This window comes from Lates calcarifer, linkage group LG13 (assembly GCF_001640805.2).
Source record: "Lates calcarifer isolate ASB-BC8 linkage group LG13, TLL_Latcal_v3, whole genome shotgun sequence".
NCBI classification, from domain to species: Eukaryota; Metazoa; Chordata; class Actinopteri; family Centropomidae; genus Lates; species Lates calcarifer.
In genome coordinates this window covers 18,303,251-18,879,966 of record NC_066845.1, presented here as the reverse complement: position 1 = coordinate 18,879,966, position 576,716 = coordinate 18,303,251, and the positions used below count along the sequence as shown (strand labels likewise).

The 576,716-nt window shown below is 40.6% G+C and overlaps 14 protein-coding genes, 2 long non-coding RNA genes and 1 other non-coding gene across 47 annotated transcripts; 8 read left to right on the top strand and 9 right to left on the bottom strand.

Annotated features, from left to right (window-relative positions):
• Window positions 1-82,301: 82,301 nt before the first annotated feature.
• Window positions 82,302-98,632, bottom strand: LOC127143213 (uncharacterized). Its single transcript, XR_007814471.1, has 4 exons — window positions 98,436-98,632; window positions 89,290-89,339; window positions 88,942-89,063; window positions 82,302-83,977 (listed from the first exon to the last, which is right to left on the bottom strand). It is a non-coding gene; the product is annotated as an uncharacterized LOC127143213 (long non-coding RNA).
• LOC127143212 (uncharacterized) lies at window positions 97,667-98,643 on the top strand. Its single transcript, XR_007814470.1, has 2 exons — window positions 97,667-97,903; window positions 98,255-98,643. It is a non-coding gene; the product is annotated as an uncharacterized LOC127143212 (long non-coding RNA).
• Window positions 98,644-114,388: 15,745 nt separating this feature from the next.
• tbx1 (T-box transcription factor 1) lies at window positions 114,389-124,623 on the top strand. Its single transcript, XM_018669513.2, is given in 11 exon segments — window positions 114,389-114,996; window positions 116,257-116,596; window positions 118,887-118,988; window positions 119,399-119,570; window positions 120,621-120,776; window positions 121,961-122,028; window positions 122,655-122,755; window positions 123,540-123,683; window positions 123,686-123,760; window positions 123,763-123,777; window positions 123,780-124,623. Coding segments are annotated over 11 exon segments (1,497 nt in total). The 5' UTR covers window positions 114,389-114,812; the 3' UTR covers window positions 123,920-124,623.
• A 5,291-nt stretch (window positions 124,624-129,914) lies between these two features.
• gnb1l (guanine nucleotide binding protein (G protein), beta polypeptide 1-like) lies at window positions 129,915-153,953 on the bottom strand. Of its 5 annotated transcripts, XM_051075236.1 has the most exons (9): window positions 153,851-153,921; window positions 150,430-150,492; window positions 147,370-147,506; window positions 146,849-147,020; window positions 146,554-146,679; window positions 146,279-146,441; window positions 143,330-143,422; window positions 136,970-137,185; window positions 129,915-130,731 (listed from the first exon to the last, which is right to left on the bottom strand). In XM_051075236.1, exons 4-9 carry the CDS (start codon window positions 146,956-146,958, stop codon window positions 130,453-130,455), a joined length of 987 nt encoding a protein of 328 aa, XP_050931193.1. In that variant the 5' UTR covers window positions 146,959-147,020; window positions 147,370-147,506; window positions 150,430-150,492; window positions 153,851-153,921; the 3' UTR covers window positions 129,915-130,452. The 5 variants fall into 5 exon arrangements, with proteins under 5 accessions (XP_050931193.1, XP_050931191.1, XP_050931194.1 ...); XM_051075234.1 differs by lacking the exon at window positions 150,430-150,492 and having other exon boundaries at window positions 153,851-153,929; XM_051075237.1 differs by lacking the exon at window positions 150,430-150,492 and having other exon boundaries at window positions 147,400-147,506; window positions 153,851-153,929.
• A 9,002-nt stretch (window positions 153,954-162,955) lies between these two features.
• Window positions 162,956-185,921, bottom strand: txnrd2.2 (thioredoxin reductase 2, tandem duplicate 2). The gene is made up of 17 exons (XM_018669572.2): window positions 185,796-185,921; window positions 185,483-185,548; window positions 185,321-185,377; window positions 185,069-185,213; window positions 184,524-184,598; window positions 183,390-183,468; window positions 183,002-183,064; window positions 182,637-182,707; window positions 178,559-178,578; window positions 178,066-178,157; window positions 177,796-177,970; window positions 171,683-171,819; window positions 168,289-168,384; window positions 167,584-167,676; window positions 166,089-166,160; window positions 165,633-165,730; window positions 162,956-165,323 (listed from the first exon to the last, which is right to left on the bottom strand). The coding sequence occupies exons 1-17, from the start codon at window positions 185,869-185,871 to the stop codon at window positions 165,200-165,202; spliced, it is 1,539 nt and encodes a 512-aa protein (XP_018525088.1). The 5' UTR covers window positions 185,872-185,921; the 3' UTR covers window positions 162,956-165,199.
• A 1,718-nt stretch (window positions 185,922-187,639) lies between these two features.
• Window positions 187,640-391,858, bottom strand: arvcfb (ARVCF delta catenin family member b). 9 transcript variants are annotated; one of them, XM_018668861.2, is made up of 21 exons: window positions 391,511-391,858; window positions 347,074-347,162; window positions 311,855-311,950; window positions 263,193-263,351; window positions 262,560-262,580; window positions 256,333-256,973; window positions 249,907-250,412; window positions 238,375-238,558; window positions 230,002-230,119; window positions 229,652-229,823; window positions 227,890-227,907; window positions 225,723-225,794; window positions 205,476-205,603; window positions 203,598-203,748; window positions 202,518-202,710; window positions 201,150-201,261; window positions 200,583-200,670; window positions 199,111-199,164; window positions 197,007-197,098; window positions 194,734-194,846; window positions 187,640-190,695 (listed from the first exon to the last, which is right to left on the bottom strand). In XM_018668861.2, the coding sequence occupies exons 4-20, from the start codon at window positions 263,316-263,318 to the stop codon at window positions 194,745-194,747; spliced, it is 2,778 nt and encodes a 925-aa protein (XP_018524377.1). In that variant the 5' UTR covers window positions 263,319-263,351; window positions 311,855-311,950; window positions 347,074-347,162; window positions 391,511-391,858; the 3' UTR covers window positions 187,640-190,695; window positions 194,734-194,744. The 9 variants fall into 9 exon arrangements, with proteins under 9 accessions (XP_018524377.1, XP_018524376.1, XP_050931264.1 ...); XM_018668860.1 differs by lacking the exons at window positions 311,855-311,950; window positions 347,074-347,162; window positions 391,511-391,858 and adding an exon at window positions 294,040-294,261; XM_051075303.1 differs by lacking the exons at window positions 187,640-190,695; window positions 311,855-311,950; window positions 347,074-347,162; window positions 391,511-391,858 and adding exons at window positions 190,711-194,605; window positions 294,040-294,261.
• A 1,013-nt stretch (window positions 391,859-392,871) lies between these two features.
• On the top strand, window positions 392,872-411,587 carry tango2 (transport and golgi organization 2 homolog (Drosophila)). 3 transcript variants are annotated; one of them, XM_018668865.2, is made up of 10 exons: window positions 392,872-393,038; window positions 393,561-393,621; window positions 393,827-393,950; window positions 398,910-398,998; window positions 400,835-400,954; window positions 401,309-401,426; window positions 408,327-408,394; window positions 408,580-408,730; window positions 410,090-410,194; window positions 410,671-411,587. In XM_018668865.2, exons 3-10 carry the CDS (start codon window positions 393,895-393,897, stop codon window positions 410,789-410,791), a joined length of 828 nt encoding a protein of 275 aa, XP_018524381.1. In that variant the 5' UTR covers window positions 392,872-393,038; window positions 393,561-393,621; window positions 393,827-393,894; the 3' UTR covers window positions 410,792-411,587. The 3 variants fall into 3 exon arrangements, with proteins under 3 accessions (XP_018524381.1, XP_018524378.1, XP_018524380.1); XM_018668862.2 differs by having other exon boundaries at window positions 408,577-408,730; XM_018668864.2 differs by having other exon boundaries at window positions 393,758-393,950; window positions 408,577-408,730.
• A 1,319-nt stretch (window positions 411,588-412,906) lies between these two features.
• dgcr8 (DGCR8 microprocessor complex subunit) lies at window positions 412,907-422,979 on the top strand. The gene is made up of 15 exons (XM_018668465.2): window positions 412,907-413,047; window positions 413,423-413,572; window positions 413,685-414,385; window positions 415,554-415,716; window positions 416,418-416,560; window positions 417,214-417,553; window positions 417,680-417,877; window positions 418,297-418,398; window positions 418,615-418,713; window positions 418,905-418,987; window positions 419,203-419,303; window positions 419,599-419,705; window positions 420,128-420,255; window positions 420,409-420,522; window positions 421,042-422,979. Exons 3-15 carry the CDS (start codon window positions 413,702-413,704, stop codon window positions 421,123-421,125), a joined length of 2,346 nt encoding a protein of 781 aa, XP_018523981.1. The 5' UTR covers window positions 412,907-413,047; window positions 413,423-413,572; window positions 413,685-413,701; the 3' UTR covers window positions 421,126-422,979.
• Window position 422,980: 1 nt separating this feature from the next.
• trmt2a (tRNA methyltransferase 2 homolog A) lies at window positions 422,981-429,519 on the bottom strand. Of its 6 annotated transcripts, none has more exons than XM_018668470.2 (12): window positions 429,402-429,519; window positions 427,652-428,281; window positions 427,127-427,235; window positions 426,646-426,827; window positions 426,420-426,534; window positions 425,980-426,095; window positions 425,783-425,894; window positions 425,456-425,578; window positions 424,955-425,030; window positions 424,431-424,547; window positions 424,249-424,345; window positions 422,981-423,548 (listed from the first exon to the last, which is right to left on the bottom strand). In XM_018668470.2, the coding sequence occupies exons 2-12, from the start codon at window positions 428,272-428,274 to the stop codon at window positions 423,362-423,364; spliced, it is 1,857 nt and encodes a 618-aa protein (XP_018523986.1). In that variant the 5' UTR covers window positions 428,275-428,281; window positions 429,402-429,519; the 3' UTR covers window positions 422,981-423,361. The 6 variants fall into 6 exon arrangements, with proteins under 6 accessions (XP_018523986.1, XP_018523985.1, XP_018523987.1 ...); XM_018668469.1 differs by lacking the exon at window positions 429,402-429,519 and adding an exon at window positions 428,783-428,868; XM_018668471.2 differs by lacking the exon at window positions 429,402-429,519 and adding an exon at window positions 428,791-428,860.
• Window positions 429,520-430,850: 1,331 nt separating this feature from the next.
• Window positions 430,851-435,382, top strand: ranbp1 (RAN binding protein 1). The gene is made up of 6 exons (XM_018668479.2): window positions 430,851-431,013; window positions 432,552-432,685; window positions 432,856-433,013; window positions 433,203-433,331; window positions 433,460-433,528; window positions 434,130-435,382. Exons 1-6 carry the CDS (start codon window positions 430,999-431,001, stop codon window positions 434,279-434,281), a joined length of 657 nt encoding a protein of 218 aa, XP_018523995.1. The 5' UTR covers window positions 430,851-430,998; the 3' UTR covers window positions 434,282-435,382.
• On the top strand, window positions 433,787-433,919 carry LOC127143226 (small nucleolar RNA SNORA77). Its single transcript, XR_007814496.1, has one exon. It is a non-coding gene; the product is annotated as a small nucleolar RNA SNORA77 (small nucleolar RNA).
• On the bottom strand, window positions 434,473-500,228 carry zdhhc8b (zinc finger DHHC-type palmitoyltransferase 8b). Its single transcript, XM_018668466.2, has 11 exons — window positions 499,919-500,228; window positions 450,090-450,211; window positions 447,145-447,302; window positions 445,616-445,788; window positions 445,299-445,401; window positions 444,705-444,796; window positions 443,042-443,174; window positions 441,632-441,737; window positions 440,391-440,497; window positions 439,178-440,244; window positions 434,473-438,599 (listed from the first exon to the last, which is right to left on the bottom strand). Exons 1-11 carry the CDS (start codon window positions 500,020-500,022, stop codon window positions 438,467-438,469), a joined length of 2,298 nt encoding a protein of 765 aa, XP_018523982.1. The 5' UTR covers window positions 500,023-500,228; the 3' UTR covers window positions 434,473-438,466.
• Window positions 500,229-501,038: 810 nt separating this feature from the next.
• pgam5 (PGAM family member 5, serine/threonine protein phosphatase, mitochondrial) lies at window positions 501,039-505,071 on the top strand. Of its 4 annotated transcripts, none has more exons than XM_018668476.2 (6): window positions 501,039-501,555; window positions 502,076-502,248; window positions 502,511-502,636; window positions 502,888-502,976; window positions 503,973-504,106; window positions 504,535-505,071. In XM_018668476.2, exons 1-6 carry the CDS (start codon window positions 501,326-501,328, stop codon window positions 504,683-504,685), a joined length of 903 nt encoding a protein of 300 aa, XP_018523992.1. In that variant the 5' UTR covers window positions 501,039-501,325; the 3' UTR covers window positions 504,686-505,071. The 4 variants fall into 4 exon arrangements, with proteins under 4 accessions (XP_018523992.1, XP_018523993.1, XP_050931006.1 ...); XM_018668477.2 differs by having other exon boundaries at window positions 501,040-501,555; window positions 503,976-504,106; XM_051075049.1 differs by having other exon boundaries at window positions 501,040-501,555; window positions 502,511-502,638; window positions 502,884-502,976; window positions 503,976-504,106.
• Window positions 505,072-506,169: 1,098 nt separating this feature from the next.
• On the bottom strand, window positions 506,170-518,580 carry ankle2 (ankyrin repeat and LEM domain containing 2). Of its 7 annotated transcripts, none has more exons than XM_051075042.1 (13): window positions 518,504-518,580; window positions 515,753-516,265; window positions 513,585-513,779; window positions 512,972-513,156; window positions 512,205-512,393; window positions 511,972-512,094; window positions 511,541-511,604; window positions 510,712-510,891; window positions 510,464-510,566; window positions 509,584-509,774; window positions 508,236-509,103; window positions 507,793-507,924; window positions 506,170-507,115 (listed from the first exon to the last, which is right to left on the bottom strand). In XM_051075042.1, exons 2-13 carry the CDS (start codon window positions 516,252-516,254, stop codon window positions 506,905-506,907), a joined length of 2,943 nt encoding a protein of 980 aa, XP_050930999.1. In that variant the 5' UTR covers window positions 516,255-516,265; window positions 518,504-518,580; the 3' UTR covers window positions 506,170-506,904. The 7 variants fall into 7 exon arrangements, with proteins under 7 accessions (XP_050930999.1, XP_050931000.1, XP_050931002.1 ...); XM_051075043.1 differs by having other exon boundaries at window positions 518,495-518,572; XM_051075045.1 differs by lacking the exon at window positions 518,504-518,580 and adding an exon at window positions 517,943-518,125.
• A 107-nt stretch (window positions 518,581-518,687) lies between these two features.
• Window positions 518,688-535,390, bottom strand: golga3 (golgin A3). Of its 3 annotated transcripts, none has more exons than XM_018668451.2 (24): window positions 535,321-535,390; window positions 533,822-534,106; window positions 532,015-532,296; window positions 530,988-531,100; window positions 529,752-530,467; window positions 529,492-529,600; window positions 527,949-528,255; window positions 527,648-527,850; window positions 527,384-527,521; window positions 526,874-527,035; window positions 526,404-526,772; window positions 525,904-525,981; window positions 524,573-524,836; window positions 524,372-524,466; window positions 523,818-524,034; window positions 523,392-523,535; window positions 522,995-523,192; window positions 522,768-522,884; window positions 522,333-522,472; window positions 522,065-522,197; window positions 521,774-521,896; window positions 521,385-521,549; window positions 520,769-520,935; window positions 518,688-520,616 (listed from the first exon to the last, which is right to left on the bottom strand). In XM_018668451.2, the coding sequence occupies exons 2-24, from the start codon at window positions 533,991-533,993 to the stop codon at window positions 520,424-520,426; spliced, it is 4,605 nt and encodes a 1,534-aa protein (XP_018523967.1). In that variant the 5' UTR covers window positions 533,994-534,106; window positions 535,321-535,390; the 3' UTR covers window positions 518,688-520,423. The 3 variants fall into 3 exon arrangements, with proteins under 3 accessions (XP_018523967.1, XP_018523968.1, XP_050930997.1); XM_018668452.2 differs by lacking the exon at window positions 535,321-535,390 and adding an exon at window positions 534,822-535,227; XM_051075040.1 differs by lacking the exon at window positions 535,321-535,390 and adding an exon at window positions 534,822-535,226 and having other exon boundaries at window positions 532,141-532,296.
• Window positions 535,391-537,248: 1,858 nt separating this feature from the next.
• On the top strand, window positions 537,249-559,692 carry si:dkey-112e17.1 (uncharacterized). The gene is made up of 7 exons (XM_018669442.2): window positions 537,249-537,426; window positions 546,156-547,132; window positions 549,764-549,815; window positions 552,543-552,666; window positions 554,158-554,300; window positions 557,069-557,311; window positions 557,698-559,692. Exons 1-7 carry the CDS (start codon window positions 537,346-537,348, stop codon window positions 558,403-558,405), a joined length of 2,328 nt encoding a protein of 775 aa, XP_018524958.1. The 5' UTR covers window positions 537,249-537,345; the 3' UTR covers window positions 558,406-559,692.
• A 138-nt stretch (window positions 559,693-559,830) lies between these two features.
• chfr (checkpoint with forkhead and ring finger domains, E3 ubiquitin protein ligase) lies at window positions 559,831-572,989 on the bottom strand. The gene is made up of 18 exons (XM_018669443.2): window positions 572,853-572,989; window positions 571,704-571,824; window positions 570,847-570,946; window positions 570,446-570,555; window positions 570,296-570,355; window positions 569,993-570,184; window positions 569,091-569,147; window positions 568,741-568,915; window positions 568,450-568,604; window positions 567,559-567,721; window positions 567,134-567,333; window positions 566,745-566,861; window positions 566,387-566,470; window positions 566,046-566,116; window positions 565,637-565,724; window positions 565,356-565,463; window positions 565,138-565,210; window positions 559,831-562,956 (listed from the first exon to the last, which is right to left on the bottom strand). Exons 2-18 carry the CDS (start codon window positions 571,807-571,809, stop codon window positions 562,914-562,916), a joined length of 1,902 nt encoding a protein of 633 aa, XP_018524959.1. The 5' UTR covers window positions 571,810-571,824; window positions 572,853-572,989; the 3' UTR covers window positions 559,831-562,913.
• Between the last annotated feature and the right edge of the window lie 3,727 nt (window positions 572,990-576,716).

The window sequence follows — 576,716 nt, the reverse complement described above, 5'->3', positions numbered from 1 at the left end:
GCAGTGGGAAGGGAATTTACTTCTTATAGAAGAGAAGTGTCAGACATTGAAAGGCAAAAGTTTGGAGGTTTCTATTTTTGAGTGCAGCAGTGCAAAAGAGCTGACCAGACATTCTGAATGAAAAATGCATGACAGGCCCAGGTAATTATTCTAATCCCACTTGAGAAAAAGATAGAGATGCAGCAAAGGGAAATTAAAAATTTCATCATTAAGCTTTACTCTGATCAATAAACTGTGTATAATTAAATTGTGACTCTAGCTGAAATAGAACCATATACACCCATATTCCCCTACTTACCCCTGCCTGGCAATAAGCCAGAGAGCTGAACCCATCCTATCTCTTCCCCTGGTAGGTCAGATGCCGGCATCCACAGACAGGCTCATCCTGCATGGAAAAATGATCAGCCACGGAGCTGAGCGCTGCCGGCCTCGTAAATAAGACAGAAGCAATGGTTGAGAGGGTGTCCTGACACAAGGTATCTGACTGTCCAGTTCCCTCGATCCAACCGCAGGGGTGTAAATCAGATGTCTGCTGGTCTGGGGACAAGAGGCTTGGAGGGTAAAGGAAGGAGAACAGAGGTCCAGCGAGGTCGTCTTCTGCTTTTTAGCTTCCTTTTCCCTTGGGAACGATTTACTGAACGTGCATGCTCTTTGTCTGCCACCCAAAGTCAGATTAGCACAGGTACACTCATTTAAACCACAGAGTTGCTGAGTGAAACCATGGTCCTCCGCTGCTGGCAATTGAGCAGCACCACAGGCAAAGCTGGCGGTGAAGGAGAGGGCAGCCAGCGCTTATCTGCAGGGAACAGAAACTGACAAACACTACTGCCAGGGGCTAGCCAGAGGAATTCTGGTTCCCTGCTCAGTACACACAAAATATAAAGTACAAAATCCTATAGTTTCTGAAGACTTTTTGCACCCTCTGCCTTGCTTGGCTACCATCTTTCCTCTGATTTATCTCTCCCCTGGCTATCATCAATAACCACACACTGAGAGTTTATATTGTTCCACTTCAGGTGCACTGAATTTAATCCAAACGACAGGTCTGCTAGAAGTTACACAACAGATTTGACAGTTTGGGGGTCAGTACAGATATCTTTGGATTGGAGTTGAGAATAACTGAATACTTTGGGCTGCACAGTGCTTTAATGGGACAGTTTTTATGCCAAGAAATTCAAAAAAGTGTATTTATTCAGCAATTTTCCCATACCTTTATGCAATGAAGAGTGCTAAACTGAAATCAACTTAAAGTATTCATTAAAATCTTTAATTCTACCTCTGTGACCTCTAAAATTATTCATAACATTGATCAAACCTGCAATAGCTAATCATTTGGCCACTTGGGGGAAGCAAAAACAGTTGCAAAGCTAACTCTTGATATGACAAACATGTTAGCAAACAGTTGACCATATACATACACCAGGCATGAAGCAATAGTAGTATTCATTTAGATTCATGTTTTCAGCCAACTCCTGAGATAAATATGTGGCTCATTAACTGCTAAATGTTCCACAATGTTCACAAGCTAGTCACTAACCTGGCTTTCACTAATTTGGTGCTGGGTAGTGTACAGTGGATTTTTTTTTAACTTTTCTCCTAAAAAAAGCTGCCTGTGACTGAAATACTGTCAAGAGTGGTGAGCGTGAACCAAAGCTGTAAAGTATTGAGCCAAAAAACCAAAAATCAGTTGAAAAACAGTAAAATGCTCCATAGAGCTGAGGGGAATTGCACATTTGGATGATAATACACTAAATTCATTGTTATGAGTGATTCCATATACAAGTAACCACATGATCCATTGCTAATATGAAAATATTAATTTTAGACGCTCCACCACAACGCCACTAATTATGTAAATTTGTTTTAATTTGCATAAGCTGATTTGGTATTCAAATCAAATTGTGTAATAGATCAGTATTACACAATCAGTGCAGTATTATCACTGACATATCAAACTGATACAGGGCTAATAAAAGATCCTATCTATCATACATCAACTGACTCTTATCTAATTTTAATAAAGGGACATTACTTGCCACAGTCTAACCCCACTTGATATGACAGTAAAGGAAAAACACCCTGCTGTAACTGAAAGTTCACAGACCCCTTCCAACTGCAATGCCCATAAGTGTTGAGCTGATAATCTGAATGTCAGATAAAAAAAAAAAAAAAATGATGAAAATTTAACTCTAACAGCTGCATTGTAATATAGCTCATTTTACTGCTGAGCTTTTAGTCTTAGGCCATTAGGAAAGCATCTGGTGGTGTGTCCTGATGATACTCCAAACCTGAAAGCTCAGCAAGCATTAAATCAAGATGTATTACAATACAGCTTCTACGTGACATTTACACATTACATTTTAGGTATTTAGCTGACACTGGTATAACTTTGAATTATTAAATCAACAGTTCTACAAGCAAAGAATAGTGAGGAGTGAAAGAGTCACAGCATCAGCACCAAACTCTTTGGTTTTGACAGATTAAGAAGAGAAGAATTTGAGAATCTTTGGCCAGTGCTGTGTTGACCCCAAGGAAGAAAAAGCAACATGATTCCAAAATTTACTGGCTCAGGGTCAACAAGGTCTAGTTGTTAGGCAAACAGCCTGTCCCCTGAATGCAGTAAATAATGGTAAGCGCAATGGTGCGAGGCCACAGGGGCTGTCTATGTACAGTATGTTTGCATCTGGCCAGTAGGTATTTTTATGCATCTGGGTGGGTGAGCGTGTGTGGGCTTTTGGTGCCTCAGCCAGACTCAGGCTGATTTGGAAAATGAACAAGGAAAAGTTTATTTTTCTTTTTGCATATCACTTTTAGACTCTGCTTTCCTACCTCCAGGCCAACCTCCAACACAAGACATGTTTTTGTGAAAGTTTCCATCAATGTCTTTTTTAGGTGTTGAAAGGGTACAGCAGTCGTCTTGGAGATTTGAATGATGGTTAAATTGATTGATTAGAAAAACTAATCCTGAGTGGTGTTGTCAAACAACAGAGACAAATAAAGATGCAGAAAGACAGACTCTCGCCTAAGTATCCAGCTTATTACCTGATAGGAATCTGCATGGCCAGATTTGATTGTAGTGCCTTCACAGTGTCTCCAACTTAATCACAGTGTCCACCCCCTCCCTCACAGAGATTATCTCCTCCTATCATGGAATCAGTTTGGCTGTCACTGAAACATGGTCCATGCCTCAATAGGGTGGAGGGAAATCTCTTTGATGCAGGCAACTGGAATTCAATTATGTTCCAGAGGAGACATCACATCTGGGGACATGGGTGTCAATGAGCATGCCAGCTTACTGACTTTAATTTGATCTTGTACTTTTAGTCATATTAATGGCATTTCTTGGTTCATTGTCAGTTCATCATATTCCAACCTGGAATATCTCAACAGCTACTGGAAGGATTGCCATGAAATTTTGTACAGACACTTGTTGTCCTCAGAGGATGAATCCTCCTGACTTTGATGATTCTCTGACCTTTCCTCTTGCACCACCAACAGGTTAACAGTTTTAGCTTTTCATGAAATGTTGTGCCCAGAGGATGAATCCCTATGACTTTGGTAATATCTTGATGTTTCCAGTAGTGTCATCAGCAAATCCAAGTTTATATATATCCTGTGAAAGCATGTACTTGATGGATCAGCATAACAATTTTATGAGATGTTCACAGACCCCAGACACTGACTTCAGTAATCCTACTGACTTCAGTAGTCCCTTGCCACCACCAAGGTTGACATTTGTGGTTTTGAGTGAAAGGTCTCTTAACTGGATAAGGAAAAACAACATTATATTATTAATATTAGATGTAGATACACGTAGAATACACTTACAGGTGGTAAGGCTTGCATTGTGATCAAATCAGCAGGTTGAAAGGTCGTCTAACTCCACATTTTCCTGCCAGCATACACAAGCTTGGCAAGTAACAGCAATAGCCAGGAAGTCTGCCCCAGCAAAATGAGGTTAATAAATGAATGATTTCCATTCTTGGCATTGCTTTCCTTGAACTGGGACACAACATGTCATGTATTGACAAGGCTTGAAATCTGGTCACAATCCAGATACAATCGTCAAGACCAGGAACACTTATTAATACCAGGTGTAAATGCACAGACCTATGGATCAGATGTCAGGATCCAGTTAACATATCAAGACACAGATCATGTATTGATAATAATATTAAATCATAAATAGGTGTAAATGCCTTGTTAAGCCATAGAATAGAGAACATCAGAAACTTACTATCCATATCTCTCCCACTTTGTTTGATTATCTACAGACCTTTAGTTGACCTGTTACTGACCACTGCCAATCAATTAACATTTAATGAGCAACTGGTGTCACCCCCGCACCCCCCCACCCCAAAAACACACACACACACCACCACCTGCACCCTGGCCGATCACCTGGCTCACTCATGCATGGGACAGTTGGGGTCGACTGCCAGTCCAATAAATCTGACCAGAAAGAGGAGACCTGCTCACCCCTGTTTACTTTAAAGAGCTCTCTCTGACTTTCAGTCTCTCTCTCCCTCCAATTGATTCATAGCCCCAGGCGTGAAGGTTGATAGCAGCCTGACTGAACAATGAGCACCTGTGTGTGAGTTTGTGTGCGTGCGTGTGCCTAACCATGCAGTAAGAATGACCTTCCCACCCCTGTTGCCTCCAGTGACTGTTTGAGAATTCAATGACAGTTGTTCTGCTGCTGAAGCATCCATATGAATCTCTTCTGGTCTGGGGAGAAACCACACTACTCCTTTCCACCTGCATTAACATCCTCCCTATATGTGTGCAGACACCAAAAATGGATAAAGTGCAGGTTTAAATTCCCTTAAGATCCAAACCAGTTCCAAAGGTTATCAGAAATACTTTGGGCACATTATTAATAATCTTATGTATGCTGTGCATATCTAGAAGTTGATTACCAAAAAACTAGAAAATTATTCTTTGTTTACTGTCAAATCTGATGGATATGATCTTTGCAAGAGTAATGACATGCATGTCATTAGCCTTTCCTTGATGAAAAAATGAATGTAGCTCTGTTGCAAAATAAACTTGTAGGGGAAAAGCCAGACAAAGGCTAAAACCAGGATGTAAGGGATATCCTTTCAAGTCTAATCGAAATCAGAGTTAAAATTTATACCAAGACATAATTCAATGTCAAGTGAACTGAGGTCAGCTGGGGGTCAGAAACAACCTAGAGCTACTCTCTGCCAAAGCAAATCAGCTAAAAAAAATTAAACACTGAATAAACAGGATCAACAAAAATAGATTCTGTTGCACCACATCCATCTGGGTATCCAATGGACATCATACAGTATGATGGTCTTTTTAAATGTAGGGCACTTGATCAGAAATGAATGCAAGTAATTTATTCACTTATTGGCTTACTTACTAGTAGCCTATGGCAGTGTCGGGAGACACACACTCACTGAACTGTGTTTTATTTTGACATGCAGGTTTTGTGAAGAGGACAACTTTTTTCATCATTCCTTGGAACATACATCACATAACACTTACCTTTTCCAGACACTTCCCTCATCCTCTATCGCTTAAAGGAACCTGATCTTTATCCATACTGGAACCTTTAGGAAAACAGCAGTATGACAACAATGGAAGAAGTTTTACTTGAGCATTTTTTTCACAGAAGATATTTTGATATGTGACAGCAGGAAAAGTACAGGTGTGAATAATAAAATAAATGATGGCTGAATTCCTTTTAGCTGCTTCAGTTTCAGGGGGCACACTATGACATCTGAATAGAAGAGAGCAGAAACACTTGAGCACATTTCTTTCTTACTATGGCAAGTCTGTGACTGTTTATAAAAATATAATACAACCCTGATTATGTCAGGCTCTCTCAGCAATCAGAATGATTTTCTCTTGGTGCTCATATTTTCCAGACATCATGACTTCCAGTGACAGCAGTGATTCTCGGTCCTTTGTCAGATGATTTGGTTTCTACTGTTAAGATGTTGGGAGACATTTTCAACTTGTTTTCACTCAACAGGAAAATAATATTCTCAGTGGCATGCAGATATTCTAAAACTAACAGGAAGTTGATACTTGTTGTGAGGTCCACTTATCAACACGATCAACAACAACAGAAGCAGTGGTAGTGATGCACACACAGCTCATGGAGGCAGTTGATGTAAGCTACTTTAAGTCAAGTCTGAACATACAGACATGATGCATGTATTTTTAAATTCTTGCACTTTTCCATGGATATCATTATATCCATGGAAATAAAAGGTCCATAAACCCACCTAAGAATCATCATGTTTTTAAGTTTCCTCAGTATCAGAGTAAGTCATTGATAGTTGCCAGTACATTCAGTGGTATGCATCAAACAGAACTGCTAACAGCTGATTCATATTACTTATTACTATATAATTTCTTTGTAGAAAAAAATATTTTAATTTTTCTGATATCTAAGCTCATATTCATGAAAAAAATATTCATGCTAATGCAGCTGCCAGCTGAAATCCAGTGTCAGAAATGACAGCAACTTTTAATAATGCCATTACCTTAGGTGCTCTTTAAAGTTCATTACACTAGGGCACTCTTTTGTCTTAGACATTATTTAAAGGTAATCAGGAAACTTGCTCTTCAACATAGTCACAAGCCATTAGATTAATAGCTTGTAATCAACTCTGTTTTCACTTGGAGAGACCTTGACAGGTTCTGTTCTGTGGTATTGAGTTCAAGTATTTATTTGTTTAATTTGTTTATATTTCATTATACCAAAATAGGGTCAGTTTAATGTTTAGGTGTCAATCAGAAAATGCTTGTATTGGTCACTTTGGAAAGTAATTACAAGCACCCTATTTTGTCTTTAGGTATGAGGATGGGCTGGTTTTCATAGTGTAACCCTAACCCTAACCCCTAACCCATGATAATAAAATGTAGTTTACAGACATTTCAGAAACTTCAGAAACACAAAAATGAGCTGATATGTCATGAGATGATCAATTTCTATTATCCATATTATTTGTTCCATAAGTGAATTATGTTTAAGCAATTCTAACATTAGGTATACTTTAATAGGCTTTTCACATTCATCCAGCTGCTCTTCTCTCTCCCAGTCTTGTGCATGTTGAAGTGCAGCTGACCCTGCTAACTGTTACTGTCATCACCCTCTCTAATGTCAGGCCCTTCGCGCTGCTAAACGAGGCATTTCACCACCATATCAGGGGCCCCACGCCACGGACTCAGACGTCTGATGCTTTCAACTCCCGACACACCTGTGAGTCCCACAACATCACAGCCATTTTCCCTGCCCTCTGACAAACAAGGACAATCCACCCCCCCACCCCCACACACACACACACAAACACACAGACACAGTCCCTGAGACAAATGGTGACTCTTCTTTTTAACTGGGAGGGGATGTTGTTGTTGATGAAGGATGGAGCTTGTCTCATCAGTACGGTCAGAAGTATACATGCTTAGGTTTTCAGTAGTCTAAACACTGTTGTTGTTAAACAGATGTTGTTCACAGATAAAATTCAATGGCAATCAATCACTAGATTAACTGCAATTTTTAGGGAGATAGTCAAATCAAAAGTAGCCTTCCAATCTGACTGGATTTCAGTTTACAAGTCAAGCTCATACACACAGAATTATTTATTCATTTTATGGTTAAATTCATATGGAACAGTCATTCTCACTTTTTCCCTTTTTTCTATGGAATTCAGTGTGTTACCCAGTCAGTTAGTTCCTACCTGGGGGTCTGGACCCAACAAGGGGTCCACAGTTAAATCTGAAGTGACACTAGAGGATTAAAGGGTTTGGAAAGAAAAACAAATTTTCCTGAAAATTGGCTTTTTCCCAATGTTTCTTCAAATAAGAAAAAACAATCCCATAAATGAGTTCATTATTAACCATAATTACATTTTATCGTAAAGTGGACAAAGTAACGCAACAAAGTCTGTGTATAGAAGAGGTCAGGGTGGATGAATAGGTTGACAAAATATTTGACACTAAGAAGTCTGTCCTACACAAATCCAAACCATGAGAAAGTTGGTTTTGTGCCTAATCCCAACCATTTTTTTAACCATAGCACACTCACTTTATGACAGGGTTATTTATTTATTTATCTTGTATTTCATCTGTGGCAAATCGTTGTTCCTGTGTGTGGTGTCAGAGGGTAGGGGTCAATGAACTGTATTTTCATTTAATTTGGAGGATTTAATCCTGGATATTCTCTCTCAACCTCAAACAGTCCCTCATGTTGACAACCATTGTGCTAGACAGTTTAAGGCTGCCTAATATGAGACATAGAATTCCAATGACAAGACAATTATTTGTGTGAATCACTCAGTTTTTTCTCATAAAAATCACAATAAATTGATGCTTCTTTCAGCCAAAGTCCTCCAGTTTGTATGTTAAATAACTCCCCAAACTTTGCTGCTCTGTGATGGTCACGACTTTGGTTAAAATCTGTGATGCTGCACAGTGTGCCATAACCAGCTGAAAACATAATGTTCTCACTTCAGACACACTCCCTCTGTGTGCCTAATAGTTTTTTTAACAGCTTTAATTCAGCCCACTGAATAAAACCATTCTGGATTCGTACTTGAAAGAAGGGCAGCCAGAATATGGATATTTTGACATTTAAGATTAAAAAAAAAAAAAAAACTGCTCACAGACACACACACACTCAGTTTTCTTGGCAGTCTTTGAAGCCTTTTGCTTGGGTTAAATGTAACTTCAGAAAGGCCAGGGTGCGCAGGCCTCCCAGTCTCCAGTTCAGCCCACATCATTCTCCATGCATCATTACCACTGCAGAAACCTTGAGCCAACAAACAGCTCAGTGGCACTGCTCTTATTTAAAGGCAGGAGGGGAAATGGAAAAATACACACGCATGCACACACACACACACATAGAGCAATGCTCAGACTGCCAGTCTAGCCTACACACACTCACACATTAAAAAAATGATAAGACAGTTCAACTTTCTGCATCAAAAACACTCCCAACACTCCGAGCATGTTCAAGCACAGTCTGTAAATACACAAATACACACACACACACACACACGCACACACACACACGCATACACACACTCTTCATTAAATTCCAAATGGACCGAATTTAGATCTGAGAGCTGTAATTAATAGTTGGAATATACACTCAACGCTATTAAAGTCACCCTTCAGGACTTTTCACTGCAGAGGAACTTTCAAATAATTAGAACCAGTAATCAGATACATGCACGAGTGGCCAGTGTGTGTCTAAAGATAGATGTGTGCTTCTTGTTTTCCCTCATCCCAAGACAATATTCATCCCTGCATAGGAAAGGAAAGGAAGAATAAATAAAAGGAGACATTGGCAGTGCTGGAATAATTATACGCCACTCTATCCAATCTACATAAATAAACACTCACAGAAAGAGAACGCTTACGGTTATGGTTAAAATCATTTTTCAGGCCGTGGCCCACCACGTTTTGAAGCGTGTTTATGGCTGCAAGCGTGTTTTACATTGTAGATGAAATATTTGGTTTAGTTTGGCCGGGCCACGGCCAGTGACTCACAGCGCAGGATTGATGCAGAGTGTGTATCCTAGTGTGACATTAACCATTCATCTCTGACCTACAGCACAGCAACACCAGGAACTCAACAAGCTTTCCTTACAACATTATGGGATGATCTATTTTTATGTGCCTTGAGGACCTGTTCCGACCTGCCATGTGATAATTGTTTTAAAAGATATGACTGGCCCTGAGGGTTTAATTCAAGTGTGATCAGGAGTTTGAATGGATCCTCATTGGACGTTGACCTTGTATCACCCAGGTTTGAGCATATGAGCCACAAACATATTACAGGGACAACGCAACCTCATTCACAGTGTGAAATATGAATATTTCAAAACATTAGTGTTTCAGTGGTGCATAGTCACAATGGTGCAGTCAATTATTAAGTCGTGGGAGAGTAAAAATTCTCAATTTAAGAAAAAATAAATGAGCATCAAGTGGCTGAGTGGTTGTTTCCTTCAGCTTGTTTTTGCATTAAGGGGATCCAGCTATGGAGCTTACACATGGAGCCACTATATCTATGAGAGTGTTCAAATTATGCAGGGGGACAGTGGTGGCTAAGTTTCCCTAAAAGAAACCATTATACCATTATATATAGCCTTTGAGAAATAATTAAAATCCAATGTCCCATCATGGGTGCTTTTATCACAGAACTATGCCATAAGCAAAGCTAGAGTGCAGAAAGAAAACTATGGAAATACCATGTGGTCACTGAAAGAGGTTTGACTGGTCAGTTTTAGCTGCTAGAAGACTCATTAATCTTCTTTGTTGTAATAGTGCACAAAGACATTTCGCACTGCAAAGCCATAGTTCACCACCATCACCACTTTCTATTGCACAGAATGTTTCTTCTCCCCCTTTTCTTGCACGTATTTCCTTCACAGTCCAACAACATTTAAGTTAGGAGTAAAACTGCCCATGGGCATGTGTGTGTGTGTGTGAGAGAGAGAGAGAGAGAGAGAGAGTCAGCTCTGTTACAGACTGGCATACACATCCCTTATAAGGGTTTTAAGTGTGTAAATAGGATGAAACAGCATAACAGTACAGCAGCAATAGCTTCAAACACATTCCACATGTTTGTTTTTTTGTTTGTGTGAATTTTTAAAGACTTTACCTTACACATGAAAAATGAGCTTTTCATAACTTTTTATACAAAAGTTAACTTAAAAATAAACATATGCATAACTGAAAGTTTAAGTCAGGCTGAGGTCTCTCCACAGACAGACTATGTAAAATGGATTAATTTAACAATAAACATGACTCAGACAAATTGTTTAATATCCATTACATCAGATTATGGGCACACTAACAACACTAACTTCTGCCTAAGTCAAGCTGTTCTGCTAAACAAACCATAGAAATCCACAAAGCTACAAAGTCTGGGCTTCATGTTGCATTATGTCCCCTGCTAGCACCACATGTCCAGTTTATCTGATAGGACGCTATGAGTCAGAATCCCCGTTCACAGCTGCTATCTGTTTTCCAGATCGAGATACTTGTTGCCCTTAGCTATTTACTCTTATTCTGCAAAGGCTGCCACTCCAGCTCCAAGGCTATGTGGAGATGCTGGACTCCCCAAGGCTTAACAGAGCTTTGATCAGATAGCACACCAAATAAACACACGCACATTCATTCACACATAGAAGCAGGCCAGAAGCTCTATGTACAGATATGTGAGCGTGTACACCCCAGAATCACACTCAGAATCTGGTAAATACTGATGCATGTATGTTCACAAATTCAAACACAAATGTACAGGCTGTTTTCTCAGACACAAATCTACATATAAATTTACCCATTCGGCAGACACTTTTACCCAGAGCAACTTACAAGTGAGTCTACATGCACACAGAATCAGACTCAAGCTAGCAGGGGTCCAGATCAGCACCAGCATGCATCAGTTGACTTAAAAAGCAGGACTAGTTTGGCTCGATGGTTCATTGGACACCATGCTCCATCAGCCCCTCCATCAGTCTGCCCATCTGTCTACTCGTCCGTCTTTCAATGCTGAGATGAAACGCTCTGGCTTCCCGTCCTGAGCTCAGCTGACAGGCTGAACAAGCTTCACTTCACTGCAGCACAACAATATTGCGTGTTATACAGCTGTTCCACAACATAACTCAGGGTCACACTTAATATCTAATCACTTCTAATGTGTTTGTGTTGGAAACTGTGTGTGCAGAATTCTACACAGCAAAAGCTTGATTCAAAGAGATTAAGTTGTAAATTTAGTATGAATATAATATAGAATGGAATACTGATTTTACTGAGGTTTTATTACAAAAAAAATTGAATGGCAAAATTTGATAAGAGCTAAAACTGTTTGGTTTACAGGTGCTACTGCATGTCACATGGAATAAATCTAACACAAACTGTCAATTCTACTTTTTGTTCCATTGCAAGAATAAGAAGCAGCAATTACAGATTCTCTCATTGCACCCATTATGGATTAATAAACTGTAATTATGAGTAAAACTCTCAATCCTAAAAAACTTCTACATCAACAGGAATGCAGAATAGAAAAAAATGCTTCTGCTACACAATGCTACACTATGTTTTTAGGCCTATATTAAGCAAAGAAGACAATCTTTTGAAAGCAATTCTTTGGTTGCAACTGACCTATTGTATAACCAGTGACCAGGGGTCACAATCCCAAAAAGTCTGCTGACAGTGCAATGCAACACAGTCTAGTGATGCACAATCCAGGTTTTGAATACCAGACACCATATAGTTTTGCATCATAACAGATCACTGTTTAAACTGCTGGGCACTAAAGGTAACCAAACTGTTTTTAAGGAGTGTGTGGCATGGAATGAAAAAACCTGCAAAGCAAAAAAATAATTACTTATATGTATTTTTAAAAAGAACTTATAATGGTAAGAAATACCTCAAAAAGACATACATTTTTACAGTTCTGACTTGGTAACACACACTAATTAACTGGTGCAAAAATCCTGGTGTTGCAATCCCTGGCCAGAAGGGGGTGTAAGAGCCCCATGTGTCTCTCCTCTCATTCCCCTGACCCTTCATCTATGAGGGTCTATCATTCCACTGTGTCTATGGCTTATATGGAACACCCTCACCCATGGCTATATGAGTATTAGTGGTGATGGAGGCAGGTAGACTGGAGATGCCCTGCTGGTGAACCTCGACTTTTGATTGACACCAGCAGCCTGTCCGGCCAGTTTAAATTCCAGGCGACTCAACTTCAAATTGCTGCCTTACTCATTACTGCAGCAAACAGACAGATATTTGTTAATGAATCCATATGCTCCAGTAACCCTAGCTTCCTCCGAGGCACTGGGAGAGCACCCACTTCTTCTCAGTGGCCTCTTCTTGGACCGAGCAGGGGGTAAGGTGGAGGGGGTCGGGGCAAAGGTCAAGGGCGGGGTCACAGGGTTTTAAGCTGCTAGGGTTCACCAGGCAGAGGTTATCTGGGACTAATGGACTGGTTAAAAGCAAAGAAATGCAACAATACTGAGTGTCACTGTAGTACTCAATTCTTCTAAGTTATACAGCAGAAAACAGGGATAACACGCATTTTGTATATGTGTGTGCACATGTGCAAACAATACCTATAATTAAGTTAAGAAACCCCTTTCATTAATTGAGTTTTTCTTTGTTTTGTTGTTGATAGTTGTGGTGTTTTTAGCTTAAAAATGATGCTAGTTTGACAGCAGATGTTTCCTGTCATTCAAATTCAAATTTTCATTAACATTTTAAATGAACTGAAAGACAGCAAGTAGAACACATGCCATTCACACTAAGCTCATAGTTGCTGTAATACAACTGTAATGAGTTTCATAATGAGATGTTTGTTTACTCTAAAGTATGAGAGGGAGGATTCATTTCTGATATTGCATTGTGGTAGAGATTAAACAAAGTCCTGATACTATCTCAAAACATGCAGTGTACTTCACATCACAAACTAACCGCATTTGTACTACTGACTTATGTAAAGTGATCCTCAAAGACAAGTGCCTTTGATTCCAGCCTCTGAACTGAAGCGAGAATGCTGTCTAATAATAAGCTACTGTTATGCTATTACATCCATTTCACTCAGCAGGTGTCAGGTGAGTATTTGTGGTGGTTGAATGTAATGGGATTACACTACTGGAGTGAAAGTAATCACATTGATTTGATCAATGTTACCATAGTGAATGTGATAACTTTTTATCCATGCTAGAGCACTTTGGTCATGGAATTATGCACCAACAGTCATGGTCCCCAGAGGATGATTGCAATGGCTTTGAGGCCTTTTTCTGCAGTGCCACAGAATTTTTCTTTAGAAATATCTCAAAATATACAAAATATACTTTGATTGCAAAAAAATTGTGCAGACATTGAAGGTTTACCAGTGATTTAGCCTGATGACCTTGGTGATCTCTTCACTTCACTTTCCCTCTAGCTCTAAAATGTTGGTTGATAACATAATACCTGTAAAACTAATGGCATTCCCATCAGCCACTGTTCTTTATGCTTAGTGCTAACTGGCAAATGTAGGTATGCTAAAGATGGTGAACAGTATTATACCTGCTAAACAGCAGCATGTTAGCAGTGGCACTGTGAACATGTTAGTATGCTGACAGTAGCATTTAGCTCAAAACATCACTATGCTAAGGCTCAGCCTCACAGAGCTGCCAGCTTAGGGATTTTTTTAGGGATTGATGACCCCAGCTATACCAACACTTTTTTCTTTTACAGAGAGACAAGAGTGACTTTTGGGTAGACCTTACCACCTCTTCCTTGAAAAGCATTGCCAATTATAGTGTCTTGGTCCTCTCTATTCATGACACATCAGTCAAAAACAGTCAAAAACATTCCTAAAAGGCTAAAGTTAAACTTAGATGCATACTGACTAGGTGATAGCAGCTTGAAAAACAATATGGCAAAGCTAGAAATAATTTCTTTCTTTAATTCTAATCTCTTTATTTCTCTTAAACCTTATACATGGAGAGCAAATAGTTATGTTATTGACAGGTCACTAACATGCCTGTTAAGCAGCACAATGTGATGTTTTGTCAAAGTAAAGCATTGCAACATTCTTATATTAAATACAAGCTCAGTTTGGTGTTCTTAAATGCTGGTCCATTACTGTGATACAGCTGTCTTAGAATAGAATAACTAAAAAACACTACAGATGGTTTTGAATCACTAGTGCAATAAATTCCTTTTCAGTTTTGTTTTTCATTTATCTTTAAAGCAATAAATAACAAATGTATCCACAAACAGAAACCCAGTGGAGGCATTCTTTGAACTCCAGTATTCATCTGTGTTTGGAGGTGATCACAGGAATAGTTTATTTCAGATCTCATTTACTGCATAATTAAAGTAACCTTTAAAGCACTGACTGGTACACAGTCTGGGAGAAGTGTGCAGGAAAGGACTTTGGAGGAGGATAAGGCCAGTCATAAAAGGCTACTGTTTTGGTGCTGAGAGACATATCAAACCCTTATGCCACCAGCAAGCTAACTATCAAACAATATTTTTTTTGTTTTTTTCAATCAAAATGTCCTACAGTTTTCTGTAAGCTTTTCCTGGCTGTAAATCATGCTCACACCAACAGTGTGTCCCAAACACTCAACAAGCTTGACATTTTTAATCTTTTGATCATTGGACCAAATAAATTCATATTTGCCTCTAGACTGCAGGGTGAAAAATAATAGGAAATGGCCCAGAGGCACAGTCGGCCACAGCCAACTGCATACAGATGTGGTGTGTCTGTTTGCTGTGCATGCATTTGCGTATGTTTGTATATTTGTGTTGTGTGCATTTGTATATGAGTTCTTTGTGTTTCTCAGTTTGCGTTATCCAGTAAAAGTTATCTTGCATAGCTTAGAGGCAGATTCATTTCAGAGCACTTCCTAAATTACCACAGCATTTGCATAAAGCTCAACAAAGATGCTCTGCAATGAAAAATGAATATGGCCTGGCAGCAGAATACACTTCAGCACTATTGCTGTGTAACAGCTCACAAACGACTTCTCAGCTCAGTGAGCTAACACCCACACCAGCAAAATTGTAGTCTGAGGCTGATGAGAGCACATTTATGCTACTTCAGGCTTCATACACAAACAGGTCCAGAGGCTGCATTGAAATGGAAATCAATTTAAGACCAGACAGAAATAATACAATACAATATAGTGATATGCCATAATGCAGCATGACAGGACAATGGACACTTAAATGATGCTTGTGCCATAAGCAGCCACACTCATATAGTTCAAAATGTTGTCCATATTCCATTGTAACTGTTTGAAGAAGTCTCAGTAGAATGCAACCACAATCAGAAATTGAAAACTGCCTTCAGTCTCAAAATCTCTAACAGCCACATTAGCCACATGGCTCTAAGATGGGAATTGGTCAGCCATTTTGCTCCAGAGTGAAATATTCCAACAACTATGGGATGGATTACCATGTGATTTTGAAGAGATATTCATGTTCCCAAGATGAAGACAGCTGTGGTATCTTAACATCTGAGGTTCATTTTTGTGGTTTAAAATTAATTCTCTTTTGATTTCTCCAATATTACATTTTTTTTTTTTGTTTGTTTGTTTTTTTTTCCAAATACCTTCCCAACAGCCTCACTTTGTTTATAGTGATAGTTAACATGTTAGCATGCTTACATGCTAAACTAAGACTGTAAACAGGTTAAAAATGTCTTTTGAACACACACCTGATATTATTATTTCAGCATTGTTTAGGTTGGTTCTTCTTTTTAATGTGGTCACAATATGTGCATTTCTAGTACTGAAGAATAAAATCATAAATCTTGCATTAAAATATGAATTCTGTTATATGGTCAGTCTAATTCAGTCTTTACCACTCAGAGGATAGAAAAGAAACACAATTTAGACCACCACACATAGGTTTTTAAATGATTAAAAATGTAATCATATTTAAATAATAAAAACAATAATAATACTATAACCATGGAAACAAAAAGAAAGAGAATTTATTTAAGTTTCTTTTATTCATGCAGGTTAAATCCCTGTAATAATGCCATTCTGCATTGCTCTAATCAGAGATGGATTATGTTGATTAGCTGTTAAATTTTAATTAAAAGTCAATATCAGATTGGTATATCAGTCTCCATGCACTAATGCAGTCATTTACTCTCCAGGCTTGGCTCTCTGAGACTCACTCTCTTGGCAGAGCTGATTTGTCTTGTATGTTAGCAGAGGTTGCTGTGGCCTGCATGAGAGAAGTTGGCCAGTTTGTCTTTGGTGCACAGGGAAGGTGAGTCAGTGCTCTGAGGAGCAAGGCTCATCCATCCAGGTGGCTGCTGACAGGGCCAGATAAGCATCTCACCCTGGGCAAAAATAACACAGCGTCCCATTGAGACCTGATAATTACACGGGCTCACTGCCACACTGGGCCTGATGTATGGCCCCAGATAGCCATCTCACACCCACTATGCTGCTGCATGCGCACACACACACACACACACACACACACACATCCATACACGCACTCAAACACTTGTACTTAACACATGGGTTGAATGAGCACATACACATACGCAGTAAGATGACATATCACTTCTTTTATAGATCTGGAAAATGCATCTGCAGCTAAGTTAAGCTGTAACAAAACAGAGAAGTATGATGTTTCAATTTAATTATACTATTAGTACCAGTGGTGAAAAATAAAGTTCCAGAAGTGTTTAACTGGGCTGTGGGGCTGCAGGTGTACTAGACTCTTTCAACACAGACTTTCACAAGATAAGAAATATCACCTAGCGTGACGGGGGAGATGTTGGCGTGCTATCTTTTCATGTCACCAAACATGCCCCCCCCCCCCCCCCCCCCCCCAGCCAAATATTAGCAATAACAAGCATTAGTTAGAAGAACTAAGAACTAAGACATAAATGATTTGAAATTTCTCTTCTTAAGTCAAGAACTTACACTTGGACAGCCACAGTGTAAACTAATATAAGCTTTGTTACCTTGTTAACCACGACTTTATGTAGACTTCTTATCCACTTGGGGCAGTAGAAATGAGCTGAAATAACACTTACATTATTACCTTTTAAATTCGAATGGTATAATTAGCAAACTGTTGCCCATCCAGCACACTCGGAGCAACACTGACATTAGCAAGTTGTGTTTCTGGCTACCTCAATAATCACTCACTTTTTATCATCAAGGGAGAGAAATATACGAGTCTTATGCTACACGCTAACTTCATCCGTTTGCTGTTTAGTGATAAGAGGCTAACACTTAATGGGTTCATCAAAGATTCTTCCCAGAGGACAGCTGCTTGCAAATGACACTGATGAGAGCAATAAGAGCCACAAGCATGAAGTTCCAAGCAGTAAAAACAGTGAGCTCAAAGATGCTACAATGCAGCATAGAGCAGAGGACAGCACAGTCAGGAGATAATTCTCTGTGGGTTTGTCACCATGAGTGACCCTTTCACATACTGTATATGAAGTCTTTTGAACCATTGTCAATATAAACATATTTATTACACCAGCTTCAAGCTAACTAGCCATAGGTTTGAATCAGACTGAGTCAGTCATGCAGTTGTTTCTCATGTTGTTGTGTTTAGAGATCTACCTAGTGGTCTTGTGGTTCAGACAGGCTGAGTTAATTAAGTAAACGTGGCTGTCATTTCAACATCACCTCTACCTCTACCTCTGCAATGTTGATTCAAAGACAGTGTTTTCATAATAAATCCAGCTGAGCTATAAAATTATATATGTTTTCAGTCTACACCACATAATTGATGAGCTTCCAAGAAGTAATTAACTGAAAGTTGCTAGCCTCTGGAAAGCTGGTGTCAGCTGGCCTGCTGAGCTGACTGGCAGCCTTCACAGGATTACATCAATTCCACTGTGAGTGTATTAAGAGTTCCCTCCCCTGCAGTACTTTACATAATCCTCAGAGTATGAAGTACACGGCTGGACTATTGTACAAACTTACAGGTGATCCATTCTTTTCTACAGTTGCCATCCTTCTTCTGATGACCTGACATGCTGACAGCAATGGCTAATACGGACCATTGTGTGTCCCATGGGACTAACAACATCTGATATGACCACCTGCAGGCAAGTTCACAGAGGGGTAGGGGTGGGGGGGAGTTCACAGCATGTCTGGTATTGTGTGGTCGTCCCCTGGGCACAGGCACCTATGATTTATGGTGGGGTACTGTATTGCTATCATGTAGCTGGTCACTTCCGTATGTCAGCTACAGTCAGGACAGTGACTCAGAGATTGCATGTGTGAGTGTGTGAAAAGGACGGATAAAATCAACACATTCCAGAAGCACTCACTCACCTCTGAAGAATCCACCTGATATGACGTAAATGGGTTTACACATCTTCTCATTGTCGGTGTACCATAGATCTTTGTAATCTGTGTTGCATTGGAGCAGCATTTTCCCTTTCTTTTTGCTCTTAATTTGGTTACTGGGTACCTAATTGTACTGGGTAGTTAATTGGTGCAGCATAAGTAGCTGTAGAGACTCAAACTTAATTAAAATCTAAAGAAAACAACATCAAAATACTGAGCACAGTGCAGTACTGAAACACACATTGATTACAACTGTGTACCAGAAATTGCACTCATTTTAACCTAAATCTACTTTTATAATGACATCAAACTGACAGCTTGTGCTAGTCGTGCAAGACAAAAACTCTTAGGGTCTCCTTGCAAGCTGAGTTACGGCCAGGCAGTGAGTAGGACAACCTTGTGTAGCCTAAGGTTAACAGCATCAGGCTGAAGGAACATGTGCAGCAGCAGAGGTGAGCCATCAAAGCCTCCAAGCCACAGAAACAGGCTTCATTAATCTCAGCCACCCTGACAGGACCATTGTAACCTCATAAATAGTCCAGGCCCGTATCTGATACTACACAGTGACGGGTGGGGAGATGGAACAGAGATGTACAATACTAGGGTTGTACATAGGTGATCTCAATCTATACAACTATGTAAGCGCACACACAGAGAACGTAATATCCCCCCAGCTTTCTTACACAACAAACCTCTTGCCACTTGCCACCCAGTGCTGATCACAAAAGATGAGAGGATGAGATTACTGTGGTTGAACCTGAACCTACAGGTTTGGTTTCTCAGCACATGTTCTTAGGCATTAAAACACATCCCTTCAGGAAATGGGAGACAATGGTTGTGTTCGGAAAAGACACATCAACTATGGTTTAATGCACTGACAAATTGCTTCATTGTATGTAGAATCAGTTGAGGTGAATTACTACGGATGAAATTTGATGTAATCTAAAAATTTTATTCAGCACCAGACTTTGCCAATGACTCTTATTTTTGGCTTCCTGAAGCAAGGCACTGACTGCATAAGATGTCACTCATATTGGTTAGATTTATGTTTTGTAGTGGCATCTAGCTCTATAGGATGAGGTAGCTGGCCCCTATAATCTGGCACCCATGGGTGTTGGTGAAGCATACAGTAAAGGCAGTCATTATGTCAGTATGCAGTTTGAATTCCTTATGTTTACTGTGGATTTACAGCCATGCTAACGGCTCTGTGAGGCTGTACTCTGTGAGCTAAATGCTATGAGATAACAGTAACATTGTTAACATGATTGTTTTAGCAGGTATAATGTTTCCCTTGTTCACTATCTCAGTTAAGTGTGGTAACATGTTGACATTTGCTAATTAGCACCAAACACATAGTACAGCTGAGGCTGATGGTAATGTCACTCAAATTGCAAGTCAGTATAAAAATTGTGACTGGCTGGTGGTGCTAGAGGAAAAGGCAGAGGATTACTAAAGCCTGTAGTATTCATCCTTTATAGAAACATGAATGTTTTTACCAAATGTTAAGGCAATCCATCCAACAGACATTTCATTGAAATCCAAAGACACAGAGTCCAAATGTCTACAAAATTTCATGGCCATGATCCATCCAAGAGATTTTTCAGTCTGGACCAAATGGTGGACCAACCAACTGACAAACATTGGCATAGCTAATATGAATTTCACACATCCAAGAGCATTTCAACACTAGAGTCAGAGAGAGACTGGTTATCTACTGCAGATTTTATCCAATTACATGATTATTATCATTTCAATGTAAAGAAATATGACACAGTAGCTTTCTGCTTTTTTCTTAGTTTGAATTGACCACTTCATTGACATCAAAAATGAATCCATATTTTATTAATGTTTCATAAATGCTGAGCTGAATCATTCTTCACCTTCCATTTTCCTGAAGAAAGCCACCATTGCTACTGTTGCTTTTTCTCCTGCTGTTATCATCTTGCAGTTTAACTGTGTGTAACAGCTTTTCCTCCACTAAAAGTCCCTCCCCTACTGTGTCCCTCCTCTCTCTCAGCATACCATTTCTGGCTGATACACCTTAGCACATGGCTACCAGCAGGGGAGGACATCCACACCACTGACCCGTGAACCTGTCAAACCGACCAGTCCCTCCTGTCAAAGACCCCCCCCCCCCCCCCCCGCAAACAGGGGTGGGATGTAGTGATGTAGCATTTAGCTGTCAAAAAGTACATCTAGGTCAGTACTCGTATCAGCCCAGCAAGAGGTGAAATACTAATGTTCAAACTACCTCTTAGCTTAACCTTTAGGTTAATCTTGTTCTTTGCTCAACCTGACCTGTTGGGTTTAAATTAAATGTGAATTATGGTTAGAAAAACAAATATTGCTCTACTATGAGAAATTGTATATTCGTGGTTTAGTGATCAGCTCCAATGAAATAGTTTGTTCTCTTTGATTATTCAAGTGGTCAAAAAAATATCTTTGCAATACCTGAAGAAGCTGTGACCCAACCAAAACAAAACATTAGTATGGCTGCCATTGGAGACTTTTAGGGTATTTGGCTAAAGTTTCTTTAAGAAGCATTTCCAACTCCGTCAAGCATTAAACCGAGACTGTGTACCTTTAAAAAGAAAAAATGACACATTCTTCCACTTACAGAGAAAAAGTTGAATTCATAAGCAATGAAACACACCATTGCTTGGTTTTACTGCCAACTTACTTGGTGTGGTATGAGCGGTCAGTTATGGTAGCTAATATTAACAAATTTTAGTAAAATATTTCTGTATAATGGAGTCTTTTTGTTGACTTTATGAATCTATCTTGTAACTGTTGCAACAATGGCTGTTGTTCAGCAAATGCTACAAATGCTACAATTGACACTATATTACTATATACTATTCCAGTATAAAGCTTCAAGGCTCCATGATTTTTGAGCCTTAATGTTCAAAGAAAATTTTAACTTGGGTCTTATTTTGTAGTTTTTGCCATAATTTCTATCAGTTATGATTGAAAGGTTGTACTCAACTCAGTAACTGATAAGATGAGGAAATATAACAAAATCACCACAATTTCATGAGAAGTCTGCTGGGACAAGAGACACAAGCAGTCAGATGTTTAGACAGATAAAACCAAAAATCTCTGCACCTGAAATGCTGGTAATAATCCTTCATTGCAGACAAAAACTGTGCTATGGTAAGTATGGTAGGTCAAAGATGAATCATTTTACAGTTTTCTAGTCCAGAAAGGTTTGGTGTATTTAGGGGCTTAGGGTTTTTTGCCCTGTTGGAAGTCTTTTTGCACAAGCCTAACTATTACTACATGTAATCCTGCTTTAATCAGCTGTTTCTTTGGTTCTCATTGGGAGCCAGAATTCACAGACCTATAGTTAGCTACAACTGAGACAGTATTCGCTTCCAAGGAACCTCTATCCCTCCTACATTTGATCTTTACTAAACATCCGTGGAAAGCCGATGAAGTTCAGTTTGTGTTTTTAATGGCTGGAGTTGGAGCCCCATGCAGAGAAGGGTCAGCTCTGATGGAGGACTGTGCTGCTTGAGGAGAGGCGGGACAGAAGAAGCCCGACTGGGCCGTGACGGGTCTTTGGCCCACAACAGCTCCCATCAGTCACCCCACCATACATACCCCCACTCTGAGTCCAGGGGCAGTGTGTCAGAAGCTGTTGATGAACTTGTTTTCCAGACAGCCGTGCTACCTTGGCCTGTGGTTAAGAGTGAGGGAATGCACCCAGTGGGACCTGAAACTGAACCACCTGCTGCACTCGCCCACTCCACTCCCTGACTCCCAGCCTTCTCCGTTTACCAAACATCAGTTTCTAGGAACACTCAGCCACCGCTATTTGCCATTTGGCATTGTAGGGGTGTGTTTGACAGGGGGTGGCAGGGGCGGTTGTATTTGTGTTTGTGTATTGTATGTGTGTGTTTGTGTGTGCATGTGCGACTGTCCATCTGTCCATCTGGAGCAGGGGTTATTCGTGTATAAATGTGTGTGTGAGCATGTTATGAGGGGTGAGGAGACAAGCAGCTGAGGCCTAATGAGCTATAATGAGGTCTAATAGTGGAAAAGCCATCTAGAAGCCATGACCTTGGCATTATGACTGATGCCCACAACCATAACACGTCTAAAAACAGCCTGGGAAACAAGTTAAAACATGCAGTCGTCTCACATGGTGGTAAGTCATCATCCATATTTCACGGGAGGCATTGAATTACCTCAGAGTTAGCAGCGATTACAGATTTTGCGGTAAATCCACAAATTGGACTTTGGTGGTTGGTTTTGATGAGAATACCATTTCCATTAGAGCATTTATGAGAATAACAAAGATAGTTTAGCATGTTAATAATGTTAATGTTGACACAAGAGAAGGTGTCTTGCTCATAACACCCATAATGCAAATTGGTGAGTGTTTTTATCCAAATCTCTGACTGACTATGTATTTGACTGACTATATATTTAGTGTGGAAGGCCACAGTGACAAATGAGCCTTTAGTATGCCTACTGTCATTGTTGGCTCCATATTCTGCCTATCAAACTACAGGAAACATTAGTAGACTTTACTAGATAGTCCAGAGTAAGTACTGTAAAGCTAAGAGCATTTGAATTTTGTGTTTATCATCATCTAAAATCCATATGAAAATGTATTCTTTGTCTTTGAAATAGCAGTTTGGCAAAACAGTCTTAACACAAGGTGTGTTTCTTGAGCTTTTGACTGTGGCTCATGATTTTTATTAGTGTTATCAAGTGCTATTGCTTGTCATGGAGATAGATCTGTTGATATGCAAGCTTAGTGCCTGTTAGGCTAAGTGTCAAGTTAAACATAAAAGTTTATTCTTGACCTTAGAAATGACAGTTTGTCAAAACAACTGTATGGCCACAGATGTCATATTTGAAACGCTTTACAACTATTCCTGTGACACTTATGGTCTTCCACACAACCTAAGTTTTTCTGGAGCTTTCAACTATATCCCAAGAGCCTCAATATTCCACAATTCTGCAAAACTGTAGATAGATACCACTGTTTTTGACCTCCAGTGCCAACATGCTTCCCATGATATCTTTGCATGGCAAGCACAATATGGTTAGGATTAGGACAGATAAGTATGGATAAACATGGGTCAGGATAGGAAACTGAATGAGAATTTTCATTGCCTGTCTGATGGAAAGTGAACTTTGGTCTCCTCACCTTCAAACTTTTAGACCTTTATTTTCTGCCCTGCTGCATAAAGGGCATATTTCTTCCAGCACTGCCTTTGAATGTTTGGATGTTACATGTGAGATGTAGCTTCTGGTTATTGGCCTGTATATCCATATGGCTGATACGGTTGAAAGCTCTGAAAAAACCTAGTAAGTGGACCCTGAGTTTGAATTTGTCAAATTTTCTTTCTTTTATAACAATTATATACAGACATACAAAACAACTGCCTAACATGCTGTTTTGCTATTGAATGCCCAGAGTTATTATCAATTAGTCTTCATGTGAGATTATGTGGCATGTTTCCTACTTGTATATCTCTCTCTCTTGAGGCAACTCACCACCTTACAGGTTTCCCTCTGTCTAGCAGCAGGTCAGAGATGTGGCAAGTGGTGAGTTAAAAGTCCATCTGGACTGCAGCTGATTTTCCATGTGTAACACACACACACACACACACACACACTTAGCCTTGTTCACTTTTTAGTCCGCAGACTGCTAAAGCTGATGCTTTTTATGGGGCAGCTAACACAAACAATTCACAGGCCATAAGTCCTTGTCTCAACGGTTTTTGTTTGACCATAAATTACATACTAGAGCACCCAAGGGACCCTATTCATTTACCCAGGAATATAGGCGAGATGTAACAACAGAGCTGTTTGAGTTAAAGTTTATGTTTGTGCAGAGAGATTACATTTTACTTATAATACACATTACAAACACACCTTGTTTGTGTATTGTGTATGTATATAATTGTACCGTGCCATTATTACACCAACCTATTGGCTATAATTTATATCAGTCAGTCATATTTCATTATAAGTATTTGTTCTCTATATTTGGTCCTTGTTGAGTCTTCTGTGAAACATTTGGACTTAAAATAACTGGATTACAAGCATGTGCATATACTTTTTATTATGATATTGGGTTTCCTCGTGACATTTTATATCATATGTGATGGTTTCCTCTCTGGACTATTATGAAAGCAAAATTTTTGCATCAAAGTAGACATTTTAAAGCACAAAAACCCATGTCGTCTAACCATATTCTCCATCAATGGCTGCCATCTCATAATTCTCCAAACTATCCATATTTGTAAGAGCATGTCTGTGTATATTTGTGTGTGGTGAATTATCAGGCTATCAGTACGTTTTGGCCTGCTGGCTAGTAAAGAGAGTCCCTGGCTGTGTGGACTGAACGCAGTTGGAAGAATAACAGCATTTGCTGGTTTAGCTGCACTCTGGGACTTATTAAGCCTGGGAAGGTGTGTCGTTCACTGCAGTAGACGCTTAATAGCCCATATCAAACTCTTTCTCACACACACACTTGCACAAACATGGATAGTGAATATCTGCCTGTACCTCCCTGCTGTTTCATAGCTCTGTCAGGGCCACTCAGCCCTCAGACATTCACTTTATTTCAATCAGTGCTAGACAGGTACGCTGAGCATTGGGAGCTCCCCCTGCTTCAGGCGAGATAGGCTCTTGCACTAAATTAAGTTTGACTGGCAGATGGCTGTGTTTGGTCTTCTCCTGAGCGTTCAAATGGAGGAAGCTAGTTGGAGCATCATCTTTAGCATCAAAGGTCTCTTTGCAACAGATCAGTCAGTCAGACTAACAGGAGGAATGTAGCTTCAGGATAGACATATTCTCACTTCCTCCACATGTAAAAATGCCTCCAGTGGTGGAAGGAGCTGACTGTGACTTAAGGGTAGCAAATTCAAATTCCCTGTCCAGGTCAGCTATCTAGATGCTCTTAAGCCAAACACTCTTCCCACTCCACTGGAGCATCTCAGTTTACTGTGCTTGTATTCCTAAGAACCTAAAACTGTATGAAGCATAACATTGATCAAAAGAACAACCATTTTCAGGTAGCTTCCCCCCCAAAAATGAACAATTAGAAATTAGAATATTAACTCTATTATTTTTGTTGTTCAGCAGTTTGACTGAGGTGAGGGACTTGGTAAAGTTTAGTTGCAGACTGTGGTCATGTTTAATAGAAACCAACAGTGTTACCGCTGTCTCCGGTCATTCACAGCAAAGCCTGGCCTAGTGGTGTTTTATGGTGCACTTCAACAACATAATGCCACTTCTGCCTGTGCTTCTGAGAGAGGATAGTCAGTTATTTGCATGACCACAACTGGTCACTTGTCAGTAAAACATAATCATAGGTTGTGCTGAGTGTTTGAAACCAGGCAGCTAGTGTTGTGTGTTTTGTCAGGAGAGTCTCTGATTTTAACCCAACTGTAGATATCATGTACTCAGAATGTTCTTCAGCCCAAAATGCTCAGTATACAGAGTCTCTGACTGCAGGCTGGTCATAGATTTCTCAAAGGTTTTTTTTTTTTTTATTATTTTATTGTTTTTTGTTTTTTTAACCGGCCCAAATGATAGAGCACTCACTCTTACACTCCATATAAAATGACATATAGTTCCCTGCTTTCTCAGAATACTGCCTCAAGGGGAAATCTCAGAGGGCCCTTAAACATTTCTGCCTGGTTGTGTAAGACTGTGTGCTTTGCCCATAACAAAAGATGCCTTGGGCTTAATGTTTTGGAAAAGAGAGGAAAAAAATATTTATGGACCTGAGCCTTGGTGTTCTGAAATGAAGGCTATTGATAATTAATACTCACTGTCTTGCAGTCCTTTTTATCCTGTGGCAGTATCTTTGGACACAACAGTCCTGGTCCTTGTCTGGTCGTGTTATAGCCTTGGAATTTGGGGCCAGGCCTCATCTGTGTATAATTGGGCTCCACAAGGCTGCTGATAAATAACCATGGGAACAAAAGGCACAGGGATGAGGCCACCTTGTGGTCCTGTACCACAGTCTCTGTGGGCCGGCAGACAATAGTACCTGTGGGGTTTGTTACATGAAGCACTCAGCTGCTTCTCTGGGCCTGCTGGTTTTAGGGACAGACAGTGATTGAGATCCATATGACTGGGTTCCTTCTCCTCTGGATGCAGTGTGTTTGATCTCCAGGCTTTGATCTTAAAGAGATTCTTCAGTGTCGTCCTTCAGATACCAAAGAAAAACCAGAGATCCTTCAGGTCCTTAGATGTGACTGTGAACCCTAAAATAACCTCCAAGCTCAGTGTATCCCCTTACAACGAGACAGCACGATGACTGAAACCAGTGACTGGCACTTCATAACAATGTCTACTCTTTCTCTCAGGCTGTCACACACTTCTGGGACAAAACTCTTGCAAAGTACCAAAAGAGAAAAGTTATTTTTGCATTTCAGTTGTTCAGTCTTTCTTTCCTCTGTGATGTTTGGGTAAGTAAACTGCACGATGTCTGAAATAAGCAACCATATGTTTGTCTGATCACAAAGATTGTGTTTTCACTAAATAATTTACAAAGTTTCTATCAACAATCAGGTTTAATACAGATGTGATTTTTTAAAGGGGAACTTTGTTTGACAGTCTGACAGTTGAGGATATTTATAGTGTTTGACATAAGAGTTATCACTTAACCACAAAAATACTGCACTGTTATCATAGTGGACTTTTTATTGTTGTGGCACAGAATCAGAGCCATGTTGCACTGGCCTGTTAGAAATTCTTGAAATTGCAGTACAATACAAATACTGTACATTTCAAGCATTTAGATGTCTTCTACTTCACTGAAAAGTCCTCAGTGCACAACAGGTTTGAAGTTTCTATGTGTAAGTTTTATATTGGACCACGGCCTCTAATCCAAACTGTAAATGTATATTTTAAATACAGACTGAAGGTCAGCACAGAGAAACTTTCCCCTTCAGCAGATGAGTGTGAAGCCTTCTGGTGTTGAACTCTGTACATTCAACATTCTGCACAGCTAATCCAAGTGAAGTAACAATTAGCTAAAAACATTTTTGAGTGGAAGAGGACTTTAACTGGCATGTAGCATTGGAGTGATGACTAGTATGCTTTTGTCATAACTTACAGCAGATTTTGTCTCCTCTTCAGCTAAAAGTGACCTCCTGTCTTTTTCATCAGTAGCACTGTGTCACCTTTTTCATTGATTTCTGTAGGTGGCACCGTGTCATAGAGAATACTGTTACTCACGCTATCTTTCCAGCTTCATCACTGCCACTGCTGCTGGAAACATAAAATCTATCATTTTCTGAGAATATTTTCCAGGCATGGCCAACCAAAGAGAAAAGCATTCGTGATCAGGCAGTTGGATCACTGTTGTCTTATCCAAGCAATACAGAATAGAAAATGGAATTTATTTATATAAATGTTTTAAATTGTTACTTTAACCAAACCAAACTGCACAACACCATGGAAAAACATGCCACACTGTGGTCGTCAGCATGTGTCATGGTACACTTGTACAGTGGAAAAACCATATCTGAGGAATCCGAGATCAGGCCATGGGAGGCTGGCATCCGTCTGCTCCTCTGGCCATTCACAACAATACGCTCCAATAGGATGTCTGTCATAATATTAGTGGGAGCATTTTTTAAAAGGGCTCAGACAGCCCCAAAATAATATGCTTTACAAAATAATACAGGACCTCAAAACCATCCACACCAGACCCTTTGTGTCTACACCAAGAATTACAAACCAAAACCTGGTGGAGAGGTTTTCAGAAGAGAAAACATTCCCTGTGTTGGAGATGTCAGTAAGATCACTTCAGTAGATGTGAAAATGAACACTGGATTAGATTTTCTTTACATGAGACACAGGCCACACTGAGCTGAATATAAATTATGGGGGAGTGACAGGTCCAGAGAAAGAAGACATCCCTGCTCCTCCTCTACAATTACCTGTCTATCCTCACCTCTGCCATCCCTGGTATAGAGTAGACCTTCAGTGCCTCTGCATCTAAATGACTTCCTCAGGTCAGGGGTCAATGTCCTATCACTCATTAAATCCTGGCCAACGACTTAGGTAGGTCAAGGTCCCAAGATGGTTATTTGCTTAAATGAATCTAATGAAATATTTAATTTCCTGCTTTTGTTCCTGCAAAGAAAATTATCAACACTGTGTCTATTTTTACATTTTTATTTTCAAAAAGACTTTGTCCATTTTTTCAGCTATCACCATCTGATTGTCCATCTTCCACAGTGATCACACATTTTTTTTTCCATAGTTTAATTTTCTAAATGTGACTCACCATTTGTTCTCTGTGATGCACATTTCTTCTTGCCCACCCTGACTCCATTTTTCTCACACAAATAACTTTTCATGTGAACTGCAGCCTGCTGCTTAGAATGCGGCCATGTTTGCTCACAATCTGAAAGGCTCTTGATGACACATTTGTGGCAGGAAGTAGCTCTGGTCATTGAATACTATTCAGAAACACAATAGCTACACACAAGGCAATATTTACATCAACAGCAACATTAAACGTTGTAACAATGTAGCCCCCGTACTGGAGCATGTGTCAACAAAGCGATGCAACAAGAAGTCTAAATCCCAGGTTAATTTGCCCTCATAGAGTCTGGTACGGCCCAGTGGGGTGGGAAGAAAGAACCAGCGATTGTGTTTTGTTTTTGCCTCCAGCTTCACAAACAGTGGTGCTCACAAAGTATCCTTTCTGTGCCATTTCCTTCCACTCTGATTGGACTAATTGGGACCTGTTGACAGCGAATCCCATCCGTGCAGGAACAGGCCAATCACGTCTCAGCATCTGTCATCCCTGGCACACAGGGCTTCCACCCCTCCTCATAAAGGCCTTTGTTTTTATGACCTCAGTGACCTTTAGCATTTTTTGATATGGAAAGCCTGATTAAGTCTCCCAAAACAGGACGTGAAACATTTTGGTGAACAGAATTTGGTACAAAGGATTAAGGTTGTACCCTTCATGATATAAACAGCTGCATTACAATTCCCATGCACTGTTAAAAATTTAATGTTAACCAAAACAATTAAGGTAACAAAACTGAAATAACTGAAATCTGTTTGCTGTACTCACATGGAAGACCCAGTTTTTACTTACACACACTTCCAATGAGTTAATTTGTTACTTGTATAACTGCATCACATTTGGACCCTGGTTATTGCTTGTGTTGTATAGCTAACAGCCATGGTCAGAATGGGGTCAAAATATTACTATATATAATTATAATATATTATTTGACATTTGGTAGTTATTCAGATTTAACTGATGAAACTCTTTTTTTTCCCTTTTACGTCTGTGGCCTTCCTGTGCCGAACGCGCGCACAAAAAAAACAAAAACTTTGACAACTCTTACCGGACGTTGGGGAGAATGGGAACTAGTTGAAGTGGATACCTATCTTCATCATGGATGATTTTCACTGTTTTGATCATAGACAAGACCATATGACTCATCTGAAACATGTATAAAAAGATATATAACAAGCCTCCACTACTATCTTTGCAAAAGTAAAGAGGAAAGTGTTTAACCAAAAAGTGCATGCTGGGATGTATAGTAAAAAGTTGAAATGTGTCAAAATAACGTAATTAGAAAATCACGTATACAACCAGAACTCATGAACATAAGTAATTAACATGATAATGGGACAGTTTAAGTTGACCTGACTTGACCCTGACAACTTTATCTAGAGTTATTTCAATTTAAGTGAAAATGAGATTTTATGATACAGAGAAGTATTATGTGGAATGGAACATGAGATGAATTCGACAACTTTCTCACTTTGAAATGAATCACAGTTTAAGATGCTAAAGGTGTGTTCAAATAGCCAGCAGTTTTTTCCTTGCATCATTTGCATTAATTTCACTGCTGAAACATTTGTGCTGTCTGTGTTTATTTACTTAAAACAGTCATTGTAACAACTGTACAGATATTAGCTGGAAGGTAGCTAGCAATGGGTGTAGTAGTCCTTTATGCCAAATATTAAAAGTTGGCATTCTTAAATTTGGAAATTGAATTAGGATTAAAGGCTTTTAAAGGCAAAATAAATAATGAAAGATATGACTAACATGGGTTAAATGCATTTACATTTAGTAGGACAAGCTTTTGGTTGTACACATTTGATATATGCTCTGATAAAAGTCTTGTGAACACAAAAGCTTGTCCTGTTAAAGTGGAAAGTTCTTTTTACCTGTGAGACTAAACTGAATTAGATCACACGCTGAAGGAAACAGATACATCCTTACAACATAGTTATTTATCTTTCCTTTGCTTTGAACATGTGCAAAGTGACAAGGCACAACAGCACCTTTGCTCCAGCAGTTAGCCTGAGACAAACGACCAGAGGAAGAGTGGGACTGGGTGGACTAAGGAAGCCACTGAGCTCCATCCAAGTCTCTGAGAGCAACTTATCTGTCAGCACCATTATGAGCCTCTCATATCTTGGCCTGCACCTGTCTTTAGCGGTCCAGGAGTTTGGTGAGCCCCCCCCCCGGCTTCTTTCCAGACTCCCCACCACCTTCCATCCTCAGGAGCTGAGGAGAGGTCTGGATCCCCATTCATCCAGGATGATCGACAAAGCAGCATCTAGAAGAAAAGGCAGCTGTGATGAGGGAGAGAAAGAAAGGAGTGTGTACCATGTCCCTTTTGTGCTTTTAACTACCTCCTCTCTTGTCTTCCACAGCCATGTCAACACAATAGAGCCTTAACAGGAGCTGTCAGCAGACAACACTAGTGTGACCACCGTGGGCACCGGGGTTAGCTGAGATCACATTAGCTCTGTGTTTGTACGGCACTGAAAGCCAGCTAGCTACAGTTAAAGCATGTTTTGTAGTGTTTTCTAAAGAGGCCTGTGGCAGCTTTCAGCCTTGTGTTTACCGACACTGAACTGAAAAAGAGGCAGCGAGTGTCACATCACTGAAGAATCATGGAGGCTTTAAAATGCTCAGGAAAAAAAAGTTAGGTAAGGTGTCCAGCGTGGGGCTCTACTTTGCACCTGAGGTTTGATCAATATAGCCAAGTGATGACATATCAATTTGCTCTGGCAGAAAAGAAATGGCGAGGCAGTGAATGGCTGTGCTGAGAGACGGCGGCAGGTGAATTGTTCTGACAGCGGATACAGTGTATCAACGTGCTGCTTTTAAGTGTGTGCTTATCTCCCCGACGCCACTCAGTCAGTATTTTCTTACATTTGGAGCTGTATTTGACCAGTGCTTGTGAAACCAATACTCTTTGCCATCTCCATTGTGCTTTCACTTTTGTGATAATGCAATGTTTATGAGTTATTGCACTGTACACACAGCCACGAGCCAGCTGCAGCCATTATTTGATGTTTGATACATGTAATTAAGTCACAAAGGCACTTAAGAGCTTTATGCCACAGATACAAAGGAGGTGGGGTGGTGTGATCTGATAAGGTTGAATCAGCTCATGATTTTAGTTGTTACTTAACAATGATTGGGCAGGTGGCTTAGCAGGAAAGGATTAGGAACACACAAATACACACATAAAAGAAAATGACCACCTGTGTTGCACTGTGTGGAGCAATTGGCTCAGGGATTTTACTCATTATGTCTCTAAACAACAATTAATTTGCAACAATTAAAACATGTGCATGTGAAAAATAAAATTAAACATTTTTTCACAGGGCTATGGCTTATCCAACAGCTGTTGGAAATGAGAAGTGCAACTCAAAGTATGTAAAGTCAGTGTTTTACAGGTCCCTGGCCATTAGATGGCAGTAATGCATAGCTGCGCCTTCCGGTCCCCTGGAATGAGAGCTGTTGTTTTCTGCTTTCTTGGAGAGACAGAGAAAATGTTTGGCTGATCATTTGTGTGTTTGAGTTTAAAGCAGTGAGTCAGCACAGTTCAGTTTGGATACAGTTTAGAGTCAAATACTATGAAAGACAGACTGTTTCCAATCCCCTGCCTGCTCGTACGCAGTCGATTTGGACATATGCAAAAAGTTTTTTTAATTTTAATTTTAATTTTTTATTTTTTGTGGAATCTGAACTGAAAATTAACCCAGCACAATTAGTTATAATCACATAAACATAAGACATCTGCTACATGTACATGCAAGCTACAAACATGAACATCACTTCACATCTTACATGTCATATCTATCTATGACAAGAGCATGTTTCCTCTCCTGATCTTTACCTGTGATATTTAGACAAAGAATCAAACAGAGGAAACCTGAGCACTTTTCCCCACTCTGTTGCAGGGTTTACTGTAAGCATAGGATCAGATCTCAGATTCCAAAGGGACAAGCCACCAATAAACAAACAAGCAAGTCAACAGAAAGCACGTTTGACAGAGAGAATAACTCACTGTGGTAGCTGACTGCAGTGGCTTTCTTGTGGTCTGGCTTTTATCTGTAAGACAACACAGAGACAGCATCAGAGGGCCTTTGGTCTGCAGTGCACACAGTGGATCAAACCAGCCTTATCTGCAGGCACTGCTCACCACTGTTTGTGTTTCTTTAGCTTCCTGTAGTCCATTTTATCACTGCTAAGGATTCAACCTTATACCCCTGTTTATTTAGGATTAAGAGTGTTTGTATACTCACAAAAGTTTACAGTTTGATTCACTGCACATCCATTGTCAGCACATACACATACCTCCAGAGACCCCACATTCTAATTTAATAGTAATGGTCTTTGCAGATTGTAAATATAAATAGTGCAACTGTAAGTATCGACTACAGCATTAAAGTCATGATCATTTCTTCATCATCAAGCTTCTCTAATAAATATTAAATCTATATGAACAATAGATAATGTATGTATGATAATGTACAAGTGCAGTTCCCCCCAGATCTGCAGAGCAGTTTAGCATCTTTCACCTCACAAAGAAAGTAAGCAACTAGCTGGTGATATGGAGCATTTAGCAGCTAAAGTTCCAGCTATTTCTCTCAAAGGTTGGTTGAGACCAAAACAGAGCAATAAGTAGAGTTAATATTTTACTTACAGTTTCCAGGTGGTCAGAAACATAACTCAGAATGAGTCTGTGTTGGTTAGAGGTGTAAATAGGTAATTGTTTGCTAACGTCTTCACAATGTCAACTTTGTAAGGTTATAATATGTCAATCTTGAGCTTACAGTTTATTCTGCTGCACCAAGTCATAAAAAAATCACTTAATGCAGATAATGATCCAGGTAAGTACTGGACTCTTTATTACAACATGACTCAGTAAATCTCTTCAGCCTAATGTCTGTTGTTGCTGTGAGTTGTTCTTCTGTTGCACATGTGGTAGTTTGTTGTTAAGGAGTGCTTGTAGCTCTCAGTGGTTGATTAGACCTCTAAGACATGTGTTACTTAAACACACTTGCTGTTACCACCAGTGATGTCACATCAGCAGTTGAAAGCTTAAGGATGTGGTTTGTTCCAAACTTCAGAGCTTTGAAAGATAAAGGAAATTTAAATGATGAAGCACTGCAGAATATTTATGTCAGGCTTTTACAAGTTAAATATGAAATACATCATGAAACAAGAGTCTTTTAGACTCAGACTTTATGCAATGGCACAGACATTGAAATGTGGAAAAAATGTAAATTTTCCTTTTTCCCATGAGACACCCTATAATCATATCTTGTATAAATTTGATATTATTGTGAGGTTGATTCTGCATATGAATTAAGCACATAAAAATTAATGTCAGACTAAACTCTATTCCGCCAATAAAAATGTGGCTACAATAAATTTATATGTAGGTCAGGTTTTATCTTTGACTACATCTGTGATTATAAGTCAGTGTCTTTACCTCAGGGGCAATCTGCTGCCTCAACCTGTGCTGCTCTTTATGACTTTCTCACTTTTTCATATCCAGCACATGAAATCTGGGAGATGTGTTTATCCAAACTTCATTATAGTAGCGTGAGTGCATGCATTTTCAGTTGTCAGGGACCCAGGGTTGGGAACTTAACCTGAATTCTGTCATCACTGCATTTTATTTAGAAATATTTAATATTTGGAAATATTGTTGACTTTCCATCACCAGTGCAATACCTCATTTATGCTCACATACACATTTATGATTGCAGATAGAAGAAAAGTTTGGAAATTGGCATGTCTGTAGAAGATTATGGAGTCACTAAGACTTACTCAGATTATATTGTGACTGGGAAAGTCACAGTTCCTGCTTTCAGAGGAGCTCACCATTAAATGAGTGTTGCATAAAAGCAAAGACATACTTTTCTACATGCCTCATACACACCACCACCTCATTCAACACAGGTGTCAGTGGGAGGGATAAGGTGGATCTGTGTTTCACTCACATTATAGTATACATTTCAGTGAAGAAAGAAAAAAAAGAAGTAAAAGAGCCATAGGATAATTAAATATAACATTTATTTATCACATTATTCACTGCAGTGAGCCAGGAACCAGACAGAGTGACAGACAGTATGACAGGCAGACAGACAGATGGTCAGAGGGTGAGATGAGCAGCAGTGACTGACATCCATCCAGCCCTGTATGAGCCACATGCCACAGTCATTCCCTCTCAGCCAGGCAGAAATGCACCACTCTTGTCTCTGCAGGCTGTGAGCTGCCAAACGCCGCAGTGTTCCTCCTCATGAACAGGTCTCTGAACCCAAACCCTTTGGCCAAGTGCGAGAGAGGTATTAGGGCCCATGTCAAAACAGCTTACAGCCAAACAGTGGGCTCTAAAAGGCCCGGGCCTATTCATGGAGTCATTCAAAGTGACAGCACCCTGAGCCTCCCACTCCCTGACAGCTCTCTGTGCACTGGAGTGAGGAGGGCTGGGGCTTGGATAATGTGAAGGAACATGGTGTAGCTCTTTGTTTGCATTGGCAGCTGAGGCCTGGTTCTTGAAAACAGGAGTTTTCCTGTAAGAGAAAAGCTTGTCACATGTTGCTGGCAGCATTTGCATGCATGGAGTAGGCCAGGTATTGACCGTTCTCTGGTTGAGGTCTCACTTTGGTCAAACTGTTTACTTGGATACCCTGCGGCTGAGTCTCCCTGTTGTATTGAAGAAATCAGTTACCCACCACATCCTCAAGTGAGCAACAGTGGGTTAATTCTAACAAAGGAAATAAATAATCATTGTGGTCATGTGTGCAGAGTTTGCTGTTTGCCACCATGTCATTTGATGACATCAAATTGTATGCAAAACCCTTTGAGACAGAACAGAAAAGCCTGACATAGCAAGATGTTTCCATGCCACAGTAACCCTGTTAACATCAGAGTAAACTTTAATCACAGTTCTCATAAACAGAGCATGTGCCTAACCTGGTTAACCAAATGATGGGAACATATGCTGGCTCAAATTCAAGCTTTCAGATAAAAAAAAAAGTATTTGTGCGTATTTATAGCTACTGCTGGCAGCTCTCTCCTGCTGGGAGGTACTTTTACAGGTGCTGTATCTGCACACATGTATTATTGAATTCCACCTTGCAATTTACAGTAATCCTGGGGTGTCCTCACAACCTTTGCATTTGAGTGCTGACAATGAATTGCAGCATGCCTGGTTTGATACCAGCAGGGTCATATGTCAGTCCCTATCTCTCCTTGAATCCATTTCCTGTCATCTCTCTCTTTTGTTTCTATTTTTTAAAAAAAGATCACCAAAAAATGTATTTTCAACTGTTCACTTATCCAAAAACTTAAATTTAGGTAACGATTGCATGATTTTCAAGGTTTTCACTTATGGTCACAAATATGGTTTAAAGGGGTATTCCAGTGGTTTATTGTTGCACTTCAGTTAAGTTGAGGGACTTTTGAGAGACAGATCAAAAAAAGGAATGGTCAAAATCAAAGCAGCAGAGGCTGAGATATCCTTACTTAGATCCTAGACTTCCCATAACATTTTTCCCCACCTTGTAAACACAAATATCATTCACACCAGGTTATAAAGCTGGTTTGTCATTAGTAATAAAGTCTCCAAGCCACAAACAAAAATCCCCTAATGACATCATCAGGGTTATCTGTGTAGAGACCCTTTAAATGTCTTTAAAGATATTTTGATAATAAGGACAATCTGATCTATACATCTATAAAATATGGAAATCATTTAAACTAGAACTAAATTTACTAAACTTACTACATGGTGCTACATGGGAGTTAAGTATTCAATAAAAGTTTTAAGTTTAAGTTTAAAGTATAAACAACTGCATTATTTTGATGGCGACATTTCAAAGTAAGAAATCATTAATTTGCAATGAATCAAACTTTGAAATTGACTGTATTCAAAGTAGAAGTAGGAGCCAGGTAGAAGCAGTTAATATAATTTCTTTACCCATACTTTTCTATTCTGTTCATGTATATTCTTATCAGTTTTGGTTCCATTTGTCAGGATCCTGTTTCCTTTGACCCTTGACCTGTTTGGCTTCTTGTAATGTTGCCAAACAAGGTGTTGAACCTCCCTCTCCTAGTCACTCTGAATGAACGAAACAGGACACAAAGGCACCTGACAAGTAAGTTTCAGTGTGACATTACTGGTATGTACGGCAGAAAGGATCCAATATCACTCTCTGCTGAGCTAGAGACAGATTGTCCTGGCAAGCTAAATAAACAGTAGATTAATCTGTCTTCTTACTGAGAGCTGACAAACTCACTCATGGATGAAATCGAGGCTTTTGACAGGTAGACTTTCAAGATGAAACACTGATAGTGAGAACTGAGAAGGAAACTCTGAAATGTGAGGCTTCTGTCACACAGATAGGAACAAATGGTGAGACATTGCTGTGATTATGTAGTTGCAGATAACAAAGTGAATGGATTGTGAACCTCAGGTAGTAATGTTGATGTCAGAATTTTTAATTCTATTTTGAAAGACCCAGTCTCAAGGTTGTATTGACAGACTATAAATCAACTATCAGTGATAAGTACACATTAGAGATACCAGGACTCATAAGTGCAGCTCAGATGGGTCCATGTCAGTCCACATGGCTGCATTTATAGCAGGAAATGTTGGTCAGATAATATCTCTGTAAGGCTTTTGACACTATCCCAAAGTAAGATTTGCAGCAGGTGCCAGGGGAGCAGCACAAGGCTGACCAGGCGAGCAGCAGGCTCGCCTTATCAGACAAGGCCTCATGTTGTCAGCACAGTCAGTGTTGAGTCTGCTGCATTACACTGACATCATCCAGACACCCACAAACTCCAAGAGGGAAAGAACTGTTAGTTGTCTGCAAAGCTTGTTTTTGTTATGAAACCATTTCCTGTATGCCATGCTGTCTGAGTGCACACTGTTACTGAATGTCACACTTAAAAAGGCAGACAAAGTGTCACACAACATGTACAGACAATACATTTTAAAGACTGTATGAAAATTTTTTGAGCTCTCCACACACAGATGGGGGCTGGAGCCAATCCCAGCTGACCTTGGGTGAGAGGCAGGGTACACCCTGGACAGATCACCAGTCTATCACAGAGCTGGCATTTAGACAAACAACCACTCACACTCACATTCACACCTACAGGCAGTTTAGAGTCACTAGTTAACCTAAGTTGCATGTCTTTGGACTGTGGGAGGAAGTGGGAGTACCCGGAGAGAACCCACACAGGCACAGGGAGAACATGTAGACTCCACACAAAACAGGGGTTGGAACCCAGAACCTTCTTGCTGTGAGGCGACTGTGCTAACCCCTGCACCACTGCACCACCCCAGGAACACTGTTGAAATCCACTTACCAGCACCTCTAAAGCTCATAAATTAACATGTTATATCTTGTTTGTTTAATCTGTGCACAGAAATATAAAAAATGACACGTTATGGTCTTACAGGGGCTTACATGCTGGAAAATTTCTTGGCCTGGCATACTGACCTACATGTGTTGTTTACCCATGGTTATACGAGGCTAAGCTAACTGGCTCCGGTTGCATATTCAGCATTGTGGAAAATTATCTTTGGTTTCACCACATTAAAAAGTAAACAAAACACTGTGTATACCCACTGTGTGGGTATTGATCAATACAATACGGGACCAAAAAAAAAGAAACATACACATACACCCACAAAGGCACACACACATACACACACACAAACACACACACACATGTGCGACAGAACAGACACAGGAGGATTACAAACCTCATTCTTATAATTATTCAGCCGTGTTAAGCAACATACCAAACACGCAGCAAACATTAGCTCTTCCTCAGTGTTGTTCTATGAATCACTGTCATTTGGAGGCTTAGCGGAAGGTAAAAGCACATGTTACAAGCTAAATTCCACTGCTGAGGATGAGCGAAAATACCAAGCAGACTCACTGCAAGCTAGCATACAACATGTGTGCTTCCCATCTGGTATGCATGTTCACTGTAATCAGCATAGGAGCGTACACTGTGTTTCGAAGGCTCGGCCTCTTATTTGCACAGTTATCAGAGGAAGTGGTTTTCAACTGTACATCCAAGGCATCCTCCACTCCCTGCAACAAGTGTTGCTACCTGGTTTAAACCAGATGGCCTCAGGCTACAGCAGCAGCAGCCAGCCTCAGGCAGTGTGAGCAATGTACAGTATGCAATGATGTAGGGGAACATTTGATATGATGGAATACATGGCAACTGAGGTGGTGGAGTACTTGTGAAAATATATGTCTGGTGATTATTTGTATAATTTCTGTGAGAATCTCATGAAAAGATTTGCACTAATCAATACTCACTGGCACCAAATGTGTATCTTTATTTTTCTTCCTGTTCTACACTATGTATCTTATGGCATTTTAAACACCTGGTATTTTACCTCACACTTGATGTTACATTCACAGATGTATATAATATTTATGTGTGTTGTGTGTTTTTATTTTTTCTTATTATATGTTATCATGTGACTGTTGTCCTGTCCTGATCACACTAGCTCCTCCTAACAACTTAGCTGTATGGCAATAAAGTACTGAATCTTGAATCTAGAACCACCAGATGTATCCTAGTCCATAAAATTTATTTACTAATTTATTTACTAATTATGATGTAAATTGCACAAGACATGTTGTAGGAAAATGTTGTAAAAACTTATCACAATCATTTCAGATGATTACAAAAAAAAAAAGTTAAATGTATTATGTATTTATTATTTATTTAAGAAATAAATATTATTTATTTAATAAATGATGATGATAAATGAGATTTTTTAAATACTTCCAAAAATGTAATGTATCGAGCCTGTATGATGTGAAGCTAAGTCTTTTAATATCAAATTAAGTGTAATTGAAAACAACTGGGATTGAAAGGAGTTGGAAGACGATGCTCCCAGTGACACAGGGTTGGAGGGGATGAACTGTCAAAACCATCAGGATTAACTTTGGCCTCGTATGCTGCCTGCCTGTCTGTTGGTGAGCCGGCGGTTTTGACAAATTGACTGGAATCAACTGACTGACAGATGCAGCTCTGCGGGCCAAGCACACACACAAAAACACACGCAATTTGAGCAGTAGGGAGCTGGTGAGAGGGAATAAAGTAAAACAAAGAGAGACAGTGAAAGATCAGGCACTGAAAATACATAAATGTTTATTATTTCTATCTCAGTCCCTGAGCTTTAGAGCCCATATTTTTCTGTTAATCCTGTCACCACCTCAGTGGTGGAAAGTATCTAAGTACATTTAATCTAGTGCTGTAATTCAGTACAGTTTTGAGGTACTTGTAATTCAGTTCACTTTGAGGATCACACAGCTGGTGGAATTATGTTCAGGTATGGTGAGTGTGCATGGCTTGTTAGCAGTTCTGACAGAGACGTTTCCCCTCCTAGCCCATCAAACACTGATGGTTTCATTTACTTCATTTATTGAACTCAGATAAAACCAAAGTTATTGTACTTGACACCTCAGAAATATATTGTCTACTGATGTAGTTATGCTAGATGGCATTGCCCTGGCCTCCAGCTCCTCTGTACAGAATCTTGGAATTATCTTCGATCAGGATATGTCTTCCCTCCATAAAACAAACTTCTAGGACTGCCTTCTTTCACCTGCATAATATCACCAAAATCAGACATTTTCTGTCTTCTTATAGTTCCCTACAATCCTATTAGAACATTAGGTTCCCAGAATGCTGGTTTACTGGTGGTTCCTAGAGTTTCCAAGAGTTGAATGGGAGGCAGAGTCTTCAGCTATCAGGATCCTCTGCTGTTGAACCTTCTCCCAGTTTTGGTTCGGGACTTTTATTCTATTTTCAGACTTTTTTCTTTTTTTTTTCTTTTTTTTTTTTTAATGAAGTTTATGCAGCAGATCTTAGTTTTTCTCTGTTTTGGTCCATTAATCCTCTCATGACCCCTCAGATTTATATTGTGACACTTTGGAGGGGACTGGCAGCCAGGTTGGGAACCACAGGACTAAAACACCTGAATGTATACAAAATGGTAAAAAAAAAAAAAAAACAAGCTCTACTGCTGCTTATACACTGATTCACAAAATGTCATATAATACTATACCACTCAGAGGGCATTTACTAAATAGTTTTACTTTTGATACTTAAAGTACAGCTGATAAAACTTTTACAGAGCCTTTTGAATGCAGGAGTTTTACTTATAATGGAGCGTTTATATAGTGGTACTGGTACTTTTACTTTAGTAAGGGATCTGAGTCTCTTTCCCTACTTTCAGCCTAACTTTCTGTCTTAAGCCTCTTACACTATAAAACACTTGACAGATATGTGATAAGACAATGCACTGGTCTCATCTTTAGATTACATGCTGTGTAAATGACTTGGATAAACCCCAAAGCTAACAAGAGACCCCTAAACCTTAGCCCAGTTTAAGGGCCCCTGTTGATATGCCAGAGTTGGGTCCCTAGAGACAAAGTCTGTAGCGGCCAGTTCCATTGTTCACCAGCCCTGACAAATCAGGACAGGTGGAGACATTTCCCTGTCTTAGTCCCCCCTCTGCCGCCGCTCCACCCCACACCATCCTGAAACTGGATCTGAGAAGTCGAGTCATGCACCACCATTCTTCATAACTCAGTACTACCGTTGCTTGAAGTCTTGTTGCCTGGCAACCAAATGTTTTGATACTGTGCTTTTATTTTAGCTTTTTTTTTGTCAGCTCCCCACCCCCACCCTCCAGACACACACATTCATACACAGTCAGGTATCCCAGGGATTGAATCACTGAAATGCATTCAAGATCTCTCATGGATCATCACAGGGCCCCATAATACCTCCCATTTTGTCTTTTTTTTTTTTTTTTTTGCTTTCCTCCATCTGCAGGAGAGATTATCATTGAAACCAATTCACTTTCTCTCCATCTTTCTTTATCTTCTTTTCCCTCCACTCCCTCTCTCTTGGTGTACGCCACTGATTCACTGATCACCAGGCATGCCCAACCAGCCACACTTGTTGACTGACAGGTCCGAGAGCTGTGGCTAACCAATGAGTGTGATTAATCGGAGCCACTTGGTAATGAATACAGAAGCTGTGCAATAAAAGAGTAATTCCTCAGTCTGCATCTCAGCAAGTCTGAGATGAGTTGAGAGGAGACATGATGAGATGAGAGGAGATGAGCTTGGTAAAAAAGCCTCCCAGCCTATAAATAGTCTGAGGCTGCCTCTCAGACGGCGCTTCCAACAGAGTAGGCCCGCCTTAATGATAAACTCAAATATCTGAGGTAGACCGAGACATTATTGATTCTATCCATCACAGCCCAGAGAGAAGCCTGAAGGGTGTGTTGATAGCTTGCTTTGCCCTCGGCAGTGGAATCAAAAGAGCCGAGAGAAGTTGAAATTCAGTTCCAAAGAGCAAACCACAAGCTGTCTTCCACTAGTGACAACAGCTCCTGTTTACTCAGCAGCAAACACAGGTGGCGAGCTCTGTGAGAATAGCTCCCTTTTTCCTCCCCAGCCTTTTCTTTGTCTCTTTCAGTAGACTGGATAGGATAGATAAATACTGCATGCTGATGCACACGCACACACACACACACACACTATAGGTGAAAATATTCACAGCTATGCATTGTGAAGGTAAGTGATTAACCTGTGGATAGATCACACAGAAATGGAGACATGACATGTCTTTCAGTGATGCTTGCTTTTAACAATGAAAAAACAAATGAAAATCATATGGATCAAGAGCGTAAAAACAGAAAAAAAATGAATGAATGAATCTCGTGTTTATGATAGCAGGTTTACACAGCTTCTCTGTAGGCTATGGACTCTTCAAATAAAGTATAGCCTGATTAGTTTGTGTGGATAATCCTGAAAACCACATGCTATTTACACAGGATGGCATGTATGTTTAAATTCTTAATTGGTGGCAAGAGCCAATCATTTAAATTGTGGTACACAGAGGGCATCAATGAAATACTTACTGTATAAGTAAGCAAGTGTATAGGTACAAGGGAAGTATAGAAGTATAGTGAGAGGGATCTAGAACTAAATTACAAGTGCTTTTTTTACCTACTACATATTGAATAATCACTGGGTACCAGCAGGAATAGCCTTCATGTCCTTCCACAATAACTACAGTATGTCATGAGTTAAATTATGTGTAGCATTTTCACTTAAAAATAGACAAAAAATATTTAGAAGTTTAGCTGTTGAATTATTCTATTCTTAAACACAGTGTTGTTACCACCCTCCCTCTTACCTAAACTCTATAGTTGCCCAATAAGTATTTTATTGGGCACCATATACTAAACAACTGCACTGTAATTTGTTGGCTGTAATTTAAAGCATTACCTCTGTTTTCACCCCAGGCTGGAGTTGTGCCTGCTCAGCACTTCAGATGTGAAAGAAAAGGGGGTCTGTGCGTGGATGGAGGGGTATCAGGATGGAGTGATGTTGTTGAGGAGGGAGGATGAGGTCAGAGGGAAACGGATCCATCCATTAGGGGATATAATGAGAGGGAGCAGCTGCCTGCTGCTGGGTCAGACAACACACAGATGTGAGGGAGCCTCAGGGCCTGACAGAGCTGAGGGGGGAACGCTGGAGTCCCTGTGCCATGACCTCACTCTCAGAACCAGGGCTCCCACAATTACCAGCACCACTCCCTGCAATGCCAAGCCCTCCACTGGCTGAAGAAAGAGATCATCCATGCCCTAAACTCACCTGAGAAAACCACTGTAATACCCAGAATGTTCTGGGTTGTTCTGCTCCCATGCTGCTTGGCTAAACTCTGGCCGACCTGGAGGAGCACAGCACGCCAAAGACTGATCTCAGCGTCACCTCCACTGCCCCTAGCTGCTGAATCAAATATTCTCATGGGTGGTTGAATTTTTTAAGCTTTGGTGGTGTTAAATGGGGTGTAGAGTACATTAAATTCTCCGTATATTTTTCTTTCATGGGAAGAGGTCAACAGAAGTGCCAGTTAGTGTCATGGTGTCATTTTCACTTCTGGATATCTTGTCCTGAAAATTGCTGGACAAAATCTGCAGCCAGAAGTCAGATCTCAAATCTGAAAAGAATTTAACATTTTTGCATATAAAAAGTTAAATGATTATGTCTATATCATGAATGTGTTTGTGCTGAGTTTTGGAGCCTGTTTGTTGCACGGAAATAAGCAGGATGAGTCCTCCTCTTTCTTGATGACAGCAGTGTTCCCTTGGCAGAAACCGTGAGATGCACCCTGTGGTTCAAAAATGATGAAGCAGAAAGAGAACAGAGAGAAAACAAGTGTGAGAAAATTATGACTACAGTGAGAGATGAAGCAATGAGGGCAACTCATTGTAATCATATCCCATATTACATGTTACTAACTCAATATCTTCCCTTTCTCATAGTCGTGTGCTCTTCCATCTCTCCTCTTCTGTCACTTTCTGTAGGTACTTCTGCTTCTGGAGCTGTAGAGTCTGATCTGTGATGACAAGCCTCCTTGCCGCTCCCCACTCAACACCTGCTGTTATAATTAGAAATTACTAGTACTGCTTCTAGTATTATTGCTACTTTTGCAATTACTACTTTAATTATCACTACTATCATTACTACTACTGTATTGCTATCACTTCACATTTTTTACATGGAATCCATGCTCTTCTGTCACTATTTCTCTGACTTTTGTTGTGATTTGGCGCTATATAATTAAAATTGAACTGAGCTAGTCAACTTTAGAGGTGCTGTGAGGTGATGGTGGCTCTTTTTACCTTTGGACTGAGAATAGCTGTTTTCCAATGTTTCCAGTCTTTGTGCTAAAATACGATAATCTGGCTCATGGCTGTAGCTTTATATTTACATGAGACTTCAATTGAACACTCAGAAAGAAAGCAAATCCACCTTGCACGTGGATTAGTCAGTAGTGTAGGAGTACCACAAGGCTCCATACTGAGACCACTGTTATTTTCTTTGTAAATCACTGATCTCTCATCTGTATCGTAAAAATCTTGATATACTCAGATGACACAGTCATATTCACTCATGGGACAGATAACAAACAAGTAGCTGCTAAGGTGTCTCAAACAATGGGCATAGTTACAAATTGGCTTAGATTTTCATGTCTTACACTGATTATTGGGAAATTTCACTAGTAAGCACAAACAAAATTTGTGCAAGTAATTAAAACAATTAATTGTCAATAAAATGAAATACTTGGATCTTACTCTGGGGTTCAAAAAGCACATCCAGAAGAGGAGCCATATGCTCAAGTATAACACTGCTCTGAAATCAGAAACCTACTCAGCCTTGAGGCATCTGAGATATTTTTCTCATTTCAATTATTGCATTTCACGCTGGTCTCGGATAAGCACAACCTTAAAACCAGTTAGGTTGTACCTGTTATAAGCACCATCACACACTGCTAATAATTTATATGCTGGAGGTCCTTTGGTAAAGTAAGAACATATTCATGCATTTCATAAAAACATCTGTTATATGTATTTACACACACACACACACACACACACACACACACACAGACATAAAAGAATCGTAGATGATGACATACAGGCATGCATGCACATGTACACTTACGCAAAACATTCTGATTTATGCCCTTCAGATCCCTCATTGATGCTAGTGCAGTATACGCTCAGGTGATGACACTCATTTCACACAGACACACACACACACTGAAGTAGGAACAGTGATTCTGGGAGGTGTTGACACATGTAGCCATTTCAGATGACTGTGCGGCTGACAGTCGATGGTGAGTTGAGTGCTGCTCTCTCTGTTGTTACAGGCCCCTGCAGTCTCTGTTTCTCTCTCTCAGACGATGACATCCAGCTTAGTCACTCAAGAGCTGCCGCTTTGTAATGCATGTTCACTTGTATCTGCTGTGCTCTCCAAACACAACTGGAAGCTTTTCTTGGAGGAGTGGAACACTGTTGTAGTGCTTTATCTCACAGACATTGTAGAATGGAGGTGCACGGAAATCCTCAGCATACTTTCTTTGTTTACGTACCGCCTGATTTTTATCTGGTGAATGAAATGCTCATCCTGGAACACCCTACATTTTACACTGCATATACAGTAACATGCAACTATTTTATGTTTAGATGCATGCCACAAAAATATTTAATTCCATTTTTTACATTTAATGTAGTTCACATTGCAAATGTTTTTATGATTCCAATTTTTGTATATTCTTAAATTTTATCTTTATATTCATTATTGTCATATTCATTACTATTTCAAAAGTCTTATCCTATTCTACATTTCTTCTATTGTAAACTGAGATTAGCATGGAAGCTCCATAGAGCTTTAAGACTTATTTTTACAATAAGTTTGAGTTTTGCAGCTTAGTCACAGTGAACCATGGATGTGAAAGCATATGATCCACTGGCTTTAATATCAAGAAAATGCTCAGGTATGTTGTTGCTGCAAGTGTTGGATATATAGTTGCGTGGCAACGTTACCATTCAGAGCGACACAAGCAAGAAACACAAGCAGGGCTAAAAGAAACCCAGAGAGCACTATTTGGGTCATTGAATACCCCTGTGTTTACCCTGAGCCTAACGTGGGATTGACGCTTCGATCCCCACCTCCTCCTGGGAGTTTTTCCACCCTGACATGTGAAATGGGGAAACCTAAGCCTCAGCAGATCTCCCAAACAGGAATTTTCACTTCTCCTCTTTATAATCCTATAACCCCCACTGCCTTAAAACCACTGTGTATGTGTGTGTATGTGTATGTGTGACAGGTCTAAATCTTTTCCAAACAGCAAATCAGTACAGCCCACTGCTTGGTATAAGCACCCAACAATGAAGAGCAGGCAGCCAGCCAATCAGCACGGGGCTGAGTGATGATTGGACACGCTGGTTTATGACCTTTCAGGTGAATGCCATAAAGACTACTGAATATTTACTGAATATCAATGGAAACCGCCTCCAATGCTGCTCTTGGCTGGCACCTGTGATGCTAATGCAAAGTACACACATAAACGATACCATGTCTTAATGAGAGAACTTTATCATCATCTTTTCTGTGAAGAGCCTGCACACTGGAGTCTTTTATCTGGGATCATTTGAGTAGGACTATACTAACAGAGTGGGCATGCTAAAATAAACCACTGCAAAAAATGTCCAAAAATGAGTTTGGTGAATTTTGAATTTTTCAAAGATCCTCTCAACACACGTTTCATCCTAGCTGGAGACAAATAAAATTGTTTATTTATTTATTTATTTATTTTGTTTGTTTGTTTTTTTGGTCTTCAACATTTGAAAAATCAGAACCCTCTAAAACCCTTTTCCAAACAACCAGCGATTGTACGTATTTTTTGTAGTATACAGCTCTCTCAGGCTGGTATGCACTCAATCTTACAGGTTTATTTGACCAAACTGGTTTATTTGCAGAGCTCAAGTAGTAATGATGCACTATAATCAAATTCAAAGGAGTTGCATTTGCTGCACATGGCCATTTATCTCAGGGTCAGGGACCTTGAAAAGACAACTGTGATTTGGCAGTGGTGCGAGCAAATCCATCCTTCACATCTGCCTGGACTGGCAAGTGCTTACACAACAGCCCAAATATAAAAGCACACATCACAAACATTCACAAAACCACAGAGAACGCCAAAGGAAAGTTCAGTTTTCCCTCCGGAAAAACATTATCAGGCATGGAAGAGAGCAGATCAGTAATGTTTCTCAGAATCTGTTACTGTAGTTGTATTTAATTCCTTTAAGGGTGCCACTGAAGGCAGACCAGGTTTTACAGTAAATTAGAAGATGAAACGGAGGAGGAAATGAGGGGGAAAACAGGCTGCTTACTTCACACACACACACACACACACACACACACACACACACATACACACACATATACACATTTTTACTGTCAAACTACCATACCTTCTCCCAGCATAAGGCACCATACCTCTAAATTACCCAAAGAGAAGAAAGGGGTTATTATTACAGTCTTTCTAGCAATATGCCATTTAAATCAAATCACTACATTGGACTTGAACCATCTCACCCACCTGTTGCAGGAACTGGAAATTACACAGGGTGAGAAAACAGGCAATTGGTTGTTTCACAGGAATGGCTGCTGACAGGTGACTCTCTGTGTTTAATGTCATGTAGGTTAAAGTGAAAACATAAACATTATATTATTGTGAAATAAACTGTGATACTTTGCTATGATAACCATAAACAAATGAGTCCATCAGTTCTTATCTCATGCCAGTGGTATTTTGTACTTATTGCATCCTTGTGGTAAAACCATCACTCGATAGACAAGAAAAGTGGGCAGTCACAACAGCCAGGGCCACTTTTTCACCTTAAATTCACAGTTGAAAGTTTGCTTGTAATGATAAACTCAATGGGCCTCATGCAAGAATCACACATGTAAACAGATTTGTTCTTAAAGGAGAACTGTACTGATTTTAAACATCAAGGTGTTTTTAAAGGTGTTGGAGAGTACTACTGCATATGTATAAACCCTTTTGTGGCTTAAGAGAGAGTTGTGTGAAATCTGATAGAGTGCCTCTACTGATATCCCTGAAGTTGCATTGTGGGTAATGTAGACATCAAGTTGAACAACCTGTTGAACACCTCATCCACAGATGTTTTATGAATTTTGAGTTTAATGTGACACCAAAATCAGCTAACACTGTATCAGTTTTATATAGACTTAGATCAAGGCTTCCAATTTAAAAGGAGTTTGACAGGGCATTGTTATTATTTTCAATTTGTTTATTTATTTTTATTTTTATTTTTATTTATTTATTTTTTGTATTTTGGCATGACAGCTTTTACACTTCAGATGCTAAAAGAATTTTAAGACTCCAACAAATGGCTTAGGTTCTATGGAAGTTGCTGTCCAAATGAACAGCCTCTGTTACACCAGCGTAGTTTATATGTGCACTTACAAGGGTTTGCTATATTTGACTGTAAAGAACCAAGCCTGCTTGAAGCCTGATGGAAATATGTACCTCAACACAGAAACACAGCAATGTCAGTTTAGCATTGAAATTACAGCAGGATAACCCTGACTGTAGAGGCATTTAGATGTATATGCCCACATGCTTGCAGGTAGATATACTATATATCTCTGCAAACATGCCCACACACGTCTTCACATGTAAAAACACACAGATGACATAGAACACAAACACAAACCTTTTCACCCAGACCTTGTTTAGTTAGTAAGATTATTTTTGTGCTCATCAATGAACCAATTAATATGTTGAGAAAGGATTACAATGGCTTTCAGGTCAAAAACAACATCTCCCACAGTGCCTCAGAAGCGCTTGCTGTGATGGAATGCCACCTGCCATTACCAGGAGATTACCTGTAATCTCTTATTACTTAAAACTGGGTGGAGAGGCTTTCATTGCAAGGTATCTTAAAAAATCAAATTGTGCTGTCAGCCAGGCTTAAGACTTAGTTTATACACCAACTCATATTTGTAGAGAAACATGCCTGCATTTGTACCCGGGGCTACTTAGTAGGACAGAGCCTGAAACAACCGCACAGACATGGTTTTCAGCTCAGACTTTAGTGTCAACAGAACTCAAAATGAACTCCTGTTGTCTTTTGGGATAATAGCAGTCTCTCGCTGAGGGATCAGTCCATAAAGACTGTATGATCATCAAAGTGTTAAATAGTGTTTATGCAAACACGGGAGACTGCATAGAGAAATTTACAGCACAAATCCATGCACATTTACCAGCAGGAGAAAACCGCCAACTGTGCCACAAAAACAGAGGCAGGGAACATGTAAAGACAGAAACACTGGTGGTGAACATGAAAATATTGGTGTGTGAGCTACATTAGCACTCTCTCTCTCTCTCTCTCTCTCTCTCTCTCTCTCTCTCTCTCTCTCTCTCCTGGATAATTGCTGTTTTGTCTTGACTGCATGTGCTGTTATTTATTTGCACAGGAACTGAGACAGTTTCCCTCGGGGCAAGAGATGTTTTTCAGCTAGGAGTGTTCCTGGTGTTGTACAAAACCCTGGAATGAGAGAAACACCGGTATTATTTCCTGCCCTTATGACAACACGCCGACAAATAGCATTTTAAAAAATCCCTAAAATTTCAAATGCTGCACCAGATTATCAGATTACCTAAACAACTAAGTGTCCTGCAAAGTCAAACCACAAACATTCATAGGCAGTGCACAGTCAATATTTATCTATGCAGCTAAACAATGGCTACTTTTCAGCTTGGATCCTGATATTTTGAATGCAAACACAAAGGACCGCCTGCAGACATCGGGACACAGCAGTAGCACAAGCTGGAAGCGCTTCATGTGGTTGGAGAGGTCACATCTAACTTTCAATCTGCTTGATCCCCATGAAATTAGAAGAGTGAGAGGAGAAAGAGGGGGTAAATGAGGAGCCTGTGAGAGGAGATGAGTGAGAGAGGTGGAGGAGGAAGGGAGAAGAGGAGTTGTTAGAAACAGGTCTGTCATAAATTAGAGCATCCCAATTCTGAATAGATGTTTATATGACAGCCAACATCAACGATGAAAACCTGTGTAGCAACAAAAGGAAAGGTGAGCTGATGTCTGTATTCTTTTATAGCTGCTACCTCCATTGTTGTGTAATGTGATATGTTTGATGACAGCAGAAAAAGTCAGTTTCCAAACCTGTTTTAAGACCTACATTCACCACACTACAGTATCAGTGCACTCCTGTGTTTCACCTTTGTCTCTGTGGTCCAGATGTCAATTTCAGCTCCTACAGAGTGAGTGTACCATTGGATTGTGTCTATAAGGCCAGCCCAGGCTGCATGGGGAAACAGGTGTCTCTGACATGTAAGGCAGGAATTTGTGACAGGCATTTCCCTGGACGATTAGCAAGGCAGGGTGAGGATGAACAGGACCTGCAGATGAAAGACCTAGTGCGGCTCGACCCACATTTCCGTGTCCTCCCATCATTTCCCACAACAGCTGAGCTCTACACAGGCTCCTTGAACGATACATACCACTGTGACACACTGGCTCAGTGTGTTTGTGGGAGGAGTAATACTGTATGTAAGTAAGGGCAGTGTATAGCTATAGAAAGTAATATTTTTGAAATATTTTGCAGGTGTCTGTACATGCATATGGGACTACTTTTTGTAGACTCATGACTATGTGTAAATCTGTGGGTGTAAGAGTGTGTTTGTAAGGACAAACTGTATATCAAAGGGTGCTCCAGGTTCATGTCAGTCATTACTGGGCCTTAAAAGTGCTGTATGGCACTTGGATGGATTGATAGGTAATACATGGGCAATGGTACACTGATGAAAGGTATATCAGGTCATAGCATAGCATAGCATAGCATGGAATATCTTCATGTCTTCATGTGTTACATCCATTCTTTTGTACATGTGTTATGTTAAATAAATGTTAAAGAAATGTTAAAGAAAAACATGGCAATCCAAAAGTATTTTTGGCTTTTCTTTTTGTGTGATCTATAAAGCAATCTACTATTTATAAACTGTTAATAAACTTAACTTATGTAACCTAACTTGATGTAATTACTGTTAAGATATGAGGCTACATTTCCCATGATGACACTGAGTGCTTAAGTGTCTTAATATTAAGTAGTACAGGAAAAAGATGTTCCATGTTAAATAGAGAACATGCACCTCAGCCCCACTGGACATAAATAGAGAATGTGTGATATTTGTGAAGGATTCACAGTTATTTGGCATCTTTGATGGAGTTGTGCTGAGTAATAAATGTAATCTAAAAAGTAACTTAGCTGACACTGCATGTGACTCACGGTGTACAATAAAATTAAGTGCTGGTCTTTGAGCCTGCCAATTCTCCCAGCACTGGCCTAGTTTACTCAAAGTACTTACATCTAAAATTAATGTGTTAATGATTTATTTGTCTTAAAATGCTACATGTAGCACCTTTAAACTAAAGTACTGTACAGTAAAGAACAATACACTGAGAAACTTGATCCATGTTTAAATATCAGTATATTCAACATTTTGGAGGTAGCACCTCTTGTGATTACCAAACAATACATAAATCACGCAAGGATAAAATTGGGTAATATTCATTAACACTGAGCTGGGCTTGTTTAGCTTTCCTGCATGATTTATCATAATAACAGCTGTGTGGGTTAATGGTTTCAACTGAATAATCAGTTATATCATTTTGCCACGCCTCTGTTGACACCTCAGTCTTAGTGGAACCATTTTTCAATTAGGTGATTAATTTCACTGAACTGACAAAGTACCTCCTGTGAAGAGCGTCCCTGAATTTGTAAAGCTTATTTAGAAAGACTGTGCTTTATTTCGCAATTAATCTGATCCTGATGAATTTATCACCCTCACCATTTGTTATCCCGTGAGGGAGAGAATGAGAGTAAAGGAGAGGTCGACTGTTCCACTGTAAATATGGCTTGTGGCTCTTATTTTTCATGGTGGTGGTTAGGGTTCGTGTCTGGAGTCTGAGAGGAACCACCTGGGCCAGAGGTTTGTAACCAGAGAATAGTTTTTCAACTCTGCACACAACTAGTGTTTCAAACCTCATAACTCTTACATGCACAAAGCCAAGATATCAAAGTAGTAATAGCTCATATGTAAAATGTGAGGTGAGAACTTCCACATGGCCTTAGGGCTTCAAGTAGAGTAGAGTTACCTTTTCCTCATTGTCAACAAACTGCTTGTTCACTTTTACAGAGAACTGAAGTGAATCTGGGATTGAATTTGGTGTTACTACTTCTATCTTACCAAATTCTTTTAATTTCAAGGAGAACACTTTTATAACTTTTTTTTATATTGTAATAATTGGTTATTCCAATAATGAATGTTCTACTCATGGATGCTAAAATGTAACATACACATGGGTAATGAGAGTAAAAAAGAGTACTATCTCAAACAAACAGTGGCGATGCCCTCAAGTCAACCCAGACCTTAATGTTAAAAGAAGTCAACAAAACCATATTTGAAGGTGTTTTATGACTGTGATTCATTCCCATCACAGCTAAGATTATAGGCCTAGTTTAAAGAACCATGTGTCCTATTTTTTCCTCAGCCATGTAGTGCATATGATAGTTCATCAAGCAGACAAGTGAAAACACAGAGAAGTGTGTGTTTCTTTGCAATGCCTGAAGCTTTTAGTCTGACCTTCTCCCCTCTCCATCTCCCTCTCACCTTCTTCCTCTCTCTCCTCTGCCCTGGGGCACCAATGGGTGGGCCTTTAGGAGAAGTAAGTAAAGCTAGGGAGACATCACCCATACCTAGGACTGAAAAAAGAAAGAACAAATTCAATAGGATGATGGCCAGCCTTGACGTTGTTGAGACAGTGGTTGGGTGAGGAGAAATGAGGTAAATATCAATGGCGGTGGTCTCACATAGCTCATTAGTCAATGTCTGCAGCTTGCTGTCTCAACATCAGCATAGAGCAGCCCCAGGGTTTCCACCACCTCCACCAACACCACTGTCCTCCTGGAGAATTGTACCCAGGCAAAAATAAAGCAACCTGAGCCTCGCATAAATCATTAGGAACATTTGTTACCTCGGGTAATTGTGCTTCATTCATCTTCAGGCCTTTTTCCATTTGTCAAGTCCCAGAGGCTGCTGGGTGTCAGCTGCACAGGTCTATGCTGTAGGTTAGCCTGACTGTGCCTAACCAGAACTACAGGAGAGCAGGCCTGCATGAAACGCATACGCAATGCAGTAGCATTAGACTGATACTACTACACTGGACTGCTATTCAGATTTCCCTACACATTAGACACCAGCAGGTTAGTCATTCATCTGTGATGCCTTTTATTGTGGTCTTGATGCATCTGTGATGTTGTATCCACAGAATTATCCAAATGACACACTAAAAATAAAAAACATATTTATTTATGCTGCATGAAACTGGAGCAGAAGTAATATTTTTATAGTCAGTGTAGTGGAAAATGCACTATTGGTTAAAATAATTTGTTATTCTGTATTCATGCATATAAACCATATATGTCAACTAGCCTAGGTTATTATACTGTAAATAGTTTTGATTGATATAAAGGTTAGAATTGTAAAAGTTAACTGAAGCAGACAAACAAATTGAAAATCAGAGAGATTTCTTTTTTCTTTTCTTTTCTTTTCTTTTTTTCTTTTTTTTGTGCCCTTTCAGCTGCTCCAAACTAAGACTGGAACTGAGACTTTTTCTCCCCCAGACACCCAAGCATCAACATTCAGAACTTAACACACATACTCCATAAACTACAATATACTACAAGTAACTGCCTGCTCTGCAGCCTCATCCTGGCTAGAAAATAAGTTCAAATAATTTGCGGCTAAACACGCCCTGAAACACAGCTAAACACAGGCAGAAGAAAACCTGATTGAGCAGAAGCTGGGGGTGTGTTTTAATGTGTATTGTGATCTGCTCTTTAGGCAGGCATCTATTAACACCAATTGTAACCTCCCTGCCTTGGAACCTGTCTCCAGCTGTTAGCACCCTGCCACCTACATTCACCTTGGTGACACACGTCTTTAACACAGTGTCATCTGGAGCACACACATTACGCACAAACATACAGCACCAACACCACTCTACTTAACAAAAGGCAATCGTGGATCTGAGGACATCTCTCAGGTCTTTTTTTCCTCTTAAAGGTCCAATGCATCTGTTTTAATGAGTGAGTAGCACAGCAGGAGAATGAGATGCTATATAAGTTACAGTTACATATAATTCCTCTTGGATATTCTCAAACTCAGTGGCTGTTTAATTGCAATCAACTTACAAAATTTTGAATGTGTGCTGTGATTCTGAGGTCTGAATCCAGGCTACATCCTTAATGCAGCACTTAAGTAAACATGTAGATTAAAACTAACAGGCTTGCTTGTTTGGCCTAGCAACAGTCGCTGCTGTTGCTAGGCCAAACAATTCTGAAGCTCACTTTTGCAAGGTACAGTAACAGTAACTTGACTTAATACCAACACTTACTAGTAACACCAACACAAAAAAGTGGATATGCAGACTTAATCAAGCACCAAAAATGCTGGTTCCTGCATTTCCCATTGTTAGACCCTCTGTGTCTGGTAAATGACCACATCTTTCAGGCTTCAGGGGCCTGATCCACAAAGTGAGTTCAACTTAGTCTGGCTCTCTTGTGGTTATCTGGCCTCACTGAGCCCAACACTGACCATCCTGGAAAACCTGTATCAACTGGTTCAGTTGTTCAGTTGTTCAGTTCATGTAACTCTGTGTTCATCAATGCAGAAGAAGAATTGTTATTTAGAAACATCATTATTAGGACCATAAATGAAGTGCTTAATGTGACATGAGATGAAACAGTGATACCAATCCAAAGATAGCTGGATAGCCCACTAATCTTACTTTGTGGTGCAGGCCTCAGCCCCCCTGTTTGTAATAGAGATTTTATGTCAAAAATGTATAGTTGCCAAACCCAAGCTGAGATAACCTCTATGACATCATCCGGGTTATTTTCTCAAACTTGGTAAAGCTCCTCTGGAGCCACAGGAGATTTACACAGCTGTTTTTACAGGCTGAGTAGTTTCCTCCGTGACAAGAAAACAAAACAATTACGTGTAAATTTAGTGGAGTGTATTGCCACAGCAGAATCAAGTAAAATATATACTGTATCTCTCCCACAAAATGATGAATAATTATTAATAAAAAATGTTTAGGTGAATTTATTAAGTGAATAGACACAGTTTATCACTGGAACAATAAGTGAGGATGTGTGATTAGGAGAAGAAGAGACGTAACTTCAAACAGAAGGAGAGACACTTCACAGAGTGCTTTCGGCTTTTCTCAGGAGCAGGCCTATGAGTAGCTGGGTGGCTGCTGCTGACAGGTGAGGATGTCTTTTATCAACAGGTGTTAGGAAGCCAATGAAGATATGAGGACAGATAGCGCAGGCAGGCGGTACAAACAGCCCAAGAAAGATGGAGAAAAACCGCAGACAAGGTGTGCGCAACCACAGCCACATTCTCAGCCTGCAAACACCCTTTCACCACCACCACCACCCCCCCACACACACGCACACACACATACACACACATTCACAGTTATCTCCAGCAAATCTTAAGGAGGCGGATACTCTGAGGATCCACACATTGCCAACTCCAGCATAATTAGTAGAAGACATGCAGCCAGCCATTGCCCAAGCTCACTAACACACGTTTGGTCCCAAAACAAACAAGCAACGATCTAGAACAAATAGCGCTAATGCCCTCAAGTCAACCCAGCCTCTTAACAGAGGAGTCTCACACACTGCTCACACACTCCAAAGCTCTGTGCATGCATCAGATATATACACAAACACACACATACAAAAGAGACTGAAGCAACATGTGTAAAAGGCAAGCACATAAACATAGCTGACTTTATTAAATTTTAAAAGATCACACGGAGCAGCTCTGTTCTAGTTCATCCTATTATGTAATTGTTTTGGATTTTGAATTTGGAAAAAGGGCAGGATTCACTCAGTCACTAAGAAAATATTATTTAATATATAATGTATGAGAGGCATAAACAAAGTTACATCTGTGATGGGGGTGATTCATGAGGGAGTTTTTGTAAAAATACAAAAACGTGTGTTATTGAAGATTGCACACAAAACATGGAAAACAAACAATATGCAACATACCATGAAGAACATAACGTATTACAAAGGACAGGATGGATGGGTCAGGACAGAAAACAAAGCTTCCTGTCTGCCCTGCCAGATGGACACCTTCGCTGTTGTGAGAAGTCCAAGCTGGCTTCAGTCCAGACAACAGGCGCAACTGCAATATCTGTCCCCAGGGAAACAGGGCTATCTCTTAGTGTTCAGGTAGCAGCGGGGGGAACACTGGGGGTCAACATCCTGCTTCTAAACCTGGAAAAGGAAACTAATCTGGGTCAAAGAGGGCCACAGTGTTGAGTGAGACTTCACATGGGGACGGGGTATTCAAAGTGTATTCCTCTCTCTCTCTAACTCTACCATCTTCATTAAAACCCTGCACCTGGGCCTAGGACTGATCCATGGGGAACCCCCTCATGGCCACCGCCAGTCAGACCCCTAAATCTGTCCCCAGCCCCTTATTCACTCCCCACTTATCCCACCCTTTCTTCCTTATTCTATGTTCTCTGCCATTTTGGGTCAAGCTCAGAGCTGCAATATTGAGCTGATGCAGACAGGAAAGGGATGAGATAGGATTAGAGAGATAACAGAAGGCCAAAGTTGGGTTTGTCGCTTAGAAAAATGATCACTGCGGTCTCTCCTTGTTGCTCTCACAATTAATAATGGTTGTAATCAGAGACATTTTTCAGTGCCTCTCCTGGGTTTCAGGAGCTCGGTTGCCAGTTGTCATCCGGTGTTGATAGGGTGACACAAGCCCAGACCCAGCTAACACCTGATGAAAAGCCTCTGTTGGCATTCATCTTACACACACACACACACACATGCACACAAGCACAGACACTCACACACACACTTGGGACAAATTTCACATTTGGGACAAATTTTCAAGTACCTTCAGATATGGCATACATACAGTAACATTCAGACATAGATGTTCATTACATAAAAGTCTGTTGTGACTTTATTCAGACATGACAGGACCATTATGGAAAGAGCAGCAATGCTTGCATGATATTTGCCACTGCTCTCTCACAGGCTACCTCAGTGATGGATTTTAATGCTTATTTTGTTGTCGAAACCTGAAAAGGAGCCCAGTGAAGTTCATTACATGTATCATTAGGGTGCATTTCTTTCCAAAGAAAACATCTGATCAGTGAAATAGAATGAAACCATTAACAGAAATCACATCACATGTATGACACCAAAATAAAACAGGGGCCAACTCATGAAAACATTGCTTCATTGTGTTGCTATGAAAAACTCCACGGGGCACCTTTAATTAATGACCATTGCGAGTGCAAGGAATGCTCACTTCTATATTTCATCTGTGAATCAGAATCTTAACTGCCTTGACCACAATAAGTTTCTTTTTCATTAGATAGAGAAAGATGGTACCTTGTGGGACTCACATGCTGTATATAAAGGATTCTGGTGGATATTTATAACTTCAAAAGTTGAAATAGGGATGTAATTACATTTTACAGTGGTTTGGATTTTTTTTTAGGACTTATCCGACAACAACTTAATCGGATCATTCACAACGTTTTGTAATTATTTTAAGAGACTTCTTTATTCATATTTTCAACTTTTTTTAAGTGGTACATTTACAGAGCATTGTTTGATTTGTGATTAATTTGTCACTTTGTGTGTTTTAATCTTGAGCTCTTACAGAAATGTATAGGTCTGATGTACTGAGACTCTCAGGCTCTTATTCAGACATGAGACATACTGCCATCATTTTTACACTATGAGGTGCATGTCTGATGTAAGCTTCAGTCCTCTGCGGCATATAGACTCCAGGGTGTCTCTATCTTAGATAACATAGTGTGATCTTGTCTGCGTCAGCACTTATTATTAATTACTGTAAAGATGGGTGGTGTTACGTTATACTGCCATTGTACTTTCCTTGTCTAGAGTATCAAGTATCTGCCAAATCTGAAAATCAAATGTGCCTGAGGTGTGGATGTTTACTGTGAGGCATAATAACTCAAAGTTATTTGTGCTATGAGGTGAATGTTATTTAACTGCCATTCTGGTAGGTTTGTCTGCAGGCCAATGCCATATGTCCTGCCAAAAGGGTGTTTATATCAAGAACCATTTCCCACTGAGTAACTCTGCGCAGCCCGCCAGGCCAGCAGTGGCGTCACTCAGCTGCTCCAGCCATGGCCCCGGTCTGAATCTGTGTTATTGTTACCGGTAGCATTACCACGCTTAAGTGCGACAACATAATTTGTAACAATAAGAATAAATTAGCTCAATGCCATCTGTGCACAACATGTGAAAGAGAGCAACACAAACTCACACACACAGAGAAGCGAGGACGCACAGCGTCTCAAACTCTCTATAGTTTGTCTCTCAAACACAAGCCGGCTCAGATTTCAGGCCTTGTGGTCTCCTAAATATATATCGAAGTACACATCAGGCTGTGTGTCACTACTGTTTACAGGAAAGTGATTTATGGGGCTTTTTGGGGAGAAGAGGGAAGGGTGATATGGTTTGAATGAGTTTCAGAGAGAAACTGAGAGGAGGTCAAGCTACCGTGGCCATTAAATAATCACCAGAAAATTCATTAATGAGGATTATTTATCCAAGAAAAAAGCTGGGAGAACTTACAGTATTTCATGTCCATTATGACATGCAAACACATCAAAGAGCCATTAGTGAATTAGTCTACAAAGTTAAGATTTTTGTCTTGTGGTTTGTTGGATGTGGAAACTCTGCATAATGCTTGAGCAAATGCCAGGCATAACTGCATGGGAGTAAGATAAACATAGTTTGCATGTTGTCAAATAAAGCAACTGTAGCAGACTGTGGAAGATCTATGTTCCTCTATGCTGTCTTCATATGACAGCCTCTTTGTGTTGGACTTCACAGGGAGTAACTAGTCCAACTGGTAGAGTTCCATTTTATTTAGACTAAATGCATGCATCCATGCGTGTGTGTGTGTGTAGTAAGTTTGTATCCTTGCACTTACAGTTCATGTCACGCCACAGCACATGTGCACACTTCACAGGTCCCTGAATGTGTGTTCTCAAAACACTGACGTTTTGGGCAAATATGCCATTATGGAGACATGGTGGCATACTGTCACTGGAGATAGAGAGCAAGATAAAACCTTTTTTTGCACAGCAAAAAGAAAAAAGCTCCACTCACAGTTTAACAGATATAAGGGCATGTAGTTTTTCACATGCAGGGGTGATAAATCTTGGTCTGAGCGTTTTGAAAAACACACTTTTGACACAAAAAAACAGAATTAAAAGAGTTAGAAATGGCAATAATTGACTTGTACAATGGCAATCTGTTCTGGTGCAACTAAGGAGGCTGCAAGACTGTTGACATTGTGTTTTGAATGGAATAATAGAAAGACAAACCCTCTTACAGCAGCCAAAACACCACATCTGCATCTCTCATTCACTTAAAGTTGAACTGAAATTGGAATTCTCCTCACTGTTTGTGTAAGGAAATGTTAACTATAATGATACTAGAGCTATTGTTCACATCTTTCCATTTTTAAAAGAGGATAAAACTAGTTTTTGGACATATTATTGGCATTCCTGGACAGCACTAATGTATGGACTGCTATCATGGGAGAAAAAGAAATTAAACTTAAAGTTTCTTTATGTACGTTTTTCACTCTTAAGCCCACATTAGCATTAACAACTGTTTACTTGCCAGTAAAGAGAAAGAGTTACAAATTCAGCATCTAACTTCACTCCTCTACACAAAATCTCCTCTTTTGATTGAGGATGTATATTATACACATTTCTTATCAAACTCAATATCAAATTCAAATTTTAGTTTGTCTTTATTGCTTTGTTTGCAGTTTCCACAACAATATCAATACTATTTTGTATGACGGACAAACTACCCTCCATGATTACTGATTTTTACAGACAGAACATGTGACCCTGACCCTATAGCCCTAATGAAATGCTTAGTATATTTTTATGTTAAAACTAGCAGCGTGTGTCATTGTGTCCCAAGGATACATGATGGTGTGTCATCCCTCAGAGCAAATTTCACCCTATATATTGTATTGCACCAATTCAATCCAGATATGTCCAGTTTCAAACACTCACTGGAAGGTGGCCCAGGCTCAAACACCAAAAGACCACCCTATAGTCACCCTGTGGTCTCTCCGAAGACAAATGGGCTGCTGAGGCTCGGTGGCATCACAGAAAAATAGATCCAGTTACGGCGATATACGGAATAGCTCAATCTTACTCTGTCTGGTGTTTTGGTTTTAATTGTGAAGTTGCACTCTGTCAAAAATGAAAGGAATTTCAACAAAGGGAGAAAAGATCTGGAGAAAAAAAAAAATCAAATTGATCCATAATGCCTTGTGTGCTTTGGCAGAGTAAGAATGGTCTTTTTTTCTTATTCTGGGAGGGTGAGACGAAGAACGAGGTATAAGGGTGGGAGTGTGGTGTTTATTGGTTTCTGCCAAGCCAGTCAGAGAAGCAAACACAAGCAGAGTGAAACCTGATCGACTGGCACTGTGCCTGGATCAGCGTCGGCGCAGTGCAGCGTCAGAGGAAAAACACTGACAAACATACACAAGCACAGGACCCAGGTCTCCAAATAATCACAAGATGAGCAGGTCAGATAAAGAAACCCAAATATATCACTGAAGTTAGGGTAAAACCCCAAAAATGTCTCAGCATGTTTTATGGAGCAGACAGAGAGCAGGAGTGTTGTGGATGTTTGTGAAAATCTGATCGAGGGTGACTTTTAAGCGTCTCCTCGGATGCGGGGAAGTTTTCCGATTGAAGTTTACTAATTCCATCCCCTTCATCCCGTCCCACTCTGCTCTTCCACCACCACCACCACCGCCCCCACATGCACATACACAGACACACACACACACACACACACACTCTGGCCCGGCAGGAAAATCCCTCTGTGGCCAGGCGTTTCTTTTTAACTTGATATGCTTGTGAATCACCCCCAGTGCTGCAGTGCTGCTCCACTAATGAACACAGGGCCCACAGACAGAGCTGTCCATGCCCTGCTACACTCCCCGATCGCACTGGAAAACAGGATCCAGCTGCCCAGCACCCTGTCATTATAGAAAAAAAGGGGAAAAAAACTCCCAGAACACCCCTGCCTGCCCCTAGACCCATCTCATCCCCTGACCACATCTCATACTCACCAATCACGCCTTCTGTAGCCAACTGGACTTAACCTCAGGAACCTTTCCAACCCTGCCCCAGCTGTAGCAATAACCTGCATCTCACATTATTCATTTCTTGTTTTTATTACTTGTCTTTATCTGAAAACCACAATCAACTCACTTCCTTCAATATGACCACATACTTGTATTGCACCTGAGAATGACACCAGAGTAAGAGTAATCTTGACAGTCCAGAAATTCATTCATGTTCACTGTACTGTTGCTCTGGATGCCTAAAATGCATCTAGTTTACATGCAGCGTCTGACTCCTGTTCAAAGCTTATCTCCGCTTTCACGCATACTACACACAGCTGCTGATTGTTGTCTTTATTTTTGTTTATGCAATCTATATACATACTGTAGTGAAGGTGATAAATCTGCAGCGACAGTCCTGGATCTGTATCTGTACCAGACACCAATATAAATATGAACATGATGTATAGAGGGGGATGAGGAGGAGAGGGGATTCAGGGGGTTGGCATGAAATCCCTATCTGATAAACTCTTCAAAGTGGTGTGCTTGTGACGTGTGAGTCTTGGCAGCAGGATGGCATGAGAAAGGGCACATGGACACACACACCCAAAAGGAAGGTTTGCGTATGTGCACACAGACAAAGGAACACGCACACGCATGCCCAGCTGATACCAGCATCAGGGTAGAGTGAGTCCATATCTTATATGCTGAGTGAAAAGTAAACACAGCACTCTGGCATCAGGGCTTCCCGCTTACTGACAAACCATCTGACTCAAAACAAGGCTGGGGCCAGAAGGCTTCCGGGAGTCCAGGGTGGGGCTGGAAGGATGAACCTGGCTGGCCATAAAACACACATGTACACAGTCAAACACACACACTTAACAGGAACAAGAGTCAACTAGATATAATTGCTCTGTTGTTGTTCTGTCAATAGCAATTATTGCAGAGATATGCCACAATGATTTACAGGGGAAAATTAGAGATGTGTAAGTCCAAAATTCCTCCAGCATTAAAGGCTCTGCTGTTATCACACTCATCTGTATTATTAACTATTAATAATTGTTAATGAATGTGAAATATAAGTTATTATACTGCATGTATTCTCACTATGTCCTCAAGCATGAAGTTCCTGTTGATGATATTTGGGCAAGTGATCCATAAGTAAGTAATAGTAATACAACAAAATGGTGATATATGAATCAATGAAGATGTCAAGCAAATTCCAGATGTAGCCAAACACTGGTGGCACCTGGACCACATGACCGCATCTCTGTAACAGTTCATCCAGCTCAAAGTCTTTCATTTGAATAGTTATGGGAGCCTGAAGAAGTAAAATCTTTAAATAAAAAAACAAGAAGTTTGTTTGTTTTGTCATTTCTTCACATTATTACAGAGTTACAGCAGAGTCAGGATAGGCAGGAGAGAGAGGATGATGCTGTGTTAAGGACTGGTACATGATCTACCAGGGGTGTTACAAGGGCACCCCAAAGAAGATAAATCTGTTGATGTGAGTTGAGTTGGGACTGTATCATTTCCAAGGTTAGGAATGAACTTTGATGCAGAAATATGTTGTTTTTCCTGTTTCTAATCTTGTTAATAAGCTTGTGACAACTGAAATTTATGTGCTGACCTTCTGGGGGTCCTGACCCAGAGGTTGGGAATCGATAATGTAGAACATGACTCTGTGCCATGATTTAAAAACTGCACCCAAAAGCACACATGATGAAGTTAGATTGGTTGATGTAAAAGTTTTGTAGTTGTAGTTTTTATTAACTGGCCCACCAGAGATCTGTCCATACTGTCTTTGTGCAGTGACATACACTCACCTCTGTTTGTTGATATGTCAAGAGCAAACACCTCGCTGCTCTGCGTTATTTTGACAATGAGCCTGTGTGTGTGGCTGACTGGCGTTTAACAGACTCCCCTGCTGACTGTGTTGTAGACACAATAAAGGAACTATCAGATGTGGCAGAGGGGGATCTGACTTCTTCTCCACCCACACACAGTGCATCTCTCCACTGTAGTCTGTCTTGTGGTCTGAAAAGTTTCACAAATCATGTTAACAAATATCCCGCCCTGGGTATCCTGTGGTTTTTCACTCAAGAGAACAAGGAGTTGTGTGCTTTTGTTGTGGCCACGGAGATTCAAGATGATCTTAGAGAATGCCAGGAGCATGTGAAAAATATTTGTAGCCATAAAGAAAGGCCAATTGGTATTAATGGTGTGGCATGTGGTAGAGGCCACGGGAAGTGTGTGTTTGAATCAGTGTGTGTGTGTGTTTGGCCTGGGTCAGTCAGACACACTTGTTTCCCAGTAGGATGGATCTGATGGGGGCCACAGGGCAAGGAGCAGACAGATTCATCAGAGTCGTCAGCCTGGGGTGTCCGGTATCCCAGAGTGCAGTGCTGCAGCTGCCAGGCCTGCAGTGGCAGCCATGATGGGCTCCAGGTGGAGAAAAAGGAAGCTTCAGATACAGAGCCTTCAGTTGGTGTGCTCTGCTTCAAAATGCTGCAGAATAGTAACTGCATCTAAACCTCCAACATATGTCTTCTCAAAGGTGCTGCTGCTGAGTGGACAATATTTTATTTTAACAGCGCTTATTTTTGCATATTTCATTTTTGTATGAAATATTGTACTGAATATTTTTGGGTTTTTTTTTTTTTTTACACATTCCCCCTAAAATAACACCTGACATATTCAGTATTTTAAAGTGAGGATTCTTTCAAAAATGCTGCCATAATAATTTTTCATTTATCAATTAACTTCATACAAAATGCAGTAAATAGAAAAAAAAAAAACTAAATCGGTGTTTGGTGTGATCACCTTTCTCATTTAAATCAGCACCAATTCTACACCTGTGCACCATTTTTCAAGGTACTTGGCAGGTAGGTTGTTCAAAGCATCTTGGGGAACTTGCCAGAGGTTGATGTGGATTTAGTCTGTCTCAGTGTCTTCATGTAATCCCAGACTGACTCCATGATGTTGAGCTCAGGCCTCTATGGGGGCCAGACCATCTGTTGCACAACTCTATGTTCTTCTTGTGCTGAAGTTAGTTTGTTATGATTCTGGCTGGTCGTGCTGCAGAGTGAATCTGGGACCCTAATGGTATTGCATGATGGATAAGGATCTAATCGTCTAAATCCAATCACTATTGCACAATTTTTGCACAGGACCATGGGTCTTATTCTTTGGTCAGCAGCACTACCTATCCTTTCAAAGCCAATGCAACATGAAATGCATTGTGAGGCTTAACTGGTCTAAGTGAAAGACAGAAAAATCATACTCTACATTCCACATGAATTACATCATTGGTTTATTCTAAAATATGAAGTTCTGTCTGTGCTTAATCAAAAAGATTATTAGTTGTGAAAATAATGGTGGGGACTTGATGTTTTGAACAGAGTGGACCTAAAGCCCCAGTTGGACTGTAAATCCACTAAAGGAGCCTTGACTTGACCCTGTGAACCTGTGACAAAAAACACATCAGTCATTTCTAACCATTCATATCCACTTTACTCCCTGCTGGTGTCCTAACAGGAAATGTGTGCACAAGAGCCAAAATGTGAAAAAATATTTTGTGACCTTCAAAATGTTTGGATTGAAGTATGTGTCAGAGTTAACATACTAAAAACTGTGTCAGTGAACAAGGCAGTTTAAGTGGTTTCTAATGTAAAAACTACAAAAGTTTTGGAAGTCCTCTGCATTTTTTTATGCTCAGCTGAGGTAAAATGTATCCAGAAACACACGAGCCACTTGTTAGTTTGTCTACAGCATAAGAATTTTTCTTAGATCCATATCACAGATTTGAAAAATAAGCTTTAGCAGAGCTTGCTCATAATAGATTTCTGTCTCTCTTCTCCTTCAGTCCGGGATGCCTTGTTAAATCCGGAAATTTGTGACAAGTTTGATTTAGGGGTGTTTGGACTGAAACAGCAGAAGCTCCTCTTAGCAATCAATCAAATCAAACTGAAAGCAGTTATTTTTCTAACCTGACGTGCATTGCAAAAGTATGAAGGCAAACCTATAAATATACCATCTCATTCAGCTCTGACACAACTTAGGCTTACTCATGGAATGATTTTTCTTTCTCACTGTTTATCTGTGGTTGTGTACAGTACAGTCATCCCAAACATCAAGATAATTCATCAGAAAATTTGTGAAGAGCAAATAATGATACAGGATATAAGTTTGATCTGCGCAATCAAACACCAGAATTATTGCAATGAAAATTAGCTATACTGAATTTGGCAAGTTTTGTGCATACTATGTATAAAAACTCTAAATATGATTTTAGCATAGATGAGTGGACTGTGCTTCCCCACAGGTGTAATCATACTGTAAAGTTGTGTACACCAATACTACTGTGTTATTCACTGAATTTGCTGCAGAGTTATGACATACCAAGTCATATTTTTGTACATGTACAAAAAATGCTTGAGACTTACATGTATTTACTTGTACTACTTATGCTATTTAATCCTAAATCAAGCCCAAAGTCAAGTATATGTCCTAAGCTTTGTGTTTTGAGTTCTAAATAAGTGATTCTGAGGCTAAATTAACTGCTAGCCACCTAGCTAGCTAACAACAGACACTGACTGTTTACTGATTTTAACAGAGAACATTTAGGGGGAAAAAATTGAAGATTTTACAGTTTCAACACCCTGACTAAGAAAAAGACTAATTGATTTTATGTTTGCAAAGTTAACTTTTAAATGTTTGTAAAAAAAAAAAAAAAAAAAAAAAAAAAGCTTGTAGATAATGTTAGCATAATAGCTGGGTAAAAGCAAAGCATTAGCCTCAAATTAAAGTTTTTTGTAAGTATTCAAATGAGGAGTTTGCTTCAATGAATGCCCCTCTGTCTCAGGTGTTTGATTTGAGAACCCATTTCGAAACGGTTTTTAGAGGCAAACCTTCAACCAACATCAATTGCCTAATTAAGATGGGAACAGTAGTGGCAGTGTTTGAAGTTAAATCAACAATGCTGCTATTAACAGCTCCATCACTTTGACACAGATCAAGAGACCAGATCCTGGCTTAAATCAACAACTGTGACATTTGCAGTGCGGATTCCCAAGGATATCCTGCAGAGGGATTTAGCTGGATTAGAGTTGTGGCCTTTTTTCACTGTGTATCACCTTGAAGTAAAAGCACACTATGGCTTCAGAGTGTAAAAACAATGCTAGCGTGGCATGGCACATGGCCATGGCCAGGCAGTGTGTAATGCCCTCTACAGGATGCTCAGCTTCCTGCCCCTCCCCAAGCAGGTACTGAGAGATGTCTTGTAGGTGGAAATGTCATCATTGTACTCTTAAGCTTCTCTGTGGGCTGTAAAACGACTGTAACTGAAAGCAGCATTGTGATGTATAGTTACTACTACTCAATCTAACACGGTCATCCATAAAACGGTAACGGTAATGAATAAAATGAAATAAAATGTCAAGTAAAATTAATGTAATAATGTAATAATGTAATGAAATAAAATGTAAAGTAAAATGAATGTAATAATGTAATGACAATAAAAAGGAATACCATTTCTACCAGTACAAGCCCATGCCTAAAGGGCAAGAATTCCCTTTCTTTTAAAAAATCTGACTCTTGGTTGCTACCTCACTGTAATAGGACCCACATCCAGAAACCACTTCGATCCAGATGGGACAGATGTGCTTTGGCAGGCAGACAGTGAAATTGCCCAAAACGGCCGATGCTGAGATGAGTACAAGGCTTCTTCAAACAAATGATTAAAACCTCAAGATCTCAAATCCTTTAAAAGCATTTTTGGTGTCAGGGTAATCCAAATATTTGTCACTGAAAGATCCCATTTTTATTCAAGCACAGTGTCACCTCAGAGGTTTCTTGAATTAATCTGGGAATAGTTTTCGTAGTCTCCAAAACAAAAATTAATGGAATTAGGTTTTAAAAAATTTAGAGGCAGTTTGGAGGGAGCTTAAGTGTACTATGTTTCAAAAATTGGTACAATTCATTTCACAATTAATAACTAAAAGATATTTCCCTATTAAGTTAATGGAAAAATCATTTCCACCATAGCTAGCAATGCACATGTTAAAAGCAATATTTTACATTGAGAATGTTTTGACTTTTGAATTTTGCAGGCACTTGATCTTGTGAATTAAGTGTCACTGAATGAATGAACTGGGTACAGTGACAGTTCAGTGGATACTGATGGACTTGAGTGCAGAAATATTTTTGACCCATGCCCATATTCAAAATTTTAAAGACTATAAAATAAAAACATAAAAATGCTCACCTGGATTGAGCAAACAATGAAACACTGTCCCCTCTCCAAAAAGACAGAAATCAGAAAGAAAGAAATCAGCAAAAATAAAACGTTCATAACCCTGACCCAATTCTGACCCCCCTTTCCCTCTAATAAGATACCTGTTATCCAAGGATAGGACACTGGCAGCAGGACAAAAAGTATCTTCTGAGTCCTTGTCTGTGCTGACTTTCATTGGTTATCTAGAGTTCCATACTCACTCATCAAATGTGAATTTCCCTATGTCATCAGTGATTCCTGTCGCTCCGGGCCTAAAGTACAAGAAGAGTTATGACCTATAGCAAAGCATTAAAGGTGCCTGTTAAGATATACTGCAGACATTTTTATGAAAAGACTGTTAAATGCCTTCACGTCATCACCTTCAGAGAGATAATTCAAAAATTCCATGAAAAAGGAAAGTAGTGATGAACATATTGTATCATATTTTGTAGCATTTCTCAGTGTGACAAATATTTTCAAATCTGTGTTTATCTCCTTGGCAGCTGCGGTGCCAACAGTTTTACTCAGCAGAGGAAAACATGCACTGACATGTCATTGTGATACAAACACAAGTGCAGTGCTAATTCAATAGCAGCTTGTATTTCTTCTTTTAACAGGCTGGATTTGTAGATCAGCTTTTCCGACCTAGAGCAGTGTGTGGGAGCAAAGCCCAAAATGGGGGGGGGGGGGGCATAAGCATGTGTTTGTGTGAGTGCGAGATAGAGTGGGAGAAAAAGAGAGAGAGAGAGTTAACGTGGGATCCTGATCTCTCTGGGACTTACTCAATCCCAAATGTAATGTAAAACCTATGGGACAATGAGGGGTTACACAGTGCTGGGCTTTACCCGGGCCAGAAAGTCCACCCAACATGTTGTCAAACCATGAGGAATTTATTACTAATGTTGGTCAGCTGTAGCGACAGGGGGGCGGGGGCTATTTTCCAGAGAGGAAAAAGAGAAATCATTAATTATCTACACCGCCACCCTTGATCATTCCCTGAATTTCAGCTGAGTTTATCTCCAAAGCGTGCATTTCCATCCTGACTGAGTCTCTTCAGCTAGCGTGTCCATTTATAAAGCTTGTGGCTTAACAGCAGGGTCATCCGCTGACCTCAACACTGACAGCCAGTGGTGTGAAGGATTGGACGTAGAGAAGACAGAACAAAGCAGACATGGCAGCAGTATGTGTGCTGTGATCCAGACCTTGGCCTTAACATTGGCCTTCAGCCTCTTTCCAAATGGGAAAATGGCTCTAGAGCACCAAAGCAACTGCCTCTGGCTTTTAAAATGGAATAACTAAAACTCAAGTAAATTATTTAAAAGGTTACATTCACATAGTGAAATGTCTTTGAAGTAGTAAGTAGTGTTGTGTGTAAGCTGCCATATTAACAATGTTGTGGGTTTTCTTTTATAGCTCTTTTTATAATGCAGACATCAGAAAGAGTGGACAGTGCAGAGAACAACTGAAATAAAAAGAACATGTGCATCTTAGTGAGTGTTTAAGAAGTGCAAGGGCTTGTGTTGATATGGGTGTATTGTCTTAGATACCAGTTAGACAACAAAATATAACCCAAAAAGTTCAGTTAGGGTAATAGTTCCATTATTTTTATTTATTTTCATATTTTATTTACTTTGTTTTTTGCCAGTTATTTAAGGGTAAGGGTATAAGGGTTAAGACCAAAAATACTGCATTCACATACTGCATTCACATTGCAAATTAATCTGCCAGGGATGTGCACCATTTCAACTTATTTACTAGATGACCTTGTGTGGTTTTGCAGCAACCCTTTGCCTTTGCTACACCATTGCATTACACAGTGGTCTCATGCAGCAGACAACCTAAAGCTAACAACCCAACATATACAAGATATATAGCAGCCTGACAAGCATCTCACTTTTAACTACAGCAACCTTTTGATAGGGCAGCACGGTGGTGCAGTGGTTAGCACTGTTGCCTCACAGCAAGAAGGTCCTGGGTTCGACCCTTTTCTGTGTGCAATCTGCATGTTCTCCCTGTGCCTGCATGGGTTCTCTCCGGGTACTTTGGCTTCCTCCCACCGATAGCTTAATTGGTGACTCTAAATTTCCTGTAGGTGTGAATGGTTGTTTGTCTATATGTGTTGGCCCTGCAATGGACTGGTGATCCATATAGGGTGTACCCTGCCTCTCGCCCAGTGTCAGCTGAGATAGGCTCCAGCCCCCCGCAACCCTTAACAGATAAGTGGTATAGACAGTGAATGAATGAACAAACATTTGAACAACCATTTGATAATCCTTTTTTCATGATAACTAGAGTAATTTGTCATTTGCAAAACAGATAAAATATGCTCTGGTTTGTCAACAGCCAGTCTGTTTCATTTGAAAAAGTACTGTTACACATCAGAAATAATCTGTTTTACAGTTGCCATCACTGTCTGCTTTTACAGTAACACTCAGGCCGTCAAACATTGCAATTCAGCTTCTGTGTTACATTGTCAGTAAACCTGGCTCAGGTTTTATGGGTTGCTGTTAGACCTGACCAGGCATGTTTAACTACAGCTAAAGCTAATTCATGCTCATGTTGGAGCAATTGTGTTTATTATCCCGATGTGAGTTTCCAGGTTATTGGAGGGCAGTTAAATTTAGTGGGAGAAAGGAGGGGAAGTGAAACCAGCTGCAAGAGGCATGATTCAATCCATTCTTTGTATGAGCCTCAAACATTGTCAGGAGTATGACACTGTACTGCTTTTTGAAATACAGTCATGAAAAAATATTTAAGTAGTTTGTGCTCTTCATAGTCCTGTGGAAGTGCACTAAAGGCCTACAGTGAACTACTAAGCCTACACAGAATATAGTTCTATCTGTAGTGCACATAATTCATTTAGTAGGTTTATAACAACATTTAATTTAAATGACTTGGATTATTTTTCAGTGGAGCGTATCTGATTGGCTGGAGGATGCACATGATTTTCAAACACCCACATGGCTCTGACATGGGACACTGGGACTAAGAGTCAAGATAATTTGGCCTCTGCTACTATATTTTGTGACCATTATTCTATTAATCAGTCCTTATGGAAGTGAACTACTAAATCGCTGACCTTCTCTTTAAGTCCCATATTTACAAGTGAAATCATTTCAGATGGAATAGGTTAAGTAAATGCCTATACTTAGAGTTTTCATTGAAGACCTTCATAAAAAAAAAGATATGAATCAGCACCAGGTAAAAATTTTGATTTGTAGCAAGTTTTCATGGCATCATACTTTACATTCTGGCTTATGTACTGTAATTCATTATTTAATAACTGTAGGGTTCTTCATTGATTATCCATATATTTGAATATATACTTTTAGAGATGATGGGCACAGCAGGTATCATTTGTAGCCATTTGAAGCTGTGCATTGCTAGAGGGTCAGGAAATTGGTAAGGTCTGAAGGGTGCTTCAGCTGGGTGTATGATTCATCCCATTTTGTGTGTTCAGTCTCTTTAACTGTCACCCTGCTGCATAAATATTGTGAAATGCCTTCTTATGCACACACCATACGTCAGTCGCATCTCTTTGAATTTATTTACTGAGGTGACAAGAATTCTTGAGAGTTTGACCATTATCAGTCAGGCAGGCAAACAGGCAGGCAGGTAAGATTCTGGCTGCTCTCCAAAAGCAATGAGTCACAGATCACAGACAGCAGATGGTGTGATAACTCAGCTCCTTATTAACTTTGGCAGAGAACCACAAGCGCTTCACTGGAACGTATCCCGCCCAACCCTCCACGTTCCTCCTCAGCACACAACACCATCAACAGTATATCGTAAAAACAGAATCATAAATCACAAGAAGCCTAAATAAAGTTTAACAGGAAACAAAATGTGAAACAGTGAAAGAAAAAAAGTTATTTTTGGACTCTAGAGAGGGGGACGAAGAAGAAGGGAAGAAAGTGATCGCAGTGAGGGAAGATGATATTTTCTTAGCAACTGTGTGTTCATATCTTAATTTGTTATTGTTGTACATTGCAGTATAATCTCTGTACAATCACAAGGAGTTTGACAAATGAGTCTGGAGCACACTGCCAAGCTCACTGTGCAATTGCATAACTCTCACGGCTGAGATTCATTAATAGTCATGTAATGGAAAAGCAGAGAACGGCAGCAGCTTTACACTCCAGCGACAGAGAAATTTACAGCTTTTTCCTCACTTGACATCTTTGAAATGTCTCGAGACAAGACAAATACTGTGCGTAAATAACCATTGTGCTTCAGGCCGACACATTCCAGATCAGACGACAAATAGCCATTAACAGCCGAGTTATCAATCACGCAGGTACAGTGCACTGTCACTGGCTCTTTTCATGCATTCCAAACGACAGTCATAACTTTGACCTGACAAACCCAGTCAGCTTGAGCAACTTCCCCAATCTATCACAGCTGTCAGAGGCATAGCATGGCTTTGTTCTGATTAATTACACCTTTGCTGGTAGGAGCTGTCATTCATCCAAACAGGTGATATAAACACACTATCAAGATGTTGTGAATGAACATGAATGAATGTGGGTGTCATGAGTCAGCCGCCAAATATTCAAATGAACATTATAAGACAGAGAGGGAGAGAGAGAAAGAGAGAGAGAGAGAGAAACTAAACAAGGAAACCATTTAGCTGCCCTCAGGCAAAAATATCCAGTCTTCACTGTCCAAGAAAGCAGAAGAAGTGCTACTAGTGTCAGAGGATCAGAGTTGCTGCATTAGGGTGACGAGTGAATGCAATTTCCCCTGAGAGAGATTGTATCATAATGATGTCAGTGTCTCTCTGTACACATAATATGTTTGAATAAACCTGCAGGGATCTCAAGGGAACTCCAGCATGCAGCAGAGGTACAGTAATGTGTTTAAACTGGCAAAACACACTCTTAACCATGAGTCTCCTTGAGAAACATTTCAAAGCTCATAAACTAAACATTCCTTTATACGTTTCTTGCAGATCACGTTAGATTGTTCCAAATTGGACACATTAGCACAATAAATATCAGTTCTGTTTGCTCATGCATGTGTGTGTTAGCAGATCAAGTAGTAGCAATATACAGTGTGCTTTACTTTGGATGTGCACACAGTATGGATGTTAATGTGTGTGTGAGAGAGAGAGAGAGAGAGAGAGAGAACATTCATGTGTGGGTGTAAGTACTTGATTGCTTGTGGTCATTTACAACATGTACTTGGCTGTGCAGCAGTATGAGTATATGATGTAGGAATCCAGGATTTGTTTTGTGATTCTCTTGTAATCAGTTTTAAGTTTTAGAATTTAGCACTGAACAATACACTGAAGTCACAAGTGTTGTCTTGCAACTGAAATGTAAATCAGTTGCAAAAAATCTTGAATGGCTGCCAGATCTGAATGAAGAAATGGACACGCACCTGGTGCAGGGTTTATTGGCAAGATAAAAATTCTTTATTAATGATGGACTGTCAGCAGCACAGTGGTGCTTTGAGCTAAATGCTAATATCAGCAAGCTAATATGACAATGACAATGCTAACAAGCTAATGTTTAGCATAATGTTCACCATCTTAGTTTAGCAATGTTTACTAATTAGTATGGAACACACAGTACAGATGGGAATTGCATTAGTTTATTTTGTCATGAACTGAGGTGATGGACAAATATACATTCTGAGTGAATGATGGCTCTAGATGAAGTTAGGGGAGCACTAATGCTATAATGACATTTCTGGGGGGAAATGAATATAACTAATTTCATGACAATCCATCCAGTAGTTATTGAGATATTTCAGTCTGACAGACAGTAGGAACCAGTGCTATATGGGTCTAAATGTCTCTGTCTGACTATTCACTACAACTGAAAAGCTCTGTGTGAATCCACAACACACCTTTTCCATGAGTCAACAAGTTCTCACAGGGGTAATTACACCTGCAAAGTGTCTGTAGATGCTGCACGTCTCACCATATATTGTACATGCAATATGGAAAGCCTGATGTGTGTGGGTGCGAGTTTTGCAGTAGATCATGCTCACCCTAATCCTCCTGTCAGTTATCCACAACATCCAAAATTTCTCCCACTACTGAAACACACAGCAGTAGTCATACAGTACAGTACAGTTCAGTGGTGTCTTGCACCAGGTGCAGCTGCACACGTGCTCAGTGTTTTACTCTCCACTGCACTTTCCACAACACCAGCATTCCTACAATAACCATATTCTCATGCCAGCACACTTCCCCCTGTTAATGTTTCATGGCTTGCAAATGTACTAGATGGGTTTCAATGAGGCAGCTGCTGAGGGAACGGGACGTGAAGACTTCTGTCCAAGGACAATGTGTCTCAGTTGACCATTACACATAAGCACAGTGGCCTCCAGAGGCTAAATGTAGACCACCATGATGCAGCCCCAGAGAGTTTCAAGTGTTAAAACATGTCTGGGAGCAGACTGAGACACTTCACACTGTGTGCTCAGGTTGACTCAAGGGCCAGTAGGTCGTCTATATGCTAACGCTACAAAGCTCACAGTACAATCATGCCTCCTGATCCTTATCTGAGCAACCGTGATGCAGACCGGCTCTAAGAAGCTTTGCTGTGCTCCGCTCCACAAGCAAAAGCTTTTTAAAGATTGACTTCTTTGTGAAAGGGAAAAGCTCTGACGCTCAAAGGAGCAGCTCTGGCTGGTGTTTTATTACATTGTGTTTCTTCAATGGCCTAGCGCTTGAAAACAACTTTCCAGCTGAGCAATTCTAGCATTAACAAGTCGTTCATCTTTGATGAGCTCCATATGCAAAAAAACAAGAGAGGAAAAAAGAGCCTGTGATCAGAGAAATAAAATCATATGTATATTCTGTCACGCCTCACATCCTGTGGAGCAGTGCAAAATGTGGTGTGCTTGAAGGAAAACAAATAACATGTCCCAGCACAAGGCTGTGTTTGTTTCTGCTGCTTTCATTGGAATCGCATGAGCAAATGTGAGCCTTGAAAACAAATGTGCAGCTTAAAAAACTGTTTTTACATGATTTATTTCTTTTCTGGTGGATTGCAGGAATACTTTGTCTTATCTTCAGGAAGTATTCCAGCCTGCTGCAGGAACATGTCAGGAGCCAAGATCTCTCTTGCTCACAAGCAGTTTTGTTCCCTGCAGCTATATTCTCAACCTTGGGTGGTCACTTTACATTTTCTTATGCCTTTTTCCACTCCCACTGTTTCAAACATTGCAACACAGTGATGATGAGCCATGGTTTTTATCTCAGTTTGATGGGCCCTGTTGTGTCTTTGTTTCAACTTAACATCCCCCATTTCCCACACACACACTCACTCACACACATGCACAGACTGCGTGGAAGACAAACACATTCATGTCATACTGTATCTGCAAGACAAAAAGCGTCACATCGCCAAACCCCACCCAGATTTTCACAGTTGACAGTCAAGTTCTGGGTCAGTCGCACTGGCGGGAGCTCACATCCGTCTTGCCTTTTGACACACATCACAAATGAAAAACGAGACAAACGAGATTTCCACATAAAGGGTTGGAGGGCTCATCTTCAATTTCAGAGGCGGTTTGCAGCCCTGGGTTCACCAGAGTACACATGCATGGAAACACACACGTACGCTCACTTGACGTATACAAGAAAAAGGCTTTCTTAACTATTTAATCTGCTGTATCTTCCACGGTTCTCACCAGCACCTATTCTGTGTCAGATCACGTTATTCCTCTCTACCACCATTCAACCAGCTACACTGCATACACTATGTACTATGTAGTGTGTATGTGCCAAGCCAGAGTAGCAGAGCCCAGGTCACAACAGTTCTGCTCAGTTTAGCTCAGCGATGTTAAAAGAACATCAGCACCCTGCGGTGAAGTTTATACTATGGTGGTGTATACTATGTGCCAGTGAAAGGGGAACCAGGGATAGAGTCATCAGGATTGTGGGATGACCCTGGGTTCATGGCGTGCCCCCCCGCAGCTCGTCCCTTTCATCAAGCTGCCCAGTTGTTGGTTTAGCTCAGGCCCTTCTCAGCAGGTCTTGGCACAGGGGAGAGCCCGTGGCCAAAGAGGATTTGGTCAGAGGAGGAGGGAAGTCTGCTCACGCTCAGCAGCAGCTTTTCCAGCATCAAGCACCACCTACTTCCAATCATGCGTTACCCCCAAATCCTCCCTGTGCCTGCAAAACCGGCAGGGCCAGATCTAGCAGAGAAAAGGCCTAGTCTAAATATACCCAAAAGTTAGCACAGAGAAACAAAGAAACAAACTCTCACTAATGCATGATCACACCTTTCAAAACACTTGAGAAGATATCCAACAAAGTTAGCGACATCAATCATGTTTCCTTAGAGACTTCTGTTATTACAGCATTTTTCTTATAGTGGTGTAGTGGCACATCACAGGCGAGGAGATAATGACACGCTTTATTGAAATGGAGATGAATGCACCGTCTCCTCACCATGGGTGGTCTAGTCAGGAGAACTGCATGGAGAAGAGCCCCACAGGCAATTAACATGCAAGCCAGACTGAAGATCTCTGGTTTATGCATTACACACAGCTGGGCTCAAGATATCACTCAAGTACATCATACTACAAAGCGCGTGCATGTTTTTAAGCTGTAAGAGTAACAGTGTGCATTGGTGAGTGTGTGCTGATGGTGACACGGTAAGAGTGGTGGTGGAGAACGTAAATCTAAGATCATTCTGTGTTTACAGCAGCGAGTCTCAACTGGCAGAATCAGGAAGCTTTGTGGGTTGGTTCTAACTGGAAGACAACACCAAACACAGATAAACAGAAAAGTAGGGTTGCCTACAGGAAGTCTTATACTGTATGTTCCTCTTGATGTAGATTTTTTTTTCATGTCAAGTTTGTGTCAGTTTGAACTTTTGCTTTTTTTAAATGCTTGTTTGCTTGCTTTTTTTCAAATAATTTCTGCAATCAATTTTAGATTTAAAAGGGCAAAGACTAAATCAAGACTAACAGTCATTTCTAGCTGCTCTAAGAGGCTGCAGTTATGGATGCTAATGTGCTCACAACATTGCTGATGTTAAAGAGGTAAAATCTCTTACTATGTTTCATGGTTAAGCATGTTAGCATGCTAATATTTGTTAATCATCCCTAAACACAAAGTACAGCTGAGACAGTACTAGTAGTAAGTGACTTGATGATGGCATTAGATGAAGAGTGAAGTCATTACAATTTATCATTTGTCTGTACAAAATTGCATGCCAATTTATCCACATTTGTTAAGATGTGTCGGTCTGGCCCAAGGTGGTGAACTGGCAGACCAACACTGCTATCCTCATGTCAGCCAGCTAAAAAGAATGCCCAGAAAACCCAATCTGAGATTACTCAAGTGATGTCACTTGACTTGACAAAGCTCCTCCAGAGCCACAGCAGACATTATGCAACTGTTTTCACAGGCTGTGTAGTGCACACTAGTAACTAGTAAATTGACTTTGACATGTAAAATCTGTTGAGTGGACCTCATAAGTGAAGCATGACGTATGATTTGAGACAGAAACTGAAATTTAAAGACTGTTTGTGTGATTCTCGACAAGGACTCAGTGCGTGTTCTGTGACGTCTACAGTTTTTCAGTGTGTCTGAAGTGCACTACCACCAACTGCAGTAAGGTAAAAATAAAGTACAATTGTAGTGTCATTGACAGGAAACAGGGGTCTGCAATTGAAACAGTGTCTAAAGGTCTCAGTGTTTAATTTAACTTAGAAATAAATAAACCACTGCCAGGGAGAGAGGGTCCCAATGGTTTCTTTTAGGTATAACTAATCCAACATGCCCTTTTGTCTCATTCTTCTTTAGTTTCAAAGTTGGAAACTCTCCTCTTATCTCATCCTGATCCTAATATAATGATCTTGACTTCTTTCCCTCACATGTGCTGCACAGACTTTTAAATAAATGTAAAATCCAAAATAAGGTTTTAATGTCTTATAAATAAGATGTCAGAATATCAGAAATTTGTCTCAGTGATCAAGTTAAAGTTTTACCAGCTGCAGAGCCTGCAAAATACAGCTCAAATAAAATCCACAAAGGGAACTCCCTGGAACATTAAACAACACTTGAGACAGAGACGGATGCAGAGAGTAAGAAAACTGTAGATAAACAGCAGTACGGTATCAGAGAAAAATGATCTACACAACTGCATGTGACTTTAGAAATCCAAGGTAGTAAGTTTGTGTGTGTGGCCATCCTGCTGGGAGATACCACATCATTCATCATCTCATTAAAGAGGCTTATAAGAAGGAAGAAAAATGGATGGTTAGACCTACTTTCTAGAGTTATCATCATTGGATGAGAGTGCCAAGTGGGTGGGACATTCTGAGCATTAACTCATCTTCATTGGTAGACTGCTGTGTCTGCTGGTGACGGCAGCTGATCTCAGGGATTGTGCACTGTCAGGTGCAGCAGTCAGTCAAAGCCCTGGCTCCTGCTCAGCAAGTTGGCGAGCTGCCCTGAAACGCTCATCCAAAGCCACAAGAGATACCTGCAATTTGTCACCGCTATAAAATAACATTCTCCATCTAAATTGTCATTTAGAGGCAGAGGAGTTTGTGTTCCAACAGGGAATGATGCTTAGCACCATATCTGCGTTTTTTACAAAGCTTTTTATTATCATGAACTCCACCTCCCAGTTCACTCCCATCTCTCCCAACTCTTTGCCTGGTGTTTTTGTGGTAGTTGGCAGAGACAGAGGAAGGTTTTAAAGAAGACATTTAATCTTTCCTGGCTGCGAAGCTTTCATACTAGTCAGTGTAAAGATGGGCAGGAAAAGCCTAGAGGGCAGCGCATCAATTCTTTGTTTGACGACTGGTTTGGCAGATCGCCAGGGACTGATTTCTCACACCATGCATGCCACAGCACACCTCGGGCTTAGGAGACAGAGAGACAAATGGAAAGATTGACGAATGTATTAAGATCTTAACATTTCACTCTGTTCCATTTACAAAGCTGTGGATCTCTTTGTCAGTTGTGACTGCACAGTACAATGTAATCTGACTTTTTCACAGGATGAAATATTTTTCTGTAATTAAGTTCATTTAAATGCAATTTTCACACATTTTACAGTACTTACACACACACACACACACACATATATATATAGCTATAATTTTATGAAATAATGGCATGTATTACTTTACTTATTGTGAACATTGTGTTTTATTTTTTACAATAGATCTACCAATTTATTACAGAACAGATATGAATGTATGCATTATGTACGAGGAATGTATGAGGGATAAGAAATAAACAGAGACAATGACAGTATTTAAGTTAATATGCAAACCAATTAGTAACACTAACACTACAAATAATCAAACTACCAACCAAGCTGCAGTTAGGAATAGTATCTGTAGGCTGATCAGCATCAATCAGTGTACTGCCTGACTGTGGAACATTAACAAACCTTAGAAGCTCCAAACTCCCAAGCAGTCTCTTCTGTATTTTTCAATGTAATTTTTAAATTCAACAGGTGGCAATGCAGGAGCTTGCTGGATGACATTGTTTTGTGATACGGCAAACGCTGATGTAGGTTTTTTTTTTTTTTGCACGTAGAGCTTATGTCGGCCTGAAAGCAAACTAAGACCCTAATGCTTCAATCTTGATCACTCAGAATTACTCTGACAACATATAAAAGCAAAGTAGACAAGAGACAGACAGACCTGGTACACACTAAACTTGGAAAAGTCTCAGTAGAAAAGAATGTTTTGCCAGCACTATTTGTCAATACCATGATATATGTTGGATCATGAATTGTGCATTATGTGTTTAGGATGCAGACCAGTGAAAGTTAAAGTTTCAAACAAGGGAGGTAAAAGGAGAATGTTAGATTTTCACTATTGGTAAGAGTGAGTGGGAGGAATTTGTGTGTATAAAGGCTAACCACCAGATAAAATGGATGAGATAACACTGCTGATGCCTGTGGAAAAATCATTGCAAAAATACTTAATAAATTTAGCAGTAAAAGACTCTTATAATGGAATTTAAACAGAATACAAAATGAGTACTGAAGCACTTGAGCATGACAAGTGCACTTGGTGCCAAAAGGCTTAGACAAACACATTAATAGTGTAGGATCTGCTGCTGATTTGTGTACAGCAATGAATAAGGCATATAAAGAGTGTTTTCCTGAGAATGAAGGGAAGGGTGTCTGGTCAAATTTTGAGCAACCAAATCTGGATGATTTTTTTCCCCTTTTGACGTCGACTTCTGTAGTCATCAGCTTCCACTGGTTTGCACAGGGGATCAGTTACTATTCTGTCACCGAGAGTGAGGTTACACGTGTTGCCATTCATCTCCTCGAGTGCTACCTCACACATCTGTCACAAAGCATGTAGATGCATCGAGCAGTAAGACTATTCTGTGGTGTTCTATATGACATACTTCACTCAATGGATACTTCCCTGAGGACATCTTTTCCACCCAGCTCATGTGTCATAAACTACTTTGCTCATGGTTTCAGAGGCTGTTGAATATGCTTTTCTAAAATACACTCTGCTTTACGCTGTGGCTGTGCTGTAATTTTCCCAAGTGGTGGAGATCTCCAATGTTCCTGTACCATATCTGATGTGTGTTTGTGTGAGAGCACTCAGGTATGACTCCTCTTTCCTGGAGTTTTTCCTCCTTGGTTTTAGCTGGCCTATGCATAATCAACATTTACACAGTAAATTTTCTGGTTTACACTCACCAGTATTGTATATGTACTGAGTGACTACAATGAGCACCTTTTAAATGCTAATCAAACAGTCGTATCATGCTCCCAACTGTCACACCAAAACACACACAAGGACTAGTCAGTGCAAATATACAGTAAGTAGATAAGTAGAGTGTGGGAAATGCTGACAATATAAGAATTGTTTTACCTGTGTACTGATGTGCCAAGTCTCTCCACTGTGGCCTCAGCTCTTTGATGTGCGGGAAAGACCATCTCCCTCAGTCTGTCTGAACATTGCTCTCAGTTTGTCCTAGCACATGAGGCAGTTATATCCACCATTGCTGCTTCAACCAGAAAGCCATATTGAATATAGGAGGCTAAAACATTCTTAATTGTGATTTCACAGAGCCTGGTGTCTGCATTAATGGAAATTACTTCACATACAAACACTGGAATGTTCATGTGTCCATTTATCTGACGATAGGTGCTTTCCATTTAGTGAATAATGCATCCTCTTGTCCTCACTCTTTTTCCCCCTCTCTGTGACCCAGAAATCAAAGTTTCATTGAGGATGTTCCAACTGTTTAAATGCATCTCAGAGGAGATGAGGAGCAAAGAGAGGGGAGCCCTCCAATAGAGCCTGGAGTGGGGAGTCACTGGGGTATCTGGTAAAATTTACTAGACCACAGACTTCCCCACTGGAATCTGATAAATGATTGGTCAGCTTATCTGATGTGACAGTAAATGGAGCAGTTAGACAGCTGTGGAGGTTGTAATATTATTTGCTACTGGGCAATGGGCTACTAATGGTGTTAAGAGAATAACACCAACTAAAGCTTCATGTTTATTTCATAGGTCCAAAGTAAAAATCGGTTGATTTGTGTATAATCTGTTCAATAATAAATCAAAAGAACATTTATTTTAGTTTTGCTCAGTGTCTGTTTGTTTGCAAAAATGCTGTTATTTTGTTCTTTTATTATACCTCCCAATTGTGTCTTTGTTCGTTTGATTAAAATCAGGTAGGTGTTTGAAAATTTAAAATTAAATTTAGCCTGCACAGTTGTGGCTATTATTAGTCCTGATGTATCCAGACTCCATTTTTTTAAAAGCTCACACTTAATGCAAGTTAACTTTCAAAGATATTACGAGCACATAATAATGGAGCAAAGAACACCTGGACATGGCTAATGGTTTCTAATTTTAACCAGGAAAAACTGTAAGCTCCTTGGACAGCTATTTTTTCTTTGAATTCATAAAATGTACTCCACTGTAAGATTCCATCATGGGTCCTTTGACTCTTCACAGCAGGTAAAGTACTGTTGAAATAAACATAAATATCACTGAGGTGTACTAGTTCCAGAGCCACTATGTTGGTAGCTTGTTGGAATGTATTACTGAAGCACATCAATTGAGCAGAGCTTATTAGTGCTATTAGCTCCTTCTGTGCTGTTGCTGCACCCAGTAAACAATGACATATATTTTCAAGTATATACATTTGTTTTTTATAAAATCACACCTTATTGAATCTAATTGAGTGGCTTTCATTACTTGCAAATAGCTACAGATATACAATATTCTGTCTAGATTTGTGATCATCTGTTGTTACGCAAGAGGCAGTTTTTAGAGTTAATTTTATTTAAGATTGCCTGGTTAGTTTATCACAATATAGCTACAACCTGAAAATGAGCTGAGCATATGAAGGTATAAATCTTGATTGTTAATTGATATTGATTGTTTTGGTACACTGATATAACAATGGAGATCCTGATTCAGAACAATGAAGTTAATTAACTCAGAATGTTGATATGATGATATGAGATATGAGTATCTGTTACAGAAATACCATTAATTAGCTACAATTGATACGATCCACTGACGTAATGTTGGTCATGTTCTCTAGCAAAAATAACACTTAGCACCACCTGTAAATGAGAATCCCGCTAAAGCTTACCTACACGTTTTCAGCACTGGTCTTTGCTAATGAATAAAATAACAAGGAGAAATAAAAAGTTTGATTTTAAAAAAAATTGTAGCATTGGAGCTCTACAGTGTAAATTGCCAACAGCTATCAGAACCCAACCCTGGTGATCAATCTTTTCATGTTTACATATTTTTACTGTTTAAGTGTAATTTTTTTCAACTTGTTAGACAGCCTTAACTCAGTTTTATACAGTATAGTCCAACAAGATTTTCTCTGTCCAGTTTCTCCCTTTTCATTTTATAAATTTCCCTTGGTGTTTCTGTTGAGATTGGCAGCATGACAGTGGGAATGCCAATATGTGGAACACCCCTCCAGCCTCTTGGCAAAACCAAGATGTTATCACACATTACCTTGTTGACACAGCAGTGACAGCAGCAGACTTATGAATTAGTGACACGAAGGTCTTTGGAAAAAGTCAGGCAGAGAATTCTTGATATTCTATTCCCCCTCAGCAATATTATTATGTGCTATTGAGTGTATCTAAACTTATTAAACAGGACATTGTAAACAGCAGCATGTCTACTCAGCAAACCTCCCTTTGCTGAAGAAAGGTTAAAAAAACATATATAAATACACAGGAAAATGGAAACACAGGGATGTACTCTATACAGTGAATGTGTACACAGGTGGAAACACATAACTGCTGCAGCTGACTATGAATGCTTTTTGAACTGGAATGACTTACTGTTAGTTTAGATGTGGCTGACTAACACACTTGCCAACTTTGCCAAGTGCTTGATCATGGGCTTTTTGAGTATCTGTAAATAATATTATAAAGAGTACAGTCTAAACCTGCTCTATATGAAAAGTCCCCTGAGATAACCTCTGTTAATATTTGGTGTATAAATAAATAAAACTGACTTGACTTGACAAATAATTACATTAATATGGTTCTGTTACAGATTGGTTAATAATTGTGCACTGCATGGTTTGGTTCAAACACTGCTCACCTTGATAACATTATTGTTAGAGCATTCAAATTCAGGAGTTGATCCAGATGTATTTCAGTACAGTCAAATAGTTACTACAGGAAATGTTACATCCCTGCCTTCCTACAATCAGTATGACATATTTCTGTGAGAACTATTGGAAATGGTATGGGCCTTCAAGCAAATGAATTGGTTTAACCCCAGCAGGTACATTGTGGTACTTGTGTAATGGAAAGACTCCTGCAGAACAGCATGAGAAGAAGCAGATGATGATTGGCAGGGCCCTCTGCAGAGCAGACTGGCCGACCGACTGGCTGACGGGCTCGCTGGCCAACTGGTTAGGGGTTTTCCTTGTCTGCAGCTGGAAAGGAGGGAGACATAGGGGTGAGGAGAATGTAGCAGGGTAAGTTAGGAAGAGAGAGACAGGGAGAGAGAGAGGGGTGACAGCACGAATGAGTGAAAGAGAAAGAGAGTGGGGGAGAGGAGGACAGAGCATGGTGCCAGCAATTTGCTCTGCTGTTGCTTCGGGATCCTTAATAAACATATCCATAAACTTTCTGTGCCCCCCTTTTTCTTCTCTCTCTTTGCCAAGCTGACCAAGTCAAGGCACAAAGTGGAGGTTAAGACAACCAAACTCTTGTTAGTGCACTTATTTTTTTTTCTACAATATAGTTTACTTAGCTTTCTGAAGAAATCAAAGTCAACAGCTATGGAAAGACCTTTTTGACAAGGTTAGCCCTCCTAACATGGTGTTGTTTCAAACAGTTCCAAAATTCTTGATATGTACCTGTTACTGTCCAGTTTCTATTATTCTGTGCATCTACCCTTTAATTTCACAGCTTCTTTGTAAAATCAATTCAGGTCAAAGGTTACAGTCACTGCAGTGCAAAATTGCATCTATCAGTTCATTTATGGTGCCCTCATTGTGGTGGTGTACAGTTTTAATTTCATTTGTTGGCATGAGTTTTCACAGTGACAATGTAAAAACATCTTTCTAAAATCTATTGGGAAAAAAGACTATGGAGGAAAGTGACCTTTCACAAGTCTTCAGACACTGTATTCAGTATTTTGTATAAACTTAAGTAGATTAAAGTTAAAGTTCTGAGTACTGACCCATGAACTGAAACACTGTCCTCAGACAGATAATGAGATAATAGAACAGAGGTAACCATGATCTGTCCCTTAACTAAGCACACCTACCCAAACCTTTTGCCATGCCATCATCACATTTTATTTTGCAACACTGACTGTGTATCTGTGGCATATCTCCTGCAAGTGGTATGGACACAACACTCTGTGTACTAGACACCAGTTCTTAAGTCTTGTTAGTGAGGTAACCACAGTGTCTGTCTATCTATTTGTCTGTATCTATATTTTACTTGTCTTTGGCCTTGACCTGGAAACAGCCTGTCTGTAACCTGGTGAACTCTGTCAATCCATCCATTCCTCACCCTTCCCCCCACACCCAGACACTGCAGCTGTCCAATCTCCCTTTGGGGTCAAAGGGAACATCCTAATGCTTGTCCCACTTGAGACTGGCACCTGTTGGCCCTGTCTTAGCCTCGCCTTCATAAAGACAACATAGAATTCAATAAAGCAGGTGAGCGTAGAGCCACGAGGCCTGATGGTGCCTCTGTTCTCCCCACTGTCACTTCTGTCCTCTTCCTCCTCTTCATTTCCACACTGCTGTGAAGTCAATCTTAAGTAAATGTTCAATATGCCATTTGGAGGACTGAGGAGGTCTCACTCTTAGAGATATCACAGTCGAACAATCATGGATACACTGGTCGAATCACAATTGGTTTATCAATGGGAAAGTGAGGCTGCAGGCATTGATTATAGTGGGACTTGTTCTGTAGTGGAAAAAGTTGTAAGAAAAGTAGTGAGCAAACATCCTGTGTTTAAAATAATCTGAATCTGTCTTTAGGGCTTGAGTGTGATCATTTAAAGCGAATGTTAAACTATCCACTTCTACACCTGCTTGTCAATGTAAAATGTGTGGGTTGTGTTTCTATGGACATGTTGCCAACAACTGTCTTTTTAGCAGTTTCTATATCTGTACATGCAGTATATACCATAGATACATAATACCTACAGTGGTACTTTGTGCATAGCTTGTACCAGGGACTGTACCATACGAACCTGCAAGCTTTTGCCCATTTAACCTGTTTTTGCCACAGTCCGGTGGCTCACTTCCTCTTATCATTGTCTAATTTTTAGCTTAATGTGCACTCAGCTGTCCAAGAGTGTAATTAGGGGGCAGATAGATCCCACTGTCAAACTGACACATTGAGGCTGGAGGAAAATTGGCCTGATTGTGACTTTGACATTGTGTGAGTCACTGCTCTGATCCTCTCCTTCATTAGAGCAAATCCCTGCCACAAAGACCAATGAAGAAGAGATTTAGTGTAGTCTGGGAGGTCTGCCTAAAAAGGCTAATGTGCCTGTGTGTGTGTATTGTATGTGTGATGTAACTTGAAATGTTTCCAGGCTTTTTTATTTTCTTTCCGCTGTGTTTCTATATTGCCTCTTCTCGCTGTCACTCACACTCAAACACCCATCTGCTTGACTTATAATTAACTGCAGTTGTTAATGGGCTCAAGAAGAATTTAGCTTGTAAGCCGATCCTACAATTAGGGCTTGTTGACTTTGCATAAATGTTGGGGCTGCCCTCCCCAGAGGCGCGGGGCAAAAGAAGGGCGTCTTTGAGGGGCTGCCAGGCCAAGCCGGACCTCCTGAGATGTTAGAAGGGGAAGTAGGGTTTAAAACACACACAGAATCCCTTCCAACAGTCTTCCCCTGAATCCTTTGGGGTCACACAGGACATCAGGTTAACCTCTGGAAACTTAGATGAGACCCCGTGGACCAGTGAATCTCAAATGTGCATCCTCAAGAGGCTATCCATGCAGAATTATTTAAAAGAGGAAATGAGCTTGGAACAACTTGAATATATTGTACAGGACTCTATCAAAATGAAGTTACCACATTTTAATGATTGCCAGTTGAAGCTTAATGTTTTTACTGTTAAAAAAAATGATATTTTGGGTTTAAACATAGCATAAAAAAATAAATAACATTTTACGCTGCAATCCACCCAGACAGGACTTTCTGTATTTAATTAAAATATGTAACTCTTCACCTACAGTATAGTGTAATGTTGGAAGTTGGACATTAAATCAACAAGAATCAATATCTTTTCTTTTATTTTATTTCTATCTTGACACAAAATTGAGGTCCATGTATGTTAAATTACATTTTTTTAAAGATCCTTAAACACAGTGTATCTCAATGGTAACAATACAGTATTTAAGAATTTAATTAGTGAAAATAGAGCAGATTTATCCTACTTGGCAACACAAAGCACTATGTTTCTGCAATAAAACATTTTAATGTATTATTATTATATTTAAATATTGTGCTTTTTGATGCTGGTGTTGAGTTTCGTGGCAAAGTATTTGTGGGTTTTCTCTTGAAAACCAGCTCCTCAATTGCCTCTTTCCTTTTACTGGTTGCTGCGAGTTTTAACAAGTGCCCGTGCTCTGTCTCTTTTTTCTCTTTTTCTTTGTTGCTTAATAGGGAGGTGATTCAGCAACACAAAGAGAACATGCTGTAAAATAGGAAACTAAGTGATCAACACGTTCCCTGTCGCATGTCAACACAGCTTCCAGCCAGAGCTAATTCACTGTGTCAAGGCATCACTGTTGCTTCAAGGTATATTTCTATATGAAATCTACTGTTATAGAAACTTGATAGACAATCAAGTAAACAAGGATTTAAAGGAAATTAAATTGAGTAAAAATGGTGAGAAGGTTTTTTTTATTTTCTAAAATTGAAGTTTACGGTTACAACTCATAACATCCGTCTGTTAAACCTGGGCTGAATTTCATTTAAAAGTTTATGCTTCATAGATTGTATGTAACTAGCTTTATTGGAACTCCTGGACAGACTTCATGGCAAAAGTGATTAAAAAGTGAAATCCTTTTAGTGTTGTACAGAGGATTACAAACGCAGTGCCACTGCAGTAATCTTGTCTTGTCTGCTTGTCTACTACTGCCTACAACTTGCATTCATCCATAGTGAAATCTGTTAACTTCTAAATGGTTTACTTTGTTCATGTGGAACTCTGTCTCCCCCTCTCCTGGGAGATCAGAGGTCAGGGTCAGCTGGAAAACAGACGCATTCAGGCTAGTTGGGCTACAGGGTCTTTGCACACTTCATGAGGGCAGATTGCGCTGTTTCATGTCTGTATCATTTTAATTAAACTTAACCTCAACAGACTTTCTTTGTGTTTACAGTAATGATTCCCTCTTTCCCCTATTCCTCCTTCACTCTTTTACACATCAGACTCTAAAACATGTTTCTGTAATACTTGTTAGTGTGGAGACTGATTTATGAGCTCAGTTTTGATTGTAAAAGCATCTTGTGGATTCAATGAGTATAAGAAAACAGTTTCTTTAGAAATTATCCTGCGGCCCGTCATAAATCACTCCACTACCATTTTGCATGCACAGAGAGATTGGCCACAAATGTGTGCACAGACAGACAGACAGACAGACACACACACACACACACACACACACACACACACAAGACAGGCTCACTTCACTTCAAATGATCTGTAATTTATGGGGAGGTCCTGCTGTGTTGTTAGGTCAAAGTTCAGAACTAAGAGATAATGAGTGTGGTGGTGGTGGTGTGCGTCTATGAGAGAGAGACAGGCAGTGAGTCAGTGCAAGAGCTGGACTCTGAATAAATCAAACTCTGAGAACACACACTCTGGAACCTTCACTGACCAGGCTATTAAAGTCCAATCCCTCCCTTCTCACACACTACCCCTGCAGACTGTAAATCAGTGCTCTCAGCCAGCTGGTACATGAGGCAGGTGAGAGGTGGGAATCAATCAATACAAATAACTTGTACAGATGAGTCAAAAGAGTTTTTGATGTGCCAACACTTCTGACTATTGTCATACCTGAAGTTAAGATGTCAGCTGCAGCAGGTACATTTTTCATCTGTTACATTCAGACAGCAGCAAGTTTGTCAGGCTGGTTATGTTCGTTAATCTGGTTCTAGGACTGCTTAGGTTTGTTTTGATAGCGTTGTTATGCGTGGATATGATGCACAGTCCTGTAATCAAAGATTTTCTGCTCTTCCATTGCCTTTTGTGTATTGTACAATAGTTTTGTAACTAAGCATGATGAAGTCTTCCAAAAGTGTGCAAGATATTGCAAGGTTGCAGAACTCCTCTGTGATTTTAACAACAGTTTTCAGTTTTGGTCAGGTGATCATGAAGATTAGAACAACTTGACAGGAGAGAAGAATCACCTGCTGCAGTTTTTGGCTGGGATGAATCCCTGCAGGCTGTCAGCTCTCTGTGGTACATGACTGTTCATCGCTGCAGAGCAATCACTAGACCTGGTGACTCCCAGTGGATGGCTGCCAGATCCCTACAGATCATCACAATGTTTGAACGTTTGGCAAGAGATATTACAGGTTGAAGGCTTCCTTTGGTTTCCTCTAAATATAAACCTGTCTGGATGCATGAAAAATACACAAGACCTTATTATATTTTCCAGAGCTGCAGGGTTTGTGCTCCTCCCAACTGATGAGGCTTTTTATTATTCTTAAAGTTCTTGCCATCATTCGTATTTGCAATAATGAAATTGTACTCACCAAAAAAACTGCTGAGATCTGGGAACATGGCAACATCATCACAACAAAGTCTGCTGGGGCAAAAAAAAAAAACAAGCAGTCAGACAGGTTGTAAAAATGCTGAGTAGATTAGACATTTGATCTTAACCACTTTATTTGGTGGTAAAAACTACTATATTATATGTCATCAGACTTTGAAATTGTACTGTATGAACTTTAGGTAAAAGTTTAACTAAAAAGTTGATCTGTGAACTATGATGGATGTTTACCACAGACAGCTGGGTAATAATTTTACAGTTTTGGTTTCTCCTCCAAATAAGGTTTGTCTAATCCAGCTCAGAACATTGAATTTTGTAAAGGTCAAACATCTTAAATCACAAAAGACACATAACTAACACTATGTGGGCTTATTGAAAAAAGAGGGGAAATTCTTGTATCAATGTTAGTAGGCTACAAGCTATGATCGACTTTGATAGTAGACCACAGAAACTGTGCAGCTCATACATACACTGAGTATAAAAGTGTCTCATATTGTTGCCAGCTTGAATACGCTGCCATGGGAGACATCTACCCAGAAGCTTCAAGCATAGACACTGATCTACAGTTATGTCCAAAAACAGTTTCATCCTCTTCTGAAAAATGGAGAATTATACACAATAGCTGCAATAGTATTGTTTATATTTCCTCACTCAAAAACTGAGGATAATCCAAATTTCAGTTTGGGGTAAAATTGCGTTCAGCAATTATCTTGAAGGACTTTAATACTTCTTGAATGGGAAACCTCAGCTAGTGTTCCTCATCATGATGATGTCACTATTGCCCAGACGTCACTCAGTTTATGTGACTGATGCTTTGCTGAATGTTGAGACTCTTAGGAGCTTCACTAACTGCCTCACATTTCTCTGAAAACATATCATCATGCCGATTTTAAAGCTAACACAGACTTATCAGCAGTCAAAATGAAAGTCTATGTCGTGGCAATTCCAGTATTTTGTCCACATCCTTGTATCGCTTAGGGATCTTATGCTTTACCGTGCGTATGGAAGACAGATGAACAGTTAGTCCAGCCATTATATCATATCTCCCAGTGAGACACATGTTTACAGGATAGCAAGCTGAGCTCTAATGAAGTCATCGCCAAGAGAAATGCTGGGATAGGCCCGCAGTGAGCATGTGTGTCTGATGCCAAATGCCTCTGTACAGTGATGAACGACTGCAGCCGAATTTTGCTAATGATCATTTTGGAAAAGCAAATAGATGTATCCAGCATCAATATTTCTTAATTACGGTCGTTTCCTGTGGAATTCTCTGTTGACGAAAACAGGGCGAAACAATCAATCAGGCGAGAGAGAGAGAAAGAGAGACTCTGGGAAGCAGGAAAGTAAACCTCAAAGGATGGATTTCATCATTCGCAATGGATTTTCACCTTTTTTAAAGTCTCTAAGTGTGTGTGCGCACATGTCTGAGAACAGTAAAGGGAGTGACACCCACATTAAAGAAAGCAAGTGTGTGTGGGGCAACCAAGAGAAAAACATAGTGACTTTCTCTGCCATCTAAATCCCCTGCAGGCTACATGCCAGTGGCTACATGCTGCTTAAAGTGCTTTAATGCCCTGTCAGCTGTGCCAGTGGGAATGAACACACACACACACAGTGAATCATGAACTGAAGCACATACACACCACTAACCCCACAGTATAAAGGCCTGCAGCTGCTGCCAAGAAGCACATATGAATCCTGAGAGGGAGTGTGTGGTTGAGGGTTTGGGGATAGTGGCACGACATGTGTGTATATATATGAGTGGTCTGTGTGTAACTGGAAGCAATGGGGGAACTGGAACTGTGTGCATAAAATAGTGTAAAGTTACGGTTACACACACATGCATACCGACCATCCTCCATCCGTCTTGCTTTTTTCACACCTCCTTACCCTCTTTTAGGTCAATAAAGCTGCAATATAGGAGGACTTGTCCAAGGTTCCAGAGGTAAAATCCCTGTTAATCTTCTGCATAGACAGTTAGACATCTGCCTGCTGAAGCACTTCTGAGGCAATAGATGGACATCAAACATGAAAATCCTTTTTTTTTAAAATCTATTTTGTGGTTCATATCAGCTCAACAGAAGCTGTAGTGTTTTTTGACACTGTTTCGTTTTCCAACTCCACAATTCTACTGTTTTGGTTTAGCCTCACCACTCTCATCAACCTAATTTCCAATTTCAGCAAGAAACCTCTGACATACCCACTATGTGCTGTCCACCTAGTGTGAAACTAGCTGGTGGAGAAACACATCTTGAAATTAAAGAGTCTGTTGTTTCCCTCCTAAGTTGGTAGAGATCAAAACAGAGCTAAAGGCAGTGTGAATATTGGACTTAAATCTGTAACAGATGAACAGAGACACAACTCCAAATAAATGCTAATGTTGCTCCATGGCTGCTGGATGTGTAAGAGCTGGGTTATACTCAATAGAAGTGGTTTGTACAATGTGCTGCCACAAATAGTTTGGTAACAAATGAAAAAAGAGAGCTGGAAAGAAAAGCTCAAACCCCAGCCTACTTTCTCATCTCCATACAGCTGGCCAGTCACTCTGAGTCAGCCTCCCTACTGTTGACGTCAGAAAGGTGTGTAGGGAGAGGATTTCTGATGCTATTCAACCTACTGACTTCACCATATCAACTTTAATATATGTTATTGCTGCTGCCAAATGGCAAAAAACAAAACAAAACAAAAAACAGTTAATGCAGGTTTAAGGAAAGGAGTCAAGTGTTACTATGGAGTATTTTTACAATTTTTGAAACTTAAAATGATGGTCATTACATAAACCTATAGATTATCAATGAGATGCTGAGAAGCATTTAGAATACCACTAAAAGGAAACTTTCAAATAAGAATTCACATCGAGAATAAATGCTTGCACTTCTTCATATTTCACAACTCATAGATAGCTTTATAGGCTTAAACTTTATAGGCTTGAGGCTGGTTTTACAAATATTAAGGAAAATGCTAATTTTCAAACACAAACAAAAAGTTAATACTGTCAAACATTCAGTATGTTTTCAAACATGTACTATTCAATGGTACTTTATCCTTCTGCCACCTCATTCCCTACCCACCCACCACGCTCTCTGTTAACTAGACTCTTCAGTGTGAAAGGCCAGGATTAACCTTGGATTTGAAACAGGCCGCAAGCCCATACACTCACCAATCCCTCTGTCAGACCCACCCTCATGAGCTCATCTCTGCCTAATGAATAGCCCTGGTCACAGGTGAACACACACAAAGATAGACAGGGACACCCACACAACAAATAAGGGCAAACAGACAATTATGTGTGCCTTTGCACATGCAGACACATAACACACACTCACAACGTCAGCATATTAGCTCTCTTTCTCTCTTTTTGTGTGAGAGTTTCTTCAGCCAGATTTGATGGTATTGTTGCTCTGTCAAAGTGAGCTCTTAAAAGGAGGCAGCGATTTCCAACCAAAAGCAGTGCTGAGAGGGAACATGTCTTAACATCAGACAATGTTCACACAGACACACACACACACACACACACACACACACACACACACAGACACACACACACACACACAGGCACACACAGCCAGGCTGAATATGAAAGCACCGTAGCTGAAACATCTTTATCAGGGCTGTTCCTCTGAGAAATAAGTGTCTGCCTCAGAGCAGAGATGTCGGATCTGTCAAAAGACCTTTTGGGAGGAGAAGGCTTAGCAAGTCACTGGCAAAAAGCTGTGTGTGTGTGTGGTAAGTGTGTACATGTCTGCCTACTTTCTACTTTCATGTATTACCTCATACTCTCTCTCTCAAAGTCCTTTTTGTAACCAATGAATGGATATAAATAAGGCACTAATCAACCTGTCCTATACAACTCTGTGGATCACTGAAGAGGGCATGCACTGATAAACTAAAGAAAAACACTTTTCACAAGTTACTCACTGGTACATCAGGCACATTCAAATCACATATAAAAATAGAACATTTTGCAATAATGACTGCTGCATCTATGGTTTAAATATGGATGGAAACTTGTTTTGGAGGCTAGTACACCCAAATTAAGTTCAAACTTTATCAATATACAAATATCTCATCTGCCAGTCATTATTTGCATACTGTCATCTAACTTAAATGCACTAAGTTTAAACAGTAGATGTATATATTTACCATTTTTATATATTTACTCAATCACACACATTGCATAAATTTTAATAACAGAGTAGCAATTTTCATAATTTTTTCTTTACTTCCTTATTCTCTGTTACTGTTATATACCTTCATATACCTTCATGTAGTATGTTGCTGATGTATTCATGTTATTACTTTTGCCCAGTCATTATTTATACTCACAATTATCCATTCCAATTTTCTTTGTGTATTTCAATGCTCCACATCCCAGTGTCCCCATGTTTCATATATATCACATTATCTTACGCCATGCTCTGATACACACTGTGTCTGTGAGCATACACTTGTCTTTGTTCATGTCTCCCTCTCTCTCTCTCTCACACACACACAGACAGTGTCTTGTAGTGTGATCCGCTGAGAAGATAGTGCTTATTAGTGTCCTATAAATCTTTTCTACCTCCCAGTGGGGCCCTAAGTCGTAATTTACAGCAACACGTGCTGCTGAGGTTCAGGCTTCAGCCAGTGTGAGTGTCTGAAGGCTGATAGACAACTTAGGACACTGAAAACATGTTTAGTGGCAACAATCATACCCAACATGTTAATGTGAACTCCAAATCACTGAACACCAGGTTTTCATCACATCACAGATGAATAATATTGACTGGATCAGATAGGGCTTTTAATAAAAGGATGACATTGGTCTCATTCACATGACAGACACATTAGTCTAACCTTTGCTGCTGTTTCTCAAGGGCAGATGTGTGTAGTGCACTGAACGAGCAAAATTACTACAATCAACACATGCCACCACCTCCTTGAGTGGATGCAGGGAGGGGAAAAGAGAAAAAAACAAGGAGGAGTCAGGCAGAGAGGAGTTCCAAGAAGAGGAAATAGAAGGTGAAAGAGGGAGGAGAAGAGGGTGGAGAAGAGATAAATCTTGTCTGTTGTGTTCACAGCAGGCCTGTCAAGGTTGAAACATGACATTTATGTGGACTAGTATGGTCATAACTCCAATAATAGCTCCAGCAAATGCAGACTATTTGTAAAAAGACATTTGGATGGAACTATTGTCAAGTGTGAGTGACAGCAAAGCAGCACACAATGCCGGGGAATAAGCGTGTAATCTGTGGTATCGAATTCAACGCACTGGTAGAACAGCATGCTGGGAGTGAATGGAGTCTTTGTGGAGGCTGCGGCTTACAGGCTCATTTGCATGCAGTGATAAACGTTGTTTACACTGGACATACAGCTCTGTGAAGTGGTAGGTAAACGCAGCAGGAATGATAGATTTACTGCCTCACATGGGAGCCAGACAGTTATGTAGTAAGCACACACACACACACACACACACACAGACCAATTCATGCAGCAGGTATGCAAACATAAGCTACACAGACGCACATACGCAAACTCAGATGGATTATTTCATGCAACAGGGATGTAACATACACACACAGGTACACACATGAAACAGTATCCATTCTCCTGGTGATAAATGCCCTTTTCTTTCCTCTATGGCTGATGTTCATATTTCCAGCCAATCCATCAACATTATGCTCAAACAAAGTTTATTTTCTCCATGTAGCTTTGATAAACATATAGATATAAGCTAGAGCTCTTGTGGGTAGAGGAGGTGGAGGGGAGGTATAGAGCTGACCAGGTCTACTGCCTCATTCCTGGGTGAGGAATCCCCTCTCTAAGCAGACAGGGCAGGCTATAGTGAGGAGACCAGGGACCAAATGGGGTCTCAGCCCCATTTAAGGAGCAGCAGATGATTTGTCATCCTCTGGAGGTGACGGGCAGGAGGGTGGCAGTGTGGCTTTGGAGAGAGATGAAGGCGGGGGGGGGGTTGAAGGACAGGGGCAGCGATTTAAGGCAGTAAACGGGTTTTGGGTCACTGGCATCACACAGTGGGCCAGTCACTCAGCTCCATAACTGGACAAGGTGGAGGGAACAGGATGGAGTTGGGCAGTGTGGAGACAGGGGTGATAGATGGTCACCCCTCTTCACCCACCAACAAACCCCCCCAGAACCCATAGGTTTATGGACATGGTAGTTCACTTCTCTTTAAAATAAAGTTCCTTCAGTCCAAAGCCAGGCCAGGTGTTATTATTTTACAGTGCCAGGTGATGTTGTTTGTACCATGGCGCATGGTGGGTAGATAACTATTCATAGATAACACTGGAGGTGGTGCGAAAGTACACTTTGGTGCCCAGTTTTCCTTACTTTCTCTGTCATTGATGCTATTGAGCTGTGATGTGAAATGAACATTACAACCAACCTCCCACCCTCCCTTGTGTTGAATGCATCCCTCAATTGGTGGCAGAAATAATATTGAGTTTCCCTGTTTCCCACAGAGACTCGTAGCAGTGGGACGGTGCGAGGGTCAGACATTTTTCTCATGTGTTGCCAGCCAGCTACCGGCCAATAAATCAGCTGAAGGTAAACACATAGACTGTGACTGAGTGAAAAAGAACAACAAAAGACAGCAGAATTCACCCCCACTAAAGTGGTTTGTGGATTGGATGATAAGGTCAAACTTGAAGTGACGATAAGTTAGTAGATAATGCAATTATAGATTCCAATGGAATATATAGGGTTCGGGTTCCAATGGCTGGTCATATTTTGGATATGGTCCCAGACTGGTAGAATACATAGGCTCACTATGCTTTGACAGTGACAAATCGTTTATTGAATGTCTTGTCTCTGTCAATCTAGAAAACAATTAGATGGCAGGCATTTTTAGTCAACACTGACTGTCACAAAAAATCCCATCATCACCCAAAATTGCCATTTTGTCATGTCAGTAAAAGACAAAACTAAACTTTTGGCTATTGTCTGCTTAATGTGCTCTCTGCGAGCTGGTGTCTGTATTCATGTCATAGGAGAAACTCCATTCTGTAACATTAATCTACAACTGTACTTTTATAGTTCAACAGAGCAACAAAAATCATGCATGTGTGCATCATCTTAATGATCTAGCAGCGTGAATCACATCAATTTTAGGGGTTTTCAGCTGGTTATCTTATCAGCTCAAATCCCACCATGTATAGTTGTGACTTATCTGTGCATGTACACAAATAGATGAACACTCATTTTCATTTATAATTTGTTTGTTTGTTCATGTTTTCCAAATTTCTCAATTTAATTTATTGTTTACATGATGAGCCAGAAGAGTCTGATTTAGACTCCCAAGGCTGGTCCATGTGATGATGGTGGTGATAATTATAAATTCAGGCTTATAGATGAGTTAGCAGGGTCTCCGACATACATTTTTAGGCACACATGCAGGTACACACACATGTACACACAAACGCACTTGACTTGACTTAGCCAGACCTGACAGAGGCCTGATTGGTGTCTCTGTCTTTGGGTGGGCTGATTTAAAGTGTCCCTGTGGTGTCGTTTCAGGTAGGAAGACAGACAGGGGCCTGGAATCCCCCACCCACTCCCCTGCTTCCCTCACTGTGAGTACACTTAGCCCACTCACCCTTCATACACACACACTTTTTCAACCCAGATTCCTCTCCATCCACACAGCATCCATGCTTTCTCACACTGGCCCTAGCTGCCTGGGTCTCCAGGTCATGTGGATTTCTCACCCCCTCCCCCCAAAACCCTGTCCCGTCCCCAACGAGCAGCCGCACATTCCACAGCACCCGCGCTTATTATTGGAGGAAATTTATAGGGCCATTTATTTAACTGGATCTGAATGACATCGGTTCTGGATGAGTGGGGCTAGGGCAAACTGCCGGGCCATGTGGTCCAGGGAAAACAGAGCAGGGGATAAATCAACTGACAAGGGGAGCGAAAGAGAGGTGGTGGGTGGGAAGGTGGGAGATAGATATAGAGACAGGGAAGTAGAGTGAAAGTAAGGGGGAAAGCCAGACACACAAGAGTAAAGAAAAAGAAATAGGAACATTAGATGATCATTGTACAGTTGTACCACAAAACAGCACTTAGGCCATGAGCACTGATGAATTAAGTGGTGAAAGGGGACATGGGGCAAAAATTAGATGTTGCATGTACACACAATGTAAACTTAAATAATACTGTATAATAATAATACATTTGGGGTTTACTATCCAGTAATTATACTGCTCTAGTTGGATTTATGTCTTCCCAGCTTGCTGATCTTATACATCACACTCACATGGACACAAACCCCACAACTCTTTCTGCAATAGTGAATATTCATGTCGAGAGATGGCACATTACGTAGCGAAGGGGATTTCAGAGGCTGTGTGTGTGTGTGTGTGTGTGTGTGTGGAAAGGTTCTATTTTATTATAATGAGCCTTCCATTCATCTGCTATGATGCATTCATTCTAGAACTAACTGCTTCCACACAGAACAGTCACTAAGAGCCTGGACTGAGACACTTCTCGACACTTTAATTTGCCTCAGTTTGCATTAATCTATTATCCAGCCATCTCATGTTCTTCTATGTCTTTTTCAGGTGACTTGGAGAGCTGGGTTGAGAAGAAGAAGCCAGGTAAGATTTTCTAATTTGACCAAAGCAAACCTTATGACAAACATGTTGTTTAGCTTTAGATGTATCTAGACCAAATAACTTCTTTCATTTCTTTATATTTTACCTTCAAATCAACAAAATCCTTCCTCTCTCTAGAAATTGTGTTAATTTTCAACATGATTAGTTAATATTTCACAATTTAAAATGTTATTTCACACCCAGCCGATCAGTCTGTGTAAATACCTGCTTACAACTTAAAACACACTGAGAAATAACCAGGAAATATTTGGATTAATATACAGTAAATATAGGATTAATTTTATGACAGCAATGAGGTTTTTCTTCATAATTAAGACATTTACTTTCTCTTAGTATCCTGGGAAGGTGGACAGGAGATCAGATGCATGATGGTACAAGACGTCCATTACAAGCTCGTCCCAGAAATGAAGAAACAAAGGAGGTTCTGGAGCCTCAGAGAGAAGGTTAAGGTTAAGGTTAAGGTTAAGGTTTGTAACTGCACCCACACATGCACACACAAACATACAGCACATACCCTTCTTGGGCAGCACGGTGGCTCTGTGATTAGCACTGTGGCACCACAGAGAGAAGATGCTGCCATCTTCTCGATGTCTCCATTCTTCCCTCTGTGTGGAGTTAACATGTTCTCCTAGTGCTTGCGTGGGTTTTCTCCGGGCACTCCGGTTTCCTCCCACACTAAAAAAAACATGAAACTCAGGTGAATTAAATTCAAATATAATTAACATCTTTGTCTTTGTGTCTTTGTGTACCACACCCTTGGCTTGATGGTTGGTTGGTCTTGGTGTTTAATCTGTGTCAAATTTCCACATAACACACTGTATCATGACTAACAGAGCTCCTTCTCAAAAACAACTAGAGTGGCACTTATGGAGACACTGACCTGTTGCTGAAGAGAGAGACAAGTCAGCTTGTCAACTGAGGTCTCACATAAAGTTCAACATTTAAAGTGACTTTCAATTTGACTCTCAGAAGTCAAAAATTCAAATGGCAAATGTGTTACTGTATAAGTTAAATATGTATTAAAGGTATGACAAAAGAGACCATGCATGGCAGCAAACAAGGCAGGGATATAACCTGTGAAACAGATACAATAAAGAAGAATCAGCCATTTACATAAATAGATGTTTTGAGTGTTTTAAACTAGTAAGATAAGATAAGATAAGATAGACTTTATTTATCCCACTTGTGGAAAATTCACTTGTTACAGCAGAAATGAGAACAAACTAGAGTGAAAAATAGAAAAGATAAAATAAAAATATAATATAATATAAAAAAGGCACAGACGGATAAAAATAAAGTGCAAAAAGAGGCAAATAACTCTGTAACAAACATAAATGCACAGTTTGTATACAGAAGTTGGTAATAATCACTGAGGTAGATAGTATGTATGAAAGAAAGAAGTGACCAGAAGTGGAGTCCAGAGTGCAGGTTTATTGTTGAGTCAAACTGGTGTTGTACGGTCTGATGGCTGTTGGAATAAATGACCTGCAGTAATGCTCCTTCTTGCACCGTGGATGCAGCAGTCTGTTACTGAAGGAGCTGCTCAAGTCACCCAAAGTCTCATGCAGGGGGTGGGAGGGGTTGTCGCAGACATTTGGAAAATTCCTTCATATTATTATAACAAAAACTGAAAATTAGGGTGATATGAAAAAAGGTTTTTAATTTTGTTTGCCAGGGACATAGTTAGCATTTTACTAGTGCTTAGTACTGGAAAAAGTAAACACAATGGATAACACAAATGGGTTATTGCCAGTGCCGTGCCTAACTCACTAAGAGAGAGTCCTCTCCTCTGGAGTCAACTTGTGTTTGATGCCATCTAGATCACAAAAGCATCATATACTAAACATCCCACATGTTCTAAAAGTGATCAGCAGCTTGTTTTACTCTTTTGTAACAACACAATATGATTTGCAGCTTTTCTTATTTAAGAAGATAAAGTCAGCTCCACCTCAACAAGATCACTATCTGACAATATAGTGATGTGATATAATGTGTAATCATATATCAGTCACAGGGCATGTGTCATGATTTTGACTCATGTTCTGGCAGTTCCAAACTTCCTGATGGCGTACAGCAGGTTTGTGCACGCTGTGTTTTCACTGAGCAAGAAAATACAAGCACAATTATTTTCATTGTCTTTGATGCAGATTGAAAAACTGAATTTGATTTTGGTTCAGTTTGGTGGGAAAGAGTAAAATTTCATAGTGTCTTTCAGGCAATGCTGTATGCAAAAACAAAATAACATGGCTGAGGGAGTGCACAGTGATGATGAAAAAAATAAAGGTGGATAAAATCTACTTTTCTATTTGTCTAGATAGATTAGATAATACAAGATTTGTCATTGTCAGATCTTTCTGTTCTATAAAACTCAGTTTCGAGTCCCCGTGTCACCTCCCAGGATTTACCATCACTATTTGTCAGCACGTAGCATGTCTGAACCTTCAAATCACTATTTAATACTCCTCAGCTGCAGCTACTGTGGTTTTAGTATTAAGCATGGATAGCAAATACTGAAAGGGTCCTGAATACACAAGTGTGGCTGAAGACATTTTTTGTGTGTTTTTGATTCGATGCGGGTATAAAGGGGCAAATACAAGCTGGAGTCTTGTATTCCCAAATGTGAGTGATGATTAAAGTGCATATCAAACACATTAAAAGATCCAGACAGCATATTGACTTTCATCCATGGATGTATTAAGAGTTTCATCACATGCCAACATGTGATCCGATCTCTTGTTGTACTTGAAAACTAAAGTGATCTGGTGCTACCAAGTAATATATGCCCCATGGGATATTTTTCCAATTTAAACTGGAATGAATGATATGGAAAAGCCTTCAGAGGTAACCTGAGTCCTGTTTACCAAGCCCAACCTAATGCAAACAATCCTACATACACACACACACTGTTCTAAGTGACTGACACTGACGGCTGTCACAAGTCACTGGGGGAGGATGGGTAGGTTAAGGATGTGGGGGGATGTAGATAATCCCTATCCACAGTAATGACCTGCCTTCAAAGCAAACTCTCCTACACCCACAGAGACACACGCACACACCCATACAGATGCAGACACCTCATCTTGGTCTATAACTGTCGAACACTGTGAAATCAGAAAATATGGCCATCAATTACATGCAGCATTTTCCTGCATGCTGCTGATTACACTCTGACAAAATTAAAGGAATGATGCACTCAAATTTAACTTTTCCAATATTACACCAAGTGGCCTAAAGGGGGTGCTGCGATATTTGTTTATGTCACACACTGTTACATGATTGTGTGTTCACACAGTGTTGTAGTATAGAGTGACTGATCTCATTTCTCACTGGTTGAGGAAGGACTACAAGGTTTGTTTTCTTGTTTTGGTTATGGTGACTTGACTATCAGTCATCATCTGCATTTCCACACGACACAGCTGCGCACGTACACTCACACATAATTTCATTATAAAGATTTTCAGCAGACATGTAGATACACACACAACTTTTACTAACTCTTACTTTCACTTTTATTATAACTATAATACACCACTGCATTCTTCATTCACACACCCTCACACACACACACAATGCAACTAGCTGTACATGGCAGTGTTTGGGTCAGTAACTGGGAAGAGGTGGAGTGTGGCGTTCTCACCATTGAAAGTAGCAGCAACAAGGATCCCAGTGGACTCTCTCCTGTTTACTCTTCTTATTTGGTCATGCAGCTCTCTGTCCCAGTATGAAGCCAATTCCCAATTCCTGTCTCTGCTCGGCACAACCACTCAACCAGAATACCTAAAATTGGAAGTTTAATTGTTTTTTGGCAACTGATAATGTAGACACTCAAATGTAATAATAATAAAATAATAATAATAAAGAATAATACATTTGTTGTGACTTTTTTACCACTGTAATATTTGTGTTCTACAATGCCTCCCCTGGATACATCCTTATTTAACATTCGAACTTCCACTGATAGTTTGGTATAAATGTATGGAATCAAAAGTCCGACGAGATGTAAAAATAGCTAATTCAAGAATGTGAATATATCTAAATTTCTAAATTATTCCTGAAAGAGCCTCTATATTACATTAGGTACCATAGAGCTACTACACAAAGCATCATATATCATCTTACTCATAATGTTAGTATAGTGTAAGTTGGGAAGTTAGATAAGATTAAGGCTGACGACTGCAGGCAAATATGGCTACTCCAGTCACATAATGGTTTAGGGTAAAAAATAGATAGTATACATAAGAAACAATAAATATAACTTTCTCTCCATGTGTCTCCTAAACATCAGCTATTTTGAGCATTGTGACATTTTTCAGAAAATCATCTGAGGTCCACTCACTCCAGCCTCTAAAAACTTGACCCAGGCCCTTCTACCAGGTAAGTCCAGCTGAAAGCATTCCTGCACTGGGGGGTGGGTGGTGGATGTAGAGGCAGGGAGGGGAGTGGATGGAAGAAGATGAGTTGGGGTGCGGTGTTAGAAGAAGAACCCACCACCACCCACGAAGGCTGCCACGCTCTCTGCTCCTCTGAAGCTCACCTACCTGCTAATTTGGATCAGTAAACAAGCATCCGACAACATCAAAGTGTCGACACCAATGAGGCCTGACGCAGGAATGGACTCACGTTTAAGTGCAGGTGTGTGTGTGTCAATGTGTGTTTGTAAAAGGGAATACCTTTCTGAGTATTTTATCAGTACACTGGTAACACTGGTTGTCAGTGGAGGATTTGTAAACTTTATAATGTTGATTTTAAATACTTTTTTGTACAGTTTTTGACATGAAAATAATCAAGGTAAACAATACTGAACATTATATGAAAAACAGGTTCAGTCCAAACAGCATTCATATTGGTTTTCATAACACAAATCCAGTGTGTAAAAAAAAATCCATCAATGTGTATGTGTGTATAACTGTTTCTTTAGATGGGCTGCCACCCACGGAGACATGTCAGGTAAATATTTGTAGGGAGGGGGGTGGTGAAGTCCAGTGTCCAGAGAGGGCACATGCCATCTAAAGCTGTGAAGGCATCTGATATGGACAGAGACACCTGATCCTGCATTAGGCCGCCTCTGAAGCTAAGCAACATCGTGGCTCACCCCAAACATCAACTTGAACCATAGGGCCTCTAGCCAAATAGCTCTGTGTGTGTATATGAGCAAGCAGCTTAACTTTGCATGTGTGTATTCATGCTTGTGTGTATGTCATGTTAGCTAAAAATCACAGAAATTTGAAAGACACGGATGTTGGCAACCAGAGGTTGAGTAATTGTTTTCAGCTCTGGTAAATCCTGTGTGGATGTGTATGCATGCAGGTATGTGTGCATGTGTGTGTATTGGAAGAACTGTTGGCATATGTGACTTGGAGAGACAAGTGATGACAGAAGCTTTTCTAGGTGTTTTTTTTTTTTTTTTTTTCAAAAACAAGAATGCAGGCTGAGGGTTAAACATGGAATATTTGGATGCTAACCTATTTCAGCAAACCAGACTCTTAAGATTACCAGGGATGCCTCATTTCCAGTTAAGTGGCTGTTTATCTCCAGGTACATCACAGCAGTGTTATTGCATTTATTAATGTCAATGCCTCATCACAGGAGTCACAGTCTTACCTACTGCTGTGCCAGTGGAGCCATGCAGGTTGTGTCCTGGTACCCAACTGCCCACCTCTCCCCCTGCAGCTCCAGGTGCTCTTACACTAGCAAACCACACAGGGGAGCTACAGCTTTTTCCATGGCCTGTAACAGAGACACACACAGAGTCACACACACACTCACTCATAGTGTCTCTCCAGCCAAACATTCCCTTCAGTCAACCTACTGCACAGGTTTCAGCACGGATCAGCAGTCAAGCTGGAAGCTAGAGAGGCAGTGATTTCTCTTTACAGCCAATAGAGGAGTAACATTTTATAAACAATGTGCAAACATAACATCTGTTGTCTTCTGGTTTTTATAGCTGTCTGCTGGTTATAAGTTAACCTGTGATGAAATAGATGTCGGCTCTCAAAACAGCAACTCATCACTGATAAATAACTCTGCCTGCCTCTGAACTATCAATAAATAAAACTATGTCACCTATCTGCAGTATAACCTATTTAGAATGTAAAAGTAGGTAAATACACCATGTAAATACTAATATATCTAGATTTTGCCCTATCAATTATGGAAATCTACTTTACTTATGAACATACCTATATTTCAGAAAACTATTTTCAAAAGTTGACATCATGTTGCTTTGATGGGCAGGTCAGCAACAAAGATTTTAAGTTTCAACAGAACTGAAAGGTTTCATTTGTTTTCTCCAGTACTGCTTATTTTACTTACAGCTTAAAGCTTGTTCAAATGGTGAATTTAGATTTTGTGGAACTTTGATCGTATTTTTGCTTATGTACATAGCTATTTAAACAAGTTTGATTATTTCGATTTTTTTTTGGACATGTCCACAAAAATGATTTAAGACTTCAACGAAACAAAAAGGTTAAATTAAAAAAAAATCTTTTCAGAGGGAGGGGGAAAAAACACAGTGAAAAATACCAATGTCCAACCCTCTTCCTCTTAGTCATATGTAAACACAACCCGGTATCTAGGACAGTGATGTCAGATACGGTAAGAGACAAACAGCAAGCGAGGACATGTTCTAATAAATATCATTACATTCAAGCTAGCTGAAAATATGCCAGCCTGCAAGACGCACTGTAGGACTACAGTCAAGATTAATGAGCTGAGAAATCAGACCCAAACACAAGGGCTATTTTTTTCCACATTCAGTTCACTCCAATGTTTAGGTCTTCTCAGTGTGAGCCGCATGGGAGGTTGCTGCAACACGAAAAATTTCTGCTTGTCTGTGTTGCTTAGTTCATCTGTCAGAGGGTCCATCCATATTTTACAATGCGGGACAGGACGATAGGGGCCTGTGGAATACCTATATGAACGGATGGGTACAGTAGCATAAAACTGTGGGCTAATATGGGCCAGGAAATAAAACTCATGTAATCAAGAGGATCCATAGTGTACTTACAGTTTCATTGTGAAGCCAGACGTTTCTCTGAAATGGAAAAACTGTAATTTACATCATCAGCAGTTTGGATTTTAAACATCCTGTTTTTGGAGCTTTTTGTTCATTGGAATTTCTATGGTTCTATAGGCCCTTTTCATTGTTTTTCAATTATCAACATTGTATCCTTGTTGTCATTCAGGTATTAATTTTGTTTCAGCTGTACAAATAAAAATATTTTAAATAATCAAATACAAATTTTTAGTTCCAATTTTTTTTTTTTTTAATTCCTCTGATTAGATGTCAAAACTACATAGTATATCAGGTTTTGTAATATGTAGACATACTTTTTACATGATTTACAAAAGTAATTCACACCTACAAGTCCTAAAAAATTTGCCTAAAACTAATTACTGGTAAGTATTTTACTGGATGTGTAATAATTTGATAAGCTTGTGAACCACAAATTGATTGTTGTTATGTTAGGGTTTATGTTTTAGTTACTGAAATGACCTAAATTGTTTTAAGGATACATTATTAACAACTCTGAAAGTGCTATGCTTTTTTTCATCAGTTTGATTGAAAATATCTGGATCACTAATGTGTGGAACACTAATGTGATTACCATTTCAATTTCAATAGTAAAAAGTCAAAAAATGGACTGTATGAAAAGCTAATGTTTAAGTTTTAAAGGTTACATCTGTTGTACTATACTACGTCAAGTTTTATATTATTAATTCGATATCTTAAAGTGAATAAACATTTTCAAAACTTCAGATTAAACAAATAGGAGTATATATAGAGTATTTTAAATACAACCAGAAATGTTACACACATTACGTGATTAAAATAAACACTTCTGATTGGAATTTATAAATCATACTAATGACAATATAATCAAATAATAATGAAAAAATACTACTTTATACAAACAGAAAAGCTTATCAATATGTCCAAAATGAATGGATTCCTTGAGTAAATTTTGTTCCTGCCTCAGTACAATAGACGAGGGAACTTTTTCATTATGCAAGGGCCATGTAATCTCTGGACCCTTTGTTTTCCTTTGGCTCTCAAATGTTCCTCGCCACCTCCAGAGCTGGCTAATGGATGCAGATGGAGGAAGTGTTTGACATTATGGACACAGCAGTGCTTGTTTTAGAGAGGCTGGTCATGTGGTCTGCCCTATAGCAGGCCACACAGTACCCCCTTAATGTGACCCAGACCCCCCAGCCAACTCCAGGGGGTTTCAAGAACTGTCCGCTCTGGGGGAACTGAGTGTCAGTTTAGCCCCCCAGTGAACACAAGTCAACATGCCTTAATCCCCCCATCACCTAAAGTTACACTTTTGGGTCTGCAATTAGCCAGCAGGCCAAATCTTCTCCACGCCCTACTGAGCTCGCTCTTTCCGAGCCCTGACATGGAGCTCCGGGTTGGGGCTGTGGCCAGCGTGCAGAGCTCTGAGCAGAGACCCAGAGCTGCTGCTTGTGCTGCTGGTTTCCATGGCACGATGCCGGCTCGGCCACATGGTCCCTCATCTTTCACTGTCACTGTGCTGGAGAGGAAGAGATCAAAACAAACATGTGGTGGCAGGGAGTGCCTTACATGATGAATCGCTGTAATCAGCATGAGACAGCCCAGTGCTTGCTCTGATTGGTGGAGGCTGCTTTTGACAGATTCTCAGAGTGACTGAGTGACACGATGCACAAAGCAAGATCTGTGACCCTGAAGCACAGACTAAAACCTGAGATATGGCTGATCCAAGCAAAACCACCATCGAGAGAAGTCTGCAGGTCATTCTACACTGAGTCACATTTTCTGAGATGGAGAAATATTTGCAACATGGAGGCTGGATGTTTGGTGGGCGCCGTGTCCATTATCAACTGGCCCAGAGCCATGCCAACAGAGATGATGGGGGTGTAAATTCCAGCCCTTGGTATCAGCTCCATTCTGCACATTGTTTACCTCCTGTGTTACTTCCTGCTTCTTCATCTTGGAAGAGGAGCACAGGAAGGCCCAGTATTCCCTCCTCAAACCAAATCTCCTGTTCGCCCAAACAAAAAGCCACATTGTAGCTCATTTTCCTGTCTCCTCCGCTGCACATTTCCAACCGGGGGTGTGGTATTGGCATTCCTCAAGGTCAAATCTCTGCACGCCTCTGATCCCCTAATTTCACTGTCTGGGGTTGGTGTGGGGGCCTCTCTAATGGACATGTTATCCACTTCCTGCTGCTGGTAAGAGGCGATCTTGATCCTGCTGTCACAGAACGAATTGCCACGTTAAAACCCCGCTAAACACCCTCAGCGTTTCAAATTGGAGACGTACTGGAAGACTCATCGTCTTACCGACCCCTGAGGTTGAAGCCTTTCTTCAGATGAGTCAAAGGGACGACACATGGGGGTGAAGCAAAAATGAGGAGGAGGTAGGGAGAAAGAAACAGGATCAGCCCCTGAAAGGTGCATTTACTGACTGGAGAGACTTTAAAGGAAACATTCACTCAGCTGAGTTTTCAGGGGAAAAGCAGCAGTCTGACCACCCCACTGGCTTACACATTAACTCCCCTAACACAGTTATTAATTTCAGCTAGAGGGGGAAAGTAGTTAATGGGATATGCACACATGCACTCAGACACACACAGACTCATACATGCACAGTGGACCTGTTTGTAATGGCCTTTGACTAGAGGTCTGTGGTTCAAGTTCATGAAAAGCAGCAGAGGCCAGGGAAGAGTGAACAAGCCAGGGTGGCTGAAGAGGGACAGATGGAGGGAGCGACCTGGGGATGGAGGGATGGAGGACGTTGAGGGGGGTTGAGGGGTATGAGGTGGTGGTGGTGGTAGGAAGGGGGTCTCAGTCTTGAGCCCCCTTCAGCCAGAAACAACAAGCAGGCCTTCTCATATTCAAATAAATACCAAGCCAGTGGGGAGCAGGGAGGGGCGGCAGATAAGGAGGAGGCAAGGGGCGAGAGCCAGACTGGGAGATGGCTTCGCTGCTACACTGAAGCCTATTTAGGATCACGGGCGAAGGCCGAGAAGAGCAAAGCAGGCAGTGACAGATTTATAATGAGTGCAGACTCTGCCCTTGCATTTAATACCGGGCTTAAGACGTATTAGAGAGACAAAGGCCGTGGATCCTGCTCTGGGAAGAAGAAAGGCCTTAATTAATTTGGGGAGATCACGGAGGCCCCGGGCCCACATCATCGGTTCTTTGTGGCAGGAATGCCAGCTATTTACCGGCGCTCCAATGGGGCTGCGGGGAGAGGCGAGGTGATGACGACTGGGGCGGCCGTGCAACAGATAGGAAAAGGATACTTTTCAAAAGCTAAAAGCTTCCCAGTTTTAAAACAAAGACGGGAGGGAAAGAGAAGAAGTGATTTTGAAAAAGGATCTGACTCCAAGCAGCCCCCACCCCACCCCCCAACCATCCAATGTCCTACACAGACATTCCAAACTGTTTTTGCTCTCTCTCACTCTCCATATGAAATTCAACTGATAACAGCTCTGAAAGGAATATTCAGAACATAACAGTAACACACTATCTGTAAACACACACAAGCACATGCATACATTGCCATTTTCAGTCCTGATGAAAGACACTTTTAGGCATTTCCCTATGCTATATGTCATATGTTAGACTGTATCTTACAGTAATCTGGTAGTTGGATGATAACAGATTGTTCACCCCTCTCCCATTTACAGTGTTGCTTCAGGTGTGGTGAGCGGAGAGTGGAGGCCAGCCTGCATCGACCAGGCTGCTCACAGCCTGCTGAAGGGCACAGTTGGCAGCTGTCAGGCCCATTCATTGACTCAGAGACGACATGTGGAGAGAGGACCTTCCTTCCCAAAATAAACAAATAGTGGTGGCACACATCTTCCCAGGCAACTGCAAAGGGGGAGGGAGAAAGTGAAAATTGTTGCTTTTCTTTCTTTGTCTCTTCTTATTTCTGCACGACTGCTTAGACAAACTGACCAGGTAGTGAAGTCATCAAACCTCAGAATCCATAAAGATTTGGAGGCAAAATTTGTCTGCACAAAACAAATATTTTACTATAGCATATAAACCAACTGAAAGAAACAAAAAAAAATCTATTTTCAGGAGGAAATCTTTCGACATTTGATATGATGTCACTTAAAAACATGACATTCCATTGTGTGGATAAAGTACAGTTGTTTCTGAAACATTAACCTGCATCCTCTTCAGCTTTTATATGAATAGCATTAAAAACCAAAGTCTACACCCCGTTTTTCCGTGCTTTATGAATGTGTGTGGGAATATATGTTGGAATTTGCCTGAGATGGACACTAGGGAATCATCATTTTCACCTTTGGTCAACTATTGTGCTCATGTCCATTGTGTTTTTATACACGTCCTTTTATGATGACCCCAAAAATACAAAAAGAACAGGGCTGAACAGGAAAACACATTTATATGCCAACAAGGAAATGTGTTTCTCATTTTTCCCCTGTTCTTTTTACTTTTCTTTTTCTTTTTTTCTTTAAGAAAAAGAGGACTTCCCGTAATATCTAGAGGAAGTTAATATGTCCTTCAAAGCTATAGGCTCACCCAGTTATGAAAAATATTTAAACTAGTAAATACATTTTGACTATTAAACTGGACTGGACTGGTCTGGCGCATGCTCTGCTGCGACAACACAGTCTGTACTCTCGACTCTGTGTTGAATGTTACCTGTTAAATATGTGGACAGATTAATGTCAGTCCCCTTAGGGACTATAAAGTATTAATCTGAATCCGAGTCTATTAAAGCTCCCCTAAAGGTCTGTCCCACCTGTTTGGAAAATCATGTACAGTTTGGTTGCATTGATATTTGTATCATTACTGTATCTGCTGAAACTGACTATAGGATTACTGCACTGTGGTCGTCTTTACGCATGACTGAAGGCCTATTGAAGGATTGTAGATCTGCAAACACCTGTAACACAATGTGAGCACAAACTCCCGTCGGTATTTACAGTCTATCCTGCTGCGCACACAGATACACTGAGTTTACACTGTAATAATATTGTTGTGTATATTTGCACATACTAACAAGTTCATGCACCATCAAACCGACAATTCTTGAATTTATTCATCGTAGCAACCAACCAACGCCACGGAAAAAGTCATCCAAATATGCAACTAACCACTGAATGACAGACGATAGAAATGAAATTACAAATAAGGAAAAATAAATAATGATAGACATCGGACAAATATCCATCACATTCATCACACGGTAAAATGTTTGGACGTTTTTGATGAAAAACACAAATTAGTATTTGCGCTGATGTGGACATCTCATTCCGGGAATGGAGCTGGACATTTTTTTAACCCGCGGAGTGAATGAAGGCATACACGCATTAAGCCAACCGACAAAATTAGACCCACTGCTGGTGCTGTGAGACAGCAGACTGCTTGCACCTGCATGACTGCAGATTTATTTTTACCGCTTTTTGCAATGAAAAGATCTGTACTGTATCCTCGACCACTCATCCGATGATTAAATAATTATATTATGATTAATAAGAAAGACAGATCCTGTAGTGATAGAACAGCAAAACCGCGAGACCCTATATTAATTATAGCGACAGTAGAATAATGTTCATTATTACTATTATTTTTAAGGCCTAATGAGTTCACAAATGACCATCAGAGTTCCTTGTAAGAATATTATGGAAAATTGGCCTATAGGTATTTTTCATTGATTGCGTCGATAATGTAAACATAAATAAACAATGGTTAAACTAGAAAAAAATGCCGTTAAAATTGCTCATTTCCGTTTATTCATTAAAAGTTATTTATTCAAAACTAAGTGATGGCTTATTTAAAGACAATGGTTTTCAGGAGCCTCACTTAAATCTTCCAGTGAATATTTATATTTTATGATTAGATTTTTTTTCTCTCATAAGGATTACCGCCCGGAGGTCCCGTAGATAGCTGAGGCACCTTTCTAAATATCTCCCCCTGCATACCTGCTGCCTCTCTCTCTGTGCATTTCCTAAAGCCCCGCGGAGAGAAGGGACACCCCGGGCCCTCCGCTGTCAGCGGTCAACTGCTCACTTCCTCTCCTTCGTATTCAGGGATTTAGACTAATATTTAGATAGGATAGGGTTTTATATTTGGAGTGCGCCGCCTCGGTCCCTACAGCGTCGGTCACGCAACATGAATGTGAAAATCATTGGTTTTATGATCAGCGGAATAACTTGTGATTTATTATCTGTGAAATGATGCGAGCGTGTCATTAATACTTTTATCATCCTGATTGTGGCTCATTACATTAGAGAGTGGTGAAATACATTTCTCCACAACACAAACCTGAAAACATCAAAGGAGATTTTATGCTGTTTTATTATATGTCTGGGGGAAGGAGAGGAGGAGGGCAGAGAGAGAGGGAGAGAAGAAGAAGAGAGCGCGCGCCCACAGGTCCTTCCAGATATACCGATGACCTAATCACATCTCTGTTTAATAATAACACAAAATAGCAGCCGCCGAGTCCTGACGTTTACGAGATCTGTGCCTTTTAATGATCCATATTCAGGGAGTTTTTTTCATTTTTATTTCTTTTGGTTTGGTGATTTGTCATGTTACCACAACAGGACCACACAGGCCTCTCCCGCAGTGCACGAGGATCAGAAGCCGCCGATTCTGCTTTAAAAGACAACAAGAAGACAACCAACAACATGAGGGAATCTGCACTGAGTGTGACTGAATGGCTGTCAAAATGTGTCAAATTACTGTTAATGACACAGAATTACAGTCAGACCGGTGTATTTTCAGTATTCCTATGTAAAGCTTTCATGCACTTGTTATTATTCCAATGCGTAAAAGCGCACTCCAAATGACACTGAAGGTGTCCATGTTTGCTTTCTCCTGTCCCCTGTCACCTCTGTGCAGTTGCCTGACAGTTAACGTCATACAGAGTCTCACTGTGCCGAGCAGAGCACTGGTTCAGTGATAAAAGGCTAATGAAAAACAGAAAATGGCATGATGATAATGGGTACTATTTTCATGTGTAAAATAATAGATTTTTTAAAAATCATTTTAAAAATAATCCCTAAAATAAATAAATAAAATAATTAGAATCGGTGAAATTGAGTCTATATATTAAGGGTGAAGTGTACTTGCAGCGCACTTAGAAACCAAAAGCAAATTTCTTTTGCGGATATATTGTTTTGTTTCATTAAACAACGAGATAAAATGTTGAAAAAAATTGATATTACTCCACGTCAGCGAGGCCACCAGTCGTAGGTTCCACACAGATAATTTAAGTACGTGTTGTTGTTGTTGTTGTTGTTGTTGTTTTCTTTTTTCCAAGCATATTCTCCTTGGAATTCCCACAAAAATGTTTCATTTAATCGCGTTTAAAAAGAGTTCGTTGAGCAGTAACTTCTAATAAACTAGTCCCTAATCACTGAATCCTAGGCTCTTTCCCTCTATATGGACTATATGACGGCCTGCACTTTTCAGATCATTTAAATACTTTGTTACATTAATTAAGAGTCTCATATTGTGGCCTTGTGGTGAATAATAATTTTAATATAATCCGATTTTTAATTTAAAAAAATCAGACATACAGTGCACAGATGTAGCAGCAGCTACAGAGATATACTGTAAGTGACTGTGCAGACTGTCCAGGCTGCTCTGCATCCATCAGTCAGTGAGTAAAGAAACGGCGTAGTCGGTGTTGAGGACTGTATCCTCTAATCAGTGAGGGCTACTCTCAGACTCTGCTCACTTTATCTAGTTGTTGTCAGGTTTGGACTTCACGTGCTAAACTCCTCAGGATACAGTCTACAGCACACGGAGCTAGGTCAAGGATGTGCGTCGGAAATCAGAATTTTTTTTTTTTTTTTTACCAGCTTAAAACGCTTCTCCTGTTAAAGCTGATCTAATGTTAAAACGAAAAATCACTGTGGTTCTGTGGTTGTAACTAAGTTATTCACATATACGACGTTAAAATGCCTACTGTTTTTTGTTTTTTTAACTTAATAGGAACTTCATCTTCCCGTGGTATCACTGACTGGCTGTAGCTGCAGAGATCTTGTTCCCTTGCGTGATTCATCGCTTACTCACTCCTACGTACTGAAAGAAAAAGCATTCTCATTGTTGTGGAGCTTTGAAGTCTGTGTTTTACACAGTGAATCAACACGTATTACTTTTATTTGTCGTAAACCTTCGATCTAAATTCCGCTCCTGCACTTTCTCTGCTTTATCTTCTTTAACACATATAGAGGGCATTTTTCGTGATTAAAATTAAATGTAAGTTTTTGTTTAACATCATTTTCCTTCTAAATGTTGACCTATAAGTTGGTCTTTATGTTCAGAAGTGCCGTGTTGAATGCTTTGGCCGCTGCTGAGGCCTGCGAGCGAATTCCAACACTGTCTCTTCCCATTTTGATCTGCTCCTGTATTTTGTCTGTTATCACCTGAGTATTTACAAAGGAGGCTTCCGACTTGGCAATGATGAAGTGAGTCGGTATCGATGGCATCATATCTGATAAAAAGGCCGGCATACACAGGCAGACATAGATCATCTGGGCGACGGTTTACACTAGTTTTCACTGCGCCATGCCTGATTTCTTTTATAGAGTAATCAATGCGCAGAGGCCAAAGATGAGTCTCCACAGTATCTATCTATCTATCTATCTATCTATCTATCTATCTATCTAAATATTTGCCTTATACAACATATTGCAGTGGTTTATTTATGCTCACTCCCTCCCGTGGAGAAACATCCAAAACAAACAGGACTAATCCTCTAACTGCTTTATCCAATTAGAACCCCGCTGCTGCCTTCACACTTAATTCACTGCCTCCAGTGTAAATTAGACTCTATCCGACCGCTATCGCAGCGGCTCCAACAAAACAACATCTTTGGTTGCTGCACATTAAAGCAGAACCTCGATAAGCTGGGAGCCAACAAAGGCGATACTGGAGGCGCGCGAGGCAGAGAGGTCAAGTCCAGCTCCGGCCTTAAATGCCACGTGTGTTTCTTCTCCCTGTTTACTGACTGCATGGATGGTGTTTCGCTCGGTAAAACTTCTGCGCACTGTCTGTGTGTAACAAGGTCGAGGTAATGGGGGGAGGCACGGGCGTAAATCACAGATCGATTTGCGTGAAATTGCGCGATTTGGCTTAATACTGGTTTAGGGATGGAGGAATAATAAATGGATGCATGGATGATTGGTGTTAATGCGTAAAGCAACTCTAGTGGCACCTATGAGTGACATTTCTTAGGTCTTAGATTAGATCCACCTCACAGTTATTTCCATGTCTGTGTTTTCATATCAGACTAACTCTGGGACGGAGCAGCTCTATCTGAGCTAAAATATGCACACGCATATATATAGTCAGTAATTTACTGGAAAAGCGGCGCACATTGAAGCCGGACATTGCAATGACGTTGGAAGTTGAATTCAAATGACTGACAACGTCTTATTGAAATAAAACATCCAGTGCAGAGCGCAGACACTTTTTTCCTAGTGCAGGGGAGGCGTGGATCTTTGCTCACTTTTGACATTCTCGTAGCAGTAGTAGCTTCTCCTCAAGGCAGGACTCAGATGACACCACCCCGCCGCCGACCGGAGGAGAAACAAGGGAAGCACTCACTCTCTCTCTCTCTCTCTCTCTCTTCACTGCAGATGAACTATGTTTTGACACCAGGACGTGTTTAGGGGTTCATCAAATGAATCAGAGCACCGACGAGCCTTTCGTGTTTTAACTGTAGCCGTGGGAATACTTTTAAGAACAGTCTGCCCCTGACTCTCGCACCCACCGAGCGCCGGTGGCGGAATGTGAAAACCCCATTTTGGCGCATGTTCCTCTCCATTGTGCGCAGCCCTCTCCTGCTTTCTGCGCGGTTGGAAAGCGGAGGTGGAGGAGGAGGGACGGCTTTTCCCGACTCGATCTCTTGCCTATGGACGACGGCGGTCCCCTCTCTCCAAAGGCAAATGCTTTCAGTATTGCCTCTCTGATTTCGGCTGCAGAGCAAGCAGGAAACGCAGCGTTTGACAAACACAGCACCGGCCTAGACAAGCCAGACCTGCACAACCACAGTTCCTTTAAAATGCACTACAGCACTGTGACCCGGGAAATGGAAGGTAAATCTGTTTGTTGATGCCCATAGAGCTGCTGTAGCATGTACACATCTCACCCGAAAATTACATAACACCTTTGCGTCTGCTCGTTTAATCGACATTTTCAAAGCGCACAACTGAAATTAATGCGCAAAGCCACATATTTGTGCGTTGTTTTGGATGCATGAGTGAATATAGTGTAAAAATAAATTAATTCCGGCAAAGTTGGCTTTCTATTAAAAACAATACAGATTCCGTACTAATAATCACCATCAGGGAGGAGAAGTCTGCTTACAAAGCAACCAGAGTGGGGGGAAAAGTTTCCCATTCCAAAACCCCAAAGCGTTGCACAAAGAGTCAGCTTTAATTTGTGGACAGGATCACATACATTGACAATGAAGCCAGGAGGAGGAGGGGGGTTTACACGGGCACCCTGTGTGTAATGGTAAAAACAGACCATAATAAGCATATCCAGCTCGGAGTGAGATTCACATCCACTCCATACATCTGTCTGTCCAATAACGAGAAAGCGACAGTCACCTGCTGCCTGTTTGTTTGTTCATGCAAATCAGTGTGTGTTTACCTTGCAAACCGTTTACTCTCCTCTCTCCCGGTCAGATCCTCTATTGTTTGTGAACGGGGTGAGTGGGCGATACCCTTATCCACAAGTTAAATGGGTGCCGGAAAGCCCATTAAAAAGGGGCGCACTTCTCTGTCAATCAGTCTCGTCCCAAGGCGAGGAAAAGGCACATTACCTGCAGTTCCTTATCTAAATAGAAATAAGAACCGGTTTTATCGCAAAGGGGAGGCCCTCTGCGTCAGATAAGAGAGGAGACGGGGTTGCGGTGTAACACACAGCAGCAGCAGCGCACAACAGAGGCCGCTCAGAGCGCAATCGATCCAAAGCAAAAACCAATTCACACGCACTCGAGGCTCGTCTCTGTCTGTAGCTCAGAGATTCTACGTGACCGCGACAGTTTTTGGAAACATTTCGGCGCGATTCGGACGTTTGCTATTTCAGATCAGGCAGACTGTAGCATGCTGGCAGTGGATGCAACCTCAGGGATTAATGAGCAGCCGAGACGGAAACTTTTAAACCGAAAGGGCTGCATTTGTGCCTGACATCCTCATTTGGAGATCACTGAATCCTGCTTCTGTTTTTACTATCTGTGTTATAACCGACTCACAGTGCACGGCATATTTAGTAAATCCAGTTTTTTGGGATGATTTCAGCCATATCCAGTCCGTGGCTGACGCAGCTGTCCCATTTTTGCGATGTTGCAGCCTTCACGACGAGCAGCCTGAGCAGCCTCAACACGCCGGGGGGCTACCACCTCTCTCCGTCCCCCGGGGACCCCTACAGCCAACATGAGTCCCACTTCGAACCTTGCCCGGCCGCCCAGCACAACTACAACTACCCGGGGTCTAACCCGGGCCAGGCCCCGCCGAGCGACAACGGGACTCCCAACTGCTCCTCGTCGTCCTCCAACTCCACACCGAACAGCAAAACTATAGTGAAGAAGAACCCGAAAGTGGCCAACATTAACGTCCAGCTGGAGATGAAAGCTTTATGGGACGAATTTAATCAGCTTGGCACGGAGATGATCGTTACCAAGGCTGGCAGGTGAGCACAGATTCTGTACAGGCCAGAGGCTGGGAGCTACTTTACTCCGCATAAGCCTTAAGCACATTTATAATACACAGTTTTTACTCGATATTACTCGATATTCTGCCTTTGGGAAGAACAAAGGCATCAGAAGTCTCAAGCTTTTATATCAAAAATTAAAGTTTATTTTGCATTTATGCTGATGCCGCAAATCACAAATGCGGGTCAATTATTTCGATCTTTTTAGTTGAAAATATACATAATTTCGAACAGCATCAAATCAAATGAGGATAAATTAACTAAACCTAAAAAATAATATTGTATATATATTTTTTTTACTTTTCCTCTGGAGTTTATTCTGAACTTTCACTATTAAACTGCATGTTGTTTTTCTCTCTTCAAATAACATGTTTATGGATTCAGACTCGTGGAACAGTCCTGCATTATAGTACAATTAACAGAAATCATTACCATGCTTCCTGCACATTAAGGCCTAAAATATTTGTGTAGAAGCCAGAGTGAATTAAATTAATGTACACTGACATAATCTTTACGTAAATGCATCAGGCTATTTGTTTTTTTTTTAAAAAAACTATATGTTTAAAAAGTTTAAGTAAAGCTGTGCAGGTGAACAGTTCAGGCTTGCTGCAGTTAGAAAGGTTTGAAGACATGTAAATGAGGAGGTCAAACGCATGAGAGTTTATATGTGGATGTGTGTGAGTGTGTGTGTGTCAGCTGTAAACACCATGTTGATTTGATCCTGCTGCGTTTTATAGATCCAATAAGGATGGCTGTGATTCTCGGCTGGTTTTCTTTATTTTATAGGCGCACGGCGGTTACAGAGAACAACACGGCCTTTAATCTATGAGTCTTTACACGTGTGAACGAAGTTCAGTTCGTGTACAAGCTGATTACAGTGTTGCAGTCTTGTTTTTACTCGGGCCTCGACATGTGTTTACCTTTTTTCTTATTTCCTCATGGGAGTGTCTGTCTGCTTCCCTCCTTTCTCAGTCTTACAAAAATCCATTTTGGTTACATGAATTCTATGAATACACAAAAATCTGGCTTGGATTTTATTATTAGTAATGATTAGAAAACGGAATACTGGCATTTAAAGAGAGCTGATTGGTCAATTTTACCTTTATTAATTTCCAAATTTCAGATGAGTCAGAAAAGCCTTTTTTTATTGCAGAATGTATACTACTTTATGTGTCGCCCTGCGTGTATCGTTATAGGCAGGGCGCTGACCTCTGACCCCTGTGGAGAGCCTGTAAAATGTTTCACTAATACTCAGTATACTATTATTTCCAACCAGTATACACTAAACGGGGTACGTATAAGTGTCTGAGCTTTTCTGTATTATAATAGGCTAATATAAAGAGGCATGAGATAATTGGTTTAATTCTGAAAGCCTGGGTTCAGTTTCCTCGCTCTGCACTGTCTGACAGGAGAAAGGAGATCTGCAGCAGAGCACTTTAAAAGCTCCTTCAGCCTCACCTAGCCACAACACTGACGTTAATTGAGCGTTGATTTTGGGATCCCTTTCACTGACTCGGCGGATTACTCAACTTTCAACTGATGTTATGGATCTTCCCTACACAGTAACCTAACCTAGACGAGGAGGAGGGAAAAACAAATGTTTGTGTGCATGGGTGCTGATCGAGCCGCTTCATCTGTAAAAAACAAAACCAAAAAAAACTAAAACCTTTTTTTCATACAAAATAATTCTAGACATTTTTTCCCTCTCGATCTTGATGATAAAAGAGTAGTAGCCTACCACACCTCACGTAACCAAATTACGCCCATGTGCGCGTGTGTATTTCCACTATATGGGTGTAGGCCTTAATGTGTCTGGAATTCATCAAAGGCGCAGAAGAGAAGTTAAAGCGTTTTGCCAGAAGTTACAAACTCAGAGTTAAAAGACAACAAACCTAAAGCTCCATTCAGATCAGGGAGGGTTTCTACGCACGGACTGAATCACGTCATTTCCAATAGCTTGAAGCCTCTGTCTTCTTGTAGCCTCCAGCTCGGGCCAGAATTAAGCTCCGTAGGCCTGGAGCTGCAAGTCTCTCTGCAAAGTGCAAACATGCAGGCTTTTTAAAAAGAAATACTTTGGCAAAATCATTTGTTGGCTCATGTGTTTGAATTCCAAATAATTCAAACAGTCGAACGCCGCTGCCCACACACACAGATGATCTAGCTTTAAAAAGTAGGACATAAAAACAAAACGTGTACCCATACAAGCAGCAGCAGCCACCATTTAGTGCTTAGATTTAATAGTCGCCCCATGTTTTTTTTTCTTTGCCAGGAGAATGTTTCCAACTTTCCAAGTGAAAATATTTGGGATGGATCCCATGGCAGACTACATGCTCCTGATGGACTTCCTGCCTGTAGACGACAAACGTTACAGGTAACTTTGTCTATAGACAACTGAAACATATCTGTCACTACGGGGCAATAAAACATTGTAGGCTACTGGTTCGGAGGTTTTCACTGATCCGCACACTCTACAGTTTAACGTATTAAATTCTATTAATACATTAAAAAACTACATTACAAATGGATTAAACACATGTATGCATGAATCCATAATTACTGTACAGAGGCAATAAAAGCCTATTCTAACATTAATGCCACAATTAACCAATTTGTGCCCGAAACATAACATTTAGTGTCATATCTTTCCTTTATCATGAGGGCTGTTGTATTTGCATGTCCTCAGTGTGTGTCTCATACGTATCATGTATATGGAGACTTATTTTTGAGACTATTTCCAGACAATCGGAACCTCGTGACTAATTCACTTTTTCGAACTTACAGGTATGCTTTCCACAGCTCATCGTGGCTGGTGGCGGGTAAGGCTGACCCCGCCACACCAGGCAGAGTCCACTACCACCCGGATTCTCCAGCCAAAGGCGCACAGTGGATGAAGCAGATCGTCTCTTTTGACAAACTCAAACTCACCAACAACCTGCTGGATGACAACGGACATGTAAGTCAAAAATATTGCATATAAAACAAACCTTAATCTGATCACAAAACATGTAGACTAGAGTTTCATTACAGGACAGTAAACAGTCCCGGCTTCAACAATGACTATGCAAATGATTTAGCAAAAATATACATTTAATTTAACATTTAACTGCAGATACAGAGAGGAGCAGCATTATTTAGCGCCATAATCACAGTGGAAGATTTCACCGACACCATAAGGGGTCTAAACTACTCTAAAATTGTCGGCTAACTGTATAAACTGTCACAAGAAGAGTTTTAAAAGGAGAAGTTAAGCAATTTTATTCGCCCTCAGACTGATTGATACGTGTAATTAAAGCTTGATATTTTGACTAATGATCAGATGTTGCCAAAAGCCAATTTTCAATCCACAAAACGGCTCTGCACATCAGGCCGTACTCCAAAAATGACGGCAAGGAAGTGGAATATTTCACCACTGGAAATTATTTCAGCCCTTCCCGCTTGATCCTCCACTCTGTCTGAGTGTTTCTGTGTGTCATTGCATTAGCTGTGAAATTAGAAAAGAAAAAGAGAGCTTTTCGTTATGTTGGGGGAAAATTTTAGCGGATGATAATGAAAAGGGTGAGACGTGAAGGTCTATCACGAGTCTGAAATATCACCTAGCATTATTATTTCTTCATTCATGGGCTTTTAAATGAGAAGTATGCTAATTAATATTCTCAGTCTTTTTTCAGATGAGGTTCTGCACATTTAACAGGATCGTCAAGTTATTTGTGTATTTAATGACATTTACCAAACACCCTTAAATTCACAAATAGGTGTCTTGGAAATGCCTTTAACATCTATTAAATAAGATCATTTTTAATAGGTAGAAGTCACCAAACTACCTCGTTTGGTCTTAACGATATTTTAGTGTACTTTATTTTATTGTGTTTTGTCTAGCCATTTTTCATTTGCAGTGATAAAACTTAATAGCCAAATAATAAAAGTATAACATCTAAAATAGTCTGACTTGCAGAATTTAAGCCTATAAATGAAGTGTTGACTTGTAATTCTTTGTATTTCACAGATCATTCTGAACTCCATGCACCGCTACCAGCCCAGGTTTCATGTGGTTTATGTGGACCCCCGCAAGGACAGTGAAAAATATGCAGAGGAGAATTACAAAACCTTTGTTTTTGAGGAAACCCGCTTCACAGCGGTCACAGCGTACCAGAACCACCGGGTAAGACGCTTTCTTTATAGACCGTCACATGTGTGGGACTCACATGGTGGGATGTGCAGAAGTAAACATGTTTGCATCTACATAATGTATGTAAATGTATAGCATAAAGTAAGCGAAAAGTAAATATTTGATTATGGCAAAAATGAACTGATACTATAAAACGATAACCACGTACTACAGGGCAAGTGCGCTTTTAACTCACTACTGATTGTGACAGATTAGAAAAAATGTATCTTTTTGTTATTTTTGTGCTACACACATGAACGAAATAATCAGTTTTAGTACACCTCAGCGCTTACATGGCGCGCTCTCTACGCGTAAATGTTGCGTCTGCACTGTGCGCACAACTGCGGTTGCTGCCTGCTCTGTTTTCCATCAGTGTCTGCGTCTGTTTAGATTCACACATCAATGCACTCAGCGGTTATTCAGAGCGACTCCTAACGAGTGAAACGTTAGAATAAAATTCAGCTCCTATCAGCAATTTACAAGTGATGGTGCAGTGTGAGAGCCGACAGGAGACACAGGAGACATTCCTGTGACCAGACTACAGCGTCTGAAGGTGTTAATTATTTTTACACTTAAGCGCCGGTGGCTACAGTTACAGTTAAAATGACTAAATTATTTTACTTTATGTGACTAATGAAATTAAGACAAAATTATACAAATGAGCAGAAATTAATCTGAAACGTAATAAAATGTTGTTGTTGTCGATGATGATGATGATGATGATGAGAAAAAGCATTCAGGTTATGATTATGAATATTTTATGATCGGAACTGTGCTGTGTCTCATTGATATAAATGAGACGCTATGCAGCTGTCAATGTTAAGAGAGTTCAGAAATCAACATAGGTTACAATACAAGCTCTGTATTACCTGTCAGATATAGCTATAAATTCACTTTGTTTTAAATAACACTGAACGGGCATGATGCTGTAGCCCTGAACAACAGACCTGTAACTGCTTACTAACATATTTTATTAAAGACAGCAGTGTGTTGAAATATGATTTTTTTTTTTCAAAGACAGAGCAGATTTTCCACCTAAAATGTTCAGTCCATCATGCTAGCCTACCACCGCTGTCCTTTCTAATAGAAATCAAATGCAATGACGAATAGAAATGATATTGTGTAGAACTACATTATGCAGCAGTGAGGTTTATTTGATGTTGTGCTCTGGATTTCAGATCACACAGCTGAAGATAGCCAGCAACCCCTTTGCAAAAGGCTTCAGGGACTGTGACCCAGAGGACTGGTGAGCATTCACTCTGAAAAAAATACACTCTTACTGGCAAGTTTCCACATGACGTAAAAATCTACAACAGAGCTGGCCAGGCCGGAGAGCGTTTGCAAAATAGTTTTGCTGTTTGTTTTATCTGACACAGGTAGCAGATGGGTGGAGTTTGCCACATGAAAGAACACAATGAGTGTCATGATGTTTCAAAATCACTGGATATTGTTTGAAAGGCAATCAACTGTGCTTCTCTGTCAATGACAAATTACCAAACAGTTTTGTAATTGTCACAGTGGAGTAAACCCCACCCATCTGGTATAATCAGGCAGCTGAAACAAAGGCATTTTCCAAATGTTCATCCAGCTCTGCAAATTATTTATTTCCTTCATAGCTTTTACTGAAGAAATTACACTGAAGTTTATGGGAATTTTGATTATTTTATAGAACAGGCCAATCTAAGTTGTGTAATAGGTCGCTTCACATTTCATTCATTGGAAACTGGGGGCATGTCAGTGTGTAAATGCTCATTACATGCATCAGTGTAAACTCTTAAAATATGCATTCATCATTTTAATATATAATAAAGAAAATGAGCCCATGACATTCATTAAATGAGTATGTAACTGAATCCATTCTCCCTGCTCCAGGCCCAGGAATCACAGACCAGGCTCCCTGCCAATAATGAGTGCCTTTGCCAGAACAAGAAACCCAATGTCATCTCCCCCTCAGCAGAACGGCACAGAGAAAGGTCTGCAGCTCGCTCCTTGTTTCATTTTAAAACTCATGCCTGCCATCAAACATGAAACACAGTCATGTTAAGTTGTTGTGCATTCAGAAGAAATGTTTTTCTTTCAATCACTGGTATATTTCACTAATTTTCTCTCACTTTATTATCATTAATTTAAGCACAGTGGAGCATTTGCAGTATCAAGCCAAGACTGGCTTGTAATTAAACATCAAATATTAGCCAGTCAGTGTCATCCACTGCTGACTAAATACACGATCCTATGTGGTTACGTAACTGACCACAGCTTCACAATACAGTAAAACCTGAAATTAAAAAATGAGATTCTCTTGATATAATGATGCTTTTATTTATTAGTTCAATAATAATATTTCGATTAATTCATCAAATTGAGTTATACCTTGGCTTTAAAAAGACTCTATTTCATCTGAAGTCAATTTATATTAACTTTTTTGTTGAAAAACGTATTGAATTTATTCTTATGTAACATTCATCAGATTTTAACAGATTTTTTTTTTTTTTTTTTAATTCTGGGTCTCAGTACAGCCTTTTACTATATAGTGATCTAAACACTGCTTTCACTGTGTGAATAATAATAATGGAATTAGATTTTATTATATATACACGAGCAAAGTTCAAACTGTCACTACAACTATTCAAAACCTTGTACATGTGATAACATAGTGCAGCTTGGAGTGCAGTGTCAAAGACAATATACACAACCTGCCAATGCAGAGTATTGACATATTGGCTGTCTCTGACTGTCCTCATGTCTCTTCCTCCACAGAAGACAGTAGGCGGGAATACGAGCGAGACCCCACCGGCACACCCATACATGCTGACCCAGCTCACCAACTGATGTCCCGGGTCCTCAGCCCTGCCCTGCCCGTCCCAGGAGGCCTCCACGCCGTCCCGCTCACAAGTGGCCGACCCAGCCCCCCCATGACCTTCGGCCAGACCCCCACCCTATACCGCCGGACACCCTGCACCACCACCCTTACAAGTACCCACAACCTATGAACACTACCTGGGGCCAAGACCAGGCCGTCGCCCTACCCTTTACCCGGTATCAGAGGACACACGTACCATCACCACATGAACCCAGCTACAGCTAACATGTACTCAGCCACCAGTGGCCCCTCTAACTACGACTATGGGCCCAGATAATGACTGCTGTCCACCGGGGCTAACAGCACATAGCACTGTGGGAATGGAAAAAGGCAGGAGAGGCAGCACAGTCCTGTCTATTGATGGCATATGCAACCTCTGGGGTGCATTTACAGGCTGAAACTCCTTTCCGCTGGATAAACCCTGCCGTATTTATTTAAAGGAAACACATCTTTTGGGGGAAGCTTGGGCACCTGCTCTGAGCCCCTGAAGAGGTCTGATTTGACCTCTGAACCCCAATGGCAATAGCTCTACATCAGGGCACCTCTTATCTAGGTGGTGTGGACATTGAGCCACCAAACACAAGAGACCTGAGGAACCTCTCCTTAAGACAGACAATACCTTTGATCACAGACTGGAACTGATTTTTTTTTTTTTTTTTTGTGTTGGATGCACTTTTTGATTTGCCTTGTTTTTATTGCTTTCAAAAAAGCCATATGTTATATAGTCCATCAACCTTCTAGGTAGACAAGATGTTTGCATGTTGAGCTCATCAGAGAAGGTGTCGAAACACATCAAATGTTTTTGTTTGAGGAAAAAAAAATACAAGATTTGATTTTGAAACATTCTGAACATTTTGAGCCGCTCTGAGAAGCTTGTACCATGGCACTGACTTGCAGCAATACAAAGTAAATAAATGAAGCAGAATGACTGTTCTGTATCTGTAAAATAAACATTAAATTCTTGTAATTCATAAAAAAGAACATTCTTTGTGCCAGTCTTCCATTCAAAGGCCCATCTGCTGTTGCAGTGCTGAAGGGAGGAGGGTTAAAAAAAAAAAAAAAGCTTACCTCACTGATAGTATTGTTCAGGTTTCTCCGTCCGGATTTGCCCTGTTGAAAAAGGTTGAGGTGTCCGCTGCTCCTGCAGTCAGTTGGAGTCAGGGCTTGGAAGCTGTCTAAACATTAAACTGCACTATAATTCAATATAGTACAGTTCAAATCTGCATCTGGTTATATAGGGAAAAAGCACATACACAAACGAAAATGAGTCATTGACCATACTTCCTACTTCTACACAACCTTCCCTCTTGATAAAGCCTGTGTGCAACTACAGGGGCTGTGGTAACATGACAGACTGATGTTTGCTGTTAAATTTTTCTACTAATCAATTGATATAATTTGCTGTAAAAGCTCAATTAAACACTGTATTACTGCAGAAAAAAACTTTTTACTTAAAAAAAAATGTTAAAGCACTTGAAACCATAAAGTGATGGTAATACAAGTTTTAAATAAACACATTCAAATATCATACTATTGCGCAAAACATTTGGTAAAAACAATAACTTAATTAATGGGAATCCAGAATTTTGTGTCCACGCACTAACTTTCCAAAAAGTAAGAACAGACTACCATTTAATGACACACAAACTGGAGAAAAGACAGCACTTACATTTCCCCTCTTCCCAAAAGGATATCATTGCTCATATTTAATGGGACAGTTGGGTGATATTTTAAGAATGTCAACCCCCCTCCTATCTGTGCAGCCATTTCCATCTCCTATTTGAAGTCCTATGAGGAATGCTTTGTTGTCAAGGTTAATCTCGTTGTGGAAAAAAAGTCTGCTTTGGGATTTGAGCCTGTCACGATACAAAGGAAAACGAAACCTAATGATTCATTTCAATAACGTATTTTTTCTCCTTGAACCCAGCTGCGATTGAGCAGAGAGCAGAGAGCAGAGGGGGAAAGGATGCCTGAGGGCGCCTGACCTCTGGCTGTTTAATGGCTTGTAAAGGTGTCAAAGGTTAAATAATGTTTCCACTCATTTAAACGCTGACTAATTGGTTGTATAATTTTTGGTTTATTTGGGCGGTGACTAAAGCTTTGCCGTTATTTTATTTTACAATGGGACTTTATTTTGAAGCTAATATGGATAGTGTTGTCTATTAACTTTAAGCCAGGCTTAAAGGTGTACGCTAGCTACTTAGCCTTCTGATAAAAAAAAAAAAGTCAGCTGACAGTCAGAATAATTAACATTCTTAAGTTTCGCATCGTAAAATTATCTGTTTACAATTCAGACGAAGGCCTAGTCTTTAATTTTAGAAATAACACAAAGGCTGTTTTTGTAATTTTGTCTAGTTTGCTATTTCATATGACAGCCTTATCTATATTTGCCTATCTGTAGCCCATTAAAATATTTCTTTCATGTTGAGTCATAACTAAACTTATTAACAACGGAGAAAAACAAAACAAAGAAAAGGAAAGAAAAAAAAAAGAAAGAAAAAAGAAAAACAACGTTGTTCCTGTGTAGTCTGGTCAGGAAGCGGAGGTCTGGAGACATGAAGCCGCCTGGTGTGAACCGACGCCGGCCTGCAGGTGCTGAGAATCAGCCAGTCGGAAGCGGAGAAGCTCCATCAGGCGATGCTGGGTTTACCCCCCGCACCACCGGGGCTCCTAGGGAGTTGAGCGAGTGGCACGAAGGATCAAAAGGTGACGTTCGGACTAATTATAGGTTTCACAACATAAATCAATGAGACCCCAACACACGTTGTATTTAGTGGGACCAGTCTAAAAAAGGATAACACATTATATCTGTGCAAGGAAACTACCACCAGTTGCATTTTCAGGGGTAAAAGGTGATTTAATGAGTAAATTTCTCCTTATTAACGGTAAGGATTATCACTGTCTAAACAAAGATAACCACCGTTTACTTTAACTTAGGTCATGATGTATATTACCCCTCAAAAAAAAGGTAAACTAGGTTTTAATGCGTTAATACCCTTCAATGAATCCACCTCTTTGGCTTTCAGCGTCCCAGCACAGCTCAGGGTAAACCCGTATGAGTGTGTTGAAGTGATGCAGTAGTTTACAGTTAGGAAATTGACGTATCAATAAATTAGTGATGGAAAAAGTAGGCTAACCCATATAAAGTATAAAATTCCAGCTATTTTTTTTCTACTAAAAATAGCGATAAAATAAAAATAAAAGGCATGTATTGAAAATGTCATTTAAGTATGTAAATATTGCCAGCAAAACGTATTTAAAGTATCAAAATGAAGTTTAATTATATAAAATATAATTTAATTATTCTTACTAATGCATTAAAGTGTAGAATTTTACTGATGAGTAGCCATTATTAACTGCTTTATATATTGTTGGTTTAATACCTTCATGACCTTCCATGTGAAATTTTAACTTGCAATATAACAACTAAAGTTGTCAAATAAACCTAGTGGAGTACAGTATTTGGCACTGATAGTAATGGAGCAGAAATGTAAAGTAGCATTAAATTACAGATACCTCAAATCTGTACTTAAGTACAATACCTAAATAAATGAACTTAGTTCATCTGCAGAGTAACTCATTTTTATCCCCACATCCAGCAATGAAAATGTTTGTCAAGTTGCACTCTCAGAATCTCTGTGTGCAGTATGCATCAGCTTAGCACTAAAACCTGAGCACTCACTTTGTAACTCTGAAGGAATCAATTAAAGTTTATATAAATAAGAATTATATTTCCCCTATTCTCATTCTCTAGCATTCTGATGAAGTTTAGTTTTACTGAAGATAAAAAAAAAGATATAGGCTGAGATCACAGATTATTTAAAATCCTTGCAATAATAAATAAATTAAGTGATTGGTTAGTGCAAGCAGTGGTAAATCAGGGAAATTGCGCCTACTGGAGGAATTATTATGAAGTGCACCTCAATACCAACTAATCTAATCAGTATGGTGCCTGTGTTGGAAAATATCCTCTGCATTACATTTCTACACATGCACCTAAATTAGTTCTGGCATGCTTTCAACAAGTCCAGTATTTTGATATATCATTCATTTCACATGGAGAAGAGAAACTTGCTTAGGCACACTTACAGTTTATATGTCCAGATCTCTCAGGCTACAGGAGACAGAGTGCCAAGGACTTGCCACTGAAGTATGAGGAGGCAGAGGATGAATGATAATGGAACCTGAGGCATCATTTGACACTCAGCTGCATCTGGAACATCTGTTGTGACAGGCCTATCAGGGCCTTGATGCGTTCACTTCACCTCTGTTCACTTCTGCTGAAGAGCTTAGCTTAGAGAGTTATTAAAATCAATGCAGGTAAACCAACCAGAGTCATCCACCTAAACAACAGAACACGTGTTTCACATTTCCCTCCTCTGGCCTCTCAGCTAATACAAAAGGTGCTATGGTTTATGGCATGCATGAGGTTGCTGATGGACATTTTATGTGGCCCATCAAAACACATCACCATCACCAGGCAAGAGTCGCGATACGTTTGTATTAATTCACATTCGAAAAAATAAATAAAACCAACTTAACCATGGGGCAAAACATGGGCTTTGGTTTCAGAAAGGGATTATTTTCTTATAATCATTCTTTTTCACCATTTGTTTTCTAAATAATCAAGCTCAGTGTGACGTCTTAGCTGGTAATATAATCCATGAATACACCCGAAAGCTCAGGGACTGACAACATCAACTGCACACACGCTTCCACACCAGCACAATCCAACAGATTATGTCCTGTCCCAAAGCCAAGCTGACCTCTGACTTTTAGGACCAAGGAAGACACAGGTTAGTGATAAGTGAAGCACAGGGCCTGTTGTGCAGACAGTCTCCCTGTCCAATTATTGACTTCCTAAATGACCCATTATGGAGTGATTTACGAGGTCCACCGGCCACTTCTAAGGACCGGTGGGTTGCTGTCTGCTCCATTCAGCAGACATCTGCACCAATGGATGAACTATTTGATTTATCAGAGAATGGACGGAAGCTGGTCCACACCACCTCTAGTGTTTGTTCAAAGCCAACAGGAGAGTTAGGAAGCCATTATGAATGCAAGATGTCACCAGAGGGGTCAGACACAAAAGGTATGGATGGAGCTCTGCAGGGAACAAGAAAAACAGGTCATTAAAACAAGGGACATGGAAAAAAAGTAAGCAAAAACAGTTCTTATTCCAAGTATTTAAGTCATATTATAGGATTTTCAACTAGTTCCATTTACAAACCCAACTCATCCAAAACATAACAGAGTACCAGCAAGAAAACCCATCAAACCTGCAGTTAACACACTTTTTTCCATGACAGTAGTGTCACGGAAAAGCAGCTTGTCCAGCAAATGACCTTGTCTTTCCTCTGTTCACTAATGATTCGTGGCCATTATGCTCATCTGGCTCTTTGATTTCTCAGGCCTTTCCTGTACAGCATGATGAGCTTCTCAATTTGGGGTCATCCCAGGAGACAAAACCTTTATGAAGCAGAACGTCTAGTGTTTGAAGCCCTGGGCCCCTGGCCTCATGGCACAACGTTGTAACACATGAGCTCCCATGCTGCTCATTGACTCACAGAGATATTAGAGACAGTGGGCAGAAAAACAACACCTCTCTATTTTCTCTGGGAATTTCACAACAAGACCCTTGGCCTTCTTCTTGACAAATGTCAGTTTGTCAAAAAGACATCTGTATTTAGCATTATACGTGAGATAAATGTAGAAGTTATTGATAGTCTGACTATTCTATCATAAAGGATGTTAAAATACATCTTATTTTACTTTTTACTTGTTTTAAATTCAATGGTTCAGTGTAGATTTTTTTTTTCAGTTTTTCTCATATTCTTCATTTGCAAAGATCATATACTAATTAAGAAAAAAAAATTCAGCTCATGAACAAATAATGCTGACCAAGGAGAGCAACTGCAGATCGGCACCTTTACTAAACCAACATCCCTCTATTCTCTGTGTCCCTGCTGTGATTAACCTTGTTTGACAAATACAGCTCAGGTCAGGCTGGAGGGCCTGTGTGTTAAGCTAAGACCTGCTAGAATAACAACACAGGATTACATAGCTGCTCAGGTGCATTGTATACCTCAGATTCAAGTCCACTGGAGCAAATCTCCTATCAGATAAGTCAATACAATCACAGAGCTGCACAGAGCACCACAACAGTCTTTAGAAAACAGAGGGCTGAAGAAGTTGGATAGTGCCTAATTAACTCCCTGAAAGACATCACTAATTCAACCAGTTACATAGCAAGAAGAAACAGTGAATGCATATAACAGCTCTGACAGGTTATATTTTGAATCATGACATAAGAAAATAAGACCTTGATCACGAACAGTTTTTCCTTACATTTTCATTTTCACTGCCTTGTAACTCTATGTCTCCAAGAGACAAATACACTCAGGTGCCAGTTTATTAGGTACACCTGGAAAACAGCCACTGCAGTCTAATACAGTTTAAAAGAGTCCTGCTCTAGAACCCACCTTCATGAGGGCTATAATGTTCAATTTTAGTTATAAAGGTGTTTTAGAGAGGTCTTGATTTAGATGTATAATCATTTTGAAGGACATCATTTTTGGTGGTTTTGCATTGTATTGCAACTGCTAGGTGCTTGCCTCTATTATTTTGTCCACCCCTTTTATATCAGTGACAGTCAGCTAAATAACAGAAACACCTCTCTGTGGTGCAACTTGGGAAACAAATTAAAAATCATTTTTGGCATTCTGGAAATCAGAACATCATCATTGCATTAGTAAAGCTGACAGTTATGAATGTACTGAGTTCAAGTCTATATCCTCTCAGAGCTCAGGTTCAGCCAGTGTCAGCTCCCTCATTGTATATTGACCACAAGCTGATCCTCTGGTCCTTGGATCCAGCAGCCAGCAGTCTTTGTTTAGGGTCCTGGTGGTCTGAGAAGGCCACACTTAGCACCATGTCAGTGTGGTACTGAAGCACCGCCAGCGGTCGCAGCTTCTTCCAGCTGAACACCCGCACCCGGTGATCCCAGCCTGCTGACGCCAGTAGCTTACCGTCCTCCCTGATGCACAGCTGGGAAACCCCAGGGTTGACCAGCGTCACACAGTCCTGGAGCTGTACAAGGCAAGGATGAGAAGATGTTAGTGGGTGTTAGAACCATATATCAAACATACATCTGAGACACCTTTACAGGTATTATAAGCACTGCCACACAAGAAGAGAAATCTCAAACCAAATAGAAATGATCACACATGCTAATTAGGTCAGTAAGTCGATTAATCACTGCTGTCTGAGAAACTGTGGCCAACACAAACACTGACAGGGAGAGACTATCAGCTGATCTGATGACTGAAGTCCAAGTGTGAGGCTGGATGTCTGTTGAACCTGGCCGTAGACTCCTGGGACTCAATCATCGGCCACAAAACATTACGGCACGAGGGCCGCGAGCAAATCTCTCTGCATCCCACTATTTGGTTTGGAGTTAGGGAGGCCTAGTCTGGAAGCACTACAGGGCTTTGACTTACCTTTGTCACAGTTTTGCAAGAAAGAAAAAGAGAGGGAGAGAGAGAGACTGTCTCGCTGAAATGCTTGTTTGCAGAGGCCTTGTTGCTTTAAGCGTCTCTGATGAATTACATCGCACTGAAAGGTCTGGTCAGCGGGAGAAGAGACCCGATAAATACACTGTTGTAACATCTGCCTGTTAAAGATTAGCCACAGCTCTCTCTCCCTGTGATCTCCAGTGTCCCATGGACTGTATCAATCTCTCTAAAGGGGCAACTTTCTGACATATTATAATGAATGACTGCTAAGATCACTATCTGAAGGGCTTGCTGCAGTGGGCATTCTTGAGGAGCGAACGTGCTCTTCCTGCAGGGTAGGGATGTCTACTGGATCGCTAGATAGGACACAAACATCTGGATATGGGAGCTGAAATTAAACTGGACAGCGTAAAATTGACTTCATAAGTTGTGTCTAGGGAGACTAATGACCTTGGATGGGAGGAGACGGTGGAGAATTTATCTGCGTGCTCCTGTTCCGGGCGGGAACTGTCCACAAGCTGCATGTGGAAAATATAAGCCAGGTACTCATAACCCAAGTGGATAAAGTGGAATGCAAGGGAGAGAGAGCAGAGGGGAATGTCATTGATCAAAGCAGCACAAGAAAGTGAAGTTCAGAACAGGCAGTGATCTAATTTCTTTTCTTTTTTTTGTAAATCAAACTACAATCGCTGGTACCACAAGTATTACACAGAGAGTGGTTGGTTAGACCAAACAAGCGCTGATACAAAGAAACCTGGGGGTGAAAGATTGTTTGGAGCTTTGTTATTACCTCAAGAATTTGGTATGCCCCTACCTCTCTCCATCTGGTCTGCATTAGCAGCCTGATAATGATGGGTTTAAGTGTCTGTTTTTGTTTGTTTTGCTTCCCATAGTTTGTGTCAGGAAAAGGCATTTGTTTCATTAAAGGGTCAGTTGTAAGTAGTAAATGGCTAATGATGCAGTAATGGTCATTCAGCAGGGCTGGCTGCAAAATTGTTTTTACTTTCTAAAGTCTGAGAAAGCAGAGAGAAAAAGTGGTGAGAAAAAAAAGTCTTCCTGTGTTGTAATTTAAAATTAATGAGCTATGTCGGTTCCTAAGCTGCTAGTGATCAGTGTTTACTCTGTGATTTCATGTAGCAGTTGTGCTTGACAGTAACAGTGCTGAAACAATTGTTTGATTAATTTATTACTTAATCAATCATTGATAATCTGAAATTTAATAAATCGTTTTTGATAAAGTTTTATTGTCAAGTAAAAATTCCAAGCATGTGCTAGTTCCGTTGTTTCTCTGTTTTTATATCACTATGAATTGGACATTTTTGGATTTTGAATTGTTAGTTGTTATTGTTCTTTGTTCTTAGTCTTTCTGGAGTCTGCATCGTGTCCAGACTCTAAAAACAGGAAAGAAAAAGATCACATATTTTGTAACACTGAAATGGCTTGTCCCTTAAGAAAAAAGCCTCCATCAGAATGAACTCCACAGCAGCTCTGATCCATTATGATATAACAGGTATTTGGATATCCACTGTAATGATATACAACATATGGTGGAGAACAAAAGAACTTTGAGCAACTGACCATTGGATGAACTGGCAGGCAGTGGTGGAAGACTCCTTAGCATACAGGCACTTAAATCAAGATTAACAGTTAGTCCCACCATTTAATTAATTTCTTAAAGAACATCTGACCAAAATAAAATTTATAGCAGCATGCAAACATATAACCATCTTTGTACTTACATTTAGAGCAGGTCTTTGACAGTTGGAAATATTTTTTTTTTTACAATTCACTGGGGTAATATAAGGTCAGTGTACTATTTTAATTTGGCTTAATTGGTGCTCAAGTAACCAGCTAGCTCTGAGCTAATATCCCAGTCACAATGCTGAGGAGCCCAAATACTCTTCACACAGCTCCTTAGATATTTAGGTTTAGTTTTGGTCTGCTTTGGATATAGTGCCATGATAAAAACAAAGTTGGACCAATGAGATAATTTATCAATTTGCTGATTTGAAAAAGAAAAAAAAAAGTAATTTTGTTCAACATTTTGGTCAAAGCTAAGGTTAACTGTTTCTTGGATTTCAGTCTTGTCCTAAGCTAAGCTAACCGGCTGCTTCTTATTCACTGTACAGACACGAGGCATCTAAAAATATCAGCAAGAAAGCAAATTGATCATCTTTGGATTTTGGACTGTTGGTTAAACTAAACAAGCAATCTGAAGTCATCACCTTGGGCTCTAGGAAAATATGATACATATGTTTTACTTTTCATGATATTTTACAGATTAAATGAGTAATCTATGAATTGAGAAAATAACCAGCAGATAAAAGGATAGTAAAAATGACAATTAATTGCAGCCTTTGAAAATGTTTTTTCTCTTTCTCTTAAAAAGGAAAATTGTCTAAATTATATTGTCATGAATTCCGTGTATTCCAGCAGCAGTAAGAGCTACATCACTGCTGAATGAATCCCAAGAAAACACTTCTGACTTCAAGCACTGCCATTAACCAGGTCTCAATCTGTAATGAAATCCATTAGCTCTAACGGGGGAGTCTTGGCTCATTTAATTGGATGCCCCATTTTTCTTGTTTGCTTCCTTACTATCTCATCATAGACAGAATCCTTCTTTGGGCTTCATCATTCTTTTTTTTGTTTGAACACTCCTTCCTGGCCTGTGTTACAGCATGCAGACTCACACACAGCAGGCTGGCTGTCTAAACGCCAGCTTTCTCAGCTGTCAGGAGGCTACCAGCTCTGCTCAGCAGCTGGGCCCACAAGACCTGCTGTGGGTCTATGACAGATCCAACACCAACTCACACTTCGGGATCCCCTTTTGTAGCATCTCACCGACAGAGGGGACGTTCAAAAGGAGCGTCCACTTGGCAGATCTCACTCAAGCCTTACTACACTTCCCTCCCTGTCTTTCTCGTCAGTCTTGGCACCGATCTTGGCGTTCACGCTCATCTACTGAAACTTCCCATCATCGCTCACTCGAGCCTAGCGGCTGGGAGGCTTTTCGCAGGTATTTCTGACACACCCTGTCCCAGAATCACACACACCAGCAGGGAGATTACAGCCTTTTGTCACCTTGCCTGTCAGAGCCTGGCCGAGGCTGACAGGAGATGGATGTGTCAAACAGGTGAGCAGTCTGATTCACAAAGGGGGGTGGGGGGTTAGGGGCTGTCACTCAATAAAAAAAAAAGCCACAATTTTTATGACAGCCAACTTGGGCATACATCAGTCCAACAGCAGGCTGAGGCTGGGCCTGATGTGAACTGACCCATAAATCAGGTCAAATCTGACTGACAGGTACAAGAACTCACAGAGGACGTCATGCAGGTGACCACAGCGGAGATATTTCAACATTGCAGTGAAGATGAGGACCAGGAGTTTCACCTGCAGAGAACTGTCATCAGTCTCAGAAATAGCTTGCTGTCAGCCATGCTTGATTTGCACTACTAATCTTCCTCTGTCTATACCTGCTTTCTCTTTCTCCGGTCCGCGACCTCTGTCTTTTTCTTTCTCCTGGTTCAACCCATCACTGCACATGTCAATACATTTGAGAGGCCACCTAAATATACGTCCGTCTGGCTTAACAGCTTGTAAAACCTAACACCCACGCCCTCATAGTCTCACTCTGACACATTCCCAAAAATGCATGCTAGAAGGAAAGTAGAAAAAAGGGCTAAAGATGATGCCTCATTACTATGAAAAGATATCAGACCAGCCAGGTCAAACAGCAGATAAAAGCCTCTGGGAGCCATGTGTAATACATTAACCTCCATTCCTGAGGCTATCTGTCTTTATCTGTTCTTGATAAGCTCACTTCACAGCCCTTCAGCTTCACTAAATCATAACTGCACTGTGTTGTGTCACATTCGGTTTCTCCTCCATTTCACAAAAAGCATCTATCTTGCCTTGCCAGCCAGTTCCACAACAGTTGACTGTATCACAGGGGTAATTTGTGGGAAGTGGGATGCTGTGGCACTTATAGCCTCCTCAGCCTTTATTGCAGCCTCCCACTGTGAACTACTGTTCCCTTTACTGCAGATGTGTTTTTTGTTTGGTTAAGGGGCCTCCGAGGTTTTGATATTTTTATTACCTCTCACGGGTCGTCCGTCAGGACCCGGGCCTGGGTCCGCCACCCGGCATGTCCCCCATACCACCCCCGCCCCCTTACTGCTGCCACACAAAAATACTTTTGTGGGAAGAACTGAGGATAGCTGTCTGGACGTCACACTGAGCTGCACTTCAGGATAATTTAAAAGCCCCTGTTGGATCCTTTCCCTCTCCTTGTGCTTTTTTCCTGTCGTCCTCATCCTGGATTACATGCTGAATCAATATTTTGTTGCTTGAGCAAAATAAACCAAATAACCACTCTCCTCCTGTTTTTGGTATATTGAATCAAATCCTTCATAGTGTTTTTCTAGACGCATTTTCAGGGTGAAAAAAAATATTTCTAATTCAAGCATTCATTTGAAAAAAAAAAAAGCTTTGGAAAGAATAATACCCCTTCACTGTTCAGGAGTGTCCTATATCAGCCTCAGGTTCCCCTCGGCTCTGATTCATGGGGGCTGGCTGAAAAATGGGAGCATTCCCTTTTGCTCATGAAATCAAGAGAAAATATAGCTTCAAATGAGGCGTTAAGTCTCTGAAGCATTGGCTGTTATGTAAAATGAATTATGGTACAAAGCTGATGTGATCTCTTTTGGTGTGGCAGAAGATAGTTTGGACCACTCCAAGTGTTTATGTGTGAGAAAGAAACTGTGTGTGCTGGTCAAGAGGAAAGTTGCATTGTACATTCTATTCATTACCATGCAATAATAATTTTTTGATTTTGTGATGTGTTTTTTTAATCCAGAACCATAGATATTATCCAGACCTAACAAGTGACTATGTGTGTGGTTAGACTCTGGAGTGACAGTCCCTGCCCGGCCCTTGGCCCCTGGCCCTGCCAACACTGTGTAACCAGCAGCTGATTTATGGCCCCCGGAGCCCTGCCGAGCCTCTTCCTCTTTGGCTCCTGATGTTTTCAAAAGAGAACCCAGAGAAAAGGCAACTCTACTCTCCTCCCATCTCCACCATGACCCTTTTTTATAATATTTTATGGCATTCAGCAGGTAGGGGGGTTCAGGACCTTAACCAGGGACACTTCAGTAGGCCACATTATAATGACAATTCAAACTGGAGCACTGGTACCGCAGGGGGGGCTTCTGGAATTGCCCAGGAGTACTTGGAAAGACTATAAAAACTACAATAATTACAGTTAATATGTCAAAACAGTTATGATTTGATTCAAAAATATACATCGAGTCATCTGTGTTATCTGAACTCTAAACATTACTATAGATAATGCAAGAAAAATAGAAGGACAGATAGCTAAAAGTAATGGATAAAAAATATATATATTCAACAAATAGTTGAAACAGTCAACTTAAACTAACGAATAAACAGTTGAACTAGTTCGCTAAAAGATAAGCAGTTCAAAAGATAGCTGAAAGTAATAGAAATCTAAAAGGTGGTAGTATGAAAGCAAACATGACCAAACCAACCTAAACACTGACAACTGAACTGTATTTTTGTAACATTGCTGTAACAATATCCTCCAATTACTGTGCCTCCACAGGAATGCTCTCTCAACTTTTGGTACATTGTACTGTGCATCAATAACTATAATATCTAACAGTGTTAAGAAACAACCAGTTTAATATCAGTTCAAATGAGGACATCTGGAACATGAGTGGTGCATATGGGCACCATGGGAACCACTAAACTAGACAACACCACTACCCCCTCTAAGCCTGTCCTCTGCTGACCTGCAGGTTGTCCTGTCTGTCCAGTATCCAGGAGGAGAGCTTCTTCTCAGAGGAGCCTGATATGCCCCTCAGACGCTTGGTGTCAAAGGTCAGGCACATGACAGGCTCAGGGTGGGCTTTGGCTTGGCTCAGCTTGGACCTCTGGGTTACGTCCCACAGCAACAGGGAGCCATCCTCGTATCCAGCCAACAGGAGAGGTCTGGAACCCGAGTCTGGCTAAAAGTAAGGGAGGATGATAAGAGAGAGGAGGAGGGACAGCAAGATGGGAAGGGAGAAGACAAAGAGTGGTGTGAGGTTAAATTGTGAGATGAGAGCTCTGCAGTAAAAACCACAGAAACCGCTGCGTGATGCTGGAAGCTGAGCGGAGCAGAGGTTATCATCCTGGAAGCTCCCGCTGACACTCGGAGAGACGCTATGGGCTCCATTCGTCAGCCTGCTGCTCTCTCTCTTTCCAGCACTCCATTACACCACTCCTCACTTTGCTCCTCATCTATATTACTGAGCCACAGACCTCAGTGCCGGCACAGAGAAATATGGTGAAGTGAAATACTGCAAATATACTGTTTCCCCTCAGGTGGAGTCTTGATTCAGATTTTTTCCCCCCATGTTTTTCAATTCATTATATATTACTGTTTGATGATGTTTTTTAACCTTTTCTGCTTTAACATGTTAACAAGTTCTACCTATTGTTTTACAGACCTTTTTTAGGCTTTCATGCATAAATTTGCTACATTTTGACATGCAGTCCATTTTATGAAACTGTAACTTGTTCTTAATATTGCTGCTGCAAATTTTACCATAGGGATTATTCAAGTTTTATCTTAAAAAAAAAAAACAATTCTAGAGTACAAACAGAGAATACATTGTCTCACAGTTATTATCAATTCTTCTGAACTATTAATTATTTAGTTTATATAACAATTTCAAATTGATGTCCACTTGTCTAAAACCCCCTAACAATAATTTTACAATCACATACAGAACAGTACAGCAGCAAATCCTGCCTTGAAGGATTAATAATTACATATAGATTTTCTGTAAACTAACAAATGGTCAATTAATTATTTTGCTCTACACGCGTTACACATGCTGAGGCACTAACACACAAAAACACACTACACCCTGAATTCATCCCCATTTAACCCCAGGACATTACAGATCCAACCGCAATGTTTAGAACTGGTGAATCCATCAGAGTAAATCTTTCAAATCACATGAAATGAAACCAGGTGCACAAACAGGCATTAGACACAAAAATCTAAACCACATTTCCTCTGTTAAATACATGCAGAACAACCAGTATCAAGAACAAATGCAGTTATTTGCATATAAAAAGAGAAAAGTATGGGGTACAACATGTAATACATATGATCAAGCAGCGCCTTCCCACTGCTGGGAGCCTTCAAGCTTTTTCTGAATGAGTGTGTATGATCAGCTGGGTAGAAAAGTTGTGTGGAGATATACAGCAAGCTTGTAAATCATGTCAGTGAACAAGAACATAAAGGAGAACTGATAAAAACTGGAGGCTTCATATATCTTTACACTGCTGGAGGGAAGGAAGGAATGACGGAGGTAGAAAAAGAGGAAGAGGGAGGGACAACTGGTTGATCTAACCTCCATCCTGCTTTCTGGAAATCCTACAATCCGCCTGTATACCATGCCTTTTGATACCTTGAGCACACCCCTTCACATCCACATATGTCTGTTATCCAGACAATGGTTTTAACTGTTTAAAGCTTAAATATTTTAGAAGACCTATGAAAAAAAAAAAAAAAAAAAAACGTCATACCATACAGACTCATGCCTTTGCTTTAAGATACCACCAGGCCCCAAGCAAAAGCACGGTGCCCTACAGATTCAAGGAGAGAAAGAAATTTTTTCCATATGTGCGGGGGGGGGCATGTCTGCCATTTTTTCATCCATCTTAAAGTTCTCTTCTCACTTAACGCTCTATATTTCTCTTCTTTCAGCTTTAAACAAATTATAGACAGAGTTGTGTATTCCTTCCAAACACATCAGCAAGGACGAACACTAAGGGATTATGAAAACAAATAAAAACAAGTGAAAATCAGCGGCCCCTGCTTGCCGGCAGGGACCAGGCTAAGCGTTCCAGGCTTGGGGCCCACCGTTTCACTTAAGTGTAGGACCTCCATGATTGATGATGTCATGGGTCAGAGGTCGGGGAACCCTGGGTAGACACCTAATTCATTATATCCTCCACAGGCCTTTCTACAAGAGGGCTCTCTGCTGGAGTGGGGCTGGGGCTCTGGGAGGAGATTCATCACCACAGAACAGCTGGAAAGACGGATGGAAGCTGGTTGGAGAAACAGGACCAGTGGAAAGAGCAATGACGCTAGGTCTTCTCTAGCATGGCAACTGTTTTAGGTGTAACCTGTTAACAGTCTGTCAGTCACAATAATTGTGCAAATAATGTGAGTTAAATGTATTTTGAATTATAGGCAATGTAATTCTGCCATTTTATCCAGTAAATATGAGTATCACTATTAATGATTCAACCATTTCAAGTCTGTAGACTATTTTTGACATGTGTCCAGTCTGCTGGTCTAACTGGTTCAGACACTGAGGTCCACTTATATGATCAATGAATCAAGGATCCAGGCAAGCTTCACGTCATGATTTGTTCATTTTTCTCTTTTTTGTTCCTCTTCTAAAAACAACCACATTTAATGGAGAGGTTCTTCTGCTGAGGCAACAAAAATGAAGACAATGAAACAGGCTCTAACAAATAGAGCCATCATAATAATAACTGCTGAATCACTCGATCTAAATTGACTGTTATTCCTCTGTGTTTCCAACTTAAGACAAATCCACTGCACATACTAAATTTATTGTCAGTTTTTCCACAACAATTTCATCTAACAATTATTTTTGTTATTGATTAATTAGACAGTTATTTCCTCAATTAAACCCTTACTTGTTTGGTCTATAAAATATCAGGAAAAAAGTAAAATACACATCCATCACAAAAAACCTTCCTAAAGCTCAAAATTTTGTCTTCAAATTGCTTGATTTGTTGGCCTACAGTCCAAATCCCAAAAATATTTTATTTTCCTATTACATAATGTACAAGTGACAAGTTAAAACTAAGTAATGTTTAGCATTTGCATTTCTCCTTATAAAATGAACTTAAGCATTTAATCATTTATCAAAATAATTGCCAATTTAATTTTCTGTTGATCAGTTATAATTTACTGACATTTTTATGATTCTTGCAAAACCATGTCTTTCCAGTTTCCTAATTTCACTATTCTGACTCCATGAACAGATCCTGGCCACATAGTAGGCTACACAGATTTTCAAGACTATATATACCTTTATGTTAGTCCTTCATTGGAAGCCATTAAACTAAGCTAAACTGAATTCTCTTTTGTACCATTAATTACACTGAATTAGAATTTTCTGTAAATAATCCTTAAAAAGGTATTAGTATGAAATATATCAGGTGTGCAGATTAGATCCCTGTTCTGAACACAGACTTTCTCTAGTGTGTAGAGGATAATGGCTGCGATGGTGAGGAGGCAAAGGAAAGAAGTGCAGCTGCAGCCTTTCGTCAGTTTAGCATAAGGCATTGACTTAATACATATGAAATAATGTCACAATATTCTTTTTTCTTCTCTTCCCTGGCATTATTGCTATTCTCCTGATGACATGCATCTAAACTCTGAGAGTCACAATTGTTCTTATTGTATATGTGTAATGAGCAAATTTTAGACAAGGAAGGGATTTAAAAAATAACGTCAAGTAAAAGTTATTTATTTGTCATGTTCTGTACGACAAAGATTTTTTTTCACTGAATCAAGTCATTAACTATTATTATAAGTGCTCCGGTATTTTAATAATAGGCCCGCATTTATTTAGAGCAGTTTAATGAAAGATTTAAAGGCTCAAAATGATACTACAGCCCTCCACAAATACATACTGGTTAAACTCCAGTCTCCAAGTAAGTGATCCAAGGTGGGGTTTTTCATGTTGTGTGGTTTGTGACTAACCGCCATGAGTTGCACTGCGATGTCATCTATAGCTGGATATGTGCTATTTTGTGTATATTTATTTCATTGTAAATATCAATTTAAAGGGTATGTAATTTTATGCTATTTTTAGGGTGCATTTTAACATTAGGCCGGAGACAACAGATGAATATTAGGCTTTTCTCTGTTGATCAATGAGCACTGCTCCTGTCAAATAAACTAATGCAAAAAAAGAATAAATAGGTAAAATCTGAGTGTAATTAGAGATAAATATATGTGTGACATCCTGGAAACATTATACATTCAGCAAAGACTTTTATGTCATTTCCTTATGTGGTAAGTTCCTCAAAAATCCTGAACAACCAAGAGACCAACAGCTTGTTTGCTGATGTGGCCACCACAGGCCCCAGGCAGGCACTGTTTCAACATAAGGAACCAATCGTTTCCTCCGGTTTTTGTCCTGGTCCGCCATGATGTCATGGCCACGAGGCAGCAAGGTGATGAGCTGAGAGTGATGGATATCTGTATAGGAACATTTCCTTTTCCCCGCCAGCCTCTGTTCACATTAAAAGCCTTGCACATCATACATCAATACTGTCCCTCTGGCCAGGCCCTACATCTCTGCACAAGTCAAACCCACATGTGGAGGTACTTTCTGCCTCCATGTCCGCTACATTGTTCACCGCTTCACAGCCAGTCAAGTTCAGAGAAATCAGACAGTGAGCTCTGTCACCTTCTAGACATAGCTCAGCATTTGAACTAAAAGCCGGGTGGGATTTTGCAGAAGAGGGGCTGAACTGAGAAGAAAGTGATGTTTGACACTGCGTTTAATCTCTCCCATAAATTCCAGCAGAGAGGGCTTGCAGGCCGACTATAAATCTGTTGGTGAGTCTGTCCTGGAAATAATGGAGGATAATCACTTCTCGTCTCAACGGTAGGAAGAAAAGAGAATGGGATGGGTGAGAGGAAAGACAGAGAGAGGAGTTAATTGTCAGTGGCTTCTTCCTGGAGTGTGTGTGATAGAGAGAGACAGGGTGGAGAGAGGGGATGATGGTGTCAGCTGTTGCCTCCTGCTGTGTGAGGTTAAGGAAACGGTGGGTAGCATATGAGCACTTGATGTGAAAGACAAGATGAGCCTTTTTTTTCCTATGACTGACAGACAGAGTGTGTTCACAACCTGCCTGTGTGTGTGTGTGTGTGTGTGTGAGAGAGAGAGAGGGAGAGAGAAAGAAAGAGGATTTACACACTAAGTTTTCAGTCTTTTCCCATTGCTTGGATGTCTCCAGTCGCTCAGTCAGTAACAGATGAACATGCCTTGGCCTTGAAAGGAATCAGCCTGGAATGATTTAGAATCACCTGGGCCCTTCGGCTTTGAAGTCAGACAGCTGCCTGTGCTGTATTACAATGATATTATATAATTTATAATGATATAATTGATCATTATGTTTCCTGGCACTCAACGCTGAACCAGCATTGGTTCATAAATCAGATGATGAAAGGTGGGTGTAACAGTGAAATCAAAGGGAAAGAAAGAAAAACACAAACAAAATGTCAGCAGGTACTGTGAGACTCTCTAACTTGTCTCTATAATTACATCACAAACACAATGTCACCTTTATGGCTTTTGTATTTGACTTATTAAAGTAATTCTAATTAGTGTTACAGGAATACAGGACTGAATGTGCACGGGCCAGCAGCTCGCCTCACTCTGGCTTTAAAATGATAAGCTGTGTTTTGATTTCTGTTGCCTGTAAACTGCACAGCCCATTACATTTATTCAAACCATCCACAGTCTTGCATAAGTCTAAAAACCCCGCTCTATCCTCTCACCAAAGCCCCAAACCCAAAGAGTTAATAATTAACCATGAAAATGATTACAGGCTCTCGTTAATGGCTGGAAAATAAAACTTTCGACAGCATTTACAAAACAGAAAGCAAACTTTTTTCCTCAGATCAGATTGGATGTACAGCTGCAGGCTGATATATGGCTGTGAACCCCCAGCCCTTCCAAATGCTCTAATTACAGTGTTGGGACTCGCTGCCAGCTGAGAAGAAACGCTTGGAAAAATGGCGCAGGACGAGCTGTTGGGCTGTAAATCATGTGCCACGTCTCACATGTGCGTTTTTGTTGACTTTTCTATTATTGCGTCTTGATATGGGCCGCTGGCCAATCGGAATAAAGCAGGTAAGTCTAAGTACTATTTAAAACAGAGGAAAGCGATGGTAGAGAACCTGCTGCTTTGGACTGTGACTGCCAAAGTGAACTCATTAAACTGGATGTTTATTACAGAGGGACACAAAGCTGCTATTTAGGGCTGAGGTGCAATAATTTCTATTAAAATGACACTTAAGAGGACTGTGTGGTGCTTACCTGCCACAGTTTGATACACATGACCATCCCCAGCTTAGTGTCTGGTACCAGGGTGCAGACTGGGGACTTGCTGGGCAGCTCAATAATCCTGATCTGCAGAGAACACAAGACAATTAGATCTTAAAACTCACTACAGACAGCTGAATGTAGCTGAATGCTTTCTACATCTATGCCTGCAGCTCTGTACTAAGGCACAGCAGTGCTCTGAGGTATCCTAATGTCCTAATGTCAGCATGCTAATATGCTCACAATGACAATTCTAACATACTAATATTTGTTATTTAGCAGGAATAGATAAAATGAAAATTAAATTCTCACCTGATAATAGTTCTAAATGAAAATGCAGAGGATCACCAAAGTTATTAGGATACATTATCTATGCAACTATGGATTTTCAAAGTCCATCTGAGGTGTTAAGATATTTAGACCAATGTTGCCATCCCCACAACCACACTGCCAGTATGGCTAAATAGAGATTTCTTTGTGTAAACATGTTTAACTGCTTTGCACAGCTTCATTTTGGTAGCATGTATCATGCTTGGTTCTGTTTAAGCTAAACCCAACAGTGATCCTTTGCCTGCCTGCCCCCTACCCTCAGCTACCTTAAGACAAAAGCTAGCACACTTTCATAAAAAGTATATATCTTAATGTATTTTGTTCCAATGTATCTGTCTTTATTATTGAGACCCATTTACAGACAGATTGTAGTTGTTTGAATATGTCTACAAGCAGTCTGCCGAGTCATAATTTATTTGTCTTCTGAATTAAAATAAGAAAGCGGCAGTCACACTCTTTCACTGTGGTTTAGGACCTCTGCGGATCAGTGACTCCAACCAGCAGTACAGTACAATCCATCAGTGCAAAGCAGCCGCCCCACTGTCTATAATAAATCCTGCTAAAGTCCGACCCCACGACATGAATGGTGTTTTCCTGCACACATTGGCACTGATTCTGATAAAATACACAGCCTAATGAAGCCAGTGATATAGTGGGTGCCTGTGTGTATGTGTGTACCCACATCACTACCAAAACCCTTTCCTTCGACTTCCTCTGTGCTGATGATCCGCATATTCATCCTCATTAGGCTTCAGATTAAACAGCCCTTAAAGGGAGTGATCTGTATTTTAGCGCTAGGCCACATCTGTCCTGCATGTTTACCTCTGCATGCCTGACAAAGAGGGCCTTTAAAGACTTCTCTGTGCCTCAGGTGATCACTGTTCTTGTGTGGCATCACACTGCCCATAAATAAAACACCCACACTATTAATTAATGTTTCTGCCATGGCAGCAATCTGCTGGCGGGAATCTCACTGTGAGCAGTAAACAGTGAAATCCCCTGAAATAGCTCAGAAGGAAGTATGGTTACAAATCAAAACCCACCTGCCTACTGCTTATACCATTGTGCCTATTTTGTGTCAAGTGCCTATGTATTGTTTCTCGAGGGAATTCATTTATGTGGGCGTATGATTTGCAGATACATGATAAGCATCTGTCTTGGCCAGTTATGTCTGTGGAATGGGGTGGGGAGACAAAACGACAAAATCGGCTGTGGCCTGTTTTGGTCTACCGTTTATGGGTGTGTGTGTTTCTGTCTGTCTGTGTCTGTTGGGACAATGGCATTATTGAGGTGCTGGGAGTCACAGGCGCCCTCATGCCTGGCTTGCTGAACTAGGGTTAGCAGAGGCACGTTTAGCTGGATCAGGTGACTGCTCTGTCCCTTTCAAGTGTGGCTCCTCCACAGTGGAACAAGTAACATGAATCTGAAGGCAATAAAAGATGGCTGAATCGCTGGCTGCCCTCTCCCCATCTTGCTGCAGTGCTCAGACACTGGCTCCACACAAAGCCACACAGACTTGTGGGTGTTGAGCAGAAACTTTGAGATGGACAGAACATGATTTCATTCCAGTGCACAACCGAATCAAGCCTGGGAATTCTCTGTGTAACTCAACAGTCAAAGATAAAAAAGTAAACAGCTTTGACTATTCAATCAGTCAGATGGGTTTTAGAAGCAGGAACATCCTTACCTCTAAAAAGCAGAATTACACTTGCTTTCTTAGGCCTTCACAGAGAAATTAGCTACTTCAGAGAGGAGTATTCACTGAATGGCATGTTACTAACCACAGCCAGAATTAACCGACATATAGCTGGTAGCTGTTATTAACTTCCTATTCTTGGCTGGTTTATTAATGATGCTTTTTAGATTGCTGTGTGACAGCCTCTGGCTGCAAACTGTATTCTCACATGTCACACTGACTCATGACACACTCACTCACGATTGGCTAAAAATATTATCTTGGACACCTCATCCAATTCAAGCCATTTCTCTTTTATGGATCAGATCACATGCAAATCATTGCAGAGGTGTGACAATAGGAAAAGATGGCAGAGCTGTGATGTGAAACACAACTCTTGCTGAGCACTTACTAACCTACTAAACAGCACTAAAAGCAACAGATATGTGTAAAGGTTTAAACTCAAACAAGTAAACTGGCAACAACAAGTCTGGTCAAGTTCATGCAGATTGACATGTCTTACACTCAAGTCAAACAAATTTACCATCCAACCGCTCACATGCCTATAAATTCAAACCTTACCTGAACACAAAACAACAGGTTTACTTTACTTTTACTTTTTTTACTTTAATCTTGAGGGTTCCTGGTTAATTCCACCCAATTAAAATCCTCCTTTAATATTTTAATATTTACAAACAGTAAAAGCTTAAAAACTGCCATCATTTTGGCAGAAGTACACATATGAGCTTTCTGATAAAATAAGAAACATAAATATAGATATGTATTACCATTAATTTTAGAAATTATTACAAGCCACTACCAAAATGTAAAACACTGAAATACTGCAGCTTTGGTGATGTTAAAAATGAAAAAAAAGAGTGGAGAACCTGGAAAGAAGAATGTGACTAAGACACACAAACACAGTCCTGATGACTAACCTCCTCTGTCTGTTGTCCAGCAAAGGCCAGCAGGTTGTTTCCAGGGCCTGTCTCCAGCAGGGAGCACTGACAGAACCCAACGCTGCCAGTCCACACATTGTCCACCACCTCATTGCGACCTTCTCTCAGGTCCCACAGACAGACCTGCATGTCCCGTCCCTGACTGCTCCACCAACAGAGAGAGAGAAACAAAAATGTTATATACCTATGCATGTGCTTCATTAGAAGCTAAAACCTTATCAGAGAGCTACAACCGAGACATCAGTTATCCTGACCTGATGAGGGCATCCGTCGACTGCAGTGTGCTGAGCCAGATGACCGAGCTACCAGAATGACCCTCTACAATCTTCTCAGCCCTCCTGCTATTCAGGTTCCAGATATGGATAACACCCTTCCCTGACCTGCAAAACCCAACAGGATGTTTTATGAAGACTGAAAGATGGATGTGTGTCTAATGTTGGACTTGATAAAGAACTAAATTAGAAAAATTAACTCATTTGAAAAAAAAAACTCTTCACTATTTGAGTGAGATGAAGAGGCAAAATATGAATCTTGAGATAAATGACTCACCCAGAAAAAAGGATGGGAGTGTCACCTCCATGGCAGCTAAAGTGGAGGGTGTTGAGGGGCCCGCCAGCCCCCCTTAGGGTGTAAATGGGGGATGGAGCAGGACGAGACATTCCTGGGTCATGTAATCAATGTATGGATGCAAATAGGCTGCAAACCAGCGTCATTACAGCCACTGGAAAAGACAACAAGAAAAGTGACTTAAGATGTGTATTACTTGTGTGACTGAACCGAAGAAGTGGAAATACAATAAAGTTAGGTATAAGCCTGACAACCAATATCTACAGAAACAATCTCATTTTGTCTTTGCACAAACACTGAGCACAGTCAGAGAGCAGCTCCACTTTGCCTTGAAGCCACAGCAGACAGTTGTGTTTAATGCAGTGTCTCTATTTTTTCTATTGTTAGTAGCTACAAACCCTGTGGCTCTCTGCCTCTCTCTCTGTCCTCCTCTCTCTAGTCTATATGATAACACCTCTCTTACTCAATATGTCATAAATCACAACCTCTGACAGCTTAATTACAGTAAACAGACGGAGATTCAAGCTTCTCACTCCTCTTGTGATCAACAGCCGTTGTCCCAAAGGCAGAAGTAAGAGCTCAGGCTTTTATGTCGTTTGCAGGCCGGGCAACTGAGGAAACCCAACCAACCACAGGTATGCTGCAAGGAAATAATGCGTCAACATTAAATTGCAGCATAATCACATGTAAGCGTCTGGCTCTAGATAACTAATATCAATCTATTCATCCATTTTCTAAACAAAAAATATTAATAAAAAGGCTTGCCGGTTTTAATGGCTGGCACCCCTGAGGCCAGTAAGTGAATTCCTCTCTTGCCACACTGAAATTATTTTTCTACCCAGTTATCTGCAATAACATGTTCACCATCTCTACATGACTTTTCCAAAAATACCAACATCATCCTAACTACAAAACATAATGTTTTAGAACTGAGGTAGAACATAAGACTACAAGTACCCTGTGGAGTCTCAGTGTTTTTAGGGATGGCAATGTCAGTCAGTCACTTGATCTATCACTGTGGCCCAGACTGACTGATCTTTACAACTCTTGGATGGCACAGATATTCATGGTCCCTAGAGGATGAATCCTACTGACTCTGGTGATCCCCAGAGTTTTCCTATGGCACCACCACATGCTAACACACAAAACTAAGATGGTGAAAAACACTACAGTTTCAAAACATCAGCATATAAGCACTGCCACTGTGAGCATGTTAGCATGCTGCTGTTAGCATTTGGTTTAAAGCACACACAGGTATGATACACATTCCTGCTACATCTTTCACACAACTCTGCTGATCAACAGTCCACTGTGATAACAAACAAAATGTGAAAGAAACAAGAAACATACAAAGGCAAGAAGATGACTGCTAGCTAGATTTTTAATTCTGCAAAAAACAGCATTACAAATGTTTTATGAAGAAGAAACTGAATGCATCAGCATGTTCATGGAACTTTTGCAAGCAGTTGCTGCCTCTGCAGCCACGAGCGGAAATTACAGGACACAGGCCCATTAAATTATGTTCAGCTTCAAGCAGTTATAGGTACTGGAGGAAGTGTACCTCTAGAAGCTAGCAGCTTATGCACAGAGGACAAAACCTATCAATGACTCAGTCAACAAACACAAAGTTGAATTCATTGAAAGAATGAATTAGCGAGCTAGCGTGTGATGCAGCGTTGTAAAGCATTATGCACTTAACATACTGTTACATACTTCTTGCAGAAGATCGTATCCACTTAGCCAAAGTTATATAGTGCAACAACAGGCGCTGCGGAATGCAGCAGAGATAAAAGAGGTGACACTTTCCCTATTACAAATCAGAATCAATCATCAAAATGATTATGTAGCTGTAATTTCATGGTAAAATATTTGCGTTATGTTGCTTTAAAGATACACAGTGAGTTTTGGTGAGTAACACTTAAGTACACAGGAAAATTCCACAGGGCAATCATAAGAACTGTAGTCAGTATGAATAATACGGGGTGGTTAATGAGCACTCTACCCCACTTCTCCAAATGCACTATCACCCCCTCCTCTACTTTTACTTATCATAACCCTTGCCCCCTGCAATCAGCAGACGCTGAAACTGGAGCCCAAGGCATTCAGGAGCAGCTCATTTCAGGAGGTTAGTGGTTAAATTGTCCATGTGAATCTGTGAAGCGGAGAGATGGACCTCTGACTAGCCTGCCTAATTAAGGACACTATGCCACAGTCTGAGGGATTCAAAAGGACACAGTCAACTCATCAGCTTTACTATCACTTTACCACTGTAAGGGGACACAGCGCATGCTTGCAGGAGCAAAATGGAGCATTTTTTCCATGCTCGCTATAGAAAACATATCCTCTATCCTCCAAATAGATAAAATGACAAAAAAAACATTTGGTGTATATTTGGAATAGTTCAAATTATATAGCTGTACGCATAAGATACTGACCATTATATGTAACACCAAACCAACAGGAAATTGTTGGGCCAACAACTGCACAAACTTGTTTTTGTTTGGTATGAAGAAAATGGCAAAAACAGTCAACAGTGTTTTTGTGAGGGTCTATCAGTTAAGCTGCTCCTCCTGTGAATGGGTGGGTAAGGCTGCATTCCTGAGCCAGAGTCCTGTGCGTGTACGAGTGTGTGACAGGAGGAAGCTCACCCTGATAACAGGTGGATTAAACGTTCCTTATTGTCGTCTAGCAGCAGGCCTGCATGGAGCTATGAGTCACACGGACACAGCAGCCTGAAACTGGCTGTTTTCATTGTCTCAAGACCAGGGGCTGTAAAACTTTCCACTGGTAATAACAGCTCTCTGTCAATCAAAGACAATACTAGGGGACAGTGATGGAGATGTCACTTTACAGGGCTTGAGGACTGCCAAGCCAAACCAAACCGCATCTGAAAGATGAGTATTATGGCTACTTTCCTCTGCCACTATATCCGCAGTGGACTGCTCCTTCTGTTTCCTAGGCGTCAGCATTTCCAGTCGCTGAATTGCCCCCAACAATGGCTCTGTTGTGGTGACTACAAGTGAGTCACCCACAAACCCAAATACAAACATGGAGGCAGCTCAGGAAGGGGGAGACAGATACTGTAAACAAACAAGATGGTGGCAGGATGTCACTCAAATGTGTTTGTAAGCACCCTTAAATTCTTCTCTGCTAACAGAGAGAGGCCGGCCGAGTAAACAATCAAGCCAGTCACTTGTCAAGCTTGTATGTTTGACATAAAAACACATCTGTAGCAAATGCAAAGATACCTCACTGATGAAGCTATTTTAACAGTATCTAGCTGGTGCAGACGTGATCCACTGGTCAAAGATCCTCAAGGACAAGTATCTTGTTTTCTTTAGATCTCCAAAATTCCCAGTACCTTGCAGTTTAATAAACCTAATAAGCTTTCATAAAGAAACTGAGCAATAGATAACAAAAATCCAATGGGTCAATTAACTTTTTTATTAAACATGTTCACAGGAAAAATGTCAGATATTGCAGCACAGGGTAACAAGCAAGGTCTAATTAAAGCTGTGTGTCGTGGACAGGGCCTAATAAATCACACTGACTGATTAATATACCTGAGTTGGATATGGGAGCCAGTGGGAAGAAGCAAGAGAGGAGGATTGAGGCTCCTGCTGGCCCTGTAACAGATAAGACAGCTCTGGGTAATCTGACTCTAAGTCCATGGATAAAGGCAGTTTGTCTCTTCTTGGGCCGTCTGTCCACACCTACTGGGTAATTAGGCCTAATTATGAGAGAAAGGTCCGCTTCCCCTTCATGTTATTAAATAAGAGCCAGCCTCGTCCGCCAAGGATCTCTCAACACCAGCAAGGGGCTGGCGACCTTCAGATCAAACGCAGCCACTATCTGTGCCCCCCTACCCCCCCCCCCCCCCCCAGCCAGCCCTGCAGCACCCATTCCTCTCCTCAGCATTGCTGCGCATATGAAGGCTTCAGGAGGGAGGGGACAGAGAGGGTATTCGTTATGATATAGGGCATCAAAGTTTTTTTCTTTTTTGAGTGGAGTTGGGGGGGGGGGGTCCTATCCACATTCCTCACTTAGCTCTTTGGTATCATGTGATCGGCAGCTACCCACCTGAGCTGCCCTCTTGTCAAATTCTGCCATTCATAAATAAGGGCAGGGAGGGAGGGATATACTGATCACAGGAGTTTATTATAGAAGCTTTATAATGTCCCAGCTTCACAGGGGTCATTATGGAGGCATGGGATCCCAAGATCCCCTGCCGATACCAGCCTCGTCAAATATGAGATCTGAGCTGCATGATGAAAACTGAAAGTAGATTACACATAGCTCAAAAAGCTGCATTCTAGATAGCTCTTCCAGTGAAAGCCAACTCTATAACCCATTAAACCAACAGTATTTTTTTAATATCCTTGCCAGCAAATTTTAACTCTGAGCATGTCAGAGAAAGACGCCTAATCCGTCAATTTCTGCTACATCATACCTCAGCTATTAGTCACTCTGTTTATCACAGGCAATGGTCTTATCTGGTGTTTCCCTGCTTTTCACTGTCTCGCCAAAGAGGCACTTCCACCTCACCGGCTGGTCAGAGGGTGGGCAGTGAGCTGGCTCTACAACCATTAGTCAAGCCTTCTGCCCCAACCTTTCACCAAATAATACAGATCCTTCTGAAGAGGAAACCAACGTGCCAAATTGAGAGCGAGGTCCATTATAAAAGTCCAGTTAGACAAACAACATGGGAAGTGGCAAGGAAGACACACGCCCTTTATTGTGTCTTGGAGGGGGTATCTAGACTGGATAAACAGTTCAGTGTCAGATAGAGGCTGAAGTCTGAAACAAGTGCACCAACACCCACTGTCAGTCACAGATCCAATGAGCGGGAAGAGGTAGCATTGTTCGCGTGAATGGCGTGAATGCTAAGCAGGGGCCATTACAGATAAGAGCTCAATGCCTTGTGGGTGTCACTGAGGCAGGAACTGATGGAGCACTGTGTCAGGGGGTCCTGATTTAGGAGGTCCTGACTGTGGTCAACAGGTACCAGGAGCCTTATCTGTTTGCATTATCACCCACTTCCTCCGTGAGGTCATTTGCCTGGACACTAGTGGATAAAGGAACACAAGAGGGTCGACAGCTCAAGTGTCATCACACATCTCCACACATTTTGAGTGTCATGGCTCTTCGAATCATTGGGGATTTTGCTGTCCATACAGCAAAGACATGAGAACAAGTAAATGCTGCTGTAATCCCCAAAAGACATTATGCAACAGGAGACACAGAACAAGGAAAACAACAAGAGGTTACATTTTGTCAAACAACACAGTGCCCAGTGTTAAAACTGACAGTCACCTTCAGGGGTGTGATGAGTGACTGCATTAAGACCAAGTAATGGACAGTAAAAAAAGAATGACAGAGAGCTAACTATTTCTACATGATGAACAGCTTCCGGAGACCAGTCTGAACTTCCCTCCCATATTTTGAAACACTCCTTTAAGCGCTGACTATTTTAAAGTTTGCCCTTATATTTGGCAAAACACTCAGAGCGTCATCATTTTGAAAGGCCTTTACTGACTCATTAGGACTTGTAAGGCAGGTCAAGAATTGCAAATAGGAATTGCCAGATAATACAAGAGCTGATAAATTTTTGGACTCTTCAGACCTTGTGGTAACACTCATCAACCATAGGCTCCTCTAAGCAACTGGCTGAAGCTCTGAAAATGAAGCTGAATGATGTCTACAAAGCATTTTCTTGACTGATTGCGATCTCACACTGAAACTAAAAGTAGGCTGGCTTCTACAACAGTACAATGATCCAAAGCGGTTCTCAAAATCCACCATGAAGTACCTCAAGAAGCACAAGCTGAAGCTTTTGTAACAGCCCTCTCAGTTTTCTGACTGAAAAAATATTTAAATATTCTTATTATCTGTGGGTAGTGCAAGGCAGCCTGAATGTACATCAGAACATGAAGTGATCTACAAAGAAGAAGAGTGGATGATATCATCAAATCCTAGGAAGGGTGTAAGGTGGCCAAACTTTTGCACCTAACACAATTACTATTTAACATTTTCTATTTCCTAAATTCATTAAATAAAAAGTTACCACGTATTAACTTATGAATAAAAGCTCATTTTAATTTTTTCTTTTCTTTATTTTTATTTTATTTATTTTACTGCTTTCAAAACATGTCATTTGCCCCAGGCTGCTCAATCCTCTGCACACAGTTTTACACGTACCTGCCAATTACAAGCAAGAGAAACTGCCAGATTTTGGAATAAAGTTTGGTGTTACTGCTCACTCATAAGATGGCAAAAGAACTAGCTGTAATACAACTTTATCTCTGAGGAAAACGATGTGTGGGAGTGGGAGAACTCAAATGCAACAATTCTTTAATGGCTTTCTTACGGGTTTGCAGGGTTGCGTTTACTTCTTTTCACCTCATAAATCAGCAAAATATGTGATTTTCCCAGTGGTGGCCAAACTTAAGCACGCAACTTTGCGCCACTGATTTAATTTATTTCTCACGTGTAGTACTCTTAAGCGGAAGAGCCTACGAATCATAAAGCTTTACTAAGCTTTTAATTAGATTTTCCTTACTGATAAAATGCCATAGGCAACATGAGGCTGGACTTCAGACGGTTCAAGAAGAGACAGAAAGGATATACGAGAAGCGTAGCTGAGAATAAGTAGGACAGTTTGTCGTTAAATAGCCATAATTTTGAATGGAGTTTGGTTTGTTCGTGCCCCCATGCGACTAGCCGTTACCAGAGCTGCATTCACGACAGCGTTCACAGCCATTCAGGAAATGTTGGACTGAAAACAGAAAGAGTAACACTACAATTTGTATCTGTAACCAGTGCACTGTACGTTTCGCTTTGTTACTTGCAAGAAAGTTAGCAACAAGCTAGCAACTATCTACAATAACAGCAACAACAGAAATACAAAACATGTTACGGTTGTTAACGCTGCGTAAAGTAAAGATACTACTGTGACGCTGGCTTTAACAAGACTTGATAAAATACCATTTCAGTGAGACACCGGCGGGTTAACAGTTGTCGGAAGGTCTCAGGCAGTGTTGCAGAAGTGGAAATCAAATACAAAACATGCGCCGGACTGGAAGGACCCCTATTTACAACAAATGAGTTGCCCGTGAAACTGCCTGTACAGAAAAGCCATATATCTCTCTCTCTCTCTCTCTCTTTCTCTCTCTCTCTCTCTCCCTCCTCAGCTTTTTTCCACTGCTTTCATATGTGTGACCTCTTATCTGCGTGCCTCGTGTGTGTGTGTGTGTGTGCGTGTGTGAACTTTTACATTTAAGGATATGTGCGTGTGCTTAACTCTGTTTTGAGGGACTAAGCAACACAATATATTTGGGAAGCACACATAAATAGTTGGTGTTGGCCAGGTACTTGAAGAGCCCATGCCACTCTGATATTGTTAAGATTATTGTGGTTAGATTTTCACTGGAACAGAAGAGAACAGATGAACTTAGAAAATTTCAGACCATGGAAACTTTAAGAATACTAATACCTCACATATTTTGCTCTTTCAAATCCCTACCACCTCTATAATGGTTACTAAACATTCTGACTACCTGGAAACCATCAGAAGTGAGTGATACAACTTGCAAAGCTTCACCCTGCTACACAAACAGGAGTGCCTTTATTTTTTTCAGCCTTTTCAGTCTAATTGAGAAAAAGAGACCTTAATCCACAGAGCACACAGACCCCTTTCATGGGAGTGCTGGGAGAGACCTTTATTTGTCCATTCCTATCATGGAGAAAGCGGGTTTCAAGCTCGGCTAGGTCTGAGCTGGAAGATTAGATGAAACCAGAGTGTTTTAAACCTCTTCTGTGGCTATGGATTAGTCAGACAGCCCCCCTGCACTCTGAAAAGAAACAATAAGGAGTACAGGTGGCTCATTGGGAGAGGGTGCATAATGTGTAGAGCATAGTGAGTTTGAAAGCTAAATACCTAAATATGTCCAAGCAACAAAAAATCTCCAAAATTAGAGGACATTCACTTAACTCTTTAAAAAAAGAGAGAGAGAGGAAATTATCTGTATGCATAAGAATTTATTTGGGCAACTCAGTATATATTATATATATAATATTTGGGGGACAGAACCAGTCACAGTATTTATGTGGGGTCTGGTGAATTTTAATGTACATGTGAAACAGCATTCTCACTTCCTAGCCATACTATACTCAAATTATATGAAATGAGATGTTGGCAGTAGGGGAGGATTACCAATATTTTTAATTCACTAATGAGATAGATCAAATATATGAGCACTTAATGACATCTATGAAAAGGGTAAGTCAGCAGTGAGTTAAAATCAATTAGTGCAAATGGAGGTGGCAGAACGGTACCCCTCAGCAGGAGGTGGGAGAAAGTGTGTGCTGTCCTGCCTGGACAGATAGCATGGCCTACATCATCATCAATTATTCCTGGTATCTCAGCTTACCCAGGGGCAGGGAGGGTGTAAGGGACAATGCCAGGGTGCACTTGAGAGCCAGTACCTTGGTCTCCCTGTGGGTCCGATGAGGAGAGGGGGGGTGGGTGTATGTGACATGGTTGGGGTGTGTATACAGTATCGTCCATCCAACCCAAGAGACGTGCCTGGTAAGGAAATCCCTGGAATCCCACTCTCACTCCAGCCGCCCTGCCATGGGGGCAGGCAGGTCACTTTACAGCTCATCACCAAATTAGAAAGGCTGTGGGTCAGCCTGAGCAGCAGCCAAACCACAGAGAGATAGAAATAGATGGAAGTGCTACAATTCAGTCTGCTGCCACTCATTCACCAGGCTCCTCTCTCACCATGGAGAGGTGGAGGACTGCACTGTGCACATGCAGGGAAAATCTCCAAGGAGGAACACTAGACTGTGTTTTTAAGTCCCCCAAGACCATAAAGCAATGGACACATAGTGTGGACACAGACAGTAGCTGTACCAAGAGACTGATGAGCAGTAGGAATTTTACATAATACTCCTCTAGTTGTTTTTTTAACTGTGAAACTACTGCATGAAGGGAGGCCAAATAACAGGAACACCTAACAACAAGTACAAAGAAGGCCAACTATGAGTCTATTCAAAATTAAACTGGGTATACTGGACCTACATTCAAACGAAAGGCCCAAAGAGTTAAATGTGCTGATTTGCTCTCTTGCCAGGGGTAGGATAAGATGTTTGATACCACTCTCTTATCTGTATGCTAAACATGAAGAAAGGGCCAGCAGCCAATTAGCTTAGTGCAAAGACTAGAAACAGGTAGGTAACTACTCAATTGCACAAAAAGTGTAAAAACAACAAGTTGAGTCTTGTCTGCTCCTGCTTTAGAAATAGGTTGGCACATGACCTCCCCTCATTTTAAAACTTATATTTTTCTACAGATTTAATAAAGAAGATTACCTGTCTTGCTTTCTTCTGGACAGAGTGAAGCTAGCGGTTTCCCTTGTGTTTAGTCTTTATGCCAAGCTAGCTAATTGTCTTGTGGCTCAAGGTTCATATTAAATGGACAGAGAATTTATCAGTCTTCATACCTCACTCTCAACAAGAAAGCAAATAGTTCCCAAAACATTCAACTATTCTAGCACATTATAGAGGGGCTAACAACAGTATTCAACTATGTTTTATAGAAATGCAAAATAGATACAGTTTAACTTCATGCTTATAAATCAACGAACTTGTGGATTTGTTAAGCAGTTTTGCTCCATCAAAAGGACCTATATGTTTCAAGATTGCCTTTAAAATTTGGATTAATGATGAACTATTGTTGCAGCTCTAACACACTTCCATTTTACATTCACTTTTGTCCTTGTGTCTTTTTTTCGTGTGATGTTATGATAATTTTACTTTCATTCAACCATTTTATGCAAATAAGAAAATGCAGACAAAGATGATGCTAAACAGGAAATTGTACCCAGTTGAGTAATGATGAAATTATGTAACAGGGTTTTTTTCGTCAAAGACATTTTGACTTGTCACACCAGGAAAAATAGGAGAAAATAATAAAATAAATGAAAGCTGTCCAGTTTAGCTGCTTTGGTTTCAGGATTCTATAACTGTGCATGCTGGCTCAGTGTCACAGTCATGACTTACTGTGGTACTTACAGGGCACATTTACGTCATATCGTTTAAACCATAATTATGAGCAGCCAAGTTGGCAAAACTATTCACGTCAGTCTCCAAGTCTAAGCGATGTCAGAAATTTCTGACAGCAACGACATCTCCCACTTGGTGAAAAGAACTACAGACATTTGGCAGAATGGTTGCAAATGCATCCAGTTACATCAAAATTAATTTTGGCATTTCGTGTGACTGCAGTTAGGTGTAGAAAATTTGTAATCTCTGTTATCCTTGTAGACTGACAGCAAAAACTGAAATTGAAAAAAAAAAATTCTTCCAAAAGGTTATCTTTGAAACACAGTGATGTGAGGTCCTGCTCAATGTTTAGTTAACAGCAGGAATTAGAAAATACACCAGCAGTGAACAAATCTGAAAGAACTGCCCTTTTGAACTGTGTGTAACTTTCTCTCTGAATATCTGATGAGTCAGTGGATGTGTATTCATTAAGTTATCAGAACAGAAGAAGATACAGCATATGGGAGTGTGTGTGTTGGATGTGCAGGTATCATAACATGTGATGGCAAGGCCTCTCTGGCTCTTGTTTTCCTTAGGCATCTGAGCAGGTGTGAATGGAGAGATCTCAGGGAGGGCGAGGAGTGACCGGCCTGACTGTCACAGCTTTAATGAATCAGTATGTAGTGGGAAGGAGAAGGCTGATGCACAGCCACTATCAGCACCACTAAACTAGCCTCCCTTGGAATGATGAAGAAGGAGAGGCACCCAGTATCTAAATGTAATATTCTTATCAGGTCTTTTTGAAACTCCTCCACTATGATGAAGCAGTTTCTCATGGTCACGTCCAGGCTGCATGCAAGGAAGGTTTTCTCTGACCTCTAATATTGCACTCAGACCTTTTTAAAGTGTGTTTAGTCATCATGTAACATTCTGTCTTTTATATTAAATCACATAATGCATGTACACATTAATGTGATGAAATTTGTCTAAATATCACACACATGCTATTCTGTATGCTCCCAACTTAATTAATTGTATATCTCCTCAAAAATGAATCCATGGTGACTGTAGAATTTGACTCAACTTTGGTTAATGGCAAAGAGCTATGGTTAAATGCTTTCTGTAGACAGTTTGATGCCACACAGTAATGCACACAATTTGTAAGATAAGATAGTATAAAATAAGACAAGATAATCCTTTATTAGTCCCACAATGGGCAATTTTACTGTCATCTTTAAAATCATCCACTGTCTTTATCTTCATATTTAACACACAGACATGATTGTGGTATCGATCTTCTCATTGAAGTCTATACCTAAAATACCAAACTTCACTTTATCACCTTAAATACATTTTAAGAAGTTTTGGTCTGTATGATGTATGTTTGATTGATGATTGATAATTAGATTTGTGGTAAAATTAAAAGTTTTTGGCATTGAAATTTTCATTTATTCCATAAAAAGGACACAGTAAATTGCAGCAAGTAAAATTTTACATCATTTAAGGGGACTATTTGTAATTTTTCTCTGCTGCAGAATGTGGTTTCCTGCTGGGAGTGGGTGGCATAGACCAAGGGCCAGGAGCTTCAGCCATCATGTTTACAATATGAGAGGTTAAATTGCGCCCTGAGCAGTGCTACTTTTTCAGGGCAGTCTGGATGCTACAGTGAGTTGCTATCACAAAGTGATGGGACAGACAGGCTGGGGCTAACTGGTTAGAATGTTAACTTTGGTAGAAAACAGGATAAAATTAGAGGCAAACCATTGCCTCGTTGCGAGTAAAGGAATGTTATTGAATTTGTGATGTTTCCTCTAGAGTTATTAATACTAATATTATGTAGTGATAGCTAAATTTACAAATAGCTCCTTTAAGGTTTAAAAAGATTATTATAGTTTTGCCCTATTGCCCAGAAGTTTGTCATTATCATCTAAAGACACCAGGCCTTCTTTGTTTCACTGGCGAGTAAAAAGAACAAAGACAACGATGGTCTAAAAATGCCTTTGGGTGGACAGAACCTAGATCAGTGAGCCGAGGCGCATGCCATGTCTTCTCTTCCAGTAGACGCCTCGACACAAAGTAATGACCACTCTTCATGTTGCTGCTGCTACTTCATTTGTCATACAGGATGACATTAAGGCCAAAGGTTACTCCTTGAAGGCTAATTACTGAGCTGGTTATATATACATTGGTCTATGTATGTGTGTGTGTGTGTACCATAGTTTGGCTGTGACAGTGACACTGCTGTTATAGAACCATCTGAAAATGTTGAATTTGTTTTGGAAACACAGGGCAGAGGTATAGCTCTCCACAGGTTTATTTTTAGGGAAAGTGTGTACTGAATGCAGGGTTACAGTATATCCACACCATGCCATTCAAACATGCAGTAAGTGTGGACACTCAAATACAGGCCATACACAAGCGAGCTCATGTTACTGACACACCCACGCATCCACATTCCCACCTGCCTCCAACACCACCTCACACACACACACACACACACACATGCACGCAAAACATACCACACAAGCCATCTCTCATCAGCAGAGTGACCAACAAATAAACACAGACAGGCCTAACTGTGAACTCCAGAGGCAAAGCTAACAGATACACACTACATGCAGAATGTGTAGTGTGTGTGTGTGTGTGTGTGTGTGTGTGATTCATTCACAAGCCACTCGTCTCACCACACAGAGCTTTTATTGGCTAAACAGGAAAGACAGAATCAATCAGAGAGGCATCGACAGCAGCCGGAGGGTGAGCCCAGCATGTAGTCCCTCTGCATCACGTAACAAGCCTGTCTACACAGCTCATCCTGCATGTGTGGACTCTGGCTTTATGCATGTTTATGGACAGGGCCATCAGCAGGAATTATACGTGCTGGATATATTTTCAAACTCAGGCAGTTCCTTAGATCTCAGGCCAGATGTGTTGGCTGCCAGTGGGAAGCCATCATGGCACTGGAAGGTACTTTGATTTATGTGATGTGACTCAGACTGATAACACCAGCCCCAGAGCAGACACACTCAGAAAGGAAACTGTCAAGTTGGTGTTGATACTGATGCTCTCTTTGTTTCTGTGAGTGTTTGGGAGAACCTATAGGAAATGTAATGATGTAGCTTGCAATTTTCTGTGCAGGGGGTTGTTATGTTATCTCCATCAATACCAGTAGGGTTCATGTCTTCAGCTCAGCTCTGAGGCTGTAGTTATGTACAGTAGTGTGATGAGCTAAATGATGTCAGCATGCTAACATGCTCACACTGACAATGGAAGATGCAGGTAATCTCAGTTTAGTATGTCAGTATGTTTTTGTGTTATAATATCAAGTATTTTTATTAGTCTAATATTGGAAAAAAAAATAAAAATAAAGTTTTGACTTAATGATGCCAGAAGTTAGTTCTATAATATATCACTACCTGTCTGAGGCATAATGAGTGACATGATTTAATCTGATCAGAATAGATTTAGGTTGGCTATATGAAACAATTTGTTACTGGTTCAGATTTCAAGGCTTTTTCCAGACAGGCTTTTCACATTAAACCGTGCTGCAATACAATTTCATTCCAGCGCTTTTGTATACAACTACAAAGCAATGCAGTGCTGAACTACTATAAAACTAATATTAGCAATTATTCTACATGTCATCTGTAGTGATGAAAAAACTGTAGTTGATCAAACAGACGATGATTAAGAGTTTGTTAGAGGTGCAACAACATGATCATTATTCCTGAAAGTCATGGTATAGAGTACCAGACATGTCCTGTTTAGATCAAAACATCAGTGTGTTGTGTTGCTTTTTGCATGCAGACTGCTTGTGTCTCAATCGACGTGGTTTGGCATGTATACACACACAAACAATGTCCCTTTGTTGTATGCCATCATCAAACATCGGCTAAATAAATCTCTGCACAGCTTCCAGAGGTAATGAACCAGCTTCCTGTGTGGCAGGAGACCTGACTAAATGATTTAGGAGTTGAGACTGCTGATCATAATTGCTCTCTTAGTGATGTCTGAGGATTGGAACCACAAACTATGACATTGAAGCATACCCTTTTTACTGTTGGCTGCAGGCACTGGGATTCTGTGTAAGGCTGTGGTCTGCTGGACTGGTCTAGATAGGACAAACCCAACCACAGTGCTACATCTAGCTCCTTTTCAAACACCCACATCTCGTCAGATAAAGACAGATGCAGCAGCCATGTGTATTGAATTTAAGGCCATTTCTCAGGGCATCCTGCTCTTATCGGGGGTTAGATAAGCTCATTTCACAGGCCCTCACCTCTACTTGGCTACCAACAGGACCCCAGTCTGACAAGAACTGACCTCAGCTACTTTTTCTCAGTGTTTGCGGTTGAATGAGAAGTCAAGAAGGGAGGTAACTCGGCTGACTCCTTCTACAAGTTACAGTTGTAGCAAAATCAAACATGTCATCTTTAGATCTGTGAAACAAACAAGACAACCTTGACATTCCTGAGAGGAAATATTCAGACTGTGAGCTCATTCACAATCCAGAGTGTAGATTAAAATGTCTTTGCTCTGACTGAAGGAAGGGGTGGTTGAACTGAGTAAGCGTGTATAGCACACAGCCTCATCTCAGCACCATTGTTTCCATGGTTGTTTTTGTGAGCCTGCCATTTGGCTTGGTACATGGCTTCAGTTGAGCAAACTGTCTTGAACTTGGGAGGCCAGATGAACACCAACATCTATCTGACCAGCTTAGAGACTCATCTTGTCTTATCAGTCTGAGGGCCCCTTCTACATCAAGCCTCCTGAAGCTCTCCTCACCAGCCACCGCACCCCATCCAGGCCCTGCAGGCATCTCAGACTGACAGCTCTTGAGCCAGATACTGGCAGTACAACAGAGCAGTCATAATTGGCCCCTATTCATTTCTCAGGGATAATCCTCGCCTTGGTTGAGCCTTTTCTGTTCCTAGCGTCATTTTTTCACTAATGTTTACACAAGGTATGTATCGGTTTCTCCTCCTCCTCCTCCTCAGGCTTTTGCTCTGGCTGAGGGGCTGTATACCCAGCATATGTGTTTTAACGTGTGTCTGAAGGTTGTGCTCTTCCTTTTCTGCATGGCTGCTGGGGCTCAAGACCTGAAGTGACAAAGGCCTTGTGAATGTCTGACTCAGACAACTGTCAGCGTTCAATGGGCTGGATTAAGACTGAACGTAGAACCGAGCACACCTTGACATGTTGACATGTTCTACTAAGTGCATTTCAAGGTGGATTTAGCCTGTTTGCTCCATTGTGGAGGGACAGAAGAAACACAATTGCTAAATGGGGCAGACTATTCTTGAGACGGCGGGTGAACTTTACTCCTGCTGTCTGAGTTAAGGTTGACATCGGCTTCACTCTCAGGGTGAGTGAGGCTGCTGTGGATCCTGAGGAGGTTCAGGGGTTTCGGAGAGCTCTGTCCTTAACCAAACAAACACAGTGGAATTTCTGCCATTGTTGGTGCAGAGGGTTGAGTGACAGGGCTGCATAGCAGGGCTGCCTGTCAGCAGAGACGACTCAGGGTCATCATGTGACCACCCCTTGTGACACTGCTAAATATTAGGACTGAGCTATGTAGCGTAGTTTAAGATAAACCAGTACAGCTCCATATCAGTATGTATTTACTGTGGCATCAGTGGTTCTCTGGATTTATTTTTTGCACCACATAAATTGATTGGACCAGGCCAAAAAGTAGTCCTGCACATGGCCCCAGGCTAGTCAGGCTAGCTGTGGCTACCTGTTTCTACTCTTTGTGCTAAGCTAATTGGCTGCTAGCTGTAGCTTCATATTTACCCTTCTCATTTAACTCAGCATGAAAGCATAAAAGCTGTATTTCCTAAAATGTTGAATTCTTCCTTAGAGAACTTACATTCTTTGTCTCTACTACACAGCTATTAGTTTCATCTTTTATTTTTACAAAATGAACAGAGTCCAGTGACAGAGAACTCAACATATACACATGTACTTTATGCTGTACATGTACACATTCAAATTAATATGCAGATGAAAGTGACTATGCAGTCATTGATGTACAACACAGAGCACTCAATCAGTGGTCGTCATTACTTTAATGGTGACACTATGCATTCCAGTGTTTTATTACTTTACATATAAATTATGTATTACATAGCTTTACTGGAAAATTACACTTCTCTATTTACAACTACTAAAGCTGGCAGCCAGGTGACATCAGGCCTGCACTCCCCAGTTTTGGGTTTTAGTGCAGGTCATCATTAGCTGGCTGACCTGGAAACTGAACCCTGACCCCCCAGGACACAGGTGAGGCTGTAACCGGTGTGTAAGTCTTGTGCGTGGAGTAACTGATCAGCAACAGTTAAAAGAAATCATTGAAATTAGACAGATATGTCAAAAGAAAATTAAATACTATTTCATTTTGTGCGTGAGCAGCCGTACAGCAGCAGATGAGACAAAGCAGGAGGGAAATGGAGGGTAAAAAGCAAACAGACATTACAGTTCCACTGACGGCCTCAATGACTTCCCTTACGTTGCCTTGGGCCCACCCTGGGGTCTCTGAAGTGGCTCGTTAAGCTCAGGAACATAGACTCAATTACCCTGGACAAACACGCCGCTACCGCTCGGTGTTGTGTTGGTTGGCTGGTAGGTTGGTTCTGTCCGTTCCTTTACCCCCACCCCAACCCAAGCCCCCCTCCCAGGCCCCTGCTGCGCAGCACCGCGGCATGTGAGCCCTCTGTGCTCCGAGTGATAGAGTCAAGCTGTTCCTGCTGAGCGGAGGTCAGGGTCCCTCAGTCAGCACCTCAGCCCTGAATAGAGCACACAGGAATCCCCCTTCCCTCCCCAACCAGGGCTGAAACTCAGCTCTCTCCTCCAGCCCAGGTCCAAACAAACCTGGTAGCTCTCTCTCTCTTTTCCCTCTCTCCATCTCCTGGCACGCTGTCACTCCCCTCATCGAAATCATTAATCAGACTGGGCAGATTAGACTTCAAATAAAAATAAACTACAACCACCAACCTCCTCGCGGTCTCCCCGATTTCTGCGTCAACCATCTTTATTGACAGTCCTCCTCCTTCTCTACTTAATAAACCCAAGATGTCCAGTACAGGCACTTTGGCAAACTGTGGGGGTCTATTACTGTTTTATTGATATAAACAATGTGCCTTATCTCTGATAGTGATGACTCTTGAGGCCTAACCTGCCATCCATATAAATACACAACAGATAACCCTTATCAGTTTGGCACCAATAAAGCCAGTTTGCTTTCCAGCTTCATCCAAAAACACATATCTTTTATAGGGATTAAAGGGATTAAATGTGCAACCTGAATGTATTCAGGCTTATGTTTTATCCAGTGACTACTTTATCCTGCCTTCCACCCCTGGCTCTGAAAAAAGGGGAGAACTGGAGGACAATAGTGCCACCTTTGGGTAAGGCTGAGTAGTACAGCTGTAATAGAGCTCGCAGCACTGCTATCAATAGGTATGGTTGCTGTGTGCCTGGGCTGTGGCATCCACACCGCTTTTGACAGAACATGTTTGTAGTCCGACTGCATTCCCTCGTGAATTGGGATGGAGAAGGGCATGGGAGGAAGAGAAAAGGGTCTGGGGTCTGCTGGACTCTGCTGGGCCTTAAACAAGCACCCTGGCCCAGGTCTTTGCTGGCTGACTGACAGGCAGCCTGCTGACTGTTTGTGTGTGTCCATGGGAAATGGGGTGGTGTCGCTGCGGCGACGGCTCTGGGGCCATCCATCAGTGTCACGGGGGGTTGGGGGGGAGGAGGTGTATGGTATGTGTCACCTCCAAGACTAATGGACAGGAAGTACAGCCAGAGAAACAACAATATTTGCAGAATATATATTCAGAAAAACGTTAGGGCTCGGTCCACGTTTCTGTGTACGGTTTCAACAAAACCCTGAGCACAGGCCTTAATCCTGATTGATGAGCCTGTTTATTTAAAAGAAGCTCAGTCTGCGGCTGGGACTCTCACTAACCTGATCTATAGCCATGTGCTTTTTAAAGCATACACACAACATGTATGTATATGAGATAATCGTAGTCTTGGTTATCATATGACATGTCAGTGACACTAACTTGGGCAGCAAATGATTATTTCCATGACTGGCCTAAAACGAGACCCTACTGCACAGGAGGTGTATCAAAAATCTGAGAAAGCTCTGTGAAAGTAGCGGCCATTTTGGTGATATATCAAAGAGGGAGGGCGACAAGGAGAGAGAGCAGAATAAACCCAGGCTAACTTCTTTCTACTGTCACTGAGGGGCCCTGTGTGCTCAGTGTTCAGAGACCGAGGTGCTTAACCTCAGCAGCCGGTGACTGTTGCGTCTAAGCCAGAGCGCTTCGTGATGTTGACTTTGACCACCTCCTCGGCACAGGTCGGATGGATGCCTACCGTCTGCAACAGGTGGGAATATGTTGCTCCACACCTGAGACACACACAAACACACAGAGAGATCATTCAAGTTGCTGTTACTCACACTGTCACATGACCGACGACACATCATCGATTGTATCAGTGTTGTGTTGTAGAGTTTCACTATGGCACTCTATCATTTCCTCCTCATGTAAGTCAGGTCTTACTAATTCTTACTAAGACCAAGGTCAGTTTTGACCTTTTGTAAAGGCTTCTGAGAGTGGTAAGATATTAATGTTTGTATGGATTGTTGTTGTAGGACATAAATGCAATGAAAACACAAGCTTTGCCTAAAATATGATCTTGGACTTATTAAACTTACTGGAAGCCCAGAGCAAAGCCCTGTGTGACCTCTCCAGCATTCGGACCAGTGAAGTGCAGACCCAAGATTCTCTGATCTCCACCCCGCTCACAGACCACCTGAGGAGGTAGAAACACAAATTTAAGCGAGGGAGCTGAAGCCAACAGGGTGTTAGTGGTTGTTCTGTACCCTACATGCTGCAGATGAAGTCAGAAGTTGGCAGGATTATCACATGGTTAGACCATTCAGAATATTTCTCTTCTGCTCTTATTCTCTTCTCTTCCTGAGTCAATCCTTCTTTTGAGCACCAGTCCCTCAATCTGCTGCCAGAGGCAACATTTTACTGCTCCTGTCCATCAACTAAATGCACGCACACATGCACAGTGTATCTCACACAAGAGTACAGAAAATGTAATTACAAAATTTGCTTAAAATACCTAGAAAAGAGCTCACAATAGGTCTGCAGTTTAACCCTACCTTTATGTAACACTGGCTGGCATCGCGCTCAGCAACAGTGAATTCCAGAGGCTTGTAGAAAGCATGGTAGACCTACATGAACATAAACACAGTGGACAAGTCATATAAACAGAAGAAATGATAAAGAATGTATTATTGTTTTATTTTGTGTTCTGCCCACAACCAATCAATAATTCACAGTGATTTTATTGGCCTCTTGTGGATCTTTACTTTGACCAACAGAGCTTAATGATGTGCAAACAAAAACCCTGGCACAGTTTCCAGCAGTAATAATGACCTCTTCTTGTGCACATTTTGTACCGTGACTTATGCTATAAATAATATAATAATACAGCTAACAGAGAAAAACCACAGGAAACAAAAAATGCTTTTAGACAATACAACAAGAACAAATATGTGAGGGAGAACTAATCAAAATAGACTTAATTTAATTAATAGCTTATTATTGTTAGAAATCTAATATCAGGTCATGGCCCCATATCTTACACATTGTATTTTGTATTTAATTATCACCACATGTTGATTGTAAGGACTTTCATTTGTTAAAAAGTTGCAAAGCTAGTATCAGTGTATCAGTGCTTGCTCATGATGCTGGTGGGTTTCAAAGTCCCTACTGAGACATGCGTGTAGTGTGTTTTATTCTATGGGCAAACGTGCTGACACAAGTTGTGAGGGCCGTGCAGCTGTCGGGGGCTGGTGCTGCAGCTCCTCCTCAGATCTTAGCGCGCCTGTCATCACCCCATACACACCTCAATCAGGCCTCCTGCTCGCCTGTCAGTCACAGCCAGGAGCCCCACCTCACTGGCTAAACCATTTATCGACGGCCTTGTGCAGGTGTTGGCTAGCATCTGGCACACTGTGCACGTACACAAGCAAATAAAATACAGAGCTGCTTGCTTTTGCATTGTGTGTGTGTATGTCTAAGTGTGAGGGGACATTTATTTTTTATACAGGTTGAAGTTAGTTTAAGCAACTGCCATGGCCTGTATAACTTTCCACTTCTGTGCATTTGTGGCATGTAGCCATTCATATATGGTAAAGAAGCAAAACTCATAATGAAAACTCATTAGAAACCTGATTCCCTCTACATGTAAGGAGATTAGTTATTTAATTAATTTCATGACTTTTACAGACCACTGACTTCAATTTCCAATTTTGTATTTCAAAATTACATTGACATTAACAACACTACTGTTTACAAGAGTCTTAAAGTTTTATGTTACGTTGCATTTCACAAAATAGTGTCACTAAAGGTTCCTCTACTTAATGTGGCCATTCCTCATCTATAATTAAAAAGTGATGCACATATTTTTTATTGCTATATTTTCTATATAAGTTATAAGTTACTATGAAAAAACTGCCAAAGATTTGAAATGAAAGTTCTTATTTAAAATACTACAAATACATTCTGGAAATATTTATAGTTGGAAATTCACTGCTTAGAACAGTATTATCACAAATCTATCACAGCACACATCTACCACATCTATGTTACCTCTATGCTGTCTTTTCCATGCCTCTTTTCAGCCTCTTCCTCAGACAGGCCTACGCAGCCGTACTCGAGAGGGGTGAATACTGTGGTGGGCACCTGTCACACAAATACACACAGATATATAAACCCTTTATTAAGGTCTGAAATATAACCGATAACCTAATACTAATAACTCCAGTAATTACAGAGTCGTTATGTCTGTTAAAGTAAGGAATATTTTTGGTTTTCATTTCAATAACAAGGGGGCAGCACCATATGTGTCATAACAAAATAATGAGATATCTTACCCTTACTTATCTGATATGAAAACTGTATCAAACAGATAACAGTAATCAGTCTTAAAAATTCCCCAATATTTACTATATGTAGAATACAAACTGCAAGGTAGGGACACTCAGCACCATCTTAAAACCTCCATTAAGACTTGCAGAAGGATGGATCTCAGTATATATAAGATGATGAAGAATGATGATATTATGGAAAGTGCTGGTATGTTTATACTATGACTCATCTTGAAGAGAGGTTGGAGGTACAGTTAGATGGGGGTGTGGGTACATAAGACATTGAAACCACAAAGTACCTTAAACATTGTTACTTAAATCAAATAAAGCAGAAAGCAATAGGCTCAAAGGGCCACGAAGACCCAAGCTGTGGAAAGATGGAGGAAAATTACCAGCCTTTCAGTGTGTGAATGAGTGTGAGTCTTACATTGTCGTAGTTCATGAGCTCAGTGCTCTGACCAGCCAGTCTGCGGGCGAGAAGTTTTCCTGCTTTAATGGCTGTTGGCGTCAATTCAGGACGACCCTAAAACAAGAGAAAACTGAATGCACTTTGGTACATCTGTGCCTCTAAACACATTAGATTTAGGTTTATTCTTTAAGTCGTAAATCATTTTTAAGCATTTTTTTAACAACAAACTAGAGGTGCAGGGGTTTAAACCATTAGGTCATTCATTTTCATTATAGAAATATTTTACTTTGCTCATTCGTTTCTTAAGCACACACAGTACGGAAATAGTGTAAATACAAACACAAAGATAAACTTGGTGAACCATGAGTCAGAGACTGACACAAGTGGTGAGTGTTAAACATTTAAACACACTTAAATTTCTTAAATCTCAAAAAAAAAATCTCTACTTCTGTGCTTTCTGCTTTATTGTTCTGGATGTCTACCAAAATAGACAAACACATAGTCATTGATACACACACAGACACACACACACACACGCACTACAACTGAATGGTGCAGGAAACGGTGGGGCTGCAGGGCAATTCTAAAGGCATGACTTAAACCTGCTAAATTACCACTGCACATCCTGTTGTCCAAAACATCTCCTACACCTCTGCATGTATGTGGATGTGTGCTCTGGTATTCCAGTAACTGTTTACACACCAGACAGCATGCGTCATTATAATGCATTTCTTGGCACTCTTTTTTCTTTCTCTGGGAGGAAAAAAAACAACAAAGCGCTGGAGAGAGATGCATCAAATTGAGAAAGATATCGACCATCCTGGTTTAAAAAAAAAGAAAAAAGAAAAGAAAAAATAAGCCTCCCTGCTGCTGTGAAAAGCTGACAGACAGATTGGGGTGAAGCACGACTCATCAAAGCCGGCTGTCAATCAAAAAGACACTCTGCAAGTGTGTATGTGTGTGTGTCATAAAGCCTGGGAGGCAGGAAGGAAAACACACAGCTGGTCGTGGTGGAAAAACAACACTGACATTATATTCAGCAGGTATAACTAGTATTAACATGGCAGGTTCAGTTTTGAACACACAGTGCCAATGCTAGTAGTTATATGAAGATGGGCTGGAATAGTTTCACTTAATATTCAGCCAAGTACTGATTGGTAGATAATATGTTTTGTATGTGTGCATAAATAAAAGTTCAACCTTTAAAATAATGATCATGCATTCTGAAAACTTTCCCTGCACAACAGGCATGTGTTGGAAAAAGCCCAACTGAACATAGTTTAAACTAGAGATAGACCGACTTGGTTTTTTCAGGGCCGATACCCATACTGATTATTAGTAGTCAAGGAGGCAAATAAGATATTTGGAGGCGATATTTATTTGCAGTAAAAGTGAAAATATTGGTGTCAAAATTTTGAATAATACAAACTCCAACACTTTGTTTAAATGCCTTTAAGCATATGTTTATTCAACAGCTTTTCAGATTTGCAACATGTGAAAGGTTTTTTTATTTTATTTTAGACAATACACATCTTTGTTTTAAAATTCTAACAAAAAGTGCAGGGAGCTCCCAGGTTCAGCAGCATGTCTTATAAAGTTAAATGAAAACTTAAACAAATAAATAGCTCTCTAAAGTTTTCTACAGTAAATAAAGTTTTCCGAAATTTCAATCTACCTGAAATGTTATTTTATCTTTCACTTATCTTTGTTGCAACAAAAACAAAAAGTGCAACAAAAAGTGCAGGGAGTTATCAGGGTCAGCAGCATCTCTTAGCTCAGAGCTTCTCCACTGGACAAAACTTTTTCTCCTCTCCGCCATGTGTGTCAGCACTGTGCATACACAGCTTTCACTGCTGATTGGCTGTTACCCTCTGCATGTAACCAGATCAGATGGTGTTGTGGGTGGGACAATGCTGGAGACAGTGACTGCAGACAGAGGTGCGGCTGCATCAGAGCCAAAATAACCCAGTTTTAAATTGATCCCTTATCGGCCGTCGGATTTTTAAAAAAGGTTAATGCCGATATGTGTCAAAATGCCGAATATCGGTGCTGATAATCAGCCCGGCTGATAATCGGTCTATCCCTAGTTTAAATGTGTTTCTTTTGATTTATTTCATTTTATATCTTAACTCTTATCTAGAGTTTATCCACTTTGTACACAAGCTCTTCACAAAATATACAAAATTAGGCATGTTTTAACTATGTAACTAAATAATTTAAATAGTAACGCATGATTTATATTTGAATCTTACCTTCAAAAAAAGATCTAAGTAAATTTAAACTGAGTTTAAATAAATAGCTCAGTAACGGTTAATGGTCCAGGTGGAAATGAGTGTTTTAACGGTGGTAAAATACAAGTCAGAACTGCATTCTGCAGCACATTTTTCTTTAACAACTGGAGGTTGTGTATATAATTGGAGGAGGCCTCAGTGTATGTAATAATAGTCTGAAATGTCTATGAATATAAAATGAGAAAGCTATCGAATCAAAAGAGGCCATAATGGTTAATATGGGTTATATTGTATTATTTAAATATGATGATATAGGCTCAGGAGAAAATAAAGTTACTCTTTTGTGTCTATGAAAAAACTTGTCTGAAAAATCTCTTCTCCATTTTCATGGACTTTTTTTTGCTGTTAAGTTGCACAAGATACCAGAGACGGATCATGAGGTGAAAACCTGTGGAACATCAGTCAAGCTGTATTCTGCTCTGTCCAACTAATCTGGTGAAGACTGATAAAAAGTAATTGAGGATGAACCGTGCTGAAGTTAAAACTATTTGAACTACTGAAGAGAAAGTCCGACCTGATGATTATGAGCAAAGATCTAAAGTTATACAGAGTGCCTTTGTTCTACGGTTTCAAAATGGATTTTGGAGATCCTGTCATCAAGTCTCACTAAATGTAGCGGTGTGTTTATGATGTCTGTGATGTCTTGACTGAGAGAAATTCAGAGATAACAAGTGGAGTGAAGTTTCAGGTAAGGTAAGAAAATTAACAAGTATTATTGCAAAATTTAGATTCTGTTCATTTCTGTTCAGAGTACATTATCTGTTAATATCTGACTAATACATTTGCATTAGTTTATAACCCTAGTACCTACCACAATTCATTCCAATCAAGTCATGATGTGAAAATGACAAATATTAAGGTATTTTCTGTGTTGGTACAAATTTTCCAGAGCTTATGTGTACGTGTTTGATTCTAGATTCCTCTCTCAGAGATGACAGACCTCTGAGTGAGCTGCTCAAACTATAAAAAACATTTACAGTAACTGTGATGGGTGTGGACTTCCAGCGAGTTTGGCATAGTGTTGATTTTTACAGTCTAAATCAAGTACGTAGTGTGTTTACTGATTTAGTGTTATCAGGGCTGTTTCTGCCGTCAGTGTGTCGTATGTTGACAAGGCCTACCTCACCAATGTCACCGAAAGCATAGATGTTTGGCACTGAGGTGGATTCGTCTGCACCCAAAACTACTTTCCCAGTCTCCTTGTTGAGTTGCAGACCAAGTTTGTCGAGGCCCAGGGCTTTGGTTTCGGGGGCTCTACCTGAGGTCAATAGGAGGAAACGACACAGAGAGAATATTACATTACAATTCTGGAGAGAGGTGTGGAGGAGGAGACAGGCGCTCTGTACAGTGTTTGTAACACATTCTGCAGGTTTTAAGGCATGTCCTGCAAGGCCTCATCCTACACAGAAAATAAATTAAATTACAGAATTACAGGAGTTATCAAAAACCTAGATACTATAGAGAAGGAGGTTATCCATACAATGCTCTAACACTGAAAGTGAGGGCTTAATAAAGCAAAAAAGCTTTTCCCTTAATGGAGGCTTTTTCCCTAATTTACCTTTAGGGGTGACATGAAACTCAGCCTTCAGGAATTATCACACACACACACACACACACACAAATAATAAAATAAAATAAAATAAAATAAAATAATGATGGAATGCTGAAATCTGTTCTACCTAGAAAAAAAAATAATCATCATCTTAATTTAGCCTGGTAGCACGCTAATATTTGCCAATTTATAAAATAAAAAATAATAATGAAATTAAATGTAAAAAGTAAAAGTAAATCATTCATCATTTACCAAAGAACTGAACAAATTATAATTTTGACTCAATGGGCCAAGATGAAAAGTCAGGGGAACACCAAAGTTTTTAGAATATGTCATCTAAACCATGAATGTCTGTGCAAAATTTTGCACCAATTCATAAAGTAGAGGTAAAGCTACTTGAATAAGCCAGAGGATTAAAGTCATTTGAATTCATCCTCTAGGGACCTTGAATATCTGCAGCAAATTTAACAGAAATCCATCTGACGGTTTTAGTGATTTTTCAGTCTGGACCCAAGTTGGACTGACAATGCCATCCCCCAAGCCATGCGGCCAGCTTGGCTAAAAATGACAAACATTTTCCAGCACCATCCTCTCCAATGTGAGGATTTCCTGCTTTTCTGTTTTGTATCACAGTAAATTTAATATCTCTATCGTTGGTTGGACTGTTGGACAAAACAAACAACTGACTGACTGACTAAAAATATCTTAAAATGCCCATGAAAATGCCCACGAAAGACAAATAAAGATCACATACTAATACTAAATACTCAAATACTAATTTTGAACTCTAAAATTAGAGAACAATAACATCTGGCCAGCAGAGAGGGAGCACTCGAGAGGAGGAGAAACTGATGAGCAGCTGAGAATCAGTATCCCATCGACCCCATGGGACACACCAAGGTGCGATTTCTGACACTTCCTGGGAGACGGTTGACTGATGCTGTCGACACAGAGTCTCCATGGTGATGGAGCATGAACCACTTGCTCCCCCGCCCTCTCCATAGTGCCTCATAACCCGCCTGGGTAGCATAATAAACACCCAGCCCTGAGGTACCCATGTAGATGCTATCGGACAGCAAAAATAACAAACCCCCGAGACCCTTTTTCCTGGCTGGAGCCGAGGAACAACGTGCTCCCCCTCTTCTCAGACCAGGGGGCTACAGGGACCTGTCTACTGCTGCACAGCATGGGTGGCTGAATGGATAGAGAGCAAAGAGGAGGAGGACAGAGGGGAAGTTAAGCAGTCATGACCAATTCCCAAAAGCAAGACTTTAAATACATTCCTGTCTTCAAAAACTGTGTTTTTGCAATTAAATCAGTTTTTCTTTTTTCCATTTTTACATTCATCATTCATTTACTTCAGTTCAGGAATAATATCCATAATATGCCTGTAGACTGAATAGAATGGAATGTGTGTCCATAATGATCTACATCCTGTTGAGGGTTTATCTCTCTGACAGTTGCTGCAGCTGAGACACTAAATACTTGATATTTTCTGCTCTGAAATTACTGAATTTCAGCATCTGTTACTGCAAAAATATCACAATTGGCCTACAGAAATCTGTATCAGCAGAATCTGACTGGTACGTATAAACTTTCTCTGTACATATCAGGCATTCCTGTCTGTAGCTCCACTCAGTGCTGTACTGTGATACTGTGGCAGTGACCACAGCTCCATTGTCTGGCAAAGACACAACAGTGAGCTGGCTGATAAGGGACTTGGTAGGAGCTGGGACTGACACACACACACACACACACACACACACACACACACACACACACACACACACACACACCACACACACACACACACACACACACACACACACACACACACACACACACACACAGCGGTCCAACAAATAGGCCAATCTGAACAAAGTCTGTTGTGACATTAAGAGGAAGCTTCTAGACTGCTCGGGCTAATTAGCCACAACAAACCTCCACAAGCTGAAATGAGAGCTGGACGCTTATCTGATCAATCAAATGAACAAAGACAAAAGGGAGGGGGGGGCACTGTTATTCTTGGGGGAATAGATCACACAGGATGCCAAAAATTGATTAGGTGGTTCTATTTCAGGCCAAAAAAAGATTTTATGATGTAAATCAATGAAGAGCTCACTAGTTTTTATTGTCGTCTCTGTGCATAGTAACAGATGTCAGGGGAATGGGAAATGTCACAAAACCTAATTACTATGCATTTATTTTGCAGACAGTTTGGTGTGTTTTAATCGCCACAGTGTCCACACACTGCACAGTATCATGAATACAAACAGACTTTAAATATCTTTAAAGGCAGAATTTTCTCAATCAGCCTCTTACTAAGATTAAAAATCTGTGAAATTTTCTTCAGCTTAACTCCAAAACAGAAATCCTCATTATTTGCCCTGTGCTCTCTCATGGCTCTGCCTGCTCTTGGATCTCTAGCTCAACATGTGGTACCTACTGTTAAAATTCTTGGAGTTACTTTAGACCAGAACCTCACATTTGAGTCTCATGTTAAAAGGCTAGTTCAGTCCTGCTTTTTCCACTTGAGAAATATATCTAGAATTAGATCCTCTGTTTCTTTTAATGATCTTCAAAGAGTGATGCATGCTTTTATTACTTCCTGTCTTGATTATTGTAATGTAGTGTTTACATGCTTCGGCTAAAACGTGATTGCATGACAGCTGCCAGACTTTTCCCCTATTTTAGCTTCCCTTCACTGGCCGCCTGTGTGTTTAGAATTGAATTTAAAATATTACTTTTGACTTTTATGGCCTTGCATGGAATGGCAGCAAACTACCTGGCTGAGCTCCTAAATCAGTACTAAACAGCTCATAACTTGAGATCTTCTGATAAGGCCCTGTTAGCTATTCCCCAGTCAAAGCTGAAGACCAAGGGTAACAGAGTTTTGGTGTTAGGGTCCAAACCCCCTGGAACAGCTTACCTGAGGAAAATAGACCAGAAACTTCACTGTCTGCCTTTAAATCATCTCTCAAAACTTACTTTTACCAAATGGCTTTTACATAATGACTTTATCTGTAACTTGATTTATCTGTTACTTCTATGTGTTACTTAAATTCTAATGTTTAACACAGACTTGTACATTCAGCGTTTAGGTGTAAATTGCTCACAAGAGAAGGTGACTGCTTTCAAAAATAATGTTTTACTTCACTGTCTATGTAAAACACTGCTATGTATTAATAACAAAATGTTTGAATTGAGAGCTACACCTTAATTTGGTAGTAACATGAATAGCACTACATTTATCTGTAAATGTACGGTTTCAAAAAATTCTGTTAAGCCAGTATTTGGTTACAGCATTTCAGAGGTGATTTTCAGTGATCAGTCATGCTCTTACCCAAAAGCCATCTCTTTAATATGAATAATATATAAGTATATTTTTGATCACTTCAAAATATATAGATATTGCCCAGTTGCACTGCAATTTGGTGTGTGTAAACCCAAAGGGTAATACAGGAAGATTCCAAGAGATTTAAAGCAACGCAACATAGTTCATGTTACATTTGTGAGAGATACAAATGTCCTTTAAAAAACTAGGAAATGAATCCTTGAGTACTATAGAGCAAACTGAGGAGGAAGACTGATGTATCCAGTGTCCACATGCAGACAGGAAATGTGGAAATGTTTTGTTTCCTGACGAGTTTCTGTGGGCACACCTGGACAGGGGAGCGGCCATGAGGCCAGGAAGGAGCAGGGGAAAGGTGGAGGGAGGCAGGGCCGGGGAGAAGGATGTAGCAGACAGTGGTGATACTGTCCCCCGGTCTTTAATAACTCCACAGAGGCCTGGGACCCTGCCTGGCCCCTAGTGTAAGGTCACAGTAAGGGGAAGTGGCCTTGTACTCATAACTCTTGCATGCACACATCAAAGAGCAGAAGCCACATTGTTACTGGTTCTCACTGAACAGTATGGGAACAAAAGCTGTCATGGATATACATGCAGCAACTGAGTCCTTGCAAAGGTTTGGGTAGTAGCACTAACAGACTAACAGAGGAAACTGCTGCTGGTATTTTGACAATTTCTGGAAGCCCTTTTAGTGAGTGAGACTGGTCTGATATAAGGTAATGGAAGTTAAGGTTATGGTGATTAGTTTTGCTGCAGATACTGTAAAATGTGCCTGAAAACTAAATCAAAATGCTGAGTATGGTGCACTGTGAACTGGGATCAACATTAACATTTTTTTTCGAGTCCTAAAATGTCAAACGCTTGGCTGAGTTTGGGTGAGAACTTTCACTCTAATGAATATAGGAAACATAAGGGTTGCAGAATCTCACGCATGTCATGACAAACACCTACTGATACTTGCACTCAATGCAAATATCATTCACACTAGCAGTCTCACACTGAGGCGATGTGGGAATTCAGTCACAGGTGGGAAAAAATGAACGTCATCTCAGCTGCAGGGTCACACACGTGATTGTCACTGTCACACGCATAGAGCAAAAGGACCCTCTTTCACTCTCTCTCTCTCACACACACACACACACACATACACACACACACTCTAAAATAAAGCAAAAACCTGGTAGTCAGATTTTTCGGAAGCACAGAGTCATCTTTGAAAGCAGTCAACACAAATAAACTGGCGGCTGCAGACCTGACGGATGTTCCCTCCATTGTTACTCATACTGGTGGTGGAACGGCAGGAGTGGAATGATAAAACAAAGAATGGATGAATGAGAAAGAGGAGGCAGAGAGCTGGTAGCAATGGCAGGCAGAGGGCCCGCGGGCAGGGATGGCAGTGACAGATGCAGGGTTGGTTTCCGCAGCCTGGCATGGGCAGGAAGAGGGAGAACAAAGAGGGGAATGCTGTGACCCTGTGCCTGGGTGCATCCTGCCCCGTCCAGACCCTCTCCAACTAGAGAGCCAGAGAACCAGCGGTGGGTGATTAACATTTCCCCTGCTCATTCCCATCACTCAAGCTTTATTACTTTGTTTTCAGCCTTGATTCTTAGGCTATCTGCTGACACTGCACTCTATTGAGGATGACAATGAAATTGATGGTGGCAGGGAGAACACAGTCATAGCAGTGTTTTATTTCAGGCATATATTGTTACATCAGAGGGAAATAACATAGGTGGTGATTTACATGCAATCCCTGAAGACATTTTAAAAATAGGGAATAATGAGTTAATTACTGCATTGTACTGCACTGTAAACTGCATTCACTATCAATTTAACAAATTTCATACTTCAAGTGATTTAATATCTAGTTTATAAAAAGGATGATGATGTGTTGATGTGGCGATGTGGCAAGGTGGCCTCAAAAGTCCAAGTCATGTCTCAGGTCAATCAATACAAGTCCAAGTCATGTCTCAAGTCCCTCTCAAGAGTGTCTCAAGAGTGCACTGTCAACCCAGTAGTTAACGTGAAGGAACATATTGTAGGAGATGTCACACTAGGCAGGAACAAACAAAAAATTCTGATGCTAGATTTTATGTTGTGGTGTCGTAGGGCGTACCAGATCGTTCCAGATGCCACACTGCTGTTCTTCAATTATGTCACACTATACACTACTACACTACTGTTTGTCTCAGGCCTGATGATGTCTGCCCTGACAAAACTGTGTCACAATTGGGCTGGAATTATTATTTATTATCAGATGAATTCTGGTTTGTTTCTGATTTAAATTAACTGTCCCTAAGAACTGACGGGCATGCACACACACACAGACTCACCGACTGCCCATAAGACAGAGTCATAGGTGTCCTTGTGCTCACTGCCTGTCTTGGTGTCAGTCCAGGTCACCTGCAAGGCTCCTGACGAGAGTTTGTCCACTCTCTGTGGGACACACTTCCATGCAAACTTGGTCCCATAAGCCTCCATGTAGTCTGTCACTAGACCTGCCATTTGCTGCATAAGCAAAAAGAGAATACCAACCTTAAAAGCACGATGAAAATACAATCATGGCATCCATATAATGCAGGCCGAAGCGCAAGGAGCAATACCTGATCAAACCCCCGGAGGGCGATGCTGCGAACCATCACCGTGGTGTCCAATCCAATGCCTGTGAGGAACCCTGCACACTCCAGAGCCACATCTGGGCAACACCAGGTTGAGGATTACAGTGCTTTTCTAGAATTGCATGTACAAATGTACCTGATGTTTGGTCATAACATAAAGACATTGTTGCACAACTAGTAGGTGTCTTAAAAAGAGGGGAGAAATCACAGTAATATGGCATTCTAATTAAAAAAAACTAGATTACGGTACATTATGTATCCTTCACTGGAAATGTTTCCCGGGGTCTCACTGTAGTACTGCAAATATTGGACCCTAGGTTTCAAACAAGTGCTAAGCATTATTCAGAAACACTATCTGAAACTGGTCTGATGCCAGTGTTACTTTTTATTAGCTCAATAACTTAACAATTTCTCAACTGATTACCAAGGGACTTATACGGTGGCTCCATTTATTGGCTCTCTGGCAGACAAAGGATACAGCTGGCTCCAACCACAAGTCTGCAAAACACAAATAAAGAGAAGCTCTTAGCTGAACTAGTAATACAATAAAAATACATTTCATCATTTGTGCAGCACACTTTCGCCAAAGAAAACAAAGCAAGTCCAAAGCTGAAAATGTTTACTTTAAATCCTTGAATTAGAGAGGTGATGAATTACAAAACTTCATAACCTGAGACGGAAGTGAAGAGGTGTGAAGAAAATGTAGAAAAAGGGGACAGTAAAAGCCATGTTTGTGTATGCGCACTTGCGGTTTCAGTGTGCGTGTGTGCGTGTGTGTGGTCCAGGTGAATCACACATCTAATCCAGTACTGGGATCTGTGCATTGAGGAGGGCTAATTGCTAGCGTTTAGGCTAATCCCTGCGGATGGGGTGTGCCATGTTCAGGGCTCAAGTCCACACATCGGTCCGCTGAGTGAAGTCAGTCACCCACATGGATGAGGCCCCTCTCTGCCTTGTTTTTACCACTTCAACTCAGACCTCCTTCCCTTTCGGTCCGCTCCACGTGACAGCTCTGGGTGCCTGCGGCACATCCTGCCCTTGTCCATGCTGACACTAACCACTAAAAGCCCCAGTGCCCATTTTCCCCACGTCTGTGTAATGCACAGCTGCACTTAGCACGTATTGTGAAGTGGCTTAAAGAAGATTAGGCAAAGAGCTTTAGCTTGATTCTACACTTTCATCACTGAGAAACAGTGAGTTTCCACTAACCCTGCTTCTTCCCCATTGTGTTTGAATGTATTTTACACTGATTTGGAGTCTGTACAGCTCCAATGCATTAAGCATGACACTGATTTGAGCTTTTACAACCCTACTGACCCTTTTCAACAATAGCTATATAATGAGAATATGGGACAAATCTAGCAAAGACCAAAAACAAATAAGAATAACTCAAATCATTAAAAGCAATTATTTATTAAAAGGGATTGCTATCTTTAACATCATTTAAGTAACAACATCACAGAAAAAAATGACATAGTCCATACATGTGGGTAATGTCACATATAACACTGGACTTTTATCTGAGGTAACAAACTGGACAAGGAGCCACACAACAAACAGTAACATTAGAAAACTCTCGAGGCTTGACTCCTGATAGTGGAGTGGTAGCATGTGGTTAGGAGCTCAAGCCAAGGCTTCACTGAACCCACAAGCCCTGTGGAAGGAGGTATTGTGCTGATTATCTGTGGCTGCTTGTTAACCTTGGGCAGATCTTCAGAAGCCTGCCCAAAAACACTAGATCTGGATCCTCCTCAGTGTCTGTTTAGAATGTGGGTGGATTTTATTGCAAGCAAAGGCTTGATGTGAGTCCAACTGACATTTGTATTAAATGTTGCTTACACTTCATGACAGTATTTCACTTTAGACACAGTCTCATGGGTCACACAAATTAAAGTCCCTATTTTGGTTTTGAGTCTTGCCAAAGCTACACAGACATCATGACAATGGAAAAAAGAGGACTGTTTGAACCAGCCGCTACACCAGCCTGAATACAACAAATGATAATGATTCTGTCTATTAATGTTTGGTTGGAGAAAATAAATTCAAACTTACATGGTAGCATGTGATACTTCAAATGTCTGCACATTATGTCAATGTATTTTTCTTCTCCAGTCTAATTCCCATTTTTGTCTAAGTTGTAAAGCTTTTAGACCGTGAGAGACAACATTATTAATAATAAAAACGAACATCATTTTTTGAAGGGCTTCTGATAGTTTGAAGCAGTATTATTCACCAACACTAATCTCTGATACGATTAATACATTTTATATTTAAACAAACTGCAAAATATCCAATTATTTATCTGAAGCAGATGACACTAAACCACACTGAATAAGATTTTTCCAAAAACATTAAAAAAAAACATTTATTAGACCAGTGCAACTGTAATAATGAATATGATGTTGCATTACAAATTCATGTAAAAGCCTATGTGGATTTAGCAAAGAGAGTAATTATGTTACAATGTAGAATTCATACACTTTCCTAGAAAGAGGAATCTTCTGTATTTGAACGTGTGTTGTGCTTCCATTAGTTTTCCTTTCTTTTTTAGGAGTTTAAACAGTATGCATGTTGTACACATAGTGTTTTCCAGTGTAATGCTAATTTACTTGTCTAGTGAAAAGTCAATGTACTGATGTTTTTATGCTTTGGAGGTTAAATATGAAATATTTTCATGCATAAATCTGTTAGTTAGGAGAGAGGTGGATCAAGGTGTCATGTGGCTCCTATGTAGCTTGTACTGCTGATACCATGACGGCTAGTGTGTGACATTTTGTGACTATTAATGGTATTACATAGGCACAGAGAGCATAAATGAAAAACAGCCTGTGACAGCTTTGTTTCACTACTGTGTATAGGTGTATGAGTTTATGCATGATTACTTGTATGTTTATTACTGTTTATGAATTTTCTGTATTTTGGTTTATTTATGTCATAATATTTTTTTGTATCTTTTTTGTAATGTTAAGGAGAGCCTGATATTCACAGTCTTTCCATTCTGTTTTTTCCATTTTCTGTTTTTTCCCAGGGTGGTCCTTGTCCAGTAGATACACAACAAAATCCTACATACTGCTCCATCTCATTCAAGCACTGCTCTATCCTTTGACCAGTATCAGAGTCCTGTTGGCACGCACTTAGTGCTTTCTAGTGATAGCACAATGACGGCAGCCAGCTCTGGGCTTTGGCCCTGGGGCCAAATATGTCATTTAGGTGTGTGTGTGTGTGCTCCAAGGCCCATTAGACACCCATCACTCGCTTGGACACCCCTCCACCAGCCATACCTGCAGAAACAGTGCTCCAGACCTCACCTGCACAGCTGACAGCTCTGCAACACAACAACATCTCCAGCTCTGGCTAATGTGTGTGCTTTAAGCTCCCTTATAAAGGAAGCTACTGCTAACCTACAGCTAACCCCTCACAGCCTGCGGGGAGATAGAGGACTCCAGTAACCATCACACTCTTACATCAAAGGACTTCCTGAGCTCAAGTGTTCTTTCTGAGTGGATAATTCTGATTCCTATACAACGGTGTGTTGTTGAATCAGTGAACGCTACACTGTTAACTGTATAAGGATGGTTACGCTCACACTGATTTATTGACTATAAGTGATTTTATACTGCCACCAAGTGGTCGAAAAGCAGAACAGCACACTTCCTCCATGTTTAGACACAACACATTTTAGAATTAAAATGAGAAACGAACTGATGATAACAAGACAAAAAGGGAATAAAGTGCTGCATACCAATTGCTAAAACGCACAAGCACTACTTCACAGCCAAATCAATAAAAAAAATGTGAAAATTAATACAATTAAAAACAATTGAAAACTTCATGCACCAGGTGTAGACAGCCTAAATAAATACGAAGCTTGAATATCGAAATAATTATTTCCACGTATCTGTCTCCATGAAGCAAACAACCACCATAACCCAGGTATACCACACAACCACTAGTCACCGTCTGCATGTCATGCCAAGAGGAAACATCAGGGAAAGACCAATTAACCAGGTGATGACAGGAGCTAAATGGCTGGATTAAAGGGCTTGTTCTGTAAAGGTCAGGATGCACGCCGCTAATCTGAATCATGAGGCGAGGACAGGCTGACAGGAAGGGAGAAAAACAAACTGCATGTCACCGATGAGTGATTACAGTGCGTGAGAGTGGGATGTGTCATGTCAGCAAGCAAAGTAGCATGGCGGGTACAGCAAGGCATTAATACTGCAGAGGTTAGAGGCTCTGCTTCCCTCGTAGCTCTTTGTATAGAGAACGATGCCAGCAATGATACACATACTGTACTAAGATATATATATGTGGTGAGGGTGACCTATGCTGGAAAGCCAGACTTTTTGACTATGTCAGTCTTCATATAAACACATCTTAATGCTTTTGGAATAATGGAAGAGAGTCTGAAACTGCACTTAGAGCATCATGACAGCTTCTAAACAGACATGGAGGGCACTGACAGGTTAAAAGCAACTTAATATACTGTAATAGTTTCATACATAGTACGTGTGTATGTTGGTGTGAAGGTGTTTTAGAGAAGAAAGCGTCCTCACGTTTTTCCGGGTGATTTTTTCAGCCAAAAGATGTCATCACTGGTGATGCCATGCTCCATCGCTCCAGGGATCTGTGATGAGAATTAAAGCAGTGAACATAACCATAAATCTATCAATTGTTTGTCAACGGATCTATCAATAACAGTCTGCTCTCTAAAACCTACTCTCTTTGGTGTGTTAAGGCTTGTAAATGTGCCATAATGGAATGCCTCCAAACTTCACTTCATCTGTTTTGTCTGCTGCTATAGGGTATCTCACTCTCTCTCTCTCACTTGTTTGACTACCAGGTAACCAACCAACCAAACAACACACACAGAGAAAGAAGTATTTAAGAGAAATGATACTAACAACCATACTGTACTTACATTGGCAGGGTACTTAGGCCGTCCACCTGTGGCGATCACAATGTTCTTGGCAGTGAGGATCGTCTGTATGAGAGGAGGGAAATGTGAGGTAATGGCCTTTGTTCATATCCTTCAAAAAACAAGGAAATGTCAAATGAAAGCAAGTGGTCTCCACAGTGCTCTGCATTCAGGTGATGACGGAAACTCTTTGATATCACTGAAAAAAACACCAGTACTCTCAGAAGGTATAGGGGAGTCCATACAGTAAGAATTTGATTTTAATTTAATAATAAAAAATAAATAAATAAATAAATAAACATAAAAAAACTAAATAGTAAAAGTACCAAGTAATTTGTATTAAGAAATGGGGTAACTTATGTAGAAGACCTGATGTGAATTAGCAACTGACCTCTTTTCCTGCTTTGGTTAGTCCTTTAACAGTGTGTTCATTCACCAGACTTCCTTTAATGTTCAGATACTTCACCCTCCTGCAAAAGAAAAAAACAGGTTGCTGCTACTGGGGCACGAACCTACAGTCATGCAGATCACATTCACTAACGTACAGTAACCCACCATCATCACTTCTCTCACTTATTTCCCAGTATTCCCACTATATACTCTCCAAACTACATCTTCTGAAATGCAAGTTTACTCTTGCAATGGTATCACAAAAATACCAACAAAAGCATGATTTAGTTCCACAGAAAATGGGCTGGTCCAGGCTACATAGTAGAAGATCATGTATTATTTGTTTCCTGTTGTGTTTTGCATGTTATTACATTCGGCCTTGGTTCTATCTATAAGAAGAAAACCCACAAAGATTTTACAGCCAATGTTCCAGTCTACAGTAGAATTTATATTTTAATGAATTAAATGACTGTTTGCACTGTGGTGCTGTCTTCTGGTCTGAAAACACTGCCCCTTAGAGCTGATTGTTAATTAAGAGGAAATGAAATCATATTTGAAGCATTACTAACATTCTGAATCCAGGCAAATGATATCACTGGACTGAAAACATTTTAGGTTAAACTCCACATTCACACAGAGGTTAACACCTGTTTGCCTTCCAGGCAGTCACTCAATCAACATGTGGTCACTGACTACAGGTGCTTCAGCTGCGCACCAGCAGAAACAACAACCTTCAGCAACATTTCATGCCAAGAAAATCATCAAAAAAGGAAGAAGAACAGCCTGGATGATCACAAATATTCATAATTATCATATGGGAAGTTTGCCCTTATTAAAGTATGTAGCAGAAAATGATTAAACAAATGCAATAAGGAGGAAGAGTGACGTGATAAGTGGGTGAGACATGGATAATACATTATATCTGTTGTACAAACTACACATTAAGACTATCATGGGACACTACAACTCTCCACTGAAACTCTGTGAGCCCAGCTGAATCAACCTACAAATTTGATGCATTACTTACTAATTATTGTACACCATTCAATACTGCCTATAAATTAATTAATTACATGAAAAATCATCACTGAAATTTGTAAGTCTGAATAAAGCAGACGGATCTGGTTGTACTTACTTGTCCTGGAGCTGAACTCTGTGACCCCAGTTCAGAGACCTGACGTGGTTCTGAACGGCCTCTGCCATGGTGGCCCTGAAAAACACACCAGGGATACTAATAATATGAACAAACCAGACATCAGTATTCCTGAACAAACACTACACCAAGAGAAGCTTTTCACAAGCATTCATAATGTGCCTGCATATGTTACTTTGGCTGTGTGGGCTAGCAGGTGAAACTGAATAATGGGTTATGAAAAAGGAAAAGAGGCCCAAACATTAGCTCTTAGGATATCAACTCTTTAAAAAAAACAAAACAAACAAAGCGAAGATGGATTTTTGGATGAGGCAAAAACTGACTCAGTAAACCATTATCACACTTCCTAATTTAAGTTCGCTCCCCTTTTATTCATTGATTTTTTAATATTTTTGTGTGTTGATTCACTAGGGGGTGCTGTTCAGCTTCTACTTTTCTGTCATGCAAGAATTTCAGCATGAGGAATATTTCTCTCTTCAGCTGATGAAGCATTGAGACACAGCATGTTGTTCCTGGGTTAGACCTACCAGTCATGGCAGACTGGCCCAGGGATCTGCCAACCATACTTCTTTGCATCTTTGACTGCAGTGCCAAGCAGAGCAGTCTGGTGCATGAGCTTCTTAGGAATGCAGCCAACATTAACACATGTACCACCAAGACCCCACTTGGTACCTGTATGGAAAAGCATTTCCAGAGGACTTAGCAGTGATGTGTTGAAATATTAAAACAACAGTTAATATTTATTTTGTGATCCACTGCCACAACTAATTTTACTTTACCTCTTACAGATGGTTCCACATAATCTAAAACAGCAACTTTTTGTCCCAACTGTGCCGCTGTAAACAATGGAGACAATGTCATGGTGATATTAGATGGAAATCACTGTGCCACACGTATATGTACAAACATTAAGGGACAATAGCGACTTTAAAAGATCTCACCTTCTTTGGAGCAGGCAAGCCCTCCTGAGCCACCACCAATAACCACCAGGTCATAGTCAAACTTCCCTGTTAGTGTAAATTATAAATAACTGACTTAACCTGCATTTACCTCACATGTACATTTTAATTTACATCTCTGAATGGAAGTTATTTATTAATGAACCAAATAAAAAATAACCAGCAGACGCTCAGATAAAGCAGCTGCTGGTGTGAAAGTTAGCCGGGTGCTAACAGAAGCACGTCCAGTTATTAACCTAACTCCGCTCTGTTTCTTCGTATCTACAGGGAATGTTAGAAGAACACATTATTTTACCTGTCAGGTTTCTTGCCAAAACATACAAACAGTTAGTCCTTTTCCACCGGTGCCTGCCTCTACATAAGGCAGCCATGTTGTTATTATGAAAGGACCCTGGCTGGATATGTGGTGGCTAGAGAAATGCCTGAAAAGAAATGGGTCATGCACGTTTTCTTTCAGGCATACACTCGACTCGAAACTAAACATGAATAGATTATTTTATTAAATGGGTTTATTTATAATACATCGCAATACACTGCATAAAATTCAAATCACAATTAGAAATTTTGAATAATCCTTAATTATGCACATGCACGTAAATATACATGAAAATGATCACTTTAAAAAAAAATATTTAGCTTGAATTTTTTTTCCAATAAAAGTAAATAATATGAAGGAAAAGTACAAACATAGGCTAATATGGCTGAAAATGATTAAATAAACTAACTTATTTCTCACAATGCCACCTTTCCTGTGTGTTGGTACATCAATATCAGTATCAGTATACTACAATATAAAAAATAGCCTAAATAACTAATTGTTCAAGTAAATGGACAGTTTCAGTAATTTAGAATGTGGCATTAAATATGTTACATCTGTGACTGTGCACAATATAAACACTTTACATATTTTACAGGAACTGATAACATTAATGATGGCTTCCAGTTCCAGGGCCCTGATAGAGTGTAACACTGTCCACTGTCATGGTTTACTGAAATGCTTAATGGAACCTCACCATCCAGCTGTGCTTCATCTGCTATTACTTCTAAATGTCAGCTGTTAAAAGGGTCTATACATGCCGCACTAACAACCATCAATTTCTGTAATACAGTAATAATTTTTATCAAAACAGGAAATGTTGAAGAGATTCTTAAAGACATTTTTGCACCCCCATTCGTATGTCACTGCCTTGCACATAAGGATTTTAGAATTGTCAACTGTTGGCTCATATTCATGGTCTAAAATTTCCAGCGGTAAAAACTGGAACAACATTTTATGTGGCAGATCTTGTACTTCCTCCTTCCATGAACAGACATTGAATAGAACAGAAATCAGACAAAATAAGACTGCTAAGGATTTGGACACCGTGAAAGTACAGATTCTTGTGAAGCTCAGTTATGCAGGTATAGGGGGAATTCAATAGTTTGTTCAAGGATAATTTAGTAAGAACCATATTTTCCAAAAGTTTCCAAAGTTTAAACCCTGGCCATCAGGTTTACAGTTATTCTACACTGTTAGGGCACGAGCGCATTCCATCACAATATATGCTATTTAATATTGTATAACAAAGCATGCAATTAATAATTTTTTGAACAGGGCAATGTGTATTGTTTGGTCCAAATGTTGAATATCAGGATGGAAAAGCCTCTGAAGACACAGACCACAGAAAGGTTGTGCATTGTTTATTATATTCAACGCTCCAATACTCTAAAGAGCTTGTTCAGCCAAATTATAGAAAACTGTACTCTCTCACACTTAGTCTCACTTACCCGTAGTGGCATGTAGCCACCATTTCGGTTTATTTTGTATAGGTTTTCTCCCATTTCTGCCTCAAACCAATACAGTGACGTTGAATTGAAATACATCTGTGGTGGTCACAGCATTGAAATATGAAAAAATCCAAAAATTCAATAGCACCATTTTTTTCAGTATAACTACTTTTTCCTTGGTAAAAAGTAGTTAGAATATATAACTGTGAGCACCACAAATGAAATTCCATTTTTGTAATTTAGGTGAACTAATCCTTTCTGGGGTTGGTTGTAATGACCACTGTAGTCCCTAGTTGCTATTATGACTGAGGAACCGTGAGTCTTACTGGAAATTAATAACATATTATAAAATAAGACACAGGGATGGGCAAGTTTCTTTCCAGGCATGATTTATTGAAAACACACCAAATTTATACTCTACAAACCAGTATTTTTCCGTTATGTTTAACAAGCGTAATATTTGCCTCTGGGTATTAGTAAAATTAACATAATACATTCTGTCACTGTGGCATCGCTTCTGCTCACTACGAAAGCATTAACAACTTTACTCCTCTAGGAAATCAAAACCTTTTTTTTTCCGAATGAGTCTATCTTTTTAAAAGTTTATAATACAATGTAATACAAGGCAGAAACCCACCAACAGTCTAAACTACTTGGATTTGAGAGGGAAGGTGGGGGTGAAGGTGGTACAGGACAAATGAATGAGTGAGTTGAGTGGAGGAAAAAGGGAGGTTGGGGTTGACACGGGGGGGAATGACAGCTGAGAGGGAGGAATAAAGTTATATAAAACACACTTTATCTACTATGGAAAAGGTTAAGGCACATGATAGGTACAAACACATCTGCTACTGAGTAGTACAGTTACTTTATTTTGACGGTCTTGAATCAGTTATATCTACACAGGTAGGTTCGTTTGATTCGATGTGTGTCCGTGTCCTGCATTTATTTTACAGCACAGTTGTTTGGGCTCTTAATTTTGTACATGTACAACGCATTGCACATCCACAAAAATCAAAAACCCCTTCTATGAATGCATGCAAATACACCTCTGGATCCTTTGGTTCTGGTACTGCATAGTGCAGTCAGGAATAGACAGTCATATGGGTCTTCTTTGTGAGGGTTCAGTATTGTCCAATGAAAGCACACACTTCTGAGGACACACAAAAGGGATGCTGGGTATTATTATAACTTTTTTAACCTCTGAAATTAAAATTTATACAATAAGTTTTTTTGTAGTTTATTGATTTTTACCACAACGTACATTTTTGTAAACACTGTGTAAAATATGCAAGCTTTATAAAGTCACATACGCCACAAAGAAAAGTCAGACTTCAATGCAGGCACATGCCATTCGCCTTGATGACGCATGAGTGACACCAACTTGGATTGGACTCTCTTTCTGTCTCCTGTTCAAGCTCAATCAGGAGACAGGAAGCTGGAAAAGAGACTGTACACATTACCGCTGCATTTTTGAGTGCAGTCTCGCCAAGCAAGAGAAAAATGGCAATAAGATTCTGTATCTCTCTGGTTTTCTACATCTCAACTGTCCACCCTATAACGTTGTAAAAATATATACTATATGACCAAACTTGATGTTTTAATTTATACAGTGTGATGCACCTCTTTTACTTTGCCTTGAATATCCACATCCACTTGTCCACCTGTTCTTTCTTCCTGCACACAAATTAATTAGTTAATATCCAAATGACACCACAAAGAAAAAAAAAAACTGGCACTTGGAAATAATAAAATATAAATGTCTGTACAGACCTTCATGCTCACAACTGAATATTTCTCTTTAAGATGCATTGGTGAGGGGGGGGTTAGGTTCAGTGGGAACTTGGTCAGAATGCACTGGGAGAAAAAAATGAGGGGACTTTTATTAACACTGCCATTTCTTGTCATTATCTCTGCCTCAACCCTTGGCCCCTCTGTAGTGTCTGTTTCAAAGATGCAAGGGCTGCCAGACAACATGTATTCATCACCTTAAGAAAGAACACTGCAGATAAACTTTTTTCTGTAACCTTTTTTTTGACAAATACAAAATATAAATAGGTGATCGTCGGCGTAGCTCGACAATATCTGACATACATTTAAGTTACTTGGTTATTTCTTGCTTACAAACATGGTGAGCCTCTATCAAATGAGATGTGCTTTCCAAACAATGTGATATTAATATACAACTAAGAAGTCATTTTTTGTTTGTTTTTTCCTTAGTTTTTTTTCCTTTTTTTTTTCTTTTGACCCTAATATACATTTATATAAAACTCAACAAAAATAAAAAATGTTTTTAGATCTATCCTTTCAACAAGAGAACAATCTTCTGCCTCTCTTTTCAAAAACACAAATCATTTATAAACAAAATGCCTTATATCCTCTTTAATACACATCATTGACAAAGAGCAACCAACCAGTGAACTCAAGGAACCGCCTTGCTACACAACCAGAGTGGTTACATGTGTAACCACAGCTCTGTGATTGACGGTCAACATGCCATTTGGCTCACACATGTTGACCATGATGAAACAGAAGGCCTTTCCACTTTTTCCATTCCTTCTACAATGCAGTATTAACAAAACTGTTTTTCCGTCTGATGTACACACTGTCACTTTCCTTTCTCCAGATAACAACTTGCAGACTCCTCATTTTATAAAATGGACATCAATCACCTGTTAATCACTTTTGATTTCAAAGCATCTCAGTGCATTTTTTTTTTTTTTGAAAAAACACAGTGAACCAAATGGACTGTAAATCTATGAGAGCAGGCTGCTTGGAGTACATGATTATCCACTATGCTACAGCTCTTCTCAGGCTCGGTTTCTCTCCTTTTACTTTTCCTTTCTCATGTCCATTCCACTCTTCTGAAAAGAAACATTCAGTGACCTTCAAACACACCAGTCCAAACCTGTTCACATCAAAATACCAAAGCTTGACAACAAACTGAAAGTAACATTCTCTAATCTTCTTTCAGATGTGCAAACCAAAATTAAAAACATAAATTTTCCATTTCTATTTCTTCTCCCACAGGTTTCCCTCCAACACACATTCCTTTTCCATTCACTTCCTTCACTTCACTTCGTCGACCTGCCACGTGTCCATTCCTTCAACATCACCGGCCTCTGTCCATTTCTTGTCACCGGTAGAACTCAACAAGAGTAAACGCTGTAGAATTCACATGATGTCCAGTGGGAATGTAGATATGTGAAAGTAGTAGGAGTAGTCATTTTTTATTCTTTTTTAACTTTTTTTCTGAAAAGCATGAGATTGCTGGCTGCTGCTGGGTAGTTGCTGTTGTGATCATAAATTTTTTTTTAAATCCTCTTTTCTGTACATAGTTCAAACTCCAAAGATAAGCTCCATGTGAAATGGCAGTGGTGATATGAAAGATCTTCCTCTAGCTGGGATGTTGCACTGTTGTTTTTTTAAGCCTGAGTCACATGGAAAAGAGAGAAACATGTTAGAAGAACAATCACTTGAGTCTGACATAACAATAAATGAAGAGTTTCAGTCCAAAATGCTACATATGGCATTCTTCATGACAAATGATAACTTAAATACTGTGTAATGAGTTAAAGGGTAAGGCTTGCAACATTCTTTGTTGTGTATAAATCACCTGAAAAGACCAATGTCAAAAATGTGTCTCTGTCTCTAAACAGGGGGAAAACAATTATTATTAAGTCCCTCATACAGAGACCAACCCTCAGAGAATTAGCACCCAATACTGCGCTTCCCTTTCAGTCTTTGCTTTGGTTTTCTGGCCCCCAGGTTTACTGTTTTGGCTCCCTGTCACTCAACCTGGTTTCCAGCCAGTCACAGTAGACAGGTGTTTTCAGCAAGGGAAAAAAAAAACAACTGATGTATGCATTGTATGCTTATTGGAGTGGAGCATTTAGCAGCTAAAGAACCAGATATTTTAAGTCATAGTTAATTTTGGCCTTAAATTTGCCAGTTGGCCAAAAACAGCTTCAAATGAGTGTTACTCTGTGTCTGCTGAATGTTTGCTATCAAGTTTGTCACATCAACCAAGTTGTTTGTCATATTATCTGAGGTGATAATATGTTAGTGTCGCTTTTACAGCCTGTTGTGCTGCCCCCGTGTGGCCAAAAAATAAATTAATACAGCTTTAAAAATATCAGCCACAGAAGTACAGTTACTTCCCATCAGTGGCTGAAATATTGCACTACTATTTTTTTTTGTTCATTTGTTGAAATCTATTTTCAGCTGCACATTAACACACAACTGGCATGCTTGTAAGTGGAGCTTTATGGCATAGAGAAATAAGCTATATCAGGCTTTGGCTGCACAGACAATACTTGTTACTGTCATGAAAATTGTTGATTTGAGTCTTTTCATGGGATTTGTTGACAATAAGAAAAAATAAGAGTACTGCAGCCTTATTCCTTGAAGTTTCATACAAACATTTAGTTTTTCAGTTGGAACCACATGTTTGGAATGAAACTCTCCCATTCAATTCCTCTTATGCATGACAGCTAGACAATCACTTGGCATTATCAAAGTACTTGACAAATCTCATCAGTGCTTCAATCATGACAGTCCAGATGGCAAATGGAGGCAAGAGACAGCAAAACAGATGCTTAATGTGCTGGATGAAATCCTGCATATGCTAAGTGAAGTGAAAATGACTTACCTGATGGTTCATTCTTTCTATTACCTGTAGCTGGTTTTTACTTAAGTGGCAAAATTACAACGACTACCAAAAATAATCCTGTCTCTCAAAAGTCACCCTCTGATGTATTTCCTATGATAATGCAATGAATGGAGATGAAAGAACTGAACAGATGGCCAGTGACAAAGATGACTGAGATAGAAAGATGACAATGAGGAAGCCAGTGAGGTCTGACGGGAGGCCTCTGGCACAGGAGTGCAGTGAGGAGGAGGCAGGAAGACAGAGAGATGCTGCTGATACGACAAAGACAACTACTGAAGCTCACCCAGATCATCTGGCAGCCTTGCAAAAGTCATTTAGTGGGACATTAAATAGTGAGTCACTTTGGGAATTCAGTCAGGCACTATAGGCCAAACAGTCACTAATGCACTGTAAATAACATATGTACAGGTTTGAGGACATTACTAATTTAGATGTCTTCCCTTGTGAGTTGTGTAACAAACTGTTTCTACCATTTCTTTACAGCAACGTAAATGGACATGTAGAAATGGGGTGAACTAAGAAATTCACCTGCTCTTGGACGCAGAAGGATGTTCTAACAAAATTAAACAGTTTCAGCAGAAGGTTTTCATTAGATTTCAGTGTTTTTGATTGTAGCTCTATTCACTGGACCTAATAAAAGCTTTCTGCTGAAATACACTTGATCCACTCTACTAAAAAAGACGTTTCAGGAAATCTCTCAACTCCACAGAGAGGCTGAATTTCTTTCTTTGTGGACTTAACTGGAAACGTGGAAATTGAAGTTACATAAGCAGCCACTTAGTAATCATTTATACCATGAATTTGAATATAAATTATTCAAATCAACTACTTCAGACCTCTAAATGTATGTAAACTGAATTAATGTTAGCTCGCCCTCAAATGAATTCACATTACATCTGTGCCCTCCGCATATTATGTGTGAGTCTATAATGTGTGACTTTGTGTGTATGGGCATTAAATGTGTTGGCTTCCATCATAAGTTATCAACTTACATGAGTTATGTATCTGAAATCATCTTGCTTTGAACCTAGAAATGGTGTGTACAACAACAAAGACAGAGAAGAGATTGTGTGTGTGTGTGTGTGTGTGTGCATATCTTTTTCTTTCCCCCTACTGCTTTTCATTTAGGGATGACTGAGTCTCTGGAGGATTCATCTGGAGTGCAGAAGAATGATTCCCCTTCATCATTTGCCACCAATTTCAGCAAAGGCTGTCAGGGGAAGCAGTGAGTGAAGCTAGGCGTACATTTCAATCAGACAGGTGGTGCTGAATTGTAAACACAAACCAAAGCCTGTCTATTTTCTATGTGTATTACAGATGGGAGAAGTCATGTAACATGTAACAGTGACGTGTTGAAAATTTGGATGTTGCACTGGCAAAGGCAACATTAGAATATAAACTGACAGCTCACTGAGCCTCACCTCTTTAGTGACTGTTACTACACCTCCAAAGCTTCCCATTCTGTGAAGGCATATATATAATCAATTTTACAATAGCAGGGGTACATATTTTTGAAACAGTAAGTCTTTAATTTTAGACAGTAGTAGAAAAGAGCAGGCGTCTCATTTCTAAGCAACAAAATTGACAGTTACTGTCAAGTACTGGCTGAAATTTTTCTATGAGATTTTATCCTCTGTAGCTAACTAGCTTATTAAGCTAAGTGAGTTGTTTAAAAATTAGCTAGCTTAATGAGTTGTTTAAAAATTCTGCCTCTGCTGGAATTTTTATAATGTTTGCTCAGCTGACTTGTTTTAAAATAAGAATCATGTCAAGGGCCTCACCAACTGATGACCCATGCAGAAGAATGCAAATACAGAGACAGCTTGTTCTTGTATCTCTGTGTAGAGCTACTTAGTTATAGTGTTGTAAGTATGATAAGAAAAAGATTGTTTCATTCTTATATAATCTTAATTAGCTGCTTAGCTCACACACTAACAAATGTTTGGTACAAGCTTTTGGGATGAGGACTAATGAACGTGTTTTGGATGATGGGTTTGGCCAGGGTTTCTGAAATACAACAAAAAGCAGGACAGAGCTGCAAATGTTAGCCTAAATTCTGATAGCATCCAGAACTAGCTTCCACACAGTGAGAAAATTATGGATGTGCCAGTCGTAACTTCTTAATGAGCTTTGTTAATTGTATTTCTTGCATATTTACTCTTGTGGTTTTTGGTTTTTGGAAAAGCTGACACACTAAACTCTTTTAAATGCAAGGTGCTGTTACTCCCTTTAACATGTAGAGAAATGTAAAGCATGACAAGCCTGCTATGCCTCATTACAGTTGCTACGCTACAATCACTGTTTGAGGAAGGCATTTAGTAGATGGTCAATTAAACTATAACAAATGAGGCATACTTTTAATTAAAATCCACTCTGGCATTCTCGTACAGCGAGACAGGTTGTGATTATTTCAGATGTTTTCTCTTTTGTGATCAATCCTGTAAAACCATCATTCCCTCTGTCTGCACATGCAAGTGTGTGCAACATAAGTGTCTGTGTAAATGAGAATTGTGAATTTAAATACAGTGCAAAGATGAAATTCTACATAAAATCAAACATTTTTAAATCATAAAATGAATTCTCAGTTGAACTACAAGTGAAGTGGTGTCAATTTCCATGGAAAGGTGACTTCACAAGCTGACTGCTCTGGGTGCAGGGTGAAAGCAGGTCTACAGTATGAGGATGAAAGGAGAACAGGCGGAAATGATGAACAAACAGGGAATGAGTAGGATGCTAGAATCCAACTCAGAAGGTGAAGGTTGTTATTTTTTGTTGTGCTTTTATTTTTCAGACCTACCATGCATGCATTTAGACCCAGGAGTCAACAGGCTGGGGCTTAACATCACAAGCGTCCACCAGACTGACCGCAGGCCTGTTACTCCTGATATAGTGTTTCCTATTTGTGTCATTCTGTGGCCACAGGAGGATGGGTTAAAAAACAAAAAAAAAAAAAACACAGCAAAACAAAAAGAGGTCAATACATTTCAGAAATACACTCACACGCACACACACACACATGCATCCAGGATCAGAGAAGCCAGTGTTAGTTCCCTGCCTTAAGGAAAGCTTGGAAAGAAGTCAGAGTGATTACAAAACAGCATACCAAAACATGCAAATGAAAGAGGGAGCAGTCAGTTGCCAAGTTGCATTCAAAGCGGGCAGAACACCTCTGGGAAGTACAGACGGCAGACTTAGAAGACAGCTTTGGAGTAACGCTAGAAGGCCTGTACACTCAGAAGACAAACACATGCTATGCTGTGATTGCTCCTGTCTGTGGCTTCAGAGCTGGTAAAAGTATCTGCCCTTCCAAGATGTGACAGTAATAATATATAAGCTCTGGCTGATTTAGTGGTTAAAAATGTTGAAGACTAAAATAAGAAGTAAAATTGATTATTGGAGCCTCAGGTCAGTGTTGAGTACTGAAGCTGCTATATTGTGCTACTATACTTTGCTGCTACTGTACATTAGCTGCTTTATTTTTATCTTTAAACTGTCTTTAAGCTTTGTAAAGTAAAAATGTCTTGAATAGCTACACAACATCACATGACACAATATAACTAATAAATGTATTATGTATAAATAATGTATAATGTTATTATTAATGAATGGAGGAAGCTCTTTTAAAATACAGCTGCAATAATTTTGAAAGAGTACACTTTGGTCTTCACTCTGAATTTGAGACAACCTTTGATGCCCATTCTATATTTTGCTCAACTCAAACAGCTATACAAAACAAAAGTCACTTTAGAAAAGGTAATCAAAAATCATCAATGAAAATAAAAACTGCAAAGAGAAACTTAACACCAGATCTTGATTATGTAGACCTCCAGTGGATCTTGGTGTTTAGCTCCTTTCATTCTTTTCATAATCAAATCATTGCTGTAGCATCTTAAATATAAATGCAATTTTAAAAAGAGAAGATTTAAAATAAATTTTGGTTTACAGTGATAGCAAACTTTAACATTTTACTTAATGGTATCTATAGCCAACAATATATGTATATACAGTCTCTCTCGGATTTTATTCCACACTAATGTTCCTTTTTCAATTAAATTAACATAGGGACTTTGCTGCTCTATCCTTACTTGGTCTGATATGACCAATAGCATGTGGTAGAGTCTCATGCTGCTGTTTTCATTTTAGCATTTACTTTGTCACCTGCAACCACAGTGGACACTGCTCAGTTACATAGCTCACCTTAAGATACTGAAGTGGACAATTCTTTAGCTTACACTTTTCATCATAAACCATAGCAGATTGTTAATAAAACCTGGCAGCTAACTATTTTGTTGTTGTAATCCTAATAAAAATCACTAAAGATTATTAAAGATGGTTCCCCAACTTCACCTTGGAAAGATTTTGAAGAGTTAGTTTTAACCTGCATTGAGTAGCAGATGCTGTATGTGAACATACACCTAAAGAGACATAATGCCAAACTAACTTTAATTAGACTCTTAATTGTAGTCATTTCACAATCCCACAAGAATCCCATCACAGTCCCATTCATCTAGCACTAAAGTAGATCAAATACAAACTACAAAAAGTACATGAGTCATCCAATACATGTCAGACATCCTCTGAGGCTATTATCCTTTGACTCCTCATTGAGGCTGGATTGCCAATCAGCTCGACAATAAACAAACTTTGGCTGCTGTGTGAAACGGCTGTATAATCATCAGACAACCACCTGATAATGCAGCAGTCTGTTCATTGCCAAGGCAAGGGTCGTCTCCATGAGGAGCGCTTGTTGGCGGTTCTTTTAATCAGTCTCAGATTAATTACTTTACAGACGCCAAAAGCTTACTCAATTAACTGGTGGCTCGCAGATCTGAGGATGTCCACAGCGCTGAGCTGTGGCAGGCAACATTAACAGAGAATGACAACTTCCAGCCTATTTAAAGGATCGATAGGATTAAGATCCTCTAATGAGAACCACCACAGAGATCACCAAGAGAGAGGGAAAGAGAGAAACACATAGGGAGAGGACATGTGATAATATTTCAATGAGACATCATTATTTCACCCTCTATGCCCTGATCCCCCAGGAGATCAGAAGAGGTCTGTTTGTACCTTTAATGGCTCCCGTTCTGTCAGGTCCACTGAGCCGTCGCCTGTCTTGTACTTGCAGTCCTTGTCCCTCTGGTCAATGGTGGAGTAACCATCTAATAAGGTCAGAGAACAACATTCAGATAATTCCTCTCTATCTTCGATTAAAAAAAACAAAACAAAAAAAGCTTGCCAGATAAATCTTGGTGTTGTTTTAACCTGTGTTGAATGACACAGTTGAAAAGTAGACTGAAGACACGTCTAAATTCTTAGGTTGTGTCTGTCTAAACTTTCTGGCAGTCATGTTATTTACCACCACAGTACCTCTAAAACAAACTACATGAAACACTTGGAAGTGGTAACTGACCCTGAGCTCTCACCAGGCCACTATTTATCAAGCATTTCAGAGAGGAAAATCTGCCTTAAACAGCAAAAACTTCTCAGTGATGCATACTGTATTTGGTCCTACTTTTTGCATTGCAGCAGTTCAACAATTTTATCAGCCTTCTTAACCTAGAAAGCTACTCCGATCATATCATTTAGCTCTGGTGATGTTGAAGAGCACATGGTGCTTATGAAGAGACATGCACAAGAGGCATCAGACTATGAGTACACACTCCTTTTTTTGACTAACCTTGAGTGAGACGCAAAGGACAAATTTGGAATTATAACAGTAACCATTTGGGTCTATTTCAGCAGTAACAAATCACACTCATTCAGCTCCTCAGATAATGCACAGATTCAATCAGTTCTCCACCACTCAGCCTTTGTGCATTCATACAGAACATGGGGTTATCTATTTGTTCATTCATTTATTCATTAAAAGCACAGATAATGTAGAAGAACAGATATGTTTAAGTTGTTACAGTGTCTTTCTCAACACTGGATGGCATCACACAAATCATTTTGTTCCAATCTGTAGGGTCACATGAGTTAAAGTGAGCTCGAGTGTATTAATATCGCCGCTGTGCAATACTGTACTATACATGCAAGGTGTGGCACAAATATTAGCATTGCAAAACAGTGTGATCGGACAGGGATGTCTAGGATAGGTCACATAGCTAAGTTTAATCTTAATTTAAATGGCACATACATTAACTGCTTAAGCTGCACAAATGGCTTCCAGTGTTTACTTACATTAATAGTTATTCAATTTAAGTAATGATACACAAATATCATAAAGAGATTTTAGTTGTTTTTTTATTTTTTATTTTGGCATCATATTTTTACTAAATAACCTTGATAAATTAGGTAGCACGATTATTTGATTATACACATCAAGCCTACACATAAATACATTGCTATTTTCTGCATTTCAAATTTTATCTCAGTTTAATATTTCGAACTGTCAGAAAACTACAATACCTCATTATAATTTCTATTTTGCAGCTGTAAAACAGCAATGGCACACTCTCTCCTCTGGGTGTTGTTAAAAGTAAAAAAGCCTCATAAATAAGTCTCAAGTCCTACTTTGTGGTCAGGGTGTTTTAGTCCTAGTTTCACTTTCAGCACAAATCCTAGGAGGGATTCATAGATGCTTGATAAATATGGGCCCAGAGGTACACCAACATAATATGCCCCGATGAGAATGACTTTGGGAATGAGGTAGAAAAATAAAAAAGTTACCTCTTCATGGCAAAAACTCTCATTCTATCTATCACCCCTAAGAGTCACAAGAGTCCTGAATTTATTAAGGCAAGAACAGGAGGACTGTCAGAGATGCAGTTCTATAGTTTTAACAACAGCACTTACTCTGAAGCATGGCAGAGGAAATCTTCCCTATGATATATTAAGCGTGTATTTATAATGCACGAGTGGAGAACCACCCACATCCTTTGCTGTTGAGCTTCTAATGAAGGCCCAGCTTTGTACAAACATCTTGTCAAGAGAGGGGTCTTGCATACAGCATCAAAGGGTGTCATGTCTGAAGCTCGGTCCAGAGCCATCATACCGAGATCAGAGTGTTCAGTGGTTTGAATTTTCAGATTAAAAAAAAACATCTTGGCAATGCTTAGAGAACTAGTAAAAGAGATGTCGAATCACAGAAGACACTACGGGACACTGGAGACAGATTAGAGGAGAGCTAGTTCTTCTTTGGCTAAGGACGATCATGCAGTCTGGCTCTTACCTGGACCCAGCTCATCCATAGGTATCATATCACCACTGCCACATTTCCTGGTGCCTGAAAAGCATTCATATGCCATTTGTACATAGGTGGCACACACACAAACTGAGTCATTGAGCCAAAATGCTGCTGCTTTTCAGGGTAATGGTTCTCGGCCAGTGATTGAATAATGCAAACTGAGAGTGGGCAGGCATGAGCACCGCGATTCATGTGCATGTATGGATGCAGAAACAAAAAACGGGGGCACACAGCCAAAAAATCAGGACAGTAACCTGCTGCTATGCTATTGACTCCTCTGTCAAAGAGATGTTTGTAGTTGAGCCAATGTACTGCACAAGTTCCCCTCCCTCCCCCACATATACTGCTGCTGTTATAGAAAACCTCTACCCCTATACTGATTGCCAGTACAGCTATATACACTTACTTAAGGGTGGAGGAATTTTCATCATCCCTGACCTTATTATATCAACTTAAAACCCTAGATGAAAACAAAACATATTCCTTCAAAAAACAAACTTTTTGAGGGTGTTAGGTTTTGGTTCAACAGCAGTAGTATGCTGTTTAATGCTCCATCTCCTATTTAATGTGCTTTGTTTTTGACTCCTATGAATGACATATTCAACATGTAACACACCACAGCTTCACCACACAGGGGATGAGAGTAACAATGTGGCAAGCATGGTGCTTCAATATAGCAATGACAAAAAACATACATGTCCTCAGCAAGTGGACACACACTGAGCCAAATGCTGTTTTCCAGTATTTGTTAGTATTTTGTTTAAACCTGTTTTAAGGACTGTACAGGTGGGATACTCCATGTCAGGACAATTTGGACAAAAAATACAGATACTTTATGTTATGTGTTAATGTCTATTTGGAGGGCTTCCTTGAGGATAAGTCTGGTCACATCCTATATTTATTTGATTGTCAATAAATCCAGAGAAATGGCCAAAACCAACAAGGAATCCTACGAACAAGTAATGTGTGTGTATCCAAAGTCTGATATAATTCCCAAAATGTGCTGTTTAGTTCAGTCTGAGTAGGATTTTATAGATCTACAGTATAGTTAGTTTGAGAAATTACAGAATATTTTCAAAAAATAAAATAGTTCTTTTTTTTTTTTTTTTAAATGTATGTATTCAGTGGGAAAAAAGTCTTGGGACTGAGTAACATAGACTGACCTTGGAAGTCAAAAAGCACTGAGAGACAAAGTAAGACATGTTTGGTTTTGGTATTTTCTTGGGATTTGTTTACAATATCAAAAATCACCAGGTTTATCCTTTCAATTAGTCACTGGGCTACCAAGTTTTAGAGTAATTCTTACACGTTTAATGATAATAATAATAACAATACAAATTAAATGATATCATTTAATTCTCCCTCATATTGATGAGGGTCCCTGAGGTATTTTTAACCTAATCCCACCCATTTGTCCTCTAAACGGGCAAAAACATCACACACACATTTAAACTGACCTTGGTTCTTCTCCATCAAGGGCAGTGTGGTGTCATCATAGCCTGGCTTGCCATTCTTGGTTGCTTTGGGGGTGGCTGTCACTGTAGGCTGAGAGAAGCCATAGAGCAATTAGCATGTTAACATAATATCGTACAGCTCAAACAGGTACAGTAAATGTAGAACAAAGAGAATTAACTTCCTCTTTTGATACTGGTCCTGGGTTAGGATTGAAAAAATTGAGATTTTGGCCATTTTACATACCGACAGACAGAGGCTGACATGTGTAACATTAACTGTCTCTATATATCAACAGAATAGAGACTGCCTGAGTGTGTGTTTAAATGTAATATCTGTACCATCCTGTTCAATGCAAATGCTGCATTTAAACACCCAGTGACGCCACTAATACTTTTTGTTGGTAGGACACTTTGATAGAAATGTGGCTCTTCTCAACTTTCTGTGCTCAAAATGTATAAATTATATATTTTTAACTCATATGACAGTCATAGCACTCCAGATCCGCTGAGTGGATCTTCCATTATGAGTGGGGAAAAACAATGATCTTCCACAAATCTGCAGTTCTGTACCTGGAAGTGGCTCTTGTTCCAGCCGTCCTTGGTCAAAGCATTTCTTAGCTCCTTATAACTCCACACCGTCTGCAGCACATGGGATGCCGCCTTTGTTTCGCGAGCTGATTGGCTGAAAAAATCACAAGAAGGTAGAAATAAATGAAGAAATAACTGGAGAAATTAAAGTCAGAAACTCCATCTGACCCCCCAAAACACTGATAGCTGGGTGTGCGACAGTGACATGCCGCTGCTGTGGCAATCAATCTCTTTATTCAAAGACTTCAAGTCTCCTGAGTGGCTCCAGGGTCTAGTTTTTAATTCATAGCCAGATGAGTGCACATTTCCATTCATTAGCTACCTCTGAGCCACCAGTATTAATTACATGTGGGCGGGGGCTCACTTCAAAGAAAGCTAATCTCAGAGGGGTGAGTGAAAACACAGCTATTTGGTCTGTGAATGAACTATGTATATTCATGTTAGTAAGTGACTCTCTGTATGATCAATACTTCACCACACAAGGACAAGTCTTTGAAAAAGGCTCTTGATCTTAAATTAATATTGTGGTGTAGTGCAGACCCACTTCATTTTGGAATGGCTAACAATATGATAACATAAGACACCTCTTGAAATATCGGCCATTACATCTGTTAGTTTTCATTATAAGGCTGTTGAGGAGAACTCAGAAGCACAACTACTTGCTTACTTATTTAAGCAGCAGCTTCAGAGGCAACCCTGTGTAACTCTGCCCCCTAGTTCTAAAAGCCTGTTAATTAACATGTGGTGGATAGTGGTGTGTGTGGGCTCAGTCTTGTTAGAGTATAGTATTGTGGTAGCCAAGATCAGGCCATTAGAGACACATTACATTATTCTCTATGAATACTCATATAAAGGCTCAAGATGCAAATTGCTTTCAAGGTCACACTATAATTATCTGTACTGCATTTCCATACATAATATGTCTCCATGGTATACCCACACTTCTGGAATGGTTTATATAACTATGAACATGTAATTTCTGTTTGGTTCACTGTCTGCAATAAGAACTGTAAACTACATTATATGACTCCTGCAAGAACACACAAGGAAAACCTACAATTTACTGGACACAGCAAATACTAATGTAAACTAGCCATTCTTTCAGCAGCTTTTTTTGTGATGAAAAACCAAACATTCCACCAGTGTTGAGCGTGTAATTGAGCATGTACCATTTGGGTTCACCTCTGTGTAAAAAGTTGCCAAATTAATGGATAAAATCCTCAAGAAAATGAATTTACAACCCTATTTAATCCAAATAAGACAATGAATCGCTTTAGATATACTCTATTAATTGTCGTAGAGTAACATTAATTGCATTCATGGTACAGTATGTGATGTGTAAAGTCTTACCTGGTCCTGTTAATGGCGACCAGCTTCTCAATGGCCTGGGCCTGGATGAGAGAGCGAGCGTTTTCGGAGCTGTCGGTGACGATCTCATGGATGGTGTTGAGGATGGCAACCACAGTGTCCTCCTCCAGGTTCTTGGCTGGTCGCTGCTGACCACTGGGTAAGTTACTCACTAAGTCCCGCATGGCATAACTTCCTGTAAAGTGAAGTATTTTTTTGAGGTTAAGCAGGTGACAGTAAAGGGATAATAAGGTTTAATTTGAAATGTCATCAAATTAAAGAAGAAAACTACATTTAAATCAAGTAAAATATTAGAAAATGCCTAAACAAGTCATGTAATACAGTGATGAGTCTTTGAATTTTGTGACCTGGGATCATTTCAACTGTTATTAAAAACTATTCAAAACATGATTACAGTTTACTGACAATACAGCATAGTACATAGGTTCACGTCTGTCTTCAAACAATACTTACATGCCCATATATACATTAATAAAATTATTGGTGGCTCTAATTTTTCCTGCTGCCCATACTGTGATGGGATCCTTTCCTAGCACAATTCTAGTGTAAGGCATGGGTAACAGAAGGCCCAGTTCTCCTTTAGTGTAAAAATGCCTTAAAGTTTAAATGAAACTAATACAAGAAACTTAATTTGAGTGTGTATGGCATATGGTGGAGGGACAGTAACAAGAGGAGAACTTTGTACTAAGGACTCAGTAGCTTTGGAAGATACCCACTTTGGATAACTTAAACAACTTAAGCCTCATATTAGCTTTGGCTGAAGCTGTAAGTGCATTTTTCCACAGAATATGTGCTCTTCAGAGCCAACATGGACAAGAGGGATAATTACAGCCAATAGCTCTTTCAGTGTACATATGGGCATGTGACAATTGTGTTGAGACAAACCTGAATAAGTTTGAACCTATCCTTAAAGAAACTATAGATTAGTCATAGAATTTTGACAGTTGCTGTTGTTGCAGCATGCAAAGACAATAAGGATGCCCATTGTATTTGTGCCTTGTGTGTGTATATTTGAAACAGAAATTCTTTCTGATGTGTGTGTGGTATTAATGATGTTTGTACCGATCAGGTCCTTGTTGCGGCGGTCGATAGACAGGTTGCGCAGGGCGATGGCCACAGCCCGAACCACCTTGTCGGAGTCGGAGCGCAGCAGCTCCACCAGGATGGGAAGACCTTTCTCCTTGCGCACTGTGGCTCGGATGTAGTTGGACCACTGGAGGCCAGACACAGGGCATGTTGTGACTGCTTTTTAAAATTTCAACCTTTAACCTCCAGGGGTAGGCTGAGTGAGCGCAAGGCTGTCAGCAGCATCCTGTTTGACATTCATGCAGACCTACAGATTCCCACCTGGGAGCTGCCCAGCATGACCACACTTCTTTTCTTTTGGCCACTGGGAAAGCTCCACTCAGTAACTACAAGACAGCTCAGCACTGCTCCTTGGTCTTGACTAATTCACGGTATTACACAGTGGGGCTCTGAATGGACATGTGATATAATTTGTTTTAATTTAAACATCAGTAGATTTTACTTCTCATTTTTTTGTAACATGAAACATTAAGTTTTACATAAAAGAGTTTCTCTTCTAAGCACTGATACCCCCAGAGATGTAATTAAGCAGAGGACAGGCACACTTAAACCACCAGATGGCAGTAGTAAGCCTTGGAAAACAGGTCAATCCAGTGGTACAGCCAAAAGCAAAAGGGAAGAATGAAGAGGATTTAAAGAAGAAGCTCTGATATCCTCCCAGGGAGCAAGGACATGCTTTGTCCAGCCACCAGATGTGACAGTGTGATGGGTTTGTGGATCCACAGGTTTCTGTGCCTAACCAAGAATTCTGATCAGCTCCGACAGGGGGAAAAAAAAACAAAGGAAACAAGATTTCTCCTCAAAATGCTCACCTTAGCTGAAAATCACTACTACTGAATTATTCAGAACACTAAATGTGATGTGAGACTCAAGGCTGGATGTTAACTCATGAAACTTAAAAAAAAAAAGGTTCAGGTGTTTTTTCCAGTCAAGCTAGAAAGGCCAGGTGCTGCCGACAGATCCAGAGGACTGTTGAATGTGTTTACAGTCTGGCACACGGGTGTTAAGAGAAGCGCTGCCGTGATAATGCTGCCGTCGGCTGGATACAGCCAGCCTGCTGAAAAACATAAGTGACCACTCTTGCTGGAGGTGCTGCGTGTAAACTGGCATCTGACAACTGGCCTTCCCTGTTGATAATTCACTGCTGCCTGCAAGCCAGACAGCCTCTCAGCAGCTCCACAACTACTCTAATTGGAATAAATGTCTGAACCTGGCTGTAGAAGTTCTTATATCATCCATCATCAGAGGCAAACATCTACTAGAGATGAGAATGCAGTGCACATTAGTTATCTAACCCTTATCTACTCATCAAATCTCACACACATAGAAGGTCCAACAAAGGTATTATCAATGAACAGATTGTGTCTACTATACACCTATTTAGATATTTCTGAATACAATTAATTTTTCTTTCCATCATTCCATTTTCAAAGTGCTCAATGATATTTGGCTGTTAAGATCTTTGACAGTGCAATGCTCATTTCCTTGTTTTCACTTCCCAACCACGCTGGCAGTCAATTTTTCATAAAGATTTTACTGTCTGAGCTACCGGCTGCCTGGTTCAGTTGTGCCTCTGTCTTGAGATTTACTTCTGTTTACACAGTTGCTATATGGTTTACAGAGAAATGGTGCATTTACACCTTGTTAAGGTGACTCTGAGCACCTCTGGAGGCAGGTCTTGTGTCCTTTTAGTCTTGTTTGACTCTGGGTATTCTTGCCTCATTCATTATGTAAAATATCTGCCACTGAAAGGGCAATAATTAGGGAAGGAGCTGCAAAAATGGAATAAAAAAATCTATAAGTCAGACAGAAAACAGTGTCTATGTGTTGTACCCTCCCCAACCCTGGACTCACAGTCCACTGTCCAGCGCTGAGGTTCTGCAGAGCCCCGGCAGCGGCCTCCAAGGTGTTGTAGTTCTGGCTTTCCGTCAGCAGAGACAGGTAGAGCCTCACCACCTCCGGCTGATACAGCAGCTCAAAGCCTGCAGGGAAATAAAGAGAAACACACACAATACTGGTTAGACTCCCCGGCAAGACAGACAGGCCAATTAGGCAGAGTGAAGGTACAGGCAGTACAGTGCTGAGGTTTATCTCAGACCATGGGGAGACTTCTTTGGCATCAGGAAACAGTGGAGAAGCTCGGGTCTAGTAACAGTAGACAACCTTGACAAATGCCACAAAACTTGGATGGCAGGATTTTTCAGTGGAAATGTACACAATTTCACAGCAGAGAGCATAGAGTAGCTGTCCACTTTGTTTCATAATAGTCTGCAACACATTTATTAAGAAATACTGGTGTCTAGTATATTTCCTCGTAGTAATAATAAAGCATATTATGATTGAAAATACTTCAGGATTAAAAATGAGGAGAACACAAGAAGTTATTGATTGGACAGCCCAGACCAAACCCAGAGTATTTCAGAGGGAGGTTTATCTCACTAGCACATAACACATTCCACCACAGTCAATCATTAGGCCTCCCTCTGATGGAATCGTAATTACATTATCAGCTATTAGACAGTGCAGGCGCAGGGAGAGACAGAGGCGTCAAATCACATCAAATCAAATTCATTTATCCAGGGCTTTTTCTTATTTCAGGTTTGTCACTAAGTGCCTTGTAAGGGATCAGCAAGAAGACACACAATGATTCAATTAAAAGGTCAGAGCATGGATATTTCCTCTGTCAAGGTCATTTTCAGTTGCTCACATCTCTGGAGGGAGTCATACATTTTTTATGGCTGGATCACTCTACAGAAAGCAAGGACCTCTTATCAGATTTCAACAGCTATTGTACCTCACTACTGTTTTATTTTACATCAATCTTGAGAGGTATTCATGTAAAAGGATCTTAATGTTTAACTTGCATATGTAAAATAATTGATGACACAATGTAATGTAAATGACTTCAGATTAAGGAATCAAAACAAAGCCAGAAATAAGGCTTCAACAGTGGCACAATCTGCTATTACTCACTGAGGCTTTAACAGAATTCTGCCGTCTGGATCACCAGTTAGCTGAAGCTTTGAAACTAGTGGCTAAAATCGTCTTTTACAGAAATACCATCCACCAGCAGCTTCCTTCCTATCCTCTACAACAGGGCACAAGCAATTTCAAATCCTTTTTCTATCCCTCTAGGCTCAAATTAAAAAAAATATAACCCACTGTTTCTTCCCATATCTTCTGAGGCCAGTATTTCCAAGGTTCTATTTGAAAACCCCTGTATTATGTGGGCAGGGATATATGGTAACCCTATTTGATTGATGTGCAAGGGCTGACAAGGCCGTCAGTACATTTTTGAAATGTAGAAAAAGAAAATCTTTCTGTAATATGAGTGGGACTTGGGTCAGATTATAAAAGTATGAATGAAAACCTTTATGAGGGCATCTTAAGGTAACATCTCCTTTTTTTGTTGACTTGCTTTTTTCAGTAGAAGAAAAAAACAGTGAAAGAGGGAAGAGTGTCATTTTTGTGTTTGAGAAGTACAACGGAAACATACAAACTGACATTTGTGCCTCTAAATCCACATCCCACACCCGTAATTTGCAGAGAGCGGAAGCCTGGGTGCACTCTGTGATTGCCAGATTCAGACACAGCAACATAGTTGTTAACACTCCAAAGGCAGGGTTTTCATCCCTGTGGTGTTTACCCTCCAGATCATGCCAAACCTGCTCCAGAATGTGTGTGGGAGGAGCTGCCAGGTCGAGAGGATGTAAATGTAGGTGCTGCTTGAGAAATCTTGAGCTTATTTTCAAAGAAGCAGCAGAAGCAGTAGTCGTCATGCACAAGATGTTGTAACCATGTGCTAAAACATGAACCACATCAATAGGTTTTCTCAGGGGTGACGCAAGAGGGGAGGGTTTGCAAACCAGACACTCAGCAACATTCTGCACGCTCCTCATATTTCTGGGCCTACTGGGTGCACACTCAGCAAACTGGAGACCATCTTGCAGCCAGTCCTGTTGACAGACACTTCATCTCCAAGGCAGATTCTGTCTGCACAAAATGTCAGCCATGTTGAACCTTTGCTGCCAAGTTTGCCTGTGCTCCAAGACTCTGCCTATTATGACAGCATTTTTTTTTTGTAACATAATCCGCAAAGCCACATTTCCTCCATCTTGTAATTCCTGGGGTTTTGGTCTGGCAACCAGCTGAACCAACTTATGAAATTGGCGTTTTACAAATGAAGAACTCAAGACAAAAAAGACATGTACTGCTCAACAAAGGAGGATGAGAGTGGAGGGAAATTCACTGGGCCTTTAAACTAATTCCCTTATCCTTAGTGGAATTTCTCGCTGTTGAGCCAGAGAATGTCTCTGCCAAAGCTTTCACTCCTTAGTGTCCTTAGCTGGGGCTTAACGTCAACACTGAGTGCCGTAGGTCCTTCCTAATAGCACCAGCCAGGTCAAGCCCTGTTGGCAACCGTTCACTGTAGTGTTATTGTTGTCGTCATCAGTCGTCTCCTGCTGTCCTTTTGGCCCGCTAGATTTCAGTTTGTTGGGCAGAATTGCAATTCAGAGGAGGAGATGAGCTGTCAGAGTGACGTGACCTTGGCTTTGCTCAGGGCGGCCCTATATTCTGTGACAGACTGAAAACATGATGAGATTACTTAAGTACGGATGTATCGAATAGTGTAGTGTTTGCCCACTTTTCAACTATCATTGGTGCACATAGCTAGTGATAACCACATACATGGTGGAGTCTCAGGCACCAGACGTGGAATATTTACAAAAGCTGACATATCACATGTAAAAGTCCTCTATTTGAAATGTAAAGTATGTTCACAACATAAAGCTGGTCCACTCTCACTGCCCTTACAAGTGTTTTCAGGATTAATAGGCAGCTGTTATTTAATGAAAAGGGTCCAATAAACCCACTGCACACAACCTACCCAGTAGTAAATGACAGAAATACAAAGTTAGCTGCTAGCTAGTGAACATAAGGAGACAAGAGAACTAGACTTAGATTCATCAGGTGGACACGGACATGACTCCAAATGACTGCTAATGTTGCTCATTGTCTGCTGGAAAATAGACAACTGTTTGGTGACAAGTTTGTCATATCAACTTAAAAGGTGATGATGTGTCAGACATAGTTTTTATAACTTGTTTGTTCTGACTCTGTGTGGCCAAAAAACAAATGAATGCAAGTATCAAAAATAAGAGTACTTGTTACAGAAGCAGACAAGCCTGAGTCAGAGTCAGGCAAAATTTTTATCCTGGATTAGTATTAATGATGCATTCAAATAAAAGTAGCATTTTAATGCTGTAGCAGGTCAGTGAGCTAATTTAATATATTATAATCTGATCATATTTTGTACGTCTGTATTTGTTTGCAAATCAACTAGAATATATGGCTGTTATTTATTTATTTTTTTGCTTCAAAATTACAAGATCCTCAAAAATATACTATTTTAGTCAGTGTACATGTTCCACTGTAAAAAAAACATGCAAGCAGTAAATGGCTCACACACATATACACCAAGTTCACTCTAATCCAGAATACATTCAAGTGTAACTAACATGAGTGCCAACTCCCAGAGAGCTCAGCCCAGTCTGCCTATTTCCCCTGCCTGTACTGAACGTTGGTGTGGCAAACATCACACACAACTGTGGCCTCGTCACAAGACTCCTGCTGAGCTCTGCTTCATAACCTGTGACGTGGGATAGACACACAGTCACCCAGCTTTGCCTCAAAACACACACAAGTACAAATGGGCACATTCTGTAACATATGCACAAAACGCTCTAGAGATCTAAGCTCATCCCTAAATGAGGTGAGAGGGGAGGAGCGGCAAGTTATTTTTCAAAGCAGAAGACGACAGTGACAACTCCTGCAATTGAGGCGAAGCTCAATTAGCACCCGGGCACAAAAGAGAAGGGACTTTGATGCACTGTGGTGCATGAAAACTGGGTTAGAGACAGAAGTTAAGTTGAAGTGATTGAGTGATGCTCGCTGCAGAGCTATAGCACTAATACGGTTCAAGCAGCTTCACTATTGGCTGCAATTAAAGCAAAGGTATAGCAGTGTGACAGGCTGATAAATGAGAATGGATTAACTGATGGGTGAGGAAGGGACACACACACACACTTTCATACATGTATATGGACATAATGAAGAATCTTCTCTCAGACTCACACACAGGCAAACACCTCAATTCTCTCAGCCATCTGCTTTAGTTGGCTGCATTCATGCAGAACTGGATAGACACTTCTGCAAACACCTCTGTGCACAAACACAAATCCACAAACACACCGTGCCCTCGCCCGGGCACGTCAAAAAGTGATGTTCATCGATCCAGTCTTCCTACATCGCGTACATGGTCTCTTCCTGCTTCTACACAAGTGCTGCACTAGCTCCATTTATTTACTGCTCCATTTCCAGCACACTTACAGCACACAGCACTTCCATCGAATCAGGGGTACATGATGGTGTATCACTTTCTACAACTCATAGGGGAGTTTCACAGAGCTATGAAAGGCCTGGAGAGAGATGGAGGAAGATAAAGAGAGTGACAGATGGAAAAACAGACAACAGCAGAAAATAAAAAAAACCCTATCTGTCTGTTTTCCTTAACAGGTTTTTGCTCTATAGGTTCCCTCTTATGCTCACAGGAATATTGTAGTAATGCGCAGCCTCTGACCTTTGCACTCCTGACTTCTGGTTAATTAAAATGCTGGTAATGTCCAGAATGGTAGGATCAGAAACTTTCTACTCTCATTGTTAAGTTTCTCCAGGTGAGTGTCACAGAAAGACAGAGACATGGCAGACAGAGAACGAAAAGAGAGCTGAAATACTTGTAGAGCAGAGCTGACCACAGGGTCACATTTCCCCCCTAACAAAGGCTGCATAAATAAATGAGGCCATTCCACTGGGGAAGCCTGAAGTCGTCAAGTCTCCGGTCTCATTCCACATCTGAAACTCATGCACATTTAACCCTGCCAGCCCCCTTTTTTTGTAAGAGTGTCTTTATGTAAGTACACACTGGCACACATGGAAGAGTGCTATAGTGCTAATGAAGACTTTTGCAGGGCACTGCCACAGCAGGGCGACGGCTAAGGCAGCACATCATTAAAAGTAGTATGCCACCGGTATAATAATGGCTGTGACTCTCTCAGGTTCATTAAAAACCAAAAGGTGAGTGGTGGAGCCACGTAAACAAAACAAGCGAATTGGCAAGTGTTCGCAGGGGCTTAAGAAATCCCTTCAACAGTTCTGCCTCAGTCTGGGACAAACAGTGTTTGTGTCTGCTTGAAGGAGAACCAGATGGATGGAGTTTACAGACAGTGTCAGTATTGCAATTCACAGTGCTCTTTGGGCCACAGTATATTTCTGATCTACATATTAGAGGGCCAAAGAGTAAAAGCTCTAATGAAGGCTTTATTTGTCAACTTGTCAATAAACAAAGACAGTCATTTTTATAACTACTACTGTGTTGTTATGTTCCCATTACTTTTGGGAAACAACTGAAAAAATATACATAAACCTTTGCTGAAGGAACGCATACAAATAAATTTGTTTAGGTAGTTACATACTTGTTAAGAATGAATGGCAGTGTCCTTGGGGATGGGTGCAATTGAGGTTTACTGTCTATTGTAAAGTGTAAGTACTGCTAGAGGAGGTGACATGCACTGTAATCAGGAGTATTGGCCAAGGAGTGAGAAATCTGAATTCCATTTGTATGCTAGAGATGCTTCTTAACGTCAGGTGTGAATGTAATCAGGGTCAGATATGGGATGCATATTAATGCTGGATATAAATCACAGAGAAGTATACTTAATTGACTTTCAAATTCTCTTTCCACTGCTCTTCCTGGTGTAATTTCTGTTGTGGCAAACCACTGTGAAAACATGCTCCCCCACACAGGTTGCACCAAAAACAAACACTCTTTTGCATATACAATTTGACCCATGTCTAGTTTAGTAGATTTAAAACATGCAAGTGTGATGTGATGGAGCCTCACATTCCCTTTCTCTCCACAGCCTTCCTGACAGATTTGGAGCTGAAGAGGACCAAAACAGAATACACTGCCAGGCTGCAAAGGCTGTTCACCCCCTGCTCACCCTCTCAGACTGACAGGGTCCAGGAGTCAAAGCTTCGTTTTCTCCTCTCGTACCCGGTTGGCCCCTGCCACAGATTGGCATCTCTATGGGCAGCCCCAGGGCAGCACACATTAGCATACCCACACGGTGGTTTGGCCTTAGTTTGTTGGATGTTGACAAAGGGAGGCAGAAGGTGGCAAGTGGCCCATCTCTTGGACAGCATACCCATCAGCTTTGGGCCTCAGAGATGTCCTGGTGTGATGGGGGTGGTTGAAGAGATGCGAGAGGGAGATGGTGAAAGAGACAGATTGGGCTGAGGGGAAAGATACCACAGTAGACACAAGGCGAATATGCAGCTTAGACACTTCTATCCCTCCCTCCTCCCATCTTTGCCATTTCATGATAGGGGTCCTGCTCCAGCACTATCAAAAGTCCAGTCCATGAAAGCCTGTTTTCTACCATTTAGCACAATAGGACTCTTTTTAGCGAGCTGCTTCTGCAGTGACAGGGGAGTACTTCCTCTTTCCTGTGCTGACAAGCCAGCAAAGTCCTGCTGTGGGCTTTTAGTCCAGAGAGGGCAAATCAACACCGGTACCAAAAACACGCAGACAAACTGACACCAAATTGTCCGAGCACTCGTTTGACAAAGTCCAACGGAAATGCTCCATCTCCCCTGCTACAACCCCTGAACCTTGGACAGAAACACAGAGCCAGTGGGGTCTCTCACTCCCGAGCCATAGTATTAGATTTTCTGTGGCTCACTCAAGAATGTGCCTCACAGCTATCTGGCCTCTCAGTGGATCAACGGTGGTAATGCTCTGGTTGTTTGTTTTCAATGTTCCTCCTGCTAATGTAATACTGTTCCAGGGCCTGAGGTGAGGGTGTTAGTTTATATTAGAATCTCTGTCAGGTGGAGATATTTCCCTTTGGATGAAAAACATATTGACAAGATATGTCACTTTTCAAGTTGTGTGGAGTGTGAAAAAGCCTTTCATAACTATTTGCCACTGTCCAGGAAAATTGCTTTCAAAGTTAATATCACCTAATGTTTAGACACAGTTGACAGATAGTACAGACCGCCTGTCTGTGCATGCAGTCACACAGGGCACTTGTGAGGTACAAGCTCTTTCTCTGTTTATGCTGAAACAGGTGCTACTATTTCTATGTTTGGCACAGTTAAAAGCTGGATGTCATAAATCCAGGTGCTCTCAGTTGGCAATAATAACAAAATGGACTAGGGGGGAAAGGAAATCTCATCCTCTAAGTTGTATTTACCACTTTGTTGGGCCAGTCATGTGCACTCACATCTGAATTATGATATGTGTGCACTTGAATGCAAGGCTGTAACCAAACAAATTATCAATAAAATACCCTTAGTAATAACCTGTAATAGTGTTTTATTAGCATGTAATTTGTTGGCTATGTGGTGTTACCTTTGATATACCTGTATACATGTATGTCTATTTTTGGCTATTGGGAACAAAAAACAAGTAAAAAGCTAAGAATCACAAACAAATAGCTAACCACTCTCCACTTCATATCAGGTGTTTTTTCCTTCATTCAAATCATGGAGAGCACAACTTGGTAATACCCTTTACTTGAAACCCACATTTAAACATGATTTAACTCCAGACAGAGGTGGAGAGTGAAAGAAGAAAAAGCACAGAGAAAGGGGGAGTTTGATGTAATTCTGTGTAATTCTCTGGTTTATCAGTCAAGTGTGTGGGACTATACTGCAGACATGAGTCTCCGCTGTCAGTGACAACTACAGATAAACCTTTGACAACTGTCTCATATGAATGGGTAGAAGACTGGCAGCGATCATTGTCAGATGTCCAATGATGTGAAGCCTTGCATAAGTCATAAACACGAGAATCTTTCCATCCAAAATGATGTGACTGCAGCTTAAGAATCTACATCATTACTGGTCTCAGCCACGAAGCTGCTGGACAACCTGCCAGGCTGCTCTGCATCCTACAGACTGCACACAAACACACACACATTGCAGATACATGTCTGGACTGTGCTGTTAATTTGGCTGCAGATGGAGAATGGATACACGGGAGCCTGCTGCTCTACTGAGAACATTTATTTTCCCTGTCTCTGTTTCTCTTTCACTGTCTTTTGTATTTCTTCTCTTGCTCTCTCCCACCAGCTTTCTCTCTTCTGTGTCTCTCATAACCTCCCATATCTCCACAAAAAACACAAAATGGAGCAGACATGCCAAAATTACTCTGCCTCCTGGTGTAGACAATATGTAGAGATGAAGAGTACATGATAGTAGTACTAGGGGTTGCTATGGAAACCCACTCTCCATCACCTCTAACAAATCTGCTCATTCAACATCCATGTGAGACAGTTGGTCCAGCAACAACAAAACAAGGAAGAGGAACAAACTGCTTTTCAATCTGCACATTATGTAAGACCAGACCTTTTCTATCCTTACCTACAATTCCCATAATTCTAAAACAACTGGCGAAAATTCTAGCCTGAAGGCTGCAATTAGTGGCCAAACCCTGCCTGTGCCCCGTGTAAGTTTGTGCTGAGCATCAACAGCTCCCTCAGACACTCAAGTGCTTCAGAGTGGAGAGGCGTGTGTATCTGCTTTTGAGCGTGTGTATCACTGTGTATGCGTGTGTGTGAGAGTGGAGTGTGTTTCAGCATCACCTTGAGTGCTGCTCTTCTTACCCAGGCAAGTCACGTCCTCATCCAGACACAAACGAAACTAGAAACTCTGGCAACAGCGAGGGGCTGCCAGGGAGAAAAAGATAGGGGAAAGGGAAGAAGTAGGTAGAGAGAAAAAGATAAAGAGGGAGGGAGGGAGAGAGAGAGCGAGATAGAGAGAGAGGGAGCCGTGGGGGGTGGCGGACAACGTTTCCTATTCCCTGTTTGGCTGTCTTAGTTGCTTGCCTGAGCCTGAAAGGCTGAAAAACAAGCTTAAGCTGTCAGGGTGGTGCCGTGCGCCACAAATTCCAACTTACAGTCGATTCCCAAAATGTTACACCTCTCCACATCTGACAGGGATTGCACTGGGAAATTGTGCATCAAGAGAGATGGGGATGAGGTGGTAGGAGGGGAGCACAGGCTAAACGGGGAAAAGATAGGACTAAGTAAGGCTGAGAGAGGGGAGGGGAATGAAGGGGAAGACAGGAAAAGAGGAGGAGAGGAGAGCATGTGACTGGGGAGTAGGGAGGGAAGGAATACCGCGGTGGCTGAGAGAGAGGAAAGGAAAAAGAAGGAGTAAATGGTGGGAAGGATGGATAGAGAGAGAGAGGAAATCGTGACTGAGTAGATTTGAGTTATGAATGTTGTATGGTAGATGGGACAGCTGTCTGGTAAATAGTCCACAGGGATGCATGGATCATGTCAGGGCAACAAGACAGTAACATGAGGACAAATATAAAAAATGATCCACCAAAAGAAAAAAGAACGTACTGCAGCACAAGCTAAATGATATTCTCGGCAGTGTGAGGTGGGGGTTTGGAGGTTGGGTGTCCAGCCTTCAGGAATAAGACTAGATAATCCGGTGGCCTGCTGTTGTGTGTGTGTGTGTGTGTATGCGTGTGTGTGTGTGTGTGTGTGTGTGTGTGTGTGAGGGGTGGGGGTAGTAGAGGGGTAGTGGAGGCTTAATAAAGAAATGGCAAAGACTGCAACGAGGACTCAAGATAAAGGCCTTAGACTGAAGCAGATGTGGGGTAAGAGGAAGTGTGGGGTGATGAGAGCCTGGGCCTGCAGTCCAGATGATGAAGGAGTGTACATTAGCACACACATATACGCACACGCGCACGCGCACACACACACACACACACACACACACACACACACACACACACACACACTACAGCTGGACTAATATCTGTTCTTGATACCAGTAGTGCAGTAATAAATAAAACTAAACAGATATTTGATGATGTGTCTGGTCATGCAAATAATAATTCAAGGTAAAGTCCCATTATAACACAGCAGACATAACAAGGCACATCAGGCACAACAATGTGCATGAGCCTGAAATAAGGGTGATACTTGGCTTTTTGGAGGGTGATATGGCTGATGTTTGCAACTAGATAAGGGGAAATGCACTCCAGCTGCCGCAACAAATGTTACCCACGACAATGTTACTGGTTTGTCCAAACTCTGAAAGTCTTTCTTTTTAAAGGTGAAAACATATTGTTCGAAAATATGAACTATTACATAAGCTCAGCAGCCAAACAGGCTTATGTTAGAATAAAATAACCTTAACCTTATCAGACAAAATACTCCTTATCATACTAATAATACAATCTCTCCCTATACTGCAGCACAGGAACAATTTATTTCTCCATATATCATCTGTCGGGGACATGCAGCTTTAGCTAATAAAACAAGACAAAAGATAATGTTGGTTGTATTGCACCTTGAATTCAGACCAATTACCACCAAGCTAGTTCACCACAGCTCAACCAGTAGTCCCTCAACAAGTGCACCTTCTGTCTCCGGCTAGCCTCTGCATCAGGAATGCAGGATGACGGCTGTGATGATGTTCGACGGTGGAGGGATTTCCTGTGTCTGTGTCAGTGTCAGCACCCATCTCTCATTTAACACTTCCTCCAGCCTCAGCACCCCTCCCCTCTGTGAAATGGCATGCTGAAGTGTGATGGATTCTTTGGATTAACTCTCTCCTTGGAGGATGGCTGTCTGTGCTTTTTCTCCCCCCCACCCCCGTATACAAACCCACACAAACACCAGCACACACACATGCACACACACACACAGCTGTGGTCAATTTTCCCAGGTAATATTCTCTCTCTCTGCAACACCCTGACAAAACAACAACACCTCTAATAGCTAAATAATACCACCCTCATGGTCAAGGGCACAGTGCATTGTCCTTTATGTGTGCATGTGTGTATATGTACAGTATGTGTGTGGGAGAGATACTGGTTTTGACAGAGTAAATGTGTGTGTAAATGAGCTCGTGTGTGTGTGAGAGAGAGACTGTGTTTATGGACAGCTGTATTAATTAGGATTTGTGTGTGAGTGTGTGTTCGTGTGTGTGTGTGTGTGTGTGTGTGTGTGTGTGTGTGTGTGTGTGTGTGTGTGTGTGTGTGTGTGTGTGTGTGCTTATAAGAGTCAAATGAAAGGCAGGGAGGATGAGATTTGTTGCCCCCGCCGGCTTAAACAAGCCCATCGTCAAATCAAACGCACATTTAAAATCCAAAATATTTCTGATTATAGACCAATCAAATAGATTGGCTGTGGATGCTGTAAAACTCACCACCAAAAAGTGTTTCATGACGCCCTCATCCCACTCACTCTCCTCGCTCTCTTACATAAATAGGCGTTTACATCTTCCTCCTTAGACTGTTTATATTTCCTTCTTCTTCTTCTAATTATCTCTTTATTATCTGTTGTATGTCCACAGGAACATTGTGCAGTATTGTACTGAGACACTGGCCTTTCCACACTTCTGTTTACTTGCTTGCAAGGAGTGCACAAATTTTATGTAGCACAGGATAAAAGCATCAGTTAAATCCCTACAATGTAATCTGAAGGATAATATACAGTCTAACTCTGGCTGATTTTATGCTCTGAGTGAAACCTCAGAGGAGGGACAGTTTGATTGGACTCCTGCCAGTGCTCAACTCCTCCCTGCTCCATCTGACCCTCTCCTTCAATTGTATACAAGGACAGCAGTCCTTAGGGTGCATTTAGGCTCTCCTGTTTACAACAGTCTAGACTGTTTATGACCAATATTTCATTTACTGTTTAGCAGTAACAGGACAGTTGCAAATTCTGGAGGGGGGCGTTTTTCCCCTCGCTAAGCCTCTGTTGTAGCTCCAGCGATGCCAGTCAGCGCGCCATTAATCTGCTTTTAATTAGATTAAAGCATCTCTCGCAGAAACAGGAAGCGAGCGCTCATGTGCCTCGAACGGGGCCAAACAAAGACTCCAATTGGCAAGTAAACCTCACTGCGCTTCCTCCTACTTCCCTGGAATCGTTCTTGTCTCATAATTATCGCTTTGCTCCAACTGCTCAGGTTTGGGGAGATGGGGGAGGCGAATGACATGGTTAATCATCTGAAGAGCCTGATGTTGCTGGCTACTCTGGATTCCCCACACTTTTTTTAGAATCCCACAGAGCCTTGTAGGAGGAGGAACACTGATCGGGGGTGGGGGGGTGGGGGCAGTAAGTTTTTCTGGGGGGGTAAGAAAAAGTTTAAAGAACTTGAGAAAGAGTTGATCACTGCTGTGGTAGTGGGTGGAAGCTCTGTTAAGTTTATGCAGTGATGGGAATTGCAACAGAGGAAGTGATGGGAATTAGAGGCGCCCCACTATCCCTTGCCAAACACAGGTGGATAAATGCTGCCATGCATCAACGCACACAAACACACATGGTAATCTGCGAGGACTTCATCCCACTAATGATGTGTAGAGTAGTCACCCTCCACGAGACCTCCTAGGAATAGCATTATTATGCAAACCTCTTTATATTTCCAACAAAACACAAGGTGGTCCCACTTAAATAAACCTCTCGCTCCCCTCATTTGTTTTTTACTCCTCCTCGCCTTATTATCACTCCTTTTCATCACTGCCCGTGTGAAACGGCTCATGAGAGGAGGGTGGGGAGTTAAAGGGGGGGTGGGGTGTGTTGCAGTAGCTGAAATGTCAACTGCAAGCCGCTGGCTATTCCCATAATTAGTCCTTTTTCTGTGTTGTGCTGAGTTTTATTACCAACAACAGAGGAGGGAAAGTGATTGGCATGTGATTAGTATAAGGTTAGCTGCAGCCAGCTGAGCAGGCTAAGTGGATGGTGGCACTCCCAGCAGCTGGTGTGGCTGAGCGGGATTTTTAGTTTAAATCTAAAAATTTTAGTTTTAATCTCAGGTGAGGTTGGGAGGGAGGGGTGAGTGGAACATTTAGCATCTGGAGTGAGCTTTCAACATGCTGACATACAGTGTTAACACATGATGTCATACTTTTCAGACAATTATATGCATATATTTACATTGTTGCCATGCTGTGTCCCCAAAATTAACTGTGGTGCTGCCAAAGAATTTTACACACATCTGTTTTCTAAACTTGCCTAATGTTCCCCATCTGGATAAAAACTTAACATCTTCTACAATCATCACCTCAACCTACCAAGTACAAAAAAGACAGTTGGGTCCAGTTAAGAGGACCTATTTACACTTAACTTTCAATTATCAGAATACAAGTTAAAACACATATCCATATATATATATAACATATATCCATATGTGTCTCTGTTTAACAGATTTAATTGTATCCAACTTGCTTTTCACACCATTTGATGCAAATCTGGGTGGGTCCAGAGGGTGATGGCACCAAAAGCAGTTCAAAGAGAAGTAGTTTAGCTAGCTAGCTAGCTAACAGCTAACCATCAACAAGTACTTGGACAGCAAAATCGCTGGAGCCACTTTCTTTCTTTCTTCCTGTTGCTTTAAAGTGATAGGAAGACAGACTAATGTCTGTTTAATTTTAGTATCATTTTAGCTGTCATTACCACTGAGGCAATACCCTGAAAATACAGGCCTTTCAACATCTGGCTAAAATGCATCTAAAAGATACAATTTCAATCTGCCTCAATCTGCTTCTTGGCTGCATTTCCAATTCAGATAGCCATGCACACCATCCAAGACGCACAATGCTAAGTGTAAACAGGGTAACATAACATCTGTGTCTTGACTCACAAGCATCAATTATCTCCTGCTGCTACTTGGGGCAGTTGTTCAGAGCAGTAAACTGTTAATAGACTCAATATACACAGTTTGGGTGGAAACTGTAGTAGAGTATGATTATATCTTGTGCTCTGGTTCTAGCTTTTTTAAAATATTCATTTGATCCTTTATTTAACTAGAAAGTCTCATGAGAGAATATATCTTCCTTTGGTTTTTGTTTGTTTGTACCACATTTAGCTTTGTCTCTCCACTTGAAATGGAACAGAACCATAAAACAAATTAGTCACTCATCACACCTCGTGATACACTGGCCTCCTTAAAGCAGGATCGACTTCCCTCTGGACATGACAGCATCTAGTATAAAAAAGCTGCAGAGGCGAAGTGACACTGTATATTTGGCATAAGGAAAGTGTAGTGCCAAGAGAGTGGAGAGTGATATAAGGTGCCAGACAGTCTGGATCCAACCCTGGGTTTAGTGAATGCTATGTATCAAGATAGCAGAGAGGCTGAGAGTGAGAAAGTATGTGTGAATGTGTATGAGCATGTGTCTGTGCAAGTGTTATGTTTATAGTCATGACTTTTTGTTTGTGTGCATGCTTTGTATATGTGACATTCCATTCATATGTGTCTGAGCACAGACATTCACAGATAGGTAGATGTTCATAATCATTTGGTGTTTCACTTTGCTGTGAAATATGACAGCAGGAAGCGAGGAAGAGGAGGTGGAGGACAGAGAAACTGGGTAGTGTGTTCTTTCTGGACAAAAAGGCAACTGATTCACTCAACAGGTCAACAGGCTGTGTGCTAGCAAGAAGTCAGCAAGGCCAGGAGTCAGCATCCACTACCTGGGTGTTAAATTCCACAGCCATAAAAATGGAGAACACCTACATGAGACTGCTGCTAGGAATTTGAAATATAGAGCAAATAATTCATGATATTCTGCTTTAACTTTGGGTGTAAAGTAGACAAAGAACAGGCTAAAACTTTCCTGCCCATTGGAATTGTGCTACTCTGAAGCAGACTTGGCAGCAGTTAATGACGCAAAGTTGCTTTATCTTGAAAAATGGATCTGCTTGAACATATTTGCTCACTGCAGCAGGACGTTCATCGTGCCTTTGGGCAAGACTATTGCTTTTCTCGACGCAGCTTCTGAGCCATGGAGATATTACAGGGAAGGATTAGAAGAATGAGAATCGCGCCACAGAGCCATTAAGTGAAATATTTCTCCTCCATGTGTGGCGACAGCAGCAGAGACAAACAATGAAAGTGTATCTCCATTTTCCTTAATTCAATTGAGCCTCTGACTTTTCAGACTTCAAGAGCTGAGATGCGTCAGAGACGATAGATGACTCCGATAGCAAAACAGTCAGTGTTCATAATACTACAAACACAGATCTCCAGTGGGATGATATCAAAGGAGGTTGCACAATGCAATACATAACAGCGCGCACTATTGTTGTTTGTCAACGCTAAGACCTCTCCACAAATTAAATGCTTGGCTTGCAAGACAAAGCAGCGAGACATGTTACACAGTTGCCGTCTTAGTAAACGCTGCTGTTTTCTCAATTGCTCAATGTGTGTTTGAGAGGCGAAGGGAGCACGATAAATCTCACAGGGATGGAGAGAGAAAGCACTGAAGTGGCAGAGAGCTAGAGAAATGAGAATCAGTAAGTGAGGTAGAAAGAGAAATAAAAAGAGAACGAGGGCAAGCTCATGGAAAGCGCTGAGGCTTTTCAAACACACAGCCTTTATTGCTTGGTCAGATTGCCCTTATTGTCGGATATGACTAATTAGCTCTACCTAATGCAGTTGTGATCAGTCGGCCTCACTGCAAACTACAAGCAGTTTGACAAAAAGATTCATCATGATGGGAATAAGCTCTGCTAAAGGAAACAGTGTTCACACAAAGTTTCCAGTTATTTCCACACACTACAATTGCACCCACTGTCTTAAAAAACAAAACAGTAGCTTGTTTTGTGTATGCATGTATTGCGCTCCACACCAATGGTCCTGCTCTCATTAAGCAGTGTTCTTTTCTGATGTCTTTTTGTTGTGACAGAAGGAACATATTAGATCTTTTTCATGCTGTCAGGAGGCTACCATCATGTTTTCTACTGTGCATGTGTGGAACCTGTCTGTGTGTGCAGATCCCTGATAGTAGTATGCACAGAAGCATGTGCACTGTTCACATGCAATCTGCAGCTGTCTGCGTCAGCACTACTAATCTGAAACTGCTTTTATAAACTGAGCTGTCTGAATGTACATACATCTAGAAAAAAAACAGAGCCCATCTTCCACATTTGTCAAGGTCAAAAAATTCCTGTTCTAGTTTCGCCAGAACGTGAGCACTCATACTCATTCGCTTTGGTGCTGGGGCTCATTGAAAACACATCCACATGCTCAGAAAGGACGTGAGGTATTTTCTCGCTTCGTGACACCTCTCTGACAATACAGTGCAGAGAGTAAGAGAGAGTGGATGAATGGGGGCTGACGAAGGATGCATAAAAGGTAAAGGCTAATTAATTTGAGGTACTGCATTTCTCTCAGGACAGTAAACACAACTGTTTCTGTATTCTCTCAACCTCCTCCTCAGGTTAGAGGAAACCTCAGCAAAAAAAAACCAAACAAATCATTTACAGTTCTTACTCAGACTGTTTTTCTTTTTTTCCCCCTACTCTCAGAAAAATTAGGGAAGATCTGCACAATGGCACACATTCAGTCACTGCACATCACACCTTCTGTCTCCCCCTCCCTCCTCCCCTCACCTGACCTTTCTCCAATCTAAAGGTTTAAGCTGTGGTTTCAATTAACTGCCAGGAAAATGTTTCATCATCTCAGGGGCTCACCGACTCTTTAATGAAATGCGTCTTTTCACACTTCTTAATTACTTTTGTTACAGCCACCTCTCTCTTTTCTCCGCCTCTGTTCTGGGCAGCATGAATAATCCACTGCCAGTAACTCTGGACTTCTCTAATGATGTATGTGCCTGCAACAGGTTCCCTTCCTGGCACAACTACATAGATAAAATGACTCACTTAATCAGTTAGGGTGGACAAAGTGGCCACATAATCAACTAGAGAAATGAATCACAACATTGGCTTACTATGTGAAAAAACGCGAACGATCTTTGAGTTACTGTAAACAGAGATTTTAATAAGTGCAGAAGAGCAGGCATTGATGTTTGGTTGATGATGACAATATATGTACATGTACACACATGTACACTGTTACACTAGGTCTTGGTAGGAGCCATTTGGTGAACCACAGTCAACAGTGCTAGAGTCAGTTCTCAACAGGGTTACAAGAGATAAACGTTGCATTTGGTACAAGTCTTGGTGCGAACCACAGTCTAGAGGTTTTGCAGCAGTCTTACAGTATAACACTACTCTCATTTTTTTGTTGAGAGAGGACATTCATAATTCATAACTTGCTTCACTCTGCCTTAAAGCAATGAGTCAAGATTTGGGGAAATACGGTTATTCATTTATTCAGTGTATTGCCAAGAGTTAGACCATTGACTACCTCACCATGAGGACAAGACTGCTAGAAGTCACAAAGAAACAGAAATAGAGCAGCACATAATCCCCCATAAAACCACAAACTGTCATTTTTACAATTACTTTTTTGTGCGGATTAAATAAATGGAATATAACATGTTAATTACTGAGCTGCTGGTAGGTGGATTTTCCTAGACATGAGAGTGGTACCGCTCTTCTTACCTAACTCTCAGAAAGTGAATAATTTGCTGCAAACTTCTGAAAAAATGTAATTGTTCTGGGTTTCAAAGGACAGTTTTAGTGTTCTATCATGAGGATAACATTTTTCAAGAAATTATGATCGTCACTGTCATCAACTCCACGCACAGGCCGTTGTTTTCGTAAACCCACTGTATACAACCTTCCCAGCACTGCAACTAGAAAAAAGAAAGTTAGTGACTAGCTGCTGAGTCTGCTTGAGCATTTAGCAGCTACACAAGTCAAGTCAATTTTATTTATATAGCGCCAATTCACAACAGAAGTTATCTCGAGGCACTGTACATATAGAGCAGGTCTAGACCATACTCTTTATCTTATAAAATTTACAGAGAGAGACCCAACTGATCCCACCATGAGCAAGTACTAGGTGACTGTGGCAAGAACAAACTTCCTCTTACACAGGCACATACTTTTCTCAGGAGATGTTGGAGACTGAGAATTGAACTTAAATTCTTCAGGTGGCCAGAAACATGATTTTCTGTGTCTGCTGGAAGTATAAAAAGGTAACTTCCGCCTGTTTGTTCTCCATAACAACTTTGTAATAAGTCAATGTTGTGTTTTAAGCTTATTCCTCAGGCCCAATGTTGCCAAATAAACAATTAACAAAACCTTAAAGATGTTCAAAACTCTTAATTAACTAGTAGTTTCAACCCTCAAAACATGTATGAAACATTAGTGTCTACACAACTGTTGTGAAACAAAAAGTTCCCATAAGGCCTGGTTCTTTTTTCTAGTTCACTCTCCCTCTCTTCCTTTTCAGACACACACACGCACATACACACACACACACACACACACACATCCACACACAAACAATAAGATTAATCATTGCCCACTGCCAGGTCCAGCCTGGTCCCAGTGTTGACCTGTCTCTGTCTGACATCAGATCAGGACCTGGATACACATGTAATCTCCCATATCTCCCATAGCTAACCGAATGAGAGCTGCTCTCTGTCTCTCTCTCTCTCTCTCTGCAAACTCTGCACAGATGACCAGGGGATGTGGTGGCAGTGGTGGAGAGTGAAGTATGTGCCTGAACTCACACAAACATACATTTTCATAGACAAACAAACAACGCCCAGATGACTCTGATGTGTCCTGAAGAGGAAAAAGTGATAAGTGTGTTTTAAAAGTCAATGTGGGTTTTGCTCTGGTGATTAAGCTTATTATCCATGCATCTCACAGTTGTTATTCGCCTGTGTGTTGAGGTAATAAACATCAAATGTGATTTGTCTGTCTGCGAGCAAGAAAATGCAGAGTGCTCTCCACAACGTGATCCCACACACACACATTTCAACTGTGCATGACATTTAGGTCTATAACAATAATTGCTTTCTCTGGTTTCAAAACTCCGAAGGGTGTTGTTTGCACATTGTGTAACGTAATCGCACCACAATTGTAGCTGCTATAGATCCACAGTCTCAGCGTGCCAGCTTGGCTTTTACCCATGAAAAGCCAGTGAGTGGAAAATATTAATTGTCATCCTTGGAGCTCATCTGCTTCCCTTTACTTTAGGAATGATAAAAACGGCAAAATCGGCTTAACTTGGAAAAGCAAAGCAATTACTTGTGATCTAGTTTAATGACAGCCCACTTTGCCGTGTTAATGTGGCTAATTAACAGTCAAACAGGAAGTGGTATTGACTTTGAGTGCCTGCCACTAGACATTGATGAAGGTGCTGATGTGTAAATACCACATAAGGGTGTGTAACAAGTGCAGGCCTATTCCACAGACACCACTAGAGAGGTGGATGCTCAAACACACACACACACACACACACCTTTGCATAGAGGAAGGTATTATACACACTCCAGGCAAATACACATTCTATTACCACCTGGGTGCACTGCAGTGTGTGCAGCATACTAATTTGTTTTTATGACTGTTACAACTGCCTGTCAGTGCCAAAAAGCAAAAGTAAAGAGAGTATGAGTGCACACACACAGTCACACACTATTGCTAGAACCAGTTGCAGAGTCTGGGAACGAATTTACACTCTTCAAATCTCCATGTGATGAGTTTACCAAGTTACCTTTGCCATATCACTGATCACATTATATAATACAGCATTTATATCACAAATCAGGATAGGAGTACAAATTAGTAACTGATGTTCTGATACAGTGACTAACCAATCAATCAACTAATTGTTTTAGATCTAATCCTAATATAAAACTTCATAAATTGAGATAGAAGATTTTAATCAGATCACCCTCTCCTGGGCTCAGGAGTCACTAATAAATAGATGCCCTTTAGCTACAAGTATGACTTTCGACCTTGTGCATTGTTGCAGCATTTAAGAAAAAGATGGCTGATACTCTCACAAGCTGCCAGCAATTGTCTGCCACAAAACCATCAAACAAAGCTAAATTAACAGACCTCTTTTTCTCTTCAAGGCCTCCCACACTTTTGTTGACCACCACACCTGACATGTCTTCAACCAAACAAACCACACTTGTCTCTGCCAGCACTGTAATCAAAGATCTGACTCATTTCCTCTCTGTCTCCTTCTACAGGATGACATCTAAATCAGGCTGGTTATTTCTCAACTCGCTCTCCTCTGGGATATTCTCACTCAGCAGTCAAAGTGTTAACAGGAGGATGTGCTGCTTGCCAGGTGAAGGCCTACCTTTTGACGGCTCTGTGCGCTTGGGCAGATCCAATGTGTCGTAGTTTTTGTCATTCTCACCATTTTTTCTGCCTGGGTAGGGGAGAGAAGAAGGAAGATGATGTCAGTGTCATGTCCTAAGACAACTGGATTGTAAAGGACCATGTTGTAGATACCTGGGTTTGACTGATATGGGTTTGGAAGGCTTATATCGTTATCTTTATTAACGGTAAAAGAGCCTCTTAAAATAAAAAAAAACAAACAAAAAAAATAATAATATTATATATAGATGGGTTATAGCTGATCAGGATGAGGCAGATTTCAATGGTAGTTGTAAAAAATTACACTTTTAGCATAAATTTACACCAGTGTTCACAGGGGATGAATTGGAATATATTCCAACAACACACTGTATGAGAGCAAGACCACGCACACACATATAAATGCACACACTTTTTTTCTACAATCACATACATACATACACTCTTCTAATGTAACAGCGGTACTCCCTGAGAGGCAAAACACCTTGAATAATGCAGTGGCAGAGGGTAAATGGAATGGGGCGATGGTGGGGTGACTGCAGCACAACCAGCTAATGGTCATCTCACATGCACATGGACATGCCCATGAGACAGTAAAGAGATACAGAGACAGAAAGGCTGATTTCTCATCTAGATGGAAGTGAAATTTATGGCCACTGGGGTTGGGGTAAGAGGAAGTTATGAAGCGCTCCCTTTGGGCTGAATCCCCACTTCCTTTTAGGAAACAAGCTCATACATTTACTGTAATTTGCCTAAATCGAGGTTAGAGAATAATTTGTTTTTTAATGTGATATCAATATATGATATCAGTGCTATCCTCCTATGAAATGATATATAATGGATCAATGCTACATTAATTATGGGAAGCTCAATCTGAATCATGAATGATTCTAATATGGATCAATACAATATTCATTTTGCAAACCATGGACGTCCAAGGATGGTTTTTGGGATGGTTCTATTTTGTGGTCAAAAAGTGCTCTCAGATAGAAGCAGATAGCACAACCATGTTTTGGCTGCTCCCCTACTGTATGGTTTTGTTGAATTTTTCAATCTTGTTGCTACAGCTTTCTCACCTTTTTTAGTGTGCAGACAACCTGGACAAGCACAAAGGCTGGAGGCATGGAAGCAGGGGGGGAGCAGCAAGTCTGGCAGTAACAAAAGTGTGTGCACTGTCTATGTGCAAGGCCAAAGCTGTCTGCTGAGCTTCACACTAGCTGTTTCTACCACTTCCATTCTTTAGTGAAGCTATGATAATTGACCTCTGGCTCCATAGCTTCACCAGAAATAGTTAAACAATTTTAGTTTTAGGACTGTTCTAACTAGTGAAGAACCTTTTCTCTCTCTTTAATGCTAACAAGCTCTAAATTTTTGCTGGAAACCCCAAAATTTTAAGTATAATAAACTGTGACACAAAAACTTGAATATTGGTGGCTTCAGCACAAATCTTATTACACATCTGTACACACATACATAGAGACACACACACAGACAGACAGACAGACACACACACACACACATATATACACACACACACACACACACACACACACACACACACACACACATATACACACACTACCAGGGCCTGAAGCAGAGCTTGACATTTCTGCTTAAATGCAACACAAAAGAATCAGACATGAGGGGTCTAATTGGATACAGTCAGTAGCAGTTTGTCATAACTGTTTGGGATAAGTTTTATCTTGAGTCTAAAAGGCTGTTCACCTCAGTTCAATCATAGATTCAGAAAAAAAACAGTCTGAGGATAGATTTCAAGTTTTAATTTCCTTTATTGCATCTTTGATTAGTCAAGCTCTACTTACATTCTGACAAAAACCAGTGGACTTACCTGTTTCACCAAATACTCCCTTTACCCTTTAACCTATTTTAGAAGGAACAGCTAATTCTAACAAACTGTGAAGACTGGGACGGGTGGAGTCTATAATTCTTGGTGCTACGAGGTATGGTGAAAGAATGTATGTGGAATGAGTGAAACGCCCCGTTTCAGTTCCTCAGGTTTTTGGAGGACACCCAAACCTACTTCTAACTATATTCTACAGCACGGGGAAAGGAGGAGGAAGAGAGAGGGGGAGGATGGAGAGGAGGAGGATAACTGAAGTGAGAAGGGTTGAAGGGGGGACACTCACCTTGATTAAACCATTCCTCTATAGTTAGCCAAGGAAGCAGCAGCAATGCCAAAAAACACAAAGCAGGGAGAAGAGAGAAGAGGCATGGTGAAAAAGATGTGTGTGCGCGTGTGTCAAGAAGCTGTGCAATACATGTGAACAGTTTTCCACAAAAGGGAGTCATCTTTGACTGAATAGGCAGGGGGAAAGAGTGAAGGGAAAGGAGAAAAAGGCCAACCTAGAGAAAGGAGAGAGCAAAGAGAGAAAAAGGCAGGGGTACTTTTGAGATAGAAAAGAGGCAAGATAGGAAGCCATTAGCAGTTCATAGGTGAAGCATGTTCAAAGAATCAGCATCAGTGGGATGGCTTTTTAGAGAGAACAAGAGAGAAACAGTCAAATAACCAGAGAAGTTATGAGCAATTAGCAAGGGAGAAAGATAGAAAAGAATGAAAAAGAAGAAATAAGGGAAAGACTAAAAAAGACTGGCATTAGCTTTTACTGTCAACTAGGGGGGCAGGACAGAGAGTAACAGTGAAACATATACATAAAAACAGCACAAACTGCCAGCGTTTGTATAAGAGCTTCATTAAAATCACTGCGTGGGAAGAACAGAAATGTGCTCAAAGACATGGAAATAACAGCCAAGAATCAGACTGTTTATTAGCTAAAACAAAGCATGGGCTGCTGAGCGCATGTTGCTCATAATGTTATGTTTTATACTGCAAGTGACATTAAACTGAAGAGGGGGCCAAACTTAGCCTACTTAAGGTAACAAATTACTGAGCATATTGCCGACAGTGTTGCATAACTAACCGCCTCCATGCTTCTTTATAGCTATGTTTAATGTTTCTGTACCTGAGTCTCTTCTCTCAAAGAATACCTGCAGGGTCTGAGGCAGCTAAACACATCTCATTATTCAGTGTATGCGTACATGTGTGAGAGTATTCATGTGGTTAATTGGGTTCTTTATAAATCTGTATACATGTAAGCTACTGTGTTGTCCTGACCCCTGAGCCGAAGGATTCTCCAATGAGTCGTTAGAAGTCAAGGGTCACTGGCTGGTAGTCACACCTCATTGGCTGACTGATTAATAGCGGCCATTATTGCTGTACAGCAGGGAGATAACAGTGTCGTTTAGCTAACAGCCTGGGAGAACGCTGATTAAGACGTTGCTAACAACACATACGTACATGGCACATCTGTTAAGCAGAGTCAATAACAAGAAAAACCTCCTGAAGTGGCAGACAGTGCTGTGATAGATGTATATTATGGAAGTCATTTAACAAAACTCAAGTCTTGTATTGAAGATAAGAGGTTACAGTGACACAGTAAAAGTAAGTAAAAGAACCTGAGTAAGCCTTTCATGTGAAACGTGACAACTGCATTTGGACATACATCTATATTTCACAACAAAGAAAAGACGGTATCCACAATGTGTAGTCCAGCTGTTTCAATATTGCTTTACTATAAATTATTTTTACATCTTACAAATTTCATGAAAAATGAGAAGGCAAAAGGTGAGAGCAGTAATTAGACTAAACACTACCTGCAGTTCCTACCAATCATTTTAGCACTTAAGAACTTAAATTCTAAGTGGTCCTAAGCTGCCTGTTATACAATGAAAATCACCATCATTTTTTCAGACATTTTCTATAACTTCATTTTGCAAGAGAAGGTGTTTTATTGAAGAGGCAGAAATCTCATTTATGAGTCCCTCAGATTTATGTTTCTGATTAGTCGTGATCCTGTTTTTTAATCAGTCTCCCTCTTTTCTCGATCTCACCTTTGGCCTTCTTGCCTCCGAAGCAGCCGGCGTCATCCTTCTTCTTCCTCTGTGGTCCTGCTGAGCCGGGGGCCTGTAGTGCTGATGGGTCCTGGAACTTTTCTGCCCCTGGCACCTCTTTGTGGACGTGGTAGGACAGGTTCCTCATGATACAAACACAGTTCTCCACAGACTAGGAGCAAAGAGACACAGACGTAATCATCTAAAATTACATCTGCGTGGTAACTAAACATGAGTTTAGTCATTCCTACAGAAAAGACTGAGAACAGAGGCCATATACTGCAAAACTCTTTTTTAGCATTTGTATCAACTACTATGTGTTTTAGTGGACGAGTCAAATGTTGTCTCACCTTATTGTCCATGTCTTTCTTTCCTACAGCTGATTGGAGAGCGTGCAGCAGGGCGTCCACCAATCCCTCGCATTCCCTCAGTCTGCGCCGAGCCTCTGCTCCATCTGAACTCACATTTCTACAGGAGAAAAATAAGGCACACATGGTCAGTGAGTATGAGACGCTCTTCTACAATTTCTGCAGCCATCCTGCAGCAGATTATTCAAAATTTAGGAACTGATTTGCTGTAAGTATATACAGTATCCTATATCCTAAGATATTTTCAGGTTTTTATTGATATATTTAATTGCAGTTGATAAGAGTCAATATTTGATACAATGATCATTATCTTAAATCTAAACATTTTATCACATAAAACCCATAATATGGTAAGTGTACAGATTGGTTAACAACAACTGGCAGATGACTGTTCATCAAAAGTCAGATATTAGTCTAAACCAGCCATGTGATTTTGTGGGTTTGCATGTGAGCCATGGCCTGCCTCCTCCCTGTCTGCCTCAAAAGTACAATGTAAGCAATCCCCACTGCTTTAGAAATAATCTTAAGAAAATGATGAATATAAATTTAATTTTTTGTTACAAAGGGAAATGCCATCCCTGTTACATCAGCCAGTGCCCTGAGCACAGTTCTTATAAGCATAGCAGCAGAGCTAGTGCAGTCTTAGTGTGGCTGTCTGACTGGCTGTGAAAGGCAAGGCTTTAAAGAGGGTTAAGGGATAGCTGGGGCTCCCCGCTCCTCACCAGGGACTTCATTTATGAGGGCTTCCAACCCACATAATCCCATTAGCCGACCCCCAGTTAGTCCTGTGGAAGAGTGGCAGCCTCGCGGAGGTAAGCAGAGCTGGAGTGCTTTATAGTGCTGTGTGGAGTGAAACACATATCACATCTAACACTACTACACACACTGTAGTATATTTGAATGATTTCAGAATAATTATTCTGTGTTCACTTATTAATTTACAAGAATGAATGGACATACATGTCCACCTATTGACCTTCACACCGTATACACACACACACAGAAACGTATCACCTGTCTAACACCTAGTTATCTTCTTGGCCAACGTATGAGTATTTTTGCCATTTGTCTATGAAGTAGAGACCCACAGAACCAACCTGCAACTCGTGCTAATTAAAACTAATCTTTGGTAGATATGGGGCACACGGCACCAGCCAGCTGGACCCACTCATAAACAAAACCCATCCGTCTTCAGCTGTCAGAAAATGGTCACCACCTTCCCTGTAAAGCGATCCAGAGGAGTGCCTGCCTTGGATTTATTTGACAAAAGTGTGTTTGGGGGCAGACAAGACAGAAGAGTTTTATTGTCAGCTGTTTCATTTCTAGGAGTCTTTCAGGGAGCAGTTGTCTTGGTGGAAGGTTTATGGACAGTGCATCTGTCAGTGGAGACACTGTGGGAAGATGCTGTTGTCTTTGGACAGGTTATCTTGTAGTGCAATATTTTTAGTGGGGTTTAAGGTCTACAGGTGCTGATGATTATTGATCCACCAGCAGTGTACCATCTGTTGTTGCAATACTGCAGTTCCTCTCCACGTGAGTAACCTGCTAATGCTATCAAACATCGAGAGTTGAGATTTGCTTCTAAGCTTATTACATCAGGTCCAATTACATCTATCCTCAAGCACTTGACAAAGAAGTCAACAGTATTAGGTTAGGTGGATGTGCAGATTAGCATAAAATAAGTGTTCAAATTGATTAAATTGATTCATTCATTGTATATTAAACTTTGGTTTTCCATCAAGCATTTAGTTACATGAAGTGTGGCAGTCGTATCAAGTCAGTTATTGAGCTCACTTGGTACTGTGCCTGAATCTGATGCTGTTCCCTGCCAATGAAACATTCAGGTGTGAAGCAGCTAGTTTCCCCTGTATGCAAAAACCCAGAGGCCAAGTAGATTTCAGTACAATCTTTTTGTCAGCCCAGGTTTACTAATCTCAGTCTGTTTGTACACTGACAAACTTCCTTCACATGCTCTGACATTTTCTAGTTCTGACTGCTGTACACATGGAAAACTCATGTGATGGAAATCATGAAGTCTTATGTCACCAATCCTTGCTGCAGTGCAACTGCATATATAACTAGATTTTTAGCCATGCTAGCAGCATTGTCCACCACTTTGGTCTTGACTGAAGTATCTCAACAACCAGTGGATCAATTGTTGAGAAACCTGGAACATAAATTCATGCCCCCCTCAGGATGAATTGTAATAACTCTGGAGGTGCACTTAATTTTCGTCTAGCTCCACATTACATTAACATCACAGAGTGATGCTAAACATAAGCATATTAGCATTGTCAACTGAGGGCATGTTAGCATTTAGCTCTAAGAAGCCTCAATCTTCTTAATTCCCTTATAGTGTTAATTGCTTATTTCTTCTGTTTTGAAAGCATAATGAAAATATTTAGTGTAGTGAAAAGTGGAAAAAAAATGGAAGTGAATAAATCTTTGAGCCAGTCAGGTTACAGGTTACCAGCAGCTGTTCTGTAACATTTCATAGAGAAGTTGTTTATTGCCACAATATATCTCATAAACCACAAAGAAAGTAGTTAAGATGAGACAGTGTGTATGATATCCTTGTGTTTGAGACATGCATGGAAAAAAGTCATTTATCTGATTTGTCAGTTCAGGCTAATATCAGCAGTATTGGTGTATTTCAGCATCTCCAACATTTTCAGATATTGACCCATTTTAAAAATGATTCACTACACATTTTCTTTCTTCCTTTAACAGCACATAGATTTTTTGCCTGATGTCACTGGCAAAATTATGTTTACTGTAATGTTTTGGCAGCCAAATAATACAATGACAAAAATTCAATGACACTGCAGTTTTTAGAGAAACAAGGACATCCTCTTTTCTGTGACAAGAAAGTGCAAGAAAGAAAGGACGGATCTCCTTGAAAGCACAAGGTCTTTTATTATTAAACAGAAAATAATTAGCTCTGTGGGAAGAAAGTTTTTTGAGACAATTTTCTCTGTGCTGTGCTTATGCCGTTCTTCCTAATGGCAGAAAGGAAAACTCCATAATTCACTACCATTTTTAGTGTCATTACACAAATCAGGAATATTTGGCCATTTTCTGGTCACATTATTTCTGGACCAGTGACGTCTGTGAGGACCATTTTATTATTAGAGGCTAAATGAATAAGTGGGTATGCATTCAGAGGTCTGTCTGTATCTGCACAGACACTGACAGCCCATCACTGAGACCTGGATGTGTCCATAGTGTGTCTGCTCTATCAGATGAAGTGTGGGCGTGAAGGTCACTCAGAGTCATGTGGCCATCAGAGGACAATAGAGCAGCTGGGAGGAATAGACTGGAGCAGGACCGATAGAGACTGATGGAGATGGATGGAGACGTGGCTGACCTCTGCTCTCACCCTGCAAGGTCAATGGCAACATTGAAAGACCATATGTGTACCCTGTGGGTGGGTATCCTTTAGGTTTTATCGATTCTGATTCAGCTTTTAGATTCAGCTTCTTATCTTACCCTTGTTCAGATACTTCTTACTCTATCTCAATGATATAAAGAAAAATACAGTGTGTTGAAAGCCATATGCACCTTTATTACTGTACTATTAAGGCTGCTAGAAATTAACTTCATTACTCAGTCTGACATTGTGTTTATGATGGCCTTTCAGTGTTTGCGAGGTGAGGTTATTTTGTAATATTTGTTTTTCAAATACATGTTGAGATATTTGAAATGAAAACTTTAATCTGCTGGTAGTGCTATATGAAAAGTCAGGGGATCATACAGTAATTACGATTCATCCTCCGGGCAATCTGGATATTTGTGCCAAATTCCATCGATAGAGTGACCATTACCTTCACTAACGCCATACTGTTATGTGATTCTGGAGCATTATGGGCATGAATGGGGACATCAAAAATAACCAAGCCCACCCTGAATACAACAGGCATTCTGTTTCTTATGTCCAAATACAAATTCAAGCTGAAGCACTGACATTGTGTTTCCTGTCATGCAGTTTTTGTTACCATGGTCACAGCTTGCCTGTTTATCCTGATTACAAATTTTTTGCATTTATCAATTTATCATTTTATGAACACCATACCTAATTTGTGTCTAAACCCGGCCCAACTTGTCAGGTCCCAACATATCCTGCTCAGCACAGATTGGGTGTCCACCCTCTAAATCTTATACCATGTTCAAAGAGTGCTTTGTCATATTTTACAGACTTCTCACATTAAATTATTTTTTAGCATGACATATCCCAGAATTGTTCTCAGCTTTTGTTAAAATGACTCACACCAGTTAACTGATATATCTGACAGATTATGAACACTAAACACATGCCTGCTCTGATGCACATAGAAACCCAGCAGTTGTTAATGGAATCAAAAAGCTCATCTATTCCTATTCTTTTCCTGGGACCAGTTCCAATTCAGAGCTAGCTTTTGATACCCAATCCTGGTGTTCACCTCCACCCCCTACATCAACACCAACACACACACACACACATACACTGTTTCCCCTTCACTGAACCCACAGGGTAAACACTGTAACTAAGCCGCCCCCTATCGACAGAGGAGACCATTATAATAAAACTAACCCAAGCTTTATTGAGGTGTAAGCTGCGTCTCTGTTGGCACAAGTAAACAGATTCTCCCTGGCATCAGCGCTTTCTCCCCAGCGCACAAGCCCTGCGTCTAGGCAACTGCGGGCTTGGTTACAGTTACCATGGAGATGTATTCTCGTCAGCAGTGCCTGCATCAAGGGTCGAGGGAATGAGAGCGACTGGGAGATACTGTGATATGTGACAGCAATGAGATATGTGGCATCAGGGGTGATGATGAGGTTTGGATATAGTGTTCGGGAAGAGGGTGAACAACATACCGTACATTATTGGATTATCTCTACACCAAAAGAAAGGCAGAAAGTATAATAGATAATGAAAGAAATCACAATCAGAGAAAGACAGCAACACAGAGGAAGAGGCAGAGAGAGCAGGTTTCCCACTGTGGCCCTGATGTTAAATTCCACGACTTCTCTATGACTTTCCTCAGCTGTATGAGAGCGCTTTCATTTATTCCCTCTTGGTTCGTTAATGCTGCTCTTAAACTCAGCAGAAAATGTTCTAAAATTACAAGCAAGTTTCCACACTTTACACAGTCCGAGAAAAATAGCTGGAAATCATTTAGTGCCATGCAAAAATGTGTGAAATACACTCTGGTACTTTCTGTCTGTGCTGGATTTGGATGTTATATTGATCTGGATCTCAACCAGCGTCTACTGCAGGAGAAGTTCTTCCCTAGATTACAGTCTAGACATTCTTGGCTGGCCTGGGAGGAGAAAGCGCAGCCAGGCGTGAGCCGTGATAACCCACATACACACTCCTTGTCTTACACTTTACTACAGTCTGTCATTGTGAGTTGAAGCCAAAATGACAGATTCAGCAAAGAAGGTAGAAGTGAGGAGATACTTGAAGAGAAAAGTACTTTGAAGTTAATAACAGGAATTCAGGATTGTTGCACTCAAGTTGTCATCCTCAGCTGGTGACAGGATGTAAAAGAATGAAGCAGAGAGGATGTATGAGTGAGGTTTTGCAGTGTTTGAGGTGCGCTTGATTTTCACCTGACACTTACATTTGAATATTAGGTATTCGTTCAGTGGATGCTCTTTTCCACAAAATGTGCACAGTGCATAATTTTGAAAACAACGAGCTTACAGAAAACTGATGCAGAGCTGCAGCTAATGCTGTTTTCATTACAGATTAATCCACTAATTATTTTCTTGAATTAATTAATCAATCATTTGGTTGATAAAATGTCAGTAAGTAGAGAAAGATTGCTTGTTTTGTCTGACCAGCGGTCAGTTTACTGTCACGTCACAAACAAAATCAGCAAATCCTCAGAATGTAGAACCAGGGAATGTTTGTTATTGTTGCTTGAGAAAGTACTTAAATAATTAATCGATTAACGATTTACCAATTATCAAAATAGTTGCAGATTAATTTTCTGTTGATCCACTGATCAATGAGAGAGCAAAAATCTTTCTCCTTTGCTCATTGCAGAGCATTGCCCGTAAAGCTGATCACACAATGTGTTTTTATGGACATATTTATGTTAATGCTGTCCGACAGCCATGTTACTGACCACAGAAAGTCTGAATGAAGCCGCATTAACATAGGCACACACTCTGAATGCTCCATGGCTCATGTGCTCATGGATAACTGTGAGCACCTACAAGGAAATTGTAGCACAAACATAATGGGAGAAAAGTAATATTGTCCACTGTAGATAAAAAGAGGAATGTTCACAATATTCATTCCTATTCTACTCTCTTCATGTTTGTTAGTCCACTACAGGTTGTAACCACACAGTGACAGTGCAAACAGTGATTTTGTATCAACTAGCAAAACCAAGGCCATTGCCAAGTGGTCTAATGGCATAATGACTGTATATTTGGTTAAAACCAACTCAGTCTTGTATTTTTATGCACTTCATATTTTATTTAGAACAGATTCTCTCTGGTTTCTAATAATCTGGTTGTCCATGTGTCCCTGTGTGGTGATGAGGGAGCTGTTTTCACTGTTAAACTCAGGGATCTGATATTATATGGTGATGTAACTACATTTAGGCTTTGTAGGGCAGAATAGTTTGAGGCCTGTTTGACACATATTTCCAAATGTATCTGCACTATCACTGACATGGTTTCATTGCCAGTTAGTGGTCAAATAGTCTCAGAACCATCTAGGGAGGCAGCAGTGTCCTGCTGGCTAACAGGTTCACACCAAACAATCATCATATAGCCCTGTTTTATGCAGTGTGACTGGTTTGCAAAGACCATCAAGGCCTGAACAATTGTAATGTCTTTGTCCACACTGTGTACGGGGTTTAGGTAAGAGAACGTTCCAGCTATTATCTCAGACTAGAGCCCCTCAGGAAAGTAAAGTAAAGCAAAGTAAAGAAAGTAAAGCAGACCTTCAGTTTTTAAAACAAATGGACCAGAAAGGGTCAGACGAGTGGCCGTGTGAGTCACACCACTTTAACAATGAGGTATGTCAGAGTGGAAATGGAGAAGTTAACACCACTTTGGATGACTGACCTAAGAACAGCTCAAGGTTTTGGAGTATGACTCAGTCATTCCAGGTTCAGTGATGGGTATAACCGTAGTTCACAAAGGGGTTAATGTTTGTATGTTGTTTTAGCAACAAAAAGAAGAGGTGCAATCCTAAAATACTAAACAAAAATACTGCAACAATTTGCACTGTGAGCTCAATGTACTTTTACTCAGCCATAACAAGCTTGAGACTAACTTCATTTGTGTGATTATTTAATTGTAACTTGTTTAGACTTGTTTAGAGCTCATATTAGATTAATAAGGGATGAATAGAGAAACTTTTACAAACTAATCCAAATACAGTTGATGAGATGTCTTCTTACTGTACCATACCTTATGTGGTCGAACATGAGGGCATGTCATAAATAGTTTTATGTTCACCTAGTAACCCAGCAGTCTCACTGCAGACAGACACCCAACACACTTTACATACATACAGATACAGGCCATGACAGGAAGAACACAGCATCTGCCATATCATAAATTCTCTTAGCACCCAAAGATCTTAAATCTGACCCTGGCTCAGGGTCAACAAGAGCACATATGTAGTCTTATGTATGTCACACCTGTCCCCAACTACAACTGGTATCTTAGTAAAAAAAAACCTGAAAGGCCCTGGGTGTGTTAGGGGTTCCCACTATAAACTCTGGGATGATCTCTGTCCTCATGTTGTAAACCTAAATAAACTTTAACCTGAATAAATCTGCCATCTGTCTCCACTATTTAGCCTAATGTTGGTGTCCTATCTGATTTAGAATTAGTTTTGTCCAAAAGTCTTCCATCTGCCTGAGTTTCAATCAATTCCAGGTCCATTTAATAAAGGCAGCAAAGAATTTTTGCTACTCATTTTCATATCTGATATTTAGAAGTATATGTTGAACTTCTTGTTTAAATTAATTACCTTTTTTGGTGCTATTCCCACTTTCATGTTTATATTATAGCATACATTATTGCAAGGTTCTCTACAAGAACTTAAAATATTAGAGAAACCCAACAGTTTCAATTTACTGATTAATTGCTTTGGCTGTGAAATATCAGAAAATAATGAAAAAAATAGTCATTTTAATTTCCAAGAGCCTAACATGAAAAATACTTTCCTGCCACATATGGCAAAAAAGCTCAGTGTGTTCAAATTCTTATAAAACAGTGTGCTTGTAAATTTATTCTTCTTATATTTCTCCATAGAATCTATTTTATGTCTCAACTTTCCCTGCCTGTAATACAGCTCTCAAATATCCCATACAAACATACAAGCAATGTGAATAATAAACCAACCTGAGGCAGCCAGAGGTGTTCTTGAAGACGGTGGTCCACTCTGCGTCGCGGGGCTTTGAGTCCTCATTGGGTTCATGCTCCCACCCTGAGTGGGGTATAATGACCTCATTGGTCATGGTCTGCAGGCCGTGGTTGATGATAACCATCTTCAGGGGTTCATAGGACGACAGATTCCACAGGGTTCCTGTAGGGAGAAAAAAAGAGGCAAATTAAGACGTGATAAAGGGAGAGAAATATTTAGGAATGACAGAAGGAAAGTAGAGACACGACACAACGACAGCTGTGTAGCTGCCAAACATACTGTGGGATAGACTTGCAATCAAAACCATATTTACACTGGCAGTAAACCACATTTGAAAAAAATAATAATAATGGCGTACAACTGGTTGTTCATTATCAACCGGACATACTGACCTGTATTAAAAAATCATTGTGATTCTTTTGTTATTCTCCCATGAGTGCTTCGCTGAAGACCACATGTTGTAATCAATACTGAGTTTATATCAGCCATATCACAGTGATATTTTTATACTACCCTCATAATACTGCTGTAGGAATAGTGAGCTTACATTGACCTGATGATGCTTTATGTTATTTCTCAACTCGTGCAGTAATCACTTGATTCATTCTATAGATACCGTGTGCATAGGATCAAATGTAAACTATTTTTATTTAGCTTTTCTTTTAATAGAAACAGCACACACTCTTCTCTTCCAAACAATCCAGGCAGAGGAAACCTGAATGTTTCTATAACAGGCAGCCTATTTTATACATTTTATACAAAAACAGGTAAAACAAACTGAGCCAGGTATGTGCATCCTGAGGTTTCACAGAAACAAGATGCAGGCAGGCAGACAAAAGCGGAGAGGAGGCCATTTTTGGCAGCAGAGCCATGTAGCCAACCCAAATAAAAATAAAATGCTGTGTTAAAGCATCAGCATCAGATGATCCACCACATGGAAGCTGTGGAGCGAGGCAGCCTCCAGTCTGAGGAGAACAAAAATGTCACAGCAAACAGAAAAAAACTTTGAAGTCCACCATATAGTATGCCATTACACATGAGGTATAATGTATTGTGTAACATGACACAGGTTTACCACGAATCCTAAACGAAACTCCAACAGCCTGCAGTTAGCAGTTAACAGCTTGGCAAAATAATTCTGAGACTGGAGATATATATTTATATATTACACATATTCTATATATTTTTGCCCATGACTTTTACACAACTTAATAGATGATTATTCCTCATGGATACTGGGGTTAATTATATCATCAGAAAGTGTCTCATTGAATTTAAAAATATGTGCACCATGTCTGTGTTGTCAGGTTTGATATAAGTTATGTCTCAAAGAGTGTGAGTTTTGACACAAATTGTGGTAAGTGGGTGCTTTTTATTGAAGTAAGGATTTAAAGTACCTTAATTGCCTTCATGGGCTGTATGTCCCCGCCACTGCTGCTGTCTGTAACTGCTGACTGTGTTTGTGAACTGGCCAAATCAGCAGGCAAAACTACAATAACTTTGAAGTGTTTTTTGAACTCCAGTATACTCCTTGACCCCTTGCACTATCTTTGCTTCGCATCTCTCCTGCCACGCTTCCCTTCAACTCTCCCATGCCCCCCTGGAGAGGCACGCCTGTTTGAAAACCCCTGGTCCAAAGGAACAACAACCTGGGGCTAGGGCGTTAAGATTATCCACACACACATTCAAACAGGCACGCACACACAGAAGTACCCAAAGACACATCCACTGTGCATGTTACAGAAATGCACTTGTGCACACACATGGACAGACACCCACAGTCTGTGTGTAAGTCCCTCTTGCCCCACAATAACAGACCATTAGCAGAGCAGTGAAACGGACATACTTCCTCGCTCTGTTCTTTAAAACGGTTTCTGTACATTTTCCAGACGGTCAATATTTCCTCTGTTAAATCACACTCTCCGCACACAGAAAAAAAGTCTCAGCAGACAGGCCTGCACTAAAAATAACTCCACTCCTTCTGGTGTGGTTGTGTCTGGAGAAAACTGAAACTGGATTCCTAAACCAAGAAAATACTCATTAGACTAATCCACATATTTTGTTATATTTGAGGTCTGAATGCAGTTTATGACCTTTACTCTTTCTCCACAACATAACTGTATGGTAACTGAATTATCAAACTAAGCACTAAACACTGTACTTCCATTTCATCTGTTTACAATTGGTGACTAGACTGGCTTCCTGTGTGTCACAGACTAGCAGTCCACCAGTATCTCACTGGGAAGCTATTAGATGTGTAAGCTGAGGTGTGGCCACATTCATTTTAGGCTACATTCACAAACAAATCTTGGGTGTGATGCAGGATACTGAATGTACTCTAAAGCTTCAGGCCAACTTTTTATAATCTTATGTGCTTAACAGATCATATTTAAGGGGCTTTAAAAGAGATATTTAACAGTTTGGACAGTGTGGATGATCTGCTGTAGTATTACTAGATTCTTGTATTCCTTACAAACCATTATAGACTCAGGTTTTGTATGATCATCAATAATACACACCCTACCTCAAACACAGAGCTTGTTGGGTAGAGAACATGTCCAGAGAGTAAATACTACCTGACAGACTCTTTTCAGAGCAAAATGTCCCCAAAGCCTAAAACAACTGATGTTCAGGTAATTACACTGTTGAGCGAAGGCTGCTTTAATTTTTGTTACTCTCACAACTTACTTAGAAGACATCATTAAACTCAATGTGTACATGCAATATATATACATTTAAGCAGAAGAGAGAGCCAATACTAGACTATTGAGAATTCTGAATCGAATGCTGATGAATTACCCAACACACATTATGTGATGAAAAATTGTTGCCCCCCCCTGCTCCCTCTTGGCCTTTTATATCCACTGTATATCATTTGGCACTGTGGTACTGTGTCTTGGTCGTTCAAATTCCTTTATGATTTTCAGCTCTCACAAAGTAAATTTTTTAGTAAAACATCTGCTCTATCTATGGCACATATTTCCTCCACTCTCCTTTTTCACAGGGCCAATTTTGTCATTTATTCCAACCACACGCTTGAGAGCGAATGAGAGTAAGTATCAGCATCCAGGCATGAATCACATTAACAACAAATGTGTGTACTCCAGTATTATGACAGCTAGCTAACATTCATGCCTGCCCGCAAGGCTGACAGCTTGATTACCCCCACTGTTGTGTCATTAGCATCAGTTTTAGATGTGACAAGCAACATCCAACATGCAGTGAACACACGAGGAGGCAGTTAGCAATGGAAGCTTAACGAAGACGAGCAGCGAATAAGGAAAACTTATTACAAAATGTTTTCATTGTACAATGTATGGGGAGCTGCAAATTTGTTGTTGAGTAGAAAGAACTGCACAGCTCATTCATTTGTATGATACAAGTTTATAGGTTTGTTTATATAGGTTTCACATTCAAGCCTGATGTGTAAGCCTTTGCTCTGTTTTTTCCCTGCTATGAGATTACTGCTGCATCATCATAAAACATCAACAGCCCATGCCTAACATGCCTGGAAATGTATTTCTCTACCAGTATCCATCTTTGGCTTATCTTGCTTTGCCAAGTGCACAAACAAAAAAGTAATTTACACAAACAAACAGGGGCATAGATGAACCTCAGTACTTCAAAGTAACAAAGAGATACCTGAGCCTTAATGCAACAAGTATCATCCAACCATGCAAACTTTTTCTGTCCTCCCCTGGGTTGCCCACCATCACCTCCACTATTCCAAGTGAAACACTGCTCAGGCCCATGAAATCAGTCAGCTCTACACTGATCACATATGTCAGAGGGGAGGAAAAGGCATGTCTTTGCTGTGGCTGCGATCCATCAAGTATGACAGGCATACAGCCCACAGACAGAATGTTATTAAAAATGACGGAGTGCTGTGGAAGTGACGATCTCCATCCCACTTCCTGCCACAGTTCCAGAGCAGTGACTCCATATCAGGTTTAGTCCATTTGCTGTCCTATATCAGCTTGTCAGAGGTGGGTGTGGTAGGGATGTCCTGCTGTCCCATGGGGACTGAGGCAGATGCCAAGCAACTGTGATGTGAAAGGCTCATTTTACACCTGATATAAACACATTCAGACATTCAGTTTAGGTTTGTTTGATAAAAACACATTTGATTTTAAGTGCTACATTGATACATACTGAAAGAGGAAGTTGGAAACTTTTTTGGAAAGAATACCAAGAACAGGCTTGCTCAAGGGATTAGTTTAACAATATATATAGAAATATGGAGAGGGGTATTAAAGGGGCTATCTGTAAGTTTTCCCCTGCCACTGAAAGTGATTTCTTGCTGGGATTGGGTGGTGATGTTGGCTTGCTAAGAGCTTCAGCCATTGTTGTGTTTGCAGAACAAGAGGTTAAACTATGCCCTCTGACCAGAATTACATCTTCAGGGCAGTCTGGACTGTCCAGCGAGTCACTATTTGAAAGTGACAAGATGGGCCTGCCAGGTCATGGTCAGCTGGTTAGCATGCTAACTTCAGCAGAAGATAAGAAGTGATAGAGCTAGAAGCAAAACACTGGTGCTGCTTTCCACCACTGGAGACAACTCTTGGAGAGTAACAAAATGAAGTCTGATACTGAACTTGCAACATTTCTTTTCTAGACCAGTAAGTACCCAGCTGTTAATGCTCACGTTATAGCATGGCTATGTAACGAAAGCAAAACTTACAAATAGCTCCATTAAAGTGAAAGCATATTTGAAATGTCGAAAGTATCCCCAGAAAAATACAGAATTACACAGCATTCTAAATATAGATTGATATGTACAGATGGATATGGATATACAAAATACAAAATAAGAAACTATCATTCCAAAATAGCTGTGATGCTGGTTATTTTTCCAAATGTGGGCATGGTGTGGGTTAGGTGTGCACTTGACCCTGTATTATATGGGAAATAATAGAATTAAAAATATATTGGGTTGGTGAAAGTCTAATAATACCAATAATACTAAATACTGTTACTACAAGAAATTCAGTCAGTCCAGAAAAGACACTGACTGTCTGGGATGTCAAAGAGGAGGATCAGAAACTTGGATAATATTAGAATCAGCTGCACAGGCAGCTTATAAGTAGGATACTGAACATTCTGTTGCCTACATGACATGGAACATGTGTTAAGTAAAGCTGAATAAAGCTGAATGAAACTATAACATAACTGGGTTATTTGACTATAAAAACATCAAAGCCCTTAGGGGCACGAGTGGAAGCTTTGCCTATAGCACCAAATTAGCTAGAAGCAGCATTGTTGTGTGTGGCCCTGTAGCGTCTCCCATTAATAGCTACTCGCTGGTGAATCTGACTCCTTGCTCCAAACTTAGAATCACAGTGTTTAATTTAATTAGACCGCTCTCACCAACCAACAGCCTCACTCACCCACCCAAACAAACACACCTCTGCTTCACAAATGAATGTTGTCCAAACTGCCTGCCCACAGTCTGAGTGTGCTTTCTATCAAGGTGAAAAAATAAATTCTTAGCTCTTGTTTTGTAGAATTGTCTTATTTCTACCTCCAGGTTAGTTTTGATAATTAGATCTTAAGACAGTTTCATGGTGAGTGGTTACATCTAGTAGAAAAAGGAGTCACTAGTTCAAATTCTGAATTATGATTCCAGTTATATTGTCACTTTTCTTCCAAGTTTGTTATCTAATGAAGTCAGGATTCCCAGAAGGGCCATATATATACAATTCCAAGACTTTAATACGACCCTCCATAACTAAGTCAAACTGCTTTCAAGATCTTAAAATCTTATTCCTCTCTCTCTGGTTTATTAATGTTGTTTATCTTCTGTGAAAAATTCTAAAGGGGTAAACAGTCTGGTTGAGCTGGGTGTGAAGGAAACAGCAAAAGCAGCATGTAAAGAAATAAATGTTCAAAACAAGTTGTAAATATATACTGTGATATATTCCTGTAAACAGAAGCCATTCAGCTATAAAAATATCTCCCAAGACCTCTGAGAAAGAATGTATGCATTTGCTGTGCTTGAATGTCCATAAATAGGAAAAAGCTTATGAGGAAACACTGAGATCTGATGTGTATGTAGCAACAATCATTCACTGTTTAGTGTTTTCCCGTACACCTGTGATTTGCTCTTGTTTTCTTTGTCTTAAACCCAATCCAGCCGCAGGACAAGTTGAACATGAACATTATTACCTGCCTCTTCAATCATGTATTGCCATGAGCAGGCAGTTTTGATTATTTGATTGTCATATTTTGTCAGAGCTTGACATAACACAACAAAGCTTAGATCAAAACAGTGTATGTGTATTTGTCAAAGTAAATGACAGGATGGGGAGCAAATCTTTCCTCCTGTTTCTCTATTCACTCCTTTTTCTTTCCTTTACACCCCTCTCTCTCTCTGATACCTGGACATAAGGGCTGAAGGGACTGGGAGAGCGACTGGGATTGGGACTGCTGGAGCTGTGGCTGAGGCTAATTAAATTTTCCAGGCACCACTGGCAGGCATGTTGCTCTTCAAGCAGGGCTATTAACTTAGTTCTGCCCATTACTGTTCTCCTCCTCCCTCCTCTCCCTCTCCTCCTCACCCCTTACGCCATCCATTACATTCTCTGTGGTAAAGACAAAGGGTGAGACGGTTTGGAAAAAAATGGAGGGCATCCGAGAGACGTGAAAGGAGAGAGGGAAGAGACCTCAGTAAGTGGACTCAGTCTGCCCCCTGCTACAGCAAACATCCACTAAAGTAAGAGAAATGGAAGATTTATGTGTGTGTGTATATTTGCGTTTGTGTGTATGTGTGTAAGTATTGGGGAGGGGCTATAAGGCAGGAGCCTGAGGTCAATCCCCAGAAAGCAGTTAATGAAATGAGGTAGGAAGGGCAACGTGGAACGTGCACATACACACACATACACAGACTTATAAAGTATGCCGATGATGAACTCAGCAGGTTGTCTCATGGATCACGGTTGGGGACCTCAGGTACGTTACCCTTCTCGGAAATGATTTCACTATATTATACATCATCGTAAGGACCATGTCCATGAGTATGAGTCACATGTACAGGGTGTGTGTGTGTGTGTGGGGTGGGAACACACAGTGTGAGGTATGTATGTGCTGAAACTGGGTGAGATCAGTATACCGAGGGCAAACTATCCTGTCATTAGAAATCAAATGAGGTGCAAACATGATATGATGTAGTTTGTTTGATCACATACTACTGAAAAGTCATCGATCAGTACTATACTTGTCTATGGGAAGGTTTTAATGGGAGTCATTTATAATGCAGCAGTGCACTGCATATGTTACACTAAGTAGCAGTAATAAGAATAAATTTTAATTCAATTAGATTTGTGTTATCCAGATCCCAGTATTCTCAGGATTAGATTTAAATACAGCGCAGTACAGTAATCACTGTCCTTCACTGTCCTTCATCGTCCTTGCAGTGTCCTTGGAGAAAAAGCTGCCAAGAGCTAAGCAGTGATTTACAAGTGAAAGCTGTGTCTGCTGCCCCATATTCACATATTTCCAGTCATGTGAGCATGTAAAGCCGGTTTTGTTTTTGGGAGCACTTCTAGGTCAAATGAAAAAAATGACAAAAGTATGTGTTTTTAACTGGGTTTATTTCTGTCCACTTTGATTTGAAGTCTAAAATGCAATTTTAAATCTGCCTTCAGACTGGCTTATAGTATCTGAAAACACTTTTGTTAGCAGGCATTTTAACTTGTTATAAGTGGAAAAACACAAGTGTAATTAATAAGGCTAACTGTGGCTAAGTCCTATCAAGTGTCTCAGTAAGCCAAAAAGATCTGTTGTCTGTTACTGTAGAGGTGATAGTGAGGGTTTGACACAGGAGGATGAATTCACCACTACCAAAGTAATGAAGTTAAAATCTCAAAAATGTATGCACCTCTCCTCCTGCTGTTAAAATGTGCACTTAGGTGTCAGTGGGGGCTTCTGAAGAACAGATTTTCAGAGAGAAAAAAAAAAAACCCTGCATTGTTTTCTACCCAGCTCTACGCTACGGTTCCTTCAACTGTAGTCGTAGAACAATCAAGGGTTTCAATGTCTAATATTATACATACAAATAATATTCAAAGCTGAAATAATCAATATTTTTTTATATTAAGGATGGATACAATGAGTATGTATAATGTGAAAGGGGTCGCTCCTCTTACAAAAACCCACAGATAATTATTATCCAACTCTGCGGTTCCCCTCAGCTCTGTGGAGCGTTTTATAGTCTCATTTACTGTTTCAGTGTTTTGGTTTTACAGCCACAACTTTACTGTTTTGGTTCAGTCTCACTGCTCTCATCAACCTTGTTTCTAGCTCAGCAGAAAAACCTCCAATAAACCCACTGTAAGCTAATTGACAAGAAGCAGACAGATGAAGTTGGCAGCTACCTAGGGAACATTATGAAGCAGGTCAAGAGTCAGACTTTTTCTTACAGGAAACAAGGTTCAAAGCAGAGTGAAGACTGGACTTACTTTCAGTGGGTGACCAAAAACATAACTGCAGATGAAGTCTAATCTACGCCATGTGTAAATGGGTAACTGTTTGCTAACACATTAGCCATAACAATTTTACTGGGTAATAATATGACAATGCTGTGTTTGCCTTATTAACACCCTGTGTAAGGTTTCAGTTCTCTGAGGCCCTGAGTGTTAAAACTGAAATGAACTCAAAACACACTGAAAACACACATACACACACACAAAACCCTGACACAGACATAGACATGTGTCTAGACATCATCACTCTTTTATCTTTAAGGCCTGCCAACCTGCACTATATGCATTTTTCATCCCAACAACAAAGGCGTGCAGCAAGCACCTGCCTGACTGGCAGTCCACCAAACTTAGACATCTCCTGCAGGAAAAACAGGAGACAAATCTGCTTAATAATCTGCATTTCCACAGTGGGTATTGCTGGAGGGCACAAACAGAGCCTACCGGGAGGGAAAATAGAATTACTCTGAAAGTATGGTCCGTGTGTCTGTCTGTTTTGTGTGTTGGAAAATAAAACCACTCGGTTGCTTCCACGTCACTGGTTTCCTCCTGCAGAAAACAGAGCTCTCTGTGGTTTTACAGGGACAGCACAAACTCCAACAGCAAACTCTTAAAACACATGGACTAAGAAAAGGGGCCTCTATTTAAAAACCCCCAATTATATTTAATTGTAGAAAAACACGGCCAATTCTAGCCACACAGGCTGAGGCTGTAAGCTGAGCTTGCATTGTGACTGGCCTGTTTTCACTGGGGCCAGAGCTCCAGCAACAGAAACCTAAAGCTGGAGACAGAGAGAGAGAGAGAGAGAGAGGACACAGAGAAAAACAGCGAGAGTGTAGATAATGAATGAAGGAGAAAGAAAAATTAGATTGAGCGAGGGAGGGTGGATAATGAGTGAGAAAGGGAAAGAGGAGAAAAAATAAAAAGGCCTCCCTCCATTCTGTCCTCCTTGTCTTGTGGTGCAGGGTTATTTTTAGCTACGATGGGGAGCAACACGAAGCTGTAAAGGCAATCATTTCTGCTGTGGCACAGTCATCGCTCACCACGACATCTCTGTCACAACAAAGGAAACACACACACACTTAGGCTTGTATGCACATTACAGCTCAACAAGCGTGGGTTTTTAAGGACCAGTATCAATGTCAATACTTTTGAACTGAGGCCATCAATAGCCAGTACTTTGAACTGATATTCACCCTTTAGGGCCACAGCCTCGCAGATCTTCACAACATGTCATCCAGCTAGAAACCATTGACAGCTGCCGAAGATCAGCTGAAACCTATTTTCCTTACCTTTATAGTGAAACTACCTAAAAAGTAACCACTTTTTTGCCTTGGGTGGCGCATATACTGTATTTTACATGTGCCGACAACTTCACAAAGGTCAAGCATATCACTTTGAAGTGGTTCTCGTTTTTCATACGTGTGCAGTGAAAACAAAAGCCCCCCCTCTCAGATGGCAAAGCATGCATACCAGCCAAAGTGTGTCAGGTCAAACCAATCGTGTTTGAGATTAGCTGAGCACTTGCCCCACACACACACACACACACGCTGCTGTATTCCCCAGCTGACATTTACCAGGTCAAGGAGAAGAAACCCTATCATGGTGTCTGAATCAATAGCCCCTCTTAAAGGAATTAAAACATATTTTATTACACAATGCAGCCAATTGGTTTTTCCTCTAAAATCTGTGCTGATTTTCCATGGAGAATCCCTCCACTTTCTATCTGTCTCCTTCTGCTAACAGTACTGTGTAACAAAGCTAAAGCCATCAAATATCACAATGTCTATTCTAAATTTGATTCTAACTGTGATCCTTGTGACCCTTTCTTGAAAGAAAATGGTTTTATGATCAAATAATTAGCTCATTGCCATGTGTTACTCTTCTAACAAATGGTAGTAGGTGCTTTATCTCTCCACATGGAATGGTTGGTATACAAATAATAATGAAGGGGGACTCAGATAAGAAAGCATTACATCTTTTCTTTCACATGAGTAACACTGTGAGCACTGCTTCAAAAAGTAGCGATGTGGGGAAAAAAACCTCTTCTTAATATAGTATGACTCACAGCCCTGTATTACTATGCAGTATAGGATTATGGCAGCCAAGTCAGTATATTCCTGGATGGAATATATAAGTGATGGGAAGTATGCAGCCAATGATTGGAAAAGACTGGCATACTAAGGTACTATCATATCAGCTTAAAAGGCTTCAAAGCAGCACTTTTATTCTTGCTATGGGTTAAGAGTTTTGAGACTAATTAGGCAGACAGGAAGAGGAATCTTACATTCAGTGGAGAAGACAGCCAACAGGCTTGGCTGCAACAGGGCTATGCAGGTGGTTTTTGAATATTACAAGGATCCAGTACCTATGACAGGGCAATTGTAAATGATTTTTTACTTATGGAATGCAATCAAATATATCCAGAGCACTTATTTCAAATCATTTCAACCACGACAGATATTTTATATTTCATTTGAAGGAAAATATGAATGTATGTGGGACTTCATAAAATGCTGTGATTGCAAGCTTTGCAGTCATGGGTAATGTGGTGAAGAAAAATAAAGTCATATTAAAAGAATATTTTCATGATATGAAAAACAATAACTTTGGCCAGCCAGACTTACCAGTGAAACATCTACTCACCATACATCCTCATAGCTATATAAAATGGTCTTTTTATTGTAGTGACAATAAATTAAGTGGCATAACGAGAAGTCTGAACAATCACCTGCTTGGTTTGTTTTAACTTGATTTTGCAAAATCAATCACACATGAATTTTAATAGGTGGTTTGCTACCTGGCAGCACAGTGGTGGAGTGCAACACTGTCTCAGCTCTGTGTATTTGCATGTTCTCGTGCCTGCTCTAGGTGCTCCAGCAACCAAATCTCTGTTTCTTGATGACTAGGTATTAATAATTAATACTAATTAATAATTAGATGTGTTTTCGGTGTATTGTCCTGCTTCAGCCTCATCGCATTTTGTGTGTCTCTGTGTGTCTGTTTGATATGTATTGAAATGTTTATTCTTACCGGTGATGAGCTCTCTGACCTCCATGTCATTGGTCTTCCTCAGCAGCCGGATGAGGGCCGGGATGCCGTCACAGTTCTTGATGGCCACCTTGTTGTCATTGTCCTTGCCGTAGGAGATGTTCCGCAGGGCACCGCAAGCTTTGCGGTGGACTTCAGATTTGGGATGGTCCAGAAGCCCCACCAGAACAGGAATCCCCTTAAGCTGACGCACATCCTTCTTAATCTTGTCATTTTCATAACACAGGTGCTGCAGGTAGGCAGCTGCGTTGGACTTGACCGGGTCAATGGGGTGGCCCAGCATGGCGATGACCTCTGGGAGGTCTGGGTCACGCCAGCGCGGATCTTTGCGGATGCTGTCAATGGAGGGTGAGCGCCGGCCACCCATGCGGTCCAGACTGGCCATGCTGCCCCTCTCCGGCTGGGCCAGCGGTGCTGAGTACATGCCATGGATGTAAGGGTGGCGCTCATCGATCAGCTCTGCCTCAATGGGGTCGTCTGGGTACCCTCTGGAAGACAAGAGAAGAGAGGACTTTGAGGACGAGGGAGATGGACGAGGTAAATGGAGGGTAACTCTTACAGATTTGTCTGAAAGAAGAATTAGTTAGCCGGGGGAAAGACTTTGAGAGAAGCCAACTGAGGTGAGAGCCACTGACTAATGAGGGGAAAAGGGAAAGCAGAGGACAGGGTGAGTGAGGTGATGTGGGCGATGGAGGGGAAAAAGGAAGGAGTGTATGACAGAGAGAGAAGGGGAGACATAGTGATCCTTGGTTTGGATCGGTTATTAAAATGTGTGTCAGAAGGACTGTGGTGGCACAGTAGGCAAGATTCTCCTTATTATTCCTCCCTGTCAGGTGGCAGTGACAAACATGTCAGACTTCAACAAACATAAAGTCTTGGGGAGAGTGATTGAGAGACAGGAAAAGATTGCATAAAGAAAAAGCAAAGCAGTTCCCAAAGAAGCAGAGACAAAGGAAACACTAAAGAAAAAGCTTTGAAGGAAAGTCTTGTGAAGTTTTTTTTTTTTTTGTAAGAAGCCACCATATACAATAGAGAAAAGATTTGATGACTTTCCCCTCAGGGAACAGAGAAAAGAGCTGTGCTGTCCCCCTAGGGAGGACTCTGAGCCCCTGTGATGCCCCCAGGGCTTCCTTTGCTCACAGTGCCGAACACTGGCATGCAGTTGCTAAAATGTTAATGACCATCTCTCTGGGATGTTTCTGCTAGCATTAGCCTCATTAGCATTGCCACTGTTAAGGCTGGGGACTTTAACAGTATAGCTCTACTCATTTTCAACGATGGAAATAGTGTCTGCTGGGTACGGGAAGAGGGAAGTTGCTTTGGAGGGTCTGTAGGGCTTTCCTTCAACCATTTCCCAAGCCTCCCAGAGTCTATGATCTACACTCTGTTCTCTAGTGTTCTCTACTCCAAAGGCAGCCTCATCAATTCTCTATCGGAACATGGGTGAAAATACAGGCGTTCAATTTGAATGACAATCGTTTGTTGCTAGAGTGCAGGCTACTTATTTTACTTAAGGCTGTTTTATCACAGGAATGATTTTTCATTTGTAGGACCAGCACAGTAGATGGAGTCAGGGGAGACATATTTTATACAGGCAGAAAAGTTGCACAGAATATTTTTGAAACTTCACAAACATTCTTTTTGAACATATACCACTGAGTTGTCTGAAAGGATGGGAGGAAAAGTTACGACATGGGGAGAAGAATTTAATTGGGGTTGTGTACTTATGCACAGCCTTTATCGTTCCCCACCCACCCCCACAGCTTGAAACTTGTTTATCCTCCTTACATAATCCAGCTGGTCTCCTCTCACCATCTTTGATGTATGGTGGTTGGTGGTGCAACAGAATGGTGGCCAATGTCGGTGGTTGGCAAGGAATTCCAGACCAAGCTCTAATTTTAATGAGTTTTATGTTAATTATGTGTTTTTACAGTTCTCAGACATGCTGGGGAAATTGGTATGAGACAAACTGGGAGAAAAACTCCCGTCTGAGCAGTGTAACAAGATACTAAATCTCCCATTTAGGTGCACGGAAAGAGGACTGATAGAGATGGAGTGAGGCATCGCCGCAGTCGAGTATGGCCCTGCGTCTAAATACTGAAAGTTCAAAGAACCACAGTGCTGAATGGTTGTGGTAAACTTTACGGGTCAAGCTTTGGGTGTCATGGGCACATGTCAACAGCTGTGACTCTAGAGGTCTTACATCTTCAAACAGGTGTTCTCCCAGACAAAAAAAAGAGAAAAACACTGCCTTGAACAGAGCTAACCTAAACCGGGAGTGGATCTGGAGTATCAGCACTGTTCATTTTGCTTTAAAAGTAGTTTTTTCCAGCTTTGTGGAACATGTTGGACAGCCTCAAACCTCTATAGGCAGCCTATAACCACAGTATGGAAGGAGGGGCCAATCATGAGCCTGATTACAGCACATCATTTGGAGAACGACGGCTCCTCTGAGGTTTGGCAGAAACACTGAGCTGCAGAACAGACTTTATGGAAAAAGAGGGAAATTTGTGAGTACGTGTGCATGTGTGCACGTGCTGGTGGTTGCTAAATGCTTCCTTGCATTCACTGAGATCTAAACACACGCTCCCATACTCGGAGACTGTCATCCAGCTTTCAATTGCTACAGGACATTGGACATGACAAGGCAACGGGAGGCAGGAATAAGGGCAGTACACAACCTCAGCATCATCGCTATCGTCTACACCTGCATATATAACCACCATCCTTTGACACACAGTATCTCTCTATCTTTCTTTTGGCTTTCTCTCTCATTATCTGTCACACTATATTTGTCACACACTTTCACTCACACACACACTTCAACACACAGATGAGATGTACAGTTGTGCAGATCGTGGCTCATTTAGATCCGGGCCGATGCGACGGAGCTTTTGGTAAAGCAGGCGTCGCGGGGCTGAGTGATGGGAATGTCAGGATTTGCATTTAAATTGGCGCCATTGTGTGTACAGGGAGGGGTGTATTCATAGGATGTGAAAGGGCTCTCCACTGCCAGACGCGATGCTCTGAGCATGATTACAGCAGATCACTCTCCTCATGTTAATCGAGCCGCTGAATGTCCAGGCTATTTCTGTGTTATCTGTGCGCTCGTCTGTGGATGCGTGGGTTCGCTTGTTTTGTTCTAAGACACAAAGAATAGCAAAGATAAACAGATACAGTGGGTATGATGTATGCATGTACACAGACCACTCATTTACTCATCTTTTTCACATCCTCACTATTCTTCCTCTCCTTCATCTTCTGTCAGTCACTTTCATCACCCTTCAATCTCAGCTGTGCCTGACCCTCTTCTTCGGCAGGCCCATAAAAGGAGATAAACTGAAAAGGATTAGAGACTCGGAGGAAGATGTTTGCATCTCATATGTACACATTACATCTCCACAGTGTTTATGAGCTCTTCACCGCCTGTCCCTGCCAAGCAGACTGCTCATTTTGAATTATAGGCAATAATTGTTTTATGATGCACAAGAGTCTTTGCGGGACGGAGAACAAAGAAGAGGAAAAAAAACAGCAAAGCTGGAGTGTTTATGCCTTGCCACTTTCTAATTTCTCAGGCTGTTTTGACGGCATTATTCACTGCCACCACTGCTTGTTTTCATTCAATTAAAAGAAGAGCGACATCGCTCAGAAGTTTCTTCTATAATTTAGAGAATGCTTCTGAGAAACCTCAAACATGACAGAAGGGAAGTATAATATTAAACAGGGTATTTGGCTCTTGGTGAAAGCCTCTTGGCAGGATCGAGGAGGGCTGAGCTGGCTAGTATCAGATCTCTTCCCTACAGACACCACTGGATTAGAATGAGACCCCCTCCCTCTCAGTTTCCCTCTAAAGCAAATGTGACTTTGTAGGTGTGTGTATATGGCTGTATGTGTGTGGTGTGACCCCTGAATGCAGGTGTCCAGGTGAAGCAGAGTGGGTCGCACAAGGAGAGATGACCCATTAGAGATTGGCTTAAAGACGCTCCTGTAGTCTGGCAGAGTTCAAAAGCAGCTATTAATCACGATGGCATGAGGACACACACACAGACGGAAAGGTGCTCATGGTCACACACTGACACACACATAGAGGCTGGGTTGTGGTGGGGAAAAGTGGAGTAAGATGCACTCACAATCAGAGATAGACATGTACTTCATCTGCAAAATGTGAGTAGGGATAAAGGGAAGAAAGCTTCCCTTCCCATTCCTGCTGTCCTTGAGCACCAATGTATTGAAACACTATAAACCTTTATTGATACATAACTGCTCCAAGTTTTAAAGTGCATCAAAATGGAGAAGAATCAAGACTGAATACTGACAAAAGTCAGTAAAACAGAAAGATCTATGACAGCTAATGACAGCATACCTCTACTGTATATACTCAGCAGGACACTGAAACACTAACAGCTCAATCTGTACATTACAGCTACACCAGTAGTGAGGTATGCTCCAAGGGACCTCTTCAAGAAATGCATCATCGTTCCCATCCACACACGATGGATTCCACGGATGTGACATAAAATGAGTGCTCCACCCCGATACGGGAAGACGTTTTGGTACTAAACATCTTCATTTCTGTCAGTGCATAATTGAGGGCATGCAATGGAATGATAAGCTGTAATTAAAGTGCTTTAATTCCCAGATTCATTACAGCACTGTGGAGTCGCCGCTTCGTTCTTGGAAGAATACTAATCGCAGCGTAAGCGCATGGGAGAGCCTGGGCACTCTGGGATAGCTGATTGTCACTGTTCGTGGGAGAGACAAAAAACGCTCTTAGTATACTGATGTTTTGATGTCAGCTGATAGGAGTGCAGGAGGGACGAAGGAAAGAATAAAGAAGGGAATATTTGGGATTTATTTTCTGCTGTAATTAGCCAGGCAGCAGTCAATCAAGAGTGGCTTCAAAACGTATGTGTTTGTGTTTGGGTATTCACATTTGAGCTGTCAGCGTGTGCATGTGTGTGTGTCCATGAATGTGTGTTTCTGAAGGGGTGTATGTGGCTGTTAGGGCTGCGTTGTGACACATGTAAGGCAGGCTACAAATTGCCTGTCACAGCAAGCGATTCTCACTAGGCAAATGGGGGAGTGACTCATTTTCTGAAGATGTGGATTCTTATTGACTGTGCGTGTGTGTGAGAGGGAGATACTGTGTGTGTGTAAGTGTCAGAGCGAAGTCAAAAGTGTGTAAAGACACAGTCTGATTAGGCATCTGCTCTTTCGTGTCTCCCACACATCAATGCAGGGGCCTTTAAAGTCCAGCTAGTTATGCATGCATGAGTGTGTGTGTACATGAGCTTAATTAAGAGGGGTCCAAAAGCGAAACTCATGCGCTGTCAAGATGCGGGCAAACCTGGATCAAGTGTCACCTTTGATCATGACAAAAAACACACACACAGACTAAGATATACACTTTTCCTCTTTCCTGCCTCTCGACTTCCGTAGCTCTAGATCTGGCCTTGGGCCCAAACATTTTGCCCTCAGATTTGTGGGAAAGTGTAGAGAACTTGAAAATATCCATCTGCTACAGATCACCACTCAAAAAGAAGTCTTTAAAACACACTTCCCACCAACTCAACTTCAAACCCCTGCTTCACTTTACTCGAGGGTGGATGTTTTTTCTGGGCTCCACTTTGGGGCGGCAATGAAATGATTGGAAGCTATTAGGAGACTAGAGTCCATTTTGGGATCTTATTGTTGGAGACTAACAGGCTTTTTTTTCCCTGCCCACTGGAGCCAGGGGTTATACTCCTCTCAACAAAGGTTGCATAAAAAACTATAGGCTTTGAAAGATAACTGACAAAAGCCTCCCGTCCTCTCCCACTCTCCCTCCATCCTCTCTATCCTCCCTTCCCTCCCTCGTCACATCTCCAATCATTCCTGCCTCTTTACCTCTGACACAAACACATGTTCACTATCCATTTGCAGGAAAATGGCAATCAAAGACTTGTTTTTTCCTCGCTTCCTTTCTCAAGCAAGTTGCTCAAGGAGAAGAGACATTTGTTTACTCGTGCACGGTGTAATGTAGTCTTTTTTATGGCAAGCACAAGACAAGTATTCTTTATTCTTTCTTATCCTAACAGGCCTGATCTCCTCTCGTGTCAAGGCAAAGTCTGTGCTCATGCATATGAACAAGAACACACTGTCCCACGTAAAAAGGAAATCATGTATACTGTATGAACTTGCACACCTTCACGAACACATTATCTCCTGCAGGCTCCAGTGGGCTGAATCTTTCAGCCGAAACACAATCTGTCAGGTTATTAAGTATTAACACCAGGTACTGATGTATAAAAACAACTATTATGCAGATTTATCTGTGTAAAATCTTTGCTTTAAGGTAGAACAGCAGACCATGAATTCCTGCTTGAAAGCAAACCTCTTCTCTCTTAAGCTTTTTGCATTTATCCTCACCTGACTCTAGGCCCGTCACGAAGAGGTTCCCGATGGGTGCGACCCCGGTTGGCTCCTTGCAGGGTGCGTCGGTTGGCAGTGGAGTAGTCAGGCTCCAGCTCATATGGCTCCTCCTCTTCAGGGCCCAAGCTGCGACGATCATCCTCCAAGCCATATGGCTCGGGTTGGAAGCGCTCTGGCTGTGAGCGGTTCAGATCCACAGTGCTGCTACCCATAGGAACCTGCGGCTGGGCCACATGGCCATAGTCATCCTTGCGAATAGGAAGCGTGTAGCTGTTCTCTGGCCTGTAGCTGTTGGGCATGTAGGGGTAGCGCGGCGGCCGGAAGTTGACGCCACGTGACAGGCTGCCGTAGTTGTCCGTCAAATCGGCATAGCCATCGTGCAAGCCATAGTGGCGAACATACTGGCTCTCAGGCGTCTCGCCATATGAATCGTTGTAGGAGTTGTTGTAGGAGCGCGTCAGGGTGGAGGTTGCTTGAGGGGTGATGAAACGGTCACCTCCATTCTTCATGTAGCGCCTGTCGATAGAGTCGGTGTAGCTGCCTAGTGGGGATGAGCCCTCAGGCAGGGGCAAGCCATCGGGGCCAAGGGGCACCTGACGCACTGTCCGTGTGGTCACCGTTTTCACCATCTTAGTCACCTGTAGAGGAGAAGAGATACACAAAGAATGACATGAGAGCAAACCTCTGTTTGGATCCAGCTGACATGTGAACATGTCATATCAGGCTGCAAACACACAGAAAACCATGTTGTTCACTACACAAAGATATGTACTTCTCTGGTTGTCTAGTTAGGACACTGTGTTAGAACGCCTTAAAGTAAAAGAGGCTGATGTTAACAGGGAAAAATAAATTATAACTTTGATTCTTGATTCTCAGATTGCAATTTATGTAACCTAAAAATATTCCATTATATTCTATTTTCCTAGAGGAAAATATTTATGTTAGTTCAATCTTATTTGCAGTTAGCTTTACTTTATTTTCAACCCTGGAGAGAACTATGGTGCATTATAATGCCATAAAATGATGTTTCACAGTATCATGGGTGTTCTTTTGATGATGAAGTTGGTTGGGGCTAATTTTCATCAATCATCAATCAAAAATAAAATATAATAATAATAAAAAAATAATATATATTTTTTTTAAATCAAAAAACAAAAATATATTGGCCATACTCAGGGAGGAACCTCCTTTGCATTGGAGGTAACAACTAGACACTAACTAACCAACTGTCCAACTATCCAACTGTAAGACCTGTGTCACCAACTACCTAAAATTATAAAGTGGAAAAAATTGGTACACATGCTGTAATCTAAGACACATACTGTCAGCCAACTCTAAAACCACAATCTTGCATATACACAGTAACCGTCTTGGTCGACTGACTCCCCTGGATTGTGCTGTAACTGAGCCATCTTGAAGTGCTACAGCTCCACTGGACCTTGAATCCTTTATACCCCCAAGGGAGCGTAGCAGTGTAGCATCATGCTCTGTAGCTGGAGCACTGTGACAACCAGACCTGGGTGTTTCTATCCCCCACGGTCACTTCATCCTATAGCTAAGTAACTCTACTTCCTCTGTTGTCTCTGAGGCTGTCTGGCTGGAGAATTGCAGACATCAACCCCACCTCCCTCCCTGGGCTCTCCACCCATACAGAAACTAATTTGCTGCCCAGTGAATTCTGCTGCGGCCGATAATTGGCTATTTTGTCCGCGGCTATAAATTCATCTTCAAAATTAATGAGGTTGATGAAAATTAATCGTTGTCTGTGGGGGTGCAGGTCTGATGTAGTTCGTGTTGTGCCTGACAAGGTGTTGCGGAGAGGTTCCCACTTGACAAGTGCAGACACACAATCTGAATTTCTTGGGGAAATGGGGAAAGAAAAAAATCACTCTGCTCATTCCACCTTCTGATGGGTTTAATTTTCGACACCAGCCCTCTTAATTGTAATATGCTTTCTTTATTTTCCCATCAAGGATATAATTTCGAGTTTAATCAGGAGCGAGCAAAGGCATGTAACAATTTCAAGAAACCACAACAAGGCATTAACCCTCGCTACAGAGACGGGTGCCAAGAGCAAAAGCACAAACCACATATGGGCTGTTCAACATGGCATCCTCATTAACTTGGTTGAAACAAATGGAAATCTTCACTGTCCTTGTTTTCTGATTACACCCTGACTGTGTGCTACATAACAAAGCCTATTTCAGGAACGCCAAAGTTCATTTCCATGTTCAGGGTAATTACTGAGTAATTTACATTTGTTTCTGATGCTATTCTGCTTTGGCTTTGCATAGTTAAAAATAAAGAGCTCATTTGCTTGATTCATATTAGCTAAAGCCTATATATGACCTAAGAATAACAAGCTCTCTTCCGTCCTCTTGATTCAGTGGTAGCCCATACTAGGCTGTTATGATCTTCATATTAGGGCCCTAATGTCAACTCTGAGCCTGGAATACAGTGCATTGTCATCATGTCGACACAATAAATGTCATTTATGAAGATTTTTACTTCATCCTATTTTTCATTCTATTTTTCACAGTTTTCATACCCATTTTCCTGAGCAACAAAGCTCCACAACAGAACCTCAACCTACCAGGGGGAGAGCAATGTCAGAATGTTTTTCTTCACATTTTATCAACTTTTCATTACAGTATCATTACATTTTATTCTATTCTCTTCTGACTGTCAGAGCTGAGGAAAGCACAGTGAACACTACAGCTTCCCAGCCTTGACATGCCCAGCTGCCTTGTACTAACATCGCGTTTTAGGCGATTTGCAAGGCTGCAAATGGAACCATCACACCGGTTTCAAACACTCTTTGATGTATGCTCAAGTTCACAAGGCGTTAAACCGTCACGCAAGGGAAAGCAAGAGGAGGCGAGGGCCCTGTGTTTCAGAGGAGCCTCTGAAATGTGCTGAAGCGGGGTAAACAGGGCTAAAACAGAATTTCTAAAATGGTGGAGAGCGTGACTGTGATTACGCATATATGTAGAAGCCATGATTGTAGTGAAAAGTGTTTAGAATAACAGGCAGTTAGAGACAAGACTTAAGTGTTTACCAAGCTGTTGAAAATGGAGGGAAAGGCAGCAGGCGTCAAACAGACCATTTTACAGCACTGTAAGAGGTTTCACAACCTCTGTGGCATTCACTTTATTGAGAACTTAAATGGACATGGTAGCCGGAGGTCAGTGGGAGAGGATGAGGTAGTAATTCAGGTTTTTAAGCAGCCTGTGATTGTGAACCCCCGCAATTCATTTTCAGGCCATCATAGAGCATCAGCGAAAATGACAGTAGAAATTGTTAGTTTCTCCACAATGCTAGTGAAGTCAAAGTGGATGAATGTGGGCGTCTTTAAAACATGATGTTAAAGGACCAGGGAGGCAGGCAGGGGGAGGGGACAACACAGCAAAAACCACACAGGGATCGGCGTCCTTTACTGGTTCTGTCTCGGACAAGGTGGGGGTCGAGACGGAGATGGGGGTGGGGGTCCGGGTGGCAGGCCTGGACTCCACTAACAGGCTGTCAGTTGCCATCACTGGGTGGTAGGTGCAGCGGGTGATGGTTTTGACCACTTTGGTAACCTGGAGTTGGAGGAATGGGTGGGTAGAGCTCTCAGGAAACTGCCTTAGATTGCATATTGCATGGATGTACATCCACCCTGTTGTTTTAGCTCTGTAATGGCTCGGTAGTAATGACACAGCCTCGCTACATGTAGCTGTATGCAATTTGAGAGAGGTTAGAGTGTTCTCGCTGTGCTCCAGAAACTATTTTTAAAATCAGCTTGCAAAAAAAGAGCTTGTTGAGACTAGAGTCTGTCTGGAATAAAATAAAGAAATGCACTCTGAGTAGGAAGTTAGTGTTCATCTTTTCTGTTCAACAATGACACTTCATTTCCCACAACAGTTGTACCTGATGTAACTACCGTTTGGCATTTTTTTGAGGAGTTAATAACTAACTCCTGCCAGCTCAAGGTTGGCTCCCCAGCGTGTGCAGGGCAGTGAAAGTGCTTTTATTTGTTTGTGTGGTCTGCTTCGACTCTCATTAGCTCATATCCAGAGGAAAGAGGAGGAGTGCTGCTTTTATTGGCCCAACAGAGCTCTTCCTCCAACATAACTGGTGTTCCATTCAGTGTGTCTGCCAGCAGGAAAAGAGGGCTGGATGATGGCCAGAGGAAAGCATGGCATGCTGGGACAGGCCGACAGACATGGATCTAATTGAGTTCGGACATGTGCTCGGACTCATATACACGCACAGAGTGAGCTGGTCCGGGCCAATTCCCTTTGAGATTAATTGATTCAAAATGTAAACAGAACCAGCAGTTAATCTGTTATTTGAGGTCCATTCGTAGTTGTTTTCTGATTGTACACAGAAAAACGTCCCTCATTAATTGAATTTGTCAGCTGACACCTACCTTCACCCCCCTGCACAAACACACACTTGAGTGTACAACAGGACTCCAGTCTCTTTTCACTGACATTCTCTCATATACATTAGCTCTGTTTCAGTGCCTCATTTTCTGTTCTTTTTCCAGTACTATAACTAGTAATATTGCTGATACTAAACCAGCTAGAAACATGTTTATCACTGAAAAAACTTTTTTGCCTGAAAATCAGGAAGATGGGAGAAGCTTCTGTGTTTCATCTTCCAGCAGTCAGATGGGGGATAACCATCAAGGGAAAGGAGTGCGTTAGCATTAGACAGTATGGCAAGACTTTGGTTCAAAAGCACAGATAAGCACATAAATAAAACTGTGAGTCGCTGCGAGAAGGCTGAGAGAGATAGAAAGGGAGAGAGGGGTAAAAACAACACATGAAAGTGAGAGAGAGAGGAGAAGGAAAGTGAGGAAGGCACGTGGAGGGCTTTCTTTGTGTAAATTCTCAACTGGGTCTGGATCCATTTGCCATCACAGAGTTGCTGGCTTCCACAAGTTCACCCTGAACATTAATCTGCTTTCCTCCTCAAAGTGGTTTCCAGAACACACCCGATCCCTCCTCCCAGCAGGGTAGCAGGCCCTTAAAAAGAGCGTCCTTCCTCTTCCCTTCCTCAGCAGCAAAGCCCTTGATTAGTGTGATGTTTAACTGCATGTGTTTTCCTACGTTACTCCTAAGAAGTTCTGTGTGTGAATGCATAAAATCATGTGAGAGTGAGTGAGTGTGTGTGTGGCCAATCCCCTTGCAGTAAACAGGCTGGAGGGCAATGGGCCCTCCGTGATGAGGGATTAGACCAGGCTTTTTAATTACAGTCTCACAGTCCCTAGAGTAGGAGCTCCACACAGCGCTCTCCACTCCTCTGAAGCCTACAACAGTAGCAGCAGCATGAGCTGATGATGGCTGCGTTCACATTTGAATCCCATGCAAAATGTTGCAATGATTGTCTTTTAGGGCATGTCTGCAGAGGCGAAAAGGAAGAGCTTCAACTACTCAACTCATTTCTACAATGACGTATATTTGCTGGATTTTTAAAAAATGGAGCTCTGGTGCGGATTCTAGAGGGAATTCTTCTCACAGAGATGAATTCAAACTTAGAAGTGAAATGCAGACTGTCTTCCAAAACACAACGAACAAGCACACACTTGAAACTTTTCAAAACCCCAACAACTCAGAGAGAGACACTGTGGTCCGCTGAGGGTAGGGATCACATAACATGATCACATAACATGATTTCACAGTATTGTGGTATTCAAAATAGTAGCAAACCATTTGGTGAACCCAATGTTGCCGCTATATTTGTTTAAAGATGACCTGGTTACCTTTTAAAACAGAAAGCCAAATAACATAAAGCTACAGCTGGCAAACCTAAACTTTTCCCTGAGGCTGTATTTCCTGTCCCAGGGATTAAGTGTGTTCTTATGATTTTATTGAGAAATTACACTTTATATCTAACACATAACATTCCTGATGTGTTATTGGTGCTGAGCAGTGGTATTTTGTACCTCCTGTAGTGTCAGTGAGGGATGTTGAAAGATAAAATTTATAGAAGCAAAGGAATTAAGGAGAGACAGAAATAAAAGTCCATGCAAAAGAAATAAGTAAAGAGAGAATGAGTCTCATCCTGGGAGGTGGAAGCAGCAAGCGGTGACTTGTACTTTAAAGTGTAGGCTGGATCATTATTTGGCTTGTGATGAAGCAGACTGTGCTGCGCACACTGCTGCTGTAGCCTGTATGGGCACACATAAAATGGTAGCATGGTGGCAAAAGCCGTAGTGGTATTAAAAATCCACTCACCTTCACGTTAGTTGACATATCCTTACAGAAAAACAACAGAACATAGCAGAGGACGAATCAACGAAGGAGTTTGTAAGAAGCACAAAACTAGGAGAACACCAGGGGAGTTGACTCATAATAACACAATAATAAATAAACAGCAAATAAATAAAGCCATGAGAGGGAGATGAAACCACTTTGGGCTGTAGGATTATGGTATTTAGAGTTCTTAAGGATGGAAGTCTGGGAGTGGAGGTACAGTACTGTGTGGTTTGGAAGCAGTGATCTATAACCATAATTTGAAGCCATATTGAAATGGATCAAAGGGGCTTTCTGGGTTTTTGCAGCTAGGAGCTCACTGTGCCACAACAATGCAACTGCTCTGCAGTATCCTTCTAATGTGTGACAGTAGCTACCAGGCTGTATATTAGCTCCATAATGTGGAATAACAGGACCATCAGTTTTACCTGCAGGTCAGTAATAAATTTGATTTAAGTCTAACATCAGTAAAATATGAACATAGCTAGTAAGTTTGGAAGTCAACAAAAAGTGTGTACTCTTTTTCTGGTATTTATTTAGCACTTTCCAGTGACTTATTTTTGCAGGATCATTCTGCCTATGCACTGTAACCAAGCATGCACCTTTGCATTTTACCTTGGTTTCTGTGCGCCGTGTGGTGCCATCATCAGAGGTGACCACTGAGACGTGGGAGGTGGGGGTGCCGGGGTCCTCCTCTATGGTGACCGTTTCCTCCACCACCTCCTGTGGCTCCTGCATCATGGCCAGGGATGTGGCGTTACTGGGGCTCTGCTCCTGCACAGATGGATGGAGGAGAAAACAAGTTTCACAATCAGAATTGACATATTCAGATGTTAGACAGCAAGGGATAAAAAAAAAAAAACAGCACAACATCCAGGTAATCTTCCAAAAGATAAAAAAAGATAAAACTTTAATTGGGCCACTGCAGCAACAAATGATATAAGAATCCAGCAGAGAAAAAATAGAGCATGAATAAGAACATTGCAAATGAAGGGTATTAAATATAATGCCACCCATAATTTGCAATGAGACATTTGAGCATCAGCTAGAAGGATGGAAAGTGTGAAACACAGTGTATGAATAATAATGTGGGGAAAATAACAGCAATAAAATGTGTACAGGGAGACAAGGACATGAATGAAAAGTGTTTAGAATATAAAAATAGACATGAAAATCACTGCAAAAATAAAAATTCTAATATAGCATAACAAGTGATTTGATGATATTTAGAAAATATATCACTCATATATTATTTACACATGTATTATAAAAATGATTCACTTTGCCAGAAATATGCAATCCATCATAAAGAAACCTTGTGAAGACACAGGATACAATACAAAGCCTGATCACCACAGCTGTACTTGTCACCTTGCTACATAACAAGATTAGAGCATAGAAATAATGTGTCTATAGGCAGGAGAGAAACTATTTATTTATAGTTTTCCTAGTTTGTTTCTGGTCCTGCCAGTCCAGGATTTATTCGGCCCTAAAATCATATCCAAACACTGCAGTGCAGTGAAGAAGCTAGAAACTCCTCACCTCTGGAGACTTCAAATTGAGTTAAAGCTTCTTTCAAGGCAAGCAAAAGCCTGGAGGACTGTTTTTGATTCATATTTCATTTGGAGGCCATGAATGTGAACAGAGAGTGTCCATGGGCTAAGGATGAAAGTGAGTATAGAGTCTCCTGTACCCCACCTGACCCTGCGTGAATGCGTGAGAAAAATGTGCCTCTCACTGCATTTCCTGCTGATGTAAAATGATATGAAGTCAGTGGTCGGAGGCGCAACACCCTGGCATGGCCCACTGCTGCACATAAGTGTGACAAAATCATAGCTCTCGTGATGGAGAGTGGAAGGAAGGCAATCAGTGATAAACAAAACAGCAAGGAGCCAAGAGAGAGAGAGAGAGGAAATCGAAAGTAATGGAGAGGGCAGAGAGGAAGTAGCTGGAGTAGGACAGTGTACTGGAAACGGGGAAGTAGGAGAAGCAGGGGGTTGTATGTATATTCATAGTCCAGTTAGCTGTAACTGACCTTAAGATTTTTTTTTCAGGGTGTTTGGCATTTTTATTGTGTGCACTTCTTTTTCCTTCAACTGCCTGGGAGAAATAAAGTTTTATTCATAAATGTGACAAAACAACTACTAATTTATGTTCCAAAACTTAGTGACCTCTATTAATCTTAATCCAAAGATAAAAAAAATCAAAGCTATGAAAAACAAAAAAATATCCCCCAGTGTGCCCCCCATTATCGTAACTATTTGCAAATTCACCTCATGTGGAAAATGGTAAAAGCAATTTATCCGACCAGACTATTTTTGCGACCAATTACAGCAAGCTGCAGGGTGAGACAGAGTGAGGACCAAGGAGAGAGCAAGAGAAAAAGTTTCAGTGCTGTTCTCCACAGTGTTTTTTTTTTCTTGAAACACTATGAGCAACGCCTTATGGAGAAGCACTGCTTGTTTTCTTCTCGTCTTTGAAGATGCTAACAAGTGAACAGCTCTCCATTGATTGGCCAGCTCCTCTCAGGCTTCAAAGCCCCAAACAGTCCTCATTGATCTCAGGTCCTTCTTGCTGATCAGTCAAAAGTTTGCACTTTTTATGTTGAAGATCTCTTCCCCTAATCCCGCAACTCTCCAGCCTCTCCATGTCCCTTCTGGGAAAAAGGTTTGGGCTCTTGTTTTGTGAGGATGCCTCACCTCCTTCAGCAGCACAAAGAAAATGAAAACTTTCTCTATTTACCTGCTTCACTCTATGCAATAACTTAGAGTCAATTAGCACTCTGAACTGAGCTGAGTTAGGTCATTACACTTGGAGAAAGGTTCCCGAGTCCCATTATTGGGGTTAATGACTAGGAAGGCTATCTGCTGAATGGAAAGAGGCACATTTATTTACACACAACAGTTGCTGCGCTGAGGAAAAGACATTCTTTACAACTGACCTCAGGCTAAACAGCATGACTCTGCTGGGATGGGCCTTCTAATGGTATTCAGAAAAGGTCAGCGCTGATTAGTTGCCTCCAATCAACAACCTTGTTCTGTTCAATTATAAATGTGAATTCCCTTCGCAGCTCAGTGCACAGTGCAGAAAACAGTAACGGATAATACCTTATTTTAAGAGGCTCTGAGTGTGTACAGTATCCATTTAAAATGTCTTTCAATGCCAAGCAGGAGTAATTTAAAGTTCAATTTAACCAAAATGAGGCTTGGTTCAGGCCACAGTGGCAAGGGCCACTCTTCTCACTCACTGGCTGCCCGTTGTGACTTAACAGGTAATCCAGTGGCCTCTAAAGTTGAACTATTTTTTTACAGCTCCCTCCACCACAATTAAACATGAAGATCTGCCCCACCCTGTCACACTGCTGTTAGTCACATTCTTCCAGTGAAATACATGGAAGCATTTCTGCTTGGCGTTGTTTCTCTTTGGGAATGGAAACAACTCAATAGACAATACTTTATTTGGCATTAAACTAAGAGAATTAAGCCATGTAATGTGTGTGTGTCTGTGCATGTGTTCCTAATTGCATGTATGGCATGGTTTATCCTTTCTTCTTCTGTACAGGATGAGGGAGATACTGTGTGTACAAATTCTCCTATTCAACCTCTTCTGCTCTCTACTAATGAAACTGTGACAGCTAAATTAGCTGAATTCCTATGATGTTTCATTCCTTTGAAGGCTCACTAGGTGCACCCAGAGGTGATGGCGACCAAACAGGAATATAGCAGCACCATCCTACACTTGTTTAAAAAATATAGCACTTGGCAAAGCATGGACAGAAAGGAAGCAGGGATCCTTGGAGGATCGCTGACAAACTGGCTTCCTGATCCAAGCTTAATGCAGTGTCTCTCGTTCACTTTCCCCTGCTCTCTCCTTCTCTGCGTGCACTACGTGAGAGAGTGGAGCTGAAGTCGACGTTACAGCCCCTAAATAAATGATTAAAAGCCGTCTGGCCGTGAGCTAGCACGGCTGTCTGTCAGTCCCAGGGGAATACAAGGCTGATTCGGAGTTGAGGAGACTCAAGAAAGCATACCCTTTAGTCAAGGGTGGGAGAAGTGGAGCACAGTGAGTTAATGGCTGATCTCAGAGAGATGAATGATAAAGTGGCAGAAGGGTACAAGAGAGAATATGATAAGGGGGGGGAGTCCACACATGCAGATCTTGTGAAAATGGTTTGTATTAGCCAGTGGAAAAGTGGTTGGATAGGTGAGCTTATGATTCGATGGTTGTAGAGTAAAAGTCTACAATCAGCTAGATCAGAAAAACAAAGGAACAGTCCTTCTCAGCTAAAAACTACACCAGAATTCCTTGAGCAGAGCATTCTAGTGCACCTGTTCCCCGGAACAACCATGGACATATTGAACAGAATGCCGTGAAAATGTGAAACTATGTGTCAGCAAGAGTCAAACCTGGATAAAGAGGATAAAAACATATTAAGAACACCTGGTAAAGGAGACAAAACACAAGCTTTTATAAACAAAGACAAGCCTTTTTGTTAAGAATAGGAAAAAAACATACAGCTTAGGGTTCCTGAGCCCAAGTAAATAAAGCAAAACGAACGTTTGTCTTGTTGCCTAGCCTAAAAAACCTTGCCAAGAGCTAGACCCAACTTCTGATGTGGAGAAAAGAGCTTGCTAGAGCTTTGCCTGTTAAATCGCTTCTGTTCGTCCAGTGGTAGCTGAGCAGCTGAGGTGTCAAACGGACAGGGATTTGGCTCTGAAGACGGCCTACAGATTTGTACAACCTGCACTTTACTCAGTCCGGTGTGGTTGGCTCTGACTAGCAGTATGGGTTAGAGAGTTTGTTGGATAATGACACCTCACCTTCCAGCTCAGTGCCTAGACATTGGCTGACTCTTGAATGGATTAGGTTTAGAGTGTGCTTGTCCTTCTACTACACTGAGAAAATGTTATGGCTACTTTTGCTAGATTATATTAAACTACCGTAAAGCATTGTGACCAAGAATGAGAAGAGACTTAGGAATTCTAGCTTTTCTATAACTCAACAATGTCCAACACAATCAGTGCCTCCAAAAAACAATACCCTTGACAAGAGCCCTTAAGCAATCTCCCATGGACTATATTTCATTACAATAGATCATGCAGGGACACACAGCTCCTTAAGAGCGACTAATCTCAACTGTAATGGATCGCTGTGCTGAGAAAAGAAGAGAAGGAGGAGGAAGTGGAATACAAAAGAGGGAGATGAAGTGATACAGCAGTGTCAATTAGCAGCAGCCTGCAATCTGCCATCAATCCACACCCATTCATCATCTGTGTTCAATAAGCTGCTCAGTGTTGTCTGAGGATGCAGAGATGGAAAAGGAGAGAGCATAAACAGATAAGGGGCTTTCCTTCCCACAGGACAGAATGACAACAAGAAAACTTAAGTTCAAATTAGGAGAATGAGTCATCACTGCAGTAGGTGTCCAAGGTGTATAATACAAGTAACACATGCTTGTATTTTTATTGATTTTGTACTGATAGTGCTAAAAATAGTATTGTGGAGGAATTAAATAGTATAAGGGGTCAGCACATTTTGAGCTGACTGAACAATCCTTAGCATGAGTATACAGTTTCTTTCCCCAGCCATTTCTTTCCTTTTTCAGCACAAGTTCCAATATGATACCAAATTCCTGTATCAATACCAAAACAGTGATTTTTTTCAATACCAGCAAACCCATTTTTATTTAACACAAGATATCAAACTTCTCAAAGCCTTGATCCTGTCTAAGCCAAAAAGTGTATTTAAGCTGCCAGTGCTCTGCTGACTCCCCAGCTCCACAATAAGCTCAACCTCCACTGCAGCACCCACCTGTAAGTTCTGAGTGTAAGTTCCCCTTGGGAAGTTATCATCATCTCCTCTCCCTGCTGTGCTTTCATGAAGTTTGATGACAAATTAAATCTAAAAGTAGCAAAATTTTTATACATATCAGGATTTGTTTGTTGAAAAAATGATTGAAGTACAGCAGGAATCTGATCAGACAGTTCTGATACCAGGTGCTACAAACACCTTTCAGTCAGTACCAAAAATGTCCTGAGCTTCAATACCCAGCCTCATATACAGTACAGTAATAATTAGGACCAGTCTCTTGGTTGCAAATATCAGAGTTTACATTGTAACCTTTAAATTGAGTTTTTATTAACTAAATTAACTTTTAAAACTAGTTGAGGAGTCAAAAGAGGCAATGAAAGCAAGAAAGCAAATGTTTCTTTTGTCAATTATCACAGGTGTACACAAGAACAACTTTCCCACTCACTCCTACACAATCTTGTTGAGCAGAAATTAGATCCATACATCTCAGTCTGAACACAGTGGGTGGGAGCCAGTGCTTACTTTCAGGATGAGACAATAGAACCTGTCAGATCACCACCTGGTCACGCATACCAGCATGATCAGAGTCACCTTCCTTCCTGATACACACATACACGATACGCTTGGTCTTAGCCTGACCCTTGTGCAGTGACTAACAGGATTTCACTGTGGAGACATGCCAGCAATCATTACATGGCTCTTACACAATTAATCTTCAGGCAAAGATCGCCTGGCTAACCGTGGGTCGTCCAATTTCCCATCAGCCCCTTCTGTTTCTGCCACCTGCCCTCTCGGCAGCTCTCCACAGAAAAGAATCACATGATGAAGTTCAAAAGAGAATGAGGGAGAAAGAGAGAGCATGTGAGAGCGTAGTGCACTAGGGTGACCCATAAAAAAACAACTGTGAACCGTGGCCGTGTGATCCAAACATCCAGCCAAAACAAGGCTTGTTTGTGGGATGAAGCCGAGGCAGAAGGGAAGTCAAGTAGAGGAAGGGGAACTAGAGAGGCTGACAATGCATGGCAAAGGCCCAAAACAACATGCTCACCCAGGGTAAAAATGGAGAAGGGGGGGCATTCAGTCACATCCAAGGCCAGCCAAGCAGGCCTCATCTCAGTTACAGCCGGGGCAGAGGTCCCAACTCTCTGGAATGATTAGAAATCCAACTGACCTGGTGCATGGGTGTGTGGTGGTGATGTGTGCGTATTTGTGCGTGCTACAATTCCTTCTAGTCAGTGGTGTTAGGGGTAAAGCACACACAAACACACAAATAACTGTAGGGGAGAGGACCAAAGCCCTGATGATGCAGCTGGGAATGATGGGACCTTAATCTCTCCGTCTCTGGCGACTGATCCTGGGCCAAATCTGGGCTTCTCTCCCTCTCTCATCTCTTTCACGCTTGGCCTCCTGGTTTCAGACGCCTCCATCATTTCCCACCCTAGTCCAGCTTTTTCTACCTCTTCCCAGAAGCCCCTGTCTCCTCCCCCCACAACGCCACCCTCCGTCTTCGTGCCCTTTTGTTCTTTTGCACCAGCGCCTAGAGACGGAACAAAACTCGGGTTAGGCAGACTGCTTGACAGGCTCCAGCCTTCAAAGACAGAGGCCACCTCCAAGTCTCAAAATCAAACGCCCAGCCAAAGAAAAAAACCCTGCAGCTAAAGCTTGATTGCTTCCCAACAGGGCATCACCACCACATTTTCCCACTGCGAACCGACTATCTAGCGACAGATGGAAACCACAGGTCGACCCTCGACAACACTCGACACCACCTTAATCTTTGCAAACACTAATATTTCCATTCAAATTGGCCAGGACATGTTTTGAAACCTTGGGTAATTTCTTACATATGCTATTAATTATACACCATACATACAAACATACTTAAAACACATGGAGTCACATACCACAAATGTTTTCCTCGCAATTCGAGGCCTGGAGTCAGATTTGGAGTCAAACATGCAGAAAGTCACTCTCATGGAATTCATGGTAGCAGTCAGCAACTCAAGCAGCAGGAAGATAAATAAGTTGTGCAGATTTTTAGTGAGTAGCTGAAGAGACAGAGGGGGAGGAGGATGATAAATAAAAAACAAAAAGAGGAGAAACCACTTGGAGCCTGTAGAGTAAAACTAAAACAATGAGCCTTGGAGAGGGGTCAGCCTCATGGCCCTGGGTTTGATTATTTGGACAGCGGGTGCGGCCATGAGAGAGAGAGAGAAAAAGAAGAATTCAGCACTGCAGAGGCAGATTAGCGGTAGCTGGCCACGGTCGACGGGTGGTGGGCGGGGTGTGGGGCGGTGCTGGGTTTACCGTGATGGCGTAACTCTGGGTTCCCAGAGGGTGTTGTTTTGCAGTGCCCCTTCCCTCAGCCCCTGGATCACTGTCAGCATGACTCTGTCAGAGGGCTGGTGATCGCAGTGCGTGGAGCAGGCTGCGAGACAGGCTTTGCCAGAAGCGCAGTTCATGTGAGGTCTACTGGAGATTTAGGGAGTTGGAAAGGGGACATATGTTCCACTTCCTGTCAGCCTACCAGTGCAACACTTATTGTCCCCCTGACACCCTTTCTCCAAAAACTGTCTGCATGTGCAGCCGCAGGGTCTCCCATTTAGCAGAAATCCCCCCCGCCCTCCCCTCCATCTCTGGTTTTCTTTCAGTCTCTCTTGTGTAGAAAACAGTAAAGCCTGGGGCGGTAATGGAGGACTACTAACAGGCTTAGCAGGGTGCGCACACTGTTTTAGGAAAGACACTAAATGTCCTCCACTGGGACCGGGGTGGAGGGTTCTACACAAGAGGAGGGCAGGGTGTCATCAAACAGTGCCACATTTCTTAGAATAAGCTATGAGTTTTATTTTTGAGTGTTTTAGTCATGAATTCCAAAACAGACCAGTGAACTTGTTTGGCAAAATTTGTGCCTTTACTGATTCACTTCCAAACTGTATAAATGTCTACATTTCCTTTCAAGAGGTAATAGAAGTGAGACTGAAACCTGCAAAAAAACCTTCACTCTCTAGTTAGGACATTTTGGACCAAATTAAACTACTCCTCATCTTGACAAGAAATCCCAATAACATACTGAAGGAGACCCAGCACCCTAAGGCACCCTGGCCACCACCAGAAGTCTGCTCTGAAAAACTGTCGTTGCACACACAGATAACACCTCGCAGAGCTAATGCAGTCCATCACAATAACTGCGACTGCTTTTCAAATATGTACTCAGTCAAACGTGATTAACCCCCCTCTGGGGACGTTTTTTACGGCCTAGTGCCAACCGCCTGCTAAAGAATTGGGCTCATTTTGCGGGCAATGGCATGGCGTCAGAGCCAGAGGCGGAGGACAAGCCGCAAGAACTGGCCCATGGAGAAATCCCTGCCAATTTACTGCTAACCTTCAACGGGTCGTGAGATAAGGTGAAGCTGGATGTATATGTGTCTCATAAAGAAGCCTTTGTGCAGTTGGATAAATCTATCAGGAGGCTTGAGCTATGGCCCAGTTACTTTATTTATTATTCTCTCTCTGTCAGATGAAAAGAAATGTGATATTACATCTACTCAGCCCTGCTCTGCTCAGAAGGCCTTGTGTAGTACATGTATGTGAGTATTTAAGTAGGCGTGCATAAGAGCATACATCAGGTCAGTGCAGTGCCCTCTCATTCTGAGTGCTTCCATGTGGACAAAAAAGACAAATATTTTTAAAAATTAACTGATTTATTCCAGGAGGATTTGCCTGTTTATACCCCTTTATCGTCCTGTTCTTCATGCATGTGTAATACATTGTTCTCAGCAAAGTCCCTGCAATACTGTTTTAAAGATGCAGACACAAAATGAAATTCTGAAGGTGCTGATCAGCACCAAATATTCTTCTTCTTCCCACAGTCCCACAAACCAGATCAATTGGTGACTATAGATTGCCAGTCGGTGTGAATGTGAGTGTGAATGGTTGTTTGTCTCCATATGTGTTCTATGATAAACTGGCAATCTGTCCAGGGTGTACGCCACCTCTCAACCAGTGTCAGATGGGACTGGTTTGAGACCCCCTAGGATCCTCAAAGGATAAGCCGTATAGCTAATGGATGGCTGGATTAACTCAGTAAAAAAATCCCAGACACATTACTCCATAAAAATGCTTTTATACAACCAAATTTTCTCTCTTTTTCTCCTCTTTCTCTCTCACCTCGCCTCAGTCAGGTAGCCTATTTTGCTACTTTATAATATTGCAGCTGCTGTAATAACTTTCCAGCAGCGGGCCATCACTATAAAATGTATAAAGCGGAAACACTGCAGATATAAAGTTGGCATCTTAGCTCAGTTATCTCTCTGACACCGTCAGTAAGTTTTAACCAAAGACTGTACGGTTTTAACTTGTCTTAAGTAAGCTGAGTCCATTCTCGCAACTAACACACAGCTCTCACCTGACACCAGAGCAGAGAGAATCGGAGCGACTCACACTGCCTGCATCTCACTGTCGCTCTACCCTCCGTTTTCATCAAGTATCCACAGTTAGTTTTGTGGCTTGGTCATTTTAAGACAAGCTCTGGTTGTAAAGTCTACAGCCTGTCGCTCTGTTGCTCCTGCAATGCTCTGTGTGTGAACTGTGAGGCAGCGACTCGTCCACTGACTCTCTGTTAATTGCAGTCTGCGGTTTATTGATATTTGGAAATCAACTCACGGGCCGCAAAGTTTGATTACGAGGGCCGTGCACGGCCCGCGGGCTGCCAGGTGCCCATGCCTGAGTTAGATAATGACTAAAAGCCAGAGCAGTCATCTACAAAAACATAGTGCTTCAGTCTGGGCAGTTTGGAGCCAGAGCTTACTGTTAAACACAACCACAGATCTGAAATCTGTGGGTCAACCAGAGTACACAGACGCCTTGCCCTCCACATCACTCCACAACAAAGAGAGAACTCCCTCTCATCTCACAATGTTGGAAGTGAAAAACATTGTGTCTGACTCTGCACAAAGAGCATTTTTCAGGCTCATAATAACAATAAACATAAGTGAGTAGGAGTGAAAGGCATGGCCACTATATGTGCACATAATGTATTCCACTGCCTCAAAACAGGGCAAAATTAGATCTGAACAGGATCTGTATTGGTTTGCTACAGATTACATTGTGTTACAGTTAAGATTTTTAATCAGAGATTAATAGCGCCACAAAAAACAACAGCTCATTTACAAGCTAATGGAAACAAGTCTACCTGATTTCCTCTGAATATTGAGTAGGGGAATAAAAATGCAGAGAGACAATAGACATGGCCCTCATTCTGGCGCTGTGTGCCTGCGTGTGTGCATATCTGTGTGTGAGGCTGAGTGAGCAAAAGAGAGTCTTTTAAGCTCACTTTCAAAGCTGCAAGCTGATCATGAATATTTAAAATGAGGCAGATATCTGAAATATAGTTTTTGTACCGTGCCTTTTTTTTGGCATGCTAAATTATCAGCGAGTACATTTTCAGCAAGAGCCACTGCATAAGAATAAATAGGGTCTTTGAAGCTGTGGCTCATTCACTATGAAGTGTGGTTTTCATTCCAAACATTTGTTCGATGAATTAAAAAATATCAGGAAAATGCATTCTGAATGTTCAGGAGAGCACTCCAGAGAGTATATGTTATGAATGCAGAGTAAAGCCTTATAGCTGGATCCAAACTGAAAAGGTTCCTGCTGCACTGCTGCATAAGAGGGATGGGCGAGTGGGTGGGTGGGGGCGGAAGATTTATATATATATACATATATATATATATATATATATAATAATAATATATATAATTTTTTTTTTTTTTTTTTTTTTTTTTGGCGGGTGGGGCAACTTTGAATCTCACTATCTAATAGAGTCATTCCCAAGCTCTGAAGAGCTCCCGAAGGTGTTCAATATGAAAGGGCGTCTCTTTCTTGCACTCAAGCATTTGGGTTTCTTAAATTTTATTTCTATGTCATGCACTATTCATGCTCTGGGTCTGCACTGTGTTGCTCTGCAGGTGGTTGGGAGGAAGAGGAGGATGCAGATGAAATATGGATTATCTCCTCTCAGTGTCTGGCTAAGCCCCACTTTGCTGGCACCGCTGCTTTTCAATGTAGCTCCCCTCCCACTCAGCCAGCCAGCTGCAGGCCTAGCATCTGTCTACTAACCCCCCGCCCAGCCTTTAATCAAGCAAACACATACACACAAACATCTCTATCCATCTCCCCCCATGATGAGATACCCCCTCCTCCCCCCTGCATCAGCTGCTGCTGTTCAGTGCAACAGGAAATGCTGACTTCTGAAGATGTAGGTATCCAGTAAACAGGATCTTGACCCAAAAGAGCCGTTAGCTGAAGGAGGAGTGATGACAACCCACAGATTCCAAACTGGCCTATTAACAGATAGGTCAGGGTTGTTTGGATGACAGATATCATCCAGTGAAGACATGACTCCCTACAGGAAGGAAATCTCAGTCCAACCCTTCAGATTCCTCTGGGACAACAGCCGGAGCTGCTCCTAATCCTAAACACACACAGCTCTACAGAGTCATTCATTTAGCCTCTGGATGTTACCACTACTATAATTATTCAGATTTTTTACAATTGAGGTGTCATTTTTGTAGTTTTGCCCGTCATTTATATTGGTAATAATGACACAGCACTCACCAAGTTACTGTAACTGCTGATTTGTGTGAATGCATCAGCATTGTTAAACAGACATTGGACAGGGCAGGAAACACAAGCAGTCAGACTTCACACACACGCTCAGGTATCTGGACAACAAAATGAAGGTCAACAGCAAAATTATTACCCAAACTGTCCATGAACAGCTACTAAGGTTTACAGACTGACTAACTGGTTCAACTTGAACCTACTGTACTTGCCTTTGATGGCGCGCGCACACACACACACACACACACACACATACATAGTTTTCATGTACGATGAGGGACTACTACCAGCATTTCAGATGCAGTAACTCTCAGTTTTGCCTTCAAATGAAGCAGTTTAGATTATCTTGCTGTGTTCCCAGATCTCAGCAATTATTTTAACAATGGCTAAAACTATGAATATAACACCCAAGTTGCAATAAACCATAATTATCCTTAAAGGGATAAAACATATTTTCTAAAGATTACTCCTCTCAAGTAACATTCAGTTGTCCAAAGGATCTGCTGTAGATAAAGCAGAAGAGATGGGTAAAGAGTCCTTTTTCCAATTATTTCCATCATAGTTTAATTTGAGGATTGTCTTCTCGATAACTTCTCAATTAATTCACTGTCTGCAATCATTGATTATGGTCTGTGAAAACATCAGTAATGTCAAACATGAAAAAAGAAAAGTGAAAAGTGGTCATCAAAACATCAGAGGTGACATCACTAAATCTCTTGTTTTGCCCATCCAACAGCCCAAAACCAAAAAAATATTCAATTCACTAAGAAAAGCAGTTAATCTTTTTTTACATTTGAGAACTGGAACCAGCTAATGTTTTGACATTTTAGCTTGAAAAGTGACTGAAATGATTGATCTATTATGAAGATAGCTGCCGAATCGTTTTCTTTTGATTGACTAATCGATAACAAAAAAAAAAAAAACATTGTTGCAGGTCTACTTCACATGTGTGATATACAGTAGATTGAACTAAAGGTGGTTGAAGTCCATAGCACCACAAACCTGTATTGTGTTATGAGCTCAACACACATTATAAACGACCATTTTTGTGTTACAGACCCTCATTTGCTACATTTGGTGTCAGAGCAATTTGTAGAAGTTTCCACACTACCCATTAGGGGATGACCGCTGTAAAAAGTGAGTTATGATTATAACAGTCACACTTACACAAACTCTACTGAGGATAATTTAGAATGAGTAATGAAAACATTAAACTACTGCTCATTTAGCTTGGGACCCCCTCGAACCTCCTCAAGGACCTTTGGGGATCCCCACACTCCACTTTGTGATAGATCCACACCACAACTACTTTAACTCAGGGGAACATGGGTAATGTAATAGCAATTATGCAAAGAACAACAGTCATCATGGCACACTTCAGTGAGTGGTGCTTCAGGCTAGTCCATAACCTGAAGAAGCGACTGCGGCAGCAGTTTATTGAGCCACTGCGCCTCCCTGTCTACAGCTGTGATTATCAGGAACACTGAGGAGCTTGTGTGTTTTTGTCTCTGTCAGACGGAGGATGTCCACTGCGAGCCAGCCATCTGATTACCCACAATTCAGATGTCATGCAGCCAGTCCAAATCAGTTTACCCTCATCTCCCTCTATTAATGGACAAAAATATGGGTACTCTCTGGAGTCGATGACCAAGGCTGTTTAGCAAGCTTGGTGAAAACTGAAACCACGATACGACTATGTTACTCTCTAGTGTATTTGTGGTTGGAAACATGAGATTTATTTATTAACTTGCTGTATGGGTACTTCCCAATTTGAATCATCTATTTAAGTTTTTCTAAAGAGTGGATAAAAATCATTGGATAAAGTGGCACAGTGTACCAACTTAAAATTGAGTCAATAAGCTGTGACAACTCATACTAATGTCCACAGAGTGGGAACAGACAATGTCCTTAACCTCGAGTACTTGTTTATCTTCTTTTAATGGTAAGTGGCGTATTGCTGGCACAGCATTATGAACAGTATGGGAGCTGGGCAAATTGTATGCAGACGGGAAGGAAGCACGGGTGCTTGTCGCTTTCCTGCTGTCTGCCCACTGTGGAATCCAACCCCACCTTGGCAGGCTGAATCCATGAAAAAAGGGAGGCTAACTGGTAACAGTTCTGCAGAACATCTGTGACACTGGAATTCTCATTATTTTCTTCTTCTATATTTTTTTTTCCTGGAAAAATTAAAAACTTAGGAATAGGAATAGAAAGAGATGATCTATAGTCTCACTGCTGGAGTTCCAGTGATTCATTACCCAATAACACAAGTAAATAATTTAGAATCTAAACAAAATAAAATGTTTATAGAGGTACAGTCCAAGTTGATCCATTTTTAGTCCAAATTCACAAACTGAAAAAAGAAAGTAAACTCCTCAGAGTATGGTTTGCAGTGTTGTGTGCTGACCCACTGGGACAGCCCTGACAAACACGTCAGCTCTCTTGTAAGAAAGTAAACTTTAATGAGCATCCTCCTCTGACTTCCAGTGTATAGCCAGGGCAGAGGTTTGGTGAGGCCTTGCCGTCTGGGAGGTTACCTCTGTTATTACCTTTGCACCAGCTGGCAGGAGCTGCTTTGTGTGTGTGTGTGTGTGTGTGTAAATGTCTTGGGTGAGCAGCAGAGGCCCACGCACTGGCCCACACAGAGAGAGTGAGGTCCACTCAAGGGGGGAAAGCGGGGCCTCTGTCTGAAGGCTTAAAATAGAGTGGAGGGTGTGAGATGACTGCAGCCAGACTGAGTTTGTGGAGTGCTTTTGTCAGGAGGGGGGGTGGTTTGAGAGGAGGAGGAGGGAGGGGGCTGCTGCATTCAACAACTCTCACTGCTGTGCAATGAGTTCTGCAGCATGTAAGTAGAGCCCAAAAATAACTCACTACAATGTTGGATCCAGGGCCAGATACTGTTTTGAGTAGTCTTTTATGGTTAAAGGAGGACTAACTAGAAAATCTTTTCAAACACCATTTATAATCAGACACTACATTTTTCTAATAAAGCAAGAGTCATTAAATTGTTTAAGGTGTTAGCAGCTCCTTAAAGCAGCAGCTTTCAGTGCAGGTTTTACAGACTGAGACTCCTCAAGCTGCTGAGTAAAACCACACCACACCACATAACTTGCATAGTAACACATCAGTTTTTATGATTATGATTATAATCATAAAACACTCACTAGCTGTGGTCACAGAGGAATGTCCTTCATATCAAGGCTGGCTGGCCAATATCTAATTTTTAATAAAAGTCTAAATGTATTGGCTAACACACTGTTGTTCTCTCACACAATATATTTCTGTCAGCAGCAGCCAAACAGCAAGGCTAAAACACACACACACAAACACACACACACCACTGCCACGGTACTTTTATTTTGTGAGCTTAAAAAAAAAATTTACTGGACAGTGACAGCCTTTTCCAATAATCCTCCAGGAGAAAGAGCTGTAAGAAGCCAGCTTTGGGCAAAAGAAAAGCAGACACACAATCGAAAGCAAATCTTTTCTCTGGAAAAACGGAATATAACCACAGGGCTTTTTGTCAGCTTTACACTGCTAGAAAGGAGGCAGATATGCAAGTTTTTCAAAAGGTCCTTGTCAGCTTTTCACACAGGATTGCAGAGGTTACAAAAGCACTGCGTTGGAACTGACTTGGAAGGCTGGACCGACACCAACAGCATTAGCTGCAATACACGCTAACATCCTGTGCTTTTGTGGCTTTAGCATTTTGTCTTCTTCCTTTATGCCTCAGCAGGAATGTGAACTTCATACACAAAGATGGTCTGTGACACACTGAAGACCATCTAGGAACGTCTAGGAGACAACACTGCACAGTGGCATATTGTCTTCTTGAGGTGACAGTCATTCATCAGTACATGATGTGCATGAAAAAGATACAAAAATAAATCACTGGCCTTGTATTAAAAATCTGTGTGGTTAAATAGACAATTTTCCCATTTACAAACATTTGAGGATGTGCCAGCAGCAACGGGGATCGAAATCTCACTCTAACAATGTCTTGATAGCTCATGAGTGGACAATTTCAGTGTTTGGAAATGAAACAACTTGCTGTAAACCAGTGAAATGACTGTTTGGAGATAAAGTGTGGAGGTTTCTTTCATACCACCAAGACCCACCTATAATGATGATGGCTCAGATGGTTTCTACCCTGCTGAGAACACAACTTTCAGCTCAACATATATATCTTGACATGACATCAAACGTATTTCTTTAAGAGTCAATTCTTGTCTAAACCCTTCACAGCTATATGAGTAAGAGGCTTTGCCATCGGAGCTGGCAGGCAGTGTTTCAGCTCAACACCTGACTTCTCTGGTTTGCATGAGCCCGACAACGCCAGTGGCTCCTTCATCAGAATGAATTCACGTTTGACAGCTGAGTTTGGAACATGGAGTGAGAGACGACCCTGATGCTACAGGGACTCACACCATCTCTCCTATCTGAGACATCCCCAGATTTCACTGCAATTACTCCGAGCATCTGCACACTATCTAGGCTGCAACCACCTGAGCACTGTGGAGCATCCAAGACTGGCAGAGCTGTGAGCCCAGTTCCTCTGCCACAGCAATTTCAGCAAATAAATAGGATGTGTAACAATTGTTTCACTTCTAATTCAGTACTCCAGATGCATCCTCATTTCATTAGGCTGAAATTCTGACAGCGACAAACAGAGACAAGACAGGGCCATAAGCTTTGCGTGCCAGGGAGTGGTTATATAGATAGCAGACAGGCACCATCCAATAACAAAATGAACACTCAATCTTATTTTGGATCCCCGGAAGCATTGTGGTTGTGTTTTTCTCTTCAATCAGAGCAGATTTTTATCTAACCACTAAACTGCTGTGAACAGATCGACTGCTCGCTGGAATGCCCCAGTCATGGTGAATATTTCATATGAAGCCTATTGTTGTCTGCCCCACTGGGGCCTCAGCAAATGGCCCAATGAGGGAGAAAACACTGGAGTGGATTCCACAGACCAAAGCCCATTAGTCCACTGGCCTGAGGAAGGAACTAGGCAATATCTCAAAATGATGAAAACAACTTTTTCAGGCCAGTGATGCACTGAACAAAGACTGAAGAAGGATGATATCTGAAAACCTCGGCTAAACCTGCGGAATGTATCGAACAAGGAACAGCCTGTTCCACATTATGATTCAAGGATGGGAAGAGAAACTGTATACAACACCCCCACATATGATTGTCCACACACTGGGAAAGAAAACGATGACTCTTGCTGTTTACACATTACTTACTGTATCGTGTAATAAGAAGCCAACAGACCCCCCTATCCTTAAAGCCTCAAAAACACAACCCCGAGAAATAATTCTTCCAGATTTAATGCCCACAAAAATGACAACATCTCACAACAGGAGTGACGCTGTCATCTGTGCTGACTCTAGGCTGCACCGCAAACAGATCTGTTTGCAGATCATATCTGACTGTTCCATGCAATAGCAACGTTGCAATGTTTTTCTAAAATCTGTTACAAAAAACAAATGTCATCAACTTGATAATGAAACCATAACAGCTACTGCATGTTGCTAAAAGACTGCTGAGAACCAGTTTTCACCACTACAAACTAAACATGTTCACTTGTTTAATGTATGCAACAAATATATACTTATTAGTCAAAAAGGGAAACAATTTGACCAGGAGGATTTAAACACTGTACTATCAACATGTGAACTTGAAAATGATGAGTAACGCAATACATTGTTCTGACCCGTTCCACACCACTTAGAATGTCAGTCACAGTCACCAGCTGAGAAAAGCCAAACTGGAAATGAGGGCATCAGTTTGTCTGGGAAACACACTCACCAACAGCAAGACCACTCAGTCAGTGAAAGACCACTCTGAACAATAGCACTCACTGCCTTGCTGCCCAGCAATGTATCGCACCGCAGAAACTGGGCAGTGATATCTGGCACATGACTACTTTACTTCAGCACAGGAGACACCTTGGGTGTTTTCCAGAAAGTAGGTTTAGTGAAAAATCTGAGTTTGTTAACCCCGAAATGAGAGAAACTCATGTTCCAGAAGTTACTGTGGTACTCGCTCTGTGAGCCAATCCTGGTCACTGGATCTTTTCATTCATTTCCTTCACTGACATGTTTACCATACATTAGTAATTAGTACACACACAGTTGTAACCACTGCAAATTAAAAAAAAGAAATTGCATGATGCTTTAGACACATAAGAAACTGATCTCTGAGTAAAGAGTTTGTGAAAAGAGTTTTTGAAATCATGTAAATAGTCTTGTTTCAACAGCATTTTGACTCTTTCCCTGGTCAGACTATAAGGTTACAGTCAAGTGTTTTAATCTGTTTGATTTCATCTTCTGTTGCCACCAGCATCAAGCTCATTAAGAAACAGTCTAACAAACAGTTCTTTCATCCATTGAGGAATTCAACAACAATGAATAAAATATAACAGCGTAGCTTATTGACACTTTTCTCAAGCTCTGGCTCCTTCACCGCTGCTGCTGTGTTTTTTTAAAGATAAATATGCATTGTTATACTCTATTATTCCTAGCTCCACTGGATTAAAATGGAGGCCCCGCTCTTTATTTACCCATTGCCATGGTGACTCATGGTTTCAGAGCTCTGCAGTTTTTTTTCATTCACCATACACACACTTAATTCAGAGTGAACAGAGTTGACTGAACTGAATCTGATCAGCTGTTCTGTAACCAAAAACTCTGAGCTTCATATCTCAGCATCAGTCAACTCAGACTTCAGGGTAAGTTTCAGAGTTTGTTAAACCTGCTTTCTGTAACAGACTCCTTATCAACCAAGGCCACAAGTCAGACACCCCACCAGCACTCCCAACTCTGCCCCGTCTCTGTCTGCATCTACTTTCCAACAAAACTAGAGAGGAGCGTCCCACAACCAACAACACAGACATGGCAGATTTCCTATGTGTATTTGTATGTTCCAAAAGTCAAAGTGCTACAAACAGCACTTCCACACTGCACGCCAAAAGAGAAGCCACGTGGGGAGCGGACAGCTATTTTCTCCTGAAAAACAAGGGCTTCAAATTCCTAACATGTTGTGGAGATTAGAGAGCAATTTGGTGGTATTCCGAGCCCCATATGGTGACAAGGTGCTCACATCTCCCCCTGTTAGAGGTTTGTTTTCTTTGCCAGGAGTTCCAGCACTTGTTCTAAAGCCAAAATAAAGATTAAGCAACAGAGGAGAGCAGCAGTGTGTAGTGAAATAATGCTCATTTTGGTCTGAGTGGTTAAACCTCCTCTCATCGGCTGCTCCGAGAGAAGGCCCTGGACTGTAATGTAGCAAAAGGAGGATGAAGAGGGGTGGGGTTAGGGGTAGTCACATGGATCATGACTCATTTGAGGTATTAGACCACTGCTGTTCCAGTCTCCCAAATCACCTCTATTGACTTGCAGGACAACACAAAATGAGTCAGCCCTTGGACACTTTCAATGAAAAGATGGTGAAATTCCCGCTTTAGTCCACAATGAATCCTGGGAATAAGCTCCTATTATGCAAATCTCTGGAGTTTTACGGGAAAAGCCCCACCCCCACTGCAATCTATACAGGACCTTTTACCTGTGTGAGTCAAAGACAAGTAGCACTCATGATCAAGTGTTTGCTCAGCTAGCTTCCTAGAGTATCGCAGCGTTGTGTATGATGGAATCAACAAAACAAACCCCCACTGAGGTTTTTCTGGAGTAACATCAAAACTGATTCTCTGCACATCCAACTTGAATTAGCTGTCACAGTCTGAGAAATTAGTCTGTGTAACTGTCTGAGTGCATGGCTGTCGTATTTCATCACACCCGTTGTTTCACAAGAACCAGCAGCCTGGCGACATGCACAAAAACAGACTCCAGCAGACATTAACGTTAAACGTCATCTCTGCTGGATCCCAGTTTGACATCAGACGGCCTAAAACAGGCATGAAAGAAGTATCATTCCTTTGGGCCACGGCCTCCTGAGTGCCGTCACCAAACCAAAGCAGTTTGTTGCATCATCAAGGCTGCCCTGCTTGTTCAAGCTGGGATATTAGAGAGAGAAAACACAGCGCTGACTGATTGGGATTCCAACAGCCCCATTAGCGAGGCACGTTCCAGAGGCATGCAACAATTAAGGCAGCTCTGCCTGCCAGGGAGGACTGAAAGATCCATGAGCAGCCAAATGCTCATCATTCAAAGCAGCCAAGCTAAAACCCCAAGCCAAAAGATGTAACTTCTAGAGAGAAAAATATCTACAAAAAAATAAATATAAAAATGATTTTGACTACAGTGATTCTGCTGAGTATTTATAATAACTTCATTATGAAACTGCTCATGGGCAACCCAAAAACAATATTCTAATTCCAGGGAAAAGAAAACTGCACTTGGACCATACTTGAACAAATTAGACCTGCTGTGAAAGGTGGTGAGAACTACACACATCCAACTTTTGAATATGCATGGCAAAGACAGATGGATAAGCTCTTGAATAAGTCACCACGGGCACATTAATGCAGTATGCAGGTATCTTATATCATTTTTTTTTTTTTTAGCTTTTCCATGTCCACAGGGGACAGAAATGTGTCTAGTCACAGCGATGGTAAAGTCCGCCTGTGGCAGATTTCTCCTGGACTCACAGGCTCCTCTGAGAGCGAACAGAAGCTTCAGCACTACAGAGAGGCTGACCCACTTCAGAACCTCGCTGCACAATACTGCAGTGCTGCCACTGGCAAAGTTCACAAACACTGCCAAATACACATGATACACAGGAATTCACACATAGAAGCATCTGTAACATTCACTCAGCATCCACAATGTGCACAAACACAGAGACACACAGACTTTATAGTAAACATACCAAAGAAGCCTAGTTTTAAACTCCATCCTGCAGCCTTCAGCTCCTCCCTGGAGAGGTTATCTGCAGTGAAAAGGCAGAGAAAGTTTTCCTCTGCAGCACCTGCTCCACACACTGCAGACCTCTGCACCCGTCAAACCCCAAAACAAGGGGAGCTGATCATAATACCCCTAAGTCTGACTTTGAAACAAACCTCTGAGAGATAAGATGCCGCAAACTGGCACCGTATAGCCAAGGTGTGGGAATGCATGTACTCAAAAAGAAAGTAGTGAGGACTTTTCAGAGTGCACAGCTGCATCAGAGCACAGGCAGCAGCGCTCGGCCGAGAGGGGAAGTTAATTAGGTTTGTTGGTGTGTGCTGGAGAGAGAAGACAGGAGGCGTGTTTGCCATAGAGGCCCGAGTACAGCACAACAGCAGCAGCTTGTGGCTTCGGGGCTCCAGGGTCGGAGGGCTGGGGACACCGTGCCAGTCCTGCTGCCTGCGAGCCTCAGATTGCAGAGTGTGGATGGAGGCCTGTAATTTCAGATCGGTCTCTGTGAACGTGCCCGCTGTGATTTCCACACCACAATGTGGCAGGGGACACAATAGCTTTCCCTTTGAAGACCGTCCCACATATTCAGTATCCAATTCTCAGCCCCTGCTGCGATGACCATATTTCAGAGAGACTGGTTGGAATAATTCTGGACTCTTTGGAGAATGCAAGCAATTTGTCATCACTAATATAGCAGAACATGAACATATTTGCATATTCATCATTTGTAAAACTGTAGCACAACAGAAAAATACAGCAGTAATGAATTGCTTAGGGCTGAAATCCACAATGTTTTTTAATCAATCTATCAAAATTAAGCCACTGGTGAAACACTAAAACTGACACATTTGCCAAGGTTCAGAAGGTCACACCAAGTGGGCTGACATTGCCAATACTGGCTCATTACTCATGCAAATAATACACTGCATTCACAATCATGTTATCCAGTTGGTAGAATTGGGCTATATACTGGAAACTGGGAGATGATGGAAAATTTTCAGTGGGAGGTAGTTATCCCTTTGGTATCCCTTGTTGTGTTAAAGGCAATCAGTGCTAATATTCCAGGTTTTTACATCAGTGTCATAATTTACATTTAATTTCATTTAGTGGCTCAGCCAATCATCTATTACCTGTTTCTGAATTGAATTTCCAGAGAATTTGTTACATTACTGGATAAGGCCCCCATCTGTGATGTGATATCCCAGATGAGTCCTGGTGACCAGCCACCCATGGGGCCTGGTTGGGTCCTGGCCTAAATGGATAACATGCCACTACTGTGTGCAGGTCTCAGGGCCTGTCATGTTGTCAGCTAGCAAATGCAGGCGCCTTTGTGTGTTGACACCTAACTACTGAAATAGGCCGTGGGGAGTTAGTAGAGGGTGCAGGGCCGTTGCATACCAGGGTGTATGCTTACATACTGTATTTGTGTGTCAGGATATTCCACTGTTCTATCTGTCAACACATTCCACAAAAGCAGTAAATTTATCACAGTCGCTCCCTACCATACCTTGGCTACTTCATCTGTCTGTATGGTGTGTCCAATGTGTCAAGTAAGGCAATGGTACACGACAGTGCCAGTGTGTCCTGCATTTAACACCACAGAACTGAGGTAAGTTTTAATTTCCTACTTAAGAGTTTTTCCATGTCTGTAGAAAGTACCATCTGAGTTCATTTCTGCAGGTAATTATAGACGGTAGTAAAGCACTCAGCACACTTCACTTTCATCACCATTAGCAGGAAAAGACCATAACAAGGCCTTGTTCTGGTCACAACATGAGCGGCGTGAGAACATGACGGATCACGAAAAGGTGCACTCAGTCTGGTCTCCCATGACTTCTGGCTCTCACTGGTAAGTGACGCGTCTGCACAGGGAGAGCATTGATACATGTTATGCTGACCAGTTACAGTCACCAGCAGCCTTAATTAGCACGGGTGTTTCAGGGACATTATGCTTGAAGGACTGTGGAAAAGTGACACAGGGAAAAGAGCGGAGGTGGGTTATGGCTTGGAGCAGAGTGAGGAATGAGTGCTCCCATCTGAGCATTCAAGTCTGGAATGTAGCTGCTCCGTGACCCCAAAAACACTCCCTGTGTTCCCCTGTGGCCTGAACAACAGAGGCTGCAGCTGGCCACTCCTTAACAGGAACCTACTCAAATCCCCCCCTCAACATACGCACACATGCTCAGAGCCAGATTCAAGAGAGACCGAGCACAAAACAGAGTAGAGTGGGTTTTATTGGATTAAGCCTCTCTTAACTGTACTAGAATATGATGGAAAGAATTTGGGAATTCAAGGAGGTCTGTGTCAACAGGCCTTGTTTGCTCAACTCTGAAACTTTGCAGGGTTTAGTGCACTCTTTTCCACACATCCTAAATCTGAGGAGGTAAAAAAGAAAAAAACATGCCTTAGTAGAGCTCCTGACCAACCAGGGTGTTAAATTGAGACCTCCTTTGAATCTCTAAGGATCCAGGAAAGCAATTTGGTAACCGACGGAAACTTAGAACAGCCATAGGGAAATAAATACACCTGTGAGTATAACAGTTATGGCGGCCAGAGGTCCAGTTAGGAAAACATAGGCTGTGATTCTTCAGCGCATGGTATGTTTTGGAGGCAGGATCAGTCTCCAGAGCTGTATTTTTTCTTGCACAATATCTACAAGCACAGATTGAAAAATACCGTCATACAGAGGCTGGAGCTATTTATGTCACTGTCTGCCTTTCTGAGACATGTAAAAGCACAAATAATGTTGGAAAACGAGATGCTCTAGTGGCTCAGTAGCTAATGCACCTGCACCATCAAGCCATAACTGTCCTCTCTGTCAGACAGTGACACTCTGCCAGTGTATTATTATCTAAAAAAGCAAAAATGTAATTTAAGCTGTTACAGGTAGAATATTTAATTAAAGCATTAATAGTATAATAGCTTTGAAAAAAAAACAAAAAAAGCAGGACCACTACTGGTTTATTTTGTTTTGCTTTCTCTGTGTTCACTCTGTGTCCCAGAGAATGATTTCCCTCTAATCCTGCAGGATTGAGTTACAGCATAAAGAAAGTAATTTGTGCTGTGTTTCATGTCTACTGTGGTTCTCCTGGCCTGCGACTCAATCCTGACACAACCGTCTCTGTCCAACTTTCAGCTGCCCCCTCTTCAGAAAAAGAACACACAGCTACGATGTCCTATTACCAAACTAAAAGCTTGCTTGGCCGAGGCAACAGGATACTGGCAGCTCTAAAAAGCCTACACCACAGGGCCAGGACTGCGCAGAGTGTTAAGTACAGCACCTTCCACTGATGGCTGGCACCTGTCCCTCCGTATCCGCAGACCTGGTTGGAACAGATCAACACTGCACCACGCTCCACTTCACAGCCTATTACGCATTCCAAACAAATTAAATATGAGGGGGTGTGATGGGCCGAGATGGTATTTCGTGGAGCCACAGCAGCCAGTGCAGGCCACGCATGCAGTAGAGGTTCATTAGACAACTCAATAGAGCCATGTGGAATGTGCGAGGAGGCGCATCACTCCATTGTTCACCAGCGGCTCCTCTAGGAATGGGCTACGCACATATCAAGAGATGAGGAGATGAGTAACAATGCTGTGCCATCACATGTAATGGCATATGACAGCCAGCCCAGTGTCTGGATGCCTCTATTGTAGAAACCATTGAACTGTACAAATAAATTGTCTGCCAGGAGAATCAGCAGCACTGAGAATGCCAGGAACCCGTTTATCTTTCTCATTTTAAGAGGTTGTGTTCATGGTTTGGCTGAACTCTTGCCACTGGTTAGCATAATGTTTGTGTGTAGGCCAGGTTGGGGCCAGAGCTGTGGCAGCTGTGGCTTCATGTAGCAGGGGCCGTTGCGGCCCCAAGGCCGGTCAGCTTACAGTGGTTTGGACATTCCCTCTCACTCTTTCCTCCTCTATCATTCTCTTCTATTTTTCTCCCTGGACCAAAGCCATCAGCAGTTACAGCAACTATTATGTGTTGCAAGGTTCAGAGCAGCATTCTAATGAAGTGCCGGACCTCATCAGCGCACTTCAACCGCCAGCGGGTCAGTCAGTAACCGCCAGTCCTCACTTTAAACTCCCTACAGGCTTTGTGACTGAGCTCTGAGTAAGCAAAACCTGGGTCTATTATGGTTAGATGCATACTGGTTTTTCAGACACAAAGGCACAACATGAGCCATTTGCTAATAAAAAAAACACAGATAAACCAGTCAACAGAATCAAATTCAAATCAGAAAATCAGTTCTTGATACAACAGGATTATTTACTCTGAGTCAATATGATGTCTAGTTTACCTTGCAATTATGACTTTTTCTTTTATTCCAATGCAACTGCTGATGAATGTTATCTTATGTGATCTAAAAACAAAAACTTTTGATTGTGCTGAATTTACATACACTTCACATCTTAGGTTTGTAACAGAATTACCATGCTGAACAAACTTGAGTGTTTGACAAAAGTTATAGTTAATGATACACAGCGGGTCACAGGTGTATGCCTCATCCAACCAGTCACTGATTCAGAGACACGCATTTGGAAGCATTTAGTCAAATAAGTATGATATGCGTATTGATGTATCTGGGAAAACATGTAGATTTACTGAGGTAATTATTCTCCATTTTGATTTGGCTTAAGCTGGTTTTCCAAAACCCCAACAACTGATGATTCTTTACAGCAGTTAAACTAAATAAACCTCGGATGCCTCATGCAAACTCCTCGCATTGCCACATGTCAGTGTAATCAGAATAGTCAGCCGGCACTGATAGAGCCCTACTAAAGAGCTGTCAGAAGGAATCATTAATCCCAAAAGGCAGCATGAGACAGATGGTACGATGATGGAGGATCGATGCTCTCCTCAGCATCCCGACTGCTTCCAGCGGCCGGCCTGGAGGCAGGAAGTGGGCTAATCCCTCAAAAGAAAGTTCCAGACTAAACATGCAAGAGGAGCCTGAGCTGTGTCCTGCTTCCCCAGCCCCCATGGCTACACTGCGCGCGCTGCCTTGTACAATGTGGATGGTACCGGAGGGGGTTAAAAAGAGAAAGGGAGAAGTGGGGAGGCATTTGTTCCTGTGTTTCTGGTTGAGGGAAGCTTTATGAGGACTTTGACCTTCCCCCTCAGGGCCCCTCACAGAGGTCCCCAGCTGCAGGACAGAGGGGGTGGAGCCTATATGAGCTATATGTAACTGTCAAAGAAGTCCCAGTTCTTTTGAAAAGGCCCCAGAACTAGATCTCTCTCCGACTTAAGGTCTGGGTGGCAGCAGTGTTCCCAGCATGGAACACAGGAAGAGTGGGAAAAGTGAGGAAAGAGCAAATGGAAAGAACTTCCACTACACTTCCATGGACTCTTGACAGTCTTATGTTCCGTTCAAGATAAATTGCACATATATTCATTAATCCATTAATCCCATGGGTTATTTTAAGGACTCTTTATGTTCCTGCAGTTCATCTAATGCGCATGAATGACTGTTTTCTTCCCCTAAATTCAACCTGTACTATCAATATCAAACTAAGACAGTTACAGTGCAATTGGTGGCAGTGGTGACACATGCAAACACACTGACACAAACACACATATATACAAGCAACTTGCACATACTGTACATGAGTGCAAGCCTACAACCCCAACAGGAGATATCTCATATATCTCCTGTATTACAGTATCAGGTTATGTAATAACCAAACTGTTGCTATTATGTAATTACACCATTCAGATATGACATTATCATAAATATTGTCACTATAATAATTACAGCCTTGATGTGAAGTGCAATTTTATTCTAAGTATAATGGGTTCTACTTCCCCAGCTCCCTGGTCACAGTGTGACAGAGCTTCTTCGGCTTTCTCTGAGGCAAGTGGCTTTCTTATCTACCCGATCAAAAACATGGCTCTTGTTGCTGGCTTCCAGAAGCTCAGATAGGAGGGTGTTTATTGGACACAGTCAGGGAAAGCATGAAACCACTCCCTTATAAACAGGGCGACCCTGTCTGTGGCCCGCAGACAAATAGTGAGTGAATAAGCCGGGGATCCAATTGATGTTCCTCTGTAGCCTCCAGCATGCACGTGTATGTGTGTGCGTGTGTGTAAATTTGTTTGCTGAAGGAAGAGTGGCCTGACACCGTGTCTACACCTCACTGCTAAAGGATTTACTGTGTTTGGCAGCAGGAAAAACACAAAAACACTCTCAATCAGCCAAGAAGTCATTAACAAGTTATTGGACGTTAATTGTACAAAATGTAACCCCGGGAAACACAATGTAATGTTTTGAAGAATGTGCATTCATATTGTATGCACCCTGCATACATTTTTGATAACAGGCACGCTGTAAAGCTGAATAGGTAAAAAAAAAAAAAAAAAAAAAAAAAAAAAAAAACAGCTCTAGCAAGATAATAAGCTGCCATCTCATTAATGCGCTGCTTCTTCTCCCCAGTGCTGTTTCCAAACATAGCAGTATGAAAGCATCCATCTCCAGCACCCCCCTCCAGCCTTCCAATTTACTGCCACTCACCTTTTTTTAATTCCATCAGTGTGATGATGAAAGCTGAGAGAGCATTATGGTTCTCGCCAGTGGTCAGACAGTGAGTGAACGAGAGCAGGCCTGCATCGGTCACACTGTCAGCCAGCCAAATGGGTTAGGACAGAAGAGAGGGGAAGCCAAGGCAGACGGGAGGGGCGGGGGGTATGGGGGTGGTCTGTGGTGCCAAGGATTGAGTGGCATAGACCCCTAGTGCTCCACAGAACACAACCGCAGAGTTAACATCAAAAACGTGAGGGTGTGTTCATATGAGCCACAGAAAGAACATACAGTGTACTATGTATAGTACAGTGTAAGACTTGCTGGGGTCAAATCGCATTTGCACATATTTTTTAGTGTTTGTTTAAACCCACTTGGCAGAGCAGATGTCAGGTATAATCTTGCATCAGGAGATTTCAGATATAGTAAACCAATCTATCTTTCAAAAAATAACTATAGTAACTGTACAATAGCTTTTAGAAACATAATATATGATAATCACTGCACAATATATAGCGCAAAGATCACTTAGTTGACAAATTGAGTTATCAACTGTGTAGCTAGCGTGCTCAAAACTGTAGGGAGGTATTCCAACTGAACAGGACATCAATCAACAGAAAATTATAATTTTTAAAAGTGATAAATGATTAATCATCTAAGTTCAGCATGTCAACATCAGTTCTGAGAAAATGTGATAAGCATTTTTTAAACCAATTTCTGACAATTAATAGACAGTGATTGGCAGATTAATCATGAAATCATGATTAATCATGATTAATCATGAAAATAATCATTTGTTGAAGCCCCAAACAGTTGAATTGATCAAAAGATGTCCAGAACATGTCACGCCATGTTGCGTCATGGGTCATGCAATAAGAGCAGCCATGAGAACGGTATGGGAAACATGGGGAGAATGGCCAGTATGGACAGGCTGTGTGACGGGAAAGCCATCTGGTATCACCGGTCACCAGGCACCGACCACCATATGATCACAGTTCTTCCAAGACCATCTCACGTTCAAAACACAACAGCACTCATGAGCCCCCCTACTCCCATCCTGCTCCCAACCCCCACAGTAAATGCCCCTCACACTGATGTACTCTCCACAGCTATTGACCATTCATATGTTTCCGGTCATTGGCATTATTCTGTGTATGACCTCCACTCCCCAAACAATGCCACTCCTCATGCTCTAAATGTCTTCAAATATTGATCTGCACATCTTCTGCAGTCACACAGGGGGAGCCTGAGGAAAGGAATGGGAAAGAATGCACAAGGACGGCCGAGTTGTCGTACAAAAACGCCCCCGCAGAAAAAAGAGATAGAGGGAAGTGTGACGGCTTTTTAATTTTGGTAAGAAATCAAACAGCATCGGAGAGGAGGGGAACGTTCAGTTGCTGTAGCTGAAACCCCGCTAGCTGTCAGGAATCTGGCAGTAACCCACAGTCTGAAGACAAGACCTTCTTTAGTCTTTGGCTGTATCACAGATGAATTATTTTGTTATTCAGACGGGTCCTTCTAGCTTGCGGAGGAGAAGTAAAGTCGTTTTTTTGATAGACCTTGGCAAGATGATGACTACTGGATTATTCATAATGTTTTTCTTTCTCCTTCACGACAAATCTGTTCTTCTATTTTTCATGAGCTGAAGATGCTATAGCCTCTGCAACTAAATTCAGAGGATTTGTGCGCTACCCTGCTAGTGTAAAGTTCTAAAATAAAGGCATGTTTATATTTAACTCAGACGTGGTCTGGTGCAGGCTCCCCCACTAATTGAGGGCTATGCAGTGATCTGCAGTGGGCTAAAACTCATTCACTGTAAACTCTGCTGCAGCATTAAGATGGGGTCAAGGCAGAGAGCAGTATCTCTCTCAATGTTCCTTTCTATCTAAATTCTTTGGTGTATAAAAACTGATTTGAAGCTATTGGATTCTGTGGGGAACATACAACACAGTACAATACAGTATTCTTTTCAGAAGTATTCTTCTACAGGCCGGAAAGGGTTCAAATGGCAACTAAGCTCTTGTTTTACAGTATTCATAAAGGTTCAAGTGCCATAACTGAGCAAAAGCAAGGAGAATGACAACCAAATCAATAACATGGACACTGAAATTTATCCATCCATGGCTTAAGTATGACTTGGACACATGTTGACCCATCTTCCTCTTCAGCACTGCTCAAGCAGGTGCTTTCTAGCGGTGGAATGTTGAATGCTGAGTTGAAAAGGTCACACCACGATGCGTGCCTGCCTCCAACTATGCCAACTATCTCAGTCCTACGGGGGTCATGGTCTTTGGCCAATTTTGGGATGCATTTGGGGAGGACATGCTCTCAGGTTGTGGACACGCATTCACATAATCCAAGCCTACAGATTCCAACAGGCAACATTTGCCCTGCTTTTGATCCATCAACACGCACTTGGGTACAGCCTTCAAACTTATCAAAACCAAGGGATGGAAAGAACAATGAGTGTGTGAGGGAGAAAAGCAGCTTCTCTTTTTGGCAAATGCTCCTAAAGTTATGAAGTGGCATCCGTCCAGGGGGGCAACTGTTAACATATTATTATCAGAGCAAGGTGGAGAGCTGACAGAATGTTTTTGCCTGCCAGACAGGGGTTTGTTAACTCCACCCCTCTCAGCCCAACGGAGGAGAGCAGCATTGATGAGAAGTTGACCTTATTCAATCAGATTTTTTTTCCTGCACTTTCCTTCTTTCTTTTGGATATCTGTCTTCCTTTTTTTAACATCTGAGTTCTGCCAAGCTCGGCGGGGAAAAGAGCATTGTGATGGTGTAGGCTGCCTGTGGATGCGCTTCAAACACAGGGAACTCTTCCAATAATGTATGCACATCATGCCCTGGTACATACACACCCACACAGACACAGTAACACACTCGCAAGAGCTAACAAAAGCACATTCCTGCGGTATCTGTGCAAGGGAAAGACAAAAGGGTTTAATGCCATGTCTCTCACACAACTGGCACTACAGCTCAGGCTATAAATCCTGTCCCAGGCTCATTCAAAGCCTCACAGGCGATGATCGGGGACAAACTTTCAATACTTCACTGCTTGTCCCATGATCACACCAGTCATTCTATGGGTGATACAGACAGGTCTGAGCCCATGAATGTGTCAGGGAACTCATAAGTCACAGCACTGCTTTACTGCAAGGCAGTCCTCCTGACACACACACACACACACACACACACACACACACACTAATGCACACACGGGACCACCACTAAACATATCTCATGGTCATCTCAGACTATTTACAGCATGAAATGGTCGCTAAGTGGTGTAAGTACGTAGCCCTACTGTATTTGATGTCATGCAGCAGTTTGTACACAGATAAGCATACCCACATCTACACAGACTACACATCCATATGTGCACATACAATACACACACGCGCGCACTATCGTCCTGAAGGACATCGATTAATCTGAGGATCACTGCTCTCATATTATAACTGGGTGGGAAAAAAGCTATCTAGAGGACAAAAAGAGTGTTGTTCTTGTTAAAAATGAGAAGCATGCAACGAAATCCAAACAATGAGGAATCAATTAAGAAGAGCAGAAAGACAAGAAGAGTCAGACAGGCTGAAGATACGATGAGAGGAGAGAGAGGAGACCGGCAGGCACAGCAACACTAACCTGTTTCACTTCAGCAGGCATGGTCCAAAATCCCCCCTTCGTTCCCGAAAAAATAAAAGCCTCCCGGGGAAATATGTGACAACTATTTCCACCTCTCGGAAAAGTTCTCCTTTCCCTCCTCTCCTCCTCTCGTTTCCTCACGTTTTCTTCGTCTATTTACGTTGAGTTTTCCCTCTGTGAGCGCAGAGGTAGCAGCTCAGAAGCAAGCAGCCATCCTCTACTCAGCTGTGTCGAGCTAAACGGAGTTAGCCAGAGAAATACAGGAAGTATAGCTATGGGCCTTTCAAATTAAAAGCGCGATGATTACACATACTCGCAAAAGATAGGTTTAATGATTTGCCTGCTGAGCAATAGTTAAATTTGTAACAACCAGAAAAAAATCACTATTCAAGTTGAAGGTTGAAATTATGTTGTTACAAGAGAAAATGAACCAATAAGACATTGAGATTAGTGTTATGTTTCATGTCTTTTGAACAGGTCCCAAATCCAAAACACTTTAACCATATTCCACAACCTAAGCTTTCAAAGCAAGGTACTTACAAATCATATAGTAGCCCCTGTAGTAGTTAATAGTACATCCTATATAAATAAACATTATATTCAATAAAACAGTCTGTAAGAAATGTAATATGTCTGTGTAATACTGATCATCTTAAATGATTTCTCAGCCATTGCTATAATGTCTACAGAACTGGTTGGAATGCTTTACAATACGTCTCTTGAGAGACATGTGCTGTGTGTTTTATCATGGATGCTAGCTCCTGAATTTAGAAAACAATAGCAAAATCAATGTCATTATTAACTTTTATATCACTGAGAGTGTAAGTCCAGGATTCTCAAAAAACTGTGGCATAATGCACCTTCCGTTGTCCATATTAGAGGTCACAGTCATAGTAGGTGTGTATTACTATTTTGATATTAAAAACAGTCATCTAAACAAGTGTGTGTTTTATTGTACTTGACAATTGGTCTTTCCTTCAGAGAACAAGTATGAGTTGCATCAGGCTTTTTTTGGTAATGCTTTTATTTTGAAAGTAAGACCACTATGCATCCAGTGTAATTAAATCTAAAGCCAGTTTGACACAGCTGAAAGAGGACCCTGCTCTCCCCTTCGAGAGAGATGCTGTATGGATGTATGGAATGGAGAGAGACAGGGGGCAGAACACCCCCCACCCCCCACCCCCCACCCAGAAAAGGAATGGAGCTGAACTAAACTGTGCGCTCGCACACACACACACACACACTCAACAAAAAAAGTTAGCCAGAGAGAGAACAAAAACCTCCGGGGCTGAGAGAAAGGGGGGAAAGAGGAGGTGTCTTAATAGAAAGGAGGGTTCCCAGACAGGCAGCAGGAGCTGTGTAGCAGCGCTCCCTCTCTCCTCCTCCTTTCTCTCTCTATCTCTCTTCCTCTCTCTCTCTGCCTCCCTTCCTCTCTCTGTCTCATTGGGTCTATGTCTCTCACTCTATCTCTGGCATCTTAGTGGGGTGGGACCAGCTCCCTTTATGCACTCCAGCTGCGTCTGTCTGTCAACTCATCAACCCCTCCTCCTTGTTGGCATAGACAGGGAGAGACGAGGAAAAAGCAGAGGATGGGGGGGGCTCACACACAACACAAAAGTTGCCCCTACTGAAGCGATGGCACCCCATACTCTACGAATTTTTACACCCTATACACACACATGCACACACAGCTCCTTTTCTCTAGTTCTTTGTCCCATTCCTCTCACTGCACTTGATATAAGGGAGGGGTGGGACGTACGTGAAAGAATTCACATTCAAATATCTATGACTGTGACCAAGACTGAGAAGGAATGTTAATCTAATAACGTGGATGGAAGCTTAACTAAGGACAACTTTGAGAGAAGTCTGAACAGACAGGACAGAGAAAAAGGATGACTGGACTAAAAACAGAAAACAGAGAAAGGAGAAATCCCAAACGGAGGGGGAATGGCTGAGGTTTTGCATTCCACAAGCTTGGCAGTGCTATTTCATCTCCCTGAATGTTACTGCTCCATTTGTTCTTAATGAAAGACCTGGCCCACCATGCACCATTACATTTAGATCTATTTACTCTCAACAATACCATTAAGAATTCATCCAGCCAACATTACCTTCAAAAAGTGTTTTTTTTTTTTTTTTTTTAAAAAAGTCTTGTAACTTCAGCTGCAGTGCATTTCTTTCTCTTATGTGATTTGCAATATCACATTCCATTTAAGCCATTTAAGCCATTTAAGCGTTGAGTGAGTTTCATAACCTTGTTTAAAAATCCATTAAGTGCCCTGGAATACTCATGGGAGCAAATGAGAAAAGAAGCATCACTCTTTGTTTTCTCAATAAATCTGTGTGTGTGTTCTGCGTGGGTCACAATTTATAGTTTAATCTTGTGTTTATTGTTTTAAGGAACATCTTCCAAATTCCCATACTATCTAGACTTAAACAAAACTATGAGTGTATGCTACCTGGCTCTGTTATAATTGTGCATAGTAGTGCTTTGAGCTAAATGCTAACATCAGTCATGCAAATATACTTTCCAAAGTTCATCTTCTTGGTTTAACTAACTTACAATTTTGCTAACTTGCAGTAAATGCAAAGTACAACCCAGGCTAATGAGAATGTCATTAGTTTTGCAGATATTTGGTCATAAACCAAAGAACTGGCTGGCTAGAATTTTTTGACTTGATGATGGCGCTAGATAACAAGTCAGGGCATCATTAAAGTGACTGCAATTCATTCTGGGGTATGAATATCTTCACCAAATTCTATGCAATCTATCCAATATATGTCAGACATGTCACTCATAATAACACAAGTCAATCTCTTGGTGGTATAAGATGTAGAATCAGGGGATCACCAACGTCTGTATGATTCATTCTCTGGGTACCAATGATATCTAAACCAAATTTCATGGCAGTCCGTAGTTGTTGAGATATTTCAGTCCAGAGCCAATTGGGGGTACTACCATTCCTCAAACCATGGTGGTAGCATGTCTGACAAATGCTGTTGCAGGTTGAACACTACTGTCAGGAGTTATCAATAAGCCCTCTTATACTAGAAATGTAGAAAATTGACAACTAGCATAAAATAGACAAGACAGGTTGAGGTAAGCTTAATATCTAAAAAAGTATATTTGACATTTCATTTAAAAATAATTCCTGGAATGTCTTCAACATCACAGGTAGGTGAAACATACTGTTTCCAGGAATACCTGCTACTGTCAGACAAAAGCTCTATTCTCTAGAGTCTAGCCAACCCACATGCCTGGGCCTTGTAAAATGAATGTACAAGGTGTATGAATAATCCAAGAGTTGTAATCAAAGCTCCTGAAGTCAGCTTTACTCTGTCAGGACGTACGGTGTGAAGCAGATGGTAGAAAGGTTAATGTGCAGCAACAAGCCACACTTTGAAAGCCAGACACCTCCAATGAAGCTGCATCTGTTAAAATGGTGTTTTTCACTTCCATTCAAGATACCAGAGGCAGAGAAAGCAAAGAGAAAGACAAAGGAGCCAAAGCAAATACAGAAAATAGACTGAAAGAGAACCAACATGAAAATATCCACGGCATTTCATTATAAAAAAAATAATAATGTTTTTATATCTCCAGTTTCAAAGGGAACTTTAATGACATCTAATTTTGAAAAGTACTTCAAAAGCTTTTTCCACTCTGCCTGGAAACTTTACGAGGAGGTGAGTAAGTTCAAACAAATACCCCACAAAGCAAGTCTGCAAAAGATGCATGTAGAGTGATTTTAAAGATAATACTGACTTCTTTAAACAATCACTGGACAGTACAGGGGCCTGATGACAAAAAATAATGTATGTGTGAGAGTGTACGGGGCCAAGATGATCTGCTCTGCTACAGGCTGACTGCTGTTTATTCTAACAATGGCACAGCTTGCAAAAAAGCCCTTATCTAATGACTTTTACTATCATGTTTTATTTTCCCCTTGAAAAATGGCTATTCAGCGATGCAGAGGATTAGAGTCCAATCTATTGGGGGCTTTTGTCTTGCAAAAAGGCAATTTTCCCTTCATTTAGGGAAATAAAGCTCTGTTTAAATGACATCACTTCAGATCAAAAGGTTCTATTTTCTGTTTTTGTGTCACAATACTGTAATTGCACTGCTAGATTTAAAATACAACTATAACAGGGTTAGGCTTTTCCTAGTTTTCCATCTTGTCATGCATAATTGGGACATTGAATGAGGCACAAACAACTGAATCTGAACCAGTTTGAGGCTGACACACAGCAAATGATCAACTTTTACACCCAAAAAAACATTTTCCCGTCACCTTCATTTAGATGAACATACCCTTTGGATTTGTAATGGAGCTTCTCTATTGGTTGTTCAGGGGAATGTCTACAAATGATATTTAATTAGTTGTTGAATGCCCTAATACCTATCTCTCTGCCAAATTTCATGATAAACTGTTTTTATCTCTTTAAGATTTCTTGTTGACAGGTGGTCCAATTAACTGGTGAATATATAAGGTGCCAGTTTGATGTAAAATTCTATTTCTCATATGCCTCAGTTTCCAGTTGGCTTAAGATCCAAAGCTTCTTGGCAGGATTCAGCTGGCTTCTTTAGTCATCAAGTTCAGTTGCACTTGTAATTGTGATTCATCAAAAGCATGTTAAAGTTCAAAGGTGAATTTCTTTCCATTCATGGAATAAGTGCTTGGTATATCTGTCCTTATTCAGCACAGAATGATCGGCTTGAATGAGGCCCTAGGAGGAGGAGGAGGACTGTCAAGATTAGTGCACATCTTTTCACACATTCCAGCACTATTACCACCACCCTCTACCCAACAAGAATCACTCTCAGGCACGCCATGCGAGACAGTTCACATACCAAGACCAACCTCTCTCCACTTCACCCTTTTCAAATACGGCGACATGTAAAGAGGGCCCTGCAGCCTGGCTTCAGTTAAAGACAAATTACATGATTTTTAACCAAAGTGTGCTTGTGCGACTCTGACCACAACAGCAAAGGTTTGCAAATTCCAGACACTTCCAGACGCATGTGTGGTTCTGGCTGTAATCTGATGGTCTAAGGATTCAGATGCTGATAACCACATCAGTGCACACAGGTGGAAGATCAGTTATTTACTAGCAAACTCCAAGAGGTTTGTTTTAGATTGCATTAAACGGAAATGGGATTTTAGGCTAATTCCAGGTAAAGTACCCACCTGAGAGTTAAGGCCTCTCTTTCTAAGTTCATTCAACTGCTGTTTAAATGCAGAGTTTGAGTCACATTCCTGGAACTGAGAGTGTAGCTCTGGCATCCAAACACTTACAACAAAAGTCCATTTGTATTTTTTAATTAACATTAGATCCCAAGGCCAGTTTACATGATTGCATGCATTTGTTTCACAGCAATAAAGTGAAAGACAGTTTTGCAGTTTATCCTGTGGAGAGCTGGGCTGAAACTCTTTGATTTGATTTACTTGGCAATAGACTTGAATATTCACAGTGTAGTAACCTTAATTAAGTAACACACTGGGGTGAAATTTCAAAGAAATCCCATTTGCCATTAAGGCATTTGTAGTCTTAAGGAATGCTCTGTCCAATAAAGTGCAAATTTACAAACCTCCCAGAACAAGACTCAGTGCTGCTTCTGTTCCTCATTTGATGAATATTTACATGCTTGTAAGTCATGTCATAAAAATGTCGCACCAGTATGTTAAACTCATGAGGATAATTAAATTAAGGCTTTGAAGAACACCTCTAGCCCTGGTACAAAGTTCTAAAACTGTTTTCAATTTAGTTATTTTCAGTTGAAAGGGGTCAACGTCCAGCCTTGTTTGGTTATCCTGCTGGACACTGGGAGGGGTGAGGTCACATTCCACAGGTGGTACTGGTGTCCCGTGAAGGAAAGGGGCTTTATTTTAAACACATGGGCTATGCAGTTTAGTAACTTAGCAGCCAAGCCCAGTAGACTGTTTGGCAATCGTGGTCATCTTCAAGTACAGACATAAACTTCCATGCTCTCCAGAAACTTTCAAACTGAGGCAGTGCCCTTCAAAGATATTTAGTCTAGTCTGTTCACCTATGCAAGTACACAGAGAGGATGTGTGGTAAAGGAAATGGGAGCATTTTTCAGATAGCCCCTTAGTGCTTTTAGTGAGCGTAATGGTTTAATGGATTGTGATCAAATGGCAGGGAGGTGCACCAGGACAGGCATTAAGTCCACCAGTGCTGGGGGCTGATTTGAAGGATGAAGGTTTGAGCCACCTCTGGGGAATATAAATAGCCCACAGTACAAAAGGCTTTTTTGCTGCTTTCCCTTCAAACCTCTCTTTCCCTGTTCATGTGAACAAGAGGAATATGCACAACCCCAACCCTGAGTAAAAATTCCTGTCCTTCCATGTCAGTCCCGGTACTGAGCTGAGACACAAAAAGGACTTGCCCCTTCTCCTTGAGCAGTTAGCAGTGTGATTCATGGGCCATCACCTCAAACTTGACTCCTAACGTTGAAATGGGGTGAATAAAAGATTATCTAGAACATAAAAAGCGCACGCACCCTGCATTTTTACTAAATTTAATGCAAAGAAGTCTTTGCTAGAAAATGTATGATACATTTATTAGATTTGTAAATGGATCAAATTGCCTTTAGACTCTTTTGAACGATGGCATCTATTCATAGTCATTAAAATGTCATGATAACCCATCTAATAGTTGCTGAGATATCGGCATCTTGTAGATTGGGAACCTCTGGGAACCACTGCTATAGACAGTAACATGCTGATGGAAGTGTACCTTCAATACCAAGATAACTGTAAAACTACAGTGCTGCTCCTCTATTTGTTTTTATTTAAAATTATTACAAAAATATGAGTGGGAACATCAGCAGTTCAAGATTGTCATATCCTATAGACAAGGGAGTTCCATTTGGAGCAACATTGTTTGAATTTAAATGTGACTTTTCCACAGGCTGCTACACGGAACTATGAGAGGAAATAAGTGCAGGAGGGCAACGGAAACAGTGTGGTACACAAAAATAAAAAAAGGAGGCACTTTCACACCAAGGTAATTAGGGTGTTTTTGGGAGGCAAGAAGGGTTTTGATGGCAAAGTGAGGGAAGAAGACAGGGGAAGATAGAGGGAGGGAAGGGGGGCAAACTAAGGCTCATTGTTAGGCAGGTGATTTACGAGGGTACAGGAGCTCCCGGGCCCTGCCAGGGGAAGGATAGATCTTCTGTCGCTATAGCACCCTCAGCCCTTTGTATCTATTGTGCCTAGACAGGGCTGGGGGGCTGTGGGGATGAAAGTGGGTGGAGGGCAGCTGAAGCGATTGTTGGTTGAGTACTGTGGTGCCATCGCAGGGCCGGGGCCTGTACATCTTCACCACAGACAGCAGCACAGATCAAAGGCTGCACTGTTCCCTCTCTCTAAAGCTCACAAGCCTTTGAAAACTTCCCACAACATTTGCACAAGGGATGGTATGCCTGTGCAGTGCTAGAAGCCTGCTGAATATAGCATCTGAATACCAAACACCAACACTTTATGACATCCATGGGGCGAGAAATTATCCAGAGTTTCCTTTTCAATGAAACTGGGTGATTGTACATGCCACAAGATGGGATCTATGCATGTGCTGTCTGGTGTATATGAAATGAGGTCACCCTGTCCCTTAGCTCCAGACAGACGTGGTTGTCTGAGTGCTGTCTGCCTTTCTCCACACATTGAACTGTCACCATGTGCCACTTGACCTTTCAGAGCCTTGGCGATAAGGCTCCTTCAGGCAAAAATCAATTACTGCAGAGAAACGCGATATCAAATGAAGAAAGGGTATGATCTTAGCATGTAAGTGGTCACATGTTGGGGCTGTCAGTGAATGCGGATTGAAAGGCACCTCGGTCCGTGTCACTGAATCTCTACTGATAATTTCATCACGAAAGCTAATGGAGTGTCCAATAGCAATGTTCAGATTTTCCTCACAGGACGGCGCAGCATAAACAGTCTAAGTCTCTTCCTTGGCGGCAATTCATAAAGTGTTATGTTGAAGTGAATGAGGATCAGAATTTAATTAGTAAGGTCTTAGAAAGTAGGCCAGTGCTGTTTACAAGAACCTCTCCCGCACTCATTGTTCCAATACAATGATACAAAGTGTCTTGTGGTGATTTACCTTTTTACACTCACTGTGTTACCATCAGGCAGTGCCAAAACAAATATCACAAAATGATATTTAAAACATGTTGAATCACAATGTTCTTTAATCCTCCTCAGTCATGTGCACTCCAGCTTGTGTTAATATCAGAATGTGATTTGTTTATTGCTGGCACTATTATTTTGTCTTCACTCTGTGAAGGACAGATTTAGATGATAGAGAACTGTGAGCGGTATGTGGCATCTGTAGCCAACGACAACAACATAAAATTCTTGAAAAGTTTCAATTTTACTCTCAGATTTTCTTTTTGGAACAAGGCCATGAATCTACACCCATGTTACCACTATTGTGAGGCTGTACCTAGGCACAGTAGTGCTTTGCATCAGTGGACTGACTGCTAGAGAGGCTAAAAACTCTTCTTTATTGTGCAAAATTATTATGTTCACATGAGCATTAGCCAAAAGATTTGTCACCAAACTTAACATCTAGAAAGGCTACAAATCTTCTTGACTTTAAATTTAAGGAGGAAATAACTGCTATATTTCCACATAACACTGTCAAACCATCACTGCATGATTTATTTGAGTCATTTGGCTGCAGTCCATGGCCATGCCTCACTCCACATCCAGGCTGTACTGGACAGAGGAGCATGCTGTGTTAAAATCGGAAAGCTGGAGTTAGGCAGCGATGAGCATCTTAGTGCACTGTTAGAAGTGTCCAGTCATACAGGTCTATGCTGATGCATGTGAAGTAACCTGCATCAATCTCAAATGATGAAGGCAGATAAAAGTGTTGCTGCCCACTGACGTGTAGACCCAATCTGTTCCAGGGTCAGCACTGTGTGGCAGAGTGCTATCTAGATCAGTAGCTTATCACCACTACTTATTATTTGAATCTGATTTCATTAATCAGACTTGGTCCACTTTTTCTTTTCTGACCCCAGCTTTAAACAATGGTGGGCCTCATTGAGTCTGGCCCTGGGGTTGTGAATCTGAACCCTAAGCGACTGAGCCATGCTCCACTTTAATTTATCATGTAGCCGGAGGATTGCGCGTGAGTGTGTGTGTGTGGAGAGGGGTGGGGGGTAAGCTAAGCAAGGAGGAGACAGAGAGGAAGAGAGCAACCTGATGCATTCCTCATTGCTCATACCACCTCATTATGAGAATGGAGTGGGTCTAACGGTGCAGCACACGTACACACACACACTTATCTGTGAGTCTGATCTGTGAGTGATAGTGTGAGAAAGCAGCTTAATTCACTGCCTGTCATGTTAAGCACTGTCCAGTAAATCACTGACCACTTTATGAGGGGGGAGGGTTTCTATCTCTTAAACACACACACATGCTTATACACAAAACACAAACACACACACAAACATATAAATGCAGTAGATTGCCGGACCCTGTGGTGGGTGAGAGGTTGACAACTTTACTTTACCATTCCATATATTTCCTGCATCCTCTTCATTTTCCCTTTATGAGGCCAAATTGGCAGCAAGCCCTTTAAAAAAGAACACTGACACCGGCTGTTAACAAAATGTGACTGCAGGCAAATACAACTGCAGGCAAACGTAGGCAAAGCAGTTCCATCTCTTCAAGTCTTGCTACATCAATAATACATGAGACTACCTCCTTTAGCATGATTAAAGGTGATGCATCTAAGCGCTACAGGTGCTCCATTACCAAATTGTGCTTTCAAATTCTAGTTAGTAAAACATGTGTAAAGTCTAAAAGGGTTTCTTCAAAGAAGTGATCATTCCCATGTGTAAAAACAGGAGAAAGTGCTATGAGGATATCAGCACAACAGAAACACATGCATCAGTCAACCCTTCAAAGGCTGAAAATAACCAGCGTAATAAGATGTTATGTTGCCTGACATTGGGAGTTACTAACAGAGGAAGCGTTAACTGTAACATTTTCCCTCAGTGGCTAACAGTTTGAAGTGTGTAAATCAATGGGCTGTTGTGACTGCTGACATTTTTAGAGGATTACAGCTGTCTCATTTCTACATCTTACATTTCCTGCCCTGCAGAGTCAGCCAGCATTGACAGGAGTCCTGGCCAGGACTCTAATATCCTCCAGACGCTGGCCAGAGCTGGGCGAAAGGCCACATCCAATCAGCAGCGCCACCAGACAATATCAAAGACCAGTGGGCGAAAGGAGATGGGATTGGATGGCAAGCAGTGGCGTAGAAGGAGGGAGGTGAATGAAGACAGGATGAGAGGTTGAATCTCATCGGCTCTCTTTCAAAGATGAGTCACCACAGAGCAGATTATAGCACAACATCCAGGACAGTGGGTTCAGACAATGGGAACAAGAGTTCCAAATCACAGAGAAATTGAACAGAGAGATTATTGAGTTCCACCAGTGATGAAAAGCAATGACCATGAGCAAACATGACGATGGAATGTTTTTGCTCAGATGGAAAGAGAGAGCAGGAGAGGCGTATGTCACTTTAGAGAGGTAAGCAGGGAAGCAGACACATGGTGGGTCAAGCTGGTGGTTGAAAAGGACAATGGGTTGTTGGCCAGCACTCTGGCATCATTTACCTGCATCACCACCTGCTGCCATGCTAGCGGTTGGCTGGTAGTGGGGTTGGGAGGCAGGTTGGCGCGCTCTAGCTGCAGGGTGACATTGCGCCGCTCCTCCTCAAGGGCTCGGGTCAGCTGTTCAAAACGCGCCTCCTGCTCTTTCACTGAGGCCATGATGCTGGCGGCTGAGCGAACGTCATAGTCCTCCATGTCCAGTGTTGGTTGCAGTTGTACAGATCTTCCGAGTCAGGAAGGGAGGGAAGAGAAGGGGGGAGGAGGGGGCACCAGGTCATTAAAACACTCACACCCAACAGGCTGGGTGAGTGGCATTAACAGGCTGATGCATGCCTCAAAGTCAAATACAAGACTTATTTAGAAGGTAGGACATTGGTGACTTGTCAAACAGCACAAGCTTAAAATTATCATCATGAACAAAAGAGCAACATGACACATTAAAATGGAACGATCAGAATGACTGACTGGATGATGGGTAGGGTCATAGTATGGAGAGTTAATCTGTTCTGTTTAATTTTTCATGAGCCAATACCCTGAAGCTCAAATTCTTCTCACAAAGAATGACTGCATGGGAAGTCTATGATATTACAAACCAAGCATAGCAAAGACAATAATGAGGGTGCTCTGCTGGGTGCCAATTATGACTCTGCTTTCAGAAGTTTGAATCTTTCTTGTAATTAAGACAATCATGGCACCACAGATAAAACTCAATACAATATTGCTGGAACATCAGCACAGCGAAATTAAAACATGATCCACCAATTCCAAGTACAACAAAGGGAATGAAACAGCACGGTGCACAGTCACAAAAACAAAGATTCTTGTTTCTGCACATCCAAAAGGTGGAAAGGAATGTTCACATCCCTACAAATGTCGCTGTCATTGGATATAGTCATGCACAGAGCCATAATGCATTCTGACACACAAGCACTGTTACAGGCACAAATCCAACACATGCAAGCTTCCCACAGCCACCCATACGGACACCTAGGTCTGGTATCACACACACACACACACACACACACAGTCCATCATCAACAATCATGATTTCCAGATAACAGTTGCAAGCCACAGTGCATATCACTGTCACACACACCCTGATATCCATAACTGATGGGGGCATGATATCAGGGGGGTTGACAGTACAATGACAAATGGGGTTGGAAATACCAATCCACTGCAATACAGACCGAGTAGATAAGCAGACTGAGAGGTGTTAGAAAACAGACATCCCCCACTGCAGAGGGATGAGACAGCAAGAAGAATGGAGAGCTGGGGGAGAAGGGAAAGAAAAACAAAGGGAAGACAAGAGAGAAAAAGACAGAGGTTAACAGAAAATTGAAAAGCAACATACAGCATATGATTCTTCAGCCTGGCTTATATTCAGCTTATTGGTAAACCCAAATCTAATAAAACAGGTGCAAGAGCAAAATTAAAAACTGGCAGAGTATCATCTACGTACATTTCAAAATAAACATCCACAGTTGTTCATTACTTGATCATCAGCCTGGCATAGCAGACAGGTAACCCAGTGCCCCAGACCCCAAAAATCCCCCAGATCCCCAAGTTCAGTTGAGTACTGGTCATTTGGTTGATCATATCAATCGAAATGATAAGAGTCTTTTGCTGGGTCCAGCATTATTATCTTGAGAAGGTTGATTTTGGAGGATTCTGCAAAACTCTGTAGTAGTTTCTTCTACAGTATCGGCAAATTGCAACCACTGCATGGTCATGGATTGGGAAAGTGGTCTATTGGTTATTTGCCTGGTCATAGCAAATACTAGTGTTAAGCTTTGGTTAAAGTTAGGACACTTAAGAATCAGTTATGGTTATGGCTAAAGAAAAGCAAACATTAATTAATGCAACACAAACTGATAGTCTCCAAAATGAAAGTTGGCTGCACTAGACACTTATCCACCACCCTGACAACCACACATACTTTTGGCCTCTCTACGTGAGGAATACTTCTTTCCTGTCTATTTTACAAAACATGACATCTTTATAACATTTTAGACGCAACCAAGCATTTTTTCACAGCTACAGCACAAGTGATGTGGTCTTTGGTGAGTGGATGGAACATAATGTTCTGGCCTTGGACTGGACTGTTCAAGAGAGACAGGGTGAAAGACATTTGTCAAGCAATCAGCTGCAGAGAAATCACAACATAATGCAGAGCCAACACTGGGATCAACTCAGGCTGGTCAGCATCACAAACTAAGATTTTGTCAGATGAATCTCTGTGTCCGAAATGTCTCAGATATAGTTATTAAAAAATTATGGCTTTAAAGCAGAAATGTAAGCACAAGTGGGTTAAACGAGAAGGTAAAACCAAGAAATGACATTGAATCAGAGGCACATTACATCACATACGCATTATTTTAAAGCTGGTCTTGGCACTGAGGCAGAGATCACAAAGATCAAGGAGGAGTGGTTTGGCTCAACAGGGGATGATCAATGCAGATAAAACAATTACAATCTCAAACAAGTCAGATTACAGGAACAGCGTGTGTGTCTGTATGTCTACCTGTGTGTGTGTGTGCATGTGTATTTGTGTGTGCATAAACAGGATTCATACTTCACTACAGGGCCCTTATTCCCTTTGAAGCACACAATCCCTCTTTGATGTTTGTTGCTGATCATTTATTTATCTGGAGTGGAGTCTCGTCTGACACGACTCTTCCTTCACTCTTCCTCACAAAGCAATACGTGTCTGTGTTTTCAAAGTTAAACTCCACATCCATGTGAATGAGAGAAATGGTTCTTTTTGTTACCTCCATCCTATGTGGGAGCAGGATTTCTCATTATATAGCCTTTTTTTTTTTTTTTTTTCATTTTCAACTCTACATTACCATTTTGAAAACTTGTTCTCACTAAAATATTTGTCACTGGTGAGTTTACAGTCATCAGCTGGTAATTTAGTTTGAAAATGGAAAAGATAATGTCTCCTTGCAAAAATAGTATCCTTGTCTATTTTCAAAGCTATTTACTGCTTGAGATAACTGACAGCAATAAACTCCCATAAGCCATGTTGATTGGACATACTTGATGATGGACTCTAATGATTCACACCCTTAAAGGGTTGGGGGGCAACATAGCCATTGCTTCCTGAGTCATAGAGGGAATAATATGGCAGGCATGTCAGCTATGCCCCACAGCTTATCATTAAACACCAACCTCCAGGCCTATTTAAAATAGCCCAGAATGCACAGGGAGGGGCATCAGAAGAATTCCCCTTTGCCACCACGACAGCCCTGGTTTTTTAAAGCTTTGCTTCAGCAGATGTTTGCTAACAGCCCGGGTCAGAGGGGATAAAAACACAACCAAGGTCTGCACATTTAACCCCATCCTCAATTACACATGCCCTAGTTAGTACCAGCTTTATGTGCTGGAAACATATCAAAGAACAACTCCAAGGACAGAAGTGTCATTTGTGGATGCCACCAAAAAAATTGTAAATGTTTAATTAATTCCACAAAGAGAAGTGTGTTAGATTTCTCTTACGGCATAAACATCTTTAATTAAAAGGAAAAACAGACTCATATTCCATGTGTGGAACTGATGCGGCACCTCACTACAAGCTTCACTTGTGCTGTTGCAAGGCTTTTCCTCAAGGATAAACGCACTTCAGCACAAACCCTCAGTTCTAAAAATAGCCCAGTAATAAATATATCCACACTCACGCAGCCACAATTTTGAGTGTGGATCGGCAGATGAGATGCAGTGGTAGCTCACTTCAAAGGCTCGCTGGAAAATCCTGGAATAAATCCTTGGCACCTTATTCATCAGGTCCATTAGACTCCCCTAAAACAAATTTTCCAGTGACAAGACCCTCTGCCATCAAACCACACTGTGTGGTAAACTGGAGAGTATTTAACTGATGTTATTCTCAAGAAAAGATTTAAATGAGTAAGAGGTCTGGTTATCTGACTATTTGACACTACAACTAAATCACAAAAATAGGGGAGAAGAATACCCTACCTGGCTGGATTGATACATTGTTGATTCCCTCATTGCCAAGATGAAATTCTTGTTTTCTATGCATGGAAAAGTTTCTACCTTGAGCATCATGTAAGAACTCTTGACCAGAGCAAGCTGGAATGCAAACATTTAATCTTTTGCCACCCTTATTCCTTTGGTATCCTCTGGTGAAAAGCATCAAATACTGGGACAGTTGGTATGAGTCTGCAGTCCACTGACATTATACAACAGGATTTATGCCTGATGATGTTGCATTCCAGCAGTTACCTCTCACTGCCATTTGAAACTGCTAATGTGGAAAGTTTCCAAATGCAGCTTTAGCCACAAGGCCACACTACATCTGTAAAAAGTCATTCCACTGAGGACTTGGTGTTAAACCTTTCATGCTTTGAAGCCTATTGGTGTTTTGAGAGTCAAATGAGGAGACCTTGTGGAGAGAACCATATTGTACATCTCAATAGCTCAACATCTAATTTGCTTTCTTGCCAAGAGTTATATTGATACCACATTTAGTGTATATGCAAAATATGAAGCTGTTGCCATCAGGCAGTTAGCTTAGCTAACATAGCTTTATAACAGCTAGCCTGAGTATGTCTGGGAGGTAACAAAATTCAATTAATTAACATATCTTGTTTGTTAATCCATGCAAAAACAGAAGTGTAAACAACAATTTGTGGTTTTTAGCAGGGTTCCTTTTGCTTGGTTTGGCACAGTGATTTCAGATTAAATGAGTTAATTTGTGAGCTTCAGAGGTGCTGGTAGGCAGATTTTGTTACCTTCAGACTGAACTAAGATAGCTACCCCCTGTCGGCAGTTTTCCTATTAAGATAGACATGTGAGTTGTATCAATCTTCTCATCTAGCTCCCAGCAAGACAGCAACTTAGTGTGTTTTCCAAAATGTCTAACTGTTGCTTTAACCTTTGTTTTATTTCAGGTATCAAACAAGAGGCAAATGAGATCTGTAGTTACTGAGGAGGCCGCCTTGAGTGAAGGCAGCGTGCTGTGCGTGTCTTGAGGGGTCTGGACAGGGGGTTATTAAAGGGAAGGGGAAACAGATTGGGAGGTGAAGGATGAGGATAATTGAGTGTGACCATCAGTGCTTGATATTAAGTTAGAAACATTCACCTGATTAGGGACTAGGTGGGTGGTGGGGTTCTTCCTCCCCCCTCACCACCAATTTGCCCCTTTGTAGAGGCTGTAATTGCAGCTCAGATTAATTCCTTGTCTAAACCCATCTGATGCCCATCTGAGGATGCAGCTCTCAGTGGCACAATTGGGTACTTAAGAACACCTGCTCCTCCTGTGTGTGTGTGTGTGTGTGTGTGTGTATGTGTGTGTGTGGATGTGGATGTGGATGTGGCGGTGAGAGCAGCCTTCAGTCTACCTGCTTTTGTTGTTAATGATAATAAATTCATATAGTCAGAGACAATCTGGCAATATCAGAGGGTATAGCTACACTTTTGTCATTTCAGAGCCACTAATTTTGGGCTCTTAAAAGAATTTTTCTCCTTAGCTAAGGTGTCCAGGTTGTCTAGGATCTTATGGAGAGTGACTGACAATTAAATGATTAATCATATAATAATCTGCTGTGTTGGGAATTTCTACTCACCAACACAAGAGTTTTATGACTCTACTACTCGTGCATGAAAGTCAGTTTGAGTCAGTCCTTGAGAGAATGCCCTGAGTTTCATTAGTCAGTTAGTTAAGAAAAAGTTAAGAAAAGAAAATGCACAGTTGATGTTAGTGGCAACTTTACCACGGTATTAGGTAAAGTCACCATGTTTTAATGAATGGTTCCTGGATGGTGATTGTCATTTCAAAAGATACTATATATAATATCTAATAAAAATAATTTGCACTGGACTGATACAGTAAGTGACCTAAGTTTTAAAAAGATGCAACAGTAATGTACAACAGTAAAAAAAAAAAAAAAAAAAAAAAAAAAAAAAGGCACCATCACCAGGAATAATCACCCTTCCAATTTAGGATTCTAGTCGTTGTTGCTTTGAGGAACGTTAAAGTGAGTGTTAATGCCCAGAGGGGTATTGCCGAGTGATGCCAGGATAAGCAAAGCTTAGCGAGGTGTGTGGAGTCCATAGTTGATCACTTTCACAGCTAGACCAAAAGAAATGCGGCTGTTGTTTACCATACATATTTTATTTCATCCCTTTTCTTTGAACCGCCTCGACGTGGAGGATTTTAGGCTGGAAAATACTGACAAACGCACATACACACAGCTACATACACGCAGCTACATACACAAAACACTTTTTGATGCAAATACCTGTCTCGTTAGTCTGTTTGAAGGGACAGAACAGTTCATAAAGACCTGTCAGCTCATATGCTTTATCACAACAAAGACATGCTACAGAATACAAAGCTTCTAAAATCAGTAATCTGTTTTAAATGGTTTTTCTTTTTGCATTGTATTATGAGTTTTTACTCTGGTTCTTGAATATGGTCTAAAGAACAAGCAGAGGTCAAGGTTCCATTAAAGTGTATGAGATAAAAGTCAGTTCTTGATTGTGAGGCCACGCAAAACTATAAAAGAAGCAACAGAAGGTTTCTCTGAACACACTAAAAGCAGTGCACAAAGCTTTGATAGACATGAACATTAGTCAGTATTTCAATTAGCTCGAATAGACTCCTGTCCTCTTTCTTAAAGAGAGAAAAGAAAGAAGAAAAAAAAAACCTCCAAGTTTTTAAAGCAGATTCTTTCATAGCACATACAACATCCAAATTCTAATTAAGTGTTTCAGGTTGTATTTAACTACAGGTGACAAACTTCAAACACTCGATTACACAGTTGAGTCTGTCTTAAGAAACTGGACCAGAAACGTCCACTCCTGTTCATCTTTAAAACACGCTAAAATCTGTGAAAAGAACTAAAACCAGTTTTCAACTGACATTTACCTCAGCTGATTCAACTGTGTGAATTATTGAAATGAGAGCACATTTCCTGGAGGGAAAAGCTCTTGAATGTATTGAAATAAAAATCATACAAGGCACCTCGGCGACAAAGTGAAGTGAACCTCCCTCAAGGAGCGATAACAGAGAAAGTGAAGACTTTCAAACCAAAAAAAAAAAAAAAACCTGTCAGGAATGTAGAAATGTAATTACTGCAATGATGAGCTGAACAAAGTGATTAAAGGAGGCTGGAGGTGTAGAGAGAGAGGCAGGGGTACCTTTGATGTTGGTGAGTGCCGTCAGACCACAAGTAGACTGAGGACAGGCGTAGCTCTGTTAGAGTCGACTCGTTTGTTCAGTCCACCAGGGGAGATCTGCAGATAAAAAACAAGACTGTGGTAAATAAGAATTCAGTCAACCTGCTGACAGTGCATTGTTAATATAGGGCTCTTATGTAATATAGAAACATATGTACAGTACAATCATGTACAATCATGATTCACAACTGTAATCTGATAGTGATAATGTTGCATCCTCCACTAGACATCACACTTTACAGTTTTGTGTTAATTTTCATTTTTATGCAGACGACACCCACCTATGTACCTGTAATACCTGAAATAACAATAGCGGCATTGCCACTCTCATTAACTGCCTTGATAACATTAAGTGCTGGATGTCCAGCAGAGGATGAACAAAGATAATGTACACTAATCATTTTATCTCACAACTCTCTTCAGATTATCTGTACTAACCTTGGCAGTCAGAGAACATATATCAAACTTGTGGCTAGAAATCTGGGTCTTATTCAAATCTAACCTCAGTTTTCATGCTGAAGAAATCAAGACAGTTCTGCTCTCTTCACTGAAAAACATTAGACAAAAATTAGACAAAGCTGCCTTTATTTATATCCTGTTAGGACCCTCTTGGAGGAAGTTTGTCCAAAGTTTTTCCAAAGCCTTTGCATTTACAGCAGCACAATCATATCACCACCATTATCTTAGCCACCATTCACTCAGTAATTTTTTTATTTTAAAACTTGTATAGATAATAGATAGATAGATAAAGATAATGATCAAGACTTAATTAAGTCTAGCGCTAAAAAACATTGGTGAATTCCTGACCCCTATAGATTGGACATGCCGTTTACTTGCCAGAGAAACTTAAGCTTTCTACTTCTTTGTCATCCTTCTTCAGATATGTTTTTTCAGGTGAGGATAGAAATTGTATTGATATCAACAAGCAAAAAATTAAATTAATATTTCTCCAGACTTTAATATTCTTTAAGGAAATCCAGGGTAATATGTATGCAGTTACAGGCAACAAGTATATTCTCCCATTTCTGTAGCTACAGTAATAAGAATAATTTCAGGCTTGGAGCATCATGTAAACATCTACTCTACTAATCAATTTTTCACTAAGTATGTGAGGCAGAAGGTTGTCTGGCCAATATCTGATTCTTAATAATGAGGCAACAGTTACTCAATTCCAATTCCAACCAATATGCCAGCCTGACCCTAGTATTCACACTGCACTGCCTCAGAAATACAGACATCACAGGTACACAAAAAAAAGACCAGTGTCAAAATCTGCAATTGGTTTTGATGCTTCATACCATGGGATGAATCACACTGTCATACAGACCAACCTGTCCAGAGGCTATGCTGCCTTTGATGGCAGAGGAAACAAAAGTCTGGCAGCAAAACTGCTGGATCGACTGCACCCTTGAAGATATCACAGATGATGAAATCAAACCTGCACGTTTCCTTGCAAGCCAACTTTCATTTTAAGACTATGGGGTTAATAGGATGTAATGGTTCCCGAAAAATTGCCTCATACTTCAAGCAACATTTCGCTCTAGCTGAACATTTATTTAAAAAAATACAATTCCCAAACTGAGTTCATCAACAGTTCATCTCAGATATTAGCTGGTATGCATAGATACAGCTGGAGACTGATTCTTGATTAAAAGAAAAACGAAAAAAAGAACGAAAGAAAGATCTTTTTAAAAAGTTATTTGTCTATGAAGTGGATAAAATTTAAAAGAATAAAAGTTGTTTTTGATGCAACATCAACATTTTCACCTACAACTTAAAGGTTATTTTTGGACATTTTGAACACAGCTTGTCTTCACTGAACATGAATATATAAGAGCTCTTTCAAAACCTGTAGCAGTAAAAACTGCCATGTGACCTTTCATGCGTTTAAACTGCATGAATTCCTGCTTAAAATCAGAAATCTGAACTACTGGTTTATACTTGTATGTATAGGCAGTTCTACACATGATAAGTATTTCCAAATGCAGCTCTGACTCCTGGCCAAATATGCATCAGCGAGAAGTGAAGCCATGCAATGTTTTATTAACTATGATCAGAAGACACCCACAGTGAGTTAGAAATAAAAATCGATACAAAGTCAACTTTCCTTTCCAGCTTTTAGCTGGCTCTGGGATTAGAATATCTCTCCCTCTCCAGGGATTCCTGGGTGTGTTCACTTCAAGGACAGATAGGCTCTGAGCACCTTGGATTTCTGGTACAAACATCAAAGGTGAAGCTAAGCCCGGCCGCATTAGTTATCACCTCGTCTCTCTCTATATCTCTCTCTCTTCGAATTCTGAACGAGGCCTTACATCGCTCCTGAATGGAGATTATCTTGACACACACAGTTGCAGCTCACACTAGCACTTTGATTAATATGCATTTTATTCGACTTAACATGATGCAATGCTCTTGTAAGTGAGTATTTCCTCTGGGTTGGCAGGCCAGCAGCGCAACAAGCTGGTTTGGGAATTAGAAAATTGATGGTCAGTGATGATAAAGGGATAAATGATGCTCCTGCGTCCATCAACTAATGGCACTTAACCTCCTAGCTGACTCTCTGGAGCTGATCAGAGGTCAATAGTAGGAGACTGTGATTATTCTGGGTGGCAGTTAAGAGTTCCTGTGGCTAAAGAGGTGTTGGTAAATGGCCAATGCTGACACATTGCTCAAGTATCAGAGGTCATAGATCTGCACTGGGAAGCTGTGAAGAGTAAATGTGGTTAACAAGACATTGTTGAAAAGAAACCGTACATTCAACAAAGCGCTTCTGTGGGTAAATGAAGATATAGAAAAAGTCAATGGCCATGCCTCAAGCAGATGGAATTTCATACTCCCAATACCCCCATCCAATCAGAGTTATGTACACTCAGGTATGTTTTCTCTGCTCTGGGTTCTGTGGAACATGTTGACAATCTTCAGCATTGCCCCTGATGCCACCTTCATTTGACAGTAATAACTGCGGAACCCTCATGCAATATTTGTGCTTCATATCGGCGCCTGATATCTCACCTGCTGTGCATTATGCAGACAATTGCATATTCTATCATGACTTGTTCCCCCTCAACCCACATAGTTTGGAGATCGCCTGTGATTAATAATGAATGCAGAGTGAGGGTTAGCTAGCAGACTGACTGACTGAAGTGCTGAGTGTGTGGGGAATGCTACACTGATCAAGGCCTTCTCTCAGCTGTCAGTGCCTCTATACACTCACACAGAAGAACTGCAGTCATGTATAAATGACCAGGGGGATATGGAGACACTGTCTGTGTGGGTCTGTGCATGCGTGTCATTTCATTGGTGCTGTGTGTATACAGGTTAATCATGAATACAGTGAGCAGTCTGACAAACTGTTTAGGCATCTATGTAAATGAAATGCTGAATATGAATGTAAAAAATTAAAATGTAAGTGGAAGCATTAATTATGTAAGACTCCTGTGCATGTGGGTTAATCTCTAACAAGTCCTCCAACCAAAGTGACAAAACAGACAAAACAGCCAATGCAAGTGTGTTTGACCTAGTGCCACTATCATCATGATGCCACCGTTTGTCATTGCCTTCCAAAATGCACACAACAAATTTTAAAACAGGACTCATAATTATGACTTACAATAATCTGCAACCTCTATGGCTAGGATTTAGTTTAAGTGGCTTAAACAACTTAGTTTAACTAGGGGAAGGGCATGGTCATGGTTAAAAGAACAGTTCAACATTCTGGGAAATGTGCTTATTTGCTTTCTTGCCAACAGTTTGATGAGAGGATAATTAGCTTAGCTTAGCACAAAGACTGAAAGCAGGATAAAACTATCCTCCTTCTCTCCAGAGTTAATGTATCTGCCCACCAGCACCTATGAAACTCTGTAATTAGCATCACATATCTATATTTGTGTAACCTGTGCAGCACAACAGCAAAAAACTCCTAAGCCAAGCTAATGTTAATCTAAGTATATTTGCCAGATTTGGTTCATTAACTGGTTTTTGCAATATTAACTGGAGAAATCAGTTGTTTGGTCAAAACTGCTTATGTATACATTGTACTGAAATGAGGAAATAGGTACTAGCTTGTCACTGTTGCTCCTCAAAAAGTTAATCGCCTCCTGGTTTAACAAGAAATAAGGGTGATATCAATTTTCTCATCTAACTCTCAGCTAGAAAGTGTTTCTCAAAATGTTGAACTATTCCTTTCAAAGAAACCAGCATTGACTGTTGGTAGAAGAGGGGGCCCAGTGTAAGAGTTGAGAGATGTTTGGTATGATGTTGTTTCTCTGTTTAAAATGGTCTTGGGTTAATATTGCAAGTAAACTGGAAATCTGTATTCCCACCTCTGCACCATAGCACTGTATGCATATAAGCCGACTGAGCCACAAGGAAGCCTGACTGTACACATATACAGACTTTGTTATGTGGATACCAGGGGATGGACTATTGTTGTGCTTCATGTTTACATGTAACTCGTATTCCATGTCATCCATTCTCATTCTTCTTATGCTTTGTGCCTCTCTCCTATTTCTCCACAGTATATAGTCTAATAAAACAGAAAAGTACTCTGACTGAATCCCCTGACAACTCTGCATTTCCAGGTAGCTCTTCAGCTGAAAGCAGAGCAAAGACACATCACCGGATGTGTTTGAAGAGTGCAGCAGCTTATTAAGCATTCCAAAAGAAAATTACAGACCATCATTATTAGTCCGGACAAACATGCTGGCTTGCGTCATATGAGAAATAAAAAGAGTGGCTTGGGTTTTAGAACTCTGCGGACTCATTCTGGAGAGCTGACCTTGGCCAACGCTCGTTTAATTTGAGGCAGGAAGAAATGATTCTGCCTCATCAGAGTCTACCGCCTCTCGAGATGTAAATAAAGAGCAAGTGATAGAAAAAAAATGCCCTGGCAAAGAGGGAAAGATTTCCTGCCAAAGCAAAGTAGCAGAGCTCACAGAGAAGTTTGAAGGATACAGGGAGGAGAAATTGATTGGCTTGTTTGTTCTTTGGACTGTGTACAGATTTAGGTTTTATTACATGTTTCACCAGGCTTCTTTGAAAGTTTAATTTGTTACAGATTCATTACAGACAGACTGTGATCATTAATGCAACCCATAAGCCACAGCCTTAGTATCAACACCTAATGATTACCCAAGTATTACAAACCCAACATGGGGAACATTGAGCTCCCAGCTGCACTCTTTGACCTCGTGACTGCAGTTAATGACCGATTTTCCAGACAGATAAAAAAAAAATGTATATTATTCACATGAATAGTTTTTTAAAGAAAACATTCAAACCAAGGACACCTCCATCTTTGTTCATAGTAACGTCATATGCCACAATGGTGTATACAAGCCTTGATTAAGCTAACCACAGTGGATGAGATGAAAGTTTCTGCAGAAACCCATTATCTTGTTAAATTGTTCAACTGAAGCCAAAAAACTGGATGTGGATATTTTTTCATAGAATTACAGGAAAAAAAATTGAAAAAGTCATAGACTTAAGGGCATTCATCTTTCCTTAACTTGCAGTAGAGAATGATGTTCAGCTAGCAGCAGACTGGAGAAGGCAGTTCAATGTGATGTTACACTGCCAGTTTCTTTCATCAAACTTCTGTAATTTCACAATCAAAACTAAAACAAGTCTCCAAATATACTCACAAATGACTGAGGAATTCCTCTCTGAATGTGTGAAATGTCTTGCAATCTTCATACAGCTGACCTTTTTGCACAGCTTTGCAGGCATTCAAATTGAAAACACCATTGCATTGAGGCAAGGTGTGTAGGTGTGGTGTGTGATGCTTCAGTTATTGGTGAACTATGAACTATAACCCGGGCAGGCCAATATGAGTAATGGATCAGTGACTTTGAAGATGTGGTCGCACTGGAATGAATGATGGAGCTGCATGCAGCGTTAATTTTGGTTTGAACACAACTTAGCCGAACAAAAAGTGTTAATCCACAATGCTGATAATCTGTTGTGGAACAAGTCGATAGTTTAATTAGTCAATTTATAAATGAAGTATTTAGAAATACTGATCCATGGAATATCAGTATTTCAATTAAATAAATAAGAGTTTGTTTTTATGTCTTAATATTTGAATCCATGCATTTCATATTGTGTGGCTATATTTCCTATTTGTCCTTCCTGCTGACTGACCTTTGGGGGTGATTGGCTACAGTATGTCTATTATGATCATGGTATTTTATGATCATGCAGGTGACAATGCACCAAATTTTAGACAGAAGTGAGTATGCCAGTCAAAAATGCGTAAAACAAAGTGTCTGTCTAATTCTGTTTAATATGGCTAATGCATTCTGCTGAAACAAAGCAGAAAAAGTAATAACCCACTACCATATACAAAACTAACTCTCTGACTTTCTAGCGGTCTGCCTCTCATCTCAGCAGGTGCTGATGATTTGGTTGGCACAGAGGGGTTAATAAGGCCTCTGGCACAGTGAGAAATCTCTTACCACCTGAACAATCTCAGTTTGCTGCTTGAGTCCACTCATCTCTCCTCTGACGCAGAGTTCTTACTGTGTCAGATGAGGGACAAAAATTCTGTATTGGACTTGCCAGCTGAGACCAGTAATAGGACTTTATCTACTGTGGATGAGCATTAAGTTATTATTAGAGGTAGTGGACATAAGAATAATAGTGACAGTAGTAATATCTGTAACTAGGAGTCACTGTGCTATTTACTTTCCTCAACGTCAGGAAATCGGTCATCATAATTTTCCACCTAAAGAACATAATGTTCTGCTGTTGGTAGTGGAGTAAAAATGAAGTCATCCAACCTTGAAAAAAAAGCCTGACACAGTTTTCCTTCAAAATTATTAATAGCACCAAGCCAAAACAAATCCTCATATTTTGATGAATAGCAGGTGACATAAATTGAATGATAACACTCTGACATATTAGATAAACTTGGTTTAACAGGATGATAAGATTCAGGTAATGATTGATTAAAGCACAGATTATAGATTTTTTTTTTTAACTCTTATTGTGCATGTCTGTGTGTGTGTGTGTGTGTGTGTGAGAGAGAGAGAGAGAGAGAGAGAGAGGGAGAGAGAGAGAGAGAGAGAGAGAGAGAGAGAGAGAGAGAAAGGAGAGTGAGTCCACCCTGCGGAGTGTGATTGTGAATTCAACCCCATCAGCCTCAGCATCGTATGAAACATATGGAGGATCAGTCTTCCTGATGGAACAACACAACCTGGTGAGGATGAGGATTTTTTAATGCACTACTGCTTTGAATAAAAGATCCATGCAGGGATTTGTGCATGATGGGCACCCTGCGCTCGTCAATTATGTAATGTGTATCACCGCAGCCTGACAAAATACTCGCCTCATCTGTATCCGCAAAGACAGGAGAAAACTTTATCTAGGGGATCAGAAAATGAGAGGTGGGAGAGAGGGAAGGGGGAGATGGGCAGAGAGGGAGGCCGGTATGTGTGCGCAAATGTGTGTGTGTGTGCATGTGTGTGTGTGTTAGGGGATGTTAAAGGCGTAAAAAGATCAAACATTGCCCTGGGATATTATCAGCTGCCTCTGTTTGCAGCGCTAGGGAGGAGAGGCACCATCAGACCACGTCAGTCACACTCTCTTATCCATATATGTAGAAATAAAATGGGTAAACTATGGACTGTCATCATAATGCAAACACTGATATGGACACAAATGAATTACAGTGTTAGAAACAACAGACCCTGACTGATAGGACTTTAAATCATATATACAAAGACTTTAAGCTATTAACATTTATCTCAGTCTAAAATGTTTCATAAAACATATTCTACAAATGAAAAAGAGTTTTGTTTAAACAATGCTCTGCATGCCTGCTAAAAACTGTAAATTAAAGGTGACCAAGATGCTTCCCACTTTGCCTCCTTGTTTTTTCACTATGAGCCACAGTTCATTACACAACAATAAACACTTTGTTTATACCCATTACTGTGTAATTAAGAAGGACATATTGTTAGCAGGAGCAAGCAGATAAAAACTCCAGGGGAGAACAACTGATTAATTGTTGACAATCCTAAGTCTAATTGCAGTTAGCTGGAGAAAAATACAACAACAACACAACCATTCATGTGAATTGAGGCTTGAAACTGTGTGTGTGTGTGTGTGTGTGTGTGTGTGTGTGTGTGTGTGTATATGTGTGTGTGTGTGTGTGTGTGTGTGCAATGGACTTCCAGCATGAAGGTCACACTGGTGCCTCGACCCTGACAATAACATCTCCTGTCATGAAGTCAGCCTTGAAAATTAACTTCACTTCCCATAAAAAGGAAGTGGTAATTACATCTCAAAATATAACATCTACATCTAACAAACTTCAGAAAGCTCTGAACTGAGAAGGCAATTACTAATCAGCCGAAGTCTCTAACATCCATTGAGTGACGGCTAGGCCCTTGAAACAACTGCACTTTCCCCCAGGGCAGGAAGGGAATTCAGCCAAATGTAACTGGCCACAACCACATTTCTGGTAAAATAAAGCTGCTATTTTTAGAAACACTAGTATAAGGCCCAATTTCCTGAACTGGGCACGGAAAGGCGGCTCAACTGGAGCCACTGGAGACTAAGAGAACATACCAAAGTAATGGTGACAGCATCTCACAAGGGCCCCTTGTCTCTTCTTTAGTCACATATTATTACACTGCTAACCAACACAAGGCCTTCATGCCTGCAGAGAAAACCCCACTCATGAGACTTCCAGGCTTATATCCGCATAGTCTCAGATTCAATTATTTGACTTCTGCATATTTCCATTTTCAGGGAGTAACTCACTGCAACAGTGAAAATTCTCATCCAAAGAAGAATTCAAAAGGAAATGGCCACTATAACAGGATCCATTGTGTCTTATTTTCATATAGTTGGGACTACATTTACCACATGCAGCCTGGTGACCTATATGAAGACCTGCTATGAAGGGCTCTTTGAGCAGAAATTGTTGGACAATGACATTCAGATGTAACAGAATCATGGCTGCTCAAATGCCAGAAGCACTACTCCTACTTCCTTTACTTAAAGGGGCCATTTGTAGGTTTTCTCTGCCGTCAAATGTGATGTGATGTGGCGGATGGTGGTAATGGACGCTTGCCAAGAGCTTCATCTATTCTTGTGTTTGCAACACAAAAGGTTAGAATCCGCCCTTTGAGCAGTGCTACTTCTTCAGGGCAGTCTGGCTGGTTTCGTCACCTGCTATTGGAAAGTGACAAGATGGGCCGACTGGGACAGTGCTTACCCATTAGAATGCTAACTGCAAAACACTGCCACTGTTTTCTACCACTGGAAACAGCTCTTAACAAGTAAAGGGCTGAAGTTTGATGTTGAACCTGCAACTTTTCCTCTAGACTGCTACTGGCTGTAGATTTGTATTTATTGTACCAATATCAGATTGCTATTGAAAAAAAAAAGTGTTTTTTGTTTCTTTGACACAACATGAGAGAAGAAAAAGAGCAAAAGTTGTAATCTTTCTTTAGAACTTCTATCAAATGTTTGATTTACCTGTGTTTTTGTTTTACCTCTTTAGCCCTACAACAGCCATCCATTAAACCATCTGAGAAGACTCTCTCTTTAGTCCTCTAACAGCTCATAGACACCTGAAATGTGACAAAGGGCCAAACATGACACTGTGTTTTCATAGGGGATCACAAGCCAAAAAAAGCTTTGGGGACCACTAATTTAATCATTAGACATAGTATTTTATAAGATTATCTTATGCATTTCCTGTAACATCTTAATCTGAAACGTAGAGAACAGCTGTCAAATAAATATAGCTGTAGAATATAGCTCAAAGTAGAATATAGCTTTGATGTTATGGACTACAAGTGTAAAATAGCATAAAATGAAATACAATTTCAAGCATTTGTGGCTGCAAACTGAGCTCCTCTGTCTGAAGGCTTGATGATAAATGATTTATAAAGTATTCATGTTGACCACCCTCACTTCAGCCTGCTGCACTTATGCTGTTATCGTTGGTTTCACAGTTCATTCTTTTATATTGTAGTATGAGACAGCAGTGAAGAGGGCTGCAGTTTGGAGAGGTGCAAGGTGATGGAGAATGAGGGGTAAAGACCTTCTCATTTATATTGTATTGATATTTTTTTTCACACTGTGCAGGCTGGGGCAGTGGCAGGAAGTAGGAAGGCTGAAAAGAGAGTGGTGCTGATGGAAGGGTAACACACACTGCTTCTGAGCCGTCACTCTCCAAGACAAGAAGCCTCAATCCATCACTCCTCACACCTCAGCACAGTCCTGCCCACTCTGCTCTGCTCCTTCACTATTGATGAAAAAGTCTCAGACCAAAACCCTGCATCTACTCCCTTTTTACCTTTGACTGTGTTTGCAGAGTCATACCTCAAATCAATCTAACCTAGATTTAGCTGAATCTAAATGTCACTGCTGTCAAGCAAAGGTGACATGGCTTTTTCATGAATAAAACTGAAACAGTTTTTTCTCTTTTCTGAGATAAAATTGTGAGCCAGTTAAGAAGATAAAATTAAAACCAATATTAGTGATATGCTCTTCTCCTCTGAAATGTCTGAGATCAATGTGACCATTTTGCCTTACCTCTGTCCAGTGCAGATTTTAATTGAGCAGGTCCCACAGTCTATGCCAGCTTGGCACTGAGGTGCACCCCAGTGTTGCCCAGAGTTTTATAACTATAATTTAACATTAAATGTCAGGGCTTCGCACACTGAGAGACAATTAAATCCCTGTTTACCCAAATTAATTATTTACAATTCTAGAAAAAAAAAACAAAAAAACCATGCTTTTCTGGTAAAGAGCTACTACCGGTCATTTTGTTTACAAAAAGGGTATTGTTTATACAGTTTACTGGACTCACAGTGATGAATCTAAAACTGTCCTTTGTAAAGATTTGCATCCTTCCTTTGTTGTGCTCTCTGGCTGGTGTTTGCAGCTTTATCAGGCCAGATGGAGAGCTGGCCACTGCTGCGTGATAGTCATCATGTGACAAACATGCATCAGCGCTGACAAACAACTGACATTAAAGAGAGGAGGGATCAAGAAGCAAAGAGAAGTCAATAAGAGTGAGAGAGAGTAAGGGAGGCAGCAGTAATTTCTGCTGCCACCACTCACTGACACTGATGGGAGAGACCTGAAGTTACCTCGAGCGCTCTGACAAAAGACTTGAGCCTGAGTGGATGACAGAAATACATCCTAAATTTAATTGTCGTCAACAAGAACAAATCGACGTGACAAATGTCAGAGGATGTGTTTCAAGGAGTTTGCCAGAATGGAGGCTCAAAAACAACTGACTACTTACTCACTACATACTTACTTTGGTGTAATAGCAGTACTTTTCAACTAGGTGTGAAGAAACCTGCAGGTTTTTTACTCCAACACTCCAGCCTCAACCACTGCAGACAGGTGATGCTTGGAGCAAAGCACCTGACCTCTATAGGGCAGCTGAAAGGTGTCAGTGTGTATAAATACATGGCTATAAAGCAGCTTCTTGCAGGACAAAAAAAGTATGCAGCCTCTGCAAAGCCTCTCTGTGGATTAATATATGCAATAGGGAAATTACCAAAATAAAAGACCATAAGACTGAGTCTCTCCAGTGAGTATTTAAAAACCCATAGACCATTTTCTCTCCCTCATTTCTAGGTAATGTCCTCTTAATCTGTTAAAAGCCCAGAAGAATCTCTCAGCACTATCTGGGTGATTAAACAGTGCTTCCACGGCTACAATGGGGTGTAGCAGGCAGCCGGTCGTGGAGCTTAATATCTCAGAGATAAGCAGAATGTCATGAAGGTGGGCACACTGGGTATTCACGTAAAAAAGAATTGCATACTTGAAAAGAGGCATCAATCATACATAATGTATATCACAAACTTTCTTAATAGGTGGGTGTTGATATAGTTGTGCAGCAAAGTTTGGCACACAAGTGAAAAGAAATAAATACAACCCCTGCGTCTGTGGGTAGATCTTAAAGATGCTGTGTGTGCAAGACAGCCTAAAATATCTCAGAACTTGAAGTGATTTACAGGAAGAGTGGGTGAAAGACTCTTAGCTGCTACAAAAAGTGTTTTACAATGTGTGATGTCTGCTAAAGGGAGGATTACTAATACTGACTTAGTAGGGTTCCTAAACTTTTGCACAAGACACAAAATCATTAGAGCAGATAACGTTTGAAGAAATGCTTATTTTTAGTATCTGTCTGTTGTAGGTGTTATATCAAACATCAACAAAATTTGCCCAGACTTTTGCACACAGCTGTATGTTGATGTGAATCAATGGTTCCTAAGTGTCTCATTATTCGCTCAATTTTTTCTTAGGGCTGAACTTTTTTATTTGATTCAATAATTTGTTTATGCTGACAGTATAAGCTGAGGTCGTTGATGTCTCTACAGGTTAGTACAGCCAGTGCAGTGAATAGCTCCTAAACTATCAGTAGGTATATAAACAGACAAGAGGGGAATTTCAGGCCTTGATGTGCTCATAAGACTCAAAACAGTGTCAAGTCTATGCAGCTTCATAGGTTTAAAGCTGTTTTAATCAATATTTTGAATTGAATATATTCATATTAACAATAGATTAAATTACTCTGCGTAGTATGAAAGGTGTCACTTCTACTGACGCACTCATAGAGAATAATCACTGGACCAGTCCTCCACAGCTCTCCAGGGCATTTCAGCATGTTTCAGCTCATTGAGTTGGCTTTTGGCCACAACTTAACTGTTTTGGTTCGGTCACACCACACTCATCAGTGCTGTTTCCAGCAGGCAGTTGTTTTTTTTTTTTAAGAGAAAATGCTCTGATAAACCCACTGTGTGCTACCTTCCAGGCACCAAAGGGCTTGCAGACACAGTTAGCGGCTAGCTGGTGAACATAATAAAGCATTTAATAGCTAAAGGTTCAGATATTTCCCTGAGGAATCAGCAGAGAACAAAACAAGGCGAAAAGGAGAGTAAGTATTGAACTTACTTTCACCAGGCTGCCAGAAAAATGGCACGAAATGAATGCTAATGTTGTTCCATGTCTGCTGTGTGTGTAAACAGGCAACTGCTTGCTGACACAATTGGCACATCAACTTTGTAAGGTATGCCAATGTTTACAGATTATCCCACTGTCCCCTAGTGCCCAAGAAACAGCATTGGCTGGCCAGTATTATCTGTGCGCTACCTTATCAAATTGTCACACATGAGTTCACTGTTGAAGCTGAGGTCAGCTGATTGTTGATGGTGAATTCTGACAATTTAGGCCAGAAAATCCACTGACATTTAAAAGATAAAAAGAGCAGTTACTCCTAAAAAGGACAGAGGCATTGTTGCAGTTTTAAGCTTTGAGCTTTACATTAAAGCCACCATCAGTAACAGGTGAAGTTGTGAGATAAAGATCGGGTAAGTGTGCCAGAGGATTGGGTTAAGTTAAGGTATAAGTTACAAACAAACATGCAGCTCCCAAAGCTGTCAACATCATGTAAACAACTTTATTTCTAGCTGTGTTTTTGTATGTTCTCTATAAATGTGTGCCTTTTTCATGAGTTGTCTGAGTTTGTTACAGGTGTCAAGTCTGAATCATCAGCCTAATTGATGGGGGGGGCATTTTCAGGACAGTGGAGGACAGTGGAGAGAGACAGGAAACAGGGAGAGAGAGTAGGGTCCGGCCGACCAGGAGTCAATCCAGAGACCAGCTGCTCAGGACACTAAGGCCCACGTGGTATGTACCCCAACCATTCGGCTATGGGTGCCCCCACTAACGATGCTTTTAAAGAAGAACTGACAGCTTGAAACTGCAGCAATGTCTCTGTTCTTTGTTTGGAGTAAGTATAATCTTTCATGCCATAAAACTATTATAAATGTTCTCACTATGCATTTGTGCACACGAAGTGTTGTAATATACTGATGGGATCTATGGGAAAATTATGATAACTATAAAGCAAACAATCAATATATGGAAAAATAAAATCAAATTTTCATTTATGTTTTCTTTCTTCTCAGTATACTCAGTATAGACTCCGTATATCAAAATCACATAAGTTAAATGCGAGTTTGATATGCTGATTATTACGAGGGTGCCTGGATGCACCATATGGTGTATTTATGTTAGAACATAAAAGAAGTACCAAAAATGCATCTTGTCCCAAACACTGACACCTGTGTTTCTTTACAAATAATCAATCCATTATTGTAAAAAAAAAAAACAGCCTTAATGCCACAGTCACAGTCCACTGAGCCTAATGTGGTCATTTGTTCAACACCCAGAAGACACTGGGAGAACAGTGTACTGATGAGCTGGCCTCAGCCATGCTGCAGCGAGCTTGCTTGGCCACTGATAACAGGGCCGGAGCTGAAGGGAGAGAATCCCATTACAAATAGCTGCATTAGGTCTGTCAGATTGTGCAGCTGAGGCGGTACATCTCCATTGACCCTGCACTGCCATAGCTCCCCTCTGGGGTCAGAGCATTGCCCCCTCCTGGGATAAAATGTACCACTGCTCTTTTCAAGGGGACTGTGTTGGAGGCATGGCAGCAAATACAAATACAAACACACACGCACACACACACATGCCACAGTGTAAGAATTAATACAGTCACCCTGTAAGAGGTGAAATGTTAGAACACATAACTGTTAAAGTAAACAAATTAACACATGAGCAAACTGAGGTCATCGGGGTCAGAGTCTTATGAAAGTGGCCAAGCTTTGGATAAATTAAACTTATATCATGACTTAAAATACTGTTAAAAATCCCTTTTTCTTTCTCTATTCAACAGTGTGCATAACTCCCACTTGCAAGGGGTGCTTGTCTGTTTCAGTAGTGATAGATAAAGACACTAGGGAAGTCCACTCAAAAAATTGTATCTGTGTTTGACTTGATGACAATCCTTGTAGAATTTAAGCATTGTTTGGCCCTTTTTTCCCTTTACCTGTTGTTTCTGTGTCATGAGAAGAACATACTGCTTTCAGATTTTTTATGCAAATTGTATCATCATTACATTTCTGGTCAAAAAATGTCAGAAATTAGCCTACTACTAATACAAAACCCCTCTAGACATGATATCTGTAACATTGCTGTGTTTATCTGCTTGCATCATTACACAAAGTTTGACTGCAGAGGTCTCTAATCTCCTAGAAATTACATGAATACACTACTAATCAGTTTTACCAAAAACATATTGGAAGTAATATAACTTTTGTGTGGGTGATGTTTTCTTCTTTTTTTGAGTGAAGCCACATTTTTGTGCAGTATGGAAGTTGTAGGGATGTGGGTGGTGCTATATGGAAGTATGTAAGTTTTTGCAATTGCTACACAGCCAGCCGTTTACTTACCAAGAGCTTCAGCCATTGTTTACAAGAGGCTAGAATACGCCATCTGGACAAAGCAACTTCTTCATACTCTCGTGTTGGACTTGGTAAGTAAACAGCTAACACTGCCTATGTAGCGATAGCAAAAACTATAGATATAAAAAACATATAGCACCTATAAGGGTAGGAAACAATCCAGGTTTGTTGAAGACCATGATCATAACAATCTTATCTAAGTGCTGTGAATGCCTCAACTTTGCCATAACAATGTTTACAATGTTTTAGTTACTATGGATGGATGCTGTACAGCAAGAGCAAATATTTGCAGAATATAAAATAAAAAAAAAAAAAAATAGCTCTCAGTGAATGCTGTCCGAATGTTGTAATCTGTGTGGCATTGCATATTAAAAGTAGGTAAGCATAACTGCAAGGACACAGGGTTGCTAATTACAGCATTACACCAAACTAAAGCCATTTTTACCACATTATTTAGGTACTATTGCCTGTGTATTCTGTGAAGCTTTTAAAAGTCTTTCTTCAGGATCCAGTCTGCTGCTTTAAAATGACCTTAATCAAAGTGTAGCTTTACTTCCTGTTGATTGAGTCTCACACATTACACAAAAACTAATTAAGAAAGTTGTAATCTTGTGCGTACCTTTACTGATGGTGTCATTGTTTAGATATGCTTGGGCTATTTAGGAAATGCTGTGGAAATTTGATATGTCCTAAGGCAGACTATTGAAGCAACTTTTATGAAAAAAGTAAAATTGCTAGAATGTTTGTGGATTACAGTTCATACTTCAGAGAGGATAAAGATGTTTACTTACATTCCATGTATTACAGGTAACTACTACACAGTCAAAGGAGGAGGAATGGACTACAGTCCTCCAGTAATTGGTTTATTCATAGCAAGAGACTGCTGTGAGACTCAATCACACAGCATCAAAGATATGTGTAAACAGCTTAATCCAAATAAGACCCAGACCGAAGTATGGCCAATAGCTGGATTACTTTGTGTGTGTGTTAGCAAAGCTACTGGAATTCTGCACATGCAGGAGGAGGAAGAGGTGAAAACCCTCAGGATGAAGAGGAGGTGGTGGAGGAGAGAGAAATGAGCCGAGACGTAACTGGCATTGATTGAACTGGTGCATGTCCGCCTTCATTCATAAACAAGGATAACCTGCCGCACGCTTGTGGACAATCTGTCTCGATGACAATAAGCAATGCTGGCATGCAGCCTGGCAACACCTGTGAGAAAACACTCTGATAAGGTCTAATGACACAAAACCAAAAACAAAACGGCAAGAAAAAAAAAGCTAAAAATCAAAGATTTACACTTAACAGGTCCATAGTGAGTATTGACAGATTGTTAAGGAGGTCATTTGCCACATTTGGATTTGGAAAGCTCTTTTTCAGGGTTGTCACAGTGTTTAACAAGAAACGTGATTGGACACACAATGCACAGTATTGATTAGTAAAGAGGGACTTCTTTGTGGTGCAAATGGAAGTGAAACAGGTCTAACAGAGCAGCGATAACACATCATTCAAAACTCATTGAGAAGACAAATACAGTCAAAGGAGCTGAGTCATGCTTTTGATAACAAAGATAAAATTCAAAGACAGATTTTTAAATGGATATCAGCTTTCAATCAATCTGTATCATATTTGCACAATCAAATCAGAACATAGATAAATGTGCTTCATGCTTTCAAAAACAACAGGCAGACAATACACTACAGGACTATGGGACTGCTTTGTTTTGCACAGTAAATGAGCCAAATGATTTCTGACATGGAGTCAATAGCACATAGCTGTCCAAATCAAAGAGCATTGTCGGAATGGCAATTAAAGATTTGTATAAGGATATAAAGGCAAACTAAGGACATGGTCATCCAATTTGAAAATGATTCATGTACAGCATCTTAATCAGAGCTTGAATGGCCTGTCACTGTGAGGCTCTTCGGCTGGTTGAGAGTCGGCAGCTGTAGGGTTTCGCCAAAACAAAACACAAATTAGGCTTGTATCTTAGCTGGGAGAGAGTGTGAGCATGCTTGCTTAGACAGGAGGCCTCATTGAAATCACTTTGATCAAAGTGCTGACAGTTAAATCTGTAACAGACTTCTCACTCTGCATAAATCCCAAATGTAAGTTGATACAAACAAAGAACTCCTAATTAGTGTAAAGATCACAGAGGGTATGTGAAGTGACAGAGGTTGCAGTTCTCCTTCAGCTTCTTAGTATCAGTCATGCAAGGCTGAATCTGGCATTCATAAGTTGCAGTTATGCAGACGCCCTCGTTCATTTTCCACACTCAGGCATCTTATTTTGGGGCTCCCTCCAGGGCACAGCACTGCACAGAGTACGGTGCATGACTCGAGCTAGTCAGGTTACCCATACTGATGTGCAGTCTGGATCACACAAGATTCATCTCTCAGGAAGCTGTTAGATGAGTTCATGCTGCATATGATCCCCAGAGTGTCCCACTGAGTCAGACTGCTCCGCCCCTCTCACTGCCAAAACATCTTAAAACAAGGAGACTCCTTGGGTGTCCATGATGCATTAAATAATAAATAAAAAATTGAAACATGAGTCACTTCAACTACCAAGCACCGTAAACATACAGGAATTAGTCTTGGGGATATTACAGCTGCTGCTACTACTGACAGCTCACAACAGCTCCTCACAGTTTTTCTTACAAGAGCTATTTGTAATTTTCCTCTGTCGTCAAATGTTGCCAAGAGTGGGAGGTAGTGATGGTCGGTTGCCAAGAGCTTCAGTCATTGTTGTTTTTAAAATACAATAGGTCAGAATACGCTCTCTGAGCAGTGCTATTTCCTCAGGGCAGTCTGGACACTACAGTGAGTTGGAAAGTAACGAGATGGGCCAAGACTTAGATAGTTTGCATGCTAATTAAAGTAGAAGAAAAGAAGTGATAGACCTAGAGGCAAAATATTGGCATTGCTTTCCACTGCTGGAGGCAGCTCTTGGCAAGTAAAGGAATGAAGTTCCTAGACTGGTAAGTAAAGAGGTGTTCATGCTAACATTGGCTAAAACTTACTAATAGCTCCTTAATTATCATACTTAAGGATAATTTTGAGATGCTTGTACTTAACATTATACTTTTATTCCAAATGGAAATGGAAAAAAATTGTACTCCATTACATTTATTTGCAGGAAGAGTTTGACATTTTTCGCTTTCTTGCCTAGCTCAACCTAGAATAGATACAAACTTTAAGTGAGTCATACATAGTAATTTTATGATATACCAATTGTATAAAACAGACAGCAATTTGGCTGCACTTCTACTTTTACTTTGGATAATTACTAGCTGTACTAGTAATATGCTTCTCAATACTTCTCTACACAGTATGTCTATTTTAATGCAGGACTTTTCCCTTTAATGGAGTATTTTTTCAGCGTGGTAATTTTGCTTTTACTTATAGAGAGGATCTGAATACTTTCACCATCACTGACAGTAGGATAATGTCAGAAATGAACAGGTTCTAAAGATGAAGAGCTTTGAATAATAAGTCCAATGATTTTATTTTGTTTGATAATGATATCACAGCAGTAAGCTTTCATAAAAACTGAAATTTGATAAACCTGATTAAGCTTTTTGTGTTCTCTCTCCTTCTGCTTCACTGATTGTTGTAAAAAACACTGAAGTGAGTAAGAAATCACTCTTTTTGATTTGAACAGCCCCTTATCATCTTACGTGTCTCTATTTTGTGCTTTAAGAACAGACTTTGAGCAGATAATTTGCCCCAAATATGACTACTATTAAATGCATGTTTAAAACTTTTCTGTTCTTTTTGTATTTTACTAAAATTCCAGCCAACTTCAAGTTGGTCTTTGGCCTATATTTCTTGTGTTCCATTTAATTTCTCTACTTCAGGCTTTATTTCATCTTAAATGCCCTTTTATGCATCATGTAAAACCCTTTGAATTGCCTTTTGTATGAAAAGACCTATATAAATAAATTTGCCATGCCTTGACTGTTTATAAAGCGCTTAAATTACAAACAACTCATAAATAATTACAAAGCCTTTTCTGCATTGCACACTGTTCAGAATTTACTTGCTGAGATTTCAAATATGAATGTAGAAGTTTGACTACTGACCCCCATGGGTCAGCGTGCATTAATCATTGAAGCCTATGACTGTGGAAGAGTGTTTTGTGTGAGCAAATAAAGCAGTTTTTGAGCAGAAATCACAGCCTGCAGAAGAAGTAGAAAAAAAATAGCCAGCTAAAGCAAACCACTGTATCAACACCAAATATAAAAAAATCACCACTACTGTGGATGAGAGATGAACCGCAAAACAGCAGATGTGGTGGGAAACCAGCCCCAAACCTCTGTGTACATACTATTCCCAGTTTCCACCAGTGAGAAATAAGTGAAGCATGTGATGACTGAAATTAAACAATGAGGTACAAATTAGTCTTTAACAAATGTACTCTGCCAGCATGTTATTTTATCATTCAATAAAGTCTGATCGAGGGTGCACAATGTAGCTTTGATTTAAAGTTTCCATTTCCTCCCAAGCAGCAGACAAAGTATGTAACACTATGCACAACCACTCAACAATGAGTATTCTATTGTCATACAGGCAACAGAGCATAAAGTGAAATGAATGGCGAACTTTGGCAAACCTACATATAGTTGCCTTTGTTTGTACTTGAGCCTTTGAGTGCCTTATGGAACATAGGCTGCTGATAAAGTGCTTGTATCCATCCCTCTCTGTCTTGGGCCATCTGGATCCAGGCGACACTGTGGCATTCATCCTGCCTTCATCTCCCCTTCAGGGCAGCAAATTACCACCAGCCAAATGCTGATAAACTTTGGATGCAGCCAGTAAATCTGTCTGCTCTACCAGCCACTTTGGCAGGTCACCAACCTGATTCGTAGGTCCTTTTCTATTCTAAAAATCTGGTTGGTTTGCAAAATATTGAAGGTTTTTGATAGGCATTAAAGGCTGGACAAGTCAGTGTAGCCTCTTTGCTTGATTGACTTGTGGGCTTTGTGTCACAACAGGTTTCCTGATCCCCAGTTAATTATGGTTGCCATTGTGGTCTGAGACAAACATTTTGTACAAGCAGCATAACTCCCTGTATTGCACACACTTGTATGAGCATTAATAATGCATTCATTGCTAATCATCTGCTCAATTTCAGCCTTCATTGGCTGTGATAATCACCTCCTCTGAATCAGTTCTCCATCTTGGATAATTTGAACTCATTATTTCACCAGTTGTTCTCTGTGAGAAATGATTGAACCTCTGCACCACTTCCATGTTTGGCTTCTCATCACAGTGAGTTCAGCGTTTTTTATTTCCTTGTCTTTATAGATCAGATAAGGGAATCTGTCTGGGCTTCCTGTGGAAGCAGTGGTAGTTATGCATTCCCAGATAAAACCCACTCTGCTGCACCTCAGTCACCACAGCACTTGTTCACAATGCCAGCTGCAAAGACTGCAGCAGGTGTGCATGAACAAAACACACCACTTTCCCACACTCAGGTGTGACAGATGCTGTTTTCCAGCACGTGCCACTAGCTCTGGTCCTTGGAGAGCCTTGAGTGAAACAAATAACATTAACAGCGAATATAAGGCTGTATCACCTCGTGTTTACAACTCCTGGGACACAGTGTGCAAGCCAACATAGGAAAAGAGAGATTAATTTTTTACAGAGGCGAGGTTGGCACTGTACAAGACACAAAGTCATTTCCCAACACTGGCTACATTGTTTCTAGACACAGAGATGTGAGATACAACTGATCTGTCAGGGAGAGAAGGAGAAATGTACTAAATGAGAGAGAACACATGAAGCTCCAGATTGAGGCTACAACGTCCAATGTAGGTTTAATGGTTTGAGTTACTTTTTTTCATTATTATTATTATTATAGGCCTGGATTTACACATGGATAATATGGATACATCTCTTCTAACTTTAAGAAAAACTAAGATATCCTGACCAACATTTTGGCTTGTGATTACATAGGAGAGAAAGATTTTCATTTTGGTTTCCATGCAGCAGGTTGGTGAGTAGCTAGTTCACTACGCATTAACTCCACATCACCTTATCGCTCACTCTTAGAAAGTCAGTTTCTTTATTTCAATAAATCTCACAGGCAAATGAAGGAGAAAAATGATGGGTTTGTTGAGCTTGTTAAGATAAGCTGTAAAAGGAAACCTAAATGAATAGACTTATTTCTACTGACATATGTATTTTTGTGGTAAGGGAAACACTGTAAAGTGAAGAGAAGCAATTTTAGAGCTTAGGCTGAACCCTGATCAGTTCATAAATATTTCAGCACCCCCATCGCATACAGTATAAAGGGCAGCAGGTGTTAAATGACTTGGTCATTGATTGGTCAACTTGACAAAAATGTAAAACAGAAACAAAGCACAAATTTAGCAAAAGCACTTAAAATTGCTCAACACCCCCGCATATTTTGTACAAATATTGAAAATGTCCATTTTCTTTTAATGGCTTGGTTTAACACTGCTTTTTCCAAACAATGTGCCAATAACAGAGGGAGAGTGTATATGTGTGCAAGTGTAAAAGAGAGAGAGATATCATCCTCCAACACTATCTCTGCTGGAGCATTTACTGGCACCCGAGGCTAGACCTACTCGTTTACAGGGAGGAAGACAGGTTAATGAAAAACTATTGATTCTCCCTCTGTATCCCAGGGGATGAGGGAAGTAACACTAATACTTCCGAACTTTGTTTTCCACTTCTTTTGACGCCCCGGCCATTCAGTGGCGACGCCGGGTCTTTGGGGGACGGGGGAAGAACAGAGGGGCGATCTATGTGAGCAGTGATGCCATCAGTGGCGTTTAGCAAGAGCATAAAGGGAGGACAATGAAGGTGAGGGGGAACAGAGAGAGCGGTCAACCCTGGTCCAACTCTGTTTCCTTCATTCAAAGGAAGAGAGAAGAAGAGCGAATGACAGAGGGGTCCTTTAATCTGAGAACCTCAGAGGCTGGTTTGACTTTGTTTTAGAGCAATTCATGTTCCCTAACTGTTTCATATCATCTAGCTGTGGAGAACAGGTGTAGATTAGACTAATATATACCAACTGGCCCTTTTACATATATGGAATATCACCACCTCTGAAATGGATATAATGCACGATTTCACCAGTTGTATTTGGGAATTTCTTTATCTTCTTTTTTCTAATGGTGATATTAAAGAGCCACCCCACCAATTTTTACCTATAGAGATCAATTTGCTCATCAGTGGCAGTACTATGACAATTGCGACAACAGCTGTGTAATGTCTCTGCAGAAGCCAACTCAAGTGTGATAAAATAACCTTGATGATATTTCTGTCATATTAATTTTAAGTTGAATGGAAAGCCTATGTTACAAGAATGTAAAGTTTTTCTGAGCTTAACCCATCCAAGAGAATATGCTGAAGAAATTACCATCATAAGCTGTTGTAACACAGCTTGGAGTACTTTTTCAAATGGAAATGCAAGAAAAGTCATTGCAGATTAAAAAAAAAACTATATCACTCAGTCCCTGTTGGATGAAATACTATGTATTTCTTGGTCACTGACCATGAGCTAGCCTCATCATTTAAGGCTTAACCCAAGCTATACACAATCAGACTCTCAGACAGGTCGGTCCTATAGACTGCAATAACAGAAATCCTGCGGGGTCATTGCATGTCACACTATGTGAGACAAGTCTAATAAAATCTTGGTAGCAATCTCTGACAGTCAGATTGTGTGATGAATACCTTGTGGATTGTAGCACTTCAATATAAACCAAGAAAGGAAAAATACCATCAACATGTGCCATCCTTCTGTGCTAATGTTTTTGGTTTTACTTCATTCAAAAATGGCTCATACCGCACTGTAGTATACAGTATTCTGGATCATTTCAAGATAACAACTGGTTATTTTGGTTTGTTCTGTCAATTTTCAGTCACTGTCAGAATTTCAGCTGTCTTTGGTCAACAAACTTCCAAATCGACAGTTTATGTGTTTCACATTACACCCTAGGGCCACAATTTATATAGAAGCCTATAGGAGCCTCAGGTCTTTAGCTAGTGGTCTAAAATGACAAAGGCCTAGGGAATGAAATCTACAGAGCAGCCATCTGAAAAGGATGACAGAGATCAATAGCTGAGAGGCCAAGACTCCAACCACCTTCACCTCCCCTTTCCACCTCCATGTGTGGTCTATCTAGAGGTCTCACTGTGGGTCCATACTAGGAGTCAGTGAAGGGAGAAATCGCCACCCATCAGCAATCAAACAAAATCAGCTCCTGTCTGGAAAATGTCACAGTGTTACTGTATGTTTAGATCCTCCCCTGTTGGTTACTTGAACGTAATGAATCAGACAGCAGATAATAGTTGGAAAATTTAGGCACATGTTGACAAGTTGCCCTTTGTCTAGGCTCTTTGACCTCCCCACTGTATCAGTGGAGCTGCTTGGTGAAAGACTATGCTTGTTCTGGCCAGGTCCTTTGGTTGTGAATGATTGTGAATACACTGTATCTGACTGTGACTGGAAAATATACAGTGCACTCAATCAGATTAATAAATACATCTACATTTGACATTTTCCGGTGTGTGGCCAAAAGTGCTGTGAGTCACATGATACATCATCATGACAGCATGACAGCAAAGTCCTTTTTGACCCAAGTGTGCACCCTTCACATACAAAGTGCTCTTCATTTGCATTGGTCTGCTGTTTGTGCTGGAGATAATAGGGGATATTTCTGCAGGTCACTTCACCATTGAGCTTGTGAAAATTAGAGCTCATGTACTCAAGTGAGGCCCCCTCCCTGTTCTCTACAATTACAGCATTTGAGAGGGTGGCAAAGTACTGCCAATTTGACATTGTACAAATTCTCACACAAACACACACTCACACACCTGTATATTTAGAATAGAATAGAATAGAATAGGCTTTCATTGTCACTGTACAGTTAAGTACAACAAAATTGTGGGTGCTCCTCAAAGACAAACAGTGCACTATAGAAGAAAGGTATATACAATAAGAAATACAAAATGTACACAAATAATACAAATAATACAAAAATTTACACTAATTTTACACAATTTACATACACACACACACGCAGATATTTGTTGCCTGATGGACATTTCCTTGCAGTTGAACCTTGACCAATGGGACCCATTCTGTTGCTGTATGCTGAAATATTCCTTTAATCTGAAACTAAATATTACCCCTAAAACAGGTGAAGATGAGGAAAACAACAAAATTTCCTTTATATCCTTCTGTTTTATGGACAGCTGATTCTCTATGGACATCTGTAATGGGTTAAAAGCAATATATTTTTAAGAGGGTTTTAAAAGTTGAGAGTTATGGACTGAAACTGCATACTCACTCAATATTCAAAACAGCTCTCCAAAGAATTTAATGATCAGCTTTGTGGGAGAGCATCTGAGACTGCTTTACACTGGCACATCACAGGTCAGTAAAATTCTCCAAATTTAGATTAGCAGGAACTTAAGATGAGCTGAAGTAGATCAATGACAATGAACACTGCACATCTCCAACTCTGAATGAAGTATACACAAAACACACAGAATTCATTTCAGCATCTGTGAACACACTCCTGCAATTTTTAGTTATTACTTACAGTGAAAGCCACAGCGTCCACAACGTGGAGTTTACACTGTTTCTACAACAGTATAATCCCTGGCCCTGTTTCACATAAATCAATAACAGCAGTCAGAGTGCTGGTACTCCAAAATGACTTGTAGAGCTCACCAAATCAAATGTGGGAGAGCATATTGACACTGGAAGCACTGGAAGATTGCAGAGTCCAAACACAGTTGCTTTAGCTCTTATTTCAACTCATTACATTCTGCCTCTGGGTGTAGAGAGAGCAACACACTCTGAAGCGTAATGATATAGACTACAGCCTTACTATTGAAGTCCAGGAAGCTGGCCCTGTTTGTGTGTGTGTGTGTGTGTGTGTGTGTGTGTGTGTGTTAATACAACATCTAAAGTTGTAGAAGCAACATTTGGTTTTGCATATCTAACCTGTAGGTGACATATACTTCATAAAAGGAAACTGTGGGAACTGTGATCAATGGCACATACACACACATTCTATGCATTATGCAGGTAGCATCCAACACACATCACCCTTCACAGACAGTGCAGCCGCAGACTGATTAAATGTGACTGAAGTGGATGTGAATGAGAAATCTAGGTGTACTTTATATAGTCACACATCAACCTCCTCATAGGGACCAATATGTTGACTGTTCTCCAGATATTTTAATTCCCAGTCTTTTAATATACTTGCATGATATTGCATATACTGCACATGCAATGTAAGTAGTGACTCTCCACTGATTTTGACCATTTCACTTTTATTTATTCCCTTCAGGCATTACTGAAACATTATGTTCTAAGACAGGTGTTTCTGTTAAGGTAGTGTAAATGCTACGACAGCCACAATAGGTATGCAGTGTAAGGTGCCGCAAGGCTCTGTGCTTGGCCCAATCCTTTTTCTCATTTACATGCTTGATTTAGGTCACCTTATGTGCATAACATAATATCAGTTTCCACTTCTACACAGTAGAGGCACTCACATTTATCAAAGCTGTGACCCTGCAAACCACTTTCAGAAAGTTTTATCGCTCCGAAACTGCCTTTCACAAGTGGATGTCTCAGAATTTCCTCCAGCTAAATAGTAATAAGACAGAGACACTAATCATAGTTCCAGACAGTGCAAATATTTTATCTTCAAATTCTCTTGGTACGCAGTCTCATTCTGTAATCCCCCATTGCAAGAATCTTGGTGTCATCATTAACTGCACCCTCAGCCTAGATACACACATGAAATCCATGGTTCAGTCCTGCTTTCTGCATCTTAGAAACGTGTCAAAGATTAGACTGTTTCTCTCAACCAAAACCCCAAAACTGTCACCTCGCTTGCCTGTCCTCAGGACCATAATTCTCTGGCATCTGCAAAAAAATCTCTATCTTGTTTAAAACAAATTCAAAATTCAGCCATGAGGGTTTTAACTTTTCACATTTCACTGAGCCTGATGTCCCTGAATTTCTACCTGCTGGCTTTTAACCTGACCTTTGATCTTTTCATTGCATATTTGATCAATACTACATACTACACTGCTTGACTGTTAGGATGCCACCCAAAATCACCATGATAGCTAAAACTCATGATTCTATGATATTCATGATTTGTTTTTTTATGATTAGATGCTGTGATTCAGTTCTACTGAAGTATAAGGGATGATGTGTGGGGTTATATGTGTGCATTTGTATGCATACATTCATACATAGTTTATCTAATATCAGTCTATATTTAATATGTCTTCTGTATAGACATGCATATATGGAAGGGAGGAGGAGGTAAACATAAAATGAGTTGTTTATTATAGGTTGCACATGGAAGCAGAAGCCTCCAGTCAGAGGTCTGAGCTGAGATTTCTGTAGCTGCTGTTTAATCTACCATCACCTCCCTTTAACAGCATGAAGACAGCTTCATGCCAACACTGCGTCCTTGAATGTGTGACTCTTGTAGAATGAAAAGAAGATGGAAAAGAGAAAGAAGGGGGGAGAAGAGGGGGGACTGGCAGAGAAATTATTCAAATATCGGTTAGATTTGTAGCACCTAAAAGGCTCCTCATTAGCATAACTTCAAAACCTTGCCACTCCAGTCTTAATAATACATGCGCTTTGAGTCTCCCCCTGAATCACCTCACGCTCTGAAATATTTCTGTTTTTCTATTTGTTATGAGGCAGCAAGATGTGGAGTTGAGTGGGAGGGAGGCAGGAAAGGAAAAGGAAGGATTCTAGCAAACACCGCTCCAAACACATGCGTGCGTGCGTGCACACACACACACACACACACACACACACACACACACCCTCTTCCTCTGCCTTGCCTCTGTGGGGCGAGACAGTGGGACATCCTGATCTTTGGTTTATTAAAAGCGGCCTTGTCTTATCTGTGAGGCAGACCAGTCATACCAATTAACATTCCAGTGCAGTGTTGTTGCAGAGGCTAAACTCCCTTCCTTCCTCTCACACACACAAACACACATTCAAAAGCATACATATGTATAATTATAAACTACCCAGTGATTCTCACTCAAATATAGTGTATATATGCTTGACCACACACATACATACTGTAATAGCTAATTATACTAAAATACCACAAAATATAAAAGTAAATTTATAGTACACAAACACACACACACACACACACACACACACACACACACACACACAAAGCAGTGATGTTGTTAGAGATGAAAGCACATTGTGTTCACGGCACAGAAAGTGATACTTGGGTTTCAAATACACATTGAAAAGAAGCATGAAGGTAGCAGGCTGTATCTGGAGCCAGCATGGACAGAGTCAACAGATTTATTCTGGCCTGGCTTCACTGGGTCGATCTACAAGCAGTGAAAACGAGAAACAGATGGATCCTAGTCCTATTGGTTCAACTTAGAAAAGAGGTTTGCATCCTAAGAAAAAGCAGCAAAGTCTTAGCTTTGAGAATTTGTAAGCTACATCCCTCACACACTAAAATAAGAGGGTGACTGACACACTAGACAAAACTGGCATTTCATCAAATAATTCATTAAGTATTTCACAGTATATTCACAAACAGCTGTTATAATCAATGATTTTATATAAAAAATGGATCAAATGACTGTGTGTAATTTGACAGGGATTGCTCACAATGACAAACCCACAGAGAATTATCACTCAACCCTGCTTTTGCTCTCAGCTGTGTGGAGAATTTCAGCATCTTTTTGGCCATTTTCCAATCATACAGTTTCACTCTCACCAGTCTCATCAGTGCTGTATCCATTGCATTGCAGCACATAGCTGTTTTCAACAAAAAAACTCAGATAAAGTCACTCCATGCTGCCTGTCTAGCACCAAACTGCAGACAAACAAATAGGAAATAGCTGGTGAGCACAGTAGCAGCTTTAAGAGATGGTTGGTAGACACCAAAACTGAGCTAATCATGTGGCTAGAGACACAATTCCAAATTAGTTTTTATCATGTAGTGGATGTGTAAATATAACTATTTCCAAATAATATCAACCTAAAAGGTTGTGTGAAATGATCTCATACATTTGGACTGCACTGTTTTCTTTTTCTTTTCACACAACCAGTGACTACATTAGTCGTCCCACACTGGTGTAAAACATGGGGGAGCTCGAGCCAGTTGGGAGGCAATCAGAAGAAGGCATCTTCCCTCATTGTAGCTGAGAAAGAACAAAGCAATCCTATTAATACAGACGCACTGTACATTCCCAGTTTCTCTCCTTTGGCACTTAAGAAGGCAAGACTTTGTTCAGTGTTCTCATGTATCATTTTTGTCATTTTTGTAATGACAGGCAAAATGAAACTGCAGTATTAAAACAGAATTAGCAGGTCTCTGAAGGGCTGTAGCACTAATAGTGAATTCATATAAAGTGAAGACTATGCAGTGAAAAGAGGTTACAGACTCTAAAAGGATGACACTTTAAAACATCAGTTTTATAACTGAAGACTGAGACTGGAAGTCACACTGGTTCTGTCATTAATTTTTAAGTTGTTAAGTAAAGACAGACATCCATGTGCAAATACATACAAGAAGTGGTACAAACTCTCCAATTGATTTTCATATTCTACAGGAAAGAAAAAAAAACGCAGAGTGGCTACCTGTAAAAAAAAAACTCAAATTTGTATGCGACCTGCTGGGCCCCTTAAAGACTAAACTACACTATATGTTTTGATAATAATGCAGCGCCACTTCCATATTGTACCAACTCCCCCAACCCCTCCCAGTGTGCGTGTGAGGCCATGGGTATGCGGTCCCCATCAGTGAGGCGTGAGGCGTGAAGGACGGCCAGCCGTACACACCACACAGGAGATCCCTGGATTAGTCATGCTCGCCGGCTCTCTGCCGCTGCCACCCTCTGCTGCATCACCGCCACGCATCCAAATACAGTCTCAAAACACCACAGCAAGGGCAATGCTGCGCTACCCGCCATCCTATGCACACACTGGAGATAAACAGCAAGCTTTTGCCACAGCATGTGGTGGAAGCTAATTATTGAATGCATATTTTTACTTCATTGTTCATACATCATGGAGTTTTCTTATAAACTCTTATCCTTAAAGGTATGGTATGGAAAGGATCGTATGAGTTTAGAATGAGTCACTTTATAAAACAATTTCATCTACTGTATTTCATACAGAGGCCCATCCATCCATCTATCCATCTATACCGCTTATCTGCTTATCCCGCGGGGGGGCTGGAGCCTATCCCAGCTGTCATGGTGCGAGAGGCAGGGCACACCCTGTACGGATCACCCTAAAGGATCACAGGTAGATATTTTTTCTGAACTCGGACATTATTTCAGAACATGTTTTGCATTCCTTCCCAAAAACTTTTTGTCTCGCAATACTTTTTGCATTCCCCCTGAGCAAAGGAACTGTTACTGGGCCAGTCCTTAAGAGAATTATAATACACTGCCAGGTAAGTGTAACACTCAGCAAATACTACAGAAAATGATCTGACACTTTACATCATGTATTTATTGCTCAATGCTCCTTTCCAAAGGCTAAGGTCCAACAGTATACAGCCACTGGCTTTGGTCACTGTAGCTACACTGCTTGGCTGTGTCTTAAGCAGTTTTTTAAGTTGGGCTACAAATGCAATTGTGGTTGTTTCCATGGTACTGTGAATATGGTTGGTAGCTGTACTGTGGCTTCTCCTTACTGTTCCCATTAACATGCAATGTAAAGCCAGAAATTCAGGATCTGAATCTGGTACTTCTAACACTATCAATATACACCTCAAGAATTAAAGAGAAACGGAGCGACACAACCCAGAGGATAGAGTCATATAAGTCGGAAGTTGTTCGACCACAGGTATTACATGACCTGAGGACAGGTCAAAGTTTTTATTTGTCCAGTGAAATATCTCAACACACAGATGTCAATTAGCACAAAATTTGGTACAAACATTTGTGGTTTCCATACAAAGAATGCTAATGATTTAAATGATACCTTTTCTTTTAGTGCCACCATGAGGTTGGCATTGGTGGTTTGGAGTGAACTATCCAAAAACCCTTGGATGCATTGCTGTGCTTGCTACAGACATTCATGCTCTCCACAGGATGAGCTGTAATATCCTTGGTGACCCTTAAAATTGTAGCGCCATCTTCAGATCAAAATTTTTATTTGTCTAGTATTTTGGTTTATAACCAGATACTTGTAAAATTACATTTGCAGTGGTGTTTATTTGCAAATGTTAGCATGCAAACACATTAAACTATGATGATGAACATGGTAAACAATCTGATAAGCACTAGCATGTTACCACTGTCATGGTGAGCATAATGATGGCATTTAGCTCAGAGTACTGCTGTGACTATGTACAGCCTCACAGAGTTGCTACAATGGCTCTAAGTTGTTTTTAATATTACCAGGCCACAATGACGCCTCTTCGCTATAAGAACCAGAAAAGTAATATTTCAACCCACTATTGGCAGCAGTGATAGTGGAAATGCAACAAATCCTGAGGAGAGAAGAAATTAAAAACACAGTCAGGATGGATGGTGACCTTTTCTGCCACCAGACCCAGAGTCCAACTCTTCATACCAATACTACAGAGGAAAAGCCCAGGGGAAGTACTGACTCTGCCACTCTTCACTGCAACACAGTAAGAGAAAGTGTGGCAATGTCACAAACTGAAGACAGCAGTTCCCCTGGGGTGACACCATAATCTGTGACCATTTAATAAAACACAATGCAAGGCCCACTGGAGCTAAGTACATGTTCTGTCTTCAAGACTATGGAGGATGTAATTATTACTGAGAGCAGCTGTAAACATATGCCTCAATGCTATACAAACAAGTCCAGTGAAATGGGGCAGTTGGTCTCAAAGCATTTCTATAGTCTTAGCAGTGCGGCACAGTGACAGAATGGGAGTATATTTACAGTGGCAGGTTGACTATACAGCAAATACACAGGAACTTTGGTTTAGAGTTACTACTAAGCCCGACCACATTCACGTCTGGAACCTCAGCAAATATCAGCTTTACACCAGCCACACCTCCAGCTCCACACTCATATTTTCTAAAGTCAAACGTGCAATCTTTTAAGGGGGCTGAAAGCCTCTTTTTTCAAGTGCTATGCCGCAGATGAAATGTTGGAAATGGCATGTTACAAATACAGTTAGACTCATTACTGTAGTAAATGCAGACAGGAGGAACTTGAGGGCTTTATCATTACAACCTGTAATTTCCCACAAAGATTGCATATTCAACTGTGGACTGGAGTTGACTGCACGGCTGCAAACCCATTTCACCCTGTCTCAACCAATTCATGGCGCCGGATCCAGCCATTAAAAAGCTCCCCTCACTTGGTGTACATTAACTTATTAAAGTCGTTTTCCCTGGCCCATTAATATGCCCTCAGTGCATAAAATGATAAACAGCAGCCTCAGGCTCATTCTGACATTGAATGAATCAAAATGAGTAATAAACAATATTTGAACACTTCCTGAAGCTGAAGGACTGTGTGACAAGAAATCATTTCAAAGGCGACATGGCCTAAATGTCACTTGGGGTAGCAATTCTCTTGTGGAATTGTTCTTATTAATCAAGTAAAAATGTAATGTGAAAGAGGCAGGGAAGGCACCAAAATAAAATTGAACGAGTGCGTATCTGCACTATAAAAAGTATGATTAACTTTAATAAATTCTCCTCTATCTTAATTATTTGGAAAACAGGCCATTGCAGTTCACTGGGCTGTGGGCCAGCACTGCCTCTTCCTTCAAATGAAAACAAAACACCGGCTTCTCAAAGGTGTCAGTGAGAGAGAGAAACACAGAGAGGGAGAAAATAAAGCACTGCATTAGTGGGAAAGCTGGTGAGTTCATGGCTATGGGCCTGCTGGCCCTTAGAGACAGTTTGTGTGACTCCTGGCTGAAGCTGCCTTATTAAAAGTCCTCTTCTGCACATTCAACACCACTGTCAGGAAAAGTAACTTCAAAACTTTTTGGAGCAGTTTTCATTTCCATTCAGCTGAGGTGCAGGACAGAGCTGAGCCAACTTATAATGTATGCTATTTGGCAAACACTTTAATCCAAAATAGCATAAGTATGGGTGACCCCAGTGCGAACTGAAAGTCTAACTAGCTAGTTACTGGCTGCCTACTGTTAGCGTCACAGTTTTCCTGCTCAGCATGTCTACAGATATCCTTGATGTAACTGAGCTCAGGCAGACACCACTGAAACTGGCTAATTAAGCAACACTTTGACACTGCTCTGTATTGTATTGTTTTGTGCTGTGTTGTGTTGTGCTGTTCAAGCATTTACAGGCCATGAACCCCCATTAAGGAAGTTTCACATTGTCAACACACGCTCCTAATTTTCCACCAAAGAAAACATTCCAATGTAAAATGTTAGAGGAATAATTTCTCAGTTTTAATCATATAATGCTGTTGTGCTGCCATTTTACATGTATATTAAATCTACATCTACAGCATCAAAGAACTTAAATGTCTTCAGCCATGATACTTAAAAGGATGTCAACATTTTGAAGTTCAGTAGAACAGTTTAAATCTCTGAGCTCATAGGCTTGGAGAGGTCATATTGGTCCACACAACACATGCAGTCATTGACATAATTGGGCCCTTGCCAGTAGATTAATATGCATTTCCACACTATTAAAATGGCCTTTCTGAGTGAGACTCCAGAGAGTTAATTAAACGGATGCCATTTTGGAAAGCCAAGGATTTTGAGATAAAATGACCTTGATTTGATAGGTGGAGCTCTAGGATGGATAAGTGCTCTGTCCTTGTGTCAGTGTACTTAACCTCCTCTGACCAGCATTTACATAGCAAGGGTTACAAGCTGACCTTATCTGACCTTGAATATTCCTGCAAGTATAACAAAGGGTGATGTGAACATCATATATTTAACTGAGGGGCAGCTGCTGAAATTTTACAGGGAAAGGTCAGAATGAACATGGTAAAAAAAATCTCCTTGGGCTCATTCAGCTGTGATCACTTATACAATGCTCAAATGCTCATTACAGAGAACAGGAGGTTGAAGGTCACAAAAACTGCATTGTTAACCTAAAGTAACAATGTGAATGTGCCACTAAAATAAATATGGACAACAGGAATTGGTTGCTCTGCTTGATCTTTAAGAGAGTAAAGCTGAAGATGTTGTTAACATTACTCACCAGAGATTTTATAAGGTGTATTCATATTCAAGTATGCTCTGCAATCACAGCCTAACTTTGCTACTGTGAATTCTCTGTAATATTTTATATAAGGAAATCTCTCAACAGGTCTCCAGATGGGAATAAAAATTGCTTTGAAATAATTTGCACAGGCATGTTCAAACATCATCCACTGAATGACTCCTGCTTGAACTGTAGGGTGCTTAAGGGGCAATTGAGTGTGTGTCCGTGATTTGACCTCTCTTAAAGCCAATCTGCTATAAACAGTCGGTCCACAGATGGCCACTTATTCCAACCTTGATGAATAATAAGCGAAGAATTTTTAGGACTTTGGAGAGGTACCAAATGAAATATGAAATCATAAAAACAAACTAACAGCATTCTTTTAGCTGTAAAATACTAACATACGGTGAAGCAGCGGATGATAGTGAGGAATCACTCTGTAGTTCTGTCCCAGCAGCCCTGCCTCTCAGGGGGATAGTAGAGAAGGTACCAACTGGGGAGGAATCATAGCCCAAGGGAGGCAGTGGAGCTGGGTTAATCTCCCATCCCAGTGCTTTCAATAACCGCATGTCAGATCCTGGCTGTCTTCAGCATTTTGTGTGATTTTTTTTTTTGCAGTCTTTAAATCTTCGCCTCATGTCTAGTCCTGAAACTGATATCTCATCCGAGGCCAGGCCGTAACTCCAGGTTGAGGTGCACAGATGCAGCTCTGGTGATGTACTGCTCCCTCAAGAACAGCCAGCGCAGTAGCTCAGCCCCATTAAACAAAAAGTACAAGACCAAGACAGAAACAAAACATGACCTGGAGTTGGGATCTGCCAAGACTACGCAAATGACCAGTTTTAGTTGCCAGAAACAAGATTAACCTCAGCAGAGAAAAGGAACAACATATTGTAGCGACTTGTAGTAAATCAATGGCTAAAGAGAGTCTTCTTGTCAAAGTCACCAAAGAAAAGACTGACCGTTTTGCCGAACATTTCTTTCTTTTTTTTTCCCTTTTTTTTGTGGAAACTAAGGTTCCACAGATAGGTTCAACTTCAGTTTACAGCTCCCAGGCAACCAACATCAAGGCCTGAATTGTTTGTCAGGTGGCAACAAAACGTTACTCTACCTCTTTGAAATAAGAACATCAGTACTTTGGAAGACAGTGAAAGCAAGGGCAGCCCAAGAAAGTTGTTGAAAAGATCTTGAGCACATATAGCAGTTACTTCAGTTACTTAGGATCTGTGTAAGAAATCCAAAATGGGATACAACAGTGGAGATTGTCTCTATTGCTTTAACACTGTTTTATGGGGTTAAATGGGGACTTAGCAGCACAAAGAACTAACTTATTCACTTTACTCTCAATGGCACACTGGGATCCATCATGCCAAAAAAAGCTACTTAGATAATCCATGCTAGCAATCAGTTACATCTCAAGTGTTTTGAAATTCAACTCTGTTGGACCCACTGTAATAAAAAATGACGCCAAAGCCATCTAATCCTCAGTCTGAAGGTTTATGAGCCTGTCATTAAACCACATCATGTCTGTGATCCATCACTCTGACTCTTATTGTGCTTTCCTTTATAGCTTTTTTTTTGGGACTTTCAGCATATTTAAATGAGATTAGTATTTCAGAATAAAGCCTGAACACTGCGTAGTTGTAAGTGCAGGACCTGTCATACAAATCCAAAACACACCTGTTTGAAAAGAGGGTGAACTCACCTTTGGTTGTGGAGAAAGACCCATACAAGTTTCAAGGCAGGTTAACATTTATCACACCAGAGCCACACTTGACACTTGAGATGCTACACCTGAAAAACAGAGGAAAAGATGTGTAAGAGTTCTGTGTTAATCAAGCAAATATAAGCATTAAAAGACAAGTCTGACATTTTTGGAAATACGCTCATTCAGTTTCTTGCCAAGTGATGGGAGAAATTTGAAACATTCACATGTCTGTACTTTAAGTTTCAACCTTTTAACTTAGTTTAGAACAAAGATTGGAAACTTCCCGAAAAAATCTCATCATTGTTTTTAAACTTCAGGTTTTGTATGGATTGAACATGAGATACAGTGTGTTATTCAGTGAACTTTATAGATGCTGGTAGGTTGATTTTTTTTTTTTTAATTCTCATTATTAGAATTTTTGTTGTCTTTGGACAGAGCCAGGCTGGCTGTTCCCAGTGTTTCCACTCTTTGTGCTAAGCTAAGACGGTAGTTTCATACATAACATTCAGATGTGAGAGTGGATTCAAACAGTTTCTCTGGCCAGACATGCTACATTAATAATAACATTGATGTATTGATTTGCTGTGGTTACAGAAGAAGCTCCAGCATTAACTTGTGGCTATCATTTATAATTTGAGATCAGCACTGACTGACCCTATCAGTCTGCCACCAGTCTCAAGGAGGGAAGGAAGGCTGCTGGAGAACCTTTGTGTCATAACACACCCCAAGCATGGAGAGGAGGAGTGGTAAACAACAGAGAACTACCTGAATAAAAGCTGTGAGGGCTACATGAGGACAGCAGCAGAGCCAGACAGCAGCATGAGGTGGGGAGGCTCATGTCCTGTTTGGTCAGGGGGCGAGACCGCAACAAGATACTGACAGAGAGAATACACGACCTCCAGCTGAGTACCTGACATAGCCCTCCATCCTTCCTCTCTCTCTCTCTCCCACTCCTCACTCTGAGCTCTTTCATTCACTCTGTCTCCCTCTCTTATGACTGTGTTAACTTAGCAATACAGCTAATGTCACAACTAGAGAGAATGCCAGATGTATCTAAGGGAAAGACTACCGTGGCCCTTGGAGCTCAATGACCTGCAGCTAAATAAAACACAATCAACAGTTTGACAGGCTGCAAATGAAGAAAACACAACCAAATGCAGACACACTGCTTGCAGGAAATTAGTATATTTGATTGTATCAACTCTACTTATTTGTGTTGTCTGTATCTGCAGCGGTTTTTCTTTAATGAAGATGTTTTCTTCATTTGTTTGTGTTCTGCCTGTTTCCATGTGTTTTCTCTAGCTGTGGTGTGTTGAGCTCTCACAATAAAAGAAACAGATGAGGTTCCAAAGAATCATGACAGAGATTTTCCAACTAATTTAGGCTCTGTCTTTGCAACTTCTACAAAGTCATATTAAACAGTTATACATTTTCTGGTGCACTGCAGAGAAAAGAGAAGCACACCCAAAAAAAAAATTTTCAGCAAATAGTGAAAACCTGTCTTGTCGAAAATGTGACGACATTTACAATTCCTGGGAGGCCCACAAAAGGAAAACTGACAGGAGTGCTTGCAAGCGGCGGCCTCATTCACTGATATTGCTCATTCTGCAGGATCTTTTATGTGACACCATTACAGCTGAACGTATTTTTTGTTGTTGTTGTTGTTGTTGTTGTTTTTACAAAGGGGGTGATTCAACACTTTATGAAAAGAACAAAAAAAATGCGTTCTACAGAGCAAGCAAACACAGACTTAAACTTCCTTTTCAACAGCCCTAAGGGACAGATTAGTTAGAAACAATGGCATCTTAGAAAATGGATCCAACAATCAGTGGCGAGATTTGGACTGAGTCATAATTTATTACTCGTGCCCGCCACACAGTAGCGCCTGTTAGTGTGAGACTCAACACTGGGCATCAGACTCAAAATAGATGCAAGAAATTAGAGCTGGGAAAATGATCACATTAAAGCATTGTTGGGCTCCTATAAAAGCACATGACATGTTTGAGTGTAGCTCTGTGGTGTTTAATGGTGGGGAGGGTTTTCTCTTTGTTGTCAACAGAGCACTGTCTGATGCTCATGTTTCATTGCCCTGGTATCACTGCCTTCTGCAGATACAAAGGAACAGCTTGCTATCTAAACAGCGTGCTATCAGCCTTCATGTCATCTGTAACCACATGAGTATTACGGGGTCCTTGTAGTGCTCTGATTTTAATGAGCAAAAATACATCCACACAAAAGCTTTGACTTAAGACCAGAGTGGAAAACATGATTCTGTTTTTACTGACTTGAAGTGGTCAACAAAACTCACCACAACTGTCTCCCTAAAACACACACACACAGCACACACACACACACACACACACACACACACACACACACAGTGGTCAGAGGCGGGGAGCTTCCATAAATAGAATGGAAAGTAGGCAAGAGGCTGCTGGGAGTGGCTTTTACTGGGAATATGATCGATTAAAAAGCAATTTGCTCCTCCGCCCGGGCCCTGCACTCCTAAATGACAGCCCCCCACGGTCCAGATGGAGCTCTGAGGGGTCGGAGGAGCTGGCCTGTCCCACCTGCTCCTCCATCTATAAGCAGCCAGACTCCATGCCCACACACACAAAAACACAGCCTCCACACTCCCAAGCCTGAGCCTCGGTCACAGTCTGCTGGGCACTTGGAAAGCGACTAGCAGAAACATCCAGGCAGCCCCTGCTGGTCTGATAGAAAATCTAGTCTTTGTTCTAACATACACAGGATTTGGGAAAGCTGAAATAGGGGCGACAGGGCAGGTTAAGACAAACAGGAACAGAATGCTGCACAGCACAAACATAGACAAGGTACAAATTCGATTCAGTATATTCTGCCAGAGTGCACTGGACCAACACCTGCCTATACTGCAGCCACTGCATGCTATACAGTTTAGACCCAGCTATAATGTGATGTCTTGACTGTTGTAAAGTTATATGACCTTGTGTTAGACTTTCTTTAGTTATTTCTCCTAGAGGCATCATTTAAGATTGTGGACACCTAAGAGTTGACCGAGAGTAGCCATTTGGATTGAGGTAGAGTGATATCAAAGGTAGTTGGTTTACCAAAATCAACAGCTGGGTACATTCTAAGGAACATAGGAAAGCTAGAAAACCAGCTGATAGATACCGAGGAGCACAGGTCTTGTGGATGACCAGAAATTCATTTTCATGAATAACAAAAAAGCCCTGCACAGCAAGTGAAGAATGCTCTTCCGGATGTAGGTGCACATGTTTCCTTGATCAAGAGAGAACTCTATGACCATAACCAGAGAGGATTCACCACAACATGTAAACCCCTGATAAGCTTCAAAAACAGAAAGGCCAGACTGCGGAGCAGCGCAGTGAAGAGTTCTAGAACAAAGTTCTATGGACTGACAAAAATCAACCTTTATCAAAATGATGGAAAGAGGAAGTGTGGAGAAAAACGGATCAGCCCATGATCTGAAGCATACCATCTCATCATCTGTCTGCAATCCTAAACACATGAGAAAGAGTTTTTCAGTGTGAAGAGTTGGAAAATTCTTGACTGACTGAGTCAACAACCCAATCAGACTGAGTTGCATTATATTTTGATGAAGACCAGTTTTAAGGAAGAGAGATTTGTGAGAGTTGATGGCAGCTGCAGTGAAGACCTGGGAGAGCATCACCAGCGAAGATACAAAGCCGTAGTCTTTGAGTTGAAGTCTTCAGGCAGTCTCTAAGGAGGTCTCCATCCAAATGTAGCACATATTTAAACAGAATTTTGAGAAAATCTGAAAGAAAAGAAGTGTCTTCATCCACTATCATTATGCAAATATTAGGAGTTGGTTCATAAACAGCTGGTGTCGCACATATTTCTGTTGGGTTCCATAAAGCCATTGGACAGGAAGAAGGCACAACAAGATTACAAGTAGTAAAGAAGAAGTGAAAGAGCACCAGCCAAGGGTAAAAACTTTTTTGCGATAGTTCCGTAAACGTTAAAGACATTCAGTACCTATTTATTTTTGATAAGCTTGTACTGTAGCTTGAACCACTAATTACTGGAAAAAAAGATATGAGGGAACTTCTTACTATCCTTTAACAACCTGTGCCACACTGTTCCACAGCAGCATTAATTAGAGCTGAAACAATTATTACATTATTCAATTTGTCAATAGAGAGAAAATTAATTACCAAGCCACTTTTTCCAACTTCCCAAACATAAGGATGTGCTGCTTTTCTTTGTCTACGTGATGGTAAATTGACCTTTGAATATGTGATTTTCATTATTTTCTACCATTTTATTTCATTTTAAAAATGTATCAATAGACAAAGAAAATAATCAGCAGTTGCAGCCATACCACAAAATCCTGTACGTACAGTATGTGAAGTACACAGACACAGTGTAACCCCTGGCTCCACAACATTCTGCATGTGTGTCTGATCACCTGCTGGGAACATAGGCTGGGGTGAAGATAAAATGGGAGGAGGGGAAGGCAGGCAGGACCATATGGGTCCAGGCTGTACAGTGTGACTGGCTGTGTTGGAGTACAGTTTGGGAAATTAGTGATCTAGACCTACTGTCATTGATGATAAGAGACTATTAAAGTGTGACTTGCATTCACACCCTCCTTGTCACTTGACTTACAATAATTTCCTCAGTAATGGTAAAATTGTGAAAGAAATTTCTTTGTGAATCAATTTCACAGCCATGGATTTGAAAAAAAAACATGCAACATTTAATAGTAGAAATTTCAGATCAAGATCCATCAGCAAGGATTCTCAGAAAGAGCTAAAAGATAAACACTATTTTGAAGTGGCAGGGAGTACGTTCTCTGTTACCATAGGAACACAGGTAGTAAGTGATGGTGGTGGAAGAGACAGTTCAGCTTGAGTGGATACTAAAATAAATTAATAAATTCATACTTTTTTCACTACAAGTATAGAGTCAGTGGTCACTGGTCATTTTAAAAGTCAGTGGTAATTTTTAAACTGTGAATCTACAGGACAAATAAAAGACACCAATTATTTGAATTTATTACTCGACAGAACTGCTTGTGCCTTTTATTTTCAGATAATGTTCACTGCATTGATTTTCCCATGACACTGGACTCAAACCTGCACTGTGTCTACTTTTCAAGCCCTTCAGCAACACTTCCTCTGATTATCTTCACTGTCTGCAGCTCTTGGCTTCAGACCTCTTCAGCCTTAGTAGCTGGAGGTTAGTTGGTGCTGACAGATGACGTAACATGGAAGTCATTTGCAGTGAGATCTGGCCTCTTTATCAATGACGGTACTCCTCACACAGACAGACAGGAGGGAGGGAGTTAACAGATGTGAGTCTGTCCAGAAGCCTTGTGTTCCCACATGCAGTGTTAGGCGGGTAATGACTAAATCCATGCCAAAGTTGTAAATTATGTAAATGAACTTTTTCAATTATTTGTGATACAGAAACAGCCTAATACTTACCACTCATTTAATAAGCTACTTAAAGCATTTTAATAATGATACGACAGAATTAAAACTATAGTTAGACACCTAGGAAAACATGTTAACTCCCTCTGGCCATGATCAGAAGATTGATATCACTCTCATGACTAAATATGAAGCTACAGCTACGACCAGGAGCCAGTTAGCTTCGCTAAGCAATAAAAATGGAAAAGGAGAAACAACTAGTGTGGCTCTAATATCTGCTGACCAACACCTATAAAGCTCGGTAATTAACATTTTTTTCTTGTGTGTTTCATATGTAGTGTAAGTGTAAAAAAGACAAGGGCACTAGCTGTTTCCCATTCTCAGTCTTTTAGTGTGACTGAGAATGTGGCCCTCACATCATATACAGCACATATACATGAGTGTAGTATCTATCTCATTCAAATCTAAAAAAAAAAAAAAATCCAAAACTTTTTCCAGACTTTTCCTTTAAGTTTGCAGTAAGTAGCTACAAATGTGGCCCTACAACTTCATACCATAATTAATCTGAAGGCTACTGGACCTTTACTGCCAAGAATCAAATACTTTAACCGGTGTCTCTTGTCAATGGCTCAATGACCTTGCATGGTTGATCAGAGGTCCCATGGGTTCCCTGTTAATAGGATCAAGGGATAGCTGGAGTGGGGGAGTGGTGGTGGAGGGGGTCTTACTGGATTTCAGTGATGAGTAACAACCAGAATTAAAGCCCCTCTGGGAGAAAAAAACCCACCAGAAATTTTGTTCCCTCGTCTTTTCACTCACTCAGAGTGGCTAGCTGATTGATATTCTTATGAATGTTAATACTAAAGCACCTCTTCCAAAGCTCACCTTGATAGAATAGATTTTCCTCAAAAATAATTCAGCAGGCATAATGGAAACTAGTAAAAGTGCCTCAAAGGCTGGATTCAATGGTTTTGAAGTGAAAAAGTTTCTGCCTTGATTCCCTTTGGTGTAAAAATGACTCTCTGTAGACTGTGGATCCAATCTTCAAACTATGGAACTGATTTAATACAACGTTTTGACTTTATGACCTTTTGTCTCTTGCATCATCTTCAGCCATAAAATATCCCTTTATCCTGGGCACATGGATTAATAAGAAGATTCTTGCTGCTGTTGCAGAAAATCCTCAAAACACTAATTTCATTTTTTTTTTTTTTATATTAACTTATATTAACATTGATTTTTATGGATAATTTGCTATTGTGGGGCCTCACAAATCCTAACACATGATATAAACACAAATGCATTTTTAGAATCTGAAAAAATATGATTTTTATTTTTTGAGTCAATCAAACACCTAACCTCCATTCTCCTCTCTGATAGTTTGTAAAATGGATACTGCCAGGGAAAAATGTGAAAAGACACCTGATATGGCATTAAAAGCAACAGTCTCTTATTATGGGTTATGGATTAGCCAGTCACAACTCTCCCACACACACACACACACACACACACACACTCTTTCTCTCTCACACACACACACACACACACACACAGCTTCCTCTGGCACAAGCAACGTGTCAAACAATAGTTGCCAAGTCTGCTGCCTGCAACAAAAGAATGGAAAGAATTAGAGGAATGGAAATGGTGATTCGACGCTGTTATGAAAACTGGAGCGCAGCGTGCTATGACAGAGTGAAAACCCATTCAGACGGATTTAATACACCATGGAATCTCTTTCCCGCCCTGACCCCCTATCTGTGGCACTCAAAAATGCAAACAAAAAATCCATTGTATTGTCCCCAAGTTTTTACACACACATACACACCCTCGTAACCAACCCTCTCTTTGCTCTCAGTCTGCTTGGCTTCCAACATTTAAGATTCAATATTTAATTGCCATGTCATCCTGATGATTGGAATTTATTTCAAGTTTGAACACTCAGACACTGAAGTCATTCAGGAGTCAAATATAAAACATTTTTTTGCATAATATTAGTTCAAAGATGAGGTGAATTCAGGTACAAACCATTATTCTCAATTGACGTCTGACAAAATCTATACTTGTCACAAAGGAGAAGCAGACGAGTTAGATTTTTTAATTCCACAAAAGGATCTGCAACTCAATATCATGTCCCAAATATTTTGCACATCCAGTGCATTTCAGCCCATTTATATCCCCGGCCCTAACTCACCTCTCCTTTCACACCCAACAAAGTTACACCATATTGAATTCTCCCAATAGAAAGTGCAAGTGCAGACCTTTCTGACATCTATTTAAGCCTTCAGCCATATATCTTAGTCTGGAACCCATCCAGGAGCGGTAAATACCCGTGCAGAGGCAGCAGCACTGCAACGCTACAGAGCAGATTGGTATTCAGAGTGGCAGCTTCCAAAGTTGAAGCTGCATAAATAGCCCCAACTATTACATAAAGGTAAACAAACCACATTGTGCCAAATCATATCAGCTCTGTGCTGCAGCAGGTGCATAAACTGACAAAGGCTGCTCTACTCATCAAATGGTATAATAATATGTTTCTCTTAGTCTTATTAATCTTTGGTGGAGGACAGGCCAAAAGCTGTTGAGATGGAAGCAGAGAGAGAGAGACAATGAGAGACAATGAGAGCAGGAACAGAGAGATGGCACAGGTGGACAGAAAATGGGCCAAGAAGCTCAAAGTGAACTGTAAAGTTTCAGTCTTTCCGCAATGACTTCCTCTGCTGGGGTAGCGAAATGGGCCAAACTGTACTGTAATGTGTGGTAGATGATGTCTTGCAGTAGCTGCCAGACCTTTTTTTTTCAGAAATCATAGCGCACTGCTCAGATAATGAGGCTCACAAGTTTGGATAAAGGACCACACTAGCACACAAAAACACACTATAGGACCTATTTATTCTACTCACGACGGCTCACTAACAGCCAAACATCTTCCCACCACAGCCAGAATGTGACACTCTTGTCTGTTTGCAGGCAGAGAAATAAATATCATATCTTTCACTTTTTTGTTGGTGTCATATCAGCCGCACAAGCTATATCTAATTTAAATTGTGTGTGCAGTCTGCCAGAAGTGGGAATCCAAAATGAGAGAGAGGAGGAAGACAAAGAGATCCAATGGTGGGAGAAAGGAGAGGACAAGGAGGATATGAAATAAGGATGAGGAGATGAATGAAGGAAGTGTTGATGGGGATGTAGGGAGCAGTAGTGGACTTCCACGTCTCATGGTTCTCCCTGATGAGGGACCTTTGTGGCAGGCTGTCCGTGCTGCTGTCAAACAGCATCACTCTCTTTCTCTCTGGAAACAATTGTTGTGGTTGTTTATCCATCCAAGTCCTACAGGACTGTTCTCTCACTGTCGATCCAAACGAAGCACATATTACAAAAGCTGTACTGTGTTGTACTGTTTAATATTCTACAACTGATGCTTGAAGGGCCTGTATGACTTGATTGCACAAATTATATAGTTACTCCTTTGATCAATCAGCACATCAGTTATAATGCCTTTAGGGTGGGGAATTGTTCCTCAGGAAGCTGTATAATGTATAATAATGTGTAATGTATAATTTATATTATAAACAGACCCTATGTTGAAGATCTTTGGGGGGGTTCCTCTTACAGGCTCAAATTTCACAATAACTTAAAAGAACTTATTCCACTATTTATATGAACAGGCAGGAGAGTCTTAGTTACTGTGTGTGGTCTGTCTCTATGTCTCAGCCCTGTATGGGACTGTGGTGACCTGTTGGACATGCAAGCTCAAACTAATATGGAAAAGGGCAAACTCTTGTTGTGCTATGTGTTGGGTTTCTGTTAATGCCCCACTGATACCAGATTTCTGATGCTGAAAGAATGGAGCCCATGATATGTGTTAAACTTCTTATTATCCCAAAAGAAAGTTATTAGCAAGTATACAAGCCAGTACATATATATCTGCAACAGGCAACATTGGCCAATGTATATGATTTATAGAAATGGCAATTTGAGAGCTATTGAGTATTTGAAGAATATCGCTCAACTTCCTATTTGTGCAGGTTCAAAAAGGTCACTGTTGTTATCCCCTCCCCACATGAGACATTCTGCATTTACAGTAAGGCAGCATTAGCATTTTGATTGACCACTGCTCCAAGAGACGGATGTGGACGTACAATGCAGGGCCTGAGTACACAATACACAATACAGGACCATAAATCATGTTTTATCTACCCTGCTGGTAGCCACATGGTCCTGCCGCTGTTAACTGGCTGATTCGAGGTACGTGATTAATTTCAACTCGAGTACCAATCATGTTGCAGCAACAGGCGGGACATATGGTGACGGCAGTATGTAATTGGTTGCTCGTGAATTCTGCCTGCAGCTCAGGGTTTTGGACAACAACTTTTCTGCTCTAACACTTGGCAAAATGAGACGACCATAGTTAACAAGAACTGACATTTTCCAGGACATAGATCATAAAAGAGACGTCCAGCTATGGGCCTCTGGAGTTATATGCATTTATGGTTAAGAGGTGAATTGTTCATTTGCATGTAAACCCATAGCTTCAGCTCAGATGACACATCCTCACTCCAGTTTGGAGCTGCACACACTCAACTGTGGCTAATTTATCTCCGACTCATTTTCTCCAGGCTTTTAAACAACCGGGAAGCAGAACAAAAGTCTGTCATGTGTGACGTACAGTACACTAAAGCAGACTTACCCTCTGGAAAAACTGCCTCCATTTACTCCAGAAAGAAGGGGATAAAACACAGCCCGCACCACTTAATTTATGATACAGAGTAAATTAATGGGCACTGACAAGCTCAATAATTTTTCAGAGGCAACAGATAACAGTTATAATTATCAACCGCGGAATTAAATAGTCAGCGGAGAGACAGTGGGCACTAGCAGTTGTGTGAGTGTGTGTGTGTGTGCATGTGTGCCACTGTGTGTGCATGTTCAATATCATCTGCTGGCCAAAGCTGGGCCCCATTAATGGCGGACCTTGGGTGTTAATGTGATATTGTTTGGTTTATTACAGTCCGACGTCTGCCAGGACCCTGACTACAGAGAGCTGATTTCATGCCAGCACTCGCTCCGTCTCTCTCCTCCTCTGCCTCCGCTGCTTGACAAAAACATATTACATCTACAAGAGTCTTTTTCCTGAACCAACTGTATTGCCAGTGAACAACAGCTCAGCTGTAGCCACACTCTGCACGAAGCTGCCATTTTCATTCTGCACTGAATGCCTTAGTGTGATGAACCAACCATTCACTGTGTTATGATTCATTACCCCCAGTCATTTAAGGCAGTGGTAATCAATGGCTTCTCCTCTGCTTTGCAAGTTAATAAAAAGCTTTTAAGTTGGAGAGATTTGGATAGAGGGAGACAGAGGGAGATATAAAGTAAGAGAGCTCAGCATCAAAACAAGCCCTTGTATTGTCTCTGGCAGATGCCTGACTTCATTAGGGACTTGCATGCTGCTTCACACACACTCCAGTAGGCTGAAGCCATAAACAACACAGAAGAAATGGACTCTTTCAGAGCACTATGAGCATGCCAGGGCAGTCACACAGGAATACACACCACCTCTCCAGATAACTTGTGTTATACTGTATCTCTCTCATTCTGTGTGTGTGTGTGTGTTTGTGTGTGTGTCTGTGACTCTATTAGTCAGAGAGGAGAGATTGTGGAGAGCACAGCTGCCCTCTATAGGTGCGAACACATTCCAGCACACCAGCTGCAGAGGGGAAGCTCTGATCTCTTCTGCTGCTGTTGCTCCATTAAGGCTGGAAGAAACAGAGAGGTGCTGTTGTTGGAGCTCAGGTATTTAACACTAATTAGTCAGCTTATCTTACTAACGTTGCAGAGCCATCAGGCACGGCTCTGGCAGCGTGGAGAAAATAAGGATTTCTCAGTGTAGTACAACATTTTTTACTGGCTTAGAATGTGGAGCATGTGACACGTGTTCACATCACCCCCCTTCACCACACACTGCTCTGTTATCTGTGATTTCAAATTCTGTACTTTTGTGTTGCCAAGTTCAACACAGCACAAGGAATGCCAGTGTTTGTCTTTGCTTTGTCCTCGCTGCCCCGTGCTGAGGACACAAACCATAAAAGACAAGGTGGAAACATGCAGGACCGGTCTGGTAATAGATTTTATAGAGCTGCCCCAAACAAAATGGGTCTGTGTGTACACCGTCTGAGCTTTAAAGAGCCAGCGGAGGCTGCTCATATTTCTAAGTCAGCGGGCTTCTCCGCTGCACCACAGAGACCCCTGGAGATCTAGGAAGCATGTTGCTCTGGAGGGAGGCTATGTATGAGTCCTCCCAGCTACTCAGAGGTCTTCGCCCTGATCACCCGCTACCTGCTGTGATGTGTGATCTAGCAAAGACCTGAGAGGATGAAAGGGATATATAAGATCTCTATCTATGAAAACATTCATTACCAAGTCAAAGCTGGTCAAGTTGTGGTTTTCAGAGAAATGTGGTGCTTTTTCATGAAAAAAAGTCCCACAGTAAATGGATTTTATGGGGTTTAGTGAAGTTGGACTTTTCTTGTATGTCAGTTCTGAAACAGTCAGTTGGTGGTGCATGGCTTTCAATTTTAAGGAAGTGCAATTTCTTAAGTTTACATGGGATGTTTTTAGGATCCCTGCAGTGTAAAAAACCTCAGTCAGTCACAGTGCAACATGGCAGGCCATCAATATTTTAGCTTAGGACCAATGCATGGGTGAGCTTTTTACCAAGCTACTGAACAGGTCAATGCTGAGTCACAGACAGACAAAAAGGGGAAACAGGAAATACAGATAAAACAGTTTTTAACAGTCCCAGTGCATGAAACAGCCATATCTACGACTGGTTGATATAGCTGCTGATTAACACCAATGACTAATCAAATACTGAGATTTTGGATTTTTTGGAACAAAAATTCCTGCCCTCTTGAGTATTTTGGCAAAGCAATAAGAAGATAAAGATGGTCATCTTCATTTACTTATTGTTTTGCTTGAAATATGACTTGGTAAATCAATTAATAATTTTTGGTGGATTAACTAATTGATTAATTGGCCTTTTGTTTCATTCCTAGCCACTGCAATAATGTCTTACTAATACACCAAAACATATAGTATAGTAACTTAAAGATTAAATGTTATTTATTTATTCATTGTGTCATAAACATCCAACTTTGTCCTCTGTTCCGAGCTTTATATACTATAATATAGATATTAACTTACAACTTACTTAACTTATATTTAACTTACAGCGTTATTAAAGTTTGTAAAATAACACTGGTAAAACACTGTGCAGAGACATGCAGCTGTACAGTGTGAATGAATTATCAAATGCATTTAATGAATGAAAAAAAAGTAAAAGAATTGTCCAAGGCTGAAGTTATGCTGTGTTCACCCGACACTGCTGAAAATACAGTTTGGCACTTTGGCCTTCATCAGACCACTCTGCATATCGAACAGAGCAGAGATGAAGCAAATTCCCTTTGCCAGTGTCAGGAAGGCTGCATAAACTCCCCCATTAGAGTTGCAAGAGACGGGTAATGGAACGAGGTTCTTCCCTGGCTGCTGCTCCTCCTGCCCTGTCATCCATGGCAAAGATCTACCAGAGACCAGAGAGGAGCCGAGCAGCTCTCAAGTGAGAGGAGGAATGTGAGTGGAGATCACTGCAGCGTGGAGCGAGGCTAAGAGCAGCAGGCAGAGCAGCCACTCTGTGTTACAACAATTACTGCAACAACATGCTCTATTATACTGTATTGTGGACCTTTGGCTGCCAGACAACATGAAACACATTGCGGCAAAACTTGCACTAACACTGAGAGAAAACACACTGTATCAATAATAATGAATCACTCATTCACACACTCATTCAAGCACTCTCGTTTGCTCAGTTGCTCACCCACACACACACTGTCACTTGCTCGCTCGCTCATTTGTTCATTCACAAGCTCGCACTCATTCAGCGATACAATACACACACGTGCAAAGTCACACTCAATATCCTCCCGTCCTGAACCAAACACCCAGAAAAAAACATCACAGCATGTATAATTTCATATGCACTACAAATATACATTATTTGACATGTCTAAAAACACACACAGATGTAAGGCTGAATATTATTCAGTACATATGAACAGTATAGTCACAACCACACACCATGGGCTTTTAAAGCTCTCAGTAGCTGCCATGGTAGTGGCATTTAATGCCTAATCTTTTCTCCATTTCCCATTAAGATATCTGGTTCAATACTTAGAGTACTTTTATAGTGACTGGTTACAGGTTGTGAATAGACTTTAATCATTTAAAAAAAGACAAAATAATTTGCTGCACAGATGAATACACATTTGGTAGTCTCCTGAGTACAGCATACAGCAGCAGAACAATGTACTGTAACTACAATAAACTTAAAACAGTGTGACAGTGCCTGTGTCTATTTTAATGAAGGGACAACAGTGCAACAGTGTTTTCTTTTACAGTTTTTGGGCAGCAATGGAGTTCCATGGCACAGAGGACTAAGATACAATATATTGAGCATCAGCTACAGAGATAATTTGTTGTTGTTTGGTTTTGGTCTTCATTAGATTTGTTGGCAACAACAAACATATAGAACAACACCAGACTTCTACTTTAAGATGAAGTTAATGGTCACTGCACAGGAGAGCTATGGCAGCGCTGAAAGTAAAGAAAGAAGAAACGAATCTGTTTGAAAATACAATGAGCATTGATTTATTTTCTTATTGCAGTTTCAGTCCTGGCTTCAGTGGCTGTTATTTCTACAGGTTACCTCAGCCCTTGGTGACACACTGTTTTAATACACAACTCATCAAGATGAGTGACAAGTACATGGACGAGAACGTGGTCCACTAAGGCAGAGGGGGAACTAGGAGGAACTAACAGTGCATTTCACTTTGAGTAGGCCAGTTGAGGGAAACTTAATGACTGTAAAATTTTACGCAGCATTATGTTTACCCCATATTTAATATAGGCTATTAATAGTCCTGTTCTGTTGTATCCTGTTACCACTGCTGCCCGAATGTCTCATTTTCCATGCACGGATCATTTATGTTTCATGCTTTATTATCTATCAGTCCAGTCCATCTTAGTCTCTGTGTTACCTATTAAACAGACATCCAGGAAAAGAACTGTGAGATTATACTTGTATTTATATTATATTTATACTTGCAGGGACTATTGAGGGCTATCCATCCACTCATTGCTTGTTCATGTGTTCACTGATGTCCCTCTGACAACTCTGACCAAATTGTGATACCACTGTAAGATGTACTATGCTTTGCCAAACAATATATTGACCGGGCTTGATGGGGCATTGTACTTATAGGTCAAATATCCCCAGCAGAGAGAGTTTCAGTGGTATTTCCTCTGTTGAACATATGCAGAACTATCACTGTATGCCAGATGATTCTTTCAGTTTTGAGTTTCTTGAAAAATAGCTTTCCCCACGCCGCCCAGCAGGCGAATGCATCACTTGTGGTTGATGACATGTTTACTGCTGCCTTGTCTTCATTACCATCATCCCCTCTGAAATACAGTGAGGGGAAAAAAAGCATATTTGTAGAAATATGTAGAAACAATAAAACCACAACCATCAACATTGCTTTTTAAATCACCAAGATATCATCTAAATGTAAACATACCTAATGTTACATACAGTATCTTAAATGCAAAAGCCACATAACCCCTGTGTTCTAAGGAAGCACATAATGGCCTCCCCTGCATTACTTCTAGAAAAACATACATCTAATTTATTGTATTTTTCTTGCAGAAATATGCAGAGGCCTGCTCCAAGTTCAACAGTGAGAGTATATATCCTCAGAGGAAACCAGTGGCTAAAACAACAGCTAAAATATCTGGTTTGAAGGGGTCAAAGCAGTCATCCTGCAATACATTTCACCACTTCTTGACCACAAAGACCTCACTTTTTGTTTTTACATTTTCATATTTCATAACTCGAGTCTGTGAGAGTGTTTGAATTCCTCACATTCTACATTTGAATTTAAAAGTATGAAAGCTATTTGACATTTTAATCAAACCCTCAAATGTCTAATTGAAGGCACCAAGTCTCACCAAGTGTAATATTAAAATCATCCATTTATGTAGACGTTTCATTCCATTTCTAACATTTCTTCAGTCTTTTAATGAACCCAAACTCTACATTTTAATATGTGATATATTACAACCATTACTCTTCAATGAGAGAGATTTGATTCATCACAGATCTGTGTCCCTGCATCATTTTATATTACATTTTAAATTATAGAAAATGATCACTTCACCCTCTCTGAGCAGTAAATTCTAGAATAATTTAATGTTGACAACGATACCTCGCTATTTGCTATGCTTTAATTGCTCCAACAGATTCAAATAGTATGCCAAATATATGAAGGTTAATGCATTTAACAGAACTTGCATAAGGATCACATTATGCTCTCCTTTTCCTTTTACTGGCCCTTGATTATATTCTTATTTACCTTTTCCCATTCCTTTATCTGTGAATATCAAATCTATCTTTCCTCTGCCTCTCACTAATTTAAGATGCAGAAAAGAAAATCCAGTGAACACCTGTTATGTACCTGGACTGTAATATTACAAATGCTCTATCAAAGCTTCACAATTGATGATCCTTGCTTCTGACTAATATCATCCAGATGGCAGATATCATGAATGGTTTTCCAAAGCTAATACTGGGTGAATGATTTACAACCTGCTAGCCCATCTTGCCCTGACATAATATCAGAGCAAGTTTAGCGTGGGAAAAAAATTGTGACAAAGCATGAAAGGATCTCTTATGATAAGGCAATTTAGCGTGACATAGTACACAGTGGATGTGGGTTTAAACCTGTTGAGCTGCCAGATGTCTTGAGCATGTAAGTGGGATCAGAGGGGCCCACTGTTTATCAGGATGCACAGGAGCAGGTGGGCAGAGCAGATCGGAGGAGAAGAAGAACTAACAGCAACTCCTCATTCACATTCAATGATGAGTGAGTCAGAGACATATGAATCACTCAGTTTGGGCTTCACACATAATTGCTTGTAAACCACGTGACCATTTGAATTAAGCAGCTAATGGGACAAGCAGCTTTGGCATATTTGTTAAATCTAATTGGAAAGGCAAATCATCAGCTGATATTGGACTTAGAGAGCCCTTAATCTTAACAGTGTACAAATCAACTGTCATATTAACAGTTGTCATATTAACAATGGATGAAGTGAGATGTGTAATGTGGTTTTGCTGGTAGTGTCAAACCCAGAAAACTATCGCCCAATTCTGTATTTTCCCTCTGCTTTAGAGCATTTTAGTGTCTTTCAGCTCATCATTTTGGCTTTATGGCATTAAAGGATAATTCAGGTGTTTTTGAACCAGGGCCTATAATATTTGCAATCAGTCCACAAGTGAGCAAGAACAGTGTACCCTGCAACCACGAGCAGCTGCTGCACTCCAATGAGCAATTGTACAGTGATTGTATATAATTATATAAGTACATTCATTACAGTACTTGCTTTTGCCACTAACAAGCTCAGATTGTCATAAGTGTTTGACAACATTATGGGCAGGATTCATACAGAGAAAGACCTTTTTTATTAAAGAGTAAGATGCTTTTTATTTAACCAGAAACATTGCTATGTATAGCTATCAGAAAAAACTGCAAGAGTACTGTTCATGGTTGCTGGGTATACCGTTCTTGCTCAAGTTTTTTGTCCCCATTGATAATTTACACCTAAAAATGTGGGAAAATAAGCCTCATGTTATTTGTGTGTTGTACCAATTGCTAGGTAACTGTGTATGCAGTCAGTGTATGACCCAAACACAGTTTTTTTTTTTGTTTTTGTTTTTTTGTTTTTTTGTTTTTTTTGTTTTTTGCTCAAGTTCAACAAATCTTTGCCTCTATTTCCATCTTTCCATAGACTTTATAGGAAATCAATTAAGATTGAAATAAGAATCAAAATTTCTCTGATCACACATATAAAAGCAAATATATTGTGGGCTACCTGCCCTGTAGAAAATGGCAGACAAACCATGTTTGCAACTAGTTTGATGAACGTAGTGAAGCATCTAGCTTCTAAGGAGACAGATACTTGTGTCTGGAGCACAGATCAAAATAAAGCTAAAGATGAAGTGACTACACTCCTTTAGTTGCCAGACTTGTTCCATTTCCCAAAGAGGCCAAAAACATAAAATGCAGGTTTAACTGATTGTAAAGTGTAATTTTAAGACTGCATGAAGTTGAAGCACCACACTGATCCATAATGATGAATTCGGGGAGGCACCTCCTAAAATAGCAGCCCCCAAACAATCCCATGCATCACCAAATTCAAACAGGCACCTGGCCAAGAGGAATGCAGGTGAAAGTAACTGTGGGCATTTCATGGGAGAGGATACAAGCGAGGTGAGTCAGATGCCGCTGCAAGCCTCACTCACTCTGCCTCATTAGCTATGGATGGATGGAGGTTCAAGGCCAAGGAGCTGTCGAGGCTTTACCTGGTCCCATGCAAGCTAAAGCACAAATTAAAAGTCTTCAATTATGTCCTGTTGCATCAAAGTGTGAGTAGTTGTAGATATCTGGGCAATTCATTTATTCAAATACAGTACATGAGGGCACGCAAAATAAGAGATAATGTACACTCTACGTATATTCCATAAAGATTAGTTCAGGTGGTGTTAGTCCTGTGTGTTAGTCTGTCAGTCACAGAGCACACAGCTGTGCCCCATAAATGACCCTGTTACTGTCACAGCTGTACAACATCAAGCCTTGACTTGTGTCAAGTCCAGGGTGCAAGAAACAGCAGAGACAGGAGGCACCCATGTCTGACATTTTCTCCAATACACGAGAGAGGGCTGAATCCTGTGTGAAGAACTGAGTTGAAGATAAAGCCCACTGTGAAAACGCCTCCTATTCGGTGCCAAGGCAGTTAATCCAAATTAACTCCGCCAAGGCTCTCCTAACACTCCTACACCTGTCAGTTTGGCCTGGGCTTTGAGCCGAGCAGCAATGCTGTAATCATCAGACTTCCGCAGGAGAGCAAATTATTCAAGAAAACGTTCAAGATTATTAAAAGAAACCAGAAAATATCGCCCAAAATAAATGGTGTCCAAAATATCCCAAGCACGGTTTAAAACCTTAACATGTTCTCTGTTACCTGTTCCTGCTTTTTGCTACCAGCTAAGCTCAACATTAATCCTTATATCAAAACACATCACCTAACCTCAAATGAGGACAGAACTCTTTTACAAAATATCTGCTGAACTGAGAAGTAGCACCTTCCACAACATCAAAATCTTTCCTTGAATAGGAAATTGGAAGGCAGTAGTGGGATGGGAATACTATCTATCTTAAAGGCGAGCAAATCCTTGCACTGTGTTAAAAAGAAAATCCTTGTGCAGCAAGATTTCATCTTAGTGAGATATGTAATTTATAACTTGATCACCCAACCCCCACCCCCACCCAATGTGCTGAAAGCTCCTCCACAACTGATAGAGTGTCTATGGCAATGATCAAGGTTGAGAGAAAGGAAAAGGACAGCAAAGATGGAGGTAAGATGACAGACAGGGAAAACATAAAAGCCACAGTGGAGGTGTGAAACTGTCACGATTGCACGATTTGAGAGTAATCTCAGCATATTTGCCACTGAGTAAGAAAGAGTTTGAGCAGATGATCAGTTTAGTTTATAGCTACTCTCATTCTTGAACTTGTCTGATCTAAAGTGAACATGAAGTGGTTTAAAAATCTGAGTTACAAACAGTATGACAGAATGATTTTTAAAAAAACAGCAAAAAAAAAAAAAACAATGTAAGAACCATTATTAAGATATATGATAACAATATTGTGAGATATGATAAAAAAAAATATGACATAAAACCAGATATTATTCTGTGCCCTCTGTACATTTTGTCTGTCGCTCTCTTTTAGCTCAAGTTGGAATTCAGTAATCAAAACAATGAAGCAGATTTCAGCAGAATCATTGTTTTTAAACATTTTTTGACTTATCGGCTAATTTACACGTCCAGCAGACATAGAACAAATTTAGCATTCATTTGTAGCGGTGTTATTGTCTAGTAGTCACTCTCCTTTTAGCTTTTGTCTGGTCTCCACTGACACCTGGGGGAAATATCTGGCTCTTTAGCCTCTGAATGCTCCACAGTGTTCACTGGCTGTGTGCTAACTTTGTCTGTCTGCTGTTTGGTGCTGGGCTGGTTGTGTTTAGTGGGCATATCTTACCCTTCAACAGCTGTCTGCTGCAGTTGAAAATGAGATTTGCGAGAGATCAGAATCAAAACAGTGAAGCTGCAGGATAGAGAACCAAAGATGCTAAATCACTCTGCAGAGCTGAGGGGACCTGAGGGGAGTTGAGTGACATTTCTCTGTTTGTCACTATGACTGACTTTTTCACATTATACAGTTATTTGATCAAATGTTGATCTAAAAAATGGAGACTGTTCTCTTGTAAAACAAAAAACGCCCATACAGGTCATCTGTGCAACAGCTTATTATGACCCATAGTTACGTTTTAATGTTAGGCAACCTCCTCTGGCAGAATGAAGAAGGCGGCTTGTTAGGTTACCAAGTATAAAGAGAGTCTGTGATGTTTGTTTTATCCATGACTGTTCCATAACCTTTTCCATGTTTCCAACAAAGGTCAGTTAATCTTAAAGAAGTACTGTTTTTTTTACTCAAACCACAATTTCCTTTTCCAAAACCTAAAAAAGTAATTTTTGTGTAGTATGACCGTTCCATAAGTTTAACTGCAGGTTGATTAATGTAACTGGCAGGCTTCTGCCAATGCACTCTGCATGTTATTGTAATTAGACTTATACAAAAAATTATTACAGCAAAGCTGTCAGCATTATATGTGCACATGTTGCTCTGAACTGCCATTATTTAAAGGATGTAAACAACTATTGTCCCATTAAAGGAAATATTAATAATAATATTTTAATGTAATAAAACAGAAATGAAATGATAATTTTGGATAATTAGTGCCATTTAAAAGAAATATTTAAATAAAATTAACATGTCATTAAGGAGTATTCCCATGTCACTTAAACACAGCATGAGCTACATCCAAACTAGAGCTAAAGCAATGAGTTGACCCAGAGAAAAACTGATGGGCTAATTGTTTTAATTACTGATTAATCTCTTGGAAGTAATTTTCCATTAAAAATGCCAGATCCATTAGTTTCTCAAATTGTGAGGATTTTCGTATGTCTTTTGTTTTTCTTTGTATCATGTGATATTAAATGGAATATCTTTGGGTTTTAAGACTGTTGGTCAAACAAAACAAGGAATTTGAAGATGACCTTGTGCTATAGGGATGGAGAGATTAATCAAATAAATACATAAATAAATAAACTGTAAATAAAATCATTGTTATGTAGCCCTAATTCAGTCTGAAGGGTGTAGACAAAGATGAAAGAGGAAAAAAAAACAGGGAAAAATATATTATACTATATTCATAATACAAACTGTCCTCCCTAATTAAAAGATATCCAATATGTTTAGTAAATGATCACTGTCTGTAAATCTTATTCAGTCCTGAATGCCACCACAGCTGCCACACTCTCCCGAATACTGTCAGATAATCGCTACACCGATAGCTAGACAGATCTGCTTTGTCAGTGTCCTGGTTATGTTGTACCCAGACTGTAGTTATATCACAAATCCAAAAATCCACACACTGTATCAAAAAAAGGGGAAAAAACTATCACCCTGAGTCTCTGTCAGATTATTATGTCCAAAGCTTTGAAGGAGGAGGGGAGGGGGAAGAGATTAAAGTTTCTCATTTTATAGCAGAGCTGTGCTTGAAAAAGGAGGACTTTGCTGTAATGACAAGTATTGATTTGTAACCTTTCACAGGGTGGTAATAACCTGTGAGATGATGTCCCTTAAGGTCTGTCAGGAAAAAAAAAAAAGTGGGGAAGATGCCACAATGTGTGTTCTCTATTTTCACCTGCGGCTGGGAGGAACATTTAGGCATTTTATGAGTGTCAAGCCATTTCATTTTCTCATAAAAATGGCAATAGTAGTCGGGCAGGAGACCATTTTTCCTTGTAGTTAAGTTCCTTACATAACACTTTTTGTTACCATAAAAAAAGGCTGACAGAGTAAGAACTCCTGCTCATGAAAAAATAAGCAGATTTTGTGTTATTTAAAAACCACAGTCTTAGTGTAGGATAAAAATGTGGGCCAGGACATAAGGAGCTTTAATCGGCGAACAATCTGAGTGGCTAATGCTCAGAGGCACAGCACAACTTGCCCATATGTGGATCTGAAGAGGGTTCAGCCCGGCTGCTCGCTTTCATTTCTATGCACTTGTAGGTGCTGTCAAATAGCATTGTGAAAGGTTCAATCCCACAGTGCAGCTTAACCACTTATCCACATTAACAGCTCGCATGCCTCCTGTAGCTCCAATCGACAGGCACGTTAGAGAAAATGACCCCACCAGCGTGAGCCATTTGTGCCTACATGCTGTGTTATGAAGCAGGTGGGATGGAGGGAGCTGGTAGCGTTCGTATTTGGGGGACTTAGCTGACGTTACGTACCTCCCCTACCTCCCCCAGCTGCTGTTTGAACTAGATTTCAACTCTACCGCAGTTCTGATATGTGTCGTGCCCTAGAAACCGCTGCAGAGTGGCTTAGTCTGACCTCGATATTTCCAGACAGGCCACATCAATGGCTGCTGGGCAAACAGGGGACTGTGGTCAGAGTCAGCGTTGTTAAACGACTTGTCACCAGGGGCCCAGGAGAAGGAGCAGGCGTTAAGCCACACTGGCGATTGGTCAACAGCTTTAGGATTACACAGGTCACACGGAAAGATGGAGTCCAACACTGAAAAAGGGAAGGAGTATTTGCTCACACACAGTCTGGCTCCCAGTATGCTTCTTCTAATATAAAATGTCTACCCTAACACATCCAGTATTTTTGACATTCATCCCCTATTGGGCGTGATTTACAAGGATTTGTACCATACTTTTATGAACTACCTCAATTCTTCCCCAAAGAGAAAGTAATACCAAACACCCAAGTAGCACTCCTTCAATGAGCTTGATATATTTTTTGAGTGTTTGTTAGCCAATACAAGAGGATGCGGTCCAACAGTGGAGGCCGGAGTGAGGAACGCATATGGCAAAAGGGCCCCCAGGGTTTATAAAGGCCAGACTCCCATAATAAGACTAAACAAGCATATAGAGCAAACAATACCCAAACTGAAGTATCTATCAGCAGAGTCCACAAGGACTAAAATCCTATAATTACAACAAGTGAATGTTGGAGTTGTCGAGCAGCTTGGTTCAGTTTTCATTTTCTCTGCTGGTTATGACTTACTGAAACGGCCTCTGTTTTAAATAGGAGAGTTTGAACTGAGTATGGCTTGTTCAGTGCATGCTATAATTCCTGCCAACAAAGAGGGGTCCAACAGGTGGCTGGCATTACTGATTTCAATGTGACTCACACAGCAACACTGTAGGTTCAACACAGGTCCTCTTGTCCATGACAGCAGGCCTCCAGGTCTCAATTGGTTATTTAATTACTATGTATTTACATGTATGTGTGTGTGTGTGTGTGTGTAACAGAGAGAGAAAGAGGGGGAGACAGTGATCTGGGCATTGAGTGCAGGTCCCAGTCTGCTATAATTAGCTCTCTTTTCACTAAACCGATTAATCTCTAACACTTGGACGGCAGCTCTCACTTACACACACACACTCACACACACACACACACACTGGCACATACTGTATAAACACTGTGTGATGCTGTACATGTGGGTATGTGACCTATGTGAGTACCACATTTACTCTAAGGTATATAAAAGGATTCAATAAAAAGTCATGAAAGAAATTTCTTCAAAAGCAAAAATCAGTCTAAATGTAGATTTCTATGTTTGGTTCAAACCACAAGAAAAGTCAAAATGTCTTCACATGCCACATAATCAACTTTTTTACGGTGCATCTGTCTATGTTCCAGTAATACAGTGTTCTTGCGAAAACAAGGCAGTGTTCACTGCCATTGGAAGTAAATAGCAAGGAGCATAACTTTTGTGTACTGGGTGCAATTCCTAGGATACAGGGCTGCCTTCATTATAAGAGAAACAACTGAAAGATAAGTAAATTAAAATAAAATAAACTGATGAATCAACCAACCAATAATTCAATTAATTTCAGTGAAAGGCGAATGTTTCTTCTGAGGTCTGCAGGAGCAAGATGGGAGCATCCTCTGCGTGAATGGCAGCTCAGTAACACGGTCACTGGGGAGAAGTGGGACTTCCAAACGAATGCAAATCAAATTAAGCCAAAATTAGAATTGCATGCTTGCATTCTGATGCAGTGGATCTAAATACTGAGCTCCATCACTGTAAAATTGTGTTTCTGCACTCCTCAAAGAACATCCCCCCAGAAGGGTATTTCTCTCCCTTTGGTCTGACAATTTTCTCAGCTGTTTAAATGTAAAAGAAATGATGTGCTCAAAATAAAACCATTATGCTCTATAGGAGTGGTGCCAATCTGCTTTTCATTCATTTTGCTTCAAGAACACCCACAATCATGGAGAGTGCAGCAAATATAAAATGGACCTTGTCACTGAAATAATCTTCATTTTGACCAAATGACTGCAGTCACAAAGATCAACATTATCTGATCATAATATTTCAAAAAGAAAGGCTCTGTGCTACTTGGAAAGCCTTTAAGTTCTCTTATCACCAGCCCATAAAAGTCATTTGAATAATGGCTATGTTCCCCAGGTGCTTTGAGACTGAATCTACCAGAATCCTCTCTGCTGTGTGCATCACTGAGAGTGAGATGAGAACACCAATACCTCTCTCATGTCTGCCCTTTCAATGTGAAAATAAGGTCCAGCAGCTGGTTAGGTTAGCTTAGCCTAAAGAATGAAATCTAGGGAAACAGTTAGTTTAAGAAGGCTACCTGTTTCCCAAGGTTCTAGTCCTTACACTAAGCTGAGTGAACGAGCTTCTAGCGACAACTTCATATTGAATGGTATCCAAATTCTAGCTAGCCACCAGCATCTGCTATGTAGCATGATTTTTTTTTTTCAAGCACTGCTTTGCATGTAACTGAAGTTTGTTAACCTACACAGTACAAAAATAATAGCCACTAAAAAAAGGAATCAAATAGTAGATGTGACAACCTAGACCTACCCCTTAAACCAATTTGTATTAGGCCAATCATTAGTTACACTTGCTGAATAATATCTATCAAGTTGTAAACATGCACCGGTGCTGGGATAATGCAGTCTTACACTGAGCATTGGCAGAGCATGGCTGGTGCACATAATGATGACTGATTGTAACCCCAACAGTGTGATATGGAACAAAGCACAGAGCACACAAGGACAACACAGTGCTTGTAATGTGCTCAAATATAAAAACATGACATGTTAGAGACTTCCATAAGGTCTCTGTCACAATGGTAAATTATAATAAATGGCTGCCCCTTATAAATCCCACTCCTTGTCCTTCAGTAATGGTTTCCTATGTACCCTGTATTCATTTGCCTGTTCGAGCCCAAGCTTAATGGGCTATAAACTGATCCTCTGAGATACATGCAACCTATTATAACACTGCTATTCAAAAAAAGTGTGTATCAGTCTGATATTTTGTTATCCACGCCAAACAGATGACAAAAGGTATAACAAGTTAATAGGCCAGGCAGAATCATTTAATTAATCCCTTGCTAGCAGCAGATGGGTGAGAGCTTAGTGGCTCCTAGTAAGAGCTAATGTATTTTTGCACTCAATGTAATGACGGTCATGATGGTTCAGGCGAATGGAGCTCTAGTGTCAGAGGGCCGATGTATAGGGAGACCAGCCAGAAAATGGAAAGCACCTTGAGGTCAGGGGTTTGTGTGACCTGCTAACTCACAGGATATAGTGTCAAAGAGAGTGCAGACAGATGAATGGATGCCTTACCTCCATTTAATCCTCTAGACAGGGAAATCCTCAGAACTACAAAGCAGCTTGTTGTATAGAAATGCTTCTTGGTGGGGTGCTTTCATGTTGGGTGAAAAAATGCACTCAGGGGCATTACCAAACCAAAGTAAAATTTTATATATTTTAATAATTACATTTGTAGCTAAAAGCAATTAAAAGGGGTATGGAGTGGGAACTAGTGTTGCTTGAAGCCCAGAGAAATTATGACATATTTAAAAGTTTAAAAGTTTAAAGGTTCAGTATCTTTAAAACTGTTGACACTGTGTGATAAATGACAGTTAGATCTGTCAAAGAAAGTGTAACATTAGTAAAACTACCTGTTGCAATACTTGAGCTGAGGTTGCAAATGAATTCATGCTGCTACTTTTAGGATTGTGAACAGGGACAGGGTCATCATGTACTGTAAATATAGTTTTTCCTTTTTTCATTACTGTATGTGAAACCAAAGATCAGAGGGTCAAAATTTGCTCCATTAAGTAAATTATTCATTGCCATAGTTGCTTATGGACCTAGTACAGTGTGTCCTTCAATATGGTGCTTGATGCTACAGAGCAAAGCCACTGCAGGATACAAATGAACAACATTGCCAACTACCTTACTGTTCCCTTATGCATAACCATTACCATAAACATCTATTGTGTGTGGTTACACATGTAAACCCACGCAACATGAAGTGCAGCATCATTTCCTGCTCACAGGTACATCTAGGGGTACTTGGAGAAATGTGTTGTATGAGAGCAGTACTAAAGCCAGCACTGACATTAAAATATTAACTTACAATAAAATGATTATTCAGAAATGAAAGAATTAAAATCCAACTTATTAAATGTAGTCAAGGAGGCTGAGATGAAAATATTAAACAGGAAGAAAAAATATTACATATAACATATTAGAAGGTTTATTAACACACTGCAGTTGAGCCTATCCTGTGATATTTTGCAACACACTGATTACTGAATTGTTAAATCTTTCCCCAGTATCTGGGCTCACTTTAGTACTGAAATTAAAAGCCACAGGAGGCTTGTACGGGGACCAAATGTGAAAATTGCACACACTTGAGGGACAGACTGTATTAGCTTAGTGGATGCTCACTGAGAATAATCTATCACCCATCCTCCAAATTCCCTCTGAACGTTACCAGGGTTACAGCAGCCCTGAGATTTTTCACATGCACTGCTTCAGTTTCCATTGTGTGCCAGTGAGGCTTTGCTCTGCATATATGTAGGAGAAATTACTTCCATAGTGTATGCACAGAAACAGATGGAAGGATTGAATGCAATATTATATATCACCTGCTAGCTAAAGTTAAAATTGGACATGGCATAAAGCTTCATACAGTGGAAGAATATAATTGTATATTTTGGCTTCACGTGGTATCATTAGAGCTGAATATTAATTTTCATGCTAATGAGGAAAAGTTTGGTTTTCAGTGTGTATGCAGTTACGTGCAGAGAAGTCTAATGTGAGTGTCAGGGATGGCCAACAGTGAACTGTTTTTGACAAAGGACAAATGGATGAAGGTAGCAGGAAAGCAACAGAAAGGGAGAGTGCTACTGTATCTCTCCTGTTAACAGGTCTGTGGGTTTCCCTTGTACTACAAGGTGAATCACAGGACATCCACGCTCATTTCTTTGGCTGTGCATCAACCAGGGCTGTCGCAGCCATTAATTACAAACGGCTAATATGAGGTGGCAGGCATTCCCCAGAGGTTGGTCATCATGTCTGATCCATCCTGGACTAGACTGGATCTAACTGATCTCTACTGCTTTATCCACGTCCTGCACTGGTATCCAAAGCTGCAAGGATGACTTCATATGACAGAACAGAGGAAAGAAGATCAGGGGACTGTATCCATGAGTGGTGGATCTGTAACCATAAGCATATACCACAGTGAAAAAGGAAGACAAAACTACTCACATTTGGAGCACAAGCAAGAAGCTCTCAGTGCACTGGTTTCCTCCAGCAGTATGCATTTGAAAGCAACTGAGCCTTTTATCTGCCTTGAACTAAACAACACTGATAAACTCAGCAGCCACCATGGAGTCTAAAGAGGTCTGTATGTAGGCTGGCATGTGTAGGAACCCCCTTGCACCCAGTGGGACTCAACTGGGTTGGGAAGCACAGTGGATCAAAGACACTAGCAGGGGCTAGAGGCAGAGAGGCATGTGGGAATCCTTCAGGGGGCTGCAAAGACTCATTTAATCTCTCTATATCTCCCTGTCCTCAGCAGCTGTTGGAGACGGAGACGGTTTAAGACGCCACAGGCTGAGACCCATAAGAGCAGATTAGGATGGAACAAGAAGGAGGAGGAGACTAGGGGGAGGACAACGGGGGCGATTTTTCATCAAAAATATTCAACGTGGTAAAGCTGTTACAGTGCTGAAGCCCTGTCAATCATTCGTGCACTGAAACGGGTCCCTGTCAGTGTGCAATGTGGGCCTTGCACAGCGAGCTCTCTGACAACTGGCTGCCTCTCGGCATCTTTTTTTTTGGGGGGGGGGGCTGCTTCCCTTTGCCTGGCTTTGCCTTGCTTTGCTTTGCTTTGCTCTGTATGCAAAAGAACTACTCTGAATATTCATATCCTGTCCAAAACAGCTGAATGCAGATTGCTAACCCAGCAGGAGCAGTTACAAAAGGGGAGAGACATGCAAGAAGATGGCATGGCATTTGGAATTGGTGTCAAACTGCACTCAGATATCTGTGTTGCCTGCGGACAGTCAGTTGATCTGCAATGCTATAATATACATGCTAAATCCCTTTGGTGCAACCACTGTTGCTTATTTGTGGGCCTTTTATCATAGACAGAGAGCGCCGGGAAACAACAGATTACCATATACCATTATATTGAGACAGGAGATTATTTAAGGCCACTTCAAGCTGTGACCATTTTGCCTGAAACATTTTAGACAGGCACAGTCTAAAGGATTATTCTGTATTTAGAAACTTGTTTAAACAGCTGACTGCACTGTAATTTCAGAGAATTAACTTAATCTACACCATCTTGTGCTATAATCTCTGCAGGGCAATAAAAGAAAACAAACAGAAATTACATAGCAGTGCATCACAAGAGCAAATTTATTCTCTTGTTTCTGATGAGCTGTTTACACCTTGTGTGCCCAAATGCATAATCCTGATGAGAGAAAACATGCTGTGATTCTGCAACAATCCTGATATTTGCAGTGCCCAAATCTTACATTGCAGTACATCCTGCTAGCACAGTTAGAATGGGGTAATTGAGGTCATATCACTTGTCGTGGAGTTTAATTATTTTCCGATTTTTTCTGCATATTAAACAGAGCTGGCAGAGGAACATCTGGGGGTTTAATAATGATGGGGTGAAGTGTACGTTTGTGTTAGAAGTGGGTAAGATCTCAACACATATGGAGTAGGCTTATTACACTGGGGCTGTGGAGTTTAAATTATCGCCGTCCCCAAGGTCAAACAGGGGTGTAATTCACATGAAAATCACTATTCTCCTCTTTATTGTAATCTCTGCTCTCTGCAAAGTTTTGAAAAGGTCAGGAATAAAGATTTCAGCTGTGATAACTCTCTGTTAGGGAGAAAAACTGAAGAGTGGACAAAAGTTTTGAAGAAAATCCTTTTTCATTCCCTTTCTGAATTACTAAGATAAAGAGAGACTTCAAAGCGTCATGCAAACCTAAAACATACAGAAAACAATAATTACACTTCAAAAAAGGAATAGTACTTGAGACATCTGAGAATATTCGAAAGCACACATTAGTTTGATGGATAGACTAGTTTTCACAAACCAGTCTATCCAAGGAAATAACATTAAATTATGCTTCTTTTGATATTAATCATCAACTCTTCATGATAAGAACTTTGCAAGTCACGAAGAGAGGAAATTCATTTTCTGACAATTTATTTGAAAAGTAAACCTTGACTCATTTATGAAGGAAAAAAGACTTTTAATCCTAGGGAAAAAAAAGAATCTCCCACCCACGACTTATGAAAAAGTTGTTTTTTTTTCATAAATGTGACTCAAAGGAATGAAGAAATAGGCAAAATAATCTTATCATAGCCTAAAATAAAATCTGCTTCCCTGATTAAATCACTTTTTTATTGTATTACACCTGCTTTTTGACCACTTGGGGCAGTAAACTGTTAAGACAACACTGACGTAGTATCACCCGAAAAAGTATATCTCCTTATATTAAAGTTTTCTGGCCACCTAATAAATTTAAGCCCAATATCCACTCTTCCTTTTAACAGTGATCTCAAAACTCCCTCAACTCCCAAAGGTAATATCTAGCTCTTTAGCTGCTAAATGCTTAGCTCTTTTCACGAGCTAGTGGCTAACTTTGCCCATCTGCTGTTTGGTGCTGGGCAGGTAGCACACAGTGGACCTTTTCCCGCTAAGTTTTCTCACAGCTCTAATAGCTGCCAGCTGTGGGTGGACACAAGATTTATCAGAGGAGTGATAATGGACCGAAACAGTACAGCTGCAGTCTGCAAAACCAAAACAATGAGCTGAGTTAATAAGCTAAACAGGAAATTGGCACATGGTGACCTTACAAAGTTTTTATGGCCAATGTATTAGCAAACAGTGGCCTATTTACATATCCAGCAGACACAGTGCAACATTAGCATTCATTTCTGTTTATGTCTGTTGAGTCTGTTTCTGTTGAACTGATTAATGTTAACAGACCAAAACAGCAAAGTTGCAGGCCATAAAACCAGAACATTACCTGAAAGATTATATAACACTTCATAGAGATAAGGGGATCTTCAGAGCTGGGTAATAATTCTCTGTGGGTTTGTCACTACAAGCAACACTTTTTGCATTACAAGTAGTGATTTGATCCATTGTTAACACAGAAATATTGACAGGGGCAGATTTAATATAACGGAAGCTCACCAACACGCCTCTCACTCTAACTCTCTGGGCTGACAATACTATAGGTAATGTTTTATTCTACAGCTACAATTCTTTCAGACATGTCTCATCACACTAATTTTGTGGGTCCTTAACACCACAGATCCTTCTTACTTTAGTCAATCTCAAAACACACACAAACACAGAGTGAGAGAGATTTCATCAAAGCCAGTGAATATGAGAAAGGGGATTTTCTCACTATGTAATGTAATCTTCACAGGTTGTAAAGGCTACGGTTCCACACAACTCTTATCATCTGTGATGCTTTTCTTTAAGTGACAGGTCTGAACAGATTTTGCTTACTTCTCATAGACTGTTAAAACCAGAAATGTAGATCTGGCTCATAATGTGATAAGCAACACAAAAAATGAAGAAAAGAAGTAGAAATAGTGCTAGAGATATAAATTCATTCAGCCAGAGCCAGCATATACAGTGATATGATCTCATAGTCTGAGGAAGGGAGCTCAGGTGTATGTCATACAGTGGGCTGGTGCACATTCACAAATAAGTCAACATACACAATCCTTTAACAAAGCCCATTACATCATTCACCATGACAAATGCTCTGGGCTAACTGGGCCCCTGCGGGAGATGGCTTCGTCCTCAGCCATGCCACACCAGCAACACTGAGGGATCAGTTACCATTCAATCCCATCAGTCCCTCCAGCCATCCATCTATCCCTCCCTCACGCCTGCCTCCACTCCTTCCTTTACTCACTGTACTGTCATCCATGGTGCTAGCATCTGTTTGAAGTGATTCAGTGATGAAAAAGGGGGATGGGGTGGTGAGGGTGTTTGTGACAGAATGACATACTATATTGATATCAGCATATATAGGATGAGTAAATCAGTGCAGTGGAATCAATCCTCTTATTAGGCTTGTTTTTTTCTTACTGCCTAAAAGAAGATGAGCACAGCATTCTTACAATATGACACACATGTTACTTTTATCCATTATGCTACAGGGTTCTATAAGCCATGAATTGGCTGTTGTCTGAAAGTATTTTAGCTGAAATTATTCACTCAATTACTAACAGAATGTGAATAAGTAACTGTTTTGCTGTTATGTCAAAGACATCTATGTATTGTGCTGCAGAGAAATCCTCTGAAGTTGGCATGATAACCACCTAGCCCCATCTTGTCATACTTTGTACCTCAAGAGGTGACAGTGAGCCACTGTAGTGAGTGAGTAAAGGAAGGAAGTTTGATGCTGAACTCACAATATTTCACTAGACTGGCAAGTAAAGGGCTTTTAATGCAAACATTGGCTCCGTAGCGATAGTAAATATTTTGATATATCATCTTTAAAGCTGCACTGATCAATTCTGCATTGGATCAAATTACTATGTACAATGTTGAAGTGGCTGCTTGTAGAGACAGAGAGCCTTCACCCAACTCTGCATTCCCCTGCATTTCTATCAAGTGTTTTCTCATCTTTCAGCTCATTGTTTTGCTCTATTTACAGTTCAGAAACACAACTCCAAATGAATGCTAACGTTGCTTCATGGTGCTAACAGCTTTATAAGGTGATACTATGTTAATGTTGTGTTGACAGCTTGTTCCACTGCTAAGTGGCCAGAAGAAAGCTGATGCAACTGATGCAGTTTGAGCATATTTAGCCTCAGTAATGTGTGGATAGGGTTTAGTTCAACAGAGATTTAAATCAAATCATTAAAATTTAAAGTGAGCATGGCTTCACAAATATAGTGCAACACACAGCTGTGGAGAGATATGAAGCTGTAGGATTGTTTGCTTCCACCCACACCTCCCTCATATGTGTTGTTTGATCAGAATGAGTGGGATGAAGGTTAAAGTAGAAAATTAGATCTTAACCACAATCTTTGGATATGTATACAAAGTCAAATAATCAGACAAGTTGTAAACAAACTGACAATAATATCATACTGATACAGCAAGGGAATATTAGAAAGATGAAAGATAGAAATGTTTTTTTCTGAAAATATTCTTGAATATGTTTTCATTCATCATTCATCATTCACTAGACATCATATATTATCACAGTAACATGACTGTGTACTTTTGCCTAAATGGGAAATGAACTATAAACTATTCCTTATGCTCACTGGACTTTCATATTAGGTAAGATTAGTACAAGGGATTTCCTATTCAGTTCTAAAAAAAAGACAAAGAGGCACTACCTATCGAGATACTGCATCAGTGTATGCTGGGGTTCATTGATAGTTAAAGCTTATAGCCACAGTGTTGCACTGGAGCAGAGAGATCACAGCACTAACTCTGCCAAGGTTAGAGGTTTGATTACCACAGTGGCTGAGGCTGCTGACGGCCTCTCTCATCATTATTAGTGAACCATTTTCCCCAGAGCTAGCTCTCCTACCTCTACCCATCCAACTAAGACACACACACACACACAGAGCCCCCAATGAATGCTCTGAATGATTAAATCAATCCGAGCTCCAGCAATGCCAAGTGTTCTCTCTATCCCCCTCCATTCCAGCCCCCTCCCTCTTTCCTTCTCTCCCTCACTCCCTCTGTCCCTATGGACTTCTAGGAGCTAAGGCCTCCTGCTGGTTCTGCATATAGCTATCTTGGAGTTGCATAGTGAACACCCATCACCCATCCAAGAGCACTCACCCGCAGGCCTGCAGTACTATCAAAGAAATGGAAGAGGAGGCTGTCTGCAGCTCTGATTTCCACGCAGGCATGAAGGAGATGCACATTTGGCTTGCACTGATCGATCCACATCATTTCATTCCATGGTGGTGCTTGCGGGCTCCCAGAATGCTGTGTGGTAGTGCTGCTGCAGGATGACTTCAGTGAACTTGCTGAAGAGCAGAGGTAATGGAAGCCTAACACCTCAACACAAATAGAGGCTCACACAGCAGGCGCTGGGCCAGGGCCTGACTGATTTGTAATTTTGCAGTGGAGAAACTAGCAGAATAAGAGGATTACTGTGTTCCCTGCAAATATGTTGATGACAAGTTAGCGCAGACATCACAGCAACAACAGAGGACATGTGAAGTGGTTGAATTTATTCAACACACTTGTCAAAGTAGGGCACAAAAAAGCTTAGCCAAGCTCTTCCTGTTGGAGAATTATCAGCCATTGAATTTAGGCTAATTATGTGGATTCAAGTGCTGAGTAAGCTTGATTCATCCTATAGTCTCATATCATTGGTCTGCTTGGCATTTTTGTGTGTGTAGCATGTATGTTAGTGCAGTACATCTGGTTCCATGGCTGAAAGAGCTTCATACACACTGCAGCACTGCCCTCTATGCTGCAAAGCTCTGCAGCAGCCAGAATTGATTTCATCACAACCACAACCTTGGGTAGCATAGAGACTCTCATTTGCAGTTCTCCTCCATGGTACACAGAGCTCTGCATCTGAGAAATCTACACTTCAAATAGAGGGAGAGACATGAAGAGGGAAAACATGCTTTATTAATGAGCCAGCACCCAAAAAAGCACTTAGGAGAGTTTCCCAATTAAGCTGTCACAAACGAGTCACTTCCAATCACCAAAAGTCCTCATTACAGGATGGTATACTGTTTGAGTCCTCATCCTAGGAGAAGATTCCGCTGTAGGAGGCAGGAAAGAGAGCTTGCATCCACCATCATGCAGTCCCAGCTGGGCAAAGCTCCTGGCTTTCACCATCCACCGAAGACCGCTGCAGCATGAGCCCTGCACATCAAAAACTCTCCCACACATAAAGCCTGGTATTGATGAATACGCTGGCATCCCCTCCGCCACATTCATGTTCTGACAGTGTCCCTTTATATTTGCTGCCAGCTCTTAAGTAGGGGAGAAAAACATTTTCCTGTCTTTATATGACAGCCTCTTCATGGGGGCATCTCGCTTGACCTCCACATAAATTAGCTGTCACATTGCCATGCTCGGCCACAGCAACAAACATGGAAATGGACATAAAGACTATATTTCTCTTGCAGGAGTTAAAACACCACTAGCACTGGTTTCTCCTTTTATGCAAAGATGGAGAGGAAGTCACTTTCTTTAAAATGGATTTATCACATTTTTAAGTGCTCTAATTTGAGGGATTTTTTCATCCTGGGGTGGGTTTACTTCAACTTAAAGGAGCATTTCAACATTTTAGGAAATACACTTATTCAGTATTTTGCAGACAATAAGCTGGGATATTAACACCATTTGAAGTCAGTTAAACATGAAGCTACAGCAAAGGGATGGTTAGCTTCATTTAGCATAAACACTTACCTGGCTCTATCCAAAGGTTAAAGAAGGGGAGCAGTGACTTCCTCGAGTCACAGTAAATTTGCCAGACAGACTCCAGGAGCTCACTGCACTGTTCCCGCCCAATAGGCCAGCACTTATTTCTCAAAAAAACTTGTCACTTACTCTTGTTCTTTGTTTTTTTAAAAAATACATTTAACAAACAAAATAAGACATGTTAAATCATGAGTATAACATGTGGTAGGCAAATTTTATCTCCTGGGGACAGAGTAAGTTTAGCTGTTTCCTTGTGTGTTCAGACTTTATGTTAAGCTAATTTATAGCAGACTGTCACTTCATATTCAAGCAACTGATATGAGAGAGATTGTAATCTTCTCATCTGACTCTCAGCTAGAAAGCAAATATGCATATTTACCATAATATCTAACACTTCCTATAAGTTAGATATTTTTGGATTCAAGTGTAAAATCATTTCTTTCACTATGTATATAGGAAGGAAAATGATAGTTGTGAACATGATTAAAAAGAAACTGTTTAACTGAGTGATGACGATTTTGGTTATTACTGAGAAAACAAGGGTTTTTATTGAATTGCTGTCTTTGTTGCTCATAAAAAGCAAGGCATTACTCACTGCTCATTTCAAACAGAAATTCTGTAAGATTGATCTCATTACTTCCTTAAAGCAGTAATTTTGTGCTCCAATTTTTCAGTTAAATCCCTCAAATTGATTCATGTATTCTCTCTTACCTTCCAAACCTCAATTACACCTCTTGTGAATGTTCAGGAAAAGTAAATAGTTTAGCTCATCGCAGCAGGAGAGCAAACATCAATGCAGTCAGATGAAAAGAACTTAAACATCTAAATCTCTAATGAGGTTCGCACATATCTGCATTCATTTACACCCCTAAGAATTTTTTTGTCTCACTACACTAAAACTGTTGCTGACTGCTTCCCTGTGTGTCCTTTCAAATTCAGTTTCAGGAATCCCATGCTGTCAGTGGGCTGTGTGCCTCTACATTTAACAAGTGTCAACAGTATTTGTAATGTTTATCTTTAAAGCTCAATAAAATATAACTAGTGGTAAGTTAAGTGGCCTTCAATTTCTCATCTAAATTAGAATGAAATGACAAATTATAACAAAAATATTTTCTGAGATTTTACTTACTGAATGACTAAAAGCTTAGTTGTTTATTAAATACTTAGTTAGTTAGCTATAAGTTAGTTGAGAAGATCGATACTTCTATCTTTAAAATTGAAGCTGCAGCCAGCAGATGGTTAGTGTAGCCTAGGATAAAGACTGGAAACAAAGCATAGTTTTGTCCAGATGTAACAATATCAACAATATCAGCATTTCTAAAGCTCACTAAAATGCTATATCTCATTTGTTTAATCCAAAGTGTAAAAATATGTTGACTTCATGATGTTAATCTGTGAAATCACTGATTTTCAATATATTAAGCCAGGCTAACTGTTCCCCTATTTTCAGTCTTTATGCTAAGCTAACTGTTTCCTGGCTGTAGCTTTATATTTGCCACACTGATAAAGTGGTATCAATCAATCTGGGCAAGAGAGCTAATGGGTGTATTTCCAAAAATGTTCAAATTCATAACTGTATAACACACATCAAAAATATAACTGACACATATCCTATTCTAATATTCTTGTAACCTCCGCTTAGTATTAACATCCACACACTGGAGAGGAAAAATGGGACAAAGTGCATCAGGGGGGATTCTAAGAGGGCAGTAATTGGCTGTTATGCTGTACTGCACCAAGGACAGGTCACCTGAGATTTGACCTCAGCTCTGTGACTAAAATGCCAGATGGCCAACCTGTTCCACTAGACTTCCTTATACACGAGAGTTTCCTCAATTTACTTGTTCTGCAGAAAATCTTCATTTGAGGCTTTTTTGGCATAAAGATGTCCTTGTCAGTGGAACAGACATCAAGTTGTACTCTCCAGAGGACTGGGCCTTCACTCAGTAGAAAGTTCAAGAGGACAGGGTTTTCCCACACTGCATCTCACTCACCCATACTTCCCTTTCTGCTGCTAATCTGGGTCTAATGCAGCCAAAAGAAAAAAAGCAGAGATGCAATCCTGAGGTCACCAAAATGGATATGTTCTACTTCTTAGCAGACATTAGATTTTATTCATTAAAATCCCAAACAGACAGCTTTGGCAAAGTCCAACACTAACCAGGAATGCACTTGACTAAGAGCAATTCATAAATCCTTATGAGAAGAGTCACCTCACCTGGAATAGGGGAAAACTATGTGGGATTGTCACCATGTAGGCTTAACACTCAAAATGAAAGGCATAATGCTTCAGTGCAATAACTGACAAACTGCAGAAGGAGGCAGGAGCTTGGTGTGCTGACCCAAAGTTCCAGAAAATCTCACCACAGACGCTGCGGAGAAATGTTCAAGTGTCGTACTATCTCATCAAGTTCCCCCAGTCTTTCTCTGTGAGGCAATTACTTACTAAAGCAAATAAATTACAGCTACTGCTCAGGTGCTTTATTCCCCATGAACCATCTAATGATGTGCCAACTTCATTTCACACTTTCAAGCTCCATTGCAAACATCAAATAGGAACGAAACCACAAATTATCAGAGAGAATGGCTGCAAGCAAATTAACAATTTGAAGATTTGCAACTGTAAGATATGTGAATGAATTCTAAACAGATTACATTATTTCCTGTTACTGAGATATCAGTTGATCAAAGCATGCCACCAGCGTAGGAGATGCCACAGGGAGACATTGATATGGTAGATTCTAGTTAATCTAAGTGTTTTGAGCTTGTTAGAGGTCCTACTGAGGTGCTCATGGGCAAGGCAAGTCAAGGCCCTCCACTACTGTAGAGACTGTGGCTGCACTGTTCGAATGGATGTGAAGAGAGTTGCTGCTGAAAGCATTTATACTAAATACTGAGAAGTGCCAAGTGTGTTGGAGAATATTCCTCAAGGTTTGGTAAAGTGACAAATTTGACAACATTTTAAATGGGTCTTACGCCTCACCACTGACTTACTGTTCATTCAGTTTAAAATGCAATAATAACTGCAGGAATACTTAGAGTTGATGTATAATCTAACTTTGGTTTTAATTACTGAACACACTTAAGAATGATAACATTTTTTGACACACAGCAATGCCATGCCTAAATGGATAAATATATTCAATATCATTGTTTCTCGTTTACACCTAACGGCTCAGCATCTATAATTAAGAGTGTGAAGTGCTTGATGAATTTAATTTAGATATGTTAAGTAGTTTCCTGCCGACAAATGGGACTGAATATATATCCTCCTTTGCAGAGATAGTCTATTAGTGAGAAAATGTGGGCATCTTAGATTTTTTCAGCAGCTAGGTAAATGTTGCTTCTCCGTGTTCTGCTGTACGCCAGGCTTCAATGTGTGGCCTGAGCTGATTCCTACCACAGTGTTTACGCTGCTCAGGACAGCTCCAGTGATTACAATTAAGCAGCTCTTATCCCTGGACATAATCAAGGCACACCAGAATGTAGAGGGTTGGGTTAATCCTCCTGTGGCACACAGACCCAAGACTGGGAGTGGAGCAGAGAGGGAGGGGTGGGGGTGGGGGGGGGCTTCAGAATATAGACAGATAGACAGACAGATGAGCAGACAGACATGGTTCATGGTAGACACCATATAAACACCACATTACTGTACACTAAGTGAGACTATTCAGCATGGGTATGTGTGTGATTGTGTGGGTGCACGTGTGCTTGCAAACAAAAAATAAAGATGTATAGCTATTTCAGAGGGAGGAGGAGAGTGTGGATGGGACAGTTCTCAGGAATAATCAGAAGAGGAATTCAATCAGCCCTCTATGTTAATGCAGAGACCACAACATAGGGAGGGCGTAAGAAAGGGGAGTGGATTATCAGCGAGTCAGCATGTTACAAAGCACAGGCCGGCTGATATTCTAATAACAATGCCACCCGAGGTCCCGACAATTGGGTAGGGAGATGATGCCACGAAAATCTGATTTAAAACCAATTTTGACACAAGCGTCATCGTGTGTCTGGCAGCAGAGAGTTGCCTGCACTGACCCCAGCATTTAAGGACACAACACTGCATCAGACTGAGAAAAAAATTAAACCTACTGAGAATATGACTCATAATAATATCTCCGTTGACTGAGAATATCTCTGCTGGTATAAAAGAAAAGCTGCAATGGGAATATTGAAGAATCCTTGTTTAAGAAGCATGCATTATAATTACAAATTAATTGTTTGTGTTGAACAAATCACACTAATTATGATACTGTGATATTTTGAGGATTTTTAATGCTCTCATAATATGTGATATAATCTGTGGTTGGGTTATATGAGTTGTAATTGGTAATATACATTGGTGATATACAAGTTGAGCAGGTGGAGGAGTTCACTCTTCATTATACTCAGCTACAACTAACAAATGTATCATTTAACCGTGATTAAACCTTGAAAATCCGGAAAATACATGACAGCGATAACACATGACATTCTACATTATAAGTGAAATCCCAGACAAAATCAGTTGAGCTCTCAGTTCAAATAAAAAACGGTACTGTTATGAAAAAAGAAGACGGAACAAAAATATCAAAGTGTTACATTATAGGCTGGAGTTGAGAGGAACAGGACTTATGACTCAGCTTTTATTGTATCTTTGTTATAATGAAAAGAGAAGAAACCTAAAAGTATGTGCAGATCAATCATCCTGATTATAGGCCTATGACATGTCAGCAAGTCCTCCAACCTAAATGACCATATAGGCCATATAGGTTGTTTGACCCTACCCTCCGATAAAACCCATGGGAGAGTTTCCTGAAATAGTGCCCCCACAGCAGCGGGTGATGTGCCACAGATGACCTGTCAAAAATCACAGCTGAAAAATGTGACAGTGCTATGGTAATGTTTTGGTTAGGTTTAGGTACAAAAACAACTTGCTTAAGTTATGAAAGATCTTATGAAAGATCTGCTGGAGAAGCTAACATTTATCTCACTCATACTGTGAGAAATGGACGTTAATATATCACTATATATTTTATCAGCATTCTTACACTTATTCCTGTCCAAGAAAAAAGCTAATAGTACTGTAACTTTGGTGAAAAACACAAGCTAATCTTTAACAACATCTGACTAACATTTGATATTTATATATTTTACCTAAGTCATTATTTTACACAGTATTTACTATTGACACCCTTATCATTCTGAGCAAAAAAAGAGTTCACTTATTAACCTTAAAAATAGGCTTACCTGCTCCAATTCTTTTGTGGCAGAAAAATAACCAATGCAGCTCACTTTGGGACCCAACTCTCTTTCCACTGGCTTACAAGAAAAAGCAAATACTTTTTTAAAACTGACATTAAAAAAAAGCTAAACATATTTTGTACACATCATCTCAAAATCCCTTGTTAAAACAAAGCCACACCATCTATCTTTCACAAAACTTCTAAATTTAACCCCTTGACAGAGCCAATCAATATAATCCTAACACAATTCTGTAGTCACGCTGTGTTGGCTCAGCCCAGACAAAGACATGAGTTATAGCCTTTGCAGGATGGGTGGTGTAGAACAGGTGCCAAGACAACAGAGCAGTGCCAGGATGGGTGGCCGAGGGACTGGGGAGTGGGAAGGCCGGAGAGGTTGGAGGTGCATGTTAATCACTTCAGGAGCAGGAGGCTGAGCTCTGCAGGTGTCTGTCCCACAAAGGACCATTCACTCTGGGTCTGGACTGGCTTTACCCTGACCATTAGCTATTACAGACCGCTTCAGTCAGCTCACAACAGCCACAAAACACAGCTCATGTATGATCCATCACAGCAGAAGGACTGAATCACTATCACTTCAGTCTCCATATGCAGCAAATACGTGGAAATGCGCCTGTGCCACTTGTAATAATTAATGTGACTTTGATACTTTTGCTGACAATTACCACTCTGTATGACTCAGTCAAGCAACACTGCAAACATTTTGAACATGACTGCCACTTTATGCATTAAGCACTCAAGTGTGTAACTTATCATTTCTGCTCGGACCGACCTGACAAACACATAATACCATTTCTGTATAATAGTGCTGCTAAGTTATTTCTTCTTTGCTGTTGAAACTGTAGAAGACAGAAGCACAGAGTCCATTGTGGTCAGGGTCTAAACTATTAAGTCTTCCTCTTTAAAGGCCCTACACACACCTATGATCCACCCACACAACTGTTTTCACTCTCCATGCCATGATTAGACCTCTGCTGAGCACTGTGAGGCCATGTTTAGACTGCGCTTGATTAAAACCGCTCAGACTAGCCCTGATTAGTTTTGTGGTATTTGGTGGTCTTGTGTAATTGTTCCGCCCAAACTTCAACCTGCGCACAGGTCTAATCAGCTAGGATAAGAAATTGTTTTTTTTTCCACAGCAGACATTTTACATGTCATAGCAGGAAGAGGACAGGTGTAATTAATAATATTAATAAGGGAAGCACTCCATTAAGCTTTACCTGTGCTTTTACTGAAATTAATTACACCTGGCAGGAAAACTGCCATGTACTGTGAAGAAGGCCCACAGGAATTTAGCAGTTAATTAAAAGCTAAAATAACGCCCTCATTCTCTCTTTCATGTCAACTTTTGATGGAGAAGAATCATGATGTTTTTACCTTACGTAAATGTTAATCTGAATATCTGAAGACCAACTGTTTGTTGTAAGTTGTTTTTACAGTTGAAGTTCCTCAAACCCTATTCCCCAACTACAAGAAGTTAGAGCTATAGAGTTGAGGTATCATAACTTACTAATTTCTGGAAAAAGGTGTCCCCTCCAATCTTCTTTAAAAATACAAAATGTTTTGAGGAGTTTTGTATTGCACCATATGATCCATTCTGATGAAACTGAAATAAGGAATACTCACGGTCTGGAAATATTAAATCCCTGGAAGTTTCTGCCTTAAACCACCCTAGTGCAATACATTGCAAGTGTTATTGCAATGTATTGCAAACCCAATTAATGCATGCAGACTTTTTTTTCTCTTGTTTACTACACTCCTTTTTCAAGTGCCATGAGGATGACGTAAATGATAATACAAAATTTTGGCTCCTGGCTGTTTTGACACAAAAATATTGGCATCAGTGTTCAGACACACATGACAGTGAAAAATCCAAGAGCTTTTTAACCCTCATCACATAAAACAATGCTCTTGCTTGCTTTTTTTTTCTTGCTCGGCTCACATGTCCCTCTGATACTGACATTTCACACAGGTGTGAGAGAGCAGGGACAGTCAATATCTGCAGAGACACAGTCCTGAATAAGCAGTATAGATGGATGGATGGATGGATGGAGTAAAATGTTCAAACCAGAGACTCATTTTCAGATAGTGCCATGACTACTCAGATGCTGCAGATTTGAGAAAGAGACAGGATCTGACAGTAACCAGCGTCTACATTTATATCCAAATTGCCAACATGCTGCAGGGCTGACAGTTAGGAATACTACATCTTCTTCAGGCATTGTACTTCCTAATAAATGAGTGCATTAGAGCATGAATTGCTCTTGAGATTAAAGCTGACCTCTGGTCTTGTCAAGTCCATTAGAAAAATGACATTTTAACCTTTAAGATCTTCAAGTAGTGATACAAGAATTTACTCCACAGAAAAGAGGCAGTCTATTTCAAAGCCTGCTGGTGGTTTTCTCTCCTTTAGAAAGGATACATAAATACTAACTATTGTGACTCATTATGCATTTAGACACCCCAAATTCAACAGAATTAAAAGCATATAGTTATGTGCTCACCACAGTCTATGTTTTGTTGGTCATTAATTAGCTTGTTAACTGGTGATTATAGTAGCGCATTCTAACAACTGTGCTTTTTGTCTCAGGAAAAACAGAATATATAATAGAGGACATGAAATTGACAAAATAGGATTTTTAACATTAGCATTCATGGGAGGTCATCTTGTTTGCCCCCATTTACAGAGCGTTTTTCATTTTTCAGCACAGTCACAGGTGGTGTGGACATTTTCATCCTGTCCAGAGACTGCGCTGTGTTTGAGTTGCAAATATTTTGTTTTCCAAATGAGCTACTTTCTGGATGTGCTGACACAGAAGCATCTGAGGAGACCACTGCAGATTTGACTGGCCTTTCAGGTGAGCAAGATCCTACAAACTTTTACAATATAATAAAAGCTGCAAGTACGTTAAGTATTTCATCTGCAATGACCAAGACTGAATTTTGAACATACTGGTCCATGCTCAATCTTAGAGCAGCGTGACATCTATCTAGCAATAGAACAATATCTAATCATCCTCCGAGCTTCTGACTATAATTTCTCATTGTTTAAAAGCAATAAAAGGCAATTAATTTCAAGAATGAAGGAATATGCATTCACTGTTGCTCTGTGACTCTCATTCTGTCTGACAATCTCTGGAGTGCATGAATGGCCTAAATTCTAAGGTCCACATGTGATCCGTGCAAAACCTTGGCAAAAAACTTAAAATCTCTGAGACACAGCAGATCAACAACATATTTTACTGTAATGATTTCCCTCATTAAATGACCAGATTATATAATGCATATATACTGTGAAGGTCCCCGATTGATTTGGCCAACAATCTGGAGCACCTGGCCTCAGTGCTCACGACCATCTAGCCCCCAGTGACTAGTGTGGATCTCTCTCTCTTTTTTCCTGCACCTGCAACCCTTATTCTGCTTTTGCTTAGCTGGGGGGGGGGCGAAGTCTGTTAGGCTTAGATGCCCTACACAACATTACACATACAGATACACTACCACACTGGCAGACACACCTTATTTGTACACTAGATTTCACATGCGAAAAATTCTGCTTTAAGTGCCTCTATAAAATTGTCTTTTCATTTCATTGTTTTCCCTACAATCCATCGTATGGCAGGTGGGGGCTAACCTGCTACATGCACTGACTGAAGTAAACACAAAGGGGTTGTTGGGTTTGTTAATTATGCAAATCACATCAGATCTCTTTTAACAAAGCATCCTGATATATCAAATGATATTCTATTGCAGTAAAGACACAGTTTGTGTGCTATAGAGTAGTTGGGTGCCACCTCATCACATTTGCCACAGCCAATAAAGGAACAGTGGTAAATCAAACCTACTACAACCAGAAGCTTCTAAAAGTACCGTGTGAGTTTAGGATTTTAAAGGTTTTGTATGGTTCACATCAAGAACACATAATGAGTGAAGGAAATTAATTGCACGTGCTCATAGTTAATTGCTTTAACTGCATCCAACCATGCCTAGAGACCATTACTGCCAGCTGGGTGTGAAAACGCTGACCAGAGCCAATCAAAGTCCACTAAGCAACTTCATTTGAGGCTCCTTAATGGCCTGAGCTCAGGCCGTCGTTTTGAAGCATTCAGTCATTCTGGCGGTTACTCACATGGGACGTGAATACAGCACTATTAACCCAAGAAGGCTATCAGTCCAGCCACTGACAGCCGCCCCTTCTCCAAATAAGGTAATTAGCCGAAAGGAAACCGGAAGACTCTCCATGGTTACTCACTCACAAACAGGAGGGGCAAGACAATGGACTAGTAAGGATGAGATGACTGACAGCTCGTTGCGGCTCGCGCTCGCTGCCTCTGACTGCATCCATTAAGTGTTTACAACAACACACGAATACAACCAAATATATTGTATTTTATCAACGTACTTGGTACAATGAACCATTCAGCAGCATTAAACGCATCTCTTCTTGTCGAAGCACATTAAAAGCACCCACTATTTACCAAAAACGTGAAAAATAAGGCGTTAACACACCGGGTGCCTGTATCCTAATCTCTATCTGCGCACCTGCTCACTCATCTGTGAGGAAGCCAACGGTTCATTTTCGTCTTTTCCAATGTGAGTTTACACTAATATTACATTATTGTTGGTACATTTTTGTCACACCCTCCTCCTCCTGAGTTGCAATGGCACAGGCTAAAACTTGGCGTTGCAAGATAATCACCACATGGATTTACGCGAGAAAGGAAAGAGCTGCACTGATATTACCTCAGTTTCTCCTGTTCATCCTCGTTCTTGCAGGCGAAGTGATTCCCCAGTGTGATGAGCAGTAGTCCGAGCCTCAACTGGATAACGTTATTGTCAATGCAACTTGGCTGCTGCAGGGATACTACTGTTACAACCTTGCAAATCTCAAATTGTAGTTACCAGCTTGCTGCTCGCGCTCCCTTTAGCCACGCGCCACATGCAAAAAAACGGAGTATGCTAACTGATTTAAAAGTTACTACGTGTACTCGTAGCTACCGTCGTTAATAATTACTAATTAGTGGCTGCGACGTACTGTTGTATGAGAGGCAGAGCAGCCTTTATCCCTCTCATCCACAACAGTGCTGGATGCTGTCGGTCACAGCAAATGTCTCCGCCCCATCACCGGTACCACAGTATTGGAGGAAATTGGTGATTGATTTTTTGACAATTTATCTGGCCAATTATCAATTAAGTAATTCACTCACTCTTATTGTTACTTAAAATTTGTTCTAATTTGGTTAGTATTCAGTGGTATTATTTTTTTGTATCGAAATATTAAATTAACTCGTCCTTTAAATGTCATAAAACACAGAATATATATGTATATATGTTACATTATTATTTGTTTATTTTATCACCTCTTACTGTCTAGATTCGACACATCTATTGTTATAATAATTAACTGGTACGGTGCGTTGTCAAGTTAGCACAAATATAAAGAAAACTTCTAGTGAATATTTTTTCAAAGTAAACAGTCTATACAGTGCAGGTAGATCCTACCCGCGCAAAAAAGAAGAAAAGAAAAGAAAAAAGAAAAAATAATTATCAATTATCATTGCAGTCATTATATATTTATGTGTTTATGATTCTTTACGTTGTCTTAGAGGCCATGAATGAGAGTGCTGTAATCATTAAGCACTGAATCTTGTGCTTCAGCCTTGGGACTGTAGTGCAAGTCAGTGCATTTTTCAGTCACACTATCGGAGTAATCCAAGGTTATTTTGATTTGGATTTAATTTGATGATCCTTGCGTCTAATAAAGTATTAAAGTAAAGGTTTTGTGCTCCACTTGCCTTCTGGTCTACACAAGTCGAGCGCAAGAGCCTTGTTTAAACAATTTCACAAATATATTTGATAGTAGTGCTCTTATTTTGAATGAAACTAATTAACCGGAAACATAAGCATTCCTGTTTACTGTTAGCTTGGTGGTTGCTCTAGTACCGGAAACTGACCAATCACAGTGAACTCCAGAGCCCCGTTGGAAGTGCACTCGTTTTAAGTATCTGTTATGCCAGGATGGGCGGAATTCAGGACAACGCACAGGAAATAAACATTCACACCCACTGTAGAGGCTTACGAAACCACTGGAGACACAAATCAATCACCCTATGTGTGCACTTCCTCTTAGTTGTCAACAGCGAGTGTAAAAGGGCAGTGAATTCAGTTAGCCGACACCACACAGCAGTAAACAGTGTAGGAATCAACCAATAAACAATTTGCTGAACAGATATTATTTGCAGTCTAATGTGGTACGCATAACAAAGTTTAGGTAGGTATCTAAAGTTTGCTTGGGTTGTCTCTCTGTCATTGTTACGTTATTGACTTTAACAATGCTAACGTTAGCTAGCCATTGATAAGGTTACCAAGTTATGCTGAAACTAGTTTGCTGATAGAGGTAGAACATAATGTTATAGTATTACTTAACGACTGTTTAATCTGCAGGGCAGGACTTGTATGTTCCCAGGAACATTCCTGATATTAACTAGCTATGCTGTTCGCTAGCAGCTGTTAATAGCTTGCCACAATGCTACTCTCTTGTTCATCGCAGTGTTATTAGACAGTTAACATATATAGTAAGTGTTAATTGTCTAATAAGTAGCTACAACCTACCAGCTTGGTAGTATCACATGATGATTGTACCCTCCCTGACACACGTTTGAATGACATTGTGATTAATGGTCTTGAACGTGTGATTTTCTACCTTTGCACTCATTACAGTTATGGGAATGATAAAGATAATAAATCTCTGTGTTACTATGTCTAACATTAACTATTCTGAACATGTTCACAGAGGGACACACAGCATGCAGTCTGGATGGCCCATTAGTTTGTCCTTCAGACAAGTGCACTGTGTAAGTATTAAAATGCCCTGTGAATACAGGCAACGAGAAACATAATTAGTGTCTGTTATAGCAGTTTATATCATATTTCACAAATTGAACACACCCAACATAATCATAATCATCTTGTGATCTTGTTCCACAACAGATGTCTTCATTTCACCCCTATCAATCTGCCACATACCACACTTTTATTTCCTTTTTCTGATTACTTCAGATGTGACTAAGATTGGAAGGCAGATGTGGACTGAGTGAAAACCCTGTCATCAATCCCCCAGTACATCCATGTGTATAATTTTCTTCAAGTTTGACCCCCGGCCTGCATCCAAAAATGCCTACAGGTAGTGCAATTAACCTTTTTATTACATATGGACACTAATTGTGCTAAATGCAAGGTCAACCATGCAAGAAGGGACTTGCGAGGAAAAATATGATTTCACAACATAGATCATGCTCCAGAAAGCTCATGAAATGCATAAGATCATGTGCAGAAAATGTATCTTAATTTCATTTACAGACAGAGTGTTGTACTGTAGCTACAGCTGAGTTGTAAATATTCACAAATCCGTGTAAATTCTTGAATTGGCAAGGGCACTGCCTCCAAACTTCTGACAGAGATAATAACTAACCAGATTTACTCAGTACACCAAAATCTGGTGCAATGAAATCGAAACAAAAATTTCACTATCTTTGAATAAACCCTCTTCATGTACAAAGGGTCAGAAGGCACAGTCACACCCAGAACTGTTCACTTGGAGTTAGCAGAGATATCTTATGAGTACAGCAAGTGCAATAACACCAAGATAAGGGTCAAACATCATAAGCACCTGTTTACTTTTCAACTTCACAGTATGTTTATGTTAACCTTTAAAATCCCCAAAGTCCCCACTGTTTGGTCCATCTTGATAAATAGTGTTGTGAGGCTATTTTTTAAAACAAACCCAATATATTAGGTTGGATTTGTTTTCTTTTTGACATTCCTGTAAAAGAAACCGTGTTTGGTTTTAATATTTCACTCAGAGATTGTATTAGATAGTTTCAGTGACATATTGGAACATGCAGCAACAGAATATTTAGATACATTAAAATATGTATGTATAAGTATAAAGGGAAAAACAATTTTGGTTGATAAATCAGGTTGCGTCATGTCTTTACATCACGGCTATCATACTGTGACAGTGCTGCAGCATTCCCTATTTCATCTTGTTCCAGGATTGTTTAGTCTGCCACTTGGAGCTTTGAGCAGAGGTGCAAACACACACAAACAGCAGCACAGTAACAAAGGAGTTAAGGGAAAATAATTTCCTTCTCTGTAGATTTATTATGTTCATGATAGATATGTATATATACATGCTTTTATCTGATGTTTGGGGTGTGATGTGCTTTATTCTGGGACATCACAGGTGTTCACAAAATGACATGAATAGCTATGCAGAACTTACCCAGTCATAAATGGCACATAATGTATAGCACTGTCAACATGACAATTATTACAGAAAATGAGGCACATCTGAAGCTCAAATCTAACATTTTAAAGCACTGGATGAATCTTGCTGCAACCTTCATGTGCCCTACCTAGCAGTAAATGCTAACTTCTTTCAGTGGGCAGCACAAACCAGCACACGATGAGCAGTCAAAATGAGTTGCAGTGTGTTGTGAAGTCCAGCTTATAATCCCCCGGAGGTTGAGAGCAAGCTCTCTACCTGGCCATAGTCCATCTCTGTCCTTGCCTCTGGGAGTCTGACCCCGCCTAAGTAGATCACAGCAGAGGTGTGTTATGAGTACTGACTCAGACGTGAACCTAGGGAAAGGTGAAACGTACTGTGTCCTAATGCGGTTACATCAGTGCTATATATAGACTACCAGTTGCAGAAGTAGTTTTCTTGTCCTGCCATGATGTGTAAATCAAAAGGAATGTGCAGCATACATACAGACTGAGGACAAGATTAAAATTTTATTAAGAAACAATTATTACACTCCCACAGCACAAAATGTTATCATTATATATATTTGCAGGGGTTAAATGGGTTTATGTGCAGCACAAATGACTCAGTGATTACCCACATACTGAGATTTCTGTATTTCAAAACTGAATTTCTTGCCTGAACTGTTTCTTAAATTTCATAATTTTCATCTTTTCAGAATGAGAGTTATTCTGCAATCAACCAACCAGCATTTTAATTTGATTTGACCTGTAATTATACCACTTCTAATCAATATCATATCAATCAATATGATTTAGATATGCTTCACTCACGGACCCTAGAAGCTGTGATGTTGATTGCACCCAACAATATTAAAGTGATGGACTAAACAAACCATATTCTGACAGTTTTTCTTAGTGTTTTTGTAGTGGCGGGGTTTTGTTGGTTATCCACATTTTGGCCCAAGAGGAAAACTCATGGAATGTCCAAAATGGAAAGAATTTATCCTGTTTGGAGCATAAATGTGCTCAGCATATCTCTTTGCAACCTGCTTCTTAGATTTTACTATTTTTTGTCATGCTCGCACGATAGCTCTGTGGAGGGCAATGGTCTACCATTTTTGTCCAGACTGAACTACCTCAACAGCTGATTTTATTCATACAGTCAAGGTCCCCACAGGATGGATTCCAATGACTGTGTCTCGAAGCAGTTGGTTGATCAAGTGGAAATTTAACATGACGTTAATGTAAGATGAGAGGTCAAGGATTCACCAAAATTATAAGGACTGATCCTGTGGGAATCATGAATATCCTTGAATACATAAATCTGCTACAAACCTACTGTGGCTGTTGCCAAGTCTGCAAGCCACTGTGTTGGTTGAACAGAAAAAGAATCAGAGTTCAGTATTCATGAAGAGCTTTGATACCTCTCTGCTGCTCACCATCCCTCCTACATGATGCAGCTGGCTGACTGTCACTGTGATCCGAGCTGCTCACATGTGATTTTTCCCCTCAGGATCCGATAGCAGATGCTCTCTCTTGTGCAGCATCATTAGTGTTAGCTTTGTTTTCGGGAGCAGTAATGGCTCACACGATGCCATGGGAACAGGCTGTCATTAGCCTTTGATGCACAGAGGTCGACCCCTATTAGGTCAGTTTGGTTTATCTGTTTGCTCTTACACAGGATCCACACACCCATTGTGAAAGATTAATAGGGGGACCGTTGCCAAGCTCAGAGGAAATATACAGCCATTATAGAGGTCAATAAATTTCATCTGCCCTTTATCTGGCCTGGGGAGTTTTCCCAAGGACTATTTAAGTGCCTCTCTGCTGTGTTTCAGTCTATATCTCAATGACCTTTAACTCTAATTCTGTAAATGTAAAACAATTAGTTTTACTGGCAAATGTACAATCATGTCATTTCTTTATATGCTTACACACCATGGAGTACATAAGGCCACAATACTCAGCTAAAATGTTAATTCATGTTTACAAAATTTACATGGTGCAACAGTGAGAGGTCATCTTTTCCTCCAAGCAAAGGGAATAGTTGTTTTTTTCTGTTTCATAACTGCTGAATAGGAGATGAGTTAGATGAAGACTTGTGTGCATGTGTGTTGCTATGTGAATAGTGGGTAGTGGATACTGAGAGAGGATATAAAGCCACTAAGTGATGTTACCTTGCTCCACAGCTGACATTAGTGACCTGCTAGTTAAGGCATGTAGCAAGTAATAGCGATACAGAGATACAGGTCACAATGCAGTTTGTAGCTGTTAATGGCCATGAGTGGAATGGCATAATTACTGACGACACCACCCTGAATAAAAATGCAGGTCATAGTGTAGTGCAGTGCTTAACTGACAGACAGCCTGTGTCAGACTGCCAAGTCACATTCAAGGCGATTTATTATAAATCAGATCACATTCTTGTTCAGGCTGTTCACCTTTATTTGTAGCAGTAAATGTTTGTGTTGTAGCCTTGCTTTGGCAATAAAAACAGATTTCGAACTGGATAAAACACCTGCAGAGGTTACTGATGCGAGGCAGAGGCACAGCCAGCTTTGCAAAATGAGATGTAAATTAGATGATTTGCCTAAATCTGTCATAGATTTCTGCATAAATTCACATTTTAGATTGTTTCAACCCTCTAATATCCAATATCATTTTTTTTCTTAAGATAAATAGCTTTAAGGTAGGAAAAATTATCTTCTTCCTCACTGTCATTTATATTCTGTATTGGCTTGTTTGAACTCTTCACTGATGCTGGAGGATGTTTACTCTGAGTGAAATATTCAAGACTTTTCCCAGAATTCAGCCTCATGTATCTTGAAAAAAACTGTGGGTTTGATACAGTGTTTGCTGGCATAGCATGAGTTTAATTTAATTTCAGCGGGACCAACATGAATTTACCAGTGTGAATACTTTAGTTAACATCATAACATCAGCACTGATATAACGGCATGATAGCTCCAGAACACATGAACTTAACTTTGTCTCTAAGTTCAGTTTTTATAATGCACTGAAATGAATGCCTGTCTGACAGGAAGGAAGGGCATTCTTTAATCATAAACACTGGAACATGGTCATTGTAACTTGGATCAAGTTCTTTTTTACTTTACTTCCTCCGTGTTAAGATGAGTTGCCTGTAGCTGTTATATTGGCTCCTTCTATGGCCATCTTATTCTTTTTGATCCCTTTTCCTTTGGTCATCATCAAAAGGATGCCCTCCTCCTTCTCACCTTGACCTTTTGTATTCTCTGTGTCCTGCTCAGTCAATTTATGAAATAAAACAATCTTTTTGAAGGCTTTTGGACACATCATAGGCCTTTATCACACTGGAAAACTTAGAACATGGTGTCCAGAAAACGGAGACTGTGGCAAACAGTCCACCAGCTTATTTTTTATAACGATCAGTTATTTGTAAATGTAAATCAAGGGCAAGCTAAAGGCCTGTTGATAAGAGGAATGTATTAGAAAGCATTATCGAATATGCTGCATTTAGAACTCACATTCAAGTGCATACCTGACCACAGAGAGCACAGTAGCTGATATTCTTAGATGGCTGACCATTTTGAATGCTGGCATGAGTCACAGATAGAGCACAGACACAAGAGATGTAACTGAGAAAATCTAATGACCCTAGAATAAAAGAACAGCAGGATACAAACATATGATCAACTGTCAGCTGAGAAGGAAGATAAAGGAGATGGGATATCATGTGTTCATGATGATGAATTAGTTGCTGATGATGGATCTGCTGTTCAGACCCCTGATGGCCTTCTGTAATACCTCATTGGTTCATGTCAAATGAACAGGGCTCACAGAGTGAACAAAAATAACAAGACATCTTTTCTAACCACTCTTTCCATCTCCTCAGGCTAATTTTGGCTGCAAACAGAGATGAGTTCTACAACAGGCCATCCAAAGCTGCAGATTTCTGGGGGGCTAACAGTGAGATCCTCAGCGGTAAGTCAGTACATCTCACCACTCGCCATGCATAGTGAAGTAAAGAGCACTGAACGAATGACTTCTTACTTTGTCTTCTCCAACAGGAGATAATGAGTAAATGTAAAGCAAGTTAGACCTGTCGGTTGTGTTTTGAAGTGCTGGTGTTTCTGTTCAACCTTTATGTAACCAGTTAAATGTCATTATGGTTGGCAAGCTCTTTTGCAAGGGAGACCTGACCAAAACAGAAATAAGAGTAAATAAAACAATATAAATTCACACAGTTGACCACATGTTTAATTGACGTAGATAAATTTCTGTTAAAAGTAGACAACTGGAACATGTGTTAGACTTTAAAACTTGACTCTTTTGGCTCTGTAACTATGTGAAAGAGCAGCAGATGTGAGTTTTTAGCAGCATTCAAATAAAGTTTTATTCAAGGCTAAATACCTTTCAATAAACAAGGAAAAATCTGTCTCCTTCACCTCAGAATCCAATACTCCTCCACTCCGTCACAGGACATCTCCACCCGCAGTGAACTATATTTAATTGACTGATGTCCAATACACATTATAGCCAAGCAGAGGAAATCAATCATCCTTTTTTTTTTCTGAAGAAGAAGGAAACGCAGAGATAGCCTGGTTGTTCATCAGTCTCCTCTCCCCTCTGTAATAGAGGGGTCAGGACTCCAGTAGTGGGCCCTTAATTGATGGCTGCTTTTATGCGATGTGACAGGAATAAATGGCCCTGCCTTATCTGCGGAGCTGGGGAGGGGGCAGAGGCAGGAGGCCCTGAAGGAGACATAGCATGACGAGAAGGGAAGTAAGTTATAGCTCCCAGTGGGATCAGGCTAGCTTTCCATCCGACCCCAGAGGAATAAGAGCGTGTGGCTCTCTTGGTCACTGTCAATGTAAGTGGACCTGTCTATATTGATCACCAAAGTGGAAGTGCATTAGACTAGCAGGGCCATGCTTTTTCTGTGTCAAGTGAAGAAGAGGAATGTGGAGAAAAAAACAACTGATTTACTGATGGACTGGTTCTGTTTCATTACTGCAAAAGCTATGTGATTGTACTCCAATCAAAAGCCTTATCAAAGGATATATTCTTTTAATGTCAGTAACAGTTGAGGAAGATTACATCATTTGTTTATCTCTGTATTTCATCAGGTATATCCTAATGTAGGCTGGTGCATGTTCAGTATGCTTTCTTACTGCTTGTTGTATTAGGAGAAAGGACATTTTGCTTCAAAGTTTAGACATTGAGGGTTAGCCTTACTGAAGCCTTGGGAGAAAAAGATAACCTATGAGATTAAGGTCAGTTTTAACAGCCTTATGTAGTTTGTTATTATTGGAGAAATAGGAGTTTTCTCAAAAGAAAATCAATTTAAACAAAAATAATTAATTATTCATTTATTTATTTTTATTGATTTATGATATTATTATTGAACACCTTATTTTTCATATGTTGACTTGTGTGCTTGCTTACTGAGAAATGTATGTATAGCTCACTTGCTGTGTTTTAAAAATGTTTGCAATTAATTATAGTAAACCAAGTAGAAGTCTGCCAATTCAAACTGCCTTCATTTCCCTGTAATTAGTACCAAATTACCTAGTTCTTCCCAGGAAACATCATGAAAGACAGGCTGATCTGTGTTGAACACAGGGTTCTTAAACCACTGAGGAAAATCTGAAAAAACATAGGAAATGACTTCACCAAATGAATACTGACAGGGAGATGCATTTTGTGGGAATTATTCAGAAGTATGGAGGAAACATTTATTAACCCCACATGATGAAGTTTGGGTCTTTTTCATTTGACTTATTGTGATTAACATTCTGCTACTTTTGTGTTAACCAGGCCTGGACTTAGAGTATGGTAAAGAAGGAGGATCATGGCTGGGGATCAGCAAGAGGGGCAAGCTGGCTGCTATCACCAACTATATGGAAGGACGCCCCAACCCTGATGCACAAGGAAGAGGTAAGACAGCCACAAAATACTCACAAACATAGTCGCTGCTAAAATGCCTCAGGTTAACTCATAAATCTCAAGTCTCCCCAGTCTCTTACACTTCAGATTCATTAGATAATTTAACTGTTCCTAATCTACTCACAAGATTTCTTTAATAAGATGGTGCTGTATATTTAATTGGTATCCACCACTTAACATCTGAAAGCACAATATCACATTCTGAGCTACACTCTGAAGGGTCTCCTCCATATCTGTGCTGCAAGTTTCATACATCTGTCTTGTATTTATTATTAACAATGAGGAGGCTGGTTTATTAAGTGCATAATTCAAGAACCACTTCTATTTACTGTTGGCGTTCTGCAGGATTTCTAGTGTCTAACTACCTTGTGGACAAGGATTTGGACAGCTACTCCTACCTGAAGAAGGTTTCAGCAGAAGGCCACCTGTACAACGGCTTCAACCTCATCACAGCAGAGTTCAAGTGAGTGAAAGTTGTGGTGAAGTCCAAATAAGTGTGTGGTCTATCCACTGATAAAGCTGAGTCAAAGATGTGTTAACGTTGTGAGAATCTTTGCAGCAAGTTATGGTTGTAAAAATAGACACTTGAAGTAAGCAGCCATATCCCAAACATGACACATTTCACAAGTCAAAATTTACTCCAGAGAGTTATGAAAAATATGTATTATGGCCACCTAAGGCTGTCTGATGTTAAGATAAGTTTTTTATTGTACTTTGTGGGTGACATGACGTGACTTCTTGCGGTCCACACACCAGAGACAGTGGCAGATTCTTGCACACTATAGGATTTTAACACAAAGATTTTTAAACTTGTTGAGAGTAAGTTGTAACTCTGTTCCTCTGAGTTCTGGCCTTTTCTTACCTCAGAATGAAACCGCAAAGGCAGCGTCTTCATCTCAGGAGTGCTAAGTAGGCAGAGCTAAAAAGAAATCTCAGATGTTGAGCTGTGAAAGAGCCAGCATTAAAATTCTAAAGGAACATCTGTTCATATTTCAGGGTTTCAGACAAAGAAAATCTAGACAGTGTTAAAAATAATGAGGGTTTTTTTTTTCTTCTTTTTTTCCCCACTCATCTGCTTCACTGGCCTGACTTGACTGAATTCAGTGACCCGGTAAAGAGAGAAAAATCAAAGTGGGATCAGTGTGCTCTGAGATAGCTGTCATGGTGGAGCACCCCTGTAGACAATTGGCATGGAAACAGGTCTCAGTTTCTGCCAGCCAGAGGTTGGCAGTTCAGCTCCAACACACAGCCCTACCAAACTCTATCCCTGCTGGGGGAGAAAAAAAAATCAGGGTTTCCACAGTGGAGTTTGGTGTCATGATCTGTATATCCTGTTAACATGGCCTCAAGCAAGATCTCCTCTCAAAAGGGATTTACTTATGCTTGTACATCCCTTCTCCTACAGTTTCTAGCCTTACTTTTAGGTTATGGAGATGCACTGTTTTTTCTTTATTAGGCTCTTATTTCATTTCTATGATGTCAGTTAATCATTTCTGCCTACCTCCAATATGATAGATGTGGTGTGATTTATTGAAACAATGTGTCCTTGATTTCAGACAGTATTGTTAATATGTCCTGGTATTACAAGTATGAAAAGGATAGGATAAGTATGTTCAGTTATTTATTGATAATGTAACCCTGTTGGGCTGTGTGGCTTATGCACTTTGACAAGCAAGACAGAGCATATTTTCAAACATTATGTTTTCATTTGAAATGTTAAAGAAAAGCATTTTACTGTGAGGACGAACCAGTGTGTTTCACAAACATGAAGCTATCTAAGATAAAAAAAAGTTTGCCTGGGGTTTTCGTAGGGAAAACTTCCCCAAATCCAGTAAAGAGCAGGACAGAGTCATTAAGACTTTTCCGCACTCTGATATAGCATTAGTGGCATCCATAATGTAACCTGGAAACCCACAAAATACTATAATATGAAATGGCCCTTTGCCTTGGATGTTAGGTCAAGTTAGCGTTGTAGATGGTAATACTGTAGTTACGGTGACATGGTAACAAGAATGGGAATTCAATACAGGTCTGCTGTGCTGAGTTACACTTGCCAAGCTATGACTGGACAGTTACTGTTTGATGGGGAAGTTTAATAAATGTCCTACGTTTTTAATATATGTACAAAATTAACTAGTTGTAGCTTCAGTCCATTAGTATTAGTTTTATTTCAGCCTTGAAAACCCTTTGATTTCTCTTTTTACACTTGGATAAACACATAACAGCAGCTAGATGGCTCAGCTGTCATTTTTTGATTGGCTAAAGCCACGAGGACATGCAAACGTCCTTGTTAGGACCTGGAGATGTAGTTGCACCTGCACCGCCCCAGTGGCTTTCCTCTATGAAAGAATAAGGCATCACACCACACTCACGAGATAGATACCTTGTGTTTATGTTGTGATGATGTTAACAGTATACATTTTCCCCCTCAAATATCCATCTGATGAAAGCCACGTTCACTGCAGATGCAAATGACACAGTCACAGAAAGCAAGCCTACATGTTTTTAATAAACACCATCATTAGCAGCCTACTTGTTTTGCACTGCAGTGTGCCCAGCAAGCTAGAGGAAGTAAGGCGTCTGGTTTCTTTCCAGATCAATAACTACATCTGGTGGATAGAAAGGAGCTCCATGTTACAATTAGTGGATTTCTCATTCATTTGTAACCAGAGATGTGATTCATGATGTGGAGATCGTGCGTGACGTCATTTTTATAACATTTTGTGTCTTCGCTCAGTTTTTTAGTGTGTGATCACCCTCATTGAGATGCTTGGTAGTCAATCCAGAAGCAATAAAATTAAGCAATAATATTTCAGTCAGGCCATGTATTGCTTGTCTTTAATTGTGATACTTGTTCCAGTATTGCCTTAATGAATAATCTATTACCATGTTGAGTTGAGTTCTACATGTGAGTGATTTGGTCAGTGGCAGCCGTGCACTTCCAAAACACCACACTGAGCCTTCTCTCAGTGGACCTAATGCCATATATATTTAAATTTTCATCTCAGATATTCTCTGCTTGGTGCTCTCAAGGCTCCATAACCAACATTTCATCTGACTTTTCTATAGCGTTGGTTTTTGATCCCACTTTATGTCGCTCTTCGCTTTAAAGTCAGTGCCCAGAGATTATTCATTTTAATGAATATCTCCTCTGATGTTTGCCTGCAAAGAAATGCCTCCCTTAATGCACTTTGAGTCAAGCAGAGTGTGGCCATTTTATAAAAACAACTTCAATCTTATGGCCTCAAACCATGTGGTGTAATTCTTGGCTGAAACTTGTTTGAGCTGAAAGAAAAACAGAAAGAAGAAAAGAGAAGAGAAGAAGAAAAACAGCACCAGATAGGCACATTCCAGAGTATCGGGGGGGGGGGGGGGGGACTCCCAACATTTTAAACAATGAATGACTATGAGTATTTGTTTTTTCCATATGCTTGTAAAATTAGCTATAGGGAAAACTCATTTGCTTTCCATAGAGTAAAACTACTAGTACAATTGTATACTAAATAGAATTTTTACTAGATGCTCACAGGAAACAGTTCAAATATAACCTTCGTTGTTCATTGAATAAATCCAGATGTCCAAAGATTGCCACAAAAATCAAAATAATATTGATATTGGCTTTCTAGTTGTTAGCATGCAGTAATATTTTTTATTAGAGGAGATCTGAATCCCACTACATTTATTCTGCTATGAAAGTCTGTCCGATCTCATAGAGGCTAATTTCGCAAGGCAAATTTTTCTAGGTCAGGTGAGATAAGATTTCATTATGAAGTTATGAAAGAAAGTTGTGGTCTTCTATTCTATTAATCAAATCAGAGGTCACCTTGAGGCCACACACAGTAGCTGATGTTGAAATAGATTGTGTCAGTGCTTTTTGATTTTATAGCACTTGGGCAAAATGTTCATATGTTCACAGTGACAATGCTAACATGCTGATATTAAGCATGTTCAGCATCATAGTTTAGCATGTTAGCCTGCTAACATTGGCCAATTAGCACTAAACACAAAGTGCAACTGAGGTTGTTTGGAATGTAATTGTTTATTTAAGCAATATTAACCAACAGGGTGTGCTTTAACGTCATTTATCGAGGTCTCTGAATTTACCGAACTAAATCAATAGCCTACTGCACAAATAAATGCTTACTTTTATCAACCATTTTATAACAAAAATGCTGCATTTATTTATTCACACAGATGTAGCTTCTGCAACTGCAAACTTTTACATGAATTTTAAGTTAGCGCTATGTCACCGGCACAGCTGATGGAGAAAGCGCTTTGCTCAAATGACGTTAAACGACACCCTCGAGTGTAATCTTACGATTATGCACCTATTACCAACAAAGTAAAATGTATATGGCAGAGTAATATTTTTACTGATGAGTAAGGTGTGCTGTCATGCTGATTTGAGCACGTTCTAAATGTCTTGTTGACCAATCAGATTGCTTGGTCGGAACTACTTGTTGATTAATTCATTATAAAGCACAGCCGCAGACAAACCTCATGATGGTGGTATATGAAAAGTTATCATAGTTCTGCCTATGGGTGAATAACTGTAACCCATCCTATCCAATAGTTTTTGAGATATTTCAGCCTGGACTTGACAATGGACCATCCATGGAGCCTTACTGCTAGCATGGAGAAAAGTAATTTGAAATGTCAAGTCTCTTTTTCATACCATTCCATGCCTTTGATGTCTGAATGTGTGGGTGTACATGCACAGATGTGTGTGATTGGATACAAAAGTACATGTTGTCATTACCCAGGAGCCCCCACCAACATACCCATCTACATTCTGAGCTGATAATGTTGAAAGCTCATCCAACCATCTCCAGGCAACTACACCACAGCTGGCGATGGGGAAACTGCTCTGCAGCCTCAGTATAGAGGACTCTTCATTAGAACATCTCCCAGCCAGCATACTGATTACCTCTCTGACTGTGATCTTAAAAAGCCTGTTTTCAACTATTCCCTTCTCGTTCTCTCTGTCCACTGGCCTTGACCTCCTGCTGTTCCCTCATCTCAGCCCAAATCAGCCCACAGTGCACCTGATGGGACTTTCAATATTGTAGCCAGTTTCAAAAAGCAGAAATAGAGCTATCACTTCACAAATCCTCCACCTACAATCACCATGGTCAATTTGATGCACATTGCAGGAAAAGTGTATATAAGTAGACAGACACCAGGCCTTTCAGGTATGGTTGCGTTCAGTTCAAAGTACCAATATCAAACTAGTATTTCAGACGACAGCAGAACTAACAGCAGGTCAGGGCTTTACAGATACTTCCTTTTCCTTTCAGGTTACTGTGCCATCTGGTTCCTATTGAGCAACTACGAGTCAACACTGGTCAGCACTGCTGTGTTCATAGTAACCATAGGAACGGAGAAAAAGTAGTTGTTTATTCAGACCATTCAATTAGGTTTGGGTACAAGCTGGCAACAGTATTAAGGTCTTTGATTTGTTGTTGTCAGATAGATAGTGTAATGTCAACCTACAGCTTTGAGGATTCTCTCGCAGCTGCTTGGACACATATTGTTCTGCCTTTAGAAATCACTCTGCCCCAGGAAATTCACACAGGACAGAGGAGAACAGTTAAGAATGACCTCCGCACAGGGGCAACTGTTTATAGACAAGAATATTTATCTCTGATCATATGTAGAGTATAAAAAAAGAGTGTATGAGGTCTGCTCATGTCAGTCTGTGTCATCATATTATTCCCTCAGTCCTTGGTAGTTTGCAGAGGTAAAAAAGAAAATAATAATGTCCCAGGGGAAAGCATGGAGTGAATTATGAATGTAACAAATCAGATGAGATCAGATGATTTTAATTAGTCCAGTCACTACCTACATGTTAAAATGATAAATGTAAGCATATTTATTGTCACATCACACCCTCTCTTACATCATCCTGTCAATGTTGTTGGGTTGACCAAAGATACTCTATTCTGTTATGGTGATACAAAGCTGATAAACCAGCAAATCTGTGTAGGTTCTCAGTTATCCAGGTCATGGTACTCTTAAGTACTAAAGTTGAAGACAACCGGACTTCTTTTAAGTTTCTTGAAGACGTTTCACCTCTCATCCAAAAGGCTTCTTCAGTTTTTGAAAACTGGTTGGGGAGTCCCAGGTATTTAACCTCTGGGAGGTAGTTCTCGAGTCGTCAAACCACCCTGTCATTATGTGAGTTGTTAGAGTTGACATGACACATTATGTGACATGACACACCTTGGACATGTCTCAAGGTTGTATCAACCTTGAGCGTAACGACTCACATGATGTCAGGGTGGAGCAACGACCCACCAACAAGTCACACCTGGGCTTCTGTGACCCTAACGACTCACACAATGGCAAGATGGTTTGACGACTCTCAGAATCACCTCCCAGAGGTTAAATACCTGAGACTCCCCAACCAGTTTTAAGAACTGAAGAAGCCTTTTGGATGAGAGGTGAAATGTCTTCAAGAAACCTAACTTTAGCACTTAAGGTTAGTTAATAGTGTTATAATCTGCTAATTGATGAATCAACCAGTTGTTTCAGCTCTGAACACCGCATATGAAATCTTTGTTAATGGGTTATGTGGAAAACATTTTCTGCTTGTAGTGATATATACCACAGACCAGAGGCACACCTTGTATTTTGGCTTTTAAAACTATCCCATAAATTTAGTTGCAGAGCAACAGGCCCAGGAGCACACTTTGTTCCTGTCTTGCCAGCTCTTGACTGGGAAACTTTCCAAGTTAGATGTTGAAGCAGTGTTGCACCACATTTCAGACTGACTGATGTGACTGGTATGGCTGTCATAAAATTGACATCAAAAAATTCATTCCCCCACTGGTTCAAAGGATTTGGTCATAATTTATTATTCACTCTCCTGTACCAAAGCCGTCACAGATGCCCTTGATGTCAGACTGATTTTTCAGACTGAACAAATTCCCTCTAACTGAGGACTTTGCAAAGAGATCTAACACTGTGACTAATGGTTTTGTGGTAGTCAAAGGTGTTTGCAGCGCTAATTTGTATTTTGAAGCCTTAATGTTACCCAGTTGTTCCTTTAGGATAAGATTTAATTGCTGCAATTAACTATGGTGTGTGGTATTTTCCCACTTGTATTGCGTCTACAAATGAAACTTTCTTAATTTCTATTTTCCAGGACTGCAAAGAAAATCAGCCCTGTCACCCCCTGAGCATACATTTTACATTACTCCCCCAGAAGTGCTCCTCTGAACCTCATCTTTGCTGTATTTGCGTTTATTTCAGAGCATGGACACATTATGACTCTTGCCTCTGCCTTCATAATTGGACATAAACAAGTTCAATCATCACTAAATGCAATCTCTTATTTTCTATTTTACTGTGTCCCATGTAGAGCCAAACAAGACATTGTGTGTTACTATGGAAACAGAGGCAGCCCTGAACCTATCCATCTAAAACCAGGTCTGTGTTTTTAATATGGTTGCTGTAGAAACTGTTCATTTCACATTTACCTCTCCTCTAGTTAGCCTGATATTTCCATGTTGATATTACTCTTAGATTGCCTATCTGTTGACTGATGTGCATGGTCACTAACATAGCTTACTAGTGTTTGTATTTGTCTGTATGTTTCATGTCCTCCTCAGCAGGAATCTATGGTTTGAGTAATTCACTGCTGGACACTCCATGGAAGAAACTGCTGCAAGGCAAGCGCCATTTTACCAGCGTCATCAACGACCAGTCCCTGTCCTGCGATGGACTGGTGCAAGAGCTGCTCAATGTCCTCAATAATGAGGAACTGTGAGTGATGATCACCCATTTACCCATTCCCTTGCAATAGATTTTCACAAAAATAAAACATGTCATTTTAATTTGTATTTACAAATGAATAATTATCATTTAGAATTTGTCTTTTGTTTGATTTAGGGACCTAATGTTCAATGACATGTTCAGGGTATTCACGTATATCTCCGTTCATTAGTTACATGTACTGTCATTTGTTGATTGTGAATATGTGACAAACAATTTTAAATGAATACTTTGACAGTTATACAAAACAATTATCAGCTTTCTTGGTGAGAGCTAGAGGAGAATATTGATACCACTGGTGGAGTTATCACCTGCTTAATTAGCATAACTTAACACAAAAACTGGAAACGGGGAAACAGTTAGCCTGTCTGAAAAAAAAGTCCACCTACCAGCACCTGTAAAGCTCATGTTGTTTCTTGTTCTTTCAATCTACATAAAACAAGTTGTGGTTTGATGGATTGGTACATGCAAGACTATATTTTTGGCCAGGTTAAACTTGGGATTTGTGTAAATCCCCCTGATATTTTATTTTTGTGGCATTATGTTTTCTTCTTGCACTCCATTGCAAAGCTGTGTTTAGCCCTGACAGCCACATATCTCAACTGAGTAACATGGTTTTCATAAATGATAGGAATGATGGCCAGAATTGCAAACCAGGTAGCAGAAAGACATTCCCTCTTGGGCAGCTGAACACACTGAATTTGAAATATCAAATATCAAACAAACGGTGGACTTGACCTTGAAATTAATCAGTTGAATTCAGAATGTCTCGCTACCCTGTGAAACTTTCAAACCTCAAGATGAAGACCGTGAACTAACTATATCTGAAATCCTCTGTACAGCAGTATAATGCTACTGGGAGCTGATCGAGCACAGACAGTGGAGAAGAATTAAATATGAAAAAAGAGGCTTGTCACATACCAAAAAACGGAACTGTGGACCAGCTTAAAAAAATGAACTAGTATTTTCTGAAGCATTTTCTGCAAGTGGAAGAGCAAGCAACATGCGTTGCATCCCAGCCTCCTTAGGTGTGCTTGTGAACTAGCTGTTGTGTATTTATATTTTGAATAAATCAAGGCTGAACTATTGCCTATTTTTGGCAGGAAATATTTTCAGTGAGATGTGAGTGAAGAGAAAGTTTCCAAACAACCCTGTTCTTTTAAGTTTGAGACACAGGAGAAATAAATCTGCATTATATCTCTTATCAATGGATTGTTGAAGACAGGAATGTGTTGTGAAGTGATAGCTGACTTAAATATGCTACATGGACAGTATGGTAGAGAAAAATGCGCTGAAAATGACATGACTCTAAAGCTTCCTAAAGAGGTGTATTGTGTGTTTGTTTAACAGGAACACACCTGATCCAGCTCAGGAGAACCAGGGTGATGGTTACAGTAAGCCCATGATCCAGGCTCTGTCAGCGGTGTGTGTTCGCTCACCTCATTATGGCACAAGGTCAGTGTCTTCCACCCACGCAAAAATTTTTTTATCCCCCATCTCCCCCTGTTTGTTTCTACCTGAGGGAACTGACAAGACTGACAGGATCATAGACAGCAGAGAAGTGTTGGTACATAAAAATCCCCAGTGTAATCAATCCTCCACAGCGAGGAATTGAAAGGGGATCATCTTCACTGTGATGCCACGGTGGATTAGTGGATACAGAGACTGTCCTGTAGCCAAAAGGTCAAAGGGTCAGTCTTTGTCAGAGCCATCAAAGTGTCATTTCACAAGGCACTGTCTGCTACTGCCTGCTCATTCTTGATAAGGGTGTTTGGCTAAATACCTCAAATGTGGAAATTTGACCGTTAAATTATCAAAGTTACTCCTGTCACCTGCCTTCATTTTGATTTATTTTACAAGCATTTTCAGTCACTAAATTTATATTGTTTTGTGTTCGTTTGCGTGTGTCCCCTGTGCCCCTGCCCACTCAGGACCAATACAATAATTCTGATAGACGCAGAAGGGAACGTGACCTTCACAGAGCGCACCATGCTCGACTGTGACACAAGCAAATGGAGCACCAGTTCTTTTGAGTTCAAACTGCAGGGGTGAAGACATGATGGAGGAAACCCACTCTGTGCCTTTCTGCATCACCTTTCTTTCCATCGCCCCCAGCTTCCCGGCCTCCAGCTGCATTTCACTGTAGCAGCTATGTGAACATGAAGACTCACTGCACTTTCTCTTGAGCTAGTTTGCACTGGCTGCCTCATTAACATCAGTGATATGTATTTCTTATTCTTGATTTAAGTTAAAGTGCATCTTTTGAAAAAACATGTACTAATTTAAAAGATTGCCAAAGAACATGTACAATTTTTGTAGAGGAAGATATGTCACAAAACAGCAGGGTTGGGTTGCTTGAAAGAGTCAAATCCATTACAGATTACAGGTAACCTGCTTTGAATTGCAATCAGTACTGGTGTTCACAAGATTATTTATTCTTCTTGGCGTCAGATTTTTACCTTAAAGCCATGATACAGAGTGAATATACACATTATGCACAATTTCCTGACTGCAGTTTGAAATATCATCCTAAAGCTACAACAATAAAAAAACAACATATTTTAAGGTAAAAAAAAGTTGCATGTTATTTTCCATTTTACACACTGAGAATTCATCGAGTCGCCAGTATTTCTGGAGAATGTTTTAAGTGATTTACACTCTCATTAACTGTCATAAATTAGAGTCACTGGTAGTTTCTTATGCTCTAGCCCTGCACAACAATAGTCTCAGTGTTGGTTTCAGTATTGAATGAAAAATTGTTTCAGGCACTGGATCTCTGACTGCTTCCATGGTAGAATAATACCTTTTACAGCTGCTTGATAATAAAAACAGTTTATCCAAACACTCACATTTGGCTCACCATATAATGATTATTGACAATACACAGACAAACTGTGAGGAACCCAATTTTCAGGTTCATCCACCTGTCAGGTGATTTTTGCATTTTATTTTTTAAAAGTAAAATCTTTTTACCAGATGTATTACCCACACACATTACTCATACTGCTGTACAAATGTTAATCCATCAGGAATAATGGTCACACTTACTTACTTGAAGAAAGCTATTAAGTGGTTTATAAACTCAAATAAGAAAAGGCTTTGTGCAGTCCTCTATATACTGGACTAAACAAGTTTTGAAGAGGCATTTATTTTTACCATCTTGCACGTAGAGGAGTTTTCAGTGAGGATACACTAATCCAGTGGTCCCCTGGGTTAAGGATGCTCTTCAGGTACCTCTAAAAGCAAAAGAACCCACAGTTGATATTACTTGTGAATAAATATTTTAATGTGTACTTTGATGAACTGTCACTTTTAGAAGCTTTTTAAGTGCTATGTACTCAAATTGCAGCTCTTGCACTGAATTTGGACTATATTCTATGTTAATGACGCATGTGTCTGTATTTTAACCATGTTATCCTAACTCTATGTATTTTTTAAAAAGAAGTGAAAGAAAGAAGAAACCATCTTCACCTTATTTGTTCTTCCAGTGGAAAGAACTGAAGTGAAGCTGCTGTGGAGCACTCCAGACCTACTACTGTTAGTAAATAGTGACCCCAACTGGCAAGTTGAGCTATTGTGATTCAGGTGATGCTCATGCAGTAGGATATACCTTGTAGTTGGTATATTTATGTGACACTAGTAGGTAGCCAGACAATTTGGACACTGATGGTAACGGAACAAAAGGGAACCATGAAACAGGTTCTGTTCACAAACATGCTCTCACTGGCGTTGTTCTCTTACACTTACCACTATCACCTAAAAGCACCTTGGATGTCACAACCTTCATAACAGTTTTCAAATACAGCACAGACTAACCAGCATTCTTATTTCTCTGTGAAGATTTTTATCAATGCAGCATACAGACCTGGCTGATAAAGAAATTTAGTTTATGCGTGTGATAGACTTTTGTATAAAAGCAAACAGTAAACGAAGTTTTTAGATACCTTTTCTTTCGTTTTCGTTTTAAAGGACGATTCAAAATGAAGTCGACAGAAAAGTCACAACATATATTGATCGATTTTTTTCTTAATTTCGTGAATAATCTCATGTGTTGATCTACCAAAATGTCAAATGCTTGATTGGCTGGATCACACTAGTAGATGCCGCTGAGGGACGTTGTGATTGGCCCACTGAGCAATCACTCATTAAAATGCCGGTACTGGGAGGCGGGGTCTGAGTTCATTTTCCGCTGTGGTTTTCTTCAAGATGGCGGGGCTACCACTGAGTCCTTATGGCGGCTCGTCGAGAATAAAATAATTTAGGGAGGTAGTTAGGTGCCAGTAGGGGACAATCGCGTCATATTTATCGGTGAGTATTTATTTAATCCCTTGCCCTATGGTTTTTGGCCTAGTTGACTATTTCTGCAGACGTAGACATCTGCACTGCCCAGTGCTTGCTTGCTAGCATAATTAGCATGGATGTTCACGTTACAAGGGGCCCGCTGTGCAGCTGCAGATTGAACCGATGGGCTAAAACGATTAATTTGCTTATCATTTAAATTTAGGTTTAGGGTTAAACGATAATTGTATTCCCAAGCCAAAGGACCCACATCTATTAATGTCACACAAATGCTCGCAGCTATATGATAACGTTTGTAATAGTAATGCGTTGAACGTCCTACCATGTTACGCCGATCGTCATAAAGTTGTACTAACATTTACTCTCATTGGTCCTTCTCTCTAGCTCCCAGAAGATCCCAGTGGAGGATGATCAGTGCCTAGATCCCATAATAAGCTGAATGCATTGTGATTTCCAATAATTGAGACAGTGATTCTGAAAGCTGTCTACATTAATGAAAAGAACAATGTAGTCAGCTTAGCATTTTCACCTCTGGTACGTGGTCTATACAGGGATGTGCTTCTGCATGCATTTTGGGTTTAGATAAGAAGGAAGTTTCTCAACAGGTCAGATTTTAAAATAAACCTTAAGTTTGTGTGATTTGTAGTTGTTAATACAGAGGAAATGGAGATAGATGATGTTCTACCCCCTCTCCCCTTGGAGCCACCTGATGATTTTGGCCGAAATGAGGGCAGAGCACCTCCACCACCTCCCCTGCAAACGTCCAGTGACGCAGAGGTAATGGACGTTAGCTCTGGTGGTGATGGATACACATACACCCCAGGGGACGGGGAAGCCAAGCCACAGCAGCCCCTCAGCAAGGGCTCAGTCACTTTCTGTAGCCACCTCTCAGATGAGGCCAATCCCAACCCTCCGTGCCCCAGAACAGCCCGCCACGCTCCCCCAGTCACCAAGTTTCTACCTGACCTCAAGCTGCTCAGAGATGTAAAGATCAGTGTAAGCTTCACTGAAAGCAGCAGTAGTAAAGACAGGAAGGTTCTATACACAGGTGAAGGGCAGGAGGGAGGGAGTGATGATGGCTTAGACGGCCTGAATGGTGAGTTGCATGACTCCACTAGTGAGCAGGAGGCAGCTGAGGGTAGCTCTGGAGCAGGAAACATAAGCAGAAGATCAGAGGAGGCTGAGGTAGACCTGGAAAACAAGGTAGAGTTCGCTGTCCTGGATGAGTTGGATGACTTCTACGAAAACTTCCTGGATCATGACGATGGGGAGCATGGCGACTTTAAGTCTGAGGTCATAGTTCAGCAGGAGCAAGCAGATGACGAGGCCGGGGCGTATTCCTATGAGGTATGTCTGTTCAGCTGTATCAGCTACACGACCAATTTGTCCTTCACTGTTAAACTGTTAATGACACATACAGTCCTTTTTATAAGAGGGCATTATCAGAATTGCATTATTAAACACAGCCAACCCGTCACTTCAACGAGACCACTGCGCTGGCACAGAGGGGTGCAGACACAGCAAAAAACAAACAAAACTTCATCACATCATCTAGCAACTCACCAATGGGCCAACCAGTTATATGCAAGTGTTAATCCTCTGTAGAATTTCATGTAACTTGCTGTGATTTAAGCTGTTTACTTCATAATGTTTTGCTACATGAAGAAAGTGATTACTCCTGTGATAACCTTCTCATAGTAGCTTTCTCATACTGACTCGTGTCTAAAAAGTATAGTATTCAAATTGGGATCCACCTCACATTTTCCACCAAAGTACACAATCGTTTCAGATGTTTAGTACAGAACAAAAATTTGATGATGGATTTGATGGTAGTAGCATGACAGGTTTTTACTTCACAGTTGCAGCATCAAAGCAAATAGTGGCTGGGTGGTATATTTACAGTTATGCTATTGGTTACAGGGGAAAATAGCAGAAACAGGATAACTATGAATTGGAGGAAAAATGTGGGAACCTGTGTTACAGATTAAGTGTAGCTAGGGCTGAATCAAAGAGTTTCTAAAAGAGAAAATGAAAAAGCCAGAAAAATGAATGTTGCAATGATTTCTTTACATTGCATCACTTGAGACTTTTCCTGCATCAATAGGCATGACTGATTAAGCCAGGATGAAATGTCCCATAAGGCAGTATAAATATAAATAAATATTTTTGCTTGTTTTATTGTTGTATTTCTTTGTTTTTTGTTACTGAAAATGAAAAGTGAGATGCTGGAAGAGGTTAGTGACATTTTTATGATTTTTTTAATTGAAACTGCTAAATCTATTCTATTTGTAGTAGGTGTTTATATAGGTTCAATATCATCTGTTTCTGAAATATTTCACTTTTATGCAAAGTGAAACAGATCATTTTTGCAGTAGTTAAGCTGTGGTTTTGGTTATTATTCTACCAACTGCTCAGTCTATTTATAACAGCAGTTTCTTCTCAGGTGAAGCTTTCAAAAATCCCTTAAACTGGTGACCCATCCTTCTCTCCCGGCCTTAACCATTGACTCTTCCAGGAGGAGTTTGACAATGATGTTGACGCTCTGCTGGAGGAGGGCATGCCAGTCCCTAAAAAGATGCGCCCAGCAGAGGACAAATATGGCGGGGACAGTGATCATCAGTCAGATGGAGAAGGAGGTGTTCAGCCTATGATGACCAAAATTAAGACTGTCCTGAAGAGTGAGTGGTTGATCCGTCTGTTTTAGGCATTATTTGTTCGGGTGTTATTGAGGAACTAGCAATTGTATATTATATCACTAAATGAGATTTCAGTGGTTTCAGTACTATGGGGCACAATACGACATATTCCAGACAGCTTCTGCTTCATATGTATTACGTGTGTTGTGTATTTTTGAAGTGAATTGATATGACAGTAGGACAGTATAGTGTTTTTAGTATTGTGTTACACAATTGTGTATGTTGTCAGTATAGATTACAACATGCGGTTTTCCAACGACAATTGGTTAGCAAGGGTGGTAAGGTCTGCAAAACCAAAGTGGTTAACCAAGTAGCCCTCTATTCTGTGTTGAAGTGCTCTGAAATAGTCTCACATTTGAAAAACAAATATGCTGATGGGCTGAAAAGTATGGTCAGTCAGTATGAGTGATATAAAGTCTGAGAAAACTCTTACCTGTTAGGTGCCAAAAGTTGATGTTCAGCAACATTTTACTTGCATTTTTTTGTGGTTTGACTTTTCCTCATCTGATTTTCAAATATAAACACAACTTTTTAAGTTATTCTAAGCCTGAAATTAATTGTAGCTAACCCTACACCCCATACATAAGTGTCTTGACTGCTTGTTGTATAATTATGTGCATCACTTATTAAGTTAGTGTTGTAATGAGTGCGTGCAGTCATATTTGTGTTTCTCCACATGCCAGGTCGGGGGCGTCCACCCACTGAGCCTCTACCTGATGGATGGATCATGACATTCCATAACTCAGGCATTCCAGTCTACCTGCATAGAGAAACCAGAGTGGTCACCTGGTCCAGACCCTACTTCCTTGGGACAGGCAGTATTAGGGTAAGATGCAACACAAGTTTCATGTTTAAATAAGTTAAAACATTGATGTGAACAGTGCAGGGGTTTTGATCATATTAGTTGGATGCCCATTTATGTCAGCTGTTCAAACAGAATCTACTTATATATTTTGTTCCAGCTGCAAGTTTAACTGGTTTAGATGGGCTACAGTAGTTTCTAGCTGTTGACATAATGGGCTTTGTGGTGTTATTCTGTGTTGACAAATATAGACTGGAGTCTAGACTTTTGGTGGCAGGTCCTCATCTGCTTCATTACAAAATAACACCCTTAAGTGGTGATAAATAGTATTAAGTTTTAGTTTATTCTTGTTAAAGTTACTGTGGCATTACATTGGGTGAGTGTGCCTCCAGTCAGGTGAAAAATTTGATTCAAAGGGGTTTGAACAGGCAGCACTTCCAATGTTGGCAAAGGGCTTCTGGGAAACAGGTTGACATAAATCACATAGCAGAAAATTCTACCACTTTAAATGGTCTACCCCTCTTAGAAAACAGCAACTTGGAATAATCAGCCTTTTTTTTAATCACTGAGGTACTGCAGCTTAATTCTCAAAAGTCAGGATAAAGTCCTCCATGCCGTTGAGCTGACATTACTGTTAACACATCTTGTTACAACTTTTCTTTATTTTTTTGATACAGAAACATGATCCTCCCACCAGCAGCATCCCTTGCCTACATTACAAGAAAATGAAGGAACAGGAGGAAAAGGAGCTGAACGGGGAGGTGACAGCTAATGCAGAGGAGTCGCAAGCCAAGCCCAGAGAGGAGGCAAATGGTGAAGAGAGAGCAGGCAAGTCAGATACTAAAGTTGAGGAGAATGATGGCATCCTTCCCTCTAGTCTGACTTATGGTGGCCCAGATGGAGAGGGTACCACTGACAACAACCTGCAGGGTAAAGAGTCCCAGCCTTGTGACACTGCCCAAGGAGCCTTAGGACAAGTCAAGGCTAAGGTGGAGGTGTGCAAGGACGAGTCAATAGGTAAGGGCTTTCCATGGTATATTGGCAGTGATAGACTTGAAAGATCATTATATCTTTGCTAATGTAAGAGGTCCTTATCAAGCTGTTGGCTATTACATGATCTAACTCTCTAAAACCTCCTCCCAGAACTTGAAGAGTTTCGCCTGTACCTGGAAAAATGCTTTGACTTTGAACAAGTTACTGTAAAGAAGTTTCGTACCTGGGCTGAGCGAAGGCAGTTCAACAGAGACATGAAGAGGAAGCAGGCAGAGTCAGAGAGACCTATCCTGCCTGCCAACCAGAAACTCATCACACTGTCAGTCCAGGATGCACCTACTAAGAAAGGTAAAAGTAATATAGACTATATATGATTTGATATGATTTCACACAGTTTTTGTTATAACCGGTAACCAGTGACACCATAATGGAATGGATATGGTCTGTCTGTCCTGTATAGATATAGCTAATGACTCGGTGCAATAGAACTCCATGGTTAAACTAAAAAGCTGTTAAAACACAGAATATTTTCTGATGAACATGGTCATAATAATATTTAATCCTTTTAAGCCAATTAAAGTTAAAGGAACTTACTGTCAGCTTTATCTCTTTTTGCAAAAAGAGTGGAAATCAAAATAAAATTTTAAGAGTCAATATGTGTTATTTCTATTATGTGAGTATGACATATTTATTTTATAATTAGTAAAGATGTCCTTTAGGTGTATTCTTTGTTGATGTTAAAATTTTCTATTTATTTTCTGCAACAGAATTTGTCATCAATCCCAACGGAAAGTCTGAAGTTTGCATCCTGCATGAATATATGCAACGTGTCCTAAAGGTTCGACCTGTTTACAACTTTTTTGAATGTGGTAAGTTCTCATTAGTATAGTGTCTCTGGTAAATGTTATTTGTAAATCTGCTCTGTTCATTCTGTTGTCATTTACAACCCCAGTGCACATTTACATTACCCCTTCTATAATAGGCAAATGTATTGCTGTTATCTCTTATAAATTAAAGTCACAAGTTTCTTATTAAGCTTTTCAAGATATTCATATGAAATGAAACTGATTTTGTGTGCCTCACAGAGAACCCAAGTGAACCCTTTGGAGCATCAGTCATTATAGATGGAGTAACTTATGGCACAGGAACCGCAAGCAGTAAAAAACTTGCCAAGAATAAAGCTGGTAATTTTTTATTTACAGTACTAAGCAATGTGATCTGTGTCAAATGTGTGATTGTATAATAGTTTTCCTGTCTTTGTGGCGCCTCCCAATGTATATTCTGACTATATACAGTAGATATTTGCACTGGTAAGTTTGCATGTTTTAATGCATCACTAGTACTGCCCTCACTGGTAATCTGATGTAAACTGCAGCTCGAGCCACACTGGAAATCCTCATCCCTGACTTTGTGAAGCAGACCTCGGAGGAGAAGCCTGTCGAGGGCGATGAACTGGAGGTACTTCTTTTTTGCTGTTTTTGACTTATGTTCTTACCAGGAATCATCTTCAGTGAAACTGAATAGATAAAGCTAAAGTAGATAAAGCGCTCCAAGCAGGTAACACAACAAGCACTGCCAAAAATAGTGTGTTTTCCCTGAAAGTTTGAAAGTTTGAATTTTTCAAATTCGAGATAACACAGCAATAGTAATAGTGAGTGTCTTCTGTCCCACAGTATTTTAATCATATCAGTATAGAAGACTCGAGGGTGTATGAGCTGACCAACAAAGCAGGACTACTTTCGCCATATCAGATTCTTCATGAGTGCCTTAAAAGGTAAGGGCTAATAAATAATTCCACCAAGAAAGTAAATGTTAATGAGTATTTTTGATTGTGTAATTTTTTTTAAAGCTTATATCTGTGATCTATTCATATTAGTAGTGTTAATCATATATCATTGTCTCCATCTGTATGGCAGAGTAGCATAAAACATACAAACTAAAATAACCTGAATAAGTACCATTGCTTAAGCATCTACAATTTCACAGTTGCTACTTGGATGAGCTGTTCTTTCACTGCTGCTAAAAACAGGTTGTGGATATTTATTTAACATTTACTGTCTTTCCTGCAGAAACCACGGAATGGGAGACACCAGCATTAAATTTGAGGTGATCCCAGGGAAAAACCAGAAGAGTGAATATGTGATGACATGTGGGAAACATACTGTGCGCGGCTGGTGTAAGTACACCCTGATCCTCCTCTAATCACATGGTGAGACTGAACCAGTCAGTGTGTGTAGCTCAACAGATCAGTGTTTTCTTTGTTTGTGGGTTCAACACTAAAAACTAAAACCTGCCACATCACAGAGGATTTTGATGTGATATCAAATATGTGATCAGATAGTCTAATGTGCTTGAGGAGCATTGGAAACTGTTCAGAATATAGTGGTATTGATTCCACCTCTTTTAAATCAGTTTTGACATTTATTTTGTGATACAAGTAAGTTCATTCAGGTAAAGTACATGCAAGAAGCCGCAAATCATTATGATGCTCATTTTTCCCATTTATTTTAATCACCTTATTTTCACCTTGTGGTGCTAACTAGTCTTTTGAAGTCTAACATACGACAGGTTTCATATATTTACTGTCTTTTCCAACAGGCAAGAACAAGAGGGTTGGCAAACAACTAGCATCTCAGAAGATCTTGCAGATGCTTCATCCCCATGTGAAGAACTGGGGCTCACTGCTGCGCATGTACGGCAGAGAGAGCAATAAGATGGTCAAGAAGGTAAGAATCATCTTTGACAACCACTTTGTCAGAAGATGTATTGGCATTTTAGTTAAAAGTTAATTGGCTCGTTGCTTACACAATGTCTTGTTAACACTACTGTCTGTCACATCTGAGAACAGCCATTGAAATGTGAATACTGATCTTTTGCAGGAGAGCTCTGACAAAAGTGTGATTGAGCTCCAGCAGTATGCCAAAAAGAACAAGCCAAACCTTCATATCTTGAACAAATTGCAAGAAGAAATGAGGAAACTGGCAACACAGAGGGTAAGCAGAGTTCTTTGTTTTGTCAAGTGCAAGAAGACAGATTTTTTTTTAATGTATTATAATTGTAATAAGTGTGAAACATTTATCCATTTGTTTTTGTGAATGTTGGACCTCTCATATCAAGTTGAGGAATGTTTGTTTTTGACGTGTTCATCCTTTCTTTCCCTGCCAAGAACCTGAAGGGTTTACTTTGCATATATTGGAAATTTGCCACCAGAGAGCTCATTGAAGGAAAGACGAGGTGGTAGCTTTAATCCAGATGAAGCACAAAACTTCATCTCGGCAAAGAGTAAATCTGCAGGGTCTCAATTAGTGGGAGTGGGATTCTCTCTGTTCCAGTTACACTTGATGCTTGGGGCTTAAAGAATGTTGCATTGTTATAAAAATCTTGACTAGTGTAGCTGTCAGTCCCTGCTTGACAAAATTATATTGCCACTGCCAGGATTTGTATATTTTAGAATAGCTGAGCTTTCTCTCTAAGCCCACTCCTCATGTTATGGTTATTTTATTGTCTTTCAGGAGGAAACAAGGAAGAAACCCAAGATGACTATAATGGAGTCTGCGCAGCCAGGGAGCGAACCTCTCTGCACTGTCGACGTTTGAGTCTCGGAATCACTGATTAACCACGGCACTGAAACCCAGTCACTGTCAGACTCATCACACACCACCATCCATCACTTAATTATGCATCACTGAGATCTAATGGCAATATAGCTAACACATTGACCAGGCCGGTAGAACTGCTCGCTTCCTTCATTCAACGTTTTATCGGATCAGGCGGTAGATGTAAGGGTAGGATTAAATGCACTAACAGACCGTAGAGCAAATATCGTCTACCTCTCTAGATGCACCCTCACTATGGCACTAGAAAAAAAATCACCCAGGGTGCAGAGAAGTTAACATGACTTGACAACATATGAACCACATCAAAATAAAATGCATGCTTCTTTGACTGCAAAAACCACTACTTTGTTGGTTTTGTTTTGAAGTGTCGTTTTAACAGTCGCAATCTAAATAGTACCAGCACTTATTAGTTTTGTTTGTGCTTCAAGTATTTGAAAGGGACTACTAATACTTGTGTATTTATACCATTCATTCAATTGGGAAACAAAGTAACTTGTTTATAGGGTATTTTAATAGTCGGTGTTAATGGATATTTTGGGTGAAATACAAAATATGCCGTTTTGTTTATCCTCAGAATGGACACTTGTTGTCTTGGTTTGCACGATAAAAACATGCGTTGTGAAGTGATCACTATTCAGAACTATTGTCATGCACTTGTGTCCTGTCAGATATTTTTGTTGACTGATCATGCTGTCGGCACAGAAATAACTGCTTTTGGGAAATTTGGGGGTGACTTCTTATATTTGGAGGGAGCTGTTGCCTTTTTTTTCCTTATGCTTTGGCAATACAACAAACGTCCTGGTCCCCATGCCAACACTGTAGTGAACCCAAGTACAGGGCCACAGAGTACTGTAATGGCAAAGGTAAAGATCATTTCATTGATGCTTAATCCTCAGCTAGCTTTTTCTTTAAGTACTAATGCCAGGCACACCAACTAACCACTTTGTACATTTCAGTTGCTTTTCATTTTTGGTGCCCTTGGAAAAAAAAAAATCCTGTTGGCTACATGTTGCCTTAGTTGATCCATTTCAGGAAGGGCTCAGATTATATACAGTACATTGGACCTAAAACGCCCTCAACCAGAGGTGGAAAGACCAAGCCCCCTTTATTTGATAAAGCATTTATTGTTTAGCCAATTAGTATTTTTAAAGACGACAGCCTATAAAACAAATTTTAGGAAAGAATGCCTACAGCGTGCAGATTTTTAAGGCTCATCTTAATGGATTGTGTATTTTGTTTGTGTACGTTTGCCATCATCGTGACAGTCGATCATTCTTTCTGGCCACAAGTAGAATACATCTTTCAAAAGGCAGCCTTGCAAAATTTAGTTGGCACACTGACATGAACAAAATGCGATCAAGTCATTGAGTCCAACACAAGCTGATGAAACTGTGTATACCAAAGCTTACATAACAGTCTTATGCATTTTATAGAATACTTAATGTTGCAAACTGTACAGTAGGAACATCTATAACACAGGAAAATACATAGACATGCTACTTTGCTGGAACAAAATAGAAACTGCTGTGCATTCTGTCGAGTATTTGGTTTGCTTTTTCTACTAAATATACAAGGACACATCACAGTTTAAACACAAGGCTGTTGTGATATTGTAGATTGCATTAAGAATGTGCTTTCCCCTCTGTGCGTGTGTTGTCTTGCCAAGTGTGTGTCAGTGAGAAGACCGAAAAAATAACTGCTTTTATGTGTTGCTGTTGAGTTGTACCAATGAATTGTTTGAGATGTTGCCTAGAAAATGAAGTATGTATTGCAACCTGAGCTCCATGACTTCAGTGATATTTGTTATGCAAAATAAAATGTCTTGACTAATGACTATAGGGGATTTGTTTTATTCAGCCACTGAACGATGAAAAAGTAGTAGTAATAGTTGAACAAAGCATCAGAGTTTGAAACAAAAACCTCCATTTAAATCTAGGTAGCTTTATGGTCTTAAGACATATCCAACAAAAATGCTCTAAAAGGCAGCAGGCAAAGGTACAGTCCGTAAAGCTCAGTTATGCAAATACAGTCCAAAACATACTATAGTAACACTAAGAGTTTATTAATATTAGGCTGTTTGGATGAACTGACCGTCTCAGTGTGTAAGACCTTGCAGATGATGAAAATCTTGCCAAGGTTCCTTGGAATACTTGTGTGTGTACGTTGCTAGTGTGGAAAAGCCCATGCTACCTATCAAACTGTAGAGGGTCCATTTCTAAGGCTGAGAACCTGTCTCTTCCTGATTGCTGCTGGCCTGCTGCTGCTGCTGGGAGTTGTAGTCCACTCTCTCCAGCAGGAGAAGCATCTCAACGTGCATGGTCTGAGGGAAAAGATCCACGGCCATGGCTCGCACTGGACGGAACGGGGCTCCGTGAACTCTGTTGGATGGCGCTCTGCACAGACTGAGAGAAAATTCCAACATAAAGATTTAATCATTTTATAGAACTGGTCTTTCTAAATGACAGCTGCCATGAGAGCAGAACTATTTGCCTTGACTCTTGTTTTCTTGTACTCACATCACTATGGTAAAGCAATGAAGCCCCCTAAGGGACATGGGGGAAAAAAAATTGATGGGTAAAAAAAAAAAAAAAAAAAGACATATATTAAGAGCAATGTTCTTCCAGGTCATCCATGCTCAGAATGGAAACAAAACAGACACAACAATGGAGTGGGAGAAGTTTATTGAGTTTTATTTTTACCTGGGCCTAAAATACAAAGATATTAAAACAGTGCTTGGCAGTAGACACGGGTTCGATATTAGTGAGAGACAGTTATTGAATGAATTTTATGCCCACCTTGTCTCTCTTCATCTGCATAATGTCCTCATTTGGGACCTCTCTCAAATGCAGGAAACACTCCAAATCGTCCTCCACGACTCTCTATTTATGAACGTGAACCACAAACGGTGGTCTGACGCAACTAAACAACGCCGGTCTACACCGCTTGGTCCTCTTCAACCACACATTGCAAGATCTCGCAAAAAAATCGTCTTTTTTTTTTTTTTTAACCCATCAAAAAAAATTCCCCCATGTCCCTTAGGGGGCTCCGTATAAAGCTAACAACTGCTATAAAATGGCCAATTTAAAAGACATTACGACTCACTCAATGAAGTTGTTCATGGCTGCCTTTGCATTGCATGCCACATAAACCAGCCTCTTCAGGTGCTCTGCTCTCCTGATAGCAAGTATCACCTTGGAATCTGTGTTCAGTTAAAACAAATCGTTGTAATATGAGACACATCTTGGAAGTGAGCTAAATTTCCCAAGTTGTAGTTGTTTACTCACGTAGGCCTGCCCTCGGCGGATCCACAATGGCTGTGACACTGCGCGACACAAGAGCACTGAGAATGTTGGGGAACACATCCTCAGCTTTTCCACAGTGAAACTCAACATTACTTAGACCTTAAAACACAAAGCAAAAACTGAGTTCATCAGTCTGCACAAGGAATAAACTGAATAAGATGATTCAGTTGGTTTAAAGGTTCATTTGTGAAACCAGAGCAACATGTTGCCCATATACCAAAACCAACTTCTATTAACATTTTCTGTAAAAGTGCCATTTTTATCCTAATGTTGAATACTATTTAGGTGAGATGGCATTCTTTATAACAGTTAAACATCTAAACACCAATGCCATCTTGGTGAGTACCATTATAATGGATTTTATGCTCTTTGTACATTCTCAATGCTTCTCCTTTTGGGAAAGAATTACAATACAAAATTTAATCTCCTGGTTCTTTCAATCCTGTCACTATTCCAACATCAGAGAATTTTCATTTCAGACTGCGTGATGTTATCTAGTGTCCTACCATTGAGCTTTGCATTAACTTTGGCATCCTCCACTGCTTCCTGACACAGCTCGATCCCAATCACTTTCTTTACCCTCTGGAGACAAAAGTCAGAAAGTCCATACAAATACAACATTAAAAGGTCATTCATCTTTCAAATGGTTATCAACAACAAGCATATTTTCCCTGTTTGCTAATAGGTTAGCCATAACAAATTCATAGGGTTATAATATGTCAGGGTTGTGTGTGTGTGCCAACATGCTGTGGAGTTCTTCTCCTCCAAATAGCTCAAAAGAATCAATTAATGCAGCAGGAAGGATGTGTATAATGTATGTACTAGTCACAAAGTTTGTCAGAACTTGCAGAGCCTTGTTATGTGTACACTGGTATGTAATCATAACTCAAACACAACACTTAACTGTGTCTGGTGAGTACTGTCTAAATAAAGACAGAATGGGCTGCATACCTGCCAGTCTGCTTTGGTTATCACAATATATGACTGATACAAACATCAAACATTACCTTAGCCAGAGAGATGCCAATGGTTCCTGTCCCACAGCACACATCCAATACTGTGCTGTCCTGATCCAGCTGGGCCCATTCGCCCACAGCAGAGTACAGCACCTCTGCAGCTCCTGTATTCACCTGCCAGGTAACACAGACACACTTAACACCAGCACATTTTGTGTATGAAGGCTTTAGAGCTCTGGCACAAAAATATAAACCACAGCTGGAACCATCATTTGTTAGTGAGTTATAAAATAAAATACACCACTCCAAGAATAAACACAAAAGCATGGATTTGCTGAAAAAAAAACATTGTGTGCTGATGGAAAGCCTCTTTCTTACCTGGAAGAAGGAATGAGGGGATATTCTGAATTTTAGACCCAGCAGTTCTTCATGAATGCAGCTCTCTCCAGCCACCAGCTCACAGGGCAAGTCCTCTGGGTTAGGAGATTTCCTTCACAGCCAAAAACACAATAGGTTTAGCTGAACGGACTGTGTTATTCTCATTACTGCCAGTTATTAAATGCTTTTTTTCTCACCTTTGACCCTCTCTGACAAAGTAAAGAGAGGTCACGCCACTGTCTTTCCCCTCTCCTTCTGTAAAGTACTCCCTCATGGAGCTCTTAAGAGTGTTTAGCTCCTCCTCTTCAAGTTTCTAGGAGTCATCAAACAAGTTAGAGAGGTCAGACGAAATCTGAAATCTAATAAATGATGAGACATATTTGAACAAATGAGAACAGGCTATGTAAATATATGAATATAAAACATACAATATTTTGTATGTTATACATATAAGTGCACATAAAACAATGTTATTACATCTCTATGTGCAGTGCCCTCTTTGTAAAGTCCACAAATAACACATATACAGTCGAATACACATCAACAGACCATTAAAAAAGGTCAGATGACAAATGATGAGACATATTCAGCAAATGAGAACAAATAAGACATGGTTGAACTTAGAGCATTTTGTTACCTGTGGGTTGAAGAACACCACAGCCATGGCTTGTTTGGTCCTCGTAGTCCGTACAGTCAGCTGCTTCCAGTGTCCTTCATATGTCTCAGGACTGTACACAGAGTACGGTGTTGTCCTGTTTGCAAAACAATTGCAAAATTAAATGCAGTAGAGGAAATAGGTGTGTGAAGACTTAATGTTCTTAAAACACACATACACAAAAAAACATTTTAAGACATTTTAACACCTGATGAACTTCTGAAACTCGCCGACCACTCTCTTGGCCTCGGCTGAGACATGGCAGGTCTCAGCAGGCCCCACCACAGCACAGGAACCTCCTTTGTATTTCCCCAGGCGGAAACCGATGGTCTTGTCCTCACCATCCGCACCCACTGAGATGAGGAACTCGCACTTGTTTCTGTACTCTGTCTGCCATGATATAGGTAAAGAGTGAACAGGAGATATTAGGGGATATTAGATACTGCTGCACTTCAAGATTTAATTAAAATTAAATTTTTTCCTGAGATGGAAATAATATGAAACATTATAAAATGTTTGAATAAAGGTTATAAGTTAAGTTATTATACCTTTTTAAAGAATATAAAATAGCTTTGACATTGTGAGACTTTTGAATACTTAATCTCAGTTGCAGCCTTAAAAATATGCCCTATAGCTGCATGGATGTCTGTAAAATGAGAGCTGAGTTAGACCGAGTGGGTAAACCATACCTGTGTAGGGGATGGTTGAATAGCTTCCAGGGGACAACACATTTTGTTGTATTTCCCTTTCTGTGCAAACAGCCATGGCAGCAGGGCTTTGTTGGTGCTTCCGATCTCTCTGAAAAGGAAACAGTGTTGTGTTTACCTTGAAACCATGTGTAAACTGTATGATGTGGATATATTCTACTGCAAAAACACAACATTTTCTCCCATTATGTTTTCTTCAGAGGTTTTGCAGAATCCACCTGTTAATTCTGCAATAATGAAGATAACATCATCAAAATAACCTCTAGTGTGGAGAGTGTAAAGTTCTCAATACTGATTCAAGTGTTTTCCACATAGATCTGAATGAAAGGTGGTCAGAGTTGAAACTATTAAATGTTGGTTAAATCAATTATGTTAATTAAATGTCATGAGATTCCATAAAAAGCTTGGTAATGCCTTTCAATAACACATATTGGCCAGCATCTACTGTTGCTGCTGAACAATGCCTGTGGTAATATGGTGTGACCCCATATAAATGACACCACCTACTTGGCCAGCCTCTGCAGAACCCCCACCACCTCCTGCTCCTTCCTCCTCAGCTGCTCCTCATAAGGCACATTCCACAGAGGAGTCACCACGTTGGCTATCTGGACACTGAGCGGCTCCTCTTCCTCATCCCCGTCTGCTCGCTTGGTTGGGGGCTGCCCTCCTGCGCCCTCTCCCTCCTCCTGCTTCCTCTTCCGCAGGATGGGGTCTGCTTTGGGTTTGGCCAGCTTGACGCTCAGCACCTGGCCCTTCCACTGCATGCCATGCACCATCTTCATGGCCTTGTCGCGCTCCTCCTCGTTCTTAAAGGTGACGAAAGCAAACGTCTGCTTGCCAAACAGCTTGATTTTGTGTGGGTTGAGGCTGTGCTTGGCCAGGAACTTCTTCAGGTCGTTGAAGCCAATGAACTTGGGCAGATTCCTGATCTCCACTTTGTAGATCTCAGATGTGAAGAGGTCCTCTTTGATGTAGCGGTACATGCTGGGGTCAGAGGTTGCCTCACTGTCATCTTCAGCTCTGGCATCAGACTTTTCGTCATCGTTGCTGGAGTCCTGGGGGAGGCCATCGGGCTTCTCCTCTTTTGAGGGTGGTACATCAGCCATGGGGCTGCCACTAACATCTGCCATCACTCTGCTGGGTGGTAAAATTAACAATCCGGTTAGCAAACTGAAATTGAGCTCATGTTCAAAAAAATATATTAAAAAGCTCCGTCTACGTCACCAGACACTTTTTTATTTGTCTTTTACACGATTTGTCACAATTAAACGACCGTTCATCCGGACAGACTGTGCTAAAATATCACGTTTGGTTTCCGAGTTGACTTCAAACTTGATGTAACGTTGGAGATGAGAAGAACTACTGTCGGAGCACTTAAATTTTAAAATACGACATGTAAATACTTGAGTTTGGGCTGTGTGTCACGCTAAAAGACCGCATACATATGTACGTCTCTACTGTTTGCTTGGAGACTGAGGTGGAGATTTACATGAACTATTCACTGAAGTCTTTCTTGTTTGGAGAAAACACTTCGTTAGTATTTGTTTGAATATCCAACAACGTACAGTTTCCTATCGTTGTAAATATCTGCCATCTGCCAATATCTGAACGTTGGTCCGCATGTTTATAGTTCCTTACCTCCTTACATTTACTTTCAATTCCACTTCTCACCAACACGTACAGGGCGCTACCATGTTGATTTAACCACGTGTAGCGTGAACTTTGAACTTTTTTAAAGCGACAGTCGTCATTTCTGTAGAGACGGTACAGATATAAAGCATCTCTGATTTTCCCCACAGCCTCATTTACACTTTGTTTCACTTTTTTTCAAGTTTTGAACTTTTTTTTTCATTAAAATTGCGACTGAGAGGATTTCTAGTTTCCATTTAACAATATTTTTTCAGCTTCTTTTAACTTTTGTTATTTGTCTCTGTTTGTCTTTAAGGGAAAATATGTCTTGCAGCCAGGTGAAACACAAAACACTCACAAACTTGAGTAAGCTATATAAATATAAAACATACAATATTTTAATAATTTGCTGGAAAATCTCCACACAAGTGCACATAGAACAATGTTATTACATCTCTATGTGCAGTGCATCTTTGCAAAGTCACACACAAAAGCACAAAAATAGAAACCACAGCTGGAACCATCATTTGAGTCATAAAATAAAATACACCACTCCAAGAATAAACACAAAAGCATGGATTTGCTGAAAAAAAAAACATTGTGTGCTGATGGAAAGCCTCTTTCTTACCTGGAAGAAGGAATGAGGGGATATTCTGAATTTTAGACCCAGCAGTTCTTCATGAATGCAGCTCTCTCCAGCCACCAGCTCACAGGGCAAGTCCTCTGGGTTAGGAGATTTCCTTCACAGCCAAAAACACAACAGGTTTAGCTGAATAGACTGTGTTATTCTCATTACTGCCAGTTATTAAATGCTTTTTTTCTCACCTTTGACCCTCTCTGACAAAGTAAAGAGAGGTCACGCCGCTGTCTTTCCCCTCTCCTTCTGTAAAGTACTCCCTCATGGAGCTCTTAAGAGTGTTTAGCTCCTCCTCTTCAAACAAGTTAGAGAGGTCAGACGGCTGAAATCTAACAAATGATGAGACATATTTGAACAAATGAGAACAGGCTATGTAAATATATGAATATAAAACATACAATTTTTGTATGTTATACATATAAGTGCACATAAAACAATGTTATTACATCTCTATGTGCAGTGCCCTCTTTGTAAAGTCCACAAATAACACATATACAGTCGAATACACATCAACAGACCATTAAAAAAGCAGAGGCTTTTTCTGTTTTTTCATAAACTAAAGTAAAACTATAAGTGAAGTGGAGTCAGGATTCAGTGTTGAAATAGATAATGCCTGATATTTTTGTTCAGTGAGGCTTTAAATCTAATCAATATTGTGCAACTGAAGCCCTTCATTTATATTCATTCACTCACCTAAACGGAATGCAGACACATTTTAACTTAAACCTGTGATTTTCCTGCCGTAATGGGTCAAAATGTATATTTTGAAAAAGGTCTATGCTGTAATGTGCAAACTGTAAGAAAAGTTATTATTAATTATAATTACATTTATTGTTTGTTGTTTATTATCAGTTCTTCATATTTACAACTGTCTATAAAAAGGAAATTGAAACAATAAAAATGAATGACTCATTCAGCTTGTCGTATGTTTGCCCTAACATGCACAACACTGAGATTTAACCATATGGATTTGTAACAGTAGTGTACAAGCCTGGGCCACCAGCTGGGCAGGGCAGGCAGCTGCCTTGAAGAGTAGGACCCTCAGGGGGTTCACCACATGGCAGTTTGGGGTTATCTACAGAATTACATTTTTGGCTGTGAGTACCCCATCTTAAAATCTAGTTAAAGGCCAATATTACTTTAAAATGATGCTGCATTTTACTGCTTAGTCAAGTTAATAATTACCTACAGTGTATGATGCACAGAGGGTGTAATAAGGGGTATATAGAGGTCCACAGCTGATTTCAGTATTAAAAATCACAACACACACAATTCTTAACTGCATCACAGCACTTGTGTTTTTGCCTTGTTCACTTGATTATGCTGATCCAGTTTGACTTATTATTTTCTCTCAGTGGATAGAAGTATTCATAACCGCATTTTGTTTTCTTTTTCAGTCTATGGATACACAGTACCAAACGAGAGAGAGAGGCGGCGCGCGCTGTCATACTGTGGGCGCGGGCATACGTAGGAAATTCGGCGCGCGAAAGCTGTAGCAGGAAGTGAGAGTAGCTGAGGGGAAACGGCGGCCAGTTTGGGATTTGAATCTATCAAACTACTTCCATAATCTACAAACATCTACATTAATATGGCAGACCCGAAGGTAAGGTCGCGCATTTTAGGTCATCTAATGCGTTATGTTTGCCTTGAAATCGGAATTTTGTGACAAACATTGTATTTTGCGTGTCATAATTCGTCAAAGTTTGTCAAGGAATCTGCGAGCCAGAAATGCCGACAATGATGTTGTCTCTCGTGGTGCTAGAAAAGCTAACTTGTATGTTTTCAAGGCTGTAAGGTGTAATGCAAGCTTCAAAACTTTCGGCAGTTAGACATTTCCAGTGGTGTCTAGTTTGAGATTTAATACTGTTGTGCCTCCCTCATAGTTAACATTGACGAGCTCAGAAGTACTCGGGACTGTGCAGCCAGTCAGCATGTTAACATTAGCCTCTTACTCTGATCATAGGGTAACGAGCACGACACAGTGAATGATTTGACTTAACTGTCGCAGTCGTCAGTTGTTTGAACAGGGTAAACTACATGTAACCGGCTGGTTAAAGACAACGAGGTTAGCAGGGTTCTCTGCCTTTGTCTGCCAAGCACAACAGTTGCTAACATTAGTTGGCTAATGTTAGCTGTATATTTAGCAGGTCGCTGGAGACAGCGGCTTCGTATTCTCGGACAGTTAACAGTAACAAGCGTAAGACTGAATGGGATGCCAGTTACCAAAAAACTATGTCACCTAAGGCCCTGTAAAAAAAAATCTGTGGTATTAGTTAGCGACACACACCGTTGTGCAAGAAGCCCAACCATTAGCTCTCGACTAGCCTGCTCGTGAAAGGCCTCGTTAACTAGCTAGGTAACTTCACAATGAGTTGTCTCAGAAGAAGAAAGTTGAACAACAATTTATTAACATTACTGAAGTAAGATCTAACCCTGTCAAGGCAAAACTTTTAATACATAAATTTACTCATTCAAGCCAGTTACTTCATTTTATTAACCATACACTTATTGTGTTGTCTTTAATGTCAGTAGCAGTAATTTAGCTTACCTCCGTTAGCCAAGTCGCAAAGACTTTGTATTGGCATTCAGCTAACTAGCAACAAGCTCGTGAGCGTAATAGTCTAAAAGTAGGTTTGCCACTTAAAAGAAAAGGAAAATCTCCCGCGTATGCTCAGCTTCGTTTCCTCTTAATGATACTGCATAATCTATGCACATGGGACGCTTTGTTACAGATCATGAGGGTGCACACTTTTTCATATATTACTTTAGTCGTCTTTGTTCTCAGTTACTCTTGGATGAAGAATATGTATGTTCTTGCCATATTCGTGTTGTATACTTAATCTTACAAACAACTATGTGAGAACATGTAATCTCTGTTAGCATTAAAGATGCTTAGCTCAGCAACAGCGATTTACAAAAGGCTTTGCCAGTTCCCCTACAAAAGCTATACTTAACCAATGAGCTCTTAAATCCCTCTATTGAAGCATCCATGGCCTGTTGGTCAGTTGTCAGAAGTCACTTTGTACCAGAGAGTTTCAAGAATCACTCTGACTCATACCACATGCCTAATTACTTTAAATTTACTCTGAATGTTTAACAAGCATTAGTGCATTTTTTTGTGTTGGCTCCTTTTCCCTTTAGGACCAGGATGACCACGATACCACTGCAGATAGTGCAGAGGACTCTAATCATGATCCCCACTTTGAGCCCATCGTGTCCCTTCCTGAGCAGGATGTGAAAACATTAGAAGAGGATGAGGAAGAACTCTTCAAAATGTAATATGCAATTACAGTTTTCTTTTGTTGACTGGCATGTTATTTGTCATACAGATGTTATCTAATATACATTTTGTTTGCCAGTATGTGACTGTTTGGAAAGCAAGTACATTGGTGTCTTTTTACTAGGAGTGGCACCCTGCTAATGCAGTGTAATGTTGTTTTCCCAGGCGGGCTAAATTATATCGTTTTGCCTCTGAGAACGACCCCCCAGAGTGGAAGGAGAGAGGAACTGGTGATGTCAAGCTGCTGAAACACAAAGAGAAGGGCACAATCCGCCTCCTGATGAGGAGAGACCGGACCTTGAAGATTTGTGCCAATCATCACAGTGAGTTACCAAATATGACTAAACTGTTATTCTGTGTCACCATACAATGTAATATTCTAAAGGATGAAAACAAATATTAGCAATCAACATAAATAACATTAAAAAGCCAGTGTATGACAAACCTCCAGATATAATCTCCAAAAGTGTCAGTGACCACACAAATATTGTTCTCCCTCTTGTGAACCACAGTTATACCTATGATGGAGCTGAAGCCCAATGCTGGCAGTGACAGGGCATGGGTGTGGAACACACTAGCAGACTATGCTGACGAATGCCCCAAACCTGAACTCCTGGCAATACGCTTTTTAAATGCAGAAAGTAAGTACTCATATATCTAATCCAATATCAGACCCCCCCCCCCCCCTTTTGTTAGTGCAGCATGATTAAGCAGCCTCATTGACCATCATACAATAGCTTGGTGATGTAACTCTTTGTTCTGTTTACAGATGCTCAGAAGTTCAAGGTGAAGTTCGATGAGTGCAAGGAGGAGGTCAGAAAAAATCTAGAGGGAACAGGTACATGAATTTTAAACTTAAGACGTTCTTGTATTATAATAATACATATGTGTATTATTGGATGCAGGTGAGATGAAATATGTTCCTTGACAAACATGGTAGTGCCTTTTCACAAATTGGTGCAGTGGTTTACAAGGTGTTGCAACATGCCAATATTCTGTTACTTTCAGATGCCTCAACACACTGTCGTACCCAAGTTTGAGTGATTATTCAAATTAGGGATAACGTTACATTTTGCATTACGTGTTTAATTGGTATGCAGACACACTCTGTTCTTCGCTGCTCCCTCCAGCCTGGGACTTTTTCTGTCTGCTACATGAATGTGCAGAATGTAACACTTCACTGGCTTGTTGCCAGGCTGGCTGGTGTTGGTATGTTCTGCCACATTACAATTCCAACTTTTCACACTTTTTTTTTTTTTTTTTAATCTGACCACAGTAGCAAATAGGTGGAGTATTAAGTCGAGATGCAAAGTGAAAATGGCAAGAATGTTTTCTCTAAAGATAAACACACATGCCAGGCATTCTGAGGACATGCAGCTGACTTATGATTGAACCCACTGGCTTTTCAGTTGACAGCATATTTCACTGTTTTGCCACAGGCAACACTGATAGTGCAAACAAGGTGGCTGAGAAGCTAGAGGAGCTCTCTGTAAAAGACAAGGCATCAGAAGAAAAGAAGGAAGAGGACAAAAAGGAGACTGAGAAGAAAGAAGATGAGAAAAAGGAGGTGAAGGCTGAGGAGAAGAATTGAGAACCAAGAACTTGCTTTGCTGATCTTCAATTTATCAGTTTTTCCTCTTTTTCTACAATAGACTCTAAATGAACTGAATTTGGACACTTGCATATTATTAGTTTTTTTTTTTTATTCTGTTTTGCCTCAAGATCACAAGTCCTTGATGCCACTGGGGAGAAAAAAATAATACAAGATAGAGAATTTATGAAAAAAAAAAAAAAGCCCTTTCCCTCCCATCCCTTTCCCTCCTTGCACTGTGGAATGCCACACTTTCCATCCTTGTCATCTACAGTTCAATGTTACATTTGACTAACTGTGAAAAGAGGCGTGTGATAGTGATAATTCCCACATTGGGGTATTTGTTTTGTTTTGTTATTCTGAAGCGGAGTTTGTTTGTAGGGGGAGAGGATAATGTAGCCTGCTTGTCAGCAGCACAGGGTCAGGGACCAGGCATTACGGAGGTGCATTATAAATATAAAATCCCATGATTCATCTCAGTGGGCCTTCTCACCCTGTCCACTGTCCATGCTTCCACTGTTAGCAACAGCAAGCAAGGCGAAGACTTCTCAGTGGATGCCTTGTAGAAATACTTCTGTCTCGGTTCCTTCTTTGATCAGTTCTGTTTGGAACTGAATAGAAGAGGAATCACCTCCAGACAGCTGAGGGGCATCAGATGCATGCTGCAGATCGTAGTATGCACTGATACCTGACTGATAGGAGATCAGATGCACTTAGCTAAGCATTTCATTTTTTTCCTTTTTAGTTTTAAATATCTCAGAAACCATTAAGTCCAAAGTGAACGGTTCATCAGAGTTTGGTGCAGCTACGCTCTGACTTAAGTTCCTCGCCAGGAAATGGAGTTTGTATTCTTTAGATCATAACATTCCCAAACTTAAAAGCATGTAGAGTATATGTAACAGAGTGTGCCCTATCTGATCTGTGTGCTCACCACCCTCTCCTTTTCTTTCCACTAATTAAGTTCTTAACCTTGCCTCTAAAGTGCATCTAAGTGCCAGTGCATCTGTAAATACATGTATATGGAAGAAATGTTGCTTTTCATTTGCACTCAGATGATTTGAAATGTTTCCTCCACCTTCGAATAAAAGCTGTCAAAGACCACATGTTTGCATTCATATAAAAATCCTTTCTTGCTATAGCTAATGATCAAATGTCATGAAAAACATCCCATGTGTATTAAAATGACTGTGCTGATAGCTGCAGGAGTTAAAACAAGATGGCTGTATGCAAACTACCAATCCTGCATAGATTTTGATTGAATTATAGAGACTGTTACCAAATAGCTGTAGTAAGACAAACTTAATCAGTGTTGTGCAAGTGTCCCTCGTTCTACCTTTATCAATAACAAGAATTAATCTCATTCACTCAAAGAGATGGAAACTTTATTTACTCTGCTCAGGTCAATGGGAAATATTTCCTCTTCACAAAAATAGGAACGCGTGTACATTTATAGTATATTCTATTGTTTTAATACATACTCAACTTTCTATTTGAGTTTCAGAAAACAAAACAGCTTGTGGCTGATAGAACAGGTTCATTGCTGACTGTCAGGAATGGCCCCTGACCTGCAGTGATGTCCATCCCCAAAAAACAAGAACACTGGACTAATTGGCAGTCATCTTAAAGAGGAATGACATCGACAGTGTTTTGATATGTGGTCAAACGAGGGTCTATTCAGGCAACTTAGCAGCTAACGGTCTGGTCAGGTATTTCAAGATGCTCCTGTTAGCTGTTTCACTGACATTCATCAGATTTGCCATAAAAGTAGCCCTGTGTACCACAGCCTTAACAGAAGTAGTTTTTAACAATTCAGAAATACATGAATAGAGTATCCTGTGTTACTTCACATTACTGTGTCCTTGGTAAGGCAGCTGGGTGAGACCTTGAAAGTGAGACCACACTAGTCAGAAGGTTGTAACTACAGCGAGTTTTGGTAACATCCAACCAAGCAAGACTCTACCACAGCTACCAGCCTTTACACACTGATCTCTGGAGAAAGGAAACTTGATCAGAAATGGGAAGGAAAAAAAATCCTTTAAAAAGTAATCTCATTACTATAAGCTTGATCACATATCACTTTGTACATTGACTGTTCTTCCAGAACTTTCTATTGTTTATCCAGTCTGAGTTGTGTCAGTCCTGCCATTTGTTGCTAGAAACAAAACACAAATGGCATTTCATTGTCCCTTAGTGTTTCAAACAGCCACATTTCATTGTGTATGAAACTTAACTTTTCCTCTCAAAAGGCAACAATGGTTTATTCTTTATGCAAATGTAGCTGGAACAAATTACCACATCCAAGTAAATTCTGGCATATTTTGATGTATTCAGTTGATGCAAAATATAAATAAAAACTTTCCACTTCAGCTCATTTTGCATGGTCAAAAGTAATAAATGTTATGACACATTTTTTTTTATTAACAGCAACAAAAAAGTTCCTTTCTACCTGGCAGGCAATACCAAAGCTGTACCAGACAGCTGCTGCAATTTGATTTGACATTTTCCATTTTTATGATGTGACCTGTTTGCTGTCTGAGAAATTAAGGGGGGTGTGTAGCCATTTTTGGCACTGAAAGCTCAAGGCTGCTTCTACTTAAAGCCCAATCCTTGGCTTGGGAACAGCACATATTGGCAAGTCCGCGTGGACCATGTGAGTGTTACCAAGTCAAAGACTGTGACTTTAATATTTCATGTTCTCAACATCACATATCAGCTAATTACATTTCATTCTATATATTTTTTACACTGCAAGGTATAACAAGCTATATTTACTATATGGATTTTACCCATCATTCATGATCTCATTTATTTACTGAATATATAATTTATCAACACAAACTCCACTCAAAATAAAACATCCATTCCAGGTTTAAGTATGTGTATAAAAAAGATGTATCAAACATAGTTTTTTGAAAGGTTGGGTATATAAAAAGGAAACAAACTGATTTAAAAAAAACCCTACAAAATAATAAACGGGGACCAGTTATTTTCATTTTACTACGTTGGACAATGGCTTGTTTTCTTCACCCTTCCAATCCTATGATTATAACACAAACATAACTTAATACTAAACTAATTTTCTTCTTCTTTTTTTCTTTTAGACATAACATAAACAGAAAAGTTGTTTTGGTTGTGCAAGGCTGGACTCTGAACTCTGTGAGAACCGTTGGGATGAGGTATTCTGATCTTTCAGAACGCGCATATTTCAGCCCAGCTCTTGTGTCATGGGTCATGTTGAACTAACTGAACTCAAACTCACTAAAACTAACAGAAACCTATGATGACATACTGCACCTTAGTGAAGGGAGTAAAGGGGGCTAAGCTGTTCTCAAGCCCTAAATATCTGCACTCGACTGAGACAAAGAAGGAGACATTCATGATTTGTGGTTTCATATCATCTAACATTTCCGCTGCTTGCATTCATTCCTGAGAAAATTCTTTTGCACTAAGATGAAATTGCTGTTTATTTTACTTTTAATTAATACCAAGCCTTTCTCAATGAATTTTGGAATGCAACCACCAGACATGATCCAATGAAATTCCCCTTCATACCCCCTTTCCCAGTTTCTCGTTTCACTCCTGCACTTGCGGTTAATCTAACTGATCTGTCCTCATCGCTTCTCAAAGCTGTACAACTCCACCATGTATGCTGGAGATGACATGAACAGTAACAGGTTAATGTGAAGCACCTTGACTTCTTGAGGTGAATTGACATTAGTCTCTTCTCACAGAAGTCCATAGTGAGGATATCAGTGTTCGTCTGTAGTGTTTTTGTTCAGCCTTCAGCGCCTCTTGGAGCAAAGTTTGTCTGACATTTGGAACAATGTACGCTTCATGACCACAGCTGAGAGACAACAGTAATAACATTGACAATCTTGTTGGACGGTTCACTCTTACAACAAAGATGATGAGCCACAAAAATGTTAATTTGACAAGACACTCCTCACACATACAGTACAGACTGCAGCAGTATCACCTGACAACCAATCCCTTGGGTACAAACATACACAGGCATTTGGCTAGACAGACCTGCACAAGAGCAGACAGACCCTCTGATTGGACAATAACTCCAAAACAGGGAGTGCTGCGTGCCCCTGACTGGCCGTTATCTAGACTTCACCAAAATAACAGAGTGAATGTCTTTGTAGCAGGGTGAACGTTGTGGTTGGAGGTGGATGTCCCTGGTCACACTGATATCTCATATGTGGTGCCTCCTACGCCTGTCACCTTTTTGACGTTACTGTGGCGACTGGGACTGAGGGTGGTACCCTGGGTACTGGGATGGCAGTCCATCTGCCCATTAACTTTCATGGCCTCTCTGAATGGAAAGAGAAGAACAGAGAAAATGATTCAACACAAAGAGCCAAAGAGATTCAACACAAACCAAACAATGAGGATTGCGACAACATGCAGGTAAGATGTCTGGAACAAGACAGCTTTAAATGACAAAAACAGAATCACAGTATAGAGGATTACTTGAGAGTGTACTTGTTAGTGAAACAAAAGACTTGGAAATGTTAGACCAGCAGGTGAAAGCATGCAAAAGAAAAAGAAGTGAGAGGAGTGACACAACTTTATTTATCTGACATCTGTGAGATAATACAAAATGAATATTTTACTAGAAAGGCAAACATACAAATCAGAACAAAACATGTAAGAATTCACACCAGACAGAACTCATGAATAAATGGACATAACAGTTGGACATATACCATACATCTCATACAAATGCTACACGTTGCTTCAGTTAGGACTAGTGCACTAGAGCCCATGACCTGCTGGCTATGTCCAGCAGAAGGAGCTGGGTTTCCAGTGGGAATACATTCAATACCCATCAGTCCCCACTGGCTCAGTACAGTGCATGCAGTCCCACAGGAGTAATGTTAGGATTCATACCTTGGGCCCCCCAGACGAGGTGAGTCTGTCCTCTCATGGGCATTGATGTAGGAGAGTTTCTGATGAGAGTAGGAGGGGGATCGAGGCATAGCAGGGGAGTGGGGCTGGTGGGCTGGGGAGCGATAGGGGCCCTCAGGGCCAGTGGCCCTGCTCTGGCTGCTGTTGGTGCTACTGTGATCTGTGTGTAGGGAGGTGGATGAAGTCCTAGGGGCACGGCCCAGCGTGGAGCCAGCATGGCGCAATACAGGGGTTCGCTGGCCATAGCTCACCAGCCCAACCCCCATCAGGTTGTCCCTGGAACCTCCATAGGCTGGGGGTGTTGGGCCTCTGGAACCGGGACGGCGAGGCCCATCTGGATAGCAAGCATTGGAGGGTAGGCCATAACCCCCATCAAACACACCAGAGTCCTGGGCATAGATGTGGGTCTGGGAGCGCCCATGCATCATCTGCCGCTTCTCCCTCTCCTCCATCTCCTTTCGCTCCTGGATGGAGGCCATGATGGTCTGAGAGAGGTTGTCGTAGCGCACCGGGGATGGGTCCCTGTCCCTTGGGTGAGGGGACTGCCTGCCCACTCCTCTGGGTGGCATCACTGGACTGTAGGCAGGGGCAACCTGCTGCCTCTGCATTTCAGGTTCCCGAATGTGGCACATTTTGGTGGGCAGGTACGGCGAGTGGAACCCCATGGAGGGCATACCACGATGGGCCATGCACTCACTGGCAGTGGCTGGGGATATGGTGGGGTTGAGCAGGCTGTCGTAAGACAGACTACCATTACGGTTGGAGAGTGTGTTGGGTGAGAAGACACTCTTGTAGGGGGTGGATGTGACTGTATGCGGCTGCAGGGCTGGAAGCTGGCCCTTCTCTGGCCGACGGTGACCCTGCTTCAGGCTGAGAGTGCGGGAGTTTATGGGGTCAGAGTCCAGCTGTAGGGGAGAGGACTGGAAGGTGCGGTGGAGGGGAGCGTTGGTGTATTCAGGCAGGTCCAGATTTGGCTCAGATCGGTAGTCATGACCACGGACACCCTCCTCCAAGATGGCCGATGTCTTCCGGTCATCTGGTATGATAATCTGAGATCCAAACAGCAAAGTATCATGTCAAAAATCTTAGTTGAAATATGAACAAAATTCTAATCCTTAACAGCTGCAATTGATCCTTTTGCACCAGAACTCCTGGCAATTACAGCGGAGCTACTAAACATTGTATCATGTCTTACCTTCTCTCCAGCAGTGTGGTAGTGGACTTTCGGCATGGTGCCAAAGGATGGCTTGTATTTGTACATGGCTGGAGTGGAGGGGTGGGTCTTACCAGAAAGAGAACTCTCTACAACACACACATAGGAAGAAGACCAGGGTTAACACTGTAGAGATAAAATAAATGACACTACTATAACAGCTCTGATTAAAAGACAGAGCTGAATTCTATTACCAGAGTAAAGGGGGGATTAGGTTCTTGATATCCACACATATCAGAATGAAAATGAATTGGAGTGGCTGGGTAGCCAGATGGTAAGAATCCATTCTGAAATTAATATAACACATTTGAGACCTGCAATAGCTCACTGTCTATTCTTGACAAACTACTTGAACAAATCGCAAAACAGCAAAGGTACTTCTAAGCAAGTATTTTCTCCTGTGCTGTGGAGTGTCTCTGGGGGAGATTCAAAGAACTCAACTCAGCAAATTATGAGTCCTCTAAACTGCTTTTAAAAAGGGAGGTGACCCATCCATTTAAACCAGCTGCAGTACCCTCATGTACCACCAGGAAGCAGTAGTGTTCTGTAGAAGAACAGGGAGTGTTCACTCCCTGACATAATGCACCATGACACTGGAGATCCTCTGGAGGGAACCTGCTGTTGCAGGTTCACATTAAATATTATGGACACTTTATACTATTGAATGCAACAGCATAAAGAACATATTACCACTGGCTAACACACCTAGCAGTAAAACTATCACCACCGCATTCTTCACAGTTTCTAATTTACACAGACAACTCCCAGAGGCAGGCAGTCATTTTTTAGTTAGAGCACTGATTGTAGACCATATTCCTCTCCCATCCCTTCATTTGGCAGAGCTCCATTGCTACACACCACCAGCAAAAAGGTGGTGATTCATGTTGCAATGATTCACTCTGAAATTTCTCTGTCGTGCCACAAATCTGGTGCTGATTCAGTAAACAGGGCTTGCCTCCTTGCTACAAATCACACCTATTCTCTGGCCCAGCATTGAAAAGGCAATCGACCTGCCAGTGGGACAGGCATTTATCAGGCTAAACTAGCACCAAGTCTCACACTGGGACACTGGTGATCTACAGGGGGAGTTTGGGGAATTGCCATCTGGTGCAGCCTTGACAGGAAAGAGAAATGGGATTGATGATGACTGACAGGAAAGAGGGAGAGAGAGAGGGCGGGGGGAGTTGGTGAACGCAGGGAGGCTGTGTCTCTGTGGTTCTTACCTTCGCTGGAGGTCAGCTGGCTTTTCAGCTGGTTGTACCTGTCAGCTTTGGGGGGCAGCGGTGGCTGGGTTTCTTTGTCATCTAGGCCGTCCAGGCTGCTTTTAGACTACATGGAGGAGAGCAGGGTGTTAAAAGCATCCAGAACAGGTGGGGGAACAGCAGATGAAATGGAGAAGAGCAAGTGTTTGTCCTAGGGATGCACCAACACAACTGTCACAAGGGGTTGAAGGATAGCAAAGCTGCGTAGGGCAGTTGTTCTACTTGAGCTGAAATATACTAGATTAACATTTTTTCTCAATATAGCATGATGTTTTTCATCTTAAAGGAATACTCCACTGATTTAGCTCTGCACTTCTGTAACACTGTCAGACTCAAGAAATTTAAATCAAAGAAGCACAACCATCATCTTTTGTATTCAGTGCATTCTCCTTCCTTGTCAAAACCAAGTGTCTACATTACCCACAATGCAACCCAAATGCTGACAGTTGAATCAGAGATTTGGGTGTGTTATGCTAGTAGCAGCTAATGTAGCCCTACTCGCCTCAAGCAGAAATCACTCCTTTGTGATACCACACCCTGTGATTTTTTTTCATTATCAAACTTGTAGTAGCAGTTCATCAGACTTCTCACAGCTCCTTCTGGAGCCAAAAAAGGCTTAATGCAGCTTTTTTCCACTCATGCAGTAGTACTCCTCAAGACCTGTAAACAGACTCTGATGTGTAAAATCAGTGGAGTTCCTATTAAAGCCAGAGGAAATTTCCTGTTCTGCCCCTAAATTTCTCTTCACTTTACAGAAGTATTCCCTGACCAATCCTGAACATCAGAAAATGATTCAATCTATAGGGTTAATCTTAAAGGGAAAGGGACACTTTTCTTAACTGGAACCCCCCTTTGTGCTTTAGGCTGATAAGGTGAGTATATTTTTACAAGCAGAGATGGGAAATCTTTTATGCTTTAAAGGGTTGTGGATTATTTACCCCTTGCAAGATGATTGTCACACTAAATGGTTTGGATTGAAAATACTGGCTGTTTAAAAGATTAAAAAGACATCCTAAAACATGAGGATACTCCTTTGGGGTCAAAAACTATCAAATTAATTTCTCCTCTATCTGTGAGTCCCTTGGCTTTGATGTCAAGTGTCTAATAACATCCAGTTTTATATCCTTCTTCGGTGAGCTACTGTGTCCTCTCAATTTACTTCCTTCAATATGAGCTGGCCTTAAAATGGGAAACCAAAGACAGGACTGGGTTTAACACCATGTTACACATGTCTGACATGAGACTATGGGAGGGAAGCAAGAGAAAATGGAAAACATAATCGTGAAAAAATGACTAGCTGTGTGTCAGTTGGATAATAGAATAACAGGGAAATTGCAAGGAAGAGCTCTGCAGTAATTGAGAATAACTCACCTTAGAGCTGATGATGGTGCCGTGGATGCCGTTGTCACTGACCTTAATGGTTATTTGCCTGTCTGAGAGATCTGGTCTGATGAATGGGGGCTGAATTTTGATGTGTGGCTTTTTTCTGGGGTCCAGCATGTACCTGTGTGGAGATGGGCCATTAGATTTGAAATGTAATCCACTGCCATATTTGAAGTAACCGGAATGAAAAGTCTGCATCTCTGTAACACAGCTGAACCAGCACACACCTTACTACTACAGAGCTTCACATCAAGGAATACACACTAATCCAAAGGAGGGCACCTCCAGTGTGGTCCTCCTGACTATAGTAAACACTACTGCTGCAAATTGACTTTAGTTTCTGTGAGAAAGTTTTGTCAATAATGGAAGATCAACATTCATGCCCACAAAGCTCGTTTGATTTTAATTTTACAGCTGCTCTTTTTCTCACCCTAAATCTATCATTTTATCTTTTCTACACTGAGGGATTGCAAAAGGATTACATGAGACTGCAAACTATATAACCTCATTTACATCTATAAATAAAACATGGAAATTCACACAACAAAAGCATATACCGTATACCGAACTTCAAACTCCACTAACAACTCATGTGGGCCTTTTGAGAGCACTGATGAATTTAATTATGAAATTTTACATCTGCATAATCCCAGGTGGTTTGTTACACACTTTAAAACAGACATTTCAGACACAACTTCCTGACAGCAAAACAGCATTTAAGTGACTCTTACAGGGTTTTTTATAATTTAAAGGGGCTGTCACTGTGATTCCTTTAATATTTAATGGTTAGCGTGGGAACTTAGGGGAGTGAAATGTGTGGTGTCCTTACGTATTTCAAGTAATCAGTCCCTACATTAAAAAAAACCATGTTACTAAATGAATGTCACTGATTTGCTGTCACTCAAACGGATCATCCAGTATCAGTCGTGTCCGCCATCCTTTGACTCAGTGGTTCAGTAAATCAGAAACCTTCCATCAGGGACTGTGAAACAACTTAAAGGAAGATGCTTGTAACACAGCATTTCACCCCCACCTGCTGTTGTCTCTCTACAGTCACACTGTTGATTTTTATGGAATGGGACTTCTCCCAATAGGATATAAAACTGGTGTTCTGGGTCTTAGTGATGCTGTGTGTGTGTGTGTGTGTGTGTGTGTGTGTGTGTGTGTGCATGTGTGTGTGTGTAAAAAGCACGTTGACTAGCTCTGCGCTCTGTTCCCTATTAACTCTTGTTCTACAGACTGATTCAATTCTCAAAGCCATCTGCCTTCCCCCAGGGTTGCTGGCTGCTTTCAGGCAGAACTGGCTACACACCTCCACAATCACCTCAGAGCATGTGAATATACTCCCACACACACACACACACACACACACACACACACACACACACACACACACACACACACACACAGGATGGATGGATGATCTCACTGCAGTTAAGATGATGCTGCACAAGTTCTATGGCTTGGACATCATGGGCTTTGACGAGCCATAACTGCACATACATATGATTAAGCAAACATCTGCAAAGCAGGAAGTCAGGATAATTCATTAAAAATCATTACCTAGTTTAACATGTACTGACTGAAAATAATCCTGAAAAGCACACACTACTGTACACACACACACACACAGCATATTAAAGCATCTTACCTAGGCGCCAGGGGACTACATAAGACATATTCCACGTTGCCACAGCAACCCTTGGTGAAGGGATTTACTCCTCCACGAAACTTGCCCGTCACCTGAGGAAGACAAAGCCTTGTTTAGAGTCAGCAGCAAAGGGAGCACAAGGCCACAGCACACACACACACACACAGGTCCAGTGCTTGAATACAAAGGCGATACATAATAGGTGTGAGTGGGAGTATTTATGCTGTTCATTACCATTTATATTATTCCTTTTACTACATGTGTGTTTACTATCTTTATTAAAGTCAATTTATTCCTGTCCACACAGGCTAATTGGACAGGAGTATTCCACGGTATGTGCAGCTGTAAAGCACTGTGGTGTCCAGAGGTTTCCACCAATTTTTAAAATTCTCCAGATATTTCAAAGGTGCCCTTAAGCAAGCCCAGATACAGACAGTGAGGCAGCTCCAGGTGTGAATTTTTGGATCTGTGTGAATTTGAAGAAGTACCACACAGCTCTGTTTACTCTTCCTTGATAGATTATAGTCAAATAAATGTGTGTGTGTATATTTCAGAACAAGCACATTGGCAGCTCCTTTGCTGGTGTCCCCTCACCTGTTCGTTGGTTGTTCGACCTCGAGCCACGAGCACCATATGGAAACCTGTGAGTCCCATGACTGGAATGAAGAAAAGCCCTGCTATACACATCACCACCAGACTGGACACAAAGGTCAAGGGCGGCAACAACAACAACAACAACAACAACAACAACAATTTAAGGTCAAAAGAGCATGACCAGATGTGCTGTAAGAATAACCCAAAGCTACTTGCACCAGCATTATTATTTAACATTACTCTAAAAGATTAAAGAGACAACCAATCAAACCATGTGCATATAAAAAAAGAAGTAGGCTCTGGCAGTGAAAGGATACGTGACCGTGGTGTGCAGCGCTCCCAGCCTCTCTCTGTGGTGGAGGACAAAGAGGAGGCCAAAGGAAAAAACTCCCACCATGTGGATACTCAACGACAGCAGGAAGAGGAAGAAGTAGCGGTAGTTCCTCCGTCCGATGCAGTTGTTCACCCAGGGGCAGTGGTGGTCAAAGTCCTGAGGAGGGAAGGAGAGAGTAACAGTTCTGAAATGTATACACAGTATACCAACCAACCAATATTCTTGGTTGAATAACAAGGTTATGAGGGTTATAGAAATGTCTCATTCAATTCAATCTATAATAAACCTATATCTCAAATAAATGCCAAACACTGCTTGCTGGTTGCATCTGAGATTTTCTCGTAGCTTTCATGAGTTACTGTGACAATAGACAACTTTTTGAGACAACTCATATAAAGTAAACGTTGATTGCACAATGTGATAGCTACAGAATAATAACAGCATCATAATTTAGATTGGTTATCTGTAAGCCTTGCTTTCACTATGCAGTTCTCTCTGATGCTTGATGCAAATTTTCATGGAAAAGTTTAAAATTAAGGCTCAATTTACAGCATGAAGGAAGTGCACCTGTTTTCCCTGATAGCAATGTGTAACTCTCCTCAGGTAACTGAGAAGGCCTGTCGGTGGAACAACTGGAGTAACTGTGGAAACTCTACCCAGCCAAAGAAAAAGACCCCCACTATTGGAGGAGGGAAATAAGGTGAAGAGGAAGAGTGATAGAAACCGAAGTAAAACAAGAGTAAGCCTTTAGACGGGCATTCACTCAATGGGGAGGGCCATAGTCAGACTGGGACCTCTCCTTTGGGACTGACTTTATGGATTTTTTGTGGTCCATCGTGAGTTGTCCCTGTTGTCCCAGTAGCCAGTCCCACTATGGGGAGACCTCAAGGACTTGAGAGGGTTCAAAGCCCAGTAGTTATCAATATCACCTGGTGTTATTAATAAATATGCTAACACTACTACTAACAGCTAGAAACAAACAGATTGTTTGTTTGACAATCTAAACAAATAATACATTTCCTGTTAGTGACCTCTCTAAAACGAGAAGTGTGAAACTCACTATATTCTTCTTTGTGACAATGGCAAGAACATTAATACCACTGCTAGTACTAGTGGGGAAAATTGTCTATTGCCACAAAACAAAAATCCTTTTTTTTAAAAAAAAACAAAACAAAAACAAAAACAGGATTCAGGAACGTAATCTGTATAATTCTGCATCCTGTGTATGGACTGTAAGACTAAATGAGAATTTAAAAGTGAATACTAATAGCAGTATGTGATGGTTAAAGCTGTCAAAAGCTGATATTTATTCTGGTAAGCATGATGTTTGATCATTTCATATCAAACAATCCCAATATTAACAGGACAACGTTGGATTATTGACCTAGTATATCAGCCTAACCTCAATGCATGTTTAGATTTTGTTGCCTGCACGTATACTGAATACACACAGTGTCTCTGTTTGCACATGTGCATTCACACACTCACTCACACACACACACACACACACACCTCCACACAGTTGTCACAGACGCTGCAGTGCGAGCAGCGAGGCGGCCTGTAGAAGTGACAGGTGGCGCACCACTTCATCCGGACCTGAATGCCCTTGATCTCCACGTTCTTGTAGAGCGGCGCTCGGAAATCATCGTCCTTGTCCTCGTCCTCATCGGCTGTGGAGAAACACACACATTTACACAGGGGCAAACACATTATGAGAGCACAGATGCATATGGTGGGGTGTGAAGAAAAACAGTCACATACAGTACAAACATACACACACAGGCACAAACACAGACACAGTAACAAGAAAATGGTTGTGATTTATGAATCAGTTTGACAGGGACAACAGGGGAGCAACCTTAAATGATGCTCACCCCCACTGTTAGCTGTCTGCAGAGAGAGCAAACACGCAGAGAAATGAACATTTTTATAGGCGTGACCTATTCATTCTGCTTTTAACATTAAGACTGATTAGCAAGCATACTGTGACTCATATATAATAAAAGCTGTTTGGTTTGATTTCACAAAAGTACACACATCATTAGAATGGAAGGTGTTGTTTAATGGGAATTAAACCTCTAACCCTGGCAGAGGTAGTGCCTTGCTTTATCTGACCTGAACATAAACTCTTAACCTCTAAACTACTGTACCAGAGAACAAGTGGCATTTCCACTGTCCTTGATCTGACTCTGCAGTCAATCTAACTGTTTATGTGAAGCTTTGTACTTGCTGCCACTTTGCAGTGACTGAGAGGGGTTTTTTGCTTTGGAGCTGCAGTGGAAAATAAAATGTCTTTCAGCTGATCAAAGGGCACATTCATACGATATGCACGGAGCTCCGACCTGAGAAAATAATTTCACAGTACAATAATAACTGCAGGGAGATCCAGGTAACTGAAAACACAGAGAGAGAACGCAAGAGAGAGTGAAAAGAGAGAAAACAAGAGAGAGACAAAGGTAGAGCACAGAAATAAACAGCTCCATGGCAGGACACTGCTCTGTTATTATGGCTCTCAAGTCTCTTCAAATAGATTTTAAAGGTAAACTGGCTGCCAAACCAACACACACAAACAGCAGTTATGCTTTGCATCTCCTCTGACAGCTTCTTTTCTAAAATGCTCAATGCAAGAAGTGTTCAGCAGACAAAACAGTGGCCTATTTTATACAATATACATTTAAATAAGTGAAATAAATCAACTTTGACCAAGAGTATTTTCACCTCTTTTGACTGAACAGGTTATTTACCCATTTTTCATGTTTATTTCTGGCACTGAAAAGTGGGATACTTACACTTCACTGTATTGCTATGTATGTAGAGTCTGTATCTTTATCAAATACATTTTAGGCTTAATCCTGTTATCACCTTTCATGTTCAATTCCACTAATCCTCAGATTAATAGAATTTAAACTTCTGACACCTGCCCTGATAAAATAATTGCTTGCATGAAGGTCAGGCGTAACTTTATCGACATTATGGGCCGTGACGACAGACTGTATCTACCAGCAGGATTTTACTGCATTTATTTTCCATCACAGCATCAGTATGAATGTTTGTGTCTACCTGCACAAGTGTATCATCTTGATGCAACTCATGATGCATTGCCTCCTCATTTTGCTCAATGACACTTGGGCACGGTGCTCGGATTTTCCACTAAAAATAGCTGCTTTCTAAAGCTGGAAACCAGGTTGATGAGAGCGGTGAGACTAAACTAAAACAGTAAAGCTCCAGGCTATAAAATCAGTGAAGTGAAACATGCAGCAGAGTTGGGTGATAATTCTCTGTGGGTTCATCACTACAAGCAACTACTTTCATGTTCCATATAGTCATGTTATCCTTTGATGATATACAACTATTGGTAAGCAGAGCAGTAATTAACACTTTTTTTGTAACATCATCTGGGATCAAACTCACTGCTTCACCACATTGGCTTACAATTAGATACACTGCACTTTTACTGCAAATTACAATATGTTTTGCTAAATTTTACAGAATTGCAGAACTGTCTGATGTTCTAGCTTGTCACTGTGTAACCTTATTCCTTATAGTCATCTGTCTGATCTGTCATTTTGCAGTTTATCCCAAAAAAGAAAATGACAATAAACCGCTGTGTCATACGTCAGAGACCTGAATGGAAAAATCCTTAAAACACACCAACCTTTCATTTTCGCTTTTACACTCTGGATGATGGAGTGATTTCCTAAGCAGATGTCATTTATTGGCTATGTTAGTGCTTAATTTTTTTTAATTAATCTATTTTTTTAATTCTCTGGTGGGTCTGCTGCCTCTGAGATATAACATCAAGAGCTCAGTAAACAACTCATCCCTCAGTAGTCTATAAAACCCGGCAGGGGCAGCGGCAGCGGCAGCAGAAGGCCACTGTCACCTCTGGGGAGGCAGATAACCTACACTTTATACAACCTAATGATTATCAACCCCCTTTATGGGCAGAGAAAGCTCTTCCTAAAGACAGGTGCTTATCATTTACAAGCGCATTACAAACATCCCTGGGGGTGGGTTCAATCATCATTACTTAACCCAGATAGCGCTGAGGACAAGGAGCCAGCATCAGGAGTGTAAGTCAGCACTACTTGTTTGACAGGCTGAGCAGCTGAGAGATACTCAGTACACCTCTCAATATGAAGGCTTGTATAACTTCCACCAGTGTCCTGCATGTGCAGCATGGGGACTTTACAGGCTGTAACAGGAAGATAATGGGGTAGTGAAACATTGGGGGGGGGGGGGGTGCTCTGATAAATGTGGTGCTATTAGAGGTGTACCCTCTACATGAGGACTCAAAAGGGAGGAAACATTACTCATACTTATGTGCACACAGAATATGACAGATACTAACATTTTTACATGGTAGATAAATATTGCAAGTAAACAGTTTTTTTTTTTTTCATTCTGCAAAAAACCAAGTGAAAGCAATTTTCACATTCACAAACATGCATACAAACCTCTGGGGTAAACACCAGGGTCCATGAAGGTTGCCATGCTGAAGTTGGCCAAGACAAAGAGGAAGACCAGGCCATTGTAGAGCGGCACAGCGGGAGAGATCACCTTAGTCAACCAGGGACACCTGGACCACAAATGAGGAGACATAGATGAGGATTCTTTCTGTCTACAAAACACTCAAACACCTTCAAATCTGGATCACAGGTGTGTTGGTTCTGTTGGTCCAGTCTTAGTAGTAACCACATGATTCCCTGGTCATGACATATTCATGCATTTTTTTTAAAAATGAGCTCTCTCATTCTATTCTCATGATTCTTATGAGTCCTGGTTCTAAATGGGAGCAATAATCAAAACTGGAAACAAGATTACACAGAGTGAGTTAGAGCAGGGTCGATGGTGGATGCCAGAACTTGTGACCTACAGAAAATAAAACAACAGTGAAGCAGCCAGTTTAAATCAATATTCCTAACAGCACTGTAATTCTTTGTAATTTACCAGGACGCTAGCAGTTTCTGTGAAATCACTCAACCAAAGGGCTGATCCTTAGCCTAAAGGGCCTCCTCAAAATCACCTGCTTGAGAAATATGCTTGGTGTTTCATAAACAAAACTTATAAATCTGTCTCAACAAAGTCTGTTCAGTTCATTTGAGCTTCCTCCCCTTGCATGATGTTCATTTTAAAGGACAGAAAGATAGCATCAGGTTACACGTTACCACGTAAGCTGAACTGAGCTACAGTTACAATAGAAGTGGCATACAGGGTTTTTTTTTTTTTTTGCATCAACCAGTTTTGGCTAAACCGTACCTAATAACACATGCTACTATTACAGAAGTGGGTGAGACTTTGGCAGCCATATCAGTAAAAGAAAAAAAACCAAAAAAAAACACAATATTAAATTTGTGGAACAATGGCTGTCAGATTCATCACAGTCTCATGATAGAAGAATCACATATTACAGGATCACCAGAGTTAGTAAGATTCATCTTCTTGGGACAGCAAATGTCTTCACAAAATGTAATAGCAATTAAATCTAACAGCTGTAAAGATATTTCAGTGTGGACCAAAGTGGTGGACCAACCACGCCACTGCATGGTTAAAAATAGAACTTACCAAACCTGGCTTTAGTGTCAGGTCTGGTCACTCTTCCCTGGATAAACCCTCCCTCCAAACTGTATCTCAACCTAACTGTGGGACATTTGCCATTACATACATCTGATAGAGTAACCACCTCAATGGAAACCTGTCAGGTCAGTCTATTATCAGTGAAAAACCTTTAAATTCCACCAACATTTTGCGTCAAGACTGACCTTCTCCACTGCCTGCGAGTCATAACTCAGTAAGTCAGTGCTGTGAAATATTCAACTGCAGCAGCACCTGAATCATACCAACAGCCTTGCTCAATCACCTGGGCTCAAATGTCAAGACAGTGTGAGCTTCCTAGGGCGCTATCATTCAAATCAACTGTTTGTGTGGTCTCTGTAGAGATAAAACACCATCAGAATGAAGATGTGTTAATGCCTACGGTTGGACATACTGCAGAGAACCTGCAGGTCACACACCCAGAGAGAATTTATGAATTAATAAAGTATCTCGTGGGAGTGAGAGGAAGGTGTTTCACAGAGAGTGTTTCCAGCTCTCTTTCCTGACACAATGACTAACACACCCACGCTAACTTGCACACGTAATAGACACACATACTTCGACATTCAAGGATGCTTCTCTGGTTTATTCTGACGTCAAAAACTCAATTTCCTGGTACCCCTGCCCCGAGATCATCTTCAATCCATATCTCGTCTCCCACTCCAACACTCCTCTTTTGCTTTGTTGAATTATTCAGAGCCATGGCTACAGAGAGCTACTAACAGAGAATAGAGAGGTGCTAACAGGGATGAGACGGTCTCTAACAGAACCAGTCTGCACTGGGCCCCAGCTTTGTCTGGGCTAGTAAGGGCTTAATTCATTCCTCACAGATATCACTGCAATATATCTGGGCAATGCTGGGCCCTTTTAGTTGACTTGATTCACATCACTTAAAAATTTAAAAATTTGGCACAGACATTCATGGTTCCCAGATGATATCTTTAATAACTTCTGTCTTGTGTCACCATCTTGACATGTGTGTTTCTGAGTGAAAAAACAATACTTTCACTGTTGACATTCCCATCAGCCTCAGTTGTAGTTTGTGTTTAGTTCTAATTATCAAATTTTATCATTCTAACACAGGACATTATACCTGCTAAAAATCTGCATGTTAGCATTGCTGTTGTGAGCATGTTGGGATGCTGACATTAGCATTTAGCTTCAAGCACTACTGTGCCTAAATAAAGCCTCACAGAGGCTAGCCTGGCTGTAGACCTTCAGTCTCTTAACTTAGACTACTAACTGGTTAAAATTGGATAGGATTTGGAGAGACAAGTTTTCTACTTGTGTGGAAAATCTTAGTAGTAGTAGTAGTAGATAGTTAATTTAAGTTTTGGTGCTGTTTATTCTCTGAACACAGTTTCAGTGGATTATTTATGGCACATATTAATTTTTCACAAAGTACATTTCAGTGGAACTGCCATTTTCTCAGCAGTCTGTAGTGAGTAGTGCCATGCTGTGTCATCACAGCTTTGGCAACAAGTAGACAAGGTACAAACGCTTACAAAATTGTTCAAAGAAGAGCAATTGCATGCAGCTCCACCGTCTTATAAAATCCCAATTTACTCGGCTGTCAAAGGATCATGTATTTTTGCCCACAATGTGATACAGACGAGCCAGAGATAAGGAAAAAATGGAGTGCAGCTCAGCAGCTGACAGCGACCATTTCTAGGAGCCTGAGAGCAGACAGCGTGGGAGGAAAATGTGACTGAGAGAAAGCCTGATTAAGGCCACAGACATTGGTTAATTGTGTGGGAGTAACAAATAACCACAGACTACCTATCAACACTGTTTACAAGCCACTTTTACTGCTTGTGTAACCATGATACTTAAGCTGGGACAGAAAAGCCTCCTGCTTGTCAAAAAGTTTGGACCAAATTTATCAAGCTAAAGGGGTTTTGGCTGCCAAAAAGTGCAGTAATGTAATGAGTTTGGTTTTGTCTAAGTTTAAGTCCTGAGGCTGGCCAGAGTGGAAGAAAGGCCTGGATTCTCTGTGGTAATTAAAATGCCTGCAAACAGGAGCTGGCGAGTTAACAAAGCAGTCACCCTCCAGCCAATCAGCATTTAAAACACCAGCTTGCAGGCCTCTGAAGATGCCCAGCACAGTGTTGTGACAAAGGTATAAAGATAATATTCATGCTGAGGAATGAATAAAATATATGAAAATCACATATCATCCACTGGCTGACATGAGAATGAGAATAACCTTAAAAAGCCCAGAGCATTAAAGAGGAACAATCCACAGCTTGCTCCTCAGACTGACAGAGCAACACACAGTCTCCCTATGAACCTTAGTCAGATCAATATGAGGCAGACTGGAAGCAGAGCAGACCAGATCCACACAGCAGCTTTGTCTTCATACATGAGTGTGGTTAAAGAGGAAATGAGTTTTGACTGTCTTTCTGCAGCTTTCCCTATTGTGGATGGATCAGGAAGATGACAAGCTATGCTTCTGATTGGATATGAGGTACAAGGGTCATGATTCACTACTATTGCAATATACTGTTAGTTTTAGCATTGATTGATATTGGATAGTATTAACAGATAAAATGACAATGTGTAATGTGAAAGGAGTTGCTTGAATTATGACCCAATATCAGCTCATTGTTTTGGTTTTATGGCACACAATGTTACTGTTTTGGTTCTCTCACAGCTCCCATCCAAACTCTTTCAGCAGCAGCAACCAGTGCAGTGCATATTGGAGTATTCAACAGCTATGGATATTTCCCTCAGGAGTTGGTGGAGACCAAAACTGAGCCAGAGGGAGAAACATGCCTCCAAATAAATACAAATCTTGCTCTGTGTCTGCTGGATGTGTAATTAAGCATCTGTTTGCCAGCTCATTCATTTTAACAAATTTACAAAGTGATGATATGTCATTGATATGTTTATAGCTTGTTTCACTGCCCAAGTGGCCAAATAAATAATTTATATATAGAAATTCAAAATAAAATAGAAATAAAATGATGCAGCTATAAATGATTTGTTTCTTTTTCTTCCCTTTCTGGTCAAGTCATGTCCAGACCCGAACAGTAAAAATCAGCATTGTGCAGTATTCATGATAGTTGCCTTCAGCTGTAATCACCACACACCAGGATCAGTTTTCTCTAAACTGCATCTTTAACTGACTTTAAGCTGTAAAGCAGCACTTGTTTCCCTGTCTGTATCATTTTACTCTTGTGGGCCTCATCTCATTTGTGGACAACAATGATGTTACATCTGATATCCACCAACACATACACACACACTTAGCTTCATCCAGCGTCAGCTCAGGGACTGAGAGACAGAATCTTAGCCTCGGGTATCTGATAGCCTTCTCCGTCACTGCAGCTGTAGGGATGTTTGTGGTTGAGTATTAAGATTAGAGAAAACACCCCAGCTTTCTGGTGATGATAACCCAGCTGTCTTTCACAAATATATATATATATATATATATATATATATATATATATATATAAATCCTGAACACAAATCCTGTCTTAAATTCTCAGCTGATTGCCAACCACCCTAAAAAACACAGGCTTGAGTCTGTTGATTAAACAAAATCTGGCTGGAACACTTTGAAATGAACCCTCTAATCCCACTACTGTGGAAAAGCTATAGAGGGAGGAAAAAGCTCTGTGGTCTTTGTAAAGTAATTAGATGTTTGATGAAGAACTTAAAGCTTTTTAAGGTGGCAGGATTGAACCGTTGGCACAGTTGCAGCTCTAAATAGGGCTGCGATAATCAATCACATCTATCATGAGAAGCTATCTACATGCTCACGACACACCACACATCCCGAAGCTATTTGACTACTCAAATGTGCCTGTCCTTTATTTGCCTGCTTCTGGGTCAGACCAGAAAAAAGCAGCCCTCTCTTTGAAGTTGCTCTTATCTGTTCTTTTAGTAGCTCTGGTGGGGGGGCAAAGGGGGTAGGACAGAGACTGAACAGCCATCAAAGAGAGAACTGAGTCAGTCTAGAGAGGTTTTGGCACTGACACTGATGGGTAGCATTTTTTTTTTTTTTTTTTTTTTGTCCAACATGAAAGTGGGCATTTTTACAAGATGCCAGTCTTTGTGAATGAAGGAAGATGGACTAATGTGCATATAATATGTATGTATTAGGTATTGAATATGGGGCAGAGACATCCACTTCAGTCAGCTGAACTCAAATCCATGAAGTTATTACAGACACTTAAAGGCATATTCCAGAAATTTAGTATTGTTCTTTTATAAAATTGAGACACTCATAAGAGACTGATTAAAAGAAGAATGGTCACAAATTGTTGCAGCAGCAGATGAGATATTCTGACTTTTAGTCCCTACTAGGGATGCAGCCAGTAGTATCCTCCAACTGTTTCTACAGAGCCACAGCAGACGTTAAACAACTGTTTTCACAGATGAATACAAGTGTATGACCTGTACATGTAAAATCTCTGTATCATTCCTCTTCAAAAAGCAACTTAACACCAGCTGCATTTGCTCATCTCCATCCAGTGCTTTAACTTCCCACCTTGCTGCAGTGATGTAGAAGTGTACCCCAGGGTATGCAAATACACTGTGACATCACCCATCAGTGATGCTATGGGAGGTGAAGTCAGAGGCAAAACATGTTTGTTATTCTGCTTTTTAGGCTGGTTAGTATCAAATACAGCAGTGCTAACCTGCTTTTGCTTTTAAATAAATAATTATTCTGCAGAAAACCTTCAGTATCTCTGCTTTACTTATCATTCAAAAGAAATGAAAGATGTTCTCTAGAGGAACAATATCACCTATCACTGGGTTCAGAAATTAGGCCACATCAGACTGTAATGCTTGTGAGCATGACTGACACCTGTAATACTAGACAAAGCAATCGGTCCACTGGGAGCACTTACAGTAATGTATGCAGCACAAGTTGAGAACACAATCCCATTGATTAGTTCATTAAGGTTGAACTCAGTGGGATGCACATGGAAGGCCTGTTCTCCTGTGGACTGCCTGCTGAGATCCAACGATCCAGAATCTGTTCCAAGTCTGGTGTTTGATTTTCATCATCATTAAAAAATGGGCATTATATTATATAAGGAAATGAGAATGAGGCCACACTTATGTGATTTCAGACCTGATCTGCATGCCATATTAAAAAAATCATTCACATTTGGTCTATCACATATCACCAATTCTTGCCCTCAGAAGCCCTGCACTTGCTCAAACACAGCTGAGGTTATATTCCATATTCATCCCCACTCTTCAAATTCTCTCAAACTCATTTTACTCCTCGTAGGATTCATGAACGGCAGCATCACTCACTCTGCGTTCACACACATTTCATTTAATATTCCACTCACAAACACACACAGCAGCAGGCCTGTTGTCAGTGGAGACAGCGGTGATGTTTGCTGGAGGCATGGAGCAGAGCAGCAAAAGACAGGTCAGGCAAGAAGCAGAGCTGCACAGATTGGTTGAGTATCATGAAATTCACTTCCTCCAGCCCTTAAGTTATTTATTAGGGATAGATATTTTATTTTTTCCCCCATAGACTGCACCAAAACACATTTTTTAGGCTGAGTTGCACATTTACAATTAGAGTATGAATTTAATTTTAGTCTAGAAAATGTCAAAAAGCTAAAGCCAGGTATAAATTTATAAATTCCTCTATTGTCTTCTCACATTGAAAGAAAAATCCAGAATTTACAAAGATTGACATACTTTTCACTTAAAAAATGTAACTGCTTCACTTTCGGTGTTTGTTCACTAGAAGCTTACATAATCACATTGTGTAAGTTGTTTACGGGACCACGACTGGATTCCAAATTAGTTGTGATGTCACAAAATCCTGCTTGTGTGTACATGTCACATTTCAGGTGAGCACAGAGAAACTTTCCACCTTCACCGGAAAACAAACAGCCTTCTAGTGACAAACTAGAAGGTCAGACAGTGAAGTAACAATACGTGAAACATACTTTTGATTGGAGGGAGACCTTTTTAAAATGTTTATTATGCATGAACAGACTTGCAAATTAAGACAAATTTAAGAGACTGTGAAGCACAGAGTAAGTCCCACTTCAGTTGTGTGAACTGATGAGGAGACAGCCTTGAGGAACGACTGATTTCACTCTAAGACAGCAGAGCAGAGGAGGAACCTGTGCAGCTGCACAGCAGACTGTATCCCATGTGCATTTCAGCTCAGAGCTCAGTGTAATTTGCATTTTCATAATTGCAGAAGGTGTCCATTTGAAATGAAATAAAATGCTTTTTTGGATCTTACATATTCATAACCCCTTTTTTTACTGTCAGTAGAAAGAGGAGAGCAGAAGAGCTGTCCCATAAGGAAAAACATTTCTGTTTCCCACAGCCACAAATGTAGTTTCACCAGCTTACCCCAGTAAATTACATCACACTATAAATAAGCACAGTGAGCAGTGATACTATTGCAAATGCTGCCTGGCTCTATATGTATGAGGCTCATGTTTGAATGAACTATATTTACAGCTGATACATAATGTACCTTTGAGCTCATGAAATTCAATGAATATCTAAAATTAAATTTTGAGAATGCACAATGCTATGAGTGAGATATCGAAGAGTCAAGGTTTTTGTAACACTGACATCCACTTTCAGGGAAAGATGATAACATAATCTAACTTAGGATAACAACATTTTAGTCATATTCCCTGCAGAGTTTCCTCTTAATGTGGGTATGCATTCTGTTGGAGCAGATGTCACATTTTTCAAAGTTGAGTCTCACTTGGTGATAAAACAAATATTTCCATACGAGAAAGGAATGAAATAGTGTGTGTGCGTGTGTGTCAAGGGGAGGGGGTTTGCGTCACCTTTCTTCCCCTATCCTCCTACTCATTGTCTGTGTAGTTTAGCGTAATGCACACCCACATTATTAATCTCCCCTTTTATTTCCCCACAGAAAATGTCCTTACATACTCTATTTAACCTCAAACAAATCCAAACTGTCTGCTCATATAATAAAAAAAATGTTGATCACTTTTTCTGATGAAAAACAGTTTGCATTGGCATGTGTCACTTGGAACAACAAACACACCCATGTGCATGCATTCATAGCCACAGTGTGTTGTGTTGGCTGGGGTGTAGAGCAATCTCCCCAAGGGGTGATGACACATGTGCTGCCTCCCTGTCAGGCTCCCCGTGGGAAACTGGAAACCGATAAAGTGCCATGGGTCAGTTGGAATAAATGGGGCTTACGAGGCAAAAGACACTGAGGCTTAACAGGACAAGTGCTGTAAATATCTGCGGGTATTTAGACCACAGTAGCAAGGAGAGTCACCTCTGCCAATGCAACTGTTGTCTCCCTGTGTGTGTGTGTGTGTGTGTGTGCATATTAAGCTCTGTCAGTTTGAAATATGCATCTGTATGAAACTCAATCTGGATATTGACTTTTGTGGGGGGATGAGAGGGTGGATTCAGCAAACATGGATGCCCCTGCATCAGAAGACCACTGGGAGTGCTTACTAAGTTGCTAGGCTGATATGTAGGGTGAGAAAGCAACGCCTGCAGAAGTTGGCTTGCCCTGTGTCACATTCCTAGCCACTCTTATTCTAAGCCCCGAGCACTGCGGCCTGCATGTGTGGCCACTGTCAGGAGGAGTTATGAGTCAAAGAGGCGACAGGCAGAGTTGTTCAGTCTGTTTCAGTAGCCTGTTTTCAGGCAGTTGGGTGCTGAACATTAGTGTTGTACAGTAAATGCAACAGAGACAACTTTAAATAGGGTCTCATGTCACGGACATGAGAAACTTGGGATCCTGTTGTATCTACTTTTAACTTAAGATTAATTGTAATCTTGATAATACAAAAAATAAAATAACGCTGTGAAATTCACCATGTGGAATTTGTGATTCTAGAAGCTTAGTAATGTAGAGATTACTCACAGGGCTAGTTGGCAAACTAAGCTAGCCAGAAACATGCTAGAGCTATTCAGTCGCAACATCGCTCCAAGCTAGCTAGCTTGCTAACCATCAGTTACCAAGCTAGTTGCTAACAGGCCAATAAGTTCACACAATTTGAGAAAACCACGCCTCTTTTTGGGAGTAATTTATACTGCGACAGAGCATAGTTATATAAAAGTGGATGATACCTCACAGCTAATAAGCTATGATGCCTTCAAACTATTAATATTATTTTATTTTTACAAACTACTGTTCGCAAGGACAAGATGGATTTTCACAATCTATCCTGACCTTAATTTTTGACAATTTCCAGCTAAAACAAATAAGCAAATATAACAATAAGAGGAAAATGTTATATTTTAAGTGTGTGTTTATCCAACACATCTTGGTGACAAAGGCCAGTTCAGTGCACTTTGGTAAATGTAGATTTATTCCCGCAATGATGCCAAATCTCCTTAACCAGCACCTGGCTGGTCAAGACTCAGCAGTTCTAGGAAGAAGAGGGGAGGAGGAGAGGGGAGGAACTTGTCTGAAACCTGAGTAGGTACTCCAGAAATACTGCAGATGGTAGAGACACACCGACACAGACACCGAGGCAGAATGTAAAAGTCAAAAATACACAAAATCCTGACAGAGTTTTAAAAAGTGAGATGATTTGTTGACCTTAATGTCCACGCTGCATAATGCACAATGACCCTTTACCATCCAGAGCCCCCACCCCCCCACCCCCAACACACACACACACACACACACACACACAATTATGCTGGTTTGGGCTATTTATCTGTAAGCACCATCTGCAAACCGTTCTATCCACACCAGTGAGGTCAGTCCAATTCTCTTCTCACTTCCTGCAGGAAGCCAAGGTTGGGGTTGGACTGGACAAGTACATAAGCACACACACACATAGAGACACACACACACACACAAGCTGCTCTCCAGATAACAGAGCAATCCTCTCAGTCTACAGCCAACACCATGTGGAGATGTTGGAGAGTTTAATCAGGGATACAGTACACATTAAACACACACATATGCAATCCAGAGATTGTCACCCTACAGTCTATAAAGTAGTAATAATTGTAATGGGAGCAATGGGGAAAGTTAGGTGATTTAGTATAATGGATAGGTTGATAAAACACAGGACTTTTGCACAGAAGAACATGTTCATTTTCCTTTTCAAACTGATATGTGGGAGTTTATTACTGCAGGATGGCAAAGATCTTCTACTCTTAACAAAATACTTATTTTATCCTAAACCTAACCAAGTAGTTTTTGTGCCTAAACCTAACCAAGTGATGACAGTTCCATAACCTTAACCATGTATTTATTACTGTCACCATCATGACAAAGGTCTGGTATGCCTCAAATTGGTCAGATCAGTGACAAATGACCTATAGTCATTTAGGTTGGCAGACAGCAGCATAGTGTGTAGAGAAGATGCCTTGTCATTCAGTTAAGTTTCCTTGAGTAAATTAAGGTTAAACACAAACAAACACGTGATGCTTTGTACAGTCATGTCGCTTCTCTGCAGGCAGTGCTGGCAGTTAGTAGTGGATCAGCTGCTTGCCTGCCTTCTGGTCCTGGTGATATTTACAGTACAACACTCACCCACCTTTCCAAAAATCACTGATGAAATGGGATGGGTAAACACTGGAATTTTCACAACTCAAGTATGTGATTCCTGCTTATTCTCTTAATCACAGAACCAAGACACACTCCCTACAAAATGTGAAGCACAGTGGCAATTATTATGCAGACAAGCTCTGGATAAGTATTTTCACATTCAGAAAATTTGCTTCAGAGCATAATATGTATCACAAAGACTGCAGTGTCATGCATAAACTGCTGACACAGCTGGTGTCAAGCCACAACAATTCCGGTTGTATTTTAAAATCCACTTCTTGTTGCTGGATGCTTGTTTGCCCCCGCAGAGCCCATCAGCCTAATGAACTGTTCATCAATCAGTTTAATGTACACACACACACAGGCCCAGTTGGTACAGAGGTTGGCAGAAATGGATGGCACAAGACTCAGTTGGTAATAAAACAAGGGGAGATGTCCACAAATATTCTTCCTGCCTTACAGCCAAAGCTTCAGTTAAATACCAGAAGATAGAAACGTTTTTTGGGAATCAACCTGGAGAGGCCTGTGTAGACACAACTGATAAGGCAACAACTGCCAGAAGTTGTCAAAGTGTGATTAAATATTCCCACTAAAGAGTTGGAAAAGAAACAAAGCTTAGTGTTGTATGTTTTTCTGCTTCTCTTAGGGCTTTCAGGTGATGTAGTAGACAGTTCTGCCATGTTGCTGTATTAAGGAATAGAGGTGAGAACATATTTAAGCTTATGAGTTTGCCATTACAAAGGTATAGAATAATAGTTTGTTCCAGTGCCTTATCTGTACTCAGCTTGCTACTGAAAAAATTACAACATCTGACGGGCTAAGCGTAAGACTTCTTAGTAATGCATCTGATTTACTCTTGGCAGTTATACAATGTTGTGAGATGTTAAGAACCTGTAACCAACAATGATAAGTGGAGATTCTAATCATTTCATTATCATAATGAAAACAACAAGGAACAAGGTTATTTCTGTAACAGATAGTTTTTTGTTTGTTTAAACCAGTCTTTTGCTGATTTTGTTAAAAGCTAGCTTACTTTTGAGTAGCAACTACTGTTGCTACAGGTGACAGTTATGTAAATGATAAAACATAGTATAACAGTAGCACAAGAACAGAAGAACTGTAAACTACTCAATAAAGTCAGTTACGCAGTAAAAGCTGCCTAAAGTTTGCTAGCAATGGTTAACATTAGCCACCAAGCACTGGTTTATGTTAGCTGATATTCAATTCTACCAAAGGTGACAGTGACTGTCAGTTTAAGAGACAATTTAAGTGAGTCAAAATCTCAGAAACAGTTAACAGTCCAAGATCATAGGACAGTTTTGTAGCATGAAAGCCACAACACACCCTCCATCCAGTTTTTCCTCAATGAAATATCATGTCTTGGGTAGAATGTTTCAACATGAATACTGGAGAAAATATTTAGAATTTCAATTGCAAGTCCAGCCCTGCAGTAAACTATGATAATATAATTAACTTGCTCAATTCACCTGCAACATTAAGTCAAACAGACTGAAACTGAAATACCCTCCTTTCAGCTCCAACATGTGCCCAGTCAAATCCTGTCTCTAGGCTTAACACCTTGGGCAATTTCATTTGGAGTGATCTGGCCTTCTGCTCACCTCTAACAGATTTGACATCATGGAAAAAAGTCATTATTGGACCTTCCCTAAAGACAATATTATGGGATATTCAGAGCCAGAGTTGGAATATGAAATTCTTAATCCTAAGTGATTGTCCATATGCAGCTCATAATGCTGTACTTTCCAATTCAATATAGCTGCTGACAGATGTGGAAAGAGACTGAATCCACAGTCAGACTGAATATATATTTAGTACAAAATACCATGGTTCACTGTGAGAGAGTCTCGGGCAGTCCTGCTGCACAGTTCTGACAAACAGTTTTGCAGAATAATACAAACATTTGATATTAAAATTAAAACACAGAGGGGCATATTTTCCTGTATTTTACTTTGTGCTTAAAAATACTCTGAAAATGTCTCAGTGTACAAGGCGAATGCTTAAAATATGCAACTTTGGTTTGTACGATACAGTAAGCCTTTGTTTGGGAAGCTGGATGAAACAGTGCTGTCTCACAGGATTTTCAAAGTGTTGCAATTTTTTTTTTCTTTTTCATTTACAGTATGGTGCGTGTGTCCCATGTGTAGTGCATGGCCTTGAACTCTGAAAGGAGGTTTCTGTGGTGGGCTCCATTACAGCCCAGCCTCCACAGCAGCCCACATGCCTGTATGTATTATGACAGACCAGGCCTGTGACCAGACCCTTCGCTCCTACCACCGATGTCCAGATGTGCTTCCCTGTGGGTCTTGATCTGATGCCTACTGCTGGAGGTGGAAAATAGCTATGGTTAGCGTAGGATTGCATGTGTGTATTTTTCTGTAAAGGTGCTGGTTGTAGTCTTTGTGAACATTAATGTATTTTGACTAATGACATGTTAGCTCTTGGTATAATCTAATGACAAAATGCTAGTAGCTTCAGTTTCTTCCAGTGGATATGAGCTTAGTTTAGCATAAAGACTGAGAATAGCTAGCCTGGCTCTATCCGAAGGTAAAACAAAAAACAAAAAAGAAATACTGCCAACATACCAAAGGTTTGCAACATAACATGTTGTCCATAATTTGTTTAATCTGTGCAAAATAACTGCAAAAATAACAAGTTTCAGTTTTATGGACTTTTTTGTGGGGGACGATTTCTTTTTTCATAGCCTTGATTGGAGCCAGGCTAGCTGTTAGCCCCGATTTCAGTCTTTATGCTAGGCTAAGCTAACTGTCTCCTGACTGTAGCTTCTTATTCTTAATGGACAGATATGGGAGGTGTCTAACTCTTTGCATGACAGTGAATAACAACATTTCCCAAAATGTCTAATCACTCCATTAAAACCATGTTTCCCACTTCTGGATTCTCCTTTGTAATGTTAATAAACATAAAAAGAAAACAAATTTTCCAAGAAACGCAGCCAGTTGGCATGCAATGTAAAATCCAATTAAGACTCAGTAGAAGATGCCAATCTGCTTGTTTCCTTGTGGTGAATATACTGAATATATGTGTCAAAATGAATGTGGTAATGATTTATTGATGTGGAAATACAAGCAGCAACTTTCAAGTCTCTCCACTGAAAATGTAAATTGAGTCATAACAGAGCTTCAGAGGTTTAAACAGGAGGGCAGAATTAAATTAGAGCATCTTTGGATTTGTGGAGCTTTTCAGGGCAGGAAAAAAAAAAATCTTGGGATCTTTCAAAAGAATCTTCTTCCTGAATTATGTGGATTTAACATGAATTAACCCCATCCCCAATGTCTTTGTGTCTGCACTGCACCGATGTGTGTGTGTGTGTGCTGAACAGGCTAAAGTGAAGAATTTGCAGGAGGACAAAATGTCCTTCACTTCAAGCTCAAACCTGCCCCACACCATCCCCCTTCCCTTTCTCAGTTGTTCCTCTTCATCCATCATGAGCCCCAGAGCTGAGGCAGGTGCTTTCACTAAACTTCCCTGAAGAGCTCTCCCCTGCCACCACCGCCTCCTCTCCCTCTCCCTCCAACCTTCTCTTCCTCCACCTTCATTTCTGTCTCCACACCTCCCACACCTCTTTGCTCTCTCCCACTGAAGGAACTCATCAGTGGCCCCTTCACATCTGCAGGAATCTTAATTGTATATTGTCAAACTGGGATTTTTTTTATCCAGCAAGGGAGCTGATCTAGATCAGATGGAGGACTGCAGGGAGGCTACACATGCACATACACATACATATAAATGAACATCCACACACAACATATGCAGATGCATTAACATAACACAGATACACATACATGCACACACAACACTACCTATATATGGAAAGCTCATTCATAGAGGCTCAGGGAGAGAAAAAGCAGGGAAGCATGGGAAACCTCTGAGGAGATGTAGTATGGCAGCTCTGTGATATCATGGTCCCTTCTTTCCTCTCTCTTTTAGTAGCTGCAGGGATTGGAAAGAAATGTGACTATCTGCTGGTCCTCTCAAAACCTCTCTAAAAGCACAGGAGACACACACATATGATCTGCTGAGTCTATGCTCAGCAGGCTGCAATCATGACACGTCAGTACGGGCTCCACATCCTACATGGTGGAAAAGGAACAAAGGGTCCCATTGATTAACTCTGCTACAACAAGACAAGACAATGATTCCCTTTAGCATCAGAGGCTGGCAGCACTGGGCAGAATCCCACCAGTGTTCTCTGGGAACTTGGAAACAAAGAGAGGGACAGACAGAGGGTGGGAGGGTCAATAAACTGGGTTGACCTATCTTCAATGCAAGCCCTGTAGCTCTAGCATACAACAAGTCACATCACAGAGCAGCACGATGGCACATACATGACTGAGCACATTCACGCTAACACTGAACAGTTGCATAATTGATATTACAGCAGTGTTAGCATTTAACAGAGAGCCTCAATATGTTCTTTCACATCAAGGGCCAATTCACACACCACTGCCCAATGAGCCTTGCTTAGTTGGCAAACTTGTTGCCAGTGGACAGATGTAAATATAGGGCACTGACGTTAAACCCTCACAGGGACAGTTACAGCGTCCAAACTCCACCAACCAAAAAAGCGCTCCTCCTGTAATGCAGACTCAATTGAGCATCCATTCTTTCCAAGGGAGCATTTATAAACCTGCTGACTGAAACATAAGAGGGATGGATAGCAGTTAGGAGCTCAAGCTAAAAATGTGCCCTGTGGCGATGTAAATGGTTGCACAGAGGTGGCATGCAACTGTACAGGGAAAGCAGGAACTGTCTTACAATGGATTTTTTCATGTACTGGTGGTTAGGTGATTTTGGGAGGGTGGAGTTTAAGAGAGCCAAAATGTAAATTACCAGATCTGCCAAAATACTGGTTTGATTAACATAAGACAGAAATATATTTAGGTGGAAGAAATGCCAGTGACCATTCGCTAAAACAGTCCCAGCATAAACAATACAAAGAATACTCACCTTTAAGAAAAGCACATATGAGGAAAAGTGTCGGCTCTAATGTAAATTGGCAAATGTTGCTATGTCTGTTTAACTGGATTACTACCTACAGTGAACATAACCTCCAGCTTCAGCCCACCAGTACAATTTAATGTTCCTAGTCAATAAGTGCTTTTTAAAAAACTTTTTAAATGGCTCTTTTTAAAGGAGTTAGCTGAAACACTTTGGCGGGTGATTTTCACTCAACTCAGGGAGCTAACGTTAGCCAAAGCTACATCTACAGCGACAGTGTCATTTCAGACAGGAAAATCTTAATTTGTCTGCCTCTGTCTTAACTTGGGACCCACTGCTTCAAAACTTTCTAAGAATTTTCAGTGGTAAATCTGTCACTGATATCAGTGATATCACTGCATATGCAGTTTGAATGTGTAATGAGATTTAAAAAAAAAAAAAAAAAAAAAAAAAAAAAAATCAATTTTACATACAAATGCTGGGATCTAAGCTCAGTAATTGCTGATAGAAACTGATTTACAGCAGTCTGACCAAGTAAAATGGAAATGGTTGCCCTCTAGCCAAACCAAGATTTACAGTTTCATGTGGCTCTACTCACACACCAAAGGATCTTGTGAATATCATATGAAAAGGCAGGAGTTATCTTCTAAAGCGCCTGCTGCTGGCCTACTTCCCTTATTAAGGGGATTCCTCTGGATGCCTCTCCCTTGACGCTTGGGTTGCACCATCTGCTTCGCCTGCACTGGGGAGTTTATTATGGCGCTGACAGCCTCGCAAATTGTGACCCTTAATGAAATTGTGGAGCAATATGTAAGGTCTGATCCGCTTAGAGGGCTGTTGAGGTCTTTCTCCCTGTAGCCGTGGCAGGCAAGAGCTGGAGAATCAGAACAGCAGGAGCCTAGCTGAAGCCATATGCAGGGATAAACACTGATGTCAGGTCACTGCTGATTCAATAAGGGGGACTCCAGGGCTGCTCTGCTAGGCTTTTACAATAACAACATATTCACATTAATGGTGCAGGATTTCATTACTGAATTGTTAAGTGAATCCTGGGCATATCTTTTGCTGAAAGGTTCAACAGTGATGGGGAGTAGCAACTTGGCAACATGCTGGAATGAAGACTGATGGCTTTTATAAAGATAAATTTATTTTTGCTCCTTCACTGTATCAACTCCTGTTACTGTGAGAGCACAGCCCTGGAGAAAATGAGAGGGATAAAGATTCATTTGCTAGTCTGCTGCTGTACAGAGTAACACAGAAACCAACACCGACTGTATCTTGTTTTGTTCCTTTCTTGCAGTTTCATTACAGCTTAGACACGAGCTCCAACAGCTGAGTGTTTTATTCTGGGTGATGCTGTAACTGGTCGTTTCACAGGACGCTAATGAGAGAAACTGATAATAGCTGGTGTTTACTTGGAGCACAATTCATGCCATTTAGCGCAACCAGTTCTGTTTTGTGTTTAATGTGTTTGGAAAGACAGATTCTGTCTAAAAATAACACATGCTAACCCAATTATAGGTGGAGTAGAGTCATCTGTGATTTAGTCTGTTTGAAGGCAGCCAAAAAAATCCCCTTGAGTAGGCTGGGTGGAGCTAGCCAGTACTCTGAAAACAATTATAGCTGGATACAGTCAAAAAGAAAGAGTCAGAAAACCATGTTCTAGAAGATTTTGATTTATAAATGCTTTTAAAACTGTGCTGTTATAAAAGCATTAAAATAATTATATTTTAGTGTGAGGCAATACCCACTACATGCTGTTAAAATCAGAATATCAGATTACAAAAACAGAATAATATGGGATCCAATCACGAGTGGACTGCTCTGAATGCATGTGCAAGTGCACCCATAATGTATTGAGGATACACTGACTTAAGCCATATTTTGTGGTGGTTGTATTTGTTCACATACCGTATTGTGCTGCACATGGTGTAAATCCAAATACATCCCTGACCACACAGGAGAAGCGCCTATAGCTGTGTGGCTGAGTGCACATGTGCATCCTTTTATCAGGTCTCTGAAGGAAGATTTCTGAAGCCTGGATATGGGGTTTTTCCACTTGCTGTCATCTTTTCCAAATAATACTGAAACCAGAAAATCCTTATTTGGCCAAATGGGAGGAGGCCTTGATGGTGTTGAGTTAAGGAGGCCACCATGGCTTAAAGGTGGAAGCTAAAAATCACCACCAAGGCAAACAACAGAAGAGAAAAATGACACACATTTCCTCACTGGCTTGAAGGAAGCGTTTGATATTTTGGGAAATGTACTTTCTGTTAAAAATTTGGTCATAAGACCAAAACCATTAACATGTTTGTATGACAATATGCAACTGAAATGTATACTGTTTGCAACTGGTCCAGGTAAAAAATAAACTAAAATAATAATCTAAGACATGACTCTATAAAATGTCAGATTGTCATTTTCAGTCTTCAGTTTTGTACTGATTAACAAATGAAATCTAGTGTTTAAATTTATTTGCCACTGGACAGACTTTGTACGAAGCCAAGCTAACTTGCTGCTGGTTGTAGTTTAATATTTACTGTATGGTTTAGAGAGAATCTTCTCATCTAACTCTCAGCTAGAAGCCTCTTTCCTCCAGCAGATCAACAGTAAACAGGAAAGCAAAATCCAATCACAAAAGGCATTTGAAATGCATGTTTATGCTAAGTGTGAACTGTAATTGTCACAGCTGGATCTAATCTGTACACACTTGAACATGAACAGCACCATTGTGTCTTAAAGCACAATTTCGCTCATGCCACATTTGACCTCAGTGTCACCTGTTGTGATTTGTGATCTGCACCGACCAGTACCTTCCCAGCCCTTTAGCCTACACCTCATTATCACAGCATCTCGCCTGAGGCACAGTCACATCCATTAATTTTACCTGCACTCATCTGATTATATGCGTATTTTTAAAACTTGTAATTAACACAGTTATGTTAACATTTGCATCTGGTAGCTGACCAGTAAGATCTGCTGTTAGCCAGTGATCAGCAAGTGTTTTACTCCAAGGCATCTGATTGGCATTTGCTGAGGAAGGGAAAAGTTTTCTCCAGTTGGTCAAGGCATCTGCCCTAACAATGTCCTGGTGTCAAGCCAGAAAGCGAGTTCTCACACACCAAACCCCAAATGAAAGCACCAGGATGCTGGTTCACACCCAGGCAGCCATTAGGACTCGGAGTGTGATGGGCAAACATCCCTACTCAACCAAAATAGAGCTCTGCTTCCTACTAATCCCAGATGAACAGGTGCTTCTATTTAAAGGACCAAATCCTCTCCAATCCCCCTCCTCTGGAATCCCAGCCCTCTTTCTCCTCTCCCACTCTCTACTGCATGTGGGATTTTTTTTTTCACAATTTTTCCTCTGTCTTTACTGGATTAAGGACAGAGAAACAAAAGCATTGGCTCCTGAATGAGCTGTGGAAATCTGCATGAGGAAAACCACTTAAGAAGGCTTTCCCAGCCTTGTCCCTGAGAGAGTGCCACAGTGTTTGACTGCACATGCTATTTTCAAATACAATGAAAACTTGGCACTTTATTCAATTTATTATAAAACGTTTTGCACTGTCAGTCAGAAAAACCTAAAGATGATGACTAATATTAACCAGTCACACCAAGAGGGTTCTAGCACCTTTTAAGCTATTTGTTTTGTTTTGGTTTTCTAGCCTGTGACTTTAATGTTGTAGTTCAGTCTTACTGCTGTCATTAACCTGTGCACCACTTTCCCAGCACCAAACAAAAAAAAAGACAAAGTTAGCAAAATGCTGACAAACATACTGGAGCAGAAGAGCCAGAAATTTCCCTCAGGAATTGGTTGAGACCAAAACAAAGCTCTAAGAGGAGTGAATATCAACTTACATTCTTCAGGCAACCAGAAACATGACACCAAATAAATGTTAATGTTGCTCTGTGTCAACTATTTGATAACATGTTAGCAAACACATGTCAACCAAGTGTTTTTTTTATTTTCTTATTTAACAGATTTGATTATTTCAAAGACATAGTCTTGAATGAGACAATAGCTAAATCACTGAGAGTGTCATAAGTTCAGGTCCTCATGAAATAAAGACTGTAGGAAAATTACACCTTGTGTTAACTTTTAAAAATGAGAATGGATATAATGTGGCATACATTTGGATGAGGATTTTAAAATTGCCGTATATTAAGACTAAGAGTCACCGTATTGAAGGGCATATAGGAGCCAATTTTTTTTTCCAGCTGAGCGGTTAATGAAGGAGAGCGTATAGTCAGAATATTTCTGAATGGGCTGATTTCTTATCAGATCTATCTGCACCATCTGCACTTCTTCTTCTATTGTATGAAGTCGAGTCATTAACAATCCGGACAGCACAGAGTGGAGATTTCCTTTATGCCAGATGGAGGAAACATCTTAGAAAAGTTCAAGCAGAGTGCTGAGGCAACATGTGTGGCAGACAGGGGTTAGGGTAGGTGGTGGTAGAAGGGGGGAGTTGGAAGGCAAGAAGGGGGATACAAGGTTTACTTTACTTTTCTCCTCTGTTTTCTTTGACCTCAAAGCCTCTTAGTCTTTTAAGAGGCCCGTCAGCCAGTGCAACACCTGGCAGACACTGAGTGACGGGACAATATGGTACGAGTCTGGCTTTGACAGCAGCCACAGGACAGATTGAAAGCACTCTTTGAGTACAGGTTTGTCACAGCAAAAGCACAGTACAGCAAACCAAAGCTCTCATGAAAGCAGCCGAGTTTGAGATCTGCTAATTATAATTTTCCCCCTGGGCCAGAAACCAATTTGTCTCATTTTCAATACCACCAAGTTTCCATTATCACGCTGACAGAATGGCTCAGGGCACTGTTTGAAAAGCTGTAATGAAAACAATTTCTTCTAAGAATCGGTGGGGTCCAGATTCAGCCTTGAAAATGCAGAAAGAGTAATCCTTCCACTCCTATCACTGTAAGTGGGTGGGGGAGCGAGGGAGCAAGCAGACATAAATTCTATTGTAGCAGTCCAAATGTGTTATGTTGTTAAATGGAGAATAAGGTTGACAGGCCCCTTGGGCTAGTCTGGGGAGCCAGCTATTCACACGAGCACAATCACGACCTTTCTAAATATGAATTTCGTAAGGCCTGTGCACTCTTAGCTTTTGTTGTGAACACAATGTGTCATGCATGGGCTGCGTCGGCTCAACCACATACAAAAAGAAGGAAAGGGCTGGGGGTATCTGAGAGTGGGACAGTGTTCCTGGCTTTCTTTCTGTAGACTGACCTGATGAGCTCACCAAAAACAGAACACTACACAGTGAAGGCTGAGATTTAACTGACGTGGGATTTTGAAGATGGACAAATCTGGTTTTGTGCTGAAAGTGCTGATAGCTGACATAATAATATTCAACATGCTTGATTTTCTTGCAAAAAATGACAAGTCCTCATTGTTTTCCACAACTGTTCCCTGAAAACTCATTATGTATCACTGAAGCTCTCCAATAATGAAATCAAGCAGAAATAAGACTAAGCAGGCATTCAGACTGAAACCAGCCCTGTCTTAAAACAATGCAATGGGCTACTTTGGTGGGGTTGTGTTGCTAAGGTACTGAAGAGACATGAAATATTGCCCAGGATGTTTGAGTAGTAGATGTGTGAATTTGAAGGCTTACCAGACATCAACAGACACTACAAAGATATTACAACTTACAGCAACAGACATTTTATCTTTCATTGTGGTGATTGCAAGGTGAAAAGTAGAGATACTGTGTTCACTTTACAATGCCATCTGCCCAGAATGTGTGCTTGGCCACACACTTGTTTTGCAGGTTGCATTGGCAGCCAGCTGTCTCAGTGGACTGGCCCGATTCTGATGAATGAGGTTTGAATGCAGCATATAGTATATGCAGAGTACACAGCCATGCTAGCCACTCTATAATAACGCTGACATTAGCATGCTCACAATTAAGTACAATAATGATGTTTACCATGTTCACTGTCTTGGTTAAGCATGTTAGCATGCTAACCTTCTCAAATTAGTACAAAGTACAACTCAGGATTATGGACGTGACATTAATTTTGCAGATATTGAATCATGAATCAGTCAATAAGTATTGCAAAAAAAATAAAATAATAAAAAATAACATTTTGACATATTTGAGGCTCCTCATGCTGAGGCTGTATGCACTCATGAAGCACAGTTAATATCCTTTAAATCCTTTAAACTCCACATCAAACAGTTGAGAGAACCATCTGGGAGGGAAAAGTTGGGACCTAATAAAACCAAACCCATCCCAACATTCCTGACATCCAAGAAACTGGATATCATCAGTGGGAGTGTGGCGCTGTCCACTTCGTGACTTGGCTGAGAGTCATTCAGCAATTTGTGCCCACACTCTCTCCTGGTGCTGAATCTCAGTGACACAGAGGCCCTGCAAACATCCACTGAGAGATGACAGAGAGACAGATAGCCAGGCGGAGAGGAAACAGACCTCAGTGGCATGATGTTCCAGGTGGGATATGAAAGTCAATGGCTATTAGCAGGTGCGGCGAGACTTCTCCCACCTGAGGGTGAGGAACAAAACTGTGGCTTCTCTGAGTGACCCTGTGATATACCTCACAGAGACACAGATACACATGGCTGAAATTAGTGCCTGAGTTGAAACTACCTCACTGGTCAGGCAGCTCGATCATTTTGATTGGAGACCAACATGGAGGAAGCTATTGCAGCTTATAAGCTGTGTTTCACCATCCTGGACATTGTACCTTCAGAAGCTGTGGCTGGTTACACACAACAGTGTGTGATATACTACATTATGAAAAAAAAAACCAATATATTACTGAGTCATGACTGAAATTGTGGACTCATGACACAATCTTATCTACAATTAACTGCACAGTCCAAAATTAATGGTGTTAACATGAAAATACAGTGAGTCCAGATCACACATGACTCATGCCAGTGTCACACATAGTTTAAACGGCTCTCTACACACAAGGAATAATACCTTCTATTCTGTACCTTCCTGTTCTGTCTCGCTCATATACAGAGTACTTATAAAATTAAACAGACAAATGACAATTAAACCAAGCACATTAGTCTGCTGAGTCAACATTGAGAATCTAATAACAGTAGAGCAAGGCAATAAAAGACAAAATGAGCTACAGTTAATCTGGAATGCATTACTCATATTTCTTAAACTCTGTCCTACCCATGAATTCCACAATAACTTTATGCAGACAATTCCTAACATCTGAGCCTTGGCTGACAGGCCTGCATGGACAACACTTTACTCTGCTTTAGTTTATAGCAACATGAAACTTGAGTACTGCCCTTTTGCAATAAATGATCAGTTAATTCCATGCAAATCTGCCCACCAGCCCTTAGACTAAACTCATTGTGACTATTACATCAGGCCCAACACCATCAGTACATCCCATGACACTCCATCAGAAGGCTAACCAAGGGGACATGTGAGAATGGTGGTTTTATAGTCAGGAGGCAGAGCACATATTAGGCATCAAAGAATGTTTCTCACCATCGATAACAAGTAGAACAAATATGAGTTAAGTCAGGTTCTCCTCTCTGTGAACTCTGTGCAGCTGAAACACACTGAGTCGTTTCACACGACCCAGTCTGTTGCAACAGGATGCAGAGGGCATTTTCTGATCCCTCTTCCAAAGAAATCATTCTCTGGGCCAAAACTTTCACTTGCTCCTCTGGTCTTGGCAGGCATGAGGTCAGGCACAAGGGGGAGAATTTTTCTTTTCAATTTTTCCTCAGTGAACAAAATGTTCAACTCTGCACTCTCTGTACTCTGCTCTACTACTTCCAGGACTTTACTAGCTCTCTCCTCCCTGCAGTAACCCAGCCATGACTCCATGACTCCTTTTTCCCCCTACTTCACAGAAAGCAAAGAGACTATACATATCATCTGTTTTGAAAACCAACATCTTGTCAGCAACACTTCATGATACCATCTATCACTTGAAATCCCTCCTCTCCATCTTCCTCTGTTATTTCTACCTTGCATTCGTGACATAGTCGATGTAGAACACTTGCTGTCATCTCTTCTTGGTAAGAGTATCAGCTCACTGTCTTAAATGTTTCAGTAAAAGCCAAACAGTTTATCAGAGTCAATCCACCTCCTTGCAGGCTCAACATGTAAGAATTCAGCTCATTTTTCAGCAGATTTACGGAGATTGAATCAGCAAAGGGATTCCTTGAGGTGATATATTGCTTCCCTAAGGAAGGCTCAGCTTTTGGCTTCATAGTAGATGTTGATGGTTGATAGCAAGAGCTGCAAACACATAGAATACCAATGGGAATGTTGAAATTCTTCTATAGCATCGCAGAAATAAATAAATATGTAAAAATTGCATCTGCCAAAGAAATTCAGCTTTTCAATGGATTTAAAAATGACTGGGAGATTCAATTCTCATTCAATTTGTGACAGTGGCAGACAGCCAGCTGGAGTAGAGACTTCACAGTGTGTCTCTTATAGCTGGTTGAGAGAGCGAGTGGTGGTCTGTGTGTGTTGGGGGTGTTACTGGCTCCTCACAACTCACTCTCTGTGAAGGAGAGAGAAATGTCACATGGTTGTAAGCCTTTGAAACAGAAATATTCTTGATCTGTTTCAGCTACCTGGCGGGACTATAAATAAAACACTGTTTAAATAACTTAATGTTCCACTTTCCAGCCAAAAAAGATTTAATTAGAGGATTATTTCTTGTGTTTACTGGCCCGCTATCGTTGCGTTCAGCAGTTTTCTGACAGTCACGGGGGGTGGGGGGTGCGGGTGAGGGGCTCAGTCTCATTCTGTCTGCAGAGAAAAGGAGCAGAGTGGGGTATTAATTGTTCCACTGTCAGCCACAGGCACTCGTCTCATCCCCGAACCATTAATCATAAAGTGAGAGGCGGGCAAAGAGTGCAGGGCCACAATCACACATGCATGACGGCAATTTGGAACACCAGGAATCTGATCAGAAAAAGCTCATTTTGATTCACATGGTGTGCATACTGGATGCAGTGTAATATTCTTTTTTTGCTTCCTGTAGATCATCAGGAGGCCAACACCTTGCTCATCAGTCCTTTTCAGACTAACTAGCAGGAAGGGTTTACAGTAAACACACATATGTGAATGAAGGATCTCATTAAGAAGGACCACAAACAGAGAAAGGTCTGTCTCTCTCCACGCAACAATGCAGCCTCTCTTTTTCATTCCACATAACCTCCCTGGAGTCTGGATTATAACCAACGCCGGTCTCTCCTGAGCCATGAATAAAATGAACAGTTCATGAGTCAAAACCTTTTACATCCACACCTATTCACGATGAGAAGAGAAAAGCAGCCGTTACTCGGAGCAGTCTCCACCTCCCTCCCTCAGCTCAATGAATGAATGGAGGCTCTATTGAGCCTGGATGGTCTGTTGCTTCAACCCACAGTGGAAAGTATGACAGCCCAGCAGCAGGTAGGAGATGGAGGCTTCTGGGATAGCATGGGTGAGAGGACCCACCACCGACGTTACCACTTTACACGCAGCCGTTTGTGCTTGGTTGTACATGTTTAAGTGACAGTTATAGCTTGGGTGACTTCAAGGCTCAAGGTTAAGGGTTCAGCTTTGTCTTGAAATTGAGTGATGGCCATTTGAACTCAGGCAACAGAGCACATGTGCAAATTAAGCACTAAAATGGGAATTTATTCAAGAACTTATTCACCCCCATTTGCACCAGAGAGACCTGGTTCTGGTATTTTCTCTTCCACTATAGATCAGGAGCTCTCAGGGAGCTTTTGTATTTTATGAAGCTAGTTTCCAAAGGCATCACAAACTGAACAGTGTCTCCAGGTCTCACTGGTGACTAGAGAATTATGGAATTTCAAGCAAAACTATTGTACATTCAAATTAAAAGCTGAGCTGCAGTTCACTGTACAGGACATGAGTTCATCAAGTTGACCGCAATGGGCTCCAACAACAAGACTGTGTTCATTTATGCAGGCTAGAGGATACACTATGCATCCTAGAGTGTCAGCAAAAAGGAGAAAGGTTTATCATTTTTGTACTATAAACCAAACAAAACGATTTGATGCTTTTACCTGTAATAACGGATTATTCATTTTAATATGACAGCTTAGAATATGCTCTTTGGGCTACCTGGGTTACCTCTCCATCCTTTCAGGGTGCACTGAGGGCATACTGGATGCTACAGTGACAGGCCATGGCTAGCAGGTTAGCATGCTAACCTAATCAATAAAATCAATGATTGAAATAAAGGTAAGAGTAAAGAGTTGAAATTTGCATTGTTTCCCACCACCAGAGTTTTTAGCAGGTAATGAACTGGTAAGTAGAGAGTTGTTAATGCTAACATTAGCTACATAGCGATAGCAAAAACATACATATAGCACCTTTAAGCTAATATGGCAAACTTGTCAGTAAACAAATGCTTATTCACAAATCCAGCAGACATAGAGCACAATTTTTAATGACATTGCACTCCACCAAGTCCTATGAGAATATTGTTTTTCAAGCTTTAATTTTGCTGAAAACAAAACTCAGAGTGGGGAGTGTCCCAAAAAAGTTATTATAAGAATACCAATTATAACCACCTTAAAATGATCAAAAACTGTGAAACAATTGCAAAGACTTTACAATAATTTATGAATAGTGGCTGTCGCACAAGATGTGATGGAATTATTTATAGCAGATCCAGAGTCAGTTTGCCAAAATACATTACTGCCTGAAAAAAACTGAAACTATGAGAAGCAAATGATATCATAGATCATACATTTTCATATATTTGGGGTTTGTTAGAATTACTGATCTACACTGTATAAATTATCATACAAATAGGATCATTATCACACATCTGGCAATACCGGCATCAAAAATCCTCTGTCAAGATACACCCACCATCACAAACGTCACTGCTCCAGAAAAACAGAAATTTTATCATATGTGCAACACAAACAACCACTAGAATACTTCTTCTGTCTGTATGGCTGGTATGAGATTCCCTTTACTCCTCCTGGATCTTTTAGTGGAATTACACCACAACAGTGAGGTTGAGCACTAGACAACAGGACAAGCTTTCAGAACCCTGCTGTCAAAGGGACGGGGCACCCTGCTTCTCCCACACTCTTGACCTCATCAGAGATGTGCTGATCGTTGGTGTCTGTTGATAGTTGTACAGAGTAAGTAGCTGAATGAACCATACTGTTTCTCTGACCAGAGAGAAAAATTATGCCCATTATTGTGAGGTGAATGTCTAGTGGGTGCCTGGCCTGTGGAGAGCAAAGTTCATATCTGTAGCACACAGACATTTGTAGAACAAAAAAATTACTTGGTAAGGAAACAGCCAGGGAATGCACTGAATGCAGTGTTACTACCCAGAGAATCAATATAAAAGGTATTAACATAGAGCTCATGAAAACACTTGCAGGTACTGAACAGCTACAGTGCAGTCCTACGGTGCATGCAGTAGCTGTGATTACTGACAGCTACTAGGGAAGCACACAGCGTCTCTTGTCATATCTTCCTCTACTTCCATCCTCCCTACCCTCTCTTTCCACCAACCTACACACTCAGACTTTTATGTTAACGGGGGAACATTTGTCCGGCATTTAAACAAACGGGACTTCACCTCAAATGTCTCACAATGAAATAGCTCTTTGGCCAGAGTGCGTGGTGACATTTTGACTGGGGGAGGGTGGCAATAATCTGACACATTTTCCACAAAAAGAACAACCCACAGCCAGAAATTCTGAAAACCAGCAGCAACATTTCTGAGTAACTAATACACAAAGGACAAACATTTGACTAAGTAGGTTGGTTGATTTCTTTGTGATATAAGGGGCTCACAGTTAACCCTTTTCTTTTTTTAAAAAATCAGCCAAGTTATAATCAGTGTTCCATGATCTCAGTGTTGTTTTCTCACACAAACACAGTATCAGCTCTCTGCAGCTTCAATTCATGTACATTGAGCCTTAATGATATTATTTCAGTTAGGCTTGGTTGTGACTGTATTTTAAAAATGCATTTTGGCTGACAATGCAACACTGTAACACACCAGTACATTTATCTTAATTACTATATCAGCATCCTCTAACATTATTTATGTGTGATTTAATGGCTGTCATTGTCTAACAGTTACACCATCATTCTTTTCCTAACCAAGCAAGACAAATTACTTTTCAGTGATGGCAGAGGAAACAACATGACAGGCTTTGGATCCCCCACCCTCTGTCTTCTACTACCAATCTAACATTAAATCAACCTGTCAACCTGCGACTATAAACTGCTCTTTTTGAAATACACACACAAACTTCACAGGTCCTCATCACAGACATAGCTCTATCTAATGGAGAGCCTGGTGTTGTTGCAATGGTGCAGAACAAAGACAAAAAGAGTTTTCCATTGAAGGCTGTGAAATATTTATAGCTGCCAAATGTAAGAGGAACTTGTTCTATTTGAGTCAGACAGCTAACATGCCATTTAGGAATATGTAACTGACACGCATTCAGGTGCTTGTGTACCGAGTAGCTCTTTCAGACTACACTACCACAAGATGTGTTTTATTACATACTGCACCAGTACCATAGCTCAAAGATGATGGTATCAGTTTTGTGCATGATATCACATTCAATCTCTAGCAACACTCTCAGCTAAACATTGATTGATGTTGGTCGTGTGACTCACAGCGCATGTCAATAATCAGAAAATTAATTAGACAGAGATGACACTATACATGTTGTCTTGTGTGGTGGAGTGATACACTGCTGCAGTCCCTACAGAGATATCATTATCACAGAGTATTTCTCCAGTCAGACATTTGTGTACTCCAGAGTTAGTATGTATAGTAGTATAGTATATGTTTATGTTTCATAAATGATGGTATTTATTGAGTTATTTTTGTTAAATGTAACTTAAAATGACCCCAGTTTATTAATCATTATGACAGCACCTGGATCAAGTGCCCAGTCAAGTACGTTGACAATATTCTACGTCTTAGTGGAGCAAGCTAGATTTCTCAGTTGGTTAAGTCAACTATGCAATACCCACCAATTAGTAACTGTAAACATTTAGTAATCTCTACATAAGAACAAGTTTGTGTGTTACAGCCTGTTTTCATTTAGTGATGCATAAATATCCACTTAGTAAACACTCACATTATAGCTAAGCCAAGTCTCAAGTGCTTGCAGCAAGTGGCTCAGTTGCTCTTTAGTATAACGGGTAAGCGCGCGCACACACACACACACTCACACCCAGGTGGTGCTAAATTAAAGGTTGGTGAGCTATGCCCTCTATAGACCCTGACTGCCTGGCATCAAGTTAAAACTGGACTGGTAATGCAGCAGACTAACTTTGGATGGGTTTATCTTGCACTTCTTTTATGGTGCCACAGATAGAGTTTCCATTATTCCTGAAGCCACCCATACTAAATATGTGTGCCCTCTAATGAAGGCACTTTGGATAAAAGCAGTGCATTACAGTAGTGGAAGAGTGCCTACATATTTGGTATGGGTGGCTCCAGAAATGCGCTTTGGATAAAAGCATCCATTAAATAGCAGATAATATTATATAAAGCAGCAGAATGTGCTGATACAATGGGCAGTAAGAGGAACGTAATCAGTGTGCTGTGATTAAGTGGAGACAGGCGTCCCATCCTGCAGGGATTAGTCAGGGGAAATTAGGCCTTGCGTTCACTGTCACCTTGCCATGACTTCACACCTTTCTATGGCTGTGACAGGTCACAGTTCACACACACTCACAACTGCATAGCCAGAAAATCATGACAAGCTAAAGCCTTAGTTGAGAACCTTGCCCTCGGCTTGCCCCTGCATTATGTGAGAACAGCTTGTTTTGTAAACTCCTGTGTGTTTGTTCTGTCTATTCAAGCTGTTAGGTCTCACAGTGGGAGAAATGTCAGTCTATCTTTGTGTTAAAATGCCTATATTTGGAGTTCAGCACAAAGTGAATAGCATGTTGTGTGTCTTCTTGATGCTGACTCCGTGTCTCTGCCTGCCTCAAAGCTCACCTCTGCCCTGTAGGGTCAGTCTAATAAAACACCCACAACCCCACGTCAACATCACTATGCACAGGGGTTACCGCTGTTTCTAGCCTGCTGACACCCTTATAATGGTTGTGACAGTTTTGTGCTGAGAAGGTTGACTCAACAAAACAATGGAGAAAAGTCATTAAGCAGGTGTCCAGAGTTTGCAAATATGAACAATGATTCATTACAGAACCATAAAAGCAAGTGTAAATTTCTCTGCATTATTAAATGAAATGAAATGGATTAACAAGAAGGTTTTGGTACCTTCAGTTTAAAAGTCTTCCAATTAGAGCAAGTGAGTCTGTGCTAACAGCAATCAATTAGCTTCTTCAAAAGCAACATTTTAAATCATTTAAATGCAACATTACCAGGCTTCACTGAAGACCCAATAAAATGATTTGAAACCCATCCAATATCATTATTTCAAATGGGTTGAGCACAGCTTTGGAAATAAAATCCATTATGCAGCAGCAACAAAGGTTATCATTCCAACTAAATGCCTGCTGAAAGGTTTTATTTTTCCACAAAGAACAACTGTAATTGTAGTGGCAGTCTCTTCGTGTTTGTTTATGCATTTTGTTAAACTCCCCATCAGCAAACCTAGTTTTGTCTGTCTGACACCAAAGATTTGAGCTGCTGTTTTGTGCCTACAAGCAGGAATGAAGTGTTGGCGTTGGAACAACATTATCTTATTCATAAGAGAAGTGTGGGACAGAATGTTACAACAACCTGCTGCTTTTTACCATTCAACCCTGCTTAGCAAAGCAGTGTCGAGTTTCTCAAGCTGCCACTGGTGTTCCGACAGACTCAGTTTATATATGATAACCAGCCACGGCTGCCTGTGTAAATGCATGACATGGGTCCAGTGTGGGGGTGTGAACATCAGCAGTGTGTTAACCTGTATGGTTGTTACTCCAAAGCTAGAAATAAGCCTCCCAATGGCTGATACTCAAAGACTGGATACAAGGTCACTGCAACACTGTCAACTGAATAAAGTAGCTGTGAGTGCATTTTTGAAGCCAGTCATCTAACACCTAAGCATGTGCTTGCCTAAAGTTGTTACATTTTAAAGTATCAAAAACTAATGGTAGCCTATCCTCTGTACATAAAACATTGTCTTTTGGAGGAACCATTAAATTAACCAATAGTGAAATTTTAATATTTAAATCTATTTCTGAAAGTTAGCCAGCCATGGTTTATCCACGTTTTACTGATACACTAGCTAGGCTTGCTCTTAGCTAGACTTGTTGCTATAGCTAATTTGCTAGTTTTGCGAGATAGTCGGATAGCTAGCAGAACAAACAATTAAGTTACTGAATAATGAATACAAATAGTTTTATTTTCTATATCATAAACTTTGTCAACGGTCTTTTTTTATTTCTAACTAAATACATGGTAAACTACTTAAGATCTTAGTCAGCTAATGTTTCAATGCGATGGATATGTGGTCCTGATAATAGTATATCCCCATTTCAAGCTCTGACATACTGAAATCATAGCTAACAGTACAGTTCAAATAAATTTACTGTATAGTTCAAATAAATTTATTACATGCAGAGGGACCGGTGTATGTGTGTGGGTTTTGGTACACAAAGTGCAACAGCATGGACCGTGGTCTCTGGAAGGAAGATAAGCCTCCAGCAGAACCCTGATCCTCATCTCCTGAGTCAGTATCCGGTGCTGGGACAGGGCCCTTGCCAGCTGTGGCATAATTCAAGCCTCATTAGGCCCTGGCATCAAAGAGATTGGCAGCACCCGAGCAACAGAGTGTCGCTAAGACACTCCATTTCCTCTGAAACGCAGCAGGTGTAAGATGAGAACAGAGGACTGATCTCCATAACAGGCTAATGAGGAAGTATGCAACATTCAGACTAATTCAAACTGTGCTGTGTCACAGCATCTTAACATGGAAATGTCTTTATTTGACAAAGATCCAAGAAGCTGTCTCTGCATCCCAGAATCAATAATATACTGGTATTTTCAGTCCAGTCCACCATGACTCAGGAAAGATAAGCGTTATAACAGACTGGTACAAAGAGTGAGACAAGACAGGACTTCAGAAACATTCAGAGTACCCAGAGCTGACTCTGATAACCCCAACAGTCAGTGTTAGAAATGAATGCAATGTTTTTTAAGTCCTTTCAGGTCTTTGTTTTTGTTTATCTTATTATTTGTTTCTAAAAGTCTCATACTTCAGTAAGTTTGAAGCGTCGCTCTGGTATTATTTTATATATTTTTAACTGGTAACAGCTCCTGTGAAAAGACCAAAACCAGCAATCAATTGACGCTACGAACAATACCTGTATAGTCAAATTCTGGTACAGTGTAGTTCATTCAAATTGTTGTTCAAATACTATTAAAAATGTAATTGAGCTACACTGTTGTGTTGGATGACATATTCCTTAATTATGATTGCTAATACATTGTCCTGGAGCCATAAATACTCACTAAAGCACCAACTGTGAATTCATCCTTAGCTGAAAATAGGACAAATGCACTCTTTACTACTGTTTGAATATATTTTTTTCAAATAACAAAGCCTGTTCAAGGAAATTACTGAGCCTTTAATGAATGAAACTATGTATTTGTGACCTGTTTTTAAAGCTTTACATCTTCAGTGATAGGCTGAGTGCCACAGATAAGATAGTCAGAGTATTGAGAGATGGACTAACACATTGTTGACTGGTTGTCTACATGAAAAAAAGAATAATGTTGGCGTTATCTTTTAGTATTTAGAATTAACAATGCCAATGTAAAAGCTGAATCATGCAAGGTTAGCACTAGCATTTCAAACATGAACCATAACACTATGCTCATATGGAGATGCATAGCATCTAAATTCTGTGACTTCTGTTTGGAGTGAAACACTTGCAGTTTAACACAATCACATCAACTAATTATGCCCATCTGTCTGAGACTGATCCTACCTCAGCCTACATTATGAGATCAGTGTGTATATCTCCAGGAGCGCAAAGTGCACTCATGATGCACAGGTGTCATGAGCAGAGTCACTTAAGCCACAGGCCCATCTGTTCCATTCATACCCAATGGAGACAGGTCACAGCCACAGCCAGACATTACGAGTCGAGTGATGATCACCAGGTGCTCAGGTCTTATACAAGAAAGAACTCTGTGAATATCAAATATAACAGCTCATGATATCATGATATATGAGGCTGAAATGTTCAAGTGGAGGAAGATAAAATGTTCATCAGAGCTGTTTGTTCAGCAAACTGTCCAGACCGTGTCAGGCCCTTGAGTATGTACACATGGAAGGGTTATAAAAATGTCCTCTGGATATAGTTTGGAGATAAGGGCTGGCAGGCAGCCAGCTCAGTGAACCCAAAAAGCTACTGAGACTCCTGAGTCTCACAGACAAGTATAACTCCTAATTGCTCCCAGCAGCAACATTTAAAGTAAAGTGCAGATCCCAGAACTGCCATGTTGTTAAATAACAATGTATTCTTTATCCACTTGCCTTTGTATAAAAAAGGAGAAGAGTCTGAAAGGGAGCATAATCTACAACTATCTATCCATAGTTGCTGATTGACAAATACCTGCTTTTTAGCCCTGTTACCCATTTCAATGAGAGAGCGCCGTGCTCCAGTTACAGGGGGGAGTTAAAAATAGGCCTCACTCAGTCACCACTTAGCCTGGCAACGTGGAGAGCAGATTGTAAATGAGCACAGTGAAGTGCTTGAATGGCAGCCCTTGTTGCTGGCTCTCTGGGCTGTGACACACACTGAATGTAAAGCAGTAACACACACTGCAAACGATTGAGCAGTAAACACACTTATCATGTATTAAGGGTCTGTATGCAGGACAGATAAGGACAGCAGCAGTTCTGTTGATCTGTATGAGTGTGAGAGAGAAATTATGCTAAGTTGTGTGGTTGCTTATACATTGATATTACAGCCTCTAACTAAAAATCTTTCTCGCACTTCCATCCTGAAACTTTACTGTGGCTCTTCCCTTGGAGACATGAGAAGCAGCTGAGGACATGTCATTCCATGAAACAGTGTTTGACGGATGATCAGGACCCAAAAGTGACCAAAAACTGGTAACAGACTGACGAGCTTGTGGCAGAAAGCCTTGTGAGTGAGGCACTGCCTGACACTGAGGGGTGAAGCAGTTCCTGTGGGCTATAGGGAATGTGACAGATGACTTCTTACTGCAGTTCTCTGCAGCTCATCTTGTTGATGAATTAAAAGAGAATTAGAGAACATGCTGCAACACTAACATATTCCACTGCAGTCTCTATTATGTTAGCAAAGCCAATCAAATTATGGGGATATAGCTAACTCTTTTGCTTCTAAATGCTCCACTGTGTTCACTGGCCAGTCACTAACTGTGTGGCATTTAATGCATTAACATACAAAAATGTTAATTAGTGCAGCTTTAATATTTTCTGTTTATCACCGTAGTGTGTTTGCTGTTTGACAGACAACATCACAAGATCATTTAATTTAATCAGAGAATATCAGTTTATGTCACTTATCAACCTTTCTGTTTGTATGCTACTGATATGAACTCATCATGCCACTGTACCTTAATGAACTTTCTCCATTGTATAGTCTCTATATCAGAAAATAATTAGCTCCGTCGTTATGCATAGCCCATTAGAGGGAAGATCAATACCCTTGCTCATTCAGCCTGCGCTTCATTAAGCGCACCACGAGGCATCACCGCGACAGGGCTTGAAAAATGTGTTGGCAGCACCAGCAGCCTCCCTCCTAGTCGACAGCGCTCTCAGGGTAGAGCCACATGTCTGCAAACACTCACACTTCAATACACAACTCTGCCTTCAGATGCAGACAGGAGCACATGTCTTACTGCTCTTGCTAACCCACAGGCTGAGTCATGCTGAATTTTGACCCCACTAGCTATGGAGATGTGATTATACAGTGATTATACTAATGAAACGGATAGAAGTGCAGAGGGTCACAGTATATAGCACTTTCCTGCAGCCATGCTTAATGTCCCTGCCAGTTCTATAGCTGTCCTAAAAAGCACTTGGAAAGTTCACAGGCTATGTGAAGTAAGCAAAATAGTCTTATTAGGCCTTTGATGTATACAACTATCAAAGTCAATGTGTTTTTAGTCTTTGTAAATGTGTGTGTGACTGAGGTGCGAGGTTATGCCAGGCTAGGAGTCTGATGAGAGGACGTGACCCTGAGTGTGACCTAGAGAGTCTATTAGCAGCACCGACCTGCCTCTCTGCTGCCATTTGGCCTCAAGTTGCCTGATTCACATGGTAGGCTGCAGGCTGAGCTGATGTTCTGCTGTCTACATGCAGTGCTGAGATTAGTACTGGACTGCAAACTGGAGGTCATCCAGTCACTGAGAGCCACGTCTGACAAGATTGATGTGACACAGTAAATATGATTTCATATACTGTATAGTTTATCAATGCTACACTAGCAGTCTCTGGGAAGCTATCCATCTGGACTCTAATGTGGTTTTGCAAATATGTGTATTACATTTATGTGTAAATATGCTGCCATTTTTATCCTTTTTTTTTTAAACAGAACATGAGTGTAGTGTGGAGTAAATGTCATTTCAGAGGCTTTTCCCTTCCCTGCCAAGAATCTAATTATGTGAGAGCACTAAACGCTGGATTTCTGAAACTGTAACATTTAAAAATAATTAACACAATTAAGGTCAACCCAAAATCCTGCCAAAACTTAACAGTAAGGAAGGAAAAGGTATTTGTACATATTCATATTCAAATATATTTTTTGAATTGCTGATATGTTTTTTGCAAAGAGCTTGTTTCTTCCAGACTTGTTTGATTTTGCTATACATTTCACAGAGCTTAAATAGAACATTTTTCTATTTTTTAATGGTTGTCTACTGTGTATATATACAGATACAGTTTGCCGTGTTGTACATTTCTTTTTTTTTTTTTTTTTTTCCCATGTGAAAAGCCTCTTTCTGCCTGTTACCATAACAAATTATGCATTTCTAAGATTATACAGACTGCAGACAGTGGCGACAGGCAAATTTGTTAAAGTCAACATGACTAACATCATGACAGGCCCCTGAAATTGCAAGACAGATGCTCTGATTTGTTTTAGTGATGGTCTAAAAATATTTTTGTGGGAATCTGCAGTATAAACAGGAGGCTGATGTATGAATGTATGTATTTCTCCTCTTCAGCCTCAGCTTTGCATATCTTTGCCAGTGTTCTCCTGTTCCACCTGCCACCACACCTCAACCCATGCCACATGAAAGCAGGCTCCATGGGCAGCTGTTGTCACATTCCCTGTCACCCCCTGCTAGGAGGCGGACCTTTTCTTGGCGGCTGCAGACACAACAACATCAACCCCCTCACCCATCACTGCCAGAGCTGAGCTGACGTTTTTCTAGGGTCCAGGCTGAAATTTGACATTTGAGCTACGCTTGCGTACGGGCTCCTCTGGGTCTTTACTTAGCCCAGAGATTGAGACAGCTGTACTGCTGCTACTTTTGCACTATCCTGAACAATTGTTTATGTTGTTGGCGTTTCCCGGAGCCAGGTGTAGTTTCTGACTGCTCAGCAGTTTTCTTTGCGATTCTAGCTCCTCCTCTTCCTCCTCCAGGGAACTATTCATTTGGGCTTTCCATCAAATCAGTCTCCCAGTGTTGTTGATGCAAGTTGTGGCTCCCTGGTTGGTCAACTCTCCAGTTCCTGCACTAAGACTCTTAAAATATCCCCAAAAACATGATTATAGTTGTCAGTCACCAAGGCTAATCCAAGCCCAACAAAAACACTGTGCAGCCGGTGGCCTGCTCACCGAAGAAATTATGCAATAGGTCAAAAATGTGTAATATTGGAGTAATTAAAATACAGTTTATTTTTTTGGAATAAAACTTCGAGTGCGTCAATAAACCAGAAACAACTTGAAATTCTCCTAAAATCAGGAAAAAAATGAATGAATGAATGAATGAGGTCTCCAGGGGAGACCTATGACTCACTAATAACATTCTGTGCACGTTCTCAAGGGGAGCTTCTCAATTTGCAGCACCCAGCGCATTAGCATAGGCAGAAATATGCTTATAAGAACTAGGAATGCCAGAGCCCGTCGCAGATAAGCGATGCAACCCTGAATGATTTAATTAATACAGAGCAAGACAGATTGTGCAAGGTAAACTAAATCCACAGGCACGTATTGGAGGGGCTTTAACCTTCCACAGTGAGACGAAAACATGTAGATCTCCTCAGACAACTTCCCTTGTCACAAACTGAATGCAGAGACTCAATCATGGCATCATGCTTGGGGTTTATTGCAGGTGTCTTGTGCAGCACTTTTAAACCAAACAGCAGCATCCTGCTCTCTACTTACACCTTGGCAAAGACTTTAGGCAGATTAAAACTTCCAGAGAGGTGAACCTAGCTGAGAGAAAAATGCGAACTGACGCACACCGACATCTTCACAAAACACATGGCAGAGGAGGATGTGCAGGCTCATACTGTGAAATGAATTAAGGAGGGAAGAGAGTGCAGAGCAGGGTATGGCCTTGTATAATGATCGATAAAACAAACTAATTGATATTCACAGGTTATCCTGTCCAATATTTGTTGATGCTAAAAGCCAGTGAATAATGCAGAGAGGTACATTACAACTTCTGCATTATTAAACTTCTGTGGGTAAATTGGAACTGAAGTACAGTTTCAGTCAGAGAGAGGGAGGGGGAACTGTCCTGAAACACTGAGCCGAGTAAATATTCAACTACAACCTCAATATTGTCCACTTGGAGCTGTCTGGTAAACTTGGCTGTTGGTGCACATTCACTGACATTGTACATAACACAACTCACAGTGTGAGCCCTCACTGGGAAGGAGGGCATGCTGGGTAGCACAGTTTGTAGTACAAAGCATCACCCAACGATGGATCAGTCTATCTTCAGTCTCCTTTGCCATTGTGAGCTATTATTTTAGGGAACTGCATGAAAAATATCATAGGAAGTATGTGAGTAAGTGAGTGTCAGTCTAGAGTTGGTAAGCGGTCCCCCGTTTTTGAAAGCAGGGTGGCCCTGCTGTCGACAGGGAATACTACTAAAACAATTTGAGGGATCAGCTGGATTTGGCCGGGTGGCTAATAGTTTCACAGCAGTTTAATCAGGACTTTAGCAATTATTCACACTGCTGAGAATGCACATGGTGGTAATAGTAATGGGGGTGGGGTGCTGTGCAAAAGACTTTTAGAACAACATAGTCTGCTGTTCATGTCAGTTCTGATCAAATGTTTTTAGGTTGCTGAACTAACTGGGTTCAACCGGGTCAATGAGTTAGATCTCAGCCATGTGCACGTTGGATTAAGAACCAGCTAACCAACTAAGATCCTAATTAAGAGTAAAGTGGCACTGCCTAGTGGCAGTGAAACTGTTGTGCTCCCGGCACCAATACCCAAGGTTCACCACTAACTTGGCTTCAGGTCTGGTAGTATTTTATGTATTAAGTGCAGTATAATTTTGCCTGTGTAGACAGTCAGCATGTGAGGTCTCAGTTTGCATTAACGGTTTAGCCAAAAAGGTCAGGCTGAGGTTTCTCATCTTTCAAGATGGATAATTTCACTCAATTCCCCTAAGAGACGTAGAACAACAAACAGAAAACATCCTCACCCAGAAAGAGATAAGGCAGGATAAAGCTCCTTCCCTGGGCCTTCAAGTTATAGAGGACCTAAAGCACTTAAGTTTCACCCACTAAGTTACCATTGCCACCCCTGTCAAACTTTCAGTTCTGGCACAGCACATATGAAGTTTCCAGTGGTAACAGTGGCATCTTTACAAATCAAAATTCTTAGTAATTTTTGCAACAGTGAGTACTTGATTTCTGACAGAGGTGGACAAGAGCAGGCTTCATATTTCTAGCTGGTGACCAATTGACTTTGCCAGCTGAAATGACTGAAGGCTGAACCTCATTCCAACAGATTTTATCAGCTTTAGCTAACATTAGCTAATCAAGCTAATGCTAGCCCATGCATTGGTTGAAAAGGCAGTCTCCGTCTGGCTCTTTAATGCTTCCAGCTGACATGTTTTAAAACCAGAATCTTGTAACAGGGTTTTAAATATGAACTTCATAGCTACATATTGTGCCAAGTGATTTCTGGAGAGAAAAGAAGTAAACACACCCCCGTTTCAGTTTCACTCTCCTGACTGACTGCAGGACATTTGCCTCCAGACTTTGCTGGTACTTAGTTAAATCCATTCTTCCTCCTATCTGTGCAATGTTTCCTGTACCACTGGCTGCCACACAACCTCTTTACATCAAATGTTGCTGCTTTTTTTTTTTCCTCCAAACACACTTTTAATGAATGTGGCCAAAGAGTTAAGCTTAAACTTTATCTGTCCACAGAACCTGTTTCCAAAATGACTGGCTTATCCAGATGTTACATGGCAGACTTCAGAAGTTGGTTTCTGTGTTGAGATTGCAGATAAGGTTTTCATCTGATGTCTCTTCCATGTAGAAGCTGTTTGTGCATCAACCCTGCCCTACCATGGTGAAACGGTGCACCACCACTCATATATCAGCCAAATCACCGTGTTTTGCAGACATCTTCAGTCAGTTGCCTAGAGGAGCCCATGGTTGTTAAGTGTTACCACAAGGTTCAAAGGGACAAAATAATTTACCAGCTCTTGAGTTATCATCACCTTACATTGTGACATGTAAGGCAGGTAATTGGTCTGCCTTAGATGCCAAAAACACTGTTTAAGTTTAAGCATTCTTCTGCTTGTGTTTTTGGGTTTGGAAAGGCTTTAAAAAAGACATCATCCTCCAAAACCTTTACATAGTATCACCATTATTACAAGCCCATGACCACAGCTGGAGAAATTTAAAACTTGACAGACCTGCTGTGCCTACTTATGTTGTGTTTTGACAATAGCTATTCAGGAAAGGGGTTTTGCAAACTCAAGACATGAGGCAAAATAAACCAAAAACATCCTCTCCCTGGAAGAGATAAGGCAGCATGAAGCCAAAATATACTGAAGGGTCGAAAGCAAACTGAGAGCTGCTGAACCACATTGCCCATGAAAAACAGTCTGACTCATATCACATCAACATGTTAAAAAGTCCTGTGTAAATACCACTAATAAATGAGGGAACAGTTATGTTACCATTCAAACAAATGTTATCAATTATGTGAACCACTGCAGTTTTTGTATGTGTATCACTGACAATCATGTATCCAAAGAAGCATGAGTGAGAAGTGAAGAATTCTCTACTCATAGATCCAAAGTAAAACTTCCTGTCCTTGTTTTTCAGTCATAGATAGAGCAACTATCACTTCATCAGTTGTACATGGATAACACTCAAAAAATTGTCAGACTTTTCTGCAGAATTTTGCACACTGCTGTGCCAAAGAAAATAGTGTAGCAGAGGAAATCCACAGCTCAGGACTGGCTGGTTACTCTCCAGCAGAAGGTTCAGAGTCCTGTCTCTGTGGTCAACAACTTCCTTCCCTAAAATCAAGAGAATTAAGTAACTACACATTTTTTATTATCTGTCAAATTGTGTAATAAAAATAGCACAGCTGCTTAGGTAGCTCTTTTTTACTGGGTTGACAAATCAACAGTGGCTAAATAAAACAATCCTTGGGACTAAAATTATAGTCAATTCAAAGATTAAAACACAAACACAAATTGAGTCAACATTCAGATTGAAAACTGTGCTCAGACCTTTCAAAACTGGCCTCATGATTCAAAGTCAGAGAGTGATTTCTCTCTGTATGACACTATATTAGGAGGAAGGGAACCTGGAATCCACAGTGAATGGTGAAAGCCTGAGGGCTGAATACATTTGTCCATTGTGAATTAAACCTCATTTAAAAATATCCCAACTGTCAAACATGATGCCATTCTTTTAAATAGACATCTGACACAAAGATGACTGACTGGGGCACTACAAACTGGTTCATGGTGAAGCTGCACTGGGCTTTACTTTCTGTCTCTGCATTCTAGCCGTAGCTTAGCATATTGACAGGCAAACAAACCTTTTTAGTCCAGCATAAATAAATCACTCATCATTTTAGATATGAGAGTGGAGGATGGAGAGTGGGTGAAAGCTAAAAAGGTGAGGCTTGGGTGGAAAGCAAATGCAGCTAATGCATAACACAATGAACAACTAAATATATCATAATAGTATATGAATGCCTTTTTGGAATTCAAACAACTTCTAAGAGGATAAAGATTTTTTTTTAAAATCACAATTCCCTGGACGTCACAGCAAAATACCTTACTGTACTGTAATACTGGTTGGTGCTAAGGCCTGTGTATATTTGCGTGTAGGTTTATAAGCAATAGAGGACATTTCTATCTTTAAGTACATGGCTTTTGGCAGGTAGAGCTGTGATAAATATTCATATAAAACTGATGTCTATTCATAAACTGTCCAGAGAGGTGTGAAATAATAGCATGTGACAGATGTGACAGGATAAGGTCACCTCTATAGTGAAGTACAAAGGGAACAGCAAAAGTTTAACAGAAACAAGCCTGGCTGGAGCCCGTGGATCCATGGCTTCAAAGACCAAGTGTAACCACATGTATTTATAGACACACACACACACACACAGATTAGACAGATAGAACAATATTAGCTTGGAATGTTGGTTAAGTTTGGCATGATTTTTTAAACCTTAAACTTAAAGCCTTAACTGATTTTTCTGGCCACTTGGGGTCAGCAAAAACAAGCTAAAAACACAACACTTACATATTATTGCCTTTTGAGTTGAAATGTCTAAATACACATTAGCAAACAGTCACTTATTTACGCACCCAGCAAATACCAAAAGGGGTTTTAGAGCTTTTTAAAATAGCTGTCTGCTATGTCTGGAAACTCTTATCATTGTACCAAACAGTAAAGCTGTGTGGCAGAAAACCACAACAGATCTATGAGAGACTACACAGTCAGGGGCTAATTACTCATGGATTTAGAGAAACACCTTTCACATTCACAAAGTTATCTGATATTACTATAAATATTGATTATGTGTACACATAGAAATTTTCTGACTTTGGCACCCCCAGTGGTGGTATCAAGAACACATCAACACACAACACACAGACTGCAAGACTTTTCACCAGGATCTGTCTAATTTTCCTAGAAATACACTCAAGTTTGAGATTTCCTGCCAAAACTATTTTAATCACAATAATTTGGAAGACGCCATAATCATGATGAAAATTCTTACATAGGAGCTATAAGTTCCAAATGCTATCTGTATTGGTGTACCATACACAGATGAATGAGTAGTGGTTCTGTATTATGTGCCCTCTGATGTCCACAGACTTCTGAAACGACTCACTTAAAAAAAAGTGGCAAAGATGCGGAAGACCTGCCCTTTTAATCACAGAGTCTATCTGCCTGTCTTCCTCTGTGTACCAGAGATGGACACAGCTACACTCTTGTAAACACTGAGTGCCTCAGCCTGCTACAGACTCCTTGATCTCTCAGAAAGCCACTCCAGCCAAGGGTGTTAAGACGTAGAGCTCTGTTTCTACTTATTACCAGTCATGGTCTCCCTCTGGCAAAACAACATGAGGGGAAACAGGGTGGAGACACCCATGGAGGGAGAGGCTGGAGGTCTAAATTAATCCCACATGTTCCGCAGGAGGAGACTTTCCAGGCAGCCTTGGCTTATTCGGTTGGTGGGAGGGTGGTGGAGTACAGCAAACTCTGAGAGCACCTCGCTGCACTTTCCCGCACTTTTCACCCACACACTGCTGTGCACTGAATCCACATGGATCCATTTAGCTCAACTATGGCATCACAAGGCACAATTTACTTTTTTGGCAAGCACCAGAGCTCCAGAAAGTCAATACTTCAGAGAAACCAAAAAGGATTTTAAATAGACATTGAGAAAGGAGCAGAGTCACGAGTTGCAGTGGAAAACTAAAAGAATCTAAATGTTTCTCTAGTTCTATTGATCTGGAGTGGAAATGACACATTTGGACACATTTAAGAGATTTTCAAGACACATTTGTCAAATTCATGCATTTTACAAAAGAGTGCACAAACAGAAAACACCAATTCAAAGCTTGGCAGAAAGAGGACAGGCTAATTTTAGGAACCACTGATTTCTATTAAAGCTCAACATGTGCTGGAATCATGCTAAGATCATGATGCACAATTTGGATTCTTAATCACCTCCTGTTGGAGATTAGGATGTTCATATTCTCGCTGTGTTAAAGAAGCATGATCTTATGCAAATGGGTTTTTACCTGAAATCAGGACTCACAAAACAGGGATTTATTTTGAGGAATTATGCAAAATATTTGTTTTGAATTTTGGGATTTTCATTACAAACTTATTACTTGTAAACTATAAAACTGTAGAAACTATTGCTCTTTTGCTCTGTTACCTATCAAATGTGATCATTAAAATTACAAAGGAAACAAATTAGGAAAACTTGCCTCGACCTGAAGCTTAATGCAATATAAATTTGGCACCACTTTGTGTTTGTGTGGCATGAAGTGGAGTCAGTCGCCTTGCTCAACGATGCATGGTAGAGTGCCAGGGAAGAGGATCTGTCAGCATTATCTTAACCTAGTTGTCGAGCAGTGACAGGAAGGCTGGGATGGAATGAGATTAGATGACCTAGCCTTTCATTCACGGTGCCTCGTTCACTCATCAATACCGATGGATGCAGAACACTCTGACTGTATGAAAACTGCCTGCAGCCTGCTGCTCAGGTATACTTGAACCTTGATGGGGGAAGGACAAGGGATATTTTTCTCTGAAGTATAAGTTTGCCTTTGGACACTGGACAGTAACTATACTACAGGTTAGGGTTGACTAGGGCTGCAAACAGGACAGACGATACTCAACACTAGTGACCACAGAAGCAATTCTATTAGTGAGATAATAATGAGAGACAAATAAAATGAACTACTTTATTTTTCTGTGGTTCTCCTAGGAATCTTTTTAAGGACCTTTGTTAGATTCCTGACTCCCTGTGTGAACCAAACATCTACAGCTTTACTCAGAGAGGACACAACAGCTGGACATACCACGCCATGACAGACAAGCTGATATATGGTGGTTCCCTGCTATGACCAACAGGACTGATTTGTGTGTGTGTGTGTGTGTGTGTGTGTGTGTGTGTGTGTATCTTGGATGTATTAGCTGTTTAGTAATGGTTTGCTCCAAGCCAGAAGAGTCCCATTCAAAGGTCCCTTAAGAACCACACTCTGTCGGCTCATTACAATATCAAGACATTTGTCAGAAACTCACATTTGATCCCATTACTGTCAAACAGCAGCTAAAAATATATGAGTGATGGAGTCCAGATTCAGATGTTGAGTACCTGCTGGAGCAACACCATGAGTTCTCCTCCTTTCTTCACTGTTTCAAAGAATTCTTGGGTGTCTGACGTTAGACATTGTCAAACTGTCAATAATATCTTTCTAAGATTAGCTCTGTTTGCATTTTGTGTTCACCATGACAAACCAATGACACAAAGACACGAGTAACAGCTTACCTCAAACTTGCTCACAGTCTCTGAAATTGCTGTTTTGTGATGACTGTGAGTGCATTTCTAAATACAGAAAATGTTAATGGTACTCCAGAGAAACTGGAAAGTGTGGCCTTAGTTTAACTCTACCACAGAAGCAACATGACTTAGCACATTTTTAATGCTGAAGCTGTACATGAGGATTGTAAAACATCTGACAATTACATTCACCAGTGAAGACTTGATAGTTTACAGCTAATATAGCCACTCTATGAGTCCATACTTATGTGCAGCAGTGCTTAAGGCTAAATGGTAATGTCAGTATGTTAACATGCTCACAATAAAAACATGTTCCCATTATATATGGAAACAACACAGTAGTGATGGATTTAAATAGGAAGTATCTGAGATTGAAGCTTCATGATGGTATTAAAGAAACAAAAAAAAAATCAAAGGAGTTTTGCTTCTGTATTAATGAAATCAGGACATTGGGGGATGGGACACAAAACGGGAAGAGACTATTTGTAAGTACAAATACTTCACATTTAATAAGTAATAAGTCAGTCATTCTGATTTAACTGTGACATTTTAGAAAACCACACCATGTGGCTGCTCTAGCAGCTCTGCTGTGAAGCTGCAGAGGCAGGGGGTTGGTCAATCTTTAATACTATTACAGGTTGGAACTGTGCCTTGTGGTAAACCATAAACCATAATAAGAATGAAAATTAACCATAAACCACCACACAGACTATAAATATGCTGTCAAAAGCAACAAGATTACAAAGTAAAAGAAAAAAAAAACCTTTAGGTCAATTTATAACTCTGGCCTTATCTTCTGCATTAGCTCAAAGTGAAATACGGTTCCTTCTCCATTCATTATTGCCTGTCCCCTTAAGTACTTTAAGGGGAGCAGAAGTGACACAACCCTGCACTGTGATTGTCAATCTCCAGGCCCTCACTCCAAGGTGCTGATGGATGAGGACCTACAGAGGAAATTACATCGTTATCTAATCTGACAAAGCTGGGCACACTGCACACACCTCTGCTGGTTTTATCCTCGATGAAAAAAATAAAGCAGATATCTCTACAAACCAGCACTTTGCCACATGGATTTTATGAATAGGCCAAAGGGATTTTTTGGCCCTGGTGAGCTTGTACGTCTACTGGCTACTTTTGGTCTCGTCAAGATTATCAGGTTTATCCTCTGTGTGACATAAGGACAGGATAGCTCCTTATCCACCTCAGCTGAGGGACTGAAACCTAATGCTGTGACAGTGTGTGAGGACAGATAGTAATATTTCAGCAAATGTTTCTGACTGCAAGAGGACATGTTGAAGACGAATACTGATGAGCTTGCCTTAAGAGCTGAAATTTGCTACTCTCATGGGAATCATGGAATACTTTTGCAAAGGTTATTTGGAGGTTAAAGTGTGCAATTATGTCACAAAGTCCTGGTCACTTCTCAGTATGCTGTACATAGGTATCACATCAGGGAGGCTGAGATTCTCTGGTTTCTGGATTTGATATATGCTTGTTCATAAGCGTAAACAGAGCTATTAGGGCATATTATTAACATGTCAGTTGGCAATTTCCTCCTTCACAGGAGTGCTCTGTCCCTGCAACATCTCAAACATGGCAATATATCCTCAATCACACATTTAAATAAACAAACTAAACCCAAATCAGTCCCTGTGTCATATGAGTAATATTTAAAACAGGCAGCCAAGACCGTCTAGCTCCCACACTGAGCATAAACAGGACAAGTTAAACCAACAATTCATTTAACTACAGTCAAACACAGGGTGCCTCGAAGCCACCAATATCACACAGGAGGAAGGCAAACAGGCTCTAATGGACACTAATACCAAGCAGTGAGGCATTAATGATTACAAGCTTGTTAACCAAACCCCTTGACAAAAAGACGACAGCAGCTCAGCATACATAATCACACACAGGATGAGGATTAGGATCAATGCATAAACATACAATTATGCCTTTAGACCTTCAATTAATAAGATTCAGAAAACTGTGATGTTACATACAGCAGAGTGAAGAGGGGGAAAGGAGGACAACTAATTTTGACTGAAAGTGTCAAGCACCCTTTAATGTTTACGCAAAGTATGTATAAGTGAATAATGTATATGTGGGTAGTTCACAAAATGGTTAGTATAGCAATGTGGACATGGTTCCATGTGTATGCTGTCTCTCAGTTTTTATTAAAAATATTTTATTAAGTAGCTTGGCTAAAGCTAAAGCTAATTTTTCTAACATTACTCAAAATAAGATGTATTCAGCTGACACCGCTGTGCAGCTTATTAAATGATTGCCTATAAATGTCGTAAACTGTGAGTTGACTACATGATCATTAGTAAGAGGTTGAAAAATTGCAACTTTTCGGTGTAGCTCCCTTTTAGTCTAAATGCCCAATGTCTCTGTATTCTTATGTTGGATTATCAGAGGAATGCTACACTTCTCCTACACTACCAAGACAAAAGACAAGGTTCCTGTACTGTATAAATGTGGTAATCTATGTAACCAATGGCTCCAGATACATTTTGCAAACATTTTACATTAAAACACAGGTTTTATAATAAATCCTGTAAAAAGTACAGTGTATCATGGTTGAGTGCCAGCATCCTCTTTCCCTTCTTTTAATAACTGTGCATTCCTTGGACTAACACACTGGAAATACATTTTAAAAATCTCTACAAGAAGGTGGAGCTCAGAGTGGAGCATAAAGGCAAAACAATGCATACTTTAGGATCTGAATGAAGTCTGATGCAGTGAAAAGGAGGAAACAGATGTGGAAGCTGAAGATTAGATTCCTGTAAGGCCCACTCTCATGCACAGCTCTGCTCTCAGCCTGGTGACATGCTGGCTTCAAATGCCACCACTGACTAACTCTCTCATAATTCACCCTCACACAGTAAAAACTGCTGAACACAGGTCTTGTCCAGATGATCAATTGATTGATCCTCACTTCCCTCCATGCGTACCCTGAAGTGTGGACTATTAGGCTTGGCAACAAATGAGAATGGCCAGCCTGGCTGTTCTGTCTCCAGAACAGGTTATTCATTTGGCATATGGTCAAGGGCAGTGATTAAGCCATTCTGAGGACTGTCTAACTAAAAGGTAGAATAAAGCTTCTTCAGTGCAGCCATACAGAACTGGGACAAATTTAGACATAGTGAGAGGTCTATAATATGTGTATAATCGAATTTTGTTGCAGACCCAGATAAGACTGGGATAATATTATGATGGCTAAACCCTGACTAAAAGCTTAATTTATCTTCAGTATTTTTTTTTTTTGATGAGCTGTGGTTGTGCAGTGAAGATATAAATAATTTTGTACAAATATGTTCTAATTCAAAAACTGTCAGGCGTCAGTAAGCCAAACACAGCAACGCACCATGGTGTGCATCTGTGTGTGTGTGTGTGTGTGTGTGTGTGTGCCAGTGTTGACCCAAAGTCTCATCCTCCATTACCCATATGACACCAAGTGGCCTGTTGGCAACAGTGAGACCTTTAACACACTCCGGCCTCAGAATAAAAAAAGATTTGTGTCCCTGGCACTCTATTGTACATGAATGCATATGAGGGAGTGGTACAGTTCTCTTATATTAACCCCTGTCCATCATACTGTGTGAGACAACCTTGGAAACGTGAAAATTTTGCAACTGTTGTACTCATTGCATGTTACTCTGGTTAAGAGACTTAGAGACTTGAGATAAAGGCATACCAGTGTTCTGTGGCTTGTACTGTAAACATGTAGCGTTGCACTCCAGCCACAGACAAGGCCAGACTTGGTTCAACATAATGGATGGAATGGATGTGTGTTTGAGAATGAGGAGGCATGGCCTAGTTTGGACGTGCACTGCTACCCAGGGGGTTCCATTATACATGGCTCAATCCTCTGGGCCTTTTACTGAGAAATGAAGGAGCAACAGAGTAAAGTCTTAATCCTCACCCTTGAACCATCTGCTGGGGGATGAACCTTATAGTGTAAAGTGACCTAAACCCCAGCAAAAGAAGGACTACTAATAATTTTAAAAATATAAATCTGACATCTGCTATTTGCAAACAGCATGACTGGACTACAGATCTCAAATTAAATCATAATACATTCACTATACAACAGGAATTGTGAATTGGACCATTTGTTTATGCAAAGCTCTGGACAACGCACTAAGGAGCACTGGGATTTTTAAAGATAGAACCTAGCGGCGCATCCTACAAACACCATATGTTTCCTTCAGTCTCGGTCATTGACCTGAGCCTGAGAGTGCAAAACCACTCAGGGTGCAGCTGAAGCATTTTCTGTGTCTTTGTGCATTTGTCCAGGTGAGCCAGATCTTGCACTTTTACTGCATTTTACTTATGTTAACGTAGAAAAAAATCTGCCTGTAGTACAAATGTGAAAAAAAATCAATAAAAGCTTTAATAGTATAAATTCACACACATTAGATCCACAAAAGCTAACAACTGGAGACATTTTAAGTAGAAAATCTGTCCAAAATGATAGAAATCACTTATTGTGCCATTGCAGAGAATCATTTGTGTATCCAACATGTTTCTCATTGGCAACTGTGACATATGGTCTTTAAAACACTGTCAGACCGCCTACCCTCAAAGGGCGGGGAATCACATTCAGCAGTTTTATTCTTCAGCAGCCGGATTGAGTCTATATATGATAAAGTGATCTATCCCTACAGTTGTTAGTCCAGATCAGAGGTTCCCATAATGATTTTCGAGCCACCTCAGGTTTCCCTGCACATGTGAGATTGAGCATGCCATTGATTTCACTGATAACCATTCACCTGGGGCGTTAGCACTAGAAGAGAATGTATGTGGGAATGATGATTCAGACCAGAGACATCACTCTCTCCTCTTGCCACAGCATCAGCTCTGCATTTAAGTCAAAGCACTAAGTTCCACATTTATCAGATGAAGGGGCATGGCATGAAAGCCTCTCTACTCAGGGGTCCTTGGCATGATTGTGATGCTGGCTGATAGGCTGTGTGACTATGTAATCATCCTGATTGCAGCTGGTGTGGTCTCCAGCTTGTCAGAACACTTGAATTGAATTAAAATCTGCGTTGGAGAGAGTAAGGACCTGTTGGTCATGGTCACGGGTTGCCTGTAAACCTCAGCTGATCACATTTTCTCCAAAGGAAAACCTAAATTAGGGTCTACACCCTATAGCTGAGGCATGGTAGTAGATGCACTAAATCCTAGTTGGGGACCCCTGCAGGACTCCACTCTGGGAACCCCTGCCTAGAATGATTATAGTGATTTTTGATAAGTGGTGTGACACCGTACCTATCCCAACTGAGTGTGCATGAAACAAACACAACACGACCGCCTGCTGCGCCAATGTATCAACAACTGCCTGCGGCATTTCTTCAATGGAAAGTGAGTAACTGCGGCCTAAGCCGCGGTTCCCTGCACGATCATAGCGTTTTTAAACTTGCAAGGCTTATTGGAAGTTTACCTTGCAGGCATTATGACTGAATGGTCTGTCTCCCTGCACAGGAAGGCAGCATCTGAGGGCTGCTCCTTGCAAACCCATTTCAGAAATGCTGCGAGATTCCCCGGTGGGATAGATATACTCCTGTAAAACCACTTATTCTTACTCCCACCTAAGTGACTGAAACCACCCATGCAAACTTCGAGCTGCAAATCCACTCTCTAATCTGAAGGTACAGGGTGTATGAAATTCTCGGCATGCACTGAATAAGAGCAAAAAACGGCGCAAACTTACGTGAAAACGAAAAATAAAGTAGTCGAACCCACAAGGAGTGTGGCAGCAGTGGACACTGGGATGTATTTGGTGGGTTTAAATCTCTTTCCAGCGCTGTTGGGCATTCTGTAATTTCCACATTCCTCAATTATTTATTCCGATTGGAGTCGCATGTAGAAAAAAGATCCAGTGTCCAGTATACAAGCCTTAGTATGGCTATGAAAGGTACAACCAGTCCGTCTTCGCTATCGTTGAAGCCGCATAGGTCCTAAGATAGAGAGGCAGGAATACATTGAGCTCTCTGAAAGCCTGGAAATCCCACCCTTACAATCCAGCCCACTAGTGAGGTCACTGAACCGCTTGAATAGGTGGAGCCTCTCTGCAAACCGTGCAAGTGTGTTCTTAAGAAAACGGTGGGAGCTATGATGATGATGATCACTTCGCATTTCATCGGAAGCATTAGTTACTCTGCAATCATTTCTAGTCGGGAGATTTCGTGAACATACATATGTAAATGATATCCCACAAATGTTCAGTGATTCAAATCATCGTGATGTATTCTGAATCAAAGTTTAGTTTGTCATGTTTTGGACTCATCGATAAGGATAGCTCCGGATATGCAGCGTTCCTTGGCTCGGGGAACAAAACCAAACTCCATTTAGAATCTGTTAGTTTCATTTTGCTTTGCTCAACTATAAGCGTAAATACTCGTCCAATCCAATTATGACATATTTGACAGCGTGTCTTCTTCGAGTCTTAATTTCGGCACAGTTATTGTATGCTAGACGGCTCGGATTTAAATGAAAATTCAGTTGTTAAAATGACTTTACTTGTTTCTCTCTTTGTCTCCTGTCAATAACGTAGTCCATGGAAAACTTCTGGGGGGTCGTAAGGTGTGTGAGTGTTGAAATGTCATATAAATTATGTGCTGAATTGTGTGGCAGTAAAATGTAAACCAGTGTTTCATACACTTTGGCCCACTGAATTGTTCCATGCTGAATGGAGTCTATAATGCCTCTTCACCAGAGAGCGGGTAATACTGAGATCTACTACGCTGTAGCTACTACTACATATGTAGGGATTAGAGCGCCCTCACGTGGCACACTTCGGGGCTTATGTGAAAAGCGAAAGCCGATTGTTTTGGCTACGGCGGGCTACCGTAATAATTGTAGGAAACGGATTAGCTTGCTGTCCGTTGTATGTCTGTGTTTTTACTTTGTAGCCAAGATCCGCTGCCCAGGATATATCTGTGCCACAGCACGGGTATTTTGTTTTTACTTGCTGGAGTTGGAATTAACAGCCAAACACCATTTAGCAAAAAGAAGCCATACATTTGCGAAGACAGATATCGTTACTCCTCGTTGACGGTAGATCGGTTAAACTGAGCTAATTAGCTAGCAGTAGTGTGCTTCCTCGGCGACTCGCAGGATGTCGTACAGGAAAACTTTTAAACTTATTTGTGGGCTCGCCGGAGGCTCTGCCGTGCTGGTGTTCGCGGCTGCCGCTGCTGACTCTCGGGGATACTTTGGAGAGCAGCGCGGAGAGGCGACCAGTCGGTGGTCAAGATTCACCGTTCTTCGAGCTGCGCAGCCGGCGTGGACACCTACCAACCACACACCAGCCCCGACTGGACACGCCTGGGACTTTAACTGGGATAAGTATGTGCCTCTACAGGTGTTGTCTTTTGACTGGTTATTTGAACCTAGCCAGTACTGTTATATTCCCCACATTTCCACTTTTCCACTTTTTTAATGGATGAAACGTCACTCCAAACCTCTGTCAAATATACATCAGTTTATCCACCAAGACTATCTACCGTGGTGACCTGTAGGTTGATTTTGGTAAAAGAACACATTAGACTAAAGTTAATGTATTGAGAAACTCGGCGTTTTGAATGCATGCCGAATCTGAGGATGGACCTAGAGGATTTGTGTGATTTCGTGATCCTAATTCTCAGAGCTACACTGTTGCTGACACGCCACCCAACTATAAATAGTTACTTTTTTGAGTAGAGTTCGGCGCAGGGATTCTTCTAAACTGGATGTATGCCAGTTCTTTCGTACAGATAGTCCTCTTAAATCATAGTTGTGTTAACCTAATTGTTCATGCTTCAAGTTAACCATGTGAGACAAAGCCACTTCTAATCTCAAGATCACGTCATGTCTTATCTCTGTTCAGGAGAGACCCATCTGTACTGTCTAACGGGAAGAAGAAAGAGAGTGCAACTGAGGACCCCACCTCTGAGCAGGACAACGGCAAACCCAAAGCTACACGCAATATTCTCCTCATCAGACACTCCCAATACAACCTGAGTGGGAGCAGCGACAAGGAGAGGATCCTCACTCCATTAGGTATTGTTATTCAGTGGCTAGTTAAGTTTTCCCCTCATGTCACTTAGTGTGAGTTATACCTCACAGCAGTCTGGAGGACTAATTTCAGTCAAGACATTCACATACATGTTTGTGACTAGCCCTGTTGTAGGCTGCTCTGTCTCTGTGTGGGAGAGAATATCCCTTCTTCTACTCGGTGTCACAACCAAATTTTATCCAACATCTTGGTGACAGATCTGACAGATCAGTCATTTGTGATAATGACCGCTGTTTCCACTTCCAGGTCGTGAGCAGGCCGAGTTGACTGGCCAGAGATTAGCTGCACTGGGACTGAAGTACGATGTTCTGATTCACTCCAGCATGGCCAGGGCCACTGAGACTGCAAATATCATCAGCAAACATCTTCCAGGTAGTCAATAGATACCATCCTGCTTTAAGTGCTGCACCCAGACTTCTTACCTCTCCAAGTTGGGAAAAGTGTTTAGCCTGTTGTCTATGAATACATAACATTTATTATTCATATTATATTGATCTATGTTGTTTCTGTCACTATTTCCTTTTTAGCAATGCAGGTTCTGTATAGTACCTGGTGTAGAAATGCTGAACATTACAAAATATATTAACATTTTTTTCTGTGCCTCAAATGTCGTACGGGTCCAGGAGTGGAGCTGGTGAGCTGTGATTTGCTGAGAGAGGGTGCGCCTATTGAGCCGGTTCCACCCGTCACTCACTGGAAGCCCGATGCTGTGGTGAGAGAAGCTACTCCTGCTCTACCTCTAGAGTGGGCTGTAGGCCAGATGTTTTGTATTGGCATATCTGTGTTTAGATTACTTTGTGCCGCCCACATGTCTGTGCAGGTGTCCTGTCAAGTGCTTGTTTAGGCTTACAGTTGCAAAAATCAGCCAATACATCAGTGCAAAGCCACAGGAATGGACCATAGGAGTTAATTTCCAAAATGCCAACGTCAAAGGGAGTCTGCCAGCTGTGGATCAGTCTTTTTCATCACATTTTACTTATTTGAAAGAATTTGCCATTGTTAGATTACCAGTTGTGTATTTAGCTGGTACAGGTTATTTTATTACTTAGCAACTTAGCATTGGTTCACCCAACTGCAGAAATGACTTTCATGCTGGTAGTTTGTTAGTTTTCACAGCTTTGAAAAATAACATTTGAAAAACTCAGCAGTAACAGGATGTGCTTTTCCAAAAACACTGCATTGGTTACTGTGGATAAACTATGGATCCCACCACCTTCAGTAAAAGAGGTTACAAAGGAGACTATTGACAGTGAGGTCTGTGGATTATCCAGACTAACCAGGACTTTGTTTCTAGAAAGATACATTGTTGAGTTTTTTTATCTTGGAAAACATCCATCTATAAGAAGAGCTTAGAACATGGCAGCACCATGACAGAAAGACATAATTGGAAAACAGGATTATAAATCCTTTAAACAGCCCATGTAAACTTCTTAATCAGTAATACCTTAATCTAAATGTTTGAAGTAATTGAATCATTAATATGAATGTTGGTATAGCCACTTTAATTTCCTACAGAAAGCAGAGCAGCAGCAGTCCTCTGCCATAAGTGTTTATCAGAAGGAATGTTTTCCATATGGTTGGCCTTATTTTGGAATGGAACTCTTCATACATTCATGCATCATGTACTGACTCTGTACTGACTGAGGGGTTCAGACAGAACCTCTTTCATGTGACAAGGGTGGCTTTCAACCTCTCTACCGTCCTCCAGCAGTACCATGAAGATGGAGCTCGCATTGAGGCAGCCTTCCGCCGCTACATCCACCGGGCTGACCCCAAGCAGAAGGAGGACAGCTATGAGATCATCGTGTGTCATGCCAATGTCATCCGTTATTTTGTTTGCAGGTTTGTGTCGCCAGCGGACATGGTGGTCACAGCTCAGCCAAGGCCAGAGTGTGTCCTTCTTGCTTTGCTAACCATTGTGTTTAAACTATGCTGCAGTTAGTCTCATAAGATTTTAAGACTGAATTTGTGCCTCAGTTGTGTCACTGTGCTCTTACCCGAATCCTTAAAGGAAAGTTCCTGTTTAATGTAAATATTGCAGCTGCTACATACAACCCTGTGCATTTCTTGGTGACTGCTTGTCCTGTGCTTTTGGTTAAAGGTGATATTTAGTACATGTAATTAGTAATGAGAGTTTGATATCCTCCAAATGAGCATTTATTGGTAATGTCACACACAAATAATGAAATAAGTGCCCTGTAAATATGTAGTAGCTTCACTACTGACATGCTTTTTCTCAGTTGCTCATATCTTGTCTTTTGTTCTCTCAGGGCTCTGCAGTTTCCTCCAGAGGGCTGGTTACGTATGGGCTTGAACAATGGGAGCATCACATGGCTCACCATTCGACCTAGCGGCAGGGTGGCCCTCAGAACTCTGGGAGACGCAGGATTCATGCCCCCAGACAAACTAACACGGACCTGATGGCCCCACACACGGCAGGTTTCCGGGACTCGGGTCGGCCACAGGGTCAAAGCTCAGTTTTCTCCTTAAGTGTCTTGAAAATTACTTTTGATGTTATTATTTTGTAACTGAACTACCATCATGTAGTAAGACTCTGTGGTGTTGTTGTGATTACTTCAGTGCCATAGATTGCCAGCAGAAGTGATTAACAGCTGCATAGCAACTCCTCCTGAATGTAACTGAGGGTTTTTCACAAGTGACTGATTTTTAAACCAAAAAAAGTTGTATTTGTATAGCTATTGTAAATGCAAGTGCTGTTAGCTTTACATGTCATTACAGTACTCTGAAGTGAGGATTGTGTGTTGTATAGTGCAGCTGTAGTAAATAAAGTACAATTATGAATGCCACAGTGTCTGCCACATGATGTTCTTTCTTTGTTGCTGATAATACTGCCACAGAACTAAGTTTAGAAAAGCACACAGACACACTGGCAGTAAAGTAGGAGTGATGTTTTATTGATTAGTTGAAAGCAAATGAGATCTAGACATACAGAAAGAGAATTCACCATTAAAGTTAATTTTTAATAAAGCACAGAATGCTAAAAGCACAAGAAGCATGTTTTTAAGTTGTTTAGGTGCATTTTTGCAAAGTTCCACATTCATAAACATTCAGCGACCAGAATTAGATCTGTTGTCACCTGAGAGCACGAGGATGACGATACAATCTTCTCAGTGAAGTAGTTTGTGCTCTCAGATAAAGGTTTAGTTCACAAAAATTTACATTCAGAACACTTGTTTCTCTCAACCTAAGTAGAGTGGCAATCTGAATATTCAAAATGATTGGCTTTTTTGTCCCAGACATAGCTTCCCTAAGTTACAAATAATTTGGATACAGCAGGTTCCCACCATTAGATTTGATGTGTAGAACTACAGGAACCTGCAAATGTGTGCATGAGTTCACTGTTGGCCAATTTGAGATTCCTGATAAATAACTTTAGGCATTAAAACTCTATTAAGCCCTAATTTTGAAATTAACACAGAATCAAATTAGTATTTGTAATGTGAAAATGGCTGAGAGTACTACTATCCCCAGTGGAAATCAACATCCAGCTCTATGCAGCTCTCAGCCAATCAAGTGTGTTTTCTATAAGCTTAAGGCAGTTCTTTGTTAACAAGATGGCCACAATAGGCCACAGCAAGCTATTAAATATATCCCGGTTTTGTTGCTGTTGAGTTAGTTTTGGAGCCTTTCTGCCCCACAGTGGTTAAAAATCCGCATTAAGTTTTAAGGTGGTCTCAGACTGAGCAAATTTTTAGAGTTAAGCCCAGACAAGAGAGATTTGAAAATATAGTTTACTGATGGGTGTGTTTTCTTACTCATACATTGTGGGAGATGTTTATGATTGAAAGATATTTCAGAGAAAAAAAATAAAATAAAAATTGCAGTCTAAGGCCGCCATTAGTGGCTGAAAGGAAAAGTCAAGACATGTCCAGGAACCACCGAGAAAAGATCGAAAATGTATGCATTTATTGAAGAACAAAATAAAACATGGAAGATCTCAGTCTTATCAGTTTTTCCCATGTTTACCATAATCATCTGTGACGGACGCAAACTGACAGAGAACTGGTCCATCACTTCAGAAAATTAAGGCAATTCCTGAACTGAGGAGAAACATAGGAAATGGCAGTTGGTTTTAACACCATTAATAAAAACATTTAAATTTTGTGCTACTGACCAACATACAAAAAATAATTTTTAAAATATTGACATTTTACTTTTTTTTAAGAACATCCTCAGTGACAGAATCCTTTTGAGGATTCCACACTAAGGTTTTAGTGACCAACTAACTTTGGGGAGTGCGGCTTGAATTCACGATATTCAAAAAAGTTGACTACAGGTGCTTCACACTTGCCACAAATAACATTACCGTCAATTCAACATGGTCCACACCCATACAGTACATAAATTATCAAGGTTTCTTTTTTTTTCCTTTTTAAAGTCTTGAGTGTACATCACAACCCAACGTGATGAGAATTCCTGTATTACATAGGAGTAGTACCATACATCATTAATACAAATCTTCCAGACACTTGTGCATATTTCTGTTAGGTATGTGGTTTCTGAGCTCTGGTGTAGTCACCTTGGTGCAGCTGGGTTTGTAGTGGGGAGGGAGGGGTGGGGTTTGGGGTTTGGAGACGGGTATGGCCGCAGTGGTAGGAGACAGAGGGAGGAGTGGGCAGTTAGATTGGCGGCTCATTCAAGTGCTTGAGGCGGATGCGCTGGATGTAGCTAGCATTGGCAGGGCTGTAACGGCTGGGGCTGAAGTCTGGCGAGGCAGCGTGCCGGGCAGGACTGAAGCGACCAGTGGGAGACATCAGGCCGCTGACGGGGGAGCCAGGAGTCTGATGCTGCATCCTGAGTCGTGGTTTTACCACCACAGGGCTGGGCCAGCTAGACGACACACATCAACACCAGTCAGTAGTTACAGTTACAGCGTTCAACAACAACACTCAACGGTAAATTAGTACAGATAAGATGCCCCAATGCACAAATTGACCACAATCAACAGCACTAACCCTTTGAGAACTGATTATCTTTAACATGTTTCTCATGTTTCACTTCACTACTAATTCCTAAAATGTCTTGTGACTGTAATCTCAAAACTTCTAAAAAACTGAAAAACCTTCTCTGTGGAATTTCTGCTTTACCAACCATTCTTAATCCTCTTCTTTGTGAAAATATGTGACCATCATTTCTGTCAATTAGAGGAGTATTATAATCTATCATAAGTGACACTTTTACAGATGAATCAAATATTGGTCACTCTGTCTCTATGTTGCCCAATTTCTGTTGTCTGGATTTTAAGGGACAGCTCTGGAGTTTCAGTACTGTTGCCAAACCATTCTTTCTCTGTATATTAACACTTCAGACAACATTCAAAAGATATTTTAAAAAAAACAGTAACACAAAGACTGTACATATGTAATGATATGTAAGCATCAATGATATCACAGTCCCTCATGAGAGTCTGCATTTCTCTGACCAAATGATCACTGAAACGAAATGTTTACCTACACCATAAATATTTATGGTGGTAGAAATAGTATTTCGGCTTTTAATTTACTAACCTCTGCATGTCTGATGCAGAGTACGACGTCATTGTGCTCTTCCATTTATGAATGCTGGGATACTTCTGGGGATCGACGTCTATGCCTTCTATTGCAGACAAGACCTCTCTGTCCAACTTGGTTGGTGAATCCCTGTGAAGACATGGACAATTAATGACACATGCAGGTACTGTAGCTACTCATTGTTATTGTAACTTGTAAGATGGGGATCATCAAACTTTTTTGTAACTGGCTGTCTGTGACATTTCCCTAATAATCAGTGGTAGATAGAATTAGCTGAGAAAAAGGGATTGCCCCATAAGAACAGAGAGGGTTAGCTAATCATCACTAATTACAATATGACACAACCACATCATCTAAGGAAACATTATAAGAGGCATTTTGTAAAATTGGTCAAGGTATAACTCCATTCTGCCCTCTGCAGAGACACCAGTGTGACTCACCCATCGATGAAAAGTCCTCTTCTAATGTGTGGTGGAGTCCTGGGTAGGAACTCATGGGAGTTATCTAAGGACTTATAGGAAGACCCAGAGGATCCTGAGCTGCTCAGGTCCCTCCCCCCATGGTCCCATGACTTGGACCTAGCACAAAAGTTGCGCCCCCCTGTTACTGACCCCCTAGTCCTGCCCAACACCTCCAGGCTCTCCTCTGCTTCAAAGTACTCCTCTGAGCTGCCACTGCTGCGCCTCTCCTCTGCCCCCCCTCCCTCTGTTCTCCAGCTCGGACCTTCCAAGGCCTCGCCGTCCTGACTGCTGTGACCGAGAGACAGGCGGTTCAGCCCGGAACTCAGGTCTGTGGCTGAGGAGGAGCTGTAGGAGTCCCGGACGTCCCTGTGCCGGCTCCCGCCACTGCTCCTCCTCTCCCTGCAGCTGGTGGGGCTGTCCAGTGGCTCTTGCAGTGACATACGCTCAAACTCCACCATGAGGTTGGAGATGGGTGACAGGCAGGAGGAGGACGGGGAAGTGCGGGGGGACACCTTGTCTCCATTGTGAGTCCTGTCTCTGGAGGAGGAGCACACCCCATTTTTGCAGACGACACCGGGCGACAGAAGGCCGTCATCGCAGCAGCACAGCAGATCCTGCTCAGCCGCCGTCTCAATCAGGTCGGCCCCGCGGTGGTGCAGTGCAATGGGCAGGATGTGGAACTCACGGCCGCCCACTGCTCCTTTCAGGCCGTCCTTGGATGCAGCAGAGGAGGTAATGCTGGTGAGTGCTGCGTTCTGCCGGTTCTTCATTTCCTCAAGGCTGATGTCATCACCCTCATCTAGGAAGGCACCAACAGAGATGGAGTTGCAGAACTTTTTGGGCTTGCCTGCAACCAGGGATGATGAGTCACCAAAACAGACTGGTAACTAGTCATTGCTACACTGTGAATTTATCAGATAATTCTTCACAGCAGCAGATTATGTAGTTTTGCAAAAGGCTTTGTCTAAAGAGTGGTGCAAGAATGAGTCCTAAAACCCAGAAATAAGTTTGCATTTTAGCACAATTGATTTTTTGAATGGGATTTTGGTTAGATACTTTTGTTCATCACAGAGCTTATTTTCTGCAATAATCCAAAACCCAATGAAAAAAATCCCATTGGCTTTTTGTTGAGGGAACCAAGGTGATGCCTACAAAAATATGTAATCTCTGTGCCACTTTATTACATACCTAACAAGAGGCTACATCTGACAACATACACAGCAATGTCACATTCAGTCAGGAAGCATATCTAGAATGTTCAGATCTCAGCAATTTATACTTTTTCTAGACTTGCAGAGCAGGTGACTTGTAGAATGGGTGAACATACCTGGAGAGGGGCTTTTGAACCTGTTGCTGGTCTCGTTCTCCCCAGCCTCCTCATGAGCCCGCGGGCTGAAGTCCCTCTTGCTCAGGTATTCCTCCAGCTTTCTGAGCCCTTCAGTTGATGACAGATCAACAAAACTGTCCAGGAAATCCCAATATTCAGCCCATGGGTGGCCCATCTCATGAGCCAGATCTCTGTAGACAGAGGAGCACTTATTACTTTGATTATTTCACATACAAAAGAGCCATATCTCTGTATTTAGAAGTCAAAAATACTGGTGTTTTCATAGTTCCTGGAGCACATAAGCTGTACCTTTCACTGACTGACTCAAAAGTACACATAAGACTGAATTACTCTGCAATTTTATAAACTGATTTATGTCTGAGAATAACTTGCTATCATAGTGGTAGTGGACCATTTATCAGATTTTTCATGTTATATCAAATATTTTCTTATGCTACACACTTAAAGACAGTAATACTGCAGACACACATCTGAACAACAAATTAAGGTTCTTCAGAGTCAGTTCTAGTACTAATTTGATGTTTATTCTCAGTTTAATTTTGCTGTTGAGTTCAGGCAATGAAGGCTGAAAGGAATTGTGAGAAACTGAGTGAAGATGACATGGAACAAAGGATGAACCAGATTTGAATCCAGGGTGTATAACACATGGCCTTGCTCATAATCCCCAAAGACATGTTTATCCTGCTGACGCAAAAAGTAATGCCTCCAGTGTATTCACTTCATGTATCAACAGCAATGAATGAAACAGTAATATTGCCATGCAGTAGAATCATAATATCTCTGCAAACTGTTATTTCATTTACCTCTCAGGAAAGGCAGGTGACAATCAGAAACGTACAGGTTAGTATGTTGGTCTTACCTGCCCACTCTCTCTGCCCCACGGTCAGGATCAGACTTGAGGATGTCATGAAAAACGTTGGCTCGGTCTCTGGGTGGCGTCTTCCAGAACCGTCGAAAGTCTTCTGCCTACGGGAGAAGGTTATATTTTCTAGCCAAGACATATTTCAAATTATGCCAATAAAACCTGTTTTGGTCCCTAAAACATCACCACTTTATGACATGATTTGCTGAAACATGCAGAAAGACACAAGTGTTTAGGTAAAGAACTTGCTTTAGAAGGGCTCAGGGGGCCTGCAAAGGCTGTGACAGTCATCAGTGGATCCATGGGGCTTCTTGTGTGCCGCTGAATCAGCGAGAGACTTTCTGAGGACTCAGGTGACCATGGGGCACCAATGATGGGCTGAGAGGTGTTGTCGGTTGCCCTCAACAAAGGGATAAAGCAGCGGTCTGTGAGACAACAAACAGTTAGAATTTTAGATGACAACTTTTATTCACAGCATTTTACAGAGAAATGAGACAGTGGGACTCAAACCTCAAGCTGGCAGTCTACCTCAAAACACAATTTCATTTGATGTGTTGCCTATGGTGCTGTTTGTCTGTGCACAGGACATTGAGTAAAGACACACAGTGTGCAGAACTTCATGCCAAATGCCATTCACACACCAAATTCAGTACAGTACCAATTTTACACTACAACTGTTATTTATCCAACTTTTTTTTTCACACCCCAGACTGACTCTCAGGGGACTGAACAAAATCATACAACTACAGTGATTTGAAATACAAACTTATCAGTAGTTCATTCAGTGGAATGCACAGCCAGCCACACTAACCCCATGACAAAAGCCCAAAGCACCTCAACCTGTTAATGATATTTTTACCCTAAATCCTAAATCTATAATATATATATATATATATATATATATATATATATATATATAATTGATTATTATTATATAATATATGTGATATATAATTAATAATAAAACTACTAGGAATAAATGTACACTAAATGGCTCTTGACTGTGTCATTCAGGAAACAGGAGAAAAGAGGAACAAAACCTTTTATTGTTTTAAGAAACATATGTGTTCTTACCCTCCAAATAGTCAATAATCTTTTGTTTCACTTCTTGGGTTTTATTTTTTCTGCTACAGATTAGCTGTGAAGAGGAAAAATAAACAGTTAATAATACATGTACAGAGATACAGCTGTTGCTGAATCAACTGAGGAAAGAATTTGCTCATCTAAGTTTAGCTTACAATGTGCACTGAAGGACTGTTGCCAAAAGATTTGAAAAACAAGCTAAAAGGTCACAGCTTCAAAACCTGAGTGAGCATAACTGTATCTCTCTCAGCAACTACTGCCAGGATGTCAATGTTCAGCAGTACTGTTTAAGGTTGAGAAGCTGCCAACTCTCTGTGCATTAAAACCCAGCAATGACAACCAAGGCTATGCTGAGTGGTGTGCATGTTAAATAAGGGTTATTTATGTTGAGTTAAATAAGGATGAAAAATAAACCTCCTTACATCACAAGGCCTCTGGCCATCCTTGTTCTTACAGTTCTTTTCGATGTCAGGGTGTGAGCACAGAACATCAACCACATCTGGGCACCCAAACTTACAGGCAAAGTGGAGTGGCGTTTCAAACCCCTGGAACATGCAGACAAACACAGCAAAATACAGTGTGAGCACAACCCATTTACTACTTTTGGAAAGAATCTAATCTAGTCTGGTTTGGCTGGTATGGTAAAAGAACTTACAGCCTTATCTGGAGTGTTGAGGTAAAGATCTACAATGTAGCGGATCCGTTTCTGCAGCATGACTTCCTGGTCGTCTGGGTACATGAGGCGCATGAACTCTGGGTTCTCCAAGGTGTCCAGCAGCAGCTGGGCGATGCCCGCCTGGTTCTCCTTAGCCGCCACATGCATGACATTGTATCGACAGCCCTCCTAACCAGACAAAACAGTGGAACAAGTGTAGGATCAGGACATAATCCTCTTTAATCTCCTGTCAACAGGAAAGGATGCTTAATTTTTTCCAAAAGCAGCATCTGACCTTAACTTCACCTGTTGAAGTTAGAGATTTATCAGCCATCATTATTTTATTTTTTAATGACAAGGGCTTAAGAATCAATGGTTGGTAAACGTTTATCTTATTTTTTAGGCCCAAAAATCTAGTTTGCATTGTACATTCACAAAGAGTCTTGGCACTACATGAAATTTTATGAGGACTTTTTTAAAAATGTCATTACATGCACACGTGCCAGGTCATATTTCTGTTTTCATCTTAGCAACTCAAAAGCTTGACAAAAGCATTAGCTGAGAGGTTAGCTGATATGGAAAACATGTTTATGTATCAATAAATGACAACATTCAAGTCAGGATATGGATCTTTGAAGACTTTCCACATAGTCTGAGAATCCACAACAGTACTACAACAACAAGCTCAAACAATGCTGCAAACAACAGCTTTTATTTATCCCTCGGGATACCTGGCTGTACACAGAGAAATTACTTTTTGTCCTCACCTGCACAATGGTGGGATTATCACCTGAGCCAATGAGATAGCGTGGGTTGCTCCAGACCAGCTCACTGAAAGCCACCTCATCGCCCTTCTCCACAGCTTTCCGCAGTTTGGCGGTCAAGTCCTGGGTACGCGGGCTCTTGAAACTGTTGGCCCGCTCCCGGTTGATGGTATCCACCTCCATGTTGTCTAGCACGGAGAGGAAATAGAGAGTGACGGATGAGCGCTGCTGTTGAAGACCTCAAATACTGTTCAAGGGTGGTGTGCTCCATGGTCACTGCAGCAGGGGTTATAGATTTGTCTGCATCTGTTTTTCTGTTTGTGTCACATGATATCTCAGCTATTACAGGCCTGAATTTGACAAAACCTGAAGGAATGATGCATCTAACCACTATAATAACATATTGAAAATCACAATGATTAGCTCAAAAATGGCACTTAAAATAAAAGGCAGTAAAATTATTCAAATACAGCAGAAAAAGTGACTGTGTGGCCCCCAAAAGATCAGTGTATCAAAACTTGATGAAACCTAGGCTGAATTTCTAATAAAATGTATAAGAGAGGATACTGATTATGGACATTTCTACAGTGAAGTCTAACACATCATATCAACTTACCTTTACTGATAACCAGGCCTGGTTTGACAGGAGATACACAGGGTGTAGATTTGTTGGGAGAGGGGAAATAGTCACAGATCCCCTTGGCAAACTTCTCTGCATCCTCACGGTTGGGAAAGGCTTTGAAGCGGGCTCCCTTCATCATTTTTACAGCTTGGAGGGCATCTTTCTTATCTGTGTATACGTGTGCTCTCTCTATAGATAAAAAAACATACAAAGTCAGAATTAGCCATTTTTCATATTTTTAATTGTTCTACATGACGACTATCAGGTTTTTCTTTTTTCATTCACTACAGGTTGTTAATGTTATGTGGTGATTGAATTGGATTTTTTGCATTCTTTTCCTTTCTGTTCAGTCAGCCTGTAAATCATAGTGTGATGAGGATCTACAAAGTGCAGTTGCTACAAAAGCTTGCCCTGACATATTAACATTAACAGAATTGATTTTTGTAGTAGCTCGAGATTAATTTAGATCAATACTCTATTTCAGAGAGGTCAGGCAGTCCGACTGCCCTGCCGCTTAGCACCACAGAAAAAGCAACAAATGCTTTCATCCACTTAACAGACAAATGTGGATGCCAGACTCCTAAACAAATACTGAAGCTGGACAACACACACAGTAGATATCATGAATAAACAAACAAGCAACATGATGATCTGTTAAAGGGGACGCTGGAGTTGAAAGTGTTTTTCAGCATGTGAGACAATAAGAGGAACAAATCATTTAGGAAAAAAACTTCTGTTTATAATTTTCTTATTATTCATATTTGAATTTAAACTTTATTTACATTTTCAGCATGTTTCTGTTTCAGGTTTTGTTTACACTATAGGAAAGCATCACAGCACATAACACTACCAATATACACGTGTGAAAGAAGAAAAAAAAAACTAATAATGAACAAACATCTAAAACTGCTGTTTGAAGAAACATGGACATAATTTGTTACTGACTGGAGGAGAATATTAACAATTACAGCATCTTGTCTTTTGAAGACATCAACTCCTTAATCTTAAAGCAAGTGTCACTGTAGCACTAAATTCAGCCTAAGGGTTTTGAGTGCACGAAAATACTATCTTTCTTAACAACCTTACTGTAATTACCAGCTGTTTGACAGCAGGACTGGTATTGTTTTCACCATGTGAGCCTGTGTGTGTGTGTATCATCATGATAAAATGTGGTCCTGTAGACACCTGCTATAGCAGGAACTACCACAGAGGTGGCTATGAGTGCCTCGACAGGTCTTTACATGGCTAGGGACAGATTTAGTTACTGCGATAGCGTCACAACCATGCAAGATAAGAGTCACAAAACTTTACAGGTGTGTAGTTGAGACTAAAATGAAGGCCAAGTTTGAAGATGGGTGTGGTCTGACCATGAGTACTGAGTATTCATGTAATAATGTAGTGATGACTACAGAGTACTCATGAGTTGAAATATCAACATGTTGACAGACGCCACAGCTGGGGTGACCCCAATGCAAGATGGTCTCCAGTTGATAAATTTGTCTGATTATAGATAAAGTGGTATTATTGTGTTTTTCATTTCATCTGGATTTTTAGTAGACAATTAGAAACAATTAATTGATACATCAGTTGATCAACAACTCAATCAAGAACTATTTTGTTAATCAACTAATTGTTCAAGAAAAAAAAAACTAAATATTTGATGGTTCTAGCTTCTCAAACGTGATTTTATACTTTTTCTTATCAAATATAGTGAACTGCATATGGGTATGAGTTGTTAATTGGATAATAAAAGCAACGTGAATAAGTCTTGTTGTGCTTTGGAGCGTTATAATCTGCATTTATAGACAAAAATAATTATTTGAAGAAAATCAACAAAGAGTATAATAGTTGCAGCCATCATTTTTAGCTAGATGTTATATATTGTACAGATACTATGGCAGGAAATATTATGCAACCTTCCATCCCTTTATCAAATTCAAAATCAGATAGTGTGAAACAACGACTCACAAGTACCTAAGAGATGTAGTCATGTTTGGAATGTATTTTTTTTCCATACTTAAAGAAACATTTTTCTGCAGTTCCTTAAATTTTAAGACAATCTGGCAAGTGATCCTGAGCACTTCTGTGACTTATGTTTACACTCAGTAAGGAACAATAATATTTGTATGACACTACAAAGTAACAAGCAGAGTCTCTCTTACCGTTTCTTGCCAAAACATCCTCCCACAGCGGACATACTCCATAATAAAAGGTTGGGGACACTTGTGCAGGCTTTGAAGGGGTTTCTGTTTTGGACTGAAAGTTACTGCCTTCAGCAGAGCAGTTTGAGGTTGCCTTTACTAAGATCTCCTCTTCCTCTGGAGGATTGAGACCCATACCATAGCCAAAGTCCAACTCTTCACTGGCTGCCTCAGAGGGGCTGCTGCTTGTGGCAGCAGCGGTGGGTGCAACTGCTGAGGTGGCACACAGCACAGAGTTGGCGTGATCGGCAACAGAGGCTGCACTGCCCGAAATGCTTGCTGAAGAGCTGCTGTCCGATTCAGTGGCACTGCTCTCTGACCCTGCCAGGACTCGGGCTAACTTCCTTTCAAAGGTGGCTCGGGTGGTAGCTGTGATGGGGCCACACTTGAGGTCTGCTCGGGCAAATTCCTCACGCAGTTCATCGGCACTTAGCCCCCTCAGCCTGCTCAGAACTGCCTCCATGCTTCAGCTCCCTGCAACACACCACACAATACACTTTAGCAATCATGAACAGCCATTGTTAATATACTAACTACCATGCTTATTATTGGTCTCTTTTAATATTCAATTTTAAAAAATTATCAAGAATCATAACATACAATTTTGGTGTATCAATTAACACAACACCACAGTTACAGATTCAGATTTCTCCCCCGTACTTATAAATGTCAGTTTAAACTGACACTTCCAGATAGAGTAAGTATCATTTAGACAAGATGACGTGAATCTGCACTGCTAAATTGATACTGTGTTTATAAATGAACATCAGAAGATCCTCTTTTTTGCCGTCTTTCTTGCTCAATTATCATTCTTGCTAAATAACAACCATACAGTAATTGATCATTTATTTATACTGTCTAGCTTTCAACAGTCTGAACACAAAGTTCATTCAGTTTGGTATTATAGAATGTACACTATGGCTTGGTTATTATTCATAAAATTAGCATCTACACATTGACCAAGAAGTTGGTGAAACTTTAGAGTGAGTTTTAGTTGGTCTTTACCTTCCTCGATATTCCTCATAACGAGCAAACCAACTGCTCTATGTGTACATTAACATTATATCCTCTCTAGGACAAGCAGTCACACGTGGAAAATCATAATACAAACTGATATCAAGTGCCCTTCAGTTCCCTGTAGGCTACACAAATCTATCACAAAGCTCGTGTTTGCTCAACAGCTACGCGATTTTTAAAAAAATATACGTCTATGTAATACAGTAAAGTAGGTGCTACTGAAATTCTACATACCCATATTATGAACTCAACATAATCTTACCGGAACCAGCCACACTTGTGTGAGACTAGCATCTGCTAGCTAGCCTGCTAACCAACAAGTCAGCTATAGCGGGCAGGGAATGTGCCCGGCAAAGCTAGCATAAGGGAAACTGCTCAGATGAAAATCTAAGAGTAAAGTATGCAGTTTGGGTTGGAATATCAGCGAGTACAAATGCTTAGAAAGCTGGATAAATTATAACAACATTAGTCGGTTCATTCGCACGCTGTCACGCCCAAGTATGTCATTCGGGCTGTAACGTAACAAATTTGATACGTCTTCGTGGTGATGATGCCGATAAAAATCAAAGTGTACGTGATGACATCTAGTAACAAATGTGTTCCTATACTTACCAAGGAACATTTTTATTTAATATACGCGGAGCTATGGAAAACTGCTGTTAGTTTTGTACAGATAAACTGTTGTATAGACACAAAGCTGGAGACGGTCTGGAATAGTCTCATTGTTTACAACATGTTCTGCGCATGCTCAGTTGCAAGGGAGGGCGCACGCTGCATTCCAGACCGGTGGGAAAACTCGAACCTGGATGCCATGAAGGTGACAAGCACTGAACATAAAGAAAATTATATTACTAATCATATAATTATATTTCGCTCTTAAACTCTAAGCAGCGAGAAAAAAATGCGTCATTTGTGAGATTTCTTACGCCGGCACGCGGTACAATGCTGAAGAACGCCAACACTGAACTCCCTTTACACTACACCATTTTTTGTATCAGGGCCATTTATTTACGGCATTTACACAAGTTTTATAAACTTTCACTCGAAATGAGTTTCTGGTTACTGGTCCGTGATCAAAAAACACGGAAAGCTGCTTAAAATGTACTTTTCATTATGTCTCTATCATTGACGTACTTTCTTCAAGGTGTGAATGTAGCATCATGCTCTCCCATAGCAGACGTGACTAATCCAAGGAAACGGTAACCCAGCACCATAGTGTCTGGTTTTCCGGTTAACTACACGTTAGCTATTTAGAAAAAAAAAATGTAATGTCATGTTGGTATAAAAACCATACTCAAGAATATTTGTGTTGGTACATTCCCATATATACAGGCTAACTTGGTCAGGCATGTATGAGGCAAGCCAAACAGCAAGACATGACGATTCTCAAGACATTTGTGCAAGAACGGAGGCAAACAGCAGCTGCTATTACAGATCACTATCCGTTGAAGGTGGAAGCAATGAAAATTTGAATGACGTTGGCTACATGATACAAGCATGCTAACAGTCGTTAGCCGCTTAGCAAAGCAAGAAGCTAATCACTCCAGCCACCGGTTAGCAATAGCATGCGTTATTACGTGCAGTAAAAACACTGTTCTTGTATTCGTATCGTACATGTAACAGTAAACATGTACCGCAGCTGACCGTAATGCACTGCTGGTTTAAATATTCTCGTTTTAATAGTACCATGCCCACCTCCTCCTCTCTCCCCGGCTACTGTTGCTAGGTGTCTTCTCACCGCGACGGTTTCAAAATGCAGAGAGCGAGGACCCGGTTCCGTCTAACATAGTGCCTGAGCAAAATAACAGTTTAAACGTTGGGAAATGAGATAGAACCTGGAAATCACCAAGAACAACACACAGTGAATGAGCACAAACTGTGATGATAGTGCAATTTTATGATAAATACAATCACATCTCCCAACACAAATGTTAAAACAGGAATGAATCATTTCCAATCTTTGAAAAAAGAAAAGGAAAAAAAAACTGCAGATATAAGGTTTATACAGCGCAGGTGCCCCAGCAAATATTACATACTGCCTAACGTTACAGTGAACGGTAGTTTGGAAGATATAGTCCAATTTTTTTTTTTTTTTCAGAATACAGTAAATCAATGTTTTGTTATAGCCTCGATAAGCATTCTCCTCAAAATATTTATTGTCCCTTTGGAAATTCATGAGCATACAATGGTGTTTCAAAAACAGTTTTTTAGTGTGGGAATGAGCACCGACACAGCAGCTGCAGCACAACTGCATGCAGAAAGCTATACCATCCAATTACTCCTCTACACTGAAATTTTAGTGTACAGCTGTACCAAAATTACTATCGGCTTTGATTTATGGTTTGCATTTGATATCTTGCATTCCATATTCTTTACACTAATAAACAATTATGATGAATTTACAATCATACAAAAAAGGAAGCGTATTAATATATTAACCTCTGGAAACAATTAACATATCCCCTTTCCATGAAACAGCCATTAAACAATTAGAACATCTGGTTTGGGGGATGTCATTTTTTTGTAAATACAGTATGTACCAAATGTAACAACAGAAAATGAACACATCTGATTGCACCTGCTGTTAGAAGTAACATTTCTGCTTCATCTTACAACTTTCTCTCAGTCAATTTAGTTTTAATCTAGTGTGCAATGTCAGTTGATGTGACCCACTTATCTTACAATAAACCATTCTTCAGTAAGGTTTTGCACACACAGACAATATAACATATTACATCTTGCACACACCCTCAGCAGAAATACGTTCATCCAAACCGACTTAGTCCTTTACAGCATATTAAAGATTGCTTAAGGCTTTTTTGTGTGCGAATTACTGCAGTCCATGCGAGACAAACACCTCCATACATATCTGAGATTAATATTTTCAGAGTTTAAGAACCCAAGGTGATATGATAACAACATAAGAAACACTGCATTTTAACAACAGGTCATACAAAAAAGGAAAAACAACTGTATATGACTTTTAACTTCATGAGAAGGAGTTTCATCACAAGCTGCTTAGAAACTGTGTGGAAGTGTAAGCACGTCAGTTAAATCAATCACTCGTACACAGGCACAAAGAAATGGAAGAACAGTTCATTGCTAGTCTGGTAACAGACTCAAGAGCTGTTTCTGTCACCAAAAACACTTTTTAAAATAATGTCAGCCATCTTTAAGCAGCATCAAAGCTACTGATTTAATATTATAAGGAGGATGATGACTAAATACCTTTTAGTGAGTAAACTGCAGATTCCACTGGGGAAAATTGGCCCAATGTATCAGCTTAACAAGTAGACCATTTTTGCATGTATGATAATTTAAAAAAAAGAGGAGGGATCTTATAGAGGCTGTCAAATGAAAAGTTTTAATTCCTTAACTCTAAATAAATAAATGTGACAATAGCATAACAAAAATATAAACAACCATCAAATGAAGAGGAAAGAATAAAGCTATGGTATATAAAGTATTACTCTGCGAAAGCACTTCTGTGCTGATGGGAGAATGCCAAATGTTGGCAGCAATTGTTAAGAAAAGAGAAAGGGATTACGGGGCTAAAAAGTGCCTTTGTGGATAAAACTCCACTCTCCCTCTATTGGCCTGAGAAAAGTTCTTCTGTTATGATTGCTGCTGTTCTGCTTCATTGTTATTTTTTACCACCGTGTTGTTTAGTGGCGTTGATGACTTGGAGATGTTATTTTGAAGCCCCAGCTGAGCCAGTCCCTCCTCTGTGTTTGTCCATGAGCTCACTGACTCATGTACTGTTACTGTGTGTTCCTCCATCTGCCTTTGGAGGCTGTCCATCTCCTCCCTGAGATTTAAAAAAAAACACACACACACACACAAAACATAACATGTAGTCTGGCATTGGGATAACTGTTCAACACTACACAACAAAAAGATTCATATGGGAATGTTGATAATGTTGAACCCAGACAATCACAAACACAACAATAGGCTTACTTGAGCTGCCGTAGACAGTTGTGTAGGTTGTTGAGGGGCTCCTTGCTGACAGAGGTTGATGGTTTCAGCAACTCATCCAGTAGGGAGGCAGGAACTGGGCAGTCCGGGATCTTAACTGGTGTCACTGGATTTGATGGGTTCCCATCACTCTTAAATTCCATGCGCTGCTGCTCCAACAACATCATTACAGAGGTGTATTTAGTCATTTATCATTATATTTACAACATGGGCCTTTAAAACCTCACTAAAGAGAGGGTTCTGGCTTTGTAAGCATTGTATTGTGGAAATTAAGGAGCACATAACATGGGTGATAACATAGTAACAAGTGGTCACTGCTGTCTGTGTGAAAAATATTAACATACTTTTAACTTCAGTTATAATGTTCTTGAATTATGTCTGATGACAACTGACTGTATCTCAAAGCCATAATGACAATTAAAGAGCAACTTAACATGGGAGATTTTCAAATGATCTTAAGTTACTTAGTAGCTTATTACTCAATCAGTACAAATGTTTCATGGTTTGCCCAAAATTCAAAAGGTGGCTTGGCTGGAGACCTTGTGAGAAAGCACGAAAAACTGGGCACAACTTTTCACAGAAGAAAGAGGTGCATTACCTTCCTTAGGCGGCTCTGTTTGAGGTCTTGTTTGAGTTGCTGATTCTGCAGCAGGACCGTCTTCATGCTGTTCCTCAGCTCACCCACTTTGGCCTGCAGCATAAACTTGTCCTTCCTAGTGCTGCCCAGCTCCTCCTGGACTGTCTCCAGCTCCACCTTAATGTTCTGAGCCCAGCAGAAAATGTTGTCAGTTATGAACCAGTTTGTATATGGTCGTAATCATATAAATACTGTGTAGAAGTAACTGCTCAGTTCATCTTTCATTTCCGTCAACACTCTACCTGTTTATGTTTGCCTGCTATGTTTTCATTTAGTAAAAGCAACTGTGTGCATTCATAAATACAGAGGGCAGCTCTGTGTCTATATTTTACAATGAAGTGAGTACTTGCCTGCAGAGCTGTCTGTAGGTTGTCCAGCTCCCTGTGATGGCACTGCTCCATCATCTCCACCTGCTGCTTCTGAGCTTCAATCTCCCTCTGCCTCTGCTCCACCTCCCACTTCAGGTCCTCAACCTGAACAAACAGTCAATGTTAGTCATCAGTTGTTCTCCAATATTAACAAGTTATGGGTCAAACTACAGCAGATTTTAAAAAACAGAAACCCTAGAACTGTTCATGAAAACTCATCATCAAGGTCATCATTAACTATATTCCAGTTTGACCCTGGCTGAGAATCTCTACCTCTTGGTGAGTGAGGGGCTGCTTGGCCAGTTCATCGTCCAGTTGTTTCTGGAGGATCTGGAGCTGCGAGTGAGCCTCAGCCAGCTCCTCTTGGAACCTGGAAACCTCCTGAGAATGCTGCTCATCCTGGGCCCTGCAGCGTACAACATATTCACTGATAAATGAGTGGTAAGGTGTGCAACTACAGATTTTGTAAAACAATATTAGATTTGAAATAAAGTTATTTCCCAAAAGTCACTGGATTCTTTTATCAGAAAAATGCACATACTGCAGTTTGTGTGCTTCACTCTGCAGAGCTTTGACCAGGTCCTCTTTGGCCTGCAGGTCCTTCTTGATCTCTGACAGCTCCAGCATGGCCGCCCTGTAGTGCCGTCTATTGTGGGCTGCTTCAGCTTTCGCTGCTGCCACCTAAAGGACATATCATATTATAACAACCCAAAGGACCCCAGGAGAGCCAAATGCTTCAGACCTTTGGGCTGACAAAAAGATAAAAGCTAAGGACTTAATATAGATATACTAACAGTTCATCTTTCTAATATTTATGTTTTCAAGAGGCTTCTTACTGTGCAAAGCAAATTATCTCAAAATAAATATTCAAATATATTTAAATTATAGACCTTAGAATAATTTGAAAGGCAAATATGATATGGAGTTGGTATTTCAACTCAACAAGGACACATCCTGTACAGTACAGAGCTCTTACCTGTTCTTTCAGGTCCTTGACTTTGGTTTTCTCTTTTTCCAAGGCAAGCTGTAGATTTTGTACCACCTGCTTCATCTGCTGGTCCTCCTCCTCTTTACGCTTCAGAACAGCTTGAACCTAAAAAAATTAAAAACAATGTTGCCTTTAAAAATTTAAAAGTGCATCATTTGTCACCCAAAATGTTCTACTTTGAAGAAGAAACATAATATTATAATACAAATTTTCACCTGTAAGTTGAGTTGAACAAGATCTGCTTCTCTCTTAGCTAAGGCAGACTCCAAAATATTGGCATGATCCCGTAGTGCATTGTGGGACTGTGCCAGTCCAGCCAATTTCCCTTTTTCATGCTCCAGCTCAAGTGCTAACTTCTTGTTAGCATCTTCTAACTTTCTGATCCGCTTCTTGAAACATCGTGACTCTTGAAGCTGTGAAGTCAATTCATGTCATTAACAAAACACACGTGAATCGATTGACTCCAGTGGTGAAAACACACAGCTCATCACAGGTTTGTAATAGATATTATAAAACAGGAAATTATGTTTTCCCCATTAAACCTTACGAGCAGTTTTGTGTTCTAAAACCATAAATAGATTAACATAAACTGATAAAATGACCATAGTTCACCTCATCCTCAAGTTCCAGGACCTTCTCCTGGTACTCCTCCAGCTCCGTGGAGGTGAGGGTGATCACTTCCTGCAGCTCCTTCTCTAACATAGTCTTGCTGTTGGTCACAGCTTGCAGCTCAGTTTGCAGAACTTTAATCTTCTCCTGCATGACAAAAACACACTGTATTTTAATATGTTTTAGATACTAAACAGATGCAGTTAATCAGGATTATTTGCAACAAAATGACAAATATCTTTATGACATCAGACATGAGTTGAAGAATGGAAGGCAATCCTATTAATCAGTGTTTAAAACCGTACTCTGTACTGAAAAATACAATTAAAACAAATGGCTATACTGTACTACACTTCTCTGTGCTAAACTTTATGTTAGAGCTATGAATTTTTCAAGGAATTGTAAAAGTCTGGTAGGTTTATACAGTACCTGTAAGACCTGGCTGTTTCCCCCATCTGACACCTGGGCCTTGAGTTTGACCAGCTCTGCCTCAGCTGCCTCCTTGTCAGTCAGGGCCTCTTGGAGCCTCCTGCTCAGAATGCCCACAGCATTCTCATAGGCCTTGTGTTTGGCCTTCATTTCCTTCTGAGCACTGGTCAAATCCGTCCCCAGCCTCTTCATGCGTACCTTCTGCTCTGAGATGGCCCTACTCGATGCATATGCAAAATAAAGTAATAAATGTCCATGGAGAAATCAGTTTCACAGTAGACCATGCATACATATGAACACAAGATGTAGGTGTTAAAAATCAGATTTTGTTTACAGATATAGATAGCACACAAAAAAGTGCTATAATATGGATGGATGTACTTTTTAAACCACATGTACTGACTCATGTATCTATGCGGAGATCAGGGATTGCATAATCAATGTTCCATATTTGTATTTATAAATAGCACTTGAAAACAGAAATGCCTCATGGTCCAAGTCATTGCTGTGGGAATCATTCAAGCTCCACAAATCTGTAAGAGCACATGACTCACTTTTTGGCTTCAGCCTCCATTTGCTCCACCTGTTTCCTAAGGCCTTCATTCTCTTGTGTCACTGCTGCAAGCTGGCTCTGATCAAACTGCAGAGACTGTAGGGAGGAAAAACCAAAAACCTAACATTACAATACAGATCTGGCTGACAGCTTTCCTTTACTTTATTTTGACTTTGTAAAGTAAATTATAAAATCACACTACCTGGATCTGGGTTTCTAACTGATCCCTTTCATTCTGAATGGCTTGCAGATGAGCTTCCATGTTATTCATCTGCTCCTGGACTCTCACCACCTCCTTCTGCAGCCGGGCCTGCTCCAGCTCTGCCTTCTCCTTCTCCCCCTGGATGCCCAACAGCTCCTGCTTCAGGTCCTTCACCTCCCCCAACAGACGCTTTTTGGTGGACTTGAGCTCACTGATCAGTTGGTCCTTGGAGCTTGCGTCCCGGCGATATGCTTCCACCATCACCTGTGAAGTCAGTGGCATTGTGTGTCTGATGAAAGGTTTACATAAAACAAAACACTAATTAAGTCAGTATTTTCTCCTTTCAAGGAATGTGGGTAGGCTCGCTCATATTTGTCTCAACCGAAGCAGTAGGCAAAATGACATTTCACAGCGTACTGGAGATACACTGCAGGAGAGGGTGCTGCGACAGGATCTGAATCCCACACTGCATCATCTCTAGGCTTTAGGGAGACATATTTCACTGAATAAAGAACACCTATACATGAAGAGTTGTACATGTCTTTTATGATGCCAAATAGCCTTTTGTCTGTTCCTAACAGGAACACATATTACACACAATATTTCATTTTGCAACATATTACAAGAAACCAGTGGAGGAAAGCTGTGATGTTTGTCATTTTTTGTTAATTCTGAGCTTTTAAGCTTTTAAATATATTCGAACTGATCCACAAATTTTGATGTAGGTACAGCTACACAAGTGTATCATTAAAAAATGTATCTAAAATAGATTATATTTAATGTTATAAGAAAAAATCCTGCACTGACAATGACTCATCACTGACTTTCCACCTATGTAATTACTTTAGATGCAGTGAAAAGATATCAGTTTGTTGATAATGAAGACAGTTTTTCTTCTTTAGCACCAGAGGTGCAGCAATTTGCTTTCCATGGATTTCTGATCAATAATGAATGCTAATGCATGAGTCTGAAGATGGTCTACAACAACTAAAACCTTATAAGAGATAAAATAACAATTCACATTACTGTCACTCTGTCAATTAACTTCACCATCTTTATGACAGCCTGTCACTGCAAAATGAGCAGCATCCCCTATTGCTCAATCCACTGAGGCATGTCAACAAGCACTTTGGGCATTCTTCTGAGATGACAGCCATCTGGTTCTACAATACATCCTCCCACGACAGCATCAGCGTTCAGCAGCTGGTAGATTTCTGACAAGTGCTTTATAAATGTATGTAAAGTCTACACAGTCTACACTTTTTTCTGTCTTCTACTAACTATGAGAGAGCTGAACGCAATTTCATGAAGGAGCAATGGACATGTCTTACCTTCTGTTGTTGGAACTGCTCCTTAAATTTCTGAACTTGTTTCTTCAGGTTACCATTTTCTTGTTGCAGAGTTTCAATCTGTAACAAAAAAAGTCATTTGTTATTCACTATATTATGGTGGAGAGGTAATCCCAAAGGGAAAAAAACTCAGATGCTAAATACTACTTGCATTAGAATTACTAAATTACTGAATTTCGGTCGAAACTGATGCTAAATGTGTACAAAAACAAGGCCCATGAGACCAAGTCACTAGTAACTCTGCATTTTCTACAATGCTTTATAGACAAAAAGTTGTTGTTCACCATGGCTGAGAAAGTATCTAACCATAACATATCTAACTCAAAGTGTCCGCACAGAAGTAGATGGAATGATGTCTAAGCCCAGAGGGGAATGTCAATATTTGCTGTACAGTTAATGGTGATGGTTTATTCATGCATGTGATCATTTCTCTATGCATGAATATTTAGTTTCTGTTTTTTCACCTCCCACCTGTCTCATACCTGATTGGCTTTGACCTGGATCTCCTGTCTGAGCTGATCTAGGACATCTGAGGCCACCAGAACATCCTCTCCGAGACGCTCAGCACCCTCATCAAGTTCACTCTTGTCGGCCCGAGCTGCCTGCAGAGCCACCTCTAGGACAATCTTCTCATTCTGTAGGTACTGGATGTTGTCGTCCTTGGCGTTGCTCTCTGTCTGCAGCTCGGCCAGCTGGGCCTCCAGCTCCAGGTAGCGGGCCTCTAGCTGATTGATGGACTGCTCTTTGGTGTGCAGGTTCTCCTGAGTGGCGGTCAGCTGGCGCATCAGCTCCAGATGTTCTTTCTGGAGGGCCTGCAGCTGCATATCCTTCTGGGAAAGGGTCAACTTCACCTGAGAGAGACAGAGTCAGGTAGTTTAGAGCAGAATACAGCAAGAATTTTACTAACCATACAAGGTGGAAAACCAATCGCTGTAACATTTGGCATGACTACCTGTTCTAGTTCCCTTTCCAGGGTGCTGGCTGTGTTGGCCAGTTTCATTAAGCGCTCTCGCTCTTCCTCGAACTCCTCCAGTTTGTGCTGCAGGTCATCTTCCACCATGGTCTTTGCATCCTGGATCTGCTTGTAAGCAGCTTCCTGGGTCAGCATATCGGCCTACATCACAGACAGTAAAATGTTTTAAATAATATGCTCAATTAGTTGAAAAAAATAATATCAAACAGCTGAAAGACACACATCTACTTATTAAAAAAATTATGTACACAATGTTTAAACCACTGCTTTCAGTATAGAAAAGCCTGATTATATAAAAGATCCCTAGCTGAATAAATAGATAGATGTACTTTATTGATCCTGTGAGGGAAATTGTTATAGCGTTATAGCAGCAGAGACAGCAACAATAGGTAACAACAACATTATGAAAAGAGTAAGGAGTATAAATACTAAGAAAATCTTAAAAATATATAATAGTATAAGGTCAAAAAGGGACAATGGAAAATATACCTCAATGCTCTGCAGCTGAACAGCAATACGCTCTTTTTCTTTGATGGAGCGGTGTTGGGTCTCAGTGAGCTGGTGAGACAGTGTCACATTCTCCAGCTTCAGATGTTCCAGGACACCAATCTGATTCATCTGTCCAGCCTGGGAGCAAAAAAATAGCACAACACAAAAAATGTCACCTAGGATGTCTTCATTTTTTCATGTCAACCTTTGTTTGTCTGATGTAAGGGATTATGACAAAACCACCTGCATCAGCATCAGCCTTACCTGCATGTTGGCCATTTCGCTTTGCAGACGTACTCTTGCCTCCTGGGCCAATGCCAGCTGCTGCTGGTACCACTGTCTAACCTGCTGGAGTGAGTCAATCTCAGCCTGGGAGGTCTTCAGTCGGCTCTGCAGGGTGCTGCGTTCCAGCTGAATCTGCTGAAGCTGGCTCTGAAGACCACCCATCTGCTGACGCAACTCCTGAACTGTAAACGGGAAATTCAAAAACATCTACATTAACAATAGGGGTTAAGGTGACAATACCATTTTACAGTCAGCTCTCTGACTGTAAATCATCACTCACCTGTATTGTCTCTAGAGGTCACAGTGTTTTGCATCTCCTCCACCTTCCCCATCAGCCTGCTGTATTGATCTTCCGCCACCTTCAGGTCATTGCTTAGGGAAGCTAGACTGGCATTCTTGCTTTCCAGATTTCCCTGAAGCTCCACCATGGCCTTCTCTAGCTGGCTACAGTTCTGACGCAGTGTACCAACCTCTGTGGTGAGGGCGCTCTGTTTCTCCTGGCTGACCTGAGCCTCCTCCTTCTTAGCTTGCAGCTGAGCATTCACTGTAGCCAGCTGGGCCTGAAGTTCTGTCTTCTCCTTAAGAGCCTGAAGGACAGGAAAGTGTGGTCAGCACCCAATTATTCTCAGCCTTTCCAGCATAGTCTCATTACTTGGGCAGCTTGCCCAGGTAAGTTAGCAGCCACCAACCTAAATGTAATATTTCTGAATGCTGTGATACACGACCTGGCATTTGTTTGCAGTACAGACATTTCTTATGGTGTTAAATGATGTAAATAATTGAATGCAAGTTGTATTTATGCAAACACAGACAGCCCTGTTAGCATTAGTAAAAAGGAAAAAACCATTAAGAAGAAAAATGAGTCAACAGCTCTGCCACCAGTTCTGTGATGATATACTTAGGCACAGCAGTCTCCCTCTCTCGCTCTGAGCAAAATGCTGACATCAGCACGCTAACATGCTCACAATGACAGCACTAACATGTTGTTGTTTAGCAGGTATAATGTTTAACCACTTCAACATCTTAGTGTGGTGTGTTAGCATGCTAATATTTGCCATTTAGCTCTTAACATAAAGTACAGTTGATAATAATTGGAATGTTATTGGTTTTGCAGGAGATTTGGCCACAAATATACATAAACCAAAGTACCGGACATATTCAAATTTGATAGGTGGATGGCACGAGATAAAACCTGATTATACATCCAGAGGGGCCATGTGAATGTTTAACAAAAACAAAAATGGTGGAGTCACAGAAAAAAATCAACAACATCATTATGATACATTGTCAACAAACCATGAATGTCTGAAAATTTGAGCCCATCTATATTCCACAAGATAGGTGAAAACTCTGACTGTTGATAGCATTAGATGAACAGGCCATTTCATGGCAACCCATCAGATAATTGTTGACATATTTTAGTCTGGACTAAAGTTGTAAGCCAACCAATCTTGCCATTTCCTGTCACTAGCACCAGCAAGTGTTAAACATTAGCAGTACTTTTTTTATTACATGGGAATACAGTTCATACAGATAATCCACTCAGAACAGGAATCATTTTATTAGATAACAAGTCATGAGAGGGTCTAGTTCACGACAGGTAAACAAAATAAAATAATTACTGTACAATGTAATACAACCAATTGCCAAGAAACTGTTTGTTTATGGTAGTTTTTTAGAATGTAGTTCTTTTAGAGATAGGAAATATATAAATATTTAAAGGTGTCTGTGTTATTTTGTTCAGTCCTATACAAAATGTGTATGGATGGAGCATTGTTGAGAGGAAACAGAAAATATGATTATAGAAATGAATGTTCTACAACCTGACTGGCCTCAGATGACAAGGACTCCAGCTGGCCCTCAAGTCTCATTTTCTCTTTCAGCACTTGGAGCATTTCATCATGGCCCATCACTGAACTCTCCAAAGAAACACTGAAACAAATGTAAATGTCTCACATCAACAGTGAAATTATTAATGTATTAATTCATTAGTTGACTGAAAGAACAATTACCAAAGTAAGTGCTTTAAACAGGCATTGTAATGTTCAAATTAATTCTATCCTTATCCAACACTGAAACATACCTGCTGGAGAAACTGTCCCTGCGACTCCGAGGCTCTGCTGTCCCTTCTCTCTCTTGCTCCAGCTCCAGCAGGTGCTGTTCTTCACTGGCTGCCTGCAGCACCTCCTGCAGGGAGGGGAACTGACCCATGGCCTCAGGGGCAATCTCCCTCCCCTCCACTGTGTAGGGCCCTCGCTGCCGTTCCACCGCTGCAGAGAGCATACCGTATGTCCCCCTGGTAGACACACTGCTGTAAGATGAGCTGTCACTGTCATTGCCGTCGTTCCCTGGCCTTGTTCCTGATTCACTGCCATCAATTTCTGAGACACTGTCCCCAACTTGGAACGGACTACCAGGCTGTGCCTCTGTCTCACAGGTGCTGCTCTCTGACATCACACTGACCTCAGACAGTGTGGACACTGAGCTAATGGTGGACTGGAGGGAGCTCATTGTGTTATCTGTTGTCCTTAATGCACCACCTCCTCCACCATCATTCTCAGGAGACTTGTAGTCAGCCAAGGAGTGGATCTTGCTGGGGCGGGGCGACCTGGATTTCCTCTCCTTGGATGGCGGAATTCCCAAGCTACCCAGTTTGGGACCACGTGGGACACTGGTCCTCAGGAAGGAATACTCCTTGGTCATGGCAACAGTGTTGGCCCGGGGCAGCGCCTCAGGATGCAGCATGAGCTCTGGATCCAGGGTGCTGAATGGCCTGTTCTTGGTGGTGGTGCGGTGAGACTAGAAAACAGATAACGGAGAAAGAGAGAATCAGAAGTACTGCCACAATGACAAAATCTGAATCAAGGCTGCCCAGCTTGACACCTACAGTGCAACTTAGTAGCAAATTAGGCAATGGAAGAAAATCAATAAAACAAATGCACAAACATGGAGCTCCTACTGGTACCAAACCTGCACCACTGCAGAATATTTCTCCAAAGTGGAAAGCTGTGGTCTCTCTAGCCATTAAACTGTGGATCTCATGGGTTGCTTTTTCCAAGAAAATCGCATATTTAGCAAGACAGCAATAAACTAATATTAACTAAATATTAACTAATGAATATTCATCTACCAAATTCCTTCCAAATCTGTTTATGGCATTGGGGAACATTTCTCTAAAAAACAGACAGATGAGTGAATGACAAGAGGATGACAAGAGTGGCTAAGGAAATGTGAGGATTTTGAAGACAGACTTGGTTACATAAACACATGATAAAAATTTTGTGCTGTCGTTAACCTGACAGTGAGTTCATTCACTCACCCTCTCCTTGTGTCTTTGCACTCTGTATTGTTTGAGTTGCTCCTCCAGGCGCCGGCGGGCCTCCAGGCGAATCTTCTCCTCATTCTCCATCTCTAGTGACGGCTTCTGGTTGGCTAAAGAGAAAGTGTGTGAAAGGAATATTCATCACATCGTTACATACTGCACAAGTGCACCACAGCACTTTATCTACACAGGACAAGGTTCTCTACAACTCTAAAAGGGAAATCCTGGCAATGAGGCTTATGTTACATAATCAGACATTGCTTCAGTATGTTTGAATGGTAAACAAATCATTCAGATGGGATTTATATTAATCCCTGGGACAGAAATGTGTTTTAATACAAGCCATAATGACTAGTGTGTCACTAATTGCACCTGTACTATTCACCATTTAACTGAAAGCTACAGCAGATTTATAGAGTCTGCTTAGATTATGCACATTTAAAAAAAATTGACCTCAGTCATGACAGCAACAGCTAATATTCCCAATGTTGCACCGAGCTAAACAAAGATAAACAAATCAAACAGATGTACACTGGATCAGTCATGTTCATGTGCCATCAAAACTGATAATATAGAATTCTTCATGCGATGTTATATAAAGTATATTACATGTGAGTTATTAGCCACAATTATAAGCCAAAGAAAATCACCACAAGCCTAAATATATTACATTTCATATTGTGAGCACAGCAACGACGCCTTTAAAATATCACCAAAAAGATAACATAACAGAGGAATTAGTTCTAAAATGCAGCCATTAGTCCAAACAGTGTTCCAAATGAAGCACCCACACCAAACTCCAATCAAGCAACTAAATGCCTATGGGAGTTGCAGGAAGGAGGTAGACTTAAATAACTAAAAAGAAATCCCCACTGAATCCATCTGTTCAGATAAGACACGGACAAGGGAGTTAAAAAAAAAGGATGTGCACATGAGCCAAAAAACCAAAACATCCCACAGCAAAATGAGGTTTAAATACAGAGGATATAGAGGGGGCATTCACTCCACATAAGTTTATGCTTACACAATTCAGTCTCCTGCATAGGCATACTGAGTCTGAGCGACTGCAATGCATCACCCTTGTGAACCGTGACCTCAGCACTAGCCCCCTCAGACTTCTCTAGCATCATGGGTGGATAAGCGGCCACACCTGGGGAGGGCTCTTGGGTCTGGGAGTTGACAGGGGAACTGGTGCTCTGTGGACGGGCTGTCAGAGGCAGGGACCCATTTGCACGGGTGTCCCCTGCAGCACCGAAGCCCTCTGCTAGTCCGTCTCCATTTGGCATCACATCTGAACTAACAGGACCTGAAAGAGAAGGGGGAGGAGAAGCCCCGGGGAATGTGACAATTAGTCATGATAAGTTCTCAAGAACTAGACTGAGAGGATGTGATTCTCTTGGCAAACTGGCTTGACAACTTTGTCAAGCTACAGTTGCGTTAGTCAAAAAAATAGCTGGAGTCATTCATGCAGCACATGGCTACTGAAGCATCTCTTTAGCTGCACCTACTCCCGTATCAAGGAGTGCAAACATTAGGCTCATCTTGCATGGCAACGATATTTAAAGGCCCTCAAAACCTTTATTAACTTTGACTGTTGTTTATTTATTCATGAATATTTCATGTTATACTGAGGTTGCCAAGATGTGAAACCATCCATAAAAAACAAATTCAAACATCATTGTACAGTATTTGCCAAGAATACATTTATACTATGACTGGAGTTGACAGAATTGAAAATGAAGCCAACGTGCTAAAGGGAAACATAATCAAACATACTAAACACAGAGAGTACGGTTCAGCCTGTGAAAAAACTTCTTTGCAGTTCTATTTGGGGCTTTATCAAATTTGTTAAATCTCAGACTTTTCTTTTTTCAACCTGTGTCTTGTGCTTCACCCAATTTTACACAAGCATTTAAAGCTCAGAAATACATTTTCAGCTTGTTTTTCCTCCTGAAGCTGAATAATTAGAAGTCAGTTCAGCTATTTAACACAGTAGCTCAAAGAGCAATGTAACATGGAGCAGTAAAGGACCTCAGGCCCTCTAACAGCCACCAAAACAGGTCATGCATGTCAGGTTACAAGTGTAGATACTAGTAATGTGCCTAAAGGAGAAAAAACTTTGCAGATCGGAGAGCAGAGTTGTCAGTCATTCCGATGGGAATATATCAGACACCGGTCCAAAACAAATTGATTTCTAGGCTATGCACATGGAGTCCATCTATGTGGACGTCACTGCAGTCACTTTCCTGAGTGGCCAAAACACAATAGTCAGCATCAAGTGAAAATAAAGCAACACTTTCAAAAGAGCTGTGTAATATCATAGTATCTTACCAAGCACATGTTCTCTTTTACTCAAACATATAGTAAAATCTAAGTATTTCTTACAAACCTGTCCACAGACAGCAAAACTTCCTCTGAAGTCCTCATAATACCACTTTCAAATAGGACCAGGCCTCCACAGGTCTACAGGTTTTGCATAGTGTAAAACATTATGTCTCTGGGGTTGTGCTACTTAAACACACACGTATGTAAGTCAGTTTCAGCAGACACATCATAGAAAATTCAGATGGCCTTTATTTTTTAAAAACATTCATTAGTTGAGTTATTTTTTTCCATCATAACTGACTACCTGACACCTTTTGATTGGTTTTGCCACTGAGTGAATAGTGTCACATTAAGACATAATATAGTGTCACATTAAGACATAATATAGAATAGTGTCAGATTAAGACATAACATAGAATAGTGTCACATTAAGACATAATATTAGCACATACTGCTCGATATGATCAAACTTAATAGTATCCCATTGAAGCAGTATCAGGACTCACCATTACAAATATTCCCTTTTGTGTTTTGTGTGTTCTCCTGTCCTTGTTGTTTCAATTGTGTTTCCCCTTCCGTAGCATGGGCTTCAGTCTCTTTGAATTTTCTAACTTGGCCTTCTTGGTAAGCATTTGCCTCCATTTGAGCTGCTTCTGACTGGTTAGTTTCCATTTCCATTACGAAACTGATCAGTCACAGTAGTGTTGGTGCTTCTTTGGAAAGAGCGTCTCACAAAACCATCTTCTTAGGGGACAGGCCAGCTGGGAGCATGTCAGTGTCCAGGAACACCTCTGAAAACAGGCAGCAAGAGAAAAACAACATTTAGTTTAACATCTGCCACTGTTTGGGGAATATGACACATAATAAAGACCAATATACATCACGAAAGAAGGTGTGGCTCCTGACAAGTGATCTGCCTCAGACAGTAATAATGTTATGTAACAACACAAGGTGCTTTAATTGAAACATAAGCTTGTGTGAAGCGCCAACAAGCTGGCTTGGTTGTTAAGTAGATTGTGTCGCGCTAAATATAGATTTACTAGCAACTATCATTGAATTCCTTTACTTTTTCACAGAGAAACAGATAGGACAACCTGCGTTAACAAATATAACATGTCAAACTGACGATCAGCTGAGGCTCAGTTTGAAAATAATGACATCTTTGTAGGAATCTGTAGAATCTGCTGATACATTGGACACACGGCTTAGCAGACATTTAAATGTGACCCTTTCAACTACCATACTTAAGACTGTCGGAAATATCAGTTTGAGAATAGCACTCGCTGCTTTTGATATGACGATATGGTTCCCGAATTTGCAACGACAGTTAAAATATAAGCCATGCTATGGTACATGTTACACATGTATCGACTGGCAAGGCTCGATTTGCATTAAAGCATTTGAAGACTCTGGCACTGAGTCTGAGGTATGCAGCTATCGGCTTTATCTAAAGTGCTGTGACTGTGTTCATTATCATAATTCGTCGTATGCTATCTGTCACTTTACCTATTAATGATAACTTCTGACTCCAAGACTGTGTTGCGAAGTTCTCGCTTGCTATCTGGCAGTGGCTGGATTGCTTCGCTAGCCTCTGTTCTGCGCCGTTCCACATCGTCTTGCTGGACTCACCGGTTTAGAGGACATAATAAACCGAAACAGTCGTTGATAAACGTATATCGTCAGGCTGTTATATTGTCCTTCAGTACTGACTGGGGCTAGCTTAACTGTACCAGCCAGCGCCAAGGATGATAGACAAACTAAGGTGAACAAATGAAGCTAACGATACTAGCCTGACAGCTAGCTAGATGTGTTTACGACGGGATCTGTCAAGCTAAATTTGCTAACTCGTTAGCCAGAATCGCCAGCGTCGGTGCAGGAGTGATTTCTGAAATATTTTAAATAATTCAACGAATTACCCTCTGTCGCGTTAGTTCGTTATAAACCCCATGTATAAATTACAAGATGACAATTTCGGTAAATGCTACTAAAGACATTAAATGGTCACCTTTTTGCGAGCTTCGCCTTTTACTACGTGGCTGTTTGGTTTCCGTCCCTTTACGTGTCCGACTAGAAACAGAGAGTGCAAACAATATACTGTGAAAGAACAAATAAAGCTCGTCAAAAAGCGGAGTGTCTGCTGTGTATACCCACAACGTTTGGATTTGAAATATACCTGCTGTATTAATTATGTGAGACAATTATATTGCAAATGCATATGACAGTGACTAATTGATTGCACGAACTTTAATATGGAACGGACATTACCTCTGTTGAATCTGTCGGATGTGTTACAGAGCTTCACTTTTGTGGTCAAAGAGCTCTGCCGTGGCACCCTGCAGCTAACCTGCGGCTGCGGGTGCTTTTAGTGCCACCAGACGTGCCATTACAAGCTGTTAGTGCCACTTTATGTGCCCTCCGCCATATTGCACACATAATGCATGGATTACATTAATGTGTACATCATTGTATCATGCGACTAGGCTACATAATGTAATGAGATTAAAGCGGATTCCACATAAAGGATTTGACTTCGTCCTAACGTGCCATTTCAGTTATGTATTTACTCTAGGTTTATCATCGTTACTCACCCAGTTGAATTTTATTATATGTGTCCGGGAACTGTTCAGTACTCTTTCCACTAATGATAGTAATATCTTTAAATTCATTCTTTAAATACTGCGCATGTAATTAGTACAGTGATAAAGATTTAAACTGATATTTTAATGCTAAAGTTTTTTAAATGGCTCTTGTAGGATTTCAAACTATCTTACTTTGGCGCCATCTAGTGGTAGTCATAAGAACGACAATAGGATGGACAGGAGACAAAATGAATGGGATGAAAAGAAAACACCAAATATACTCGTCTGTTTTCACCATAGTTTGTTTTTCTAGAAACCGAAATTTAAGTCATCCCTGGAAAATCCCCCCACACGTCTCCAGTCTGTGCTGCCTATAGCCTTTCTTTCTTTCTTTTTTTTTTAATCCCCCTCCCCGTATATTTCGCCTATCTGAGGTTCTGGATGGGGTTGGTTGGGTTAAGGTGGCACTTTGGAGTAAAAACTAAACAACGTGCATCCACCACAAAGTTATCATTTTTATTCTGCCTGTGACATGCTACAGAACATATTAGCTTATTTTTTGTCATTGTTGTTTGTTTGTTTGTTTGTTTTTTTTTTTTTTTTTTTTTTTTTTTTTTTTTTACCCTGCAGTCTGGCAATGCCCTCACCATTAACTTCTCATACAACTGTCTGGCTTGGTCAGTGTTTGCCCTGTGAAGTAGCTCAGACTTGAAAGTTGGTATTTCGGAGTCAACTACTAACAAGGTGTACATTTATATGTGGTTATTTAAAAAAACAAACAATTCATCAGTCAAACAGGGGATGTTTCATTAGGAGGCACACAGACACAAAACCCTGTCATAACTAATCAATCAGTTCTACTAAACACAAATTGGACATTTCCTGAGGTTCCAAACAAGATAGAAATAAATGAGCAACAATGACAATACTTAATTTGTTTCCTCTTTCAGCCTGCTTTACCCAGACTCAAGCATATTTCTGAAAGAAAAGTTAATAATCACTAATTAATTTAAATTGTACTGGTTTTTTTTAATAATAGCTAATACTACAGCACTGCATGTTGTCAAATGCATGGGGCAGAAATAAAACTATGACCAAAACCCCCCAAACCTTTATGTAACTTTTCTGTACATGCAAGATTGGAGGAATGAGGAAAATAGAAATATAACAGTAAATTTGTATGTTTACTGGACTGGCTAGGGCCACAGTCATACAATCTAAAATTTACAAGTTACTTGAATAAAATTTTAAGATAAAACGTCATTTAATTAATGGTTAAGTTGCTGTCGATTCGTAAACACGAGAGTTTTTAACTAGGGGTCTGTCTTGTGTTCCAGTTCGCCCATGAACGATGGAAGCGCGCTCCCGATACTTCAGGTGAATGAGAGGGAAGTAGAGGAGCGGGACACGGTTCATTGTGCGTCGCATTAAAGAGGAACAATTACAGGAAAATGAGTTGTGTTTCGTCGCTTGGGGCACAAGTTTTTATGACAACATATCTACTTTTCTTGATGGGATGCGTTGCACAGAAAGTAAGTTGACGTTTATTTACTGCAAGAATAATTCACAAGCTTTACCTCCAGCCTTGTTGAGTATCGCGTTCGCATAAATCGTGTTATTCAACAATTGTTTGCTTCTCGGCAAATATTGTGACCCCAAGGGACTTAAAGCAAGTTACTTGAAGAAAAAGTAGGTGCCACCGTTCACTTCGGCATATATGAAATACACAAACGAACACGTGTGTCAACTACATTTCAAATCTAAATCTGGTTCGTCTGTTCTGTACACAATTTTGATCGACCAAAATACAATACACCGTAGTAGGCGGTAGCAAGAAGCGATACGTAGTCTGAGCCGATCTGTAAAAGTAGATTTGTAAATACTGTAAATGTTTTTTTTTCCTGATAATTTGTACGCCGACTACACTGGAACAAAACTCTACTTCTAAAAAAGTCCAAGCTCATTCATGTGTTACAGTATAGAGACGTTTGGCAGTTAGAGATGACCTCTAAAATTTACAATTTTTACAATTGGGTTTTGCGTATGCTTTTTTGACACCAGAATCGGACCTGACATGACCTTCTCTAAAGCGCAGGCTTATGCTGCCTCTGAATTTGAGAGTTTCAGAGTTGTGTTAGGAAACCAACTAAATTGGATTTGAAGGATGTCAGAATGGTCTTGTTGTCTGTGTCTGACAACATTTAGCCAACACATCCGCCCTCATGTAGTGTATAAACTGCTGTAAGTGCTGTTTGCACTTCATACGTCGAGGTTCAAGTTCAGTTTCATTATTTATTTTATTAAAATACTGTATGTGGTTATGTGACAATCAAAAACTCAAGTCTAGAAAAGCCCTGCAACATTAGCCACAGCCAGACGTTTTTTAATCACTTTATGTCATGCTGACTGACTCGTGCACCTTAGTCATTCAAAACTAAATTCTAATAGTTTTTTTAAATTTCCAAACCGGGAGTGTGGCACATTAAATCCTCTAGGGCTTTCAGATGGATGTTTTGATGGCACAGGCCTGTTTTGATGTCATGCACTTCACAGAGTTAGAGAATGGCATGCAGAGTCCAAACTGCTGAAATGAGAACCACATTGAGAACATGTTAACTTTATGTTGCACTTCTCACACTCATAGATGGGAACGTTCAAGCTTCAAAAATGAACGGGAACGCAAACAGTCAGGGATTTCTTGTCGGGGATGTTTTCCATTGAGTCAGACTGTCATTCATTTAGCTTTGCCTGTGTGAGTGAGAAAGCCTCCTGCCAGGTTAGTGAGGCTCACAGTTGTCTGTGGGTACTTCAGAGTTGATTGGTTAAGTTGTAAAAGTTGTTTTGATGACATAACCTGAAGTGTCACTGTGTAATTTGGTTTATGTGGGTACCTGCACCAGAAAAATAACCACACATGACTAAGGAAGACAGGATTTGTTGAGACCCAGTGTCAGTAGCCTGGAACAGTCATGTTTACATAGACAGGGGCAGGGGTGGACCTCGGTACTTGGGCCCTTTAAAAAAAGAACTGCAATCCTTCACTGCTCAGGAAACATTAGTTATATTGGAAATGAAAATGATAGTGATGTACGCTTCACGTTTTATGTGCTTCTCTGCCAAATTTTGCTGAAGTGATTGTACCCATACTGTAAACTGTGTCACCCACTTAGTCTTGTGATCCCATATTCTTCTATTTCTGATATGTAATGCAACTTTATCGTGTGACAGTAGCTGGTGTCATAACATAAAAGGATTACACCTGGCACAGATCTCCTCCAGGACATCAAGACCACATTGTCAGCCAGGAAAAGCTCTGTGGCCCCCACCTGTCAAGAGCCGTCCTCTTCCGCTGATGGACAATGACGGCTCAGCAGCACAATTCTTGAAACCACACAACAAAAGCCCCTGGTATATTGAATTGTCAGCGTCTCCAGCTTTAGTTCCTGTGTGCATAGGGTGCTCACTATCTTTGCAATTATCTGCCTGAGGGGGCACGGTAAATGATGGCTTTGTCCTCCGCTCCCCTTTTGTATTAAGTTGATTTTTGGAACAGCATAAACAAGCTTGGAATTTATTCTATCTCCCTCAGAAAAAAATGGGAGGCATCCAAGCCTGTTGGTCCACAATTCAACACTGTGGATGAGGAAGAGTAAATTTGATCCTTGTTTTGTGGTTGTGCTCTGTCTTTCGGAGGGTTTTATTTGGGATGGAAAGAGGCGACATTCATCTCTAATTGAACTGAGTTGTAGGACCCCATTGAACTGTGAATTCACTTATTCCTCCCATGAGTTATTTGACAACAGATACACACAGTCTGTCAACAGATAAACACATCACCATGTGTCAGTGGGAAGAGATGGGATGCCAGGGCCAGAGATGGAGTGAGTAGGTGAAAACTGTGCTGTTTGTGTTGCAGATACAGGAGGTTGTTCAATAGAAAACAAACTTCATTTTTCAATGCTGTCTATTCTAGCGTCTCCAGAAGATGTTGCTGTTACTTATACTAGATGAGGAGTTAGTGGCTGTTAAAAACATTTCAGCTTTCAAAATAAAAACTCTAATAGCTGCATTTGGTATAAACTGCATTGGTTTTACTTTTCTCTTTAGAAGGTGTGAGAGCACTGCAGTGTTACAGACTAAAAAGTACAGAAAGTGCAATATATGAAGCATCGTCAGTTTGGTTCTGCCAAGGTCACAGTCGGTGATATTTTGTGCCTCTCACAAATTCTAGCCACTGAGCCAGTAGGGGTGTAGTGGTTCTTTACATCCATGGAGAGGGCTATCCTGCATTGCGACACAAGATCATGGGTGTTTGCATCATGGTCTTGGGCTCGGATACAGATTCATTTCAGAGTCATTACATCAGGTATTTCCAGAATCATATCATCCTCTTTTAGCCCATTTTCCAAGTTGCAACTCTGTTTTCCCAAACAAACACAGTAGCCGGAAATGACATACCATATATGCATCCTCGAACTCACTTATGCTTGTCTGTATTGATGTTACTTTCCTATATTTTTGTTATCTTTAAACAAAACAACACATTCACATTTTTCTTGTGTTGTTCAAAAAGAAAAGGGGAATCATTTCCGGCTTTCTGGACGGGCAACTGAGTCACAACTTGAGAAACAGGTCACAGAATATTTTTCATCCATATGGTTAGAACAGTCTTTGCAGATTCTCGAAATACCTTCAGAACAGCAGTAAGATTTGTTAAATAATCTTCTGGATTTTGAAAGATCGTTGTATATTTATTTATTTTTGATCAAAGGCTAAAAATGTAATCTAATGTTTTCTGGCAATTTTGATGCTGTGGCCGCACTTGGAAATGTTATTGTATCCATTTAAACTCTTGATTGATTGCAGTTTAAGTGTGTCAGTACAGTGCAGCCCTGTCTACACGACTGGGTTTCTCACCGACTTGCTGCTCAAAGACTAATTATCATGGATGCGTTCACTGGATCACATTCCAAAATCTGGAAATGATTTCACCAAATTGGTTGAAACCACTGTGAAGATAAGGTCATGATTCACCACAGGGTTCCACAGGCCTGCCTAAACAGCTACCACAGCAGCAGCAGCAGCAGCTCTTTTTAGAGGAAATATGTTAATAGGTTTTACACCACAAACATGGAGGAGAGAGCCTGCGTCTGCTTGTCCTCTCGCCCACCCAGTAACATATCTGTGCGAGTTTGAGGACCACAGTGGTAATAATTTCCAGTGTTCCACGCTTCCATGTAGGCAACACTGAACATCTCATGATGGCTCTGTAAATAAAATGTTGATCAAACATACTTGGGCTCAAAGAGGCCTTTCGTAAATCACTCCTGATGCACACGGTGGTGACAATGTGCTGAGCCAGCGCTACCGTGGCCAAAGAGGGCGACCCTAGAAATGCCTGGGCTTAATCGGGCCACCACACCAGTTGTTTGTAAACTCGCCTCGGCTTGAACGTGCAGCCGCTGAGATGAGCCCACCAGGAGAGGCATTGACATCACAGGGGAGATATGTGATAAATCCTGGGCTCGAGTATCAGTGCCTTTTCACAGCTGTGGAGAATGACCTCAAGGAGTTTCTTCTCTATCTACACATGTGGAGGCAGCTATACAAAAATATAAAAACAATCTTGCAGAGATTGAGTTGCAGCTGCTTTTGGTCAATCCACACAGGTCTAGTCTGCCTCTTTCACATTCATATCCCTCTCTATAACTGATGGAAGTTTGTATATTTTAACCAGATTCATGACCTCATATCTTCTGTATTCTGTGTACCTTGCAAAGCACTGTCCTATTGCACAGGATGTGAGGTCTTGTGTCATTGTATAATGCATTACTAAGTAAGACGTGTATCTTTCTGCACCAGTGCAAAAAAAATCCTGTACATGTGTTACACCTTGAGAAAACAAGTCCTTTTTATTCTCATTCAATCAGTGGCACAATTTTGTTAAACTCAACCAGCTCTATCTTTTATTTGATTTGAGGTAAGTTTTGCCTCATCCTCACTATTGATTTTGCTGCATAAATTCCTACTTTTTCTATTTTAGTCTTCAGTCTTTATGTCTGTTCTAATATGCAGCTACTGAAGTGAATGTGTGGCCGCTTTATTTTCTTGACTTTATTTTTCTAAATATTGTTTGTCTTCAGGTCTGTATCACTGAGATCTCAAATCCAGTCAAACTACTTGATTTGAATTAATAATAAGTGAAAATAAATGGTTATACAGGCTACATACTACTAGTCCACAAAGTCTTACTATGCTGATATTGGTCTGAGAAATTGTGTGCGATTGTAATGCATCCTGAATGGACTGTGGCTGCCCGATCGCTAGCCTGTGAAGCAGTGTCACTTTTCTCCTCCAGTAAACAGGGCTGGTGAGGATTCCTGCCCCCTTTTGAGGGGCCCGCCTGCCTGTTTATGAGCCAGTCCGGAGCTGTTTGTGCATGAGAGGCAGAGTGTGTGTGTGTTTGTGTGTGTTAACAGTACTTCAGCAGAAGCCAGCTCGCGTTGCAGAGTTTTCACAGTGGTGTTGTCAGCTTGGGTGGTTTAAAAAAAAATCCACGTTACAGCAAACAGTTAGGTCAGACTGCAGACCTCTGTTTTGTCAAGTAAAGCTGTCTCCAGAACTTTACTTTAATGCTCAGATACACGCATGTAAGAGAAGAATATGATTTCCTTTTTGTTCAATTCTCATCTTTTTTCCAATCACATCTCTCCATTTACACAGAATGCAATCAGTCACAGAAAAAAATACTCTGGTTAATGTTTTTTTCTGTTAGTTTCAAATAATATATTAAACATATTTTTCTTGAATGAAATTAAAAACCATATTCTCATATAATGTTATATATAATATAATGGTACTATACAAATAAATCAGCTCATCAACATCAGTCAATGGATTTAAAGTTGCCTCTGTGGTAATTAGACCAATATGAATCCCATACTGGAATGTTATTGGAACACCTTTTTTTAAAAAAAAGATGTACTGATGCCAAGTGAAAACAATAGAACAATACAATTTGTTAGGGGCCTCTCCGTAATGACAGCAGCTGGTCTGATGTTTCACTGAACAAGTCATTTCAGACAATTATGTGCTCAGTTGATCTACTTCTGTCCAGGGAAGCCCCTGTCAGTGCCACAACTGGGGCGCAATGACCAGTTGGTTCTTATGTAAACTTTCGGCTTGCCTTGTACTTATTAGCATCACTTCATTAAAATATTATCTGCCCGCCCCATTTGTGGAGTGGCTCACCGAAACGGCACTGCAGCCCATTGTTTCGCCATGAGAAAAGGCATCCTTGAATAATTAGCGGCCTGCAAGCGGAGCGGCCTGTGATGTAACAGAACTGAGATGTTTGGCATTATAAGAATGTCCTATTTCCATTCGACACTGTGGCACTTTGGGGCCCTTTAATGTGTAGTCTAGCATGCACATCACAGGGTGCTGGGGACCTCCCAGCCCGGCCTTATCCTGCTGGCAGAGATGACACATTCGCTGTCAGTGGCACAGTTCTATTTCATCAGATGCAGGATTTCACATTGTACAAGAGACTATTATTGATTTATAGAGCATTATTTGCAACATGTATTTTTAAAACCTTTTTTAAAAGTTTAACTGATTTATTTATTTTAAGGTGAAAAAAGGGGTACAACTAATTTGATCTCAAACTAGTTTGAAAGAGGAAAGGCCAGAAAAGCTGTAATATGCCAAAGATAAATGGACAAACACATGTTATTTCATCACTGGTCATTTTTTGCCCTGAAAAGGGGACACGTTGTTCTACTCTTCCCCCTGTTATGCCCCCATATTGTGAAGTGGTTCCCCTTGTTGCGCAACCTCGCTGCACACACTGCAACCCCCAAATCAGCTTACTCTCGCTAACCTCAGCAGGAATGGCATTTGGCCTGTTCAGATGTCATCCACGTAATTCTTTGCTGTAGAATTAGAATAAGCTGCCCACACACTTACTTAATTTCTAGTAACTGTGTGGGCAGTGCAAGTGTAGCATGCCATGCACTAATGTAATTGCCTCCAAATGTCAGTCAGGGAGAAAAACAGCAAAGTATAACTATCATAAAGGTCTTTAATGATCAGAATGTACATTAGAATTGTTGAAAAACATCATTCAGTTTTGCATTTTTCATTAAATTTGTTGCTCACATGCTACAAACTTCAAAGTTTCCAATGATTTCTGTGAACTCATTTAAATTAATAGGGAACAACTGAATGAGTAAAAAGAAACAGCTACTGAGGCTGCTCCATGAGCTTCAAAGTTCAGTGTCTTTGACAACGGTACCACTGTTTGTAAATGTAATTAGGAAACTATGACTTGTACTGTAGGAAGCTGGTTAATTTAACACGCAAGCATTTTTGGTCAGCCACATACTTTAACTTTGCATTTCTTGGAAATGCAAAAGGGGACTGGCAGATGTGTTGTGCCATGTCATGGTTAAGGCCTGTGTTATTGTTCACTGAACCGTACCAACACATCTGTGACCTCAGTACTCTGTATGTTACTCTTTGATTTGTCCACATGCAGTGGTGTTCTGCAAGTTTTAAAGCAGCTTGTTGTATCTTCAAAGGTATTCTCACAATTTGCCCAGAAACATAAAATGTTTGCCCAGGATGTAACCAACATTTAAATACAGTATTTCCACAGTGATTCCTGGCCACTTTCACGGCCTGAGCAGGGTGAGGATGAACGGAGCTAATCAGCGTAAACTGTAGGAATATTGGATGTAAATGCTGGATTTACTTTGGAGACACAACCTGCTGCTGGATAACGTCGCAAAAAATGTTTTGTCTTTCTCCCTCTCTTAAGCTTTACTTAAAGAAGGCTACATGACCAAATCACAGAGTAACTTGTGAACTGCTGAAGTCACAGATGAGGTGATGTAAAGCATTCACTTGAATTGGTCATCATGTAATTATCATCATTTAAATATAATTTAAAGAGGTTGAGAGAGTATGAGCTCAGCTGTAGATCTGTTGCTCATTAAATTTTTACTGCATGTCATGGTTGTGGGCAGATGGTGATTTTTAATGACCTTTCCTTTAATATGAGAACAAAATTACTCAGAATGTGTCTTAACATGTAACTTCTAACACCACACACACACACACACACACACACATTTTTTCTTTAGTTACCTAGGTCACGCTGCCCTCATTTCCGTCCCATGTGTCTGTAATATGCCATGGCCTGGCTGTGAGATTGTCCACTGTATCAGCTATGGAGAGGGTTTTTGGTTTGATGACCAGAGGGCCGAGTGACTGTTCCTCTTCCCACTAAAATATATGTTGATTTTGCACCATGAAATTGTAAACCACATGTAGATTTTGCTACTAAATATACTGAGTGAGGAATGCCTTTGAGAAATGCATGGGGATTAGGATAAAGCAATCAAAGTGTCTGTTTGGTTCCATGTGTCCCTGTTGCCCTTTTCCTCTCTCCCATCAAAACAGCATTCTCAAAGTAATCTCTTACGCTTTTAGCCCAGTGCAGGGCACAAGTGTGGCCCGCGGGTGTTGGTTTGTTACCTGTCTGGCATGGGGGTCCACCAGTCTGGGTCAGTCCCACAGTCCAGAGCTGAGGCCAACAGGAAAGCTCATAAACACGCAGGCCCCCTACAAAGGTCTGGTCATCAGCTCCATGGCCCAGCCACACATCTGCCTCTGCTTAGGGCCAAAGTCCCCCTTACATCCCTGCACACCTGGGAAGAATTACAGCCAGCATGTTTGAAGAAGTACCCTCCCCAGGGTTACCCAAGCAGGCAATACAGGCAAAACACAGGCTTTGATACAAAAGCAGAACAGCAGGGTTGAATAGTTCAATCTCAAGCTGGTTTATGTGAATGAGCAGACCACAACTCTGATACATGGTATTATTTGCTGGTTGGTACCTTGGTTATTGGTACATTTTTTTCTATAGAGAACTTAATCGCTTAGTGGCCATTATTTGAATACATGACTCACCACATTTTAGGCAGAGTGTAATGTAATGCTGGTCAACACTTTGAAAAATAATGCCAAAGAATAACATGAATGCTAGCGTGGGTGGCACCAGTGTGAATCAAAAGCCCTTACCTTGGCAGTGCTTGTATTGTGCTCAACCTGTTAAGCTGTGTGAGTCATGTTAAGAGAGGGTGTCAGTAAGTGCTTGAAATAAAAATGTAAGATTCAAAGATCAAGTGAGAAGTATCTGCTCCAAAAGCAGCTTTAGATTTGTGACACAGCTGACTCAATGTAATTCGTATTGCAGGTATACTTCGATTGTGGTGCCAAGGTGGATGTGGTGGACGTCCAAGGCCTCATTCTGTCCCCTGGCTTCCCCTACAACTACTCGTCTGGGACACATTGCGTCTGGCTGTTCATTGTGCCTGTTGATTACCAGCTTATTCTGGAGATATTTGACTTTGATGTGTTTGAAAGCCATGACTCTGCAGCACAATACTCAGCTATCTCTAATTTTGAAGAGGGAGAGGCAGAAGAAGAGGTGACTTTCACCCCTGGCAGCTTAGTGGCAGATGAAACTTCATTGGCTGCAAAAGATCCCATGCTTCAGAATGTAGGGGATGTCATAAAGACTCAGCAGTCTGAAGAAGATGGTGAGGTCAAACAAGTAGTGGTCCAAGAACAGTCCACAAAGATGGAAATTGCCAAAGTCTCAAATTCTGCTAAAAGATCTGCAGATACCTCCTCTGGCCTATCTTTACCACCTCCTTCCTCTCTCCTCCTCCTACCTGGGGCTGTGCCTTCAAAAGACAAGGCTGTCAATTCTGCCTCCTCATCTCACCTCAGGGGAGACCTCAACCCCAGTGCTAACCCAAACGCAGCTGTGGAGGAGACCACCCTTTCTTTGCCACACACTACCGACACTCCAGCTGTGAGCCCCGAAACCCAGCAGTCAGTGCTTGATGCCTGCCCCCATGATGTCCTCTACATCTCAGACCTGATCACCTTCTCCTCCAGGTTCTGTGGGTCCAACCGGCCACCCAGCAGCCAGCTGGTTTTTGGCTCTAGCCAGGAGATGGTAGAGGTTATCATGGAGCTCATCACCACCACACATTGGGGCCGCGGCTTTGCTCTTCTCTTCCACTACCACAACCTGACCGAGCCAGGGGGGGACCACCGTGCCTCTGCTGCTACAGCCAGCAAGGTAGACTCTCTGCTGGCTGCTGTGAGTGGAGCTGCCTTCTTCGCTATGATACTTACAAGTGCCCTCTGCATCATTTTCAGGTAACAGAAATTGAATACTTTATATAGAAAAGCAAAGAAAATACAAATTTAACACAGACCGACTAGATCAGGGACAACAATAACTTAATCCAGTACCTTATTTACTAACTTCTATTTGCCACTGATAAATAGCAAAAGCACAGTGAAGTTTCTGAATTATTTTTGCTACCTGGGCTAGTAGTTGTCATAAATGGCAATCTTTGTCAGTTGTTCAGCACACCACGTTATTCCAAGTCAAAATATTTTAACAAATACTCAGTGGACTGCAATTAAAATTTTACATATAAATGGTCCCCAGAGGATTAATCTTAGTGACTTAGATGGTCCTCAGACTTTTCCTCTAATGCCACCAGCAGGTTGACATTGTTGGTTTTGTGTGACTTGGCAAGTGTTTGACGAATTGCCATGAACACCGGGGCAGATAATCAAGGACCCCAGAGGATGAACCCTTTGTTTGGTTGTTCTCTGATCTTTCATATATTCCTACAAGTACGTAACTTTTCCAGTCTCCAGTGAAATATATCAGCACCTACTTGACGGACTGGCACATTTTGTACATACATTCATGTTCCCCAGAAGATGACTAATGACTTTGATGATCCCCTGAAAACTAATAATTTTCCCATCAGCTTCAGATCTACTTTGTGTTGAGTGCTTATTTTAAACGATGATGAACACCAATGTTACCATTGTTATTATGAGCATGTTAGCATGCTGATCTATGTACAGCCTCACAGAAGCTATTACAAACTTTGTTGTGTTAAAAAAATGTGCAACATCTGGTTTTCTCAGATAAAACCTTCAGACACTTGTTCTTTCTTTGTTTTTGAAACATAAACACCCATTAAGTCCTCAGTAAATGTACTCCTGAGAAAATTAACAAGTTCTATCTTTGATTTCTCATGAATGGAAATGGGCTGGTCTGACGGTAAATGCACACACACATGCACACACACACACACACACACACACACACACACACACACACACACACGCACGCACGCACGCACGCACACATTCACATTAGTCAACACAACTCCTTTGTTGTGTTGACTCAGCTGGAAGCCTTAGTCCCTGATGTGGTGACCCTTAGTGATTAGTTGGGTTTGGCTGCAACTGTGCGGCTTCCTTGATGTGGAACATTCTCACCATATACGGTGGGGCATTCAAGGTACAGCACCTGGCATCAATTCCAGCACACAAAAACACAGAGGTTGCATGAAAGTGAATGGGTGAGGAAATGGGGAAAGGGGACAACAAGGATAGTAAAACTCAATGTGAGTTTGGTTCTGATGGCATTGTCAGAAAATCAAAAGGTGTAATTTACAAACTGTTCCCCTCCTCCATCCCAGGGGACAATAACCACAAACTGAAGGGTTAAGTTTGGAGGCTTGTAATACTATCTGTTCTGACAAGGTTTACCCTACAGATCCAGATGTCCTGGATCCAGGTTTAGATTTATGTTGGTCTCAGTATTCAGCTTTCTGTGAGAAACACCCCTGTTTAATATGATTTGTGTTAATTTCAAATACAGCTCACTGTCTCCAACTCATCCGTCAGGCACAATAACTCCACAGGGTCTCACTATTAATGACAGGGAAATTGGAAACACATGTTCAATAAAATGAAAGTGGAATTAGCAACAACACAAGTCATTCAGAAGCCAGGAAATGCATTACCATGAAACGTCAAACTCATGGAGCAGCCTCAGTAGCTGTTTCTTTTTTCTCATTCAGTTGTTCCCTATTAATTTAAACAAGTTCACAGAAATCATTGGAAAACAACTAGTCTGGCAAACTAGGCGAGATCGTGCAAGTTTAAAGCAGCAGTGAGATTAACTCCCATGGTCCCTGCTGATCAGAAAACAGCCAAAGGTGGATGAGAGTCACAGCAGGGGTTGCCCTTAGTTGACCCGTGGCTGGTAATGAACTCATTCAGCTGTAAGAGTAATTTTTAATAAGTGGGTATTTGCTCAAGTATTTCTGCTTGCTTCATTGGTTCATTTGGACTAAGAAGTGTGCAGAAAACATGGATGAACAGTTACAGACATTAGATATTCAAGTAAATATGATGATGACACAGGTAAGTGTCAATAACATCCCAAAACGAATGTGCTATTCCTTCCTTTAGCAGCTGCGGTATTTTATTGAGATATGGTTTGTATACAGTCAGAATTTGCTATCACACATATTTGAAAGTATCAGCAATGAAAAAGTGACAGCGGTGCATCTTTACAGGAAAAAGCAATGCATAGCAATGACATCTCAGTAACAACCACTATGTGAACTGCTGGGAGTTGTGGTATGTGTGTGAATGCAAGATTGTGGTGCATCTTGCTCCATCATCCAACACCACAATAGAGCAACTATTGAGAGGGAAATAGCCACGGGTATGTTGGAGCTATTATATAGTGAGTGAGGTGGTTACTATGTCAAAAAGATCCCATGTCAGTACAGTTGTATGGGACAGTGTTCATTTTTACATTTCTGGTCAAACTGTGAACACCAGATGGATTTTTATTCCTGAGAAAACACAGCCAAAAGTGGAAAAAAACAGGACATTCATAAAAGCTGGTTTTCAGATATGTCTGTAATTATAAACTGAATTGCTGTGGTGTTTCATGTTTTCCAGACCCAAACTGTGTCCAAAAAGGGCCAGCTCCTGCGCATCCAGCAACTCTGAGGTACAGACATTGCAGTGCACCCTTTCATCCCATCTCTCTTTCCTTTTGTCATCTCTACATGTCACTCTCACTCCTCCTCTACCTGCCTTCTTCTCTCTATTGCATTATTTGTCAGACATTCCTCTAAAATTGAGTTTTATCTAGGATTACTGGACATTTATTTTAATATTCTTTGCTGCTCAAGCCAAAACTGTCCATTGTAGCACTGCCCCTCTACTCCCCACAGAGCCATACCACCTCAGGGTCACATCAGGTCACACACATGTAAAACAAAGGTAGATGAACATGATGATGATGCAAAAGGATTTTTGAAATATTTGTAACAGTGAGTGGCATCATGAAAAAAAATTGTAAAGTTGTAATTTAAACTTCTGATATTGGTTCTTGTTACATCAGATTTTTCACATTAATTCTATAATGCCGCCAGAATGAGGAGGAATATTTTTGTAGCTGTATATTAATGATATTAAAGCCTCAGTGATATCAGTGCAAAATGTGATCAAGTCTTTGTCCATTATAATGTATTAAAACAGTGATTCAACAAAAATATGTTTTATTTAAAAGGGAATCAATTTTACACATTAAAGTCTATTTAAAGGTGTTGGGGTAGTACTACTGCTTATGTGGAAAAAGTTTTATACAGCCTTTTATGGCTCCTGAGGGAGCTGTAAGAAGTGCTTCAAGTGATATCACTTGAGAAAGCATCAGTTTGGACAGCAAATTTGAAAATCTAGGGGTGAGGATGCTCCTCATTTCTGCTTGAGGAGAAGCAGCTCAAGGCTACTATAGCTGCTACTAGCATAACACACTTGAATTTCCAACCAGAACTGTTGGAGGTCAAGTTGCATTGTGGGTGATGTAGGAATTTTGATGAAAAATGTGAGGAATCAAAATGATGATATCTGTGCTGCTTCAATTTTGGTTTGTTTCATCTTTTTTGTAACAATATTGTAATCTTCTAAAATGCCCATTATGTCCATTGTGAGTCCAAAAATGTTATAGAAGTATAATGCTGCATTAGTGGAGCAGTCTATTGAAGGGACAATTCACCCTAATATAAAGCTGCAACAGCTAGTCAGTTAATTGATCAGTCAATTAACAGGAAATTAATTTACAACTATTTTGATAATTAAATAATTGTTTTGTCATCATCGTGTTTTAAGGAAAATGCCAAATTCCAGCTTCTCAAATGTGACAATTTCATGCTTGTTATACATAACAGTAAACTTTGGCTTTGGACTGTTGGTCAGATAAAACACAAACAAAAGAAAAGGATACAAAAAGATAACAAAGGCACTGAATGTTCCTAGAGATACAGTTGGAAGCATAGTTCGCAAGTTTAAAGTTAAAGGAACAGTGGCTACACTACCTTGATGTGGCAGAAAGAGGAAGCTATCAATGGCTGCCACCAGAGTCCTGATGAGGCAGGTGGTCAAAAACCCTCTACTGACTGCAAAAGACCTGCAGCAAGACATGGTGGCAGCAGACCTGAGGTTTCAGTTTCCACATTAAGGTGCATACTAAACGCTGAAGGGCTCCATTCCTGAACTCCAAGACGTACACCACTACTGACCGAAAAACACAAGAAAAGTCGGCTCCAATTTCCTCAAAACTACATAAAGAAGCCAAAGAGGTTTTGAGATTCTGTTCTGTGGAGTGATGAAACAATACTGGAACCTTTCGGGCCTATTGATCAGCGGTATGTCTGGAGGAAGAATGAAGCATGTGCTGAAAAGAACACCCTGCCTACAGTGAAGCATGGCGGTGGCTCAGTGATGCTCTGGGGTTGCTTTGCTTCCTCTGGCTACAGAAACCTGCAGCGTGTGGAGGGCAAGATGGATTCAATCAAGTATCAGGAAATCCTGGGAGAAAATGTCACACCATTTGTGAGGAAGCTGAAGCTTGAAGATACTAGTGTGGCAATCACACTGACTTGTACCCCATTGAAAATCTCTGGTGGGATTTGAAAAAGGCTGAAAAGGGTGAAATTATCCTTTGTAATTTCAATTTTATAATATAATACCATTTGCAATCATAAAGATGTTTTTATTTTGAATTTTGTGATAATTAATTATACAGAATTTGCACTGATAACCAAATGGAAATAGATTTCATCATATTTATCAGGATTTGACTAAAACCCCTTCACAGTATTGTAGTTTTAGCACAAGAAAATGTACTCAGTTGGCAGTTAGACTAATGCAGTCTAATACAGCAGTCCTGTAATAGTGCCTACCGTCATGATGGTTCTAATGTTCAGTTTTTGTTGAAATTGATTTTAAGAGCTGTTGATTCAACTGTATGATTGTTGGACTGGATCATAAGACGTAGTTTGTGCTGCCGCAAACTGTTTCGCATTATACAGAGAGGTATTTCTTTTATGTAGCCTGCTCTCATTGGTATCTATAAGTTGGACTGTTCAGTTTAATGCAATACAACTCAGCAGCACCACAAGCTGCAGCCTCCAAAATGACCATTCAGCACCTCTCTGAAACAGTTTCAACATATATTGAACATTGTAATTGTTATGAAGTATTAAGTATTAAGTATTGTATTACATTTATCTATGTGTGCCCTGCTAACTGCTAACTGAATTTACTTGTAATAAGATATCATATTACTGGGGAAAAAAAAAAAAATGTATGATTGTATTCTAACATGTCTTGTGAACTGATCTTGATGACTTTGACGTCTGGTTAAGGTGAATGGCATTGTGCTGTGTTGCAGGTGCCAGAAGGAGTCCAGAATACTAGGGCTGAGGTCAGCGAGCTGCAGCTGATGGCTGAGAATCAGACCAATCCAGAGATGACCACAGAGCAGGGCAACAGCAACAACAGCCTGCCACACACAGGTGGAGAGGACACACAAATACATACACCGTACACACACACATACACACACACACACATACACACACACACACACACACACACACACACACACATTGATTTACTGGGTTGCTGATGTTCAACCTCAGCTAAAATTGTTCATGCTCAATGTTTTGTAAAGTGTTTGCTAAATTTGTTAAATTTATATTCTGGTTATCTCTTGCAAATGTCTAAGATAGAATGCATGACAGGCACTGCAGCAAGCCCAAAGCCCATGAATTGCACATTACTTCGGATGTCATTCACTTTGATTTATAGTTACACGTGTCAAGACTTTTCACTAGAATCATTTCAGGAATGATAATAATACCTTTGGGAATATAAATCTGTCATTAATTCATTTCCTGGCAAAGCAATGATCTGATAAAGTTTTAGTGCAGTCGGTTAAAAGTTGAAGACCTGGGGTTTGAGGAATGTGCCTCAATTGACGATTCACGATTCCCAGGAGATAACTTGCCAATCAAACAGTGTGGGATTGGATTTTCTGCTGATGAGTAGCTCTAGGTGGTGCGCTTTCTTTGTGTGTTCATACATGGTGGTTATCTCTGCTCATGCTAACCACTCAGTTCCTCTATTTATTCTAAGTAAATTGCCACTGCTGTTTCTGGAAATGGAAAACAGAAAATCTTTCTGGACTTACAGGAGTTTTCCAAGGAAAGATTTACCTACCACTGAGCGTTACAAGCTGTCACGAACTGGTTTTAGGTTGAATCACTTTTGTGTTATAAATATGTTGTAAGCTTACTTTAAAGCAAGCTGTGTATGAGGAACCCTCTGTGGACTCAGGGTGGGTCAGTAGGTATTTCAATGGAAAGGAAAATTGCATTAGTTTAGGAGCAGGACACAGGCTTGATCCTGGAACTATCCAAATGCTTCTCGCTCTCTCTCGCTCTCTCTCATTCTCTCTCGCACCCTTGCTCGCTCTCTCTCTCTCAGTGGGACTGAACCCAGGCTGAGAGATTTGTGGGTTGTGGCATTTAACCCACAAAGCAGCCTGGGAGTAGTTTGAACAACAGGGGAGGACAGTCCCCCTCTCTGTGTGCTCAAGTCATGGTGTCAGGAGTTTACACCCAAACATACAGCTGCCTATTCTGCATGTTGTTTCACGGAACCATTTAAGTTGCAGTGCAACGTTATAAGCTTTACTGCTTTTTCTTAGAAGCAAGCAGTCCTTACTTAAAGAGGTAGGCCACATGAAATCAATGTGGAGCATTGGAATAAATGAAATTTCAAAAGTGAAAGCCATTATAATGTACAAATTTACACATAACACTGTTACTGTTACTAGAGGAAGAGCGCACAATTGGTGCTTTACTGATTTCTCTCCGAAACTGCTCTTAGTGCCAACTTAATTGTATGAGCACTATTAGTTCAATAAAAACATTAATAATAGCCTTGTTGTTAATGTTCTTAATGTATCTTGTATATACATTTTTCTTTCTGTGTTTCTGTAGTCAGTGCTTCCCTCGACATTTCCCAGAATGCAGAGGTGGATCTTTCTTGCAGTGGTCTGACTGAACTTGACCTTGGTGCGGATGAGGTTTTCATTGTATCTTCAGCCCCCAGCTCAAGCAGGCTACCCCTCTCCTCTCACACGGTAAGAACCAGTTTCATGCCAGTGCAGTTGTCTATGCTGTCACCTAGTTAAGACATTACATGCTCCAAAGGTGGCAGTGTCAGTTTGTTGTTGTCAGTTCGATCCAGACTAAAATATCGGACCAGCTATTTGATGGATCATCATGAAATTTAGTAGTAACATTCACAGTACCCAGTGAATGAAGCCAAATGAGGTCATCCTCTTGCTTTTCCTTTAGCACCACTAGCAGGTCAACCTTTTCATTTATCCTGCGCAATATCTCAACATCTACATGATGGATTGGCACAAAGTTTGGTACAGACATCCATGGTTCTCTGATGATGTATCCTGTTGACTTTGGTAATCTCTGAGTTTTTATATAGTGTCACCTTCTGTTCAAAATTTCAGCTTGTTCAGTACTTATTATGACTAAACACCTGCAAAACTGACTGACTGATGACACTCCCAGCAGCCTAACCTGTATTTGTTAAGAGTTAATTACAAATTTTAGCATGTTGACATGCTAAAATATGTATGTTAGCATGCTGACTTAAGCATTCAGTTCAAAACACTGCTGTGCCTCACAAAGCTGCTAGCATGGCTGCAGACTCTTGATCTTGTCTCCTCACTCTCCAGGTAAGTGGGGAAAAAGCTTTATCTGAAAGGAGCCTTGATGTTATACAGTAGACAGTGACATTTTCTATCTAATCCAATACAGGCCAAACTCTCCATGGGTGATCTCCTCGCTCTGAGGAAATGATCCCTGAACCAATGAACATCAGAGGTGACAGGGCAGTCATTGCTTTGAATTGACCCAGTGTTCCTAATAAGGCTGACACCATTTTATTGGCATACATGTGGTACAGTCTAAAGCTATGAAAACTGTGAGGACATAAATGGGAAATGAGGATAATTAAAAGATGGGAGGAGCATTGAGGAAGAAGCAACGGTTCAGCCATGCATTTTTTTTTCTCTTCTCTCTTTTGTATTCTCTTGGAATAAGAGTTGGCATAAAACAGCTCTGGCAGCTTTTTGAAGGACTGGCAAGCTTTTCTGCAGCCTAGGCTAATGGAGTATTATCTACAGAGCCAGATTCCCAGCTCCAATTGTGTGTGTGTTTGTGTGTCGGTGTGTGTCATGCACGCTTTGGCACACAGTGTGTGGTCTGTCTGTGTGTGTCCTCAATGCAGACGGCCATGTAAATAATGTTTTAGAAATGTTGCATGGGCTAACAGTGGCAAAGGTCACAGAAAATTGCCAAATTCACGCACTCATTATCATTGCCAGGTGAACTTCCAGGTTAGCGTCTTATTTGCACACCAAATATCCCCGATTATGTAGATGTGCATTAACCCATGAACCAAGATTTGATAGCATCAAATTGGTCTGGTACATTCCTTGATGCCTGAAATTCAAGAGACTTAATTCAGCTGTTTCAGTTTTTTTCTGGGGAGCCTGTCGAGCTTCTCCAGACACCCCTGAATGGTCTCATACCCAACCTTTAGACCCATGTTTTTAAAGTGACTGTGTTGGGTGGCTGATTTTTCACCTCATTTGTCAAACCTAAAAGTTGCCATTGTGTTTGTGGGGCTTAAGTGACCAAAAGAACATTTTATTTAAACCCCTAGCTAATTCTTGTCTAGACAAAGCTAGCTGCTAGTGACTCTGTGGGAAGGATTATCTGGACTCGTTTTCTGTCTGATGGGTGCAACCCCTAAAACCTTCCTCCTCCCTTGATCAACAGCAGCTGACTGACCAGGAAGGATAAACTTAACCTGTCAATCACAACTGCTCAAGCAAATATGACTTGTATGTGTCAATACAGTAAAGTGCCCTCTCAAATATGCTGGATCTGTAATGTGCACCTCACATGGTAAGAGTTGTTAATACACAACATAACAAATGTGACTGAAATGGTTCCAAAGCCCCTGCTATTCCCTTGACAGCTTTAATATACTTAATAAATATTGACTGAGATTGGTATGTGAGCCACACGCTCGGCTGGCTGGCTATGTGACTGAGCAGGCCAAGCTAATCAGCACAGTTCCTTCTTGTTAATCCATTAATGTAGTACACAACACAATCTATAGGGAGAAATTCAGGTGTGAGGTGGAAATGTAGCAGGTGCAGCCAGCAGCCTTTCAGTTCCTAATATCCCTACTTGAAAATGTGTGCTATGTTCTTATGTTGTTGCATGCAGTGCAACTACTGTTAGAGTTGTGATTCTGCCTGTCAGCAATCTAATTTAAGTGTATAAGATGTATTTATTTGGTAAAACACGTACTAATCTTGTCATTTCTCAGTACTTGTGTCTCTTTATGTCTATCACAATTTACAGATCTGACACCTTCTCCTTGTTTCCTTTTAGTATTATCCATTTCTGTCCATTTACATCAATGTTTATAGTGAGATAATGCAGTGCTATTGTTTCCATCTGAGTCCAGTTTTTCACTCAATGCTCAATACCAAAGATGCGTGCTTGATTCAATAACCAGCCTACTGCTCTGTGCAGGTCATTGACCATTATAGCTGCAGTTGTGTGCTCAAGCATAATGCCACCTCTGATATGTGAGCTATATATGTTGTGTGGTTGTCTTCATTCCTAATTAGTTTGTTTATCCTCTCTAAGCCACTCTTATCTTTGTTCCTCTAGGGAAAGTTGGCTACATAGATATTTTTTCAGCACCTCCTTACTTGGTATTCATAAATGAGCCCATCAACCCTCTAGTGGTGCCCACTTAATGCAGGGTCTGATGCTCATTTAAATTTTTGTGTGTTCTGTGTCTCAGAAGCGGGAGAGGTTTCTGCGGCACAGTGATACTGGTCCCAGCCCTGCAGGTGACTGGCCCTCACCAGACTCCACCACCTCACCTACTGGTGCCAGGTCCAACAAGGACAGCAGCAGTGCCTGCGCCAGACCGAGAGCGTGGAGCGTACGCACCTTCCAGGACTTCCTCCCTCCACTTCCGCAGCTGCATAAGAAGTGGTGTAGCTGGAACTCCACCAGTCCCTTCACCAAGCTGGTGGACAGCGTCAGTACTAGAGCCATTGCTTTGTTTTCATACCCAGGACCATATGTGCCATGAAAGGTTGATAAGGGTCAGGGTGTCATAAAGTCTCCTTTGTGAACAAACCAGTAATCACTTGAGATATTCCATTATAAATGAACTTGTCTGTAGAACTGTGTTGATATGTATTGTTGCTTGACCTAAATGACATTTTTTCCCTCACTTTTTGTGGCACGTGGAAGTAGTTGTGGTTTTGCATAATCAACAAATCAGTCTTAGTATTGTGCATGTTGGCTTACTGAGACACTTAAATGCAGTTGCATTAGCATTATTACACCTGTGCTTTCATACCATGACAGTCTGTCCATTGTGAAAAACTGCAGTGAACAAACTGTCTCATATCGTTGCAGGCTCCATCCAGTTTGACAGCTGACTGCAGGGGAGGCGACAGCAGGAAGGTCTTCTCTGATGTTCACTTGGAGGCCAGGGCAGACAACAGCACCATCTCTGACTCATCCATCAGCAATGCCTCCTACCCACTTACGCAGCCTGCCCAGAGGCAGCGGCGTCTCAACTCCACCAGCAACCTGCGGCGCTCACGCTTCACAGGGCCTTGCTTTGGCCTGCTCTCTGGGACAACAGACCCAGTGAAGGCCTCTGGGGTTCCTCAGTCCCAGGGATCCTCCTCAGAGCCCAGCTCTGGCTCTTCTTCCTCCACCCAGTGTCAGATTGAGAGTGGCCAGCCCGTAAAGAGGCGTGATTTCCCAGGCGAGGGTGATCACGTCAGTGTGCCGGTGTTTGCCATCTCCGAGGAGGAGGACCGGCAGCCTCTGGTCTTGGCCGAGCACCTGGACCAGAGCTCTGCCTCTGCTGTGCTGAACGGACTGGTGAGGGGAACATATGAGGGGAAGAGGCCTGCTGTAGGAAGCACCAGCCAGAGCCCCCAGAACCAGAGGGCCAGGCCAGAGTGGAGGCCATGGGGGAGCCAGGTGTCAGGAGGGGTCGGTCCACTCCTTTCCAACACACCCACCACCATGACTGAGTCAAACACAGTAAGTGACAGCCAGCTGTGTCTTGGTCAGTCAACAGTGCTGTGCAGTGTGACCAACCAGATGTGACCAGATGGTGAAAGGAGGAGGGACTCTGGTGGGCCAGTTATGCATTTCTGAACTCTTAGTGCCACTTTGTGAGATATAATCTAAGTCTTTGATTTCTGAAATCATCTTTTACAAAATTACTACATACTCTTCTCACTCTAGTTCTTTATTTTTATAAAGTGTTTGGACAAAGATGGAATAATATGCTGCTTATTATGCCAAGACACTGACTGCTGTGGTATTATCTGTTTAAAAAAGATGACTGATTGCAAAAATGAATACAAAAAGTATTTTCTGAGTGAGTACTCCTTAACCCCCAACTCTTAGGAGCACTTATTAATTAGATCTATTAACCAGTTTGATGCTATTCAGAGTTATAACACTCCAACTGCTGCACTGCTTTCATTAGCTCATTCATTGTGGATTTTGTGCTGCCCTGTGCCAGCTTTCTGCTTTTTCCTCAATGTGGTTCCTCATGTGGTTATTTTTCTAGCACAGGCTGATAAATGCTTATACAGTTATTACCCAAAAGTGTTCTGCAAAGCATAGATCATACATTAATATCAATGTTGCAACAGTGTATGCATACAGTATGTACTCCTAAGGCTGATACCGGATTATAAAAGGGAAATCAAAATAATGTAAAAGCATATACAGCACTAATATACACTATTATGTAGAATAAAGCGAGAACTAGCAATCACAATAGTATTTAAAATGAATTATGAATTAATGTCAAGTTTAATAAAGGCTATGTCATTCACATGTTTTGTCCTTGATCTGACGGAAGATGTTATACAATCAGTAGACAGACAACCTCGGGACAAAACTGAAATTAGAAGTCAGGACCTCATGCTGAATTTTTGTCTGACTTGATCCAGGACCTGTTAAGATTTTTTGGAAGTGCATGCCCCACACCAAGTCTGACTTCAGTAAAACTGGAAATACAAATGTGAATAAATGAAGAGAAGACTGAGTAAAACTGCAGTTTATTGCATTTATCTGAACACTACCTGCACAAGGTCAACTGGAAGTTGCATCCTCTGTGAACTATGGATCCCCCAAATACATTTAAATTTTTTTTAATCTACTGTTTGAAAATCCAGAATCTATGAATATGAAAAATGTCACATTTAACTAGATGTTTCCTCCTCAGTTTATGCATGCTGAATGTTTCATGTTTCACATTACACACACAAGCTGCATATTAGACCACAATTGGCCTCTTACCTAGTTGCAATGTCACAAAATCCTGCTCACACCTGCATGTTTTACACTCAGATTTAAGGTGAGCACAAAGACATTTTTTCAGATGAATGTGAAAACAGCCTTTCTTGTGGTAAGCTGTGCACATACAGTGTGGGTCAAACATCAAGGTGAAGTAACAATAAGCCAAACATATTTTAAATGAAAGGGGGCTTTAAAGATGTTGAAAAAGCAAGTCAATTCCTGTAGCCAGCTGTATCAGTTTTTTAATTTGTTGACAGTAAACAAGCAAATCAGATCCATATGTATTTCAAAGACAATCTTAGCAATACTAATACAACATACAAGGGAAAGAAGCTTTAATCAAACTATTTCTCAAACGTGAGACCTCTCAACAATTTTCTGCCTAGTGCTATTCTAGAGTGATTTAACTAAAAGTGGATTATAGTCTAGACTAATTGTTCAAATAGTGCATTGCATACAAAGTTTCCAGGCATCGGTGAGGACTTCCATCCTTCATACTGATGCATGCTCAGCTTTGAACTGATGTGACTGATGCCTTTTCAGTCTTCCATATTCTTGGAAGCTGTGTGATGAGGTAGAATGAAACCTGCCTCTTCCATACTGCTGAGCAGCTTGGTCCAGACTTTTGCACACAAAGTGAGTAAATATTTGCCTTGATATACAACATAACCCCACACATCTCACCACAGGGAGAATGCAAAGCACTCCTCCAAAGCCTCTTTAATACCAATTCCTGATTGGAGCGGCTTGAGACTGTTGTGGGCTTAGGGCGCCCAGATCTCCTGTAGGGAATAATTAAAACTCAGCCACTCTGTCGGGGGGATCGACCAGGCTTGTGCTGAGGGCCTGAGCCGCTAAGGAATGCCAATGTGGACCCACCATGACTGAGGGGGCCAAAAAAAACCCCACCTAAACCACCTTGCTAACACCACAAATTAAGGAGCTCAGGCCGAGTCCAGGAAAGTGCCCATTCACAAACCCATTTTGCCACCAAAATTTACACAGAACATATGAAGAGCTACATTCCAAAACAACACATCCATGTTCACTATGGCTAATGTGACTAATACTATACCAGAAATGGACATAATTTTCTAAAATTCAGCACACCAAGGAGACCCTTAAGTTTATTTTTCACATTTGAATTTTCCTTTCCGATGATGTATATCTCACTTTGGAATGAAACTCTTCATATGATTACAAATCAGATACTATGAGCCAGAGCTCTTCCAGGATGTCCGGTTCATATCATAACCTTACAGACTTAAAACAGAAGCCTTTAAATGTATGTGAAACAAATATGTGCAAATATCCTCATAGTTGTACAATATAGACACATCTAGCAAAAAATTAAAAACCAAGAAAATTCTACATAAACTTTAAGAAGACCAACATTTATCTGTAAAATTATACAAAATGTACTAATGCCAGTCAGGGCCTGCTTTTAACATTTTCTATTCCCCATTCTTCATGTCCACCAAAATTTTCTTTACACTGTGACCCTACGAAAAGAAAAAAAAAGAAAAAAAAACAAAACACAACAGCGCAACAAGACTATTATTATATTATATACTATTATACTTGTATTTCAATATATAAGGCCTCTTGAGACTAATTCTCATCTCACTTAGCTAAAAAAAAAAAGAAAAGAAAAAAAGGGTGATTTGTCATTTTTTTTTTAACTCTACATCATTACTAGTAGTACATGTTTGCATAATTGGGACCTGCTGACATCTGGGTAATGATAGTCATAGATGAGATGTTATCAGATTAAATGGGACTATTCAGCAACAGCTTGCTGACACAGACGTTTTCTAACCACCAAACATAGTTAACCTGAAATTCAAACAACTCAACAGCAGCTTTGTGTACCTGAGGAACCGGAGAAAATCTATTTATCTTAAATTCTAAATCTAACCAAATCCAACACACTGATCAACTAGTATCTCCAAAACATTAAGAGAATCTAAATAAATGTCTATCAAAATGGCTGCACAATAAGCTACAACATGTATAATTAGAACCCAAATGACAGAACGTGCTGTTTTATTTGTGTTGGCACAATTCTCTAAACTGTTGGTTCTGAACAGTGTATCCAGCAAAACATTGCATATGAAAACTCCATGAGCACCATCAGCTTCAGCATATTAAACTGTTAATGGTTGCTTGGAGTGCAGTCTATTTTTTTCCTCTTTAGAGTCCACATGGAGTAACTGTGCATTTCCTCACAGCTTAGCCTTTACTACAAGGTCCTGAGAAAGTGTCCCTTCTACACCACTATAATCACCTTGGAGATGATTATCCAGAGCAAAGCATACAACTGAGGCCCCCGTGCCCTCTGACAGCATTACAACACATTGATCCCCTTCCCACAAACATGAAATCCTATACAAATATCACATTGAATCTACCTTTGTACGTGTGTGGGGCTTTGATGTAGCTTTTTGCCCTTGCCTGGGAACACAGTAATGCCCTGGCAAAAAAGGAGTAGACCCTAAGAGGTGAGACACTTTCATAGTAATATTGCTGTATCTTGGAAGCAGTATATCAGCATAAAATTGTGCTGTATTAGTATTACTGTAATACTATTAATCACTTTACTTTTACTCTAATAATATTCAATAGTTGTATTCATTGATATTACGTTGTTTGAAGCCCTGGATTCTAAACTTCATAAAAAGTACAGAAGTAAAAAAATAAAATATGCATCAGGTTTTTAAGCCTTGATAACCAAGGCTGAAGAAGCACATAATATAAAACATGCACATCAACATTTGTAAGTTAATATATATGGCCTTGAGCCATACAGATTGCCTCAATCGCTCTTGATCTGAGAGGAAACTAACAATTTAATCACATAGGCTGGAGGAAGGACACATCAGGAAGCACCTTTAAGCATTTCACCATCCAAACAAATGAAATACTATCAAAAGGTGGTTGGTTACCTGGTAAATTAGACAAATGCATGAGCCACAGGCAAAATATATCACAATTTAAAAGGTGGCTGGTGATAAATGCCCACCCAGGTCTAATCTCTAAAGAACAGCTTGGAACTTTACTAAACTGAACTTTAGTGAATGTGCATAGCATTATTTCACACAGCCCTGTGTCAGGTAAAATGCTGTTCACTACTGTAAATGGATACTGACTGCAATTCAGCATTAAGTTATTGCATAACATGTGGAAGGCAGTTAGCTACAATGGATATAACAAAACAACAAACAAGGTCATGTCTCCCCAATGCATGAAATGATCAGTTATCTACATTTGACACTGAAGAATCAAACCACCCTGCTACTTCAGTTCTTGAAACGTGTCTGGTCACATATGTGATTGAATTTCCTGGAATAAAAAGAAAGAGAAGACACCACATAAATTAAGTGTAAAAAAAAAAAAAAAAAAAAAAAAAACCCCAAAGAGATGACATGACATGAACCACTTTACACAGGTCTTCAAATAGCAGAATAAGGAACTATGGGACCATGTTTATATAAGGACTCCATCTAGTGCTAAAATAAGTGAACTACAAGCATTGAGCAAGCATTCAGTGTCTTCGTCTCATGTCATATGTGTGACCAATGCATTATCAGATCTATTCTCAACAGATTTATGACCAGGACTCTGTCATGGAACAAAAACACATCCAGCTTGCTTGTAGAACATGCTATGAGTGGTTTTCAAAACAAGTGTCTATAAATGTTCAGAAATCTGTCTGAAATTATATAAATAAATATAAGTGCTAATAGAAACTGTGGCTCAGAATCTATTTTACATGTCAGTGTGATATGACTGATATTAACATTTATGCATGTAAGTGGAGCCCACAGCATAATGTATGATGGGCAATCATTACTGAATGGATGGGTTTGTGCTGTTCACTGCTAAGGGCATTTTTTGAAAAACAAACTATGGCTATTGATTAAAGACAGTTCAGTAGAGAAGCAATACAAAGTTATTCAGTCAATCAGCACAGAAGAAGCAAAACCCTGCAACATTTGAATATAAAACAAAACTGTTAATTCTCAAGGGAAAAAAGTGTCAGTGTTGCAAAGACAATACAAGTCACTGACAAAGCTTCACTGTCCCTAAAAGGGACAGTTTCTCCACCATACAGTGCCTTGCGTAAGTATTTATCCCCCTTGAACTTTTCCACATTTTGTAGTGTTACCAACTGGAATTCAAATTGACTTAAATGGTCGTTTTACCATTTGATTAACACAAAACGCGCAGTGCTTTGAAGGTGCAAAATACATTTTATTGTGACACAAACAATAATTAGGACAACAAAGCAGTCATCTCTTAGATGCATAAGTATTCACCCCCCTGAGTCAATACTTTGTAGAACCACCTTTTGCTGCCATTACAGCTGCCAAGATGCAAAATAGCTCAGTCAGACTGGATGGAGACTATCTGTGAACAGCAATTTTTAAGTCATGCCACAGATTCTCGATTGGATTTAGGTCTGGGCATTCTAACACATTAATATGCTTTGATCTGAACCATTCCATTGTAGCTCTGGCTGTATGTTTAGGATTGTTGTCCTGCTGGAAGGTGAACCATGCTTCATGGTGGGGATGGTGTGCCCAGAGTGATGTGCAGTGTTAGGTTTCCACCACATGTAGCGTTTTGCATTAAGGCCAAAAAGTTACATTTTGGTCTCATCTGACCAGAGTACCTTTTTCCAATTATTTGCTGTGTCTACCATGTGGCTTGTGGGAAACTGCAAACGGCACTTCTTATGGCTTTCTTACAACAATAAAGGCCAGATTTGGGGAGTTGACTAATAGTTGTTCCGTGGGCAGACTCTCCCAGCTGAGCTGTGGATCTTTGCAGCTCCTCCAGAGTTACCATGGGCTTGTTGGTTGCTTCTCTGATTAATGCTGTCCTTGCCTGGTCTGTCAGTTTAGGTGCACAGCCTTGTCTTGGTAGATTTGCAGTTGTGCCATACTCTTTCCATTTTCAGATGATGGATTTAATAGTGCTCTGTGAGATGTTCAATGTTTGGGATATTTTTTTTAACCTAACCCTGCTTTATACTTCTCTACAACTTTATCCCTGACCTATCTGCTGAGCTCCTTGGTCTTTATGACGCTGTTCGTTTGGTAATGTTCTCCAACAAACCTCTGAGGCCTTCACAGAACAGGTGTATTTACACTGAGATTAAATTTCACACAGGAGGACTCTATTTACTAATTATATGACTTCTGAAGGCAATTGGTTGCACTGGATTTTACTTAGGGGTTTCACAGTAAAGGGGGTGAATATATATGCACTCAACAGTTTTCAGATTTTTATTTGTAAATAATTTTGAAAACCATGTAATATTTTCCCCCAACTTCAAAATGATGCACTATTTTGGTTGGTCAATTACATAAAACCCCAATAAAATAGATTTTAATTTATGGTTGTAATGTGACAAAATGTGGAAAAGTTCAAGGGGGGTGAATACTTATGCAAGACACTATACAACCATCAGAGGGCAGATATGTTATCTGATTCAGTGTATTATCTAGTAAGACTTACATTGCATGATGAGCCTTCACCTGCGTGCGACAGTTGCGTCCCCAATAACAGTCAGGACGAGACGTTACAGCAGCTGAGGAGAGGACATTGAGTGAAATCATTACATGGGCATGGCATAAACATTTAGCATAAGTGAAAAAACAAAAACAAAACAACTGTTATCCATTTGTTGCCTAAACGAATAAAATCCCTTTAAAAATGATCTCAGTCTGTCTGACCTGGCAGTTCAGATGGAGGGATGTTCTGTCTGTACTTGAAGGCCAGCTCCTTGAATGCTCGCAGGCCGCAGCAATAGCACAGGATGGTGTTTGCAGAAATACGGCAATCTAACAGAGTCAGAAAGAATCATCATCATTGCACCACTACCTTTTTTATATAGTTTAACCACACTGTACCGGCTACATGAGGCAGAGTGTCACAGTGGATCTTCCAAATGTATTGGCATTCAAATCCACTACTCTGTAATGAAAGTGTCTTGGCTTTTGATTTGAAGGCTCACCTGTCAGGCAGTAGTGTGATTGCTCTAAGCCCTGCAGAGCCTCCTGGAGAAGATCTCTCCATGTCTTCCCTCTGGAAGACAAGTAGCTCTAGTGGAAGGACAGAGACACACAAATAAAAGCATCTTAACATCACACATGTGACTGCACTCTCCCGTTTGCTAATGGTGGTACAGATGACATATTGTAATCTGGAATGCTTATTTAGCTTTGAGCAGTAGTTTGGTGGACACACCAATCCAAAGTGTTTCAGAGTACCTATTTTAGCAGCAGTTGCATAAGTGTGAATCCCGAGATGTAAACAGCATGCTTTACACAATTAGCTTAAACAAGTAATTCATTCTAATATGCAAATAAAAAATCCCAAAAATGGTGAATATCAATAAAATATTTCACATTAGTCAATCCTACCTGAAGGATCTCTGATTCATAGTTATTGTTGTTTAGCACTCCATCCAGGCATTTGTCTGTCAGATTGAGCTCTGGGAAAAACAAAAAAAGAAAAACAGTGAATTTTAACCACTGAACATTTAATAAATTATATTAACTATATCTAATTAGCTTCCCAATCTCCTAAAGATAAACACTTGTGGGAAATGCTGTGCTTTTAAGGATGTCAATCATCAAAATTGCAGATGTTGTAGTTGGAATCTATTTGAGACAATCTGCACCTAAATTAAAGGTATACTGGTAACAGTGTTATTGCTGGGTTGAGATCCCCCTGGGGCTGTTTTGCTGAAACAGATACATACCACTGAATCGAGCCAGACAGCCTTGACAGCCAATCCTCTGGCAACCCCAGTACATATGACAGAAGGGTCGCTGGCACAGCACACCTGCCAACAGACAAGACATCATGTATTCGAGGTGTATAATGACATTTGTGCAGCAATCTATCCACACGTGAATTTCCTGCCAAGTTGTCCTTTATCAGGTGATTTTTACATGCATTGCATACCTCAAAATATGTACATGAAATACATTGAATTTTATTTTCCTATATCAACTCTCTTCCTATTTCACTGTAGTTACATGTAGTTTTCTGACTGACAGCATATTTCTATCTATCGGAATGCTGCAGAATGATTAACAAGTTCAGGAACCACTCACATTGTTGAGCAGTGTCCTGCTGGCTGTTTAGCTCAGCTCTTCTGTCTGGCATCGGCTGGAGGCAGCAGGTACAGATGAGATGGCAGCCCTGAGGGGGGCAGCGGTACTCCTGAGGAGCTGAAGACAGGATGGGGGCAGAAAAAGGGTTTAGACAGGTGGAGATCCAAATAGATGGCAGGATGATCTACACAGTTGAGCTGCAGCTGGTTTTCAGGTGAATTTACCAGCTACAGAGCACACTTCTTGCTTATTGTTTTGGGAATTAGCATTATAACAGCATGCTGTACCCTGAAATTTGCCAGTTGAGTAAAAAGTCTAACTTCAGCTAGAAATCCCCCTCTCCTCCTATTCACTCCTATTCTCCTATTCAAATCCAGACTGTTAATCACCTGAGGGGACGTCAGAGGATGTTGAAGGCTGCTCCCCTGTTGGCTTTGCAGACCCTTCCTCAGTTACTGGTTTGGGTGGAGCAGGTATGGGCGGTGTAGCTAGCAGACCAGGGAACCAGTAGTTTGAACCTGTAGCAAACAGAACCTGACTGACCTCCCTCCTGTAGCCAGGACACTGTCTGCACATCACTAAAGGTTGACTGGAGACAAAAACACAAAAGGAAAATGTTCACAAATATGTCCCATGTCATGATATTCTCATAACACTGGTGATTCAAGTGGTTGGTGGTGTTTTTTTGTTTTGTTTTGTTTTGTTTTTTTTAAACAACTGCTGTTATTAACATTTTCATCTGAGATATTTTACATTACCTATGCAACTCATTGTTAGAAATATTTTACACTGCCTTTCCAGCCAGACCTTTTACCTAATGTCTGAGGAGTCACTGTCATTGTCAGAGAGCTCAAAAAGGTAATCTGAACTGCCCTCCTCATCAGAGAAAGAGCGTTCAACTTTTGGCTGCAACATGTCCTGAGTTATCTTGTTACGGCTGTCCATGCTCTTCAGATCCTCCTCACTGCGACACTTTTCTGTGGGGCAGAAATGAAACACAAACATATACAATGTCAATATCTCATCATTTATGGGAATATGTATATACATATATGTGTATGTGTGTGTGTGTGTGTGTGTAAGCTATCATCCCTGATGGACAAGGAGCACCACCCCCTGCAGGACTGAGCAACTCCTTCAGCGATAGGCTGCTTCACCCAAAGTACGTGAAGGAAAGGCATCGCAGGTCCTTCCTTCCTGCTGCTGTCTGACTCTACAACCAGCACTGCTCCTAATACACCACATACTCACACGGACCATTTTCACTAGGTTCTACACTTAAATTAATCCATCCTGATCCAAAAGAGCTGCTATCAGTCATTCATTGTGTGCAATTCCACTTCAAAATGTGCAATATCTGTATTTAGTTCATTTTCTGTCTCTATGTATAAAGTCCTGTGTATATTGCTTTTCTGTTAATATTTTTTATTACATTGTCATGTTTATACATATGTGTATATTTTTTATTGCATTATCTTGTTTTTATCTTGTCTTTTACTCGTATTTATGTCTTTTTCTATCTTTTCAATCACTTATGCTGCTGCAACAATGTAAATTTCCCCATTGTGGGACTAAAAGGATTATCTTATCTTATCTTATATACTGCTTTGGAAATTACATGCCTATATCATGCCAGCTTTGGCAGAAGAACTTGGCATTTTGAATAAAGTATGTCTCATATTAAAATATCGTGATGTGTTCAAACCTGGATGCTGGATGAGGTAAGCCTCCACCAGGTTGTTAAGGATGTGGTTCTTGCGAATCCTCTCCACAGGACAGCGGCAGGTGGGGCAAAGCGAAGAACGCTCCATCCAGCCTGAGTAGCAGGCAGCACAGAAGACATGCATGCAAGGCTGCAAGCTAAAGCAGAAAACAAGAGACTCAGTTAAAATCACACACTGTTATATTTGGTGCATGTGAATGCAAAGTGCCTTACCAGACAACAAAGCAGGGTTCAAGCCCCTAACTTTAGATATCACAGCTCTTGAGATGTTACCTGACACAGTCATGCAGTAGGTCCTGGCAAATAACACATGTCAGAGACTCCTCCATCTTGTCTGTTTTAGTTCCTTCCACTGGAGGTTTAGACAAAGGACTCCCAGGACTTCCCTTAGCTGAACCAGCCACTTCTGTGCTGGAGGTGTGTGGCAAGTTTGAATCATAATCTTTATCTGTAAACACAAAAAGTATATATTTCATGCTACAGTGAGTCATTTATGGGATTTGTTTTTGTTTTTAGGGTCGGAACAAAAGCTCTTAAGTAAAGTTCTTTTAAAATTTAAATGTACTATGAATATTCAAGGAAAACCAGGTTAATATCTATGTTAAAAGAGTAACTAAAGTTACCTTTTTTCCTCCGCTTGCTTTCTGGCTCCATGTTGTCCATGTCTTCTTTAAGTTTGGCTGAAAAATTTGGTTGAACAAGTTAAAACTAGGGTTGGGTCATATAGCACAGTAATACCTGTAAATATCTTAATGTAATAAAAAAACAACAACAAAGTACTAAACTAAAGTATTAACAATGTTGCAATGTGGTGATGAGTTTACATTATTATTATGTATAGCAGCAACACACATGGCTGACAGCTAATGGAGGAGTTGGTTGGGAGCAGTATGGGAGCAGTTTGAGAACAATAATCCTAAGAGGAAAAGAGTAGGGGAGCTAAAACATACAACAAAGGCCATTTACGCCATTATCTGGTAACTATATTGACTTTGAGGCAAATTGTGCCAGGATCTGACTCAGCTAAGTTCGATCTCATTGTATGTTCACTTTGTGAGCAATTAGTCTGAGAAGCATGTCCCTAAAAAACAAAAAACTTCCTGAGTTTTTAAAAGTTGAAAAAACTGGGAGGGTAATAGCTCAGTTAGTCACAGTCAAGTTGTGATTTCAGAGGAAAAAGTCATGGCACAATGCAGATGAGAGCCGGCAGCACGTTGAGGACAGTGTAATAATCACTAGGTAGACACAATTAGACAATACAGCCTGCACTGAGTTGGAGTTTGTTTTAAAGTTCCATATTGATCAGCAAACTAATATCAGTAGGTTTGTCTGTGACTAATCGAAGAGCAGAACAGAGCCGCATCTCTGTCTCGCTGTCTACACCTTTAACATCATACAAATCCACCATCTGTCACTGCCTCCACCTGACCACATCAACTGTTGTTACAAATATACATATTAAAAAATATGTTGCAATATCATGATATTAATTAACCATCCCTCAGGGTGTTAGCAGACAACCTACCAGAGGCAGGAGAGGCTGTTGTTGCCATGGGACCAGAAGTGAGAGGGCTCTCAATACAGAAGTGGGAGGTGGAGGGCTGAGGTTCCTCCTGAGTTGGATCACGAGGAGCCTTGGTGAGCAATACAGGTTCTACAGAGAGCGACATCTCTGAAGCTGGAAGAGGAGCAGGACTGTGTGATGGTCTCCCTGTGTCTTAAGTTCAGATACAGGGTTGGGGGTTACTAGTGAGGCACATTACAGCTGTGGAATAAAAGTGGTTGAACTAGACAAAAGAGCTGGGCGGGTTACTACCAGACTACTTACCATAACTATGTTGTGAATTCCCTTGCTCCGTTTTGATTGAGTGGTACACGTAAGCGATGTCTACAGGGTGACAAGAGAGGGGAATGCTTGCCTTTCCTTCTTATAAATTCATACCAACATATTACTCTCATAATAGAATGGACTACTCACTTTGTTCTGGCTCACTTTTCCTATAAACAAAGTAGATGACGTCACCATTCTGCAGCATGTGAGTCTGCTTCTTGACCAGTTTGGACATGTTGATTACTGTGCCATTAGTGCTACAGACAAACAAATATGAAATTACATGTCACTGTACACTGTAAAGGTTTCCTGTGTTTGCTTTATGAAAGGGCACAAATTAGTACATAACTACACACCTGAACAGCTTAGTCTCTCTTTCAAACATATTTAAATTATTTCAATACAGTGCAAAATTTAACCTCTAATCAATAGTGCCCCACAGAACTCATATTATTTAGCTGGATCCACTGGGAAGCTAACACATGATACACACAACAATTCTGTACTTAGTTTCTTTCACTGATGGGTAAACATTCAACATACAGTACCTCATGTCTTCAAGCCACACCAGCCCTGAGCTTTCATCTTGCACGATCTTGCAGTGCTCCCCTGAGACCAGTTTGCTGGCTGGAAATGACAGATAACATCCTGGCAACAAAATAATAAAATGCCACTGTGAAAATACAGACAATAATAAAAAAAATCAGTTCTCTGAAACAGAGCCTATTCAATTAATCCTTCAGCTTTTTCATGTCTCCTTTAAGGAAGAATGATGGGTAATATATGTATCTGTTTAAGATTGTGACATGTTGTTATGTCCGTTTCTTTTTCCCCCTCAGACGATGCAAAACACATTTTTAGTGATTCTGTCAACACAGTTCTATATCTTCAACCTATCCTAAATAAATACGAAAAAAATCCAACCTCATACTACAATGATTCACCTGAAACTCTGTTGCCATGACATTTTTAGACCTAGTAATGCCCAAACATAAGCCAACCAATTAAGGCTAGTTGCTTTGCATTGCAAAAAAGTAGACCCCAAAAGCACTCAACAAAGCAGACACAGGGGGAAATATAGGCCCAACCTTTTCTAAGGCAAAACCCATACAAAAAAAATATCTACTTAATATTCTGCACGCATGTTCTCAATGGACGCCTTTTGTTATCGTCACAAGGGGCTGTCTAAGTTTGGTGCACTAAAGAAGGCTTTGTGTTTTCAAGGGGGAGGTTTTAAAGGCTCCAGACACTGACAGCAGTGTCTACAGACAGGATTGTCTTTTGTTAACAGGTACACCACATTTTGAGCTTTTTAAAGCAAGATTAAAAAATGTTTTCTGAAATGAGATATAATATGAAGACAAATCTTTGTTGTTCATTCCATAACATACACAAACTAACTGACCTTTTTTTCTGCCAACTGTGCATTCCCTGTTAAAAAGCAGGACAGTTTCACTGGAGTCCACTTTGACTAGCTTCCCCCATGGTCGTCCTCTCCCACAACTGTCCATGGCCTGATGTTGTTTCTGTAAGAAATTATGTGAAAACAAGTTTGGAATGGTTTAAATATAAGATTCTACTCGATATTGCTGTTTGGCGTCAAGGTTGTTTTAGTGCCATTGTTTTAAATGGTACCAAAGAGAAAGTGAAATTAATAATATATGTCGAGTAACCTTTTTTTTTTTTTTTTTTTTTTTGCATTTTTTTTGCATTTTTTGCATTTTATTTCGTTTGTAACGTTGTTGCCAACTAGATTGGTTTTGATGGCAGATGCCGAATTAAGTAAATCTGACATTTAGAGATACTCAGGTTCTTGACAGATATGACCAAACAAAATATATGCTCCTTTCAAAATGAATCCACGCATCCGTTTTTAATTTCAGTATTCACAAAAAAACAACAAAAAAAAAAAAACAAAAACCCTTGCATTCATTTCAAAAGGACTTCAACTTACGGAGCTGTGAAGTTTTTACGTCTCATTCTCTTAAGCTAAAACACATCATAAAACTTAATATTTCTAGGTAGCCAGTTTCAATTTCACTTAAAACCCAGTGCTGTTGGATATATCATGTTCTATATATGCCGAATCAAGTGCATTTTATGGATTCATAAACGATCATGAGCAACTTTATGACAGATATTCACCAAGCCAAATAAGAAAGACAGCAATAAAATGAGAGAGTTTCTCACCGAGTTTGTTAAAGGACCCATTAGGGCTAAATCTGCTAACGAGACCTAGCTAAGCTTGGCTTTTCTGGGCTTACTAGCTATCCATCGTTATTAGCTGAGTCTTGTAACAAACTGGAAACCCATTAAATTATTTCATTCGTCAACTATCAGTGTGGCAAAATTTTCATAATGCACACGCTGTGGGATATTACAGCGGTTAACATGAACACACGCAACTTCGTTCAATAATAACACTAAGCTAACGCGATTGCTAACGTTAGCAACCCACCATACCGTGTATCCAAGAGAAAATCGAAAGAACGTCGCAACTACCAGGAATGCCTGTAACGTTATGCTTATCCCATATCTGACACGGCTACTTTACCGTCAAAAGTTTAGTTTGTTGTCCCAGTTTCCTTGCATAAAACCGCTTCTTGTCCTCATGTTCCAGCTATAGGGACAAGATGCACTTCCTGCCAAGCTCAGGGTTGACAATATGTATCAGCTGATGGAGGAGGGGCAGCTTGGGTTCGTGGTTAAAAGTTCGTGTGTATCTGGGTGTGCTGAGGCTGCCACCCCAAAAACATAATCAGACATTGTTGGAGTGAGTCTGACGCACGTGTTATGCCACTTCCATGGAAAACAAAAATCATTTAGCCTTAAGTATACATCTGGTGATCAAATGCACGAACAGACTGTCACTATTTTAACAAAGAAGATTATGTAGGAAAATATGGAAGGTGTGAATGATTATAAGCATGTAACTTAATATCATGTGGTTCAAAATATGCTGTGACACACAAAAAGTAGTGCGTGTAACAAATGCACAACATTTTGTTTGTGCATTTTGTTTGGGAACAAAATTGACTTTTACTGTACATAACACTTGTGTTGAATCAAGTCAACCTCTGTTTACTTTTTTTTTTTCATGGTTATGGTTATATTTAGCAAATTCTCATGATTTATTTTATATTTTAGGTTTTTATAGTAACAGTAACGCTTACATTTCATAATACGAAAGTATTGTTGACTCAAAGTCGTTTTGCCAGTTTTTCATCTTTTTTGCAACTTTTTGGACTCTGACAGTCCCTGTCTGCAGCAGTTGGAGCTTTCTGGTGTGAATTAGTGTAAAACTGACAAATTCAAGGGGAGAGGGGAAGTGTGTGGGGAACTGCCCTTTATTCTTTGTCATAAATTGCTCTGTAGTATATAACACAACTGAGAACACCCCAAGTCAATGTTAAGTAATTATAAATACAACTTTGTTTTCAGCCAAAGCCTGCGAGGAATGAGGCCCATTCATTTGGAAAAACAAGAGTTTGACTAATAAAAGTGTATCGAAGGCTGTGCACTTGGTTTACAAATCTGTGTGCACGGTTCATAAACCGTGCCCTACGACTACAAAACTGTGGCCATGGATTACAAATCTGAGAGCATGGTTTACAAACATTTTTGATAACCGATTTGACTTCCTGTGCAGGGAAGACAATGGAGGCCCCCTTGGTTAAACTTAGAGGAAAAAAAAGAGCCATGTGTAAATCTGTGAGTTCGGTTTACAAACCGGTTCCCACGGTTTCACAATCTGTTTTGTAAACCAAACTTGTGGATTAGTAAACCATGTGCATAGATGTCCACAGTGTTGCAGGCAGATTTTAGTCACATTCCCCATTGGTGTACTCTGAAACCTTGAGAATTTCAGCACCAGCTGTCAGACAGATGGCTGGACATTAAAACATTAAAGCATATGTTCTTATTATTTAAAGCCATGTCACAGTCATTTTTTATAACCTTTTTTTAATAACCTTATAACTGTAACCTTTGACCAGATGAGACATTTTACTCATTTATCAGAGAAAGAAGCTGTGCAAACAGCCCCTCTCACAGCTCCTCCAGACTTCCTGTATCTGCCCAAAACTGTCAGAGAAACATATATTTTTTTTACATGAAACTTTCTTATTCTATGATTTTACCAATTTTAAATACCTGGTCCATTTGTTTTGGAGAGGAAGGGACCTCTGTGGATTATTCGGCTCCTGGTAGAAGCCCTCTGAATGATGGACACTGGAGGAATCCTAACCTAAAAACAAGCCGAGTACCTAGAAACAAGCTGAGCTAACATTAGCGGCAGTTCAGCTAACAAACCCTAGGATTGCTTAGAGACCTTTCAGGTACAGCATCCCTGCTGCCATGTTGCATTTACAGGACTTCTCCCAAAGACTGACAGCAGGGAAGTGTCTCTCAGGCCCAGCACTGCCTCTCTGCCTCCGTCATATTAGTGCTATATCCGTTGAGACTTCCCCGGATGCTGTCTCCACCTTATTCTTAGTTAGGGGTTGTGCAGCAGGAGCAGAGGAGACACTGTTGCCAGCATACCTTTCTTCACTCTCAGAGCAGTCTCGCTGATGTGTTGCCTCAGTGTCCTGAGCCTCTTTTGGGAGGTCCTCTGTTGGCATCAGCTCTGGAGCACAGCTGGAGTCTTCACTCTTTGGTGTGTTTAGTGGAGCAGGTTTCTCTGCAGAGTCTGGAGGTTCAGATTCAGGGCTCCACTGCTCCCTCTTTACTCTGAAGCCAGTGTCTCCTGCAGGGTTCCAGCAGCTCCTGCAGCATCTCTCTTCTTGACTGTCTCATCCAGCTCGTGGAAATATCCATCAATGCAATGTTTGGCTGTCAGCAGCTCCAGCTGTTGGCCAGTGATGGTGAGGAGATGGATCAAGCACTCCAGACTCCTGGTCGCCTTTCCTCAGGAGCTGACCAGTGCAGTTATGAATGATGTCATGCCTCAGCAGCCAGATTTTAAACAACTCCCTGATGAATTAGATGTTGGCAACCAAACTCTGGCAAGCCATTGCTTCATCTGGCTGCACCTGTACATGCTCCTCCCCCTGCAGACAGATACAAATAAACATGAATATTTGACTGTACTCTGAGTCTGAGACAAGATTAAATATTGGATTGGTAAATCAAATAAGACAAAGCAACCCCACTTGCCTATTAGGACAGAGAGAGCCAGAAAGTGAAACATTTGACCCCAAACTTTACATTGTTAAATGGATTTGGGGCCTGTTTTCGCTTAGTTTTAGAAGATATTTCCAAAGGTAGATGTAACAAAAAATTTGAGATTAAAAGTTAATTCCATTTGATCCTTATAGGTTAAAAACAAAAAATGAACATCTGCAATTTCAAGATAACTGGGCTCTAGTCGAGGAAGATTGTGTGGTAAGCCTCAGAACAGCTTCTTAGGACTAACACAGGACACAGGAACATACTCTATGCACATTATGTACATGAATTAAAGTATTACAAATATAAACAAGAAATACCATAAATTCACCAAAAACACACACATCAGAATATATATAATGAACAGCATGAGTGCTGTGTCTCAGCTTTTTCTCACAGTGTTAAGCAGTTTTTTTTTTTTTTTTTTTTTTTGCCATGTTAACCGGTATTCACATTAACATTTCTTTGCCTGCTTTCTTGCAGTCTGCTGTTAGCATACACCAAACTGCTCAGCATAAAAGAGATCGTGTAAAACATAACATATTTCTTGGTTGTAATTGCTGCAGAAGTGGAAACCTGCTATTTATTTCCAACACTGAGAGTGAGACCATATTTTACATCAGACATGCTAATGGCTAAGAGCCTAGCACTTCTTTGCAGCAAATATGACCACTTCACATTAAATTACCCAACCATTTATATCATTGCATAAAATACAAACATAGAAATATAATGGCACCGATTCATATTAAAATAAAAGATACAAATAGTTCTGGATACGTGAATGCCTAACATTTGCTAGTATTGCTGCGCTAACATTAGTTACCTGCCAGTGCACTGCTAAAGAACTTGAAAATTATGGTCTACTTACATGCATTTGTTTTGTTGCTGAGTACAGTAGCTTACTGTTTGCTTGCTCCCTGTCAAGTCAGCATCAAATATGACAACTATAACAATCAATAGACTAATTTTCCAAAAACAATAATGCTGAATTTTCCTCAGTTAAAAGATTTAAACTTACCTCCCTCTCCTCAGTGAGAGCTGATAATAATGCCTAGAAGCAGAAACAGCTGAATATAGGATTTTATTCTAGTAGAGGGCTAAACTCTCACCTCTCTTTGCTGTTTTCCTCATTATTTAATTTTCTTTGCCATCCAAAACCAAAGTTGAATGCACTGCACTGCAAAAGTGCATTGTATAGCCTATTTATTTTATTATTTATAGAATTTACATCACATCACATTACACA

Excerpts from the sequence above, each read along its gene's own strand:
- gnb1l (XM_018669514.2), bottom strand. The coding sequence starts at position 146,958 with ATGTCTCGTCCTGCTCCATCCCCCATTTACACCCTAAGGGGGGCTGGC. Across the intron at positions 146,680-146,848 it reads ACTCCCATCCTTTTTTCTGG|GTCAGGGAAGGGTGTTATCC; the intron begins GTGAGTCATTTA and ends TGGGTTTTGCAG. Across the intron at positions 146,442-146,553 it reads TCGACGGATGCCCTCATCAG|TCAGGGACGGGACATGCAGG; the intron begins GTCAGGATAACT and ends TTGGTGGAGCAG.
- txnrd2.2 (XM_018669572.2), bottom strand. The coding sequence starts at position 185,871 with ATGGCTGCCTTATGTAGAGGCAGGCACCGGTGGAAAAGGACTAACTGT. Across the intron at positions 178,158-178,558 it reads ACTTGTGGTTGGAGCCAGCT|ATGTGGCTCTGGAGTGTGCA; the intron begins GTATCCTTTGTC and ends GGTGTTGCCCAG. Across the intron at positions 165,324-165,632 it reads GGCTTTGCTCTGGGCTTCCA|GTGTGGAGCAACATATTCCC; the intron begins GTAAGTTTAATA and ends TGTGTGTCTCAG.
- arvcfb (XM_018668860.1), bottom strand. The coding sequence starts at position 294,060 with ATGCCTGCTGAAGTGAAACAG. Across the intron at positions 203,749-205,475 it reads TCAGCGCTGGACAGTGGACT|TGGTCCAACTACATCCGAGC; the intron begins GTGAGTCCAGGG and ends TCTGGCCTCCAG. Across the intron at positions 200,671-201,149 it reads GGAACAAGAGCCACTTCCAG|CCTACAGTGACAGCCACCCC; the intron begins GTACAGAACTGC and ends GGCTTCTCTCAG.
- tango2 (XM_018668862.2), top strand. The coding sequence starts at position 393,895 with ATGTGTATAATTTTCTTCAAGTTTGACCCCCGGCCTGCATCCAAAAAT. Across the intron at positions 400,955-401,308 it reads CCCTGATGCACAAGGAAGAG|GATTTCTAGTGTCTAACTAC; the intron begins GTAAGACAGCCA and ends GGCGTTCTGCAG. Across the intron at positions 408,395-408,576 it reads ACCTATCCATCTAAAACCAG|CAGGAATCTATGGTTTGAGT; the intron begins GTCTGTGTTTTT and ends TGTCCTCCTCAG.
- dgcr8 (XM_018668465.2), top strand. The coding sequence starts at position 413,702 with ATGGAGATAGATGATGTTCTACCCCCTCTCCCCTTGGAGCCACCTGAT. Across the intron at positions 419,304-419,598 it reads CTTCATGAGTGCCTTAAAAG|AAACCACGGAATGGGAGACA; the intron begins GTAAGGGCTAAT and ends TCTTTCCTGCAG. Across the intron at positions 419,706-420,127 it reads ACATACTGTGCGCGGCTGGT|GCAAGAACAAGAGGGTTGGC; the intron begins GTAAGTACACCC and ends CTTTTCCAACAG.
- trmt2a (XM_018668467.2), bottom strand. The coding sequence starts at position 428,738 with ATGGCAGATATTTACAACGATAGGAAACT. Across the intron at positions 428,282-428,709 it reads ATTTACAACGATAGGAAACT|CAGAGTGATGGCAGATGTTA; the intron begins GTACGTTGTTGG and ends TTTACCACCCAG. Across the intron at positions 426,535-426,645 it reads GAGTTTCAGAAGTTCATCAG|GACAACACCGTACTCTGTGT; the intron begins GTGTTAAAATGT and ends TTTTGCAAACAG.
- ranbp1 (XM_018668479.2), top strand. Across the intron at positions 432,686-432,855 it reads GAGGAAGAACTCTTCAAAAT|GCGGGCTAAATTATATCGTT; the intron begins GTAATATGCAAT and ends TTGTTTTCCCAG. Across the intron at positions 433,014-433,202 it reads GATTTGTGCCAATCATCACA|TTATACCTATGATGGAGCTG; the intron begins GTGAGTTACCAA and ends TGTGAACCACAG.
- zdhhc8b (XM_018668466.2), bottom strand. The coding sequence starts at position 500,022 with ATGCCCAACAGCGCTGGAAAGAGATTTAAACCCACCAAATACATCCCA. Across the intron at positions 450,212-499,918 it reads ACTTTATTTTTCGTTTTCAC|GTGTCCCTGGTTGACTAAGG; the intron begins GTAAGTTTGCGC and ends TTTGTGGTCCAG. Across the intron at positions 445,789-447,144 it reads TCTGTGACAACTGTGTGGAG|GACTTTGACCACCACTGCCC; the intron begins GTGTGTGTGTGT and ends TTCCCTCCTCAG.
- pgam5 (XM_051075048.1), top strand. The coding sequence starts at position 501,326 with ATGTCGTACAGGAAAACTTTTAAACTTATTTGTGGGCTCGCCGGAGGC. Across the intron at positions 502,639-502,883 it reads TCAGCAAACATCTTCCAGGT|CCAGGAGTGGAGCTGGTGAG; the intron begins AGTCAATAGATA and ends TGTCGTACGGGT. Across the intron at positions 504,107-504,534 it reads ATCCGTTATTTTGTTTGCAG|GGCTCTGCAGTTTCCTCCAG; the intron begins GTTTGTGTCGCC and ends TTGTTCTCTCAG.
- ankle2 (XM_051075042.1), bottom strand. The coding sequence starts at position 516,254 with ATGGAGGCAGTTCTGAGCAGGCTGAGGGGGCTAAGTGCCGATGAACTG. Across the intron at positions 510,892-511,540 it reads GATTATTGACTATTTGGAGG|ACCGCTGCTTTATCCCTTTG; the intron begins GTAAGAACACAT and ends GTTGTCTCACAG. Across the intron at positions 510,567-510,711 it reads CCTGAGCCCTTCTAAAGCAA|AAGACTTTCGACGGTTCTGG; the intron begins GTTCTTTACCTA and ends TCCCGTAGGCAG.
- golga3 (XM_018668451.2), bottom strand. The coding sequence starts at position 533,993 with ATGGAAATGGAAACTAACCAGTCAGAAGCAGCTCAAATGGAGGCAAAT. Across the intron at positions 532,297-533,821 it reads AAAAGGGAATATTTGTAATG|GTCCTGTTAGTTCAGATGTG; the intron begins GTGAGTCCTGAT and ends CTTCTCTTTCAG. Across the intron at positions 525,982-526,403 it reads TCCAGGTCAAAGCCAATCAG|ATTGAAACTCTGCAACAAGA; the intron begins GTATGAGACAGG and ends TTTTTGTTACAG.
- si:dkey-112e17.1 (XM_018669442.2), top strand. The coding sequence starts at position 537,346 with ATGAGTTGTGTTTCGTCGCTTGGGGCACAAGTTTTTATGACAACATAT. Across the intron at positions 537,427-546,155 it reads TGGGATGCGTTGCACAGAAA|GTATACTTCGATTGTGGTGC; the intron begins GTAAGTTGACGT and ends TTCGTATTGCAG. Across the intron at positions 557,312-557,697 it reads TCACCAAGCTGGTGGACAGC|GCTCCATCCAGTTTGACAGC; the intron begins GTCAGTACTAGA and ends ATATCGTTGCAG.
- chfr (XM_018669443.2), bottom strand. The coding sequence starts at position 571,809 with ATGGACAGTTGTGGGAGAGGACGACCATGGGGGAAGCTAGTCAAAGTG. Across the intron at positions 570,185-570,295 it reads GAATTCACAACATAGTTATG|ACACAGGGAGACCATCACAC; the intron begins GTAAGTAGTCTG and ends TCTGAACTTAAG. Across the intron at positions 567,334-567,558 it reads AGTGACTCCTCAGACATTAG|TCAACCTTTAGTGATGTGCA; the intron begins GTAAAAGGTCTG and ends TTTTGTCTCCAG.